This window comes from Trachinotus anak, unplaced genomic scaffold, assembly GCF_046630095.1.
Source record: "Trachinotus anak isolate AG129_WGS33_773 ecotype Australia unplaced genomic scaffold, CSIRO_AGI_Tana_v1 ptg000001l, whole genome shotgun sequence".
In the NCBI taxonomy this organism is placed as follows: Eukaryota; Metazoa; Chordata; class Actinopteri; order Carangiformes; family Carangidae; genus Trachinotus; species Trachinotus anak.
In genome coordinates, this window is record NW_027273852.1 from 13,747,954 (window position 1) to 14,320,029 (window position 572,076).

The following is a 572,076-nucleotide window of genomic DNA, read 5'->3' on the forward strand; positions in this document are numbered from 1 at the left end:
AAAACAGAGAATCTGGGTCTGTCTCTGACCCATAAATACAGGGACACATGTAGTTTCAGAGGAAAATGGATTGGGAATAAATGCTCAATACTGTGTCAGAAAACTCCCTGGCACGTGTGCTAAAAATGGCATCTTTTAGCAGTATCCGTAAAGGCAAATATTAGGTCCTTGGCCTAATTTAAGTTCGTCCACACATGTCATCCAAGCCTGCGGGTCGAAAGAAACTCACTTAGCATTATCAAATTAAACTTTTTATTGGCAGGGGAATCTGAGTTGGTATGTGTTGTTTCACAGCAGGAAAGGGGGAAAGGGAAAGGCTGCTTTATACATCATGTTCCTTCACGTCTTGTGGGGAACATCAATACACAAAGACTACCCTCTTTGAACATCTATGTGAGTGCATGTGTATGTGCGCCTCCACACAGGCTCAATAATGGCATGGGACAATGATGAAAGCGTTTCAGGGGAGACCTGCGCGAGCGTCACCTCGGTGTGATTTAATAACCTGATCTGCGGAATAAACAGCGTCCAATTACGCCAGCGCACGTCCCGTTAATGATGGAGAGACGGGGTGGAGGGGGGGTTGGCGGAGAGGGGGAAAGGGAGGGGGGGGGGCTTTTTAACGATAGCGTGGGGGGGCTGCGAGGAGGAGAGAATGACGGGCGGCAGCTACAAAGTGCTCTAATTAGCATGATAATGATCTGCCATTAGAGTCCGCTGTGCTCTACAGCTGAGCACTACCCGGAGAAAGAGCGAGAGTATGAGGGAGGCAGGAGGGAGAGAAGGAGAAGGAGAGAGAGAGAGAGAGAGAGAGAGAGAGAGAGAGAGAGAGAGAGAGAGAGAGAGAGAGAGAGAAGATTTGGAGTGGGCAGAGGATGATAAACGTGAAGACAAGAATAGAGGTGAGGATGGAAAGGTGGATGGATGATAGCAGATTGTAGGTCAGGACCAGAAAGAGCAGAAATAAGAAAGAAGCGCTGGGTGATTAAAAGACAGGAAGAGGGATAAGGTCACAGTGAGAATGAAAAGCAGAAATAGGTTGCAACCAATAAATTGACTCGGGGAAAGAATGGATAGAAAGACGGATAAATACAGCGGGGGTTTCAAGAGCCGGTGGAAGAGACAATAGTGAGCAAAGGTGGAAAGCCTGAAAGAAAGATCATCACAGACGCGCGCAGATTCAATTTCTTGGCCTAAGCCTGGCCTTCCTTCTATATTGCTCTTAAGTGCAGAATGAGGCTTGGATGAAAAAAGCCTTAATTCAAGTGCTCAGTAGGAGATGAGAGCACATGTAGAGACCCATCTACTGTGACTGCAACTTTGACCCACAAGATCCCACTGCTAAGTGAAAGATCACGATCTACCTGCTCAACCACTTACACAGGGGCAGGACAACCAGATAAACAGAAAGAGAGGAGGAGCCACAAAGACCAGAGAGAGGAGGGTGTTTAAGGTGTGTCTCACCTGATGCACAAATGTAAAAGTTAGACGGAGGCAAGAATAAGAGACTACAGCTAGAAGCTTTGCGAGCCTTTATTTCTGAGCTACATGTAAATACTAACATCGACATGCGAACATGCTCTCAAAGACAATGCTAACATGATGATGTTTAGCAGGTATAACGTTTACAATGTTTATCATCTTAGTTTAGTGTGTTAACATGCTAACATTTACTACTAAATATAAAGTACAGCTGAGGCTGATGGGACCGTTCGTATAGTTTTGCAGGTATTTTGTAATAAACCAAAGAACTGGACAAATTAAAAGTTTGACCCTATGATGGTGGTGGATTAAAAGTGGGTTGAAAATTAACCTTGAATTTACCCTGAAGGAAACATGAATATTTGTACCGGATTTCATTACAATCCACCCAATAGTTGTCAAAATGAACCGTGACCACATGTCATACCCCATCTTTCTCTCTACCCTCATTTCCTGCCATCTCTCTAATCTCAACTATCTACTCAAGGCAGAAAATACTTAAAAAAAACAAAACATAAATAACACCTTCCCTGTAATGTCACCTCAACCTTGAGGTAACATTACAGGAAAAGTCAGGGGATCACCTGTGACTTCTTTTGGGATACATTGTTTGAATGTCAATGCAAAATTGATCCTAATCAATCTAACAGATGATGAGATATATCATTGGATAAGTGAAAACTTCGACCTAGTACTGGCACTAGAGAAAAAAAACAGTAAGCCACCAATATCATGATATCATTGGATTTCTGTCATGAATTTTTATTGGAAATCCATCCAATAAATGCTGTGATATTTCAGTAAAAGCCATAAAAGTCACCTGATGGACCTGAGGAAAACCCAGAGAATCATGAATCTCAATAGGATTCATCTTCTGGGGACAATGAATGTATAGGTCCAAATTTCATGACAATCCAACATTTAAATAAGGACCAAAGTGGTGGACCAATCAACTAAGAGTGCCATCCCTACGTATAGAGCCATCTGCTTTTCAGTGGGATGTCTGACCAGGGCTCGTGATACATAGCGATGGGAACCTCTAAGAGTGGTGACTCAGCTAAGCCAGAGTGCTTCCAACTGCTGACTCAACCCCTGAAATTCTGCACCTCCGTCACACAGCGCTGCCCCCTGCTTTTCATTCTCCTTCCTCTTTCATCCTCTTTCACACCCTCTACCTCCTCCTCCGAGCCTTCCCCGCCTCCTCTGTCCTGTCTGCACGCTTTGCTGAACTCTGATGAAGACGCACTTCGGGGCGTGGACAGAGACGAGGGCAATTTATTTCTCTGACTCTCCTCTCCTTCCCGTCCCGGAATGCCGCCCCTCTTTCCTTCTCCTGATGAGTATCTCCCCATCTCTCTATCCGTACCTTGTATGTCTCTCCTCCCACCTTTTCCACTGCTCACCTTTAATACTACAACCTCTGCCCTCCTGTGCCTTTCCCAGCAAGCTGTCAGCAGGGTGTGTGTGTTTGAGCGTATGTGTTTTTTCCCTAACGGGTGTTGCCTTGGCCTCTAATCTCTTGTCTGGTTTGATGTAATTAGAGCTAATGAAGATTCCCTGATCCTGTGAGCAGCTCGTCCCCCTGGGCCACGACAGCGTGGAAAACTAGAGAGAGCCAGGGAGCAGAGGAGCACTGATAAAAGAGACACAGGCTCGTTTAGCACAGCTGATAGCTATGTGTTGTTTTGCATGTGTCTGTGTGTGTGTGTGTGAGTGTGTGAGTGTCTGCGTGAGTCTGTCTGAGTGTGTGCGTGCTTATTTGTTTAGAAAGATTGATTCCCTGCTGATGCTGTGAGCAGCAACGCGATTACCTTGGCTCGTAGCAAAGTGTTGCTGTGTGCATGTGTGTGCGTGTGTGTGTAAGTGTCTGCGCCGGGGAATCAGCAGAGCCCTTGCAGACTTAGGGCCAGTTGCAGAAAGCAGTAGACAGGCATAATCCTTCATAGCCGTCCTAAACACTTAAATACACAGTGTAGCAACTCCCCTAAATCTAACAAGGCAGAGGCAGATACAGGCACATCCACGGGTGCACACACAAACACAGACTCTCTCTCTCTCTCTCTCACACACACACACACACACACACACACATACACACACATACATACATACACACACACACACACACACACACACACACACACATCTTGGCCTTACACCAAGAGGGAAAAAACCCCGCAGGCTCCCCTGACATGCAACCCTTCACATTTCCCTGCAGAGACAGCCCTCCCCCAGTGGGGGGAAGCTTTGATGGCGGCGCTGAAAGGGTCTACTTACATCCCAAATCTCCAGGCTACGTGATCGTCTGTGATCCAGCTGGGGGAAGAGAGAGAGAGAGAGAGAGAGAGAGAGAGAGAGAGAGAGAGAGAGAGAGAGAGAGCGATGAGGGGGTTACAAAGGAAAGGGAGAGCGTGAGCGGAAGACAGACTTGTGTGACTGCGGAGGGGAAAAGCTGTGCAGCTGTAGCTATTAATAAGCCGAGAGTGGAAAGAGAGAGTCGAGCCCGGAGATTAAGGCTCTGTCCCAATTCTCATTCCACCGCCTCCTCTCCTCGGCCTCTTCCCCTTTTCCTCACCCCCTTAACTACCCTCCAAACAAATAATGCCTTTTCAATTCACCACTAGAACTAGAGTGTGAGAGGGGGCGTTTTACTGTTCAAAGATGTGCTGATAATTGCCAATTTTTATCACATAAAACCTTATGAGGGAAGGAGCCTGTCTGGAGCTGGAATGAGGCCAGAGCTGTGGCCCCCCTTCAAAGTAAAGACATTTAACAGAAAATGCGCTGTCGCTGGCTGACAAAACAAAAAAAATGATGCTGCAGCTAAAACGGTTGGCTGTACTCACCACCATGCTCCTGCGGGGCCGTAGTAACCCTTTAGTAGTGGTAAAGAGGCCATGACCAGGGGCACCCCCCACGCCATGAGATGGTACAACCTGATAAAAGGCAGACATTTATTTCATTATGAGCACTGAGACTGGGGAGCTTTGCCCCTGAGAAAAGACCCTATGACTAAATCAATTCTTTTCTTCTGCAGTACATCCCTCTGTTGGCGCTCGCATCAGGGTCATTTTTCAGGTGCACACAAATGCCTATACAGCCAGACTGCCAATTACTCATGGTAATATAAACCATAATTGCCCTCACTGTTGTGGAAAAGATGATTTGCAGAGGAGATGTCTGCATCAAAACCTCACACAGGATGCAGGTCCTAACCCAGCAACGAATAAATCTGAGGACAGGACTGGGTAAATTGTGTTGGAAAAATGTACACTTATGAACTTCATAATATAAAATAGCCTACTTTTATAGAAAAAGGTTTAGGAAAACTTGAGAGCCTCATTTTGAAAACCTCATTCAAAAGATCAGAGACGACCATCTAAGAAGTTTGAAAAATGTGTATAAGATGGCTCTGTGTGCGTGTGTGTGCATGTGTATGTGTGTGTGATAGATGAGGTGTGTGCTCCAGTGTCTTGGGTGTTGGTGTGGGTGTCGATACTTTATAGAGCGCACGGTGTCGCCTGGTCAATAGAGTGGAAGTCCTGCCCTGACTTGTTCCAAGTGCGGTCAATCGAGCGGTGGCAACACAGCTGACACACACTCAATCCCTCTTGAGTTGTGAACCCCACACACACACACACACACACACACACACACACACACACACATTCTCACTCTATTTCACTGGGGCACACTGTATCCCCCCACCCCTCCCTGCCCCGATCTGATGAAGAGCAGTGTGAGTGTGTGGGAGGTGGTGGAGAAAGAGAGATGGCTGAAGGTTTAAATAGAACAGAATAGTGGGTGGGAGAGAGACATAAGAAATATATAGATCCAGGGAGAGATAGTGTGTTTTGATCAGAGACGAGAGCAAGTGCGAGAGGAAGGGAAAAGAGGGGAGAAAGGGGACGAAAAGGAAATTGTGGAAGCGCTAAAAATGAGAAAGCAATCAAGCAACTGAGCGAGTAAAGGAGCAAAAGGCAAAGCAAGGGAGGGAGAGTGAGAAAGAGACACAAAGAGAAAGACAGAGAGAGAGAGAGAGAGAGAGAGAGAGAGAGAGAGAGAGAGAGAGAAAGAAAGAAAGAGAGTCTGTTCGGTGGTGGGAGGAGGGATGGTGAAATCAGTGCTTCCAGTTCGTGGCGTGACGACTAGTGCGGGGGGGGGGGGGCTTGTCAGGAAATCAATGTCGAGAGCTCACAGACCTACAGACGCACACCGGCACGCACGCACGCGCGCGCGCGCGCACACACACACACACACACACACACACACACACACACACACACACTGCAGCACATACCCCACACACTCACAGCGCTTTGAGAGTGAGATGACGAGGTCCGGAGCTGCGCGCAACATGGGCTTAATGAGGCACAGCAGGGCTGCTCTGTGCTCTGCATTCCACACACCTGCACACACACCCACACACGTGCAGACACGCACACATCCGAGCTCGTGCAGAAATCTCTCTCGAGGCTCAATCTCATTTCTCACAACCTCACACCACTTCTTCTTTTTTTTTTTCCCACCCTCCATCTTCAGCTTCACCGCTATCTCTCTGCCCTCAGCGCACAACAGATTCAGTTTGGCTGAATCCATCCTTCAATCACACACAAACATACATGCACTCACACATACACATACACACACACATTGAACACACTTCCCGTCCTCTCTTGCATCCACTTCAATCACTCTTGGATCATCCAGTCTCCGTTCTCCATCTCCTCTGGCGATTTGTTCATTCATAAACCATCACAATGTGCCGTCACTGTGTGTGTGTGAGTGAGAGAGAAAGGGTGGGAGGTTGGGTCCGGGGGCTGAGGGGTAATTGTGCATGCATGCAAAGCCACATACCCGCCTGCCTAAACACATACAGCTTATCTGTGTGCAGTCAATACACGACAGCCCCCCTGATGCCTTGTCGTCACATCGCTCTAACCTATGAAGCGCTATGGGGTTTTTTTCCCCTCACGTCATGTGTGACCAGCCACGAAAATACAGACATATCCACCTCCCACCTTACTCTCTCCAGTGTGCAGATGAGGACTAAAGTGAGCTGGTTTTGCCCCCCCTGCCTGCCCCCTTCTCTGCATCCATAAAGCCATCTCTGAGTTATAGTACCAGTATATCGTCTGGCTTATTGCTAATCAATGCAGGGAAAGTCCCATGGGAAGGGTTTTTGGGGGTAGGGATAGAGGATGGGGGTACGGGTGGGGGGGTGGCATCTCCCTTTTCCCACCCTATTCCTCACACACATATGGAGAGGAGTGTACACACCTAAGCACATCTGCAGGACTTGACTTGGCAAACAGAGGTGCTGCTAACTTGTTAAAGCTGCCCCTTATTTTTCCCGCCCACAGGGTGCATACATTTTTTTTTAGATGGGTGTTTGTGTCACAAAGCTCCGTGCTAGGCATGGAAAATGAAAAAAAATAGCTCTCACACACACACACACACACACACACACACACACACACACACACACACACACACACACACACAAGCAAATTCACACTTGCACTGTGGAGAGTGCTCATGGGAGTTTGAGCGACAGAAACACAGAGCTGCAAAGCGTGAAGATGGGTGCGCACACACGCACACATGCACACACACACACACACACAAACACACACTGAACGGCTGACACCCACTCCCTTTTCAATTAGAGCGTCGGCTGGCTGGAACAGAAAAGGAGGAGGAGGAGGAGGAGGAGGATGGGGAAGAAGGAGGGGGCTGTTAATGCTCTGCAGGGAGACACATGCTCTGGCAGACCAAACACATGCACACACATAAACACACATGCGGAGGTAAGCAGCCACAACAAAACAAGAGACGAGTATACATTCAAAGGAAGACACGCAGGCGGACATAGAGACAGAGACACACAGTTTCCTTACTCCAAATAAGTCAGTTAGTGGATCGGCAGAAAGAATCAGCAAGTGACTAATTCATTAATAACTGATTAAACGTTTGAGTCATTTAAAGAAGCAACAATGCCTATCATTCTTTCCTTCCAGCTTCTCCAATGAGAGATGTGTTGCTATTCTATTCTTAAAACACTGTAAATTGAACAATGTTGCATTTTGGACAGTGGGTTCGACAAAATTACCACATTTGTCTCCTTGGGCTCTAAGAAATTAGTTGATGCACTTGTCACTTTTTCCTGATATTTCATAAACATGATTCATTGAAAATATTGGAAAAAAAACCCAGAAAAATAATCAGTTGATAATGAAAATAAATGTCAGTTATGACACTAAGTCTCCTACTCACATCTCATATCTGTTGGTGCTTATTTCTCGGACCAGGTTAAGGTACAGGTTCAAAGTGATGAGGCAAACCCAGGCCAAGGCACTCCAGTCTGCAGAGACACACACACACACACACACAGACAAACAACAAGGTCAAATTACAACACTGCCCTCCGCCACACAGCATGCACCTGCAAATGTGCGTCAAAGCATACGCGTTTGTATGAGACTGTGTGTGTCTGTGCGTGCCTGCATGTGCCCCAATTTTTGATAAATGACGGCCCATTCTGCAGTAATATGAGGGAAACCTGTGGCTTAGGGTGATGGATGAGAGGGGGGAGCTCAGAGAGGGATAATGATGAACTGTGGAAAAGCAGAGGGAGATAACGCAGGAGTGGGGGCGAGAGAGGAAGAAAAGGGGAGGAGAGCGAGGTGCAGGGATGCGGGGGAGTGGAGGCAAATGGAGTGGACTAGATCCCAGAGTCTAAAGACACCAAAGAAAAGAATAAATGAAGAAAGGGAAAAGAAGGCGCAGTCAGCAGAGGGTAAAAAAAATGAATGTATTTTAAGGAGACAAGGAAGAGAGTCTAGAAAGCTCAGTCCGCTTTTTCTGCCCTAATAGTCAGTCCTTTTCCTGTGTGTGTGTGTGTGTGTGTGTGTGTGTGTGTGCTTCTGTTGACAGGACAGGCAGGGCCGGTCGTCACAATGATGGATTCTCTGAGCCACATACTCAGCTTACTCAGTTTCACACAACACACCCCCCACACACACACAAACATACAAAGCACACACTCCTCTTACACTCAGGGAATCTTTAGGAAAAGCATGCAGTGACTAAGAAAGAAGGAGGCTGGCTGGCTATGCCATTATCACAATAAATAACTGTCACTGTGATAGCAAACCCGTCTTACATAACCAGGCAGCAGCCGCAGCTTTGCTCGAAACTTGAAAACACCACCTGTCCTGTCGCTGCCCCTGCTACAATCTTCCTCTATTTCAAACACATTTCATAAAATTTTATTAGTCTGAGTTAAAAGCAGAGCTGTGCTATGCAGCTCCCACTAGACCTGACGCTTCGCAACAGAACAAAGTGCCTGTTCAGCTGGTGTTTATGTACAGCCGTTTGTCCTCAGCGTGAGGATCCTCATGATAAACTGAGGTGACACGCACAAACCCTGCAGCACTAACTCACTGCCCATTACCCTCTACACATCTGAGTGTGTGTGTGTGTGTGTGTGTGTGTGTGTGTGTGTGCATGCAATGTGTGCCCGCCTGCAAGATAAAAACACCAAAGATGAAAACAAGCTTGGTGAAGTGTCGTATTAGTGGCCAGTCCTAACTAAGAATCCTTATGCTAATCAAGGCTAAAGGAGCTGTAATTGCAGCAAATGCCAGCAAAGCAAATAAAAGAAGGATTTTCAATGTAAAAAGAATCCTGCCTCATCAGTACAAATCACAAAGAACTCCCCAGATTAAGCGTCTATAGATGACCCTGATTAACAGAAATGAAATGCTGGAGTCCTGAATTGTCATTGGAGGAAAATCATCTCCTCATAGAGGAGACAGTGATGAAACACTGAGGCATCTGGCTTGAGGGCAATATTATGAGTGGCTGCAATGGGCCAATAACTACATGGCACGGTGCTTGGCTCCCAAATGTTACACCTTCGCTGTGGGTGTGGTATGCTTAGTATGGGTGTGTGAATACTCCCGAACAATGAACAAGTTTAACCAGTGCATTACCAGCCTTGACAGCTAGTGCATTTTCAATGGTAAGGAAAAATCCACCCCTTCATTTTGAGAATGTCTGGAGGGGCCACATAGGTTGAGTTGGCAAAATAAACGCAATAAAAACAAAGAGGTTTGCTTCTAGACAGACCAAAGTGGTCCTACAATTAAATTATACAAATACCATGGGAGAAATACAAGAAACTCAGTGTTAAATGAAATAAAAAAAAAAGCTGGACCAGTTATTGAACCTTTTCAACATTTCTCAGAACCGACATCCTGGGATTCAGGGATACCATTTGTCAAAGCTGTCTACAGCAGCTTTACAGGTGTACCGAGTGATTTTTTTTACATTATACATATAGGGAATCTGCAGGCTTTTTTTTTTTTTTTACCAAAAGCAGTGACTCAACAATTACTTATTTAAAAACATCATTCTATCACTTCTAAAAACTCACTGGAAACAACTTCCCCATCTTATATTTCCGAAAGCTCTGGGAGAACATTGGTGTTATACGCTCGAGCAATCAGTGTCGAGGCACATTCTCTTCTCAAGCCAAAAAAAAGGAACTGACAAAGCAATATTATTTTCCACTGTGATATATGAGCTCTTCAACAGATGTCTTTGTTGGATCTTCGCTCTTTCTTTGCTGGCTTACTCATCTCTGTTGTGCAAAGTGTGCCAGTGAGCTATTAATTAAGTTATGTCTTACCAAAGTAAGTTAGCCACCAGGCTTGGAAGTCGCAAAGAGATCCCTCTGGATGGGACTCACCCTTTAGAAGGAAGGAAGAAGAGCACATTTTAACAGACTCCAAAAAAGCCACTGTGTGCATTTAGTGAAACAGACAAGAGAAACTCACCATGACATATGCTACGCTGTCGAAAAACGCGGCTACAGTCAGGCTGAGAATCATCTTCTGTACAGCGAAAATGAAAGACATGAAAACGGATTCTGTAACAAAACATCCCGAGTTAAAGTGCCAATGCATTTATATTCACTCAGAGAGAAGGGCAAATTATAGATCAAATGATCACTGATGTGGCTGACAGCTTGGCATACGACGTCCCTGGTGACAACTCTGTGAAAATATCACAGAGGAGAGTGTCTCCTTAATTCCTTCTATACAAACTGAACTCAATAGGTTTTTTTATGAAATAAATCAATAATCTGTGTGCTGGAGAATTTTAAGAGGGTATTTGCTATGCATGCCAGCTGTCAGTCTTAACCTGACTATGTCTACAGAGGTGGTTACAACTGTGGCTGTGTTAGATACAGACAGGGATACATGCAAAGACACACATATACAACCTTCTACGAATTTGTCAGCAATGACCCTGCCAAGGCCACAGAGGAAGAGCAAGGGGGAGGGATGGGGCAGAATAAAGAGTGCAGCAAGCACTAAAGACTATTGACTGACAGATAACCTTTGTGAAGAGATGGAGGCAAGGAGAGGGTTTATGTGGTGTAAGAGGAGGAGGAGGAGGAGGAGGAGGAGGTGAAGCCACTGCATGCAGCCTGGTCCAGAGGTAACAGGATCCATCAGAGCCCCACGTTAAGCTGTCATTTACGTCCGATTAGGAGGTTAACGCTTAGCACTGATAAACCTGACAGACCTGCTGCACTGGCTTCAACAACAAAAACCGGCTTCAGAGTCAACAAGCCCCACACTCAACCCAACAACACAAACAAAAAAATAACGTATTGTAAGGTTTAGGAAAATAAAATTTTAGGAAAGAAGAAGAAAAAAATAGAATTACATGAGACAAATAAAAAAGAAAAAATATTACATGGAAGAAAATTAACATCTACCTAATATTTTTGAGTGTATATTCAAACCTTCAGTTTAATGCAAACCCCTTCATTTGGAGAGGGGAAAAAGCTCAGGACAGCAGTCATTATCACAGGGCGACCACCAGTCACTTAACTCCACAACTGATCAACCTGTGTATTTAAATTTGGTTCAATTATGTCATCATTTACCATGGCTAACGGAACATATTTCTGGTGGCGACGAAGCAAACAGAAATGAAAAACAAGAGGAAAAACATACTGTACGTTGTAGTGTACAAATTTACCTGAGCCAAAGAGTGATATCTGCGGAGCACCCAGATCACAAACAGCATGAAAAAACTGAGGGGAGAGGAGAGAGACAACAATCAGACGTTTCTTGCTATTTGCAGGGGCAACAACTTGAGCAGGTCAGGGCGTTTACTGCTACTGTCCTGTCTTACTTCACATAAATACATCATACCAACTCCAACACTAATCCCTGCAGACTCTCTTGTATACTTTACTCTTCTGCTAACTCCGGATATTCTTTAATTTGTAGTTAGATCACTGACCATAAATACAATGTCTGTTTAGACTGAGACTAATGAAACCTGTATATTGGCCCTGCAAACCTGCAAAAGATCTGCTTGGGAACATGTGAAGGACCGAATCCCTGCCTAAATGTAAACAGCATGGAATAAATATTGAGGCTAGTGTTTAAAGGTGCAGTTTATCAAATGTCCACTAGATGCCAAATCCAAAATCACAACTGACTTTTGAAACAAATAGGAAAACCCCCAAACACTTCTTTAAAATTATAAATAAACCTTTTCCAGTTGACCACTAAATTCCCAACATCATAATTTCCCTTGTTGTAAGTCTTTTTTTTAATTTTTTTTATTAGTGTTCAATTAAACTGATAAGTCATTCTACAGTCTACAGTTCCGAGCCTGGATTAGAGAAACAAATCATTTAGTTTTATTTGAAAACAACATTTTAGATGTAAATCTTAAGCACTAATGCTGTAGTTACAGCTACCACTTTTATAAACAGTATAGACTCCAAATACTTAGACAAAGATACAAGGTGTGGCCAACACAACAGCACCACAAACCACAGACTAAAATTATCACAGAGTTGAATCAACACATCCTAGACACAGCCTGAACAACAGCTGAGTATCATAAGGTTGACATCACAGGGTTATTGTAAAGGGCCACATTAGTTTGGACAGATTAATATTAGAGCTAAGTCTTCCACCACCCACCATGGCACACACTAACATGTATTACAACGGTGTAAAGAGAAGTTACATGTGACTAATGATGACACACATTTTCTGACAGTTATACTCAGATATCATACCCAATTGTAGATAGAAGTTAGTCAAATATATGTCAGTATATGCCTTTATCATACTTTGCTGTGATGTGAAACAAAAGTCAAGGGTCCAAGACAAAGTGTAATGTGAGAAAGAAATATTTACCATCCTGCTAAGGAGAAGGTTCCTGTGGCTCGTTTTACTGTTAAAATCACCACCTGTAAACCACAAACAACGCATTTCCATGAATAATAAAAACAACATATCAAGGTTGACTTGTGTTGTTCACAATTGCTGTGTAATGCTTTTGTCTTCAGGACTGTACTGTCATCATTATAATCGTGAGCTTAGAAATTACTGGGTTGACAAGACTGCCATTTGTTCAAACGCATCTTTTGTATGTTTGTGTGCATGCGTGCAAGTATGTGTGCAGTTAAAGGAAACGTAGTAAAACAGAATTTGCATACACTTAAGGCAACCCGAGCATCAGAAACATAAATGTTTGCAGTGTAGTGACACCTTAGACATCTAAGGTGTTTATGAATGTCACCTCCACATGTATTTGACCCATTTTTAACACATGATAAAACACAGAGTGCTGTTAAATGACAGTTGAGTGGAATGAAATACAGATAAGCAGATGTGTTAACAGGGCTAGAACCTGACACTCAACATATTTTGTGGAAAGCTGCATCCAACCTGAAACGGATCTGAAAGCGGCTCAGAGAGAAATGAGGCGGTAAAAGAATGAAGGAATGACAAGAATGAGACGTGTCAGAGTCAGTCCGTAGGTTTCATAAAAAATAAAGTAGCTCACAGAAGTCTTGCATGTAAAATAGATTAAGTCATGTCCACACTATCAGCTGTGCAACATTACTGCTGTGGCCTTTCACACACGTTATAGACTTCAGAAGAGTCACAGCAAAGAACAACCTTTGATTAGTCTGATAAGCTTCCAATCAAAAACGCTGCTATGTCATTTGCTGCCCCATATAGACAACAGGGAGACCTACTGCCAAAAAAATTCAGGAAACATGACAATTGTCATGTTTGACAAAATGTATAAAAATGAACTTCAAATTCTATATTCTACTTTGCTTTTGCAGTAATGTAAGATTTCTGACTGCACTGCCAAGACAGTAAAGATCTGATTTACTAAGAGGTATATTCTACAGACATTTTCCCTGTGAGGCCTTTTACCAGTTTATTACTGTTTTAATTAAATTTGAATGATTGCTCCCAACATGTAACTGCAGGGGTGTTAAAAGGCTCAAACTCTTTGCACTTCATTATAAAATTGTTTCATAAATAGGGCATGATTTTTGGAATGGGGTTTTCTCCTCAGGTCACACAAACATCTGTATCACAGTTATCTTGGGCAACATATTCAGTATTACCATGAGTTGCCTTTTGATTCTGATCCAATAGGATGAGCAAAGAGCTTGTCAAGACAGACTTATACCATAGTATTAATTAAAGATAATATAAATTTGACTTGTCTGGTCTTTAAAATCTGAAATGTTTTGCATTTCTGCTGGCCTAACACAAAAAGTATGTAAATGATTGATTCATTAATTCAGAATGTACCTGATTTTTTTTCTGTTGCTCTGTTCTCTAAAGTAAAAAGGCAAATGTAATGGAAAAGCCATAGAAATTTTGCAAACCATCCACAACACATAATTCATCAAGGCCCATTCATTAAGTGATATTTAGCAGTATTGAAGCAGCCCAATCTAAAATTCCTAATAACACCAGAAAACCTAGTTAACATTCAAATTGCAGATAAATTGGTCTTGGAAAGTTAAGTCCAGATTTATGAACATGAATCATGAATCACATGAATGTGATGAGTGTCGTTCAAGTGACAAAGAATATGGGATGTTATGTCAGTCATGTCAGCAGCAAACCAGGTTTAGATGCATTAACTTCCTTCTTAAAGACTTAAAAAGCATGACTATCCATTAGTATTTTGTCCAAAATCCTAAAGTGCATCGGAGGATATAGAAAATGGGTGAACGTCTGAATATTTTGTCCTTGGTCTTTACTAAGGGTGTGATGTGAAATTCAAACTGGGATAGCTGACTGGGTCAGTGTGGGCTATCTGCATCTAGGTTAGTCAGACAGTGTGCAGTACACTGATCAATTATGAGCAATTGCTTGTCATACAGGAGAGATCTGGGCTCTAGGCAAAACAACATTACTGCAGCATTCTTCCTCTGATATAGCTGAGCCAAGAGAACAGCCAAGAGCAGCTTTGGAGCCTAAAGCTGCTGGCATGCAAAGATATACCTACTCACATTAACATGTCCGCTGCACCAGAGACAGTACTGATTCTGTTTTTAATCTGCCCAGCAGATCTTTCCTAACTAGGTCATTTTAAAGGAGGGAAGGATTGAAAGGTTTCTCAATCATCTCTTACACATCCACTAGGTATGGACTCAACCACCTATGAATTAAGTGCAATCTAGTTCAAAATTAAGTTTGTGAAACTTTTCAGTCAACACCAGTTGGTGTTATTGCAAGCGAAAGCACTACACTGTCCAAGTCTTTAGTTGGTTTGGACAAAATAAGAGGAACCATTTCCAGTACAGTGCAATCAAATATAACAATACAAACCATCACATCTGGCAGATGCTTCTGTCCAAAATGACTTTGTATTCTATCTAAGCTAGATGTTGTCAAAATATGTCATCGCTCCCAAAGCAAGAACAAGCAACAACAACAAAAGTGACCAGTGCTACGGTACAAGTGCTTAGAGGTTCATTAGCTTTCATTTTCACCACTGATGTTATATTGTACAATTGTAACTGTTATTATCTTCATCTGTATTTTCATAGTCCCTCCCTCACATCATCTGAATTGGATAAACAGGTTCACTCTCATGATTTTAAGATAAAAAAACTCTGACTCTATATTCATAACAAACAGACTCTTCCCACGTCTGAGGCTTAAACCTGAAATAACATTGTTTAATATGAAAGAATAAAAACTTTGTATAAATAACAATAGCGAAAAGATGTGAAGCTGTGGATGAATGCGTGTGTGGTTTAACTACTTCTGGCTAACATGCTGTTATCAGGCTAAATTAATCCTGTTAATTCTCATCCAGCTAATTTGGTTCTTTGAACACAGTTTGAGGATCTGTTTGCTAATCATGGATAAAGGCAAAATAAGCAGAGTTGAAGCCATGACAAGCAATTATATTATTGGCTGAGTGCTGATCATGTGACTGCAGGTACATGGGGTAGGTGTGTTAGAAACCCTTCTAGAATGTACTGAGGAAGTAGATTCATAGCCGTATGTCTTGTTTTTTTTTTGTCATTTGTTATGTATTGTACTGCCCAATGTTTACCTTGTTTCCACACTTTGAACAATGTTAAACAAAAAATATTACCAGTGAATGTGTTCAGGCTACAAGTGATGTTGGTGCATGAATGAAACCTCGCTAAAATCTATTAAAAGCAGCTTTACTTTCAGAAACAATCTCCAGCAAAGTGAGTTCTGCAGTTAATCATTTAATAGGTTTTAGTATTAACAAATGACAAATTTCCATTTTAATGTCAAATTTAATGCCACATGCTCTGGCTCCATTGGTCTTTAAATTGTTAGACCCTTTTAGTTGAGTTTATGTCTTTTTGCTCACGGTGTGTGAGTTGGTTCTTTCTTAATGTACAAACCTTTATTTCCTTTATAAGTTTCTTGTATAGTTGTTTTTTAATCTAGACCTAGATGGTTTAAAAAGCAGTGGAATCGATTATTTTTTTCTTTTATAAATCGGATAAATGTTTACAATTCGCAACACCGTCCTTGTTATTGTTGTCCAGATTTGACAAGTCTAAGTATAAGTCTAAGTATATTTTTGATCTAGACCTGGGTGGATGTGGTCTAGATAGGGAAAAGCAGTGCATTTGACTTTTTTTTCTGATTTCATTAATAAAATAGTTCGCAGATCTGAAAGTGGGTTTCAAACAGTGTTATGGGTTTAATCAAGATATCTAACACCTTTTTGGAACAACAGGTGGATCAATTAGACGGAAAATTGCTCGCTCAATATTAAAGTTTTCGTTAGCTGTTAGTTAACTGCAGCGTCGTCAAAAATATAACGTATATAATAATAAATAAGCCAATTACTGCAGCTAGTTAGCATGCTAGTTGCCTGACTGTTCAGTTGTACCGTTACAGTTCAGCCCCGGGCACTGCAACTGTCAGGCCTCCAAGCATCGCCAGATTAATCGGTCAATCAACAAACAGTAAGATAAAGTCAGTAATTACCAGTGCCACCAAAGCCCTGAAGTGAGCTAACAGTGGCCAGTAAAGCTGACTGGCTAATTAGCCATAAAGCTAAAAATGAGGACACCGTAACGTTGGTTACTTACGCATCGATAGTCTTCTGAATGTGTATTAAAAAATACGCAGCGTGAGTCGTTACTCATTGATTTTGTATTTTGACTGTCCATTTCGACTCACTTTGATTTTGGGATAATTTCGCTTCAATTTGTTTTTGTTTTGCTGTAGCTTTTCTTGTACTTCCTGTTTCTCTACCGTGCGCACATAGAGACAAAAAGCACCGCCGCCCGCTTGACTCGAAGTGTCGCGGAAATAACAGAGGTTTGTGAAGAATTGAATTGTAGCCTATATTAAAACTTTCCTTTATAACTTTACTCTCAGTGCATCTCTGCTATACTTCACTTCACTTCACAAAAACGAATAAACTTTTCACAGTGTATGAAAAATCCCCAAATCCACAAGTTGTGTGAGATATATACAGTATAGAGCCTGTATAGCTGCTCAAAAAAAGTTGCAAAAATCCCTGTGTTTACAACTTAATGAATATCTTATAAATGGAAACACTGTAGGCTGACAAAACGCCTTGTGACAGCTCAAGGCAGCAGCACTGTTTGGGTTAGTAAAACCCATAGCAAAAGGAGTTTAGAAATAGCTTCTGGCATTCACCTCAAGGTTAATGATAATATCATCTCAGTGGATGTTTTTAGAAACCAGCAACCTCATTTACAGTCAAATGCAGTAAGGCATGTAACCTTTGTCCTGAATGTGGACAGCAGCGTGGCTGCCTGTAAACGGTCTGAATCAGGGAAATGAAAGAAAGATGTTTGAGGAGTATTGCTCCCTTTTAAATACATTTTCTTCTTCTGGATTTCAGACGTACTTTGTAAGACCACATAGTCTAAAAAATGAAAGATGATAAATTCAGTTAATTTTTGAAGATTATTGGGCATGTTGAGAATTAACAAAAAGATGTCAAAATGGATCCTATATTTTCAAGATATGGCAACTAATTGAAGAAATCTTACAAAATTTACTCTACAGGCCAAATGCACGGTAAATGTTAATGATATTCGGGTCGATCTATATCAACAATTGTTAAGTGGCCACTATGGCAAATATAGGCTACTGAGATTAATATGTTAAGGTGGCTTTCTTTTTCCTCTGCTATCATCTTTCCATGGAAATATGCACAATTTATGTAATTCATAAGACACTTTTGCATGTTTTTCTCATTGTGTGTTTCATTTTTAATTATATATTTTATCTGTGTGTGTGTGAGAGAGAGAAAGAGAAAGAGAGAGAGAGAGAGAGAGAGAGAGAGGAGGGGGGGAATAAATGAAAGTGGCAAGTGGGTGTGTTGCACTCTATTGACCTATTGTGACACTGAAACTCCAGCTGCACCCATTTCCCTCATTGGCCTTTGAGGCTGTCACTGTCAGTTACTCAGGCAACAGTGAAATCTTTTATTTCTTTTTTCCACTTGGTAAGATATTACATAAAACAACACAAATGCGCATGTGTGCACGCAACAAAAGCAGTCTCTATTTGCCCTCTACTTACAATATACTGTATATAAATGTAAAAATAAAAAGCAGACTAAGCTGATTCCAGCGCATACTAGAAATTGTCATACGTATCCACAGACCACAGCATATATGTTTAATTACTTACTTTACTTTAAAGCTGCTGCACGGTAGTTACTTGACAAAATTAGATAGTCAGAAATAAAAGCAAAAAAAAAAAGTTTTGGATGCATTCAAAGTGGCCTTATATGGTCCTCATTTACCTTAGTTCAAGGTGTTGCCACTTGAAGTTTAGCTGACAGACAACATTCCTCAACCTGCAGATAATTTAAAATACACCTCTCCATTCTAACACATTTAACTGCTTCACACCATGTAAAGGACGGTGTTTTTGAGCTGTCTTATTTCAAATACCAGCATCATTGGCTAATTGCAAATACATTTATCCACAAGATCAACAGATGATTCTTTTGCTGTTTTTGCCCTCTGGAGTGCTGCCTTTGTGACTGTGTTTTTAGGAAACACAATGCTACAAAAGTTGTCTCTCTTTGTAAACAGGGTGCCATTCGGACACAAATAATCTGAAAAAAAAAAATCAAAGTATCCCATTCTGAAACTAGATGTCTGGAGGTGAAATGAAACAAAAGTCTTGAACAGCATCCAGTTGACAAGAAGAGAGCAACAGCTGTGAATGACTCTGCAAGTGTTTACATGGTGCTTCTGCATGGCAATCATTACATCACCTGTTTTCAAAGCTGAGGGGATGGATGCCAAAACACTCCCAAGAAGAGACACAGTGTTTCTGTCCTGATGTTTTTATGTTTTGTCTGACATTTTGTCAGTTTGTTCTGTGTAACCTGGTCCTTTCCAAATCTCAAATTGCTGCTCATATCTCTGATTATGTCAGCAATAGATGTGATATGAAAAGACTGCTCACTCCATCATTAAACCTCCCTACTCCTGAAGAAAGAATATATCAGACACCTAAATACACTTAAAGGTGTATAAAGCCTGCTTTTTGTCTAAGATAGATAAAGAATGTTTTTTTGTCAAATCTGCTGAATGTAAGACATTTCCTTTAGTTACCCTGCATGCATGGAGAATAAAGACAAGCAGAAACCTATGACTTCAACACATTTTTGTTCCACTGTATAGGCCTAATTCAATTTTTGTGCTGTTTGGTATAACCGCATTCATGAAAAAAGTCATACACAACAAATTGATTCTGTTTATATAAAACTTTATTTTAGAAACAAATATTATCAATACAAAATGGTGCATATAAAAGCACTTGCTTATTTTGACAGATGGACATCTCCAGTAATACCTCAGTAATAGCAAATAAATGACAATAGCAACAATGTATCTCATGGAAACCATCATTATTCTCTATGCAGAAGAATTATCAGTTGATTCCAGTTCATTGACCATGTAGGACATTAGGAGATCACAGGCAGCTGCAGTAAGCATATGCCTCCTTCCATGCAAAGCACAATTTAAAGACACAGACACATCGGATTGGAAGGAGCACTAGTCATACACAGACAAATACATCTGAACACACTAACATCATTAGCATCACAGAGAGGACGCCAAATCTTTTGTCAGTATCCAAGATGTCAGTATTCAAACGACAGGTCCTGTAGTTCATACAGTCCACTTCTTCTCCAACTTTGAAATAACATTTGGCTCTCAAACATACATAGTGTGAGGTAATAAATTATACTTTAAATAAAGGTTTAAATATGTTTCATCTGTGTATCACGGGAACTGAATGCATGGTGCGTACAACACTCTGGAGTGCAAAACGTATGAGTTTGGTGTTAAGTACACAAATGCTTTCCTCAAGATCAACACATCTACAGTCATTACCACAGAGTAGACCAACACCATGTAGGCCTGTATAGACAGAAATAAGCTGCCTTTTTCTCTACCATTCAAATGTGTTTGTTCATATATGTCATCAGTAGTCACAGCAGCAGCAAAGAGAAGTCAGTTTAGCCAGTCCAGTAAAAAATAAAACAATAATCTGAGCTTTCAGTTTCTGTGGGCTGCGCCTTTACTGGCCCCATCCTCCGATCCCAATCTCCTGTTTGTAGCGCTGGGTGAGACAGTTGGCCTGCTGTGTCAGCTTGGACAGCACCCCTTGCAGCCCGGTCAGGTGGTACTGGAACTGCTTCTGCAAATCCTCGTCCTCCTCTTCCTCTTCCTCGGACGATGAGGATGATGCGGAGGAGGAGATGGACGCGGATGAGTTCATGCGGGTGATCTTCATGCTCTCCTTGCGCCTCTCATCGGCCGCGGCGCAGCGGACCCCCCACTCGATGTCCCCGCGGATGGACTTGAGCAGCTGGTAGTAGCTGTACATGTCTCCCTCGTCCATGTCCGATTTCAGGGAGCTCAACTCCCTGTCCTCATCCAGCGGGACGTCCCGCAGCAGGCTGGGCACCATGATGGTCTGGTCCATGTTGTTCACGGCGCCGATAAAGCGGTTCATGGCATTGAAGAGGGAGTTTTTCTGGGTCGGGGTTTCTGGCAGCTGCATCATCATCTTTGCGAGAGGTTTTTTTTTTTGTTGTTGTTGTTGTTCTTCAACAGCAGAAATGAAAGTGGAGATCCGAGTTTCTTGTCTTGTTTACTCTCCTCCGTGAGTGTCCTGCTTTAATTCTGGGCTGATCGGCTTAAGGAAGCGGCTGCTTGTCTAATGCTGCGTCGGGGATTGGCTGTCTTGTAAATCAGGCGAGGTGCGCCGGCAGTTGGTTAGGCACGGTTCTTGAGTTTTCCCCTCGATGAGTGTTTGTGTCCTTCTCGTTGTTTCTAATTTGCGGGATGACTGCTGCGTCTTATTTATAGATGCGTGTGGTTTCGAGCTAAAGGCGGTCCCACGACCTGTTTGTCAGGTTCTCCCACTGCAGATGCAACCGGACCCACATGACCTGAAGTAGCACCCAGCTGAGCAGGGAGGTTTGGCACATTTTCAGTGCGAGGAGTGGCTTCAAATTGACAGTTAGGGTATACTCATCTACACCGAATGCAGACCCCCCTGTAGACCTAAAGAAAAACTACAGGGACCAGTCTCTCCTATCCATTTCAAGCTGAACATCCCCAGTGCTTTACCGCGCGTAATTACGCACCACAGCTGCCAGTACCCCACTAAACACTTATCTCCAATATCACTTAACGTACTATGTGTGCTGTCCTGTAAATCAGTTGTTTTCCGGTGAGAGAGATGACTAACATTGCATCACCATATCCCACATTCTGTTCCCATGAGCCAGGCAGAGAGACACGTAGGGCGAGGCCTGACGGAGCAGACCCGCTGTCATGAATATTCATTAAACAAGCCATCGGCCCACTGCTCGGGCTTCCAGCAAGGCCAATCAGATGGCCGTATGCGTTCCCGAGGCGGGACAAGTCGATGGTGGACCAATGAGGAGGCCGCTGTGGTCCCGAAATCAGGCGCAACACGTGGTCGAGTCCTCATGCTTTTCAATGATCATTGATTGAATTAATAGGTTAGACTGACTTTCAGTTCGCCCCCTGCGCTTCAAGAAGTATTTTGGTGAAAGTTGCCTAACACGTCATGTGAAAACACTACATGACCTGTTTTGAGAATCTTCCTGGGGAAAACTTCAGAAGTTAAAAAAAACTTAAAGTAGCCATTCAAAAGTAAAAGCATTAGTTCTGCAGAACAATGGCCCCTGACAATTAAGCACCATAACTGATTATTAGAGACTAATAGACATATCCATCAATGCTTACATAGTATTTTACTGGTGTAGCTGTTTGAGGTGGAGCTAGTTTTAACTACTTCAAATACAGTTATAGTAGGTATTTTAGTCCAGTGGGTCCCAACCTGGTTGCCATGAGATAAATCTGATGGGTTGTGAGATGATTAGTGGTTTGGGAAAGTAGAAAAAAAACAAAAACAAATCTCTGCCACACAAATGGATTCATCCTCTGGACTATTCTCAATATGGGCCTTAGAGATTTTAACCTATTTGTGGCTCAGGTTTTATCAGTTTGGCAGCATCTAGAAGTAGCTCCACATCCTCCCAGATCCATATTCTTCATGTATGTTAACAATCTATCCTTAAAATTGTCATCCAGATCTTTCTACATTGTAATTTTTCTATGTTGGTCTATTCTGTACACACAACATCTGCATGTCTGCTCTCCTGAAGGAAATCCCCCCTATTTTGCTGTTCCTGAGATTTTCCTCCTCATTTTTCCCTGTTAAAGCATTTTTTTTATGGGGATATCTGAAATGTGAGAAAACTGCTATTTTGAACAATGTGCCAAAAGAGTTGGGAACTACAAGTCAAATCCTTCATGATGAATTGTATTTTGTAATCTTATCATATTTCTTATGCACAATTCAAATCTGAAAAATAATACATCTGTCATCAGTGGGGTAAAAAGCACAATATTTACCTCTGAAGTGTCATGGAGGAGAAGTAGCTTATAAAGTAACATAAAATGGAAATAAAGTACAAGTACCGCAAAACTGCATTTAAGTACAGTAATTCAATAAATGTACTACATTATTATACTTTCTCTGGTCACCCCTTAAATGTGTTTTGTGTTGCTCCCATGAAAAATATACCAGGAGATCCATTGATATTCAGCACATATAAGAGTAAAAATGGAAAACATTGTATCAATAATTCAAGATGTCCTAAATTAGTTGTGAAATAGTGAAGTATCTCGTGCCACATTGTTGCAATTTCCCAATTATGAGATAAAATGGGGAATGGAAATGTCATAAAAGTACAAGTCCACTCTTTACTGAGTGCCACATACACACTAGCAGTCTCTACAGAAATACTGCTGGCCTGGTTATTTCCCCTTGGGGTAACTAGTCAAAGCCAGCTGCAGTACTGAAAAGATTACACTTAAAACCAAACTGTTGCACCAGCCAGTTTCCAGCAGTGATGGTGGATAGCTGATTTCCCCTGCACCTTCTAACTACAGCTGCTGGTAAACATGGGGGCACCCACACAGCCCCTGCATCAGAAATAGCCTAACATTACTACTAAATGGTGGAAGTGCTAAGTTTGAAATCTGAGCTTTGGTAAACACTTCTGGTCAGACTGAATCTATACAACATGTTTTCCACTGTGTTGCCATCAACACAAAGAAATTTAACACGTGTCTGCTGTAATAATAAAAAAAAACAAAACATGTCTGGCTATTTAATGTGAATGAAGTTTAAAATAGGTCCACATTACATATCAGGATAGACTCATCAGAATGATAAAAAGGAAGGACTGAATAGAAGGCGGGCCTAATAAGGTGGCCTGAGTGATACTCCATGCCCAGGAAGAGATGTCTATGGGCACAGTTTGTTCTAGCAAATGAATCACTGTTAAAACATTGTTGCTCAGCAAGAATGGGGAGAATGTGAACATGGATGGCAAAACCTGCTGAGTGAGTTTCTCTCCCCCTTCTGTCTATCTTCTCCTACTTCCGCCACCTCTTGGTATATCGCTTGTCTCTTCCTCTTGTGTCTATCACAACTGACTGTCTTGAACTCAGTGGTTGAAGAAATATTCATAACATTTGCTGATTTGTATTTAAAAAATGCTCCACTATGAGTAAAATGTCAGTATTATTAGCAAAATATAGTATCAGAAGTTAAGTACTCTTCTAGAAAGTACTATTCAGGTAGAATGAACCCCTGTCAGCATTATGTTGTATTATTGGATCACTCCTATAATTCATTAATATGTAAGTAGCATTTTAATGGTGTAGGCAGTGGAGCTAGATTTGACTATTAAATCTAAAACAATGCATTGTAATCTAGTTGTTCAGATTTTTTACATCTCAATCTACAAATTAACCATCAACTACAACTGCTAAACAAATGTAGCAGTAGTAAAAGTATAAATTAGCATCAAGCTGAAATACTCAAGTAAAGCACAAGTACTTCAGAACTGTACTAAGTGTTGTATTTAAATTCACCATCAAACGTCATAGGGCTGGAAGAAGTAGGATCTGAGGCCTGTAGAAGTAGGTATACCTCAATGTGAAAATACAAATAAATAAAAGTCCTCAATTTAAAATCTTACTTGAGTAAAAGTATTATCAGGAAAATGTGCTCAAACTATCAAAAGTAAGATAACTGTAAATGCAACAGAATAGTTCCTGTCAGTGCTATATTATTATATAAGATATTATGAGAGTAGAAATATGAGGTAGTACAAAATGGTAATTCTCAAGTAAAGTACAAGTACCTTGAAATTATAATTAAGTGCGGTACTTGAGTAAATGTACCAAGTCAGTTTCCATTACTGTCTGGAGCCTGGTTTCCATCCCACTCTACCCACATCGCCTTAACCCCAAATCTGCCTTGGAAGCAAAGATACACAAACACAAATGGATAATCATTTCCTCCATCTGAAGATTAGCTGATTCTAGATTTCTACATGATTTCATTGAGGAAAAAAAAGCAGGTCAGCGGAGAAAATGTGCGCCACTGCTGAACAGAGACCAGATAGGAACAGGAGCTGGCATTGCTTTCTCAACAGGGCTGTCAATCAAGGCCCCACCTCACTGACTTCCTCTATTCTCCTGTGATAGGCCTTTCCACTTGTCAGAGGACGCACCGTGCCTGAATGCAACAATGAAACCTGGATCAGTTCGGAAGGTTTCTCGATTGTGTGTCATGTCAGAAGCGGAGCATCCACCGATTACGCCGGGTGTCATCATCATCCCACAAGACTTCAAAGAGTGAGAGAGAGGAGGTGGCGGGGTGGGGAGGGAGGGAGGCAGGGGTGGGTTGCTGCACTACAGGAACAGGCAGCTTGAGTGGGAACTCTAGTACTTGTCATCACAACTGCATGTTACTGAAAAGTGTGAGGCAGGGGTGTCTAAGTTCAGCGAGGAAGCTGGAGGCGAGGCAGCAACAGCAATTATAACAACAGCAGCTGCGACAACAACAGCGACAACAGCTCATATCACAAACAAAGGGGTGGAGTGGGACAGGCCTGCTATATTACTGTATAAGGTAATAAATGAGGTATCACTGAGGATTCAAAGAGAGAGGTGTGTGCGTGTGTGTTTGAAGGAGAAAAAGCTTAAGTGCTCCCTCTGCAAGTTTTTGAAACTCAAATTCATTATAAGATCATATTAAAGCAGTTATTCATGTCATAGATTTAATATGATTTTTAATGTTATTAAACTTCCATTTAAAAACACATTCCTTTTACACATAGCCACGTGAGCCTCTGGTAATCTTCACTAAAACAAATGACTCTTATGTCTTCAAACTTTAAACCCAGGACTTCCCCTTTATAAGATAAAAAAAACCCAACTTATTGGTTAATCTGTGCTGACTTGAGATATTGTTGAGGACTCTGAGGTCATGTCTTCGTTTTGGGTAATTTGGGAGATTTAGCAGCCTCAGAGAAGTTGGCATTCTACAATTGAAGAATGGCATACTGGATTGGGTGATTTCACTATTTTTGGTATTGGTACATTGAAAATAGCTTTGTGTAAAGCCAATAAATGGACTCACGATTTCAGTGTTCAAATTTTGTTTGTCACAGCTCAAAGTACTTACAACTTAAAGCCATACACTGAAAAACATCATACATGAATTTAATGGAATCAAGAATCTTTTGTCATTAACGTAATGTCAATAAAAATTGTTTTGGCGTGTCAGTAGGTGAAAGCAGGAATAAATATTTCTTTACGTGACAATAGTCTGTGCCATGATCTGATTTTATGTTTTCATTTGTTATTCCAACCCTTATAGTTTATTTCATTCAAAATGGCATTTTGATTAAAAAAAAAGAATCCTACCGATCATTATTTATTGTACTGATTTATTCACTTAATTTGTCTAGAGCAATCAATTTCCTAAATTCTCCTGAGCAAACAGAACGATTCAATAGGCTTTTTTCACAGCAGACATTTTGACTTGTCACAGTAGGAAAGAGACAGTTGTCACTATTGACATTAAGAATGGCTCTGTGCTATTCAAATCTCCCAATAAGCCATGACAGCGTGGCAGTGAGCTAGCATGAATTACACCAGAACCCTGAAAGTGAAGCAGCTACATGAAATTCAGCCATTATTAATTTTATTATTTACACCTGTGCTTTTCCTACTGTGACATTATATTGTAATATATCTGAAAGTGTATATGAAAAAGGCCTGTTAAGTTACACTGACTTCGTCTATTTCAGTGCAACTTAAGGTCTTGGGGAGTAACATCAGTGTTGTGTAAGTTCACACCTCCCAAGAGCAAGCTTAAAGTTTAGTTCACACAGATTAAAATAAACTAGATGAACTAGTTCATGTTCACTTCTTGTATTTTTTGAATGAACTGCTCTTAACTGTTCTTTTTCAGTAAAATTTCCTCCTACCCATCCATCCTCAGCCCAAAATCATGGCCACATTACTGCATACTAGAATAGAATCACAGACAGATTACTTTTTACAAACCAAGTAAAACCAATTTGAGAATATGTTTTACCACTTGAACAATGTGCCATAAAGCAGAACAGCTCAAAACAGATGGGTTTACAAATGTAATTCAGTCTATACAGTTTTTTATTATGCAGATAGTAAAAAAAAAAAAAAAAAGAGATGCAATAAAAGTATAGATGCAATGGAAATTTTATTTAGCCCGCATCAACCAAATTATGCAGCATTTCAATCTTAATCTATATTCTTAATCCATTTACTGCCACTGGGATCCATAATTCGTCAGCATGGCGTGAATTTTCACAGTTATGCTGATGACACACAGTTGTATGTGTTCATAAGACCAGATGACCCAAACTGTCCAATCTAAATGATTGTTTGTTAGCCATCAATGAGTGGATGAGTAAGAACTTCCCTCAGCTAAATGAAGATAAAACTGTGATCCTCCTAGTTAACCCAAAAAATAAGAGAGATCTTGTTTTTGCTAAACTGGGACATCTGGCCTCATAGGGACCTTTGGCCACAAGTAAGAAACACTGGTGTCATTTTAGATTCTGATCTCATTTTGACAGGCCATCATTTATCATTTGTGCAACATTGTGAAAGTAAGACCTCTACTGAGCCATCAAGATGCTGAAAAGCTTGTTCACACTGTTGTCTCTAGTCATCTTGACTACTCTAATGCCAAGTTTCATACTTTCCAGGGCTTTAACAAAAACTAAAATGATAGGATATATTACTTCTGTTCTACGCAACCTTCAATCTTCTCTTTTTTAAAGCACTAAATGGTCTTGCCCCCTCTTATATCAGAGTCCCTATCATTCTATGGTCCTCCACAAATCCTCTGCAGCTGCATTTTTAACTATTCCCAGGGTTGCCACAAAAACCTTTGGGGATGCTACTTTTAGCTACTATGCCCCAAAAATATGGAACACTCTGACATTAAGTATCAGACTTACTGACTCAGCGGACAGTCTTAAATGACGACACAACCTTTATGCTATGTACGTGTACCTTTTAATCCTGTATTTTTTTGTTATTTTTTGCTGCTGAATTATAAATCACTTCGCCTGCATTGTGTGCAAGGTGTAATATACAAAAAGTTAATTCATTCATTCACTCATTGCAGGCTGGTGCAGGCTCCACCACTGGCTTCATTGCACTTGCTAGCTGAGAGATGTGTGATAATTTCATTTTTCGTGCCATAAATACATGGTTGACATCATGAAACACTTCTTCTGACATTTTTTGGACAGTTGACAAACAGCTTTTTGGTCCATCACCGCCACCTTCAGGTGGGTGATAGTGAGCGTCCTTAACTCTTACGTAAAGATACTCATGTTCACCTTCACTAGCCTCAAATGGGAATGTTCAGTTCACATTCAACAAAATGGTTCAATGAACACAGCCCTTTTTTTTAAGTGAGCTAGATGAGTGAGTGATGAGAATTTTACACAACTTTCATGTTGGGGAATAAAATTTGCAGAAAATATAAAGGAACAGTTGAGTTAAAATTCCCCCAAAACTTTAAGACTCTCCTTTTGCACTGCGTTTTGAAGAGGGTCAGTGCTGTTCCAGAAACATCAGCTGCTTGGTTTATGATGACATGAGACACATTGGTATTAAGTTTAGTCTCCCTCTGTGGGCTTTTATTTCAAAAACAAATGCTTATAGTCATGGCCCCCTCAACCTCCAAGGGGGTAATTGGTGCAAAAATTGGTTGACCCCCCACTATACATGGCAGTTACATTATTTCCCCTGGGTACCCAAAACCCTGCATTCTGGAGCTGGAATGATTAGTTGATTAAATGATTAGATGATTTACAGAAAAGAATTGGCAATAAGTCTGATAATTGATCGTCCTGTTATCATTAAGGAGAATTATTCTCAGATGTACTGATCATGAAAATGATTGTTGGTTCCAGCCGTACAGTTCTTCTGTGGTGGATTAACATTGCCCAAGGTTTTATGTGTGTTAACTGCTGGACATGGAGAAACAATGGGAGCAACTTGATAAAGCGCAACAATCTCAATATAAACTGAAACAGTAGGCTAGAGTTCCCCTTCAAGACCAGGGCCATAAGATGGAGAATGGAGGACCAATTATAGTTGATACCTCAGTGGTGCAAAACTTTTGACAGTCAAATTATGTTGACCCAAATGATATGGAATAAGCCTGGGGCTCTGAAATTTATTTTGTAGGCCTTATTATATTATATTATATTATATTATATTATATTATATTATATTATATTATATTATATTATATTATATTATATTATATGTTTTTAAAATGTCTGCTGATTGTTGTTTTGTCATCATTTGGCTTCATTTAAACGCGTTTATGCGCTCTTCGATCTGTGTGTGTGTGTGTGTGTGTGTGTGTGTGTGTATGTGTGTGTGTGCGTAATAGGCTGGCGCTTCCCCGGTGGCATCTCCCTCTAGCCTACAACCCATTAAGTGTATCCGGGAGGCGGAGGCGAGGAGGAGACAGGGCGCAGGAACCAGCGGCACGCACGCTCCATTAGCGGACCCACTGCCGCGCCGCTCCGCCGGTAATTTGCGTAACGAGATTGGAGTGAGCCCGGTTAGCGCGGTCTCCCCGCGGTCTCTGCACCGTCTTCCCACCGCTTCTCCGGCCTTGTTTCGGATGCAGCAGCAAGAACGCAGCAGGAGAGGTGGACGGATAAAGGCGGAGGATGTGTGTATGCCTGTGTGTGTGTGTGTGTGTGTGTGTGTGTGTGTGTGTGTGGTGCTCTATCTCCCACACACGCCGCTTCGCCTCCCCTTTCCCTCTCGCCACAGCTCCGTTTTCGGCTGATGCCAAAGCGCCATCATGTGGAGGAGGATGGTATTCAGCGTGTGATCAAGTATGCTCAAGACTTGCGCCACGGACTCAACAGGATGAAGATGTCACTTAAGTTTAGTTTAACTCTTTCATGGGTAACTGTTATGGAAGAGGAAAAAGCTTTTGCAAAACGTATTGAAACAATAAAACACATGAATGAATAAACACAACTGCAAAGTAGCCTGTTTAAACCCTAATGATCAAAGAGTTCAATAAACACCTCTCAAACAGTTTCAACAAAAGCTAAGCATTATCACTTTAATGGAGTTCGGATTTATTGTAGGACTGTATTAGACTGTATGAGTCCTGGCAAGAGCTTAGTATATAATATGGTGAGATTACATTTAATGGTAACGTGAGAAACAGCAGAAAGGAGATAAAGTAAACATCAAAAAGAGGCAATCATTTTGAACTACCTTACAGTTTCATGTGCTGTTCTGCTGGTCTCCCATCAGGCTGTCAAGCTTCTGCTTTTATGGCAATGTCAGTTTATTTGGCTGTGAAAGGGTGTGGAATTCGTGTTTGAGTTGACTCTATTTTGGTAAACAGAACAAACACATATTTCTTTATACAGGTTGCAGTGTGTAGCAGAAAATTTTACTTTTTCCTTACCTCTTGTTGTTGGAAGAAGTCAGTGACAGTCTGTTTCCTCTGGGTTGCCAGGCTTGTCTATATTGGGTTGTTGTTACTTTGTCAATTCTGCCCCTCAGTGTTTTCTGTTCAATGGTTCAAAAGCATTGGAGTTTCCTTTGTGTTGTACCTGTCTTTTGCTGAGGCCATGTGATGTTGGAGAAGCTGAGCCTGATGACCAGCTTAAGGACTTCTCTCCATCATTTGGCAACAGTTTTTTTTGTTTGTTTGTTTGTTTGTTTTTATTTAAAAAGTTTACTCAGCTTTTGGATCCTAATAAGACGTGAAATTGGTCTAATTCAGTTGAGCATCCATTGACTTTTACAATGTTCATTCAGGTGTTCATTCAGTTTGGATTTGTCAGGTACTCTCTATTATATATTAACACAAAGTTTACAAAAAATAAAACAATACTATTTTGATTGTGGAATATTTTTTTTCCTTATTTCCAGTTTTGTCTATAGGTATGTACATTTTTTTATGGGGTCCATCTTCTTAGGTATCTTCTTTTGTCATTCGCAATTGTCTGTAGTAATTTTTGGTCATAAATATACATACAGTACCAGTCAAAAGTTTTTACACACCATCCCATTCAGTGGTTTTTCTTTATTTTCATTACTTTCTACATTGTAGGTTAATACTGAAGACATCAAAACTATGAAAGAACACATATGGAATTATGTGGTAAACAAAAAAGTTAAAACAAACCAGAATATGTTTTATATTTTAGATTCTTTAAAGTAGCCACCTTTTGCTTTGATGACAGCTTTGCACACTCTTGGGATCCTCTCAATCAGCTTCATGTGGTAGTCACCTGGAATGGTTTTCAACTAACAGGTGTGCCTTGTCAAGAGTTAATTTGTGTAATTTCTTGCCGTCTTAATGTGTTTGAGACCATCAGTTGTGTTGTGCAGAGGAAGGGTTGTTACACAGTTCTATACAGTGAATAGCCCGATTCGACTACTGTTCTAATCCATATTATGGCAAGAACCACACAACTAAGAAAAGAGAAACAACAGTCCCTCATTACTTTAAGACATGAAGCTCAGTCAATCCAGAAAATTTCAAGAACTTCGAATGTATCCTCAAGTGCAGTCGCAAAAACCGTCAAACGTTATGATGAAACTGGCTCTCATGAGGACTGCCCCAGGAAAGGAAGACCAAGAGTTACCTCTGCTGCAGGGGATAAATTCATTAGAGTTACCAGCCTCAGAAATCGCAAATTAACAGCGCCTCAGGTTAGAGCCCACATGATTGCTTCACAGACTTCACGTAGCAGACACATGTCAACATCAACTGTTCAGAGGAGACTGCGTGAATGATGCCTTCATGGTCGAATTGTTGCAAAGAAGCCACTACTGAGGAAGAACAAGAAGAAGAAGAGAATTGCTTGGGGCAAGAAAAACAAGGAATGGACATTAGACCAGTGGAAATCTGTACTTTGGTCTGATGAGTCCAAATTTGAGATTTTTGGTCCCACTTGCCATGTCTTTGTGAGACGCAGAAAAGGTGAGTGGATGGTTTCTACTTGTGTGGTTCCCACTGCGAAGCATGGAGGAGGAGGTGTGATGGTATGGGGGGGGGCTTTGCTGGTGACACTGTTTGCGATTTATTCAAAATTCAAGGCACATTTCACCAGCATGGCTACCACGGCATTCTGCAGCGACATGCCATCCCATCTGGTTTGCGCTTAGTGGGACCATCATTTGTTTTTCAACAGACAATGACCCCAAACACACCTCCAGGCTATGTAAGAAGGAGAGTGATGGAGTGCTATGTCAGATGACCTGGCCTCCACAATCACCGGATCTAAACCCAATTGAGATGGTTTGGGATGAGTTGGCCCGCAGAGTGAAGGCAAAGCAGACAACAAGTGCTCAGCACCTCTGGGAACTCCTTCAAGACTGTTGGAAAACCATTCCAGGTGACTACCTCATGAAGCTGACTGAGAGAATGCCAAGAGTGTGCAAAGCTGTCAACAAAGCAAAAGGTGGCTAGAACCTAAAATGTAAAACATATTCAGGTTCGTTTAGCACTTTTTTTGTTTACTACATAATTCCATATGTTCTTTCATAGTTTTGATGTCTTCAGTATTAATCTACAATATAGAAAGTAATAAAAATAAAGAAAAACCATTGATTGAGAAGGTGTGTCCAAACCTTTGACTGGTACTGTATATTTATGTATATGTAGCTTATCTCTATTTTCCTATCAGAATCCACACTGCTTTGTGGTTGTCAGGAAAAAAAGAGCAAATGAAAACCTGGCAGTCAATTTCTAGATCTACAAGTCCCAGATTTTGGTTGTCCCACACCAAATAAATAAAGCGCTCAACAGTGTGTTTTCTTCTCCTCATTCTGTCTGATTGATTTGTACAGCTATACCCACCCACATACCTTTATCCATCCACACCTTAACCTTTAACCTGACATCTTCTCAAACTAATCCTGAAGCTAAAACTATGATTTGTCCTGATTTAAGTGTGGAAACAGCCTAAATGATCACCTTTTCTGCTCTCCAAACGATAAAACAACTGATAAGCCACTAAAATACAATGTTCATATTATAACCCAGCAACTACATCAGCCCAGTGTGATGAAGCCATACCAGGATTTTTAATGTCAGAACGACACAGACAGTACAAACAACACTCACACCCATCTTTGGTAAATAGGCTACGTGTAATAAAACACCTATTTAACTGCATATTTAAAATGTACAAAGCTGTCTCCATCATAGCAAAATGAACAAATGCTGAACACAATTGTTATCAGTATATTTATTGATAATAAGACCACTGATGGTGACTCAGTCAATAGTAGACAGCATGGTGCAATTGTTTTGAGTGTCTGGTGACCCCATGTGTATGCTGGGTGGTATTACAATTTAGTATTTACAGAACAATATCAGCTTGAGGGAGGAAAATAAGTTTCAGAGTGCTGGAAAACATACATTCACTAAATAAATGTACAGCTCTTAAAGCAATTAGGTTTTTAAAAGCCACAACCAAATACTGACCAAAGTTGAACACAACAGGATCACAAAATCAAGACACTCTTGCACACACACACACAAGCCTTATCATACAAGGAAACAACACATACAAGATTATGGGCATAGTCAAATAAAGACAAAAAAAAAAAAAAAAGAATCACACATACTTTCACACATACTGAAGAGAGATAGAAAATCACTTGGTGAAACTGTAAACTTAATGCCAACCAAATCATAATGAGTATACAGCTAAATTGAAACAGCTACATGTTGCACGTTACTCTCAACAAAACATTGGCCACAATTATCTTGTCAGTGCAGGTTTCCTATAAACTATCAAACTAATACAGATTAACAGCACAAAGTGCGGAAACAAAACTCTGACACAACATTTATATATTAGCATATTAGAATGAGAAACATTACATCATATAAATTACATTTCCAATACATATCTACAGATGGTGATGATGACAGAGGCATGTTGATGCACTACACAGAATACTGTGAATACTGTTGGAGTCCCGCATATCTCTAATGCTGACGTCTCTCATCGTAGCAGGCAGCTGGCTTTGCTTTCCATTAGAAGAAATTCATGACCTAAATGGTTTGATGTGACCCTAGCAGGTTGAAAACTGCAACTGTAACCACACCCCACAGTGATGGCAGGTACACCCCTACGACGCTACAACCAAAGGTCAGCAAAAAAAAAGAAAAACATTTTCAGCTGTTGTTACATTGCTCTTTAAAGCTTAATTGTGACATTTTGGAGTTTAATTAATTACTAAACCAGAAAGACAAGTACTAAATCATCACTAAGGTGTCAGTATTCTTCAATTTAAGTGCTTGTTGGATCATTTGTCCCTCGGCACACATCTTTCAAATGTCGGCCCTGGGGAGGCAGTCCATCTGACAATTTTTGCAACTTTCCAAAACTGCTAATCTGACAATTACACCCACACATCATGCAGAGATTGGTCAGGTGTTTGGAGGTGTGAAAGTTGACAGGATTTAAACCTCTCTCTCAATCTCTCTTCATTCTTCATACAACTTCTTCCATTACTTTTCATTTGACAACTGAGCGTAAAATCAAAATGCCTCTAAGGAGAGACCGTCCAAAAGTGTGCTTGGTTATCCCCATTTCTATGAAGTGGTGCCCCCCTTCAGGACAGCAGGCTTTTCCACCTTTGTGTGTGGCCGTTTGGACTTTGCTTTAAATGGTGACAACTGCTCTTTTAGGGAGAAAAGAGATGGAGAGTCCAAAATAGAAGAAGCTACAGATAATTTTAATGGCAGATATTTTGAGTTGTCAAAGCAGGAGAAGCAGGTGGAATTAAATGATTAAATTACATAAATGATGGTTGCATTTCATTTAGGTGAGGCAGTTTCAGAGTCCTGGTATTGTGCATGCTTACTGGGACACAAAGGAATGGAACCATGGTTAACGTTACTATTAACACCTGTGTCTTCCCTACATTGACAAGCATAAAATATCTGCAGTGCAAAGCGTCTGTTGTCGCACATTAGCTGAATTGCACCATCCACTTTTATTTAATCTCCTCCTCTGTTGTAATATAAACTGTCTGCAAAAGGGGAATAGTTTAGAGACAATCATGAGATAGGAGTTGACGGTACAAATCCATCTTTTTGATAAAATTTTACTGTGTGAAGTTATTGTCCAGTTAGTGACCTAAATAACATGATCGTTAATCGACAATTTCTCACTTTCTGGTGTGACAGGGCCTTCAGTCTACAGTGTAACTGATTTGTTCCACAAGTGACCTCATTTGTTTGTGTGCTAGATTAATATATTTCTTTCCTTCTGTAACTAATTAACTGACAGTAAGTATAATTTAAAGTGTATCAACCTGTCATTTTAAGTTACTGTAGGAGGAAAGAAAGGAAAGATTCACATTTGGTATCCGTGGTCTTATTCTAGACTAAAGCTTTTAATGAATGCTGATGCTAAATTAAGTTTGACCGTTAAGTTAAATGAAATATTAAATATCAAAAAATTATTGTACCTTGTCTACAGGTAAAAATACTCTAACAGCTCTCCCTGTTCTTCCCTTTGTCAATTTCCAAATTTTTCATATAAACTCAAAATATCATCCTCAGTACACATAATCAGTTCACAAAATGTCACAACCATAGGAATATACAATGGTGAGCAATAGCAAGTCAAATTCAAAACTAAACCTATCTATTAAAGTATTACTTTCAAACTTTATTAATGTCACTGTGTATAAAGATGTGCAGTAGCCTTCTGATGACAATCGATGGAGCATGCTGCATCCAACTGAGAAGCCAAGTTGCATCCAATCACCTATCTGAGACCAACACTGCTGTCAACCCAGACAACTCTGGTCTACCTGCTTGTTGTAGGCTGTACTGATCCAAGATATGTGCTAATGAGCAACTTCTACATCAAGCAGCAGTGTGATGTGTAGTATAGAAAGCTTTGATGCAACAGCAGTGATGAAGGAATGGTGCTTTACAGTAAGATACATTAAGATATTACATTAAGATCACAGGCAGAGAGACGGAGGGAGGTAAATTCCAATTCAGACTTGTGATAGTGTTTCAGGAATTTACTCTTGTCATGTGTCAAGGCTCTTTGTTGCTTCTTCTCTTCATCTCCCTAAATTGACAAAAACACAAAGAAACAAGAATTACCACTTTTAAGTTGCCTCTCCCACTCACTCTAATTTAAGGTTACATCCTTGTTTATCCAGAATCATACATAATATTTACCATTTGTATGAAACTGCTAATTACTGTGTGAATTCTTGAATGATGGCTAAAATGTGTTTTGTGTGGTCTGCTACAAACTGCCACTGCTACAAATCGACTAATCAGAATATAGCTTCAAACCAACCAATCAGAATATGGCTATAAACCAACCAACCAATTAGAATACGGCTACAAATCAACAAACCAATCATAAAAGGGCTGAAAACCAATTAGAGTACAGATACAAATCAACCAATCAAATTACAACTACAACCATCCAATCAGAGTAGAGCTACAAATCAACCAATCAGAGAGTACAGCTACAAATCAGGACAATCAGAACACGGCTACACACAAACCAACCAATCAGAATATGGCTAAAAAAACCCAATTAGAATACAGTTAGAAATCAACCAATCAGAATACAACTATGCACCATACTATCAGAACAGAGCTACAAAACCAACTAATCAGAATGTGGCTGACAAATCGGATATGATTACAAACCAACCAACCAATCAGGATACAGTTATAAACCAACCACTCACAATACAGCTAAAAACCAACTAACCAATAAGAATAGAGCTACAAACCAACCAATCGGAATACGGCTATAAATCAACCAGTCAGAATATGGCTACAAACAAACCAACCGACCAGAATATGGCTAAAAATCATCCAATCAGAATATGACTACAAACCAACTATACAATCAAAATACAGCCACAAACCAGCTAACCAATCAGAATACAACTACAAACCAACTGTCCAATCAGAATACAGCTACAAACCAACTAAACAATCAGAATAGAGCTACAAACCAACCAATCAGAATATGGCTACAAACCAACCAACTAATCCCTTTGTTCCCGAGATGTGAAATGTTGTAGAAATTCCCTCAAGGCATTACTGAGATATCGCATTCACAAGGCCAAAAGGTGTTTTATGAGGTCACCGTCACCTTGACCACTGACCACCAAAATCAGTTCATCCTTGAGTCCAAGTGAACATTTGTGCCACATTTGAAGAGATTCCCTTCCTGAGCTGTTGTGTTCACAAAGCCTAAATTATGTTTTGTGAGGTCACTGTGACCTTGACCTTTTACCACCAAAATCTGATCAGTTCACCCTTGAGTACAAGATAATGTTTCCTTTCCTTACATCGTTGATGTAAATATATTGATAATAGCAGCTTTAACTCTACATGTGTGTGGTTGTGTATGTGTGCGTGTGTGTTATTGAATGTCTCTCACCTGCCACGTCACATCAGCTAGACCATCTCATACTGATTGGCTGTGATGATCCTGGACAGACAGCAGGCCAGCAACATGCCAATCAGCTGAAAGATACACAGAAAAAGGCTTTGGTTTATTTTATGTTTGGAGTTAAAGAATAGCACAACTGCCTATTTGGTTTAGTCACAATGAAGCTGTAATTCCTTGTCTTTTCTGCCCTGTTGTTAAAAAGATGTGCCACAAATGGCTACTTTTCTACAATACATAGCATTGCTGAAAAATGTTATAATACCGATACTACACTGTAAACTGTGTCAATGGACAATAAAGTTCCATTTAAAATAAAAAGATGGAATAAAGTTGCCTATTCCTTGCAAAGTAAACCAGTTCCCATTTACTGCAATTTTCCTGTAAAGTAGATTAAATTATAAAATGCAATACTGGCTGTCTGTTGATCCTCTTAGCAAGTGCCTTGTTTGTTTTCAGCATTTATACCTCCATTTTTCAACACAATAACATTTTATTGTTTAACACCTGCAAAACATAACCACCATTACCTGTGAGAAGGCAATCCCAAACGTCACACCCGCAATGATGGCCATGTTGGTTTCCATGAATGAAGTGACCAGCTCATAGCAGCCCTGAAACACAGGGGGCAGGTTAGTTCGCAGAGGGTACAGGGACATGTTATATGTACAAATTAGGGGCAAGATGGATATCTGGGAGAGTATCTGAGGCATTTGTTAGTGTGTGGAGGAGGGAGATGGTTTAAAAAAAGTGTGTGAGGACCTGTCAGATGTAAATACAGTCATCTGCTGACTGGTGACATATGCATTCATAGGCAGGCGGTCAAGAAAAAGGAAGACACAATAAGATACTGACCTGGTGGTAGACCTTGTTCGGGGCTATAGTCGCATTGCGAAGGTCTTCTGGGTTGCAGTCGGAGGAGTTAAAGCAACAACTGGCAGGAATGCCGTTGGATGGGTAATACACACTGGCAAACCAACTGGTGTAGTTATACACTCCACAGCAACGCAGCTAAAAACAGACAATACAAAGCATTGAGAGCAGATCAGAATTCATGGATAAGGCTTGTCTTATGCTATATATGGCTTACCTATATTCTATATTTCTATCTATATATCTTTATATATATATTCTATACCAAAACCAACAATCTGTTAGTCTCTAAACATTCGCTTTTATGTGGCAGACCCAAGCCCATTTGTTCCTTAAAAAAAAAAAAAAAGCTGTAATATAAAACATTACTCAAATAGAAGGTAAATAGAACATTTGTTGGATGGGGTCTATTTTGAGCTGCAAATCAATATCTATTTGGTCTGCTAGTGAGTATTTATGACATGGAAATGAACTAAAGGGCTCCTGTTCACTGTATTGAATAAACATGTCGAACATGTCGATGTGATTTTAACAGTGGAGGTCTACGGCACAGACAGATAAGCCAAATTAGGCTTTGGCTACACAGGGAATACTTGTTAGTAGCATAAATTGATAGTTGGTTTTGGTCTTTTCATGGAATTTGTTAACAATGAAAAAGAAAAATGCAGAATATTGCCACCTTTGTCTTTCACAAATGCAAAGTTTACACATCCAGTTAATGTGTTTATCAGCTGTTGGACCCTGTTGATGTCGGGGACTTACCCTGTGCTGCAAGTTATCAACAGCACGGCTCGCCTCATCCTCAGCATTGTAGTTCAGGACTGCGTCAGTGTACGTTCTGTGAAAGGTTCCCTTTATCTGCAGCATGCAAATATATGGACAGTCACTCGTGTTAACAGCATAAGAGTGCTCTGGTGCTTTTGTGTAAGACTGAAAAGGTTGTTAAATGGTGAACTGCATGCTGACCTCATGACGAAACACAAATCCAGAGATCCCAGCCACTAACTCAGCGAGGAAGACAAGCGACAGAAACATGGCATACTGCAGGGAGAGAAGAAGTAAGAGGGAGATTTGCATAGTTTGCATGAAAACCCTCTGCCTTACATGTGTATCATTTGCCTATGCTTGCACACACACAAACACACACACACACACACACACACACACACACGCTACAACACACCCACTTGACTACCATTAACCGACCAAAGTGCCCTGCAGCATCTATTGGATTCCTGATCCCTCTCCACACGATAGAGGTCAACCATTATTCCCTTTATCGCGTGACCTGAGGCTAATTAACCAGCATCTACTACACTCTTCTCTCTTGCTGCAACATAACACTCCACCCTTCCTCCTACAGCCTCTCACCAGCTTCAGCATCCATGGGCTTCCTCTGCAGGTGGCGAAGCATCCAAACAGGCCAAAAACGATGATGACGGTCCCGGTGCCAATGAGGACGTACGGAGCGTTGGTGGAGTTGTCGGCGATCAGGGAGATGTATGGGCCCAGCATCAACTTCCCCCATACTCCCACTGCCAGCAGGATGGCTCCTGTTATCTAGAGGGTGGGGGTTGGAGAGAAGGATGTAACAGAGAGAGAGCACAGGAACAGAATGAAAGCAGGGAACAGGCCTTTATCTCTGCACTTCTGCGATACTACAATAGCTGTGTTTTAGCAGCGTGCCGAGGGGGAGGAGGAGGAAGAGGATCAAGGTGGAACAAGAAAGGCAAGCAATTAGAGTAAGGAGGAGGAGATGGCAGACAGAAGACGCAAATTTATCAGGAGTACGGGATAGCGATCACCTGCTTTATGAATATGCCTGCACTCACACACACAGAAAGAGAGAGACAAAAAGAAGGGGGACAAATCAAAGAAGCTCTTTGATCCCGGGCGAGACGCTTCCTCCTGTTGCGCCTCTCTTAGCATTTCAAATGAAGGCTGCGGATAAAAGAGCGTGCTGTACGAGGCAGCTGAAGCGGCGTGTGTCTCAGCTGGGTATGTCTTACTGGCATCCGAAAGAGAGCGGGGTGTGGAGCGGCTGCTGATGATCTGACTCGAGCAAGGGCCAACTCATCATCCTAACCTCCTTCCTTCCAAGAGGAGGCTGCTCGCTGTCCTGCTGCCAGGCCCTCTGACTACAGAGAGGGAGCAGTCTGTACAAAATGTCTCCGTTCACCTTTGAAAACCGCTGAAGCTGATGAGAAGAATACACTCAGCTCTCAGCAGAAAATCAGCTAACATGACTGGAAGAGAAGAAAAGTTTCAATGTCCTCAAGCCAAATGTCATGTGATGTAAAAACGACAATACTGCAGCAGTGATTTACACCAGTACAAAGAAAAAAAATGTCTTTGCATAAAGTCTGACTGCGTTAACAACATTTACACTTTGCCCAGTTGGCAGGGTGTGCACATGACGCTTGGGCAAAGGTTTTTCACCATGACAAATCACCAGCCTCCAGCCTTCCTGTCCTTTGACTGCTGTATTGTTTTGAATTTGGTTGCAGTTCTTAATTATGAGTTCTTTGAGACTTAAATACAGTGAGAGTAGTTTGAAAATGTCTACACTGGGTGCTGTGTTACATGACTAAACTTGATTGTGGCTCATGCAAACATCCACTCATAAATTTCCCTATCAACACGCAGGCACACGGGGTCAGCGAGTTTCAGCTGAGGGTAAGATGATAAGACAAAATACACACACACACACACACTAACCCACACTGAGAGGCTGTTCCTGGAGCAAGTATAGGTCTAGAATTTACAGATACACTAGTTAAAGTCTGCAGCTAGTCATTATGTTCATTACAGTTTAATAAGATGGTCTGCACATTGTCACAATTTCCCCAGGGCAGAAATATTTAAATAGCTTTTTTTGATTGATCAACAATTTAAAACCCCACAGATACTCAACTTACTATCACAGAGGACTGGGAAAACATTAAAATATTTAGATTTAAGAGCGGTAACTAGTTCATTTTTGGCATTCTTCAAAACAAAATAAATGTTAGTCAAAGTTGATGAATTGATTACTTGTTTCGGGTCTGCACTGGTTTCCCAATACTGCTAATGTCTCTGTCTCTTTGTATTTATGACCTAAACATGTTGCTGTGGTTTCTATTATGTAAGCAAAACCTATATAAAGAGTATTATTGACGGCCTGTGGGCAGTTATATGCCAGATGATAAATCCTTAAAGTTGCACATTTGATGGAGCTGAACCACATCGTGAGAGGTGAGAGCCATTAGATTTTCTTTTTAAGAGCATCTCCAGAGTTGTCTGTTTAATGTCTTTTGTAATCTCTTTATCTGAATCCACATCCTATTGTTCCCTGTATTACTTTAGCTATGTGCTCAGATGACATTTTCCACAGGCTGATGTTATTGCCATATAAACATGTATCATGTAAATCATTACATATCTTAAATACGTATAAATTGCTTTTGGCACTTATTCACATATTTATATGCAAAGCACTCAAATGAAAACTGAAGCTTAAAATAATATAGTGTCTTTTGTTTGTTCAGTAGAGCAAAAACTCTTAAGCACATATTCACTCTTGTTTTAGCTCCGTTTTTGGTCTCCACCAGCTCCTGAGGGAAATATCTGGCTCTTTAGTTTCTGAATGATCCACTGTGTTTACCAGCTAGTTGCTAACTGTATCCGAGGTAGAGGCCAAAGTGTTTTGCTGCAGCCAAAAACATCACTGGTTGAAGCTGTAAAACACTGCTAAGTCAGTATAATTCAGTGTTAAGTATGGCTGGAACAACTGATTATTTTCATAATCGATTAGTCTTCTAATATGATTTGTCTGTAATGACATCTACTGTTTCTATTAACAGTGATTCTAACAGCCGGTGCTGACTGTCATTTCAGACAACAGTCAACATCATCAGCAACAAAATGTCGCTCCCCCTAATAACTACTGCCACACACAAATAAAGGATCATCTTGCCAATGCTAAAGTGTTCATTTTAAGGCCAACAGGGAAATCAAGTCCAAGGAGCAGGGACAAGTCATTTCGACTTCATGTCTGTTGCTGAATTCCAAACAGCCCCCCCTCCTCCCGCATGTTTTGTTTGAAATTCAATGCCCGGCCAGCCACCCTGGTTACAGCATAGAGTTTAAAACAGGTCACCCCTCTTCCCTCCTCCCGCTACCCGGGCCTAATAAAGAAACAGAAGGTGTGATGACAAAATATGCTGGCGAGGGCACCACGCAGACTCCGCCACCTGCTCTGCATTTTACCGTCCTGTGTGTAAAGTATGGCAACACAGATATTCACACTTAAGACATTATTTGCCGTGACAAGCTGATGACAGTGAAACCGTGGCCTGACACTGAGGCACCTCTCCCACTTCGAACTCGGTGCCAGTGGCCTCTCCATGCTTCACCCTCAGGGTTGAAGGGAGCCAGTGAACTGTGAGACGCTTCTGCACTTCAGACAGCTGAAACTTGATGCTCTAGATGCTAGAAGACCATCCAATCCAGACTAAATATAAAAGTTCATATCCATGACACTGGCGCATGTCTGCAGAGGAGGTGGACACACAGCACAGCGCTTCTTTTTTAAGCTTTCATGACTATAGATCTGCACCGAAAGGCTGATTTCAGCTCTGTGTTTCCAACAGGACTTTCTTCTCCAATGTTAGGGGTTAATTTAGGTTCTGTTCATGGCCAAGTATCAAAAGCTATTTTCACTTCACACAGTTCAGTATGAAAGTAGCAAAAACAGAGAAAGCACTCTTCAGATCCTAAACACATCATAGACAGATAAACCTCTTCCACATGCTCCATTTAGATAATCCACTCTGGCCATATTTGGCTGCTATCAAAAATCTATCACACAGGAATGAGCCTACAACTCACATCTGTGGTCAAAAATATACTAAATTCAGTCACGCTGTTATGGTTAGCTTGGCTAATACGTGGTTTTAGATTCATATTGTTGCTTGCACAGATGTTAGATCATATTTGAAGCCTTGACTGGTAATCGAAGGGTAAACAAAGGCACATCCAAACCATTGAAAACCACACAGGGAGAGAGATGCTATTTCACTCCTCACTTCACAAGTTCATCTCAAAGTAATTTATCCCAAATTTGGACGCAGTCTCAACCAAATGTATTTGGTTTAAGTAGCTGAGGTGATTTGAATAATCTGCTGGCTCACATCCTAAGGACACTTGTTACAAAGAGCTTTAATTACAGTGAAAAGATGGGCAGAATCTATTCTTCAAATGAATGCTGTTCTATACTGCTTACTTAGCATTGTGAATACAGCTTTTCATAAATTCAAATCGGAGTAAAGCTTTGCTGCGTAAGACAAAAAAATCCAGAGTTACTGATTCAACTCTTTCATAAAACTTGTAGCTTTTGTGGTGCTGTATTGTTTTGAGTGATATTTTAGGGTGTGTCTAATGCTGTTGCTCCTCGGTTAAACAGTATGTAAAAGTGGTGAATTAAACATCAACCCAAGAAGATGGGCTGTGCAAGGACTCAACCCCAGCTGGGTACAGGGGCAAGATAAAAACAATGTACAAAAGAAAAGGAGAAGACGTGTTATTTTGTATCATGTAGTATCCTCATTGCAAGTGGAGCTGTTGTTGTTTTTTCGCCTGTGTACTGTATATAATCTCCTGTTCACATGGATGTTTGCCTGACAAAAGGCTTTGGAGGTTGAAACATTGCATCATTGAAATTGTTAGAACATTGCAAATTTCACTGTACCATTCATTACTTTATGGAAAACTAAATATCTTTTTGGACCACTGGCCAGACAAAATATGCAATTTGACGAGGTCAGCTACGGCTTTGTTAAGATCGAAGTAATTGCATAACTGAGAAATCAATGTGAAGATTAATGAATTAATGATTAATGAAAATATGCCCTCAAAAAACAAATCATCTTAGGCAGTATAGCCTGGGATCATTTATTCAATGTCATTTATCACGCAGAATGACCAAACCATCTCTGGTTCCAGCTTCTCCAATATGAAGATTTTCTGCTTTTTGATATCTCTGACATTACACTAAACGTTTTCAGATGCTTGTGGACCCACAAGTCATTAACTGCAGCTACCTTCAATATTATTATGTATAACACCAGCACATACTACAGCCCAAAAGATGTCAACAAACACACAGTTAAACTAGTAGTCGCAACATTTACTCATCTATTTACGTAAAGTATTAATCGCAGGTATTTACAGTAGTGCTATTGTACTTGAATTAGATTACATGGTCCAGGTGTTTTTCTGAAAACTCAGTTTAGGGCACTTTAAAACATTTCCACTGTGTTCCTACAGGAATCAGCAGGTTAACTGAGGTACATGCTAAAAACCTAAAGTGAGCATATAAAATACAACACATTCTTTTATAGTGAGTTAAACCACCCACCAGAATGTAAAACGAGTCAAAGTAGTCTTACTGTGGCCAGCGACAACATAAAGGTGAAACTTAAATGTTACTGCATCAATAATAATAATCCAGTGGTATAAAAAAAATAATTATGTAACACTGTTTGTATAGTGACCGTAGCATACTTTTACTTTTCTACTTCAAGTACATTTTTGTAATAATACTTGGTATTTCTACAGTTATATTCTTTTACATAAGGGAAAGATCTGATTAGCTATATAGAGTGGTGGAAGTACAACTAATTTACTTTGGTAAAAGCAGGATTACCACAATATGCAAATAAGCCATTGCAAGTAAAAGTCCTGCATTCAAAATTATACTAATATAAAAGTAAGAAAGTATTATTACTAACATGTAATTATTTCAAAGGTAAAGGAATGACTCCTGTCAGTGTTGACTATATATAATACATTTATTTATACACCATACATAACATGAGAGGGAGAGAATTTTAGTTTACTCTTTATTGGATAATTAATATTTTATAAACAGGGTTATATATGTGATTTATTTATTTTTTTTATCTCAACTAAAAAAGAACAACACTTCATCTTAAGGTGAAGCAGAAACATGAATTAACATAAAGTGGAAATACTCAAGTAAAGTACAATGACCTGACCATACTACAGTACAGTACTTGTTCCACCAATATATATGATTAAACAGCAGTGGCGGAAGGTCCCTTTAAGATCATACAGACACGACCCGAGGATGTGTGAGAGTATGTGGTCAGAAAACGGGCTGTGGACGGGCCTGATCGCACAGAGCAGGCCCTCAGCGTTGCTCCCATCAGACCCAGCTACATCGTTGCGGTGACATTAACATCCTCCGCCGCTTGCTGACAACCGTGATGCTGTGCGTGCAATGCACAGACGCCACCGACGCCCAGCAGCCGAAACATGTGTAACCTTACCACGTTACATAACAGAAGACGATGAAAGGCTCATCTTACACGCTAAAGGCGACGCCGTGAAGCCGGCCCCGTCGATCATTTAGCGCATATTCACACAACATCATCATGTCTCCGTCGATGATGCTGGCTCTGTCCGGCCCTCCATCGCGCACAACAACAACAACAACCACCAAAAAAAAAAAAAAAATCATTTTCTGCAGGGTGATTTAAAAAAAAAACAAAAACGGAGAAGCTACATACCCAAAACACGAAGGAGTAAACGATGAGGAGGGTCTTAAGGCAGGTGATGACCGGCTTGGTCTCCATCGTGCACCGTGGGGCGGAGAGGAATGAAGCGTCTCTGCGAGCTGTCGTGTTGCAACCATGCGCTGATGCAGCCACACAGCGTCACTGGAGCCACGCATCAGCCCAGGCAGCAGCTACCACCAGCCTCAGTGGTAACCCCCCCCCCCCCCCCCCACACACACACACACACACACACACACACACCCCTCACAACACAAGCCCGCGGTTTACAGGGGGATTTTGAAGCCTGAATCATGTACCAGTTACATGCTTGTTATTAGTTTCATGCTGCTATTTATACAGAGGTGCAGTTATACGCAAAAGTTTGGACACCCTTGGGAGGATTACATATTTATGTTGATTCTGAAATAGAAATAAATACCACCCCTGCAGCCACATGTGCAATGGTGAGTGGGTATATTCTCTAGAATATTCTCACTTCCAATCATCTCATTTCCCATAATAAAATTTAAGGCTTGAAGATCCAGTCATCACTAAAGTGTATATCATGCAATAGAGTCAATATGAACCAAATGAATGGACAAAGTTGTCACATTGATATTTTGGGGTGTCAGCTCTTGGACTGACTAACATCGTGGCTTCAACAGCAGCCGAGTTGCAGGATATATCTTCACAATAAAGTTGCAACCTCAGAGGCAGAGGCTTAGTCATAACTTATCATATGACTTCTGTTTTTTACTCACCTTCGACTTTATATGTAGCAAAGTAAAAGACTTGAATCATTTTTTTGTCACCCCCTGAACCTCATGGGCCCTTTACACTGTAGGGTCCTGTACACAAAGAAGACAGTGTGCACAGGCTGCAAAGTGACTGGAATCTATTGGTTGCATTCATGCAGTTCTCACCTGGGAATGGTGAATATGCACTGAAATACCGATGCATAGACACCTGGTGGCCCAATGATGTTCTTTAATTTAATAGTTTCATCATATATCATCATTATCACCATACAACATTTTTTACCCCCTCCCCTTCCCCCTTTTATATATGTAACATTATAATGTTTACTCGGCACATTTTCAGTGACTTACTTTGTAGTTTTACCAGAGTACATTTTTACAAAAGCAATTTCACTTCTACTTAAGTCAAATTTCTTTGAAGTAACTACTATTTTGTGAGTACAATTTTCCAGTACTCTTTCCATTGCCGTCATTCACTTTTCAATGTTGTATGCATTCAGTGCAGTGACCTTGACCTTTGACTTTCGACCACCAAAGTGTAATCAGTTTGTCCTTGAGTCCCAGTGGACATTTGTGCCAAATGTGAAGGGATTCCCTTTAAGTTCTCCCAAGATATTGTGTTCACAAGGCCAAAAAGATATTTTGTAGGGTCACTGTGACCTTTGACCTTTGAACACCAAAATCTCATCAGTTCGTCCTTAAGTCCCGTTAAACGTTTGTACCAAATTTGAAGAAATTCCATCTAGAAGTTACAGAGATATTGCGTTCACAAGGCAAAACTGTATTTTGGGAGGCCACTGTGACCTTGACCTTTGACCTTAGACCACCATAATCTAATCAGTACATTCTTGAGTCCAAATGAATGTTTGTGCAAAATTTGAAGGAAATTCCTCATGGTGTCACTGAGATATTGCGTTCAGAAGAATGGGACGGACGGACATCCTGAAACATAATGCCTCCGGCCCTGGCTGTTGCCAGCATGGAGGTATAAAAAAAAAAAATCTGATGTCTTTGGTGATTGGTCTTTCATAACAATCTTACAATGCAGTACAAAATGTAGGGATACAAAGACTGCTTGACGATAAAGCTGTTTTAGATGAATGAAAGGACAAACAGCCAAGGGGAATAAATAATTTGAGCATCGGTACACAGAGTGCTGTGTCCTATTTGCCCTACATTTGAAAGGTAATAAGCAGACATTTCAAATGTCAAATGCAGATCTGTTGACCTAGAAAAAATGTAGTGTGTTTGAGTAATACAGAAGAGACGATCACAATACAGCAAAGTGACAGAATGCATCTCACAAAGTCATGACAATGACATTCATGAAGAGTAGTAAAGGGAGCACAGTGTATTTTGTCCAGCACTGTATGACTGTGCTTATACAAAACAAGCAACAGCAAATATGTACAGTCGGGATGATACAACAGACGAACGTGTGTATTAATGATGCTGCATCAATCTGTTCCAAATATACAGAGACAAATCCGCACATTGCGCTAAGATTCATTTTTCAATGTTTCTGCCTCACAGATGCTACAGCTCTAAAAACTTGGAGAGAATTAGGGTTTAGTTGTTTCAGTCAGTAGAGCAGTGTGGTGTTCACATACATTCACACATATTACCGATCAGTAGCGCTGTGCATGACTGATGGATCTGAGATTTTTTAACATTTCGGGAGAAATTTTATTCTTTCCTGACAAGTTTTGTTAAATTTTTAACTGGGTTTCCAAAAGAGGCTGCTGTTCACTGTTGGTATTCACAAAAAGCTTCTGAATCTATCATTATAATCAGAATCAGAATCAGAATCAGAATCAGAATCAGTTTTATTGCCAAGTATGTTTTCACATACAAGGAATTTTTTCTGGTGATTGGTGCAATTGATCAGCAACAGTGGGGCTCTCTAGCCTTGTTGATGAGGCTAATAGCAGATGGGAAGAAGCTATTTTTGTGGCGAGAGGTTTTGGTCCTGAAGGACCGCAGCCTCCTGCCAGAGGGGAGTGTCTCAAAGAGTTTGTGTCCAGGGTGGGAGGAGTCAGCTACAATCTTCCCTGCACGCCTCAGAGTCCTTGAGGCGTACAGGTCCTGGAGGGACGGAAGATTGCAGCCAATCACCTTCTCAGCAGAGTGGATGATACGCTGCAGTCTGTTATTGTCCCTCTCCGTGGCAGCAGCGTACCAGATGGTGATGGAGGAGGTGAGGATGGACTCAATGATGGAGGTGTAGAAGTTCACCATCATAGTCCTTGGCAGGTTGAACTTCTTCAATTGCCTCAGGAAATACATCCTCTGCTGAGCTTTTTTGATGAGGGAGCTGATGTTTAGCTCCCATTTGAGATCCTGTGTGATGGTGGTTCCCAAGAAGCGAAAATGCTCCACGGTAGCCACGGGGGAGTCACACAGGGTGATGGGGGTGGGTGGGGCTGGGCTCTTCCTGAAGTCCACTATCATTTCCACTGTCTTCAGAGCGTTTAGCTCTAGGTTGTTCTGCCTGCACCAGGTCACCAGACGCTCAGTCTCCCACCTGTAGGCAGACTCATCGCCATCAGAGATGAGTCCAATGAGAGTGGTGTCGTCTGCAAACTTCAGGAGCTTGACAGACTGATGGCTGGAGGTGCAGGTGTTGGTGTACAGGGAGAAGAGCAGAGGAGAAAGAACGCAGCCTTGCGGGGATCCAGTGCTGATGGTCTGGGAGTCAGACACGTGCTTTCCTAGCTTCACGTGCTGCCTCCTGTCAGACAGGAAGTCGGTGATCCACCTGCAGGTGGAGTCAGGCACGCTCAGCTGGGAGAGCTTGTCCTGCAGCAGAGCCGGGATGATGGTGTTGAAGGCAGAGCTGAAGTCCACAAACAGGATCCTGGCATAGGTCCCTGAGGAGTCCAGGTGCTGGAGGATGAAGTGGAGAGCCATGTTGACGGCGTCATCTACAGACCTGTTGGCTCTGTAGGCGAACTGCAGGGGGTCCAGGAGTGGGTCAGTGATGGATTTGAGATGGGACAGGACAAGGCGCTCAAATGATTTCATGACCACAGAGGTCAGGGCAATGGGTCTATAGTCATTTAGTCCTGTGGGCCTTGGTTTTTTGGGGACAGGGATGATGGTGGAGGATTTGAAGCAGGCTGGCACGTGGCAGGTCTCCAGTGAGGTGTTGAAGATGTCTGTGAACACTGGAGACAGCTGATCAGCACAGTGCTTCAGGGATGATGGAGAGACAGAGTCAGGACCGGCTGCTTTGCGGGGGTTCTGCTTCTTAAAAAGCCTGTTGACATCTCTCTCCAGGATAGAGAGAGACGTTCATAAATCTGCAGCAGACAGTTTTTATAGAGTCTCTGAATGCCTCTGTAGCAGCAATATTGATCACACTGTCTACTATCAATTAATTTGTGAGTATTGAGTATTTTTATGTACCTTATGCCACAGCTGATGTCACAGGTTTAATATATCAGAACAATAACGATGAAATAATCCCAACTCAAGGTCAATTTACTAGCTTTTCCTGAGCTTTTAATTCAGTCTTCTTGAGTTCAAGGTAATTGAGTTAATTCTCAACTTGAATGTCAACAGATGCATCTCCATAACTGAGTAGACTGCTGATGAAGACAATACAGCTAAAGGAACAAGCTAGAAGATGGGACTATTCCAACTATTCCCAAGAATTAACTTTAATACTAAATATATCTCAATAGGCTTAGCATCATGGAAAAATTCTGTTGAGATTTAATATGAAATGGGAATAAGTGTGAATACTTTACAATAAATGGATCTTTTAGTGGTTAATTATTTGCCCTAAGTTATGCAACCTAAACACTTGAGGCAGCCTAAAAGTGAATGTTGGAAAAAAGAGGAGTAACACACATCCATTTTCTTATGTATGTTTGTTACTGGTGTCATGTATCTACAGTTGTACTTATCACCCAACTCTGTCTGTACCAAATGGAAGACTCGGCCAATTCAAGACATGACCTCACTCAGTTTAGGGAGACCGATTTAATAGTTTTCATAAAATACAGTAACCATTAAGTAAGTGAGGATTAATTCATGACTAAACAATTCATATAGACATGCTATTTTAGCCTGACTACATTTGTTTGTCTCAGCAGACGTAAAATCAAACCAAAACTGATAACAGATATTAAAAACAACAACATAAAATATACAAACACAAACACATAATCTGTCACTTCATAACAGAGATTGTGGTTCTTCAAGTGTGTTCAGTCAACAGGAAATACAAGGGCTCCTCCAGGAAATACATTGAAAGTGCTTAAACATACATTAATTCAAGACAACGGGCCTCATGCAAGAATCATAATCACTTACAGTTTTGTTCTTAGGGATTTAAGATCATTGTTACCTTTGCCACAGTTTTGTTGTACCTAAAATTTTCTAAGTACAAATTAAATTCACTTGTGGTCCAGACTTGTACTGTCATACAAGTCATGTACAGTCTGTATTATAATGCCTTAATCTGAAGGAATTTGGAAATGACACACCAACAGCCGTGTCAGTGTTTTTATGCTTAGTGCTGCCCAGGTGAACATCCTCTGTTGCACCTAACAGTCTAACATCATAATCCCTCATTATTTCTGTCATAATATGCTGCACTGATAATGCTGTTTTAAGATTTTCTAATTGTTTCAGGTCTTCTGATATGACCACTTAGAGCGCTAAATCTGTTATGTTTTCAGCTGCTGAGTTCTGACAGCAGGACTTGAAGCTCCTTGATCTTCTTTTTACTCTTTGGTGACATTTTGTAAATGAAATTTTCCCACAAATGGAGCAGAACCGGGACTCTTAAATAGCAATATTAAGGGCGCTGATTATCCACATCTCACAAACGCCCAATTACAGGTTGACAGGTGATAATCATCGGTTTGAAACGGGCAATTTACGACAAGTTTGTGCAGTTCAGAGAGGTTGATGAATTTGACTTGGAAAGAGTAAGAGGGGTTTAGGCTAAGAATCTGAAAATGTTCTTGCACGAGGCCTAATATCTTAGTAAAACTAGTGCGCATTCCCTGGTCTACCTGTGTATTAGGCTACTTTTTACATAAAAAGTTCCCTGTGTGAGAAAAGTCCTTCCTCAGGTCACTTGTCAGTCAACAGCTGGATGATTGACAGCATCTACATGGACAGCTGTGTCGAAGCAACAACGAGGGAGGAATATGTGAAAGGGCAGGAGTGAAGCCACTGACAGTTCTCATCATGCTCTCTCAAAGGCACCAGTCTTCTGATGTGAACTTGAGCCTCTGTATTATCTTGATCCCTGATGTGCATCCTGGTTCCCATACAAGAGTTTACTGAGCTCTGAGACACACACTCCTGAGTCCCTCCTCCTTATCATTTTCAAAACTATGAGTTCCTCCGTTCACTGTTCTCTATACTGACCCAAACTCAGCCATCCAGGCTTCGTATTTTTCTAGGTCGGCAGCAGAGACAGACTTGGAGATCTTCTTGAGCGTGAGGGTGAAGTCCTCCATGGTCACAGGCATCTGCAGCTCGTCTTTGGACAGAGCTCGGATCTCCTCGGGGCTCAGGCCTTGGATTCGACGACGCATTGCCATCATGGACGCGTCCCTGACGTACATGTAAAACAGGTGCAGAGAGAGGCACGGGAGAGACGACTGTTACTTATCACACATATTAATATAAACAAATTTACTCCTTCAATAACACATACTTCAAATAGTATTTTGGCTGTTTTAAATTCCAATTTGAAGAGTTTTTCTCCTGTCAAAAAGGGATTGAGTCTGGGCTGTCTATCTGTGGACGACACATCCAAGGTCAATAAAACAATGCAGCCAGAGATGAGCAGAGACAAGTTGGGCAACATAAAATACCTGCCATTCCAAGCATAGCTATTAGAGAAAAGATGCCCCTGCGAAGAACAGGATGGTAAGGAGAAAAACGTTAAACTAAAACAATTAAACTTTACAGTTATTACAAATAATGTAAATGGTGAAGCACATAAACATATTCTATGAAAAAACTGTAGGTAATAGAAATGATGAAGCTAAACGTTAATCAGTGATTACTCCACTCGCTTTACTGGTCTGAATGTGTAAGCTCATGCCAGTGTATGTGTGTGTCAGCCAAAACAATCCTGTGCCTGGTTGGAGAGACAGCTACTGCACCGGTAAGAAAGGATGTTACTGTGTCGTCCACAGAGGTGATGAAAGATGAACTGATAATTAATTAAAGTGTACATAATTGTACTGATTTGGAGTTTTTTGTTTTTTTGTAAAAGTATACACACACTAACAAACACACACCTGCAGACGTTGGTGATGTCTGCTCCAGAGTAGCCTTCAATCTTCTCAGCGATGAGGTCCAGGTCCACATCAGCAGCCACTTCCACCTCCCTCAGGTTGATCTTTAGAAGCTCTACACGACCCACAGCTACACACACACACGCACGCACGCACGCACGCACACACGCACGCACACACAAACACAAACAGCATTGATCAGATTTTAGGATGACACATTTTAACATCAATTTCAGAGGAATGGATATTTGTTTAATATATATACATAAGGTGAGTAAATAAAACACTATCGGCCCATCAGTAAGACCACAATGTGAATCAATATTAATTACTCTTAGTTTCACTGTTTTGAGCTGTTGTGTGAAGCCTCTGTTAGACTGCTACGATCATCATCTCTCTAGTTTGTTGAACTGTCAGTCTGTAGGTGATGAGGTCACCTGTGGGCAGGGGGATGTAGATCCTCTTCTCCAGGCGCCGTCGTAGCGCCTCGTCAATGTCCCAGGGGAAGTTGGTGGCAGCAAGGACCATCACCATCTTAGAGGGGTCATCATTCTCAAGGGCTCCCCCCACACCTGGGTGCACAATTCATGTGACATAAATTGAATCTGGGATATTTTATTGAAATTGTTTTAGTTTAAGACTGAGCTTTTTACAGATTCACATTATATCGAACACACATAAAGACGATTTCATCCCAAAGGTGAGTTTTAAAATCAAAAGGTCTAAAACATGGGGGAAACATTACTGCATATGTGTGGCACAGGTTGAAATTTTTTTTTAACCCCTATAAAAACTGTCCGTCCATCCGTTCAATCCCTTCATAGCTTCACCACCCCACTGCTCTATTCCACTCCACTCACCATCCATCTGAACCAGAAGTTCTGATTTGACCCTGCGGCTGGCTTCATGTTCATCAGACGTTCCTCTCCTGCCACAGATGGAATCAATCTCATCTATGAAGATGGTTGTTGGTGCATAAAACCGGGCCTTAGAAAAAACAGAGTTTAAGAAACATTTTCTGTGTAACACCAACAACCATATAACAGTACAAATATATTTCCTTCCTCTGTTTTGTATTGTGACATTTTGCATTACAGACCTGCATTTTTACATAACGCTGTCTCCTTACAATTTGCCTCTCATTCACCCACCCACACACACCGACAGCAGTGAGCTACCATGAAACCAGCTTGTCTGACCATCAGGCGCAATTTGTGTTTCAGTGTCAGCATGTGGACAGGGCTGGGTGCTGAACCACCAACCCTGTGATTAGTGAATGACCCACTCAACCTCCCATATACCCATATGCATACGTACCATTTCAAATAGCAGACGAACAAGTTTTTCAGACTCGCCCCTGTATTTGGAGGTAAGGGTGGAGGAGGACACATTGAAGAAAGTAGTCCCACACTCTGTGGCCACAGCCTTTGCTAACATGGTCTTCCCTGTCCCCGGGGGCCCAACCATTAACACACCCTGAGACAAACACACCATTGTTATACTTAAGACACATAAACAGACGTATACAGAGAGGATGTGGTTTGACAAGCAGTGACTTCAACTTCTCACAGACACGGAAAGAGTCACTGTGAAAACCTACATAAACATAATACTGGCAGACATGTCAAAGGATCTCCTGCAGCAATTAGAAAACTGTGTATTTACTTCAGTAAATCAAACAGCGGTATATGTAGGGGGTAAGGATGCGTAGCATTTAAACCCACAGGGCTGATGAACAGCTCCAAAATCTGAGAAAGCAGAGAGTGCTTCATCAGCTCCTCCATGACTGAAACCAGCAGATCTGATCAGACTTACCAGTGGTAATTATTCACTATTGTAAACTACAGTACAATCCCTTGCAAATAAGCAAATGCGTCACTGCTATTTTGCTTTGCATAACCGGTACACCTGAGTTACTTGTTTATTGACACAAGTGTCATTCCTCATGTAAACAATTAAAATAAGGCACCTTTTCCATCAGCTTTGGCAGCTAAAAGCTCATAACAACTTGTTGCCAGTTTCTCAAATATCTAAAATTATTGTCAAGTTATGCTGATTCATTGCTGATTCATGGAAGCTTGAGAGAGAGAGAGCTAATGCCAAAAGCAACACTGTTTTGCAGTTGTTTAAATGCCAGTGATATTAAACAAAATTTCCATCCCCGATGCAAATCTCTTCTGTTAACATTAGTCATAGATCACTGCCACTCTGATGTCTGACATTTTGGCATCTGGTTTGTGTCTGTTGCTATGGAGATTACATTTACATCATGTATCTGTAGTCCCTGCTGCTGCACAATCCATACACTAATGTGTCTTGTATTCCCAGCAGGATGAGGCAGACAGATTTTCAATTTAAAAAACGTACGCAACAAAGGTTTATCAGAATCTCAGCAGGAGCAGCTGGGAGTGGGAGGGTGCACTTGCAGTAACAATGCAGCACAGGCCTCTATACTAAATGTCAGATATAATTAAACAAATACCCCCGGCCTACCTGCGTGCCAATTAAACAAAGAACTTAAAATGTCTTTTTTGTTCTATAACTAATGCATTAGTCCTTCATTTAACTGTATCAATTATCTGAAAAAAATCACCTATTTTGACTGAGTAAAGAGTTCAATTATGCATGCATATATCAGACAAATGGAAAGCATTGTGCTGCTGTAAAAAATGATAAAGTATTGACCCTCACATGGCAGGCCTGAGGGAAGAGGCCTCACATGATGAAGCTCAGCTCAGACTGGTCATTCAGTCATGTAGACACTGAGAAGGAGCGTGACTGAGCAGGCTTATTGCTGCTGATGAGAACATATGAGAGATTTGGAGTTGTGTTCATATCTAGGCAAAAGAACAGCAGTGGGGGAGTTACACTACAACTTTGTAAAAGCAGGTTGCACCATACAAGTTAGTTACAGCAAAGAGGCAGGACAGATCTTAAAACAGACACCTCCCTGTTGTCATAGAAGTGATTAAAAGGCTGGGAGACTAACGATAGAAGAGCCAGAGGATTTTTTTTTTTCAATATTTGAAACGGGACCACAGTTTCTGGGAAAAACTATAATTTTATGCTGCAGTCACTTGGTTGCTTGCAACAGAAACTTGTATCTGTTGTTGCTGACTTGGGTAGAATCTTTTACGCTGAGATTGAAGTTTTCTATTCATCCTCAGCTCAGTAAAGAAAACATACATTACAGCAGAAATGATAGATAAATGATCTTTTATTAATGTGGCAATGTGCGTATGTTAGCTAGTTTACACGTGATTTATTGCATTACAGCCAATCTATTTAACTAGTCCATTGTTAGTCTCTTTACTTTCCGTCACTAGTCTAACTTTGGATCACATTCCCATACAGCATGCATGCAGCATAATAATAATAATAATAATAATAATAATAATAATAATAATAATAATTATTATTATTATTATTATACATTTTAATATTTTAATTTTTTCAAATGATTTTCCTGTTTTAACTCCCTGTCTTTTCTATATTTGTCAAAGCACTCCAAGCTGCATTCTATGTATGAAAAGTGCTATTATTGTTATTATTATCAAATCTATTTTAAATTTGAGCACAGCACAATGTGAGATGCTCACTGTACCAAACATGTCCCTCTATTGATCTCTGTGATTCCTTTGTAATTTTAAGAAAGCGCAGAGTATATAAGCCAGCACGTGTGTTTGTGTGTGTGTGTGTGTGTGTGTGTGTGTGTGTGTGTGTGTGTGTGTGTGTGTGTGTACGTGTACCTTCCAGGGGCGACGGATGCCTTTAAAAAAGTCAGGCATCCACATGGGTAATACGACTGCTTCTCTCAGCAGCTTCTTAGCATCTTCCAGATCGGCAATGTCATCCCTACAGTTCAACAAGAGAGTTCAGTCAGCAGTGCTAACAAAAACAGCCCCTACAGTACAAAATGTAAAGGAGTATGTAAGAATCTGTGTATGCTACCATACCAGTGTACGTTAGGGTTACGGGACACGATATCTCTCTCCAGTGAGTCCACCAGATCACTGTCGTATCCTGTGCCGTCAAATTTCTTCTGCTCTACATCCCCTGATCCATCACCACCCCCCTTCTTTCCCTGATAAGTAAAAAAAAAAGGAAAAATTATTTATAAAACCAAAAACAGGTCATTTTTGGGGCAAAAATGATTTACTCCTTAAAGAACTCACCCACTCACCTATCCATTCACTCAACCACTAATCATCATATGCAGTCTTACCTTATCGTCTTTGGCCTTTGTGCCACGGGCGTCTCTGAATCCTGGTCGGTCTGGTTTAATGTTGGCCTGACCACGGCCTCCTGGCCCTGCCCCTCGATGCTGCAGACCAGGGGAGTCCTTCCTCTGCTGCTTCACCGCACTGTTGGGACGCTTCACTGCAACAGGATTCCTACAAAGACCCACACACAGGGTTAAAACTATACACATGGAAAAGAGTAGGACACACCAAAAATAATTTGCAATTGAGGAAATAGTGGTAATAATGTGTGCCTAATGTTCCAATAGATTGGCATGAATGTTAAACCAGCTCTGCTAGTTCCTTCTCCAAATAGAAGCTTCCTTATTCTGAATAGAATAAAATAAAATGTGCAGGTATGTAGGTATTCCTTCCAGCTTTAAGTGAGTATCATTATATAAAAAGGTTTTCAAATGCATGTGTCAATACAATATTATAAAAGTATGAGTAAAAAACATGATGTCCTAACCTTTCACTTAGCCTAATTTATTTATATGAATATCACATGAAATATAAGAATCAGTGGGCCTCAGACATAAGGAATTTATTTTAAAATGGGTGTGGTTGGAGCATAGACAGACTGGTATATTATACAGTGCATCCGGAAAGTATTCACAGCGCTTCACTTTTTCCACATTTTGTTATCTTACAGCCTTATTCCAAAATGGATTCAATTCATTTTTTACCTCAAAATTCTACACACAATACCCCATAGCAAAGTGAAAAAAGTTTGCTTGAAATTTTTGCAAATATATTAAAAATAAAAAACAAAAATCTAACATGTACATAAGTATTCACAGCCTTTGCCATGACACCCAAAATTGAGCTCAGGTGCATCCTGTTTCCACTGATCATCCTTCAGACGTTTCTACAACTTGATTGGGGTCCACCTGTGGTAGATTCAGTTGATTGGACTTGATTTGGAAAGGCACACACCTGTCTACATAAGGTCCCATAGTTGACAGTGCATGTCAGTGCACAAACCAAGCCATGAAGTCCAAGGAATTGTCTGTAGACCTCTGAGACAGGATTGTATCGAGGCACAGATCTGGGGAAGGGTACAGAAAAATTTCTGCAGCATTGAGGGTCCCAATGAGCACAGTGGCCTCCATCATCTGTAAATGGAAGAAGTTTGGAACCACCAGGACTCTTCCGAGAGCTGGCCGCCCGGCCAATCTGAGCGATCGGGACAGAAGGGCCTTAGTCAGGGAGGTGACCAAGAACCTGATGGTCTTTCTGACAGTGCTCCAGCGTTGCTCTGTGGAGAGAGGAGAACCATCCAGGAGGACAACCATTTCTGCAGCACTCCACCAATCAGGCCTGTATGGTAGAGTGGCCTAAGACCACGCGAAACAAGATTCTCTGGTCTGATGAAACAAAGATTGAACTCTTTGGCCTGAATGCCAAGCGTCATGTCTGGAGGAAACCAGACGTTGAGTGGCCCAGCCAGAGCCCAGACTTGAGCCCGATTGAACATCTCTGGAGAGATCTGAAAATGGCTGTGCACCGACGCTCCCCATCCAACCTGATGGAGCTTGAGAGGAATGCAGAGAAGAATGGGAGAAACTGCCCAAAAATAGGCGTGCCAAGCTTGTAGCATCATACTCAAAATGACTTGAGGCTGTAATTGCTGCCAAAGGTGCTTCAACAAAGTATTGAGCAAAGGCTGTGAATACTTATGTACATGTTAGATTTTTGTTTTTTATTTTTAACAAATTTGCAAAAATTTCAAGCAAACTTTTTTCACTTTGTCATTATGGGGTATTGTGTGTAGAATTTTGAGGTAAAAAATTTATTTAATCAATTTTGGAATAAGGCTGTAACATAACAAAACATGGAAAAAGTGAAACGCTGTGAATACTTTCCGGATGCACTGTACCTCAACAGAAATATAAGCCAATCTCTTCATTTTGCTTTTGCTAGCACACACGAAAAACTTGACCCAAGTGTTTTAACTGATAGTAGGAACAGTAGAAAAAAAAAATCTCTGTCAACACAAAGACACACACACACACCTGTGTTCTGCAGGGATGGGAGGGGGCCAAACTGCTGGATCCTCAGGTCTCTCGTCAGATTGAGGTGCAAAAATGTCGATTGGCTTCTCTGACTTAAAGCTCTCAAGCGTTCCCATGATGGCTTTCACCTGTTCATACTCGTCAATGAGTTCCTGCCTGACCTGATCACAAGCAGAAGAAGAGTGTCAGCACCTCATCACGGAGCATCCTAGTGAAAATACAACAATACAACAGTTGATGTGCGTAGATGTCTGTAGTAAAACCATACTGGGTTTATAGCTAAGCTTTAATGTTTTGCAGGGGCTATTTGGCTTGCAGACAGCAGTCAATGGATCATGACTTCAGAAACATTGAACAACATTGAAATAAAAAAACAAAAAAACATTAGATACAAAAAAGTGCTTATCATCAAACCACCCAGAGAAGGCAGGTAGGCCACCTGGTTGCATCAACAGCTAATGACAGGCCAAATTACATTTTGCTTAAAATCCAAAATTTGATAGAATAAATGACCTCATATACCTGTTAATGCTACCTATATGGAGGTTAAATCTCTACTGTGATGGGAGCAAAGCAAACACACTGACTCACAAACAACCTTGACAACCCTGACTACCCCCTACTACTACTGATACAAGTGAGAAAGATCATTTGAATTTACACAGGGCTGCAACTGATGATTATTTCATTACCAGAAAGTAGAGATACTCAAAAAAAGTACAAGTACCTTAAAACTGCATTGAAGTACAGTACTTGAGTAAATGTTTCATGTTACATTCCATCACTGGTTCCCAAATATTTGTACTGCTGAGTTGCAGTCCCAGGACTCAATTTTAATGACAGTTTAATAACATGTGTGAGAACATAATGCATCGGGAATTTGGGGGAACTCACCTGTTGCCATTTCACTTTAAGTGCAGGGTCTCTGAGGGACTGACAGTGCCTGTGGATCTGTTGAATGACGCCCTGATAGTACACATTGGAGGAGTCATAGTTCCCAAGCAAAGCATACTCACGGCCCTTCTTGGCGTTGTCACATATCTCTGCCAAATTCATGCTGAATAACAGCTATAAGGTGAGGGAAAAAAAGTTATTACTTCTACTGGAACAATGATGTTGGTTAAATGTTGGTTAGTTAGAAGGTTTTATTAGTGTATTTTCATTAGCATTCCATAATAAGTACATCATATTCAAATCATATAAATCATACACCCTAAATAACACTGGTTACCTATTATCATGTCTCCCATTAATTCAGTTCCTTCACCTCTATCCTCCATACCTCCCCAAAAAAGAGCATAACACAAGTACACTCATCATAATGCAGATAGTAACACTCAACGTCAACATTTAAGTCCACAAAACAAACACCTGCACAAAACAAACATCTCAACACAAACAGACCCACACCCTGTGTGCATTTCTTTGTTCTGTACTGTTCTGCTCATTCTACTATTTTATCTAAATAAAATATAACATGATTTAATAAAAGTTATGTCCACCTATATATACAGCAATATAGTTCAACTACAAAATGGCAGTAAAGCTGAATGAACACCTGTCTAAAACAATTTCAACACAAACTAAACATTATACACACAATATTTGTGAATGCTTCCCAGCACTAGTTTTAACAGGTTTCCAGATGACTAAGAATTGGTCCATTTAGATATCAGGTACATGCACAAACTTTCATGTGGAATAACATTCAGAAATGCTTCAAACCATATCAACACATTAGGGCTTTGGTCCGTGATCCACATGTGAAGAATACATAATCTTGCCACATACCAACATATTCTCATAATATACTTGATTTGCAGTGTGACCTGAACGTCATCCACAGGCTGAAGGGTTCAGTGTTACTGTGGCGTCAGGTGTGTCACAAATCTTGGATTTGACATTATACCAAAACTCTAAGATCTTAGAACGAGTTCAAAAGACAAGAAAATATGTTGCTTTCCCCGTGTTGCAGCGTTTTAAGCTAAGCCAAAACCACATTGTAAATTCTAGTTATTACACGATGGTGCAGCTTCCATGCAAGACAGGTGTCTGCCAAGTAGGAAGCTGCTACACTGCTACACTGGTCAAAGCATGGAGGTTAAGCTGTCTGATTCCAGGGAGTGTGATTTTAAATGTTTATCGCAGACGGTTCACCACACGGTTAAATCAAGCCACTATTCAAATGAGCTTCTTTACTTGTCCACACCCTCTTATCTTACCGACGTTAGCTTTTGCTAGCTTGCTGCTAGGCCACAGACATAAAACAAAACGAAGCGTGTGCCAATAAATAACGTAAACGCTACTTAATCCTCCCAGCATGTGTTAAATATACAGCTATACAGAAACAATCGGCCAATAACCTAAATTATATTCTTTAACTACCTATCCTGCATGAAAGTAACGCTCGTACCTGCATGAAAAGCACTTGTTTGTGTTGTTCTCTTTGAATCAGTCCGGTATTGAGGAAAGTGTTACCATGGCCGCAGAGAGACGCCGCGTTAAGAATACAGGCGGCTCTGTTACTGTGCTGTGTTCACGGACTTCATGCAAGCTGGTAAATATTAACTCCCTCATGAGTGCTCCTCGATCGAGGATATCACAACAAACGGATTGTAAAGTAAGTGCATTCGTTTTTTTTTTTTAAATGGCGACGTGGATAATTTGATTTCGTTTCAAATGGGAAATATTTCCCATGTTTCATATATAACTCGAAAAACCACTAGGTAAAGAAACATTTTGACCAGAGAAATTGCTCGTTTACAAGGTTCATAAAACATATCCACGGCACGGCTATGCATAAATCGACCACTGGTTGGTGGTAAAACATTACAATTATTACCGGCATAGATGAGAGACTCCTCAAGTGCTCAGAGAAATGGAAAATTTGAACATCTACGATTTCATGACAAGTGAACAAGACCAAGTGATATGATCGAAAGCTCCAGAACAAGTTAATAAATGGCCTTTGTAGGGAGAATATTTTGCCAACATTAAGATATTGCAAACTAGGATGAGGCTAAAGTTTATCAGGTATTATCCAATAAATCTAATAGAATGACCAATATTATATGTATTTATAATTAATTAGTGGCAAGTATTTATAAGCATAATGCCAGTTAGTTTATCAAAATAATTCAAATGCTTCACTAATAATAATAACAATAATAATAATAATCAATTAATTAAAATACATTTTTAGGTGCAAAAATGTCAGTGTCTACATAAAAATCCATGGTGTGTCAAATCTGTCAACAAAACTGAAACATGCAATCAGTTCTAAATATAAATAAGATAATAAGTGTGTTAATGCTCAGCTCTTTGCAAGGGCAATGAATCACAGCAGCTGGGTTCTGTACATAGACAAGCAATAACTTGTTTTCCATTACATCACAGAAAAGAATACATTAGAAAATGCAGTGTGCTGTCTGAATGAGCAATGCACAGTACACTCATCAAACCAAACATACAAACAAAACACCAGACACCTCAAAAATTAAAATTGTAGGGATATAAGCACTTTTATTGATTTGCAGCTTTACATTGTCACAAATTCCCATACTGTTGGAGAGTGTTTGCATTATTTCTCACATGCAACAAAAGTATCAGTCAGATGTGATTATTTTCCCCCTCACACCATAAATATGGCATAACATGAATTTCAAGAACTGCTGAGTTCACTCATGCATTTCAAGTGAACTATGTGGATTTGTATTTTGTCCCTAAAGACAGCTACGTCTTGTCATTAGTGTTCTTGGTTTGACTGAGCTCTTGACAGAGAACTGTCATGGCGAATGGGCTGACATAAAGCTGGTTATGTTCATAGTGTGAAATACACATTCACATTCAATAACAGCATCAAAACTCATGCTGCAGTCATACTTATTTAAGAACTGAAATATCACTTTAAAACATTTGCTAAAGAAAATGATTGCACAGTTTTCTTCACAGTTAATTTACCTTATTGGTCCCTTTATGCACTCTGAAATGTAAAACCTATTTTCCCCTTAATTCACTGTCGAATTCTGTAGATAAGTTATAATGCTGTGGCTGATTGCATATAATTTGTCTAGTTACTAAAATGCACTCTGCAATACTGTTTTTTGAGTTAAAGTGATTTTAAGTGCAGTTTGAGCTACAAGTACTTGTCATAACTCCATATCCATTCATGCGTTTCACTGAAATGTTGATTTAATATTGTGCAAACTTATATATACACTATAACCCATACTGTCACTACCTGTGCCTTATAGTAAGCAGGGGAAAGTGTAAAATCATAGCAAGCGTCTGTCATTTCTATCCTTTTATCATAAGAGGCCTTTCTGAATTCAGTCTCAGTGTTTGGAAGCTTGGTTCAACACTGCTTTCTTCAGCACCATTATTGTTTCTAAAGGCTGTGGTGGCCTTCGCTCATGCTCTGTATACATCCATACAGGATGGAGGTGACCTCAGCATTGACAAGCTGCTGCTTCCTGTTCTCTCTGGTTCCACAAATGCCTTACACTGCTCTCACTCAGCTGCTTCAGTCTCAGAGGTTTGTGACTCTTCAGCCTATAAGCTATAGTCAGAAAGATAGCATCAACATGTTCCTTCTCAGCGGGGTCTTTGGCTGAAGTCTCAAACAATGGGAAGTTGTAGCTGTCGGCAAGACACTGGGCAGTTGACGCGGGGACCTCCCGGCGGTCCCTCAGATCACACTTGTTTCCTACCATGATGCGAGGGACCAGGGGCCCCACAGAGTGACGGCTGCACTCCTCAATCCACTCAGGGATGCTCTCGAAGGAGGAGAGGCTGGTCACGTCGTACACAAAGATGACGGCATGGACGCTACGGTAGTAGTGCTCCACCATGCTCTTCCTGAAGCGCTCCTGGCCTGCTGTGTCCCAGATCTGCAACTGGTATGACAGAAACAAACAAAAAGTGTTGTTTTTCTATAGTTTTCTTATTGTCAACCAATCCTAAGAAAAAACTACAACCAATCATTCCATCTCTCAATCAATGCATGTCTCAATCCTTTCTGACTGTTTTGTTTCTCAGCTCAAAGCCCATTTGCTCCTGAACATCTACATATTTAAGAACTGGTCACAGATAAAGTCTCATTTTTAAAAAAAGCTAAATAATCAGAGCTCATTATTAGAGCTAAAAGCTAAATAAACTCCAGGACATTGTGTTTTTTTTATGTGGGGTTGACTCAAAATACACTAGCTTGTATAGTAATGAAGGAATACCCAATGCAACAGTGTGGCTCACTGATGTGATCTTAGTTTTTCGACAACATTCAAGGCCTATGGCAAAGAAGAATAAGCTATACACAAACAATATCTGTCAGCAGGACCAATCCTTTGTTGGTTTTGGTATTTCAAGGGATTTAGTGACAATAAGAAAATTATAGAATATCACCTGTCACAAAGTAGCTCAGTGTGTATGACAAGATGATGCGGTAAAATAAGCCAAATTTAGGTTCAAATTAATGTTTTATTTTTTTAAATAAATGTGAGTGCTGAAAGGCAGACGGACAAGCATTTTTCACAGAAGTCACAGTGTCGAGGCAAGAAAAGCACAGGTGTAGATAAGTAAATTGACGAAGGCGAGTCTCCATTTAGCTGTTTCAGCTTCAGGGTTGTGGTGTTGTTTGTGCTTGCTCAAACAAGAGAGCCACCGTTAATGTTATCAATTCCACCTGTGACAGGTCAAAATGCCTGCTTTGAAAAAGGCCTTTTGGGAGCGCAGGACTGACAAAGACCCTTTTCACACAAGGGATTTTGCCTGGTAATAAACAGGAAAGCCAAAGATAATATTTAACAACCGCATTGCATTTAGGTGAGCTATAGTTTCCAGGTCCTGGTATTTTCCATGCTGGCTTACGATGGAACTGAGCTATTGTCAAAGAAATTAGTTTCACCTGTGCTCCTGCTCCTATGCTAAGTCCACCATGAAAAAGGTCGACAGGCCTTGTCGAGCCTCGTTTATGGTCCACAACTTAGAAATAAATAGTGGCTGATGCCATAAATCACTTAAATGTCAAATTAGATTCTTTTGTCATCACACCAAGTCTCATTGTTTTAGAAACCCTCCCATGGTATGCTTCTCCTCTCTCTCTTTATCCATATAAAAATACTGTGGGGAAATTAGGGAGCAGTTTGTCTGACTTGCAGATTGAAAGGTTAAATCTTACTGGTACTGTAAAAAGTTCACAGAGATGTATTCTTCTTCCACTTTTGATGTTTACCTTTTATCGCAGGGTTATAATGTCTACTATAAAGTGATTTTTGTTTCTTGTAGATGGTAGGACATTCAACCTACCAGACCAGTAAGCCCTATCTCTTTCAAATTAATGTTTTGACATGGTGCCATCACCAGTGTTTGATCCAGGTCAGGCTCTCCTCTGTGTCCACTTATGAACCTTAGCTCTGACAGATGGCTGTGTTAATTTAGCAGGAGCATTAGGTATGTGTGATAACTGTAGGTGTGTGTGTGTTTGTGGCTCATCTCACCTTGATACTCTCCCCATCGAGCTCCAGCGTCCTCTCTCTGAAATCAACCCCGATCGTTGCCTCCGGGTTTTTCAGGAAAGTGCCCCCGCAGAATCTGTAAGTCAAACACGTCTTTCCCACATTTGAATCTCCTATTACTATTATCTTAAAAATACGTGCTTGGACAGTGTCATAATCGCGGTGCGAAGAGAGCTCTAGAGAGTCATTTCGGCTGAAAATTGTGTCAAATTCTACCCCAGGTTTGTTTTCTATTGCCATCGCTCATCATCTCGCAGTCTGGAGGTGGACGGCGCCGAAATATCGCGAGAATGTGAGACCACAAATAGACGTCTCGAGTTGACCTGTCTGTTTCACAGCTGAGACACTGTCAAACGTTATTCACTACTTTAGCTATATTTCCCCACAGTATGTTGTTGTTTGGTTTTCATTGAGTAATTCTTATATGAAATATTTATTTTGGTCTCAAAATCTCTTTCCTTCTTTTTCCTGAGTGAGTTTGCCAGCAATGAATAAGTAATGGGTCCTTAACACTCCTTAGAACAAATTAATTGTCTTCTTCTTTTCCTTATAACCTGCAGTTTATATTTATTTACTATATTTATTTAGCTTTTATTTCATTCATTTCTAATACTTAATATTATATTTTTATTCATTATGAACAGCAGTGAAAGATACATTCAGATATTTTAGTTAAGTTAAAGTGGCACTACCACAGTGTGGAAATACTGCGTTAGGTACAAGTATTACCAGTCCTGCATTCAAAATCCTACTTAAGTAGGCTGCATAATTAATCAAAATATACACACTAAAATATACTTAAAGTATCATAAGTACTCATGTATGTAGAATAGCCATTTCAGAATGTAATGTATATTATTACATATAATGTATTGAATTATTTGATTATAATTATTGAATTGTATGAATGTGTATATCACTTTAATGTTGCAGCTGGCAAAGGTAGAAGTAATTTTATATAGGCCACTGCTGTGTAGTTTATGAATTTCCCGATGGGCATTGATAAAATCTTGAAGCAAGATCTGAATGATTGAGAGTCAAACTACTCTCAGGCTGGACCAATCAGAGCAGAGCTGCACAATTGCAAGAGTGATGAATGAGCAGCTGATCACAAAAATATTATCTTATACCTTACCATTTATTTGTTGATTATATGTTGAGTTATTAATCTGAATCTGTAAAGGAACTTGTAACTTAAGTAAATATGGTAGAGTAAAAAGTGTAATATTCGCCTCTGAAATGTAGTGAAGTACAACTATAAAGTGGCATAAAATGGAAGCACTCAAGTAAAATATGTAAAAACAAGTATCTCAAAATTGTACTGAAGAACAGTTGGCCCACTTGAGAAAATATACTTGCTTACCACTGATTATAAATTAATCAGGTTTTATTTTCTTGTCTGGCCATTTACATGACATGTCATGAAATTACTGAGACACATTAATCAACAACCAACCAAACAGTACATTATGTATACTCAACCTCTAACAGCACAATATATTGACCTCATACATATTTGCACAGCCTACAATAGCAACCCAAGTGATATCCAACAATGAGAATTAAATATATGGAAAGATATGTACACAGTATCATCTCTTATCTATATCCTTCAGTTTCAACATGTTGTGGCCATAAAGTTTGGGGAAAAAAACAAAAATACACAAGCAAATGCTCCTCTGCATCAGACACAGATATTTATTTGACACATACACTAAAACAGCTTTACAACCAAGACCACATGTTACCATAGCCAATGAACCCTCCCCCCTCACACACATTCAAAAATATAATAACACTTCAACTATCCATCATACAGACACAATGGCGAGAAGTACAGTCATTTACCAGTTTGTTAGGTATACTTAGCTAAAACTAACACAGTCTCATACAACAGCCCTGTAATAAACCCCATCTTCATTAAGGTTATACATTTTCAGTGTTTGTTTAAACCCCTTTTTAGAGGTGTTGACTGAACTTTGACATCTTGGAGGCTGTAGTTTGTGGTAAAATCCATTATAGTAGGAGGTGTTGTAATATTTTAACAACATTCATATCAATAAGACAAATAAACACCTCAATGGGTTTCAACACAAATTATAAACTGGTAACTGAGTGTACGGGGTGGTTGGTGAGGGCTGTGGCTTTGCAAATGTTGCATTCATGCAGATAAAATGTCCTCCAGCTAAAACAAATCATCATCAGGAACAAACAATTTAACACTTTACGAATTTTGATTGTAACATAAATGTTAAGTTAAAAATAAATCAGATACAAAAACACATACACACAAATATAACAGAATAGTTTCAAATAAATTTAATAAAATTTATCATTTGTCGCCAAAGCTACCTAATTTCACTACACCTCAAAAAAATATCAATCATGGCATACAGGCTTTTACTTAAGCCTAAACCTGAGTGAGTGTACAGTACATTGGCTTCTACATTTCATACAGTAGTTTTCACAACACTGGCTGTGTGCGACATCTTGATGTGCATCAACAAAATAAAAAGGACAGCAAATTTTAAAGCCCTGTAAATGACCAGTTCTGTCATTAACATGAGGCACTTGAGCTGCCTGACGTCCCAAAAATCCCAGTCATGATTTTACACTGATTATAAGCAGGTGTGCTCCTGTATTCAAGCTCAATATTTCTGTCACAAACTTGTCTTTATATAACACATACACTAAGTCTTAAAGCGTTAAAGGGGCCTGCCACAGATTTAACATAAACATGTTAATTTACTTTTCATGGAGAGTACTACTCAGCGTGTGCAAACAGTTTCACATATAATGTCTTTTGTAGCTCTGGAAGAGTTTTGTCAAGTCTAAAAAAAAAATTTCACAGGTGACATCACCTGGGCATATCAGCTTCAGTTTGGAGTGCACAAATTTTTAAACAGACAGCGTGCTTCCCAAACTACAAATGTGAAAAATGTGGGCGTTAGCCAAGCACAAAATATCTAATGAAAGATACAATTATGTTGCATTATGGCAATGACTCCCGATTTTTTTTTGTCATGTAATTTTACACAAAAAAGACACAAGGCTTCCCTGCTATAGTGAAGGCAAGGTGCATGCCTTGGTAGCCTGGATTCGCTTGATGAACACCACTAGTTGTTCTTTTTCCAGCCTGTCAAAGTCTGTTGATCTTGTACTTGTCATTTCTCCTCCTGAATTAGTCTTGGTAGCATCAGATCGCTCTCAGATCTTTTCACACCAGACATTTTTGACTTGTCGTAGCAGGAAGAGCACAGGTGGAACTAAAAACATTAACGGTGGCTCAGTTCCAGCAGTTATTGCAGTGCAATGCAGAAGTTAATTATCTCATAAGTAACACCTGTGTTTGACAAGTTAAAATATGTTGAGCTTTAGTTCAATTTCACTTCCTTTCATTGTTCAATTTCATTATTTCTGTGAACTTGCGGATCTGCTCTGCGAAGGCTCGTTTTGGAAACCACTGCATTATGGTAAGTGCAGGATCCCACTGCTGCTGCTTCGATTTTGACCCTTTCTTTGTTAATCTGCCTCTTGTAGGTTCTCCTAATTTTATGGAAGTGTAATACTACATCTCTGGAGGACACTTCATTCAGCGGTATTTATTAATGTGCTAATTTATGAACCTAGAGCCTTCACCATGATGTATCTGTTTGAAGTTATTGTGTAAACTCAGTCTGCAAGGCTCCACCAGGCATCATACTGTCCTCCCTGCTGGCAGGACATGATACTTGACATTGAAGCACAAAGGCCTCGACTCTCAGCCATGAGGACAAAGACTGAAAGGAAACACTGACAACAGCTCTGCTTCATTCCCTCCCTCCTCTGAATGGTCATTAGCCAGACTTGGATATATTTAGATATAAAATAAAAAAAATGTGAAGATTTCCACTTCTAAATGGCTGGGTGCTTCTACTCTCATTGACTGATTTTTTTTTAATACTGAATTAAATCTGGATCTGTGACCTCTCCCCGCAGACAGAACCCTGTAGAAATCCATTAAATTATAAATAAGTTAAACCTTTTCTTTGACACAGTAACAAATTTCACTACCAGTTCTCATCTGAGAAAGAGCTAGAGCTGCCAGAGTCAGAGTCAGCATCTGTCAACCCATCAAAGTCCCAGTCGGCACTGGAGCCACTGTCATCGTCCTCCTCTGTAGAGAAGCTGTGAGCAGAGCCCAGGCATGCTGGGTACACACGTGTTGAAACGCACACGGGCCCCAGGGTGGACACATACACTGCCATGACGTTCTTCCAGGTGTCCCTGGCTGGGTCGTACTCATGGATGAGGACCCTGTTTTTGTTGTGCTGCAGCAAAGTCTGAGTGAGGAGGATCAGCTTGTTGTTGTGCTGGATCACCTGGTAATTAAGAGCCCGACTGTCAATAGGAATATCGCCCAACCTCTTCCATTCCCCTCTGGTGGGACTGTAGGCTTTCACCACAGGGGTATCACACACACAGATGATCTGATCCTGAAATACGCAGGCCTTGTGAAGCTTGTCTCTTCTCAGTGACCCACAGTGGCGCCAGCGGTTCCTTTTGGGATCGTAGCAAAGCATTCTCCTTTTATTTACCACATACAGGTGGTCGTTTAACGCCACCACCTGCATTTTCCCCAAAGAGTGAGGCAGAGGAGCCACAAATGTCCATTGGTTCCTCTGGACGCTGTAGCACTCGACCTCCTTCAGTCTGGCGTCCGTCACTGGATTTCTTCCTCCCAAGAGGTACACATGGCCGTTGAGGTAGCCCATCCCAGAGTGTATCCTTCCCAGTGGCCTCTCTGCCAACTCCTGCCAGCTGTTAAGCACAGGGTTATAAAGCCAGAAGTGTTTAGAAAGGTGGGAGGCTAGGTACAGGTTGTTTTCAGGTGTGGCACAGGCGATTAAGGACTCCATGGTGGAACGTTTGTAATCCTGACTGCTGAGGTCTTCTAAAGGAGGAGCCATGAAATAGAGGTCCTCTGAGTATGGGTCACAGCACATTATGTTGTCGTTGGGAAGGCCGAAGAACAGAATCATTTCTTTTGCACTTACGCCTATTCTGTGTTTTGGTACATCCTGCGTTGCAGGCATCCCACAGCTGTCCTCTGTGGACCTGTTGAAGAAAGTTGCAAGGTATTTCTCGATCAAAGGCCTTGCCATGAGGCTCTCCAGGTAACACTTGTCCTTCTCAGTGAACAAGTTCCAGCGTACACATTTAAGTGCCTGTAACGCATCCTCCCTTTTCTGTGGTTCATTAGCCTCGATCCACTGCAAAGCAGCGGAACATACCTTCCTTTCACAGTCCACATCCAAAGTGTCCAGAGACAACAACTCCTTTAACTGCATCAAATCCAGCTCACAAAGCTCCCCTCCATTGCACACCTGGCTGAAGTTCCTAGCTATGAAAGCTTGTGCATTCTCCTTCAGCTCAGGGTTGTCATAGGTGTCTGCAAATTTGAGTATCCCCACACAGTTGGAGAGGTCCAGCCTCCTCGTCATGAAGCTGGAGCAAGCCTTCCTAATATACTCGAGCTGGAGCATGTTGGCCGCCGCGTACAGCCTCTGCACGTTGCCCTCCGTGATGGTCACCCTGCCTGTGTAGCAGTAGTCGATGATGACCGACATGGACTCGGCGTCCACCCCGCGTATGACCACTCTTTCCTGCATGCTCTCGTTCAACCCCCCGGTGAACATGCTCTTGAAGTAAGGACTGGCGGCGGCGAGGACGTTGCGGCTGCACAGGAAATGTCGGTCGATGTCACCTTTGGTCGACCGGCCACTGAGCTCCAGTGACTCCTCTTCACGCTCAACCCCGATGGTAACATCTCCGAGCAGCCGACAGTCGTACAGCAACTTCAGCTCGCTCATCAGACCCCGAGCGTGATTCACGTCCTCCAGCACCTCGGGGCCACTGAAGCAACTCAGCGCCGAAGCCATTGCTGCAACTTCGGTGGGCGATTTCGCTACTTCACGTCGGCGACGGCTTCAAATAACATGCTCGCAAGGATAATGACACACGCGTCTGCAAATGAACATCAAACATATGGTGCGGAAAAACACACCAGCAGCTACTTCACAGCTGAGCGCTCCGCTGTGTGTCTGAAATCCGACAGTCCTTTATGTCCACCTGGTCATAATGTCCCGGTCAAAGCTGGGGTAGTCCACAAATTACACCCCGAGAGTCGCTGTGACAGTGCTGTCAATTTTCTGTGATTTTTTTCAGCGCTGTTATCTGCTTTAAGTGTAGCAGTCTCTTAAAATAAAACAACAGTGTCAACACAGCCAAGGTTGGAGCTACATTTTCCGGGAGGAATTGCGAAAATAAAGCACAATGTCACGCACAAGTGCTAAACGGATTCCTCTTTGTTTCAATCTGTCTTTAATGCAATAGGTCATTGAAGGGTTTTTGATTTCAGTCTGCACGTTTAGCACTCTCTACAAGTCAAATTAGTCTTATTAACGCAAAATGAAGAAAGTGTAATCTCTTATTTTGAAGGCAAGCTTGCCTGGTTTCCGCTGCTCGTTCATACAACCTTGCTAAGAGATTTCACGTCTCTGATTGGTTTGTGTAACTAGGTCAATCTAAGTTTGGTTGTCGTCGATGAATCAGTGCAGGGATCTAGCAAATGTTAAAATTGCATTATTTGATTTAAAAAACACATTTTATTTTCTAACTTTCAATTTTGAAAGTACATGATGTATTTAAATGTATTCAAATAGTCTGACTTTAAATTTATTATCATTACTATTATTGTGTGTGTACAAATTATGATGATTTAAAAGACTCAGCAAAACCTTGAAATATTCTGGTGGACAGATGATCGAAAACTGAACTGGTTGTTTAATGGTTGGTAATTTTGTCTCAAAAGCCTGGAAGAGAAGGCAAGAGGGATTATTTAGTATTTATCACCATTTCTACAGTTCTGTGTAATTCATCATATTAGCAATGATTATCAATTCTGTGGTAGACAGTGATGGTCTGATGACTTGATTGTGAAAGATGTTTAAGTTTTTTTTGTTTTTTTTCATGTATGGACTTTCCTTGTTGTTTAGAAATGTATATGCAACGCTATGGTCCTGACACATAATAATTTATGTTGCATGACACAATAATAAAGATTTCATAAATTAATTCATTTATTCTAAAACTCACTGTCATGAAGCTCCAGGCTCCTGTAAAGAGAGTGGCCCCGGGAAGTTACTGCTCCCAGTCTAGAAATAGTCCCGGACATAACAACACTGTAAAACTGTAATGTGTCATTTTAATGCCTAATGACTATTGGAATAGGCTTCTTATAAGATTTTCATAACAAAATTTGTTTAATACTCTAAAAAACCAAACACTAGCCATAAAACTAATAAACAATCATCCATGTGATGACAGAAATCAAAAACTTCACTGCACTTACAAATTACAGTTTAATATGTACATTGTACAATAGCATATATATAATATTCCTTTATTGTCTGATGTTTGTGTATCTATTCATATGTGTATGTTCATCAAAAGATGCACATAAACTACTTGCCTAAGTTATTACATTAGCCATACATACATTATTCCAGTGTTCTTTGCATTACAGTGCGTGCCTACACTACTTTTAGCATATTTTCATGTTTTACTATATATCTTTTTGTATATATGGTAATGGCACTTTGTAAGTACACTGATAGATCCTGTAATCCATATTATTTTCCAACATACTTCACCAATAAAGTTGATTCAGATTCTGTAATGTGGATTTTTTTAAACCTAGCTGATACCTCTATGTGTCTACTACTTTCAGAAACCGTGCTTAAGTGGTTATTCAACTAGACCTTGATAATGAATATAATCATTTCTGTCATGTATCGTGCAAAAATATGTCAAACATTTCCTGGTTGCAGCTTCTCAGATATTTATTTATCACTGTAGATTGAATAGTTTTTTTTCTGTTCTGTTACTTGGTCAAAACAATGTCATTTTAATTGAATAACAGGAATTCAAGATGTGTCCTAGAAATGAACTTTTCATCTTTATTGCAAAGCTTTAATCTCTTACAAGACAAATAAAAATTGCATGACGATATACATGTTCCATATTGCTTGTACAGTCAGAACTTTGGGTGCAGACACAGCTGTTTTTTTGCATTTTCACCTGGTCTCAAGTGTATCTACGGTTGAGGTCGTTGATCCTGCGTAGTGCGTCTTGGTTGTGGATGGTCTTGTGCACTGTGATGAGGAAGGGGAAGGCGGAGGGCAGCTCCACCCTGCGGCTCAGCTTCTGGTGGCCCCAGTGGAGGCAGCGCAGCCTTTCAGCCAGGTCGCGCCTGCCTGCTCGCTCCAGTCCATCTTGCAGCAGCTTGGTCTTGTTGGGCTTGTCCCATGACCTCTCATACCTGTGAACCAAGGAAGGGAAACAGGAGAGAGTCAGTCATAAATACAATGCAATGGAGTTGTGTCAGAGTGAAGGCATGTGTAGGAGGCCGCAAAGTCATAGGCTTAGAAATTTTTTAATATGAAAAGTCCTTCTTTAAAGAATCTTTAAAGAATTCAGTGGTTTCAAATGATCAATTCTTGTTGGTGTTAAAGGTAAAAACTGGTGCAAGTATTGCACAGAATGATGGGAAAAATGTCCCCTTGCATAAGCTCTTATGTTACTAATCAGGTGTTAATTCAGGAAACAACCCTGTATGCATGATGTTGTATTATTATGCACACTGACAGTGACTAAATCTTGCTGCAACAAGTCACACACACATGCACACACACAGTGTACCAGCTTTCCAACATGGTTCTGGCCTGGACACTCTTCTCTGTAGATCTGGTGTGGAACCGGCCGATCTCAGTTCTGTTGAAGTCAAGCTCATAAGCCAAAACAGTCCACTCAAAGCCAAGCTGAGTGGAAATCTCCTGCAGTGTCTTTAGGTTAATTACAGCATCCTAAAAAAGAAACCAAAATAACATAGAAAAACCCCTAAAGATAAAGGGATTCAAAAATGATTCATTACCTTCGATAAAGGTGTCAAAGACTGTCCATGAAATATGTTTAAAATACATGGAAGTGAAAATGAAAACAGATTACACAAACCTCTTGTGCTTTGTTGGGCATTATCTCAAATTCCAAAAGATCAGCAGTACAAGTCACACTCTAAGTACCTGTTTTCATAAACCACATTTAATAATTTTGTGAAAAAAATTAAACATACACTTATGGCCCAAAGTTCCAAATAGCAGGCAGAGATTTTATTCACTTACCCTAAAGTACAGTATTCCAATAATGAGCGTGGTCTGACTGTTACTGGGGAGATTCAACATCAACATACTGACCTGTTAAACATTAATCACTTTAGCTCCAGGCTCCCGTGTGAAGCTAAAAACTGTCAGGTCAAACCAACCACCTCCAAAACTGGAGTGAAGTCTTCACCATTACATTTTAGAGAAATCGGTACCTTCCAAACATTTTTAAGGAGTGGAGGAAATGCCCTATCAGTAATGAGTCTTTAGTATGGAATTATATATTTTCATGGTGTAGAGATGATTTGTGTTGCTTAATATCTGTTGCATTAGAAGATAAAAATGCAGATAAATAATAAAATGGTGTTTTCAGTTGAGCATTGTGTCTCCTGGACTAGTTGGACTGTGTTCAGAGAAGTCGGTCACCAGTTTCTCAAAACACAGACTGTGTCAAGTCAAAATTATCACTTATTTTTGCACATTTACAGCAAAACATTCTTAAAATGGCAATCGTTATGAACAAATACACCTTCTGGGCACAGTGGAGTAACACTGCTACCTGCAGTTGATTATTAGCACATTTTCATAATTTCCCTTTCAATGTCCATGATTTGTTACTTTAATCCAAATTAAAAAAAAAAAACTATATTATATAAGACAGACTGGGAAAATGCAAAAATATTTTGAAAGGCTTTTATTCACTTTAAAAATTCACCTTCCCTTTAAATTCTTGTCATCCATAAAAAGCATCAGGGCTCTATGTGCAATATCATTGCAGCGATTATGTTTATCAAAGAACATTAAAAATCTCAGCTGTCATGTAAACAATAATGAACAGAAACTAGCCGAAGGGTAAAACATGTACACTTACACAAATGTCATACTTTACTGAAGAAACAAAGCTGATCATTTATTTTAATGCGTTAATAATAATTCTGATTAAAAGTGCTGCGAGGTCCAGCCAATAAATATAACTGACATGAATTACACTGCTTTTTAACAGGCACAGGATGTAACAAAATCCCAACTTCAGGTTCAACTTCACATCTGACACCACAGTCTGACAAAAATTAAGAATTGTAAAATTAGTCAGATGAAATCATTTAAAGCATGTACAAAAGCATGGGCTATTTTTTCTAAGGTTTCAACTGGAGAGAAATGATCATTGTGTTGCATGAACTTATCCTTAACTATCCACAATGACAAAAACAAAAGACACATATCAAAGAAGAACCAGTTCACATTTAACAACTGATTATCAGAATATTGCCAGGTTGTTTCATAGTGTGTCAGTGTGTGTTTCAGCAGGTAGTAAGGTAAAGATCCAGCCTGCTGGACCCATACTGTTCTCGGTGTCTACTTAGTCCTTCACTAAAGAGTAGTGCTTTTTAGAAATGTTAACAGTCACTCTCTCTTGGGTCACAGCCCAAGACTCGGAACCCCTGACAGCAAAATTTGAAATCAGTTGGGTCCCACGCGGCGTTACCCTGTGCACCTCTTGAACTTCTGTTTGTTTGGGTTCAGTAGCAGCCATCTTTCCAGCTGCCATCCCTCAGGGCACTCAGGGCAGCCAGGCTCTTTGGGGGAGTCAGCAAACTGAAGATGGAAAGAAACAAGTCAACTTAAATATATGTCCTTAATAAAGTCAAATAAAATAATGTGCCATCCTTTCAAGTATCACAAAGAAGCTGGTTTGACTTGCCTTTCAAAGTCTAACCTTTAACGATAGCACCTCACTCTGGACAACCAGTGTAAATGTTTCCATATTGCATACAGCGTATGGCTGCAACTAACAGTTATTTTCATTATCGAACAATTAATTGATCAATCAATTATATGTTTGGTCAATAAAACATCAGAAAACAACAACAATGTCCCAAAATCCCAATACATTAAATGTATTACAAGATAAGACCGAGAACAGCAGCAAATTCTTACATTTGACAACCTGAAACAATCAAATGTTTTGTTTTTCAATCAACTAATCGATTAATCAACTAATAATACAGAATGTACTGCATATTAATCTTCATAGTATACTGTTTTTGCAATCGGTATACAAAAAAAATTAATGTATTTAACCCTTTTATAATAACAGGAAATGATACAGAAACAGGCATGTTAAACGTCAGCCAGTTTGCCACTTTAGAATACCACTGCATGATGTTTTTCACAAAAAGCAAAAATCAAGGGTTTTTTAGGAGACATAGTTTCAAGTATAGTTTATTTTGTCACGGTTCTTTTTCGAGTTTCAGCCGGCTACATTCTCAAAACCTGCTTAAAATGAGTATGTAGAATGGATCTGGGGCACAGCTCCAAATCCAGTTTCAAAACGCATGCTCCCAAGTTTTGCAGTACAGACTGAGAAAAGAGCCCTCTGCCAATTTAGCGATGCACTTCTCTAACACTGCAGCACATACAATGGACAGTAAAAAAACAAAATATCAAAATTGATTCAGCAGAACCAGAAATATTGTCTTTTTTTTAATTCCATGATTCCTTTTCAAAACCCCTACATTACCCAAAATGCAACAGGCTACAGAGGTGTGGTAAGCTTCTTCCTTTTAACTCCACACCTGCTTTTCAATTTAATTTTCAAATTTGTGGTCTTCTGACTCATGTTGCATCACTTAAGGCAGTTTATTAGACTTTGAGCTTCACATAGGTAGTGATACAACCCAAGACCTGTAAACAGACCTCGATGTGTATGAGTATGTATGAGGATGAGCTCCCAGTTAAACTCACTGAGTCGGTGTATCTGCTCTTACCTGCGTGTGGGTGGGGTAATTTTGCTTGCACGTGGAACTCCACTTGTTCCTATAAAGGAGGCGGGGCGAGGAAGGGAGCTGCGGAGGGCAGTCGGCTGGTTGGTGCTGGCTTTTAGGGGCTGTGGCACCGAACTGCTGCTGGGTTTCAGGGGCTGAGGCAGTGCGACGCTGCTTGGGATAGAGTGTAGACTGGCAGAGGTGGACAGAGAGGTGGAGGAAGGGCCCTGCTGCACTGTGGGGCTCACATAGGCTGTGGCTTTTAATGGGTGCCGGGGAGTGATGGGGAAGTTCGCCACGCTCTGTACTCGCTGAGTGAGCTGGCCTGGGGATGGAACTGAAACACAGCAAGAGAACAGTTAGATGAAAGTAACTCTTAACATCAGTGACAGTATTGCAATTACTGCATTTCAAATTGCCATGCCTTCAAAAAAAAAAACAGCGCTATATATTATCTCATGAATAAAAATGAGCCCTGAATGGCTGATTTATTCATAGACACGAGGAACAGAGTCTTACTGGAGGACTGGAGTCGTGCGAGCCCACTGGATGAGTCAAAGCTCTGGCTGCTCCGGAGGGAGGATATCGTTGGTAAGGAGGAGGGGCCGTGGGAGGGTGGGTTGATGGAGGAAGCCAGACATGGAATACTGGGAACACTGGGCATGCTGGGAGCTCGAATCAGGTTTGGCATGCTTCTCCGTAGTTTGTCTATGCAACCAAATCAACAAACCAGATCAGGTTTTGCAGGTGTTGACTTCATTTGAAGCTTTGGAAAATTTTGACTTGCATTTCAAATAGCAATGGAATAGTTTGATATTTTGGGACATATGGAAGTCACTGTTTCTAGTCAAGGATTAATTCTGCACATAACCTCCTATAAAACCATAACTTGTCTTTTTCTTTTTTGTTGTTTTTTGGATGAATTGGACAAACAATATATAACGTGTTGATGAGTGAGCTTTACATGTGCTGGTAAGGGGTTTTTGTTTCCTTTGGATCAAGCCAGACTAGCTTTTTCCTCTGGTTCCAGCCATTGTGCTAAGCTATGCTAACCAGCAGCTGGCTGTAAAGACTTTCTCTGAGTGTTATATTCTCATCTAACTCACAGCAAGAAAGAAATAAGTTTATTTCCCAAAATGTCAAAATATTCTAAGAATTGTGAAAATACACAGCATGTGAAATTGTCCTAATGGGGTAAAACATTTTCAGATTTGCTCCTCACTATGACAGTCAAATTTGTCTGAAACTACAACATCAGTCATGCAACTGATGGGACAGAGTACACTGACCCGAACTTGGGATGCTTTTAAAATCCTGTAACCAAGAGCACTCTTTAAATCCGTCTTGGCAAATAGAGAAATCGTCTGGACAGAATTTAGGGACAAATGTGGGTTATTCTGTCAAGATGCTTTCAGTCTGAATTGGGGCATTCATCTTTATTTCACAGAAAAAAATTCAGATGGTGTCGTAAAATTGTAATTTTGGAGGATATTCAGTGATCTTACAGTTGCAAGTGGACAAGGAATTCATTAGTCACTCACCTGTGCTATTCCTGTATGCTGTGTGTGTTTCTGTGGTCAGGCTGGAGGGTCCAGAGTACTGGGAGAGTCCACTGAGTGAAAACTGAGGGGTGGTCGAGCTGCGTCTGCAGTCTCTGATACTAGAGAAGGTGTGAGAGTGGGGCAGGCTGCCCCTCTGCATAGACCCTGTGCGGAACAGCCGAGGCTGGGGGGGAGGGAGCTGGTCGTACCCCTCGTCCTCCTCATCCTCCTCCTCCAGATCCATCTCACTGCGCCTCAGGGAGTGTAAGGAGAAGCTGGAGCTGCGACGGCTGGCTGTGGCCGTGGCTGTGGCTGAGGTAGAGGCATAGTCCTGTCGGAGGCCTACAAGGTGACAGTTCATTGTTTTTATCAGTGGAAAACACCAGCCTGAACCCCATGGACCCATATGGGGCACTCCTCATCCATTATTCAGTTACTGAATCAGTAGACCAGACTGATACAGGGAAGTTTTTTTTTCCCCTGAAATATTCTGCATAATTTAACAAGATTTTACTGTCTGCTCAAGTTCAGCTGTTCAAAGGTCAAACATTTGTCTTAGTTTTAGTGGTCCATCAGCAATGTAACAGAGTATTCCAAATCATTCTCTTCAGACGGCTGTGCATCGGTGTTTTATTATATAGATAGAGCAAACAGACAAACAGCATTGTGAAAGACAAAATGTAAAAGCAACACAAAAAAAACCATAGACATTTAGTGTATAGAAGGTAGAGGAGTATTTGCATGTTGATGTATTTACTTCAAACTTCAGGTGCTTTTTCATGAAGAGTATTTTTTTTTTCCTCTACCCCCTCTAATGCCTACAAGACATTTAGATAGTCCACTCACTCTCCTCCTGAAGTCGTGCCATGACCTCCACATCTGTCATGTCCTGTAGTTTGTAGCTCATAGTGATGGAGTCATCCTCGAGCTCTGACACGCCCACCTCGCTGTCCAGGGAAGACTGGGGGCTGATGGCTGCATGCCGGCGACCCACGTCTAAAAAATACACACAGGAGAGACACATGTATATCACTCTGATGTTTTAGTTTCCACAGCCAAGAACAAACAGGGGCAACTGCTGTGATGTTATCAACGTGCATATGTGATACAACACACAGAGAAGACGATTTCCTTAACAGATGGGATGTTTATGTGTTTATATACTTCACAGGTGGATGGTGACTGACACCAGATGAAACTGCAGAAATGAATGACAGAGCAGAGAAGATAGGTTGTCAGTGGGGTCTTACTGTGGAGAGTGGAGTTTGATAGGAAGGTGGGCGCTCTGTCACTGAGGCTGCAGCTGGCCCTGAGTGGGAGACTTGGCTGGAGAAAAGACTGACCAGATGACGGCAACGGGGCTTGAAAGGTGAGAAACACGGCAGAAGAGAGAGAAGATTCACACACCACTCATTCAAAACTCAAAACTCAACCTGCACTCACTGACAACTGTGTTCATATGAAATATGGATGAACGAGCAGAAGGATTTTTTTTTCCTGGTGGAGTTTGAGCTTGCTTGTCTCCATCTGTCCCAGAGCATGACCTTATAATCTCTTCCCTGCAAATTTCTGTAATCTGACTGTAAACTGCAAGTAACAGGTTGTTTAAGAATCTGGGTTATGTTTACACATTGAGCTCCCAAAGTATTTTGGAAGCAAAAGATGCTTTTGGACCCATCTCCTTTTTACATCGGATGTGAAAATGGGGCAAAGGGGTATGAGATTCAGGGAGAGAGCTGGTTTGAATTTGAGCAATGATTGTTGTGCCTGCAGTTTCACAGACTTTAAATGTTAGCTAATTAGCCTTCATTTGCACATTTCTGTGAACATTTCTGTTATGGTGTTAGATTTTGGAACAAGGGCAGGAATGGCCTGAAGGTTAGAAATGTGTGCTTGACTCCCCACGCTGGCAGGATCAAACTAGATGGGGAAAATGAAAAAGCAGTGCTGTTCAACAGATCAGGCTGTGGTTGTATTGGGCAGTGTCAAGGTATGACTGTGTGTAACTTTGTGAATGTGGAGAAGCTAACATCAGCATAATAATATACTCACAATGACAATGCAAACATGCTGATGGTGAGCAGATATAATGTTTACCATATTCACTATCTCAATTTAGCCTGTTAGCATGTTAATATTTGGTGATTAGCACAAAGTACAGCTCAGGTTGATGGGAAACCCCAATAGATTTGCAAGCAAGTGGTGCTAATTTAAGTATTGGACAAATTTCAATTTTGACCTGACTGTGGTGCTAGATAAAAAGTCAAAAGATCACAGCTATTATAATTCATCCTGAGGGGGACATGAATGTCTGTGCAAGATTTTATGCCAACCCATCCAATAGTCATTGAGGCATTTAACTCAACGCAAGTGACGTCCACCTCATGACAAGACTAAAGGAAAAAGGAAATTGGATTCATCTTTGTGCCAATCCATCTGATAGATGTTAAGATATTTCACAGGGTCATCTGCATAAGAGGGAAAAATCAGGGGATCACCCATTTCATTAGGATTCATCCTCTTGGGACCATGAATCTCTCGATGAAATTTCATGGCAGTAAATCAAATCATTTTTGAGATATTTTAGTCTGGACCAAAGTGGCAAACCAAGCAATGGACTGACACTGCCATGCCTAGAGCCACACGGTTATTATGGCTACAAATAAGATTATAAGAAACATAATAAAAGATACCGGTAAAAGTGTTTGATTAAATGATCAATCTGTCATAATGAAATAGTCATAGTTTTTTGTCAACTTCTCAGTTGATTAACTCAATTAATCACTGCAGCACCACAACAATGCCAAGATCAGCAGCATTTTCCCTCCTGCACAGATGAAATAGTAGTCTTATTTTAATTGCTGCTCTTTGATACATGATAAAAATAGACCAGTCACCCCAGTTAGGCCACTGAAAAGATCAGTGTGAGTTCAGTGATTAGGCCATAAGTATGTAGCTGCATTGGATAAATACTCAAACCCTTACATCTACAAATGATCCTTAGAAGCCCATCAGAAGTTACTGTGACTCTTTTGTCATCAGCATGAGTTACACACATGTGTGGTGTGTTTGTGTTACCTGGGGACTCGGTTAGTGCAGCAGATTTAGTGTAAGGCAGGACGGGGCAGCTGAGGGTGGAGAGCCCTTCTATGCAGCTGTATGGACGGACGGAGGAGACTCCTCGCCACCGCTTAGCTAGACACAAGATTTTAGTGAAGGACAAGTTAGTCTGATTGCTTTACTACACAAGACACTCTCATACACATACACATGCACGCATACAGTACATTGATTATATTTGAACTCGCTCCAGCCAAATGCTAATCTGCTTTTTACAGATCAGTATTGATGTTTTAAATGATTGGGTCATGGCTCAGACAGAAGAGGCTGATACAGTAAGACGAGGTTTAGCTTATCACTGCGGCTTATTGGGCTAAACTACAGATTTTTCGGGGGGGGGGGGGACTTGGGATAAGCAGGGATTTTGCATGTAGGCTACATCTCATTCCCAAAATCAGAATTAGATCTACTATGGACTACTTTGGGGTTCAAAGGTTACATTTATACCGCTTAAATTTGATTTGTATAAATTTCATGAAACAACATCATAACATATCTATACCTATATCTATATCAGGTCTATAAGGTGTAACTTATCATGGTTAAAAGATAATTAATTAACAACATAATTAATTGAATTTATAGATCAGTAGTATCAACCACATAAGGAAAGCTTGACAACCCATTGATTTTCGGTTGCTAGGCTTTTTCTATCAGCTCAAATATTGTCTTATTAAATGACAATTAAAGGAATTAGTTACGACTTATAAACTATTGAAATATGCTGTATCAGAAAGTGGTGGTGTTCTTTTTTTACTAGCTCATGCTGATTAGCAGTGAATAGATTAGCCTTGGAATGACATGACTGAGTTGAGATAATGTGTCTTCAAAGTGTAAACATTGAGTTCACCCCCACTGATCGGTAGTCTGAGTGGCACACACCTGACAGAGTGGAGCATTTGGCATTCCTGACACAATTAGGCTCAAACACTACTGGATAAAACTAGCATTCACAGCAAGTTACACAAACAACAGCCACTGGAGCTCAGGGACAAGGATGTATTCATGACCCATAGGAGGAGAGCCAACCTTCACTGAATACAGCTTTAGAGAAAGAAGGGGACCTTGAACCGTACACACACTAACGAACATCCAAACAAACAACAACTAATATGCAGAATTGAATCACAGAGTGGACACAACAGGCCTGCAAATACATAAGAGATCTTCGAAAACTCTTTTAAAATTTTAAAATCAAAGCGCAGACATGCATGCACGCAGTATTCACCGACGTGTGCAACAGTATGTGCTTTGATGGTAGAAGAGGCTGTTTTGAGCAGCCGAGTGCTGGGCAAATCTGCCTCAAAAACCCAGTTAATGTAAGCATGGTTTCTATGGCAACCATATCCTTTTGCAGGAGTGTAGAAAGAGTGAAGCACCAAATCTAAAACTGGGTCCAGCAGCAAAAATCATTTCGTAGCACACTAGTATCCTGATTATAAAGGGTGTTTTCTAGTATCCTGGTTATGTTTTAGTGCATATATACATCATATCCTTGCTGCAGAAAACCCACTATGCTTAGAAACACAGGAAATTACAGCATGTAAATGACGTATCCAGGTCGACCATGAGTGCAGGTGCAACCTCAACTTGAGTTATGTAGTTTTTCATCAGAAAAACAAAAATGTGATAATATGATGATTAATGATTTCATGACTAAAAGTTTGACAGTGGTAATAATAAGCTGATAAACTGTATCTTCAGTCTTGCCCTCCATTACCGTAGATCAAATGCAAAATCTAGCCAAAACCCCAAGTGGGTTCGTCTTCAGCTGCTGAAATGACACAGTCGCTACAGAAATGACAAATTGGACAGTCGGATGTGGATGAGTCAAAGACGGCAACACCACAGACCATCAGCAACCCGGATAATGTCATAATCATATATTCAGCTGAATAGCCAGGTTTCACAATGTTCTGTGCAAATGTTCCAGTGTATTCTAAATATAATCAAAACCAGGACAAGACTCAAATCCAGGACACGAGTGTGCATGTAAAATTCCTAAAGAGAGGTCATTGTAATATTGGTTGCTCACCAAGCTTTACATGGGGTGCCACCTTTGTGCTGTGACTAATATACTGTAGGATATAGGTAGATGTTTTCATTCAGGTGTCAGGAGACGGATCGGCACACTGTGTTACAGCTGATGAGTTATATTTCAATAAAGACAATTCAAAGTGGATTTTTTTTCACTTTTGAATTGTGCTTTTTTAACATTCCTTTAATAAATCGAAGATGTGTGTATATGTACATACAGTATAAACCACATGTTGATGGTGTTGTGTAATAATGGTGATACTTTCAGAGTTTTATAATCATCTCTACACTCCTCTACACTGTTTCCCACTTAACACAGTAATGCCACCCAACAGCACAGCATGAGTTCCTCAAAATGGAGCTGTTTTTTTTTTTTTTTTATATATATCTGCACAATAGCAAATCCCTTAAACGGATCTTAATTGTTCTCTGGCGATAGTGAAATGTGTAAAAATGGGAGTCAATCCAGCTCCACTAGAACAGAAATAATCACTGTGGGAAGTTGGCTGAAGTACTTTAAAGCCCATAAATTTAGAGAGAGTGAGTTAAACGGTCAAATGGTTCAAAACGACTGAGCTGTGTGAAGTGAAATGCTCCCACGGCTCAGAAACTGTAGCTGAAATCCTGCTGCACGTGGAGACATTTTGTGGGTGAAGTGTGTCACAGCTTATAATCACATGTCAGCAAGCCAGAGAGACAGATGTCCAGATGTGGCTGCAGATGAAGGCTGTTAATCTGACTGCTAAGTACACTGTACCTTGGTCCAGTCTGTGACACAGGGTCATCTTGGCCAGCTCCACCTCAGGCCCAGGGTGGTCCAGTACCTGCCTGCACCACTGGAGAGGACTGAGGACACTCTCACCCTGCAGCTTGGCTTTGGGACTCACATAGAGCCTGGATAACAAAGCAGAACCCACAGTTTAGTCCTGCCACCTTTCACTTTTATAGCACAGTATAGCACAATGAATTTACAGTGAGAACTGAAGTGAAACAAGCTGGAGGCCGCTGTATTTTATTGGCAGAACAATCTGTGTCCACGTAAAATAGTAGCAAGAGATCTTGAGGGTTGAGTTTTACAGTGGCAGTATTTCTCAGATGCACGGCCCAGTAAGGTAAAGCCTGTTTATAGCAAAGGTAAACCCGTTAGCTGTGTAAAGGGAGTGATTGCCATGAAATCCAAATGCCAATAAAGTTCAAAATTTCCACAAAGAGCAATCACCAGTTTATTGGAAACAACATGAACCATGAAACCAGCAGTGTAACATAAAAATCCAAGTGGTGACAGATTCATTCACCACAGTGATGTATAGGATGAGAGTAAAACTGCTACTGGAGGGTTGGGGATATTATCTCTTCTCACTGCGGCAGGTAGAAACTCAATTAGTCAGTTAATACATTAGACTATCAACATGAGATTAATCAGCAACTATAAGGATAATCGATCAGTCATTTCAGTCAGATTTCAAGCAAAAATGCCAACTATTCTCATGGTTTCAGCTTCTGAAATTTACTGCTTTTCTTTGTCATATATGATAATGAAATGAAAATCTTTGGGGTTTTGGATTTTATACACCAAATGATGAATGGATGAATTGAGAAATAATCAAAAGACATTGCTAGATACTTGAGCCAGACAAAAACTGAAAGAACCTGGAAACTGGATCTTCATTTCAACCAAATACATAGACGTGTGTGACGATGCTACACTGGAGTGACAGGTTCCCAATAACAGACTAAACTGCATTGTAAAAAATGATGTGTCACCTCTGTGTCGAAGTAGAAGACTATGAACCAAGCAGAACTGAGCTGTTATTCAGTAACCAGGCCATTGTGTTACACTGACTTGGCGGATCAGTTAGTTATGTGAAATGGACTGAGGATATACCGACACACTGGATGTGCGCTGGATCCCATCAGTGCTGCCTTCAGCTGTGTGCTACATTTTTCCACATCATCACATCAGATACATAAAGCTGCAAACGGTTCAGCAGTCAGCATGTCAGTGTGTGAGCTCCCTAAGTCAGCAGATACAGCATTTCAAAGTAGTTCAGCCTGGGGCTGCACACTGCTCACAAAGCCGAGCTGTTTGATCACAAGCTGAAGGGGGTCACTGTTTCTAATTTCATCCCAGTGCTGTCTTACTCTCAACTCATACCTATGCTGCAGACACGGTGCATTCTGGGATGCCCAAAGCTTGTGTCAGATCTGGTTTTGTTCTTTCTCCTCCTGCAAAAAGTCACCCTGTTTACCAGTGTCTACGAGTCTCCTCTTCTCGCAGAGGAATCGATAATGGGATCAATAAGAGGATGGCTGCCAGGGTCCTATTACACATGATGTCTCAAAACTGTGGCTCGTTACAGTCTTGTGGCCTGTGAAGCATCTGCTTGGTCATTAAAACACAAAGGACGCGGGTTTCTATTGTAAATTCACAAACACATACTGCAACAGAGTGGTGCACAGTGGATATAAGCAGAGGAGTTACCAGCTATCAGGCTCTCCGACAGGGAGCACGGTGTTGAGGTCCAAAACATCAACCTCATCCAAAACAGTTGTGGCTCCAGCGGCGCTGCTGTCCTCCCCAGCGGCGTCCGGAGACACCGAGCTCGGCTGGAAATAGGCGAACGGCTCCTCCGCTGAGCCCCGGGGTCCGGGGGCACACGGATGCGACTGTGTCGGACTCGAAATGCCATATTTAGTGGAGAAAAGGTCCCCCGGACAGGCTGCGCCCCCATGCACACACGACAGCGAGGGCTGGAGACGAGGGCCGATGGAGCAATTGTTTACAGCGTTCGCCCGTGTCCGCAATTGTTCGTTTTGCTTCTCTAATTTTCGGACCAATTCCTGAAGCTTTAGCACCTCCAGCTCCGCGTTAGTGATTTTGTTGTTGCCATTGACGTCTGCCATCATCTGGGGGTTCAACACTTCTGCTTCCATTTGGTAAAAAGCACATTGAGAGGGGCAGAAAGCACGGCCCGCCTGCAGAAGGTCCTACTCAATTCAGAGAGGGTGTCCAGATTCCCCTGTTTAAAGCCACTACACAGACACGCACACACACACGCACACACACACACACTCACTCACACGAAGATAGCACACACTGATGCTGCTGCTGCTGCTGCTGGTATGACTGCACAGCTTCCATCTCATTGGTCAGCAGCTCGGAGTTCAACTCCCATCACACCACTGCTGAGGAGGTATGTGTTATGATGTTTCCATGTTGTAAATGTAAACGGTATTTCTGATACTGATCAACAGGCCATGAATTTATTACATTCAGTTACAATTACATTTGTTTTTTTTATGAAAGCAGCAGCAAAGGCATTATTGAGAGAACCAGATATGATATTAGAAAACATCTATTTATGAATTACTAAACAGACCTAGAGGGCACAAGCCAAGGGGCCCATGTGGACAGGAGGGGGCAACCACAAAAACAGGCAAAACAACCACATGGAGAAACAAAATGACAACAAAGACATGCAAAACGACCACACAGAGGCAAAAGCAACTACAGTGACATAAAATAACCACAAAGGGACAAAAAAAAAAAAAAAAGACAATGGAGACGCACAAATCGACACAGGAAGAGATGCAAAGTGACCACAGGGACAAAAACAACCAAAAACAGACTACAAAGGATCACAAACTGAACATAGACTAAACAGCTACAAAAAGACAGAAAACAAAGAAACACTGTGTGGTCTGGTAAGTTTGGGTCAAACGGGCAACATCTGTATTGAGACGGTTCAACCAGTTGTTAGTCAGCTGTGACAAAAACTACCTCATGAAAACAAATAAACAAATCTGTGAAAACATTACAAAGTATCAAAAGTTTCACGAGAAAGAAATTATACATACAGAGTATTCATCAGAATACAGAAAGGTTACTCTGCTTCTTTGGTTATTAGAGAATGATTATATGATAGGAAACATCATATATATAACAAAAAATATGGCACTGTTGTTATGTTATCAGTAGAATAAATATCAATTTATTCAGTTAACATAAAACAATTAGAGGTTATATTTCTGTATAATTTAAGATTTAACTCAATTAATAATATTTAAAGAAGAAAATCTCTAATCTCTTCTGTTTTATTCTGTTCTACCAAATGATAAATTATCACATAATGCACTTATCATAAGAAATTTTGCTGTAATTGTACTGTTTGCTTATGAAGAGAAATATACCCCAGAACTGTTCTTCAAATGCAATATTTGAAGAGTAACATGAAAAGAACTGACACCTTTTACTATTTTTTGATAAAGATGCTTTGATTGCCTTTATTGCACACAGAAAAAGCCCCCGGCCCAAAATATTGCATTGTCCCCCATCATGTTACACACACAATCCCCCTACAGGCAGCAGACGTATTATAACATCATGAATGCTATCTTAAACTTAAGAAAGAGTACATACAGAGACAGAAATATCATCACAGCTACAGATAGCTGCAACAGTGTGTGCATGTTACAAAAAAAAAAAAGTTATCGAACTGTCATTTGTCAAAGCACCCAGATTATAACACCCATCATCTTGTAAAAGCTTTAGTGCAGGAGAACCAGTGTCACCCAAAACATGCTGGTAAACAGTCATTTCATCTTTAGTCACAGGTGCTAAATCTCCTCTAAAGGCTTGCGGGGAAACTCAGCGTCGCCATTTATCTGTGGGGAATAATGAGGATATCACCTGTTAAATTCAAGCTGTTTTCATTGTTTTTCAGCAAACAAAGTCAATTCAATGCACTTTGACATCCATAAAGACAAAGAACTGGGAACATTTTTTTTTTTTTTTTACCTCTAGTGACCTCAAAGCAGTTCTCACAGTGCACCATGCGTTTGTAGATCCACATGCTGTCCCCAGCTTTCAGATGACCCAGAGTGCTGTTACACACCTCGCACTGTTCAAACACAAACACCCACATGAGGAGGAGATACACGCTGAGCAGTCAGCTGCACAGTTCCCAATAATATCTTGTCGCTTTTACTCAAGTACCGCAGTAAAGTACCCCTTTGAGGCACTTCCGCTTTACTTCATTATATGCAGATTTATGTTTCTCCTCCACTACATTAATCTGAAATCTGAAAGCTGTGGTTACGAGTTAAAGGCTCTGAACACCCACTCAGGTTTTCAATTACTCGAGCTGATTAGACCTCTAGTCAGGTGTAAGTTAAATGGAAGTGTTCGGGGAATAACTCAGTGCACTAATATCACAGCTAAACCCACAGGTGTGAATAACAAAAGTAATGACTGGGTGATGAGAGTAGGTCTAATTAGGCAATAACACAAGTGAACACCTGTGTGAAGGTGCATAGGGCCTGTAGAGTTTTGAATACAGAACATATGATCACTTTATAAAATGTGATGCCACAACATTAAAATGCTGCTTATACATTAATGCATCAGTGGTAACTATCTGTAAAAATCGACAGTCCCCACTCTGCACAACGAGTGCATTTACTTTCAATATGTTCATTACGTCTTCCTGATAATGATTACATGGTTTCATTTAAGTAATATTTTGAATGCACGTTAAGAGACAAAAACTAATCTGCTCACTTTGAAGCAGGAGGCGTGGCAGTTGATCTTCAAGTCATCCAGGATCATTTTGGCATCACCGGTGAAGGGCTTACGGCAGTAGGTGCACAGGTCCTTCTCAAGCACCGTCCTGTAGGAAAATGATGATAAAGTGTTTCACCATATGAAATGAACATTAAGCATTCTGTAAACTCTACGTTCATTCTTGATCGTGGAAACAGTAGTGTGGCAAAACAAAAGCCCATGTGCCATTTCCATATGTGGGTTAAAAAAAAAACGGATAAATTAAGATTAGGCTGTCAGTTGGTTGGTCAGTGCACCACTTTGGTCCAGACTGAGATTTCTCGACAACTAGGCTACTGGGTGGATTTCCATGAAATTTTGTACAGACATTCATGGTCCCCAGAGGTGAATCCTAATAATTTTGGTGATCCCCTGACTTTTCCTTTAGGGCCACCAGCAGGTTGTCATTCTGGGCTTTTAGTGAAATATCGTGACAATAATTGGATGTTTTGGCAGAAAATCTTGTACAGACATTTGTGGTTTCCAGATGAGGAATCCTTATGACTTTGGTGATTACAACACTTTTCCTTTAGCGCCACTCCAAGTTTGACATTTTTGGTTTTGAGTTAAATTTTTGAGTGAACAGTCTCAACAACTGTTTAAAATTTGGTTAATTCCTGGCCGGTCGTACCCCCTTCAGAATTAATTGTAACAACTTAAGTGAGCCCTTAACTTTTGCCCTCATCATTTCTGCTTTAGTTTATAACAACATCCTTAACATCAGCATATTAGTATTGTCATTTTTTTGCAAAACTTCTGTTTCCAAGGTCATGAAAGACTGTTATCTCACTTTTCTCACCTCTCAGGAGATGCATACATACTCTTCGTGGAGGATTTAGAGTAGATTGAATCTGTGTCATCTGACCTGCTGTGAGAGTAAAAGTTATTAGCTGGAGTGTCGCTTTACTTTCATATCATGTTTGTACACCAATATTAAACCCAGTCATATTTAAGATCATCTAATACCTGCTGCTCCTGTATGATGATGAGGTGTAGACAGTGGGACTGGTGACACTGGTGTACTCGTAGCTGAACAAAGACAAAATGAACCGCAGATCACATGAGAGAATGGAAAGTGAAACCATCATTAGATTGCTAAGCCTCCTATCTGGAGTCCGGTCATGAGTAAGAGTAGGTGTGTGCGAACAGAGCAGATTAGCTGTATTTTCATCTGGTGTATTTGTATATGCGTGTGAGAGATAATGATAGTAGTCAAATGATTACCTGGGCTTGGTGGTGTAGGAGGTAGTTCGGGAGGATGGACTATCATCAGAGTAGAAGCTGTAACTGTGTGTCAAAGAGGCAGAGGAATGAGCTGGATACGAGTTGGACATGTATTTATTTATCTGACTTTATACTGTAATTAAAGTATTACTAATTTTTTTATATATCAGTATATATCAAATGTCTAAGTAAAGCTTGTTGATTGTCAAAAAGTTTGGAAGTTTAAAAGCTACAAAAGACAGGACAGTTATTGACAATATAGGTGAGAGATGGGCAAAGATACAAATAGCTAATGTTTATGTGTTGTCTACAGTAACTGAGCTCTGTTAAATATAACAACACAACACAACACAACAAAAATGAAGTGAAATGAATGAAAAATAAACTGAAAGATGCTCCTGATTAAATATTATTCTTTATGTAAATAATAAAATAGGTAAACATATTTCTGCTTACTATTACTTTTAAAAAAAAAATTGACGTCAACATTTGATATTTTACTACAACCAACACCTGTTATTTTAGGTGTGTTGCACAGTCAACACGTTTACCTGGTTCTGAGAGTGGAGGATGGTGATGTCAGAGCTGGGCTTTCTCCTCTAAATGACACAAAAAGATGTCATAAGAAAATGGGACATACTGTAACATACTGTACATACTGTACATATAAAGAACCACAACATTCTCGGTCACTTATTTTAAGACTCACCCTCTGCTGCTCTCCACTGTAAAAACCTCTCTCTTTGTGATGCTGGAGCTGCAGGCGACAATGACAATGTCTTGTGTAACTGACAGGATAATTATGTGGATTATTTGTCTTGTTAAAAGTCACTCACTGAGACACCTCACCTGACAGGAGATGTAATGCCTTTAGGTAGCAGAGTGTCATACAGGTCATCTTCAGCCCTGCAAAGATAACAATATTATAGGGTGATTACGAGTACAATCCCTATGTTTTGAGGGTGTATTTATTTTACACATAATTGGTAAAGGCTTACGTAGAAGAAGTCCTTGTTGTGGTTGTAGTTTTAATACCGTCCCTGAAAAAAACGAGAGAAAACTGTTTTATCTGACTGCTTGATATTTAATGTCCCTGTCATATGTGTAAGTTGTCGTGCAGTAACTCACCCGTTAGTGCTGCTTTTCACCGTCACATACTCAGTGCTGGAGACAGTTGTTTTGCTGTAATAAAACAAATATTACTTCTTACACAATAATAATAATAATCAATGAGTATAGCATTAAATGAAATGGTAATTTTACTTTAAGTCCCCCTAATTAACATGCAGCTATAAGGACATTTTAATTGCTTATTAATGTACAGTATTTGTCAACAATAATAATTTCTCATTTGCAGATGTATTTCATAGTATTACAACAGTGATTTAATACATTGCCATTCAGTTTATGTTTATACAGCAGCCTCCACCTATAGGTGTCCACAGGAGTAGCTACAGTCACAGATACATTCATAAACACTTACAACTACATTTTAGTGGCTTATAAACCATTTATTAAATGTTCATTGCACAGTTATAAATGCTAAATATGGGGAAATTAAACTTAAGTGTTGCCAATGAGATAACGACCGTCTTGCAGGTTTTATTAGTGACTGCAAACATTACCTTTCTGTGACATCATCCTTGATAGACCTGGGAATGAGTGTATCATAGAGTTTGTCCTCGGGGCTGCAAAGAAATAATTTCAACAAAGGGTAAATCATTTGTTAATCAGCAGTGAAGCTAACAGTAGCCACCTTTAGTGATTGGTCATACCAGACAGAGTAAGGCTATGTTAGCAAAAAGTGTATTAAATTGAGTAAGGGTGTTTTTTTAAATCACTTATGAATTGTACATTTCATAACAAGAGGAATGTTTCATTATTTGTTCCTTCAAAAGTTGCATGGTCCCACTTTAATCTAAAAAAGAAGCTACTATGGGAAGGATAATGTAACATAATAAGGGAATTATTACATCTTTCCATTGCAATCTTGGCTGTATGGCTGTAAGGCACAAAAACCCACTGAAGGGTATTGCAAGACCGCACCATAGACTCACACACCAGTCACACTCCGACAGCCTTAAATTAGCCTACATGTCTCTAGAGGGGGAGATGAAAATTCATTGTGTAACAGCTCAGGGACAGTATGTAGAGGACAAAGGCTCCCTGATGTGTGTTTAATTGTTTTGGGACAATAGTGGAGCTCTATGGCACAGTAATAAGATATATCAGGCTTTGGCTATTTAGACTTGTTAGCAGGACCAACTCATTGATGATTTCCTTATTATTTTTGATTTGTCGATACAGAAATATGATCAGTACATTCATGAAACTGACTTAAATATTATCTAGATAGTACACAGCCTGTGTTATACCCACAACAGGATGAAACTCACTCAGTGTCTGTGCTGCTTTTCACTACCACAGTCTCAGTTGTAGAGATGGTTGTTTTGCTATAAAGAAGAAAACATACCTTAGTACAGTACATAATTCTAATTGCCTGGTGTCATGATCAATATTGTTCATTTACTAGACTCATTTTGTAAGCTCACCTGTCTGTGGGTGAGAAATCATCCTTGATGGACGAGGGGGCGAGTGTGTCATAAAGTTTGTCTTCCGCACTGCAGAGAAATATAATATAGGCATGTTACATTATAGGTGATGGAGCAAAGAGATTTAAATTGTACTGTAACATCTTTTTAACAATCTGAATGTACCCCTTGTTGCTGGTAACAGTTGTCTCAGTCACTTTGGTTGTTCTGGTAGGTGAGAAGTTTGAGTACAGTGCCCTGTGTGAAAAAATGTTACATCTAATCAGCCACTCAATCACAGTTCAAACCAACATTATACGATCAATAAAATGTATTTTTTGCTTATGTGAGGTGATAGTTTCAGTACAGATTGCTGATGATATTTTTACATTGTTGTACTGGCACTTTTACCTCAGTAAGAAAAACAAAACAAAACAAAAAAAAAACTGAAACTTTTTTACCCTTTGCTTGAAGACTTGACCCGCTCAGTGAATGTCTCAGTCTTAGTGGGAGATTTAATCACTGGAGATCTGTAAAAAACAAACCAACACAAGAACACAGCCTTTTGTCATGAATCTGATACAGACTGAATGTGCAATAAGATGACACCTACTAATGTTGAAGTATGTTTTACCTAAGACTCTGGGTGGTGGTGATGGTGGTCTCAGTGGTTTTACCATCCTGGGTGATGGTAGTGGTTGTGGTACTAAAGGAAGAGCAACACAAAGGGAAAGTTACAAAATGTTTCAGCTTGCTATGTTTCCTGTGTTTCCTTGATGGTTTGAAGAATTTGTTGCGTACCTTGTCTTTGGTTCCTCTGTAACAATAGTCTTGGAGGTGGTGGTGCTGTAGTGACATGATAAAAATAAAGTTACACGTTATCTTCATTGTTTCTCTGTTGACTTTTTGCACAGGGTGTAATAGTCTGGAGTTAAAAAATAAATAATAATAAAAAAAGTCACTAGATATTGCACTATTAGTTGTGTTATTATGAAAATGTACCTTTTGGTGTAGGAGGATGGGAGGGTGCTGCCAGTAGAAGAGAGGCATTGTTAAACCACAGTTACAATTACTGACAGTACATTGACTTGAATATAAAAAAAGTGAAAGGCAAAAAATTATAATACTGTTTATATACTGCACCAACCTGCTCCTCAGCTCATCCTGACTGCCACTGAATCTGCAAAGATAGAAATCACAATTGATCTTGTCACAGTCTGGTCACATACAGTCTGGTAATGTAAAGATAGTCCAGTAGATTCTAGCATTAGCGTTGGAAAAAGATACCAATATGTTTCTATAAATGATACCTCTTGGTGAGAGCCTGCACAGATTTTGACGTGCTTGTGGTTTTGGTGGTTTTTGTTTCATCAGCCTCTGAGCTATGAGCAAAATACAATAAATTACATTAAATAAAAGTAACATGACTGAAATTATTATTTACATTACACCCCATTCATCACAGTAACTGATAGCTTTCCATTATTTTGCCCTTTATTTGAGGAAAAGTCGAAACATTTCTCTTACCTCTCAAGAGTTTCATTAGATCTGTACCGGCTCAGAACAGATTTGCCAAAGTTTGGGTCCCGGCTGAAGGAATTCAAAAGGATAAGAAATGAATTCCCTCACACTCCCAGAGACGATTCAACCCTGTGACTTGCAGGAGGCTTTTTTAAGATGAAACACTGATTCAGTTGAGCTATGAACAAGTCACACCCAACAGTTCCAGCCATTCCTGAGATTCATGTGTGTAGCATTTCTACTTCTATTATTTACACAACTTACTCGACAGCTTCATCCTCTTCGTCAGGTTTTTTGATCCAGCTGTTGTCTTTCAGAAGAGATGTCTTCTTCTTGCTGTCCTCAATTGCCTGGCTGGGCCTGGTGCTCCTGGCTGCAAACACAAGACAAGGAAAGTGTGAGGGTCTCCAGCTGACAAAATGTAATCTCAATTGAAGTCACACAATTTCACATTTTTATGTACTGAAATATTATATGGTTCACCTACACACTGGGCAATATACATCTTAGCATTTTAATTCTTAGATTGCATATATTTATATTTTTCCTTGAATTCTTTACATTTGTTTTTTCTAATTCATATTTGTGCTGTTATTTTAATCATTTTATTGTACACAAGCCTTTCTAGCACAGCCTCAGAAATGCGCTGTTATTTGTTTTTGTTTTTTTTTCATCCCATTTTATATTCATTCATTTTTATAACCTCTGTTTCTTTCGTGCTTCAGTATCAAATTGTTTATTGTTTTATTAACAACTTGTTCAGTCATCTGTAAAAAACATTATTTCAATTTCATTACGCTGCATTAAATGTTCCATGCAAACAAAGTTGGACTGGCTGACTGATATGACACCTGCAATTGCTGCACATGTTACAAGATTTCATTTGTCAAGCACCCAAACAATATGTGCCGTGAAATGCAAGGTGGCTGCGCTGAAAGATTAGTGTGGAAAATGAAATAATGATAAGAATGAAAGGTACAACAAGAATCTGCAATAAAAGAGCAAATAAAAATCATGTGAAAAATATGAATACTTGGCAATATGTGGACTTAAAATGTTTTTTATTATTTCATTAGTTGATGTTCATGAATACTTACTTGTCTGGGACGAATACCTGCTCATCTTGTAACTTCACCTGTTAAGTGTGAAAAAACAACAAGGGAACTTATTACATAATGAAACTACAGTATATTAGCCACTAGGTGGTACTGTGGACTGAACGGTACTATGTTAGAGTTCAACCTGAGATCAGTGTACATGTAAACACAGCTCAAAAAACGTAAGAGTCGGTGCTTTAAATCCACAGTGTCTCTGTATCATTTTGTCTTTTCATAAGCACTGAAATGCATGTTTTCATCAGGGTGGGTGTGTGAACGTCACACTGGGTTTGTCGCTGTTCCTGTAGTATATCAACTTAAGTTCTTAACTCACCCCAGACTCACTGATTAATCCCTAAACTGGTTTGTCTTGATCTGAATCGACATGAAGACACACCCACCCTCCATAACACACCTTGTCCAAACACACCTTTGTCAGCAAAACAGAGGGGCGTACCAGTAACATGCCATTAACTCTTGATGATAAAGATAGTGCCCTTTCGACTACAATCCACACTCCAGCACAAATGCTTTCATATCAGAAGCCTGAAGGCAGACATATGCAGCTGTGAGGGAAGTTATAACAGTGAACATTCAACATTTGTCCAGTTATCAGACACACGATCTATTGTCTGAAGACTTTCATTTGTCCCAAAACAGTGTTCAGTATGTCTACATTATTTTTGTTTGTGTGAAGTAGTTTTGTATCTCTTGTTGTAATGTGTATGACAGACCCATATAACTGATGTCTTGAGTGAAAGAGCTGAAACAGAACTAGTCGGCCATTCTCAAAAAGTAAATTATTCTAGGGCAGATTCAGTTAAATCTCTTGTTTTAAGAGTTTGAGTTAAAATGTACTTAGTTATGATTTAAATACAGTGTCCAATCCTGAAATATCCTTGAAATATTTCATGGATATATCATATTGCATGGCAGAGTTTCATTTTGTTTGGCTAATGAAAACTTTTTCGAGACAGAACGTGCTGCTCGACTGTACAGACTAGCACTGTAACAATGCTGATTTTTTTAGGTTTGCTTTTCAAGAACTCTACAGCAGTTATGAGATTCATATTAAGTAATATCCTAGAGTGTGTGTATATGGGTTTCATGTCCCAGTGTCTAGCGTATGAATGTATCAGTAGAACATGCATTTCTAAACCCATGGTAAAGTCACTAAAAAAGGACCTTCTGTGATGAACTACAGTTATAGTCGCACCATTATCTGATCCTCAGATACCATATAAATTTATCTGTATTTTTTCATAGTCCATCGCCCCTCACTGTAGAACACACTATCTCAAGGACCTCAGTACCATACATAAACTCATCCATGCGATTAAAGACATTTTCACATTAATGGAAATCACACGCACATTAATGGACAAACAAGAAACTGTCAAAGGATTCAGAAAGAGACTGGGCACGTACCTCCACAGAAAGTTCTGGAGCTTGCTGAAAAGACAGTAATCTCTCACTACAGTTCTGCTCCCAACACCTGTCTGTCACTCTGCAGAATGCAGTGTCACTCCTCCTGCTTTAATGACAAGGGAGGAGATTCCAAGGCCACCCACGGGTGTGGCCTCACACAACAATCAAAGAATACACTCACTCGTCCTCTCACTCCTTCCATCATCACCATATGTGTCTTAATAATTGTTCCACTCTCTGTCTGTAAGTTGAAAAAAATGGATTTGGGTGGGGTGCTGAAGGACCTGTAATTCAACTTAGTGTCACTTGGTGTCAAGGAAGCAGAACAGCAAAGTGGGTGGGTGTGCTTCTTTGAATTACTATACCACTGAACTGAATGGAATATAATTTCATTGAGACATTATTACATATGAATCTCCTATTTGAAACATTTTATCCTTATACACTGTGACATAAGTCAAGTCCAAGTAAAACTATAATAGATATATTGACCTTTAGTCGAGACACAGTATATGACTGACTTGCCACTTGAAACTTAACATGATTAAAAGGCCCCTTCCAAAGTATTACCCTGCATTATGCCTGTATATTATTCTCCTGCTGACTTTTTAATACAATACCTGGCTAACAGTGGACATTACTTACCTACGTATGGCGATAAAAGTCCTGGAAATTTAAGGTGGTTTAAACTCTAGTTTTCGTTGAGGTCTGATAAATGTCATTATATCTCAGATGAGCACTTAGGCTTGAACGGTCAATCAGAAATAAACTCACAGGATGGGCACATGACACACCACTGTCCACCGATACCTTGGCAGGTGTCACCACATCCTTAACTTTGAATGAGACTATTAATATCATGTATGAATATACAGACCGAGGCTAATTGATGCACAGAGTCTAAATCATCAGGACTGCACGTAAAACTTAAGTGACAATCAGGGTTCGAACCATAAATGTGTCTGTGAATGGAAGCTTCAAGAGTGGGAGTGCCTTGTTTTGGGTAATCTAAGGTATGAAAGGTGCATAGCATGCCAGGGTGTGACAGCATGATACTGATAGGTGAACCCCTCCTAGTCATGGTGACGGAACGCAGGGAATGTAGACTGCCCTGCACTCACCAAACTACGAGGCTAACTGTCAAAGGTCATGACACATTTTTAATAGACAGGCATTTGCATATGAACAAGCATGCGTTTTTGAAGTTTTGCTCAACTAATTTAAGGCATGTAAATGTAAAATATTATTGTCTTTAATTCATTGGCCGACAATAATGTCTTGCTTACTCAGTGACAGTTGGTGGTGCTAGAGTTACAATGGTGTAAATGACAACATTGGTTGTGCAGCTCTATGAAAATAAATAAAGTTGCTCAGGGCTATACATCATTCTTCTTTCATTTAGTCAAAGCAGCAGGAATTAGTGTAACCTGTACTATGCTGGTGACTGAACGGGATAGTCATGAGTATGATTTTGAACTGAGACAGACTAAGAGCTATGATGTCAGAACAATTGATGACACTGAACCACTTTCATATCAGTCCAACAACCTATCTAGACCCTTATACTAGCCCTGCTTCCTGGGTGTGTTTATGGCAACTGGATTTCATCTCTGCTAGTTCAGTGCACATTGGTCGCCCAACCTGTGTCATCATCTTGGCCTAGATATCCTTCCCCTCCTGCCTCCATCCATCCCTTAGCTGGACAGAGCTGAGACAACCAGGGGTTAAGTGAGCAACCTCTGAATGTGGCTGCGTCTTTCTCATCGAACCATTTTCTTTTTATAACCCTCTACCTAAAGACTACTAAGGACAAGAGGGACAGTGAATGTCAGCAGTTTGTGATCCAGCATATTTATGGTGCATTTACAGTAGACCATTACAATACATTTAAACTGAGCTCCTTTTCACTTATACTATTTCATACTGAAACCCTACTAGCACAGTCCCTCAGTTTTATGTTCATAAATTCCTCTGTTAAGAGTCAGTTGTCATCACTGATACATGCAGCTACTCTGATACTGCGCATGATAATCTCCGAATGCTTCCTGGGTTGCTATGAGAAGAGACCTCAGACCAACCCCTCTCTTGTCATTGGGCTACTGCAGTGCCTTGCAGCCAATAAAGCACCACTAGAGCCTGTGCAAATCTCTTCCCCCCTCTCTCTCTCTCTCTCTCTCAATAAATAAATATACATCCACATCCACATGTAAATACATTTATACCACCTTTTTTAAAAAGATGTCGTACTTTTCCATTTTGACTGCAAGAGGATCTAGTAGAATAAAGCATTTGGAAAATTGACTCACTAAATACATGTTCATAAATATTACCAGTCGAGTACATGTCTAGGTGACATATTATATACATGTCTGTGAAATCTGCACTGCCTGCAACTGTTTTCTGTGTCCACATTTGCTTTGGAGAGTGTTTTTTGGCCCTTACCACCATTTTGACTGATGTCACCACAACACACAGTATCTCCCATTTTCCCCGTCCTGCTGTATTTCTGCTCCTTCTGCACCCATGTCTCGCCCCTGTCAGTAGGAAAATAAAAATGCAAGTATTGCCATCATGATAATCTGCACGCTGCATTACTGAGGCACTTCAGTACTTGCCATGCCATTTTATTCTTTGGCAGATGTGAACATATAATATATTTTCACTGATACATATCTCACTGAGTGTGAGCTACATCATCTATAGTCATAAAAAAGGCGCATCATTCACAGTTGGTAGAAGGGGGGTTGGAAGAAGGCCTGCTCAGTGAAGGAGACCTCTGTATCATGACCATGATTTCATCACAAGGTGGCTGCAATCCTTGTGCAAACCGTTAAATTGCCTAAGAAGGCATGTCTGAGATCAAAGGGCAACATTTCACAGTTACTCAATGGTCACTGGAGAAGGAAGTGGAATACAGACACTTACCATGCAGCTGGTATTACAGAAGTAAATGGGCTGTACAGGACTGACAGGAGCAGAAAGGAAACTGTGACGTGTAAAATCAAAGCGGTCTAAACACTGTTTTTAGAGACCACACTAGAGCTAGTGTCTTTTCTGTGGGCAACAAATCATTTAATCGCTTTTAAAAGCCAATTTTAGATCAAACTGGGAGGGGCTCTGGATGGGCCTCTGCAAATTAAATGTCCATATTTAAACTGCACACAGTGTGCAAAGCAACCCATGTGATTATATCTGTCTGTTAGGCTATCTTTCATTTGTGTTTTTATGAAAAATAAACTATACATGGGAATAGTCATATACAGGGAGGTCATTATTCAAATAAATCAATGATAGCATCGCTCGGTTTGGTCGTATGAAAATATCCCGGCATGCTAGCGACGCAAGACTTAGCTAGGGAGGGGAGGGATGATGGAGCTAAGATGGCAGCCCAACTGAGGGTGCTGCCTCTTCGGGGTCAAGAAATACTGAAGGAGCTAATAAAACAGAAACACGACAGGGCGGTTTTTTGGAAATGAATGGTGCCGTTTCTGCGATTTTAAAGGAAAATTTGTTATGGCTTGAGAAGATATATTTTCGGACGACAAGCACCGTGTTGACGCTGTGGCCGGATCGGAAGACCGTGGCTGCACCACCAGACTAGCTAGAATTTGCGCTTATAATAACCGTGCACCGTGGATGCTAATTGTGGTATTTCAGCGACTTGGGATGGGCAAATGATGTGACATGTGGAGGATTTAATGACAAGCGGATTGCGTCTGATGGCTAGATGTCATCTAGCTGTGATATCTTTTGAGTGATATATGCATTGTTCTCCAAAACGATGATGTGTGCTGCTGCGGCAGCGGCCGCCGGTGGTGGGATTCTGCCCTCCTCATCACCGTCGATGGGGCTGGGTGTCAGGGTCATTTCTGGAGCAGGAGCCGATCTCTGCACCATTGGTTCGGGTATGGGTTCTTGTCCGACACCCGGAGCCCAGTCGGATTGTCGGACTCGGTACCAGCTATTACTCTCAGGACGAGCTCTGGCGGAAAGATATAGACGGATTTATACCACCGCTATCAGCGATAAAGAGCAAGGGATAAATCAAGGAAGGTGAGTGGTTAACGTGAAAAATGTAGATATCGAAGACGTTGGTCTGTCATTTGTGTGCTAACTGAGCTAACGACCGTAAGCTAACATTAACCCTTGCTCAGCGGTACGTCGGTTAATATCAGCGACACAAAGTTATTCATTATTCATCATTCGTGAGCTGTTCGGACCTTTGTCACACTAGACATTGTTTTGACTACTAGCAATATGTCAGGAGCTCCCTAATTTAAGTGCTACCTGTTATGGGGGTCAGCTTGCTAGGTAGCATTTTGGCTTTGACTTCCCTAGCTTATCGGTGTGTCAGCTAAGCTAATGTTACGTTACTACACCCTTGCGCGGGGGATTTGCACTCCGGGTGCTCTGGACATTGTTTATTAGCCAAACATTGACACATTGACATTGAAATAAAGACACTACCCACTTGTAATCGAAAAGGTACACTTACACCGGCTAATATCCAAAACAAGCTAGCTGGCTAACTGTCATGACAGCAGTTTGTCAGTTTGTTTTGAGTAAATAGCTGCTCCCTGGCTAAACGTAAACAAACGAACTGCTTATATAATGTTGTAATTTGTTGGTAAACATTTTAAACACTCCTTCCTGGGATTGTCACCAAAATGCACATTACCTAAGTTGTCATTTCATATAATTTGATATAGTGAGCTGTGTGTATTTAGGCCCAACGGCGTCACTGTTTCGATAGCTAGCGAACGTTAACGAACGTTGAGAAGCATCAGCCCTTCCCCAGGTTATCTTAACTGGAGTTTCACCTCTTAAGAAAAAACACAGCGTATAATGAGCGGACATACATTTAAACGCACAATGAATACAGCCCATAGCGCTTAAAACGTCAGACGTATTTTGGTGAGGATGTGTTGGGTGGTGGATGAACTCATTTGCTTTTCTGGCATAAGCGGGTAATACAGTTACGTCATTGTCAGTCAGGTTGTAGACTGAGTAGCTGGGTCGTTGCAGCATCCTCCCTCACACTGAATTGTTTTTCTCAGCCTGCCATGTACAATGCTTACTGTCAGCATGGGCCAGTACAGTGGTATGCAAAAGTTTGCATACATTTTTTTTTCTGTGTAATGGAGTAAATACAACCCCTGCAGCAAACACACATTAAATGCATTCTGACTTTTTTATTTTACTGTCTAAAAAATAGAAACAATAATTAAACAATAATTGAGGTATGCACAGAGAAACATCGGTTGTGTATGTATAACCATGAATCACTACTATATGAGAAGTGTGATGTGCCTCTTTTTATTTTGTTTTTCCTCTGGACTTCATCTGCTATATGTAAAGATTTGGCTTCTACAACAAGAGAGTGATCCACAGCATACCACAAAATCCAACATTAAAATACTTAAAGTTTAGAAATGCCCCTCACAGTCTCCCTACATTACTGTCATTGGACCACTGTCTCCTTAACCGACCTCTGAATTCATTGGTCCATACAAATTAGCAACAAGACAAACACAACCTCAACTTCTCTAGAGTTGTTGTCATATTGAACAACCATTTGATTTGACACCAATCTCTCAGCTGATAATGAAATGTGTTACCTGCACAACCTGTGTGTTCAAAGGGTTGAACAATTTAAAACTACTTTTCTATGGTGACAGGCTATCACAAATCAAAACACAGTTGCTCTGTCAAGAGGTACAGAACACACACACACACTGCAGAACAGTGGTGAAACAAAGCGCATTGTTCAAACTTGGTGAGCAAAAAATGTACATAATTGTTATATTAACACTGTTAACCCTTGTAAGACAACAGCAGATTGAAGAGGCATTGGTTTTTGGATTCAGTAGTGAGTCATAATCATTCAAGATGGAATGGATTCAGGATTGCAATGGTTATTCTGGGAAAATTAGGAAAGGCTTGAAGACGAATGTGTTTACCATTATCTTATCACAAGCATTTCATAATAAAGCTGTGCTATGTGTTTGACTGTAACTGTTGCTGAAGCATACAGTGTATTTTTCAATACTGAGTGATCACTTTATACTTTCAGGGGAAAGAAGGCTTTGAGTAAGAAGAAACTCAAAAGGCGACAGAAAGTCAAGTCAAAAGTCAAATCAAGAACAAAGGTAAGAGATGCCTTATTGTCTAAACAAATACCACACGACTACACACTTTTCTATGTAATGCTGTGGTTGCTGTATTTATATTTTGATATTATTGACATGTTTGAGGGTTTTTAAAGCCAGGGCTACACTGTGCAACTGCAATTCAACATCCTCAGTGCTACTTAAAGCATTTCATAGACATAATTAAATGTCTACATGTACAATTTTGCTTCTGAAAAGCATTAATACAAACATGACTGACAGTCAATTTTCAACAGCCTTGGTACGCCCTGGTTAGTCCTCACAGCTGGTCCGACTCTACTGAATGAATTTAACAGATTGGAATAAGATTAAAGATGTGGTTAGATTATCTGTAATCTGGAAGGTGTTTGGCTGAATCGTTATTTTCATTGGTGGGGTTGGTCATGTGCCAGGAAGCTCATCCACACATGAAGCTGGAGAGGTGGATAGACAGAATGTGAGACACATGGGAGTGGCTCTGGCTGGTACATGATGGCCTGTTGCCGAGCGACCTAATGTGTTCCACATCTCCACGGCAACAGTTGCCGGCCTCCATCTCCTTCATCCGAAGAAGGAACGTAGTCTGTATCAGAGGATATGGTTGTGTTTTTGCCTCTGCTGTACACTTTGCACAGACAACGTAGTTTAACTAGTTGATCCCCAAGTTGTGTCAACAAACATAATCCACTCACATTATATTGACTCGTCTCTTTGCTGTTTTTAATTAATTTGTTGTTGTTAATTGCACCAATCACCAGAAAAAATTCCTTGTATGTGAAAACATACTTGGCAATAAAACTGATTCTGATTCTGATTCTGATTCTGATTCTGATTCTGATTTTTCTCAGAGAGTGAGAGCCTTCTCTGTGGTTGGTCTGTAATATTGTTAGTCAGTGTTTGAATTTAACTTCATTAGACATGTTTTTTCCAACAGCCTGCAGACAGGCTAAAGTGATTAATTTGATAGTAGCAGAGAAGGAGAGAGGCTTTACTACTTTGTCAGCTTTTAACCTCAAAACGATTCCAGTCAGACAATTCAGCATAGAGTGCGATAGTCAGTTAAGTTCTCTTCAGGTTGACTTCAGTGAGTTGATGTCGTGGAACATTATCAGATATTATTTTGCAGACACAGAGAAGTGAGTGGTAGGCACGGCTGGCTGGCTGTCTGTCAGGCAGGGAGGCAGGCAGGCAGGCAGGCAGGCAGGCAGGCATAAAATCGTGGGTAGTTACACGAGCAGTCATGCTGTATGTGTTGTCCTCACTCTTGCTCTGTCACGCCTCGGCATAGTCAGACAAGAGTGTGATTTCAAAGGGCCTCTTCTCCCCTTTTTGTCTGCTTCTGTGCTTATAAACATGTGAAAGTGGAGTCAGAACAAAAGACAAAGCATAAACACTCATCATCCTAATGAAGAGGGTGAAGTAACGTCTTCTGTGCAGACAGATGAGTGATTTGCCTTTTTCAAAAACTATAATTAAAATAATGTAATGGTACAAAATAATACATTCAATAAAATAACATAAAAATCTATATAGTTCCCTTATAATCTACATAATAATCTATAAAATACACCTTTGCCATTTTTTTCAAAACTGACATACTTCATTAAAGAGACTGGCATAGGTAACAAGTACCTATGAGTACTTTATTTATTAATTTGTTATCAACAAGATTAGTTTTCATTGTATTAGAATATTCATATTGTAGCATCTGCAAAACATCAATTGCCAACTTTTTTTTAGAGCTTTATTGTTTTTATTCCAATAAAGTATTGTTGGGGAGGATAGGAAGCTAAAACCAGTTAGAAAGAGATTGTGGTCATGATTAAAAGATAGAAATGTCTACACTGACAGCTAGTATGTGAAGAGAGTCAAGCATGGCTGGCTGATATTAAAGTGAAGTACTCATGTGCCCATCCACTTCCTTGACCTCTATGTCCTTATTTTTTAAATTTTTTATTATTTTATTGTCACACTGCTTCCTTCATTCAAACTGAATATTGCTATTGACTGGTCATGCAGAAGAGCTGCATCAAAGGTAATTTGTAGGAAGCTGAATTGAATAGGATATACTCGTAACCTAAAATTGACAGAGGTTAGGTCCTGGATAATCTGAACTAGATGTGACAGAGAAGATGGCAAAACAAATGGGCTAGTAAAGTCTAATTAAATCGTATATGATCTTACTTTTTAAATAAGTAATAAAAATAGACGGACTTTTAAAGTTTATGTTATTGGAATCTAAATTATTTGCCATTTTTGGGTATGAGGGCTGGTATCCCCAGTCTGTGCCTTTCGTGTATTAGCATTAACATAGCACTTGCATCACAGAGCTAAGCATCCATTTCTCTGAAAGATAAAGCCACATCACCACATCTTTATCTGTCAGAGAAATTGATGCTTAGCAGTGTGACTTTAATGTATGGATAAGTATGGAGACCAGAGGTTAAACACTGACCAATTACATTTTGTATAGCTTAATGTTGAGCCTACGTAAAGACAGTGATTTTTGGATGTCTATTAAAGGATTTTCCTATTTTCCTAATGATAAACTGCACGAATGTACTCATTTTAATTGTTGTAGTAAAGTAATCATTCCATTGAGCCTCTGCATTGGAAAACACACCTTTTATTCCTCTTTTCTTATTTTTCCACAAAGTCAGAAAGCTGAAGTGTGGAGATGACTTAAGTGCGGTCAGGGGCTCCAAAACCAGCCTTTTCCAAAGCTTTTATGATGGCCATTAAATCATCAGTGAAGTGCAGACACAAACACAAAAGAAACCATCAGGAGAGCAGCATGTTATGGGTTGATGCTATTACAAAGTGAGAAGTAAACCACTAAATATCAGCAGATCACTGGGCTTTGCATGTTTGGATTTCCCTTTGCTTATGTACATCATCACATATCTCAAAGGTGTCACTTTTAATCAGAAGTTTCTGGTGTTTTTCTTTTCAGTTTCAAATTGAAAACTATCAGCTCCAGTGAAACCTGTCAAATATAATTTTCACTTGCATTGTGAGGACCACAACGTACATCAGGCATGCTCTGCATGCAAGATGTAACCTCAGATATGGATCAGATGCAGTGTAACATATTTGAAATTGGTGATTGTGTGGAAAAGTCAGTCCATGCTTATCATGAATATCAATCACAAACAGACTGTAGGTGTGGAGTTGGAAAGACCTGGGTGTGTAGCAGACAGAGAGGGTCTGCTATAAGATGCTTTTGAGTTGTATTAGGGAAATTGTTGGATCCATCATTTTCTTTTGGAGCTTTGGCATGAAAGTGTGGATAGTTTGGTTTCAGCTGCTAATTGTATCACACCTTTAAAGCAGAAACACTATACAATAATTAAACCAGAGTAAATTGTAAATAATGTGAAGCGAATGAAACGCATCTCAGCCAATGTCATCCATTTCCAGTGTTGTAGCGCGAACAGATTCTGAACACGTAGTTGCACTCTCTGTGTCATTTAGCTGCAAACTGGATGCTATGTTCCAAGATGGCGCCCCAGCTGCTGGCTCCCTGCACACATGAATGAAGTAATTTACGGATCTGGCTCTGCTGGACTTTTCAAACTTTATTGGACCAATTGGATCAAAATCTGACAATTAAGATTAATTTCTATGTGTTTGTGATGCCCAGACTACTCTAATCATTGTCAGTCGCTCCCTTTGTAATGATTGTGTTTTGGAAAATGTCCTGTTGGGCCAGTGTGTGCCATATCATTCTGCAAAACAAGTGTGGATCCAGTATGGAAATTGGCTCACAGCCAATTTCTGTTCTTGGGGGTTTTAATTATAGACACAAAGATGTTCTTTTAAGTAGCTCAAGCGTTAGAATTACTGTAGTTTTTACTTAACATGCATGTGGATGTGCACATCAATTGTGATTTTTTTTCCTGACCTTATATATTATAGGTATATTCACATAATTGATAACTGAAATAAGATAATTTATTCCATTATTTACACATATTTCTAATAGATAGAAACATATATGGCATCAGGAGACCAATCCAGAGTTTCATATTTGGTGGTGGGATTACTCTTTGGTTTACTTGTGGGCTTTAACTTGTGATGTCCACATTTAACAATTGTACCCCCTTATAACATGTGACTATAATAATATCACATTTGTCTCTGTAAATATCTTAAGACTGTTGTTTTAGCTATCTCCAAACAATAGAGACAACAAAAAATATAGCATGACTTGAAATATTAGACTATATAATATGACAAATCAAACACACAGAATCTCAAACAGAAAAGAAGGTGTCCTCCTGGTACAGTTGGGATGAAAATGCTGAGCTTCCTACCTCAGCACTTTGGTCTTTACACCACCCTTTTGCTGTTTTGCAAACCAGAAACCAGTTTTTCTCATGTGCTGCAGGGGTTTATGTAGCATTTCTACATTTTGAATTTAAGTGCTCTTTCCAGGCAATGGGCTGCTTTGTGAATGCTTTACAGTCACTTCACCACAAATGATACATTATTATCAAGGCAGGAGAGCATTAGACTGTGCTGTCAGATGAGAGGGTAGCTAATATCCTCCCTAGTGGTTTGAGCTGCGAATGAATGACCCCTCTCCCCAAATAGATGACATCAACCCCTGTGATTGTGATGCCAAAAGTGCCGCACCGCAAGAGAGGCACAATCGATCAATATTGTTCTCTAGAGGTTGCCTCGGGACTGTAGTTAAAAAGGCATGCTTGCTGGGATAGGGAAGCCTTATCAATTAGTCAGTTTATCAAGTTTCTCTGTGGATTGTAGTTTGTGTAATTGTAATGATTATTTGGATGTAAACGCTAAAGCTTTTCTGTAATGGTTTAATTGTAAATTTTCTCCGTTGGCTTATTCACCTCATTTGCATCAATAAGGGTGGACTCAATATTACAACATCTCTTAGTGTAATGCTGTTCAACAGCACCACCATCATTCTCTTTCTCTCTCTCCAATTTTCCTGTCTCTTTCTCACTATGAATCTAATGTAAGCCTTAAAAATAACTACTCTATAACTTCTCAATAACGTAACTGTCTCTCTTAACTTTCTCCCCGAGTGATCATTTTATAAGTAAATACAGCTGAAATCACAGCTCCATCTTTGTCCTTCATTTATGTGTTTGGTGATTGTCAAACAACATTGCAGTTATAAAATCAGGATTTGACCATAGGCGGACTGATTGTTGTTCAGCATAATCATGGAACATAAAAAAAGAAATTACAAGGATGTTATACATTTGGTCATTGAAGAATTTTGACAAAGACAGTTTGTTTTACAGAAGAAATTTAAACTTCTCAGAGCTCTCTGGAGAACTATGTAATGGCGACATTGTTTCTATAGTACCTGAAATATATCTTTTCAATTTGGAACAATATTTGTCATTAGATAATTTTATTTATACAGCCAAAATCTCATTCCAAGATTTGATTTCTCATGATTTTAACTTGAACACTTAGACATATAAACTTTATATGTTGTGGTTATATAATACATTGGGTAAGTCATTTTGTAACGGTGAAAGCTGTGTTGAGCTGATCTTGAAATGGGTAAACAGTTGCCAAGCCCAGTGTGTCCAAAAGTGAGTGCCCTTAGGAGTAAATCTAAAGCAAAATGAGGAGTTATTTAATTCTACATTTGTGTCACTGACTAGACATGAGGACAATGACATAACAGACTGTATAAGACTTGCTGTTTTAACTCATGTAGTTAAATCATTTTGTTTCAAGGCAAATGGCAAACAGCATTTGGGAACCAATGCCTCTGAGGATTTCTCAAATCATACAGCCTGATTAGAAATGACATTACTTATTGTAGTCAGTAGGCATGTGCTTTGGTAAGGGCTATCATCAAAGGAACTTAACTAACTGCATGACTTATCAACAGTTAAGAGACAGAAACCAAAAGGACTAAATTACCAGCCAGTCCATGTGACATTTTGTTTACTCTTATTGGTAAATAAGGCTGACTCAGAAACACAAAGGAACTAAAATGTGTCACTTTCAGTTTTGATCAAGACCAAAAGTGGCTGCTATGATGACCCCCTAAGAGATATCTCAAAATACAGTGACTTCATTTTTCCACAAAAAAACTATGGTCTCATTTTTCGTCTTTGTTGTGATTTGTTTCATATCCTTTATAACTGCATCTTGAAGGCAATGTTAAAAATAATGTATCAATAAAATGATAAGGCTTAAAGACAGGCGCCTCTTTTCATGGATCAACCTTCTCTTTGAAATGAGGCATACTCTTAAAGAACTGACATTGCTGTTTATTAGTGAGTATGTGGCGTGCTAAACTGCTTATTGATTCACCAAATCATATTATACTTGTGGTTACCAAGAAAAGGTTTTGCTGACCTTGCTGACCACCTCCACTCTGTTTTTTCCACAGGCTGAGAGTCTAGATGGAGCCCTCTGCGTGCCGGACATCAAGTTGCACAGCAACCCATCTGCGTTCAACGTCTACTGCAATGTGCGGCACTGTGTGCTGGACTGGCAGCAGAGAGAGGCCTCCCTGGCGCTGGCCTCCAGGAGCTCGGTGCAGAGTGGCGACTCAGACAGCGAGGAGGAGGAAGAGTACCGCGAGCCAGCCGTCAAGCTGCCAAAGGTATAAGCGGGGGGTAGTACTAGCTGCTTATGTGGTGGTTGCAGCTCTTTGTATCAAGGCGAGAGCCAGCCTGTGCCTCTTTATCTTAGGGATGCACTGATCCTTTATCTCCAAGGGCTTGTATCTGGGGCTCATCATTTTTATTGTTGTAATAATTCACTTGTAACCAGAAGTTTGAAAATCCCCATTCTGTGAGGATTGCGGCCTCTCCTGCTCTGCTTCCTCAACTCCCTCTTCTACTCTGTGCACCTGCTGGTTTATCTTTCTTACTCCGTATCAGGGCTGTCACTTGTGAACTATCTTTTAAATGTGGGAATAAAATTAGAAACTGATCTGTAATGATCTTTACTAATTGAATATTCATCTGATCTACAGTATATTGTATGAAAGTTTTTTAAGATTAGATTAAATTAAAATGCACTTTCACACTGACCTATTACATGGCCTATAAATTATATCTGTGAACTTGGCTATTGATGTTAGATAGATAGATAGATCTATGTTGTCTTTGATAACTTGAAATAAAGGGAAACTAATAAGCCATGATGAACAGGAAAATTATAGTGCTAGGGCATCTAAGAAGCAAGATGTCATGATTTTGTTGGTCTCAACACTATAAATTGTAAAATAAAGGGATAGAGTAAACATTGTTTGTTGACTTTGTGAAAGGCTATGACCATAATAACAAAGATATGGAGTCATTAGCTTGTCTTCCAGGTGAGGCAGCAGTGGCACCATAAATTAACTCAACATCAGTTGTACAAATAAGGATTCGGCTACTGATGCCTTCAGATTACATGAATTATGCCCTTCTTCTCTTTGTCTGTCGTGTACTCTGTGTTGCTGCTTTAAAAGCCTCAAAACAGGACAAGCCTTTCTACAGTATGACAGCACAGCTTTTCAACAATGTTTGTGGTGTACGTGTCTGTTCGTCAACTGATATATGGTGATCAACTTGTGTTGTGTTCCTGCTGTACATACTGGTTATCAGGTAAATACTGAGATGGCACATATGGTAAGGGTTAAGGCTGTATTAATTTTATCCTCTTTTAGACAAATTAAAATTACTGATGATAATTTTGGGGGATTTAGTTTTAATTCCAGCTTAATAACAATGTCTAACAAGCCATATGTTGAGGATCTTGTGTGTGTTTCAAAGAAGTAGCACTAACAGAGTGCCTGTAAGTGTTATTTGGTGTGTTACATGCTGTAAATCTAATGCATTTAAAAATGTAGAATATCTCTTACCTGTTTTAACCTACTATATATTTGAATGTCTTGTGCTTGTCTTGCTGTATCTTTTCCAGTTGAAATGATCTTATATAAGTTTATCTGTTCTATTGTACTTTTTAAATTAGTTATATGCTGATGCCAAGCTTTCACTTGTTACAAAACAAGTTATTCCCTAAGATAGGAGGGAACATTGGATCATTATTTAAATAACAAACAATCAGTAACAAGCCATACTGAGAAAGAGAGAGAGAACGGCATCTTTTTCTAGGCCAAACTCCTTCCCCTGCCTCTGCTCTCCACGCACTCAAGTGGGTCTGTCATTATACAAAATGTTAACAGTGGATGTTGGAGTCAGTGGTAGCAACTGTACTGTGGGCCCTTGGATAAATGTAGCTTGTTTTTTAACTGGAGGGATGAAGAGACCATGCTATTAAAAGAAAACATCCACTCCAAGCTTCTGGGAATCAGTTCTGTTTCATTACAGCTCCTCTATGCATCCACATCTATGTCAGTATGTTTCATCTTCATTTGCTATATAAAGTGTTACCACGGCTAGTCCAGCTAGAATTTGGCTCTGGAATACCAGCATGGTGTTTATTAGCTAACAGAAATGTGCTTCTTTCTGTGTGTCTGCAGATCATTGGCATTGGCCTGTGTGGGGTATTTGAGCTGATAAAAGAGACACGGTTCTCTCACCCTTCACTGTGCCTGCGGAGCTTGCAAGCTTTGTTGGACATGCTGCAGGGACAACAGCCTGAGGGCTTCCAGACTGAGCCCCCTGATGTGTTAGGTAAGGCTGATAATGCAAATACATTAGACTTTATTAGATGCATGTGTACAATCTAATGTAATCCAGTGCAATGGCCCTGCAACAAATCTTGTTTGTAATGCTTAAAAATGAGATTTACCAAGTCAGACATATGGTGATGCAACTTAATGACCATTATTGAGGCCATAATTTGTTGCAGTGTCTTATTGAGCAACATTACATTTACATTACCACATTTTCTTTTTTTCACAAATGTCTAACCCTTGTATGGTTTCTCAGAGTCTCTTTTCCAGTTGTTGTTGGAGACCACAGTCCGGAGCACAGGGCCCAATGACCCGACAGGACAGGCCATCACTGCCCTGTCCTGCGCCTGCCTCTTCAGTCTGGTGGTGGCCTGGGGAGACACTGGCAAAATCCTGCAGGCCGTGTCTGCTATCCTCACCAACAATGGCAGCCATGCCTGCCAGACAATACAGGTATTTAACCATTTTAAATCAGTTAGACTGCAAAACACAGATAAAATAAGATAACTACTAGTTAATTGTTTTTTTATGCTGGGCTTTGCTGGCACAAGTAACTATGGATAATCAGATGTCAATATCTAATCTTTGTACTGATCACTTGTTCTGACCGTAAATGTGTGTATCTTGGAATAGGACTTCCAGATGTCCTGTTGCTTGTTATCAGTGAGGCAAAAGTTGGAATTGCTCTTACATATTAACTGAATTTGAATTTTTATGTTTTCTAAACCACCTCAACCAGGAAATTTGGACCTTTCTGTTGGCCTTTCCATTTTTCCTTCAGATTAGTCAAACTACCTTCGATCACCAAAGTGCCTTTTGGGTGGATAAAGTAACCTCTGGCTCCTCCAGGCATTTCCTTTGAACAGAGAGACTCTCAGCAGTGTCTGGACAGCACAAATTGAGTTTTGGAAAATGTCAAGCCTCTCTGATTCTCCTGTTTGATTATGTTACCCTGCCTGCATTCCACCAATTAGCTGGTCTTCTGTTTGCTTAGATCTCTAGTTTGTCCTCTCTCTCTTCTCTTTGTTTATTCCTCTCTGCCTCTGCTTTATATCAAAACTGCTGCTGCAAATTGTTCGGAGAAACTTAAACCATAACTACTTAATTTGATTATTTGTGAGCATAAACATATTTCATTAGTACCTGCATCAAATTCCTACATATGACCAGGGTTACAAAGGGAGTTTTTCACACATTTTATCCCCCACAGACATAGACCTGTGTGCTTTTTTTCCTAGTTCGTCATCTTTTAGGCATTGACTGGACTGTGAGTCATCACAATGGCAGGCAGGCTGGAAGGGAGTGTGGGTTTGCATGTTGTACAAGTCTGTTTGTTTGTGTTTGTTTGCATGTGTGTGAATGGTGAGATCAGAAGTGTGTGTTATAGCTGCCATGAAAATAATGGGAGTGTGTGTGAAAATGCATTCAGGCAGAATGAGAAGAGGGCAAAATGCCCTGGGTAACCACAGTCCCAGTCACTAATAAAACAATCTAATTCAGTCAGCAACAGAGAATTTAATTCAATCAGCGACAGTATACTCTTCTTCACTATTACACCCCATTACATCACATTAGAGGTGTGTGGTCCTGCAATCTTTCAGCACCCATTTTATCTTCTTAAATCTCACCAGGTGCCCACCATATTAAACGCACTACAGAGGAGTGTGCAGGCTGTCCTGGTGGGAAAGATTCAAATTCAGGATTGGTTTGGGAATGGCATCAAACGTGCAGCCCTGATGAACAAATGGGTCCTGAAAGAGGTGGTGATTGATGAGGACGAGCGCTGTCTTCTGCAGACCGATGGCTCCTTCCTGTACTTGCTCTGCAAGGATGGACTCTACAAAGTGGGCTCTGGATACAGTGGCACTGTCAGGGTATGTACCACTTACAGCTGCATGTAGTCACTGTCCAGTGATAACGCATATATCCTAATTTGGTGATTTAGAGTTTTTCAAATAAACTGAAGGATTAAGTGTTCCTTTGTGGGTTGAGAGGATAATTAATTCTTAAGAAAAATAAACCATAATAAAACCAGTGGATTGTCTGAAAAAATACACTGTCACAAAGCTTAAAACATGGCTGTTTTTCTAAATCTAACTAAATGAGACATCATATTAAACCTGAAATTGACTTTTGTGCACAGGTCCATATGATGAAAGAGTTTAAACATAAAGGCAGTATGTGGTATAAGCTTATCAAGGATTTAAGTGAATTCAGCATTCCATAATTGTATATAGAAAGGAGTTCATTATCACTTTTAGCAGCTATGTTTTGCGTCAGCAGGAGAGTACTATGAGAGCCACAATGCTACTTAAAAACAGAAAGCTCTGCTGCTTTAAACCGGTTGATGACTTTGATAAGTCTTAAATGAAACACCAGTGTTTCATCTGCCAGCATTAAATTAAGGCTTGTCGGTGTTTGTGGTTGTCTGCTAATGTGTGATCAATGCCCCACAGGGCCACGTGTACAACTCCACATCTCGAATCAGGAATCGAAAGGAGAAGAGATCATGGCTGGGCTTTGCTCAGGTAGGTATTGGAGCTTTCATTAAGATGCTCCTCACATACATTTCACTTAAGTGGCTTTGCAAAGGCATTGGGTGCATAAAAAGTTTGATCACATACAGGACTTTGAGGTGATCTTCATGTGACTTCAGTGAGTTTGCTTATTTGAAGTCAGTGCGTAGTTTGGTGTTAACTTTGTTTTTAAAACTTCTGATGTGTTATTCTTAGTGCGATGTGGATGGGATTTCAGAAAATAAATTAAATTGAAATTGTTTAAATACACAGTCATCTTTATCATGATCAGCAATCTGTTCTAGGCAGCTGTAGAGTTTATATTAGGGCTAGCCCTTTCTGATTGCAGATTAGCAGTGATGTGTTGTCTCTTCAGGGGTACCTGTTGTATCGGGACACAAGTAACCACAGTATGTCAGCCATCAAGATCAACCCTGAGACTCTGGAGCATGAGGGGACTGTCACCATGCCAGGTACTGATAAAACAATTTTTGTGTTTTTTAAAAAAAACAACAACAAAAAAAAACACATCATGAGGGTTCAGTCATCAAAATTGCAATTAACTAAACACTGGTTATATTCACCATAACTTTGCAGGTCTACACTCAGACGGACAGAATATCATCTTCACAGATGGAGAATACATCAACCAAATTGCAGCCTGCAAAGATGTAAGTTTAATGTTCTGGCTAAAGCTGCTCAGAGGAACCAAAATTTAAATGTGAAACTTTAATCAGTTTGAGTTGGGGAAGTCCTCAGGGGTGGAACAGAAACCAGAAAACATCTCAGCTGTACTAGCCATGTTCGCTGGAACTACGGTTGGAGATAGCTGACTTTATTATGAAATTACTATGCTTGTATAGTCTTTTAAGATTATAGTACTGTTAAATTCCCTGCCGCAGTTTTCAGTATGTGATTAAGGTTTTAAAAGTCTTACTCAGTCATTGACTTGCTGCGTTACAGTGGTTAGGGGCTGATAGAGTCAATGTCACAGACAAGTTTCTGTGCTCAGCTTTTGTGAACAGTTGCCCCACTTACTTAAAGTAAGAGGGAAGAGATACAGAGACCATGACGGTACGTTGTCATCTATTTAGTTGTTTATATGCATGGGTGCAATCAAACCTTCTCCTGTTCATCATTTTAAATCTTTTTTTAGCTTGTGCAACTAAGCAAGTTCTCTTTTTCTTTGAATATGTGTTTTTTTACAAATCCTTAGTTGGTTAAAATTGGGGTGTTCTGTCACTTCCCCTGTTTTAGAGGCTCCAGCATCACTTTGAAGTAGCCTCAGCTGATCAGCAGCTGTGCCTCCACATGGGCTGTGTAGCTGTGTATGGGTGTGCATTTGTGTTGTGTATATGTGGGCGTGGGAGCAAGGGCAGTGGGACCACATGTGGGTATCCTCCAGAGAGCTTAATCTCACAGTCATCTGCATAAGCACTCTGTAATGTGTGTGGGGGAGGGGGAAGATGTGAAATATGCCTTTGCAGCTAGCCTTCTTCCTGGATAGCAGTTTCTAGGCTAATCAAGGGGGTGGGATGCTGGGCGGTGGAGGGATGGGGGAGGTGTCTTCAGAAGCTGCATGGATTTTTAGTGAGCAACCACAAATGAGAAACCACAAGAGACACACATACAAGGTGGAGGGTTCAGATGCTGGGAAGAAGAGGAAGAGGATGAGGTGGGTAAACTACAGGAGGTCAGGGTAATAATCAGAGGAAGAAGGTACCATGTAGGGAGGAAAAGTGAGGGGGGTGGCTGGCCAGAGGATGGAGGTGCTTATTTAATGATTTGAGTGGCACATTTGCTCTACTCTGCAGGAATCAAAGCATAATAGATGAGTCTGTCATCATTACCACACAGTGGAAAGCAGACCATTCACACACTGCCCTTCATCTCTTTTTTTATATCTCTGCTGTCTCCCAATTATTCTCCCATTGTGGTGCTATCTATACTGGGTTTCTTTCCTGTAAATCGTCCCTTTTATTCTACATCCCCTGCCATTTGACTAACCTACATGAGTGTATGGAGGTATGTGAGGCCCAGTTGTAATGACTTGCCTCATTCCTCACTGTACTAAAACACACATGCACTTGTGTGGTCAAAGTGTATCTCCAACGCACACTATAACTGAAAAAAATAATATGACATTTGAGAAATATACTTATTTGCTTTCTTGCAGTCCTCCTGTCTGTACTCTAAATATTCATAATTATTAATATTGCTCTCATGTCTGTACTCTAAATATTAATATTTATTGTGCATACAAGCCTCAGCAAGACAGGGCATAAAACGTAGTTTGCATAGTATTGTGATTCTGACATTCAGTCAGCGGCAGCAAGGACATGTTTTCATTAAATCAGGGGCTTGTTGTGTCCTAAAGTTGTAAGATGGTCTCTGAATTCCACTCTATAGCAATGTGAGGTCGTGAAACTTAACAGTGTTTCCTCCTGTTGGCCCTGACTCCTGCAGGATGGTTTTGTGGTGCGGATCTATACTATGAGCTCAGACCCGGCCCTGCAGCAGGAACTGCAGCTGAAGCTGGCAAGGAAGTGTCTACATGCCTGCGGCATCTCTCTTTTTGACCTCGAGAAGGATCTGCACATCATCAGTAAGTGATATAAAATGTACTAATATCTGTATGTTGTCCGTACACCTGCTGCAGGCACTTTATACTGTGTGTGTCCACAAGGTTGCTAGTTTGTCAGAAATGTTCAAAACACTGAGGAATTTTTAAAAATACTTTCCTACCCTGTCTCCTTGTGTGTTTGGACCTAAATAGTGTATTGTTCTCTCAGGCACAGGCTTTGATGAAGAGGCAGCATTGCTTGGAGCGGGCAGGGAGTTTGCTCTGATGAAAACTGCCTCGGGAAAGGTGAGAAGGATAATCTGATCTGAATCTAAAATGTTTTTTTTTATTTATTTATTATTTTTTTTAATGAAGATTGGAACAGATTCAACTGCTGGGCTATTAACAACCTTTTTCTTGCTAATGACATGCCAGGCACTTTAGAGGGAACCTGGGGAAAAACCTCTAAATTGTTATTTTTTTCTGCATGTGTCTCCTATGCCACACTGGCCACATTAAGCCCATTGGACAAAATGGACATACCCTTAGTTCATAACATCTGTATGTAGTTAGCTATAGTCAGATTTTCCAAAGATCAGGTTGTACTAAAGCTTAACAATAAGACATGTCCTCTTGTTTTGGAAATAGTTAGTGGCTCTCTTAACTAAGTTGTCTTTAAATAATACATAATGAAGGAACTGTGTCTTTTGGATATCTCAAGCTTACTGTATATTGTGCTGTAGACCAAACTACTGTTCGTGGTTTTATACACACTGATCTTATAAAGTGACATTCCTGCTTAGATAACTGGAAGGGATGAGAATATTCCTGCAAGTGAAGCTTACCATGTTTCTGAACTTATATAAGAGCATAAACACAAACTTTATATATATGATATTAATGAAGGTAGAGTAAACAGCATAGATATTATGTTTGTATCTGTACAGAGGCTGTTGGAGGGATTGACTCAGTATACTACTGAAACTGTTGAACTGCAGGGTTCTTTGTATTCTTTGGAATCAAGCAAAGCAGGCCCAATCGCTGGAGGAAGTTGAGGAAGATATATCTCATTTTTTATACAGACTCTCTTAGTGAAACAAGAATGCTAACTATGTTGATTGTTGGGGTGTGTGGAGGGTGTGGTTGTTTGTGTGTCAGTACTTTAGGTGTGGTGGAGTGTGCTTCTTTTGTAGATAGCAGTCCGGGGCAATTGCCTGTTGCACATTTCTGTGTCTGTGTAGAAGCCTAATCTCACAGCACACTACAGATTACCCTAACCCAGACCAGCTGGATGGGTAAAAATAGTAGCAGCTGATTTGTATCTCGGCGCATCACTTGGACTGGACATTGTGCCAGGCATGTGATATTACTGACAAACATCAATGGCCCACTGTTTATAGTTTACAAGCTACTGCTCATAATGTAATGTAATTTGATAAATGAATGTCAGATGATTAGAGCAATAAAAATTCTCTCACCTCCAGCAGCAGCCATTATACCTGAATCATCTCAAGTTGGCCTGCTGTTTGAATAGTTAAAACATACACATGTTAAGCTGTGTCCATACTGACATAGGAGCGACTTGACAGAGGGCTGTGGCTAAAAACACAGGGTTAATCCTGTCTCAACCTTTGATACAGCACAGTTCAACAAGTGCATACAGTACCTGCTCTCCTCAATAACAACTATGAGAGAGTTTTTCCTTTTTTTTCCTGAACTGATTTCTCTCCTTCACTGTGTTGAACCATCCTCCCCCAACCTCTTTTCACAGATCTACTACACAGGGAAGTACCAGAGTCTGGGTATAAAGCAGGGTGGCCCATCGGCAGGAAAATGGGTGGAACTGCCTGTTACGAAGTCTCCTAAGATCATTCAGTTCTCGGTTGGCCATGATGGTTCTCATGCACTGCTAGTGGCCGAAGATGGAAGTGTGTTCTTTACAGGTTCTGCCAGCAAGGGGGAGGATGGGGAGTCCAGTAAGGCACTTTCAAACTATTTACAAAAATTCAAGAATTCATTGTATTCAACCTTCATTATTGAGCACAGAATAAAAGCCAGCTCACCAGAAGTTCTTAAGGTGATATGTGCTATTTTCCTTTGCAGCTAAAAGTCGCAGACAGCCCAAGCCGTACAAGCCCAAGAAGATGATCAAACTAGAGACCAAGACAGCAATATATACAGCGTGCAACAACGGCAGCAGCAGCATTGTCACCAAGGATGGAGAGCTCTACATGTTTGGCAAAGATGCCATTTACAGTGACAGTACCTGTGAGTTAACTGAGACAAGGCTATTTTCAAATTCTCAGCTTCTGGGAATTTTTCAGAGATATTTCAGTTGTTTCTTGTCATTGTCTACGTTGCTTTTGGTGAAGACAGATTAAGGATTTTTTTTAGAACAAAGATTTATTTGTCTATAAATACATCTCTGTTTGAAACCACTTCTCTCTTCTCCAAAGGCCAGGTGACAGACCTGAAAGGTCACTTTGTAACTCAGGTTGCCATGGGAAAGGCCCATACATGTGTCCTGACCAAGAATGGTGAAGTGTGGACATTTGGTGTGAATAACAAGGGCCAATGTGGCAGAGACACTGGATCCATGAGCCAGACAGGGAAAGGTGAGAAGATGCAACAACACAAACAAACAAATGTACATAACAACATATAGTATGTCTTACACATATGTACACTGGCCTTGTAGTACACTCATTCTATTACCTTGCCTCTTGGTGTGTATGCTTGGTGTAGCGTTTGGTGTGGAGAGCATGGCTACAGCCATGGATGAAGACCTGGAGGACGAGCTGGAGGAGAAGGAAGAGAAGAGCATGATGTGCCAGCCAGGCATGCACAAGTGGAAGCTGGACCAGTGCATGGTCTGCACGGTATGTGGAGACTGCACTGGCTACGGTGCCAGCTGTGTCAGCAGTGGACGGCCAGACAGAGTGCCAGGAGGGTAAGAGGACACACACAAACTGTGGAAAGGGTTAATACTGTCATTAGTATTTGTACTGCACTTGTGTTTATCAAATAGTAAATACTGTCTGAAGCCAAAAATGCTCAGCTGAGGAGGAGGATCTTTTTTTTTTTTTACTACATTTCTGCCTGTGATGTGAGGTGAATTTTTTTTTTCTATATTCATTTGTGATTATTTGTCTGTCGACCAGTATCTGTGGCTGTGGGTCTGGAGAGTCTGGCTGTTCAGCGTGTGGCTGTTGCAAAGCCTGTGCCAGGGAGCTTGACGGTCAGGAGGCCAGACAGAGGGGCATCTTTGATGCTGTGAAGGAGATGATTCCACTGGACCTGCTGCTAGGTATGTCAACTGACATATTGTATGACTTCATGTTCCCCCTGTTTGGCTCGGCATTTACATCTCATCTGTGTCACCACTTTTGTTGTTTACATTTTGCTCAAAACCACAAAGACTGGCAATTTATATGCATGTTAAAATCTCATCTAACCAAGGCAAATATGATATTGATATTACAGTTCAAAGTGGTTGGCAGTATCTTGGTTCCTCCGTAATTGATTAGAATAAATGACTATATTAAGCGGGAATGTGTGTAAGCTATATATCCTTCTGAGCTGTGCCAGTGCTCTGCTTATACTGCACATATCACACTGTCTTGCGTTTGCTTGGCGTCGCTCGTCCTTTGTTTTATCGTTGTGTTGTGCAGAGTCATTGCTTCTCCATCACCTTTCTCCATCATTCATTGATGTGTGTCTTGTTTTGTTCTGCTCTGCTCCGTCTTCCCTCCTCCTCCTCCTGCATCCTGTCTGGGCTGCCTATACCTGGGGCCTTTTGTGTTTTCAGCTGTGCCTGTCCCTCCCCCTCCAGGAGTGAACATCGAGGAACACATTCAGATCCGTCAGGAGGAGAAACGACAGAGGATCAACCGCCGACACAGACTGGAGGAGGGCAGAGGTATGGATCAGGGCTAGACAGAATGGGGAAATAGCTGTGTGGTTTTCTTTGGCTTTAGCAAGTTAAGATGTCTAAGGTAGACCTTTCAACATAGGCACAGGAAGAGTTAGAAGATGGGAGTGGGGGGTAGTGATGAGGGAGAAGGTAACAGTACACCCATCCTGTTTAGTTTCAGTTAACTTTCAGGTGCTGTGTGATCTTGGGTGTTGTGCCTTGGTGAATTCCCCCTTGCTGGTGTCTTTATAATTTTTTAAGCGTGTGTTTATTGTTGTGGTGTAGTATTTTCATGTGTTCTTTCCCATTTGTGAGCATTGTGCATGCATGTGAAAGTTTCTTTCTCCCCCAGGCCCCCTTGTTTTTCCTGGTCCCATTTTTATGAACCAGCGTGAGCAGGCCCTAGCCAGAATAAGACCCCTTCAGGCACTAAGGCATAAACGGGACAAGCACAAAGGTACTACGGTCTTCACTAACTCAACGGGTGCAGAGACACCCCTTTGACTCATCTCCCAATCTGGCTGTCCCGCCCACCTCCTCTCTCACTCTCTGAAGGCAGGACTCTTGTGTCCTCAGCAGGTCTCATGGTAACAAACAGTGTAGCCTGTTGGCAGAAAGGATTCACTGTGACTCACAGTGGAGAAGTGACTGAGCCCTTAGACCACGTTAAGCTCCAGTCTCTTCAACAGGCTGGTTCCCTTTTGGATTTGATTATTTTATATTGTGTTATCTATGTTTACATAGGAAGGAACTGAAGTATGATAAAGATTTGCTTTGTTAAGATAATTCATTTTCTGGTTTAACAGTTCTAATCCTCAGAGTAGGATGCCTGCTCTGCCCACTCTTGTTTTGTAGACCTAAATATAAACCAATGTCCTTGTCTAACTGGATTTACCGTCACTCCCACTGCAGCTGATTTGTCACTTTGTGAGTCCAACTGCAGCATTACAAGCAGACAGAATGGCATGATGAATGACAAGTTGACAAAGATGACACAGAAGGAAGGAAGCAAAATTGTTAGCTTTAAAAAAAAAAAAACATTTCAGATGTGAAGCATCTCCTGGCTTATAAATCACGTACAGTCTCACAAACATCTAAGCATCAATTGAAAAAAGCTTTTCAAGCACTTTACCATCAGACAAGTGAGTGTGCATGTTATCTGGAGAAATAGTCACTTGTGTGAAGCTAAGTGTCACCCAAAAAACATGATTTCAGTAATACCTACATGAATTATTCAACTATTGAGCAAAAATGAGAGAACAGAGATATCCTATATTTCTAGTTTTCTTGTCAGTTGTTTGTTTTGTTTTGTTTTCTCTCTGAATGTCTGCCCCCTTGTGTTTTTTTTTTCTTTGGAAAAACAAAACGTTGTGTCTTTCCTTTCTAAAAATAACAAGGACAGAGGACACATAATGACACTTAAAACCTTGTGAATCCTATAAATGTTAGTATTCAGAGGCAAATCTGCTTCAGTTAACATATGAAAGTGAGTAAAATACAAAATGTCAGACAAATAAAATGCACTGTCAAAAGCTGCTGTTATTTCTGTGCATATCAGCAGGTTTACATCTGCGCTCTCTTAACTGCTGCTACAGCTGTTACTTTTCTTGCTGATAGGTGGGGCAGGTTGGTTTGACACTTTAGTTTGATGTTATTGGCTGGGGCTGATGCTTATTATCTGGCTTCAGTGACAATATGCCCTTGTTGAGTGTCCCCTGAACATGTATTGTTTTGAAAACCTTCTAAATAGAAACATTGTTAAGGATAAATGCTTTGTTTTAATGTCTCACTGTTAAATTGGAAATGATGACACCAAAGTTTATTTTATTTCAGAGCATCAGTGGTTTCCACTTCAATGTCAGTTGGGAAATTGAGGCTATTAAATTGCTGATTAACTATCCTTTCATTGTGGTTGATGCACAGTTGTAAGGCTAGATTATTTGGGGTACCTCCCCCTGAGCATCCCTCTTCATGTTTTTACCCTCATGAAGAGGAATGCTTGCTCCAAACCCCCCCACCTACAATATTTGTGTTCCTGTTGAGGACTTTGAAAGCATCTGTTGTGTGCTTTAGATGTCACTTAAGAGTGCTTATGTGTACTCATCAACATTAAGAGTTGTGTCCATGAGCTAAACTTTCAACCCTATCCTATGAATCTTTGGGCCATGAGTCAGCCAATATTTATTTTACATTTCCTGTCAAGTTGAAGTATTGAGACCTAAAGCTGTTATCTCAGCTGCTTCCTGGTCCAAAAAGGTATCGACAGTCATTATATTTACTGTACTGCATGGATCTCTATCCAACTTCTTCCACTCTCACACCACAGCTGTGACCTCTTAGACAGGGCTCTGGGTGAACCAGATTTCCTTGGATGTTTAAAAGAAAACCAAATTATCTACGAAATAAACAATCCGTCCATCTGTAATGGGACTGGTTGCCGAAAGCCTTTCTGTTTTAGAGGTTGTGTTCCTTCCTTTCTATTTTGGCATGCTTTTCCCTTTTCTCCCCTGTTTTCTCCCTGTTTCCCTCCAGCTCCCTTTTGCAGGACTGTGCAGAGACATCCACCTCAGCGGTCTGAAGTTGCTACTAAACCTCACTCTCTTCCTGTTCTCTACTCAAATGTGCTGACTTGAGCGTTTGCTTTGTAGATGGTAGCAGTGAGCGAGGAGAGAAGGATGCCAGCAAAATCACCACCTACCCCCCAGGGGCAGTAAGATTTGATTGTGAGCTGCGAGCTGTGCAGGTCAGCTGCGGTTTTCACCACTCAGGTAGGTTTCATTTCTCTTGCTGCTTCTGGACAGGTACCTCAGTTGCCTTGTCAGCCTATAAAGAAAACTTTTAAAAACATCGAACAGGAGTGGTCCGACCTTGAAGTAAATAGTCATAAGTCATAATTACGTTGCTCTACAGTGGTCTTGATGGAAAATGGAGACGTCTACACATTCGGTTACGGCCAACATGGGCAGCTCGGACATGGAGATGTCAACTCCAGGTATAACAGCCACAATTAGCCACAACATTTGTTCATCCAGCCCAGTTGTTCGAGTAAACATTTGGAGATGTAATCCAGACCTGAATAACATTACAAACATGAACAGACAAACTGCACTTTTGGGACACGCTACCTAAACCAGATATTTCTATCTGCTAGGGGCTCTCCAACTCTGGTGCAGGCCCTACCAGGTCCGAGTGTCCAGGTGACAGCAGGCAGTAACCACACAGCCGTTCTCCTCGTGGATGGGCAGGTCTTCACATTTGGCAGCTTCTCTGTAAGAAAAATGTTATCCCTGATAAAAAATTTTAACCAACTTCTTTGTCAATCCAAAGCTCCATTTTTCACACATAATGGAGGTTACACTTAAGATCTCCATTACCCTACACCTGTTTGATGTAGTTGACCACAAAATGTTCTGGGGAGTGAATCTATGTCTTCTTGTTCTTCAGAAAGGGCAGCTTGGCCGACCCATCCTAGACATGCCCTACTGGAATGCCAAGCCATCTCCCATGCCCAACATTGGTGCCAAATACGGACGAAAGGCTACCTGGATTGGTGCCAGCGGAGACCAGACGTTCCTGCGAATCGATGAGGCTCTTATAAACTCCCATGTCCTGGCTACTTCAGAGATTTTTGCTAGCAAACACATTATTGGCCTTGTGCCCTCCTCTGTGTCTGAGCCCCCTCCATTTAAATGCTTGCTCATCAACAAAATGGATGGAAGCTGCAGAACGTTCAATGACTCTGAGCAGGAGGACCTGCAAGGATTTGGTCTGTGTCTGGACCCTGTGTATGATGTCATCTGGAGGTCAGTCCAAGGACTAATTTCTGTTAATATTTATGTGCCATATACTGTAATATATAATCAGATTTTTTTAATCCCCTCCATGTGTTATCCTTAACTGTGGCTCCGTGTGTCCTTTTAGGTTCTTGCCAGCCTCAAGAGAGATGTGGTGTTACAATGCAGTGATAGCTGATGCCAGAATGCCCTCTGCTACAGATCTACAGGCTCGCTGTAGCATCCTTAGTCCAGAGCTGGCTTTGCCCTCAGGATCACATGCAACGACCACTCGCTCTCACGGAGCCCTACACATCCTTGGTAATCCTCTGCACTAGCCATTCAGCAAAGCATCTGAGGTCATATGAATCTTTTATGAACGTCTCATAAATATGTATATGAATGCTACAATGCATATGTTGCTGGGTCACTGGACATCTGTGTATCTAAATCAGATTCATCATGAATCCACTGCTGTGACCAGGCTGTAGTTCAGTCCTAGTGGCTCCTGAATTTTTCATGAAATGGGCTTTTCATTGGATTACAAGTGGCTTGTCCTCAGTCCTGTTTTTTGACCCCCCGTTAAAAGTGAAAAGTTGTGGTGTTAATGGTATATTTTAGCAGTGAATAAGAAATAGAATTGCATTGTTTAGACATTCCAATGCAGAGGGCAAGTAGAATCTCCCATCTCAACTATGATAAGTATACAGTACTGTACAGCACTGGTTCTGTGTTTGTGTGCATGTGTGTATGACGGTACTATTAAAATGAAAATCATCTGTACTTTATTTCTTGGAGCCACTAATCATTTTTCAGTTAGTTCATAGGAAAACTGAATTGAAAAATGATTTTCTCTTAGGTCATAGCCAGACATATAATTAAGTGTTTGCAGGAATGCTAACTGTGGGTTATGAACTTCAATGTTTATCATCATCCAGTGCTAATATAAAGTGTACTGGGTTGTCCACTTAGGTTGCCTGGATACTTTGGCAGCCATGCAGGAGCTAAAAATGGGTGTAGCCAGTGCAGAGGAAGAGACCCAGGCAGTGATGAAGGTCTACTCCAAGGAGGACTACAGTGTGGTGAATCGCTTTGAGAGTAAGCAGCTTCTTATAGAATACATGAGAAATGATGTATGGTGCAACATACTGGCAGATACATTTAGCTATTAAGAGATTTGATTTGATATTGTGATTATATTGAGCCAGACCAACCTCTTACCTGTCAGTGTAAGTCAAAACAGCTGAATTGTCACAGTAGATAAACAATAGAGCTCCTGTGTGCCCTGCATAGCCTGATTCTATTCTATTGATCCTCTGGTTGATGTTATAGGTCACGGTGGTGGCTGGGGTTACTCGGCCCACTCTGTGGAGGCCATCCGCTTCTGTGCTGATGCAGACATCCTGCTGGGTGGGCTGGGTCTGTTTGGGGGTCGAGGGGAGTACACTGCAAAGATCAAGGTGAGCAGTTCTGTGTGTTCATCTCAATCTTTCTCATTTATGTTTTTTCAAATTTTTTTTACATATATTGTTTCTAAATCAAAGCAAGTGAAACTGGGTTTTCAGTTGGATTATTACCCATTTGCTGCTGCAACTTATTCCAAAATATTTTACAGAACAATTGCAAATTTTAAAGTCCTCTTTCAGCTGCTTGACCATAATGAAATGGGAAAGCTAGAATAATTACAGTGTAAGAGATACATATCTTGAAACTAATAAATCACCATCAGAGGATAATAACACTCAATGGGTTAAGTGGGATCCTGTTCTCAAATTACAGGCATTAAAATATATTAACCCAGTCTTCTTGTTGTGCAGCTGTTTGAGCTGGGACCTGATGGGGGTGACCATGAGACAGACGGTGATCTGCTGGCTGAGACTGATGTACTGGCCTATGACTGTGCTGCCAGGTACTGTTTGTATTCCTTATGTTTCTCTTCTGCTTTCACAAGTATTTATGTAATAAAAAAAGCGATGAAATGATACGACCTTTATATTTGATAGTTACGAATTATGGTGTTTTTACTTTTAGGGAGAAATATGCCATGATGTTTGATGAGCCCGTGCTCCTGCAGCTGGGTTGGTGGTATGTGGCCTGGGCCAGAGTCTCTGGTCCCAGCAGTGACTGTGGCTCTCATGGGCAGGCTACCATTACCACTGATGATGGGTAAAATTACAGCGTTTAAAATCAATACATCTTATACTTTTTTATATCATTTGATCAGATTTAAATGCTACATAATATTTGAATTTTGGTTACAGCCTTTTAATAGTTTTTTTTCTCTTCAGTGTGGTCTTTCAGTTCAAAAGCTCTAAGAAGTCAAACAATGGTACAGATGTTAATGCGGGTCAAATACCTCAGCTACTTTACAGGTTAGTAAAGTTCCTTACATTTTCTTACCAGGGATGCAACGTTATTCTGTTTAGAGGTTTTTTAAGTATATGATTCGGATTATTCCTTTTATATTTTACCATTAGGCTTCCTTCAAATGATGGCAATGCATCTAAAGGGAAACAGCAGACCAGTGAACCAGTCCATATCCTTAAACGCTCTTTTGCTCGCACAGTCTCAGTGGTGAGTCTCTTATGTTTTAATAACGCTAAATACTGTTTTCCATTACTTTGTCTTGACAGATCATTTTTTACAGCACTGTGTGTATGTGACTGTCTACCTCTGTCTCTTTGTAGGAGTGTTTTGAGTCTCTGCTCAGTGTCCTTCACTGGAGCTGGACCACCTTGGTTTTGGGTGTGGAGGAGTTACGTGGGCTAAAGGGCTTCCAGTACACAGCCACCCTGCTAGACCTAGAGAGACTGCGCTTCGTAGGCACATGCTGCCTTCGACTGCTCAGAGTCTACATCTGTGAGATCTTCCCCATTGCTGGTAGGAACACAGAGAATGTCAAAGCATTTCATCCATTACAGTGTAATGGCATGTTCTTTGCAAAAAGAAAACCACCATTTTTTTCTCTATTTAGCTATGAATGCCTCTCTGAATGCCTCTGCCTCATCCTTAAATTCTTTCGGAATGAGATAGTGTATTTGCCATTTAATGCTTCTATGTCTGTTGCTTAGAAAACATTAAAGCTATATATTTCACATATATAAAACAGAAAACTTTTGGACATTTTTATTTTAGAAACATTTAAATGAAATCTTAAATAGAGTATCGCCTCTGACAAGCTTTCAAATGGTGTGTTGTTTGATTTCCAGCCAGCACCAAAGCTGTGGTGGAGGAGTCAAGCAAACTGGCAGAGTGCGTGGGAAAGACACGCAGCCTGCTGAAGAAGATCCTGTCAGAAGGCATGGACAACTGCCTGACAAAGTTGGACAATGACCCCCAGGGCTACTTGTCTCAGCCCCTTACCCTGCTGGAAGCTGTGCTGCAGGAGTGCCACAACACCTTCACTGCCTGCTTCCACTCCTTCTACCCAACCCCAGCACTGCAGTGGGCTTGTCTCTGTGATCTGCTCAACTGCCTCGACCAGGTAATTTGCTGGCAAAAGTTCTTTTAAAAGGTATCTGACAGCAGACCATGTAACTGTACCTCAAAGGAGTTTTAAATAGGGCTGCAACAAATTATCGTTTGCATTATTGATTCATCTATAAATCTATGATGATAAATAAACACAGGTACAACAGGCCTACCCTTTTTGCCTCAAAATCATAGTTCCCTGACAATATTTCCTTGGTTTTTTAAAGAGCATCAGAAAAGTAAAAAATCAGTGGTCAGTGATTTCATTCTTGTTCTCGCTGTATTTCAGGACATTGCTGAAGCCAATTTTCGCACATCCAGCAGCCGTCTGCTGGCAGCAGTAATGTCAGCTCTATGCAACACCTCAGTCAAGCTGACATCCATCCTTCCCATTGCATATGACGGGGAAGTGCTGCTGCGTTCACTGGTCAAACAAGTCAGCACAGAGAATGACTCTGCCCTCGCTCACCGCTTCCCCCTGCTGGTGGCCCATATGGAGAAACTAAGCCATGTAAGTTTTTGCAAGTCATAGACTTTTACATCAGATATAATTTTTTTCTTCTTTCGAAATGGTGGACATGAGTGGTTAAGGGTGTGGTTAGTGACCCTGGAAATGTTTGATAGAGAGAACTTGGTGGCCTCTGATCATTACCATATCCTGTTCTTGTCAAAATACATCACATAACTTTTTACTCCTGTAGACGGAAGAGAACTTGATGGGCATGACCAGCTTCCGGGAGGTACTAGAGAAGATGCTGGTGATTGTGGTGCTGCCAGTGAGGAAGAGTTTGAGGAAGGAGGTGGAGCTGTTCTCTCCACACCTGGTCTCCAACACCTGTGGTCTGCTGGCCTCCATTGTCTCTGAGCTCACAGCCTCTGCCTTGGGCTCTGAGGTAACTTAACTCCCACCTGTACTCACATGCCCCCATTAAACACACACATAAGGCATGTGTGTAGGGACACAATGAATATAAACGCCTGTCATCTTCAGTGTGTGTTGTTTCTTTAATTTTTTTTGTTAACCTCTGTCTCTCCTTGACCTTCACATTGTATTCATTGTTCTCTATCAACATACAGTTCTGTGGTTGGAGCAAGAGGCCTGTGCCACATTCATTTTAGTTGTTCAGACAGCTTGGATCTTAAATGCATCTGCTTCCCATTCTGTTTCTTCACATCACAGCGTTAATAGCTGTAGAACAGACCTGTCAACTTGACTACACGTCTTTCTTCTTTTCATAGTGACAGGTCGTTCTTTGTACAAGGTAGTGTCTTTGTTTAAAAAAAAAAAAAAAAGGTACTGGCTTTTCTGTATTGTAACTACGATATGCTGAATCATTAAGAGGGTGGGACAGGTGTTTGTCACTCTTCTGCTTTCACATGTTTCATTTCATTAACATCATTCTTTCTGTTCACACACATACTCGGGTACTGCAGTCAGGACTCTTTAGCTCTCGTTGTCATAGTAACCGTCACTCGACGACAGCCCTTGGCATCACAGTTTTTCTCCCCAGTCTGTTGTCAGGGAAACAACACTTCCTCCCCAGAGCACCTGGATAAGTCCCTCTGCAGCTGTGTCTGGCTCTTTGTAGTCAGCAGGCTGATATAAATAGTAGTAGTTTATATTTCCTAACACATCCCAAACATGAATAGATTTATGTTTATGAAAACCATCCATTTTCTCTCTACACTGTTCTTGTCTCTAAATACAACAAACTACATTGCTGGCTTTTACTTTTAGATAACAGCCATTATACAGTCATCCATGACATCCATTGATTAGGCAGCAATATTTGAAATTCATGCTTTGTCCTCAATATGCAGCCTGGTGGTATCCATACTGCTTTTTGAGTGTAAGCTTTATGCAACAGGACAAAGAAAATGATTCTATTCACCTCAAATGTGTTAATCAGCCCTATGTGGTTATGGAATAACCTGGGTAATATGTTCTTGCTCTTAAGGTTGATGGGCTGAACTCACTCCACTCGGTCAAAGCATCTCCCAACCGCTTCACTAAAACGAGCCAGGGCCGGAGTTGGAACACAGGCAATGGCTCTCCGGATGCCATCTGTCTGACAGTAGACAAGCCAGGCGTTGTGCTGGTGGGCGTCTGTGTCTACGGAGGAGGGGGCATCCATGAGTATGAACTAGAGGTGCTGGCTGATGACGTAAGTGATTATGTAACATTGTCAGCTTATATTTTTAGTATCTTTTACATGTCCTCTGGCCTTGCTGAATGACCCCTGAAGCTTTGTTGTCTCACTGTTTTGCACCACTTTTGTTCCCTCATCCTTCAGGCCCAGACAGAGCACCCAGGGGACTCTGCACATTCTCACAGGTGGACATCTCTTGAGCTGGTGAAGGGTACCTACAGCACTGATGATTCTCCCAGTGACATTGCTGAGATTCGCTTGGACAAGGCTGTGCCACTCAAGGTGCATAGGCTGTCAAAAAAATAATATGTACTTATAGTTTTGTGTTGAGATGCAGCTATTACTATAACTGTTGTCTGACTTTATGGAATTTTCTGCTGCTTTGGTAAAAATCCACATGGTGCCACTGATGTATTTGCTCTGCTGCAGGAAGGGGTGAAGTATGCTGTCCGATTGCGAAACTACGGTAGCAGGACAGCTAATGGGGACGGAGGTATGACCACGGTGCAGTGCTCCGACGGTGTGTCCTTCACCTTCAGCACCTGCAGCTTGAGTAGCAATGGCACCAACCAGACCAGAGGACAGATCCCACAGATCCTCTACTACAGGTAAACACAAAGCCAGCTTTTTGCAATATCTCATCTCTGAAGTATTGTTTTTTTTACTAACTCAAGTTTTTCTTCATGGCTCAAGGAGCGAGTACGATGGGGACCTCCAGTCTCAGCTGCTTAGCAAAGCCAATGAGGAGGACAAGAACTGCAGCAGAGCCCTATCTGTTGTCAGTGCTGTGGTCAGAGCTGCAAAGGACCTGCTTCACAGGGCATTTGCTGTCGATGGTAGGCACAGCAAACTAACACCTATATTACAAAAGCACTGATAATTGCTGCAGAGCTTCTTGGATTAAATTTAGATCAGATACATTCAGCATCTCTTCAGTCTTGTCTTTGTCCTTTGTTCTTTTTAGTTGATGACATTCCTGAGTTATTAAGTTCCTCCAGCCTGTTCTCCATGCTCCTGCCCCTTATCCTGGCCTACATTGGCCCCGTGGCTGCATCTGTACCTAAGGTAAGAGATCAAAGAGGGAGGGCACACCCTTTGTCTTTCAGTATTGAATTGGCCCTTCCTGATGTGGCGTTGTGGTGAAATGGCTCCTCTTCCTCACCCAGGCTGCTGTTGAGGTCTTTGGACTGGTTCAGGAGCTGCTACCTGCTGTCTCTGCCCTCAACCAAAAATATGCCCCACCCACCTTCAATCCCAATCAGTCAACTGACAGCACGACTGGCAACCAGCCTGAGCAGGGCCTGTCAGCTTGTACCACCTCAAACCACTATTCAGTAATGGAGAGTGACCACCCTTACAAGCAAGCAGGTGTCACACAATACAGGGTAAAGTATCCTTTAGCATTCTAACTGCTTAGCCAGTAATTTACAGAGACATGTCTACAGTTTAAAATTAAATTAATCTTGCTCTCTCTCACCTTGCCTCAGGTATCATTCCCAGACTGTGTGCGTTGGACCACCATTGAGTTTGATCCACAGTGTGGCACTGCACAGCCAGAGGACGTCCTACGCCTGCTCATCCCTAGCCGAACGCTCCATCTGTCCAGCCTGGGGGGCAAACCTCTGATCCATGACACCATCAACACCTGGACTGAGCTCAAGAAGTTCTCAGGCTCCACAGGCTGGCCAACCACTGTCCTTGTGCTGCCAGGTAAGAAAAGCTTAGCCGTTCAACCTGTATTAGACGTTCAGCTTCAAGTGTTATGACAGATTCACAAAGAAAAAAAATGAACGTTTTTTTTCTTACTTTAAAATCAAGATATTTACCTTTTTATGTGTGAAAGACACATAATTACATCTGATTTTTACTTCCTGATATTAGAGCTTTTCTTAACATTTTAAAAGCATGGTTGGCTTTGAAGTGGTGAAGTTGTCTTGCATTTTTGATATGTGAATTCATAAGCATTAAGACTGCATATAAAAAACTTTTGTTATTTGAGGTGCTTGTCAGACTTGTAACTGAAAGCAGTCATCCCAAACATTAATTGAAAGGATTGGAAAGGAATGCATTTAAATTACCTTGTCCATGATTTACAGCTCTGCTATGAGAATCAGAGATTCCTCTTCCTGCTCATGCTATGACAGTGTTTACATTTCTGGAAAGGATTGCAACCTGCCAAGCGCAATGTACTGCCCAAGCAACTCTCTCGCCCTCATAAGGCAGCAGCTCTTCTTCTCAGCATCTATAGTACTCTAAAGGTCACAGCCTGGGATGATGTACTACATACCTTATAGGGTAATTTGAGGGCAGAACATTCCCAAAATGTAACGAGAAATCTATGCCAAGCAAGACAAGCAGGCAATGCCAAAATATAAATTAAGGCAAAGCATTTGTTTGTTAACTAACAGTAACACTAACAGTATTAATGGTGATATGTGTTGTATCATGATGCATAAAGAAGGAGCAATTGAGTAGTGACACAGTTATTCTTGCAGCCCAGTTATTGTTCAATGATCTTAATTGTTCTCATTAGTGCTTTAATCTGCTTAATGATGCTTTACTCAGTCACACAGCAGGCAGCCATTAGTTTACTTACAGAACTCTGCTAACCTCCATTAAATCATCCATTATTGTATTTTTCTGTCCTCCCCACTTTCAGGAAATGAAGTTCTGTTCTCACTGGAAACAGCCTCAGATTATGTTAAAGATGAGAAAGCTTGCTTCTACGGCTTTAAGTGTGTGGCTGTGGGATATGAATTCAACCCTGGCCCTGACGAGGTACAGACACTCTTCTGTGAAGCATGATTGGATCTTGTGACTGTGTTGCATCCTACCATGTAAGAAGTAAATTTCTTACAAGGCATTGTTGACGTTTTAGGGTATTATCCAACTAGAGAAAGAGTTGGCCTACCTGGGCAGCGTGTGTGCTGCAGCTCTAATGAAGAAAGACCTGGCCCTCCCTATAGGTATGGAAAACTGTGCATAAGGGAGTTTGCTGGAGCTATTAAAGAACTGTATGATGCCGTGATACTTTGTGACCACTGGGAGCAAATTAATCTTGCGTAAAAACATTCTGAGTAAACCATTCATATATTTTTCTAATCTTTTCAATGTAAGGCAATGAATTGGAGGAGGATCTTGAGATTCTTGAGGAAGCCTCTTTACAGGTATGTTATCTGTAAAAGATATTCCTTGAGACTTGTAGTGGTCTAGTGAGAAGAACACTATATCTCTTACTATATTATGCTATATTAAACCATATTTCCTTTGCCCTCCCCCAGGTGTGTAAAGCTCACTCAGGGATCCTGGGGAAGGGTCTGGCCCTGTCTCACTCCCCCACCATCCTGGAGGCCCTGGAGGGGAATCTGCCCCTGCACCTCCAAACCAATGAGCACTCTTTCCTTGAGGACTTCATCACCTGTGTACAGAACTCAAGTGGAGGACGTCTGGCCAGGTAAGATTTTGTGTCCAGTTGATTGTAGATGGCTTGATAGTTTAGGTTTAGGCATCATTACAAGTTCAAGTCATTTCCTTCCCTTGTAACTTCCAGGTGGCTGCAGCCAGACTCTTATGCAGACCCTCAGAAGACATCTCTTATCCTGAACAAAGATGACATACGCTGTGGATGGCCAACTACCGTGGTTGTACAGACTAAAGACCAGTATGGAGATGTGGTGCATGTTCCCAACATGAAGGTCGGGATAATTGCTTTGGCTTTTCTGCATGAAAAGAAATGACAACATAATTTTATCTGCAATGTCAAATCAAAAAGTAAATGTGTTACTCATCATTTTACCAGTGTCACACCTTCCTGACTAGTTGACTTCGTTTCATGTCTAGGTGGAGGTAAAAGCTGTACCCGTTTCACAAAAGAAGTCAATGCAGCCTGAGAATGTGAAGAAGCTGCAGCGGCTTCCTGGAGGCTCCTCCCCTTCGTCCTCTGGTCCCGACCTTACCTTTGGAGGTCTGCCAATGCCCAAGCTGGAGGCCACGTACGAGCCCATGATTGTGAAAGAAGCTCGATACATTGCTATTACCATGATGAAGGTCAGTCTCATGTAACTGGCTTATCAAACTCACTTGTCTACATTTGAATGGCTACGGATTCTCCATAAGGGGAAATTGTTTTCCACTTATAGGAAATAGCAGTGTAAGGTGTTGGAGAACACCTGATAAAGATGACAGTTTGAATTTAGGGAAAATCAAGATGGTTACTTTTTCTGTCATGGTAAACTTCATGGTAATAATATTTTGGTAAAACAGTGTTTTAGTTGTTACCGTCTCAGTTCTCACAGTTGCTCTTTTTTAGGCATATGAAAACTACTCCTTTGAAGAGCTGCGTTTTGCTTCCCCCACCCCGAAAAGGTAAGTGAGGTAATGCAGAAACAAAACACAATTACCAGTGAGACACATCTCCTTATTGATAATTTCCCACACAGACCCAGTGAGAACATGCTGATTCGTGCCAACACTGATGGAACCTACAGTGCCAACTGGACTCCAGGAGCAGTAGGCCTCTATACAATCCATGTCACCATTGATGGCATAGAGATAGGTAAGTCAGTTAAAATGTCTGTTAGAACAACCCGCTTGTCCTCTTAAGTATTTCCCACAAACTGAATAGAGAGAATGCACAGATGACCGTCACCAACCTCCTAAACCCCACAAAATGACATAATGTAATGTAACTGCTATGCATGTTGATTAATTAATATTTAAAAAATGTTAAGGCCTTCAGAATGGACAGTGACCTGCCATCTTTTATAATGTTGAGCTGTAATGGTATTTTCATTCAGATGCTGGGTTGGAGGTGGAAGTCAAAGACCCTCCCAAAGGCATGATACCACCTGGAACTCAGATGGTGAAACCAAAGGCTGAACCTCAGCCTAGCAAGGTGAGCTTTTTCTTGTGATTAATCACCAGGGGCATGAACATGCACATGAATTCACCAATAAAATGCATGCATGCTTGCACCCACCCATCAAATACAACTCAACAGAGACCAGAAACAATTTGTCCTACCTTATACCTGTTCATACCAATTTGTAACTACAACCACTCTGACTAAACTCTTGCCCTCAAAGCTGCATTAAACAAAATTTCAATACAAATACTGAAACAAGACACTTCCTATGAGTGAAGGGGTTGTTAATATTGCCATTTGCACTGAGATAAAGCAACTTTTTATCTGTTTTCACCTTGTTTCGGTTTGCTGATTTGACAAGTGACAACTGACAACAAATGCTGGTCCATTATAAAAAGCAGTGGAGACTGACTGTAAGACATCTGTCCAGTACAAGGTGGAGTGGATCCAAAATAAAACAGTGAACAAATTCTGACATTTAGAAAAGAGACGCGAAAAGAGACGCGCATATTTTTATGTGATGTGCAAATTGGCAAACTGCTTGTTGCTATGTTCCTCGTAACTTGATGAGGTTCTTTGAAGGACACCTCACATCCCGGACACCACCTTTTCGACCTGTTGCCCTCTGGCAGGTGTTACAGGACCATCAGACACAAAGACAGTTTCTTTCCCAGGGCCATTAACACACCTAACTCCAACAAGCGTTGAATGACCACTCACTTGCAACATTTTTCTTGGACAATACCTAGTAGAGCTAGTGCTCTAATTTAACTTATTCTAGTGCAATAAGTACATTAATTTATTTATTTTACGTATTATTTTAGAGCTTGTGTTGGCTGTGGTTGTTTGTTTGCTGAGGTTGTTTTGTTTCCCTGTGTCCTTTAATGCACTAATCAAGAGTAGGGCCCTTAATTTGGTTGTATTCTGTACATTAACAATAAAGACGTTCTATTTTTTGTTTCTATAAGACTAATAACTGTGAGTAAAGTTATTTACAGTACTCAGGGTATAGTGTGCATGTAAACAGTCTCACTGCTAGTACTGTATATTAGTCATTTACTCAAGCAGAAGATTGATATTTAAGAAGTAACAAAAGAGTGGTCGGAAGTTATTTTTCTGTTCAAATGCAAAGAATGCATCAAACTGATGTTAGGCATGTTGGGGTCATCATCATTTTGTGAAACTTGTGGCATTTTGAATTTTCACTCCATAATGGGGAAACAAGCAACAATATAGCAATACGCCTTAAATCGACACTGCATATCTTCCTTTGGAACGTGCGTTCCGTGGTTTTCCATGCACCTCTATAGCTGTAGATTGGTGTTACTGAAAATAGAGCTGCCAAAGTTTCCTTAACTTCTGCTGTCTGTATGTGTGCATTCAGAAGCTAGCTCTGTGTGGGTTAGTGCATGCAACCTCCCACTGTCAACTTGTCCTGCTTCCTCTTTTTCTCCTCCTGCTGCTGCACTTCTTGTCTTTTTTTTTCTTCTTTCTATTCTTTGCTCCTGCCGCTCACAGTCTCCATCTCCCCTCTGCTTCTCTCAGGTCCGCAAATTTGTGTCCAAGGACAGCGCAGGCCTGCGTGTGCGTAGTCACCCCTCCCTGCAGAGTGAACAGATAGGCATAGTGCATGTCAATGGCACCATCACTTTCATTGACGAGGTAATTGACTTTAGACCAGGCAGAATTTAAGTTATGTCATATAAGTTTACTAGCTGGAGCACTATTAACTTTTATTCTATTTCTGTATTTCTTCTTCTCTAAATCAATAAGACAGAATCGTAAATATTGTAATCCTAGTGTTTGTGTCTAGATTAACAATTCTAAGTAATTTTTGAGTCTTCTTAGATGGTTTCGGTGTATTATGTAATTCCCTCTTTCAGTAATGATTACAACTTTCAAAGCTTAGAAATTTGTTGCTCTTACTTTATGTTGCTTCATACTCTTCCAAGGCACTCTGAGGCTACAGGAAAGGCTAAAAGGCCTGCGCCATATATCCAATAGATGTGATGGATTTCAATCCAAAATTTGAATTTTAGCAATCAAAGCATGTATTAAAAGACAGATTTTCAGTATATTTACCAGTCCTGCACAGCAGCTGCACCCTCACCCTTGGTAGCAACACTAGTGACACGTTTTTATATGTATCACTTGCACCGTGCTGTAACCTCAACTTACAGTCCTCTAATGTGACTTTCCTGCAGCCTCAGGAGTGCTCTGTGTGTGTGTGTGTGTGTGTGTGTGTGTGTGTGTGTGTGTGTGTGTGTGTGTGTGTGTGTGTGTGTGTGTGTGTGTGTGTGTGTGTGTGTGTGAGAGAGAGAGAGGGTGCTGCCCTTCCTGTTTCCATAGTAACAGGAGGGCATGGCTGTGCTCTGCTCTGTTGCTTGTTTTCCCGTAGATCCACAATGATGATGGTGTGTGGCTCAGGCTCAATGATGAAACAGTAAAGAAGTATGTTCCCAGCATGAATGGGTACACTGAAGCCTGGTGCCTCTCTTTTAACCAGCACCTTGGCAGGAGCCTACTGGTCCCAGCCGACGTAAGTAGAAGAAGGCCTGCTGTGCAGTCTGACTCCGTTTCGCAATAAGAGAGGCTCCTGTGCTGTTCATTTAGGGAAAAGCTCAGAGATCATCTGTGTTGTTTAATGATAATGGGTTTTCAGGGTGTTTGGGACCCACTCCCCAAATGTCTTCAAAGCATGGTAAACTGAGAAACTTTATCAGAGTATAACTACTGGGGTGTTCGTGCATGAAACGTTTTTGAAAGCAACACTGAGTATGGAACTTTCACTAACACACTGTGCAAAGGAACAGCAGCTGGGAACATGCATGCATTAACTCATGTTTCAAGGCAAAAAGTTTACCATTACGCGATCATTGTGTGTTTAGCTGGACACGACACTGGATGCTCACTTGCCTAGGGAGTATATTTTTAGTGCATTGAAGTGAACCCCAATGCAGGAATTGACAGACAAGGAAAAGGTAGTAAAGGAGCAATTTCATCCTGTGGTGAAGTTTGTTAGTCTGCACTGCTCAGTCTTCTTTTCTTCATGCCTCTCGCTCACAATTCATGAAAACTTGCACACTACAGCATGTGATAACAAGAGTTTCTCTTGCATTTTGCTCCATGCCACAAAAGCCGCCATAATATGCAATAGAATCCAATAAGGAATATGACTGGATATAATTGAAGACACGAATAATTGCAGTAACAGGAACGTATCAGAAAACAAGATGGTAATATCTAGGTGGTTTTCTGTCATGAAGCAATCACTGGTCCACAAAAAAATTCAGTGGGAAATTGTGCCTCTACTGCTCTACAATTTCACCTTTGCATTGGGATGCTTTAGGTGCTAGGAGGCTTCCATCTAAGGTCTCTGTCTGAACAGCATGACACACTACATCATCCAAGTGGGGAATTTTTTTGGAAGTTTCTTATTTATATGTATTTCATTTGGACATGGATTTGGAAATATTGACCGTGTGGTTTTTAGAGTGACCTTGAAATTCTTCTTTGCCCCTGCAACTGGGTTTTGTATATATTTTTTTTTAATGTATTTGATTCTTCAATTTGTATTGTAAAGTTACAGGCTGTGCCTGTATTTGCAGTACCTAATGGCCCCTTTTATTAGTGCTCCATGTCTAACTGGCCTATCTGACACCAGTCAGATTCTGTCCTCTCTTCTTCACTTTCTCAAATAACCTCTGATCCTAGAAATTCCAGAAGAGCCAGGCCAAAAATTATTTTTTTTTCTTCCAAAAAAATACACAAGCACCTTCCCCATCCTGTTCTCTCCTTTCTCGGGTTGTCTACTGTTTCTTGACTGTCTCACGATCTGTTGCTCAGAATGTCTTTAACGCTAGCCAAGGAGTCAGGGATATCGGCTTTTTGTCATGGACCCCCTTAACTATATTCCCACCACAGGTGAGTTGGATGAAGGAGGGATAAATAGCTTGACTGCCCCATAGCTTATCATCTATCTGTTGCTCTCCTTGTCCTCTTGAACCCCTTGTGACTTTGTAGTTTTCCCAGTGTTAATCAGGCATAAGAGGTTGAACCACAGTTGCATGGTTGATACAGTATGTCAGCGGCTACTACTCTCATAGACTACTGCAGTATTCACATTTGGGACTTTTGAATAATTATTGTTCAAGCTTGTATGTTGCATGGGGTTGAAGATACTAATGTCCAGTCTGTTGCATGAGGTCTTGTTTGAAAAGCTTGTCAAATATAGTCCTGTATCCTTGTGTTTCATAGCATGCCTCCATTTAGACTGTATGAAAATCTGTCAATTAAATTGCATTAATTTGTTGTTGAATGGAATGTTGAGTTCTTAAGTTGTATGTAGTGCGAGTACTTTGATCATAATTTATATTGAAATTTTTTACGTGTGTACAGGACATTTAATATCTGCGGGTAAATTTTTTTTTTTTAATATGAATTACTGCTGTTGAGGATGGGAGTGTATGTTGGTTTTCAGTTTTCCATTTCATGTGATTTCTAGTTTAACATTTTGGGATAATTATTTGCTCTTTGCAGTAAGTCAGATGAGGAGAATGATACAACTCTCTGTCCAGTAAATGTAAGGCTACAGTTTAGCTTAGCTTAGCATTAAGGCTGGAAACAGACAGCTCATTTGAGTTTGTCTGAAAGAGACAAAATGAGCATATCAGCGCATAAAGCTCAATAATGAACGCATTATATCTCATTTGTTTAATCCATACGAAACCAAAGTGTTAAAACGACAAGATGTGGATTTACAGGAGTTCTGTGCTTGGCTATTTATTTCCTTGGAACAGTAACTTCCTAAAGTTTCAGCTGAGACCTCATAGTTTACTCCAAGAATAGCACTCAGCCAAGAAAAAGCCTCACACATAATTACCCTTTTTTTTTTTTTTTTTTTTTTTTTTTTTTTTTTTTTTTGGACAGATTAAACAATCAAAAAATGAGAGCTAGCAGTTTCCCCCTGTTTCCAGTGTTTATGCTAAGATTAGCGGCTGCTGGCTGTAGCTTGATGTCTAACAGACAGATGTAGGAGCGTTATCAATCTTCTCATCTAACTCTTGGAAAGAAAATCTTTTCCAAAATGGCCAACTGTTGTTTTAAGATCATGAAGACCACACAGCACATGTCCAGCTACTCTTCATTTATGATTTCTTGGAGACAGGCCTAATCTTCTGACTTTAAAAAAAAAATGTAACCTTAATTTATTACTGGAAGGTTGGCTGAGCATACATGCTCCTTTACAACTCCCTGTTACACTACCAGCAGTGGCTTTTCACCGTAACACTTCAGGACTTAGTTTGTCTTAGCCGTGTCCTGGTCTTTCATATTTTTGCCACCTGTTGATCTGTTACTCTGCTTCTAATCCATGCTCTCACCTCTTGCAGGAGGTCAGGGGCCAATCGGAGGAGAACGTTAAGGAGGTGAGCAGCTGCCCTTCCCACGAGGCCCCCATTCGGGTGCAGAACAGGGCAGGGCAGGGCGGCGGCCCGGGGCTTTATAAGGTAGTGAAGACCGGCCCCTCTGGTCACAACATCAGAAGCTGCCCAAACCTTAGGGGTATCCCCATTGGAATGTTAGTACTTGGCAACAAGGTCAAGGCCATAGGCGAGGTACGCACTCACCCCAAATAATGCAATGTGTTTTTTGTGGCTGGAGATGAATAAATCAGTCTGTTTAGATCACGCAATGTACTATAGCTGATGCTAGCAGATTTTGGCCTTAATTCTCAGAAATTAGAGTTCCCTGTTTTTCCTAAATTGATTTTTGAATGTAAAGAATGCAATCTCTCTCTCTAAGGGAAATACATCAGGTGCTTCTGGGTGTGGGTGTGGGTGTGTGTTATGTATCTCTCCACTTGTTGAGATCTAATCAACGCCTGTGGCTGCAACATTTTTTGCGTGCTTCCTGACTTACTAATTTCAGTTTGTCTATAAATCCATTGCAGTTTCAGGGTTTCATGTTCAGCTGCTTCAAGTCTTCTCAGGGGAAGTCTGATCACAAAATGCTGGAGCCTCTCTGTGCCTTCACTGTATCTTTATTGCACTTTTAACAATTCTGCTAATACACTTTGAACTTTGTTAATTGTCTTTTTGGCCTGTTGATGAGTGGAGCCTCCTCTCTTTTGGATATGACCTGTCATTGGCTGCTGTGGTGTGTCATGCTGTTCAATAGTTTGCTCTCTGAGCCTATTCTGGAATGCCCTGTCTGGATCTGAGAGGTGCAGCCTGCGCATACTAATACTACCTTCTGTGTGTGTTTTTCCAAAATGACAATATTTCAGGAAGTTCAGAAAAAACAACCTCTTGCATTTACCTTTCAATAAGCTACCTGTTTCTTAGAGTAAGTTTTTTTTTTTAGTTTTTTTTTTTTATTCTGGCTACATCAGTTTTGTCCCGCAGTGTCTGCTGATACACAAAATCAATTTCATGTGATCTACTGCTGTGGATTTTTGTATGTGTCAATCAGATGAACTGAATGTTTGCATGTTAGTGATCTACTGTGGTTGAGTTTGTGTCTTGGTTTTGTTTGTGCAGTAATAACATGGATGGACGGGGGGTTGATATGGAAAATTGCTGTGACTGGTTTTTGATAGATCAGGGCCAGACAGTGTGAGATGAGTGTACAGGGTGTGTGAGTACGGATAAAGAGTGTTGTTTGTGTACCAGGTGGTCAACTCAGAGGGGACCTGGGTACAGCTGGATAAGAACAGTGTGGTGGAGTTCTGTGAGAGTGATGAAGGGGAGGCCTGGTCATTGGCCAGAGACCGCGGGGGAAACCAGTACCTTCGCCACGATGATGGTAAGCCACAGCCTGACCTTACGTCATAATACTGTTCATTAGCCAGATTTAAAACCAGAGGGAAATGTTTCAACCTCAGAATGTGATATATTATAAGATACCCTATCTGGTTTGTTCTTACAGAACAAGCATTGCTTGAGCATGGGACCCAGACCCCACCACCCAGCCCTTTTTCTGTGCAGGCCTTCAACAGAGCCGCAGCTTCTAACGGAGCACAGGGCTTTGACTATGGCATCTCCAACAACAAAGGTGAGGTGAACTAGAGAAGGTTTCAAGAGACACAATTTTGCAAACATATCCTCAATTTGCATATCACTTTGCTTCATCATCATCACATTCTTTGACTCTGTTCATTTACATTTGAGGTTTTTAAGTCCTCAGGATGTTTTTGCCTTACTGATGTATATCTCACTTCTAACTTGGCCCACTTGTGTTGATTAGTCCCTGCTTTATTTAGTACACAGTACCTCACTTCTCTCCATGCTTTTGACTGAGGCTTTTCTCACTAATATTTCGATGCATTACTGCAATTTAATTGCATAATTGGGTCCATGTGGTAAGGTTACTTAGAGCACTTTTTGTACTCAGATGTTTGGGTTGGTCAGTCCCTTTGAAGTCACAGGTGCCATCAGTCACTTGTCTATCATGTCTTTTTTTATTTATGCATGCCTTTTATTGTGTCTTCTGTTTTTATTTCATGCCTAACATCTCTGCAATGTCAGGCATATGTCTGTGTCTGTGTGCATGGGCAAGTCTGTGTGCTTCCACTCATTTGGAGTACTGTGGGCTTCATTTAGTTGGTTACGGTGGGCTAGCCCAATGCAGATAACTGGACACATCTGTGATTTCACCTTTTATCTTCTGTTGTCTTAATTTAGTCTCAAAAACATTTGATAATTCACTATTTTCTTTAAAATATAGGTGATTACTGAGAATATCATGAATGAACTCGTCAGTTTTGCCACACCATGAAAGACTGGCTCGTTCCAAACATCTCTGTTTGTCTCTGTCTGAATATTGTGCTGACGCTGTGTCAATTTTCTTTCAAACGGCTTTTCTCTTCCTCGCTTTGCTTGAAAAAGGAGGTTGATCTGTGGAGACACTTAACCATGCTAATCGGAGAATCATGGTTATGCAAATAATACAAAGTTATCTCTCTTGCTATCATAGTGCTTGCTCAATGGTCCCCATTTACACCTGTTTCAAGTGGCTGGATAAAAGCCAGATGCAGTTTCATACTGACATTTGCACTAAGTCACATATATGTGTCTTAGTTAGGCAGATCACAAATCCGATTGCCTCTAACTTGCTTTTACCATGCTAAATGCAAATCTGTGTAGCTCTTGCTCCAGCCTGGAGGTTGATGGAAATGCACCTGAATCTGAATCGCAGAACGCTAACATGCTGTCAAACCTTCTGTATGACTGCAAATGTTAAAACTGCAGGAGCTCCTTTTTTTCAGTTGCTTTAATATGACAGAAGGAAAGATGACTAATTTCAGTGTCATTTTTGCTGTCATTAGCACAGGCAAGACTACAGCCCCTTTTAAAGAGAGATCCTGCTATATTATGTCACCTTTCCTCATTTACACTGAACCAATGAAAGCCAGCATAATGCTGTTCCGGTGTGTGATTTTAGATTGCATTCTGGCGTTTCAGAATCAGAGGTCAAGTTGCAACCCTAGGTCAAGGTCACAGCTTCTGCTGAACCGCAAAAAGTCTTTGTGCGAGGAATCCAACATACTGTGAGACAGCATTATCAGTGGGCCACCTTCAGACTGATCAGCTTGATGCTCCAGCCTGTGGCGAAGCACTTTTGAGGAAGATGGGGAGCAACATTTTGGACTGGTCTCTCAGTCTTCACAGCCATGATGGTTGATTCCCCCATCTCAGCTTCACCCAGAGACGATGTAGTGACTGATTTGTATGTGGTTGGTGAACCGTTAAACTAGTCACTGAACAACTGTTGTATCAAGAAATTCAGAGACTTCTGTGATGAGCGGTGAGAGGTTTTAAAAGAGGAATGATGCAGTGTCAGCTTAATATACAGTATATGGTCCATTTTCCTCCTGCACATGTCTTTGGATCTTCAGATGTGGTCATGCTGGCTTTCCTCAGAGTGATTCTTGAAATGAACGCTTAAGAAGAGACCCCTCTCTGCCCCTCCCTCAATATATCTTTTCCCCAAATAGAGTTGTGAAATGGGAGGAGCTGCTCGTTCTGGAAAGTTTTCTGCTAATTTTATTGTCATTGTTCTTCAGCATCGAAACACTGGACTTTTCTGGATATTTTAACAATGCTTTACCTTTATATTAAGGCTATCAGAGTTTCTATTAAGTCCCCTTATTTTATTGGTTAGGTATGGTGAATGATGAAGTCTACAACAGTCTACATTGCTCTGGCAAGGAGGCCAGTCTTCGGTGCAAATCAGAGCTTTAGCATTCAGAGCACTTTTTTTGCTAAAACAGGAATAAGACCCCACATCATAGCTACTGGAATCATGAAAAATTGTCAAAGAATCCAAAAGTCAACTGATGTTATAATATAAATCATATAATCAGGTTTTTACAAAGCGTAATCTTTAGCCTCGCTTCTGTGGCATACATATTGGATGTTTTTTGCCAAAAATTATTCAGGGGTATCATAGTTCTATTGTCTCTTTCAGTTTTTCCATATGCACACAGGCTTGTATTTTTTTACTTTTTAATCAAAGAACCAGATGATTCTTGACACAGCTCCTCGCCTTTTGTACTCCCTTCACTTCTCCTTCAACCCATAAGTCCTGGAAGTCCTCCAGTTTCCAGTCACGTAACGTTGACAGAAATGAACAGAACTTTCCAGGACCCTGGATGCCCATAATAGCTCCTCCCGTTCCGCACATCTATTGTGTTATGGGAGATGACTGACTGATAGAAGATGAACAGTGAATGACCCCCATCCCCCTTTGGAAACCTCAAACCGTAGTATAAGCTCTAGTTTTTCCCCCTTCCTCTGTCTCCATGTTTGCAGGTGACCGGTTGAGTGCCATACTGAATTCCATTCAGTCTGGGCCTTTCCTCTCAGCAGCTCCCTCCTCCTCCGTATTTGAGCAAGCCGCCCAACCTCCCTCCTCCTCTTCCCTTGTCCACAGCCCATTTGTGTTTGGACAATCCCCCTCCCAACTGTCTCAGCCACAACCACAGCTTCCGAGTAAGTCTGTCCTGCTTTCTGACAGCGCTTGCTTGCACAGGTGTTGCTCCTTTTCCTCACAGCTTTTTGTTTTCCGGATTTATTCCCTGTTCATTTTATGTTTTTTTTCTGGGGAGGGCAGCAGTGATATGTGACACATAACGGTGTAGTTATGTTCTACAACGCAGAAATATCCATAACAAGCCAACATGTCTATTATTCAATGTTTAAATCTTGTTTCTAAAAACACTGCCTTCAAAAAATATACATTCACAGTTATTTTCACCTGTTTTTGAAAACAAGATTTCAAACTTTAATACTAGACTAAACATCTTGTTAAAAGTGATATTTGTTGCCATGTGCTGAAGTTATAGACTGAGTTGCTTACTTTTCGGCTTGCTTTCTTGCTTAGTGTGCCCCTCTGCCTCCTCATCTTCTTCATTGCCGCTTAAACTTTAGATCTGTGTCTTCCATTCTTGATCAACACCTTGTTTCATTTTCTGCCTCAACCAGCCCAGGGCTTCTCTGCAAATGTAAACAACTAGATATTTGTTTGTTTTCAGTCTACAATAAAATCCTCAAACCACAACATTTCACATCAGTAATGATTTTACATATAACAGATGTTCTAAATTTGGTCTCTCCCTGGATAAATCAAATTTAAAAAAAAAATACCACAGTTTAAACAGGATCCAAAATATCTGTTTATCTGTCTGTAACTTTTATAAGCCTGTATAGTCTTCTGTCTCCCTGTCTGTCTTTTTGTCTGTTTTGCCACTCTGTCTCTACTTGTAGTCATATTTTTACTTTACCTGGTTTTATTTCTTACGGAGATGTCAGAGAAAAAAATAATTAATGCTCTATGTTTAGCATACTGGTCTTCACATGTACCATTCACACTCCCACGATGGATAACTTGGATTAAATAATGTTTTAGTTTGATCTTGGAATGAGATATTAGGATATACTTCAAGTGTGAGCTGTTAAACACAATGCAGTGTTATTTTTGAGATACCTTAAACCTATTTTAAAGGATAACAGATTGTGGGGTTGTAAAACCTTTGATATTCAGGATGTTTATAAGAACTTACGGGGTTTAGGAGCACTTAACAAATGTGTTCTTCGTCATCCTCTTCAGAATCTGCCTAACTGAATACAGCATGCCAAAGCCGTTTGTTGGCTTTTATAGGAAGGAAGATGACAGAATACTGTATATCATATATTTAATAAAGAGCACAAATTACAAAATAATGCATACAAACAGTTTTTTTCTCTGACACCTCTGTAATTTATCTTTTCCTCTTCTCTGTTTCTCTCTTCAAGTCTATCAGTTTCTCTGCTCATCTATAGATTGTTCCCTCACTTTATCGTGTTGTCCTTCAGCCTTCTTCTATTTCGTGCTCTTGACTTGACCCCATTGCCTCTTTGTGCTTTCTTTCTTTCTCTCTTCGGTGGCCTCCTTGCATTCTGTGCCTTGTTTGTTTACCTGCTCCACTGTTTTCCGCTGTAGATGGTTCATCTCGCAGCCTTGCTTCTCGCGAGCGTGTGCACAAAAGCAGTGTGTCCGTGGCTGGGCATGGTACTGCTCTCTCATCTCTCGCTCTAAGGCAAAAGGGTGGGTAATCACAGCATGCATGTCTCCCTCAGACTGAACGGAGGGTGGGTAGGAACTCCTGAAAAAAAACACACAGCTGGAAAAAAAACTTGTGAATAATAATTGACTCATGAGTGCTTTGTACTTAACCTTCTAACTTTCAAAGCTGTACATTATAAACACAATATTATAATAAAAAGAAAAAAAAAAACAAAGTTAGTAGTATCTAAACTAAGTTTTAAATTTAAGTTCAGTTTAAAACAAAGATTGACTTGCAGACAGTTTCAGGATGTCTGCAGTTACTAGACTAATTGCCTAGTTTCTGGTCAACACCAAGCTCAATCCAGTATGAGTAGGAGAGGTCCCAGAACTGGGCTGGAATCCATCCTTCATCAGCTCCTCCATGTCCGCTAGCTGTCCTCATCCATATCCATAGTTTGTCTGGTAATAGACAGAGTTGGGAGAAACACCCAGCTACTGAAGTAAAAGTCACCAAAGTTTGTTTTTAATGAAATCTATCACTCAAAGTTGTCATCTGCTTTACAAAGTATAACATTTTCCACTTAAGTAACTTAAGTTATTTGTCTTTCTGCCCTTCATTTCATTTACCTTATCTTTTTAACATTACATTTTTGCTTTTCACTCACATGTTGAGTGTTTTTGTGTCAAGTGTTAGAATAAATGGTTAAACTCTTACCACTGATGTTGCACTGTTTTGTGGTGTAACTGTATTTGAATTATTAACGTTTAGGTGAGCGAGGGAGCCTGATGTCTGGTGCGCGGCCCATGTCTCCAGCCTCCAAACACCGGCAGGAGAATCGCTCGCCCAAACAGGAGAGTCGGGGAAGCCGCTCATCTGAACAGAGCAGGATGAAGACGGGTGAGGGGGGACACTCAGCCAGTGAAGCCCTCATCCTCCGGTCAGACACTGCCAAACTGAGGTCTGACTCTCACAGTCGCTCTCATTCGCCCAATCACAACACTCTGCAGGCTCTAAAGGCAGATGGTAGAACCTCAGGACTTCGGGCTGAGTCCCCAAACCCTGGCTCTCGCTCCTCTTCTCCCAAACAAAAAGGTGTATCCTCATCAGGCAGGTCAAGTCCCTCCAACACCTCCTCCCAGCACTCCTCTTCAACCCCTCACGACAAGAACCTTCCACCTAAAAATAGTCCGTCCTCCAAAGCCCAGCTAGATCCTCCCAGAGAGAGATCCAAATCAGATTCATACACTCTGGACCCAGACACACTCAGAAAGAAGAAGGTTCCACTTACAGAGCCACTTAGAGGCAGATCTACCTCCCCCAAACCCAAACTATCTCCTAAAGATTCAAATAAAGGTGTGATCAGTAATGCAGAGAACCGTGTCCCCTCTCCACATGTAACCCAAGAGAACCTCCACAGTGAAGTAGTGGAGGTATGCACCTCTAGTGCACTCCTCTCCAACGAGGACGGCAATGATGAGAATGTGGAGGTCCGTAATGCAGAAGAAGGCTCGTGTAAGGTGCATTTTAGCATCGGCAAAGCCCCTGTCAAAGAGGAACTGGAGAGCCGCTCTTCACCCAAAGTCAGTCGTAAAACCTCCAGTCGACATGCGCGCCCTAAGAAGGACAAATCTGGGCCTCTCTTTAAAGGTGAGAGTACATCAAGGATAACAGAGCCTGCCAAACAGGCCATGTCACCCTCTGTGGCTGAATGTTCACGTGCAGTCTTCGCAGCATTCCTTTGGCATGAAGGTATTGTCCACGACGCAATGGCCTGCTCCTCCTTCCTTAAGTTCAACCCAGACTTAACCAAAGAGCACGCCCCAATCCGCAGTTCCCTGGGAGGACAGGGTGCTGAGGAGAAGGAAAGTAAGTTAAAGAACCGCCACTCTTTAGAGATTTCCTCTGCACTTAACATGTTTAATATTGCTCCACATGGCCCAGACATCTCTAAAATGGGCAGCATCAACAAAAACAAGGTACTGTCCATGCTGAAGGAACCCCCATTGCCAGAGAAGTGTGAAGACGGGAAAGGAGAGGTGATTTCCTATGAGATGACTTCTCATCCCTCTATGAGGGTAAAGTCAATCTTACCGTTAACATTACAGCATTTGGTGGCATTCTGGGAGGACATATCAATGGCCACCATCAAGGCAGCAACTCAAAACATGATCTTCCCCAGCCCGGGGTCCAGCGCCATCTTAAAAAAGAAGGAACATGAGAAAGACAGTAAAAAGGCAAAGAAGGAGAAGAAGAAAAGGGAGAAGGCAGAGGTGCGTCCCAGAGGGAATCTGTTTGGAGAGATGGCGCAGCTCGCCATGGGTGGCCCGGAGAAAGACACTATCTGTGAACTGTGTGGGGAATCTCACCCTTACCCGGTCACCTACCATATGAGACAGGCTCACCCAGGTAAGAATTCAGGAAGTTTTGGTTAGATTTTTATGAATAGGTATAAGTACATTAGTCTCTCAAATAGTCTATTAACATGTCGGGTTTGCACTCAAATTTTTAGATAAAGTGGCATAAATTTAAAAAGTGTTCTGTGGTTTGAACATCTCTCCTTTGTGTATCTATGGCAGGGTGTGGACGCTATGCTGGAGGCCAGGGCTACAACAGTATTGGCCACTTCTGTGGTGGTTGGGCTGGGAACTGTGGAGATGGTGGCATAGGAGGCAGCACCTGGTATCTGGTGTGTGATCGCTGTCGGGAAAAATACCTCAGAGAGAAACAGACTGCTGCCAGGGAGAAGGTACCCTACTGCTGCTGGAAGGTTTTAAGACTTAAATCAAACACCTTCAGCTTTTTTTTTTTAATCACACTAACTACTTGTACCAAACCCAATCTGCATGGTCTTTGCTAGGTAAAGCAGTCAAGGAAGAAACCTCTGCAAGTGAAGACACCAAGGGCGCTGCCCACAATGGAGGCCCACCAGGTGATTCGGGCAAATGCTTTGTTCCTGCTATCCCTCAGCAGTGCTGCCGAGCCCAGCATGCTGTGCCACCACCCTCCCCGGCCCCTGCATTCTCAGCTGCTTCCCAGCCTCAAGGAGGGTGTGTCGGATGAACTCCCCAATAAAATGGGCTGTCTCTACCTACAGACACTAGCTAGGTAGCTAACAGCTCAGTTAAATAACCAGTTGCCTTTTATAGATGAGTAATATCTGATGATTTGAGTTGCTCTCACTCTCCTCTCATTCACCCAGGCAACACACAGAGAACTTTGGGGCCTACCAGGATGATAACCTCTTCCAAGATGAGATGAGGTATTTGCGCTCCACATCTGTTCCTGCGCCCTACATTTCAGTCACCCCTGATGCTTGCCCCAATGTGTTTGAGGAACCTGAGAGTAACATGAAATCAATGCCCCCCAGGTAAAACCTCTCACTCATACTATTTACTTAATTACTTCCACTTCCCGTCATTAGTGTTTTTACAGAAAGGCAGTTTTCTCACAACACCACCTACTACTGTGTGTGAGCTAAATAGACACACATTCTTAATATTCAATACAACTGCCGATCAGGTTGCACCTATCGAAATATTTGATTTTATTTCCTCAGAATAACAAATGGATGTTCAGAGCAGACCAACAGATAATCCCATTATTTTCATTCAGGTTCATGCAGATATACACCATCCCCCCTACCTCCCTTTCTTTCCCTTGCACCCTATACAGTGTGACAGCAAGCACACTTGCATATTGTTTAGACAGTGTGCCCTAATTGTTATGCCTCTTCATCATGACCACCCTCATCTTACACAGTACAAAACAGCCTGGCTGATTCATTCTTTGGGGTAATTAAGTTGTCTACTGCCAAAATCTGTTCACATCTATACGTCCATCCATCAATAGTTGCTGAAAAGGAACACACTGTTCTGTGAGCAAACACTCATCTTCTTCAGAAAACATACTTAATCTGGACTGGTCTTCAAAGATATTTAAATTGAAGGTTAAACAGTATTTGTGTGTCTTTGTCTCTATGGGCTCTCTTTTAGTCTGGAAACCAGTCCAATCACAGACAGCGACACAGCGAAGCGTACAGTTTTTCAGAGGTCTTATTCAGTCGTAGCCTCTGAGTATGACAAGCAACACTCACCCTCTCCAGCCCGGGTCAAAGCTGTGCCCAGACGCAGGGTCCATAGTGGCGATGCAGGTAATTACTTTTAAGAAATGATTCATGATAGTGAGGCTTAATTGAGTGACAGCATCTGTTACATTGACTTGGTCTGTCCCCCATTCAGAGGTGGGCTCTTCCTTGTTGAGGCACCCGTCTCCCGAGCTCTCTCGGCTGATCTCGGCCCACGGCTCCCTCAGTAAGGGGGAGAGGAACTTCCAGTGGCCTGTTTTGGCTTTTGTCATCCAGCACCATGACCTGGAGGGCCTGGAGGTGGCCATGAAGCATGCACTGAGGAAGTCTGCCTGCAGAGTGTTTGCCATGGAGGTACAACTCTCTGGGCTGCAATGTCTGTCTCAATCTCAGAGCTCAATCATACTTTGATTATTGGTGATTATACAGCAGTGTCTTGGGGTTATAGGCTATAAGTTGGCTGGATATTATGAATCAATCAATTAGATTTGTGTACTAAATTAGCTTATACATTTGAATTAGATTCTGGTATTGTCTTTATGTAATAACAAGACTAACTAGTGTGATTTACTCTTGGTGTCCCTGTCAGGCATTCAACTGGCTGCTGTGCAATGTGATTCAGACCACCTCTCTGCACGACATCCTTTGGCACTTTGTAGCATCTCTCACTCCGTCGCCCTTTGAACCAGAGGATGAGGAAGATGATGAGAACAAGGGGAACAAAGAAATTGTGGAACAGGTAATAAATGGTAAAAAGAGAAAAAGCATGCTTGATTACCTTTGCTTTGTTGTTGCATGTTTTAAGTATTATCATCTTGACTCTGTGCCCTACAGGAAAGAGATCTTGGTGTTTGTGAACACCCTCTGTCAGATATTGTTATCGCTGGGGAAGCAGCTCATCCTCTCCCTCACACTTTCCACCGCCTCCTTCAGACCATCTCTGACCTCATGATGTCACTTCCTAGTGGCAGCTCACTTCAGCAGATGGCACTGAGGTAGAATTTCTAGCATGAAATATTTCAATTTGCTACCAACAAATTCCTTCAGGATTGTAACTGTCACAATCTCCTTTGTATTTTTGCCAGTTCTAAGTCTTAGTCACATTGTATAGTGAATACTGTTAATGTTTGTGACTCGTTCCTTTAGGTGCTGGAGTCTCAAGTTCAAGCAGTCGGACCATCAGTTCCTCCACCAGAGCAACGTTTTTCATCACATCAACAATATTTTGTCTAAGTCAGATGATGGCGACAGCGAGGAGAGCTTCAACATCAGTGTTCAGTCAGGCTATGAAGCAATGAGCCAGGCAAGAAAACAAATCCCTTCCTTACTTACTTAATTATACAAGATAGATTGCACCAAAGGTTTATTATCTTACTGTTATCCATCTGTCGTATGCTGACCTGATGCCAATGTGTCTGTGTGTGGCGATAGGATCTCTGCCTGGTGACCTGTCTGAAGGATCTGACCAGTGTAGTGGACATCAAGACATCCAGTCGTCCCGCCATGATCGGCAGCCTAACAGATGGCTCCACGGAGACCTTCTGGGAATCTGGAGATGAGGACAAGAACAAAACCAAGAGCATCACCATCAGCTGTGTGAAAGGCATAAATGCCTCCAACGTGTCTGTTCATGTGGACAACTCCAGAGACATTGGGGTAAGGGGGCATTGAAGTGTTTGGGTATGAAAAACTACTTGTTTTAAACTACTTGTATAAATGCCAAATTATGACCACAATGGCATTGATGATAAAATGTTTTTACATGGGTTTTCTTATGGCTGTCAGTGAATTAAATTTTTTCCTCCACAGAATAAAGTCACATCAGTGACATTCCTATGTGGAAAAGCAATTGAGGACCTCTGCAGAATTAAACAGGTATGGGTTTCTTTGGCTTCACAATAATTTAAAACTTGGTAATGAGAACATGGGAATGGAGGATAATCAGTATAGTTTGTGTATTAATGAATGCTGTTAAAGTGTAAAGGTCTTGAGTTTCTCTTTGCTGCTGTGCTATATATAGCTGTATACTGTATATTGATCATTTACTTTGTCTGACTTCCAAATTTTATCGACCTTGGAATCAAGGGAAGTTGAAAGAATGGAGCCTTACATTGCAGGGTTGTTTTTACAAGGTGCACTGCGGTTTTCCATGCACATGTGGCAGAGTTCCGTGTAAACACCCCTTTACCTTTGCATCCCAGGTTGACCTCGACTCGCGTCACATGGGGTGGGTGACAAGTGAGCTACCTGGAGGAGATCATCATGTGATCAAGGTGGAACTGAAAGGTCCTGAAAACACCCTGAGGGTGCGCCAGGTAAAGGTTCTCGGTTGGAAAGAGGGCGAGACCATCAAGATTCCTGGACAGATCTCAGCCAGCATGGCCCAGCAGAAGAACTGCGAGGCTGAGACCCTCCGAGTTTTCCGCCTCATCACCTCTCAGGTCTGTCTTAACTGCTTCAGCCATATGCCTTATAATCACCTGACAAGTTACTTCTCTGTTACCATACTCTACTGCCTGTTTCAAACATTTACATTTTAAAAATATTAAATTTTTTGTGCAAATAGCTGGAGGTTCATCTAAGTTCTTTATTGTGTACATTTAGGTCTTTGGGAAACTAATCTGTGGAGATGCAGAGCCGACTCCAGAACAGGAGGAGAAAAACCTGCTTTCATCACCAGAGGGAGAAGACAAGGTCTGCACTTTGATAACTGGCCTGTTAACTGCCATACATACTTAGTGACCTTAAACATAATGTTTTACTCCTGTTGTATTTTTGTCAATAGGTGCCATCTGATGCAGACCTCAAAGAGCACATGGTTGGAATAATTTTCAGCAGGAGCAAACTGACCAACCTGCAGAAACAGGTAAGTTATCAGTTCCTCTGACCATTCAGACAAGATGAATTACTATAAATTCTGTCCTCTAGCCTAAAGTGTATACTCAATCCTAGGTGTGCGCCCACATCGTCCAGGCCATCCGTATGGAGGCCACACGTGTGAGGGAGGAGTGGGAGCACGCCATCTCCAGCAAAGAGAACGCTAACTCCCAGCCCAGTGACGATGATGCCTCCTCAGACGCCTACTGCTTTGAGCTGCTGTCCATGGTCCTGGCACTGAGTGGCTCCAACGTGGGCCGCCAGTACCTAGCTCAGCAGCTAACACTCATGCAAGACCTGTTTTCTCTGCTGCACACGGCTTCCCCTCGAGTCCAGAGACAGGTGACACACAACTAGAGGTTTATTCATGTGCAGTTTAAGTTAAATGGTACCCTGTGGAGTTTTCTTATAAACAGACAAATTCATGTTTACATTCATTGTTTCTCACCAAAGCTGATTTTTTAAATTTATTTTTTTGGAAACCTGGATTCTGTACACCTGTGTTTAATCACTGGCAGTTGTCATATTACCTGCAATTTCTGGCTCATTGCGATATTTCATGGCACATTACTGCCACCAACTGTCAATCAGTGGAACAGCAGGAAACTGGCACCAGGAATGTGTTTCCTGCTCCAATGCACTTGAGACACAAACAAATCAGGAACCTATTCATCAAAATATTACTTTTAAGTGCACCTAGTGGTCAAAAGCTCTACAGGGCACCTTTAACATGCTATGCTGCACTGATTTGTATCACACATGGTGGAGGATGTTGATATGTTTGCAAGCAACCAGGAGCCAAGTGCTGTCACTCACTATTGTCCATGATGTGGTCAAGGAGAACTCAACTCTAATCTAATGTTATGAAATAAATGTAATGCTGTGTAAACCTTTACTTCTAATTAATTGCATTAAGATTATCTTAGATGTTGTCACATGATGGGAGATTGTACTGTTTGGTTCTTCAGCTATTAGTTTGTACAGACTGCTAACATGATGGATGCTAATACGTTTGTCTTTTATTGCTGTCTTCGACCTGATGTAATTGTGGAATTAGTGTGTAGGTGTAACATACTTAGATTTTTTACAATGTGTTCATGTTTAGATAAAAATCTGATCTTGCCTCCTCTCAGGTGACATCGTTGCTTAGACGCGTCCTTCCAGAGGTGACACCAGTGCGACTTGCCAGCATCATTGGGGTGAAGGCTCTGCCACCAGCAGACATCAGTGATATCATCCACTCCACAGAGAAGGGTGACTGGAACAAGCTCGGCATCCTTGACATGTTCCTGGGCTGCATTGCAAAAGCCCTCACTGTGCAGCTGAAAGCCAAAGGCACCACCATCTCCGGCACAGCTGGCACGGCTGCTGGCAAAGGGGTTACCACTGTCACACTGCCTATGATCTTCAACTCCAGGTGAGTTTCTGCTCGGCCTATTTTGGATGCACAAAAATAATTAAATGTATTTATTCATAACAGCACAAATTCATTCAGTTTGTGGTAATTTCAAAAAAAAAAAATTATTTACATTTTTATTCTTCCTGTTGTGTTTAGCTACATCCGTAGAGGGGAGAGCCACTGGTGGATGAAAGGCTCCACTCCTCCTCAGATTGCAGAGATCATCATAAAGCTGGTTAAAGACATGGCAGCTGTAAGTTCCTGGTGCTTTTACCGATCCCTCCTTTTAAGTGCCTGCATCTCTCATGTCATGTGTCTGAGACGGTCATGTGCTGTTTTTAGGGCCACCTGTCCGATGCTTGGTCCAGGGTCACCAAAAATGCAATAGCTGAGACCATTATAGCCCTGACTAAAATGGAGGAGGAGCATCGGTCCCCTGTGCGCTGTATTGCCACCACAAGGGTATGGATACAGATTCCATCATCTGCATGTATCTCTGTTTAAAAATACAGGATATTAAGTAATCATATATAATTTCTTGTTCTGCCTCATAGCTGTGGCTGGCCTTAGCCTCACTGTGTGTGCTAGACCAGGACCATGTAGACAGACTGTCCTCTGGTCGCTGGATGGGCAAAGATGGACAGCAGAAGCAGATGGTGAGAATGATATGAAACGTCGAGAGCTGCACTGTATGAAAATAATGGAAAGGAAATCAAACGAATAATTATCTTCTTTTGCCTCCCTCCACAGCCCATGTGTGACAACCACGATGACGGTGAGACAGCAGCCATCATACTGTGTAACATGTGTGGCAACCTCTGCACTGACTGTGACCGCTTCCTCCACCTGCACCGACGCACACGCTCTCATCAGAGACAGGTTTGTTAGTTGTTTACCTGAAAATTATTAATGTGAAAAAAAAAATGTATAGAAAAATGTTAGAATGGGCTGATGTTAAATCTTATTTTAATGGCTTTGTGCTTTCAGGTGTTCAAGGAGGAAGAGGAGGCTATAAAGGTGGATCTCCATGAAGGCTGTGGGAGGACCAAGCTCTTCTGGCTCATGGCTCTGGCTGACTCAAAGACTATGAAGGCCATGGTGGAGTTCAGAGAGCACACAGGTAACATAGAAACGGAGCATATCAATGTCTTTGTATGACTATATTTAGGGGTGCTAGTATGTTATTGAAAAACATGTTTAATTGTGCCATTGTATTAGAAATGATGTTAGTGTCAAACCTTTTTCTATCTCCAGAATTTCCTTCAACACATGTAAACCTGCTCTGACAAATCTTAATATTTTTGTAGGTAAACCAGCCTCCAGCAGCTCAGATGCCTGCAGATTCTGTGGTACGAGGAATGGCACAGAGCTGTCTGCAGTGGGCAGTGTCTGCTCAGACCCAGACTGCCAGGTATGTGACTATAAACAAGAAAACTAAATCACTTATTACCTATTGACTATTGTTTTGATCGAGAGTAGAAGCTCTAAAAATAATCTAACTTGTTTTTTAGTTTTTATTTCACAAAATACACACAATATAAACACATGTATAGAAAAACAAGTATAACCTAAATTATTAAACATTTATTTTAACTAATATCCGTTTATCCATTCTGTAAAAACAGGTGCCTTTCTCTTTGATCATTAAATGTAATTATATCTTAATTTATGAATTATAACTATCTTTTATCGAGATAGAAAAATTTCCTTGACCAGTTTGGCTAAAACACTGCATAGAATATTTATGATATTTGATGAGTGTGATTGAAGCACAGCTTGATAGAGCTGAAGCACCCCCTCCTTTGAGTCCCTAAACTTTCTTAAAAATAATAGTTTTTGGTGAGCACTACAAATAATGGATGAGGTGACATCCACCTGTTTCAGAGATGAACAAATTAAATTAATGAAATTAAATTAAAAACCTGAACTGAGCCCACAGACTTATTTGCAATGTTCCCAAGACTCACTGGTTTCTCTCGTGTTCTCTCTTAGGAGTATGCTAAACTGGCGTGCAGTAAGACTCATCCTTGTGGACACCCCTGTGGAGGAGTTAAGAATGAGGAGACCTGCCTCCCATGTCTGCACGGCTGTGACAAGAGCACTGGCTGTCTGAAACAGGATGCAGATGACATGTGTATGATCTGCTTCACAGAAGCCCTCTCTGCTGCTCCTGCAGTACAGGTAGCTCTAAACATGACTGTCCATTAGGTTTCATATTTTTCACTTCTGGATTAAAATTTGTCCTTATCTAACGTTTGACTCTTTGTTTTGCTCCCAGCTGGACTGCACTCATGTGTTCCACCTTCAGTGTACTCGTCGCGTGCTTGAAAATCGTTGGCTCGGTCCTCGAATCACATTTGGGTTCATGTTGTGTCCGATTTGTAAGGTAAGACGTTGCCTGAGCCTGTCTGACTTAACAGATTAATTTAGCAACAAAGAGGTTGAAAACGGTTTCCACCACGCCTCAGTTAATGGAGCTCAGTCTGCTGAAATGCTTTGTTGAAAGCTCAGATTACTGATGCTTCCTCTTGCAGACTATCACTGCTTTGTTCACTGTCATCTTTGGGAAATGCTGTTGACACACTCAGTAACTCAACATTAGAACAAAATTAAATTAGCCTGCTGACTAACACTGGTACATTTGCAGTAATGTTGATTAATGTGCATTGCCCCTAAATAAATAAAATAAAATTAGATTCAATGAAACAAAGCCACGTGAATAAACTTGGATGTTTGTTTTACTGTTTGTGTCCAGAACAAAATCAATCACTCAGTGATCAAGGACCTGCTCGACCCTATCAAGGAGCTCTATGAGGATGTGAGGAGGAAGGCACTGATGAGGCTGGAGTATGAGGGTCTACATAAGAGTGAGGCAATAACTACACCAGGAGCACGCTTCCACAACGACCCTGCAGGCTTTGCCATGAACAGATACGCATACTATGTCTGCTACAAGTGCAAGAAGGTACCCATGTAAAACAAAGATGCAAAACATGGTCATTTAATGTTGTTCAGGGGTAGAGAATGAAGGCTAATCCTTTTTTTTCCAGGCCTACTTTGGTGGAGAGGCCCGGTGCGATGCAGAGGCAGGACAGGGAGATGACTACGACCCTAGTGAGCTGATCTGTGGAGCATGCTCAGATGTCTCCAGGGCTCAGGTAGATAAGTGATTCCTGTGAGGATCCTGGCTATACTACAACTACTGCTTTAAAGGAATAGTTTGACATTTTTGACTTTCTTACTGGCAGTTATATAAGAAGATTGATACCACTCTTATTTCTGCATGCCAAATTTGAAGCCGAAATTGGTGATTAGCTTAGCACAAAGACGGAAACAGAGGAAAACAGCTTACCAGTACCTCCAAACATCGTTATTGGTATAAAAACCAAAGTGTAAAAAAATAGAATTGTTTAATGGCTGCACTCATAACACAAAATGTGAGTCTATCTCTGATGATTTATTTTTACTATCACCAGATGTGCTCCAAGCATGGCACAGACTTCCTGGAGTATAAATGCCGGTACTGCTGCTCGGTGGCTGTTTTCTTCTGCTTTGGCACCACACACTTCTGCAATGCCTGCCATGATGACTTCCAGAGGATGACCAGTGTCCCCAAGGAGGAACTGCCGCATTGTCCTGCAGGTACTTAATGATTCTGTTCACTATACTCTTGTGGAAAATGTTGAATTATTCAGTGCGCACATTCAGACATTAAAGTCACAATGACATGGCAGTTATAGTGTCTGTAGCGAGTGGATGAAATAAATAAAGACCTCAACCACATTCTTTAGAAAGGTAAACAAAGTTTTTGCCAGCTGACATCCAAACCCATACCTACTATAACATTATTCTGCTAACTGAGACCATACATTAATGGCTAACACCCAACAGCTAACTGTTAAGTGTGGTTTTATATGATGGGCCCTAAATCACATGTGATTGTAGAAATGAATGTATGTGCCCCGGGATGCATCAAAAAATGGAAGAGAGAGGGGTGATTTTTGACATAATTGCTCGAATTTTTTTTTTGTCTGACTTGGAATTGGCATCGAAGAGATAATTTGACCACCGACACAAAATGGGCCATCAGAATGATTTTTTTAATCTCACTGTGTGACTGCAAATATCAGGCTGAAAAAAGCTGATGTAATTCTTGTCCTTTCTGTCACAGGACCCAAAGGCAAGCAGCTGGAGGGCACTGAGTGCCCCTTGCATGTGGTTCACCCACCTACGGGGGAGGAGTTCGCATTGGGCTGTGGGGTGTGCAGGAATGCCCACACCTTCTAAACAACATGAGACTTATACTGAAAACCAGTTTGTCTACTGTGATTTCTGGCTGCTGCTGGTGAAGCTCAGCTGTGAAGCTTGGCTCTTGCATTGTCAAGTCCCCTTGACGCTGGACCAGGTTCCTGCTCTACGCCAAGAGTCCTCAGGTCTGCTCCTCTACCAACATTAGTATCTGGGCCCTGCTATGACCACAAGCTGTGGCTCCTTTGGATTCAGAGTGACCTGAATGGAAAAAAGAACAATAGAATTTTAAAAAAAGAAGATAAAAAATAAAAAGAAAATAACTTGTGACGTGTTTGCATGCGGCCGTTGTATTCCCTCGGCTTCTATAGACGTTGCACACCTCCTGAAGTGTAACAATACAAGATTAAACAGTGAATATGAAATAAATTTGCTTAAAGGCAACTGTGGATCAGCGTGGGTTTAAAAAAAAAGGAACAGGCCGTATTTCCAGCTTCCTAACTATAAATTTAAAATATTGTTGTATGTAAACCTTTTTCGTAATCTTGTACAGTATTCTCCACTGTCAAGTGCATCATGGGTTGACGGACAAAAAAAGATGAGTGGGTGGAAAAGACTGTTAAGAATATTAAGTTTGGGCGGAAAATAGTGTACGATTTAATTAATCTTGTATATAACGATACTATTCAAAATAGCTGTATTCCGAAGTTGCTACTCTTCACTTCAGTTTTGTTTGATATTCTGGGTTATGTTTTGAGCCAGAACTTTTAATGAAGTGCAATACTGGGTGTGCCTCCTATTTTGCAGCTGTTTAACCTATGGAATGTATGTCAATAAAGCCACTGTACATTTTTATACAGTAGAGAGTCGTAATTCCCCCCTCTTCTAAATGTCAGATCTCTTTTGTTGTCTAGAAATGAGAAGGAGGAGCCTGGCACCCGCAGTGAATGATGGTGGATGTAAATCCCATTTGCAGCTCTGTTTAAAATAATTAAAATGAAAAAATAAGTACCAAATCCTACAGTAATACAAAAACAAACAAAAAACCTCACAGTGAGACTGATTACAGCTGAATGATTTGAGGGGCCAGTCTTCACACCAAATAAAATTGTGCACCTGTAATGCTTTTCCCTAGTAGGAGGCAGGGGGGTGGTGGGGAGGGTCATGGGAACAGAGTGTGGAAAAAAAGCAGCTGCTGTTATATAAAAAAGCTTAATACTTGTGAATCTGCTCTGTAATATCTGTGGTGGATGGAGTTGAATGGTAATAAACCAGGTTCTCTGTTTCACAAAGTATCCACTGTGTCATTTCTTAATGAGTGGTGACATTTTCTTTCAATTCGCCGCCTGCTGACATGATGCTGCCATATCTAGCTAAAGTCATATATAGTTCATGTATACTATATATTTCTGTAAATACTAGAGTCAAAAGGCTGAATCTCTAAGAAAGTAATATGGTGTGTTACTCTGCCTTATTTCCTTGTACCAGTCTGGAAAATGTATTCAGTCAGGTCACAAGAAATGGCAACAGAAAGCCCTGTAGTATTGTTGGTGACCCCTTTAAACAAAGAGATCCCTACTTCTGGCTCCTTGTTATGTCCACTGTATTTAACCTGTTCAATAAGAGTCTAAAAAAACACATCAGTCATTGATAAGGGATTGAATCAGAAAGTGGGAAAACTGCAAAAATGAATGATATTCACTCAGTAATATTATGAAATAAATCAAATCGGTGCATTAAGTTGTAATTTATCCATATAGAAGAGAATCAGTGCATTGAGAAACCAAAGCTGCAATATTAGGTCAATTTAGTTGATCGACAAAAACATTTTGATTATTGATTAATTGTTAAAGTAATTTATTAAGCAAAATGACAAGTTGATGAGTTAATACTTTTATTTGTCATTGTGACTGTATATCTTTGGGTTTTCGACTGTTAGTCGAATAAAACTAGACCTTTAAATATATCTCCTTGTTTATATCTATATTTTGATATAAATATGCAGCCTTAAAGCAGAACACCAAGTCATTATAGTCCAGAGCTGCATAACAAAAGGATGTGTAAATTATCCCCAATTTTTTTTTTTTTTTTTTTTTTGTACAAACAAATCTGCAACAAGATGTGTATTCGTGCTAACTTTGGAGTGAGTCTTTCATTTCAGGAAAAACAGGAGAACAAATGTTTACCTTTCGTGTGAGACATCGCACGAACATAGACGATCTTTACCAACAGCCATTTCGCATTGCATTTCCCATGATGCACCGCTGCTGTCACAACAACACTTCGCCATTTCAGATTCAGGGGAGCCGTAACTCCCGCGAAAGAACTAGGTCAACTGAGCGGAGGCACCAGGTTCCGGCCGTTTCTTGACCGAAAACATCCTCTCCCTTTTCTCCATCGTCCTCCGGCTCGGTCATTGTGCTCCGATGCGTGTTATCTGGTTGGTGCGAATGAGTTTTTCCAGCGTGGGCCCGGGCTGAAGTGTCAAGTCTGCCAGTTGTCGGATTTTCCTGCTAACAGCTAGCGAGCTAGCTGTGTGTAAACAACAAGGTGGGATGTTTGGATAAGCTGCGTTGTACCTCGAGTGTCTCAGTATAAAATGAACTTTCGGGTCATTCTGCATATTAAGCTCTTAATTCAATTATCATACGAAGGGATTTTTTTTTCTCACTACGAGTTTGCTTACTAAGCATTTTAAGATGACGGTTACATTCATTCTCTGCGTCGGTCACTTTATCGACAAACGTTTTCCTGTTAATTTAATTAAATCAGAGCATTGGTGCAACAAGAGAAGCTGCACAGCCAGCTATTTATTACCAACATTAAATGTTCTGTCTTGCGTATATTCTCAATGTATACGCGTTTATCTGCTTAAGCATGGCCTCCGGCTAATGCTCAAACTGGTGACAAATTTAAAGAAAAATCTGTATAAATGAGAAGAGAAAGTTAACGGATGCAGCAGTTTCCACACAGGTGCATTGCATTGTGCCATTGAGCGTTTAGCATCCACTCATGCTCTGTGGCAGGGGGGCATTTTGCATCGACACCTCTCTAAAACAGATTCAACAAAATCTGATTTACAATTACTAACTTCACTTGGGAAGAATTTATTGCAGGACTTGTATTAGACTCCATCAGTTTTAGCTAGCTGTACCTAATATACGCACAACTGAGTGGATGTCTACATACTATAAAACTTGCAGGTGCTTGAAAGCTTGTGCACTATGTAAAATGTCAAAGGTAGTGACTTTATTACAAAAGAGGGGACCGTACATAGGAATCATCAGAAAACAAGAGGGGATTCAGATCAAGGTTGCTAGGAGTAGACAAAAGTGTCAGTGACAATCTGTAGTGCTGAAACAATTTGTGGATCCACAGAAAAATAATCGGCAACAGTTTTGATCGATTAATTGCTGTAGTCATTTATCAAGTACATTTAGTAAGACATTTCCATATATTACTGATTCCAGCCTCACAAATAAGACAATTTCATGATTTTCCTTGTCAGATAAAATTGTAAACTAAATATTTCAGCTTTGTAAAGTTGTTTGAAGTGGTGTTTGGAAACAGGATACCTGGAACAAAGTGACTGTTAGGATTATCTTTCACATCTGTTTGGGTTGGGGTTAACCTGAGTGGACTTATTCATCAATATAATGTATTGTGTAGTTAAAATGTGTCTCTAATGTGTTTCCTTAATGCTGGATTATAACAAGCTGGTTTATCTCTGTGTTCAAGGATGAAGCGGATGAAAGGAGCTGAGGAGGGCAGCAACAGCTCCTCTAGTAAGAGCCCACCAGAGGTTTGCAAGAAGGTTCGGAAGCATGGCGAGGAGCTTGAGGCGGTGGCGGCCGGCGAGTCACAAGACTCTGACTGGGCACGACTGCCTCAGGAGCTCCTGCTCCACATCTTCCAGTACCTTCCACTGCTGGACCGGGCTTATGCCTCTCAGGTGTGTCATCGGTGGAACCAGGCTTTCCATATGCCTGAGCTGTGGAGATGCTTTGAGTTTGAGCTTAACCAGCCCGCTAGCTCTTACCTGAAAGCCACACATCCAGACCTCATCAAGCAGATCATAAAGAGGCACTCCAACCACCTGCAGTATGTCAGCTTCAAGGTAAGAGAGCAAAAGCAGTCATATGTGCAACACATAAGCATTGTCTTTATTCTTGGCTTAAATAACCGTCTGGTTTTAAATACTGTTTTCATGTTGCTAACATGGTATTCAATCTTTGTGCTTGGCAGGTGGACAGCAGTACAGAGTCTGCAGAGGCAGCTTGTGACATTCTTTCACAGTTGGTGAATTGCTCACTGAAGACCTTGGGGCTCATCTCAACAGCCAGGCCCAGTTTTATGGAGGTTCCAAAGGTATAATTAACATAAACACTGGGTCGTGTATCCTGTTCTTCTCAGTTGTAAGAAAAGTCAAAGGAAGTCTTGTTGTTGTTGTGTACACTCTGATTTTATTATGCACTGCCAATGCATCTCCACAGTGGTGCCCTTAAACTGTGGCTGAGCATGTTTGTGGACAGAATAGTTTTTGTATTTTCATCTTATCTGAGGATGGGGCTGAAAAGCAGTGTCTGCTCTCGTGCCTGGCGAAGGACAAATCTGTAATAAGTTCCACGGCCTCAGGAGGACACAGGATGCGAATCTTGCAAGTTTTATCTTGTCTCTTTGCACAGAGATCTTTCTGGGAAGCCCTCAGTCGTGTATGAGTTAGTTTATGACTTAAAACATTATCAGCGGAGAAGCTTGAAACTTTTGTGCACATTCTTTGAACACATGTCCCACGTTCTCCAGGTCCCAGTCTGTGGGACTGTGTGTGCTCAAGAGGCATTATCTGTTACAGCAGAAAGTGTTGCAGCTGGCTTTTCTCACACATCTGCAAGTAATATTTTTGCACAGTTACTTCTGTAACAAATACTGGGCAAAGATGATGATGGGGAGAGAGAGAGAGTTGTGTTGTATCAGACGGCAGGAGCACCCACACAAGGGCTTAGAAATGCTGTAGGAAAAACTTCATGCTTGACACCATGAAAAACCTCATTGAACTTATCTTCTACATTTAAAGATCAAGAAGTTTTTTCTTGTCATCCACTTCTAAATCCTCTGAATGCTTAAAATTCAGTGTTGTCTTTGTCCTTCCACAGTCTCATTTCATCTCAGCTCTGACTGTGGTGTTTGTCAACTCCAAGTCGCTGTCTTCACTAAAGATTGATGACACGCCAGTTGACGATCCGTCTCTGAAGGTGCTGGTGGCCAACAACAGTGACACCCTGAAACTGCTGAAGATGAGCAGCTGCCCTCACGTCTCTCCAGCAGGTACAGTGAGAGCAAAGACTCTTTTAGCTGTTTCAGTGCTTAAGAGGAGCTAGATTTATATTGCTTTGTAATGCTTTTTGTGTGGCAGTTGGACAACATAAAGCAAAAATCAATCTACGCATGCACTGTATTTTTAGTGAAAAGTTTTTGATTTGCAATTTTGAGTCATAAGGCTTTCAGTGTTTTCCATTCAGTAGGTTATTAAGACGCTGTAATTTTCTTGTCTGGCCTTGTACAATGTTGTCATTTCATGGCGTGGCCTGGCAGACATCACATGATGTATTATGAATTAACTATTATGTAGTTTCCCTCTTACATTCATTTTCCTGGAACCGTTTTCAATTGTCAGCTATGATAATGACAAATATAATGGTGTTTTTGTGCTTAGGAGCAAGTTTTTCCCTCCTGTCCTGGCCATGGGTTTTTAGGAATTTAAAAACTGGATTTGATGATGTTTTAAAAGCACGATCTGTCTCTCTTTTTAGGAATCCTGTGTGTGGCAGACCAGTGTCACGGGCTGAGAGAGCTAGCACTGAACTACCACCTCTTGAGTGATGAACTCCTGCTGGCCCTCTCCTCAGAGAAACATGTCCACCTGGAACACTTGCGTATCGACGTGGTGAGTGAAAACCCTGGCCAGCACTTCCACACCATCAAAAAGAGCAGCTGGGACGCCATGGTGCGGCACTCACCCAAATTCAACCTGGTCATGTACTTCTTCCTCTATGAGGACGAGTTTGGCCCTTTCTTTAACGAGGAGATCCCTGTTACACACCTCTACTTTGGCCGCTCAGTCAGCAAAGAGGTCTTGGGCCGCGTTGGCCTCCACTGCCCCCGCCTGGTGGAGCTGGTGGTGTGCGCCAATGGCCTGCGACCTCTGGATGAAGAGCTGATCCGCATTGCAAAGCACTGCACCCAGCTGTCAGCCATCGGCCTGGGTGAGTGCGAAGTCTCCTGCAGTGCATTTGTGGAGTTTGTTAAGATGTGTGGGCGGAGGCTGTCGCAGCTGTCCATCATGGAGGAGGTGCTAATTCCTGATCACAAATACTCCCTGGATGAGATTCACTGGGAGGTTTCGAAGCACCTGGGCCGGGTCTGGTTCCCAGACATGATGCCGACCTGGTAAAGTAAAGCCAGAGAGGAGAGAAGTGTGTGGTGAAGAACAGCTACTGCCTCCATGTTTGCACTGAAAGGCTTTTTAAATGCTCAGCTGTAGTGGAATGTTTGGCGCCAACATGGAGAGCATAAACTCGCTGAGCCCCTGTGAGGAGTGCAGCATGGGGGAATAATGTGGCACCCAACCGCTGCACAATGTTATCATGTAGTGCAAACACCAGAAAAATCTCTGCCCGTCAGCTTCAAAATGGACTGTGGAATCCTGCTTTGTCTGACGCAGAGACAGACCCGGGCAGGCTGGCTTCTTCGCATATTGAACAATCAGCACCGACCAGTGCAAAACCAATGTTTTTATAACTGCAAACTGAGTTATATGGACATTGTAGCTTGGTTATGATAATCTATATAATGAGAAGTGTGTATGTGTGCTTGTGTTTGGGTGTGTGTGCGCGTGTGTGTTCCAATGTTTTTCAACATTGGTGAGTAATTAGGGACAATTAGGTGCACAATTGCATGTTGTTACACTACCACTTGGCCTACTTAAATCCAGTCTGAGATAGCAGCTCTGCACTCTGCAACGCAGCAAGGCATCGGAGGTTTCCTAATGACTGCAATGTTATTTGCATACAGGATGTGTTTGGAGGTGTAGTTGAGCGTGAATTCACCTCATTTTAAACTAATTTAAACAGCAGTGGTGTTGATGACATCTTGCTTTTTCTCTTTGCCCGAGCGTGGTCATGCATCAGAAGAAGGAAACATGATCATTGAAAATGTTAGAAGTTGGCCAGGAGAGAAAAACAGAACATGTGTGTATATAGGTCTCTATATTTGTGATGTGAAGGTGTACAATGTTGATTGATGTCATGGATTTTTTTTTTTATTTTCTCCAGGTTACACAAGTATTTCTTTACTGCATCGTGCATCAATTGGCTTGACAAATTAATTTCTCTGTGTTCATTAAGAAGGCTTCTGTACAGTTATATTTCCTAAGCACCTTACATGAAAACCAAAACAATTGTTAGGACAAACCAAGTCCTCCTACTGAAAGCAAGAAAATGAGCTTTATAATAATGCTCCAATTAGTCTTAGTTGGGCCCAGATTTAAATAGTGATTATTTACACTGTACAGGGCTTCTGGTGAATCAGATACCAAGAACAGTATATTGGAGCAATGAAGCTGTAATTACTGATTTTAAGAGAAATGGTTCTATGTAAATATAAACAGTGCACAGACATGTCTGAATTTGAGGATAGATATTGGACAAGTCACCATCCTTCATAACTCAGATTGCTTTGTAATTGTTCAACAATAGACTAGCTATTAGCTTACTGTGCACGCTGAGAATGCAAAACTAACCCTTTGTGTGTCTCAGGTGCATTAAATGAATATATTTCCTATATAGGTTTCATTTGTATCTTCTGCTATTTGCCTGTTCAAGCTCCAAACCTGTTGTGAATATCTGCCCTCCTACTAGCCCACATTTGCTCTGTATCATGTTATCACATCATACATACAGGTGAGGAAGCGGTATTCAACTTTTCATGATAAACACTGTCTTTCCAGATTTCATTAGTGCCCCTGTCTCAAACAGCCGTTCATTTCAGTCAAGATTAGGCAAGTCAGATGAGTGAAACAAACTTTTTTTCCTTTAAGAAGGAAGTCAAATGCATCTGTATATAAAACGCTGTGTGTTTGATCATTATGAATAGAAATGTACTTATTTCTTTATTTCACCCTCTGTCAGGGTTTGAAGTTTCCTTAACAGCTTGTGTCTTTTATAAAACCAGAGTGCGAGTTATCCTTTACTAGATGGATCTTTTTCATACTGTAGTCACTAGAGAAGATAAGCTGTGTAATTTATTGATATGGATACTGCTTTTGTAATTGATTTGTGTTTTTCAGTTATACAAAAACAGCAGACGTTTTAACCAGCAAGCATACCAGCACCAAGATGGGTTTTATTGGTTTTGACCCTTCCACCCGCCACCATGGTTTTGTTGCATGCAGGTAGTTCAGGAGTGTTGAGTCCACTACTGTACAACTATAATCATTTATCAACACAGTGGAGAGATTTTAACTAGGAAGCACCACACTCCGCTTGGAGAATGTAACCCTGCACTCTTCATACAGAGGCAGGCCGTCATTTTTGTCCTCAACCGTGTAAAAGAAGATTCATTTTCCAGCAGGACAATGGCATTTAGGCCATTACAGGGTACAACCCCTGTTTGAAATCCAGGAAGACGAGAGTGCAGATGTACATGACTTTCTCTCCACAGTTATCAGAATCCTAATCATCTTTTGAAAAATGTTTAAAACATGAAACATTAAGCCATTTCACTGGGATGTACTTAAAAACAGCTGGAGTGACATGGATTGTAAAGATTTGTAGAAGCGGGTAGAAGGCACTTTAAATATTAATTGCTTGAAAAATCACAAACCTTTTGACTTCTGACAGTACATGTTACTAAAAGCTACATAATTGAGTTTAAGAGATATAATTTGTCAAAAATGTATTTTTATAAAGAGTTATTGGTAGTGGACAAACCTTTGGACGACACTGTATGTCATTAGGATCTATGTCAAAACCGGATTTTGCTTTATTTTTCTGTCAGACTTCATTCCTTTTATCCACCATTTTCATGTAGACATTTCATGTAGCCAAACAGTAACAAACTAAAACTGAGACACTTATTTGCAGCAAGTGTGACTCCTCCTTAGTAGTATTTGAACTAACATAGTCTATTGATAGCATTGGTCTCTGATCATTGAAGTAGATAACCTTGCTGATATCTGTGCTCATTACATTAGCATCTCAACGGTACAGCATACAACATATCTCCTGATTACATTTTCATCATGTGTGCAGTGGCCGTGAAGGCAGCTCTGAAGTGAAGGTTGTGTCTCAACAGTCAAGTGATTTTTACCATTTTCCTGTTGTCTTTATTGGCTTTTATTGGAAAATTCAGTTGGATGAGTTCAACACGTTTCACATAAATGCAGATTAAGAAAAACAATTTATTCTTTCATCATAAATACACCTTGTGTCAGTAATTGTTTTTTTAATCTCATCGGTTCAGAAGAGTCCTCCAGAAAGTTTTAGTTGAAGTAAACTGGTGTTGACAATGCTGTCTTTAGTTTTGCTTCTGTATGGCAAATGCTTTGTCTACTTTGCTTTATTGGTCACCTGTCTTGAAATTAAAATTGTTGTTTTGGATATGTGATCTTATACCGGTAATAAAAATTTGTGAATGTACCCTTTGCTACTGTCATTTCATTATACACTGCAGTACCTCAGAGTGTGAATGATTAGCTAAGTTAATAAAAAAGAAAAAAAAAGAATTTGCAATATTACAGAAAACACATGGGAATGAGTAAAGAACAATATATTGAAAAACACTGAGTCACTGCAATATTAAACAGGTGAAAAGATGAAAATCTGCTTTAAGTTTGATCTAAATAGTCCCACCTGAGAGTATGACACGGTGTGATTATGGTGATGAGATTAATGACACTGACATAGTTTTCTTTCCTTTGGTTGAAGTTGTGGGGTAAATTATTATTACTGTAAACTGCTGGTACTCTCTTTCTGCATATGAAACTACTGCATTCTGGAAACTGACAAAAATGTTTCTATTGTCTAAATATTCACACCTTCCACTAACTGTGGTTTACAGTGTGATGATAAAGTGATCATCTCATCCCAAATGTACATAGAATAACTAAATCCTCTGTGCAGATTTCCTACTTTCTGATCATGTCCCTGATGAAAATAGTATCGATAAGTGTCGCCTGTTTACCAATTGTATGAAATGTTCAATAAATGAAATGTTATATGTAATATAATAAATAAATTCAAATATATTCAATAAATAAATTTTAAAAAAGAACATCACCAGAAGGTCTATTTAGTAGCTGTTTTGGAGTTCATATTGAATGTTCTGCCTCAGCAGGTGAAGTTTGCCTAGTTTTCATGGAACAGTAAATTTCCATGTTTTTCGAGCGCTCACACACCAGGACTGCTCATTTATGTTGGCTTAAAATTTGAGGTTCGACTGCAGCAATGACAGACGCAGGGAAGACTGAGACTGCAATCTAGGAAAAACAGATGTAAACAAGGCACAATTTAAAACATTCAAAACACGAGCTTTGCAAATGCTTTATAGGGAAGGAAATGCAGCAAACAAGCTTGTTAGGCCTCAGGGATACATACAATGCATTCTGTTGAGAAACTCTGAATGACAATACAACGTTCATTTGTTTACAAGAAAACTGCAGCAGGCACTTTTCAACTGAGCAAAATCTGCCAATGACAATCATGTGGCATGATCTGGATTTTGTGGTGAGATTGTTTTCTCCACAGCAGTTTTTCCGGAGTCAAAAATTCATTTGAAACGTCAACAACTATTTTGATAATTAATCATTGAAGTCATTTATCAAACAAAATTGACAAACATCCACTGGCTTCAGTTTCTCAAATGCGAAGATTACAAAGAATACCTTTGGCTTTTGGATGATCAATTAATCAACTGATTAATTAATGCCGCATTTTATTCATGGAAATAAGTGTCATGCAGTTGGGATGTTAGTGCAAAGGGACCTCTTCATATGTAATCTGCACATAGGGAGGTTTCATTGGCAGGTGCCAGTACTCGAAGTTGTAGTAGAGGTAGAAGCTCTTGTCCAACACAACCTTTTCATAAGCCTCCAACAGACTGAGGGCAAAGTCTATGAATGACTGGTGTGGCCTGAATGTGTGGTAAAATTTACGGATGTCCTCTGCCAGATTCTTCAGAGCTGGCTGTCCAAATATGGCACTGTCGTTGCCAAGGTATGTGGGCTCCCCGCTGTAGAGGTAGATCTTAGTGTAGTTGGTTTGTGATCGACTGAACAGTCTGGCTCCAAGCCTTCTAAGTTCCCTGTATGTGCGGTGGACAAACTGGGAGCAGTCGTAAGACTCGAACCACACTGTGGCATTAGGGCTGGGGTCAGAGCGAACTGTCCATGTCTCGTAATAGATCCCGGTCTCATTATCGTATTGGACCCAATTGGCCATTTCATTGAACTGGCTCCCTGGAAAAAGAAGGAAAATCTACTTCAACATTCACAATTTTTAACAATATCACCTGGGGAGTGTAAATATTATTTTTCTCACTGAGTTTGAGCAACTCACAATACTGGATTCTAGAAAAATTAAAAAACAAATGGTTATTGTGACAAAGCAGATTTCAAAGTTGAATTATCCATCGATTTTCTACATGTAACCCATTTATTTCTGGGTCATGGGAAGTGTTGCAAGTGTTCTCATAATGCAAAGGGGAAAAGGCATGGGAGCCACCATGGACAAGTTATCAGTCACACCACCTAAGCTGCATGCTTTGGGCAGAGCCTCCTGATGCCAATGAAACACAGTCAAACCCACAACCCACAAAATTGTGCCTACATGAGGCTAATTTATATTCTAGAAATGCAAAACAGTCATCAAACTCACTGGCTTGGTCTGTGGATAATTTTCCATATTCCAAAAGAGGTGGTACTGAGAAGGAATGATTGTTCAAATACAAAAGAGCATCATCCACATAGATGTGGACTAATACAGCAGTATCACATACCTTTACTTTACCTGGTCAAATGCCTTTTCAGCATCTAATGCTATGATGACAGGCTATGCTGCATTATTTCTTAGTGGTGAAATATTTTCAACTCCACAGCTACATTTCAGTGGATAATTTCATTTCAGTCTGACACTGAAAACAGCCGGATGGATAAATAAAACACTATTGATCACACATACAGCTAAAGCCTAAAGTAATGCAGGTATTCTTCTATACTTACTTCCTTTCTTATTTTCAACAAATCTAATGAAAAGGCCAAAGGCCAACATGTTAGTCTGTCTCTCAATACCCTGGCTTCTCTACCCTGTCTTTGGTGCTCTGCCGCAAGTCATTTTGTTACTAGAAAAGTATGGGTCACAAAATTACAGTGTGGCTCTTTCAAAAGGCTGAGTTTTTTCTTAAAACAGCCAGACACTGTACTTTTTAGCAAATGTATCTCACATACAAGAAAATGGTGGACTCGTCCGGGACTTTTTTCAACTGTGGATTAATATGCATTTGTTCAAAAACAAATCCATTCACTAATTAATTTTAATTAATTTTTCCCATTGGCCTCTATGAAAAAGGGTGAAAGATTACATGTGTGAAGTCTCACCAAATATTGTTCCTATTTTTTCCAAGGTGCCATTTTTTGACCAGTGAGAGTCATCGATGCCTTCATAGAAGCAGGCAGCTCCCTGGTTGCACCAGAAAGGTGCGTACACCTCAGGTCTGAGGTGAGGAAAGGTGCAGTTGCCCAGCTGAAACAGCTCATACCACTCCATGGTATAGTTGGCCCCCGTCTCTGAACTGCTGAATCCAATAGCATCATGCATGATATGCTGTGAACCAGAAACAGAAAAGAAACATTATACTGGCTCTTTGTGTGTCGACATGGAGGAAGAGTGCGCAGCTGTGTTTCTATAAATAAATATAGTCCTGCTATATTTAATTATGTTTTACCAACTACACACAGCTGCCACGCAGTCTTTTTTCATCTCAATTTCAGAGAATATGATTATAAACAACACAAAAAAAAAAATCTATCCTTATGATGGCTACTTCTATCCTAGTGTAAGAGGACTGGTGTACTTACAAATTTCCCCAGCAAATCTCCATACTTGAATTCCCACACAGGTGTTTGCAGACGATAAACTGAGATTAAATCAGTCACTGTCATGTAGGGAATTTGTCCATCGCGGTCTCCGGTGGGGCAGAACGGGTAGAGAGCTTCACAGTAAGAGTCCGCAGCAGGGCGATGATGAAACCGCCTGGGGATGATATGAGAAATGCACCGAAGACCATGTCAGCACCAAGGAAAGTTTCATACCAATAGATACTTTTGCTTGACATGGTTTCACCATCTTTAGCACATTCACAATCTGGACCATGATCAAAGAGCTCATATGAATCAAAAAGAAACAATCTCTAGCACAATCTCTGCCATTTGCACTCAAAAGAGAATTCAAAAGAGAATTTAGGTTTCTGATGCACACTTTAGATGTTTTATACTCTGATTCTGACCTACACCTATTTAAATCTAACGAAGCCAAATAGTTCTGCAGTAAATCCTCTCCTCGTGACAGTTATAATGTAGGTGAATCTGTGGTAGAGAGGTGTCGATTCAACTGCATGGTTTTTGTTAGGTGTACCTAATAAACTGGCATCTTAGTGTAGTATAGCTTATGGTTGAAATAACAGATAAACTCCAGATGGGGAGGGGCTCTACTCTGCTCCATTGCTCTACTCTTTAGCACTGATACATACTACAAAGTTGTTTTTTGGTGTGAATATGGCAACAGGGTTTTCATGAATCTAAAAATTATTGTGACTTGTGATTTTTTTTTTTCTTCTGGTCAACAAATGTTAATCAGTTGATATCATGTCTGTCAATTCTGTTTAAATTCATAAACAATTCTTACAAATGTCATCTTTACTGCTATTGTTGCACAAAACACTTGTTGTATCACACATATTTAAGATCAAGCTCCTGAGATCCTCACTCCTGAAGTATTACTGTCTGAAATTTAACAAAATGCCTGGTTAACAGTTAAAGGAACAGAACAGCTAAAGCTCGGTCGTGATCGATCATCTTAGGACTCATTCAATCAGAAGTGGAGGATACGAGCTTTTCCAGCACAGTTTCCTGCAGTTTAAACCATCTCCACACGCTTTATTTCCTGTGTGCCACATGACTCAGCGTTACACAGCTGAAACAGCATGGAGAGCATCTTCATACCTGTAGGGGACGGGCCACTGCTGCTGAGCATTGCTCCTGAACTGAGCGACAACGTGAAGGAAGAGCAGCAGGTTTAAAGTCAGAGTCATCTCCGCCTGAGTCATGGTAAAGTTTTAAAAAACAAACACAAAGTCAATCACGAAAAGCAGAAGGCAGGATGACAGTCCTCCTCTGTTCCCTCTCCTCTGGACTGACTTCCTCATTAGTGGTCACGTGGTTTTGTTGATGACACGAATCACATGACCAGTCCAGAGAAGTCAGTTATGGTTTTACTAGATGTGGAAATAAGTAGTTGTCCTGTGTCCATACTAACCTAAACCTAATTGGGACCAAATTACACAAATTATTTTTTTTTTAAAAATGAATAAAGTTTTAGTTTTTCAGTTAAATTAAATCTAAAATGCTCATAGAAAAAAAACAAAAACAAAACAAAACAAAACAAAACAAAACAAAACAAAACAAAACAAAACAAAACAAAACAAAACAAAACAAAACAGAATTTTAAGCCACAACAATGAAATGTATTAATTTGTATTAAAGATTATCAAAGCTGTATTAAAGATCATTCTAAATCTTAATTACAAAACATTTTATGGTACAATCTAATTTAATTAATCCAATAATATTTTATCAATTTGCTGAAATACATAGAGAACTTATTTTTTAAGATTAGAGATCCAAGATAAATAGCAACCGGAAATTGTAATAATCTGCAATTTAAGAAAAGAAATCTGTCCTTGAAGCAAATTATATTATAATTGATAAGAAACATCAATTAAGAAACATAAAATCATACAAGAAGTGTGACTGCACCTTTTACTACACTGCAGCAGCTATTAATCTCCCTCTTGTGTTTAATAAACACCAGCCGGCCTGTGGGACTCGCACACAGCGCGGCGCTAAAGCGCCGAGCAGCCTGGACGCGCACAGAGCGCAGAAGAAGAGGCGGGAGAAGGGGGCGTCCTCTCCGCTGACAGTCCGCCATGCTCACCCTGCTGCACCTCAGCGGCCGCGGCTTCCTGACAGTCAGGACCATTCAGGCGGTGGACAAAAGTTTTTACTCAGCACAGATGGCCAAACGCGTGGCCGTGGTGCTGGCGGGCTGCGGAGTTTATGATGGCAGCGAGATCCACGAAGCCTCCGCTGTTTTGGTTCACCTGAGCAGAGGAGGTGCAAATGTAAGTTTGTTAGGCAGCGTTGATCCGCGAGTGCTCACGCTGTGTGCTGTGCTGGGGCAGCTGGAGGAAGTGTGTCAGATGCACTCTATGATCAGTAGCTCCATTCAAAACAACCTGCTTCGCTTTTATCTTGTTTTCATTGCATGCATAGAGTTAGATACACATGCTGCAGGCTCTGGGGTCTGGGCCACATGGGCCTGCTCTGTTCAACTTGTTATCTGAGCTCAAGGGCAACTGAAAAGGACCAAATTAGACCCAGAAACTGATCCAGACCTGTTTGACACCCACAGTGGAGCAGAGTGTGGACCTCAACATATCAAGGAGAGCTCTCCTCAGTTTAAAGACACCACAGGACTCAAGACGCCAGGGGAGGGGGAAACATTTCCTCTCTCAGAGTCTCATTTCATGTACAAATGTACAGCTATAGACAAGGACGTTCTCTGCTTTGTTGTGAAAGTGTTGCATAACCTTGCTTTAAGGTGCTCGGAAAACTGTTGTGCGTATTGTGTGATCAGCTAAATGATACACATTGTGCATGACTCTAACACCTTTTAAAGGATAGGTTCACATATACCTGGGTATCCTCCGAAGTTAACTGTCTTTTTAGTATAAAAATTCACTCAACACAAAGTGGGCAATTTATATTAAATACTGTAACTTTGCAAAAATCCCACTTGAGACTTTAAGTTTCATATTATCTACAGCTAAACATTAAAATGTATTTTTGCACAGAATAACAACTGTGGATTTAGTCCCTGTCCTCATCCACTGGAGATACATTAGGAAGGGATCTCCTGGGGAGGAGAATGATTTAAGCAATCAATAACTTACTGTGTACATATGGGCATATGAGAACCTGTCTTTTAAAGGGTTCTAATCTGCACAACATGACTGTCAGGATCGACAGGTAAAAACAATCATTAGCTGCTGTCCTGATGGTGTGCGGCTTCTTTTTATGTTATGAAATCAGAGTCCTCACCTTTTGCTTTTATCACCTGCAGGTAAACATGTTTGCCCCCAACATCGACCAGATGCATGTGGTGAATCATCTGAAGGGCGAACCGTCTCAGGAGAAGAGAAACGTGTTGGTGGAGAGCGCCAGGCTGGCCCGAGGAAACATCCAGGACCTGTCTAAACTCAGCGTCAAAGACCATGATGCTGTTATATTCCCAGGTGTTGTCATGACAACATGATAGCCTGCTCTCTCAGCGAGAGGATCTCTCTCTCTCTCTCTCTCTCTCTCTCTCTCTCTCTCTCTCTCTCTCTCTCTCTCTCTCTCTCTCTCGTTACATGCTTCAGTGATGTAGTGTCTGTCTCAGTCTTGATTGAGACCCTCTGAGGTTGAAAGCAGGGCCTGTATCATGTTCCTACCTAATGAACTTTCCTTGTTGATGTTTGGCAGGTGGTTTTGGGGCGGCGAAGAACCTCTGTACATGGGCAGTGCAGGGGAAGGACTGCTCTGTCAATGACGAGGTCAAGGCCGCGCTGCAGGCGTTCCACGGCGAAGGCAAACCCATCGGCCTCTGCTGCATCTCACCTGTCCTGGCGGCCAAGGTGTTTCCTGGGTGTGAGGTCACTGTCGGCCTTGAGAAGGACGACAAGTGAGTCTAACATGTTTAACCTGATACATCTCCTTGTATAACTCCACTTCATTACAACCTGGGTTTTATTTTCATAGTTTTGGCTTTTGCTTGTAGTTTTGCTCACCAAGTTAAACGCTGAGATCTGGGAACGCGCCGACATTGGAAAGAGAAGTGTGTCAATATGAGAAGCATGAGCATTTAAAACAATCATTCAGATTTAAACAGTCCTCTGGGTTTTCCAGATGGATTTGGAAATGAAAGCAAATTGCTTGCTTTTTTCCTAATTATTGCCACATTTTAGGTGTGCCCACTTTCAAATTTTTTTTTTCTTAATAATGTTGTTCAGATATTTTGTCTTAACTGTTGTTTTGTTTGCAACCTGTCTGATCGTATGACGGCTCATATTTTTTTGGATTCTCAGAAATTACTTTGGTGATTGCAGTGTTATCACATCTACTTTAGTGAGGTGCTGGTTGGGAGGCAGACATATTAACTAATAAGGATCAACTTTTCAGTGGACTTCCTTTTTCAGGATAAAATACAGCAGCCAACAGGGACAGATGTTTCAAATCTGGGCATCAACCGAAAGGCCAGTCTGAGAGAGGCCTGAGACAAAAGTCAAAACAGAAAACACAATAATGACGAGCCAAAAAATACACGCATAGATAAACATGCATATGTGTGTATAAAGTTAATTTATCTCACCAACACCTATGTAATTTAATTAATGCAAAATATGTCCAAAGATACAAAACTAAGACCCAAGTTAAAATAAATCTCAATTTTCCATAACTGTCTGCAGAAGCTACTTTCAAGCGGCTAAACATTGTTTGGTCCCACTTTCATTTTCTGTCAGGTACCCTGACACCACTGACACTGCAGCGGCCATCAACCAGCTGGGCTGCAAACATGTGAGCAAGAGCGTCAGCGAAAGCCACGTGGACGAGAAGAACAAGCTCGTCACCACCTGTGCCTTCATGTGCAATGCTCCCATCCATGAGATATTTGACGGAATTGGAGCGATGGTGCGGGACGTGCTGAAACTGGCTTGATCTGACTGAAACTCGAAAGATAGTGAAAACAAAGGAAAGATCGGTGGCCGTGTTGATTTAGCAGCTTTATGGTAGTTACCTTTTTAAGGAGATGAGGTATCATCTTGATCAGAAGCACTTCCAGATACTCTTGAAATATACATGTTTGTAGTAGATATGTGCACTGCACGGTCTAATATTTCAGGTGTCTCTATTATTTGACAAAAATATCTGTTTGACTCTCTCTTACTGGATTGTATTCAGATCCAGAGGATCGGTGTCATGACAGCAATATTGATTAGATTTTTGAAAATCTATAGCATGTATGATATTATACAAAAACAATGCAATAAAATGAAAAAAGTTCACTTTTTCAGTTTACTTTATTTCAGTCCCATGCACCACAGAAGAAATAGATGAGTGCATCTGTGCAAGCCATGTGGAAAAGTTTCAAATATTACACACAGATACAGATTATCACTCACACACTTGCTTCATCACACACTGTACAATCAAAAAACTCTTGTGCTGTATAACTGCTTATGTGGACTACTTGTCATTCTCAGATATGAACCCAAGACTGAGCAGTCACTCTCTCTTTCAAGGTTTCCTATCACATCAATCACACCCTCCACTCCCTTTGTACACAGCACTGAAGATGCATTAACACTGAACTTCTCCACCAGGTCCCTGTGACTCAGTGGCTTCCTCCAGTGGCCATAAAAGGTATCACACCTGGCTGTGTAAGTCTGCCCCTGATCTGTTTCTATCTCGACCTCACAGTACATCTTGTCAAAGCTGGGTTGGTTATCCGTAGGGGTCTCTACCATCACTTTAGACAGCAGCTTCTTCAAAGCAGGCCGGTTAATTTCAGCTTCACTGAAGGAAGCCACAGTTACTTTGTTATCCAACAGGGCGGAGCAGGCGTTGAACTGAAATGAGTGCCTGGCCTGGTGCTCTGTGGTGGGTAAGGGGCAGTTAACGTACTTGGATGGAGGTACCCGTAGTGTGATGTGCCGGATCTGGCTGAGGTCAAAGTTCCCAGCTGTATTTTCAAGCTTTTGGCGGGCTGCCAGAGCCGCATCCACAACCCAGTGCATCCCTAAATGAGCAGGGATGCGTTTGACGGCCACATTCTGATCTTCCAGAATCCATTTAAAGTCACCAGAGGCAGGATCTGCTATCTCTGAAGGACTGTAGTCTTTGTAGTAAACCCCAAACCCGTGGTCCATATCCAGGATGGCTGGATTCCCCTCCAGTCCAATCTGGGCTAGCTGAGCGGCCTCCAGGCCTCTCCGAGCAGCATTTCCTATGTGGAGAGGTTTGGTTTGTGTGGCAGCGTTGGCCAAGGGAGCCCCAGCAGAGGAGGCTGCGATAGCCAGAGCATGACCGCACTGTGCAGGGGACAGACCCAGGAGCTTAGCTGAGGCTGCAGCACTCCCCATTACCCCAACAACACTGGGAGGGTGGAATCTGAGTGTCGGCAGGGGGGAGGAAAGATGACCCAAACGTTAGCATATATTTAAGTTTAATAAGGCTTTGATGAGGTCTGAATGAAACAATTTATATATAAAAATAAATTAACTGTTAAAGTCATATTTCATTCACTGGTTCCAGGATCTCAAAAAATGTGCTGTTTTTCTTTGACTTATGTGATGATAAACTAAAGTTTTAGACCGTTGGTAAGCATTTTTCAACATTATCTGACATTTTACACACCAAATAGTAAATTGAGAGAATATTTTTTTGATTAATCAATAATGAAAATAATTATTGGTGTGTAGCCCTAGTTCTGATTCGTCTGTTTAATAGTAAGTTCACCTAAGTTACAAAAAGAAAACCCTTTTTCCCATTTTTTTTAGCAGGTTGTGATGTGACAGGGATTTTGTTTGCTTATTTATTTACAGAAATGAAGAAAAAGTTATTTGACAAACTCAGAAAGTTCTCTTTTTTGAATAATCCTCAGACCCTTGTGACTACTTTCCCTATGAAAACTGTGGCAGAGAGGGTCATCAATTATCCAGAGTAGTGGGGACACTGTTTCTGCTTTTGCTGCAGTTTAATTTTTTAAAGATTTAATCTTAAAAATGCTCTGAGTAATACAGACTAAAATCCATTCACCACCTGCACGTCTAAAAACAAAACTACCTTACTACCAGTGATACCACTAGAGGTAGCTGCTGTGCTTGTTGTCATTTGGGTGAATCGGCCTTTTAATGCTCAAATATTTCCAGTGGACACAAACTTACAACTGGACAGAAAATGTGCACAGAACGCAAATGTTGGTTAATATTTCCAAATATCTCACCTCTCAGGGATGTTGTACGCCTCTCTGGAGAACCTCATGAGTCTGCCCTGCACCTCGATGCCAACATTAAAGGCCAGCAGCAGGTCTAGACCAGAGGTCTGACGGGGCAGTGTCTCTGCCAGGGCCAGCAGTGCAGGTAGCACAGCCCCCGAGGGATGAGTAGCAGGGTGCCATGTGTCGTCAAAGTCCATGGAGTGAACCTGTCACCGGACAATGTGACAGAGCCAATAATCAAACCAGCGCCACATCACTTTTATGTTTTCTATATAATATTGTGCTTTACATTTGAGCAAACTTACCGCGATGCCATTGACAAAGGCAGCATAGTGAGGAGGGAGAGTTATGTCTGATTTACCCCAGACACTGCTCCTCTCCTCAGATGTGAATAACTGAAACCAGATAGATTAACATGAGGATAAGTGAGCAATTCAATAAGGTTGTAAATACAACCCTGAACTCAGTAGGGAAGTTTCCAGGCCAGCTTCCACAATTCTGAATAAAATGGATCATATCTACTGCTTGGCCTATTTAAGTTCAGGAAGTAGACTGATAATTTAAAAGCCTTACAGAAAGGGAAACCACAAACACTGCACAGTACTTGGTTTTATTTAAAGTAGGTCTATATTTATTCAATTAGCAGTACTTGTCAGTTGTAAAATAAATTTGACAATCAATAGCTGAGCAACACTGAGAACTTTTAGTGAGGCCAAATAAATAACAAGATTTAATGACGATCACAAGCTGAAACATTAACAAACATTGTTAATTAGTATTTAGAATTTAATAGTCATCTTTGTGGTGTTTTCAAGCTCACTCTAGTCAAGTCAAAATTAAAGCTTTCTTTTAAGCTTTCTGTTTCAATTATTTATATCATGTTGCCATGTGCCGTATTGTATATATATGGTATACCTCCATTCATCAAACAGTTTACTGTACCTGGCTGTATGCAAGAGCCTTGTTGAAGACAGCTGTCCTGGTTCCTAATAACCCAACACCCAGGGTGTCCAGAATCATCCTTTTGCTTCTGTTAATCACACCATCTGTCAGCTGAGTGTTGTTGAGGGCATGGATAGCAGCTCCAAAGCTCTCTGTAATACCCTGGTAAGGTGAAACACAGCCAGTCAGACTAAAACCAAGGTGCAACCCCCTCAGAGACCAGACTAAGAAAGAAAAATATGCTGCATGTATTTGTCTTTAAACCCAAAAACACTTTCCAAAGGTGCCTAAACTGAATTGCAGGTAGTAAATAAAGTGAAAATATGTAAAAAAAAAATAATAATAAAAAAAAATTCTTAGAAAATATGTGAGTACGAAAGAAAACAGCTATACCTTGCGCAGCATTGTTGCAACTTAACAATGTCTTCAAATGACCAAATACTCAAGTGCAGACGCCTTTTATATGTAATGCAGGTTGGTCTACCGAATTTCCAAAGTGGGTAAAAAACCACCAACATGAGAAGTAGGAACTTTCACAATGACTGAACGGTGTCTTTGATTCATTTGTCCTAAGTGTGACTGTTCGGTAAAGGGTAGATCTAGGCAAATCTACAAAACAGCTTGTTTTTGCTTTGTTTTAATTCAAAATGTTTAAGTTTGAAGCTACATTTAACTTTAGATATTTGTTCAAAACATCCTATGTGGGTTGGCTTTCAGACAGAACAGTCAAAACAATAGGAAAAAAATCCCAGAATTAGAAATAAAAATCCCCGCAGTGATCCGATACAATATCATATGCTGGATTTAATGACAAAAGTGGTGACAGGACTTAATTTTGGGTAAAATATTTGACTCGGGCGAAGCAATCATGCGGTCTTTCACAACCCGTTTATTTCTGAGATGACAATGGAAATCCAGCTCTCTGCAATGGGAAGTTTTGAACGGGGAAATGATACGTTCCAACCAGATCACTCACTGACGATCACAAGACAAGAGCAACTTTGGATGTAATGTTACAAAACTCTTGATGACTACCACTCTGTTGACACCGCCTGTCATGTTCCACATATTATTTAACACTAAAAGTGAATAGTATTACAGTAGTTTGTAAACAATTCATGCTAACACCACCCGGAATGGCAGAAGCTGGACATTTCAGCCATTTATCAGTTACTTCTTAGCTTCCTGTTTCAGCTGTTTACCTCTTTATCTATTGCTTTTATCCATTTAGTTAAACTGTTGGTTCATTACTTTTAGCAAACTATTTTAATTGTTTCTTCATTAGTTATAGCTAACAAATTCAACTGCCTTTACATTACTTCCACTACTTTTAAATACACATACAGTTGTGCTCATAAGTTTACATACCCTGGCAGAATTTATGATTTTTTTGGCCATTTTTCAGAGAATATGAATGATAATAGAAAAACTTTTTTCCCCCCTCATGATTAGTGGTTGGGTAAAGTCATTTATTGTTAAACAACTGTGTTTCCTCTTTTTGAATCATAATGACAACAGAAACTACCCAAATGACCCTGATCAAAAGGTTACTGTTGGAGATTTTGGCCTGATAACATGCACACAAGTTGACACAAACGGGTTTGAATGGCTGCTTAAGGTAACCATCCTCACCTGTGATCTGTTTGCTTGTAATCGGTGTGTGTGTATAAAAGGTCAGTGAGTTTCGGGGCTCCTGACAGACCCTTGCATCTTTCATCCAGTGCTGCACTGACGTTTCTGGATTCTGAGTCATGGGGAAAGCAAAAGAATTGTCAAAGGATCTGCGGGAAAAGGTAGTTGAACTGTATAAAACAGGAAAGGGATATAAAAGGATATCCAAGGACTTGAGAATGCCAATCATCAGTGTTCAAACTCTAATTAAGAAGTGGAAAATGAGGGATTCTGTTGAAACCAAACCACGGTCAGGTAGACCAATAAAAATTTCAGCCACAACTGCCAGGAAAATTGTTCGGGATGCAAAGAAAAACCCACAAATGACTTCAGCTGAAATACAGGACTTTCTGAAAAAAAGTGGCGTGGCTGTTTCAAGATGCACAATAAGGAGGCACTTGAAGAAAAATGGGCTGCCAGAAGTTGCCAGAAGAAAGCCATTACTACGCAAATGCCACAAAGCATCCCGCTTACAGTACACCAAACAGCACAGAGACAAGCCTCAAAACTTCTGGAACAAAGTCATTTGGAGTGATGAGACCAAAATTGAACCTTTTGGCCACAACCATAAACGTTACATTTGGAGAGGAGTCAACAAGGCCTATGATGAAAGGTACACCATTCCTACTGTGAAATTCGGAGGTGGGTCGCTGATGTTTTGGAGATGTGTGAGCTACAAAGGCACAGGAAACTTGGTCAAAATTGATGGCAAGATGAATGCAGCATGTTATCAGAAAATACTGGAGGAAAATTTGCACTCATCAGGCCGGAAGCTGCGCATGGGACGTTCCAACATGACAACGATCCAAAACACAAGGCCAAGTCGACCTGTCATTGGCTACAGCAGAATAAAGTGAAGGTTCTCAGTCTCCTGACCTCAATATCATTGAGCCACTCTGGGGAGATCTCAAATGTGCAGTTCATGCCCAAGAATTTACAGGAACTGGAGGCTTTTTGCCAAGAGGAATGGGCAGCTTTACCATCTGAGAAAATAAAGAACCTCATCCACAACTACCACAAAAGACTTCAAGCTGTCATTGATGTTAAAGGGGGCACTACACGGTATTAAGAACTGGGGTATGTAAACTTTTGATCAGGGTCATTTGGGTAGTTTCTGTTGTCATTATGATTTAAAAAGAGCAAACACAGTTGTTTGATAATAAATGGCTTCACCCAACCACTAACCATGAGTGAAAGAAAAGTTTTTGTGTTATCATTCATATTCTCTGAAAAATGGCCAAAAAATCACAAATTCTGCCAGAGTATGTAAACTTATGAGCACAATTGTATATAATTTGTTATCAAATCACATTTGTGTTTCTTCTTTGAATTTAAGTTGATTAGTTGAACTTTCTCTCATTTACAAAACACTTAGATCTCAATGACCTGCACGCACAAATATTATTTATTGATTCTTGTGCACCATACGCATGAAATTTGGGAGTAATGAATGCTTTCATTATGTGCTTCCTTTCCAGCTGTACTTGTGACAATTTCAGTTTGGCCTATGATACCTATAAGCCCATATATTAACAAATGGGTGTCAATCCAAGTATCAATCAGTTTCTAAAGGTATTTCTCCCTTTTAACCAAACAGAACAAAATGTGTATTTCAGACTGATCAGTGCCACAGATGAATGCAGATTGGTGTGTGGTGTGTGTCTGTGTGTGTCTCTCTCTGTGTGATGTCTAAGGTGCTGGCTGCATTTCCTTCAAAGCTGCAATGGGTGTCACTCTTTCCATATTTTCCAACCATGTCTTGATTTCAAAGCTTGAATAACTTAAGCCATTTCCATGGTTTCTGGTTTTGTGTGTTCCTGTAGGAATTGAAAACAAATTCTAATATAATGTATTTGATGAATTAAACAATAAATATAAATGTATGCCAAGCAGAGCAGGAAGAAACAACTGAGACATGATCAATGTGGGTGTTTGCTTTAAGTGATGCTGGAGGAGACCTCTCTCTCTCTCTCTCTCTCTCTCTCTCTCCATCCATCCATGTGTGAGTGAGTGTGCTTGTAAGAGAGGGGGTGAGTAAGAGCCCATATTTTTTTCAAGTCAGTCATTTAATAGTTAAATTTTAACTTAACAGTCAACCCTTCACGCACACGCATTCACGCAAGTGGTGAACCCAGGCTTCATAAACCAGCCGCTGCCACTTTGTTGCTCAGTGTTTCCACTGATCCCACATCAGTGCAGCGGCTCAGAGACGATGGCACTGGCCGACACAGAGCGCGGAGTGTCCGGCTGCGGGGACTCGGGATCCCCGTTCTCAGAGATCATTGAGCTGAATGTCGGCGGGCAGGTTTATGTTACCAGACACAAAACTCTGATCGCCGTCCCAGACTCGCTCCTGTGGAACATGTTCAGCAAGAAGTCACCCAAGGAGTTGGCGAGAGACAGCAAGGGGCGCTTCTTCCTGGACAGGGACGGGTTCTTGTTCCGCTACATCCTAGATTATCTCCGAGACCTCAACTTGGTCCTCCCGGACTACTTCCCCGAGAAGAGTCGGCTGCAGAGGGAGGCTGACTTTTTCCAGCTGCGGGACCTTGCCAAGCGCCTCAGCCCCCGGGTGAGTAAGGATAATTCAATCAGCGAGGAGATCAGCCAGAGTGACACGGAGGAAGGTGCGCAGCAGTGCGGCTCCTCTGGCGCCATGGAGACTTTACGCACCATGTCGGTCAGCGGGGCCATGCGCTCCCCATCCCTGGACTCCAGAAAGTCGGGCTATATCACGATAGGATACCGCGGCTCGTACACCATTGGAAGAGACATCCAAACCGATGCCAAATTCAGGAGAGTGGCGCGCATCACGGTATGCGGGAAGACCTCCCTGGCCAAAGAAGTGTTTGGGGACACGCTGAATGAGAGCAGAGACCCGGACAGGCCCCCGGAGAGATACACGTCCCGGTACTATCTGAAGTATAATTTTCTAGAGCAGGCTTTTGACAAGCTGACAGAGGTGGGCTTCCACATGGTGGCCTGCAGCTCCACAGGCACCTGCGCCTACACCAGCAATGATCCAAACGAGGACAAAATCTGGACAAGCTACACTGAATATGTCTTCTGTCGAGAATAACTAGTATTCATGTCATGTTGATGTAAATAGACATTTCATAATCTAGAGAGGAATGTCTTTAAAAGTAATGCATTTGCTGTGTTGAATAGCAACTGCAAAATATTGCCCCATTATTCTAAAACAACACCAGTATTACTCTGGTTAGCCAGAGACTCAAAATGCCCCCAAATAGATTTCACACAAAGAGTGTAACAGTATGTCAAGAGAATTATCCAACTTGGATGGTGATAGTGAGCAGAGCATTGTTTTGAGTTAACACACTCATCCAAAGCCCTATTTGTGGAAAACACCAACAAAATGCCATCATCTCTGTTTCATAGAACTGCATGTCAATGTTTCAGTCATATCTGACTCAGTGCTGTGAGAATTGAGCAGCATCCAAGAACAGACAAGCAGTAATTAGTATTCAGTGTCATTGTAACTTCTAGGCTTGCTTGATCACATGTTTGGCCAAGTTTTGTATTATCTAATAGGCTCTCATAGCGGTTCTATCACTGACATTATTGTAAGTGTTATGTGCTTGCCTGGTAGAGTTGTATGTGTTAAACCTGTTCAGATGAAATAAAATCTTCTCAGCCCTTTGCCAATCATCCTACCGTCTTCTTAACATCTGCACAAACTGTACAGCGTAACAAAATACTGGCATTCATCTCCCTCCAACCTTTTAAATTTGACTCAGTGGGGAATCAAAGAGTCAGCCTCAAAGGGAGATGCACTACCCAGGAACCTCAGCCCATCATGGCACTGAAGAGGCCAGCTGAACAAAACCTGTTTTTTACCTACACAAGCAGAACTGAAATGCATATGGCAAAAAATATGTCTATACTTGTCATTGTGTACTTGTCTGATCTATGAAATCCTGACCATGAACTTTCCTTGGCTCAGACTTAGCTCATCACTCTTGTAAACTGCCATTTCAAAGCACTGTATCTATTTTATTTTATTTTTTACTCAATATGTTACGATATTAAATCACACAAGAAGAAAACCTCCACCTCTGAACTTAGCATGTAAATATTGCAGGAGGCTTCATTGCCAGTTATCCATTTTGTCACACAAATTCAGCTGCGTGCCATGTGGATGCAAATAGTGCAGCTGTGCACACATGATGTCATTATCATTTCAAGTGTAAATAATGAAAGGGTCCAGCTGCACACAAATGCGAAGGTTCAGTCTGCCAGGGACCGTGGATGAATGGAGAGTCGATTGGTGCACCTCTGCTGCAAGAACAGAATTATTTCACTGCCCAGTGTATAGCCAGCCCTGGATTATGTGTTTCATTCAAAACAGAAAAAAAAATGGCATCGCATTCAGAGCCATGGGTGGGATTATAGAACATCAGTGGCTTATAGACCACAGGCAGTGACATAACCTCTGTAGGGGTCCGGGGACATCCTCCCAGAGGGAGCATCTTTGGGTTTCATGAGCTAAATACATCAGTCTGGTTCAATTTGGCTTTAAAAAGTTGGGGGGTGGTGGGCTGTTTGGACAGGAATTAAAATTTTCTTTGGTATAGCGATCCCTCAGGGGACCAATGGCGATGCCTTTTTTTCATTCAAGATAATTTTGACATCTCACAGCAAGAAGATCAAAATAAATTTAATGAGAACTGGATTCCATTTAGCTGCTTCAGTTTCAGGGTCCTGTGTGCTAGTTCACTGTCACGGCTTACTGGGACACTTGAATACAACAGAGGCATCACTACTTCAAGCCAAAACGTCTGGTGTGTGAATAACAATTTGATTACCATTATATGCACATTAATAGTAGTTCAACAATACAGTTAATAATTGATATGGTGGAGATATGACTGAGTCTAGTAATATAGTCCCATTATAGTCAGGTAACACCACTATAAATTTGTGCTTTAACAAACCAAAGCTCATTTAAATTGAAGTATGAACAATAGTAGTTTAGTTCCCTGACACTTATCTTGAGTCAAACATGAGGACTCAGGAAAACATACTTTACTTGGAAACCTAAATTGGTACTATTGCTTGCCTCAGTATTTCCAGGAAGCTTTTACTGTTGGCTCCTTCTTTGGTCTGACAAAAGAGAAACATCAGATGACACAGTCACCCTTTGTGGGAGACCAAATGACTATACAGGTTTACTGACCATAATCCAGCTGGATGACAACAGCACAGGATCAGCAGCTGCAGTGACTGAGGTGATTGTTAACAGACATCTGTGGTAATATTAGCCTTGATAGACTCAAATGTGTCCGGTCAAGACACAAGATATTGTCACCCGCCTTCACGTATGCAAATTATTCTTTGTCAGATAGGAATGTGGATTTGCAACACAGTGATTTCATTGCTTTAAATAAATGTGTTATATCTTTGAAAGCAAATGATTCTCATGAAACTTATAAGTTGCTTTGGATAAAAGCATCTGCCAAATGAGTAAATGTGATGTAATGTAATGCAACAATCAGGACAAACACAAAGCGTCTCAGAAAATATGTCCAAACTTATTTGTTTCTTGGTGTTCAAAAGAATGAAGCGTTTTCAGGTCAGCTTATTGATCATGGGATTTGAAGTTGAGTAACCCTTGTAAGTAAGCCAAACCTTGCATGGTCCAGCTCTCCCCAATAATAACATTTGAAAATAGGCTCAAGAGCTTATATACATTTTTTATTTTTTGGAAATGTGGAAACACAACGGGCAGTGGTAATTACTCTGTTGTTTGTGCCAGCATTCATTGGACCAAATGCAGGGAAACACCTTGGGTCGGTCACCAGTCAGTCACAGATAACAGCCTATAAACAATGACTGACTCACACCCACATTTACATACTGTGCAGTGTGAACAATGTGAGTGAGTCTCCACAACACTCGTATGTTTCTGGACAGTGGGAGGAAACCCACTTGAACATGTGCAGCAACGTTTGTCATTCATTGCTGAACAAATCAAGCTGTTGGAACAGATGCACACACAATTCCATTGTGCACTTTATACATTTTGGCCATTTAACAGAAAGCAGGATTTTGTACCTCCCTAGCGACGCTTATTATCTGTAAGTTGAATTAAATGATAAGGAATTGCAAAAGAGACTCCAATCAGAGTCAGGTATTAGAGTTTTACTAGTCTCCAGTATAATTTTGATATGCATCTTTACATTGTAAAAATAATGCTTCATTCAGGCGAAACTTCAGTTGTCTTCAATTTAATTGGTAGCTAGCTGTATTTGGGTATCTATAAGCCACAGCACCAAACTATAAATGTATAGTTTTGACTGTACATTACTTACTGACTAGCACTGATTTGTTTAAGTTAGAGGTAGAGTTAAGTTAAATTAGGTTAAGTTATACTCCATATTTAGTAGGATCCTTATAATCATTCATAAAATACATCAAAAAGCCAAAGTTCATACATTCAACAGTACAAACCAATTAAACGACCAATAAAACTGCTAAAACCAAAAGAAGTGATACAGTGGATCAATCCTGTATAACTGTAATATTGCACATAAATGTTGCACACTGCCGCAGAGCACTGCATGGTTCAACAGTAAAACTAACAAGCAGAGCATTTCACATGCCTGTGTGACCATGTAAAATTCAGCCAGTACAGTATGTGACAGCTCATTAACAGTGGTAATTACAGTCTTAATGGAAGATGAAACAGATGGGTTTTTATAACAGTTCAGTCTACATTTTGGTCTAAACCGTTGACCAGAAGGACGTTTTTAGAAGTATTGTTCGAAAACAAAAGAAAGTAACAGCAGAACAACCAATATGATTCTAGTTAGCACTGAACTGTGAGAAGGAGTAATGGAGGAATGAGGACTGTTATAATAACATACAGGACATAGGATGATACACTAAACACTAATGACAGTTGCTGACATTTTTCATAAACTCCCATGGCTGCGTTGCTCTTCAGTAAAATGGAAATGAAATAAATGGGCTGTCAGTTTTTTCAGTTTGATTGATGAGAGGATAACAGAGAACAAGAGAAGGAAGCAGACAGACAAAGTGAGTCGAGGACTGGCGGAAAATAGGAAGACTGAGAGAAAAATGACTTGATTGTTAACCGTTGTTACTGCGCTCTCCTTTCTCTATCTGCAATATTTGTTCTTCTGTCTGCGCATGCTCTTCATCGTAGCTCCCTGACATGAACCTCAGCAGATCAGGAGTGTTTGAATTCCATGCATGGGTCCAGGATGCGTTTCAGCTTCCTGAGTTATTTTAGATCAAAGTCGGTTTCATTAGCACATCACAACAGTAGCTCCGGACCAAAGGCTTCATTATTCTAATTAAATTCTGAGTCAGAAATACATTTTAAACTTGACTTCACAACAGGGGATATGCATCAGTCAGTGTTCAGAGGAGGGTGTTTCCCCACTGTTATGCAAAATTTGTGTATAATTTATAGATTATAGTGTTACTTGAGGTAAAAGGGCTCATGGTGTTAACAGAATCCAGGAGCAACAAGAAAATTCATCATTGAGAACAGCATTAGAAGATCTATCAAATATATTGTCCATCTAACCACACACAGCGTTTACAGTACAATGTGCAGAACTTTCCCCTCTTTAATAAAGAGAGGCAGGGCATCTGGGAATGCTGGCCACCTTATTAGAAAAGTAAATCATTTAATTTGGCTCATATTCTTTTTAGTGTAAGCACAGAACAGAAACAAAGACACATAAACGGAAATGTGCACACAGTCTGACAGATAAAGTTCAAACTTTACAACCAGTTCACTCTACCTGAATTCCTCACATGCTCGTGGTGGTAGTGGGGGATGTATCGGGGTGGGGGTACTTGGACACATCACACCCTGCAAACAGCAGAAACTGACTTCTGAGAGTACATGACTGAAAACACACTATATGCCCAATTAATAAATACAATATGTATTATGTGCAGGCCACAGTAACTTATACAGTATATTACACCAAAAATTAATATGATATTATTGTGATATTGTGGTAAACTAATATTAACTAAAATGTCAGCATGAACTCTTTCATTATCTTGGCTTGATGAAGTTTCACTGTTGTTAATGGTCACCACCAGTTAATGTTATCAAATCTGTTTTGTCAATAAATAAATAAATATATAAAATAAAATGAAATAAAATAAATAATGGGTCAACTGCTGTCGGAGAATCATATCAATGAAGATGCTCAGGTAAATGGACTTTATTGAAGAACGTGAAGTAGAAAAAAGTAGGAATGAAACAGTCGTACAATCCAAGTTTCAGGCCAGTAACTGCTGTGTAGCTCACCCACAAAGAACAGCCTACATCCTGCACATTCACACCTAGATACAGAAAGAAGGCACCAAGGGAAAATGCTCCTCCTCAGATTACTGAAGGAATAAATGCCAACACTGAGGATGAGACCCATAGTGTTTGTTAAATGAGACCTTGGAATGAATGCGAGTTTTCTTGCTATGGGATGAGAATAATAGATGTAGGAATAAGAGTGCATGATAATAATAGTAATACCAGTAATGCTACACTAGTGATAGTAATGATGATTTATTTGGTCCAGAGGGACACTTCAGCCAAGGAGGACCAAGAGATAGCAGCTCAACCCGCTGTGGCCACACTGTGTGCATCTGCCTGCATTAAGAAAAAAAAGACCTAAATTACAATTACAAGACAATCCCAAAGATATTAGTCCCAATGAGCTACTGCTGATATTGTTATAAGACTACGCACATCTCACATATGGCAAATGATGTCGCTGACAGTGCACTGCATAGAAAATCGATTTTCATGAGTTTCTAATGGTCATTGCACTCTTATTTTGGACTCCTTTTATTTTAGACTTCTGCTAGACAATTGCAAATGCCACCATTTGTGATCAGCAGCCTCCAGACTAATGCAATGTGTCCTGATCACCTGAGCAGAGACGCTGCTCTATCCGTCCACGTGGCCATTAAACCTCCCACCTTTCATGCCAGCTGAGTTCTTTTGAAAATTACAGTCATCAAATAGAAAATGCTCTTCCCACAGCTGCTGTGCACTTCTATAAAAGCTGCCTATATTACGGGCCACTCTCTCACATGAAGGCCCTTTCTTTTGAGTGTTTGCTGCATTAATGCTGGTTATTGCAAATCAGATGTCCTTCATAAAGCAAGGCATTTGTTCCCTGCTTGATGCTCTGCATGGTTTTAATTTCTGTGTGGTTGCACCTGATTGCAGATACCCTTTATGTCTTTATTTTCTATTTGATCCCTGTGCCAAATATTGGTGACCTTTTTTTTCTGCAAAATCTTTTTTGAACTTCTGGGCTTTTTCTGGATTTCACAGCCTTCATCAGCAAATGAAGCTGAAAGCTTTGCAAAAAGCTAGTAAGTAGACCTTGAGTTCTTGTAAAACTACTGTTGCCAAAGTAAAGAATGAACTTTCATGCTCAAAGATTTGAACTATTTTTGTCTGTGCATGTTTAGTTTCCAAACATTTTTCATGGGAACACATCCCATGTAGTTTCCTCTCTTTGTTTTGAGAACAATAAACTGCTCATATTTTGTATTTTGCATATAATGTAATATAGTTAAATGGCAGAAGTGTTTCTCTTTTCTCACTGAATCTGGGAGGTTGTTATGAGTTGTCTGAGTCACCCCAAAAGACCAGCATCAGACCACAATGACAGGGTTGTGCCTGCACGAATGTGGTTTGTGGTATTCACATGAATTCTGGTTTTTGAAGTCATTGCTCTCATTCCAGCTTTTCCACATCTGGCTTAGTTTTGGGAAAAAAAAGCTTTTCTCTGTATGGGAGACAGAATTACAGAGTGCAGTAGCATGAATAATAACTCTAAAGGCCAGTAACAAGTCAGATGCTTATGTCTGAGTTTAGAAATAGCATTGATTAATGTACTGGCGCATTACTTTGGACAGAAGTGTAAAGCAGAATCAAGTGGAGATATGCGAATAGCTACTGTGCTTTGCAGCAACAGCTCTATATGTACTGCTGCAGTACAATACATGGTAATGCTGCACTACCAGGGAAAAGGCAATTAATTCTTAACAACTCGTTTTTCAAAGCGGAGAGTCTAGCCTCTCACAGCTTCTCTCAAATGCATTTTCAGCAATAGCTTGGGTCCAATTAAAGGATAACTGTACTTGTGTGATATACAGCAGGAAAAACTTAAATTATAGGCTTGTACATGAAACACAGCAACTTGTGTTTTCTTTATAGACTCCTCTTTAGCTGTTAGACGATTTTCTAAAGCAAGGACTCCAAGTGCCTTCCAGTTTAAGTGATGTGAACGTAACACATGCACCTTCATGCTATATTTTTATGCTAAACATTTTGCCCAAGAGTTGTTTTGAAAATGAAATGGTATGAAAATGAAACCACAGCCAGCTCTGCATGTAACTACACAGAATCCTGACTGGTTTGAGCCATTTAAAGGAACAGTTTGACATTTTGGCACTTCTGATCGTGATGCCGAGGGTTCAGCGAGAGGATCAAGGTCTTGCGTCTCTGCAGTAAATGTGGTGGTTGAGTCAGCGGGTGGTTAGCATAGCTTAGCATAACGACTGTAAACAAACTATTACAGCTTTAACTTCTTGGCTGCCTGAAAACTACTCCTGAACAAGAGATAGTTTGACACATGACCCCCTGTAAAACAGTAAATAGTTGTTTTCCGTGCTTTTGGTACAGATTTAATAAACAAGTTCAAGATGTAATATTTCAATTACTGCGCTTTAGAGTTGTCGATAGGTGGATTTGTGTCCAGGATAGCTGCTTCCCTCTCAAACTATTCCTTTAAACCAAGTTCATTGGAATCAATTAGTCTAGCTCAGACTCTTCTGCAATATAAGGCAAAGGCTTTTTGAGTGAATTGGATTAAAGAATATACTGTTTATATGGACATTAGGAGATGATTTTATGCAGTAAACATCTTCTGGAAAATACAAAAAGTATACATGGAAAGGGTTACCCACTCCTGTAATGTGGGCAGCTAAAATTCTCAAATGATTCCTTTGGCACTGATAACAAATATTTGTAGTCCTCCAAAAGCACAACCGACTTTCAAAAGCTGGTTTGAATTTCATGGAAAGGAAACACTCTCAAGCATATCATTACTGTGTTATTAAGAACAACCATTTTTTTTCTGTTTTTGTTTGAGTTTGCACATTTCTGTTAGGCAGAAGGCTGAGGACATACTTTTCCACAAAAGCCAACATATGAAAACAGATTATTTGCAGTCTACAATGAATACGGTCCAACAATAATTTTGTGGAAAATACTCCAAGGACATCATTTGTATTTGCACAAATAAGATCTACTCTTTAAGGAAGAATGTCAAATACTTCCTCAAACACAAACTGCACTTGCACATATGATTTGAACACAAATGTGACCCTGTCGCTAGCTATATAGGAGAGTATGTGGGGATATACATGTAGTTCTATTTACTCCATCTTCCTGGGAATTTCCACCACTGTTTTATGGGTGGACTTCTGTCATCACTGACCTCTCTACTAAAAATACACAAACCACAGAGCCACAAGAAAATTGTCATTTATAGAAAACATTACATTGTTAGACTACACTTAAACCCAGTATTCAATTTAAAATCCCATTGTTGCAATGGGATGTTTTCTTTGTAAAGCCTCACATTTCTGCACAGACTTTTGTGCTCTTTCTCTTTTGTTTTGTTATGTGCCCGGTTTTCCTTATACTTATAAATAAGCACATAAAAATATAAAATATTCAGTAGAAGGGTGCAGGGCTAGAGCAATTAGGGACATCTTATCAAGTTTTTTTTCCTTAACTTCCTCTAATATTGTCTAGGATTTGTATTAGATAAAAATATAAAACAAAAAGGCACAGGTATTGTGTGTAACTGCAAACTATAATAAGTAGAGGAGATGAGGAAACATTAAGAGGATCTATACTGTACGACGCAAGGCTACATATTACAAACACCCTCAGAAGCAGATACAACCACCAAGACAGCTGTGGTGTTTAGATAAAAAGGAATAAATGTCTGTATCTGTCATATCAGATTCCAAGCAAGAACAGGTGGAAAAAAAACATTCAGTACACAGAATTTCACAGGTGATTTCATCCAGCTTGCTTTGAGCTTTGCTGCATTGCTCATCTGTACACTGGCTGTCTGACAATCCTCAATTTTTAGCAGGAGAATAAACACTGGAGGAGTTGATGGAAGCCCCTACAGATATTGCGTAACCCAGGCTAAATCAATACCAGCCGACAGGGAGACAAAATGATCCACAAATGCTTCTTTTGGGTGGTTTTTCCCTTTAATTTTGGCACATACGTCTAGTTCTCTCTAAGGGGTTACATCAGGCCAACAGATTTACAGACAGGTAGGAGATATCCATCAATGCCTGCAATAAAAGAGGGAAATGTTGTCAGCAATACCGAACTAAAGCATGAGCTGTACAGGAAGTCTGTGGTTTAATATGTGCGATCATAGCAATGACTGCTCCCATGTTTAGGTACAAGAACAATGCAGCGATGATGCAGCGTGCAGAGGCATAGAAATACTAGCTTTGCAGAAGCCATGCATCCAACATCTGCTTGACTCTTTTCTGACAGATGTCCGCCTCCTCTGCAAGACTTGTTTACAGGTTACAGCTTGATTAGATAACTAGGTCAAATAATCTTCCTTCACCACAGACAGCTTTCAATTTTCAGATATACAAGGACGCATAAGAGTCATCTTTTGTTCAGGATATTAACACATATGACACGTCTTATATTGGTTACCAAGGATACGGATGAAGATGTAAAAAAATTATAATCTGCGCTTAAAATTTACTCGAAGTCACAATGCAAACATGTCAACTCATCAGTGTTGTGGTTTTAGGTGAAGATGCAGAGAGATGAGAGATCCGAATCAAATGTTTTGCTACTGGAGCTCGAGGCAAAGCTTAGACTGCATGTTCTGGCAAGCACCAGTGGAGTTATTTTGATGCTAGAAAAGCTTCACACCAGAGAACAACTTTTTAAAATATATTTGGATGGCATGTTACACGTAATGGCTGCCACAATCCTGCATGTGTGCCTTTTCAGTTTCAACATTTTATAATCTCTTCTGAAAAGCAATTCTTCAAGCTGATTGGTTAAGGTATTAAGAGATAAATGATTTGCTGACAAAAAGAAAAAAATAGGATAACACCAGCCTTCTCCCTTAAGAATGGACAGTGTTGTTTATTTCTATTATTTCTATTTCTATTATTTCTACTGTAATTATATCAAGAATTTGATGCCCAATTTCCTTCATATTTATATATTTGTTTGACTTTTTTACATCCCCAGATTTGTTCTGTTTGTTGCCTCATTTGGTCTAAAATGATTTTCTGTTACTGTAGATGTTGTCTGCATGTTCATATACAAATGAATGAAAAAAGGCAGGAAAATGCCTTTAAATCATCTTAATCAGGGAGCCTGGGCACCTTCGGTCTTAGCCTTTTTTTTTAACTTCTTTTATTCCCATTTTATAGGCTAATTATATTGAATGAGAAATCATTATATTCGGAATATAATTAAACAAAATCCTACCTTTTAAACTGTAAGAAATACTTCAAGACTTCAGGGGGTGTCCTGAGTCACCTGGCAGACGACGAGGTGCTTTTTATACTTTTCAAAAGCACTGACCCGACTCTCAAAGAGAAACTTTTAATTGTGTGTCAGTCTTGGCCCTTGCACTCTGCAGTCAAATACCACTTGTGTATTGACTCTGATAGTTCATTTTCTCCTGTTTACAAAAAGTCTCTCACTTGGATCCCCCACAGAGCATCAGAAAACCTGCTTGGCTCTGCCAGACAGTCATATGGCTGATGGAGAAACCACTGAACTACCTGACTATGACAAAGTGCTGTTATAACACTGATCACTACATTTAAAGCCCTTCTGAAGTCATCACTAATATACAATTGCGTTTTGCCAGCAGCTAGAAAAGCAGTGTCATAACTTTAATCTCTGCTCATTATAATGTTAAGTGGGAGCAGAAAGGAAATTTCATATGAGACTGTGGTAAAACACCTTGGTGGAAATGTGCAGCAAGTTTAGAGGGTTGAGTGTGATAAGGCGACGTCTCCTTCATCATTTCACCTCCATCAAATTCAAGTGGTGGATTAGATGAGATGAAGGGAGGTGAATGATTTAAGAGCACTGGGAAAACATTGGCAGTTTGGCTCTCACTCTTTATTTGAGGCGCTGCTGTGCCCAGAACCATGATAAATTCTTGTATCTATTAATGTGCTTGTTGACTGTATCTTGTAAAGTATTTTTCATCTTATTTTATTTTATTTTATTTTTGGCCCGGTGCATTCATTCTCTTGCGTCCAGGTTTAATGAGCTTTAAATGACCCATAAAGATGTTGCCAAGCTGTAAATAATTGTTTCTCACTGACGCACACAGATCATATTGTGGCTGATGATGACAGTGCGACAGGTGGTCTGTGGAGTTCCACTCAGTATTTTCCTTTTTTACCGCACTGATCACACTGAGACAGGTGACATTTAAATGACACCACAGTCATTCAGGGAGATTTTTTCTGGAAATGTAAAGGTCACATGATGCCAGGATGGCACAAAATACCAACTATATTCCACCTGCTTGTTACCTAACTGGGTGTTTTGGAAATATGGTTGAATCTGAGTTTAAATTATCCTGCTAATTACAATTGGACTTAAACTTGTAAATATTAATTTTGTTTTCTTTTCATGCTCTGTCACATATACTAATATGTACTGTAGATCATTCACTAGACCAGTGGTTCAACCTGTGGGTCAGGAGATCTTAGTCGCAACATAAATCTAAGTGGTCCCAAGAAGACTGACATGACAGAGAGTAACAGCAACAAAACATTTTAATGCTATATATAGTAGCCAGCTAAAATGCTTTGGCTACTGTTACAGGAGTTTAGTGTCACTTTATAAGTACATAGTATGTGAGCTGCAGCTAGGTATCTAACAAGCTAGTACTCAATGTCTTCAGCTATCAGTGTTTTTGGTAAGCTCTAGTTAGCCACACAACCCACTCAATTACTCTCTCTGTCCTCCCATCTGACTATCATATCAACACAAGAAAAACTGGACACACCGTGTGGGAAAATAGGGAAGAGATAAATGATTAAATGTTTGCCAAGATCCCAAAAAATAGGAGTAAATTTTGACTGATTTTTTCAAATGATTGGAAGTTAGATTGGAAAATAGTTTCTTTTTATGCTACACTTTCAGTATTTAACTCTATTATTTGCTGAAGTACTTTGTTATTGTTGTCTTATCTGATAACCTTTTATTGCCTTTTGTCAGTTTCAGGGCTCCATCATATGCAGCCTGTGACAATGGGCTGTAAGTAGACATGTACAGCTTCATTTTAAAAGGTCACAAACCAGAAAGGTTTGGAACCACTGTGCTAGACCAGCTCGTCTCTCTGTGCTGCTTTCTTTTACCTCTGTTGGGAATGAGTTGTGTCTGTCAGCTGCCTCTGTTTCCAAATCTTATATATTGCCTCTTGACTTTGTTGTTCTCTACTCACCCAAGTGGGACTTGAAGGGTGTGATTTCACTCTCTGATCAAAAGCACCAGTCAAACGGACGGACACGTAGGTCCTCTGACTGCTGGGAACCACCCTGACAGCTCTGGGAGAAGAGCATCATCATGGTCCTGTGGAAGAGATACAGACAGCGCTCATGTGGATTCAGTAGCAATCAGTGTGCATCATTAGCATGCATGTTATTACAGGAAACATTCACTTACTGTACATTTTATACTCCATGGCAGACATAGATGTGGCCAGTTGGCGATATCTGTTCAACTAGGAAGCACTTTGATCTCGCTGCTGTGTGAGACAGCATTCATAAAGAGAATTTTTAAGCACTGACACCCTGTGGCTGCATATATAAGAATCACTTTACCCAAAATCACAAAAAGTTATTTTCAGCCTCTTTCTAAATATAGCCGCCTATGCAGATACTTTTGGTTTACTCCATTTCTTTCGGGTTGTTACACTAAGGAAATAGTCCCAATCATAACTCGAGGTTTGTAAATTATTTAAGGTAGAGACATTCAAAGCAGCAATAGTGGCGCACAGCTCATGGAGGCAATTACAGTACCTTAGAGCCCGACTGGTGCGGTTTGCATCAAAATAATACAGTTTCTCGGAGTCATAACTCAGTCAAATCTGAACACACAGAGATCGTACACACATAAATAGATTTAGACTGACGTACATATGCCGAGGATATCGTTATCTCCAATGACCGTTGCAACAAACCTCCATAAATCTGCTTACAAATCATTGAAAAAAGACGATTTGTATAACTCCAGAAATTTGCCTGAGAATCACCACGTCTCAAGTTTTCTTCAATGCCGAGGTAATAATGTGACAGTTGTCTCTTCATGCTTGGACACAATTCAAACAGGAACTGCTAACAGCTACTTCGGCATACTTTTAATGTAAACAAATAATCAAACAAACAAAAAACAAAACGGGTTCCAAGTTGTAGCCCGCCGTGTAACTTCATGAATCCATACACTACCTGTTTACATCCCCCAGAGCATTATGGGAACTGTAGGAATGTGTGAATTTCATTAACCTCTGAATCATGTTTCAGTTTTTTAAGACAATTTATCTCCACCGTCAAGATGGACAGAAAATATTAGTGTATCTTTCGATTAACAAATTGAAAATAATGACACACTGCTAACGTTTTAATCAGCACATGAAACCACGGTAGAACAGCTAGTTAATGCTTAAAATAATCTTAGCAACCTGTTTGGCCAAATTTCACTTTAGGTAGCTAGCTAACACTAAGGCTAACTTTTAATGTTATGAGTAACAATCTGCAGTGCCTGTGTATTTTATGTATTTATTTATTTATTTTGCCTTCTGGACAGATCCAGGCTGGTGGCGGTTTCCTCCTGCTTCCATTATGTATGATGGCTGTAATTTCATATTCATGCATGGATCTTCTCATCTAACTCTAAAGAAACCAAAAAGTAGGTAGGCACATTTTCAAAAATGCCATACCATTTTTATAAGATATATCAGGGAAAAAAGTTTAAAAAAAAAAAACTGAATCATAAAAAAAAAGTGTATATTTTCATGTGTGAGCCTCTGTGAGTTTAACCGTCATGGCATTCTCTTGTGGTGTCCCCTGATTGTCAGTAACATACACATTGTGCTGCATTCATGCCATTGAATTTTTGTCTGTGTTTGTATCCAGGGGTGGTGTGTTTTGCCAGTTAAACCTGCTTTGATGCTGAGCACTCTCTGGTCAACCTCCTTTGTTGTTGTTTGTCTGGCGCTGCAATGTGTATGAGCCTCCTGGAGGAATAGCTGTCCTTATGAGGTATTGTTTGAGCCCTGCCACTGTTCAAATACTGACAACAGCTAAACTAGAGGAGACAGTTGGTGATTCAACCTAAATCCACTTCTAAAGGACTGACCCATGTGCTGTGTAGTTCAACCCTTACAATTAATGCATACTTGAATTGGTGTGGAAGTCAATTGAATTTACAGAGACCTAATGACCGGCCTCTGTTTCCTAGTACAATTCTCTCAGTGTGAGTGTTGTGGGCATTTATAGTGTTTCATTTCCTTTTTTGTGTGTGTCTTTCCAAATGACCACATTCAGGTCACATTACTTCCCTAAAATATTACTATTGGCATTGGAGCAAAGATTACCCTCAGCCATGTTATGTCAGCATTGCTACTCTAATTTTAAAGTCAGTCTAGTTGTGCTGCACATCCCTTTTTGTCTTTTTTAAGTTATGTTATGGAGCCATTTTATTATGGAAGTGAAAAATTGCTTTTCTTCTATTTGAACATGTCTCCCAGGATATCTTCTGGTAGTTACAAGGAATCATTACAGCTAGAGAAAGTCTTGATCCCTCATACATTCAGCCTTGAAATATTGATTACGGCAAGGTGATAAGTCACAGACTGTGAAATGCAGAGGTGGGTTAAGATTCATTACAGTTAGTCATCCAGGACCAAATTCTGCTGCAGCAACATGTTTATCAGCAATATACAGTGATGTCATGTGTTCTGCAGTCAACCTTTTGCGATGGACCATAATTGGTTATTTATACTAATTTAAATTACAGGTACTATAATAAAAATTGACTAATGCTTGGCTGTCAGCTTGGCTCCTTCTCCTGTAATGCCATTAGGGAACACGAACAATTATATAATGAAGAAATTATGTAATGGCATAATGGTAATGCCAGCAAATGAGCAAAGTAACTGACACTGTCATCAGTGCACAAGAGCAGATATGGTACAATTTCGCAATATATACATTTTATCCATGTATTTTGTTCCCTCTTTTTCATTCTTACCAGACAGTGCCCTCATGCCTCAGCTGCGCAATCATCTCCAAGTGTAGAGAGAGCAGGGCAGCAGAGTTTCCCCACCATCCTCCCACCAACCCACACGTTACAGGACTGAGGTAAGGAACCAACCTCACCCAGGGTGGATCCTCTGCTTCATCCTGCTCACTTAGCCAGCTAATCTCCCCCTACCTGAGCAGCCATTGACACAATGTAAGACAATCTGTAGACAGGATAAGACCAGATGGGATGGCATATTAGTGCTATTGATTACTTATTAGATTGGGAAGGGTTTGTCAGGAAGACCAAGGGTGGTGTTTTCGAGGAAATGCAGCCTACAGCCTAGCTGTGCTCCAGCTGGTGAATCAGCAGATAGCTGCTTTGGCATGACCTACAGTTAAAAGAAAAAAAATCTCATTTCCCCTCTCATTTCAGAGTTAAATCTATCTCATAGTAGATGTCAACAGCTGCCACTCCTCAGTCAGGAAATCAGGCTGGCTGGGAGAGATTACTAAAGGGCAGGGGGGGATTAATGAGCATAAAAAAGAAAGATGTGAGATGAAACAACATGTGAAAACACAACAACACAATACCAGCTGATCCACCTTTAGTGTTCCCTGCTTTGCTACAAAACATTCACTAATGGAGAAAATGTAGATACATGTACACGGCTTAGTAGTTGTTATAAATCTAACACAGTGGTTCTCAGACCTTCACATCAAGGACCCCTAAACTGACAAATTAGACCCCCATCTCATAAGATTTTTGCTTTTAAATGTTTTACTACAGAAAGTGTAGTAGTCATACATTCTGTCATTGTGTTACTTATGGATGGAACTATAGTGAAAATAAATTATTCCCTTTTTTGCTGGGGACCCCCAGGGCCCTCCTCAAGGACCCCAGAGGATCCCAGCACCCCAAACATACACTAAACTGTAATGTCTTAAGGAGCTATTTCTAAGTTTTGCTATTGCTACACAGCCAATGTTAGCATTAACAGCTATTTACTTACTAGTCTAAATGTTACCAATTCAGCACCAAAATTCATTATTTTACTTTTCAAGAGCTGTCTCTAGTGGTGGAAAGCAACCCCCTTGTTTGGCTTCTATTTCTTTCACTACTTTTCTTCTTCTGAAGTTAGCATGCTAACCAGCTCGCCCCAGTGTGGTCGAACTGTCAGATCACTGGGGAAGGGCATCAGAGGGCATCCACTAACCTCTTTTCTTGTTAACACAGCAATGGCTAAAGCTCTTGCCAAGAGTGGTAAGTAAACAGCTGTTCATGCTGGCAAAACTTATGAATAGCTCCTTTAAGTGCACTTATTGCTGAACGTTAAATGAGATGATTGATACTACTCTCATGCCTGTACAATCAATGTAAGCCTCCAGCTACCAGCCAGTTAGCTTAGCTTAGCATAAACACTGAGAAAAAAATGGGACTGGCTCTGTCTGGCTGTGTGCAGTAACTTCCTGTTTTCACTAGTTGTCTGACAACTCACAGTGGCAAGACTCCACGAAGGCCCCTGTAAAAAAACAAACATTTTTACCATCAGTTTTTGCATGAATAAGTAACTCATGGCAGGAGGGCATATTTCCAAAAACACTGAACAATGCCTTTAAAAGGACTCAAAAGTTGCTAAAGCAGAAAAATACTTGCGCTCTGTAAATAAGAATTTTGTTTTAAGTCTTTATGTGTTTTGAATTAAAGAGAGGGATAACTTAAGGTATTTCCAACACTATTGAGATTTGGAAGCTTGAAATAGCCACTGTGATTCATGTGAAGCCACAAAGAGCCAAAGCCCTTGGAAATCAATCAGTGGTTTTGAGAAACATGCTCAGACTAACGTCCTCAAGTGGCTTCCATAATAATAAGAAGCAAGTGTTTATCATAAACCGCCTAGCATAGTGGTGTTGTTGATTAGGAAAAGGGATTATACTCCAAAATAATTTGAACAGAGGCAAAGGAATGTCACATTATAGAAACTAATATGAGAAGAAGAAAATTAAGTTGTAGCTGGAAGATGTTTTGGTTTTGGTGATTGTGAGACAGCTGAGGTTGTGAATACTAAGGGGGGGGGGGGGGGGGGGGGGCATTGAAACATTGCATCTATGGTAACCATGGCAACAGCAAGAAGGCTTTAAGGACCATAAAGATTTATTGCAGTGGAAATGGAGTGGAGTGGAGTTTTGAAGCCCCATAGATATGCTCAGTGTCACAGAAAATGACATGTTAAAATTACATTTCATAATGAAGAGCGTGTCAAGTTAGAGGCAAATTATGTACATCGCAATAGTTAAATTCAATGCAGAAGGTGAAAATGGGAATCACATCTATTCAATACATTAGTCATCATATTTTTGTATAGCTTTTGCATTTGAATCACAACTTATGTGTACAATACATGAGTGAAATTGTAGATGAATGTCTTAAGAATGAAAATGCAATCAGGTAGAGGAAACTTCTTTTCGATCCACTTCCATTTCCCTGACACAAAAACACAAGTTTCTCTAATTTATAAATAAATATATTCACATTTCTAACAGAGCCTCTACTGGTGAATCAGCTTATTAAATCAACAAAAAGGTTAATGAAACAAATATTTAAACGAGTAAACTCTCACCTTCAAACTTTCCATTCATATAGATAGAGATCGTAAGCACAGGACATGATTTGCACAACTCTGCCATCTTTTCTAAATATAGCAAGTGGAAGAAATGAAATTTATACCTGAGCAGCAGACCTCTAAAGGATCTAAAGGCTTTAAAACCCCGACAGTGACATTTCCATTGGTTTATTTTTTTTTCCCTGAAAATGTTTTTCCTACACAGCTTCAGTATAGGCACATGAAGGGTGTGTGACACAGGAATGATCCACTCTGCTCAAACAGCTTCGTATCTCCTCCTCCTGAGGACATAAAGTATTAGCTCAGGAGTGCATGAAATTGAGTTTAGAGACAAACGGACGTAAGCAATGTTTTCATGATGACCTAGAGCAAACACCCAGGCCATTAGTAAGTTAACAAACCAAACACTCTAATAAGCTTAGCTTTTCTCTTTGCCTTGTGTACAAATCTGGAGCACTTACAAGGTTTAATGATGAACAGAGGTAATGGCTGGATGTGCAAACAGACAATAAAGAGAGGAGGAGGAAAAAACCAGGGGCAACTGGTGGTCTGAGTATATCACTTTGTTTTCCAACCGTGGAATTTGTGGTCAAATCTATCTACAGGAAAGTACACTAAGGGAACCTAGTTTAGTTAAGACAGCGTTAATTCAGATTATAGTGGAATATGAATATACAGACAAACTCTAATTGGGAGAAGAATAAGACAGGGCATGGTGATTAATAAAATACAGGGTGCACAGGATTTGCTTTTGTCTCTGAGGTGGAAAGTCTTTTATTCAGCTTTGTGTACGCTTGAGCAATGGCAAAGCTTTTGTGTTTCTACTGAATTAACAAGGATGTGAAAAGGAAAATTATTGACATTTCATTTCCTTCTCCATGGAGAGCCTTCATAATGTGAATATGAATTATGAGCATTCATCCAAAACAAACAAATTGTCAAATAGCGATTTAGGAGCAACGGCTCTAGAGGAATCCCTAAGGGCGCCCTGTTCCAGCTCCAGCTTCATTCCCCCCAGGCCTGCAGTCAAGTATGAAGAAGATAGCAGCTGGCGTATCTATGTCCCATGCGCCTGGGACTTCAGGGCAAAAGACCTAGAAAGTTGAACTCACCCATTTGCAGCCTTAAAGTCCAAATTAAATTACTTGAAGTCTGACAGAATAGAGAAGGAAGAATAAGTCCTTTCAAATGAAACAAGTGTTAAGGCTTACGTCAACCCCCATGGGTGAACAGCAGGCTGCTGATATCACCCCTTTTTACAATCCTTTTCTCCACAATAACTGCAGCTGAGGTCAATTATTCGATTTGTCAGAGGCTGTCAGGACTGTTTCATCCCCAAAGTTCACATTGATGTCCATTTTCATTCTTTGTATGTACATGGCAAAGGCACAAAACCTTCTCCAGTGCTGCCGTCAAAATTCTTAATATCAATATATTGACAATAGCTGAGCTCCTCTGTTGTAGCAGGAACAAAACAAGAAGCTTACAGTGCAGGAAATGATGGCTTCTGGAAAGCTATTCACCATACAGTAATTACAGCTCTGTAAGGGAGATAATGATGTTGAATGGACCACAAACAAAAGACTGGACTGACAGCTTCACGTTCTAGTGGTGCTTTTCAGATAAAATATTGCCCGCTTGCTGCAGTGGCAACAGTTAACTCCCATTACGACTGGCGTGCTGCCTTTTCAGGGATCTATTCACTCCACAGTCTCATGTTTCTTTGTGGAGACACAAAGTCAGTGTATTGAGACATAGAAAGGTACATTCAGCCAGTCAGGAAATTGAATTTGTTTGAATTGCTGCTGCAGAATTAAGAATCTTTTTCTTTTTAGTTTCGCTGACATTTTACTAATTTCACTTTTTGTTCATTTTCATTTTTTTCATTTAATTTTCATCATATGATGGCAAAAGGGATCATGGTCAAAATTCTGAGTTAAATTGCTTTTCCTCCCTCTTGAGCTTTTACCATTAAGAATAACTCTTGTAACACCTAAATGTGTTGAGGCCAAGTCCAAGAGGACACTATAGATACACAAAAAGCTATTTACAAGAATTTTGTTTTCATGTTTCCTGTTTTGGTGGTTGGATCTTCCCACAAGACAAACAGCCAAAAAAAGCAACAATTGTTTGTCTGACCTCTCTTGCCCCAGAGGAGCAGCAACATATATACATCATGCCAAAAGGTAAAAACGACCAATCATGGGTCAAAACGTAAACTTTAAGAGCACCAATATGTTACAAATATCTTACATGAAAGGCAGAAGCCAGATATCAGTCAAAGCTGAATTGACATACTCTGTGTTGCACACGAGTGTAGTGGAGAATAAAAAACATTTTGGTGTCGAAAACCAAACACATGTTGTGGAATCGTTGTCAGTCAGCGAAGTCACAAAGCGACGTGTACAACTCTGATGCGCTGACAAAAGTTTGCTTAAAGCTGGTGTGTCATCAGTCTGATCTTCAAAGGCACGTTCCACAAGAACCAGAGGCTTAAATAAAAGCAAAAAAAACGTTTTTTATTCTGATATGGAACAACTTGATCATACTGATACAGTTCTGTGTTGCTTTGGTTTAAGAGCTTTTCAGGCCAGATAAAGGAAGAAATATAATCAGATCTATCTCCTGCTTCAACTCCAAATCCAAAATAAAATCCCTCTATTTAGCTTGATGTCATCCATTGTACTCCACTATCTTTCACTGACCATAGTTGCAGGATAATCTCAAGGGCAAGTCTAATTGAGCTGGTGCAAGAAACTCACAATTGAGACTTTTCTTTTTAGGTTGAGTGGGGGGCCAACTGCACTCAATATTCTTTTACAAAGACAGTTAAAAAATTGACTCACACTGGAGGTGAAGTTTGGGTTTTGCTCATGTGATCTTAAACCTGCAATTACTGATTTTTTTGGCCCCTTTGGGGGCAAGTTGTGAACACAATATTTATGTATCATCACCTTCAAGTTGATACGATGAACTCATCAGCAAACAGTTGCTTATTTACACATCCAGCAGTTACAGAGCAACATTATCATCATTTGGAGTTGTACTTCTGGTGAATTTAAGTCTAATATTTACTCTTTTTTGCTGTTTTTGGTCTCAACCAACCTGAGGCAAAATATCTGGCTCCTTACCTTCTAAATGCGCCACTATGTTCACCAGCTAGCCACTAAATGTGTTCGTTTGTAGTTTGCTTCGGAGCAGGTAATGTACACTGAATTTGTGGAGCTTTTTTTTATTTATTTTTTTAAATTATTATTATTATTATTTTTTGCTGGAAACAACTGTCTGCCACAGCCAAAAACAAAGCCATTAGCGGTAAGATGGGGAATTTTGGGGGCTCTTAGGAGTATCTGCTTACACTTCCCACTCCAAATATACAAAACAATAATTTACTACTATTTATAACATTTAAAATCACTTCAAAAATACTAAAATACAACAGTTACAAACCCCATTTTAATATGCGTGGAAACTAAAGCTGATTTTTTTTTGTGCATTTGGATATAAAAGAAAAGACATAAGTATAAATTCACCCAGGCTGGTGTTTCACAGGAAAAAAACTGACAGGACTGGAGTTTCAAAGTAAGAGCAGAGGCAGAGTTCTCACACTACATACATGGTCAGTGCAGGTGCATCCTGGACCTTTGTTCATAGTGCTGATGGTAGTCAAAAACTACACAGGTCATCTTTAAACACAGCTGTAAATGCATGAAATAATTGTGTTTTTTGCTGCTGCTGGAAACGATGTTGATGAAAATGCAGTTAGCAGGCTGTACAAGTGAAACAATGCACTGAAAGAAGCTGAAATGCCCCATAGCAGCTCAATGGCCCATTTTACACGCTAAAAAATTTTAAAAATGCATCCAGTTTAGCTTCAGCAACACACTGGGTTAATTTTATGCAGTCTTAGTAAAATTTTATTATTATTTATTATTTACTCAAACAAATTTTTTTTTTTACCTAGTCTTACACACAACACCTTACTTTAAAACTCACAAATTTTTATTTGTACAAAATAAATTGTACACATTTTAACAGCTGTAAACAAAGAGTGATATGACATTTTAAAAATAGTAGATTATAGTTACCCAGTTATTGCGTTGGTGGAGTGATAATACTCAGACTGGTGATTCTCTGTGGGTTTGTCAATATAAACATGTTAGGGAGGTTCATTTGATCCATAGTGAACATCTAAATATTGATTAGTGGAGCTATAAATGTTTGAATTATGACTAAAATGAACAAACCCAAGGAGAGTTTACATTTTCAGTTTATCTGGGGGCCCCTGGTGGCTATGAGGCCCTAAGCAGCTGCTTAGTTTGTTTATGCCTCAGGCCGGTTCTGGGTGAGCAAGAATTATAACTGTAAAGTTATGGGCCAGGGAGCTAAACAACTGGTGAAACTTGCTGTTAAGCTCTGTAAAGCTGACGGGAGATGCAGATTCAGGTGATAATTCACTGTAGGCTCATCAATACTATCGACCTCTGTTACACACTCACTTTATTTTACACATTGTCATTTGAGACATTGTAAAAATAATGATTATAGGCGCTTTAAAGAACAGGCTCTCTCTCTCTTTGGTGTTTAAACACTAGCCATGTCTGTATAAAGGGGTTTGGATCTGTTGCATTATCTGGACTGTCAAAACCTGGCAACCAAATTGTCTGTTACACTGCACTGCCATTACATAATCTGCATAACAGACTGTTCTGCCTAAAGTGGTTGGAGTTCCACAAAAAAAAAAAAAAATGCTATTTTAAGCCAAATAAAAGCAAGGATTAGAACAAAGCAGATGAATCCACAAATGAACTGTTTGGAGAACAATTAAAACATTTTTTCTAGTTATTCAGGATCTCTTAACAGGTTGCAAAAAGTGTACAGTGTATCCTTAAGTACAGAACTCTATACTATAGCAAAACACTACATAGAATCTGCTGTTATCATTTTAATGTGTTATATAATAATTTGAAACAAAGACCGTAAATGGATTTGCTCTTAGTCTGTGTTAATGGAGGTGTCTCAGCCTCAGGTTGGCTTCAGACTATTCAGAGGATTACTGAGTTGCCCATATGGCTACTCTGAGACAGAGAGAGAGAGAGAGAGGGGAACAAAGCTGGGTCCTGGCATTACTACGTCCAGTGGTGAATGAGCAGCACTCATGCACAGTCACAAACACTCTCCACAGCTCCCAAAAGCACGTAGAGTGTGACAGTGTCCTGCCAGAGATGAATTTAACAGCTCTGCTTCTCTTTTGTCAGTGCTATTCTTCTACATAAGTACATCCATGCATACACACACACACACACTCCCAAACAGCCCAATGAGGTCGTGAGGACCGGCCAAAATGTCTTCACAATGCAGAAATGTCCCCACTATCATGATTTCGTGGTCACACAAACATATAAAGACACGCACACACACACACACACACACACACACACACACACACACACACACACACACACACACACACACACACACACACACACACACACTCTCTCATTCCCACCTCACATGCCCTCGCCTTGTGAATGTGACACACTCTTTATGTTTAATCGGTCCTGGAGCTACACATTAAGATTAAAAGTAAGCTCACTATCTAACCACAGCTCAACAAATCATTCTAGAGACTATACATTTCCTTCATATCTATAATATAACTGACACACCAGAAATGTAAAAATGTTAGTAAGGCAGACTTTAGTCTCTGCCAAACGTTTGAAAGAGCATTTTGATTTATAGACCCTATTTCCCTTATTCACAGTTGCACCATATTCTTCTGGCTGCAGTGTGGCTGTCATTATTAAAAGGTTTAATTCACAAAAACTTAAGGTTTCACTCAACATCTCTCTGTCTCTCATTCATTAATTCATTCAATTTCTTTCTCTAACTTTGATAAAGGTTTGGATGATAGAAGTACAGCATGTACACAGGGACTTCAAATTTGTACATTATGATATCCAACATCTGAGATTTATTTAAAGGCCTTATACTCCATCCAGTCTGTCTTTGTAGTGCTGTGTAGTGATGTGTGCAGTGCAAACGTCAAAATGAATCTCCTGATATCAAATGAAGGGCAGATTGGAGAATGTGTCATCCTCTCTTTCAAGTTTTCCTCTGATGAAATTCTAATTAACTTCAATCCTGGGTGACAACTGAGGACAAGGGGTAGGGAACAGAGACAGGGGTAACATGGTAAAAGATGAGGTAGGACCTCTCTGTGATTAACTGCGATATGACTGTCAGATTGTGACAGACAAGCACTGAGGTTCCCATCTGTGGACTCTTTCCAATTTAACCAGAATGGCTACGGTTGCAACTCTTAGAGTAAATGTCTTCTTTACTTGGTGTGACTGAGTTGGGAAGGTGACATGCAAGTAAATATACTGCATCAGCTACTGTGATACATCTGTCTTCCTTTTGGGATGATGGCTGAATGGATGGAGCAGACTTCGAGGCACTGTGCTGCTTTGATGCCCAGTGATACAGCATCCAGGCTCCAAATAGAAAATGTGAATGGGGCGTAATATCAGGCACGTGGATAAATTTGATATTATTCCATCTCAACAAATTATTGCTCTCCTCTGTTCATCTTCCCTCGCTGTAAACACACAAAACACCAGATAGAGTGGAGGTTGCTTAACTGAGAATCAATATTCCAACTCATGGTCAGCTATAGGACTGAAGCAGGATGAATTAATATGAGGACAAGTTGGTCCCCTCTCACCCCAGGCGTAATACAGTCTCAAGCAAATCAGGGTGCTCCAGCTGTGACCATGCAGTCTTATCATTTCAGAGCCATGTAACACTTTCTACACTCCTTTTCTCTTCCCCGCCAACAAGAAAATCAACTCCAATGCATCTTGTTGCCACTGATACTTTTCCTTCAGCAGCCACTAAGTAGAGGAACGAAAATAAATCAGATTGCTCTTTAAGGTCACGAAGAGAAATCACACATGTTCCTGTCCCTGATTGTAATGCGGCTGCATGGAGTTTTCTTGCAAACAGAGGAAGACAGATTAGGAAATACTTTCTTTTGTTTCTTTTTTTCTCCATTTGGATGGATAATTCTCTCGGTTGTTGGACTGTTTCACCTGCAGAAACATTGTTGAAAATGTCCTCTTTTATCAAAAATGGTAACATTGGAGTAGAGGCAAGGGGGGCAGCCTTACTCCTGATGTTTCATGTTTAATGATCATCTTTAAAAAAATACAACCTGCTCTGAAAAAACAACACACCTGTTCTCTGGTTGAGTCTTTTTTTGAATGAACTTTGTGGTTTTGTTAGTCAGAGATTAGAGATTAGAGCTAGCATTTGTGATGAGGACAAATTAAGATCTAGGCTGATCATTTCCTCATTGAACTAAAGGTCACAGATCAATATCTCTATACAGGTTTTAAAATGTTTTCATATCTGCAGGGGAGAGGTGATTATCTGTTGTAGATCAACAATTGATATCCACCTGTGCCACCTGTGCCCACGGGCACTCCCTGTAACTGGCACACACTTTGTAACCTATTCCACATGATGAAGACTTTTATTTTATTCACTGCAGGTTCGCCCTAGCAGAAATACAACTACCACCTAGATGCACACGCATAAAACAGGACACCCTCAAAGATAATACAATTTTAAGTGGGAAACCTTTGGAGAATCTTTTGAAAGACCTTCCTTTTAAATAATGAATTCAAAAATAGATTAAACCGTGAGAATGCATAAAGCATGTGAATCATGTACAAAGTCCATACACTTCTTCACACTCTATGGTCTTGCAAGATATTGGACATTTACTATAAATGATCCTCTCATCATATTCAGCTTCACCTATTAACATTTTCAAATTATTTCCAATAGCTGTAATGAAATCAATTCAGCACTGTCATCTTTTACGCTGCAGAGGTGTAATTGGCAAATTAATCACAGCTTACATGAATATATTACAACTACTGTAAAGATTTTCATTGTCATGTGATGTCTCTATAGCTGTGTAACCACCACCCTTTCACATTTTCAATGATTTTCAATTGTCAGTGAAAGATTCTCCACTGAGAAGCAAAAACCATGCTGCTGCGAATAACCTCACAGATTCATCCTGGAGTACTGGGAATGTACAGGTTTACTTAAAGGCCATTTTCTTTAATCCCTCTAGTTAATTGAAGTCATGACTGAGCTTTGAGCTGTATTCATGGTGCTTGCAAGCCATGGCAACAGGTCTGGTGAGACAGTATCTGCAATTACATGACTAATTATAGCATCAGTTCAAACTGCAGGTGAATTAGTGCCTGATGGCTTCTCTGAAGTGTGAAAAGCAATCCTTCTGAGCAGCAAATGGCAGGAGGGGCGGCTTGTCTAAGATATCTTTAAACCAAGCACTGTCTACTTGCAGGTCAAAAGTGAGTTAAATATGTGGTTTATACTGAGAAATTAAAGTTAATTAAAAAGAAAGAACAGATTGTCCCCCTGTGACAGCCAAGCTACTGATAGTGCCAAAATTCAGTGTCACTTACGATTAAGTTGCAAACTAAACCACAAAATCTTATGACATATTACATAAGACATTATGTTTTTAAATTACTGTAGCTATATTCCAAAGACATCTTCTCATAAAGTATGTAATGTTAAATGACATGCTTTGTAGTGTAAGCAACAGCAGTTATCATCTAGCTGCAGCTGAGAGATCATTTCAGTCCTCCTTCATGAAAATCTTAGATCACAGTGCCTCCTTCTGGCCGGTCCAAGCTACACTTGAGCCTCAAAAAAAAAAAGAAACAAAGAATCCTCAAAAAAAAAAAAGGTCTGTGGTGTGGAAATGCAGCATGATTATTGGACTCGCTCTTGTGTGTGGATTGTAAGGTGAAAAATCATCCACATGGGCCTGCTTGGAAAGCTCCTGAAAAATGGTGAAGCTTTCCTCTCTGTGGGTGAGCATTGAAAAGAGGCAGCCAGTGAGCTGTTAGAGAGTTAGGCATGACATTGTGACAGAGGGTAGAGCAGGCAAATCTAAGCTCTTCCATCTGCGTTCTGTCTTTTTACAGACCTTATTCTCCTGAACAGACACACACACAGACACACACATACACAAGCTATTCAATTCTCCATGTCAAAGCCGTCCATAAAGGCTGGTTGTGGCCTTGGCTTTGGAGGAAAAAGATGGGATACTTATCCCGAAAGGTTTTATATTTCTCAGCCACTCGACTCTGCTCGGCGCCATTCAGGCCGTGCTTGTTTTCTAAGCATTAGGATTAAAATCTCCCTCTCCCATGACAGCGCCAAGAAAAATCTAAAAAAGGAATCTAAGAATTTGAGATGTCTGCCTCCAGGGGCTGTTTGTGCTTCACCTCAAAAATACAGAGCCCATTTATGCTGGGTCCAACTTATTTCCATATATTGCTTCAGTTGAGCTTACATCCATTTATAGGAAATGAGGACAATTTTCTTACCTCGCTGTTCAAATGCAGTTGGGAGCTGCAAACTGAACAATCATGATCGTTCCTACTCGTATGAATATGCAATATGTGTTTATGCAGATATGATTCCACGAAACAGCCAGAATTACAGAATACATTTAGAGAATAGCCTATCAATGTGTAATCAAATGTAATGCATGCGCACTGAATGAAATATGCATGACAAATTGGCTTTGGAGAATACAGCGCAGACAGGTCCTCTGAACCTTTGCACAAGAGCTCATTGAAATTCCTTTCATTACGACTGTAGCACTACAGAGAAACAGAGAACGAGAGGGACAGACAGAGAAAGATGAGTATAATGATGTCTGAAAACAGAGGCAGGAAAAACCTTGACTATCATTACAAAAATTATGCAATTTCACTATTGGGGGAAAAAAAAAATCAAAAATGCATAAGATGAGTGTTTATTTCATTTTATTTACAAATGCTGCTGTTTTTTTCTCATTGCCATTCAGTAGGATATATATTCTCCACATGGAAACCTGCTTCTGTGTACAATCCTCCATCTATCGGTGATGACTGCAGACAAGTGCTATCCAAGCATACACTTTTTTTTTTTTTAAATATATTTGTGAAAGAACTCTAATAATTACTTCTCCCTGTTACAAATGAAAAGGCACATACACTTGACAAGAATAACTTGACAAACACACAAACCACAAGATTCAGCAGAAAAGCAAGCATGAAAATGAGGAGAGGATCCTGTAGTGTTCTCTCTCAGTATCTCTAAAATCTGCCTCAGTGAAGGTCGTAAGAAAGCTCTGCCTCTGTAATCTTACAGTCAGTTTATTGCTCGACTAATTTCATGACTAAAACATTTAAAATCTCTGGTGCATGCGCAACCCTTACACTCTATACAGCTGTAATACTTAATATGATAGAAACACATTAAAGTAGATAACTTCTTTGTAAGCTTACCCTCTCAATCACACACTGTAAAAACACAAACATGATATGATTCTCATCAATGAGTCAAACAGGGATTTCTAGAGTCATGAATGGAAGCGTTTCCAAGCCTGGTGTCCCAGCTATATGCTATGGCTTCACTGTTCACTTTAATGTTCATGGGTTGTTGTCACAAGTAGTCTCTTCATCAATCTGCTGGAGTATAGCCACATCACATAGCGGTTGGCTGGCCAGCTAAAAGGAAACAAACAGCAACACTTAGGAAAAGCCAGAAACAACACGTTCTAATGCTGATCAGCTTGACCGAGCACTTACTTTTGAATCGCATGTAACAGGAGTTACAGTAGAGCTGTTTGTTTCGTATTCTGACTTCAGCTCCAGCTTGTGATCCCCCGAGGTCAGACTTGCAGTCGATACACTGAGAAGGTTTAGGAAAGGGAAGAGTTAAAGAGCTAATTGACTGGTTACAGCTACACCGAAGTGTTCAAGTCCACAGACGGAGTGATGAGGAAAGACAGACCGAAAGCCTTTGATCATATGTAAAGAAAGAGTAAAATGAAGATGATAAGAGGAATGAAAGTCAGAGGACAAAGACTAGCAGGAAGGATAACCATTCAGATGCAGGAGACCAAACTCAAGACCAAAATTCCAGGATGGGTCAACAACCAGAGTTAAGCATTGGTAAAAAGAAACAAAGTGAGGGGTTGATTAGTTTGGCATTCAGGTTTTGGCACAGAAAAAAATTGCTCAGCTGTAGAAGGATCAGGACCTTGAGATTCACCAGGATTTGTCAGGTTAGTAATAAGAAAGAAAAAAAAAAATGTCTGGAGCGATCAAGTTAGTTTTGAGGACTGGTCGAGTCGTGCTGCAGATGTGCTCCAAGGCCAGCGGGAGCCCAACTCTCACCTTAAAACAGCCCAAATGATAACAGAGCCCAAGGGACTCGATGATCATGGCCGCTCCCTTTCCCAGCGGGGTGTCACAGAACGTACAGATTTTCCTGCCACTCACTGACCTGGATTACAGAATGTACAGCTGTGATTTGAGAACTGAGCACAGATGCACGCACATGCATCAGTGTTAACACACACACACAGAAAACACGTGTTCGCACTGGTATATGGTGGGGTTACGTTCACAAATGATTTGTGCCCTTGATGTTGATGACAACAAAACATTTAAGGAAGTTTTTTCATTTTTATTCATTAGATTGTTTAGTCACCTAAAATGATTTCTTTAAAGGAGATAATTGGTAAGTTTTGCAATTGCTACATAGCCAACGTTAGCATTAACAGATGTTTACTTACCAGTCTTGTCAAGAGCTCCAGCCATTGTTGCGTTTTCAAGACAAGAGATTATAAAACATCCTCTGAGAAGCACTACTTCTGAAGTGCACACTGGACACTACTCAGAAAGTGATGGGCTAGCTGCTTAGCACCTCAGTACAAGAAAAGAGGTGATAGAAATAGAAGCAAAACAAGAGGGTTGTTTTCCACCACTGGCGACAGCTCTTAAATATATTAAAGAAATGAAGTTTGATGCTAAGCTTGCACTGTTCCTTCTAGACTGGTAACAGCTGTTAATGCAAATGTTGGCTATATAGCAATAGAAAAACTTACAAATAGCTCCTTTAAACAGTTTATTTTAATTTAACATTTTTGTGTTATCTATAAAATATAAGGTTTTTTGTTGTTGTTTTTTTTGGTTTCTTTTTTATAAATTTAGAGCAAATAGTGACAGACAAACAACAATTCTAGGATGTTGCTTCATGATGCTTGAGCACAGACACACACAAGTGTGACAATGAAATTAAACAGTGAACCAATACAAAAGGGCAGTATATATTAATACGCTCATATAACCTGTTGGATCTGGAATGGAGGGTGGATGTAAGGAGCATGTTACACAAAACAATATCAAATGCAACAGCATATTACAGTACATTAAAAGATTCCCTTTACCACCACTCCCCATTCATAGTTATGGTTTAACAACACCACCACCACTATGTTTCCACAACCCAGTACACCAGTGACAGGTTAGAGGCAGCTTGTTGGGACGGTTAAGCGAAGCAGCATTGTTGACTTTACCTGCTCCGCTGCTGAGGGGCGCCTGCCTCAGACGTGGGCTCTGGAGAGGTGGTGGGTGATGGAGAGGAGGGTGAGGGGGAAGGTGTCTGCCGTGACCAGGGGGACGGGGGGGTTCCTGCCCCGCCTCGGAGGGAGCCCATGGAGTAGGAGGAGGGCAGAGTGGAGGAACCGGGCCGCTGGGCCCCAGACCCGCCACTGTAAAAGGAAGTGCTGCCGGAGAGGGCAGAGTGAGGCCGAGTGTAGTTTTGGACATAAGAGTTGCCTCTGGGTGTCCATGATGAGCGCCAGGAGTTGTAGGAGGCATCCAAGTTGTCAAGAGACTCACCTCTGCAAAGCCAACCCACGCCACGCCCACGTTAGCTGGTTAGTAAGGACATTTAAACCGTCTGGCTACCAACTGGACCTGTGGCAGTTGTTGCTGAGAGACATTTATGGTGCAACCCATTTTGCCAAAGTCAGAGTGGTAGCCAGAGTGATAAATGTTTTCATTTCAAGTTAACAGAATTTTAGTAGGTTTAAGAAGCCAGCCACCATTGTCACAAAACAGAGATGAGATTTTTTTACTCTCATATATGCTGGGTAGAGCGTACCTGCGCATGGGTGGCATGTCGCTCTCCTTGCTGGTGGCAGTGGAGCGCTGGCGAATCCAGCTGCTGTCCGTCAGGAGCGAAGTTTTCTTCTTCATCTCATTCAGGATCTGCTGCCTCTCCAGCTCAGACTGCGACAGGGGCTGCTGACCCACTCCACCGCCTGTCACTGCGCCCAGAGAGGAGAGATAAACCAAATATTATGCTTGGTAAAATTAAAATTTTCTCAGATGTCAAAAATAGATCACAAATGGCGAAGGGCAGAGAAAATGGGAAAAAATGGGATGGAGAGAATGAGATTTTGATCATGTAGATACTACATTTTTTTCGACAGAAATCTGCTGAAGCCTATGATCAGACAATTCCTTTCAGCACAGTTACAGCGTGGAGGAAAATAGGCATTCGATCTATCGACGAGAAATCATACCGACAAGAAATCACACTGCAGTCAATCACCTATCACTGTTTCTGTTGCATATAATTTTCTGGCACCTCTGCTGTTAATCAAACAGCTGTAAAAGTTTTGATTTAGTGAAATGCCATAGCTGATTGATTAGCTGATCAAAGAGGTCAAAAGAAGAGCCGATTGACTGGCTTTCAGATTAAAACTGTGAGGCGGAGCTCCAGGGGCCGAGCCCACCTCTCTCTGGCTCTCTGTATCTCATGGCATTGAGGATGTTTCTCCTCTCCATCTCCAGCTCTGAAGCAGCCCTCTCACTTCGGGCCTGCTTGTCACGCGCACTCCTCAACTGCTCCTCCAGCAGCCAGTGAGCCATGCCTCCCGGCTGCACATACGCACCTACAGTAGGGTATGACCCACATGTATGTGCAAAAACATGCGTACATGGAGTCATTTATAAAAACAGCCAACAGGAAGAGAAACACAGACCACAGCTGACTTCAGCTCAATCAAGAAAACTGACCTTTCGTCTGAGCTTTTTCCTCCTCATCAAGCTGGGGAGATGATTTGGATTTCGCCCTGTCAGAGAGAAGAAAATACATGTAATTAAGAAATATCAGTAATCATAATTACACTGGCAAAATTGATGAACTTGTAGTTATACACATTTATACATTTATATCATTACAACTTTATAAAAGCAAGCTAAAGAATGAGGAAGGACCATGAACAAGACCAGTTTGTAATCATGTAACCTCAATAATAAAGAATTTCTAACTTGTGTTTTGAAACAGATCAGTGTGTCTTGATTCTTTTGGGAACCGAAACCCTTTCTTGTAAACAGTAACGAGTGATTTGATATGTCAAATGCCAAACTGAAAACCTATTTTAATGTTTATACAGGGGAACTGCTGATTGAAGACCAATCACAGGCGGTTCCAATCTCAGCTGGAGACCTAACCTTCCTGCTGGCGGAATTATGATTTCATGACCTTATATATAAAAAGACTTTGTTTGAATGATTTGGTTCAAGTGTGTCTAGTAAGAGTAGCTGGACACGCCAAGTATTCAAGTGCCAATTTTATTTTAGTACAGGAAAAGTGCTGGAAAAGAAGAACATGCTTACTTGCTTCAAAGACACACGATTGTAATTTTGGTGATGATTGATTTTAAATCATTCAAATTATGCACCAACTGCATTGCTATCTTGTGTTAGTATTTTTAGGTTGCGATGACACATAAGTGATACATTCCTCTTGTTTGTTAAAATCTGGCGTTGAAGTTTTGGCAGGATTATATGCTTGTCACACACTGCTTTGGCAGGTTCGGTAATCGGTACAATTCAGGCAAGAACAAATTGTGTTGCCAAGATAAATCCTGGTGCAGAGATTTATGTTAAGAATTCAGAAAAGGTGAACTTGGGGCTGAAAATGTGGAGAAGCTAATGTCAAAGCAACTTTAATAGTACAACCAGTGACACTTAACTTATCCCCATTTTAGCATTTATAAGCAGTATACAAACATTTAATAAATAGTTATAACACACTTGAATGTGGTTGTAAGCACATACAAGGATATTTTAAGTTTTTATTAATGTTATTATAATGTTATTTATCAGCATTTACTGTACTATATTGTCATACTATTTTCTGATTATACAGCAGCCTCCACATATGAGTGTCCACAGGGGGGAATATAGTTAACAAATACATAAATAAGTGCTTAGCTACATTGTGGTGGGTGATAAACCATTTTCCAATTATTGATATATTGTGTGTATATTGTGCTTATAAATGCTAAGTTGGAGACCTATAATAAAGTGTTGCCAAGAAAACTTATTCAAGTCATTATACTGAAAAAAATGTAATAAATTGTAGTCATTCTAAGGCATTGTTTGTACATAGTACAGTACTCATCAAAATAGAGTATGAAGAAAACGTGTATCACATAAAAAGCATGTAATGTAAGAAAAGGTTTTATTAGTGCTAATAGCTGATTAGTTTAATATAGAAAGAAAATTTATCTTCAGAGTATGGCTGCAGGTGCAGTTTGGCAAACACATGCACACTCTCTTCTGTACTAACCTGTCTGTAAAGGACAGTGGAGGCTGGGCATTGGCAAAGCCATGGGAGCCAGAAGCCCTTTGGTGAAGAGCAGCGTGTAGAGGAATATGGGTTACAGCACAAAGGTGGATGACAAAGCACATGCAGACGCGTTAGTTGGAGTTATGTTAATGCACAGACAGTAATGCAGGTAATGTTTTACATGTTTATGTGTTCTTATCAGCATGATGGACGGATGAGGAAGACAAAAGACGTGAGTTAAAGTGTTAAATACAGGAGGAGCAGTGTCTCTACTGACCACTGCCGCTGCTGCCGCTGCTGCTCTAAGGCTCTCTCCCGCTCTCTGCGCTGCTGCTCTGCAGCTTCCTGCCGCCTCCTCTCCTCCTCCCTCTGCCATCTCAGCTCTTCCTCCTCCCTCCTCTTCCTCTCCTCCTCCTCCTGCCTTTCTTTCCTCTTTCTCTCCTCCTGGAGACGCTGCAGTTCTCTCTCCTCTTCCTCCCTCCTCCTCTTCTCCTCTGCCTGCCTTTGGCGCTCCTGCTCCTCCTTCCTCTTTCTCTCTTCCTCTTCCCACGGAGTAGAAGTGTTGACTGGAAAGAAGGGCGAGTGTGGGTTGATGCTGTGGCTGTTCACCTCCAGGCTCCCAGGCTGCCAGACAGACAGAAGAACAGAAAGGAGGAAGCGTAAGAACACATTATGGCGTTAAATAATCTGACCCTAATTAACCTCCAGGAGGAACTGCAACAAAAATGAAGAAACTCTTGCTGCTCCCTGTGGTGAAAAACCAGCAAGTGTTTTGAAATTCCAATCAGGGGGGAGTTTTTGTGTAACACTTAGAACCAAAAAGACCTCTCCCATTACTGAAAGGATAGCTGCACATGTTGCATGTCCTGTGTGAATATCATCCACATGACTGGACATTGTTCTGCTCTCGCTTCTACTCAGTCTTTCATGTGAAATGGTCCTGTGTTTTTTAAAAGCCAGAAATATCAGTGTCTGGCCAGGTAATTGCTGCGTAATCATAGCAATTTAGATCAACAACACTATCAAAGCTCTTTGAACACATTTAGACAATTTAGTGCCATGAGTCAGAACTTATTGCCACCTTGTAATACTCTCCAGATGATTCAGGTATTAGGGAATCATTTATACACATTAAACTACCCTTGTTACCTCCTGTTGGTCCACGCTCTTTTTAATCTCCTGCTGAGCCTTCAGCCACTCCTCCTGCAGTTTCTCCTGGTCACGCTTATATTTCTCCTGGGTGAAAAAAACAGGACGAGAGGTCAGAGGTCATACCATTTTAATGACATGCTGAAGATCACCAGTCACACCAGGACTCAGGATCTCCACATTTATTCTCTATAACAGAGTAGCATGAGACAAGGTCAATACACACACACAGTGGCAGGCACTTCAGGATCTCCATATCACTGAAACAGCTGTCGACACAGAATTCAGACTTGTGGCTGCGGCTCCACAAGTGTTTTCCATCCAAAAGGTACAACTGCAAGCCTTTGTATGCCTGGCATTTCTACCATGTTTGGGCCTCTGTAACTTTGGCTCGGTATCTCTTATATTCATTCTGACTTGAGTTACCTTTCAAAGGAAACCAGGGTTATGGCTGTATGACGCAAGGGTTTAAACAGCAGTAACCTTTTTTATTGTAAGTACCAGTACATGATTTTCGGGTTTTTAAAGTTAAGGTTAAGTTTTGGTAAAGCTTACCAAAATAAAATAACATAATTAATTGACTCAGCTACACATGCTCACAGTCACACACACAAAAATATAATAAAACTACACAGATCTATTTAATGGGATGGTAAATTATATGACCATACTGTACCACAATACAGCGGGAAGACTGAGTAATAACATAAAGAATACAAAGATTCAGTAGCTGTATTATTTTCAGATAATGCCAAGCTCACCTACATGTTACCTAACCATCCTGAAAGTTGATAAACCTAGAGAAGCTCGCCCTGAGCAGGACGTCTCCCTGGCACATCATGAAATCAGGCCGTTTATCCAACAGGGAGTAAGACTGGAGGAGTAACGCGGCTTCCCAGCTACATCAGCACTCTGCTTGGACACCTTTGATCTCCATCCAGAAATAGACCCTCAGAAACGTGTTTTGACAGGATTCTACTACATTTGAGTTGGATACTGGACAGATGGTTTACTTTCAGCTGCCTAAGCACTGTCTAAAGTTTTTTGTTTTGAGCCTGTTCGGAGCAGAGTTTGACAACGCTCTGTGCAGAGCAGATTTCCAGATGGGTATCTCAGATCGAGTGGATTGTGAGGTTGTTTTGTTTGTTATTTTCAGTTTTACTACTGGACTATACACTCCATTTCCAGTTCATTAGGTACACCTATCCAAACCTACTGCAGTCTAATACAACAAACAAATAAGTCTAATACAAGTTGAGAGATGTTGATGCAGCTGTACGGTCATTTTGGACGTTGTAATTGTATTGTTGTGTTTTAATGAGGGGTGCTTCTTTCATTTTGTCCACCCTGTTTATATCAATGAGTGATTTAAAAAAGTTTCTGTTCTCAGACTTTTTATTCTAACTTTAATTTGATTTTGTTTTCTTATCCACCTCCTTGAGTCTCCCTCTTTCACTGTTTTGTGACTTTATTTATGATTTTATGACATTTATGATTAATGCAATAACAATAACAATTCATTTTACAGTCTGGATTAAAAAGTACACTGTCAAGTAATCAGTGTAACAGAATACAATTTAACAGCATCACAAACTACAGAATCAACATAATTAACCTCTCTAAAACACTTCTGACAAAAACTGAACATTAAAACCTTCATGAATGTAGGATTTACTGCGGGACTGTCTTACTAGACTGCAATAGTTTTAGCTGGACGTAACTAATAAACTGGCAGCTGAGTGTAAATTGTAACATGACATCAGTGCTTCATGAGCATGGCTTTATGTACCTGTAGGAGGCGCTCCTGTTCCTTCTGCCATTTTTCCTGTCTCCTGCGCTCCTCCTCGGGGTCCCAAGACCAGCGGCTGGAGGAGGGAGTGATTGAAGGAACAGGTATCTGGAGACAAAGGAGACAGATGTGTAAAGTAAACGTACATGCTTGTACATTCAGTGTTAAAACTTAGGTGGAGATAATAAATACCAGTTGTGTCAGCGCACTGTTTCTGATGTTGGTTTTAAATCATGAAATACACACCCATCTATCTGGGGAGTGACTCTACTCTTATATATGTTATATAAGGCAACTGCATCACAGCAGCTATCAGCTGATAATGCTAAGTTGCCAAGTCAAGTCAAATTTATCTACATAGCCCAAAATCCCAAATCAATTTTTCATAAGGCTTCTTCAATTTATACATCATACACCATCCCTCTACCCCTCTATCCTAGACCCTTGAGTATTTTCCTTATCCACTTTTATTAAAATGAAAGCTCCCTGCAATCACAGTCGAGTAATTGGGAGACTAAAAGGCTTAAGAAGCTGAGTGAACCTGCCTCTGAAATGAACTAGCAATGAGGTCTATGTGAGATGCTTAATAATTGATCTGAGCTTTGTACTAAGTGTGGTATCTGCTTTAAAGGATGCTAGAGGAGCAAACACACTCAATGCACTGATAATACTACTCACATCTGGCAATGCAGACTCTGATCCTCCTTGAAAAGAAAGAAAACTGTCAGTCAATACTCTGCACAGGCAGAGCAACGAAAACAAAAGGTAGATATACAAGTTAACCCTGAGGCCATGTGTCATATCAACGCAGAGTTGACTGGCTTATTAAAGTATCAGCTTGATTGTTAAATCAGGTATCAATTCATTGTCGAAAATGACATTTAAAACCACTGTAAATGATGTTTTCAACAAGCCTCCGGCAACAACAGTCACCCACTAGGACTTGTTGATTGATTCTCTCAATTCAAGATCACCCACTTGTTGACATTTACATTGGATGCCAGCTCAATAGTTCTGAATAGAAAATCAATAAACTGATTGTGAACACAACAAACTGAAAGAAAAACACATGCACCAGCATCATGCATAAGAGACACGACAGCACAGCGCAGACACTCACAAAAACTCTAACAAATGCTTCAATACATACATGCCAAGAAAGCAACAGGAATGCTTTTAACTTCATGCGCGGCAAAGTGAAAAGTGTAACCATGTGTTAAGCCGGGACACCACTCAAAAACACCACAAACACAACAGGATTTTAAGATTTGTGTTTGTGGTTGGTACACTGGCACTGTGTCTGACATGACATTCTGTGCAGCCTTTGGAGCTCAATATGTTGCTGTTTTTCGCACATTTTTTAATGTTCTCTTTTCAGGTTTCTTATTTATTTTAGGTCTCTTTTTTATATTGAAATAATAAATAAAGAAGCTTGTTTGGTTCAGTAAGAGGTTTTTGAGGAGACACTTCTTCAGAAGTTGGACAATTATTGCACTAGACCATCTTGGTTTGAAAAGCATGTCAGAGTCCCAGACTGTACCAAGGGAAGGTGAGGAGGTCACTGCACATTCAACCCTGTTTACCACAGAGGTAGACCAGCGCACTGACACTGGACCCTGAGCCGCCTGAAGGAAGGAAGGGGCACAGCACAGGGGTTAAGTTTTGGCACCAGACAAGGCTGTCAAAGGATGATAACAAAAAACAAAAACATGCAAAAATCCCTTGGAAATTCGGTGACACAAAAGCACGGAGAACCCAGCCAATAGATTACACAGAAATCATAATTATTATTAAGAGTAGCCCACCCCTCTGTGGTCAGCACTTTTTTTTTTACCTTGTTCAAAAAACTCTGACCTCCGTTTTAAGTTTTTCAAAGATAGGGGTTCTGACTCTACATGAGAAATGGAAAACAAAATACAGTGAGGCACAGCAGAAGAGACAAACCAGGGGAGATACAACCTAATATTTCTATTACATGAATTATACAGTACACGTGGATAAAGATCTATCAGTCATGTATTGCAGTTATAAATTTCCATTAATATTATGTGTTTGCAAAAATTGTTCTCCCACAACTGTCAACAAACTCATACTCCCTACTGGTGTGTATAGAAATAGTCATCAAGATCAATTTCATAACCTTTCTGACTGTGTGCTCTGCTCTTTACCTTTGTTCCTCATGGTCACCGACGCCTCACGGAAACTTCCATTAACGCTGTTTGAAGCCACATCCTACAGGGAGACATAGCAGGGTGTCCACTCATTAAAAAAGCGCTGGACCGGGAACAATGACGGGATAAATACTGATCCAACCTGAGTCACCCTGAGTGATTCTGGGTCACTTACGAAGACTGGCTTGGCGGGGGCCTCTTTGGACGTCAGCGTTTCCGTGGAAATGCGTGAGGTGAAATCCAGGCTGGACTTTGCAGTATTTTGGTCAGGGGAACCTAGAAGTATCGGATGATCCGTACTGGTCAGATTGATGGTCTTATGGCTTTTAAATGGCAGGGAAGGTTGATCTCTGTCCCAGTCTGCATGCAGACAATGCAGTGGCAAAAATACGATGTGTGTATACACATAAAACCACATGATTTTGTACATGTGTGTATGTAGGACACTACAAAGCAGGGAACAAGGTTGGCGTTATGGTGTTGTTATAGAGAGCAGCAGGGGGTGACAGAGAAACCACCTTCCCCAGCCATGCAGCCTATTAAAGCTTTCATAAACCCACACAGTGTTTCTAACAGGCTCACAACCACTGGACTTCAAGAAACTATTTTAACCAGTACTGTGTGTTAGTTCAGGTGAGCTACTCTGTTTGGTTTACTACTTTATAAGGTGAGACTGACGTAGTTGGAACAAGTAAGCCTGTTATACTAACACCATGAAAACAGCACACTCATAGGACCATGGACCTGAGCTGGGTTAGTTCTCCACAGGGAAAACACTGCATGGATAGAGAGAGGAATGCTTATGAGACAGAAAAAGCAGTAAAAAGAAGAAACAACCAGTGGAAATAAAAGAAAAAGAGAACACACACATAGGGAGAAAAAAATTGTAGAAATAAAAGCCACAGAGGTCAGCACAATAACAATCTTCCCTCATCAGATGAGGAAAAAAAACATTACAGGTCCTTCACCATTTAGCTGTCATGAGATCATTCATGCATCATTTCACAATAGTTTACGGACCAATTTAAAGTGTCAAAACTGTTTAGCAACACAAGCAGCATAAGCAGCACTGTCAGTCCAAGAATGAAACCCTTACAGTAGTTCAATTCAATTTTACACACACACACACACTCTCAGATGCACAGTGTTCAGATGACTCACTGTTCTTGCCATGACGGCGAACATCCATGACCAGGCTGCCCTCCTGTAGAGCCTCCTCCATGTGGGACTTCCAGTCTGTGTAGCTCATTTCTGCCACCTGGTGCCCATTCACCGTCAGCACCTCGTCTCCGGCCTGAAGCTGGCACATCTCAGCCGGGCTGCCTGCAGGAGACACAGGGACAGGTCGTTACCAGCATGACCCCATTCCACCACTGCAGTCACATGGTTGGCTATTACAACTTACTTATAAGAGCAGAAGATAGAAGTTGTTTTAATGATAAAGAAATCACTGAGATTGAATTTGTGAGAAATGATCTGAAGATGTACAAGAACATATAGGACACAAGATCCTCTACAAACAGTCTACAAACAAAAACCTTCCTCTGGTTTTAGGTTTGTCAAGCCTGACATGACTTTTTGTCTGAGAACCTTCTGGTATAAATTCATCAGTTTACAGCGACACATCAAAAGTTAAGATTTCTGACATTTTCTACTTAAACGTTGCTTTTTCTTTAATAAAAGTGTCTGAATTTTTAACTTGGAAATGTATGCACACATTTATGATGTATTTTTTGTGTGACAGATGCTGAACAATTCAGAAAGTCTCTTTACTTTTTACCTCTGCCAGGTAAAACAAGACAGAACATTTATTACATGTTTACTAGTATTTTATAAACAATATGTTATCAATATTTTTTCAATTATTTTTTTTTTCTGCATGGCATGTGATATTACTTTTAACATCCTATTAAGATCAATACTATTGTTATCAGCTTTGTATTTCATCTATTGATCTGCGTGGCTAATTTGTGCAATATTATAGGTTTGTAGATTTATGTTCTGTTGCTCTAAACTGCTTTGGCTGCTCATATTGAACAGTGAATGTGGTCATTACACTGACAGTGTTTTGCTTTTTTTTTGTTGCTTTGCATGATTTTATTTTTTTTAATGATTTTTCTTTGCATGCTTTATGCTTTTTTTATTACCTGGTCCTGTGAGGAACGACATCTCTTTCTGCCTTATGTGTATTTTTATATGGATATTTGTGCTGTGTCTTGTGTGTGCTGATTTTGTTGCTTTTTAGCATCTCACTGTCTCATGTTTGTATTTCTTAATGTGTCACTTCATTGGGTTTAAAACATCTTGCCAAAGGACTGCAGCTGGACATTTGCCAGCTGGCTAACACTGGCACATTTAGAGAACTGTTATTTATGGGATTTGTCCTTTTAAGTAAAGACATGAAAATGAAATGAACACACGGGGTGGTTTGACATGAGAACAATGTTAGGCTTAAATACAACATGGCTGAAACTGTTGTGACAAACTCAGGGTCCATGTATTGCTGTGGGACGTGTGTATGATAAGTGTCATATATACTGTATGTTACTAAAAGATATGGTGCACAGCAATGTGGAAGTGGGGAATCTCAGTAGAAAGAGAGGCTCAGGCCCAGCAGATCTGACCCAGATAGGTGCTGCCCTACATAGGCCTGGCAATGCCACTGAAATGGACTGGAAAACCTGCTGACAACTAACCAGCAGAGCCTGGCTGTAAAATATAATAGTTTCCAGTATTACCCCTGCACTCTATCTGTGAACACATCAGTCGGGCTTAGTGAGGGTGAGACATAACCATTGCCTGTCTGATCTTTTTCCACTGGGTTTAACCACTGGGAATGCTGGTTGCCAGACAGGCTGACTTGCACACATTATATTGGAAGATAAATAAAGCTCTACCCCTATAATTCAAATCCCTCTGTTTGAGGGTATTTCTCTCAAATGTCTCTGTAGATACCTGGCTGGATGGACGTGACACGAGCTCCAGTCGAGTCCCAGGCTGCCTTGAAGCCAAAGTCTCTGCTGCTGTTGGGCTTCTGGTTCAGGTTGATCCGCATCTCACAGTAGTTCTCCTGCAAACCAGACACCCACACAGGTGAGTAGAGATGAACAACACTTAAGAAGCATAAAAAAATGCAGATTTCAGTGTACAACCTTGGTCCTGACTTTCTATCACTTTGTGTTAAGGAGTCAGATGTGTGTCAGGTTGTGCGTGTGTGTGTGTATATGCAGGCCTGCTTTGGCAAGAAAGCCTTGGATTAATTATTTATGGCTCTTGATTAAACGCCAACCTGTAGCTACACTTTAATTTTAGCAATGCAGCACTCTATTATATTTAAGCAATGCATACATAAGAGGCTGAGGCAAAACAGGCTTCATTGATTTCTTACTGCAAAATTAAAAACACATGAATTCACAGTGAGAGAGAGAGAGAGTGTCAATATGTTGTCACGCTTAAGTAAAATTTATGGTACAAAGACATGTATTATTTTTCAGTGCCAAGCTGTTTTGTCAGCAGTAAGTACAATATTTCAAGTACCTGGCTGGTTTCTTTGACTGGAGCAGGACTGAGTGGAGCTTCACTCTTGGCTGGGGGAGGGGCAGGTGAGACGCTCTGAGTAGAGGTGATGCTCTTTGCTGTGGTCCCATCCCACTCCTCCTCCTCCTCCTCCTCCTCATCTCCACTGCTGTGGGCCGAGCTGGAGTGTGCCTCGTCCTCAGAGTTCATGAACTGGTGGTAGCGGCTCGGCACTGATGACTTCTTAGAAACATCGACGTCGCCGTTGACACGCTTGTGAGAGTCGTCCATCTGTCCGGGATGAACGACAAACAATGTTTGAGCCTTAAAAGTCAGATCATGTAATACAAATGTGAACAACATCTGACTGATGATAACAAAATCATCTATTTTAATATGTAAAAGACCTTAAAATGGGGGGAAATCAGCTGGTGAATGTGTCGTCAACTCTTTAAGTGTGTGTGAAAGTGTTTCAAGAGCTCACCATCAGCCCTGTAGATTTCTCCTGACACAATTAAACATTATGTATTCTCTTGCATTTACTGTCACAGTAATGAAAGTGAAGGAGGCTGAAAATAGCAACTCTAGTAGTAGAATTAGCATTAGAAACACTTGCTTCATCCATTATTCAGACAGTAATCAGATCGGACTGTCAGGTAACACTGATGTACTCAAAACTCAGATAACACTGACCAACAAGGCAAACATTTCTTTCTGCTCCTCCCACCCTTTAGAAGTCCTCCAGCCCTTTGTGCTATACTGATAGTTTGTGTTTAGTTGTAAAAGTTTGTAGTACTCACTGTAACGACTCTGGGAAGTGAGGTGATGCGGGAGGGCTGGGTCCCAAAGGGCCTTGGCGCGACAACTGAGGTTAGACGTGCGCTATCCGATCTCTGGTAGCTCCTGGGGAGGGAGGCGGAAACCCGAGACACTGCGGGAGGCTTGGCTTCCATCGAGCTGAGCTGGGGTTGTTGTTTGTACAGAAAACCAGATGAGGGGGCCTCCACTTCAGTCTGTGTGCCCGACAATGGGCGCCTTGGCTCTGGCACCTTTTGTCGGGAGCTGGAAGAGGAGACGATGGTTGTGGTCTCCTCTGTCTTGGCTGTTCTGGTGTGTTCTGAGACTAGACCTCTACGTGACGGTGCAGCTGCTGGAGACTCGGAGCTGAGGAGAGAGCTGCGGCCGGTGACAGTGACGGTGGTCGTGGTGTCGCTGCCTGCAGGACTGTCCACAATGTTAACTTCCCGGGAGGTGGGAGGGGAAGCGGCCCTGTCGGTAGCTGGGGAGGCGGCGGGGGGTTCGTTCTTTTTTAGAGAAGGCTCAGATGGTTCAGAGGAATAGTAAGGAGTGTCAACAGTGTAGCTCCTGGTGGGAAAGGGTCGGGTACGAGGGGAAATGACGGGTCTATCAAATACGTCCTCGTCGTCGCCCAGGTAAGAGAGAGATCCGAGACGACTGCCAATGCTGTTTTTTCCTTTATTTTCTCTGTGGGGAGGAGATAAATTGAAAAAAAAGTGGACAGTGATGAATTAAAGATGAAGATGAAGGGGGAAAGTACAAAGGGATGGGGGTACAGGAGTTGAAATGGGGAGGACAGTGAGAGATGAGGAGGAGAGCAGACAGAGGAGCACAGGTTGAAAAGAAGAGGGTAGAGCAAAAAAAGGGGAGGCAGATTGTAACCCATGATTGAATTTCACTTTCACACTGACTGAAGGCACAGTTAGAGAGTCTCCTCATTCACTCCTGCACAAATAATCTCTGCAAAACTCTCTCTCATACACTCTGTCTTTTAAATTACCTTAGCAAAGGATTCCCCTCCGAGGGTAAAATGGGTGTAAAAGAGGAAGAAATTAAGTGTATGTTGTTTTTTTTCAGTAAAAACCAGGGTGAGAAAATAAAAATGTACATTCTATAGCATTAATCCTATACATACTGCATTATCCTGCCACTATCAAAAGTACCTGAGCAGGTACTGCAGGTGTGTTTTCCCTTACCTGTCCTCTTGCAGGTCCTTGAAGCTCTTGGACCTTGTGTTACTGCCGTAGGTTATCTGCTCAATCTTCTCCCGCTCCTCTTTCTTCTTCACTATATCAGAATTGACACTCCTGCGCCGGCTCTTCCATTTGCTCAGGTCCTGCAGAAAAAGTGAGCCCACATCACCTCGTGCATCATTTCATGACAATTCAGCTTAGATCAAACACACTGGTTGTGTTGCATGTCTAACTGCACAGTGAAGTGCAGAAGGAGAGAGAAAGACAGAAAAAAAGAGAAAGGGCTACATTTGAAGGTGTTCTATTTGTGTGCTTTAGGCTCCTCCCGGCTCACCTCCCCTGTGTATTGGGGACTGTGTGACCTAAATGCTGCTTTAAGACTCCATTATTTTGCCATGACACCAATCACACTGCTGACAGACACACCACTGCCACAGCCCGTCATGTACATGTGGACAACTTTTCATTACACTCAGTTTTTCTACCTAAGTATGAGCACTTGTGATGAATCATTTCTGTTTGAAACTGGAACACCGCCGTCCCTCTAGGAATAATCCTACTGTCTGTCTTACAGCATCTCTGTGTATTACATCATAACGTCATTTCACATTAACTGTTTTACTTGTATTTACAGTATCTGGTGTTTCACTCCACAAACACTGTGATGTGGAAACGAGGACAGTCCGTAGCCACGGGGCAGTGCTGCTCCAATCAGTGCCTGCCTCCGTGTCTGGCTTCTATCTGAACACCTCTCCCTTCACCCTGTGGCCACTGACCGCATCACAACACCTGCTCCCCTGATCGCTGCACAGATCCCATGGATCATGTGCTCACCTTTCACTTCAACCTTATCTGTGTTGGAAACCAAAACTTTCTTTACTTCCATCTTTCTGCCAGAGTCAGCTTGTCTTGGTTTGTGTAACAAGAATATCCTGCAGCGGTACTGTGCACTGCACACGTATCAGTTATACTCACATCCTGCCACTTATCCTCACTCTCCTTTATCTGCTCGCGGTACTTCTGGACCTCTTCGTAGCGAGCCTGACGGGCGACAGAGGGGTCGACCTGGATATCACTTGTTGATTTACTCCTGTGGAAGAAATCAGGATCTCGAGTGAGAAGTGGAAGTGAGGTTTAGTTTGCTTATCAAATTCCACTCTAAGGAGGGAGGCATGCACTGTCTCTGAATTTTGTGTCAGATAATGCTGTAGAAAACATCACTCAAATAGTCAAAATACTTTCCAACTTATACCTCCTTGCACTGATGCTGAAATTGGTTGCATTAAACCTTCATCCTGGAACCAAGTGTTAGTTTACAAACACAGCACACAGGCTACCCACAAAAAACTGTGGGGAGATGTAAGCTCAGTGGGTTAGTAACATATCACAGCCTTTCCCATCATGCAAAAGTCACTCCAAGCTCACAGCCTATGGAAAAACACACTCTTTGTTTTCACTTACCTGTAAAGAATTACACACACCTCATATTGCTATCAGAGTGTTTGGACCACTGCTCAGTCATAACTCTCGCTGGGACACTCTGCAGTTTAGGTAGATGACCCAGCGTATTGCTATTGTGCCCATCTTTTGGCTTTGTTGCTTTGTCAATAGAGCTTTGTGGAGCGACCCCACCCCACACCCTGAACTTGGCTCCATGCCATACAATACACTTTGTTGTGCGTCAGCATTTAGCAGCTAGAGAGTGAGAACAGCAGCACAAAAGCAGGAGGCAGCGGGGTGCGACTGTAAGAGGCCAGAGCAAATGCAAACGTGCCACATTCCTGGGAGCCCGTATCAACTCACCCGTCGATACTCTCTTGCATTTGGTGCTGTCTAGGAAACCAGAAAAAACCACAGACAACAAAAAAATCACATTTCTGCAGATTGGCCTTCGACACAGAGTCTGAGAGTGGACTGGTTAAGAACAGAGAGGCTAATTAGTGACTCAGACTGGGTCATCCTCAGGTGGTGGGCTTCAAACGTATGTAAGCCAAGCCAAAACATGACTCTGCTGGTTCTACTTTGTACACTGGAGAGGATAAAGTGTCAGTGTGTATATAGTATGCTTACAGTTCAGTATCACCTTTCCTTTCCCTGACATTTGACTGAGGAGGCGTGTGAACACGTATCTTTCCCCAAACAATGCTGCCTTTCTGGAGACTGCAACATGATGTCACTGGAAACATGGCTTTACATATGGATGGGAAGTAAATCCAGATGGGCTTGACTTAGGTTAAATGGTTGCTTTGTGAATGCTTGTGTGTGTCTGTTCATGTGCAAACACTGCGGCGCAGATTTGTGGTTAAGTTACTATGGAGTCCACAAGTCGCGGCTTCATTCAAAGCTGTGAGGAATTTCTATAGTCTGTCATGTCGGCTCGACAGACAAGACTACAGTCAGAGTGTTCAGGACATTATGTTTGTGTCTTACTCAGGCTTTCCACACTCTCATGCTGCTGCACTTTGAGCCTTCACGTGTCAGTGAGGTTCCCTTTGCTGAGAACAACAACACTGTACAGACCCATGTGACTGTAGATGTTAGGTGAGGTCAACAAATGGCCAGTCCAACGCAATTCATCACAAGATCATGAAGTCTCTTCTTTTCTTTATTAAGCATGAATATTTCTTCAATTCACAGGCAACACTCGGTCTGATAGGAGAAGAAAACCAAAAATAAAATCCAGAACTCGTCATCATGAACCAAACAACTTGGTTAATAACGTTGGAGAATTTATGCTGTTTTGCTAATGAATTACACTCCAAAATACACAGCAGTCCGGACATCCACTCTGCATTTACATTCCATGTGTTTATATGGTAAAATATACCATATATCCATTGTACAGAAAACCATAATGAATTTCCTTTCGTTAAAGTTTTTTTTCTGACTAAAAACACTCTGAGGTAACGACAAACATTTAAAACAAGAAAAAGTTCAAAGTTGTGAATTTCACTGCATTTGCTTCACTGTGGTTTCGGTTTAAAAACTCAGAACTGATCCAGTGAACGCAAAAGTGACAGATTAGTTTTCAGAAACAAGAGCTTAACTGGGTAAAACTCCCATCTCTAACTGTGAGGGCCTTCAAACCAGTCCTTGAAAAGTTGGGTTAACATGCTGTCAGAAACAATTCAGCATCAGAGAGAAAATATTACAAATAAGAATGAAATGGAAAAGACAAAAATGGAAGAAACAGGCATTGTTACATCTATCTGTTTCTACAACTTCAGAGCAGCTAGCCTCTCCACCATGAGCCTCTTCTTATATCTCAGCCGACTGGCCTCCCTGATAGCCTGCCACCTCTGCAGGTCACCTTCACTACAGGAAGAAGGCACTGAGGGAGTCATCTGATTGGCTGACGGACCTCTAAATGAGCTCTGGCTCTGATTAGGACAAACTCCGAGCTTTCGAACCAGCATGTCATCTGTTTTAGGACGTATCTCCGTCTCAACCTGATTCTCTTTATCTGTTGCTGCTTTCTTGGTCAGAGGACATGGGGGGCAGAGGAGTCTGGCTTTGAGATCAGGAGGCAGAGCCCATGGTTCTGGGATGGGCATAGGGGCATAGTTGTCAGGGGCTCCCGAGAGTGGCCGTTGCTGCTGAGTCTGCTGTGTTTTCTCCTTACGATACACCACATCGTCCTGCTCAATGTCAGGATAATCGTCCTCCTCTGGGCTGCCGTGGCCGTGTCGCTGGGTGACAATATTGAGTTGCGGCTCAGATGTGTAGAGACGACGTTTGGTGGACAGCTGAGTCTTCATCATGGCCAGATCCGTGTTGGACTGAAAGGCCAGGGTCCGTCTGGCAAACATGTCATCATTCTCCAAGTCAGGGACAATGCTCTCATAATCAAAAGGGTCTGGGGGCTCCCGGGGGTCATGGCGCCCCAGGAGAGGCCGCCTCTCACATTTGACCAGCCTGGGACCTGAAGTGGGGTCCACTGGGGCGAACACCAGAGGGGGAGTCCCTAACAGAGGGGACTGTATCTTGGGGAGCTGTGGGGGTGTGTGTGGTTGGATATGAGGACTGCAGGGTGGGCAAAAGGAGAGAAAAGGACAGAGAGGTGATGAGTGCATGCATGTGAACTGGATCAAAGAGCAAGAAAAGGAGGAAAAGATACAACAAGCAGCCAAAGTGGTGGCATTTGATTCAAAAAGATGTTGATCAAATGAGGACTTTACCATCACACGCTGAAATAAAACTGTGATGCTAGTCGCTATAAGCCTTCACTAGAATAGGCCGTAATAAAAATAGGATATTTCTGAGAAACAGCCGATTTTCTGCTAAGGTCAGTGCAAGCAAACTGCTTTAGGAAGCGTGTTAAGGTAACTCCAGTAGCTTGTTCATCTATTTTATCATTAGTATATTAAAAAGCAGCTCATCAGAGATTCATATTTTTCCTATAAAATCCGAATGCTCTAAAACATTCCTTCATCGTCACAATCATGCAGCTGTATCGACCTTTTCCCCACAACAAGGGTGGTGTGAGCCGAGGCCTCGTGTGTGTGGGAGTGAGAGGGAGAGGGGCCAGAGGGAGATGGGGCAGAGGAGAGCCAAGGACTGATGTCACAGTCTGAATCATCTGACGAAGAACCCGACTTCTTATGGCTACAGCAGGGTGGAGGTAGGAAAGGGCACAGAAGTAGAGAGAGGGTAAAGGGGAAAGACAGGAGCCAATAGCAGGGAAAAGAGAAAGAAAAATAAGAATCTATACAGACAGAGCTGCGAACCACAGAAAAATAAATGTTGAAACTTACATTTTAAAAGGTTATATTGGCAGAATCAAGTGTGCAAGTTAGAAAATGAAGAAAAGATTGTGCAAGAAGCAGAAAGAAATTTATATATTATACATTACTACTATGTGTTCATAGAGAGGATGAAGGCTGTTGTACATGTATGTGTCGTGTTTGAAAACCCTCACACACCTGAAGCCTTGCATCTTCTTATACCAGGGTCTCGTCTGAGAGCCCAGTTTGATCTTCTGTATGTGAACGTCTTCTTCGGGCGTCCAGAACTTGGGTAAGAACTTGTCATAAGTCACGTTGCCAGCAGGCTGCGGTTTGACACCCATCTTGCGGGAATAGAGATCATCTTGGACGGGGTCAGCATAACCCACCTCATCGTCCTCATCCTCAGAGTCATCGCAAATCTCCCTGAACAGGCTGGCTGTGGATACGTTTCGGTGGTGGTCCACCCTCACGGCGCCGTGCTGGGGGGGCTGCGTTTCCCCACTGTTGATGCCGCTGCTGCTCAAGGGAGACAGCCAACCACACGTGTCAAAAGAATTTTTGTCAGCAGCAGCAGCACAAGCATACCAGTCACGCAAAGAGGAAAACATTCCTCGAGCACAACAACCTCAGATGAGATGATGCAAGGATTAGCAAACCAATGCAAGCTCAAGACCAAACTGAAAGGGAGGCAAAAATTGATTTGAGGAATTATGTCACCAACTCAAATCCCTCCGCAAAGCTCATTAAACGCAGAAGGAGCAAATAATGACGTGCTGCAGCTAAAATTCAACACAATTCAAACAGAAACCAACAAACTAAAGACTTCAGAGCACTGTTAGACGCAGCACATTAGGACCAACGATGCTCATGGTTACGATGAACCATGCAAACTGAGGGTAAGAGAAGCACTCTAGTTTGCTCTCATCAGGCAGGCAAATCAAAGTCACACGCAGCTTCATGTTCTCTGACCTGAGGCAGGTCACATTCTGTTGAGGGATATCATTGGTCATAGTGACCTTGGGCCAGAGGCCCCTTCTACCCCCAGCTGCCCCTCCCCCTGCCAGAGGGCTGATGGGCACAGCGAAGTTGGTGGGGGGAGCTGGGGAGGGGCTGTGGAAGCGTCTGCTGGCCAGGTCATCCAGTACAAGATCCGGGTCCGGTCGGTCCGGGTCTGAGTCACTGCCGCTTTCATACTCATAGCCCCACTGTGGATTAGCTGCGGGCAAGGCACTCTGGGATACTTGACTGTTGCCGTAGTAGTCAGAGGAAAGCCTTGTTTCACTGAGGTTGTGATTCCATGACACAGCCAAATGAAACACAACATCGACCATTCGCAGACAACACAACAGCACAAACAGCAACAGCAATGGGAGAGGACAGAGTCAAAAACAACCACATGTGAAATTCAAGCACAATCTACAGATTTGGGTTTGAACCCATCACTTCCTGAACACTTTTTGTTGCGTTGATTTTAAGATGGAAATAAAAAGAGTAACAACTCTTCATTAATTAGCTGAGATTAGAGACAGCACCTTCAAACAGATCAAAGTGAACACAGTTGTGTGTCTTTTCACAGTACCTGGTGAGTGTGTGTTCGTCCTCGTTGTATGTGGGGTTGGCCCAGCTGCGCCGATTGTCCTCATTGCGTTCGGCCCGTTTCTTCCTTAGTGGAGCAGGCACGTAGCCTGAAGATTTGTCTTTAGTGGGCAGAAACTGGTTAAACTGGGCGCTGGCCTTGGGTGTGATGACTAGCGACCGGCGGTAACTGACACCGTCCTTGTTCTCAGCCATCCTGAAGAGAGAGTCTGCCTCAGTGTCACTGCAACAACCTGGAGCGTGGACAGGGACAGGATAGCAGGGGACAAACGTGTGGAGAGACATGGTTATAGGAGAAACGCAGCAAAGGACAGTAACCAAAAGGACAAATGGGGTGAGGATAGAGGAAAGAGTTGGGGGGTTGTGTGTTCTGGCATGACTTTGAAGGAGTAACAGAGGGGTGCAGGGTGGGGAGCGGAGGCCTCCTCATTTACAAGCCAGTGTGGATGACTGTGGAATGTCTCACTGCCCTCTCATTATAAAGGAGGGGGGGGGGGCTGCTCTGAGATCACTGACCACTTTACTCTCTTACAGCATACTACACTTGTGTCATGAAAACAAGTCAGACCTTACCGTTCATATACTTCTCCTTCCTGGTGAATTTTCACTGAAAATACTCCCTTTAGGAAGCGTACCACTAGATGGCAATAGGTATTTGTTTTCATAAATGGGAGGCAACTTTCTGGCTCTGAAGCAGCATTTCTGCCCTGTTCAAATATTTAAAGCTCTACACAAATAAACTGGATTATAAATATTGATACAGAGATACACTTTGAGAAAGTCTGAACATTTTAATAACAATCTACTGCCAGGGTGTGAGAGGCAATCTCAAATACACAATAACGCTGCGATATAGTCAACTTTAGCAGAGTAAAAGGACAAAGAACGAAACTTTCTAAACGTGTGCTCATGTCTGTTTGTGTGTAGATGCAAATGACACTGCACCCCGTACCCTCGCTGCTGCCTTTAAGAGTGGCGTCAGAGGAGATGCTGTGAGGTCGCGAACCCAAAGAGTCCAAACTGTCCAGGGAGTCGTCTCTCCTGTGTCTGCCGCTGCCGCCGCCTCCTCCGACTCCACCTCTCAGTTGGTAGAGCTCCTCTCGCTCTGAGTCCCAGCTATCTCCAAAACCGCTGTCTCTGACGCTGCTGCCTTTCTGACTGGACGTCTCCTGCAGAGCCTTTCATACAAGCACAAACACACGCAGTCAGATAATAGGGTGCCAATTACAATATTTACCTCCACTGTGTGTGGTGTGCATGTGAGATCTCCCAGGTAGAGTGTGAAGTCTGAGCTGTCTGGACTTCTCATTCCTGCAGACTCAGTCACTGTAAACATGCACTCCTATACTGTCTATACGGGGAAAAGCATGCGGCGATTTAAATGGAATAACCTCATTGTTTTCTATTCACTGACATCTCTGTCATAACAAACAGAGCCACGATCCACACACCCTTGATGACTGGGTTCACTGCATGAAAATAATGTCATTCCACGTAAACACACACCTTAACTAGCACAGCTACAAACAAGCAAAAACTTGTCAACCGCTATAAAAGAAAATGATTTTCAGATCTGTAATCCACTGAATCCTCCCAGACAATACAAGTCCACAAACTAAACCCAGCCTAACCCTGCTCCACTGAACTTGGATTATCATGGCTAAACGCACAAGATGTGCAGCGACCAACTGCTATTACTGAAAATCCCTGCACACCACCACCTATAAATCTATGTGAAAGCAAAGTGCCAAATGCAACACCGGCATGAGCAGGGGGAGGAAAACGAGCTTCTTCAAGAAAACAGGCGGCTACTTTCACCTGCAAACTGTATTCGAACTTTGTGCTGAGCTGTAAACATGATTAAAATAGCTGAGTCAGGGGGATCAGGTCATTTATGACTTAACGCAGCTTTGGTTTTAGTGGCCAACAATTTGCACACCCGCGGCCTATCGCGCTCATTTTTCTGCACATAGTCTACATACCAGGGAGGATACAGAAAAGTACTGCGCAGTGGCTGTAAAAGAGGATTTCATTCATGCTCTTTCTGGGTTTCTACAAGAAAGTTAAGCTTTTGTTTCATGGCGGCATGGATAAGGCAGCTCATTACCCGCTTGGAGAAATTCACCTTGTATAGTGCTGTGCCCAATAATCCCTCAAATGCCTTGAGGTTCAGGTAAGGCCCATCATAGAGACGGTCACACTGAGCTCTTCTACCAAGCCAGTAAATGGTGATCAATACCTGGAAAGAGGAAATCAAACAGTGTATTAGACAATGCCTGTAAATGAAAGTGAATGATTACCAGACACAGATCACATTATAGCGACACCTTTACCCTCAGTGATGAATGTTCTGTGCAGTGCTGAAGCAGGCGATTGTTATGATAGCTGTAGCCCTACCCCGACACAGGGGTCATCTCACCCAGTGCCATGCTCTTGTTTCCAGGCTCATCCAGAATACTCTGCTGCTTGTTTGTGTGTGTGCTTTATTGGCCTGGACAGGTAGGTGTAGCGCACCAAAGCAAACAAACACCCCTAAATCAGTGATGCCGACATAAGGGTCCCCCTCTTACACATGAAACGGTTCAAACTGCCACGTCAGCGCTTTGGTTTTAAGTCATGCATGATTCAAAAAATGATTATCGTTGCAGTTGGAGTGTACAGCAGACACAGGCAGGAAAACTATGTAATCAGATAAAAGCTGTCGTGAGAGATGCAGCAATGATTTCACTTGCATCTGAAAATTCAAAACAAAATCTGTGACTAATACCACATGTATGGCACAAACAGTAGTGCCTCAAAAATGATCTCCCAACATCATTTCTCTAGGTTCACAACAAGGAACTTGAATTTCAAATATAATAATAATGAACTGAGGAAAAATGTGTTTCATGCTGAATCACATCAGCAGTTTTGTCAATCCAGTTGAAAATTACATTTCACCAAAATGCCCATGTGATCAAGTGAATCTTTGGCTTGTTTTTTTTCCTTTTTCCTGAATTTGTTTTGGATTTGGATGAATTTGATACAAATACATTGTAGTTTTTTTTCCAGGTAGAGCACCAAACTGAAATTCGGTGCAGGAGAATCTCACTTGTTTCTCTCTCATGAACTCATACACCAAATGTAGTTCAGGATTAGTATTAATAGTAACTCAATTCATTTTGTGTAACATGTTCTGTGCCTGTCTATTGGCATCTTGAGACATGTTTAAATTATCAGGTGTTGTCATTTTAACATGCTCATCTGCTGGACTCAGCGTGTAAGTGAACGCTGGCATTCATGTCATCTGCGGTTTTGAGACGTTGACGTAACTGCAACACAATGCAAATCTGACTTGGGACCTTTGTTGTACGTCATCTCCTTACTTTCACTTTTGTAATTTAGGCACATATCTCCCCAAAAATACTTATACTTTACTCCATGCATTACATACACGTACACATTACATTCAATCTAATCACAACAATGGTACTTAATGTTTTAGGGACAATTAAACTATAAAATTAAGGGATTCTCTTCTCTAATGATAAATGAAAAGGACTCTAACTGAAGCTAAATTATGTTTTATTATTTCTGAATGACAGGCCAACAAACAAGCTCCTAGAAAACAACACATAGCTTATATTATATTATATTATATTATATTATATTATATTATATTATATTATATTATATTATATTATATTATATTATATTATATTATATTATATTATATTATATTATATTATATTATATTATATTATATTTTCCACTCACATTTTTCAGCCTCCTGTTGGTCTCTTGATGCCTGTGGGAGAAAGAGCAGAAAAGAGCGGTGTATGCGTATGAGAGAAAATAGACAATAAAAGAACAGAGGGCATGGGTGTTGGGTGTATGTGTTAGGCAGTGAAAGAGCTGGAAACTGAGAGCACAATCCAGACGAGTGCCAGCCCTTCACTCACTCTCACACAACAACATAAAGGCAGAGTGGAAAAACAAACACATATTTTTAAAAAAAAACAAAAAACCACACAGGTAAAAAGTGTTGGAACTGAACAGCTGTTACGTTTGTGTGCGTATTTTTACACTAATTGCAAAATCAAGTAATTGTAAAAACGTTTAGTTAAGGTTTAGGGGCACAAAAAGAGCTCTTGTTTCTGACTCGTGATAAAACTAATAACTGCAAATTACACATGTGAAAACCCAACAAGGCTTTACTGTTGGAGCAACAAAGCTTTAGACAGTTGCCCAGGCTCATACTGAATTTCAGTCATATTTCTGGGCTTTGACAGTTGACCTAGCAGTCATTAAATCACTTTCTTTGGAAAATGTCAGCTCTTTCTTCCTCCTGAAACCAAACAAAGATCATAGTCTCAACCTGCAGGCCGGCTATTCCCTTTCTCTTGTGTACACTGAGTACCTGTGTCTATTTAGAGAGGCCTATAAACAGTGATAAATACCTACAGAACATACAGTAACCACAAGGATGACAGATGAAGATATACAGCCCGCTGCACACCTTCTCTGCATACTGCACATTCCTACTATCATGTGGTAACACAATAGCCACACATGCCTCTCTGCCCAGGAACACTTGGGGTTCTCACAGTCCCCTGCCTTCAGGCAACGCTACCAAAGCACCTGCAGAGAATGTGTTGCATGTATGGTGGTTACACCTTGTGACTGCCTGCCAATCAAACATGTTTATGTTCCTATAGGGTGCTTGGTTTTAAGAGATATAATTTAACACATCACACATGTCCATAAGAACGAAATGTTAGTTACATTTGATAGTTTCAGTACAGCAGTCAGGGATGACAAGTAACTAAGTACATTTACTGAAGTACTGTACTTTAGTACAATTCTGAGGTATTTGCACTTGAGTATTTCTATTGTCTAGCTTCACCTCGACCAGATACAACAATAAAATGCGACCTATGCATTAATGCATCAGTGTTAAAACAATCTAACAATGTAACAGACTCACAGGGGCCATTTTTCTGAGGGACGGGTACCTTTAATTTCACCACACTGAACCTGTAATAACTGACTTTTTGGACACTTTGGGGCAGCAGAAACAAAAACACTGATCATGCATTATCTTTTAAGTTGATATGGTAAATTTGTTAGCATATATGCTCATGCAGCAGTTACAGAGCAACTTTATATTCACACTCTGCGTTCACCAGCTAGTTGGTGCTGAGCAGGTGGTGTACAGTGGAATTTCAGATCGTGAGAGAGAGTGAACCAAAACAGTAAATCCCTGTAAGGCCGAGGGGAGCTGCAGATTCAGGCCATAATTCTCTCTTTTTAGCCGCTTTAAATATATTTTTCTTCTAATCTTGAATGCAGAACTTTTACTTGTAACAGAGTAATTTGTTTTACATCGTTCTTTCTGGTACTTTTACTTATGTAAAGGATCTGAGCACTTCATCCACCACTGACAGCATTTAACAGGATGGGAAGCAGATCAACTTTCCCATCAGTATGCGTCATGCCGCACCAGGGGTTTCCAACACTCTAATTCCCCAGCGGTGAAAACTGAAATGGACGTTTACCAATTTGGCATATTGCAAATTTATGGACCTAATAAAAGCGGCAGAAGAAAAAAATGCCCTCTCTTTTGTGGCTTGGAACACAATCACAAAGTCTAAAATTATAGCAGCGGTAGCTAGGTCCAGAGAATAATGAGCTGTATACCAAAACTATCACCACATTGCTTCTTGTAATGCTCACTTATAGCTAATGGTAATAGCTGAACAGGAGAGAAAATGAAAAGGGCTATTTTCAGGCCTTAGGGGCCTCAGGACGTTGCTGCAGCTTGTAAGAATCAGCTGAGTGCTCATATGATTGAGCACAATCTGAGACACAATCTGGAGTCTGATACTCACTGGTTCTTTACAGAGAGCGCAGCCTCTGTGAAGTAGTATTATCAGTTCAAATAATCAAATAATGTGATGAGGGGAGAAGGAAGCCATTTGTGTCTGTGTTTCTCACACGGATGTAAGTAACAATGGATGTTGGTCTGACAATAGTGAACACATTCCTCCTAAATCTATCTAGAAATTCAATGCATATGCCAAATACATCATAAAAAATGTTTTATGACACACATTTCTTTCTATACTGATGTAAAGATGAGACTTGGCACTTAAATGTAGTCAAACTGAATTTGCTGAAGCTCAGAGCCTGAGGAACAAAAAAATGTGTATCTGTACAAATACTTAGGTCCCAGACTGTAGGTAAAAAAAAAAAAAGTTTAGGAAGTAAAACAGGGCGGTTCATGGCCCTGATCCCTATCAAACAATGTATACGTGTTGTACAATAGGTAGACAGAGCGCTGAGAGGAAAACGCTCCAGCTTGACAAATGAACAGGATGCTCTCATCACTTCCACAACACATTCATTTCAGCCATTACCCTCAACCTCTGCATGCTTACACAGACTTTCACATCATCACACTCTTGCCGAGGTCGAGAGGGTGAGAGACGACCGGTCTCCCACCAGTCAGTGACATCCTTCTTCTTTTTGCTTCCAGTGGAAATGCAAAGATCCCCGACACCATACTTCTGCAAAGCCAACCACTGCTGCTACACATCATTAAGCACACAATGCCAAACATGTGGGAAAATACCACACAAGCTGCTCAACCAAATGAGTTGCATAAGACTAGAATGACTTTTTAATCATTACAAACAAATTAAAAGTACAATTTTCTCACATAACAGGTTTCTAATTGCATGACACAATTTTTTTTTTTTTACCAGACTTGAAGTCAGTTTGATTTATCTTGAAAGAGTCAAAGAGTGTGTTCTGCCAAGACAAACCAGAGATGAAAAGAAAGACACACAACTGAAGAAACATAAGCCACCATTCAAATGTTAGACAAATATCTTCTTACCGTGAGCCAAAGCAAACGATCTTACTAATTCTGTCAATCACTTCCCTGTGCTGTGAGGCAAAATTGTTTAGATCTATAGCGAGACAAATTCTCCTGAGAACTGGGACCACAGGATGTGACTCAGACAATGTATAGCCAACAACGAGACCACGGCAGCTCTGCTCCTTCATCCAAAAGACAAACAGACTCGGTACCAAAGCCTTAAATTAATGGGTGCGCATGTACAATTGGAAGCATACCTCTGCAGTGAAGATCACTTGCTCTCCTGCATTCATTAACACCACATGTGACATTCTTCATCTATGTTCTTGCATTGTCATAAAATACCTTGGCTTTAAACACACACCCAGATGCTCTCAGGAGCCCTTAGGCACAGGGAGACAGTCTGAATGGAGGAATCAGCTGTGGGTGAGACAGCGTCGGCATCACTTGTGTCGTACTTATCAGAGACACTGCAGCCTCTGTGAGCGAGGCAACAGGGTGAGGCTGGCATTTCTCTCTCCAAGCCATCTACAGAGCACAAACATAACCCTTGTATTGGCCTTTTACAGCCAGGGCCGTGTCCATGGTGTAGAAACTTTATAGGCCGTCCACCATCATTGCTCGTTTGGTTTCACAATCTGCCCACAGTTCACAAAACACTGTAACAAGAAGTGACGGCGGTGCCATATATTAAAATGTGAAACCAGTGCAGCGTGCAGTGCCAGCTCAGTGAACCACACCCGAAAAACTAACACACAGGGCACTTCATTTGTCTCCTTCGCATTAACTCCCAAGAATTCAGACAATATGCACAAGACATTAAGCACAATATACATTGGTGTTGAATAAATTCTGATAACGAGCTGTGTGGTCTGTCCAAATTTGTCTGGGAAAACAACACGTTCCTTCAGGAAGTTCAAACATTTGGTTTGATCTACAGCCAAAGATGCCATTGCATAATCCAAATCGTGCAATCACACCAAATAGCCACTCCTTTGTTTCCATTGTGTAGAATGGCTAGCTGACATTCCTTAAAGGACAATACAATTTTGAAGTACATGCCAATCTTCTCAGTTTCTCTTTTTTTTTTTTTAAGTTTGGAGAACGGACAACCCTTGTCAATAATTTGCCGAATCAAATGGTAGCAACAGGTGAGACTTTGGACTCGTCTCAGTGGGGGATTTGTTCTGTCAGTGGAGGTCAAAAGCTGGACACATAGCCAATGGTGCAATGAGACAAATACATAGATTTTTTTTTTCTTTTTACTTAAGAAATTCAAAAACAGTAAAACTACACAGTAGATATATTCTCAAGTAATAGTACAGAACTATTATCATTACAATATAATGTAAACCCACAATAACACTGACACATTTTAAGATGAGTTCCTCACCTGTCCAATATTCACTTTCTTTTCTGGTCTCTACCAACTCTGGAGGGAAACATGTGGCTCTTTAGCAAGCAAGCAAAGTTTATTTATATAGCACTTTTCACAGATGCTAGTCACAAAGTGCTTCACAGTTCAAAGAATAAAGCCAAAACAGTAAAGTTGCATACTGGGCAGCGAAACAAGCTAAAATGAGCTGACACTCACTATAAAGCTCTGTAAAGCTGAGGGGGGGCCGCAGTGACCCCTTTCACACTGTCACATTGGCTTTACATTGTCATTTGATTGTAAAATTCAATATCAGTTGCAATGCAGTGATTTAAGCAGCGTTTTAATGTTTAATATACCTGATTTAGGTGGAGTTCATTTGACCTCCTTTACATACTGTTGGATTGTTTAAGTTGTAGCTGTAAATTACATTTTAAATGTTACTGGAAAAGGACCTTCACCTGTCATATAAACTGTCATATAAATGTTGTGGAGTAAGGTGTACAATATTTGTCTTTTAGACATAGTGGAGTATCAAGTGGCATAAAAGGGATATACTCAAGTAAAGTGTAAACACACTGACTTGTGCTTAAGCGTATCTTAAGCGTAGTTTCTTTCCACCACTGCTGATAGCTTGTTCTCGTAAGCATCTGAGTTTTATAACATCTACCATACATAAGTCCTTTATATATATATATATCTGATCTGCTGTAATTCTCCTTAAACCTTCTACATTGTTCAGTAAGTATGAGGAACCTAAGTCGGAGGTTCATGTAGCTCACACACTGAAATAGGCTGAATAAGCATGAGAGTTCCCCTGCAACTACACTAAGACAGAATAATGTGTAACAGTGTAGGATAATGACATGTGCATCCTTGGTCCCACACACTGTAATTTCCAACTGCAAAGCCAGATGTCCTGTTTAAGAGTTAGCTCTGTGACAAATGGCACTTGTTAAAACATACACAAAGGTCAAGTGTAAAGTGTAAATCCAGCATGTTCTAAAGTTATGGACGTCCTTCAACCTGGAGTCCACGCTGCTAAATTTCCAAATGGAAGTCTGAGGGTCTAAAGGAAGTGGATAAAGTTAAATAGAACACTTTTAGATGCCATGATTCATCTACAGCACTCTAGTGCCCTCATTTCCTGAGCAGCTGCTAGAAACTGACAGAGTTGGTCTAAAGTAGCCAGTGAATCACAGCCTCCGATGATGAATCAGATTCAGTCTGGTCACTTTTACACCTCTGGGTTTTCAGAGTGGGGTTGTACCTGGTTACAGTTTATTGACGCGAGGTTGATGTGAGGAAATCTTCCAGAGCACAACACCCAGCAACCAACAGTCTCTGTATCTCTATCACAACAGTTTGTCATGGTATATGACAAATTTGATACTGAATGTATTTGCAGCTGATGAATAGTCTTTATCAGAGAGCAGGTTTCACAACACAAGGCAATAGAGCACTATGCACCGCAGATGGTGGTGAGGCCAATACAACGACGACTGCAAAGCTCAAAGGTCAGAACAGACATTCAATAATCTTTTATGACTGTCGGAACAACGCAAGCGAGTGTGAATTAAGCTGTGTCCTCAGCACACGTTGCCTCAGCCAATATCTGACTCCAGCTACATGCAAAAAGAAAGATACTGGCCTCTACATTTCTACATTTCATCGATGTGTAAAAATCAGTATTTCTGCTGGAGGTTTACACCAATAAGACAGATCAGTCCTAAATCAATGAGACATTTCTTTTTCAGTGAAACACTGTTGAATCTGTTTTTTTTTAAACATTAAAGCTGCAGCTATAACATTTACTTTCTATTTTTTCTATTATGATTAATATGTCATTTAGTTTCTCCATTAATTGATTAATTGTTTGGTCCATAAAGAGTCAGAAAAATGCCCCAATGTACCAAAAATCCCTTTGTTACATATTCAAATTGCTTGTTTTGAGTCCAAAAGCCTCCGATATTTTGTTTACCGTCAGAGAAGACAACAAAAAACAGCAAACATTCACTTTTGAGAAACTGGAACCAGAAAAAAAGACTGTGATTAGTAAAACTATGTCATCATTTCAGCTTTGTTTTAAATATCAATCAATCACACGTTCATCATCTTGCACCTTTCATACAGGTTAGTGCAAGCACAAACTAATTTGGGAAACGAATGCACACACAAATGAAAGCCATTATACAGATGATGATGAAATGATACAAATAAAGTAGAATAAAAGAAAAGGAAATGTCAGAAAATAAATGACAGGTGATTGCTTTAAAGTGTACATGTGGGTTTTGACAACAAAACCAAATAACAGTCCTTGTGAAAACCAACAGTTTAACAACCTAATTGCTGCTGAAACAGAGAACAGGGAAGCTGAGCAAAGCACCTGTCAGACTGGGTTTAAGGGAGTGGAGGTTGGACACACACCAGGGGCAAAGACAGCTGATAGAAACAACTTTCTCTCTCTCTTTCTTTGTGCTGTGCTCATTTGCCTAGTCTCTGATAAGCAGCAGTGAAATAATTCCATTGGTTGCCTGCAGCCTTGTTTGGGATTATCTCCTCCTGTTACTCTGTGTGTGTGCCATCTCTCTCTCCATGCACAAGTTATAAATACTGTAGCTGGGGAACCACATAATTGTGGCCATAAACACAAATACCTCTACATTTTTTTGTATCTTGTGCAAAGTCTTAGCAAAAAAAACAAAACAAAAAAACAACACTCTTGGCCCATGCAAATATGCTGCATTCAAAAAACAAGAATGGCTAAAAGATGTCCTTCAGAAACTTCATCAAGACTGACTCACGAACAAAACAGTGGAGGCAGCTGCAGGAGGTGAGAGTTAGTGCGCTGCGGCAGCAATCCAAGACACAAAAACTGTTTACTGCACGTCCTTCTTTGAATGAACTGATCTCTTCATGAGACACAGTGACAAAACCACAACCTCAGCTGATAACCACACAGACTTTCACATGCACGCACACACACACACACACACACACACACAGGTGGTAGGAAATGTACTAAAGGAAGACAACAAACTATTAAAAGCTCCTCTACCATGAGTGCTGATACCATTCCAATCAATCCTGCCCGTCAAAGTGACCCTCTGGTCCTAAAAATAGGATCATGAGCCCCTTCTGACCAAACCCCCGCATGCAGGCAGGCATGGTGTCAAAGAGCTGAGCTGCAGTATACTCAGAAACGTGGGCATGGGATTTAGTATTGCACTTTTAAAGTCTGATCCACACAGAGTTTCAAAATGGAAAAGGGTGAAATACAGTATGTCATATCTTTTTGTAAAAAAGTCCAGTTGGTAATACTGTATCTCAGAGTTAGCTTTAGTTCCCTTTAGTTTTGATTATGCCGTACGACTGTAAGTATCCTTTTCCCACACTGTAAATGCAATTTCGAAACAAGTCATTTACTGTAAATATCGCAGTACAAGATTATGCAAGGAGGGGGAACGTCTGATAATACACCGGGCATAAGGCCCATAGAAGGCTTATCTTTGTATTTATGACACCGAATCAGATATTCAGCGAACGATATCGCCGTATCTGCTGTGGGAGAGGGTGTGTCTTGATAAAAGAGAAATGACAGACAAAAGGCAGATTTGTTTATTTAGTTCATATTCCAGTGGATGAACAGTACATCTGCCTCTGTATATGTCTCTGTCAAAACTGTGGTTTCGACATGACTCTTAGTATTATAGAGGAATTACTGACAGAGTCTCAGGGGGAATCATGGGAAAAATGTTAGTCGAAACCTCCAAACTTACAACGCTAAGCGCCACAGAGCTGAGAGAAAGAACAGGGTCTCAAAAAGTCGGCAACTTCACCACATCACCTTGCATTATTTCATCAACAACGATGTTGTATTTGCTATTCAGTGCCAGTCTTATCAATTTGAACTAACTGCAGGTATTGTGGATGGACTGCCTTACCCTGCTCCTTCCTGAAGGCACGCCTGTGTAATAACTGAACAGGTTGGTCTACATACCACGTGTCCCTGCTCAGGATGCAACTAACACAAAAAGTGAAAAATAATCTTCAGTCACTTTAGTGGAACATCATGAATTTCCTGTCCTGCTTTGCTAACTCAGGCACCACCAGAACTGCACCTCTTTATATTCAAATTGTCAAAAAGACATCTCTTCAAAAACTATTACTTGCACTAACAGGAAGCGGAATTGATGAGATATTTTTCAATCAGATCAGATCCAGTCAACCTGCGCATCTGACTTGTGGTGTCTCATCAATTGTTCCCTTCATCATGTTAGATACATGTAGTGCCGTGCTTCAACAGGTGCTTACCAACACAAGAATACATGCACACTGAAAATAGCGCTGACCTCTTTAAACACCTCAGCAGTTAACTTGAATCATGCCGCACATGAGGAGACATGTGCTCTGTACAGTGAGAAACATTTTAACATTCATCCTTACTGTGCAAATGAATACAAGCTTAAATAGAAACGTAAGAGGCTGGTTCAGTTAAAATCATGAGTTGGTCTCTGAGGACCTCATCTCTGTGAATGGTGAGGATGGTATCAGAGTGTTACTACCAACAGTTTACAAGACTCACAACATACTTACTTGACTGTTACTCTTGTGGATAAATCCTGAAGATCTCCGGGGTGAAAGAGCTGTGCTTCTTTTAGTCCAAGCTTCCCGCAGGCCCTGAGGAAGACGTTAAGGTTGTCCTGGACAAAGAACAGAGCAAGGATGAGAGTTGTTCACCTTCTGAGGCAAAGAATAATCACTGAAGAATTCTCTGGCAGGGACACAGCCTACAACTCATTGCTTCCAAAGTTCACATCACCAGAGAATAGAGACAGAGGGGAGGAGCCTGTGTGTGACAAGTAAGTTGTGACCCAGTGCAGAACACACACAAACACACATGCAGGGGGGGGGGGAGGCTGCGTGACAGGAGCTGACTGACAGCAGCATAGCTACCTGTGGGCTGGGTTAGGGTGGGGACAAAGCCAAAACCAGGAAGGATGACATCAGAGCCTTACAGAAGTTCCACCCAACCGGCCATGCGAGTGCAAAGCTGACACACACACACAGGAGCACATTGCCTGCTGTCGTATTTTTCTTCTCACACCCTGAAACTGTCCCCTCCCCTCCCTGCCAAGCCCTTTACTCGAGAATACCTGTGGAATCTGTGGGGTGGTGGAGTATTTTGGAGACATTTTGGTTGCTATGAAACATGAGGTCGGGTGATAGAAACTGACAAATATTTCCCTGAAGCAACTCACGAGGACATGGGAGTGGAAGGACGGTTTGTCCCTCTCCTTCTTCCTCATTTTATATCCAATAAAATGCATATGTGTGCACATGGTTTACGCAGACGTGTGAGTGTAATGCAAGATTGTGAAAATACATTTTGCTCTATGAATATACAAACATCTCGTGCATTTCAAACAAATCTTAACCGCAGAAGCACCATTCATCTCTGGGGTTATGACTTTTCCAGTTGTAATCCTGACTGTCTTGTTTATAAGTCTGCACTTCCCATTGGGACAGCATTGCTTAAGAGGGTTTCATGTAATGACACACGGTTTCAACATGGGCTGGAATAATTAAGGGGTAGGTTGTTCTATATTTAAATGGCAAACATGCTTATTAGCAAATGGTAGGAGAGAGCTGACCTTTCAGTGCAGCCTTGCTAACAGCTTTGCTTGTCCCTTAACGGCACTTTGAAGGGGGCTACAGGTCACTGTGGGGCTCTACAGGTCAAGGATCAAACTCCGACCCCAGTGCCTCCTTTACACGGAGGCACTGGGGTCGCTGTTTATCCATTACAGTTTCTCATCTCCTGCTTTGTCTTGCTAATAGACAATGATAATGCAATTTCCCAGACTGAAACAGAACAGTACTGAGTAACTGAGTTAATTACACACACATTCAAAGAAAGTGAGATATTCTCTCTCATCATAGTTCACGTGTACATTTTACAGCGACACTGAATTTATGATCTAGTTATTCAATGTGTGCAGAATGCATGCATGCAAGATGCATGCATCTTACCTGCCCAGCCTTACTGCAGCAACTTAATAATTGAGACAGCAGTAACAGCATCAGATGCATCTTAGATATGATTATAGTCTGACTGAAACTGGATTTCTTAAGCTGATACTGATATTCATTGTTTATAGTTTATAAAGCCCAATTACAATATATTGGTGATAGTTAAATATATATATTACACCATATATAACATAGATAAAGAAGTTAAGAGCTGTGATCACTGAGCAGAACATTTTATAGTGACAATACATGTGCCAGTGCTCTCTGTTGGACAAACTATACAACTGTCTTAAAGGAGCTATTTCTAAGTTTTGCTATTGGAACAAATCCAACATTAGCATTAACCGCTGTTTACTTACAAGTCTTGCCAAGAGCTTCAGCAGAGTTGCCACCCGACCCGGTTTTACCAGGATTGTTCTCTTTTTTGAGCGACTGTCCCAGAAAATAAATATTAAAATATTGTTCTCTGAGCAGCCCTACTTCTTTAGGGCAGACTGCACACTACAGTGACTCAGTATCGGGAAATGTTGAGATAGTCCAGTTGGTTAGCATGCTAACTTCAGCTGAAGCAAAGAAGTGACAGAAATAGAAGCAAAACAAGGGTTAACTTTGGCATTACCATCCACTGCTCTTGTAAAGGAATGAAGTCTGAAGTTGAACTCATAATGTTTCTTCTAGACTTGTATGTAAATAGGTGTTAATGCTAACGTTGGCTATATGCGATACCAAAACTTACAGACAGCTCCTTTGAACATACCATAGCGATACCCATAAATGTGCCAAGATCATCTAATATATCAACCGAGCCGATTCATCGGTCCAGATCTAGATATGCTTTCAATGTCCTGACAGATGCAGGCCATGAAAGACTGTGAAGCTTGGTCACTGAAACGTAGAAGGATTCCTGAAGAAGGAGCTCCCACATTAGGCCCTGGGTTTCTCCTTGTGAAGCAAAGCCTCACCTTGAGCCGATGTAATGAAACCAAATATAAAAGGATAATTAATATCACTGAGGTATGAATGTCATTTCACCTCAAAGAGCATTACGAACAAAATTAAAGCCCCCCTAACAGTCAGTCCCTGAACATGCAGAGATAATGATGTTGAAAGAATGTTATGCTGACTTGTGCCTGCACATAATCCTGCTAAATATGCTGTACCCATCCAGCAGTCCCTCTAATCCTCTCATGCAGACTTGAGGACCCCGATTTAAGCACTTAACACCAAGAAACAGAAAGATCTGACTCTTAAGGTGTCTGATTTGATATAAAAGGATCTTCATTCCTACTGGTCACAATGTGGTCACTCTATTTCTTCCACTGCATTCTTTGTCTAAGACGGGCATACTCTACAATTACCCTCAACTGACCCCTCGCACGGAGCAAAGCTATGGTTAAAATATCAGGCTACACATTTTCAAATCCTGTCACAATAAACTGAGAGGAGATGGAATACTTGAAATGTTGCCTCTTCTGAAACAGGCCAAGTGAAGGACCCTCCCGTCCTAACAGTCAAATCCAGTCATAACATGCACCCATACAACACAAACACAGTAACAAAACATGGTAAAATGCCTGTCATTGCACAGATGATTACACAGACATTTAGGTGAGTAAAGGCTCCCTCAGGGTCATTGAAACTATTTATCTCCTCCCACTGCTACCTCAACTCGCCAAGGAGTTGGTATATGTGGGAACATCCAGTACCATCTCAATTACAGTGTATTTACAGTGGGCAGAGGCAGATGGAGTCATCTTTAACTCTGTCCCTCTGGCTTAAGCCCAGTGGGCCTCAACTCCAGCCCCACGCTTATGTACCAGCTTCCTGCTCAGCACCGGTTAAAAGCAGAACCAGGCCCGAACCAGGCTGGCATGACTGAAACCCACAGCTCTCAGAGTGATCAATGACGGGCAAAGAAGTGTGCTGACATGGGAAACATTCCCTTGGACACAAGTGAAGCCAAAGAATAGGCCCATATCTGGAGCCAGTGTTGCTAAATATTCCGCAAAACCAGATTTCCGTTTTTTTTTTCTCCTTTCCCTCACAGGGCTTTCTATTCTGCTGGAGCTGAAGCCTGGTATGGATTTGGAGTGCTGAAATCTTTCAGATAGCAAAACAAAAACACACAGTTGTGAGCGTAACGGTAGAAAATGTTCATATCTGAGTGTTAATGAGGCGTGTTTGCAAGGACCCTTTCTTTCAGCAGTGATTCAAGTCATTCTGTATCATCTGTAACATTCCTCTTGCTTTTTCCTTCTATGTGTCTTTTTGGAAATTCAGACACTAGAGGAGCAGAATTTTTCCGTTTCTGTCCGACATCCTTCAGTAGAGACAGGTCGCATACGTTAAGACAGACCCTACGCAATAATCTTTATCATGCGGGGACAAATGTCTAAACATGTACATTAAATGGTTGAATTACTTTTCAGAAAACACAGCTAAATTCCTCATTCCCCAGGTCATCTGTATTTATAGAGATGGGAGATAGAGGACCAAGCAATCTTAACAGCAGTACTTGACCACTTTGGGAGAGGAGCTTTTCTCACAACAGAGCGAGAGTGAGTAAGGTTTGTTTGGAGAGCTCTCAACTTCTCTCCATGTGGTTGGCAGTAACTGATAGCCGCAGGCCAACCAGGAGCCTTCACATTTGCGGGAGAATTTATGATCGAGTGGTTTCAGGTTTGTGTCCAAGTCTCGGAAATACCACACCAGTGCTACTGATGGAGGAGATACTTTACCTCATTACCTCAGCAGGTGCCCAGACCGTTATATTACCAACAGTCCAAAACAAACTGGCAGGAAATTTGATTTATGTCATAACACAGATATGATGGTACAGTGTTTTCTGCTGCAAATACTATGTTTACCATTTACATCTAGCCTAAGTGCCAGCCTATTTCTCCGACCATCAACTTGTCATTGTCTTTCCAGACATGTTGAGCATTACTGATCCCACTGACACACACTGTCTGGGGTAGGGTTGGGGTTCTCTATAATTCCTCTAGACAGCTGGACTCAATTACTCCCACAAGTGAGAGCTTTGTGAGGGATGGGTTTAAGGTAGGGTTTTCAACCCTCTACTTCCCGAGAACTTGTATGTTGACACTCCCAAAACATTTATTTCAACTGAGTCACTGTGGCCCCAAATGGCTGGGCCCTAAGCTGCTTAAATTTAAAGACAGTGCCAGGCATCGAAAGTTAAAAAACTGTTTTAATAAAACTGAAATCAACCAAACTCTTCTGACATCCCATCACTCAATCAGAAGACCTAATTATCACACCAGTACAAAGACTTTTTGTTCTAAACTGTTTTGATTGAACACAGCCTCAAGCAAGGCAGACATCATATTTCGGGTGCACTCGCCAGTGGCCTTTCAAGCCGCTCCACGTTCACTGAACTTATTAGTGTGGATGGATATGAGGCGCGACAAGCCACTGAAGCAAACACCTCTCTCTCTCACTGGCAGCTGTGTCTCAGACCTGTCACCAGTCAGCTCAACTGCTGCATCTTTCTCTGCTTCCTCTTTCATCTTAACACACCTGCTTTACCTCAACATGAAAACAACAGTAATAAGAGACAAGGCTGTGCATGAAGAAAACTAGGATGAGCTGTTGAGGCCTATGTCTCATATTTAGACTTAACAGAAAAAGGAAAAAAAAAAAAAAAAAAGAAAAACGATTTAAAAAAAAAAGCAAAGACAACTTACCAGGCCAGCAATAGGAGTGGGCAGCCTGTTGACCCTCCTAATAATACCAGGCTTGATCTTGTTGATCAGACTGTGAGCAGAAGAAAGAGACAGAACATCAGGGAAAGGAAGGGGGTAAGTGAAAGCACTTGGTCATTGGCTAGACCGGTCTAACTAGCAAGGAACGAACAAAAAACTGTTGCAAGCCTTGGTGTTGTGTGTTTACGACTTGGTTTAATGGCAGCCACCTGGTTTCAGTTTAGTAAATGGCCAGTGTTGCCCCATGATGTAAACACACTGGGTCCTCTGCTCTTAAAATATGCCCTCCTCTACTGAAACGACCCCAAACAAACCTTGTCTCACCACATACAGTACACACTCAGAAAAACTGTAATGATTTCTAATACATGACAAAGCGTTTTTGGTTTGCTTCAAAGGGCCCTGAAAGGGACTCTTAGGACGAAGAGGTAAAAATAAATAAATAACAAAAACAAACTCAGATCTTCTACTTAAGTAAAAGCAGTAATATTGCACAAAAATAATCTGCTACAGGTACAAGTCTTGCATTCATAAGTAAACAGAAATACTAGCAGCAAAAATATCTTTAGAATAACACAAATAAGTCTTTATTATTGATTTATTTAAAAAGAAATAAATTAATTAAAAAAAGATCTAAACTAGGCAGTGAAAAATACACAGTCACAGCTCAAGGTGTCATCAAAAACCTGCAGATATTCAATTTACTATTATCTAAGGAAAGAAATACAAGCAAATACTCCCATGTCAGAAACTGAAACAATCTAAGGTATTTTTTAAAACTGATTATCAGAATAATTGCCTATCAACTTTCGGTAGGTTGACTAACAGAATTACTCATGCTCCAATTAGCTCCTTCCACAATGATACATTATGCCGTAGCACATATATTATTTGGCTGCTATTAGAGACTAACATGTAAGCAGCATTTAATGAAGTACCTGGTCGGGGTGGAGCTAATGGGACTACTTGATGTGTGGGTGGTTAAATCTACTGTATAACAATGAAAAATATTGTACAAGTTGATCATGTTTTATATGTAAAATCATAATCTGTAAAAAAAAAAGAAAAGAAAAGTGCAACTATAGCACTAAATAATTTGTTAAGGCAAGTGTTCTGTGCAGCTGTCTCAGCAGACAGAGGGTGGAGGGTATGGGGGTGGGTGTGATGGAGGATATATGTCTTTAAATGGGCAAGACATGAAGAAAGAATGCAAAAAGGCGTTTGGGTTCAAGTTAGTCATTCAGCAGTGAAACAACAGAAAGCTGTAATAATACCATAATATAATACACACGGTAAGCTAAGTGGGATATAATCATGTGTGCGACCGACACTAAATTCCTTGCCAAATAGTTGTGATAAGTTAACCACAACACAATGGGAATGGAAGCTGATTGTTGAGGTGAAAGCGATGTAATCTCTGTCTTCCTCTTCCTCACGCTGAGAAAACAGCTCTCTGAATGAAAGTGTCTCTGTTGTTCTCTGAGAGGGAGAGAGAGAGAGAGGGAAAGAGAGAGAGAGCAAACAGTGGAGTCAGGCTCAAATCAGCAGAATGAGGGGCTTCTTGTCTGAACCAATGCCAATAGAGGTTTGGGAGATTCTCCATGGGCTGCTGGTAATTACAGCTTCCTGCTGATTTGTGCAAATCACATCACTGTGTCCATCTAGCGGTGCTGCCCACATACAAATGTATAAAGGGACATGATGCTAACCTTCTTCCTCAAACATACACACACACATCACTGATCTGAGAAAAGCCACAATACCACAGCTCTTAGAAGAGCACTTGGTGAATCAATGTGAAAGCCAGCTCCGCTTAGATAAATTTGTTCCTCTAACTCGTCAAAACTCTTGATGCACCCAGGCTAATGAGAAAGCAGGGAGCCCCGGCTCTCCGATGTGGTTTCAGCTGGAAGCTTTCTATTCACTGCACTGCTTTTCACAGCTCTTATTAAAGCAAGGATGGTAATCTGCCCGTCCACAGATTTGTAACATCTGTCAAGCAGACAACACAACTCCTCTTGAAATAGATCACACATTATATTCTCAAACAAGTCCACAGAGGGCAGATCTGACACTGGAAATATCAAAACAACTACATAATACACCCTCTATTGTGCTGTCTTGAAACACTGGCTCACTTTGTGTGGTTGACAAACAAACAGTGACCCCGCAGGGGGTCTGCCTGGGAAATATCAGTGACACTTACATTGGAGCGCAGACCTGGAGGAGAGCAGAGGGTCTTCCATATGAATGAGTGGCTTAAGAGAGGTGCCTGGGAAAGGCAGAGTACTTACTCACACAGCAGAACGCCATTCTCCAGTGCTGATCGGAAGTCGTTGCTCCCAAATTTTTTCTTGGTTACTGCCTGGAAAGAAAGGGATACAAAAACAGTGAGCAAAACGGCAAGAAGGGTTGGGTGGGGAGAGGAGGCGGGGGTTTGTGTGAGTGTGTTGTGTGGTGGGGAGGCTGGAGAAGAAAGGTAGGATGTTGAGAACAGTAGGAGAGGAAATAAGAGTTATTTCCTCCTGAGTTCCTACAATGTCTCTGAGACAGAGTTGAGCTCAGTCCTTCAGGTATTCCTCGGGATCTCTGGAGCGGCCAGGTTCTTCTCACTTTAACACAAAAAGCTGCTGGTAAACAGGAGAGCTGTACTAAAACTGTGCTGGAGCCAGGCTGCCCAAGCCGCAAGGCTATGGTAGCATCTGGAGTGCTGGAGGAACACAACGCTGTGTTATAGCCTCATGCCTTTCCCATGATCTCAAACCACCACTGCAGGAACACCAAGAGCCATTATGCGAGCAAACATACAAACACTGCATGCATGACGTGCAGCTGTACACACTTAGACAAATGCATATATACAGTACGCACACAGATTTAAAACATCCTCGATTGTGAACATAATACTTGTCTGTACATTTTAAGGTCTACAGTTTGTAGCCGTTTATATATATATGTACAACCTGTATTTCCACTAAAAGGCAAGAATAGTATTTTTGTTTTCATGTGAAACTGCACCTTTGTTGTGGGATATCAAATTCAAGCTGATGGCCACTCCTTAACACAGCTTCCTGTTGTGTTTTGCTGGAATGTTTCCACCATCAACTACTTGACCAATCAGCACCTGAGCTACTGAATCCAACACAAATGGTTACATCAGACAACAATTTTGTGTGATTTTACAGAATGTTACTAGTTTTTTTTTTCTTTTTTTTAAATCTGAATCTGGTTGTGAATCAAAATACAGACTTATAGATAATTATGAATGGATGGACCCCATTTCTGCATAGGTAGTGGAGTAGTTTATAAGTAAATATCACAAAAATGTTCCATCCCGCCTCATCCTGCAGTGTCTACAAAACTTTCTAAAAGCATCCTGCATCTGGATCCAGAACAAACACTGCTGGCTTGTTTCTTGGCCCATGGCCTGACTTCCCAATATATTTGACTTCAATCAGTTTTTGAGATATTCTGCTAAATTATCCACCAGCAGTCAAACAAACAGACTGGGCTGAAAACATGACCTCCTCTGCAGAGGTCGTGACTTCACTGGCAGCCTCACTGTTATGTTGTTGCAGAATAAGTTCTGTCATAGTTGCTGTGTGAGAACTTGTATTGTTTTCTTCTAACTGTTGATAATACTCAAAATAAAGTTAGGGTAGGGATTGGTAAATACGTTATAAAATATAAAAAACACTTTATTGTGTTGTATTTGATTTTTAAGTCCGTATGGAAATTAATTCAATAACATTACCAATAGGGCAGATGACCACACATTTACACTGCAAGAATATAGCAAGGGAGCACAGCTGGCATTAACAAAAGTACACACACACACACACACACACACACACACACAAAAACAAAACGAAAAAAAACACACACACACACAAAGCAGAACAAGTTGGACAGGTTGTGCCAACCAAATTGGTCAAATGCTCCTAGGTTCAAGCCTTTTGTGTCTTTTCCTTTCAAGGGGAAAGGGACAAAAGCTGGGACAACTGTAGGCATAGCTAAATACAGGGCATCATTTTTAAAGAGGACAGGAGAAACTGGAGCAATTGGATAGACTGAGGGGGAAGACACTGTAATTATTTTCAAAGTACACCTCAGAGCACACCCTGAGTAACTTGAGATGGGCACGGCCTCAAATACCCATCATTCCAATAGAATTACACCATGTTGTAATACATGAATAAGATTAAAGCTCTGACCCAACAGGTGTCAGCAGTCTGTCTGTACAACCCACAATGCCATCGAGCTATTGTTGGGAAATACTTGTTTTTCTTTACAAAACATACCAAGATCTTGACCTACTCCTCCTTCAGTACCCAAAATACAGTCATAACCAGACACCAAAAACACAACACAGGAAAACAGACAGACACGCAAAACCCAGACACACACATATTCATAGGCAGAGCAAACAGGCTTTACAGTACAGCGTATTGTCAGTCAGGAGCTGCAGTTGGCATATGAAATCCTGACCCCTACTGTTCTATGTACGTGGGGGCAGCAGCTAGCTCGCACATGCAGACAAACCACACAGGTGTTTGTTGCTTTGATGCCTTTTTTTTTTTTTTTCTTCTTCACACTCATTGAAGTTACATCAGCCAAACAGAGTAAACTGGTTAATTAAGATATTATCTCCTAGCCCAAGTGCGTAAGTTGGGACCCACCCTGGCACTAAGCCGGCTGTAACAGAATACTTTTCTCCTCTCCATCCTCAACATTAGAGGTATTAACTCCCCTCAGATCCAGCCTGCTGTGCCTGCTCTCTCCCTCTCTCGCTCTCTCTCCTGTTGAACCTGCCATGAAGGATAACAACTCTAATCTGCAGCAACATACTGCTGCTCTGATTTAAAAGGGAGATTTAAGGCAGGCAGGAGCAGAGATTTCAGAAACAGCTTGCCTTCCTTGCAAACCCACCCTCGCTCCCCTCAAGAATGTGCTGCTGAACGTGATGAGGAATTGAGTCTCATGATGACCCCCCCCCACCCCCCCAAAAAAAACCACAGAGTTCATCATGGGCTTTTAAAGTGTTCTGGTACATGTGTGAAATTAATTATTATTATTGCAGTGAACCAAGAATGGTGTCCTGGTAGAAGACAAATAATCAGAGGAATCGAGGAGTCTCTCCGGGTCTGTGACCACAGCTATTGTTTATTCATGCTGGGCACTGAGGCAAATCAGCATTCAAGGATTGTGTGGATGGAGCCCCCTCTCTCCTCCCACCTCCCCCAAATTAATTGTTCCCAAAATTCTTTGTTCCTTCTGCAGAGGACAGGGGCATGGGTCATCAGAGGGCGAAACAGGGACATTATCCAAATATTTCAGGGTTCTGACTCAAGACAAATATACCACTGTGGAAGCCATTAGCACCGACACCATCATCGTATCAGGATAATAGAACTGCACTGACATGTAACTGCGAGTGAAAGGCTTCTTGTGTGAGGTTTCACGTGAGTACGTCCAAATGCATGCGGCCGGGTTTCTAATTGCTCTCTATCAAAACAGTGAAAACAGCCCAGAACGGTGTTACAGTGAGGTGACTGATGATTGGCCCAGCTGCACAGCTCCTGGTATGAAAAACAACACTGTGACATAGGTCACAGAGAGCAATTCATGAGCGCTGGCTGCACGACTGCAGGACCACCATAAGTTACTGAGTGGAAGAGAGGAAAATTAAAGAGGGAAAAAAAAGATTATGGTCATGGATGGAAATACCCATTTTGTGTTTTTTCTTTGATCAAATTTAACTGAGGCAACAAAAAACTATATTTTCTCACTTGTGGCCTTTATTCAAGCAGATGGTTTCAGTTTTATCTTGAGGTTTTGAGATATCCATCTCTGAAATGTTTGCTACAATGGAGGTGAAAGGAATTTTACGGGACTGAACATATATTTAAATAGGATTTGCAAATTCTAAAACAACATCTTTCTCCTCGGTTTATATCATTGTAAATTGAATATCTTGCTGCTGGTTGAACAAATCAAACAATTTGAACGAAATCACCTTAGTCTGTGACATTAAAATAGGCTTTTTTTTTTAGAAAATAATCACAAAATTAATCAATATTGAACATAATCATTAGTTGCAGCCCTAAATGCAAGCATGTGCAGTAACAGTTACCAAAATGTAGGATCATGTTACATTGTTTCAGCAGCAACATACACACAAACCCATAAGGAAGCATGGAGTTGGTCCAGTGTCACAAACAACAGAAACACACAGGATTGTGTTACCTGTGATTGGCTGCGTTGTGGAGGAACACAATATGGCCCTTTTCAACCAGCCGACACACAAACGCAGGGGAGCAAAATCAAAACTAGAGCTGACACCCTACACAGATTACAGCCTGTGACCTTCAACCAGACCAATGGCTGAAGTGAAGCTCTGCCTAAAACCTGTTTGAAGAGGTATTCTAAGTATTCTGGGCAACACCTTGATTGAATGGAGGGAAACAAATTCTTGCCCATCACAACAAGAACAGAAAAACTGGTATGATGTGTCTAACAATGTTACCTGTGCTGTTTGCTAAACCACCATCAGTGAAACCTTAGAAAGCAGCTTACTTCTCAAAAACCTAATAAGCACTTATTAGAGTACTATCTGCAAACTAACTTCATTATTATTCATGACAGACTGTTTGTGTTTACAAACTGCCATATACATGATCTCCTGACCTGCACGTTGCATAAACACTGCCACTTGTTCTTGATTGTCATAACAGTCACACTTGAAGCCTTTCTATTCAATTAACAAGGACCTCTATTATTCCACTGGGCCCGATGGTTGTAGGACGCAGCGCCCTGTGCTGACAGCTGGCCAGCTCTGAGGGGGCTATGTTCACAGCCATGGCAGCTAATGCAGGAATGTGTCCATGTGACAGGCTCCAGACCATTTAGTCTAGTTTTTAACAACCCACGCCAACCTCGCCATGCACACATGCCTCTGTTTAAAGTGCTGTGAAGCCGAGCAGCTTGTTAATCATTCAGTGGCAGAATCCACAAAACTTTCTCTTTGAACGGAAACTCTTCGCCTCGTGCCAGGACTTGGGTCTCTAATTGCTTTCGTATTTCCTCTGTGCCAGACTTCTCATGCATTTACCGTTAATATAATAGCTCCTCATCCTACACCTTTACCTGTTCAATTTGTTCAGCTCTCTGCTCACTCTCCCTAATTTTCCTGCCCCTGCCTGAGATCACGCCCCCACCACAGTCCACGAGCTAAGCCACTACAATGGACCAGTGTGCAAGTGTGAGAGACACTGATGTCACATCCAAAGCATTCAGATTCACCCCTCATGAAATTAGAACAATATTTGTTTAGTTACAGCCATGCAGCAGCCCCACGCCACCCTGCTGGGAAGGGAATTTGCGAGATGAGGAAGCAGAATTTCACCCTCATGTAAAGGGAAAAAGAAAGACTGAGAGTGTGGCTGGAGGTTGGGAGGAAATTTTAGATCATTTGACATTACACACCCAAAGAGAATTTTATTGAAAGCACTGGTGGATTTTTTTTCTGTGCTGGTAGCTATTTTGCATTTTGGCTACTGCATTAGAAAAAGGGGCACGTTATGACCATAAAAAAAAAACTTTGTTTTTTGTCTCAGAAAAGGAATCACTTGTTCAAACTTTCATTCTGAATATTACACATCTCCTAGAAATTCTCATAAACATCATATGTGCCATCATGTGTGGATACTTTTTTTTTTTGAGACCTAAAACAACAAAAAACATATGTATTTATTTGGCATGAATTATGTTTAAACCCTAGGTAGAATCTGCCTCCATGCCCCAGGAACATTACATGAAAACTAATGAGCAGGTCCAGGCATGACCTGACAATGAAAGACGCACGCAAACAGTGATGATGAACAGGGGTCGAAGCCATGTACCTGTGTTCTGAAAAGAGAGAGAGGAGCCCAACAGAGTTCTAGTGGCTTAAAGAAAAGATTGATCTCACCAGTTCCCTGAGACGTGAGGTTAAAGGTGACACATGCCTCCATACCTCTGTTGGTCCAGACTGCTATTATCTGGGGCTTGGGGGCAAGCAGCTGAGGAACCTGATCAGCCTTCAGCCATAAACTGAACTAACATACTTTCAATCAGAGATGAATGGAAAGGTAAAAAAAAAAAGAACAAACAGCTTCTCCTCTCTGGGCTGTCATCAGTCTTTCTTATGTAAACTCACATCAGCTAAATATCATGAGGATAAAAAAAAAAAAAAAAGTCTCACACAACAGCAGCACAAAAACACAACTTTTCCTAACTGTCATGGTGATCACCAGCAGATACCAGCTGTATATTATTTCCAGTATGGAAGTCCAGTTAGTAAGAGTAAAAAAAAGATAGTTTTTAATGTTTTTTTTTTTTTTAATTTTATTTACTCACCTCAATCCACCTCTGCGCCTCCACGTAGGCTTCGTCGCAGCTGACAGAGGACTGCTCACGCCACTCCATCGCGGGAGCGTGTTATCCGGGCTGCCGCGGCGGGACCGGTCGGTTCCTAATGGCCCGACGACACAGACGAGGGCCACTTCAAACAAGCAGACACAAAGAGCGCACTTCAAACCGGCCAGGTAGAGCAAAGGTGAACTTGTGACCATGCCCCTCATTCATGAAATATTCCTCCTATTGTCCCTGCCCACCGGCTCGTCAAGGGATCGGTGCAAGGTGTAACAGTAACGCGCTGCCTTCGCGTCCGACACACCTGCGGTGCGTGCGTGTTCTCGCTGCGTCTGCTTCACCTTTACGCGGCGACACTCTTCAAAGCCGGCCCGGGCTCACCTCGTCCGGCTGCAGGCAGCGACAGGAGAGGTCGTCTTTTCATCAAGTCAGAGCTGCGTGAGTTGGGAGGGTTTCCAAAGCGGGGTCCGGGGACCACCCACGGGTCTCTGAGCGGGTTCCAGGTGAGCGCAGGCGTTGAGTCCGCTGTTGTTTCCCTCTTGTGGGGGATTACCCTTGAATCCAGGTTTTCACATCACGGTGTAATTCTACACCCAGTTAAAAAAGCAGCGACTAAATATTCTCAGACTGCACCTCAGCTCCTCGGGATAACGTATAACAATGCAGGTCTGCTGACCACTCATCAGATAAGTGTATAAAAAAAAGTTTCTGAGTCTCTGGGAAAACTCTTGCACTTGAAGGAGCTCGGCTCTCCTCTTAAGACAAACCTCTCTCCTGCAGCGCCACCCAGAGGGGCCCGGGCACATTGGGAGCACATGAAAAACAATCTGCACTCATGCGAAAAGCAGATCCACAGCAGAGCAGCGCTGAAAAGTAACAGCATGCTATGTTTGCTATATACTGGCTATTGTACCGCTGTTGTATACATTCAAGAGGGAAATCAGTTTCTCTGCATTTATTTGAAAATTATAGTTATTCCGCAGATTCAATTTTAACATTAAAAAACCTCGATGCATGGTTAGGAAATGAGGTCTGATAGAATATACTGTATATAGGCCTATGATTTCATATAACAGAGTGGCAGAGGGCTTTCTGCGCAATGAGGACTTTCACTTTTTATTGCTACTTTATTTTGCTGATAAAAAAAAATCAAATACAACTTTGAATGTAGGACTTTTACTTGAAATGGAGTACATTTATACAATCAGACTTATACAATCAGAGTAAAGTCTCTCTTTGATTGGGTTGGATTTAACTCAAAAACAACCAGCAGCTCGTAACTGTCAGCTCCTCTCTTGATGTTTGATGAGGTAAATAATCTGAAAAAAAAAGAAACTTGTGGTCTATGGGTCTTCCTGGCTGGAAAGACCATATGGTTTAAAACAGATTTCTCGTAAGTAACTTGTTTTAAATTTTCGTTCAGTGTAATTTGGGTTAATAAACATTTTACTATACCATAGTAGTAGCTGGATCACCTTGAAAGAGGTTGAGCACCACACCACAGTGGTGATGGTGATACTTATTCCTCCTCTCCCTCTAACCACTTCTGCCCTCTGGGGTTTCCTTATTCCAAGAGGTAAGGAGATGCGATTGCAGACGAAAACAGTTGAGAGAATACTGCAGCTACATCCTCTACAGGACAGCCTTTGTTGGTTTATCTACAACATGGCTTACATCACAAAAACATGATACAGGCTCCATACAAACATCTGACTAGTTGCTTTTCATTTTATGGAATAAGTTGGTATAGTGGGATGGAATGAGCTTCAGTAAAATTAGGATAAATCAAGTTGTGAAACTTTTAGAGGATGATCGTGGTTGCATTCAGATCAAAAGCAATGGAGAGGCCTGCTTCACACTCAGGACTTACACCCATGTGGCAGAATATTTTTGAAATTGTCTTCAGGCTCGGACAGGCCTGGTACGTCTGACCCAGTTACACACATCTGACCATTAACCTGTCAATATCACATTTTCAAATGCCTAAGATGTTTGTGTCACAGAAAAGATGCATTAAAAAGAAATGTTTAATAAATTTCCATTTTTATTTGACAGAATTTCTAATTCTTATTACAAAAATGTAGGCACAGTCCACACAATCTCCATGTTTTATTTTCATAACCCTCTTTTATAACACCATCACCGCATAAAACAGCATTAGGCCTATTTGCTTTTTCAAAGCCATGACTGAAATTAAAGCCTTGCAAAACATGTTTCTTCAGCTGGTTTTGACCACGTGTTAGTCATATGATCAGAAACAAACCACTACGTCATACGGTATCTATCATTGAACCCAGAATAAAAAAAAGCAGTTGAGTTCCCTCAGTGACAATGTGTTAAATTTTCTTTCTTAACTGAAAGCCAAACACGCCATGTAAACACACTTTAGTGCAGTGTCGATGCAGTGCAGCTGATATCTGTATTAGAGATGTTTCAGCAGTGAGGAACTGGAAGATTTTGATCTTAGCAAGAATAACTTTTAGTTGCACAGCAGAGCCCTCATTCGCTTGCAATCTCATCTAACGCGTAACAAGCGATGTGTTACATTACTTTAGAATGAAATCCCTGACATTTTTTGATTTTCCTCACATCACTTGCTAGGTATTTAATTTAAGGTATTTTGAAGAGAAAAAAAAAAAAAAGAAATCAAATTTTCCATTAAAGTCAGCACTTGAGAATGTTTGGCAGTACTCTTTTCTTTCTTTTCTCAGGTCACGAGGGAGTTTCCTCAATATGAATCTTTGGAGAGGGCGATGATGGTGAAACGGACCTCCTGAGGGTCGCGAGCCATGAAGATCTTACAAACCTCTACAGCATCCTGCAGTGCAAGTGAACACAGGGGGAAAATTATGAATTGCATCTTCACATAAAAAGATATTTTTATGTAACATGTCGTGTCTTATTCTGTGATGTTGTACCTCAAGGAAAGTATCCTCAGAAGTTTTCTTGTGGACAATAGGGAAAGGTTTCCGGCCATCTAGGTATTAAAGAAAGAAAAAAAAAAAGTTTACAATGTGTTAATTTTAAGTTCATATATACATATATACATATAAGCATACTTCAATTGTGTTTAACTCACCCAGTTCATATAACTGTCCTCCGACATTCACAAAAGCTATAAAATGCAGATTCACTTTCTCATCTAAGCTTGGAGCCTGTAACAGACGAGATAAATACAAAGGTCTGTTGAGTTCAACATGTCTTTAAATGAAGTAGTAAAGTTCAACAGATCACTCAGAAGCAACCTCAGACAGCAGATCATTTGAAACTCAATACAAACCTCAGTCTGCCCCTCTTGTGCACTCGATTCATGTGTAACACGTATACTCTGGGGGAAAAAAAGGAGGAAAATTTGGTTTTCTTGTAATTTTCTCCTAAGCATTTAGGACTTTTTGCCAAACAGCTGCATAGATTTTTTTTTCCAGCTGTTTGGCAAAAAATTAAAAAAAAAAAAAAAAAAAAAAAAAAAATATATATATATATATATATATATACACGCATATTCTCATTTTTCTCATTGTAAAAGGGCTCCCTGGGAAACAGATAACTGATGCTTATGTGACAGACAAGCAGGCAAACCATTTTTTCACCTGTTCTCCTACTGACTGAAAGAAGCCTTATTCCTTTTTGTGACCAGGAGGCCAAACATATTCCAAACCTTAGTGGAAGTGTTTTACTCGTGTGTCTCTCTCCGACCTTTTCATCATGCCAACCTTCAGCAAAGATTTGCTGCTCTGCATTTTCCTACCTCATCTTTTTCCAGGAAGGCAGCCCTTTCCTCTGGGGTCATTTTAGAGGTTTGTTCAAGAAACTTCTTAAGAGCAGAATCAGGCTCTGAGGAGAAAGAGGAACAGACAAACAAATACCTTTAACTGTTTTGCTGTCATATCAACACAACTGATTATTTCTCAAAATGTAATAAAACCCAAACAGCGTTATATTGTCAATTAATTGTAAATTTAACCCTCACACGATCAAGTCTGCAACAATACAACCATACTGTGTTGTTGCTCTCAAGTTGTAAACATAGGAAGCTTTTCCATCTCTACCATCCCGTATGATGTGAGTAGAGTAACTACTCACCAAAGTCCAGGTGTGCCTGGTTGTTTGCCACTGCGTGAATTAACCCTATTGTTCCACAGGCATTTCCGATAGTTTGCTTCATGAAGTAGACGTCAGGGGAGACTTCCTGTCGCTGATCCTTGAGTCTCTCTTCCTCTTCTTGCTTGAACGCCTCATACTGGACAGCAGCACGAAAGAAGAGAAAGATTTGTTAAACATTGTCTGGTACGGCATGAACATAAGCCTGTGCAAACAAGGTTGAAATGTGCATAATGTGAAGACATCTATTATGGTTCATCGACATACAGTTGATATATCATACAGCAAAGATGTTGCAGGAATAAATTTAAGTACCTTCTCTGTCACTGGGAAGAGGAGTAGCACTGCACACACAGGTCTTGGTACCATGCTGAGAAGCTCTGGATCCAATCCATATACATCTCCAAATTGCCAGGTGGGCCTCATACCCAAACAATTAACAAACTGCACCAGAGCGTAGAGTAAATTTGTATGCATACAAAGACATAAAGCCAACCTAACAATATCTGGTAGACATGTTTAACTTTAAGTGGAGTTGCAAGTAATAACTGGCTCCTGAATTTAATCAAAAAACAACTGATTCCTACCTAAGCCCAGAAAGGCTAAACAGGTGCCTGTGACATTAATAACATTACTACAGTTAAACTGTAAATGCATTGTTGTCTAACAAATACTTTGCCACTGTGTCAGCAATCTAAACCTCTGTTAGAAAATAAAAAAAGGAAAAATATCAAATACTTGCAATTGTAACAAAACAAAATTATGGGTGAGACTTTATTTTACAGGTCCAGAATTTCTTAATCATTTCCAAGAAAATTTCCTGTAAACTATGTATTTTGATACTACTTATAGAGAAAACCTTGATGGAGCTTTTCCATTTAAACTCAAGTAAACATAATTTCATTATTTATTATTAATGACTGGAAATTTTGTTGTCCATGTACACAACCTAGGTGTACCAGTCTAATACAACAATCCTGCAATAAATCGTACCAAACAATGTTCAGTTTTTGTTGAAACTGTCTTTAGAGTGTGATGCAACTAAATAATCATTTTGGAGGGCCCCAGTTTGTTGAACAGAGATGCATTTCTGTTATTCAGCCTACCCTCAGTGATATAATAGAGTGGAGACAATCTCAGAAATACCTGTCAGTGTAACATTACAGCACCACAAACTACATCCTATAAAAATCACCCTGAAGTTGAATCAACAGCTCTTTAGGATTTACTGCAGGACTGTTGTTTCAGACTGCAATCGCTTTGGCTTGGTGTACCTGATAAACTGGCCATTGAGTTGCATTGAATTGTATACTTTCCTTATAACAGGAACCAAACTGTTTAGTTTGTGTGAACCTGTACAATAAAGCTACATTGTCATGTAATGTAGCAGAAAGTACAATGGGCAGCTGCATGACATGTACAGACAGGTGACAAATTCAAAAGGAAAAACTAACATAATGTGTGGTAGTAAGGTAGATGGGCCACCGCAAGTTGCCAGAACAGCTTCTATGCTCATTGGCGTTGGATCTACAAGTCTCTGGAGCTCTACTGGAGCGATTCTTCTGTCATTTGGTGTTTGGATGATGATGGTGGAGAGCGCTGTCTACCATGTCAGTTCAAAAATCACCCATATGTGTTCAACTGGGTTGTGCTCTGGTGACTGCGAATCCCATAGCATACGATTCACATCATTTTCATACTCATCAAACCACTCAATGCCCTGCATGGAGCCATCTGTTACTCCACTCATTTATTTAGGTTTTTTCCTTTAATTTGTCCCCTTCTGTATCTAATCATGTAATCTGTTATCATAGTCTTAGATATACAATTACAGCATGCTGCTAGCAATACACCCGGGTAATGGTAATGTCAAGTTCTTTGAGGCATGTCTGCTGGTATTGTGTTTACTCTTCAATGTTAACGTTACATTGGGTGTAGCATCGCTGCTGGGTAGGCCTTGTGCCTCGGTCTGCACGTTGCTTTGCCGCCGATTACTCAGGCCCATCTGGTGTTAAATTCAGTCAGGAGAAAATACTCACCTTTGTCATGACCTGACAAGAAAAGACAGAAATATAAATGTTAATCAAATTGCTGTTGCTGTTGAGAAAAGCAGCCACACCGGCTGCAGCTTTGTTCTCTCTGCTAGCATCAGTTAGCCGGCCCTCACATGCTTGTGAATGAATGACTTCGACATAATGTGGCAGACACATCGACAATACGTACTTCTGGATTTGACTCCAGAGGCAACCAGCGTGGACAGTCCATTTTGGAGTAACGTCAAATGTTAGTCGTCCTTCAGCCGAAAACTGAAACTGATTTACAGAAATCTGTTTGACAGCTGGAAATCGCTTCCGCGTCTGGAAAGTGCACCTTGATATGCAGGTAAAACGCAGGGGTACTTGCTTTTTCATAAATCATAAACACAGCATAGCCAAAACTTTATGACACAAAAAAACACTGTAATATATATCAGTTATTGTTGTTTTATACCGTAAATAGTTTTGCCATAGTTCTTTGTCTGCAAAATGAAGGATTTCTGAATGTAACATGCACATTATCAACCCAAGAGTGGACCAATCCAGGGTCATGGGCGTGTTTCAGAGAGACAGATTCGCAGCGGCTGTGGTTGGTTATTCCTTTTAATATGATTCAGTTTGCGTATCTAATCATTTTTTGATTTCCCACTAATAATAATAATAATAATAATAATAATAATAATAATAATATTAATAATAATAATAATATCAGGAAACCGGTTCGAATCGGTGTGTAGCCTAACATATGACCGTCACACGGGGCCGCTGTTGTTCTTCATCAGCTTAGGTCCCTTCCTAGACTATAGGGTCCCCTGTTTATAAAAGACTTTCTTAATCAGAAAATTGTATTTGACACTAATGTTGGTGAGAAGTCAGAAGCAAAGACACCTGAATGTTTGCTTCGTCACATGAGAGGTAGACAGAGTTCACGCTGACACCTCAGTGATGAGAGAACTGTCAAGCATCTGCAGCACAGCTTACTTGGAATGATATTCCTCTCAGGCTTATCAGTCAATGGACAAGCCAGACTACAACGAGCAATGCAACGCTTCAAATGACATAATTCACTGCAACAGCATGAAAAAAACCAAAGCATTGAGCCAGTGCAGTCAGTGCGTCTATTACACAGTCTTTGTCTACTAAAAGCTATATTAGTTAGATTTCATGATACTGTGTTAGGTGTTCCACCATTATCCTGTCACCCACTACCTCCACTGTGTCAAGGGGACATCCCAGAACAGAGCTGGCCTTCCTGATCAGCCTGTTCAGTCTCTTCCTGTCAGCAGCGGAGATGCCACTGCCACAGCAGACCACACCGTAGAAGATGGCTGATGCCACCACAGAGTCATAAAAGATCTTCAGGCGTGCCCCCTGCACTCCAAGAGACCTAAGACCTCTTTTATCTCGTTATTGAATTAATGGGATGATGGTAATGCTCATGCAAAAAATCATCTAGGCTGTGCCAGGGTTAGCAGAAACACTTGGGCGCTGGTGTACATATCAGTCAGCAGTCTTGTATTTTACCCCATCCTGCCTCTGTTCGGTCAAACTTTTGAAAAAAATATATCTGTCCACATAATACAATATTGTTCACAGCACATTTGTGTTGCTCACTGCCCAAAAGCAAGAGCTTCACAAAAGCATGTAAAGAGTCCTTTTAAATGTAATAATCGCATCATAGTTGGAAAAATTCACATGTTCTCCCAATTATTTTTCAAATTTTCACTGCATGGTCTAAACTGTATTTGGCTGTGGATGACAAAAAAAAGTAATAATCTGCTCTTACCCTTTCATCTAAGAAGTAGCCAATCTATAGGCCTAACTAAAGCTAAAAGGTAGTGGAATAGTCCCATTGAAAAACCTAACACCAGCAGATTCTCTGTTGTACCGCCTCATTTCTTTTGCTCCAGTCTCGCGTTGTTTATCGTGACTTTTTTCATGTGACTTTTGTTTTTACTCTCTTGTGGATGCAACCTGAAATGTGCAGGAGTAGCTTAATACTGTAATTTTACTTTTAAAATGAAATAGTATAGCACTTATTTACACTAATGGGTGTGTTATACTCTGACCTGCTTGCAGGTCAGCAGCTACTTTTAGTTAAGCCACAAGGAAACAGCTGGAGGGTGAGAAACACTGTACAAACTATTTGCACTGATTAAACACTGTTGGTAAAAAAACAAACAAACAAAAAAAAAAAAAACCCAAAACAAGCAAAAGGTGGTTAAACATGACCTAAGCAATTATCCTCGGGAAATGTTCATTAGTCACTGACTTTAACACGGCGTCGCTCAGAGCAATAAGAGGAGTTATAAGCGGGGAGCTGCTCGGTGGAGGGACCTCGTCTGTGCCTGTCGCCTTCCCGACACCTGACGGCGCAGCGTGGACCTCAAGGTGAAAGCACCAGCCTGGGTAAGCAGCTATTTTAAACAAATCATTTAATGCACTTTTTTTTTTTTTTTTTTAACTCTGGCCTGTTATTTGTGTTGATGATCAAACCGCTCGTCTGGAGGCCGAGGGTGGTGGGACAGATTATTTCTTCAATGAAGTCGACCTTCATGCTACCTGTGATGCTCTGTTTCCTTAAACACCGCCGTACAGGTGTTCTTTCAATTACATGTTTTAGCACTGAAGCTATAGTTAGCGATGGTGTTGTATTGTACTTTATTAATTTTGAGATGTACTAAAAAAAAAAACAAAAAAAAAAACCGTCTCAATACAATGTAGTCCAGTATAACACCACCTTTAACTATGACCTCAGTAATAAATATATGTGAATTTACTTTTGTAATGTCAGCAAAAGCTATAATATATAAATATCCTCATCCTCTGTCCAGTCTCGGTGCTGCTGGAGCTGGACCAGCACACACACACCCGGCCAGCGCGCCTGTGCCTCTGCCTCTGCCTCTGCCTCACACAGGCTGCACTGAAACTGAGCAACATATTTCTTTTTTTTCTGACAGCAAAATGATCCAAACGGAAACCCTGACTCGCCATGCTAGCGAGCAACAAAGCGCAGATGCCATGACGGAGACATCAGAGGAGCATGATGAATTTCCTGACCTCTACAAAAAGAAAGATGGCCTGCAGCCGCCATTGGTGGTGGTGTGGAGAAATGTCGTACTGATGACCCTCTTGCACGTCGGTGCACTTTACGGGCTGTATCTCATTCCTTCTGCATCGGCTTTAACTCTTGTGTGGAGTAAGTTTATATTGCAGGAGGCTTGACTTTCAGCATTTTGTTGTATTTCCTCTCCTTGTAAATCCCCGCAGATCCCAGTGAGAACTGATGACGTGTGAACATTGCAAAGGTGTAGTCTTATACCCACCCCAACAAAAAACCCCATTCTGCAAAAACAATCTTTTTATTAAACATCAGAGCTTAGAGACCCACTCAGACATAACAACATGTACAGTTATAAAAAACAAAAATATATACAATCACAAAAAGTAGCAAGAGTAGAAATAAACTAGTATAATAAAATAAAATACTAATATACAAATAAAATAGAGAATATCATTTCTAAATTGCACAAATTCTCCATCACACAAATAGAATAACACACTTAAAAGAGTCGAATTATTACAATATTGCACTTCGTTAACACACTGTTGACCAAGAGTCAAGACGAAACCAATTCACCTTGGTGTGCAGATTTATTTTGTGTTCTTTTTAACGATTTCACACAGGGGTCATACCTGTAGGGATAATGGAGAGTGAGTCACTCTGGCTTTATAACTTTCATCAGACATCTATGCATGTTAGTCTCCAAAACTATTTTCTCCCTCTGCAAGGAGCTCAAACTCTCAAATCCTGGATTGCCTTGTCTATGATTTACATAGAACCACATTCAGCAGATTTATAGCAACTAAAACGTGACAGTGGGCCTGCATGCTTCAACTGTCCCATCTCTGCACATTCATAACTTTTCTCCCGAGAGTGGCTTGAGAGTAATGGAGAGAACATGGTGTCTCAGAAACCTTGCTCTCACAAGTGTAACATTAATGTCAGTGCAGTGGTGATAGTTTCCCCTGAGATAAAAGATACCTGTTCTTTCCACTTATCTTTCTTCCAGCTGCAGTCTACTACCTCTTCACTGCTCTTGGTGTGACTTGTGGAGCACACAGATTATGGAGCCACAGATGCTACAAGGCTACTTTCCCCCTGCGAGTCTTCCTTGCAATCTGCCAGTCCATGGCCTTTCAGGTAAAACAGAAAAAAAAAAAGTCCTTTATATTAATTACAGCATTTACAGCCAGAATTACAGTGGCAATAGTACAGTATAATTGTCAAGTTTTTTAGCATTTGATCCCTGACCTTAATGTAATGATATGAAGCTTTGATGTGTGTCTTTGCATTCTTCACGTAATCCTCTCGATTTCTGTCCGTCTCTGTGTACAGAATGACATATACGAGTGGGCTAGGGACCACCGTGTCCATCACAAGTTCTCAGAGACACATGCGGACCCCCACAATGCCAAACGGGGTTTTTTCTTCTCCCACATTGGCTGGCTGCTCTGTCGCAAGCATCCCATGGTCATTGAATATGGCAAAAAAGTGGATATGTCAGACCTGAGGGCAGATAAAGTGGTCATGTTCCAAAGAAGGTGAGCAAACACTGACCAGAGTTTGCATTTGGGTTTACTGCTGTTGTTCTTGTTAAATATGTATGTAATATGCTGCACTCACTGGAGGCTATTTACTCAGACTTAGTTCAATTCAATTCTATTAAATTTTATTTGTATAGCGTCAAATCATAATATACATTATCTCAAGGCACTTTACAGGGTAAGGTCGAGACCTTACTTTGTTACAGAGAAAAACCCAACAGTTCCCTCAAAGAGCAAGCGCTTGGCGACAGGGGGGAGGAAAAAACTCCCTTTTAACAGGAAGAAACCTCCAACAGAACTGGGCTCAGGGTGGTCTGCCTCGACTGGTTGGGTTTAGGATGAGAAAGGGGGGCTAGGGGGAGGAGAGAGGAGAAAATAGAGAGAGAGAGACCAGGAACAGCTGTATAGGTAATGGTGTTATCAATAATAATGATAGATAACAGTGGTTAATAGTAATGATGAGTAGTGGTGGATCTGGATCCCGCCGCGCCAGAGGCAGAGATACCTGCAGAATGAGGACAGAGAGAGGGAGAGAGAGGAGAAGCACAAACTACGGGAGAGAAAAAAATACAAAGTTAATGGCATAAAGTCGTCGAGAGAGAGACAGAGAGAGAGAGCCCAGTGCATCATGGGAATCCCCCAGCAGTCTAGCTCTATAGCAGTATAACTAAGGGATGGTTCAGGACATATCTGAGCCAGCCCTAACTTTAAGCTTTATCAAAGAGGACAGTTTTAAGCCTGATCTTAAAGGCAGAGAGGGCGTCTGCCTCCCGAACCCACCCTGGAAGCTGGTTCCACAGGAGAGGAGCCTGATAGCTGAAGGCTCTGCCCCCCATTCTGCTCTTACAAACTCTGGGAACCACAAGTAGACCTGCATTTAGACAGCGAAGTGTCCTGTTGGGAAAATAGGGAACTATAAGCTCTCCAAGGTACGATGGTGCCTGACCATTAATAGCTTTGTAGGTGAGGAGGAGGATTTTAAATTCTGTCCTGGATTTTACAGGGAGCCAATGCAGAGAAGCTAACACAGGAGAGATGTGATCTCGTTTCCTAGTTCCTGTCGCTACTCGTGCTGCAGCATTTTGGATCAATTGGAGGCTTTTTACTGAATGTTTGGGACATCCTTACAATAAAGAGTTACAGTAGTCCAGTCTTGAGGTAACAAAAGCATGAACTAGCTTTTCAGCATCCTTTAGACACAGAATGGGTCTGATTTTTGCAATGTTCCGCAGATGGAAGAAGGCTGTCCTAGAGACTTGCTTTATATGTGAAGTAAAGGACAAGTCCTGGTCAAAAATGACACCAAGGTTTCTGACTGTAGCACTGGAGGCCAAGGTGATGTCATCCAGTAAGTAAGAAATTACTGGTCATCCAGGTTTTTATGTCCTTAAGAGACGCCTGAAGCTTCACCACCTGGTTAGTCTCACCTGGCTTCATGGATAAGTACAGCTGGGTGTCATCTGCATAACAATGGAAATGTATCTGGTGCCTCCTAATAATATTTCCTAGAGGAAGCATATATAGAGTGAAAAGTATTGGTCCTAGCACAGAACCTTGTGGAATTCCATGACTGACTTTAGTGATGATAGAAGAGTCATTATTAACATGAAAAAACTGTCTGTCTGACAAATATGACTTAAACCAGCTTAGTGCGGTTCCTTTAATGCTGACCATATGCTCTAGTCTCTGTAATAAAATCTTATGATCAATGGTGTCAAATGCAGCACTAAGATCAAGTAGGACAAGTATAAAGACAAGTCCATTGTCTGAGGCTAAGAGGAGATCATTGGTAACCTTAACCAGAGCTGTTTCTGTGCTGTGATGGACTCTAAAACCTGACTGAAAATCTTCAACCAAACCATTCCTGTGCTTAGTGGATTCACAAGCTCTGGTGCTTCATAACTGTTTCACAGTAATCTTGTCTCCTGTGCAGCGTTTGTGGATTAGTAATTTTTTTTTTGTGAGAAACAGAATGCCAACAGGATTATGACAGGACATTGTTCATCTGTAAAAATCACTTTCCATTTCAACAGCAGGCATATTCAAAGTGCCATATGAACAGTTACAAATACAAACCCAATCAAGCCCCACACAGCCTATACCTATACCCAGACTGAGCTGGGCATCAGCTGGAATAAAACACTTGACAGATATCCCTTCTCTGGAGCCTGACTCTTTAACTGGAATCAGCGTCCATATTGGCCGCCTCGACCAGGGGAATTTAGAGTGGAAATGTTACCTTGGCAATAATTGGTCCTTCAAGCTAGATTGAGAGAAACTTCTCACACAATATGGGCACTGCAGTCCCAGGCATGCCAGAGAGCCAAGACTCTAGAAGCCACAGCTCTCCAAACTCCTATTGCAGAACCAACAATGGTGTCTACATCATGAGGGACACCATCACCAGCCTCATCACACTTTACCCCCTTTTGGATCTTCTTGGTGGGTGTGACGTCCAGCTACAGGCTCACCACTGCCTGGGACACTTCCCACGACACTACATCCAGATCCAGTATCAGCTGCCACATGCTCCACACTTTGCCAATTGGTGCTACCATGCCTCCTATGTTTATCAAGCACATCCAGCCCTCACAGCTCCCCAGCCTGGTTACTTGTCATTAGAAAACTATTGCTTCAATGCCAGTTAAATCTAAAAGACTTGATTTCAATTAGCCCCAGGGTTGGGGTGAATTACAGCCAGTTGACAATGGATCTGAGTGAGGTATGATTTGTTCTTTTATCTTAGGTACTACAAGCTGTCTGTGGTGGTCCTATGCTTCCTCGTGCCCATATTGGTGCCCTGGTACTTCTGGGGTGAATCCTTGGCTGTGGCGTACTTCATCCCTGGGCTCTTGAGATACACTGTGTTTCTCAATGCCACCTGGTCGATCAACAGCGTTGCGCACAGGTGGGGCAACAGGCCTTATGACAAGACCATGAACCCAGCAGACAACCCAGTGGTTTCTTTCACCACTGTAGGTAAGGAAACATCATGTGCACTCTTCACTATACTGTAATTTGTCCCACAGTAATGGGGTTATACTGCACATAGACTTCATATGCATTTTTGTGTAATTTATTATATCCTTGTGTCTAAGGTATATTTGAATAATCTTTGGCTGTGCCAGTTTTAGCTTTGAAACTTAAAGGTGGTCAGCTTTTTAGTTGTGTATTTGCTATAGTTGGACACTTATGTTATATTCAATTTCATTGTTTCCAGTGAGTCTGGACTTTAATGTACAAGAAGCAATCATTTTGGCAGACTTTCCTTCACTTTCATCTGTATTTCCTTACAGAATTAACATTAATCACACCATTGTATCTACTAAGCTCATTAGCAAGATTGCTCTTTTGTTCTGTACCTAATTAAATGCTATCCTGTTCTGTCATTTTAACTACAGTATTTAAAAAAAAATCTTATTATTACCTTTGGTAACTTAGCTAGTTACATTACAGGACAATCAGTCCTTAAAATTTTCAAATCTAAAAACAAGTTTCAACTTCGCTCTTACTTAGCATTAAATCCATTTTTGGTAAAGTATGTCACTCATTTTATCCACTCATATCTTCATTGAAGTTATGCACCTGAACTTGTCATTCAGTGAAGCATAAAATGTTTTTTTCCTTTGTTTTCAGGGGCAGGCTTCCACAACTACCATCATGCATTCCCATTTGACTACGCTGCCAGTGAGCTTGGCTACTGGCTGAATTTCTCCACTGCCTTTATAGACCTTATGAGCTTCCTGGGTTTGGCCAAGGACTGCAAGAGGGTGTCAAAGGAAATGATCAATGCTCGTAAACTGCGAACGGGTGACAGCATCAACAAAAGTGGCTGAGTCCTGCTAGTCTGTAATTGCAGCAACATGATAGCAGCATTTTGGTGGTCGGGTGGTAATTACCATGCTTATGATTATGAATTACACATATTCATTTGACTAATATTGGATTTATAGAGTTGTAGAACTTTTCATAAATTGTGTTTGCCCGAAGTCCTTAAGTTTCCTCACCAATTATAATCCGTGGCTAGCAACTCGGGTACATATGCAATTACAGCTTTTCATCTTATTATCAAAGGGGCAGAAGGAGAATGACAAAGGCTAAATGGGATCTAAGTCTCTGGCAGCAGTAGAACAGCTAAACAACTCTTTGAATGGTGTGCCAAAGCACTAATCACTTCTATTCCAGAGGTAAGAAAACCTCATTCAAAATCCCACTGACATTTAACTTTGAGAATCATGAGGGTTTCAATTTCCAAAAGCAAGTGTTGTATTGGATGACAGATTGTACAGAAAGTAAAGCCCGGGAACACACTTCTTTTCACAAAGACCAGTGATGGAAATGCCAAATGAGAGCATTGCAGTGAGTTACAGAAGCTAGTGGAACAGAGGCTCGCCTGGCGGTAACTGCCTGTTTAAATATGTTGTTTCCTCTTCTAAAATCATTTTATCATTGTATCGAGTAAAACTGTGTAACCTTTGTTGAACAGCAGCCACTGTGGCTACAAATGACAATTCTGGTATTACACAAAGTACTAAACTGCCATATCTGTCTAAAACTTGCTAACATTAAAGCAGAAAAAACCAATGAGTGTATTAAACAGGGTAGCAGTACATTCTATTGCTTATGAGGAAACTTTTCATTTGTAAGCGAATAATGTATTTACTCTCTCAAATGTTACATAGCTTTGTTTGCTTTATTGGAGAAGGTACTGCACTATTATTTCAAGATATATATTGTTTGCCTTGCGATTCTGGCTTTTCCAAAAAAATCTATTCTTATTGTCTTTTTCATTAATTGTGCTGATTTACTTAATGAGATTCAATTTCTCTCTGTTTGTGCTGCTGCAATATCAAATTGTACCCCTGGATGTCAGTAAAGGTTTACAAAACTTTAACTGTTTTCTTCTGATTCTTTTCAATTGAGTTCCCATGTTAAAAGCTAAAATAAACAACTGCATGGATGGTATGGATGAAGGCTCAGTTTTAGTGTCTGTTTGCTGCAGGGGTTGCATTTACGTCTCTACTTCAAAAATTACACCTGTGTGTGTATGTGTATATATGACTTCAGAAAGTCTTCAGACCCCTTCACTTTTTGCACACTTTATTGTGGTGTAGATTTAATTGTAAATTGATAAAACTGTGATTTTTACCCATCAGTATATAACCTATGATAAAGTGAGAACATTTAGAAATATTAGAAATTTTTCAAATTCATTAAAAATCAAAAACTGAAATCTGATTGGAGTCCACCTGTGGCAAATTGAAATGACTGTGCATTAGTAAGGCACACACCTGTGTATACATGGTCCCACAGTTCACACTACATGTCAAGACAAAAATCAAGGCATGAAGTCCAATGCTGCTGTAATTTATGTCCTGTTTTATTATGAGTTTACTAGTAATTTAGTACAAATTATAGGGAGTGTATTAACTAGACAGTTATTTTTGTTAGTTGTGTTGGCTTTATGAAGAGCCATTGATTTGCACTGAAATCCTAATGACTGACTGACTAAACCCTAGCTAGAAAACATTGATAATTCATTTAAATGAATGAACTGGAAGTGTACCAAATTATACAGATCTTTTCACAGGCCCTTAGATGAATTTACAGTTACACAGTTCCACTAATTACAAATTACAGGAGCCTGTAAAATAAACTGTTACTAAATTAGCTACATAACTGTAACAGTAAAATGCTTTGTGCACATTTTTGCATCAGCAGTAATCTAATAGTATATAAGTATAGTAGTGTTTCACTCTTGGGGTCTATTTTACTGTTTCAAGTGCTTTTCTAATTTATACTTTTACTTGTAACTGCATTTTTGTAATGTGGTATTGACAATTTTACTCATGTTAAGGCCATAAATACTTCCTCCACCACTGGTTATTTTTAAGGTATCTGCTGTGGGGTGAAAATACTGAAGTGCTCAAGCCCTACAGCAGACACAGAGATGCAGCCTGTTGACTGGTAGTGGTTATAAATGTTTATTTAGCAGCTCTTCATTCAAAATTGTAAAAGTATAGTGTTTTGAAATATTGGGGGGAGGGTATTGCATTTTTCAATGTCAAGGAGAGTGTTTTTCCATTATCACTGAGTCTTAGAGTCTTACTGGGAGGCCCTTTGAAGCAACTCTGGACTTTGTATCGGAGCAGAGCTACCAACATGTCACTGAGAAAGGATTACTGTATTACTATTCCATAAAAAACAACCCAATAAGAAATTGTGTTTTATTTTCTGAATGAATGTGAACTAGTTTTCAAAGGCACTACTAGACCTTTCAGTCCACAGAAGTAGTGCGATCTCTTTTAGACTGTATATGGACTTTCCCTTTAAATTCAAGAAATCTGCAGCCATCTAAAGTCAGCAGGGCAGATGCACTATTAAATCTGCAGCCTCCTATTGGAGAGGTGCCTGGCTAGAGCTCAGTGCCATTACGCACAGACGTCCACTGTGTTTACTCCGAACTGCTATGGCCACACACACCTCTACAGACATCATCCCTTATAACTGGGCAACACCAGCATAATTCTCTGCACAATGACCCTCCCGGTTATTTCAGCGGTTCAGCAGGTCTATTTCTTACTATTACTGAGTTTTACTGGGGACCCACTGAGGCCCCCTGAAGCGCCTCTGGACTTCATTGGAACAACGGCATTAAATACTTAAATAACAATAATATAACAATGACCAGCTAATGGTCTGCAGCTGAGTAATGAGTCACATCAACAAGAAAATAACTAGAGGCCAGCGCCCTGGGAAAAACCGTCGAAACACGTTGCGTAAAAATGCACATTTACTGAGCAAACACTTGGAAAAAAAAAAAACTAAACGACTGTCGGTGGTAAACATCATTCAGCCTAAGCTAACAGCCCCTGGACATTCAGAGCCCGAGGTATCACTTTTCCCATCCACCGATTACTTTCAAATGACGTCGGACTGAGGGATAAGAGGACGTCAGTGTTCCGGGGTCAACGCAGTGGGGTTAACTTTACTTTCCATCTTTCCCTGCACCTCGCAGCGCCAGCACCTCCTGCAGCTTCCTCTGGAGAGAAAACAACACTGGGTGAGTAGATTCAACTTTGGTTTTGAAGCCACGAAACTGAATGCAAAAATCCAGCCTATGGCGATTCTATAGGTGGCATTAGACTTGTGGTATATACCTGCCCTGGCATATGGCACAAGGAAAACACCTGCAGGTCACTCTGTTTCAACCAGCTGTCTGCTGTAAAACATCTTCAGACCTTACCTGAGATTCTATACCTGTCCTCCTGCTGTGCTATAAAGCCTAAGCAACGCCCTAACATTGTCTCAACGAGTTCATATAGTATTTATTTGGGTTACTATTCCAGGATAATATCAGTGCTCGCCTGAGAGCTTACAGCTCACCTTTGTTTCTGTGCTGCTCTCCACAAGATTTTACTGATAAAATGCTGCTTGTTGAGCTCCCTGTTTCAAATGCAGATCATCACCATTTATATCAGCTCAGACTGTCCCGCATCTGCTCATTTCATTTTCCATCCACAAAGTAAATCCCAGAGCTTCTCTCAAAAAGGGCACATTTGGAAATATCCAACCTGTCTTTATCCATTCTTTGATGTTGGCATATGTTACATCATGTAAGCAAATCTTTTTTGTTCCACTGCTCCACTTCCTTGTAAACTACGTTATTTTGAATAGCATTGTGCTTTATCTCACACAATAAGTGTCACACATTTCAAACCATAAAGCCACTATCCAAATCACTTTTAAAAGGGATCTGTGGATGACCAGTGCAGACAGGAGAAACAAGTGCAACAAGTAAAAACTTCTTAATATGGGCACCTGACTATTGTTTCAAATCAGACTTTACATAATGTGACTGCTGCATGTCCAGCCACCTGGTGCACCTCCCTCTCTGTTTCTGCATCTAACTGAGTTTCTCCATTTCACTGAGCAACATGTCCCCTTTTCTCCGACAGCACAATGACTGAAACGGAAACCAGGAGTCATCAAGCTGCCAAGCAACAAAATGGAAATGCCACGGCAAAAATATCGGAGGTGGATGATGCTTTTGACAACACCTTTAATGATAAAGAGGGTCCCCGACCACCAATAGTGGTGGTGTGGAGAAATGTCATACTGATGTCCCTCTTACATATTGGTGCGCTGTATGGACTGTTTCTCATTCCCTCTGCATCAGTTTTAACTCTCGTATTATGTAAGTATTTGATAAATAATGTTACAGGCTTGGCTTTTTGCAGCATTACTGTTGTTTTTTTTTCTCCTTATAAATTCCTGCAGACCACAGTCAGAATGTGCTGATGTTGTGTGATCATTTCACACTATTGTACATTGTTGTATGCTCCAGATTAGAAATATGTGAATTTTACTTTTCATTTTATTTAGGCAAAACTCAAATTCCTCAACAGCCTCAACTTTGTTTCCTCTCTGACACTGCATTATTTCTCCCATAGACAGGATGCTCTGTCCCAATCCACAGCCCTTGATTCTCAAATCCTGGGTAGCCTTGGCTGAGATTATAATAGAAATACATTCAGCAGTTTTAGTAAAACAGTGTGAGGGCTGCTCCTGCCTTCCCATCTCCCCACATACATGACTTTACTTCCAAAAGAGAGGCCTGAGTATAATGACAAGAACATAATGCACTGACTAAGATATCTGTCCTTTCCACCTCTTTTTCTTCCAGCTGCATTTTTGTACATCTTCACTGCCCTCAGTGTGACTGTTGGAGCACACAGATTATGGAGCCACAGATCCTTTAAGGCTTCCTTTCCGCTGCGAGTCTTGCTCGCTCTTGGTCAATCCATGGCCTTTCAGGTAAAACAGGAAAAAAAAATTCCAATGTATTCCCATTTATTCAGTGGCAGTTTCTACCTGATTTTATAATATCTTGTGCTTGATATTCATCACATTTACTTGTTCCAGCATTTACTACGAAAATTAAAGTGGCACATAACTTATTTGACTTTCAAATAAGTATGTAGACAATGATTTTGGCAAAATATACAATCTGAGTGATTTGCTTTTATTTATTTAGTTTTTTAGCATTTGATCCCTGACGTTAGTCTGATGATGTGAAGCTTTGATGTGTCTTTGGATGCGTCACGTAATCCTCTCGATTTCTGTCTGTCTCTGTGTGCAGAATGACATATACGAGTGGGCGAGGGACCACCGTGTCCATCACAAGTACTCAGAGACAAATGCAGACCCCCACAATGCCAAACGGGGCTTTTTCTTCTCCCACGTTGGCTGGCTGCTCTGTCGCAAGCATCCCATGGTCATTGAAAAGGGCCAAAAAATTGATCTGTCAGACCTGAAGGCAGATAAAGTGGTAATGTTCCAAAGAAGGTGAGCAAACACTAACCAGAGTTTGTCTTTACTGTTTACTGTTGTCTTTTGTTAAATATATAATCATCTGCAGTCACTGGAGGCTATTTACTGAGACTTAGTGGATTTGCAAGCTCTGGTGCTTCATAACTGTTGCACAATAATCTTCTCTTCTCTTGATGGGACATTGTTCATCTACAAAAATCAATATTCCATTTTATCTTTAGTCTATGTATCAACAAAAAATGCTTACACTTAACAAGTCTGCAAAACTGCCAGCAGTTTTCATGTAAATACCCCTGATATCTCAGTCATACCCAATTTGTGTTTGAAGTTACGGAAATAAAACTACTTGGGAAAAGATTATGATTGTGTTGAGAAATGTCAAGAAATAAAAATGTTGACAGTGACTATTTTAGTCTGAGCCAGACCATGAACCCACACCATGAGGTGTCAAAGGCACAACGTTCACAACCTTCACACCTTTACCTCCCAAAGTGATATGTCACGCTACTTCCTGCATTATCACTCGATGTTGCCACTAAATATATTCCTAAAGCAGAATAATTATGCAAATATATGTATTAGTGTAGTAGTACTAGGTTATTTAATAGCTTTGTGTCTCGCACTTTTCCCCTCTGGTCCAAGCTGCACAAGATGTTGTAGGGTCACTATGACCATGTTACCCCCTCAGGACAGATCTATTGACAGCGGATGCTGGGAATGGGCCACATCGTGTCTGTCCGTGTCCACAGACTGGTCATGTGGTCAAATTCTCTTGAGATAATAGTGTTAATATGTTCAGAATTTACCTCATGACAATGTATGATTAAATTTGTGGCCTCCATGGAGCCCTTCACTGTGACATGGGTGCAGATTTGGTTGAGATTACATATTTAAAGTGTGTTGTGGGATAATAAAATGTATTGTGTGACTTTTGTCAGACAAAAACTTGATTCAGCGCCTTTGTTACAGTCAAAGGTTGTTATTTGTTGTTTTGACTAATTGTCAATTGCAAGAGGGTGGGTCTCATGCAATGTGAGCTGGCATGAGGTCATAGAGGAGTGAGAGGAAAAAAAACTGATATAATTTAGTCTCAGGGTTAGTTAGGTTAGTCTAAGTCACAGGCGGTTGAGAATGGGTCTGTGTGAGGTATATTTTGTTATTTTGTTTTAGGTACTACAAGCTGTCCGTGGTGATGCTCTGCTTCGTTATGCCCACATTGGTTCCCTGGTACTTATGGGGTGAATCCTTGGTTGTGGCCTACTTCATCCCTGGGGTCCTGAGATACATTCTGATGCTCCATGGCACCTGGCTGGTCAACAGTGCTGCGCACCTGTGGGGCAACAGGCCGTATGACAAGACAATTAACCCAGCGGAAAACCCACTGGTTTCTCTCGGTGCCGTAGGTAAAGAAAAAGCATGTTCACTATTCATGATACTGTAATCTGTCCTAATGTCCTTATACTGTACTGTCACCTTTTAAGGTAATTTAGTGCATCTTTGGAACTGAGGGATATTTGAATTGAATGAATATTTATATCAGTGGTTAAAAGCTTCTCTTGTTATGTCAGCCACAGTGGCAGTGTAATAGAATTAACATTGTTTGATCTATCAAGCATGTGAGCAAGATTTCCTTTTTGTTGTACTACACCTAACTAAATGCTGTAGAGCTCTTAGAGAAAATTGAAAATTTGTACTGGAAACATGTTACTTGTTCCTAAGCACCCAAAGCAGCTGCAGTAAACACATTATTTAGTAAATGGAGTAGCAAAGACTGTAGCTGCTTGTTCTGGAGACATTTTCACTGTAGCATATTCAGAATGCTCTTACATTGCAATCTGGAATAAAACGCTGAAGCAGCTTTAGAAGAGATTAAAGGCTGAAACTTTGTCAGCAACATAACATTAAAGTTGTGAATTGGGTGTTTTCTGCTGTATTGGTTAATGGATTCATAGCCGTCTTATCAAGCTGTCAAGTCTTTCATGAGGCAGACTCTTAAAACATATCCGCTCATTTTGTGCTGTTACCAACCACTGTCATAATGATTACAAAGACTGCTTAGCAAATCTGATTTTGGTCACTTTTAAGTTACATTAGTTTGCAGTCAACCTTTAAGATTTTAAAATCCAAAAATCGTCACAAAATTATCAGTCACATTCTGCCATTAGCTGTTAATCACTTCTCCATTCTGTGATTCATATCTTCATTCAGGTTATGCCTGTGGACAAACTGTTTTTCCTCTTTTCTCTTTTTCAGGGGAAGGCTTCCACAACTACCATCACACATTCCCCTTTGACTACGCTGCCAGTGAGTTTGGCTGGAAGCTCAATCTCTCCACTGCCTTTATAGATGTCATGTGCTTCCTGGGTTTGGCAAAGGATCGCAAGAGGGTGTCAAAGGAAATGATCGTTGCTCGCAAGCGGCGAACAGGTGACTCAGCCAAAAGTGGCTGAGTCCCACCAGTTTCAAACTCTGTGACTGATGCCAACGTGTAAGATCAAGACAGAATGTAGCAACATGGAAAGCAGCGTTTTGGTGGCGGGATGTTAATACCGATGCTTCTGATTAAATGTTCTTTAGACTAATATTGGATTTAAAGAGCTGTACAATTATTTATATATGGTATGGGTCTCTTAAATTTTGAAGCTTCCTCACTGACTATTAGCCACAGCTAGAAACTTGGGTACATGTACAATGTACATGTACAATCACAGCTCTTTCCACCCTGATGTTAGAACAGTAGAACAACTTAACAAGTCTTTGTGAACCGTGTGTCAAAGTAAGTAATTACAGAATATTTTTTTATTATTAATAGATCTAGTAATAGTCTTTGGCACCTTAAAAACATTACTGAAAGCCTTTATAATAAGTATTCTGTACAGGTGTTGTTTCATTCTACAGGAAGTAGAGGATGATCTTCATATTTATTGTTTATCTTTTTTTATGCCAATGTTCTTCCTTTGAGGTCAGCCTGTAGTTTTACTAAACCTCAAGTCACTCAACTCCTGATTAAGATGTGTTATACTTTGTGACACTTTTACACTCACTGCTCCAATGATCCAAGAGGCTCTTAATGTAAGTCCTCATAGAGCATTAAGTTCTCTGGTGTAACACAATGTATACCTTGAATAAAGACGCACTGTCAGACTTCATCCACCCTCTTCAAGGAGATGAGTCCGGACTGAAACACAGAACCAGATGTCTGGATTCTTAATCTGAAAAGAGAGAATTATTTGCTTTTATTCTGTATTCAGTTGAAATGCATTCAGATATTAGGTCCTCAACGAAGCCAGCGAGGCTGAGGAGGGATGTTTACTGTTTGTGCTGTGCCATATCATTAAAACACATATATCAGGACTCTTTCCCAAATTCCTTGTGAGGCAGGCACACTTATTTAAAAAGATAAAAGGGCAAATGATGGCAATTAATTAGAGCTGAAATTGTCTGTAAGAATCTTTTAAAAAACTGAAATCCCTCATCCATAATGAAACAAGGAATCATAATTTTAACTTTTCTATAAGCAAACGTACATTCTGCTCTGAAACGAGATCCAAACTTGTTATTATTTTGTTGATGATACTCTTGTAATATGGCTGTGCCTCCCGCTCCTGTTTTTGGACATGTACTTGTTGAAATGAGAGCCTTGTGTCCAGGCTGTACTCCTGTCACAACTGATAGGGATCTGTAATGCTGGGCTTATATTTCACAGTGTTGAACAGTGTTGAAAGACTGCTGAATGGGAAACCACCTTATATATATTTGAGATATGGGCATTGTTGTTTAAACACTCCTTGAGCAAAAAGCAAATCATTAGTTTTTGATATCAACGCATCTTTCAATTCCAGGATCAGTGCTCTTGCTCCCTCTGTTGGAGAATGACTTTATGGCAAGTCAAACTATTGGCTCAAGTAGAGCATCATCCTCCTGTGTAAAATCACTAAATAGTGGTGGCACACTTTTGTCCTGCAGCATTTTGGCAGAAAATCTCTGTCAACTTAAGTGACCCTAATTAGCATTATCAAGGTGCTATCATCTTATCAATGTGCCCATTTAAAGATAACTCAGTTCACAGTCCTCAATCTGCAAAAACACAGCTTAACTAAAACTAATGTCACATTTCAGAATTGAGAGTTAAACAAGTCAAGTATATATCCTGCAAAGTTACAGAGTATTTTTCCATGTGAAACACTGTACTTCTGCCACGGCTCAGCATGGAAACACTGCCTGGGGAACCAAAAGAAGGTAGCTTGGTGCTAAAATGATATCCTTGTGATTTGATAAGATAACGTTTTGATAACGTTTTTTTGCAGGATGACAGAGGATTTTGTCCCCCAACATACTTGCATTAAAAACATATTAGGAAAGAGCCAGTTTGAAGAGGAGGAATGATTACTGCAGCCAGAAACTGTTTTCATGTACATAAGGGCAGGTGAGTATTAAGACAGACTGGAAACATGTGAACCTATCCTTTAAACAGCCAAGTTAAATAGTTTACAGTAGACACAAAGGAGAAGGACAAACGTGAGTGCGTTTACATCCGTGCCCCTGGACGGCCTGCTCTACCTCCTGCAGAGAGGGACAGCCCGGTAACAACCTCTGCCCCAATGATGGAGGAGGTTTAGAGCAACCCCAAAGAAAAAGAAGACACTCCAATACAGCAGGCGGCGGTATACACCCTTTAGGATGGTTTACACTCAGGTGATGAAAACAAAGATGAATAATGTTAGAGACGCTCTTCCAAGGAGCGGAGCTGTCTGTCTAAAAAGTCGCAGTATTTGTCACTAGGCGTTTTGTTTTTGTTTTTTTTTTCGAAAATCACAACACATTTTTGAAAAGTCGTTCAAGTGGTCTTCAGGGTTGCCAGATTCTGCGTAAATTTCGCTAAGTTGGTAACACACTGCTGTTAAACCTGCAGCCTGACAGAGAGAGGGAGAGGATGCCAGCAGCAGAGGAATTACATGGTGGGTTTTAATCTCAAACATACACCACATAACGTTACAGTGTTTTCGGTGGGTTGTAGCTGACTACAAAGAGGAATAAGCTAAGCTAAGCTAATCACGTAGCACTCTGCACTATCTTTAGCGTTAGCAGAAGTAGCTAGCCGGGGAGTTGGTCACAGACCGTTTCCCTGTCTACAAGTGTTTCCCCTTTATCATCAATAAACCACATCCACAACCTCAGCCAGTCGTCTTTTTAGATGGCTGACCTGACTTAACCTTAGCGTAACCCCTGCTACACCTTAACATCACCTCAGCGCCAGTTATTTACCCGTGTATTAGCATATATTCGGGTCACTGGGGTCAGGTTAGCTTTAAAATATAACTATCCGGCGATGTTTGAAAAAAACAAAAAAACAAAACATGGGCATTTACAAACGTACTGTTTCCAGTAGTATGTTCAGAGTTGCTTCTTACCATCTGGAAGAACAAATATTCAGTCGGCTGCCGACAGTAAACACTTTTAACCTGTTCCCCATGTTGCGACTGCGCTACTCATCCAAGTGGTCGCCTGCCTGGAAACTGGCTCAACTTGTATTTTATACCCTTTCTTTTCTGCATTTTTAATTGTATAATTATTATTTTATCTTATAAATTAACAATTTTCTTCTCTATTAGGTATTGTTTATTATTGTATCTTGCTTTATTCGTTGGCTCTGCTAATTATCCTCTGGCGTTTCCCCTTCATTACTGTCCTGGTTGTGTGTTATATTTTGTCTGTTTACTGAATAAAGTCTTACAAAAAAAAAAAAAAATAAAAAAAAAGATTTCTACTTAAATTCAGGTCAAAGGGGATAAAATTCGACTGATGTATCGGCTGATATTTGTAGTAGTACAATGAATAAACAGATACCTGAAATCACACTTGCTATTGTAGTTAGAGTTGCTCGCCTTGTCTTGTGCAGACATGAAGGAGGCAGTAAAATAACCGTAGTCAGACTCATATGACACCGTGAGCATCTTGAGACCAGTGGTTATGGTGCAGAAACATATGGGAAACCTTGTGATAAATGATTCGCTTCACTTCTGTATTTCAGGCACCAACAAACTTGTGGACAGCATCTGTAGGCTTTCTCCAGATCTCTTAGCTGAAGCAGTGAGTATATGTTATCTCACATTGTGTATATATCCCCATATATGCCAAAAGCAAGTTACATTTTTACAAAAAAGTATACAGCACACTCCTTGATGAATAGTTAAGTGTGTCATTATAGATGTGCAGCGTAAACCCCCACAGGTCACATGTCATGTTGTTATTATTGACCACGAGTATTTGTTTGATTACCACAGGCACACTTACTTCCTGCTTCTTCACCCGTCAACTTTTTAAACATTTGCTGCAGGATGAAGTTCATGTAGAGTAAATCTCTCAGTGTGCTAAATACAATGTAATAGTGTTCATTAACAGGCTATTGCCAGCCATGCGCTGCACAAGTCGCATAGGATGTGGTGTTGTTGCCATAGAGGTTGTGCTGTAGTTCTGATAACTAATCTTATAATCTCCACAGTGTCAGCACATTCTGACTTATCTTCAAGGGCAGGCCAGAGGAGTAGATTCAGCTGAAATTTCTGATGTGAGTCAATATTTCCTTAAATTTTTTTTTAACTTATAGTAACCCATCTTTCCAAGTTCCTCTTTCATTACTTGTTTTTGTTTTTTTTTTTCCTTCTGGTCAGAGGTTTCAGAGAGCTGGAGTCAGACTTGATCATGAAGCTCTGCAGAACATGATCAGATTTCTTTTGTTAACATTCAGGTACCTTTCATCTTATTTTTTTTCCCCACTGCAGTTTGTTATTTTGACAAATGTTGCACACATTTATTTCTTATTTAGCATGTCAAAAGGTAAAAGTCACACATAAACAACACTTTGTTGTACTGTAAGCAGTGATAGTTAACATTTGTATCGCCAGGTCAGCTGGGAAGAACAACCTCTCCGGGGACGACCTCGTTTCGAGGCTGGAAGAAGGCAGTAACAAGTGGTCCAAAGCTTCCCTTCAGGTGTTGCACAGGCTGTGGAGTGAACGTGGTGCATTAGTCCATGCTCAGCAGCAGGTCCAGGCCATGTGCAGCATCGGCCAGGTTTGTCCACATTTAACTCAGTAAAGAAGTTATTTATTTTCAAATGTTCTCTGATGACCTGATGCAGAATTTGTCTGTTTTCAAGCCTTGTTTGTTTTGCTGTACCTGTCTAGTTAGTGGACATGCAGTGGAAGCTCGGCATGGCGGTGAGCTCTGACACCTGCCGATCTCTTAACTCCCCATATGTGTCTCTGATGCTGAAGATCGTTGAGCCCTCTGGACAGATTTGTCAGAGGTCTTTTGAGATGACCATTCCACAGTTCCAGGTCCGTATTTATTGATGTGAATGTAGTTTGGCTGGTGTAATTCATTACTGGCTTGATTTTGAGATTTTTCTTTTTTGTTTGTTTTTTTTCTTCTGCAGAATTTTCACAAGCAGTTCAAGGAGGTGGCAGCTGTTATGGAGACTGTATGATGGCTGCAAGCACATCTCAGTGCTTGTCCCAATTACGCCACAGTTTACATGTAACCACTGGAAGAACAGCTTGATCCAAGTGTTTGTCTGGCGGCTGTCTCAGAATGTGGATATGAATTACTGCAAATGTCAGCTGTCAGTTTTGCACTTCAGTTTTTCAGTTTCAGTTTTAAATGATTTACTCCAGCTGTTAAAATAGCTGAAAATGCCTGTCGTCACTTTGAATGCCAAAATCAAATCATTGTACGTCTTCCCATTAACTTATTCAGATATCATGAATTTACATGTAGTGTATACCTACTCAGCTAGTACTACAAAACCCTGACTAATATTCTAATTGAACTACATTTGTTCATTTGTTACGGAAGGTCAAACATTGATATGGTTTAGATTAAAAGCAGTTTTTTTTCTACCTAAAAATACATTTCCACAGTAAAAAGAACAACTGCTGCTAACATCACTGTTTTGTTTTTTTTTTAATCTAGTGTAAGACATTGTGATTAGCCTACCATACAACATCCTGTTTACTATATAATTTCAGAAAGTGTTTTCATATCTACTTTGCAGTACAGTTATCTGGTTGAAAAGCTTGTGAAATAATATGGTCCATGTGAACTTATCACAGTCCTTGTGCTTTCTTCTTTCTGCTAATGTCTGAAGCCTCTTGCTGTTTGTGTTGTCCATGGTTACAGTTAAATACTTACTGTGTTTCTCAGTTGGTCTTTTACTTTTTCTTGTCCTGTCGACACTTTGATGTGATGCAACAGTGATGCAATTAATGATTATCAAACGTGAACCTCACAACTTCACATCTCACAGGAAATCAAAGCAATACACTAAATCAACTGAAATTAGTGAATTGGTATTATCACTAATTGTTAGTAATAGATGGTAGTAATCAGATGGTAAACAGTGACACTAATTTATTACTTATAATAAATCACTGTTTTTACCATCTGATTACTCTGTATATGCATTATCCTCAGAGAAATGATTTTGAGGTACTCTTGGACAGATGTGTATCCTAGCAGTAGTTCCTGATGTGAAGTCTCTGATCTCTAGGGGTTCTGGTGGGGGAGTCCAGAGGGACTGCAGCAACTCAGGGATGCTTTAATTATCCCTTGTGTATTTTAGATTTCATTAATTTCCACTCTCACTGCGATGCATTGTAGACAGTTGATTGAATATGATGTCAACACTCAAAAAACAAAATACAACATATAGGATTTAGTAGAATATGGGTCTGGAGCCTAGTGTTTGTCTATTTGGTATCCTGCCCTGCATTATGAAAATCCTCTACAGTAAAAATATTCATAACATTCACAATCTTTAACAGAAGCGTGGGCTTTGGTGGGTTGCAGAGCTCTGGTGGCTACGACCTCAGTGATGAGGTTATATATGGCAAAGCTACTATTTTTGGGATAGGTGGATTTATGGCAGGGGGTGCATGGAAGTCCTCTGGTGCATGATGCATATCAGATGTGATCACAGCTGTCCAGAACTGTGATTCAGCACAGCCTGCGTGTAAACAGTAAGTTGTGAGCTGCTTAAGTTAAATATTGCATATGATCATGGTGGTGCCAACATAGAGAGAGAGGCGGAGCGTCGTCCCGTCACGTTTCACAGAGCGGCTCTGCCCTGCCCACTCCCCCAGCACATGGGACGGTCGGGCGGGTCGTCAGCGCGGACAGCCGCTCCGCCTCCAAGGCGTTGTGGAAGAAAGGATCACCCGCTGTGGGGAGGTTACAGTTGAAGGCGATAAACAAGCATCAATGTGTGTATTTTAGAGACCGCCGAGAAAGAAAACCGCGGCCGTGCCAGCCAAGCGCAAATGAGACGGGACTTCAGGGCTGGGACTGAGGACATGCGTCGCCCTGCTCTGCGCTCAGGAGCGACGTCAAAGAAATCAGATTTCTCTGCGACTTGTGTGTTTACACAGGAGCCATCCAAAGCCACGTTTCAGCACGCAAGCCTGGCTGGGACAGTACAGTACAGGACTGTTTAGCGTTTGACTCCCTGCCCATGCAAACAGTGGAGGAGCAGAGCAGGGGAGCAAACTACAAATACACAACCATATAAGTGAAGTGGCTTGAAATCCTCGCAGGGAAACGGTCCACCGGAGAGATTTTGGAGAGGGTTTGGATAACATGGGGCGCTGCAGCTGATCCACAGGGCGAGCACATGTTGTGCGTGTAGCTAATAGCTTCGCTGTGTGAACTTTCACTGTGGATGTGGACATGGAAACTGTCGCAAACTAACCACAAGTACGCCCCGACCGCGGTTGCAGGGAATGGTACATCGCTTTTGTTCTTTAAAGTAGTCTCTAATCCCACAAAAGCTGTCAGCGAGCCTGGGCCGAAAGTCTGCCGGGTCGACATGGAGAGCCAGGATGAGAAGGAGAGCAACCCTCCGAAGTCAGACGGGAGGTTCGCCCTGACTTACATCGGCTGGTCCTCGCTGGACAGGCGGACCACCCTGCCCATGCTGCCGTGGCTGGTGGCTGAGATCCGCAGGAGGAGCGAGAGGGGCGACTGCGGCCCCGCGGTGCAGCCGAGGGAAGTTCAGCTGGTCCTCAACCCCCCCTTCGTCCGATGCGTCCCCTCCAGCAGCAACAACTCCTCAGTCTTCATATTCGAGCACAAAGCACAGCTCATCTCCCGCTTCATCCACAACAGCAATGACCTCACCTATTTTGCCTACCTGCTGCGGGGTCAGCCTGACAACCCCGAGTCCGAGATGTCCTGTCACGTCTTCAAGGCCTGCGACCCCAACCAGGTAGGCCTGCTCAAGTGCCAGAAATACCCCGACAACGGTGCCAGCAGCAATAAGGGAATGCGCCTCACACCAAGGACGACAGACTGAGAAAATAAGGGCATCAACTCTAAAAATGAATATTATTTCTGAGTTATTATAAAGCCAATGTGAGGTTGTCATAACCTCTCATGTGCTGCTCAAATGTCCAGTTTGCCTATATAATGTTTATTGGCTTTTTGGGGATAATTTCTAAGGGTTTTCAAATTTAAAAGTCTTATTTATAAGGCCCATAGATAAGATTTGTGATGAGCTGAGTCTTGCTTTTACACAAAACACAAAACAAAGGAATGTCCTGCAAAGCCTGAATTGAAAATCTTCTTGAGGTGACAAGTATGTCATTTAATCTCAAACACGCAGTAGATTAGTCAACAGCCCAAACATGTTTGTGTTGGTATTAAGTATTTAGGCCAGCAGTCGGTGAGGATGATCAACTGAGCACCCTGGATTTTTGGCAAAGTTAATCCACCTCTGTGATTTTCCTCTCAAGGGGGTCACACATCTCTCTGGTGCCTATGGTGTGATAACAACAACAGCTGTATAGGCACAATATCGAGTCAGCACATTTACATGCTGATCAGCATGCCACTCTTGAGTAATAAACCGAAATGTGGTAAAGAGGCAAAAATCAGGAACGTGGGAGTCAGTGTCCGAAAATCAATGTGCAGTCATGTTTTTTTTGGTCTTTGCTGAGATGCAGTTTAGGTCATACTGTACAGTCTGTGTTAGACTCTGTGCTCAAGAGCTCAGCCCAGCGGCACTGATGTGTAACCTCTGTGTGAGAGTTTGTGGTAGTGAAGTTTTCTAATGTAAACACATGAATCATGAGGTTTGGGGTTGTGCCTACGTGATTGGTAACGTGTTTTAATACAAGCTGTTACACTTGTTCATGCTGTTCTTGTTTCCGCAGTGAACCAGGAAACCTTCACAAATAATGTTCACAAACAGATATCATGTGTTATGCACACATTTTGCATCAATCTCAAATATGCCTGCGTTGTATCATGTTTCCTGTGGCATGTGCGGGGCCTGAGCAGTCCTGCAAGTCAAAACCGAGAGGAGAGGACGCAACAAGTTCAAGGCAGATGGGCTTTCAAGGTGTCTGGCCTCTCTACTTTGATCCCAGTGTTCGCAGCAGGCAGAAAGGCATCTTGAACATACCTCGTTCAGCGTTATTATGCAACAAAAACTGGTTTGGCAGCCAGCAAGCAAGGAACATGTGCATGGTGGACCATGTTGAATGCTTGGGTTATTCTAGCAGTGCACTGCAGGCATACACAAAACTCTGCTGAAGTCGTTGTTGATGATTTGATTATTTGCCAGTTTATAATGCAGGGATTCTTATTGTGCTACTGCTGATTTTCTATTCATCCCAGCCGAGTTTCAAGACATGATGAATTATTGCTTTATTTTGGGGCGACAGGCATTTTTTCATGTCTATTATTAGCTGTGGACATGTCGCTGGTACATTGTGCAAACCCTGGGGCGAGATGCCTGGCCTTTATCAATATGATGTGAAAGGTTAAAAAAAAGACACACATGACATGTTCAAGAGTAGAGAAGCTTAGTTGGCTCAAGTACAGTTTATTTGATCTTGTGTGCATGGAAGTAAATGTTTTTAAATTAACTTGAAGAAATGCTAACAAAGCAAAGTGTATACGTAGACACGGATGTGCGTTCCTTTGTTTTGAAAAGCCGGGCACCGAAGATCAAGTTTGACTTCCTCAGCTTGAAATACATCTTCAGTCCTCCTTTCTGTTTTGACCGTTTTTGATCCAGCTGTAATTTGTTATGCATAAAGTGTGGCCATTTTTCAGTTTAAGAGTCAGCTATAAATGGACTCTTGATTGGTGTATCCATGACAACAGGCTGTGCACAACGTTTTGCTGGAATAATATCACACAGTGAGTTAAACAAACACTGTTGTTTATAGTTTAATTGCATGAGTATGGGATACTCATTTACATCCTCAGTGACACTCTCATGGCAGCAGGTACAAATTTAACTCGGGCCCAACTCCACTCAGTTTTGCGATTGTCGAGCCGGTAACACACAGTCTGATCCCACGCAGTGCGAACCACAAGCCTGTGTGTGTTTTTCCACCTCTGCTATGACTTGGAACTTGGACCACAGCGGACTCTCACACTGGGTGACCCTCTGCTGACTTTCGAGTGCCGTTCATCCTTCAGTGGCATGTAGTGACAGTGGGACACGCTCATGAGCCAAGTCAGGCCAAGAGTGATGTACTTGACTGTCTAAGTCAGAGTTTGGGAAACATTTATGTTCTTTAAAGCCAAGGCGGGGCGAGCGGTCATTACTGTCTCCCTACCAGCTTTTCAGTAGGTCATATGGATATTTTTTTTGTTCATCTGCATTATCATAAAACACACAAATGGCTTTTTCCATCCCCTGCCAATGCATGGTGTTGACAAGCTTGTTCCTTGTCACACGTGCGCTAACTTTTGGCAGGTGATGTGGCTCGGTCCCTATCTGTTAACATGATCACATTTCTTGCTAAACAAGACAGGAAAGACTATGGATTCTTATCAGGTTGTCATGATAGACTCTGACAGAGTGTCGTCGGCCTTAACAGCAAATGGAATATTGTTCCACGTCACGTCCAAGCAAGGACACAATGACTGCTTGGAAACACTGGCCGCATTTGCTTCCACATTATAACGAAACACTGTGAAAGTGAATGATTTCCATTATTTGCAGTACAGTGCAAATATAGTGCAGTGGCTTGCCAGTGCATATCACAGGATTAAGTAAGTTCCTGGTTAGACTTTAAGCAAAATATGAGGCTAAACTTGTACTAACAGAGAACTGGCTCTGTAATAAAACATGATACAGATGCACACCAAGGAAAAATCACATGTTATTCAATGCAAAAAAAAAAAAAAAGTGTACAGAGGGAAAGGAAAAGCCAGTTTGTTTCACTGCTGCCTGCACACTATGATTTCCAGCTATGATACGAGCTCCCGCCCCACGTTAAAGTGACACAAGATCCTTTGTCTTGCTTTGTTTTAAGTTGAGACATAAACTTTGTGAAACTGAGGCACACAGTTTGCTTTCAGGCACATGGAAAAGCACTGGGAGGGCAGAAGCTGTGGTGAGGTTTAGATACAAACAACAGTAAAGTGCTTGAATCAATCCAAGCACACAAATACAGTTTTGTGTACCAAAGCAACAGTATTTATATTGAAGTTTTAATAATAAGCAACTTTTTTTTCAGTTGCTCATGTTTCATAGTTTCTGACTCAGTCCTTTTTATCTGGTTGAAATCTGACATTTGAAGTTTGTACAAATGATGTTCAGCTGTATATTTGAACTCTTTGTCTTTTTATTCATTTTGAGTAACTCCGCAAGAACTTATATTGATTGCTTTTAACTTGAAAAGTGTGTAATCTTGTGTTGCTACTGGTCTGACATGCAGACTTATCTTCCATTTCTCTGTCTCTGTTTTCATCCTTATCTTCTATTGACACAGCGATAACCTGTGTGACTCTAAAAGAGGTCTAATTAGGCCTAGGCGCAGATCCTGTGGCCGAGTGTGTTGGGTCCTCACCCAGAACTCTGTGCCAGCGACCGTTTGACCAGATGTTATTATGGCCTATTGTAGGGAGGTTTGACATGAGCCATGCACTCAGAGTGCTCAGGACTCTATCAGCTCAGAGAGGACAATCCTTGTGTTTGTTTTCTCCTAAGCTCTAAAGCTGTGCTTGGCTGCTGGTGTTTATGTAGACCGGCCTTGGATCACAACCAGCGTGGCTGATATGATTTTATAAAGCCAAGCAACGATAGTTGAAAATCGGACATAAAAACCAGCATGAAGAACCGTTGGAGTGGGAGGATATGTTTGAATATGTTCAAACACACATGGCTTGCCTTTACTCTCTGATGGGGCTCTGCCTGTCTGTGCCTGTCTCCACCCAAGGAATGAGCACCTCTACTGGCTCTGTATTGGGTAGACTACAAATAATTAATCAGATCAAATGGCGCTGTGGCGTCATCTTACTCATGTATAATCCAGCAGTTTCTTTAAATGTTAAGACAGTGCTGTCATTTTTTCCTCTGTGATAACGTGGTGCAGGACACAGCTGTGATTCTCAGCCTCTGGGGCCTCTGAATTATCTCGACCTTGTAGTGTCAACATTGGCTTTTGCCAATGCAGGACTGCCCTTTACTCCACAAAGCTAATGTGTTTATACACTTGGTAAATGACATGTTTCAGGTTATTTTGTGCCTATATTTGTGTGCAAACATTTGCTTTGACAGCTTGAAGTCTGCCGAATCTCATAAAGAATCTTTGAAAGTTCCTTAAAAATGAGACAGCGAACACTTAGAAAATCAATCGCGCAGGTCAGAGGTTTGTTAGAGTGAAAAGAAGGTTTGAGTATGTATGAGCAAGAACCCACCACCCCCATCACCTGCCTTCTTCATCTTAATGCAGTCCTCTGGCAGCAGCCCTGCACGGCCCAGCCCTTGGGAAGGCAGGGACTTGGAAAATGGGGCTTTAAAATAGCTCGTGTTGCCACAGCAGCAATATGGCGGACGAGTATTTCATCTCTGTGTCTCATACATGAACAGATGTCTGTGAAGAGCAGGGCCAGACCGTGTCAGGATGTTGTATTTTCTTCCCAAGCTTTCCTTTCCTGTTTGTCTGCCCTCTCGCTTCTATGCGGTGCTGGTCACACCTCTGAAGTATAATGTTACATAACTTCCCTCGCTAGTCTACATTATAAATATATTTGCTCAACAGTCAGTGTGCTGCTCTTATCGGACACCATAGGAGATGTGTGCAGTGTGTGGAGCCACTGTTTGCTTTCGCGCTCATTGTTGTCTTAAACACAGGATTTGGCTGACCCTGGCTGTGGCCCTGGTTCTAGGCACTCTTGCTTTTCAGAGAGCAGTCTGCCAAAATTTAAGCTCAGCAATGATTCATTTCTCTTCCCCCCTCACTCTCAATTGCAAAAGTGTCTCAAGACTGAATTGGCTTCACATTCTCAAGCATTGCTTAAGAATTTGCTTATATTTTCTGTCTTGACTTTTGTTTGTTTGTTGTTTGTTTTTTTTTCTTCATAAAGTCAAGTTACCGTAAAGGCACATTCACTTCTTCGATGGCGCTGGCTGATCCTGCAGGTGTTGGACAAGTTGCATGTGTCTGACACGGTGGAGCCGAAACAGGCTTAGCGACCTTCAAGTCTCTGATTTCTTCCTTTTGTCTTCTGTCCCACAGAGTGTGGGTGTTCCCTGGCTGCGTGCCCTGTTGTGACTCCATTGTGGTGTTTAGTCTGTCTCCATTGTTGACTAGCTTATGCTAGTTCAAACATTCTGCTGTTTTTTTTTTTTTTTTTTTTTTTTTTTTTTTTACATTTAAGATACAACTTGAAGTCGGGCTATGTAATTAGTTTGTCCCGAGTCAACTGGAAATGCCATGTGGACACGTTTGCTTGTTGACTGTCTACTTCTGTCCAAGACACATGTACCGATATGATGGCACTACTTTATATGTGGGGGATCAGTCCCGGTTGGCAGCAGGACATTTTATTTGTGCTTTTTACTTGAACTTTTCTAGGTAATAAAGTTGTTTCTATTAATGTTAATTTGCCTACCTCAGTTGTGTTGAGTTATGGGATTCTCGTGCTTTTCAGTTAGAGGATGAACTGCAGAGAAAATGTCCCCTGGTATTTGCTTCCACCTCCCTTCCCCGTCTCTTTTGTTATGATTTTCCTGGTTAAAGTCTTCCTATTCATCATATCCCTTCGTTCCTCTCTCCTTTCTTACAGGTCCCTGAGGTGATCAGCAGTATTCGCCAAGTGTCCAAATCAGCCCTAAAGGAAGACACCAAGCCCAAACAGGAAGCTGACGAGGCCTTCTACAACTCCCAGAAATTTGAAGTGCTTTACTGTGGCAAGGTAGGAATCTGTGCATGCACTTCAGATATATGGTTGTATTTTCCTTTAAAGGTCATTGAATGAATACCGTTGGATTAAAAAAAAAAAAAAAAATTCCAGGTGACAGTTGGGCACAAGAAGGCTCCATCCACCCTCATTGATGATTGCATCGATAAATTTCGCCAGCATGAGGTGGAACGCAAGCGCCTGCGCCTGCTGAACGGCCAGCGAGGGTCCATGGAGAGCGCCCCTGTCGAGTTCCTCATCGGGGAAGAAGGAGACCCACTCTCCTCTGTTCTGAATGAGAATGTGGAAGACCCAGAAGTTCCTGGAGTGGAAGACGTGATCAGAGGTGGAGGTAAAGGCAATAACAGAAAACCAAAACTGAATCAGATTAACTGATTAGCAGATTAGCTACTGGAAATTCTTTCATTTTACACACAGGTAGACAAAAGAGGCTGTGAAAAAATAAAATGAGTGTGTGCCAGCAACATGAATCACTCAGGTGTATCTGTGTCTGACACACCGGTAAAGGCCTCTCCAGCAGCGCCAGTCAAAGCAGCCTGCGAGGAGCCTTCCCAGAGTGCATCCTGGAGGACTCTGGATTTGAGGAGCCTCAGGAATTTCGCACGCGCTGCAGCAGCCTGGCAGGGAGTCTGCAAAAGAAGCCCGGGGAGGGCATCATCAAGGCACCCACACGCCGCAGGCACGCCAGCGCACCGAACCACGTTCAGCCGTCTGATGCAGACAAGAACCGCACCATGCTCTTTCAGGTACAGGAAGTTTAATAAAGAGAAACATTTCCTCGAAAGGTGGCGATGTGCTGCAGCTTTGCTGATGTCTTGGTTTCAGAATGTGCACAGCGCCTTATCTCCGAGTCCAGCTGACTGCAGACTCTCAGGCCGTTGACATTGAGAAGATTTATCGTCGCAGCAATGTTCTCTAATTACAACCTGTGGCTTAGTATGCTTTCAAGTGCCCATCCTGGACTGAGGGATCTATTATATTTGAATTACAGTCATTTGTAGTGAACTTAAAAGAATGAGTACTATGTGTGATTGTGGTGTAGCTGAACAACATACAATTTACAGTTGAACTTTCATTCTCTTTGGACTGACTCCAAAATTGAAGCGTGTATTAGGTTTATAGGCAGCAGTTTGACTGTACTCCTTTGCCAATAAGATGGACGTGTTTTTTTTCATTACTGCCAAGTCATAACTTGTCTTGAAGAACTTGATCCCACCTGTAACACCAGAAAACCAAATGCTTGCTAGCCTCAGCGCGCTGTCGCTGAAACCCTCCCTTCATGGTGGCTTAGTTTGCTTGCTCGGTTCAGCCTCTGAGCCTCTCGTCAGAGCAAATCATTTTTATGTGCACGTGGCTGGTAGTTAGACTGTACCGACCAGCTCGCCCCCCCCCGTGTTACTGCTTCAGTTAAAGAGGCTGTAACTCCTGAGCAGAATTTGTGACCGCGGCGCTGCTCCTGTGCAAACGTATGGTGGGCGCTTTATGAAAAGCATGTGGACTGCGGAGCGAGCCAGCTGCCATTCCTCACACACCATGCCCATCTCCTCATGAAGCTAATTTTAAAAACTGGAGCACAACGCTCAATATGATCCTCTACGTAGCAGTCAATTATGGGAAAAATCATTGGTGCGGACTTATTGACCTTGAATTTGAGTGAGTGTGTTTATGTCATTGAACGGGTCTCAGAATAGTCCTAGTTGTTGTGATGAGATACTGGACACTGCTGTCCTCTTTGCCTAAAGTTATATCCATGATCTACAAACTGTATGAACATGTTGTTTTTTTTTTTTTTGTGTGTGTCTGGCCAAAATACACTTTCCCAGGTGGGGCGTTTTGAAGTAAATCTCATAAGTCCAGACAGTAAAACAGTGGTGCTGGAGAAGAACTTCAAAGATATCTCATCCTGCTGTCAGGTTGGTTTATTTTTACTCTCTGTATTTACACTAAAAGCCTCTCTCTCGTGTCTCTGCTGCAGCCCTTGTCAGGGGATAAGCTCGGACTAATTTCATGCATTTCTTTCCCAGACATCTAATGCATGAGTGCCTGTCCTTTACAGTACAGCAGGCTTTTTATGTTCGATCCTTAATTTGATGGCAAATGACATCTTTATCAGTGATGCAGAAATCTGTTGCTGCCTGATGCAGTCCCGTTCCTTTGAATGGACGTCCTGCATAAAGAAAATGTTGTGTATCGTAAAAGCAAAGCAGCCCTTTCACTAATTAAATGAAAACTGGAAATGGAGAATGCTAAGAGCCATTATGGTGTCGGTGACGTGCCATTCTTATTTTCAGTTTCATCATTTGTGAAGCTGGGCTGAATACAAAGGTACAAAAGTGTGGTCTTCCCATGGTGTGATTTATTCTAGTTTCCTGTTTGTCTTGACTTTGACACAGGGCATCAAGCAGACCGACCATTTTGGTTTCATCTGTCGGGACCAATCAGAGTCTGGTCCCAGTCAGTATTGTTGCTACGTTTTCCAGTGTGCCAGTGAGTCCCTGGTGAGTCACTCAAAAGATGTGAATGAGAATCGCCTCAGCTTCTTCTCTTAACCTGATATTTTCATGTGAATCTTTACTAAAAATCTCTGTGTTGTGTTTTGTGCGTGTGTTTGTGTGTGTGTCTTGCCCCGATGTTTGACTGTGTGCATCAGGTAGATGAGGTGATGCTGACCCTGAAGCAGGCCTTCACTACAGCAGCAGCCTTACAAAGCAATAAAACCCAGATCCAGCTATGTGAAGCCTGCCCCATGCATGACCTGCACAAGCTCTGCGAGCGGATTGAAGGTAAGCCACATGAACACAGTCACACATCCAGCCCTTGCCTGACTCATGAATATATTGATGCATGGCACGGTCTGTTTCACAGAGTTAAAGCAGGATAAAAGAATATTCCTATTTCCTCTTCTGTTTTTAGGTCTCTACCCACCCAGAGCGAAGCTGGCCATCCAAAAATATCTCTCCCAGCTGACTGACAACGAGCAGGCAGAAATTTTTGAGCGAGTTCAGGTAAGGTTCGCCTCTGCTCAGAGGAAGAACACTTTTTGTCGGAGAAACTCGTGACATAATAACGTTTTTTTGGTGATTCATTGCTAGAAACCATTTATTTATACTGATCCTGCCTCCGCTTCAAAGCAGTTGGTTTTTTTTTTCCATCTTGAGTTTTGAGTGTTTGTGTGTCTGTTCGTGCAGAGATTGAAGCCCGGGTCAGACCAAGAAGAGAATGAGCTGGTGATTCTTCATCTAAGACATGTTTGTGAAACCAAACAAAAGTCCCATCTTCACATTGGAGAAGCCCCTCAGGTAATCACTTTTCCTGTGGATGGTGTTGATGCCTGAACCACCTCAGCTGGCTCCGATGGACTTGAAGGAGCAGCGGCTCTGCTCCGAGCTCCCTCTAGATGACCGTACCTCTAAGGCCTCAGACACGCTATGGAGGAAATTTAATGGAGTGAATGCCTAAAGAGTTTTTAAGAGCCTTTAGCACCCTTGACATTTAAAAAAAAGTCCATTCAGGTCCCATATATTAAAAAGTGAGATTTTAAAATCTGATTATAAAGCAGGTCTAGGTTCTGTATTAATACTATGAAAGTATCAAAGTGCTCAGTCCACAGAGAAATGCACACAACCTGTACTCAGAAACTAATGCCTTAAAATGAGCCGTCAGGACTTCTGCAACTTTGTGATGTCACACAAAAGCAGTCACCTCCCTCAGCCACGCCCCAAGCCCCGCCCACCTGGACCCACCATCCAACCTTGTAGGATTTGGTTTCTCTGAGTGTTGACCTGAAATCTGCTGTTTTTATTTGATCACTCAGAAAACAGTCAGCCAATCAGAAGAGAGGGAGAGGAGATATAAAACTACATTCAGATGTTTTTTGTTATTTTTGATGTATTTTCTTAAAACCACAAATATATCTTCTTATGGATATCAAATAAAACATGTAAAATATGGGACCTGAAAAGGAACAGCTTTTATGCAGAGTAGTCTCTCAGCCCTCTGGATCTCTCCCTGCAAGGACTTAAATGTAAAGTTAAACGCCTCCCATTATCTGTCCCATGATCTCACCTGAGGGGCTGTATGTTAAATGTTATCATTCAAATGGCAGCGCTCCAACAACAGCTCCGCTATTATCCACGCAACCAGAAGCCGTAGGCTATTCCTCACAGCCTTGGTCATGTGGTCTGCTACTGCATGGGCCCATTGAGTTTGTATACTCACTGATCACTGCAGTCAGATGCTATTAATCATTTCTGTCCTTTGTTGTCGTTTGACAGAATGCAGCAAACAGCTCGGCGGCAGCAGACGGCGCCACCACCAGCAGTCGCTTCAAACTTGATATTCTCAAGAATAAAGCACGCACCTCCCTCACCAGCTCTCTAGAGAACATCTTTGCAAGGGTGCGTCTGAGCAGAGGGATGTTTTATTTTTTTTCAAATACATTTCCTTCTCTGCCCCCCCCCCCCCCCCCCCCCCCCCCCCCCCCCCGGCCCATATTTTATCTTTATTTAATTTCCTGCAGTTTCCTGCTCCTTTTATCCTCATCATGTCTCTCTCTCTCTCTCCAAGTTCATCCCTGTCTCTGTCTCTTCTTCACCCCTGACTGACTATAGTCTCTATGCTGGGTACCTTTATGTGTCCTCCTGCTCAGTCTTTGTATCCGTTGCAGTTTTGGTGTCACTGTCATGCAGGGGATTTGGATTGACCCATATCTGCCAGTGAGACAGCAGAATAATTCCTCAGTAGAGGGACGCAGGCGATCTGACACCTCTACTGCCATCTGTTATTGTCTTAGCGACTTAACTGAACACTGTTAAGGTTATTATTGCCTTGACAATTCTTTTTGTCAAGAACAGAAAAAAAACGGTCGTGTAAAAATATTCTTAATAGTTAATGTTTTTATTTACCATTTGTTTTTCCAGAACTTGCTTGATGTTGTGTAATCCCCTCTGTCACCAGGGTGCCAGCCGAATGCGGGGCCGCTTGGGAAGCATGGGAAGCATTGGCAGTTTTGAAAGAGTAAGTGTCCTTGTGGAGGAAGTGGAGAATTTCTCTCGGGGGACTCTGGGAATTCTCACTTTTTACTCAGTTGCTGTTAAAAGCATGTTATATTCCAACACTGTCCTCAGGAAAGGAAGATAAGCATGCTTTCACTCTCATCGGTGTCAGCAGTTGGAGGCTGCCAACAGTGCTCCTCTCTCACGGATACATGATTCTGCTCTGTGTTGTTCCCACATAGTTTCATGATGAAGCTGCATTGGCCAAAAGACAGAATCGGGAAGCAGGGAGCGTGTTTACAGAACTGTCTCTGAACCATTTGGGGTTGTTGGCGCAACTGCGTTACTGCTGTGCAGAATGTGGAGTGAGGGTGTGATGTAGTTCCTCTCACCCCCCGTCAGTCATGATGAAGTTAAAAAGAGCACTTCAGTGATTTGGCATTGCACTGCTAAATGGTCAGATGCACAACGAACGTTTTCAAGAAAAATCATCAAAATCAATGCAGCAGAACCATATATATTGTCTTTTTTCTTTCTGCACAAAACTTGGTGCCTACATTACCCACAGTGCAACGCTACTGCTGACAGTTTGGTTATGGATTCGAGTGTGTTAAGCTAGTAGCAATGGCCTTGAGCTGAGATGAGCTGCAGAGGTCTGGTGAACTCACTTGTTTTTAACTCCACATCTCCACGTTTTTATTTCATTTTCAAACTTGAAATTGATCATTGATTGATCATATTTCACGCAGCTTCCTCGGAAGCCACAAAAGACTTCATACAACTTTTCACACATGTGCAGAAGCACTTCCCAAGACCTGTAAACTGACTTTGATCTATAAAATCAGTGGAATTCCCCTCTGAGGATGCGATGCTCATGATGTTGAACACATTGAGAAATGAAATGGACCCTTCCAGCTGTCATAAGACTTTTACTTTACCTTTTGCATCAGTCATGTTACGTCAGATTTACTGGGATTATGATAGGGGGATTTTATTAAAGTGCTACATCTCCCCCTTTCACCAAATCCACTGATACTGTGTGTTGCACAGTTACAAACATAAATTGGTCATAGTCATAGTCACAGTGACTTCTGAGTAGCAAATATTGTTGTTCGCTTCATCCTGAGGATGTCATCCTCTCCCTGTTTCTGTTGCAGAACTAACAACTATTACATTCAGTATGTGTCAGTATTTATAAGGATCTTCCCTCTCAGGTGCTGCCCTTTTGTTGCATTTCTGACAATCAGAAGAATGTTGTTTGCCTTGCAATTAAGCGAGTGAGTAGTCATCTGGGGATTGTGTCAGGATGCCGATGGCCTGGCAGGCAGGAAATCCAAGTCAGGATGTCCACTTTGTTTTGTGTCTGCTGAGCCATGCCTGTCCTGGCTTCCTCTTCTTGGCCCATGTCACAGGACACGGCGCACTGCACGAGTGTCTGTGGGTGATCTGAGCTACTTCATCTTATCAGTTTCCTCACATGTACAAATCACAATTAAACCATTCAGCTGACAGTGCTGTGATTTACATGTGTGCAACAGATGGAACAGACCTTTTGCGGTCTGCAGCGTGACTGGCCGAGCAGGGACTTTTGAGGTAGTAACAGCAGCTCCATTAGGACTTACAGTTTTATTTTTTAATTTCTCTTTGCATATTGAAAGAAGCAGCTCAAATGTCTCCTGTCATGTCATATCTTGGAGGGGGGAAGTGTCTGAAAGCATGATGGGAGGGGATTGGGGGGTTTTCATGTGGAGTTGAGTCGCCAAAGATCCCTCCCCACCAATGGTGTGTGATGCTGTGAGTCACAGGACATTGTCCATTAGAATACAATAGATGTGGGAGTTGTACTGCCAGGCATGAGGCAACAGTGAGTTTCAGAGTGTTGAGAGGAAAGTTGAACCTGGACTGAGTCTTGCTGTGAGGTGTCCTTGGCCATTGGCTGGGTGAGTGCAGACCTGTAACTTGAGTCACTGAGTGTTATGTCTGGCTCCGTGCTGGGCCTCTGAAATAGAATTAGTAGCTGTGTGTGGTTTGATGAAACATTGAGAGTGATTTTCAGTGTGAATCCCTTTGCTTATTCCCAGGTTATTGCCTGCATAGCTATACAGAATATTTTGGATTGTAATATTTATTGCGGTTATCTCTGCCATTATTGATCATTCTGCCATTGTGTCACTCAGCCCTACGGACAGATAGATGAGAAACTCCAACCAAAATCCAGATATAAAATCTCGTAAGTGTGCACTGCGCTTGCAGGGTTTTACTTATGCACTGACATCTGTCTCCCTTTCACATTTTTTGCCCCCTCAGCAGGATGAGGAATCCCCCGGTCACTCCCCTCCAGGTTCCCCACCTGCTTTCCCTGATGACGACCCGGAAGGCGGCCTGCAGTTCCGTCGGCGTGCCCACACCTTCAGCCACCCCCCTGTGAAGAAACGCATCTCCTTCGAGGGCCAGCCGGCCAGCAAACAGGCTCCGCTGCACAGACAGCAGTCTGTGAACCCAGAGCTGCTGCAGAGCAGGTAACTCGCGCTTCCCCTATCGGTCGCTGCATTGCTAGTTGGAACCTCTGGGAGAAAGGAGCGATCAGATGCATCTCTTTAGTAAAGCTGCAGGAGTTGATGTTTCACTGAGTGAACTGTACTAAAAGTTTTTTTTTTGCAAGGGTGAGCTTCTGTGTTTTCTTTGAAGATATGGCTAATGCTAACTGTGCTCAAACAATCAGGACCAGTTGCTTCTCATTTAATCAGTTTCACACTAACTAAATATTTAGTTGACCTTTGATGTGCACACAGACAATGTGATCTATTTGCAGCACTTTGATCAGTCCTAAATCTCTCTACCTCCTGCCCCTCTATCCTTGAACAATAGCTTCACAAGTTTCCTGTCACTGTTTTGATCCCTCTTGAGTTCCTCCTTGTTTTTCTGTGCTCCGACCAGAAGGCCTTTTCTTTTGTGTAATGTTTGTTTTCCATTTGTGGGCATTTCATGTTTGGCTCGCCCAGTCCCGTGGCGGTCTCGAGAACGCGCAGCGTTTCGGAGAGCGAGTCCTCCTTCAGCCTCCCCTCCTCCTTCTCCGCTCCCACTTTCCTGAAAAGCTTTTACCAGGGCTCCCTGGGCTCCCTGGGCTCCCTAGCAGACAGTGGGAGCTTCAAGAGGTGAGAGGGGTTGCTCAAACGAAACCCCCCCCGATTCGCCCCAAACGCACTGGTCAGGGTCTTGAAAAAAGGGGATGAGATGGGTGGGAGGGACGAGCTGCTCTTTGCTGGGATGGCAGTAGCCGCATACATGTTGGCTGTCAAACCTTTTAACACCTGCCTTTTTTGTCCCTGTATCTTTGTACTCTTTTCCTGTCTATCCACAGCAACTTTTTATTAGCAAAGATACTTTTAAGCTTTTTCTTTTTTTCCCCCATCGTTTCTTCCCCGTCGTCTCTACCCTCTTCCTGTTTCACTCAGAAATAGAAGGGGATGCTGATACACCCCTCTCTTGTTGCCTTTGCATGGGAATTTGAAGCTTTTTTTTTTATTGCACGGCAAAACTGTATTTAACCTGGATTTATGGCCTTTATTAACAACATTGTGCCACCACCTTTCCTGCCCAGTGGTATTCACGGCGCCTTAGGATTGCCACACTAAGCATCATGCTGATTCAGTTAAGTGATGTATTAATTTTTGAAAGGTTGTTATCAATATTAGGCTGCACTAATAAATCAACTAATATAGTATGTTCAAGAAAACATGACATATGAAGGATGTTCCTGACAGCCTCGAGATCTTCTAACCTCGTGCTGCCTAGGCCAGGTTAGGTGTCTGGTTGGCAGATGGTAAAGGTTAATATTTCCATTATGAATGAGATTCAGTGGAGCCCACAATTGTAAAATGTCACATCCACAGGATGTTTTTCTCCTCTGACAGCGGTCCAATCTCCCAGGCTCTTGCATTGATAACGTGGCAAAAGGAACAAGACGTGCTTTTTCAGTATGCGTCAGCTGCAACGATGAATAAGAGCACGTTTAAAAGACAACTTGTTGAAAAGACCTCACTGGGTATTTAAATCCGAAGATATTCACAGCCAGGTTTGCTGTCTGTTGCACTGTGAAAAAACCTTTACCCCAGTGACTTTTCTGCGACTTTCTTTAAGGCTTGACTTACAGGAAAACATAATAGGAGGTAACGTGTCAAATGAGGAATTTGAATCTGTTAGAGAGACGACATTAAATGTGCAGAACAGCTGTAAGAGCGAAATCATTGTCTCAGTGGCATTAGTCTAAGTGCAAGGTCAGTTCCTGTTTTTCATTGCCCACATGATCAGACAGGCACTTGCTTGCTGACCAAGCTTATTATCTACTGTAAGTGTCAAGAGATCCTCAGTGAGTGACATAAAAACCTTGTTTCTTTAATGGAGGTAGAACATAATCAGAAGTAAGAAGAGTGAAATCGCTTCAGTACTTTACATTTTATTTTAATATGTAACATCTTTGTTTTTTCTGTGTGCGCAGAGAGTTAGTTAAATCTGTAAATAAACCAGAGTTTCAACATATCTATTCGCACAAATACATAATATCATAAATATGTCACATTCGATGTCACTGCTGTAAATTGTCTATGGAAAACAAAAAGTAAGAGAGGAAGAGACCATGACATGGTTCATCTACTGTAATATTTTAGTCACATTTTTTTTTTTTACTTTTAGAATTGTTTTGGGCAATAGGATTGGTAGTTGCATGATGCAAAAACAGTATTTGACTTTTGATATACCACAAATGTAAAATATGCTAATATACATAATAATATTGCTGTATTTTTGCCTATTATCACTTTTAAGCTTCCAGAAAACTTTCCTACTCAGAGAAACCTGTTTGCAATTTCCTCTTTATTCCACCCACCTCATTTGCATAAAAGACACTTGTAGTATGTTAAAATGCACAGCAGGTGGATTCCACAGACCCTCACTGTCTTTGTATATATGATACAGCTGTTAACTGTTGTTTTTGTGGCTGCACCATCAAAATTGGCCCTTTAAGATTCGGCAGAGCGCTGATTAAGTGATTTTACTAATGTGTAATTCATTTTTAACAATCAATAATACGCCTAACTCACATTTACTGTGCACTTCTGTAGTTGCTTTGGATAAAAGCGTCTGGCAAAGGAGTCACTGTAAATGTGAACCAAAAGTGATACTAGTAATAGTGGTACTAGTGGTAGCAGCTCTTTAACCAGGTTTTCTTCCCTACTAAAAAAAAAAGCAACTTCTTGGCTGTTTGTGTGGCTGATGTTTGTTGTCATTTTACACACTAATTGTGAACTGCTGCTTTATTAACAAAGACATTGGGAATCGGCCTGGCACATGTTTTTCATCAGTGCGTTTAAGGTTCATCTTGAATGTTTCTCATCAGCTTGGAGAAGCTGAGATGAGAAGCTTGTCTAAGGTTTCTTGTATGTGTGCTTGTGTACTGAAGGGTGTGTGTGTGTGTGTGTGTGTGTGTGTGTGTGCGTGCGTGCGTGCGTGCGTGCGTGCGTGCGTGCGTGCGTGCGTGCGTGCGTGTGCCTGCATTTGTAAAAAGAGTGCTGAAGGAGAGTTGGTGTAAGCTGACACCTGACTGATTTATCGGGTGTCTGTGACGCTGCTGTCCTCTCTCGTAGCAATGGGGAAGGCAGGAAGAGGACCCTGTCTGGCTGCAGCAGTGACTCAGTGAGTGGAGGTCTCCCTCCGACCCCACGCAGGGTCTCCTGGAGACAGAAGATCTTCCTGAGAGTCGCTTCGCCAATGAACAAGCCGTCTGCATCCATGCAGCACCCAGGTCTGGTAACACAATCCCTCTAGCAGTTAGGCAAGACATGACGTGATGCACAATGAATAAGCTCTGAATAATCCAAAAGTGCATAGAAAATGAGTACAAGGCAGGAGGAACATTCGATTCTTGTGAAATTTATTTTCTGAACCATCTGACTTTAAAGTTGCAAGAATCTATGTGAAAAGCAGTAAGGGTTGAAAGAAAAGAGGTATTTCCCATAATCCATCATTGTCAGGTCAATGTGATGGTAATCCTCCGACCTGTACCCACAGCCAGTTATCTTGTCTGTAGAATAGTCTTTGCTATCTTACTCAGGGACAGTAGCTAGCAGATTGCTCCCAGATTCAGGGCTTCATAACATCTTGGCTAACAAACATTACAAAATTGAAGCAGTCATGCTTTTTATTACTATATCTTGCAAATGCTGCCTTCAATCAGGGCAGTGATGCAGGGCAAATCAAAATACAAGTGGTGATGCAGTGAGAGATCTGGTGACATGACTTCAGCAGCTGTATTTAAATTGTTTTGTTTTACTTTTGCAAAGCACATGTCCTCATACATCAAATATACAAGTTTTCATTTTATATTTCTTTATCCACAAAGCTTTGCAGCACCAATAACATGTCCACTTTTTGACACTCTTTCTTTAGCCCTGGATTTGTCTCCCCCAGCAACTGAGGAAAATATCTGGCTCTTTAAATGGTCCACTTGCTTCACCAGCTAGTTACCTCAAAATGTGTTTGTTGTTTGGTGCTGCTTAGTTAGAATTACAATGAGTTACAGCTGCTCGCTGCTGCTGCAGGAAACAGGGCCGATGAGAGTGGTGGATGAAACCATGCAACAGATATGCTGTAAAACCAAAATAATAAGTTACAAGAGGCTGAAAAGCTCTGTAGTGCTACAGAGTTGGGGTATGATTCTCTGTGGACTCAGTATTGCAGACAAGCCCTTTCATTATTACACAGTCATTAGATTAACTGTTCATACAGAAAAACATTGGTAATTAAAAATATATTTCCCATGTGTACTTTCTATTGATGTTTTTAGACCACTCTGATACAAGGGAGCTGTTGCCTCTCTCTCCTCACGCCTTGGACTCGAGTCTGGACCCTTTGGGGCATCTGCTGCCGCTGACGGATGACCCCCTGTCTGGGGAGAGGCCTAAAAAGACGGGGGCCGACTACCGGGCCCTCTGGAAGACTGCCATCCACCAGCAGATCCTCCTGCTGCGCATGGAGAAAGAGAACCAGAGACTGGAGGGTGAGTGTCGGTCACTCCTGTGTATATTAAGTGAAAATCAGCCTAGAACAAATCCTTGTTTTGGTCACATGAATGACAAAAATGAAGAAGACGATGTCTGTAGTCTTGTTGTGACTGGATCATTCACTTTGATGTTTAGTGCATTTGTTTCTCTGCAGACTCAGCTGGTAATTATAATTTGTCATGGGGCTGTATTTTTTTGAAATCTGCTCATACTGGGTCTTATTGTTAAGATTCATCTGCCTATAAAAGATATTTATTACAGTGGGAACTTCCACTCTTGTCCCATTGCACTCACATAATATCAAGTTTGTTGTTGCTAACTGAGACAGCGTGGACAGGGATTGAGGTTAGGGACTTTTAAAGCTTTCATTTCTGTTTATTTTGAGAGGTCCAATGTTGCCGTGTTGCTTTGGGATTCTGGAGCACAGTTATATTTAGAGCTAAATGTTGTGGTGTTGCATACTGACACACATTTCAAACACATGCAGATGCACAAACATGCATACGCTCAGTGGGTTACAGTGCACGAGACTAATTCTCCTTTTTGGGAAACCAGCAGTAGCAGCACTATTACTTCAAGGTTCAGTAAAATAACAGGATATACAGTAGCATTGGCAAAACATCACCCTCTAATGGCCAAGGTTATTCAGGATGCATTCCAAAGAACTTTTTTAGCACTGCTTTTTTTTTCTCCTCCCCTCGCAACCACTTGTCCCTTAACAGGAAGTTAACAGGAGACAAGAGGAGGAATAAGAGGGGAGACGAGGAAGTAGAGGCCATTTGAGAGAGTTAATTAGCTACTTTATTATAAGAACTAGATGATTAAAATGAAGAGGCATGAAATAAACTCCACCTTGTAAATGGTAAAAGTCAGTAACTCAAACCATGGCCAAACAAAAAGCAACAAGTAACATTAACATTAACGGAGGTGATGGAGGAAAAGAGAAGGTTTATTTTGTTTAGCCTTGGGATGCACCTGCCATGTGTAGCTGTTTCTGATTTACTATACCAATCCGTCTCTTTCCCTTTGTTTGTTACTGTGACACCAATGCTGGTCTGAGGACATAACTGTGAATAACCGTTTTCAATAGAAGGTAAGCCATATAAAAGGAGCCCTTGGGATCAAGGCAGATGGTGTGCATGATTTTAGGTGTTAGTTATTATATTCATTCAATTCAGCTTATTTTGTTTGCATGTTCAGGGACGATCATACATCATGGTGTTTTTGTTTCTTTTGTCCTTTGTGCCCCTCCACACCTCTGTACCTCTGATGTGGCTTTTTCATGACTTCAGCATAATAAAGATGTATTTTTAATGTTAATGTGGGTATTGTGGCTTGTGTTTACGTGGTAGGCTTTCCATGGGAGCTGGTGGCAAAAGGTGCTGCTCTCTAATGTGATGTCTTTTCAGTCGGCTACATTCTGTTTCATCAAAGCAAAAGCAGAAGGGCCTCGTACTTTCCTAGTACAGCCTCCTTCGTTCACTCTTTGGTGTTGATTTTCTACGGCAAGAGAATCTTCAGTCGATAAAAATGACGTTGAACATGTTCATCTCATCTGTTTCATTTCTTTTTGTCTCTGTTGACTGTGCTGCAGCGAGCAGAGATGAGCTGCACATCCGCAAGATGAAGCTGAACTACCAGGAAGTGGGCCAGTGCTCCAAAGATGCACAGGCATTGTGGGAGAGAAAACTGACCGCCCCAGGCAGAACGACAGTCCCACAAGACAAAGAGGAGATGTATCGCGCACTCTGCCAAGGTGAAAGATGTGTGTGTGTGTGTGTGTGTGTGCAAAAACTGAAAATAAAGAAAGAGGTAGTGGACATCAGCTCACCAATTTGTGTATCTGTAACTCCTCATATAATCTTCATCTTTGTGTGCAGGTGTTCCGAAGAGCAGGCGTGGGGAGGTCTGGTTGCTCCTTTCCCATCAGCATCGGCTGCGTCACAGACTGCCCCAGCGCCAGCATGCCCCGGACACCGCCTACCATGACCTGCTGAAGCAGCTCACTGCACAGCAGCATGCTATTCTGGTGGATCTAGGTGTGTACATGATTGGCCAAAAGCTTCAGCCTCAGTTGCTCTATGAGTAGAGGTTATCATTATTATTTTATTATTTGTTGTAGTTTAGGAGTAGTTTGGTTGTTATTCTTCTTTTACTCATTCATGGGTGAACTAAAAAAACAACTACACAAAAGTTTCCCCTGTGCATCTTCTCGTTACGTTAACTGAATATCATCTGTCTCCCTCTCCCTCAGGCCGGACCTTCCCCACCCACCAGTACTTCTCAGCCCAGCTGGGTGCAGGGCAGCTTTCCCTTTACAACCTCCTCAAAGCCTACTCTCTGCTGGATACAGAGGTACATCCTATAATCCCGTTTCCCCACAGTAAACCACTGTACAGGTTTTATGACATGTGGTGAATGTCATAAAACCTTTGTTTTTTTGTTTTGTGCCACACAGGTTGGCTACTGCCAGGGTATCAGCTTCGTGGCTGGAGTGCTGCTGCTGCACATGAGCGAGGAACAGGCCTTTGACATGTTGAAGTTCTTCATGTATGACCTCGGCATCCGGCGGCAGTACAGACCTGACATGGTGTCTTTGCAGGTCAGTGGGTGAATGGGTGAAAGAACCACTTCAGCTTGTTATGGGGCGGATCTTATTACTCTGTGGTAACATTTTAGCAACAGAACCCTCGACATTTCATTCCTGCAAAATAACAGACATAACAGATTTGTGTACATATCATAAATGATTCCTGAAAAGCTACCGTCCTCTCCACTCGACAAGCTCCAGCCCTTATCAGAAGGACACACCCATGAAAATGACAGATATAACAGCTGGACCCAAGCTAGTTTCCAGGGACAGTACCTTGCTGACACCACAAGAGGGCAATAAATTACAAGAGCAATGCAAAGAGGTATCAGAGCCTTCAAAATTCCTTCTCTAGAAAGATGCTGTGATAGACAGCGATGTATAGATATGACCCAAGGGCACAGGGATTAAGCAGCAACACATAGGCGATACCACCTCTCACCAGGATTGTCCCATTTTTCTTTTTTGTAAACATTGATTCTGAATAATTTAAGGATTTGAGCTCAGAATAATAAAAGAGCTTTAATCATACGTAGTGACTTTAAATTTAAATCCTGTTGTATATGTTTCTAACTTATTACAAACTGTATGTGAGCTACAAGCACACTGGCCTCTTTTTTTTTTTTTTTTTTTTTTTTTTTTTAAAGCTATGATCTGCCTGCTGTAAGAAGCCCAGCCCTCCTCTCACCTATGTGGCTTATTAATCGGCAACAGCAAACAGTCTCCACCTCTTATTTAAACCACGCCTGCATGCCTGCTCTGTTAGCTCTAGTTAAACATCAGCTGACCTTACCTGGGTAAAAGCATCAGCAGGTGTGGTAATGTTTAATCCGCAGCTGGTAACCATTTAGCCGAGGAGTGGCCTCTTGGTTCTCCCTCACGCTGCAAGACCAACCCAAAGTTTTTCAAAGACGAGGGATCCGTGTTGTTTTCTTTGTGCAGTGAGTTGAGTGCGAGGACACAAAGGTACTGCTTGTGTTTTTTGTAACCGTCAGGAAACTGTAAGACTGATAACAGTCTAGTTTTAGCTTGACCAGACTTCTGCTTCTCTTTTCTCTCTGCTGTGCATTTCACTGTAGCACTTGTCAGGATCGTTGTAATATATTGCAAAAGAGTTAGTATGGCTCATCAGTGCTTGGCCTCATGTCTGAGCAAGTCTCTAAAACAACAGTGGCAGCACTAGAGGAGCTCCCTGCTCGGGTAAAGGTTCATTTGACAGCTGATGATTTTTTAGATTGCCCTGTGATGCTCTCTCCCTTGCAGATCCAGATACACCAGTTTGTTGTAGCAAAGCTTGTTTGGACCTGTATGCGTATTATGTGTTTTTGCATGTGAGTGTTTAAGCCTGTACATGCTGTCTGTGTTATCCCAGGTTCAGATGTACCAGCTCTCCAGACTCTTACACGACTACCACCGTGAGCTGTACAATCACTTCGAGGAGCACGAGATCTGCCCCAGCCTCTACGCAGCGCCGTGGTTCCTCACCCTCTTCGCCTCACAGTTCCCTCTCGGCTTCGTGTCCCGCATCTTTGGTATATTTTTAGAATAATGGCCCCCTGTGTTTGCTCACACACAATTGCTTATCAGCACAATGCTATTTTCAAAAGAGGCTGGCATTTAAATAGCCTCATACCAATTACAGCTTGAAGTGTGTAAAGTGTTTTTACTGTTATGCTTGTGTGTGTGTGTGTGTGTTTTTTTTTTGTTTTTTTTTTTCCCCCAGATTTTGTATTTGTCCAGGGGACCGAAGTAATCTTTAAAGTGGCCCTCTGTCTGCTGAGCAGCCATGAGGGGGAGATAGTGGAGTGTGACAGCTTTGAGAGCATTGTGGACTATCTGAAAACTACACTCCCCACCCTCACTCAGACACAGATGGAGCAGACCATTGCCAAGGTACAAAGTGTGAAGTTCAATAAAATACAGTCTCAGGTTTCCAAATAATTAAGCCCAGTGAGCCATGGAAACGTAATAGATATCACATGGTTGGTCACTGGTTAAAAGCTTCTCAGTGCTTGTGATGGTGGAAAATGCGTCCAACATCCCTTATTTACCATAATGTAAGACAAGACCAATATTAGTCTTGTTGTTGAAATAATATTAAGACAAGGCTATAAACCTACAGTGTCTGCAGTGGCTCTGTGAGTCCATTGAACCCACCCTGGCATCATATGGAGAGGAGAGCAAATCAAAACAGTGTCTATTAAAGAAGCAGGATTTTTATTTTCAGATTTTCTGCGAATAAAACTTTATCAATGGCATTTTGATTTAATGTGTAATTACAGTATACAGAGGAATATTTTTTTGTGTGAAGTCTCATAGATAATAACAAAGTAATAACATGCAGAACTACTATTGTAGCATTTGTTTAGCCACAATCATTAAAATCCAATTTAGTATCACCTCTAAAACAGAGTTTTGGAAGTCAATTTTCCAGCTTTGATTGTGAGTAAACTGTGCAAATATTATCTTGCATATTAACAAGAGACCAAAGACCAAAACCAACAAGGGGTTAGTTTCCTGATTCCCCAGCCTGTGTGAGGAACTCAACCTCAAATCTATTAGTTCCAAGTGAAGATGTAAATCTTTGAAATTTGGTCAGAAATATATATTATGAACTACTTTAAGCTGCAAATTTGATGCTACAGTGAGTATTTGCAGCACCAGGACAGTGTGCGTGTGACATTGACTTCACTGTGTGTTTATTGTAGGAACATATCATCCGGTGCATCAGTGGGTCTTTAGCTTAGGTTTTTATCTTTTCTAGTAATTTGTTAACAATACGAAAATACTGAACATCGCCAGACTTACCCTCAACTTTTGCTGTGCCTCACTTACAATATTGATGTACCTCCATGACTTATTGACTTGATGGCACCTGACTCAGTGTGTGACCGTTTTGTTTGCCAGGTAATGGAGATGGACATCTCCAAGCAGCTGCATGCGTATGAGGTGGAGTACCATGTCCTCCAGGATGAGATGTTAGATGCCGGACCGTTGCCTGATGACTCTGACCGGCTCGACAGACTAGAAAAGACAAACGTGCAGTTGAAGAAACAGAACATGGACCTGCTGGAAAAACTTCAGGTGAGGAAGAGAAGGATACAATTTACATTTTGACAGCATCTCCTCATCCATTACCTTTGATAAACGGTAAATGATTTTGGGGAAACGATTAAATGTGTGAAGTTTTTAAGTTATTGGTCAGTTAATAATTCCCTCTTTGGATGGTGGAGTGGTGATGAGGGGCTCTGCCGCGTTGTTTACACATCTACAGCAGTAGCCACTGGTAGTACCTCAGAAAACCCATAGATGGCGCTAAAGTATAAGATGAGAATACAATGAAAACGAAAGAAAGCCAAAGGACTAGAACGCTGTATATGTCAACATACATCTATATCATTTCGATCAGTAGTGTGTAAATCTGTGCAGCAGGACAGGTAAAGTCAATCCTCATGCTCCTCATATTATCGAAGGTCAAAGAGGTGTTGAGCTGCTTTAATCTCTGTGACAAAATAAAATTTAGTGGACTCTTAGAATCATGGTGTTGGATAACTATTACTACAGCATTTAGCAAGTGATTTAAAGAAGGCACTGGCTCTGCATGAACTATAGTTATATTTGATCAAACTTTATTGTTGAGATTTTGAAATGGGATCCTAGACCAAAGTCACACTGGTGTTGACTTATAGTTCACTTCAAAGTATTTGTGTCTCCTGAGTTGTTTTTTTTTTAAATCTCTGATCCATCCAAATTTCTATCTTTTGTATGATATTCTGTGTTTACTGAGGTGTAATGTCTGTGTTCTCCAGGCTGCACGGCAGAAGATTCAGACGCTGGAGACAAGCGTGGAGAACTTCCTATCTCGGGAGAGCAAAATGAAGCACATGATTCGCTCTTTGGAGCAGGAGAGGGCAGCTTACCAGAAGACCATTGAACGCATGCGCTTGTGCCTTCCCCCTGACACCCTGACAGATGTGGAGATGACCCAGATCAAAACAGGACCCAACGGGAAAGCCAAAACTGCAGCCAAGAAGCCCTGATGGCAACCAGGGGGGCTGGCTGCACGGGGCAGACGCACAGAAAGAGACTGAAGTGAACAAATGGATACTGCTTTAGTGGAAAGCTGCAGAGCTCCACAGCTATTGTTGTGCTGCTGCACAAGAGTGGCGGCGCTTTGTAAATGTGTAATGTCTGGACTTGAGATGTGCAGACTGTATTGGAAATATCTACGTGGTATTTGTCAGCAGATAACAGAGTGGTGGGAGGATGGTTTCAGTTACAATAGCAAACAGACTGTTCCATCCGTGGATCAGAGGTGCTGTTCTGTCTCATCTGTGTCACTGCCCGTTTGAAGGGGAGATCAAGATGCACAACATCCTTCCTTGTTCAGAAATCTTGGTAATCACAGGGATATTTTCTAGATTGACACAAGTGAGAAACGTGTCTGCCTCTGCAAATGTTTTTGAGCACTGCCGTGATGTATTTACTACCAGTCTCAGCAGCACCACAAAAAGCAGTGAACAGAAGGTGCCTGCTGGCAAACAATCCTTTGGACCTCAGGTTCAACATCTAGCCATTACCAGTGTGCATAATCCTGGAGCTGAGACCCCATTGTTTTTGTTGCTTTTGAACTCATGTCTGTGATGGAAACTCTGCCTCAGGCTAATCACATTGCTTTGTTATTTCCTTTTGTTCACTTGAAATGTTTGTGAATGTAATTTCCCTCCAAAGATCATTGTGATAATATTCTGTTTTTCACCACAGAGGCACGTGGCCGCACGTTTGCCATATTAGGCTTTGACTTTCAGGAGATGTATATTATCTTATCACTCAGCACAACACCACTGCCTTCACGTGAGAGATCTTTAGTGCGTGCACTTGCTGCTTTCAAGGAGGAAGTGTTTCTTCCAAAGCTCAGGCAGGATGTGAGGTTGTCTGCCTTCTCAGCTTCCTGTGTGACTGGCCGCGGTGTCGCCTCATTTTAGCACCACGTTCAGACACTGAGGTGGAGTTCACAGAAGAAGATGGAGGAGCGATGTGAATGTGCATCACATGCCTCTGTTAGAAAAAGTCAGTATGACTTTTTGTTTTTGTCAGCCCAAGGTTATGACAGAAGTGGGAGCATCTCCTACTGTAGTTTCTGAATGTGGGACTAGAAGCAGGTAGTGCTGTCAAGACAACACATATCAGCAGTTACATTGTTGTTGGTCACATGTACAAATCTGTACAAAGATTGCAGTGAAAATCAAGGGTTTAGGTGAGTACAGAGGCAGCAAAAGAAATAAGAGGGTAAAGACATTTCCGTTTTCCATTTCAGTTACTCAGTGTATGTACACATGCATACACACGAGCAGTGCAGTGAACTGGCTGAGTATATGGGCAGACAGTTCACATGAATTCAAAGAGTGTCCCTGGCTCTCTCCTCCGTTTTGTTTTATCCCACCTCCGTGTCTGACTCACCGTTGCCAGTTCTGATTGAAAGCAAAACAGTTCTGGGCTTTCACAAAACACCTCAACATTTAAACCAAGGTGATGTCTGTCAAGACAAAAATCACTTACTCACAGTGTCTGTTGGTCTTCCTGTCCTTGGTGACAAGTTGTGGTGACACATTCATGTCTATTTCAGTGTAAAGCTTTTATTCTGAGACCTAAGTCATTTGGCATGCAGTGCAATATGTTTATGTTCAGCAACCCTGCGTGTCTGCATATACCCAGAGCACTTGCCTACTTTTGCGAAGTTACTAATTCACACAAAGTGTGATAGGCTGATAAATCCGTCCTGACGCACCCTGTCAGGGTAAAATGTTCTTGTGGTAATTGAGGTGACTTTGGAAAAAGTTTGCACCAAACTTCTAATAAATAATAGAGAAATGGTCGCCTCTGAACAGCAGGGATTCTCTCGACAGTTCAGCAAGTGAAACATATCAAATAACTCATCTTGAAATATCTTGAAGGATACGTAGGATACAGTGCTGCTGACAGCTTTCCTGCCTCTTTTTGCCTGTATTTTGCTTATTTAGTGCATTTGTGAATCATAGAAATTGACCATTGAACCAAAGATGTGGTTTGTTTTTACAAAAATGAATGAATTCACCCCAAAATGCTGTGATGTATCATATGTTAAATGTGATAACCTTTTTCTCACTACACCTGTTCGGCATCCTTAAGGTTTGTAGTAAGATAAAAACTTGAAAAGATACCAAATATTGGCGGTAAAAACTTGACACTAAAAAAAAAAAAAAAGACAACACATTGGCAGACTTGTTTACTCATCATTACATACTGTTTCAGCATATTAGGTTGTGCCAAAAGTTATGATGGCCTTTATTCTCCATTAATAAATTCCTCCATTAGACCGTTTTGTTGATATCTAATGTAAAGCGTTGTAGTCAGTGAAGGGTTTTCATTTTACATCAGGTGCTCTGAGTCCTGACTACTAAATAGAGATTGTATCACTGTGTTTTAAGAAACTGTCTACATGAGGGCTACACAAAGGAACTGTCATGAATTCTTCAATAAACCTCACCTTGCCTTGTTTTCTGTCTACTCATGTCCCAATGTCTTACCTGCCCAGTAAGCTCTCATAAAGAAATCATGTTCGCTGACTGCTCTACAAGGTAGCACTCCAAGTGTAGGACGTAGCCTCAAGCTGAAATGGTCTCTCTGTGTAGACGTATTATTGCGTAAAAGGCCAAGGTAGGCTTCGTCAGTTTTAGAGTCTATTTAAAGGCCTTTAAAGAGTTGTACTTTTGTTAACGCCTTGGGCAAAGAACAGCAGGTCTCTAGAGGGAGGAAAAAAAAAAAATCCACTGTGAAATTGTACTCTTTGCTGTGTATCTGAAACATTCAACCTAGTAGTGTACATTTCTGATTTAGACATAGTGAATGAAATGAATAGTCATCAAATGCTTGACTTCTGATTTAAAAAAAAAAAAAAAAAGAAGTGTTGGTCCATTGAGTTAAAGATAAAGATATTACTGGTTTGATGAAACCACTTTGATATTTATCAGTAATTACCCAACCCAGGTGCAATTCAGTGTGCATGTAAATTAGTTAGGAAGCAAGTTAGCAGGTGTAACAGATTGCTGTAAGTAATGGATAAATGCTGACTTACAGTTCAAAGTAAAGGATAAATCCTAAAATTGATCACGTAAAAGTAACATACATACACTTATAATAGCTAGGTAATAGTAAATGATGAATTCTTTAAAAAGTTAGCTCAAAGTAATGGATAAGCAGTTCAACTAGCTCATGCTAAAAGTCTGAGCTAAATGGTGAAAAAGCTAAAGATGGATAAATGCTTGAAATAAAAAAAAAAAAATGGATAAATGGTTATGTACAGTATATAGTGAACTAAAAGTCACCATGTGACAGAGGTTGAAACCATTAAAAGCATTAGCTGAATGATGCAAACGCTAAAAATTGATTAATGGTTGAAATGGCAAAAACTAAAGGATAAACATGTAAAATAGTTATTAAATGTATTGGACAAATGATAAAGTTAAAAATAATAGGCTAGATAGATGGATATGTACATTGTGAATTAATAGTAATTGTTCTGCAGTGTAGTAGTATGAACACAACCAAATCATCTTAACATGAATAGTTTAGTTGTAAAGAAGAATAGATTGAAAATATTATACTATCCACTTTTGTATTAATAATAGTGTTAAGTGTTAGTGTTAATAGGGTATTACTGACAAAAAAGTTGGGAACCACTGATGTAGATGCCGTCTTAGCTCTTAGCTCTTGGTTTAAACTGACTATGAGCATGTAGCACAGAGAGAGCCCAGCAAGTGTGCCATCAGCCAAGGAGGGGCTTTGAAAGATAGCAGCTATAAGACCAGTCATTGTTTTCCTAGGAGGATCTTACCCAGAAAGGACTGCTGAATGTTGCTGTGATCAGCCTCTGCCAAGCCTGGAGCTTGTCACACATAAGACACACAAATGACCGCCAACCAGGAGCCTATCGCACACTAAACAAAAGGGGCCACATTCCTTGCGTATTCCCACACGGGGACACATCCTGCAGCAGGGAAAGAGTGGGATACTGGGAGTCCACTGGGGATTGGCTGGGAATGACACTTCCTTTGCTGAAGGCCTTATCAGCTCTGTTTGTGTTTTTTTTTCTCCCCTCTCTCCGTTTTCAGTATCTTCACCCTTCAATCCATCTCTACTCCCACTCCACTTCCCGCTCTTCTCATCCCTCCCATCGGATTTGTGAGGCTTGGTCTGAAGTTTTGGTATAATATTTACTGTGTTGTGGAGCCTACAGTGAAGCAGCGATGAAGATGTCCAGACAAGTATTTCATGGAATGACAGACCGAAAACAGAAAATGACAAGTATCAGCATTCAGACTGAAAGAACCACCCGTGTTTGACACAGGACCGTTGTTCTCAGGCAACCCTCAGTAAGATATCTGCCCGTGTGTGTGTGTGTGTGTGTGTGTGTGTGTGTGTGTGTGTGTGTGTGTGTGTGTGTGTGTGTGTGTGTCTTAAGGGCATTAGACCACGGTCTCAGCAGAGAGGGAAGAGCGAGCCGACAGTGTTAGCTGGTTGCACTGAAGGAACGAGGGGGTTGAAAAGAGAGAATGGAGGAGGAGGAGGGAGAAGGTTAGAAAGGGTCCTCCTGCCTTATATGGGAATTCATACTGCTCCGCTTGTGGCGCAGTCTAAGAGCTGGAGTCGATTCAGTAGAAAACACTGGGCTACAGCTGTCAGTGCAAAGTATTACAGGTCACGGAATGTCTATGCAGTCGCTCAACTTTTACTTTGCAGCACGATTATCTGCAAATCAAATTGATAATGTGGTTCGGAGGCAAAAAACACAAAAATTACACAACTGTAGAATATATGAGGACTGTTAATGAACTCATCTGAGTGGCAGCCGACTTGTAGTTGTGGACAGAGACGGGGAGTTAGTGAATTTGGAGGATGGAAGTAAGAGTGATGGGGGAAGGTTTGGAGGTGGTGAGGGAAACAGCTGGAGGGGTGGGAGAGAGACTCAGGTGGGCTCAGCCTAGTCCAGGGAGAGGAGTTGGCTCCCCTGAGGCCAGGAAAACACACAAACACACACATTTCACTGCATCTCAGGGTTTAGCTGTGCCTTCATTTCCAGCCCCATCTTTCCACCTATCCCTCTTTACAGATAAACTCTGTCCTCGTTTCTTCATTGTCGAAAGCTGTGTAATAAACTCTTCACTATTGCTGCTTTGGATTCCAATCAGCTGTCCATGCTTCAGAGGCATGCACACATGTGCACCTAGACACACAGCACTACCACCCTGACATGTTTTAGTTAGCACAGTGACAGATTTGCTTCCTGCAGAGTGCTTTTCTCTTTCTCTGTACCTGTCATGGATGTAGCTGCCAGAGGGGATGGTGGTACATGGCCAGAGCCAGGAACGACAGAAGGAATAAGGCAATAATGAAGCCACAGAAGAAACACAGACCAAAACACACATACACACTCACTTCCTATTCCCATGACTAGTACAGTCCACTTCTTTGGTTCTCTCCATCAAGAGCAGCTAGAGCTACGAACACTGCCTGGAGAATCTTGTGATTAATGACACGCTTGTCTTGTCAAAACCCTCTTCATCTTTTTCCTGACGAGAGCCACTCTTCCTCTCCTAACCTTCCCCCCCAGCGGTCTGGCAGACACACTACACAAAATCTCCTGGGGCCAGCTGCAGCACATGCTGGGGACTGTAGCCTGGCTTACCTGATCCATTCATCTGTGGAGCCCCTGGAGGCCTGGAAAACACACGCAGTATCCTTAGTCACATGCACACGCATATATGTACATATGTACAAACACATGCACTTTAAACCGCCCCAGACGTGCTGTCCATGTCCAACCTCCTATTCCCATTTGTCATCTGTGCTCTGTGGCTGTGCTCGCAGAGCAGGTGCACACATACATAAACACATTTAAAAAGAAACAAGGCTGACAAGAGGTGATGCTCACACACCTTAGGTAACAAGTCTGAAGATGTAATCAAGGCAGGCCATTTTCCACCAAGAGATCCCCAACAAATGTGACTGAAGGCCCAGATGATGGGAACGATCAGAGTAGAGACTTTGCGCCCGAGCCCCTTCTAATCACATTATCCACTGGTTCTGCCTGGCCCACATCACCTCAGCAATGATTAAGACAAACACAGGCGAGAGAGGAGGAGAAAGAGACAGCGAGAGACACAAAGAGAGTGCTGGCAAGCTAGAAGGAGGGGGTGGTCAGACAGACAAGGAGTGAGTCAGACAGGCAGAAATCCTCCTACATCAAGGTCCATCCTATAAAAGTGCAAATAATATATAAAGATCAAGTACACTGTAGAAAGTCTTTGAGCTGACTATCTGTTTGTGTGTTAAGGGTTAAGCCATGTAAGACCAGGGTGTATTATGTCAGCGATCAGGGACGCTGGATGTGAGGTAAGGCTGGACAAGTTCTCCTGACATCATGCAATGTGTGTACGTACGTCCTTTTCACAAGGCCACTAAAGGCACAAACACAAAGACGAGGTGGTGGGCAGAGCCTGCATAAGTGTGACTCAGTGCGCCCTGGACACATGCTGACGTCAGCCACTGGAAAACTCAATGAAAGCAAAGCGATCTGTCCAAGCTGCCAGAAGTTCAAGTGTCCACCACCACTCGATCTCCTTTCTAAACTAAAGTCTCCCTGAGTGTCGCTGGGATAACTACAAGCTCAAAGCAGAGACGATAGGATCTGGTGATGCACAATTCTCCTCTTGCTTCTTCACTTTTCCTTTTTTTCCACCAAGCCACCCAGCTGTTCCTGTAAGCACAGACCAACACACTGGGTTTTATTATGCTGATCTGACATTGCTGAAGTTGGGAGGGGAGACAGCTGTACTTGTGTGGCCCTTGGCGCTCCCGTCATTAGTGCCAGCCTCGCTCCACTCTTCCTCCAACCCTTCCCTTGTTCCAGATCTCTCTCTCTGTCTCTTTCACTCCCTCTCTCCCTCCCACATTGTTTCCAAAACAACACCGCACCCTTTTATAATATTTGCTGGCCTAATTTCTGCCAGTCTTCACCCACCTGTCCATCCATCCAAGCAAGATGCTGCATCCTTGCACATCTTCACCTCCCCACTGTCTGCCACCAAGAAAAGAAAGAGGGAAAAAAAACAACCAGTATTGTGTTGGTAAAAGGATGAGTGCTGTGTGCTTGCCACTCAAGATTTTCTTGAATAGATAATTTCCAAATTGATTCAAGCTGGGCTCTCATCTAATGGTCTGTGTGGGCTCTAATGTGAGCAGGAGGTAATCAACACCCTGCATTTCTGAGCTCTGTTTGTCATTTGTATTTCTATGATTGTCTCTGTCTGCCCTTACCTTCTCACTGCTTTCCTTCATTTTTCCCCCCTCAGAATTGTATCATCTGCTCCCCTCACATAGCCTATTTCTTGTCTTTACTCAGAAAAAATAAACAAGGATACAAAAATCCAAGCAGGCAAACAGAGTACAAAGGGTCGGGCTGAGGCAAAATCCAAAAAAAAAAAAAAAACAGCACAGGCAAGGTCCAAAACACGATGAGGATCAAAACAGGCAGGCAAAGAACTGAGCACTGGAACACTAAAGCATATGGCACAAAGACAGTCTGGCAGAGAGGAAGGTGAAACGCACCGGTATGTATGCTAGTGAACTAATGAAGAAATGGGAAACAGGTGAGCAGGTGAACAGGTGAGGGGGTGGGGGGGCAGTTTTGGTGGGAATGATGTGGTCTCTCGACTGACAGCAGAGTTAGAGCATCTATACACAAGCAACTAAACTGAATGAATCAAAGGGTTCAAGAGCAGATTGAAACTAAAATTTCTGCTCGTTCTCCCCCACCTTTATGCCTCTCTATCCAATTTCTTGTGATACTGTTTGTGATACTTAGAGGTTGATTTCCCACTGTGCGTCATTAACCTGCTCTCTCTCCTCTTGGTTAACCCCAGTGAGTACATTCTGCTGTTTGAGACGGAGGAGACTTGGGGAGCACGCTGCACTCACTCAAGTGGGATGGAGGTTTCACCAGAGATCATAACTACATCCTTATTAGCCACTGAAGTGATACTGTAACAGCACTTCTTTTATCATATACCAATATTTCCTCATGCCTTGCTCTATGTTACACAATTTCTCTCAAACCTTTATTTTTAGGTCTGTGCTCGGAGGAGATACTGTAGAGGTGTCAAAGAAATTACACTATGTGATACCAGTCCCACCGCCCTGTACCTGCCATGTGACATAACACCAGTGGTAGACAAGAACGCACATGCCATATTGTCGCTGTGGATGCAGCTAGATGATATGACCTAGTGCAACGCTTTGTTGTTGATAAGATGCTTCATGCCTCCAGGGGGAGAGAGAAAAAGAGAGAGAGAGAAAGAGAGAGAGAGATAATCTTTGTGCATGAAATAAAGAGTCTGTCGACTTCCTCTAAAAGTGTGTCTAATCACAATGAGTGAGGTGTAATTAATGTTTCACTGGTGCGCTTGTGTATGTGCAGTCGAGGACCGTGGGTGAGAGGATGTAGTGTGCGGTCTCTCTAACAAGCTCCCACTCACCCCAGTGGAGGCAGGCAGGGAAGGCTGGAGTGACTGCGAGGCTGTTAGAGCAAGTGGGTTGCGTTGGACGTGTCCATGTCTGTGTGTGTGTGTGCGTGTGTGCGCAGGCGTGCGTGCGTGCGTGTGAGAATCTGTGCGAGTGTGTGCTTAGCAGTTAGTGTGTGTTAGCGTGTGAAAAGTGTGCATGTGTGTCCTTTTGTGTGTGCTGTACTGGGATGTGGAAATTGAATGGAGCCTTTCAGTTCTACTGCTCGTCTCCCCGGGGGTGAGAGACTGGTTGCCATGGTTATCCTGGAATCCTGCCGCTAATGGGTGGGAGTTTGTGTAGCTCTGGCAACCTGGCCTGTCTAGGGTGGAATACGTGTGTGTGTGTGTGTGTGTGTGTGTGTGTGTGTGCGTGTGCGTGTGTGTGCGTGTGTGTAGCAGGGGGTGTGGTTGGGTGGAGGCAACATTCTAGGACACAGGAGGTCACATATGTGAGAACACAAGCTTCCATTCCTGTATGGTCCTGCATGTACAAACACAGACTCTTGTCATATATTCATGTAAATGTTCCTCATACAGATACATCAGATTAAACCTTTGAATTTGTCCACTTACAAATCTCTGTGAAGTTCTGAATCAATAGCACAGCACTGCTTGATGTAATAGTTTCCCCTCCACTATCGCAAAAATCTTACAATTACAAGCAAGGTGGAAATCACAGTCACAGGGTGATGAAATAATCAGCTACTTTTACAGTGTTATTGCGAGTGTAAAACATAATGCGGTGAAATAGTTAAGCCCTGCTCTCCTGTCATCACTGTCACCATCCTTTTACCCTGGGGCTAGTGGGACTCTTAACTGGGCACAGAGACCCCACTGAACAGGAACACAGTGGATAGTGGATAATGAAAACCTCCACGCGGAATGGATTAGTGTAGGGAAAGATCCATTGTCACTGAGTGTTTCCCTTTCTACACAATTTCAGATATGATTATAAATGCTTGTCCACAAAAGAGTTCCACCTCATAAATACGTGTGCATATCCAACAGTACATGCTAATTGGGTTGTATTATTTAAATTGCATAATGAATTTGATCCAAAGCACTTCATTGATAGCACTGAGGCAGGGCATGTAATGTTGTGCAGAGAATTTACGCCCATGATATGCAATGTGACCAGATAATCCTGGTTTTCCTATTCCCAGTGTTCTGGTAGAGGGGATCAGTCCCTGCTAGTCACACAGATGTCTTGGCTCCTGTTCCTCTTGGAAGACTGATCCATACGCTGCAAGAACCCCTGTGGATTTATAGGAACTTGGCTTAGGAATTTACTCTCCACCATTCCAGTCATTATGTATGGCCAATTCACAGCAACCTGGAAACATAAGGAAAAATGTTTCTCTTGTACCGGGCCCAATGTGCATAAAAATAGAAAATAAAAGCAAAAGCAATATTATGATTATGATCACGTGTAATACTTTCAGTGTGTGCTCTGGATGAGAGACCACAGGCCCAGCGATGAAATCATCTGTCAGGCGACTTGCTGCTGACGGATTCAGTGTGGTTTGATTCATTTTTGTCCTGAGTCGATTTCAGAGCACAGATCTCCTCAAAACGCAGTGAGCAGAGGCTGAAGAATGTGGCCTCCACTTGTGGTTAAACCCAGCAAGTCATGGGGGGTAGAAGGACCTTGTAGATCCACCCCTTGCTCCTTCGCCAAGATATAGGCCAAACAGTTATATAATTCAATAAACATTTCCAAGTCTGTAGCTGAAGTCCAGCCTCAGGCATCTAACACTCAGACAACCAGATCAGCGTTTTTTGTTGTATTACGACCGACTAATTGTAGAGCTACTGGAAAAGATTAAGCAACTATTACATATTTTGGATAATAGATGCTGTTGTGTTTTTATATAGGAACTGAAGCTTTTTTTCTTTGCTAACCTAGGTAGCTACTTTCAGGCTCCTCAGTTTTAGATGACCACTGAGAATGCCAACACTGTCTCTGTGAAAGTCCTTTTGGGTATCTTATCATCTTATGTAATGCACTCCTTTTCACCGTGTTGCTATACCAGCACGCAAAGGAGCAGTGATAGAGAAGTACAGTAGTACAGAACACACCCACGCCCATTTTCCTAGCTTTCCTTAACTAAAACCCCAGAAACCTTCTAACCAGGTCACTTTAAGAGTTTCCTCTAATCCTTTATTTTGCATGTTCCCCTCACCCCTCCCCAACCCTTTTTTTTTTTTGAGATTTCCACTCACTAGCCCAGACAGCCTTAGCCTTGACTCGGGGCCACCCCATGCTCTCACTGTCCAACTATTTAACTAACCGCAGTGAAACAGCTTTAATTTCAGCTTACTGCTCAGCCTGGCTCAATGCAGCATCGCTTGGGGGTCTTTCTGGAAAGCCGTGGTATGGGGCCCAACAGGCCAGGCAGGCAGACAAGGGAGAACAACAGCCCTGTGCAGTTAGATCTCAGAGAGACCCCAGAGACGCATACGTCAGTCAGAGCAGCCTCCCCCGGGAGTCGTTGAGTTAGTTATGGCTCTTTTAAACACTTCTCTGCACCTCTCCTAAATACATGGAGGTGGGAGCTATTGGATGGCCAATAATCAATGGCTGGATAAAATCCTCATTAGGGAATCAACACCTTTGGACTGAGTTGAGTGTATTGACTGTTGTATGTTTTTTAACAGGATAGGTTTTGGTTGCCTTGCTCAGGTATTGCAGTGAAAAATTACTCACCCAAAGGAAGAAAATGAGACCTGGGTCTCTTTTCATAGCCATTGCTATCATTCCCATCATTCACAATGAAATTTTACACACCAAACTGTATTGCATTGACACTGTGATGCCTCTCAGTGTTCAGAAAACCAAACTAAGCAAAAACCCAGTTAAACAAGACTATGACAGAACCCAGTATATGGCTGGACCACATACTGGGTTCCACCACCAGGTGAGCTACTGTGGCGTCCTGAGGTAGACTATCTTTCCTATTTTGTCTCTTACACAGAGCATGCCACTGTCTGGGATCCACAATAGTTTTTAGATTTTATTTACTTCCAAGTCAAGATCATAATGGACTTTTATTAGGGGCAGGTCTTTAGGTCTAACTCCCAATGTTTGATATGTAGAATTGGTCATAGTGGATAGTACGCAGGCTCGTTACCGATGACTTCTCTCTCTCCCTCTGCTCTGCTCTCTCTGCTTAATTTAGTTATTCCTCAGTTATTCCTTCCTTTAGTAATTATGATACATATAATGAAAGTGTTTTATTTGCCATAATGGAGGCGAGGCTCAGTGTATTGAAAGCATGCCTCTCCTTCCCTGGAGTTTCCGAGCGACTGGGAAACCAGATCAGCTCGGTAGCCCGTAACAAGAGGTGTAGCCCCAAGGCCCAGGTCGGCATCTATACACAGTCGTGTCATGTACCAGGTTTATACAAAATCTTGCTTGAAAAAAAGTCTCTAAATATAGCAACAATGCGCTAAGTTGGCAACACTGCAGACTGTAAACACCCCCCCACTAGAACCTGCTGGAGCTAGAAAATCCAACTTAGTGCTGGGGCACTCGGCTGACCAGTAGTGGAAATATGATCACTCAGTCAGTCACTCAGTCAACCAGGGACATTCAAGATCCTGCTGTTGTGGTCTAGCAAAAAACAAACAAACTATTATTTCACTAAGTGAATGTTCAGAAAATATTTGTCATAGTCTTCAGTTGCATTGTGAAACAGTGTAGTTGTGGGACTTGAAAGTACACCAGGGTCAGAGATCTTTGCAGGATGTAAAAATGTAACATTTGCTGTTGATTTCACCTAAATTTAGAAAGTGTATTTGCTTTCTTGCCCTGACTGAGATGAAAATATTTTTACCACATTTGTGTCTGACCAATGTGGCAGCCATTTAGCTTAGCCTGCCATAAAGGCTGGAATGAGGGGGAAGAACAAGCTGGGTTCTGTCCATAGGTAACAATATTCACCTACCAGCACCTCTTTTTCTTGGGCTTAACTCATCAGTCACGTTATAGAATAAAATGTTACTGTATCAGACTGGTAGCTGAAACTAAAAAACATGAGTCCCCTGTTGTGAACTTTTCCTTATCCTATATTTCAAGTCGCGGACAAAGTATAAGGTAAAACAAAAAGTGAATAGTCCATGTTCCTGCAAAGCTGGCTGTGTGTGTGTATTTTTGCTGACACAGTAGACTGTGGATTTGTCTGGATGAAGGGGAATACATTTATGGTTTTTGAGGAGTGAGGACCCACACCAGCCACCCTGGGGTCTTGTTATCCTCTCCTGTGCTGGTGCTCTTGGGGCAACTTTAATGAATACTCCTGTTCCAGCCCTCTTCTGGCTCCAGTCAGGCTATATACAGGGCTGCCCCCCATCTCCTCCTTCCTGATTGTACCTGCCTGTATGGCAGAGCAGGTCCTTCTACAGCAAGAATGAAGACAGAGACAGCAAGGAGGCTCGGTGATCGAACTGAATAATTGATGTGCGGAGTTCACTCGGGAACACCTCAAGAGTTTGTCTGAACACACACTGACCACCATTCGTGCACTCGTTCCCGTACAGATTTGAAGGAGAAAGATGGTGTGTGGGTTAAAACTTTTGTGCAGCAGGAATCTGACAGAATTACTGCAGTATTACTTAACTTATACAAAAACTGAAACAGAGATTTGCTCATTACAAAATGTAATAACTGAGACTGGCATCAGATGACAATGCAAACAGCTGTAAACAGCATGGTAAGGAGGAGGTAAGGAATGAATCATTGTTGCTGTCTGGACTGATAAGAAAACACCAAGTGTCTCAAATGAGTACAATACTGATAAGGCCAAGCAACAAGTGCTGGGGCACCGCCCATTACCTCATGGGTTGAAACATGAGGCATGAGGCAGTTACAACACAATGGTTCCCTATCAGGATATTATGATAGAAAAAAGTCAAAAGCCACCGCACAAATGTTCTCAATAGAAGTTCTGCACACTGTAGCTGAACTGAGTCAAGGAAACATGTTTCATTAATGAAGTGAAATAAGAGGTGAAGCAACAGCTGTTGGCAAAAGTGATGCTATAGACTCCTTTGGTCAGTTTCTTCAATACTTTGTGAGACAAAAAAAAGATGTAGGTATTGATTGTGAATCTCCTCTTAAAAGGAGGAGAGAAAAAACATGTGGGTCCCTTGCCATGGAACAATAGCTATTACTGGTATGATGCTTAAGAAAAGTGTGCAAAATGAATGAAATGAAATGTTGTATGTCAGCTCTCGTCTTAAAGGCACAACATGGTTTTTTTCTTGTATTTTTAGGGCAAGGGTAACAGCACAGTGTGTCTGCATGTACTGTATGTGTGCGTGTGTGTCTTTGAATGTGGAGGAACGCTCGGAAAACTAACACTTCTGGAATGCCCCCTGCAGAGCGAGGACTTCAGGGTTGGATGTGTGTTTATGGGAGCGTTTTGGCAGGAAGAGGCAGGGACCCAGTCCAGAATAACGGAACAACAGTGGAATGTGGTGCAGCGGGGAATATCCTGAGTCAAACACAAGGCAGCCCTGGGGTCTGAGGAGGAGCACTTTGTGGCAAGACTTTTATAAACTGTATTTTTTGTTATTAAGATAGATGATACCCAGCGCACCATCCTCTTGTGCGGCTGACAAGGAAACATGGATCCCTGCAATCGGCTTTCATTTGACTATTTTCATTTCACACCACAACTAAATTAGAAGACCATGTCCCATGGAATATCTTTCAAACCTGTGAGTCATTCACTGAAAATCTCTATCCAAATGTGAGAGCCTCAACTGTGGCGGTGTTGAAGTCACAGTGAATATGAAGTGTTAGTATTTCTCTTCAGGCTGTGCATTAGGCCGGATGCCACGCACCTTCGCCCACATGCCTCCCACGACCCAGCGCCCGTATATAGAGGGCAGAATCTGAGCCCAAGCTGCAAGCAGGCAGATAAAGACAATCTCATTGATGTAGGAGCAGCTCACTGGTAAAAAGAGACATCTCTGACACAACCCTGCCTGCGTTACCCTTGCTACAGAATCAGATTAACTACCGCAAAAATACTGTGCTAAGGCTTGAAGGCGTAGAGTCAGCTTTTACATACATATCAAGCAGTTATGGTGTATCTGTATACGTGAATATGTGTGTGTGCACGGCCATAAACCTGGTGGTTGTAGGGAAATACCTTTAACTGAAACCCTGACAAGCAGCTCAATCCATCAATTCCTTTAGGAACCATGTCTATGCTTGTAATGACATAAATATGCACTGTGGAGCCTGTGAATGACATGTTCCACCCACGATGCAGTCTAGAGACATCACATCTTAATACTTAATGGTATTTCTTTTCTTGTCTGAAAACATAGTCGTTTACAAAGAAAGTTAAAATGGAAATCAAACATTCAAGAGGGCATTTTACCCTACCTGGTTCGCTCAGTCACAATCTTTACATCACCTGTGTATTCCACACAGTGAAACTACAACTTACAGTACCACCCACATTACACCAAAGGACATCTGACAGACACTATCAACATTTCTGTGCTATTCCTCTTATGCCAAATCTGCTCTCAGAAGTATCCCAATGCTTTTGTCTGTCTGTTTTCTACCATTATGAACAAGATTTGTGGAGCATGATGAACAACGGTTGAGTATGAGATAGGGCTGAGCTGCTGCCTTCTTTTTCCAGCTTGTATGCTTTTTCTCTTTACTCTTTTTTTACCCCTCCCTCCCTCCCCCCAGTCTGTTTCCTCTCACTCTCTTTGTCGTTACTGTTTTCTCTTGCTCTTGCCTCTGCCAGACCTCTACTTTACACTGCCCCTCCTCCCTCGCCTCCTCCCTGAAACCAACTCCTTGGCAACCAGTTGCAGCGTCTCCCAGAAAGGTAGACAGCCTCTCTGTGATGCCACAGCAACCCAATGCAACATCAGACAGGGAGGCATGCTGCATTATTAACCAGAAAAAGCCAAGAGGGGCTGTCGAGGACCAGATCGTGGACAGGAAGGAGAGAGTGAGAAAGACAAGCACGGGGAGTGGGGGAGGGTGGGGTGGGTGGGTGGGTGGGGGGTATACAAACCCGAACTGCTGGTTGTTGCAGTATAAACTTCAGAGGGGAAACAGCACTTCCAGTTATGACATGACATGCATGACTGGACATGCATGACCATACGCCTACAGAGTAACACGCACATATGCACACAGTGTGAACACTGTGAGCATGTGAGAGGGAGAGAAAGAGAGAGAGAGAGAGAGAGAGAGAGAGAGAGAGAGAGAGATTTTGAAGCGGTTACATTCAGCCAAATCCACAGGGGGATCAATAAGGAACATCTGGGTCTGGGGTGGACAGGGCGGCTTTTGTTTGCAGGCAGTACATTGGCCTGACACCTCACCCAGATTCTCTCTGGGTTTCTACACAGGGGGAGGGAGGGAGGGGGGTGAGGAGAAATTGCTGGGGGTGCGATCGGGGAGGGAAAGGTGTTTGCTTTTCTGCAGGCAAAATTTGTCTGTTCCAAGGCCAAGGCTATATCACTGAGAGTACTCATACCACTGTGTTTGTGAGAAAATTGATTCTATTTTAGATAAAAAATGATTTGCTTCTTTATTCTCAACGAATACAACGAGATGAGGATTAAGCTTCTAAACAACAGTGTGTATGTGGGCTTGGTGATACGTCAAAACGAATAAGATTTCCTCAAAATGTAAAGTATCAGATGTAAAGTTGTCTAACTGATGCCCATCACACTGGACTGCATAATGGGGGGTCAAACTCTAAATGTCGCAACCCAGCGGACTGTATCTCACAAATATTTGAGAAATCTTTCATAGTTTCTCTTTATTTCCAGTTTAAACAAATTATTGTCTATTGTCATGACATATAAAAACAATGTCAGTACGCTAACTTACAGTACTCACAATGACGATGGCAACAGGCTGGTGTTTAGCAATTTATTGTTTATCATGTTCACAATCTTAGGTTAGCGTGTCACAACACTATTTACCACTAAGCACTAAACACAAAGTACATCTGAGGCTAATGGGAAAGTCATGTTGCAGGTATTTCGTCACAAACTGACATGTTGAGCAAAATGAAATGTTGATGGCACAGGATGCAAAGTCGGAGGTTCACCCCAGGCCCTCCAAAAATTCCCACAGTGGGACAAATAAAGAAGTGTCCATGGTATGTGCGCTACTTTTTGCCAACCCCCTCACAAGTGACTGCATTGCATTTGTAGGTGCAAAGAAATTACTGTTATGTGACTCAACGGCCATCATGGATTACACAAAATGATCAATATGTGGTAATATTCACAGGAATGAATGTCAAAAATTTCAATTTACTGCTCACAGCAAACTTTTGATCAAATATGTTATATAGAGAGAAGTGAATTAGAGTGATATTGGTCACAACTGTGTCAGTTACTTTGTGATCGGTCACATCTTTATTTCAGCATGTATGTATGAACACTATAAATTAAGAGATAAACAGATTTTACACACTCTGCAAGGCAGAGCCTCAGTAAAGGGTATAAACAGAGGAGCCAGCTCCTGTATGGTTTGAGTTGGTAGAGTTGGTTGAGTAAGACACTGTCAGGGTTTTAAAAACTATTCTGTAATCAGCAAAAGCCAGAGGGCATATAGAGGCTGTGAACAACACTCACAACAAATCTATGAACTTCATCAAACCATTTAGATGCTTCATTGTTGACTACCCATGATAAACAGTTAATATATATGGAAGTACATCCTTCAATGAATGACTGAATGTGATAAAAAAGAAATGCTGGAAGGATTTCTCTGTTGTGTTAGCACCAGGATTCACACAGTATCCTTGACTCTGCTGAACTATAGAGCTCCACAAAGTCACAGCCACTGAAAAGAAACATCACCTATTCTTCACCAGGTAATTCAAATAAATCAAGTTCCATCAGCATTTATCTGGAATAACCCTGAATAAGGAGAACATAAGATAAGAGACATAAGGTGGACGGTGCTGTCTTTACCATAGGGCTTTATACATATCTTGGTTCTGAATCAATCTGAAACGTAAAGAAGCTCTCATCACTTCCCCCATGTCACGCTTAGGCCCATTTTTGAATTATGGCACAGGAGAGGGATCAAGTGTGTGAAGGTCCACATTATTTCTTTTGAACAGTTAAAGAAGGACACTCAGATTTCTTGACATATTTTACAACTCTGTAGTAATGTCACACTAACAGATTTCTCTCTAACAGCCCCACAGAGTACCTGGATAGATGACTGCACATGGACCCAGTTGGCAGGGGTCTGGGGTTAGTACTGTGCACTAATATTCAGAGGGTCATCTCCCCATCACATAATGAGGCAGTGGGAGGAAGAGTTGGGGATTACTATATCAGATATAGACTGGCAGGATGTACACTCATCATCAATGTGTATTGTGCATGGGTTGTTGCAGCTTGAGGTTCTGCATCTATCCGTGAGAAAGTGGGCCAAACTGCCCTGACCGGCATGAGGAGCAGTCGAGACCCAGCTAGCATCAGTGACTCCATGGTTAAGTCCCAAACTTACCCCATTTTAACATCTTTTCATATATGTGTGCAATGCTGTTAGGCTAAGGCCAAAACATTCTCCACCTTACTGGCTAGATGTCTGAAACTCCTTCATGTGGAAGAAAGTTATGCCACCATCTTACAGGTGCTGGGTGGAGGAGTTACTGTCCCCACTTAAACCTGAGCAGCTTTAAGACACTACCCACGGCTCCACCCAGACGTATGATAAGATCTAGCAACTGTTTCTTATTTTGAGAGTGAACATCCTTCCATTAATATTATTAGGTGTTGATTTATTGTACTGAAGTGGTATGTCACCTCGTTGTTCTTACAAATAATCTAATTTTATGTTTCTATGTTTATCTTATTTTGCTGTATTAAGTGCCACTGTGGTTGGACAATATGTGCGAAAATCAAAAAAAATATATTTGAAAAATAATATTCTTCACCAGGTAGTTGAGACTCTGGCAGCCCACCCCACTTCATGTTCCTGGAGATTCATGCACTCTCCTCAGTCTGCTCGGCGCTTTCAACGGGGGGAGGTGGGGGGCGGGGGTACACAAATGGTGGGGATGGAGAGACAGACGCAGAGAGCACAAATAAAAGCTGGGGAGGACTAAAATGGAAAAAAGTGGAGGAGATGAGAGAGGCTGAAGTGGAGGGAGAGGGGAAAACTAAAAAACAGAGAGAGAGTTGGAGGGTGGTTGACTCGGAGGTGGGTGGGTGGGGGGGGGGGGGCAGAGGAGAGGTAATGAGGCCAGTGACTGGCTTTACACCTCGTCTCTGTGGAAACTAATTGGGAGAGAGCTGGAGGGCACTAATTTGAGCACTCTGCTGGGTAAATGTAGTGCAACGAACTATGAAGGGTAAATCAATGTACTACCTCTCCCTACACCTCGCGTTCTCTCTTTCTCCACCTCATACTCCCCCTACCATTATTATTTCCTAATAAAAATTCCATTGACTTCAACTATGCTTGTGGGCATAAAGGTATTGACCTGGGTAGATGTCATGCGTGCTGATGAGGCACAGCTCACCAGAAGAGGAGTTCAGCTAGTTAGCCAGAAAAAAAACCAAAACACACTGAATCATCAGGATTCGAGTTCGCTCTTCAATCAAACCGGTGCCATGAGGTGTTGGCATGTGGCATTGTTCATACTGAGCTCTTCTCAGCTGTACATGCTGTTTAGTTTACATCACTGTATGATCAGCCAGTACACTTCCCATGAGTCTGGAGATGCATTTTCTTCCCGAAGAAGCTGAGTATCAGAGGGATGCAGCGGTCGAAATGCAGCAATGCTTACTTGGAGTGTATTATGTACAGCATGTGTGTTCTCTCCCAGGGCGGTATGCTGTCTGATGGGAGAAAAGGAAACACAATGTATAGTTACCCCCTGTAGTGAGCCCAAGGGTGACAGAACAAGCCAGAATTTGGGGGGTCTTAAGGGGAATTATCCTCACCCTCAGGCTTGCGGATATAGCAGGCTTTTCAGCCTCACATAAGAGAGGAGCCCTGCTCTCATCGACATACACTGTGAGATTCAACAATGCAGAAAGAATAAAGGAAACAAAGACTGAGCTGTGTGCTTTAATGGAAAGAGAAGTTTCTGCACTTGTTATTCATCAGAAACAGCAGATCTGACTTGGAGTGTATGTATAATTATTTATGTTGCTTTCTTTGCTTGGAAATATTACATTAACAGGACGAAAAAGTTGCAGCCTTTGAGGCTGTACTACACTGAGTGATTATGTATGTTTGTCTAACTCCACCTTTCATTGTGGGACTTGGAGGATGCTGATCTGCTCTGCACAGCGCCATCTGCCCCCCTCTCTTAGCGACTGTGCCTTGCAGCTCGGCCCCCTGGGAAATAGCTGTGGATAAGTTATTCAATTAGAGGGGCATTATTGGCCCGCTCTCTCAGAGGACGGAGCTGATGATGCTGTGATTATACCGCTCTGCATTCCTTTATGGCTCGGCACCCTGTGTCTGTGTGTGAGCACACATACACACTTTAGTGTGTGCGCTTCTGAGTGTATGTGTGTAACTGCAAATCAACAAATAATGTTTATATTGTGAATGGATGAGGAGAGGAGGGGGTGGGGAGGTTAAAAAGGGTCTATCAGAGATGCCTGGGAGATTCTAAATGAGCTCAACTAAGTTTGAGATGAAATACACACACACACACACTCACACTCACACACACACACACACTCACACGAACACATATGGGCTGACCACGCATCGACTCAGAGGACAGAGACGTGCACCTTCTGAGTGACTAATAAGTGTGAGATGGAGATCTCAGAAACTTCTACTGGCTTTTTAATCCTCCTTCATTGCAGAACATTTCTAAGTTGCAGCAGATGCCATTAAATGAACTATCATCATCATCATCATTCCCGTGCTCCACTAGTTTAACCTTGGACTATAATATTAATCCTGTCTTCTAGAAATTGTGTTTATATACAATCAAACCGCAACAACATGTATTTTGTAGGAAACATAACCATTTTTATATTTTCTATTAACTTCTTTGACCAATGACACTAAAACAGCCACAGACAACTAATCACAGTTACATCAAAATAAAACATAATATAAACACAGACGCAATTGATTCATCTAATTTTATAGGAGCTATATTCTGGCTGTGGTTTCACACAAATACAAAGTAGTTCATTTCTGCTGTTGAGCTGGTTTGACTACAACGTCAGTGCTGGGGCCAGCCACCTTGGAAAAATCACTTCCATGTTGGAATAAGGGGTGTTTTTCCTGTCAAGAACTGTCAACAGACTTGTGTAAAATTGGTGGAGTCGCCCTTTAACGTTTGACTGCGGGTTTTTCAGACTCATACTGTAGTCAAGTGATTTCTTTTGTCACCAGAACTATGGTCAGAAAAAGAAACAAGAGTGCTTGAGACAAAGATATGGACATCTCAGCTCAGCAGGCAAACACACAGACCCAGACACCCAAATGCAAACACATCCCCTCTCTGCGGACCAGTGAGGTGGTCTTTAAAGTGCTGCCATGATGGGTCTGCCCTATCTGTCCAGCGCAGACCCACAGATGCCCTCCCGGGGGGACAGGCTAGAGGGGAGCAGGGCAGCGGGCCTGGAGCCTCATCTGCTCTGCCCAGAATACAAATAGGTCAGTGTGTGGTGGGAGAGGAGGGGCATGGAGAGGGACACGCACATGCTCACACACACACACACACACACACACACTCACACACACACACACTCACACACAAACACTGACCATGAGCAAGAAGGGGTTCTGCCAGCTGAATTCCTCCATTGGCCATGATGGGAAGGGCCATCTGGTATCAATGTGGGGAAGTCAAGCAAGCTTGTGCACACATTCACATTCACACCCACACACACACACTCACATCAGACATGACTTTGTTTGATCTACGAGCAATTCGGGGCAGCACCTGAACATCATGTCGGTGACCTTTCATTCAGAGTCTCTTATATGCAACACTCGCCTCCCGGTGGTGCGACAGTCTTTCATCTTTAACAACATTCAGCTTGGACAGATACGTTAAACATGAAGCCGTCCTCTGCTGTTTGACACATGCAAACATCATGTTCACTGAATGAAAACATCCTTTTTTTTTTTCTTGTCTTACTCATGAACTGTTTCTTTTTCAAACTTTCAAAGTGTTAAAGAAAGCATTTGTTGACAAGGTTCTTACAGTTTTACATAATATAAATGACAAAAGTCCACTGTGCCTCAAGCCAACTCCATATCAGTGCAATTATATTTCAGGTTATTTTCTTGTTGTTTACTTGTTAGAGACAGACGGCTGGAACTAGTTACCTTTAAAAGGACTCCTAACCCCCATAGATCTAAATTCCAAACACCCCTGGACGATGTTTAATCCCTGTTTTGACCCTGCTTTTATGACTTGCAGTTTAATTCAATTTTTGTTGCACTGTGCCCAATCCTTCAGATTTCTCCTGTTTTGGAAATTCCTGGAAGTAAGAAAAACTTTCGCCGGGGTAAAAATAGACATTGTTTGGCTGTGATGTAATCCCATGGCTGTATCCTAAAGTTTTCTTTTTGCTGTTGGTGCAGGCTCAACATATCGCATAAAAAGGGAAACTGATTTATTTTGGCTCAATATCAAAACCCCGGCCTGATGAGGGAAGGCTTGCACAGAGTAAATCAAGTAGAAAATAAGCCGGGTTGAATTATTTTCAAAAGCCAGCATACTATTAAGCCAGAGCAGGCCCGTGGCAGCGGCTCATGAAAAGAAAACATTTCAGGTTTTTCCATCATACAATTTCTTGTTCTTAATATCAGCACCTCTTGGTAGATACATAAACTTTCAGAGGAACACCAAGCGCTTTACATTAGCCTACTGCAGAAGTGTAGGGAAACATGTGCGCCACAGAAAGTGTGCAAGACCCCCTCCTGTACAGTCTGCCAGGGGCAACGTGTGAGCATATGAGAGTTGAAGAGGTCTGGAAAAGCATTTGTTCATGTACTTTGTGCTGATGTTACAGACACTAAACTACAAGTTGCAGAGATGGATCTTGGAAACGAACCTTAAAAATCACATTAATAGTGAGCTTGGAAAAAGGAATTGATTTCTCTCTCAGACATTCACATCCTCTTACAGAGATGCTGCAATTGAAATTATTGCGTCTTGAGTCTTCCCTCCTGCACTTGCACTAGGAGATAAGTTCTGCACCACGGCTCACAAATATCTCAAGCATCCTTGTCTCCACCCACCACAGTCTTATGTCTGAAAAAAAAGATTATTTGTTGTGCAGCAATCTGCGTCTTTTTGATTAACACCCCCATTCTACTTCCTTGGCGTGCCCCCGCCTCACCTCTCTTTCTTCCTCCTTCTCTCTCTACGCACATCCATCTCTATGATTATTTAAATGGGTGCCAGAAAAACACTGTGACCCGTCTAATTTGGGCTGTGTGAGAGCGTAGAGAGGAGAGAGGGGCCCTGCAATTCTCCACACTCCCTTTTACTGAGCGGGGAAGTGGCGGGTGAGAGAGAAGCTGTTGCCATGGCTACGTGCTGGCAGCTTCTGTCCTTGTGTTTGGAGAGCACTGGCTGTTCCCTCTCTACTCAACGCCTGGGAGGGAGGAGAGAGGAGGGAGGGAGGGACGAGAGGAGGTGAGGGAGAAGGAGGTGAGTGGAGGACGGAGGTGAGGGGGGAGAGTCTGGGAGGGGTCGAGCTGCCAAAGGGGAACAACACGAGGTCTCTCCGTCACAAAACCAAAGGGCTGCTGGCTTGGAAAAGAGCAACAAAAGAGCAACACTGAGGGCTCTGGTGGCTGATCAGCCCGTGCTCCACACACACACACACACACATACACACACACGCACACACGCACCAGTGTTGATGACAGGCTTGACAGCAGTGGGGGGATGTAGAGGAGTGGCAGTGGGTAATTGCTTCAGCACTGCCACACAATTCAGGTGTCTCCATTGCCCATATGAGGAGGCTAATCTCACAGCCACTGTTCACTGTGTCCTCTGGTTAAAACTCTCATAGAGCAGACCTTAAGATTTATAATCTCATCATCACACCTTAACAGGTTTGATTCAAGTCACTGCCACTGAGGCCACAGGGAACCCTTCTACACACAAGTGTCAAGATGTTGCATTTTCATTTGGTGGCTTCGTAGATGCCTGATATTTCAATCACAGTCTTTTCAGGGTAATACTTGCAGCTCTTCTTATGTGTGCATAAGTGGGTATTTCAGGATGGTTGTAGTATCACAGGCTCCACCCTGGGTCTTGCCACCCAGTAAGATGATCTAGGTAATGGATAGCTGTGGAATGGACACAATACGGCGCTAGCACTTTTAAAACACACAAGTCTCCTTGATACTTTTCTAGTTGCTCCTTCATCCTCTTAAGCTCAGGAGCTGTAGTTACTTTGTCAACTAATCCAAACTATTTCCATCTCTTTGTACCTTCTTTTGTCTTATCTTATTTACAGAGTAGAAAATGTGAGAGGTTTGCTACAATCACCCTCTTCCTTGAATGTGTCCCTATGCCTATCACAGCTTGCTTGTTTGGGACTCTGTGTGTGTGTGTGTGTGTCTCTGTGTTAAAGTTCATTCTAGGAGTGAATATGTGTGCAAGAGTTTTGCGGTTGCTATTAGACACAGCAGGCTGAGGCCCTGGTGGTCATGCTGAAGCGTCCACCCCCCCCACACCCAACCCCACCCCCCTGGCAGGAGGCTGACCTTGGCAGGGCCTGACAGAGAGCTGGCCTGGAGGGGGATCCACGGAGCTCCACGCCAGCCCACTGAGCCAACCCACTCAGTCTGTGCAGGTGTACTGACGCCTGGACAAACACATGCACACACACATGCACGCTTGCATGCATTGCCACTAGACCAGGGGAGGCCCCCTGAGCAAGCAGATGTCCTAGTGCTCCATTTTCTTCTGGATTCCTCATAGTCATTCTTTTTTTCTCTCTATTTTGTTATGCATTTTACTTCATTTTGTCTTTCATCATTGCTAACTCTCATTTTCTCTTCCATCTCCTTTTTATTATCTGATAATCTTACTGTATTTATGATTTACATTGTACTTGCAGACCCTTCTTCGCTTAATGCCATGATGCCTAGTGGGAACTAAAAGGCCACAGAAACATGGCTAAATCTCACTAGGTAACGGTGCTATATATAAGAATGTGAACCAATATTAAAGTATTGATTGCTTTTATTATTGCCATTGTGAATTGATTGTAAACTAAAATAAAAAATGAGATCCTTGCCTATAACAGCCTGTGGACTGATTTTTATATTAGGGACTTGGGGTGAATTTTCCTGTGACATTTATGCCGGCTCCTGACTGCTTTGCCTCAATGCCTCTTTTCCGCTCCCCCTCAGTGACATTAGCTTACAAATTAAGTCAACAAACTTCCAACTCACAGCATAAAGCAAAACATCTGTTATTTAGAAATTGTTACCTTGTAGATTTCATATGCATTATCTCCAGTCGAACGATACTCAACTCACTCCAACTCACTCAACTAGTGGTAATTTAGGATACTTGTTGTCTCAGCCCACTACCAGACCCATTTAATACAGTAATGTTAGTCACAGTTTAGTCTTGCATAGCCAGACCTGGTCTATGGTTGCAAACATAGTTTATTATTAAACCATAATATTGATGTGACTTTAGTTACCTCTTCTATCAAAATGATGCCAGTTGATTATGTTCTCATGTATGTGATGTCACTGTCTTGGTCGATGCCTGGGATGCTAACTTGCACCTCCCAATGGTATGTGAGGATGCATGCAAGCAACAGAATTGTGGCCACAGTTCATTTAATGGCCAATGTTACATATAGTACCTTTAAGTTTTACATTCTATTGTCTTTTATTTTTAAGCACAAGATCATTTCAAATATTTCTCATAGTTTAATGAACCAGCCAGTGTTTCTACACGTCATCTGTCATTAGTTAATGACAGATGCACATGTAGAAATTGATCTATAAATGCATGTATGAATCAATAATTTACTTCATATAGCTCTTTTCAACAGTGATCATTATTATAACATCCATGTAGCAGAATATTGTATGACTTAAGAGAGGCTAATTCATCTGGGAGCCTGGATACATCTAACGTGGAGGTCCCAGTGGAGGTATAAACCTAAGATAAACCTATAAGATCTGCTACATACTGATGCGATAGAGTGCATCCTCTTGAGTTATACACACTGCAACCACCTCCTTGTCCAAACCCTCATCTGGCATCGTTTACTGTAGAAATTCAGCAATCTGTTGAAAGAAGTCATCAAAATTACATTAAATTACTTCAAAGTCACCATGGTATTGCATCATGTAAAACGTGGCCCCTCTGAATCAGCTGCAGCACAGAACAAAACACAACATGCATTTCTTGTTAACTATACAGCAGTGAAGATACCAAGTTATGAATTAATAAGAAGGTAAGGAAAATGAAGGTATATGCATAGAAGGCAACAATCTGGACTATTTACAGACATATAAAGACTTGTTATGCAACAAACCAATACAAAAGTCTAATCATATAAAATAATTGCAGGAAGAAACAAAAAAAACAGACACTCTGCAGTAATTTTTTCACTCCCTGATGAAGTTGAAGTGTTAGACTTGTGTCAAAAAGTCTCCTGCTCAAACATATGTTTTGCTTATTTTGACTTCACTTGGATGTTTGACCTTCACTGTACACAATGATGTATGTGCAGAGTTTTCACATTCATCTTCTTAAAGAGGAAGGTTATCTGTTCTCACTTTAAATCTCAGTTTAAGACGCGGATGTACCAGCACAATTTTGTGACATTGCAACTAGTTTATAAGCCAATTATGGTCCAATATGCAACTTGCACAAGTGTGATGTGGAAACTTGAAACTGCCTGTGAAAGATACTTGCGTATTCATAGATCCTATTTTCCAAAGTAGTTAATTGAACATTTTTGTGGAAAAAAAACATCACAGAATTTATGATTCCAGGCAGATTATTTTCTGAATCTTTAAAGATGATGACATGAAAAAAATATCTTACATGACAGTCATGACAGATGGTTGTATATCCCTGACTGTCACATGTCTTTTTTAATGTTTCTGTAATGTGCTGTAAGAACAGAAGTGACACAAACATGTTATTTCCTGTTTGAGCAAGGCTGCAACAAACATGAAACCTTGCTTTGGCATGTAATTAAAGAAGAATTGTGACTAGGATTGTATACAGTTGTGAGTTGCCACATTTACTTGGGTTTTCTGGAGGTTCAGTCAACAATGAGATACAGATTTCGGCTAAATCAAGCAAGTGTGCTGTAGAAATGTTGTCAGTGCAGTTGTACAAAAAGCCAGAGTGGAGCTTTGCACCAAAAATACTGTGAAATCGACAGCAGGAGAAACCTCCCTTAAAAAAAAATCAGTGTAATCTTCAGCACAGAGAGAGTCACAACATGCATCATTGCCCAAAGTTTTGTTGAAATTGTAAAAGATTTTGTGCATGACAGGCAGGCAGTGAGATGAAGAGGCTGGGGCCAATCCATCCATTGTACTTCTCGGATTTCATTTTGGAGGACAGAAAACCTTGACTTGTGAAGCTGAGCGCAAGTGTTTCTCATTTCATGTCTGTAGCCCTATTGTGTTGGGCATTCACAGTGAGAATAGAGTGCGACTGCAGAGGATAAAGAGAAGCTCCAGAGGTGAGCACTTTATTGCCTACAAACTTGGGCTGCCTGACAGTATGAATATGTATATATTCTTGTCCATCCTATTTTCAAGGTTTCAAGATGATTCTTCACTTTTGAATTTCTTACAGCCACTTTACTTTTTATGTTTTATTCTTTTTATCTTTCTATTCAAATCCTGTCAGTTTTATCACTCTTTTATTATTGTAGTCAGAGCCTATGAAATATTTGAAAGTGAACCATACATTATAGTTCACTTTGTGTCGTCTCCCTAAAAAGGAAAAGGAAATAGTATTAAGGCGACTGTGGCTCAGGTGGTAGAGCAGGTTGTCTCACCTCTTTGGATAATGGTTAATAGATTAAGTAATAGTTTTTTATTGATACGTATTAATTATAGTCACTCTAACTCATCAACAAAAAGAGAATGTTCTCCATTTCTTGAGCGTGTTTTCCTCCCCCTGTTTTCACCGCCCTCCCTTCCTCCTGACTGTGCAGTAACAGGTTGTTTAGCTTCTCTGCTCCCTACTTCCTCGTCTGGCATGTCTGTTCTTTCAGTCCAGAGTCCAAAGTTCAGCCAGAGACAACAGGAGGGGAGCATCACATCGCTCACTCGTAGCACTTCACAACACACACACACACACACACAAACACACACACACATACACACACCCACGGATAAACACAATTCTCATTTTTCTGCGAAGTCAAATACAGGCTCCTTTAGCACAGTAAGAACGCTCGCCCCCTCAGCATAGACATTTTGTAGTGTGTGACTAAATGATGAATGGTGTTACAATAATTTGATGAGATTGGGTCAGATGATGCAAGGGAGAAGTGTGTAATGATAATGCTCTTTTTGATGTCTTACAGCTTATTATGCCACACCACAAATGATCCCCCTAGACACCCACGCGGTCTTTGAACCGCTCCCACCCAAGGGTGATGCATTAGCAACCTGTCTGGAGTTGGCGTAGCCTTAGGAGAGGTGCTTGTGTCTCAGGTGTTTAATAAGCCCTACTGGGGGCGACAAGATGAAGCTGGGGGCCCTGACTCGAGCACCCAACCCCCTTCAGATACCTCCCTCCACATGCCCGATCCACCCTTGCTGTGACCCTTCCCCCATGTCCCTCAGACCATCTCCCATCATCCTCTTTTATTCTTCCTCCTCTTCAAACTGTCCTTGGCAGACCACTGTAACAACCCCCCCCCCCCAACCCCCGCAACCCAAACCCAAACCCCAACATCTTTTCCATCCACAACCTCTCTTCCACCACCCTGAAAATGCTTGTTTGCGCTCCACTCTGCCTGCCTTGCTTCAACACATGCCAGGACTCCTCAGGCACCAGTTACACAGTGAGGATTTTATTTGAAAGAGCTCCTCAGGACGTCATTACAAGGATCATCACCGGGCCTCATGGCTGATGTTACATTAGTGTTCCATCACACATGCAGCCTTCAAAGCGCCTATTAACTAGCCAGCCCTCTCATCGCACAAATCAGAATTTTTCCTGTCAGATTGGTAATATCACATTAATCTGTAATTGACCATTCTCATGTATTACACTCCAGATCAAAGGGTGAATAACCATATGTGAAGTGTCTGTGATTTTTATCCAATTGCACAGAATCGTGCAGATTTTAAAACAACAGGTAAGGGCAGAGCAGGTATGTGAAATGAGAGGAGACTGACAGTGGAAGAAGTCTGTTAGTGTTTTGCAACCAAATCCTGCTGCAATGTTTTCAAATGTCACAGACTTGATATTTTCACACGGCCTCAGTTGCATGACCCCTTCAGTTAGTCAGTAATATCCCACATTATTGAGTATTTTATTTATATGCATGTTTTTTGCCTCATGTTGTAGTTGATCACATGGAAGCTAAACAGCCTTTCTATAGGTTTACTGATGGTAGGAACTGTGTAACACAGACTCATTTCACTCCTATCCTGTAACAAAATGGAGAAACTGATGTGCGTCTCTCAGTTATCCTGGTACCAGCTGTTATATGGTTCTTTAAATGTATTTAAACATATAATCTTTAGAAAATTATGTCTAAAGTCATCAGATCATTAGCTGCCATAAAACTCATTATCAAAATGCTTGAAAAAAAAAACCCACCTTTAAAACGTTGACCCAGCTGATTAGATACATATTTTGTAATTATTCACCATTACGATTTTCATCACGGCCAGATCTTCCCTCATCTCCCCCCGTCCTTCCATTCATCCATTCATTCAACCAACCCCTCTTCACATTGGACACTCAGAGCCACTCCTATCGAGGCAGCCAGAAAATACTTCTTAATTCACCCACACACAATCACCCACCTCCACCTCTCTATCCAGCAAATACAACCTTATTAATCTAGTCTCTCTGTCCCTCCGTCTCTTTTGTTCCATCCTCTCGTCTCCACCCAACCATTTCATCCTCCATTCATTGCAAACACAAGACATACAGTACTATCTGGCGTGAAACAGAATGAATATTAAGTGGGTAGCAGTTGGATCAGCATTACTCTACTACTGTAAATAGTCTTTTTTCCCTCTCTCGCCATCATCTCTGGCTCTCTCTGGCTCATCTCGGCACCTCCAGCCTCCCGATAAAGCCTGCGCCATGTAAAGTGGTATGAGCTCCATCAGCCATGCAGATGAGTCCTGGTTCCTTTACCTTAATTAGAGCTCCCAGGGGACTGGCTGTGGGCGCTCAGCAGCATCAGCATCAGCCTCTCATACCACAGAGATACCTTTCATCAAGCCGGAGAACACCAGGAGGAAAACTGACATGGGTACAAGAGGCTCAGGCACTATACAGAGGAGAATTTAAAAGCAGTCATTATGTGGAAATGTTCCAGCATGTTATTCAAGGCTAGTCACTTAAACAGCAGGCAGAAATGTGACATTTTACTGTAGGAACAGAGACTAAAACCCAACAGAGAGGAGGACAATAGCAGCTCTATTATCCATACAAACTGACAAATATGTTGTGAGAATTTAGCCAGTTAGAACTGGAATGACAAGTTGATTAATTAATAAATCAATCACGAAAAATTTAACTGTAACAATTTTGATAATCAGTCAGTTGTTTCAGTAATTTTCTTAAGTAAGAAATGCCTAAGAGTCGCTGCTTTCAGCTTCTATGATGTGAGTATTTTTTGTTTTTCCTAGACTTCCACGACAACTTTCAGTATTAGACTGACAGTCAGACAAGACAAGCCACCTGAATAATATCACTTTGAATATACTCGTTGTTCTATGTCTATCTGAAATGTTATAGAACAAACTATAAATCAATGAATTAAAAAAAAAATCAATAATCAATAACAACAGTCCCTTAGATATATACCCAATATATGGGTATGTTTACATCTGTGATTGTTTTAAAAGCAGGTGTAAATAAGTAGACCTGTATTCTGATCATTATAAGAGAAATATATTTAAATGTAATCCACAAATCTTCATATCTTTACATAGCCTGTATAAGCTATTGTAACTAAGATTTACAATTTAACTACTACGGCCGTTCATTCTCTTGTTTAATCAATTAAACATTTGGTCTATAAAACCTCACAAAACTGTTAAAAATGGCCATCACCGTTTTCTACAGCCCAGTGTGATATCAATGAATTTCCTTTTTTTTTTTGTGGTCTACTGTTAAAAATGTCTAATATGACGGGGGAAAGCAGCAAATCCTCACATTTAAAAAGCTGAAACAATCCCATTTTGGGCATTTTGCTTGAAAATGACCTAAAGGAGTAATTAATCATCAAAAATAGTTATTGTTGCGACTTTAAACAGAATAAATCAAATGTTTTGGTTAAAATAATTTTTAAAATGTAGCTTACTTAAACTTACACTAAGTACCAAACGGGAACATCTGACATTATCACAGCGTGTGGGCTTACAAAGACTTATCAGACGGTTCATTCTCTGTAAATATCACACCACTTAACCAACAGGCTATGTTGTAAGTCAAACTGAGTTGAAGTTGTTCACTAAATCCCCTGCTCTGTGCACACCTTCCTCTCCGGCCCCTTTAAACGGGGAGGTGCTCCGGTGCTCACCCCCCAGACCGGGGCTCTCCGCTGTTCTCCGGGAGGGGTAGAGAGGGAGTTCGGGCTGGCTGAGAGCGGACGCGTCGGAAACCTCCCCGGAGGGGCCCCGTGTAATTCGATGCATGCTGTTAAAGCTTAGAGTATATTGTCTTCCCTTTGCTTATGAAGCCTCCACCCACCGGCCCACCCTACATTTAGCGGATCATGTGACTCGGGGTAAGTCATTTGCAAGTACAACAGTTCTCTGTGCGCTCCCATTCATTTCCTGAGAACTGCCTAAGCTGAGCAGCTGAGAGGCAGAAGGGGAGGGAGCTGCTCACTTACATACACTCACTCACTCACTCACTCACACACACACACACACACACACACACACACATACACACACACATTATCACACACACACGTACATACACGCAGAGTGAGAGGAGAGAAGAGGAGAGGAGAGGGAGAGGAGGAGAGGAGACAGAGAGGACTGTAGAAAGGAAAACAGTGTCCCAGTCTCCACGGCTCTGCAGCTTCTGACAAGGTCTGTGCATTTTTCTCGTCCTGTTCCTCTGCTGGCTGCTGCTGTGTGCTTCATTTGTCACGTTGCTGGGCTTTGTGCTTGTGTTCAGTGCGTCTCGTTCAGCTGTCATTGCTCTGTCAAAGCAGATGACAACTCAGATCACCTATGGCATTGTGTCTGGTGTATGTCAGTGGGGGGAAATAAGAGACCCTGCGTGGTGCTGACTGGACATGTAACACTTATTCCCCACGTAAATTCATAAGCTGTCATGACAAGAAAGAAAAAAGTGATTATACACTGAATGGCTGCGGGCATCCTGACTTTACAGTGCCGGCACCGGTTGTGAAATCTCTTATGTGTCACTTATTTACTTGTAAAGCAACTTCAAAACACATCAGCTGAGCAGTGCAGCAGTGTTGTAGAATAACACTGACTGGATGTCTTGGTGGGGAATATGAGAGTGTGAAGTGAGACAGCACCACACCAAACTCTCTCAGCACTTCTCACTGGAAAAAGTTTGCTGCTTGTCAGAGTTTTGAGACTGCCTTAAGAGAGTTGTGTGTGTGTGTGTGTGTGGGTGTGCATTTGTGTGAAGCATTGTAGTGTGTGTGTGTGTGTGTGTGTGTATGAGACAGGCTTGTTTGCCTACCGTAGCCTACGGTAGCAGCTTAGAGACAGAGAGAGGAGGCTGTTAGCAACGGGTTAAACATTAGGAGGCTCGGGTAGCGGAGGAAGGACACTGGGGGGGGGGGGTCTCTCTGTGTGTGTGTGTGTGGGAGTGTTGCAGGGGTGGTGTCTTGGATGTCATCGGCAGCGCTCTCACTTCCAGGGTAATAGTCATTGGTATTGATGGGTGGCTGTCAGAGAGGCAGAGAGCCACCAGGCTAGGGAGAGTGGCCGGGGGCTGGCCCTTGGCTGTTATTTTCAATTACAGGGGACCGGGGCAGAGCTGACAGCAAAGGCATTTGTACATCCAGCAAGGGGGAGGAGGAGGGTGTGTGGGGGGAAGTGGTGGCAAGAGGAGGGGAGGGAGGGAGCAAGAGAGCAGGAGGGAGGGAGGGAAGAAGGGAGGGAGGGAGCGAGAAAGGTGGGAGGGGGATGAGACTCTGGCCTCTGCTCCTGGGTTTGATGTGGAAACTGAGCACTGACCTCTGTGACTTTACCCCCGCGTTGTCGAGAGGCCCTGCTTTGCCTTTAACTGTGTAACAGCCGTAGGGTGTGCGTTTGTGTATGTGTGTTTAAGTGGGGGTGCCATCAACAAGATAGAGAGAGAAAAAAAAGAGGGGGGTAGGGTTATGTGTGTGTGTGGACGAGACCCCCTGCAGCTCACGGATGTTCAGCGAGTGAGATTAGTGCCCATTTAAACTCTCACTTAAATCCATTTACAAAGGGCCTTTCTCCCCGTGCATGAATAAGCAGGCTGATATTACCACACATGTAGAGTAGACTCCATAGTTCACTGTAAAGAAGAATCATAGTGGACCATTGAAACAGGCAACATATAAATATTTGCTGGCACTGATGAACAAATCGGTGAAGACTGCTCTGAGGAGGTGATACTTGAAAATAATATCATCATTGTGCAGGGTGTTTCTGCGATAACGACACCATTCGTGACGACATGATGAAATGCTGGAGAATACTTCAATGCTAATTGCTGCAATATTGAACAACATGTCTGTGGTTAAGGCGTCGTAATCAGCACTAGATGATGTTCCTACTATTTGGGGTGTTCGAACAAATCTTTAACACTGAGTCATTAAGCTGAACTGACTATAATGAATCATCATTGTGACTGAGAGAACGATTGACAGCTGAAAAAGTTACAGAAATAAACATAATAGGCGTCTGCGCTATTAACCATAGCTACTACTTGTTGTTGTATTGAACCAAATGTAACAGCCTAACAGATTGAGCGGACTATTGTACTGGAGACAGCCGCAATCATCACTGAACATCATGACAATGTGAATGGCGATGTGTTCGCTTACTGATCTACAAAATGAAGTGCATTTGAACGGCGACGCATTTGCAAAATGTATACGAGCTACATAGTGATTGTGAATCTTTGAACTGGACTCAAAGTGATTTGCTGCTGTTTTCTCACAACATTTTCCGTGCAATTTCATAATCAGTTGATTTAATCTGAGACGTATCTTAAACCAAACGAACATTGATCCCTTTCTTTTCCCCATCGTGTCATGGAGTACGCCTGGTCACTTATTCCAACATCATTTGTTGTTTCACCATGCCCACTAGAGCAAAACATATGATCTGATGCCACCGTTGGCATGGCAACATGTTTGGTGTTTGGCAGCACCTAAATGCTGTGGTAAAGTTTTGGTTAGGTTTAGGCACAAAAACAACTTGGTTACTTAGAACTTGTCGGTTTAAGGGAAGATCATGGTTTGGGTTTAAATTACTGCTTTGTTAAGGTTAAGGGAACCTAAGTGTCAGGTTTAAAGTGACAACCACCATATTAAGGCTATGGAACAATCGTGGTGATGGTAGTTGGATCTCGGTAGGAATGGGAAACAGACAGCAGTCTCCCATGTTAAAGTCCGAGGTCTCACTGACCCGTCCATCCACCCCGACTTCCTCCCTCTGTGGACTTTGTTGCTCTATCATAACATCACACTGCTTTTTTCTTTTGCTCCCAATGGACCATAGTCATAGTTCCCACAGCCACTAGAAGGTTTTATCACTTGAAGGTGAATGTGTGTTGTGTTCAGGTATTTGCTGTCATTTCTCTTTGGTCGACATGTGCCAGTGTAAAATGTCTGTTTAGTTGTTCAGACCACACATCAGCTGTTGTTGTCTTTGGCTGACCTTGTACTCAACCAGGCATTTCAGCTTGAGGTGGTTAAATAAGTTTGTTGCCCTCACTGGTACCCATACAGGTATTATCATGAACAGTATGATGCAGCATACCTCTAGTTCCCCCCCCCCCACAACTGCATCAAACTGCTGCTGCCACACTGATTCCTTCAATGGCTCAACCCCCACCCCATGACATGGTCCAAGGGCTTATGATAGAGATCAGTGCAGGTGGGGGGGACTCAATTAAAAAGCCAATCACCCAGGGATAGACTCTATCTGTCCATCAACACCGCTCTGCCCAGCACATTTAATTGCTCGGCAGGATTCCCCCACTAAAGGCATCATCTGTCTGCCACAGATCACAACACACAAATTGGGCGCTTGTTGACAGATTGAATCTTTCAGGAAGGAGTGCCGTACTCTTGGGTGTGCACTCCAACAACAGGCAGGCTCACTGTCTTATTCAGGGAGATGTGAAACTACCCTGTATTACCACTAATCAGCTGGGTTAACTGCTGGCATATTGACTGACTGCTGTATCATTGATCCAGGTGGGTGTTATGGAGTCTATTGCCATTGATTGCAGATAGACTGCAGTGCATGGTATGGTACGTTTGGATTCCTGATTCTAAGTCAAGGGAATTTGACTGGGTGGAGGGATACTCAAGGTGCATTGTGGGATATCCTATGGGCCTTGGTTTACAGAGGTGCTGTTGCATCTCCAGAGCTCTCAAACCCAACCGCTCAGGAAACCGCTGTATGCAAAGACCCTGAAACATACATACATAGCCACACACACCAACCCACAGGTTCTTACAATAGATTAGTATGTCAAGGTGATGCGTATACAATGTGTGAAACAGACAGCAGCCAAATAGATGACTTTGCATATTGATAGATGTACCTGTCACAAAGCAAAGTAAATCAACAGGACAAAGAGGTCACAGCTCGCGAGGGTTAAACATCCAAAACATCTGCAGATGCTGCTGCTGTTTCATTCTCACTAGTAAGACATGTGCTGGTAGTTATGTTGAACTTGCTTCGCATGAAAAAAAGACTAATATTTGTAGGTGATAGCTGCGAACTGAACTCCCCGTGCTGTTATTTCATCATGTTAGAAGATGACAAAATGTTCTTTTCCCTTTGCGTTTTCTCCTGTGGATTCAACCTTTGACCCCAGTGGCCAGCCCACGTTTGTTTACCAAAATTGAGTTAAAGGGTGTACAAAGAGTGCCAGAGCATGTGTGTTTTGTGACTAAGTGAGTGAGAGAGAGAGAGAGAGAGAAAGAAAGAGAGAGAGAGAGAGAGCGAGAGCATGGAAAGTATTGTGCAAAAGTGGTGACTCCAAGGTTGAAAATCTAAATAGTGAACACAAACAGAAAGAACTACAGGCTAACATGGATGATTACAACTTGTCAAACATCACTGTGAGTATTTTGAATTTTTGCTGCATTCCTCTGTTGAATACATAGAAGGAGCCGCTCAAGAGAAACCAAGCTTATCTTTTGATAGAAAAAGGAAATGTCTTCAAACGACAAACAGATGTAAGTGGAGGTAGATTTTTAGATGATTTTGTCTGACCAAAGCACTGATCCAAGTTTTGCTCTAGTAATGACACCGTCTCTAGAGCTGCACACTCAGTGCTTACTGGAAATGACTCATATGTTCAAGGCTTTGCCCCCAGACTCTGATTTAAAGTTGCTCTACATGTTTCCATGGCTAGGATGGAAAGGTATGTCAATCTGTCCCTCTGTGGTAACGTTTCCTCTTTCAACCAAGTGTCTTGTTTTGCTTCGGCCAAATATGGTGGGTTAACAGAAAGAGGGAGAAAAGGAAGGAAGCCAAGAAAAGAGGATGGAAGAGCATTCAAAGTCAGCATTTTCAGATTGTTTTGGACCATTTTGAGCTGGTTTTACAAGAGTTTCCCTTCACTGAATCGTTGGGTCGCTGCATCTCCTCCAGCCTCGGTGCAGATGGATTCAGCAGACCTGCACAAGGATGCTGCACGGATCACAGTGAACTTTGTATACAGTTGTACTGTAGGTCAACTGCTGGGAGAGGAAATTATGCAAACAACATGTGGAATCCATTTGGGGGGTGCCTGTGGCATTCCACGGGCTCTTTGGCTTTAACACAACCGAGTGTCGGTTCATGCTATGCGGCATGACTGCTCTTGATTAGCCGCTTCAACCAGGTATCAATGCGGCACAGCATCAGTTGAAATAGAGAGGAAAAATAATCGAAGTGAAGGCATGAGTAGATGAGTAATAGAGGTAAACACAGCTGCTGGCTTTTATTGAGTGGTGTTGGAGAGCTGGAATGGGTCAAACCAAGGGGAAAAACTCAGCGAGCGAAAATAACTGCGCGCACATTTGATGTAATAAGTGTCAGTGTGTAGGAATGTTTTGGTTGGTCCGTTATTGTCTGTTTCCATATGCTGTGTGTTGGGGTGGATTTGGTTGTGTCAGCACAAAGTGAGGTTAGATAGGGTAGGCACTTCGTGATGCTGCATCAAGAGGACTCTGCAAGACTATTAAACACTAAGGCAAATGCATGCGTGCCTGTGTGTGAGTGTGTATGTGCCTCCATGCATGCGTTTGTTTGTATCACAAGAGATAGCGAGTGAGAAGAAAGGGCAGAGGGAGAGAGCTGAGAAGAAAAGTGTGTGTTTAAGTGTTTGAGCTGCTATTATTTCTACGTGAGTTGCTTACAGTAGATGCTGTAGATGAGTCAGTGTATTGGTGCCTGTGCATGTTCACATTGTGTGCAATTATTGTAAAACATCTAGGTCGATCTTTAAGAGTGCATGTGAGTGCACATGTGCTGTGATGCATTCAGTAGCCAAGCTATTGTGAGTAGTATGTACACAGTCCATATGTTGGGGGAGGGTGGGGAAATTGCTCACACACACACACACACACACACACACACATTCAGACATACATGTTAGAACACAAGCACACACACACACACACATACGCTACCAGAGCCTAGGGGGATAAAAGGCAGTAGCCTACTCAAAGAATCCCCCATTAGAGCAGGAGTGTACTGTCATTCCTTGGGGAGGGGAGGAGGAAGAGAGAGAGTATGTGGGTGGTTGGCGGTGATAGTGGTGGTGGGAAGGATGCAGGTTATTGTGAGGATGCTAATCTAATGCAACCCACCTCCCTGTAAGGGCAGCCGATGAGAGCAGGGTTTCGCTCTGACCCCCAGTTTCAGAAAGCAGAGAGCAGCTATAACCTTTGCAAGAGAGGAGCAATGGCTGAGTGCTGTGATTCACTTGCTTATACCTTCATGTATATTCTCCTGGGCTTTCATTCCAAACACACTGGCTGTAATATTTGATATTTCTCTGTTTTTGTCATGGTCTCCTCACACTGGAGCAGTTAAACCATTCAGACGAAAAATATTCACCGGGGTTCCAGTATTTTATTGACTGTGAAATCAGTACAGGACTGTGCCCACGATGCACCTGTGTCAGTTTGTGATAATTATTAAGTGCTGCAGTGTGGTCACCTCAGTCCAGGACCTGTGCACTGAGACTAAATAAGAGGCGAGAACAGATTCACTTAGTGCATTTTTCATTGATCCACTGGAGCTAACCTCTTTCTCTTTATCTCCCTCTCTGTCATGCACACATACAGCGTGGACCTACAGTGTGTAAACCTCTACATAAACAAAAAGAATATTGCAGTGTCTTTCTAAGAGGCTGTGCCAATTACTCCATGTGTTTATCCGGGTTTGCTCAGCTCCACCTCCCCCTCCTTTGGTACAAGTGAGGTTTTTGTGTCAGAGGCTATTTTAGATGCACAGCCACTGACCCTACTGCATTTACTGAGATGTGTGTGTGTGTTTGTGTGTGTGCGTGCGTGTGTGAAGGGTGTTCTAGAGAGGTCACCCGATTATGTTGAAACAGGAAGACATCATAGTGTATTGGCGCTTTAGGAGCTGTTTTGTGGCATCTGTTTGTGGTTTCTTCAGAGCGGAACTCGATCCAGCCCTGGCGCAAAATATTTAACTTATTATTTCTCACGATTACATCAAAATGATTTTCAATTGGATATAAACTGCTTAGGATAGTGTCACAAATTGCTTTGACTTCTGAGTCAAAGCTCACTTGAGTAATGCCACCTCACTTTAGAGCTGTCACGGTCACAGCTTGTTTAGCTGTTTCTCTGCTGCATTTGAGGCACATGATGCAAGAGGATGTCAGACTCTTCTGTTTACCTCTCTCCGGAGCACTGTGGAGGAGTGTGTGTGTGTGTGTGTGTGTGTGTGTGTGTGTGTGTTCAACTGTGCATGTTTCATGTGCATGCATCTTTGTGTTTGTGTGAGTGTGTGTGTATGTGTGTGTGCATACTGTAGGTGTGTGTGGGAGGCTGTTTGTGTTGAATGGGCATCTATATTCTTCTTCCATGAGCAGAGCTGCAATATTGAGAGACAGAGTTTTGTGTGTGTGTGTCTAAGATAAATATGGTTCATTGTGGGTGCAGGCAAAGGTCACAAGGTTTGTGTGTGTGTGTGTGTGTGTTAGTGTGTGTGTGTGTGTGTGTGTGTGTTTGTGTGTGTGTGTGTGTGTGTGTGTGTGTGTGTGTGTGTGTGTGTGTGTGTGTGTGTGTTTGTGCAGTAGCCAGATTGTAGAGCAGAGCAGGGGCTCAGGAAGTCGTCTTCATAAGAAGTGCGTTGACACGCAGACAGAGACACAGACACAGACAAACCAGACGGCGACCGACTCTTCTTTTCGCTTTGAGTGTTTCCTCTCAGAATAAATAGCTTCTTCATTTCCCACAGTTTCACAAGACCTTAGACGGCTTATGTGGTAGCAGTGGAGGTGGGGATCTTTCACAAAGAAAAAGTCACAGAAAAGATAATTATAAAATTCACAAAATATTTCCCTTTGTCATGTTAAAAACTGATATTTTAGAAATGTATAGGTGTTGTCATCCTAACATTTGATACTTTAAAGAGACACTCGAGACATACAGTATCTGATTGCGGTATTATGACAACTTGTGTTGAACCAATGAATGTGTTTGGGCTGATTTTTAAAGCGTGTATATGTGGTGTCCACTCAGCAAAGTATTCTTACAAATTATTTTCATGCATGTGTGTGCGTGTGTGTATGTGTGTGTGCTGGTGAGGGCAGTGGACTTGAGCTGCATCCGGCAACCTCATCCCCCTCATCCCGACAGGATTACTGACACAGGATCCCCCTGCCCCTGGCAGAAATAGCAAGGACCCAAGGGCAATCCACCAGAATATGGGAACTTCCGTGGGCCTTGCTTGTGAGTGCGAGTGTGTGTGTGTGTGTGTGTGTGTGTGGTTTGTGTTGTGTTGTGTGTGTTGTATGAGTATTTACATGGGTATCGACTCTATAAAAGGAGCTGGTTTCCTCCCAGGTGCTGAGCTCCCTGACTCAAGAGCCTGGGTTTACTGCACTCACACGTATATGCGTATACACACACACACACACACACACACACACACACACACACAAATGCACACTCACAGAGACAAATTATCCTATCTGACTCTTCATTTGTTGCTCCAGTTGTAGAGAAAGTGTATATTAGACTGCCTACTGTATATAAGACTGTATACTGTATATAAGACTGTATACTGTATATGAGACTGTGTACTGTATATGAGACTGTGTACTGTATATGAGACTGTGTACTGTATATGAAGGACGTTTTTGTATTAGTTGTTTACAGGAACTTGCATAATAAGGAGTGCAGGAGTAAAAAAAAAAAAAGAATTGGCACACCACATTGTTGCTGAGCTGATTTTCACATACTGTATCAAGCCGCTCATTTACTTTCTCCACTATGATAAAATACACGTTAAATACAATGGTGTGTAATTTAAACTCCACAGGAAGAGTTCCACAGTGTACCTGTTTTCCTACACTGGGTCACAAACATACTTTTTTTTTTTCTTGAGGCTGTTTCACCACAATGGAGCTTGATTTGTATTCTAAAGTACACATCAGTCAAATCAATACTCACCCTTTGCTATCTCCATTCAGCCTGTGCGATTGGTTTTGGTGTCCATCTTTGGGGCTGTCTCAGTCTATTTTCCCCAGAGTCTTTGGTTCTATAGATGCCTAGTTTTTCTTAACCATGGCATTTTATTGACAAGCATTTTGTCAATAATATCCCCATTCACAACCTAAGTGTGGTCATGCAATGCACTCATTAACCCAAGAGTCTGTTTGTGAGCGTCAGTGCTGTATTTTGTCGCTGGTGACAGGCTCTTTAAATAAAACGATCCTTTATTATGTGATTATCGTACTTCCGACTTTTGTGACGTCAAGAACCAGAACCATTAGATGGTTTCTGAATTGCTGGCTACATGGCTTGAGTGCGACAGGGGGGTCCAGTCACTCATGGCTCCCACATCAAATTCAACAACAGGTGAAGCTCGGATAGAATTGAACAGATGCAGTATGACATTCAGTTTAACTTGATGGGACCTGATAAGCTCCCCAAGTTTGTCTGTACACCCCAGAGATGAGAACATCCAACACATGAGAAGTGTATTCTGTCTAATAATAGCTGTGAAGAGAGCTGCGTTGTCCCCCCGTGGAACTGATTTATTCCCAGAGGAAAAGGACAGGGCGTTTTAAGTGCATCAGATGAGTGCATCTCTAAGGGGATTTTTACCCTAAAGGAAACATTTTTTTCTCTTATTTCAAAGGGTAGTGCACATTAACTGGTTTGATGCCATTGTACTTCTCGGGGGTTAGAGAAGTCCACGCTTCTATGAGCAGTGAGGTAGCAGTGCTCTGCTCTCTTGAGCCCTGTTCAAAAATGTCCCAGAAGCATCCGAAAGACTTCGCTTGCTGCTCCTGCCAAGGAAAATACGGCTTATGAAATGGAAATTCTGAGACCATTCACAGAGTGCCAGGAATGATTAGAAAAAAAAAAGAAAGACTATGTCCATCTCAGTACATCTAGGAGTGAAGTCGTAGGGAAAACACACATCTCCACCTTTCTAACATAGACACATATGGAACAAACAGCATCAGCACTGTTTACCCGGTCTGGGCTGTTTGGAGTTGGGACGTTGTTAAAGGGCAAGGCCACCAATTTTATACACAAAGATCAGTAAGGTTATGTTGTTGCTCGTCTTCTGAAGCTCTTCAGATTTTAGGTTATCAAATCTGATACACGAAGCCCTGATGATGAACTCTGGAATTCAGTTTGAAAGACGTAAACATTTACCAGGCAGAGATGGTCTCATGAAAAAATGAAAATGAAATAATAGGACTGGTTGCATTATTGCAGGATACAGTGTGTTTGAGTGTGAGTTTGATGGATACAAGGGACTTGAAGTCTATTGCCTTGATTTTCTGAGATAATAACATTATGGAAGGAGAACAGCTTTGTGAAGTTTGGACACTTTTAGGGAATTTTGGAGTTCACCCTAAGATTTAGTCTGAACAGAGAAAGAAACACACTGTGGGGGCTCCAGTCAGCCATTTTTGAATTTTACAATTTGATCTTCTTAAAGAGTATCTTGTATGGACAAGACAAAGGCAGACATCAGAAACTACAAACTGTGAAATTTAGAAAAAGGGTTTGATGTTTGAAGGCTAATTAGCTAAGGTGTAAAACCTTTTTGCCCTTTAAAGATGATGGTCACCCTGTGTTTGGACTATTTGGACAAGCCAAAGGGCATCTAAGGTAAGCTGCTTTTAGCAGGACTAGTTTAACTGGTTTAACTTTTTTGTCCTCCATCATCACTAATGTTGAGCAACACAATTGATTTTCCAATTTCAGGAAACTGGTCAGAAAAGTTGGTTTGTTTTTTACCTGTTTTAAATGCACACGTCAAAGAGTCAGATTCTGGTTTCGACCAAATGAGTCGTGCCAGTGTTTTGTCTTTGCAGGGGAGCACTCACCTCTGTGGGTTGAAGGTTTCAGTCTGCTGAACCTTTGACCACACCAGGCGCTGTTATTTGGCTGGGTGCAGTTACTCTTTAAGTAGTAACTCTGCAGGGAAGCATTTGAATGACTCTCAAGACCAGAATGAGGCCAACAAGATGAGGTCACGAACAGACACAGTCTAACATGAAGCAGACTGAGGTTGAGATTGAAATCAGCTGTGATTCAGTTGTGGCACTATTGTGTCTACACTGCGAGCAAACAAGATAAATATGTTTTTTTCTTTTAACATATTAGACCTTCATTTTCCAGGGTCTACAAAAGTGTAACTCAGCCAATTCTCTTCTTCTAGCAAGTGTTTTCTTTGTTACCTGTCTAATGAGCATGCTGTGTGCGTCCTTTGCTTTCACTACTTTTCTAAAAGTTTCTGTGTCTCAAAAGAGAGGAAGTAGAGGAGTTTGCTGGTGAGCGAGTAGATGCAGGCTTGTTATCAGGCCAGTGTGTCACATTGGGGTGTCCAGGGGCACAGAAGAGGGAAGTGAGCTGTGGCAAAGAGGCCAGTGGCGCGCAATACAGGCATAACACAGGAAACGCGCTCATCTCACATCACCTACAGAGCTGTCCTTTTTATGCAATTGCACATGTAGCACTAGTTAACCATTTGTTTCTGATTTTGCAACATTACAAATGTTTTTCCTTGCAGTTTCCCCTCTCTCGCTTTCCCCTTTTCTTTCTCTCCTCTCTTTGGTAGAGGACTGGGTGGGAGGGGGCTGTTGGCATTCTTGCACCGTGTGCTTTGCGCTCGACCGGGCCTTGGCTCAGGTCCATATCCCCTCTCTACCCTCTCTCGCTTCTCTGACTACCGCGCCTCCTCCTCCCCAACTACACATCCCCACCACCACCACCACCACCCCACCCAACCTCTTCAACTCCCCTCGGTTGCTTCCCTAACCACCGCTCCTGCCAGCAACTCTGTGCTCTTCAACAAGCCCCCACCCTCACTCACTTCTCTTACTATCACCTTCCTTAATCCTTCCTCATGTGTCTACCATACCACACACACACACACACACACACACACACCCTACCCCCTCATCCTTTTCCATCTCTCTCCCATCCTAGACCGTGGCAGCAGGTCTAGCCTCTGTGACACAGATGCACCCAGTTGCTCTGGGCGCTCGACATGGGAACAAAGCATTGGCGGGGCCCGTCTGTTATAGTGTGTATCAGGGTGTGTGGTGTTTGTGTGTGTGTGTGTGTGTATGTGTGTGTGAGTGCAAGTATAAGCACATGACAGACAGAGAGATAGAGAGATAGAGAATAGAGAGGACACAGAGGAGAGAGCACACAGCCTGATACTAAAACTGCTTTCATGAGTTTGTTTAAGCTTAACTTTCTCCTTAATAAAAAATGTGATTCGTTGCTGGGTGAGTGAATATCCAGAGATAGTATTAAGCAGGATCTGTCCTCACACTCGGATGTGCTGGGAGAACATGAGCTCGCGGTGATTTACACCACCCACTCAACCAACATGCACCTTTGAGCTTTTGTCCAATAAAGGTACTTCCTGTTTAAAGCTTAGCAATTAACAATGAATAATTACTTAAAGAGAATCCATCTTCATTTGATCCATATTGTGAATAAGGCACATCATGAATCGAGCCAGAGAGTGTTTTTTGTGGGCTTGTTCCTTTAGAAATTTTTTGTGGTTCAATTTGAGTGTGTGTGTGTGTGTGTGTGTGTGTAAAAATCTGCACATGTGTATAAGAGTGGATGATGTCACTGGTGTATGAGGTCAGCATGTGGTCTCAGAAGGTCAGAAGTTGTCTGGGGAGGTCCGTCACCTCTAATTGATCCAGCTAGTCTGTTAAGGGTCGGTTTGGCTGAGCTTTAGCCTTTCACTCCGTCTAGTTGCTATCGCCTCAGTCAGCACAGAGCCGATAGCTATCAGCGAGCTGGGAGATAGCGGACCTCAGGTCATAGATGCGGATATGTGGTGGGAGTTTCATTTCGTACTTGCATTAACAGGGACACAAATAAGCATAAACAGAGAAGCGAAGAGAGCAGCAGACACTGAAATATGTTTATTTCGAGCTTTTTTGCTGCTAGACCTGGCCTCAATCTTCACCTGCTCCCTTTACCGTTTTTTAAATTTATTTTTTTATTTTGTTGGGGGGGGGGGTAACAGGAGGGTGGGTAGGAGGGAGAAATGAGATGCCTCAACACTCCACTGCCCTCCTCTCCATCCAACTCCCCCACACACCTGGGATGGCCATTTCATTTCAGAGTGCAGCAAATGGAAAGGTGATCTTAATCTACCCTGTTTCCCTCTAATCCCCCTCCCTCTCTCCATCTCCCACACACAGAGCCTCATACCGCTGATGGACAGCACACTGCTGGTTGCCTGAGTCTACCGCCAGCACACCAAATTTAGTGATAGAGAAGACTGGATACACATTGGTTTATTACCTTGAACAAATTCTCTTCATTTCAAACTCAATCTTTGTTCTTATTTTTAATCTTTTCGGCTTTTGATTCTCAACTTCTCACTGGCAGGCATGATCCTTTTCATGGGAGAGAGGGCAGTTGACAGTCAGCCTCGGTCAAAGTATTTCGACATGAACTCTTCAATACACAGCGCCCCTCTGTTAGCTCATTACTCAGTGTTAGGTCTCCCTCACTGCTGTTAGCTCTTTGGTCGTTACAGTCACAAGTAGAGGTGCCTTGCCATTGATTTCCTATGAATAGCTTGCTGCAGGCCAGTTCATTAGGCACACCACTGGATTAACTGGACTGTAGGCGCATGGGGAGAGGTTGTTGCTTGTGCAATTCTCACTGTGGCATGCCAGGCAAAAATCAAGTGCGTTGGGACTTTTATTTTTCAAGTAAGAAGAGCGTGAAATTGATCAAAGAGAACAAATACGTTAGGATGATTAATTTTTTTGGGCTCCAAAAAAAAAAAAGCTTTTTAAAAAATTTTATTTAACTCATGGGAAAATCAAGGTTTTATTTGAAGTGTTTCTAAGAGGAAGAGGAAAATGCCAGAATGACGGTCATCTGGAGTAAAACAAACCTCACTTTCAGCCTCTCTTAGTGCACTCATCTCTCTTCTTCTCCTCAACACATGGCTTGAGGCTGGACTGAGGCTGCAGCTCCACCCGCCCAGCCGTTACTATGGCAACGCTATCTGGGCCTACCAAGACCTGAAGCCGAAGGACATCCTGGACAACAACACAATAGCAGCACAGCCAGAGTACCTGAGGGACTTAGACCTGAGAGGCGAGATCGGGGGGGGGGTTGCAGACTGAGTAAATCCTCCTTCTTTCTCTACCTCCCTCACACACAAACACAGTCAGGATTAGCTTTTGCTTGAGAATCCAAGAGGTAGTGGAACAATACTTAGCATTAAATGATTCTGTCGTGGCAGTTTTGAATGAAATTTGTCAAAAAACTGAAACTATTTTGGTAACTATTTCGAGTGGATTTTCCAGTGAGTACAAAAACTTGATTACTGGACAGGCCACATGGATGTTGTGTGTGATCTTAGATTGGTGCAGTTAGATGATCAGGCAACCAGCTGCAATAGAGGACTGTCACTCACGATTGTCCGAGCTTATTTCTCCGCACGAGAGTCAAGATGCTGCAGCGCTGCTAACTTCAAGGACTGGGCCACACTATGTAGCTGCTGGTGCCAACAGTGGAGAGTAATAGAGATGTTTGGAGTCTATTTGCCTTGCTTGCATTCCTCCATGTACTGCTGCTAAAATAATAAGAGGGAGGGTTACCTCAGGTCGGCCCCAGCTGAGGGATACGGAACATGCATTGTTGTCATTGGCTCCATCTGAGTATCCCTCTTAAAGCCACAGCACGGAGCTGAGGAGCCGGGCACTGCTGCCCACTTTACAGTGCAGTGCTCAGAGACAGTACATAGAGCTGTACTAAGAAGTGTGTTATTATGTGTGTATACAAGCGCCATATTGTGGTATTAATATTACACGCATCATCATGAGTAATTATCTGTCAAATGTCAAAATTTCACTCAATTATTGTTTTGTTTTTTTCTTAAATCTGTGTTTGGAGATGAAACACTAACTCTGTGCGGTTGTGCTGTTGCCATTGCTGTTGAGTAACTGCATATCAAAGCAAGTGCTTTTATTCCATTGAAGCCTTAAGAGGATTTTATTCAGTGTTATGAAGTGTTATTAGCCCCACAGCAGCCCACCAGGCAATTGAAAATCTTTATTATGGAGAGGAGGGAGTCATGCTGTGCACTAACTGAGTTTATAACTGTGCTCTTCTTTTGTCCTGCAGCTTCTGATGTGTTTGAAACGTTAATTTGTGTCTGTTTAAAATGAGTTTGTTTCACAGTGGGTGTTGAGCACAACATTGTAGATGTCCATGTGTGAATAACCGAGTGTGGGACCTGCTTAGTCATGCTAAAAACACCCGTCTTACACCTCCTCTGTGTCCCTTCACAGGCAGCCTCAGAAACAGGATGTTAATGCTTGACGGAATGCCTGCAGTCCGAGTCAAAGCTGAGCCCCTGGAATCGGAACAAGGGGTAAGAGAGCAGTTGTTTTCCAGACAATTCCCTTTTTTCCTCCTGCTTTCCTTTCCTTCTTTCCTCCTCCCGGCAAAAGGGGCCGATAATCACTCCCAGGCTTAAGCAAGTGAGTGAGAGCGTGAGTGAGTGTGGGGGCTAAGAGGAGTGGTCGGAGAGCATGGTAGTAAGCAGGAAGAGGAGAGGAACCAAGAAGAGGAGGAGAGCCACAGCTGGAGCAGGAATGCATTGGGGGAGTTTCGGGGAGGTGACTGGGGCCAGCAGAGAGTCTGTGCTGGCTGGGGGTGATTGTGCAGATGTAGTCACATGGGAACCTCTAAATCTTATCTATCTCTGTCTGTTCCTGCTCTTTTGTGCCTCTCAGTTTCCCTTCATCCTCCCTTACCCTTCTTCCTCGCAAACACACACGATTCATCTCTCTTTAGTACACATATTCAAATACGCACACGACTACAACACACCTCAGTATGCTCCTTCTCTGCAAACACTATCACTCTCATTATTTCTGGGTGTATTGTTCAATTAAACAGTGTGTACTGACCATGTTGGGTATAATTGAGTTACCTCATGCAGGGTTTTCATGGCCCACATACAGTATCAGCTCTCTCTGGTCCGACATACCTAGAAATAAAGTGGTCTTGTTATGGTGAAGCTGTTGCTAGGTTACCAGGGCTTTGTGTTGCCGCCACAGCTGTGTGTGCAGTGGGTGCAGGCCACTTAATGTTTTTAATCATGATGAATTAGTGTTCCGTTATTATTGATTTCCATTCATAACATATCAATAATATATTGCCCCCTAATATATCACCAAGAGCACTTGGTGGTGGGAGAAGAGCAAAGTAGTTTCTGTTGAGACAAATCTGAGAGCATTAGCCCGTGATGGATGGGAAAATTACCGACTGCTGATATCCCATCAGGTTATCTCAGGTCTTGTAGAGAATTGTTTGGCTGTGGAGGTGCTGTGTGTTGATAAGAACCGACTCTGTCTCTCCATATCGAAGGACTTGACAGAGAGGCAGCAGGTGGTTACTTTCTGGGTGTCCTGTTCTCATCTGTTGCTCCAGGGTTTGAGAGCCGTGCTCTTGCACTGCTACCTAATACCCGGGGTTTTGAAGTCATTCTCCATACGTGCAGTGATGTCAGTCACAGACAGGATGTGAGCGCTGCAGCCCACACAGCTTTGAAGTGCACCGAGATCCAATCTTGCCCTAACAGACTGTGCTTCCCTTTAGATGGCAGATGCAGACAGACAGTTTAGGCTGCTGCAGAAATGTGGTCTTCATTTGGGTGGCGGGGGGCCAAGGGCTTGCTGGAAATGGTCTGCCTCGTTAGACAATTCACCCGCAAGGGCCTGGAAAATCTGCCCCGCTAAACAGTATCCCCTAATAAAGACAATGGCATGAGGACAGAGGCAGGCAGGCAGGCGGGTCGAGCATATCTTTATATGTGTGTCAGTGTGTGTGAGCATGTGTAGGTTTGAGTGCATACGTGTATTTGTTTCTGTCAAAATGAAAGTGGGGGTGGTTTTAGTTTTCCATTTGTGTTGGTTGAGATCTGTTTGAGAACCTAACCCCAAAGTGCAAATGTGCCTCTGTTTTTCACTTTTGCATAACACCATACCCTGTTGTTTTGACCTTTCCACACAAGTGTTCCCCTTTGTTTTTACACAGGGACCACAGAGGATTGATCAATTTAAACAAGTTCTTAGAAAATGACTATATCGCTGGCTGTCATGATCATGGTGTTTCCATTAAAGTGAGCCTAACACTTCTGAAGTTATATGTATAAATATGAATAAATGTTAACTTAGGAGTCCTCTTGTGCTACCTTTGCACTATGTTTTCAGAAGTCCCAGATACACATTTCGTGTGTTTGATGTCGTCTACTTGACTAACTCTCAAAAAACTCTGGTCAAAGTATGTGCTGCTCAGAAAAAAAGTTATATAGACTCAGTTTAAGCAACAAGGCACGTGACTTGTAGAAGGTTGCCCTCTTTTTTGTTATCATCTGCTTTCAAAGGAGAATGGCACTTGAGGATGTATTATGCATTTTGTTACACCGATTATACCATAACCAAAGAGGTCAGGTGCTCACAAGTGCAAAAGCTAATAATGTCTGTCCTTTGTAGCCATTAGCCTCAGTGTAATCACGTGCCACATGTAACATTTCCTCAAGTGGCTTTTATCAAAGCAGCTCCTATCAACGAATAAATGATTTCTATAAAAATGGATTAAATCTCTACTAATGTAAATGTTGGTATTTGACTCCAAATACAGAATATAGCTAATGCAGATATTGTGGCAAGTGTAAAAGTTAATCAGCCGACACACTCTAAGAACCCTCACTGAGTAAGCCAAGATCTCCGAAAAACTGATATCAGCCTCAGTGGATCTAATGGCTTCAAAGCCTTCAGGGATTACAGCTCCAGGCAGTCTGTGACACTCACATCCTATACACAGCATGTAAACACAGAGGGATCACATGCAAAAGCAGCTGGAGGATCGCTTGAGGCTCTGTCAGGAAAGGCTACATCAGCAGCTGATGCACAGGAGGAGAGGCACAGAGGCCGTTTGATGTGACAAACACACTTTGACAATTAAGTGATATTTCTTTGAAATGTTCTTAAGGTAAAAGCATGGATCAGCAGCTATAGCCATTCAATAACCAGGCGTAAAAATCAGTTGTGAATCTAGATAGTCCATGGGAGGGATCTTTTAGTTAAATCTAAAATCTTCTAACAAGGAGGGTCAACAGTGTCTTTTCTAGTACACAAGTAATTTAACCATATTTTTCACTTGTCCATCTTACATACATCTGATGGAGCAGATATGCTTCTGTTTTGATCAATCCAGCTGCATCCACAGGCTGCGTAATTCTGGTAATAGCTCACATTTCATTTGTGCTATAAGCGTATTTTTACGCTTCAAGTCTATTTTCCTCAGTTTTACGCTCGCACAGTGATTGTGTATTTGATTGTGTGACACGCACTGGATAGCGTGCCTGGTCGCACGCTGTGTAGGTACAGATGGAGCAGTGAAGTTGCTCTGCTGACATGCTGTTCACACTACGCCTCCTGTGTAGACACGGCGTTAGCTTTATGAGTGGAGAAACTCAAACATAGAGCAGTGCGTTAGTTCAGGAAGAGCAATAAAGTAGCATGCCAGCATCAGCTGATTGGTATCAGCTGCTCCATTCATACCTTACTGTCAGTGGCTCATTCGTTAGCAGTTTGGCCACCAGCTGTTGAGTGGAGTCCAATCATATTCATACAGGTACAGTAGGGATGGGAGTTGATAAGATGTCATTGATACCAATGCCATTATCAGTTCTATCTATTGGTCTGAGTCTTTATCAATTCTCGTAACAATGACAGATCAATTTTCTGTGCGTGGAAAAAAAGTAGGCCAACACAGATTTTTGCCACACAATCACACCTGACACCCCAGTGCTCCCACTACAATCCTCCATCCTTTTTAAAGCAGTCTGCTCCATCTGTTGGTCTAAGAATAAGTAGACCTACACAGAGCAGAATGACTTATAAACAAATAACATTTATTGAATCAATAGAGTCATAAGATCAGTGAACATAACATTAACATAGATATGAAGTTGTATAAAATAGAAAATGTGCACTGTAACAGTGCTTTGGCTCTGTTGTCTGGTAATTAGTCCAATCTTCACAATATTATACAATTAGCTTTGGCTATAAAATGTAAACATAAGCCTATAGGCTATGGCTGCAGTTTTATTACTAATGAGCTATTAATCAGCTGTATCGGGCCCATTTAAGTGGCCTCCCCCAGATTTCCTTTTAGAAATGTTCAAATATAAAACACTCTTTATGCTGTGGTTTAATAACTGATGGTTATTATTTACTCAGAGATGTGCATCTGTATTGCCCAGTATGCCTAGTTAATCAAGATTTTAAATTAAACAGTCAGTGTCAGTGTTGTCCATCTTGCATTAGTCCAGAGTTGTAACTAAACCAACTGAGAGACGGGATAATTATTGTCTTTTTTTTTTTAAATTATGTGCCAGTCGTGCCAGCAGGATTTTCATATTTTATAGTACACAAAGGAACCACCTGTCTGCTTGTAGGCTACCTTTAGGTTTCCCACTAGGGTTACCAGCCGTCCCGCATGGTATGTGGTCATCTCGTATTTGAAAATAAAATGCTGCAATTTGTCTCGTATCCCATGTTGTCAATAATGTAATGTCAAGTAAAACCAAACTAGTTATAGCCCATGCAGTGTGGTGCACTGATGGCTCATCTTGTGGAGCGCAGGTCTTATTTAACAGTGGTCAGAGTTTGAGGCCAACCCAAGGCCCTCTGCTTGCATGTCATCCGCATTCCTCTCTGATACTAATTGTAAAGCAGTAGTAAACTGCATTTTTTGTTAACCTATATATTTTTGGGTTATAAGCACATGAAAGAATCTGTATCAGCATTTTGAAATCTCCAAAAATGTTTGCCAAGTGGGCATTAAGCAGGCATTTAGCTAAATGAATAGACAAAATCATAAAATAATGTACACACGCTGCATACTGGACTACAGCTGCCTGCACCACTCACGTGTGCCATATATTGTATCTGTACTGGTTCTTACACGTGTTCAGTAATCCTTCCCGAGATGCAGTTTGTAAACACCGTTGCCAGTTGGCGTTTATCAAACATTTTAAATAGTTGTATATCGCTCTCACCTTGGCCAGACTTTGTAAAGTCACAAAACACAGCACAGACAGACCAAGAGACACACTGCCCAGCTCAGGTAGAGACAGACGGAGACAGACGCACTGCAAGGCAGCACTTAACGTAAGCATGCTGCTATTTGCTGACATCAAACTTGGAGAGTACCTGATGTTCCCACAATTCACTCATATGGCTTTTTTTTTTTTCCTCTTTTTGTGACCACAGGATAGTTCTGCTTCATACGCTCATCACAGTTGTAAACACTGATGTCTGCTTTGACATGAAGGGGAGGTGGGCCCTTGTGTAATTTGTAGAGCCCTATGTAATGTGTGTAGTGAGCGTATAGGCCTCAGTATTGATAAAAGGAACTGATTAACTCAGGTTCAATTTGGAACGGTTTTTGACCTTTATAAGCAACATTTATAAGCAGACCCAAAAAGCTTTTGGTGTTATTAACTTAACTGCACAATGATCAGCCACAACATTGAAACCAGTAACTGATTTTAATATTGTGGTTGATTGGTGTATCTTACAGCTGTGCATATATGTGTTTATTAAGGTGGATTAGTTCAGTAGTTCATTACTGCTCTTATTCTTTGAGAGCTCCCTTAAAAAGGAGATGGGTTTTCTGCCAAATGTAACTGCATAACTATTTGCTATAAATGGTCAGTTCCTGGGGGGAAGTGTCTCTGACTGAACAGTTCTACTATGAGTTTCCATGAAGGAGGTGTGATGATTTCTATATCACAGAACAACCTAAAAGGTCATCTTATCCAATCCTCACAAAGACTGTGCTTATGCTTATTACAAATGTGATACCTATGGCTGCTTTTATTCTCGTAATATGAAAAGGCCTTAATCAAAACAATTAAAATGCTTTTCCTCAGAGCATAATTATATACATAAGTCATGTAGAGACCCTATTGAAAGTGTTTGGTGGGTGGTATTATGAAGCACACCATAATGTGCTGTGAACCTTGACCTGACACCACTGACCCTGATCTGAACCCCACTGAGGTCCAGAGGTCATCACAGGGCATATTTCATGGGGTAGGGTTTGTTTTCCAACTGAGGAGGAGTTACACAGCGAGAAGCACTTTTTGATTCATGGGGTCGTAACATTTCCTGTAGGCTGAAAACGAGTATACAAGTCTGGAGTAAAAATAGCAGGCTACTACATAAAAGAACATGCATACACACACACAAACACACACTCACACACACACACACACACACACACAAACACATGCACACACACAGCACTCAGAAAAATTCGTAATACACCACAGATCCACTCTCAGCCAGCATTACATAAGGGGAAAGAAATGTGAGTCTGAAAAACAAAAGTGAGGACGAAAATCCACAGTACAGAACATTTTCATTTCTGCTGCAGCTGAGTTTTTCCTTTAACTTTAATGAGCTTTTCCTGTATGATTAGTAAGAATCCTGGATGTGCTCACTCGTTGATGGCCTTAACTGTGAGTCAGCCTCTCAGAGACTCCACTGGGAGGATCAACACCACTCGCCACACACTCTAGCAACCCCTCCCACATCAAACATAGTGAGTCCCGATCAGCTACATCACATGTAACGTGCTTAATTTGACATTAAAACAAAGACTGTGACATCAAAGTGTGTCCAAAGTTTGGGAGTCAGGAGGAACAAATAGTAGCAGGGTGAGTGTCGATTTTCTTGCTTTGTATGCTCTCCATTATCTTTTCCAAGTAAACAGGTCCCTGAAACGTTTGCAGACAGATGGAGTGGTTGTGTTACAGTCTGCTTGGTGTTAAGTGAAAGATATGTTGAGGGACACGCTGAGCCACCAGCGTTGGCCTTAGGAGGCCCATCGCTGAGAGACAGAGAGAGACGGTCAGGAAATTGAGCCCATATGATGTTTTTCCACCGTCACAAAGGAGATTTAGGAGAGATACAAGAGGAGCCAAGAGAGCTGCGTTTCTGTGGGAGTGATGGAAAACAGGAGGAAAAGAGAGAGAGAGCAACCCACGCCAAGAAAAAGAGAGAGAGAGTGAAAGGAGGCGAGAGTGAGAGACAATATCTTTACTCCTGTATTTCATCTGCGAATGACATCATGCTAACCAAAGGGACTTCACAGGAGGAGCCGAATGCTTGAATGAACATGAGGAAATTAACTGGTCATTTCTCTATAAATGTCACTGCATATATCCCGGACATATCTCTATCATGCAGAACTGTTGTTTCTGAAGCTGACTACACAAAAACAATTGTCCTTGACCTTAATTTATCAACAGATCGCTTTTTGGTTAATGAGACAATTATTGCAGGACATTAGTGGAAATGTGAAATTTAATGCCATAAATACATCACTTGTAGGCAAATAGTGTGACTTATTTCTTTCTTCCCAGTTGTGAGTCCCAGGTTTATGTGTTTGTAAGACATTAAAATGACAAAAACGATTGAGTGGTTTAAGGAAAATCTAACATCATTGTTTCTTTTCCTCCCACAGTCACCTAAAGTGCGCCCTTATTCTGCGATGGACGGCGTCCCTTTCTTCCTCAGTAGAGTTAAACACGAACCTCCAGAAGACCTGCTCGCCCCCGACCTGCACTTCCACACACAAACCGAGCCTGTCGACCTGTCAATCAACAAACCCCGCCCCTCCTCTTCATCCACCATCCCCATCACCACGACCTCATCATCCCCTCTCAGATCTGCCTTCTCCCCGTCTTCTTTATCGTCGTCATCCTCCTCCTCCTCCTCCTCCTCTCCATCAGTTATCACCTCAGCCTCATCGGTGCTCACACCAGGCCCTCTGGTTGCCCCTGGCACTGGGGTGAGAGGTCAGCCGTATTTGCACATCCTGCACTCTGTGCCGCCGCCTCCTTCCAGCCCTCTGAGCCTGCAGGGAGCAGGGAAGCTGGCTAGCCATGTTCACCGCATCCCGGTTGTGGTACAGTCACTGCCCCTCATGTACACCACTGCCCTTCGATCACCCTCCAGCCTCAACAACGCCATCATGCTACCTCTGCTGGATGAGGTCAAAAGCCAGGGCAAAGGTGAGACCACGCTCTCCAAATACTCCATATTCATACAGCTGATTTTCTGTCTTTGGGATTCATATTAAATCTCACTTTCAGGTAGAAACACTGTAATTTCTGCAGTAATTATTGAATCACTGTTAAATCTGTCGAGGAAATGATGGTACATTATGATTCAGACTTTGTGCTACTGCTTCATGAATACATTACTTTTACATTCTAAAGCAAAACCAAAAGCAAAAGAAAAAGCAGTCTGATGTGTCTCCCAGGAAGCTCTAGCCTCCAACTTGAATAGACACTTTCTCAACCTGCTGAGAAATATCAATTAGAAATCCATTATTTCACATTAATTATTCATCTAAATCAAAATAGTTTAATATTTGTCATCATCGGTTGTCAGCCATGACAATATCCATCAGTAATATAAAGAGAAAATACAAAGATTACGTTTACGAAATGGAATAAAATGAGTTCTGGCTGTTTTGGGGTCAGAAACATGGGATGACACAGACAGGTCCAGGCTTTCATTTGGCAATGTAGTGGCTGTGATACCTGTGTGATGTAGCATGAGATATCCCAATGAAAAGCTGGGTATTGTGGTATATTTGTCCTGCGCTGAGACAGCCCCTCAGGCAGCAATGTTACCGTTTCAGAGTGAAGATGAGCTTTACCAGCTCCCATCTTTTTACTGAAAGAGATTTTGCGTGGATACCTTAAATAGCCTCTGGTTCAGGTAACCAGTTGTTACTTTTCCGTCTAGAGAGAAGCAAACATCTGGGGCAGTGTGAGTATTAGACCTCTCTGGCCCAAATCTAGACAGTGTTATTGGTTTTCTGGCTGGGTGTGGTTTTATTGCTAACCACAGTGAGTGAGCCTACAGTAGGCCTAGGTGTTACTCCGCGCCGTACACAGGGAAACTGTTGGTTGTGAAATCCCTGCAGAATGGACAAACACTCTCGGACTTTAAGTCACACCCATGCATGTACTGTACATGCAAGCAAACAAACAGATGTGTAATTAGAGCATGTGCTCAGACAGACACTTGGCTGACTGGGTGGGGTGGTCCTCAGAGATGGGCGTTTTAAGTGCTGGATGTCTGCTCCCGAGGAGAGGAGAGTAAAGAAGGAAGGACAGGAAAAACAAGACTTGCATAAGAGGGTGTGGATGGATATTGAAGATGGGTGGCACTTCCACAAACACATGCACGCATATATGCACAGGCCAACATTAGCTGTGCCCAGCTCTGAAGGCTCCAAACACAAAGGAAATGGGGTGAATGAGAATAAAATGTTGGGTGTGGTGGATGGTCACTTTTAATGAGACAACAAACAGAACATTTTGCTGTTACTTGAACTTAATGTGACTTGGTTTACATACACTTTCCCACAGTCAAATTAAAAATAATGTAGTGTTACTACACATCATATGATATTTCAGTTTAGATATAAGTTAATTTTTTCGTTCTTGCCTCATCAGTTTTCTCTGTCAGGTGTTGATGGCTGAATACATAAGTTGTTGGCATCAGGGGAATCACAAACAAAGGCCATTTCTGCCCATGTGAAATTTAATTTGATTATTGAAGCTCTCAACAAGAATACTTGCATTCACACACATATACACACTCATCCACTCTCTCACATGCACACACACACACACACACAGGTTGGCCATCCTCTTTAAGAGAGGGCGGGTACCCTTCCTTTCACTGCTGTCTCCCTGTCTCCGGCAGGAGGTTGCCATGGAAACAGGGCTTGACTGGAAACAACAGGAGAGAAAGAAAGAAATCCGGTGCTCTGCCCACCTCTCCACCACTCCTCCTTTGTGTCCCTCGCTCAAAATACCCCTTTCCAACACACAATGCATTTCTGACTAATTACAGGTTTTCCATAGGGTAGGCGAGCTGGTGACCACTCTGCATGTCGTAGTCTGCAACAACAGTTTGAAACCTTTAAAAGCAAAAGCTCCAACAGAGTCGCAGCATTACCCCCCCCCCCCCCCCCCCCCCCCCCCCCCCCCAACCCCCTCCAAGTAATAACACCATGTCTGCTGCCAACTCTAGACCCTTATTATGGGACATTATGGCCACAGTCTCGGCTGAGAGGGCAGAGGAGGTGAAGTCCTGATAGCTTATAAAAGCACCAGGATTACAGTAGACTGGGGTGTTGCAGAACTCAGTTGGAAATACAGTATGTTTTAATATATTCAGTGTTTGTGATGATTACATCTTCAGAAAGAAGACTAGTTATTATAATATCTCAGCCATGCCTGTCGTACATTCATTCCCTCTTTTTTCTGTTGAATTATTATATTACTTAATCATTGTTTAATCTCACACTGTAGATTTCCAGAAACTTTACTTTGGCAAAGTATTCAGCGGCAGGTCTTAACTTTTCTGACATTCATCTCTTGAGTTATTGAGGATGTGTGCAGCCTGTGTCTATGGAGACAGAGAGGGCAGGGTGGCTGCGGGCTCTGGCAATGTTTCCAATGAGCTGTCCAGGGGAGAAGTTGTCACAACTTGTGGAACAGATGTAACTTTGTCATGTAGTGACAGAGACCCCTGCGCTCAGAGGGTCATGGTTTAATAGCATGCTGGCCAGTCAAATGTTCAGCGAAGCTAGCTCACTAATTATCAGGATGTTCTTTGAAAAGAATACAGCGGCGGATGGATGGGCTTCGACTTCTGTGCTCTCTCCAGGCCTTTTGTGTAGAAGTTTGTCATTATCATGAATATGATTCTCTGTCAGTTGCACATGTAGGGGGACAGAGACCGCAGTGCTCTGCTGAGCTGCACTCATGCATGCACATGTGCTTTTAACTTGGACATATTCAGTAGGCATACACACACTACACACACACGCATACACACACACACACACACACACACACACACACACACACTCAGTAACAGATGCACAAATGTTCCCACACACTGCTCAGAGACAACAAAAACGCCCAAACAATGCTCCACCCAGCTCCTTATCTCTATGGTTGGAGGCTGATAAAGAATATGTGTGTGTGTGTGTGCGCGCGCATGTGCATGTGTGTATCTATTTGTTTGCTCCTCTGTGCATATGTAACTACTGGGTACACTGTCATGGTTGGCTGTTCTGTCCTCAAGTTCAGAATTCTGTTTGATTGACTACTACTGACTGAAAATCAGCACTGAGGTGACCTCCTTGATACACACAAAAACACAACTATACACACACACACACACACACACACACATATACATTAAGTAATAGAAGACATAAATGACAAAAGCTACTTTGTAGGATAGTTCCTTGAACAATGATGGATGAAATAACAACAAAGTATGAAGGCGATTACCTCATTACAATTAGAAACACTTTCCAAGACACACAATGTGATATGCCTTATAAGTTTCCAGGGCCGGCTCCAGTATCATGTGTCTGACTCCTGTGTCTGTGTCCCGTCCTCGCAGCACACACAGACCCCAATGGCTTGTCGCCAAGGCAGATCAAAAGTGACAGCGATGACGACGACCTGCCAAACGTGACCTTGGACAGTGTTAATGAGACCGGCTCCACTGCGCTGTCTATAGCCCGCGCCGTACAAGAGTGAGTATCATGATCTGTACACATGTGTGTGTGGGAAATCATCATGTTGACTTTTTCCTCCTCTCATGACCCTGAATGCTAAAAAAAAACCTAAATATCTCTGTCTTAAGTTGTTATTTCTGTTAGAGGAAGGTGTTTGGGAAGTGTGGCTTTGATCTTTATGCTGCTTACCGTTGATATTGGAGTTTCAATTTGCTCCACTGTTACAGGATTGATTTTTCCTTCACAATACTACTAACCCAAATTGTAAATAGTTACGTGTAGCTGTTTACTAAAATAAATGCTTTATAGCTCGTTGCATTTTCTCGTCAACCAAATACAAAATAAAAACAAGAAAGGAGCATAAACCGTCTCTGCTCATATTAACACCACAACCAGTTTAATACGTGTAAAGGTTATTCTGTTAGAAAATTATTCTAACATCTTCTGTTATGCGCAGATCTTTATTAATTTTGAAGATCTAATGCTCAATGCACCTTCAATGCACCTATTTCCACTACAGGCTGCCAACACTAACTTTTTCCTCTAGCCATTAGTCTTTGTCATAGCTAGTGAGGTTTCCAGTCATGAAATATATTTAAAAATGTCACTTTAAAGAGGAGTTGAGTGTTTGAGAAAGCATAAAGCACAAGGTACATTTAGTTACTGAAGAATCTAAACACTAGGCATTTCAGAGTTCAGAGCAGTGAGGTCGAAAATGTTTTCCCTGACACCCTGGATGAGAGCACTGTTTACACATGAACCTAATGTAAGACCCAGCATTGTGAATTTCTGTGGGCTTTCCTAACTGCTCTTCCACATTTGGATGTGTCTGCGTGGGTGTGGATCTATATGAGTGCATATGGCTCAGACATACTTTATGCCCTGTGCAGCCTACAAACATCACAACTCCTGTGGTGCCAGTCCATCTGTGTTGAATGAAAAGACTTCCCTCCCCAGTGAATGACAGCTTACAGTATTCTGATCAAATGCAGGAAATCAGATGCAGAGAAACATTTGGCTAGGCCCTGCCCCCCTTGCCACCCATAAACCCAGAACAGTCATAACTAGCAGCCTGGCCAGACTCAAGTTAATACCCATGGGACTTTTATTTAGACTAACTGTAAGGAAAGTATTCCAGGACTCTGTGAGAATCCTGCTAATGATGTAGCAACATTAACAAGGCTGAGGCTGACGGTAGGCCAACCTCGGCTGGCTGTGTTTTGGTGGTAATACTCCAGCTTACAGGGTTGACATTGTATACAGGACATTTTGCGTTCTTTGCCTGTGCGCCGCTGCCTGTGTGAACCTAATACGACTAAATTGAGTTATTGTTGTGGCACTATGCAACACATTGTGGTAAAAACTAGAGGTGAGACTGTGCTTGTTCAGTGGTACAAGCAGAGGTTGCCATGTTTCAAGGAAGACACACATACACACACACACACACACTCAGAGACACTCACTGGAGGACTCAGGTTTCGGTGCAGGTTATTGAGAGGGACAGGCGTGCCCCTGAGTGCCACACGTGGGCACCGGGTGGTCAGAGGAGAACAGAGGTTGGCAGGACCCAACCTTTCACTGCCCAAGCTTTCACTATGGAGATAAATCACCAGCCAGGCTTAGCAATGCCCTGCCAGGGCCTGCCCACACACTCACTTCTCTGTGTGCAAAGTGCAGACTGTGCTGTGTGGAAACTGTGCTCCTGTGTGCCCGCTGTGTGTGTGACTCTGTGTGTGTGTGTGTGTGTGTGTGTGTGTGTGTGTGTGTGTGTGTGTGTGTGTGTGAAAAAGTATGTGTTCACGTCCGTAAGTATTAATCCTCCGGTGTATGTGTGTTTGTACTGTATGCATGCACGTGTTTCTGCACAGTGGACAGAACAGCTGGTTCCAGAAGGAGGTCAGCCATTGTCAACAGGAACACAGACTTGCATGTTTGTCTGTGAAAAACAAAGAGGTCTGTAGTCTTCTTGAGTTACATGCTGGAAGAATGTGCATTCTGTATTGACACAACACATGCGCTCTGTGGACATCTGCACTGCAACAGAAGCCGACAGTCTTTGAAACATGCCACTCTATTGTGTTGCTATATTTCTTTTCTTTTCATTTAAACATGTACACTGTGAGTGTAGAAGGAGCTGCTTTATGTAATTTAGTGTCCATATTTACACAAGCAATCATCCAGGCAGCATCAGGGAGGAGAAGTGTAAGGGCGGAGGACAGGAGTGCCTGCAGCCTCCAATCCAGGTATCCATATATAAATAAATGAGTGAAAGGAGAAAGTGTGTGTGTGTGTGTGTGTGTGTGTCATGTGCTTCTTGGGCAGCCTCCTCCATATTCATGCGTTTCCCTGGGGACCAGTGGATAGGCTATTGTGGGAGAGCGCAAACGAAAGAGAGGAAGACAGTTAGAGGGAGATAGGAGAGGGAAGGAAGGTGTAGGTGTGCGTGCCTGTGTGTGTGTTGGGGGCAGGGGCTTGTGTTGGAAGGGTTGTCTGTTGAAGTCTGGCTGGTCCCCAAGGACCTGGGGGCAACGGAGCAAAGCAGGAGGAAGGAGGGGAGAAGGGTGAGGTGAGGGGTAGTGTCCTCGGACAGGTACAGGAATGCCCGGTGGGCAGTCTTCCAGTGCACGCACGCACACAGTCACACACACACACACACACACACACACACACACACACACACACACACACACAAACACACACACTCACACACTCACACACACATTCCCTTTCCTGTTTTCTTGATAATTCCACTATTACTTCAGGTCTGTGCAAGAACCATGTAGAGTGGCTGCTCTGCTGAAACTGACCCCATTTCCTATGAGAACTTAGAAAAATATGCATTGTGTTTGCATTGTGGGAAACCCCCATCACAGGTGACACACACACACACACACACACACACACACACACACACACACCTTCTCTGCATCTCTCTCTCTCTCTCTCTCTCTCTCTCTCTCTCTCTCTGTCGTACGTGTGGAGAGCAGCGGATGAAGTAGGGCAAATAAAAAGGGAAACGAAGGAACCAAAACAGAGGTCAGCTCTGTTTGAAATCGTTCTCAGCTGTACTTCCTATTTCTCTCGGCTGCTCTGGGAGACACATCCAGACACATTCACACAGCCATGATGCCGCACTGACACAGGGTTCAGAGCAGTGTGACTGTGCCTCTGGGCTCACATGAGAAAATACACGAAATGAATTCTCACACAACAGCTACAATAAAGATTATGTTGTTTATGCAAACAAATACACCCAACTCCATTATTATAACTCCATTATTCGATCAAGTTATTCAGCTAAGCTCCTGATAAAAGGACAATCTTTAAACTTAATTTCTCCATGTTCTAATTATGCACACATGAGACTATTTTTTACTTTAACGGTCAACCAGTCTGCCCCTAGTTGGGCATTGTTTTTGGGGGTTTTCTTTTTTTGCTTGTTTAAATGCACCAGTTTAACAGATCTTTCACTGCGCATTTACACACGCAGTACGCCTGTTGATATAAATAGAAACTTACACTGCTAGTAGCATCTTCCAAGTGCTAAGCAATATAGTGGTAGTGAGAAACATGAAAATCCCTCTTTCGTGGATGAGGTATGTGGGGGTTTTTTTTGTTTTGTTTTTTTACATGACAACAGCAAGTAGTAATTATTTTCAAAGAATTCAATTAATTGAAAAATCGTTTAGCTTTAATATGACAGTAAATAGTGAAAAATGTGAAATGAAAATGAAAATTAAATTGCACTTTCCCATAATCTAAAGTAATGTCAAATTTCGCTCGCCCAACAATCAAAAAAGCCAAAGATTTTCAGTTCATCCTGATATAAAACATTTCTTACTTTGGTGAAGTTGAAACTAGCAAATGTTTGGCATATGACTTTAACAATTAATCAATTATCAAAACAGTCTGGAATACATTTTCTGTAATTGTTTCAGCCCTACTTGCCTTCATACAAGCTTGTAGTCGTTTAAAGTTACATACAATTTATTTCATTGCTATATTTCTGGATTTTGCCCTGATTTATTCTTTAATTTGTGTCCGTAGTGACTAATTTCCTCACAGGGATCGTTAAAGTGTCATTTACGTGGATTTTAAAGTCTATAGCTGTTTACTTTTGCTGCATTGGTAAGTACCTGTGTGTAAGTGTCTGTACTCTAGGAGGAAGTGTAAATCACTAAATTTACATGAATACACACAATCAATGAAACCAGAAATCTGTCACCGAGCTGTTGAGATGATGACAGAATTATCGACAGCAGGAGAAAAAAAAAAAGCAGCTCAATTAAATGAATAATGAGATGTCATTTATTCTTTGTTTTAGAAGCTGTTGTACTCAGACCTCCCTAAATTATATCATAATCATGGGGTCACTTCATGGATGAAGTCAGAATGTAAACATCCGCCTCATCTGCTCAGTGGCTCAGCTCAGAGTGTTTCCACAGTAAATCCTGCCACTCTTCCTCACTTTTGTGGACACAAACACACACACACACACACACACACACACACACACACACACACACACACACACACACACACACACACACACACACTCACACACACACACACACACACACACACAGTACCTACAAATTCTAGATGGTGTTCTACGTTTCTCTGTGAGATTAGTAGATGGCCCGTTAATCTCCTCATCAATCCTTTGTAATCAAGACTTGCAGTCTGCCTTCAGCCACATGAATACACTTCTTTGTCTTAACGCCCTGTTTTGACAGCACGCTGCGGTGTGATATTTTCTGAACTTGGAGACACGCAGTAGAGAGAGTGAGAGAAATGAGAGGGGAGTTAGAGTTCACTTCATATCTGACCCGTGTGCTCATTTCCTGCGCAGCTTCAGATTGGCAGTAAGCCAAGACCAACAGGTGATCTGTATGTACGTGTTTTTCTCTGCAATTCTGTGTATTTGTGCAGCCAGTGTGTATGTGTGTCTTGATTGCATGCATATACATATAGATATACACATGCACAAGTCTGCGTTAGACTAATCGTGCATCGGCGAAAGGCAGAGAAACAGGAAGTGACCTCCAGTTGGACATTGGGGGGCCTGTCTGACAGTCCCTGCTCCTCTTTCAAATCCCTCTGACACAACCAAAGTAGTTCCTCTCCTACTCTCCCTCCTCCCCCTTTCCCCCTTCACACTCTTACCTTTTTTCTCAATATCCACAACAGAGACTCTGAGACCTGAAAGAAAGGCATTTGTGCTCCTCCACTGCTGAGAGAGCCCTGTTAAATATATCCCACAGATATTTCTCCTCCCTTCTCGTAAACAGAGATGTTCTTGTTTTCTGTCTGCACTGTATCTTTCTCCTTCTTGCCAATTTGCTGGGTGTGTGTGTGTGTGCGCGTGTGCGTGTGTGTGTTGCAGTCATGTGTTTATCGCTGTGTGAAAGGTGCTCGCTGTCTCACAGCTGACGATCATTGGTGAGACCATCTACCACTGACCTACCTTCTCTTTGTTTCCTTCCTGGATAGATTTGTGTGTTTGTATACAGCATTATGTTCTCAGACGCTATGTGTAAGCAAATTTAGATTCATCACAGATATGATACTAGCCTGCAAATACTTACACTCAGTAACAAGTCAGGCATGCATGCAAAAGCACACACACGCACACACACTTTGCTTCACTGTTAGGAGTGACAAATTATATAATCAACAGCGTTATTGATTCCTTATCGGAGAGGAAATGCCACGACAAAATATACTGATGGTAGAAATAACTCAGGAGTCATTAACCTCACTGAAAAACATTGAGTAAAAAACAGTTTCCACATTTGATTGATGGAAGTCTGGGAGCAATATGAATACCAGCCCTCTTACCTCATCTCCTTGAGCTGCAGCGGTGTTACACTGCCACCTGCTGGCAGAGCCACTGTGTACAGCCACCTGTACTGCACAGTATGTGTTAGGGTGAACCTATATTTATAGTCTACTGTGTTTGCAGTTAGTCCCTACTGTAGACAGGAAATTAACATACTTAATAAGAAATGATACAATGTTTGCATCTTGGGATGTCTGATTTGTTTCCCAACATTACACACTGAGCTTAAAAAACACTAACAACTGATGGCATTGTAATATGTATAGCTACTGTCTTTGAAGGTTTTTTTTTTTCCTTTATTTTGGTTTATTGCATAAACCTAAGATTCAGTTTCAATAAAAAGAATGGCACTTCTTTACTGCACAGATTGTGCTACCTTACATTTTGTGTTACAGAAATCAGTCAGATGCCTCAGTAGGCTTCACTTTCCTGAATGTCTGAAAACTGTGACGCTGCCGACAGTATATTTTTTCAACAGTGTAATAGTTATTTATTATTTCCTGAGTTGTTTCATAACATCTAAAATTACTTTTATGCTGTGTGCACCTCCCAAATTTCCCTCTGGGGAGAAAACTGTCCATCAACTCTAAGCTAAAAAATTAAGTTAAAAAAACAAACAAAAAAAAATACATCCTGACTGCTTTAATTGTACCTTATTTTGTCACTTTTTTCTGTGTGGATATGTTAACCACTGGTGGGAAATAGTTTGTAGTATAGAATTTGGACACATCAATGTGGTGCAAAGGTATCTTCACAACCTAATAATAATAATAATAATAATGATGTCGATTCTTATTCTTCTGTTGCAGTTCCCTGTCCCCGTTCAGTATTGACAGCATACGGCGCCCCCGGAGGTCAGAGTCACCAGATTCCAAAAAGAGAAGAATCCACAGATGTGACTTTGAAGGCTGCAATAAGGTGTACACCAAAAGCTCCCATTTAAAAGCACACAGAAGGACACATACAGGTCAGTAAGACTGAGTGTGTGTGTTAATGTGTCGTGATTTTCTTTTAATGCAGTGTCTGCTCAAGTTGTTGTGCAGTGATGCTATTTGAACACATAGAAAATCCCAGTCTTAATACTGTGGACAAATACAACAACATTCAACTGCAACATTCTGCCACCTTCAAAACCAGACGGTTTGAAGAAGTTTTACACTTACATTTAAACCTGGACGACAGGAGGTCAAAGGTCAATCCCAAGTCAAGACTTAGACCAGAGCACAAAAAAAGTATTAATCATCCAAAGATCCAAAGCCAGACCTGAATTCCAATAGGCAAAACCAAAATAAACCCAAAGGTGTATTGTCTTTGAAGTCTGTATCTGTAATTCTGTAATATCTGTAATATTTACTGTATACCTTGAATACATCATGTATTACAGTGCATAATGCTTTATAAGAGATGCTGAATGCATTTGATAGTGCATCCTGATGTCTTGTGAGAACAGTCTGAAGGCATTAAGTGTGATTATACTTTAATCAGTCAAAATTCTCAGTTCTCTATAACTGCCTATTCTCTCGTGTCCTTATGAACATCTTGAGGCTTTCTTTAACTATAAGAGACAGAGACCAGTTATGGCTGCCTTAAGGCATCCATGATGGCCCTTTGTTTGCTCCAAGCAAAAGGCGTATGCTGGTATTGAGAAAACAATCATACTAATTGTTTACCACGCCCCATTGTAAAACAATTATACATAACAGACATTTAAAGTGGAATCTAACAGCACAGAGGAAACAGAATTACAGTCTTGTTTCAAAATAATACAAATACATCTATACTTTAAAACTGTAGATGATACATTTCTCATAGTGAAATACTAACTTTTTACATTTACCAGTATGCTAGTTGACTTCTTACAACTGCTGCCTCTGATCTATAGTGAATTGGATTGGCACAACATTGTAGCATCACACAGGAATTGATGGATTATTTTGCTTACAGTGAACCAGTGAAATGATATGGACAGCGCACACTTGTTTACTGTCTTGCATCATTAAAAGTGCAACAGACTTTCCATCCAGGTTGCTGCTATTAAGTTATTGCATAGAGCCTTAAAGGACCATAAAATTGGTTCAGCACATTCACAACAAATCTCATAGACTTCACAATACAGCCGTTTTGCAAAACATGCAGCAGTTTTAGAAATGTGAGGGCATTTTTCTACCATGCCGGGTGTCCATCTGGGTTCATAAAATATGCAGATGTATTAGCAGATTCTTAAAATTTGCTTGAGTTGAACAACAAGATAAGTTAGATAAGATAATTTTTAGTTTCATTATTGTAATGAGGTAACAAGTGCGGACTTTTCAAATCAATCTGCACCTTAACTGCATTACTATCCAATGATAATGTAACACTTATAAAAATGAATGCAGACTTTATGTTTGTAAAGATGGATCATACAACTCAAGCAAGTTTCACGTCTGCGAACTGATTTTCAAACCTAAGAAAAGTGCGTAGCGTGTATTGGCCAGCAAAAAATGTTAGTACAAGATATGTGGTTAAAGGAGTTATTTGCAAGTTTTGGTACTGCTACATGTTTACTCACCAGTCTAGAAGAAACAAACTTCATCGAACTTCATCCCCTTACTCAAGCAACAATGTTAACTCTTGGCTCTATCATGTCTTTTCCTCTAATGAAGTTAGCACGCTAACCGGCTAGCCCCGACCCTTCTCATTACTTTCCGATAGTGACTCATTGCTCAGCCACCAATCTGCCCAGAAGAAGTGGCGCAGAGGGCGTATTATAACCGCTGGTAAAATAAAGACAGTGATGGCCGAAGCTCTTATCAAGCGACAGTCAGCACCACCCACGTTTGGTCTCAGAGAAAAGTTACAAATAGGCCCTTTTAAGGGCTAAAACACACACACACACACACACACACACACACACACACACACATATACTTGTACTTCTATCTTTGTGAGGACACTCATTGACATAATGCATTCCCTAGCCCCTTACCCTAACCTTAACCATCACAACTGAGTGCCTAACCCTAACCCTGACCCTAACCTTAACCTAAACCTAATTCTAACCATAACTCTAAAACCAAGTCTAACCCTCAAAATGTGATTTGAAGGTGTCTCAAAAAGTGAGGACTGGCCAAAATGTCCTCACTTTCCCAAAATGTCCTCACTCTGTTAGTAAAATACTTTTTTTGGTCCTTACTATGTAGCAAGTACAAGTGTACACACACACACACACACACACACACACACACAGACACACTGGTATGGTAATTTCAGTAGACAATGAGCTGTGATAAAGGTGCTATGGAATACTATCACCACATGGTGAAAAGCATTCATGAATGATTTTACAAGATACAGTATTATATAAAGGCTTTAAGCTATTCTTATAATGCATTATAGATGCGAACCTCATAGAAAGTTACCAACATATAATTTACAAAGCATCAAGCTCAACCTATGCCAGTGACTGTTCTGAACATGTGATCCACAAGCTGCTGAGTGAGCCCTGTGTTTTCTCTCTTTCCTCTCCAGGGGAAAAGCCATACAAATGCACCTGGGATGGCTGCACGTGGAAGTTTGCCCGCTCTGACGAGCTGACAAGGCATTACAGAAAACACACAGGGGTCAAGCCCTTCAAGTGTGCAGACTGTGACCGCAGCTTCTCCAGATCTGACCACTTGGCTCTGCACCGACGGAGACATATGCTGGTGTGAATCAGATGGGGAGAGATAAAGAGAAAGAAAGAGAGAGAGAGAGAGATGAAATGGAACAAACAAACACATACACACACATACACACACACGCACACACACACACACACACACGCACACACACACACACACACACACACACAGGCAGCCGGGGGAGCGGGATCTCCCTATGAATGTTTTCAGCTGGCCTGGACGCACACACACATGCTCATACATAGATGCGCGCACACATACACACGCACACACACACTCTCTCATCTGTCATAAGGAGAGAAGATATAGAGGTGCACAGAGCTTGTGGAGCACAAAACAGGGTCACTTCTGGATCCTCTTTGGGTTGGAAGGAATAGACGGCAGGATCTTTTATTGTCATTGTTTGGAGTATAATAGGGAACTGTCTTTTACAGCACTGTTCATCAATGTTTCACTTTGATTTTTAAAATGAACTCGCACTCTTCATTTGGACAAAAAAAAAATATATATATAATGCAATCGCAACTGTCTCATTTTTGGTATCTTTCTTTTCATTATCATTCAAATGGCTGCTTTTCCAGCATTCATAATGTGAAAGATCTCGTTGTACGGAATGGATTCTTCTGTGTGAGCAGAAACAAGTTAGGCCTGGACTGGATCCCAGGAAAGGATTTTGGCCTAGTCGGAGTTACAAGCAGTATTGATTCGCCGTGCCTCCCTGTGAGTCTGACTTGTGACCAGCAGAGGACGCCATTTCAGCATGGATGGTTTCCTTTGCCCGCTGGAGTCTGCTGTTTCATCAGAGGCATCCCATTTTCAAAGCTAAAAGAGGGCTGGACTTTCACCTTTTTTCCTGTAGCCAGCAAACAATAAAACAGCATGACTCAAAATAGCCACAACCTGAATGGATCAACCTCATCAACATCTCCACTCTTTCAGAGATTCATTGCTTCTTTTCAAACGATGGAAAAAAAAAAGGACGTGCATATCATCCCACCAGCAGAGAAACACACCATTTATGACTAACTCACAGGGCCGGATTACCCCAAATAACATCAGTGCTATTCTTTATGTTGAGCCTCTTGAAATCTTTGGTTGATTTTGTGCTGTGATTAGCAATCAGTAAAGTGCAATCTTAAAGGATAAATATACTTTCAGTATGACAACGTTCGTTTTGTTTATTGAATCTTGCTTTTTTTTTTTTTTTTTTTAAATGCCTGCTTATTGCATATGTTTTACTCAGAAAAATACAACCCCTCATGTACAGTGAACTTTGAAACAATCAGAGGAGATTTTCAGTATGTGAAAAAAAAGAAATAATAATAGAGGCACCTTACAGACTCCTGCTTTCATTCTGTCCTGGTCTATCTGTTTTTATTATTCAGCTCTGTTTTCTCAGCTGGGTTTGACAGTGAAAGGAATTTGTGTTGGTGGTTTTGCACAGCAGCACTTGACCATAAGCTGACATTGACACCGGCTGCAGTGTTACAGGGAAAGCGTGGTACCTGATGTACAATACTGAAGAGCAATACATTCTGAACAAAGTGATGAGAAGGAATGTCAACCTCCTCTTTGTTCTCTTTGCTGATGTCAATATCCAAGGAGAAGTTTTCTAGCTGGGCCAACTCCTCACTCAGTACCATGACTCCCCTGTGTTACCGATTTGGTTTGTAGCTCCAGCACAAGACTCGAATCTGATGCGTCTCAGTTAGTGAGTTACTAGAAATCATTTTATTTTGTTTTATTTTGTTTGTCTCAAATACAGAAAGTCACTTGAAATGTTATCACCTCAGACCAGATATATGTTAACATTATTATCTAATTTACCTGAGATTTGGCTACATGAAATACTGAGAGAAAGAGGAATCACATATGCATGCATACATAGGACATATATAAAAAATACATACACATGCACATACATGAATACATTATGTATGTGCACTAAGGCTACATTTTAGATGCAGTTGCTGGCATAATAAATCTCTGAGTGAACATCACTTAACCTTAATCAGGAAGCTTGATTCAAAAAAAATATTTTTATACTCACAATAACTGCCATTTTTTGCAGGTTATTCCAATGCTCTTATGCTGAGAAGGAGCTGCAGGCATAAACTGAGAGCACCAGGCCAGCCCATATTATTTGATAGTGCTGCTAAATGTATTTATTGGACCGAAGCCAGTGAAAAGAAATGGTAACCTTTTTGATAATAGCACCTTGACAAGCATACACTTAGACACACATAACACACTCTCATGCACATATACACACGCCTGTGCATTTGCATTGAACACCCTCACTTTCAGTAAAGTAGCCAAATCCAGGAAGTCATCCCCACATAATGTATGTGACACCCCCCCTTTTAATGTAATGGAGAATGGTAATGTCTGTTATCATTATTTATGTATATTGTTTGTGCACAGCGTCATTATGCCCAGTTGTATTAACAGTTTGGCAAAAGCATATCAGCACCTTGTTTGTTTATTAGTATGATTTTTCAAATTATTTTATTTCAGATGTCAATTTATAAACGAATAATCATCATCATATTTTATCATCCATATAATGTATAAGATCATTTTATGATTGAGGGGCACTTCGTCATTGCATATAACTCTTTTTCTTCTGTAAAAAGGATCTTTTGAAATGTTGTAATATATGTGATAGTGAAGATAAAACTTATTACAAAGTTCTACAGCCTGTATATACATTGGAAAAATAGGGCTTTTGATTAGTAGATGCAGGAAATACATTTATACATGTAAAGTCTTTTTCAGAGACTGTAATTTATCTAATTTGATATACAGTGAAATGGGGCTAATGGTATTCATCATGTAAATTATCATATGTGGTGTTATATAACAGTTTGCTTTTTTTGGTTTGTGGTTAACTAAGTTCATGATCAAATCATTTTTATTCCTAAGGCTAAACCAGTGTTTGCTATTATCAACAAGTTATTTATATACATTGACCATATTAAGGTACTCGATTCCCTGTGTTGCTATTTTGCTATACCCGGACAAAAAAAATTATATTGATCAAGCACATATCAACAACACATGTACTCTCCTATCCAGTATATGACATTGCATGCCTTAATACAACCGTTTTTTCAAAAATTCAATTAGACTTGAAGGTGGTGTCTCCACAGGACAGGGTGAATTGTATTTCCCTCCAGCGTCTCTTTCCTCGTTTTAAAGCATAATTTTGTAACGGTAACCAGGGTCAAAGTTATGCAATAATAATGAATAGTGCCTCATATCACACACTTGTAATATCAACTGCTCTGTGCAGAATTTCGATTTCAGCATGTGTGCTCAAATTAATAAATTTCAAATGAGTCATCATGGATTTTTTTGGAAAAAGCACAGACAACATTATGCAAGTCGGACCTCCAATGTTTCGCTTTCTTTTTCGCACTGAGCCTTATGCCATTGTGTCAAATGCAGCATCCTCCCATTACACTTTCACAGGCTGTTCATAGCACGCACTGCATTGTTACTTTGCTTGCAATAAGTCACTTCCTCTAAGGGGAGCAAAACTGAGTTACAAAGGCCACTTGATGTTTCAGCTTCAGCACATTAAATCAACTTAGTGATTCCATGGAAGATAATGAGGAATCTTACTCATAGGAAAAAAGAAAATCCTGTGGCTGGGATTCCAGAGTGATGCCTTTGTTTATGAATACTGATCTTACACTTTGTATCAGTTCAATATCTATTTTACTTTCTGTGTAACATCTGCTTTTGATTTCCTGGTTTTGAAAAATTTAAGTAGTGAAACCAATGCCTATGTTTCAAGTTTGCTGATATTACGTACAGTAATCGTTGTTCCTGTATTTATGTAAAGTGAGTGTAGTGTAAATATATTCAGATCTTTCCATTCTTGCTGTTTAAAAAAAAAAACAAAAAGAAAAAAAAAATGTGATATTGCTCAGCATTGCTTCAAAAGGGAGATTCTGCTCACGGAATTCCACATCTGTAAAAGAAAATTTTTAATCCTGATATTTTTCAAAACTTCAAGAACAGGTGTCCTTTTTTTTTCTGTTACGCTTTTCTTTTCTCCAAGAGTTGTTTAAGTATCCAGTCAGTGTTTTTGCCTTTTTCTCTGTATTTTTCATATGGATGGAGCTGTGAAATTAAAATAAGTTCAAACATATACATGTATATTAATATGAATGGAGGCATGAAGGTTAATAAAGTTGCATTTTGTATGTAACACACTGGTATGGAACTAGTTGCTATCTATGACTGAGATGGATGGTATGTGGTTTCAGTGTCGCTGAGACATCTGAGCACTGTACTCACATTCACTGGCATTCAGAAACCTAATCTTGGTATTAGGGAAGCCATTTTAAATGATAGCCGACATACAGTACACAGAGTGCATCTGATCACCACAGGAAGAAGAAAAAAATTTGGTACAACTGTAGACTTATTATTTCGGCTTATTTAAGTAATTACATATTAAAAATCTTTGGTTTGGTTTGATACATATTTAAACATTCAAGAAAAGGATCATGTGCCTTTGTGTAACCTACATTGTATGTTGTTATTCTCCGACCAACAGACAGTGGAGTGGAGTTTTATCATAGCATGTAGTAAATAGACTTTCTGAGAACAGGTTGCGCTTGAAAGAAAACGCCCAGTACATACTGTACAATGCTCTATTATAAATGGATCTGGATGAATGTTTCTGTCTGCCAGGAAAGGATTCCAATGATTACAATAACAAGGTTTCAATTCCCACTTCGCTAAGCATTTTGTTGTGCACATATATCACATGAGTGATTTATCACTCACAACAGCCTATGCTGTGTAAGCTATACTGTACAAGTGAAGTACAGTACAGTGAGTAGAAGCGAAAACCAAATCAGAGCAACAGTTTAGCAATCCACACTGGGAACGTCCTCTGCACCAGGACAAGCTCAGACACCTTCTCCCGTTTGCTCAGTTTCTCTTGGCACCCTTTGCCAGCACTTTTGCTATGACTCATGTCAAGGATGATTTCAAAGAATTAAAAAGACTAAAGAAGTCATCATGTTTTAATTACACTCAATTCTAACTGGTGATAAATATACAACAGCATTAAGGGCGTGCTCCTGAATAATTACAGAACACTGGCGCCGAGTCATGTGTTGCTCTTCCAGGAAGAACAAAAGAGAACCTGAAGGGTAAAGATGATCTACCACTGGGAGATGTAGAGCATGAATAAAATGTGTGTGTTGAATTTCAAACTGCTGAAACAACATCTTCCAAGTTTTGAAAATATTCCATGTAAATATCTGCTCCCTAGTTGTTCCCTCTTGACAAGTGGTTGTCTATGATTTAAAAACAAGCAATTATAATGACAAAGAACCCCTTAAAATTAATCTTTTCACATAACTTTTAACTACAAGTGAAAATCATTGTAATTAGGGAATGTGTCAATGAGCTGTGTGTACTTCTTTACTGATAAATAAATAATTAATTAATACATCTGTGCTATTTTTATACAAAATTTAATACTTGTAGAGGAAATTTTTCCATTATCATGCCTGATATGCTTATTCTATACCAATACAATCTAGGTTCACCTTTAACAATAAGACGTATGAATAGATATAATAAAATACTGTGAAGGAATGAGATCCCCACTGTGCTGAATCTAACAGCTGAATGTTTTTTGTTTCATGGAATTTTAAACTGGAAACACATGTAATATTCTGTAAAATCTGATTTGACATTCAAAAATATGCAACATAATTTATAATATTCAACACAAAACCTTTATTTGCATTATGAGAGTCACATGGCTTCATAGCACATTTTGTTATTTTTTTTTTTTTAAATCAGTTTAGGTTACATCTTCATGTTATGAAGCTAAGACACAAAATATCTGAACGCTTTTCCCATGTGTCAACCATGTCAAAATATTTGTGTGTGTATATACTGTATATTTTTAAAAGTATTGCAATAATTCACTGGCACATCCTCCACTGAGCTGCTACCTTGGCTGGAGAAATTGATGACAGCGTCAGACTGTGACAATATTCGTAATAATTTGATCCATCTCAGACTTTGCCAAGAAATAAAAAATAAACAGTCTCTGCAATTTAAAACAAAGTTTAAAATCTTTATACACCCAAAAATAACCAATGGATTGTATCCTCAAACAGCAGACACAAAATATATACATTTTAACAAATTATAGAAACTTCAAAAATCAATTTTGCTCAACCAGACTCAAATTATGAATAAATTTGGTCATAAATAGAAATTGATGTATTGTGAAAATAAGGAAGGGCAGCCAACATACACCATCATTTTGGCAGAGTAGAGTACCTGATAAAAGAACATTGTCCCAACGGGGCAGCTTTGTTTTTCATTCATCCAAAGAAAAAAAAAAAAAGGAAAAAAAAAGAAAAAAAGCAGTTAAAGGCACTTTGAAAAGGTGTTTGAATACATGGAGAGTAGTCAAAGAAACCGAAAGCTTTCACCAGACGTTCAAACTGGCGGAAACTCAGTCTAAGTAAGTCTTAAAAAAAACCTCAGAGACACCACTTTGAAACCACTTAGGAAGACAAATCATCCGTGATGTGATCCTGTTGTGAGCAGAGAATATCTAATGCTGGGACACACGCTTTGCAACCAAAACAAAATCAAGATGAACGAACATCAACTTGACAACTTCTAGGGGAAAGAAAATAAATCTGACCTACTGCTGAAATCTCATGTACTCAAAACTGTATATGTGAAGTGGCTGAAGTTAACATGGGGAAGTCCATCAAAATTCATTTAACCTTTTCAGTAATTGAATCAAGTCCATGTACTGATCATAAAAGTCCTTAAATATAAAAAAAAAAAAAAAATGCACCAATTGTGTTTATCTCTGCCCCAAAGCATTGAGCACTTTCTGTCATGTCCATATGTGTGTTATGTTATAGGAGTCAATGAGTTACAATGCAGTCCAACTGATTATGATTAATATCTCATAACCACTGTCTCCCTTTCATTTTAGATAAATACAGATTTTGTTTTGCTTTGAATGAAGTTACCCTCGGTGACAAAGTGTCCAATAACTCTGGCAGTGTTAAAGTCGGGCTGCACGCACCACATGGCTACTCGTCCCAGTGTTCACTCGCTCTTCACATCCCTCTGCTGTGCCTTTCATGAAATCCACAACTTGTTTCCAGTACAACTTTAACTAACTGATGTGTTACTTTTTATATTACACACCCTCCGGCCAACTACTTGATCTAACTCAGCACTTGCTTTATGGCAGTTTGCTATTGAAGTTAATTAAATAAAAGCCCATATGATACAGATATAATCCGTACAATGACTAAATCGAAAATGAAAGATTGATATTTCCTGAAATGTTCATAATCTGAAGAAAATAAAAGCTTAAAAAGATTCAATATGATTCCATCTTAACATTTGGCTAATGATTTTTTGACTGACACCTCAGGAAAATGGGCACACGCATGGAAATAAAATAAGGCAACGGTAATATTTAATCTTTTTACAATAAAAGAAACAAGACATGTGGGCCAGCACTGCTAAGAATTTTTCAACTGGGAAGTGAGTGGAATAATCCACCAGTTTTAATTTGTTTGCTGATATGTAAGTGCCGGTTCTTTGTCTGCGTTTAGTGAAAAATTAAAAAAAAAAGATTGACTTGGTTTGCAGGAGGGTGTCTCTAGCGCTGGTGTCTCTTCATGTGTAGGGCCAGGTGGTCGGAGCGGGAGAAACAGCGGTTACATATTCCACACTGGAAAGGCTTTGCCCCCGTGTGCTTCCTGAAATGGCGAGTCAGCTCATCAGAACGAGCGAAGCGCCAATCACATCCCTCCCAGGAGCACCGGTAAGGCTTCTCTCCTTCAGTGGAGAAAAAACAACAGACATTCATCACATGTCCAAATACATTTCCCTTAAAAGTACTGAATATTTCCTCATATGTCAAAAGACTAATGAGGGAGTTTTGATGATGAAAAAACTGACACCATGCCTGTGAGCCATAAATCACAGCGTGGCCTGTCTTTCTCCCTGCCCCCTTTATGAGAGCTGCAGGGTTTATGTGATTTGACAGCAGTGAGATGTGGGCCAGGTCCGTCAGCAGACAGAATGCATCTGCATGCCAAGTACATTTTTCTGCCTGGCAACATCACCACTTTCACCCCAAAATAAGAATGCAACTCCAAACACTTTACCTGTATGGGTCCGTAGATGGGCTTTTAAGTGAGAAGACTTGGTGTATACTTTCTTGCATCCTAAAAAAAAAGAGAGAGAGAGCTCATTAAGAACTTTCAGGTCATGTTTTAAAAAGGAACATTTCCATTTTTAACGCTGTAAAAGAACAGAAGACTCACCTGGGACATCACAGTGGTGAATCCTCCGTCTCTCCAGATCAGGGTTATTCCTTCGATTGTACCTGACTGGAGCTGACTGGGCCAGGACTGGGGACAGTGGGCCAACACCTGGCGTTGTTGGAACCGGTGTCAGGCTTGAATGCTGGACCGCCCCAGCACCTGGACTTTGGACGAATCCAATACTGGAATTTTGGTCTGGACTTTGGATTGGAGCTAAAGTGGAATTCTGTCCTGGATCGATGGGATTATGGGTCTGAAAAGTTAACTTAGAGGCGATGCTGGCTTCATAGGAGGGAGGTGGGGACAGATTGTGAAGGAGCTCCTTCCCCCTGTCTGGACTTGGGGGCTCGGAGGTTGGCGGAGAAGGTGGCAAATAGGTTGGTCTCTGCTGATGGCCTAAGTGTTGATTAAATTGAAAACATTCACCGTGAGGACTGCCTGTGTGTTTCGCAGAATTCTGCACCGGGCCTACGTGGATGTTCCCATTTGGAAGACTTAATGGGACCATGGGGATGGAGTTCAGCTGCGACCCGTGAACAAGCTGCTCCAAATCAGAGTTCAAAAGCTGAAACAGGGGGACATCCTGAAAATCTGGCACTTCCTGTTTGATGAAAAAGTTACCACTTGCTGTGTCGGCTGCATTAAAAACACCCGGGAGCGTCGGTGGCACCCCGTTGCCCTGACAGGTGGGGTGCATCAGGGAGTGTGACGGCTCTGTTTTAATCTGTCTCACAGTCCTGCAGAGACCTGGGTGCAGGTACGTGACGTCAGGTAGGAGCAGGCTCATGTTGACGCTGTAAGGGGAAGCGAAGTCCTCGGTGAAAGGCGGCTCGAGCATCAGAGCGCCATCCCTGCACAACATTTTGGAATTTACTATGTCCTGCGGGTGCGGAGACAGGTAGCTGTCCATCTCTGATTTCCCCTGGAAAACAAAAGCGGAGAAGATGATCAGGTCATGGTTTGGTAGTGTCTGTTACTCCAAACACAGCGGTTTTAGAAAAACACAGGTGTCCAGTGATGGACTCAGGCTCTCACATGGGTTCTTGAAAGAGCTTCATTCTGAGATACTTTCCCCTTCAACACTTGTGAATGCAGCAAGATTTGGATTTAGAGTCGTGCACATTGAAACGCCTCACTGGCCCCTTTAGTTCTCCTTGTAAAAAAAAAAAAAAAAAAAAAGATTCCAGGACCCTTTAAAAAAAAAAAAGACCTGCTGCTTAATGTAAAACCACGACCAGACTCCCCACCATTTTCCACTGATGCTGAAGAATCATGACACTTACAAAACAAGCTACTGTGAATGTATTTGTGGATGCATTTGGGGCCTGCACTTGGTGTCTACACACTGCCACATCAAAGACGCACCCCCCCTCTCCACACACACACACACACACACACACCCCTCCCTTTACAAGCAGCAGACACCCCTCCTGAAACGCACCAGCCTGAGCTGTTTGGAAATACATGGCTGAAATTAGAACATCCAGTTGCTCTGCAGCGCTATGCATCTCTTCCTCGCAAGTTTTCGGGAGCTGGGTGCAGCGTTTCACATCCCAGCCGTGCCCCGCTTTCGATTCAGCCTAGTCAGTGAATGTCAGCATCAATACAGACATTCAAAGCTCACAATTTGAGTCGCGGGATGGGGGCAGCAGCCGTAAATGTTTCAGCGAGTAAACACACCGGCCCTACCGCCAATATTAGGCTTACACCCATAAATGAAAACAGCCTGTTTTTTGGTTTTTTTTTCTGCTTTGATCAGCAACATGCAGCCTCTCTCTACGTCAAAAGCAGCAGGCATCAGTAAACACTGTGATGCTCCGAGGCAGATGCAGAAGAGAGGGAAAAAAAAAAAAAAAAAAAAATTGCAGTCCCCTACCAAATTGTAATCATGATAAGATGAAGTTCCCGGGATGGCATCCCTCGTGTTGCAGGGCACTTGTCCATGATCTCCACCTCTCCGACCGTCGGCTGCCAGCGGCGCGGTGCTTTTCTGAAGAAACTGCGCGTCCTGCCCCGGAGCAACCCAAACATGATTCCTTACGGCAGCGGCCATAAAAGCAGAGGTGACTGTCTAACTATCCGAAATCTTTCACAAATAAATTAAGCATAGGTATTTTTTTTTTGGTTTTTTGTTTTTTGGTTTTTTTTTTTTGTTTCGACACAATCTGCACAGGCAAAGCAGCGGCTGTCAAACGCTCATTCTCTCCTATTTTGCGCTGGCTTGTCAAATTACGCAACTGCGTGGTATCAGCGCGTCCGCAGGGCGGGGCTGAACACGCACAAAATAATAAACAGGACAACCGGGCGATCGGGATACACCTAGTGTAATGAATACTGGGGTTGTACGACGAGCTGAAACGGCTGAGGGAGAAATAGAAAATAACACCAAACACGTGTGTGTGTGTGTGTGTGTGTGTGTGTGTGTGTGTGTGTGTGTGGGTGGGGGTGGGGGGGTCAAATCGAGGAAGATGAACGTGTCAGGTGTTACTGTCCATAAATGAGCCGTTTATTCGCACACACCAAAATAAAGGGAGTCTTCTTTAACTTTTGTATGACTTGAGATTTGTTCAAACTGGTCATAAACCTCTTTGAGGGCCACAGAGGTGTTGGGAATAAAGATAATTTAACCTATTTTCTCCCCCCCCCCCCCCCCCCCCGCTTTTTTTTTTTTAATAAAAAGATTGATTCAATACTTTCTGACCTCAAAGACTTCTCTGGACAAATTAAAAGTGATGAGCTCTCCACGTTTCACCCACAGTGGATCAAGTTAGTATTCCTATCATCTTTAGATGCAGTTTCTGATTTTCTTTGAGCCTCCAGCACACTTGGGTCCTGGTCTGGCATGTTAAAAACGCCACTGCAGTGCAGCTGTCTGTCAGGACTGCATACTTGATGCCAACATTCCTGAGCCAGCAGTGAAGCCTGCGCGCACTCATATACCAGGAGTAGATGTTTCCAGCAAAATAGCCCATCATTTCACTCAAAAACAAACTGTGTCACACTTAAATTCAGCAGTGATGATGTGTGTCTGAAGCTGCCTGCACTGGTTTGAACTTTCTCCTATAATAAAGCAAACTAAGCTGCTAAAGCTGCATTCAGTTTGGATTCATTTGGCACCTTACTCACCTTTTGTCGTGACCTTGTATGAACTTTGACTTGACGTTTTTATTTGCCCCCCCCCTCCCCCCGTTTTTGTTCTTTATATCCTCAGGTATACTCCAGATATTTGGCTTAGCAATGAAAAAGAAACAGTAATCCAACCTGGAGCCCTCTTGAGATCACAGTGACAGAAGCACTTTATACCTCAGCTTAACAAAACAGAACTGACATGTCACAATTTCTGGGTCCCCCCCCCCACACACACACAGGTGTATGAAGTATTGGCTGATGTCAGTCATAGTGCCAGTGCAACGTGCTGGAACTCGAAACACAGGTATGACACAACGTTGGCATGGATGTGGAGGCTAAGCAGCATTTCACCATAAGAAAAAAAAACACACACACACAAGAATCTGTGTGTGCAAGGATGTTTTCTTTTAAATGTGACATTTACTGCCACTCCCATCTCTGTTTTTCTTCAGGCAGTGTTTGTCCTCTTATTAAATACTGTAACTGCACCCGCTGCAGGCTTGACTGAACACGTTTCAGATGTGAATATCTCTGAGGTTTGGTAGGGTCATGTGTGACACCTAAAGATACTGAAAGAAAATGTTTCTACAGTTTGTATAAAATAACATTCTAACATTTTAACACTGAAAATTCATATTCACACAGAGCTATCTTTAGCTGCAAAGCTGTGAAATGACACAGGATCTTATGCGGTCTTTTTCCTCTCATAAATCCCTCCTCAAAACTAATTTTATCTCATGGCCTCCTGCTAACTCAGTAATTTGTTTATCATCACATTTTACCTCTAGGAGTCTTAATTTAATTTATTTCTAAATCTCCTGTTGCTGTATTATTCTTGATTCACAGTAAATCACTTTTTTATGTTGTTTTTGAAAAATTAGGTCAAAATAATAGTAATCATCATTATTATTGGATATTACATGATTAAGTGATTAAGTAATCATTATTATTGTTGTCGTTGTTGTTGTTGTCGTCGTTGTTTTTGTTGTTGTTGTTATCAAGGCTGTCATGCATATTGAATCTTAACGCTTTATGCTATTATCGGAATGAGTCTGCACGAGGAAAATTTTCACAAATTCATATTTTTTTCATGATGCCATGAAAAAATCTGAAACATATTTAAGTGACTGCTGATCATCCAATTAGGAGCTGACTGATTGCCTGTCATGTGCTGACCTTTCAAAGTGCAATTCAAATCCATGGATGTCTCAGCTCCAAGAGGAGCAACTGTCATTCTTGGCCGTGGCTCTTCCTGTACAGCGAATGTGAGCCGAGCCCTCCTCCATATCCCCTGTATTAAAACCTCACAATATGCCCAACAACTGCACAGCGGAGGAGAGAGAATGCATGGTATGTGCTTACAGCATCACAACTCCTCTCCGCTCTCACATGGACTAATATGGCCAACCCAAGGGGGCACAGGACAATAAGCACATGCAGCACATTGCTACTGTAAGCACTGTGTGTTTTCATTTTTTTTTCTTCTGTTTTTTATTTTGAAAGGGTAAAATAACTTTTAGTGATCAGATAATATTATTTGGTATGTTCTGCTTCTGAAATTCACATAAATAACAGTGTGTGTGTGTGCACAGCTGCCCTTTCTTTGTTCTTCTGCGTGTTATCTTCAATGTTATGACATTTAGTGTGACACAAGAAATACAAACAAATCTTGCGTATGCTCTATATTTAGTCTGTCTTCAAGCAGGTGCTTGGCATTCCCACCAGAGGGCAATGGTCAGCTGCAGTTGAACTCCATTTGTGCATTTACGTACTGGAGCTTTGTACTGCTGAACCATCAAACTAAGGCTGTTATGCATGCTAGTTTTATATTGTATATAATTACCTTCTATAGCCAGTGAGTGGAAACAGCACTGAGATGGTTTTCTTTGTGTTTTTTTTTTGTGTGTTTTTTTTAATGCAATAAACTCTGATTTACTACTGTTAGTTTTCAAATTAAAATTTTGTTGTCTGAGTGTGTTTTTTAAAGACACACACAAGTCAGTTTAAAACACTGATTACATTTATTATAAGATAGAATATTTATGCGTGTATTGATACAAAGATAATCATTTCAAAAAGCCAGCTTAATACACCATTTAACTTTCTATATTCTGTTTAAAACCTTGAGCAGGCACTCAGAATTAGCCTATAATTTATTTGATGCCAGCTTCACAAAGCCTGCCCTTGAAAAAATGCAATCAATAATTTTCTTCTTTGGCTTTATTATTTTGTCTCAAGTTTGGCTGTGTTACAAGCTTGGCTTGTTGACTCTGTACAGCATTTATCTGATCTGACACAGTTTCATGAGGCATTAGTAATCATTTCCATAGCACACAACATTAGAGTACTCCTGTTTGTAAAACAGCAGATGAGGCTAATGCTGTCCTCTAGGGAGAAATTCAATATAATTCGTTAATTAAATGGAATAATTTAATTACAGTAACTTAGAAAGCATTCATCAATATAATTGTTTCTGGAGCCACCATTATAATTGAGGTTTAAGTGAAAACAAGTCCGTTTCTAATGTTGGTAATGTGCTGACATAGTTCTCCCACCCTCCATTTGTTCCTCTCTCTGATCTTCCACCATGCCGTTTCTCCACAGTGTTTTCGTTTGATAGCCAGCCATACCACATCAGCAAGACCAAAACATTTATTACAGCCATTTAATTTAACCTCTCTACAGGCACGGACAAGAAGACAGAGATGATAGCACAGCCGCACTGAAAGACTCTCGCTGTTCAGCTTCTAATCTGATCCTCTCTGTTGCCCTTTCATAAAGACACCAGAGTATTACCCTGACTCCAAACATACCTCTGCCATTTAAACTGTCTTGGATTTCACCACAAAGACGACCAAATAGAGTCCAATTCATTCTCCAGGGCCCAAATAATAAAACATAATTTTAGTCTAATCTGCCTAAAGAATGTCCTCTGTTTGAAGTTGACAGTGCTCTATCTTCTGGGAGGAATAATTGCCTTTTGAGTACAGCAGGAGAGGCCACTGAGGTAAGCCTGTCGAGGGTCTGCACCTTACAGGTGTGCCCTTGGACAGACAACCTCCTTGTTGTTCTAGAGAGAGAGAGAGAGAGGGAGAGAAAGAGAGAGAGAGAGAGAGAGACGGGGTGAAAGCCAGACTAAAAGTATTCATCTGCCAGTTGAAACTTTACAAGGCTCAGGCAGCGCAGCACCGCACTGCATTCTCAAACCACTGTGTGGCCCAAAGTGAATCAAACAAAGAGACAATTGAGCTCTAGTCTGATACAGCTGACAAATTCTTGTCATTAAAGTTTTATCATTTGGTTGGACAGGGTTTGTGAAATTGACCTGGCTGTAATCTGTTTGATTTAGACAACCGCATTCATGACGAAGCTACTGACAGTTATTGTCTCCCAGAAATGTAAACGACACTCCTCATATAGTGCCGGCTTTGTGTGCTCCCAGAGGCAAATTCAGTACATCAGCCCAGTTTGCCAACATGGCCATTGACATCTTGTGTGGCTATAGATTATGAAGTTAAACATTAATTTCCCATTCATTTTGGTTAAAGTGTAGTTATTTATCAGCTATATGAGATAGTCATTTTGTAGCCTCCTTTCTACGACAAACCGAATCTCTGCTTCATTTGTCAAACTTCTCTCTGATTTTTAATGGGGCCTATTAATTTAGCAGAGAAATCTGTCCCTTTCTGAACATGGCATTGAAAGCTGCTGAACAGCTGTCCCAGCTCTGGAGAATCATATGGAAGAATGCATTATCGGCCTTGTTTGAATATTCCCTTAGATTTGGAATAATCAGGCAGCTATTCAGCAGTGAGATGGCCACGCACAGATGCCAAAGCACAGCTGAGGGGAGCACAACGGTGTGATGCCGCCGAAACACACACAAAACCAGCGGCATGAAAGATGTGAATAATGCAGGTGTACTTTATTTCTGTACGGTGTGTTTATCATACATAATAGCCAACACACTTTCTTTCAGTCTTTTTTATCTCCCTTTTTTTCTCCCTCTTTCTTCTTGCCATGTTCAAGGTGATCCTAGCTTTGCATATGGCTGATTAATCTTATTGCACAGTAGCTAACATTGATCACAGAAATGATTAGAAATGCATTAGTCAGCAAACAGTTTGGAGTGGTTGGAGTTTAAGTGCTAGTGCCAAGCCATTTTCCATAGGTGTCCATGTTTTTAATTTTGTTATATAGAATTTTGCAAATGGATGCATGCATGCCGCCCAAATACAGCATCAAAGCTTTAATGCTTACAGACATAATTTAATCTCCTAGATGGCAGGCCTGATGGACTGTGTAGAGAAGGCATCCCTGCTAAATTCATTATGCTAAAAGTTGCTAGATCTCACAAGCTGATGAGAGAGAGACAGAGTAGCACAACCGGTGTTTGTATTTTGTACTGTGTAACAAATCTTGGCTCTGCTTTGCAATGTTGAGTGTTGAGCAGTGAGTGTTTTCACTTTATTTGTTTTTTTGCACCAGAGTGCTTTCACTAAGTTAATGAAGTGAATGGTACCAAACGTTACGCACAGTTGCTGTAACTGTAAGAGGCTTTAATCTGATATTTCTTTCTCATTTGAAATGTTTGGTTGTGTATCTCTTTGTCCCGACACAAATAAACACAGTAATCCAGTGCTCAACCACACAGTCATTGACCACACATGTCACTGTTACTAAAGTGCTAATGCGTTTAAAAAGTGACACTGCCACCTAGTGAATCAATTTAAGATGACCTGTTGTTTCACAACTTGAACTGATCATTAAGACGCACGACCAATTAGAAAATGCTTTTGGAACAGTCCTAATGACTACAAAATAAAAATGAAATGCCTCCATCCACGCTTTTTGAAGCCTTTCTTCATTTTTCCCTGACCTCGCTGACTACAGCCCCTCCTCCTCACTCATGGCTCAGATGTCTCCTTTAATCATTAAACAAAGTCTGTCTGTATTCACAAAAGTTGTTTTCCTCTTATTTCAGAGGGAATGGAAGTTCAAGTTCACTCAAAATGCCTTTTAGGTTTTACATGTGTTGTACTTTGCTATATTCTGGTACATAAGAACACTAATACCAAAGTTATATTAGAAAGACGCAGTTTTCATAGATCATAACAACAGAAGAATGTGAGGACAAAATATGTTTTCTAGAGTTACAAAATAGGAAGCTGTGGTCAGCACCACAAAAAAAAAAGACCTGCATAATACAACATATCAAGTGTGACAAAATTAGAATTAAAAAAAAAAAAAAAACAGGTCATCAATCATGCAGCTTAAATAAATTGGTTTGTACAATTTTCCAAACAATAAAATGCGCTTGATTACTTAGCAAAGGGACACCTTTACAATTAAAAAGCATGGCATCCTTTCAACAGCAGAGGTGCAACTCATAAGGGTCCCACCAAGACAACTCTTGCCACATGTTCAACACTCCCCATTAAAAACCTGGGGAAATTAATGAGCTTCCATTGGCACCCTCACAACAAAGGGATCTATAAAGCAGCCTTAATGTTCTCGGGGAAACTTTACTCTTCAGTAGTTCCCAATCAACCGGTAGCAGCAGATTTTGTTTTATTTCCCTTGTAACCTACAACGGGAGCTAAAACTGCTACTCACTGCAACTTTACATAAATGTTATCCTTGATTGAAACTGCTTTAAGCTCCCTCTTAATCAAAGATTTGTCGATAATTAACCATGTTGGGTTGTCAAAATCCAATTATGTATAAATATACTGTATATCTTTAAATAACAGCTGAGCGGTGTGCTTTCAAAAATCTATAAACCTGTAAAACATTGCTAAACAACATTTATTTGTTATTCATTCACAGTTCCACCAAGAGTTATAAAAAAAAAATTGGCAAACAGTGTACATGGAGAACAAAACTCTCTCATGTTGTGGGCACTGACTTGTACTTTCTACCTGCTTGTACACAATTAAGAACACTTAGGAATCAAAGAGCGCAGAGGTTTGCAGAAAGGTATTAATTAGAACTTTATTTATGCAGATGCTTTGTAAATTTGCATAAAAAGCAATTCCACAGATGGGTTTATGGCAGTAATGACTGTTCCAGTCTGCAATAAAACATCTGCTTAATCACAACAGAGACAGTCAATGGCTGCTGTGAAAACAGGCTGTCCAAGTACATCTCAAAGAAAGTACTGAGGTGAAGAGCCAGTGTGGACAGGTTAGGAGAAAAAAAACTAGAAAAGAGATTTAAGGAAAAAACCTGTTCAAAAGCAGCGTTAGTTAAAAGAGGCGCACTTTTCCCAAACATTTGCTGGTGGTACTTTGAGTGCTCTGATGTTGAGAAAAATACCCTTATCGTGTTGGCAGAACAATCCACTTACTGTGTCTAAGAGAAGAGAGAATTTTGTTCCAAGTCAAGCCAAGTCTTTGTCTATGTGTGCCAACTATTTTGAAAAATATTCCACTTTGTGTCTTTTTAATCCATGAGAGCCACACACAGATATGAGCATGTGCACAAACACACACACACACAAGCACACAGAAGTGTGGCTGCAAGGTCACTCCAAGTATTGATAAATCACCCAGCTGTGATTCCCTCCTGACAGCTCAAACTAACATCAAGCTGGATGGGGGAGAACAAAAGACCATCAAGCGGCCCTTTTCCTGACACTTTTATTCAATCACGGCCAGATTGCTTACGACAGCACCAGCAGCTGTTTCGTCTTCATCTTTCCCCATTTGATAAAGCGTGTCAAGTCATATTTCTGTAAGTACTTCACCTCACCCCATACTGTGCAGATCCACAGCGATTCGGCATATGCACATTCCACATGAGGGGATCGTCAAATGGGTCAGGGAGTAATGACACCTCTCTGAAGGTCGCAGCACACTGGCGTTGGGGGGTGGGAGCAGGTAGGTGGGGTGGGGGGCGGCTGGGTGTGTGGGTGGGGTGTGGGGGGGGGGTGACGACAAAGCAACAAGCTGAAGGTCAAAGATAAGAACAGCCGCAGAGATATCTAAGATAGCCAGCAGAAATTAAACAATGAGGGAAAGGCAGTACGGCTTTGATTGTGTGATTGTGTTGTTTAAGGGAGAAGCGGGGGCTGTTGGTGCTCGGGATTGTTATTTTGGGATCACCATCCCATTTGGAGCTCTGTTGACCTTGTTCCTCATGGGATGGAGGTCGGTGATAGGACAGAGAAATATTGCAGATGTCTATTGTTTGTTTGTGATCAGACATCACCCCGAGGAGAAATGAGATTTCCATTTCGCAACTGCCTTTTAATGTTAACATTTAGATTCCTTTTACAGGCCCCAGTTTCCTGTGCAAGTGTCTGATAACAATTACAGGTGTTTCACCTTATTGTAGAGAGGATGAATGCTGTATTCAAAATAATGATTGCATCCAAGGATGAGGTACTCAGCATTGCCTAGCCCTGATTATTTTCGTGCAACCATTTGAGGTCATTAAGTCATATATTCTAAGTATTATAGCTATAAGGTGCTCTCCTTGTCACCTGTTTTAACCTCCCAAGCTTTCACTGGCTGCTTTAAAATCAACATTTTATTCATTACTTAAAAGCTTAGAAATTATACAACCCACTTTTATAATGATAATGAACACGTTTCTGCATATGAGCAATATAAGAGATTGGGAACAAGTGCAATGATGTTTGTCATTCCTTAACTTTTTTTTTACTTTATTTTGTTATCTGATGATAATTAATGATATTCCCATCAGCCTCAGCTGTATGTTTGTTTAATATTAATTAGCAAGTGTTAGCATGCTAAGATGGTGAACATGGTAAACTGTATACTGTACATGCTAAACATGAGTATGTTAGCATTTTCATTTTGGCCGTGTTGGCATGCTGATGTTGCTGGTAGCATGCTGAGCTGCTAGCGTGGCTGTAGATTTTTGTTTTTCAGCTATCTCCTGGCATTTTTGTTCATCATCCGTTAACTTTATGTTGTATCATCTGACCAAATGTCTGCTAAATTAATGACATTTGCACCAACCTCAGCTGTATGTTTGTTTAATGCTAATTAGCAAGTGACCCTTGCTAAGTGACCCCTGTGACCCCTGTATCTATAATAACTACTATGTTAGCATGCTGATGTTGTTAGCATCAGCATGAGCTGATAGTGTGGCAGATATTAGTCATTTGTTGAGGGGTAGGCATAGGGAGAGAGTTAGTTTTTTTTTTTTTTTTTTAGCTTTCTCTTGTTTTTCAGTTTCTTCTTAGCATTTCTGAAAAAACTGGAAACTATTCAAAAAATATTCATAATAGCAAATGTAGCTACATCCATTTCTCTCTCCTACTCAGTCATAGCAAACAGGAATAGCTTTGCCTGACTGGACAATTTAGCATGTATCAAACTTCCATCATCCATCATTGGAGCAAGAGTCACAGCACTAGAACCTGTACTGCAGCTCTTGAAAACTGTGTCACTGGGAAGATACAGTTACACAGCTGCTCAAGTCACACACCTTATAGCAGTTAATCTGAAATATGTCCCACCTCCTCAGCATCTTTGGACTGAGAAAAATTAGATCTTCTAAGTTGGGTACTATTTTGGCCTGAGTGAAAGGCTGCTAGTTCTGTGGAAAAAGAGACATGTAAATCAGGTGGAATGCAGGAGACGCTTATATCAAAAATGGGGCAGCTCACTCCACTCAGACTTGGCCTGGCTCCCAGGAATGCAGTTAGCTAGCATACAATCACTGCCTATTCACGATGGCACAGCTGCTGTGGACATATGTTCCCCACCAAAGGAGGAGGACATCAACCAGGCACACCTTGAGCAGGTTAGCAGATGAATGGCGTTCAGTCCTTTGACAGTCTGCCCTCGTCTCGCTGCATTTTCCCTTGCTCAACAAATAAGTTCCTCCCCAGTGTGGCCTTAACTTTTCCCATTCATTCATCCGTGACAAACTGAGGGCATTAAAACGAGACAGTAACAATACTGTTTTTTTGATTGCATCTTGGATATTGCAAATCAGTGACAACTTTACTTCTGTAAATAAATATCTGAAATCAATGACATTGCTCAATTATTTAGGGTGTTTTAGAAGGACAGTGAATCTCAAGGAACAGTAATATGGAATATTAATAGCAAAAGCGCATACAAAGACTTTTTCCTAGCCCTCAGCAAATGACCAAATGTGAGAGAAAAGATTACATTTATTCATAGCTGTCTTTCATCAAGAAGCTTAAAACCCAAACTTTGAATGTAACCCCAAATTATATGCATATTGAGCTGACCTCTTTCACCCTTTTTCTTAAAGCCATGGAGGAGGTGTGATATGCAAAAACCCACAGATCCTTCAGCTCATCATTTAGACGATTTCAGCACTTTTGGTTTTCCGGCCGTCCAGGGGTGATCACGTTAGTCACTAATAGATAAAGAAGAGACTCCTCCATTAGCATGGAGGTCATATGTGTAATGTAAAAAAAAATTCACAAACCTTGCTGCCATTGCAGTCAGAGAAAAAAACAAAAAAAAACAACAATCTGACTTACACTTGAAATTCTTGATGCCATGTCAAACACTTCAAATCATAAGACACTGAAAGCACTAGATAACTGCAATCCATTCTCATATTATCCATTGTTAATGCTGATGCTTTTGTCAAACATCTCTGCAGCTATGACCTATCAGCTTTAGTGAAGTGCTCTGAGGCCACGGAGCCACGTGAAGGTTGTTCACCCATCCAACAGGGCCATTTACAGGAGAGAGACCCCAGAGCTGAGCCGCAGCAGCTCTCTAATGACTCTATCAGCTACACTGATGGGAGCAAATGGCACCCAGAGATTTCAACACATTCCCTGAGCAGGCATTACATTTGCTCTCCATATTTCCGTTATTGTGTTGTAATGGTAATACATGTATGCATGTAAGGACATTGTAAAACACTTGACACTACACCACAGCAATATCTGATTTTTATTTCTTTTATATTCAGCACACCCCCGCACACACACACACACACACTGCAGTGTTCATCTAAAGTAAATACAGTATGATGCCACTGCCATCTGAAGTTGCAAACACATTTTCAAAAGATCCGTTAGCTCTTTAACCTAAATCCAACCTCGGTGTAATTATTGTGATTTCCAAGGGAAGCGGGGCTGATCTTGCACCTCAATCCAACAATTACAGGAAACTATGTGTAAGATAAAAACAGAATATGTGCTTCCCTTTGTGAGAGATGGTGCGAAGTCACAGGAGTATTCATTAAGGCCTTTGTGTCCTGTTTGAAATAGTGCTGTTAAAGGCTTTAGCTGTGGGCATCTCTCTGGAAGAGATATAATGATCCTCCAATTAGAGACAGAATCATGAGACCTGTTTATTAGTCCTAATTCATCTCCTCATTGTGCTGAGCATATCAAATACCACAGAGAAAAAAAAATCAACAATTTGAGCACCATAATTACAGATCTATTAATAGTTTCACAACAATGACAAGCAAAGCTATTCACATCATTTTCTACTGTCAAGAACAATACTGCAGCAATGTCAATGTATCCATTAAAGCCTGCATTTATACCAGCTCAGTGACATCTTGCATTTCAAAAATGACTCTGAACCTCTTTGGATAAATTACACTTTTTCATTAACAAGAATGATTTTGCTATTATTAATTCTAAATGGATTTTCAGACACCCCTCTACATTTATAGCTTATCTTATAATAGCAGGCATTTGTGGCTGTAAAGGTATTTTCCATTAAGCTTGAAAAAAAAAACTGCAATGCATTGTTGAAGTTTCTGTTCCTGGAGTCTAAAGGATACAACATACCAACATGCTGAATGAAGGTCCATATGTCTAGCTTGAAATACACAAGGTAAAATTTCCTAAACTTAAGCTGAAGACATGTTTAGATCTTTGATGAAGATTGTTTTTCCTACCTCCTTGAACAAACCCCATCCTTGCATTTAATTGTGCGTAATGTGCTGTACAACAGAATTATCACACTGAAAATACAGAAATATTAAAGGAGGTTTTGGTGCTTTTTTTTTTAAATAATTCTAAAGGATTACAAATTTAACATGACATTCTCATCATCATGACATTATTGTCTTTATTCATATAAATCCCTGATAAATCCCTTTACATGTACTGAAAGTTTCCATTAAATCCACTTCAAATTAAGTAAATGATAAATGGAATGCACATATATTCTTATATTGTGCTTGTTTAGTCTTGTCAACCACTCACATTTAGTCATTTTAGCAGACGCTTTTTTCCAAAGCGACTTACAGAAAGGGGAACAATCAAGGTTAAGTGCGATAAGAAGTGTTAGCGCAGCAATAAGTGCAAGTGACGATTCCTTAAGTGTGGATTTGCTATGTAGTGCTAACTCAGAGTGCTTCACACTTCAAGCCAAATTCACTCATTCACACAGAAGTTTTTCCATGCATTCAGTGCTCTTCTATCACACACACACACAGCGACACTTTGACATCTTGACTGGACCACTGACCTTCTGATTAGTGGACGGCCTGCTCTACCTCCTGAGCCACAGCCACCTCCTGCTTTATTGTGAATACAGTTTTTTTGCGTGCTTTGATAAAAAAAAAAAAAAAAAAAAGAAAACACAGAAAATAGAAAAAAGTAAATATCAATTGGGAGCAGTTTGTCCTAACTCTAAATCAGGAATGCGGTTACACTGATAGACCTACAACCGACAATCAATGAAAACCCAACTGTTTCACCTGATTATCAGTGATCATCCAGCTACAGGCAGGTTTTGAGAGTATCCAGCATGACTTAAGAGGAATGGGTACATGTTGAGGTTCAGTGTTTGACTACTTTAGTATTGGATCAAACAAATATTATGAGTCTACAAAAATAAAGTACTGTAGCCCCCAGACATGTTGTTCCTCTCCAGTGCAAAATATAACTGATTCAAACATTTTAACTTTTTACCTGTACTTCATCAACTGTAAAGGTCCAAAAATACAAATTTGTACAATATGATTTATTTATTTGCTTATTTACTTTGTTAAACAAGCCAAACTTTCACAAATTTACAACAATTTTGTATAATTTCACATCATCCAACATCATCCAAGAGTATAACGATGCTGTAATGTTGAACCATGATAAGCTCATCGTACAGTACAAGTACTGCACTATGGCAGTAAATGGTAAGTGAACCCTTTGAAATCATCTGCATTCATATATAAATTTGTCTTAAAATGTTGTCAAATCTTCAATGACGTTACAATTATGAACAAACAGAATTTATATTAATTAACGACACATAAATCAGTGCATTTTTCTTGTGCTTACTGAATACATCATTCAAACATTCACAGTGTAGGCTGTAAAAAGTATAAGAAACTCCAAGACTAATGACATTAACAAAAGCTAACTGGAGTCAGGATTAGAAAACTTGGAGGTGTGTGTAAGAACTACTTTGAATAAAAAGCTTTATGACTTTGCTATCCACAAACAGCATGCGCCAATGTGAAAAAAAAGAGATGTCAGAAAACTTATTATCATGACTTGTTGATTTGGCTCAGGTCATGAGTCTACCAAAGGATGCTGCTGTTATCCAAAAAGACATCACTGCGCACCTGAAGCTTGCCTCTGGGCCTGGACGGTTCGCCATCAGAGTGGAAATTAATTCCCAAGTTTATGAAGGTATCTTACAAGATAATGGCTGTCTGCCAGCTGAAACTCAGTAGAAGATGGGTGATACAGCAGGACAATTACCCTTAACAAATTAAAAATCAAACTTAAACTATTACAGAATGACTTCAAACGAAGAAAATCCACCTTTTGGAGTGGCCCAGTGAGAGCTTGGCCCGGTGCTGTGGAATGACCTGAAGAGAGCTGTTCACACCAGTCATCCAAGGTTTCACCTCGTTTTCCCACCAGCACTGTGAGTGTTTAATGGATGTGTTGAATAAAGACATTAAAAATGATCATTGTTTATGTGTGTATCGTGTTTTGTTCTTACCACTGCACTATTGTCCAACTCTACATAACCGACCACATTGGCAAGGGTTGCATAGGCTACTGGTGGTGTAACCATTGCTATATGTGATCACAGGCAGTGCGATTTTGTTGTATTGCTAACTGCATTATTTGTACATGGTGGTATTGAGTGTAAATAATATAAACATAGTATAAATAGCCTAAAGAAATTCACGGTTTTACCAATCAAAACAATCCGTCCATACTTTGACAGAAGCTATGAAGCATTAGCTTACAAGTCTCGGCTTGTGTTAGCCTAAAGACTATTGACCCACTCAAAAGCATAAAAGCTAACAGCTCTGACCAAACTATGAAGGGACTGTTTGTAGCCAATGTTAGCGAAGTAACGTCCGCTTAAAAACGTTAGATTAACATTAAGCTAATGCAGCTCAAACATGTCATTTTAATATAGACTAATGGCTAAAGTTAGCCGCCGGCTAAAAGGTAAAAGGTATTATATTGCAGATATTTTTGGGGGTGAATAAAGCTAACTTCACCTATTGTGCATGGGGCTAATTCTTGTAAAACGATATTAGATAAGGGTACCCACACTTCTTAAAGTTCATTAAAGTGTCAAACTTGAGTAATGCAAGGCGTTGAACACTGTAAACCTAAAATGGCAATTTTTTCAGGTGATGTCCTGTTTGACTTCCACAAGGACTAACTTCCCCACTCATGGTTTGGTGAAAATAAATGGACTCTGAAGACTGTAACACCCACAGCAGAAAGCAAAAAGCACACTGCAAAACGCTTAGAAAGGACCTGCCATGCCGTAATTGTGAAAAATCCTGGTATGTAGATGATATACGCTACGGGTGTTTTCACTATGTCACTTTTTCCCCCTGTTTATCACTGGTTATTAAAGGCATCATCACACTAATTTCAGGGAACAGGGCAGTTTATGCTTGTTATACAGTGAAAGATACAGGATTTGCTGAAAGCTTGGCTATGATGATAAGATGTATGGACGATGTGATAAAACACTGACCAAGTTCAAATACATACATCTCTGACCTTGTGGAAAATTTTCTTCACATTTGGCACAGATGTTCACTTGGAGTCAAGGATGAACTTATTTTTTTTTGGTGGTCAAAGGTCAAGGTCGTTGACCTCATAAAACACACTTTTGGCCATAACTCGAGACTTCATAGGCTAATTAAGACAACATTTCACACAAATGTCCATGGGATGAAAATGATGAAGTGGTGACATTTTATATCCAAAAGATCAAAGGTCAGCTTCCCTGTGACATGTAATGTTCTGCAAAAACACTTTTCTGGCCATTATTCAACACTGTAACTCAGGAACAAGGAGGGAGATTGTGACCATATTTCATTTTTGGTCAGCTACTGGGTAAGTGACACTAATCTTTGGTGCCCACCTTGAAACTGTGGTGATTGTATAGATCCTCTGAGCTGCTGGGTTGAAGATGTATGTGAAGCATCCATGTTTCCAAATTTGTGGCTCCTTTGTGGCAACATCCACATTTGAGGCATTGCCTGCTGTCATGGCTACAACTTTATGTTCTATCAAAATCATATTTAATGGCCAAGCATGTGAAGACTTACTTGGAATTTTACCTTGCTTCCCTCAAATAACTTACACACTAATACAGTTGACATACACCAGAAAAGGAACAACAAAGCTTAACAAAGTCAAGTCAATTTTATTTATATACCCAAATCAATAATTTGCCTCATTGAAAATTATTCAGTGGAATCATGCATGTCAACCTAATGATAATTTCTATTTAGCCAAAAAATACACTTAACACCTTTTATTACATTTCTTTAAACCAGTTTTTCTGTTTTTAGTATTTCCATTTGTCTAACCATCCATTAATGATGGATGTTTGTAAGTGTTATGTGATTTTGTCTGAGTTCATGTTCACATTCTGTGAACTTATTATTGTCTTGTCTGCTCCGACCCTCAAAACAAGTCAACCTCAAGTCAAGGTACATCTCGTTATCACTTTACCACTTGTTATCTCGTTACAATTACTTCCAATGTGATTAATGATAGAAAGCGGATTTGATATCATGATCAGTGCAGCTATTTAACCTCAACTCGAAACTGTCACACACATTTAATGTTTTCATATTGATGACATGACATAAGAAGAGTCTTTGCTACCTCTATGACAAATAATACAGCTTACGACAGCAGAAGCAGAGGCTGCTGCTGGCTTTTGGGAAAAAAAGATGTGTCGACTGCATCAGCACATCAGTTTCACATGGTGCAATCTTCCTCCTGAACTCCATCATATTATCAGGAAGAATGATGCCGCTTTGTTGGCACAGCAGAGAAAAGGCCAGGTTGTCTTTCTAGTAAAGCTGAATCTGACCCAGCTCTTCCCACAACGTAGCGTCACATGAATGGGTTAATTCTAGGGTTTACCTTGGAATCAAGTTGTAAAATCCTGTCTCATGGTATTATAAAACACTGTGTAGTGTTTTGTCATATGATAAGACTTGTAACTCATCAGTCAACTGTATTACTGAAATCGGGCTTCCTGGACCTGGGCGCTTGCTTTTTTTTAAGACAGTGCTGTTCACAGTCTGGATGCTCATCTACTCTGAAACCAGATTACATTTCACAAAATTCCAGGGAAAATTCCAGTTCATGTTTGTGAATGGTTTGTTATTGTTTATCAGGTTGTACAAAACCATTTTAATTTTTTTTTGGGTCTTATGTTATTTGTTAATGTTGTGTGTGGTGTTAGATTTTACAGACAGCTCACAATTACACTGACCCATAAAGAGCATAGTGATTGCTTTGTAACTTTTCCATAAGGCTACGGGAACTGCATCAGATATTGCCTTTCATGTCACTCTTGATAATATACATACTGTGTCAGGAATAACACATCAAAGACAAGTAAATATATTCTATTCTTAGGTTTTCATGACATTCAACTGTGGTAAAATACATGAGATTTGTAATATATATAAAATATCCAGCAAATGGCCTTGTGGATAAGTTAAAGTTTTTTAATGCTTTAACTTCAATTTTCAAAGGACCTTAACTTGAATTTAGTATTGAAGTGGTGGTTTAAATTCATAGCATGGTTTGGTAATAAAAGTTAATTATTAATTTTTAAGGTCGGTTATTCTCACTTACTCTCACAATGTGCCCGCTATAAATGTGTTAGAGTAAATAAGACTTAATGAATGCTGAACAGAGAAACCATGTGTTTGCCAGGCATGGAAGTGAGATAGACTGAAGCCCTGCTGTCTGTTGGGACGGGGCAGCTTTACTTTGGACAAATTAATCTCCAGTAAAGATGACTTAGATCAACTTTGAAAAACACTAAGATGAAAACCCATGAAATGATTACGAACGGCGGCCCGAATGACAAGTATTATCAACAAAAATTAATCAGGTGCATCTTTTCATGAACTCAATTAATAATGTGCAACAACGGGGTCTTTTTTCCCTGGAATGAAAATTAATTAGCAGGGGAAGGTCACTCGGAGATGCTGACATCACTCATCAGGCCGCTGTGGCAGTTCTAATTATTTGTCTTCCAGGCTTGACTGATCAAAAATTATTGCCATACCTGAGCAACATTTAGAAAAAAAGCTTTGTTTAAAGCGCTTTTAATTAGACCTGCTATTTGATTAATGCCATGTAAGCGCTCAGGATCGGCCCTCTTATCAGCATTTCTGACAAGTTTGCTGGGTATTGTTGTGTGAAAGACGTTTTACTGACGCTAACCGACTGTTTAGTATCTAATTCATTCACTTTAGTTGCAATTAAAAAGCTATTTACTGCCGGAGCACTTGTTGATATTAATATAGATGTTGTAAACTTTGACAAAGCACTCTGCATCGATACTTGAAATAAAGGTGGCATTTAGTGATAATAAATGACTAAATTTGCATTATATGTGGATTCGACCTAATAAAGAGTGTAGTTGCGAACAACCTACAATATCTCACACAAACACGGTGCTGTTGTGAATTCTGCAGTGATCACCCAAGTTGCTCCCTGCACATTCTTCGAGAGAGAAAGTGTGGCTCTAAGGTCCCACAATTTATTGCGTTTTTGTCAGCCATAATTAATAACAAAAGACAAAGGTCACACGAAGCCAACATGATTACCTAACCCCTGCCTGATAACATATCTAGCCTCTACTGGGCCCCTTTGGTCACATGGAGAGAAGACTTGTAACAAAGCCGTGTTATGACGGAGGCTTTATCAAGCCCTTGCGTTTTTTTCCACAGAGTTATTGTGTTGACTCGTTGCCTGAACTATCTTCAACCCTTACTACATCAATTCACATTACCTGCAAATTAGCAAAGTTCTACTTTCAAGCTCACAGTACATTTGATCCAAATAGACTCTAAATGCCATTTCTGTTCCTATTAACCTACGGATCGGTGTGGCAGATATTTTCATGAGGTTGCTGGGGAAAAAACACGAGGCTAATGGCTTGGTTGTGACAGCGCTATTCATGATGATTTATGATTCTGTGTTTAAGTTGATTACTCCACTGCTGACTCGGAATACTATTTCAATTAGTGCACTGAAGGTCACTCCACGAAATCCCTCCATAATCTATTCCTATTAACACTAATGCGCCGAGTATCCATATCTGTTCACCCTTGTTGATTCAAATCATCCCCACTCCTAACGGCCAGCTTGTTTACTAGTTTACTGGTTCGGACGTATCCTAGATGGTAATTTTCTCTCCTCCGTGTATCATTAATGTCTTCAGTCTTGACACATAGCTAGAAGGGACATCTCAATAAAGCTTGGGTGCATTTTTATGGCTTTTATTATTTCTAATTTGTTTTACAGATCAAGTGATATTTATGCTGAATGAAATTGATCCTGAAAGCCCTATAGGCAAACGTAGTAATATTGTGAGGTTAGAAAGCAACAACGTCCTATTACTTGTCATCATGAGAACCAAAATAGCCTAGGCGTGATCAAAATTTTAGAGGTCTAAATTAATTTTACATCACTTTCATTCATACTCCCACTCATCCATGCAGAGGAGGAAATTAGCTACCTGTATTTAATCTAATATGTTCCCACTGTAAGCGCTGGTGGACATGATAGACTTAATCAGTTCACACTGAATCAAAAAGCTCACCAGACAGTGCTTAGCGAGGAACAATGTATTAAGTTTCAAAGACAGGGTCTCTGAGCTTACTACCTAGAAAAGAGATCTATTTTATTTAACAGGATACACTACTCTCATAGTACAAATAGGCTAACTGTCTGATTTAGTTGTCTTGATTGCAACTGAGGATATAAATCAAAAATTGGCAACTAATTTACTACTAAAAGTTTATTGCATATTTGCCCATTAAACTTTAACGTTCCTAGTTGTTTGATTTGACAGCAAAACATTTTATTACATTTTAAACAAGCAGACAAAAATCTGTAATGAAAAAGGTCAAAGCTGTAACAGCTCTTATCAGGCACAGCAGGCCTGCAGGCCCCAGGACAGGAAGCATCCTTTTTTTGAGAGAAGGGTAAAAGTGCTGACATTGTCACCAGTTGATGAGACTCTATCCAAGGGATAGGTGAAAACACTTGGGCACAGTGACATCAATTTTCAAGATGATTTAACTCCATGCTCCTGTGTTGGAGGAAAGAAACTTCAGACCCCTGATTTACCTCCGATGACAGCCACGCGGCCCCCGAAACAATGTTTCCAAGGCTACTAGCGAATGACGAGTGGTCACGTCTGTACAGCCGTCCCCATTGGTTTGATTTATGTGACCGGGATCCAATAAAAATGGCAATCAAATCAACCCAGCCACTTTACAGGTAGAGGGCTGTCTGATTGAGTTGTCGAAGGCATGGCTGAGGCTCAGAATGATTATGCTAGGAAACGGAGAAGGGTCCATCTCTCCGCACCCAACAAGGACACCATACATCTCCCCATGCAGCTTTCCTACTCCACTGTGAAATGTATCCAAAATAACTGCACACCTACTGCTTGCCTGCCTCCCCTCTCTGAAGGTTATTTGTCGTCTGAAGGACTCTCCCTGTCAGAGTATGATGAATACCATGTACACAGACAAGAGCAGCGTCAGGTCCAGGATTAGCCGGAAAACTCACTGATCTGTGAATAACCTAAAAAAGAGGAGCTGAAGATTAGCAATGATGCTTTTAGGAATGATCCATCAAACTCAACTACCTCAGTCACTCAAATGAATCATCTCACTTGATTCTTTAACCCGGGAGAAGTACGAGTGACTGCCACGCTACCTGCAGGTCACAGAGATCATTTTGAGGATGTTTATTAAATCAGTGCTATCAATTTTCTTACTGATCATCTTTTATCTGTCCTGTCCTTGGAGATGAGTCAAGCACACAATGATGTTAAAGGTTGCGGTATTCAACTTATGGCTTCTCCATTCAACCTCCAGAGCTCCGCTGGCAAGATTGAATTACAGCCATTGCCATAACATACAAATTGATACCTGAAATATGCCCCATATTGAGAAGGCCTGTCACTTAAGTTGACTCACTTCTGTTAACAGAGCTACTGTACAAAGCAGAACAAAAAAATGAGCAAACAATAATCGTGAACTATTTGCCTTGGCTTTGAACTAATGACAGTTTAGGCAGGCCTGTTTACCGTGCATGAGGAAGCACACATTCAGGAAGTAAATTGGATCAAAGTACAAGCAGCTGCTTAAGTACTTACTTGCCTCGATAAGCAGAGTGAAATCACCATCATTGTTGCATTAGAGTGACTTGCTTCAGTCACCGCCAGGAAAGCAGACAGGAAGAGGAGAGGGGAGCTGATAGTGTACCAGCTCCATGTGTCATGAAGGAGCCACTGGCTAACAGCCAGCCTGAAAGAGAACAATTGAACATCACTGTTGAGTCTTTTTGTGTTGGAAACACAATCACCTCGTCGGAGAACAGAATGCATTGTACAACAGGTACAAACACATCCTCTGGAATAATAGTCAAGGACGCTGAATTGAACAAAATCAGTCCACACCATTCACATCACACATTTATGAATAAGTTTAGTTTTTTTCCCTTTGGCTGTAACAGTTATTAAATCATTATCATTTATAGAAAAGTTGGCTACAGCAGAAGTCACTAGGAGAAATTTAAAACATTGAATAAGCTTATCGGGTATAATAATGAAAGCAAAAGCAAAAGCAAAAGTTAGCAAAGATGTGAAACCAAGGTCCTTTCAATATTTTCTTTTTAAGGGTCAAAGCAGAAAGTGAAAACAAAAATTCTCTGATCCAGAGAATCTGAAATGATCATCTTAAGTTTCCACTGAACTCTGAAGACCTTTCTTCTCCAGCAAGGAGGACATGACGGAAAGTTCAAGGATTGAGCAAGTCAGTTGGACTAACATGCCATGGAACAGGAAATAGCCATTCATTGATTTTGTGTGTGTCCAGAAAGATCAATTTTATTCTTCCTTTGTTTTCAGACTACAATGCACTAAAGCTCCTGCAGCAGCAGGATGTGTTTCGTACAAGCACAGTCCAAATGAAGCTATAAATCAAGTGTTGGAGCAGAAACACATAATGTCATCCCCCATAGACCACGTACTGTACAGTACCGCACCTCAAACTCCTCCGTTCTGCTTTCATTCTGTCTATACAAACAGTCTGACAATGTCCGACAAACTAATTAATATGACTGTCAAAATATCAAAACAAGGACTATTGAAAACCGCTCAGATTCACTTGACTTTGGATGTGTAGGCGTGTTCTCATTCTAAACTCCTCAAGTTAGTCATGGTTAGATTACAGTGTATTGCATTCTCTTCTTTATGATCTTTCTATTAAGCAGTTTGCTGATTAAGTGTGTGTGTGTGTGCACACGCACAAATACGCGTGTGCGTTTACTGACACTTCTTTAATTGTATTGCACTTGTGCTATCTGGTGCTGGAGTTAACTCGTAAAAGTGAAGTCTCAAGCAGATTCCCAGCGTCTGCCTATTTAAGATTCATAGAAAAGACCATCCACCCCAATCAATATCTACTTGAGATTTAAGTTGCATTATGTGTCCCCTTCACAGGCATGATTTAAAACATCAGCACAAAGTATTCTTAATTTTATTGCCTGCCGTAAATTAAAATTAATGATGCTGACATCCACAATTAACAATGAAAAATGCAGATTCTTATAATTACTTTAGCAGTAATATTGTTTTCAGCCCAGGCTCAAGGTGCTCCTCATATGCTCCTCAACATTCAGTAAAACACAAAAAGACAGCTTCATTACATTTTATTTGCTATAGGAAACAAAAAAAGGGTCTAACAAAAATCCACAGCTCATTGGGGAATATCTCGCCATGCATAATTAAGCAAATTTGATTGGAATTAAGCATGACTTCTTTTGGTTGGGTTTTAATGAATGCAAATCAGGCATCTACATCCCTAAGATTAATTTCAGCCAATTAAAAAACAAAGCTTGTTGGAAAGTGTAAAAGTGTTCAAAGCAGGGCAGCAAAGCAGTTTCCCTCTCCCTCTCCCGTTCCCTCTCTCTCTCCTCATCTCATCTTCATAACTTGCACTCAGGAGAATCCCCCCCTCAACTTTGATCATTAGCATGAAGTTACAGGCAAACAGCATTGATTCAAATGCACTGCCAAGATCCTTATACCTTTTTAATCTCAAAGTTGTACCCCGTAATAGTTCTTTACACAATTATTGTTTGAGTATATCCTGTTTTAAGACTGATAGGACAGTCGGGATATGCTTTCATCAGGAAGTCAGCTTAAATCTAAATCTAAATGTATTCAGATATTGACACAGTGTGCTCGTTTCTCACTTGTGATGCAAAGTCAAACTTCAGAGTGTTAAATATGTCATTGTTCTGGGGTTTGACAGGACAAAATATGACAATTATTCTGCATTAGTTTGCCCACAATAATGTTAGCACAACCTGAAATCAACCTTTATCAGTGTTCAAGAGCATTCAATCCATCTGACTTAAGCACTCAGGAGATCTCATTGTGGTATTTTCCATGTGAAGGCACCATTGCACACCAGACCAGTGACAAATAACACAGCTCACACCAATAACAAATGTCAGTGTCAGGCAGTGTCTACGGCTTATGTAGGTGTTAGTCTCATTATGACAGCCTTGCATTATCCTCCATCTTGAATGTTATGCTGCTTTTGCACCTATCAATGCAGTGCACAGCAGCACTGAGTAAATCCTGATTATTTGAAGAGTCAGACGTAAACGCTAATGATTGAGGGCAAGCAGGCACCTTCGGGCTAATGCTAATCTGCCTGCGCATTGCTCGCAGAACGCCGTGTACATTGATTTGATCTCTCACATCAAAAGACAAACAGTGGTGCAAGTCAGCACTTCCCCAGTCAATGTCATTCCTTGAAGTGATTCCCCCACACGTGCATCTTCATGGGCTTGGGGAGGGAGGGAGGGAATAGAGAATTAGGCAATCAGATCTATTGGCATTTCTTTAAAGAAGATTCATGGTGGGAGGAAAGGGTAAAAGTGAGGAAAAGTGTTTCCCCATTCACCTGCTAGCCAGAGCCAGTTCTGTAAGGCTTGCTGTGTTTAGATTGCATTAATCCCTCTGTCTCTACCTGTTACAGAGCTTTCATTAATGTTGTCTTTTAACATCAAGTCTCCTGCAGAGTGGGGAATAAGTTGAGAGTGCTCAGAACTCCGCAGAAAGTTCAAAGCGCCACAAGAAACCCTTTATGTGTTCCCTTAATCATTCAAAAGCACGTCCTAGTATGCCACTTGCGTAGCTCCTCCATATGACGAGAAGAATTAATATTTGGCCTCTGATGCATTCTTTTTGAAAGAATAAAGGAATGTGAAGGAAAAGCATTATCTATTCAAGGAGCACAGGGAATACTCTGCCTGCGTCTCAGTTCTGTTGTAGCTGCTGCGTCTCATTTTGTCTATCGCAGATCACAGGACTGCAGACTGGTACGTTTCTGAGGGAGAATGGAAAGTGGGAAATTGTAATGTTTTATTAGAACCCTGTGGGAGAGTTTTGTGGAGGCAAGCATGCCATTGAGCCTATTTGCATCATGCTACTAGTGAATAGATATGATAATATTGTGATACTTTGGAATCACTCCCACAAAAGTGGTTTATGTGATGATTTTTCTGCGGCGACAGCCTCTGGCCCCCTCATGATATCTGAAAGATAAACCCACACTGCTATTTTATATTATTATTATTATTTTCTTACAACATTACAGAGAGGTGAGAAAGACTTGTCAACATGTAAGGCAGAATAATTATTGTTTCAGCAGTGTTCTCTATCATTTGTTCTGTTTCACTTCTTAGTATTTCTTTTCTGTTAGTCTTCCCGTGTTAATGTATTAACTCTGATACGCCTTAGGCTTTTCATTTCATTCAGTAAAGCCTCATTGCTATAGAGTTGGCCTTATGCTTACTTTATGCACCAAAGACCACACATTCAAGTTCACTAGAGCAGACCTATGCGCCTTTTGAAACATTTGGACCGCATTATTATGAAAGTATAGTGTTCATACATTTGTAACTGCAATTGCAACTCAGCCATCAGTGTAAAATTTGCTATTCTAAGTTTCCTGAATGCAGCCAGACAGAGAGAGGGAAAAATGCGTGTACCCTTTATTTCCACACATAATAACACAACAGAGATTATCAGTGGGTTAAACCAGTGAAAGGCTATTCAATACATTTGTTTCAGACTGTCCTTGTAAAGAAGAAAAAAAAAAAAACTAAGAAGAGCAAAAATTTGCACAAAGCTGTTAAACATTCTGTGCATTCAGTGGTGGCTTTTAAACGCATTTTAATTAATTTTAATTAAATTGCACTGAACTATTTAAAAGGAGGGTACTGTGGAAAAAGTCTGTCTGCTAGGTGTAGGGCTAAATTGTGTGGAGCGAAGAGATGTTACTGAGAGATGGGAAGCCCAAGGGACAAGCAGGAGGACAATGCTGTCTCTTGGGAGAATTTTATGCTGCTGAAGTGAATTTGAATGCATAAAGGAGAACTCTGGTAAAAAGGAAGGGGGGGGGGGGGTTAAGCATAGCTTGTGTTCTCCTGGTCCCTTGTGTGGGAAAAGAGGCAGATTACTCTTGTTTTTTTCACTCTGGTTCTATTCTCAATTACTAATTTTGCATTTTAAGGTCTGTAATTGTGTCTTGAGTACATTCGCTCAACAATTGTATATTTTACCCCCACTCATCACACTCAAAGTGTCACATGTGTTGCTCTTCAATGGTAGTTCATTTATTTCTAATGAAAGTATCCATTACTACTGCTTAAATCTGTTACAGATGCATTGCATTGCAGTAAAAGTGTTGAGCACAGATTTATTGCTTCCACTAAAGAAGTTACATGTTTCCGCCTAGTTAGTTCGTTTTTCTGCCTCTTTGTCGGCCCGATATCTCAACAGATTTGCACAGAATTTGGTAGACAGATGGGACGTGGGCCAAGGAGCAATGGATTAGATTTGGGTAGTGCTCTGGATGTAAGATTTTTTTGATACTGTCCTGTGTTAGCGGTAAGACTAAGAGAGACCTGAGCTCAAGGATTTGTTTAACATGTCCTAAAAAATTTAAGATTTTAATGATTGCATTGTAAGAGATTTGCACCGTCTGTGTGCCTCACTGAACACAAATGTTTTCTGTGTTTACTTCAGTAAAAAACATACAGCGCAACATTACACAACACAGCAAAAAAGGAATGCAACATATTCATATCAGCACATTTTCCTGCTCAGGCAGGCAACGCCCCGCACATTCTCCCTTCTTAGTTTTCCTGTTTGGTCTGCCCTCTTTACTTTGTCCCTTATCTGAGCATCATTCATTCCTCCTCCGTGATCCTGCACTTGGCTGTGGTCTGCGTGGCTTGGCACCCTCCCATTCCTCCTCTACCACACTAAAGACACTGCTCTGCACTGTTCTTTGTCTTCGGCTAAAAGCAGAGGGGCTGGGGTGTGTGAGGGCTTTTTTTTTTTTTTTTTAAATGCAGCAGCCTCACCTGTTTGCATTGCATTGCACCTTGCTTGTGATAATAAACAATATTTAGATTATCTTTTAAGTTTGTCTAAACTGGGTCCTATTTGGTCTTTAAGCCAGATTCCAAGGATCCCAAAGTAAATGAGAAATGACTAAACACATTATAAAGTCAGAGCATTTACATGAACAACTTCCATGCTTTGGCTGTGTGATAACACGCAAATAAAACAAAATTGAATACTGTATCAGCAACAAAGATCAGTGACTGGGGGGGGGGGGGGGGGGCTAAATTAAGAGACAGGCAGAGTCATGAAATAGTTTTACAATCAGCATGAACTAGATTGTAGTTGATGTGTTATGTGTTCCTGTAGAGGTCACTGTTGTGTGTTACCTGCATGTCACACTGGGATACCATCAGCAGCCCTATTGCCTTCCTTTGTGGAGTCTGCAGCAAGTAATGTGACATTGAAATACTCTAAGAATGTGAGCAAGAGAAGGATTACAAAGTTGATTTTGTTTGCCAAACCATTATGTCTAGTACAAACAACATCATTTTAAAGGGAAAATTTTGTTGGTACTTAATCTGTACAATGATGAGCAGTAATTATTTTTATGGCAGTGTTAATCATGCTGTACCAGTAGTAAGTTAATTTGGACCAAATAAAAAATCTTACATACATATGTCTGAAGGGATCTTAGAATTGTAGGATTATTTTCTTTCTGGAAGAAGCACATTATGCTAATCACAAAATCCCCACATTTGTGTATCTTCAAGATGATTGGAGCGAGCAATTATGAGAGGGGCTTTATTACCAAGAACACAAATTAGATACTATGAATGAGTTCATCCCAAGCATTTGTATGTGCCATTTAACTCTGAAATCCTTGTTTATTAAACTCCAGTTGCACATATGAATCAACTCTTTGGCATTAATCATGAAGTACAAGGGCCCAGATGGTACATTCTTAGCCAAGCTTGAATTAATACAAAAGGTTGAATCACTGTTGCATCGAGATCCTCTCAAGGATCTTTGAAGAATGACATGAATAATCATCATTGTTGGATGCATAGTTTATTAAGTCAGCAGAGCATAGTGACCTACTGCAAACTGAGATATTATAGCACGTGGTGCTGCCCTGCCAAGACTTTTGATATATTGCAGCTTTGATACTAAATGAAGAATAGCTTCTTGTATTAACTCATAATATAAAATTTTAGTATCAAATCATGCGCCATAATAGAGAATCACATGGTGATCATGATAAATAAACATGAACATGATCATGTGACACACTAACAATGTCTACACACCACTGATCCCTCACATTTTTACAGCCTGTTGGTGCCGGTGAACTGGCGAGCAGCTTGTGTTTAGCTTGGATTGCCTAACAGTTGAGAAATTTGAAGTTTGTCTGTTGGTGTGATCGTCTTAATGACACAGTGACCCAATATCCTGGATTGGTATCAGTGCTGATACTTACTTTAATGAATTAGGTTTTCACCAGACATGAATAATCCATATTAAAGTGCTAGTGACTAGCAGATGAGAATATTGGAGCATTTAGAAGCTAAAGATCCAAATATTTCCCTCAGGAGTAGGTAGAGACCAAAAACAGAGCTATAAGACAAGTGAACATCACACTTTGTTAGGTGGCCAGAAACATGACTCTAAATGAATTTTAGTATTGTTCTGTAACTAATGAATGTGTAAACAAGTAACTGTTTTCAAGCAATGTAGATATATCAACTTCAGAGGGATGATATATCTGTCTTGTGTTTACAACTTGTTTTTACTGGCCCCGAGTGGCCAAAAAATTTGTTATTGGGTTTAAATCTTTTTGTACAATGTAATTAAAACTTAGAGCCTCATGTTGTTTGAGGCATTAAGAGAGACAAGACAAATTAAAAATAAAAACAAAGCACAGATATTAGATCACTACTCTGTACTGGCCAATACCTTGATCAGTATTAGGAGACTAACTAAAACAAGGGTGGGTCATTAATTCACAAGTAGCACAAGATTTTAAAGTTATTTATTGATCTTAAAATGGTCAAAATGACACTGTTAATCTGTTCTAATCTTTGTAATACATTTGTTTTTAACAAGAAGTCCTCCAACCTCAACGACCAAATAGGTTGTTTGCCCCTACAATGATAACTATTGGTTTCAAACAGGAAACAACCAGAGGTCTCACCTAATTTCTTCCTTAGCTTCTGTAATAATTATAACAGCTGCTACTGGTCAGCTAACGATAAAACTAACTATGAGTAACTATGGGTCATAGTAAGCTGCTGGCACAGATGACCTATGGGGTTGTTTTTGGGAAAGTTGTTTTTAAATGTCTCATACACTACCATGACCAATTCCGTTTATCTTCTACCAATATAAATCAATAAGGGGAGGGAAATGAGGAGAAGAACTAGTACAGAATAGACTATGAAACAAAAAGGTCAAATGGCAAAACTGTGTCTTTTTTACTTAAATGACATGAAATTACACCTGAACATATAGAAAACTGTTAAAAAAAAACAATAGAAATCTGTGGTACTGTTGGACTGCACTGTGTTATGTTGTGAGGTTCCTATTATTTTGTCCACCCTGTACAAATCAATCAGGGTAGGATCTTTGTATAATGCAATACAGTTAAACAGCACCATAAACAACAACCTCCAAAAATGATTGTACATTTAAATCCAATCCCTCTTTAACACATTTTCAACAAAAACTGAACATATTACCTAAATGAAGATAGCATTCATAGTGAGACAGTTAGTTAATTAGTTATTAGACTGCATTAGTTTTAGTTATATGTACTTAATAAACTGACAACTGAGTGTATATCTTGTCACTACATATTACAACAAATGATATAATCCTACTTCTTTTGTTCTGTAACAACAGTCCTTGTCCACTTTGCTTTGCCCTCCCACTTAATGTATTCCAGTTTAGCAGATTTCTTGATTCCAAAGGACATTGCATCTCATTTCTTGTCACTTGTCGCCTAAATTCCTAAAGGTACAATTAGCATTTTGTTTGACGAAATGTTGAAAGGTTCATAGATTGATATTTGCAAAAATGTAGCAGAATGTTTTTTTCCAAATGCAAATTCTGACATTTATTAACTTTTATTACAGATACTCTGTTTATGGATTGTAAAACTCTGCATAGATTTAATGGGAATAAAGTAAAATTACAATGTTTAAACACAATCAGTATGGCAAACCAGCAAGTGTGTAATTTAGTGTTGTGTGGCAATGAAATGTTTTACGGGCCTTGATTTATGTCCTGTGCATGGCATTTCTAATGAGCGAGACCAACATTGCAGTGTGCCTGTGTTCCAGGAAACTACATTTACAGCAGATCTTTTTTCTCAAGAGTGTTTTTCCCCTGTGAAATAATGTCAGCACTTTCCCACCTTCAAAGTCCTTTTGTTTCCAGATCTATTAACAATTCTAATTGTACAGGAACACTTGTTAAGTAAGGCTGGTAAATAAAGCAGGAAACGCATTATTTCCTTTTAGTGCAGATTAAAGGTACAGCTATGCTGGGTTGAAACACATTAATGAGGTTTTAAATAAAAATGCTGGCAGGGAATTTACACCGCTGACTGGTTTAACTGCAGTAAGCAGTTGATTTTCCTTGATGTTAAAGGGGAACATTATTTCACCCACTAATGAAAAATACATCTTTCCACCCTCCTATCTGTTAATTAACATGTTTGTGTTAAGGGATTTTCAAAAACGAATACAATCGTTTTCGATCTGATTAAAGTAAGTGATACATAATAGGGAGGTTGTTTTCCTTGGGTCCTCCTGTTAATTGAATAGCTTTGTATGACTTGGAATGTTTTTCCTAGTCACAACAATTCGCCTGGACCTAGCTGCTCGGGATGCCCCTATCTTAATTACGGATCGTTTTCCAAATGTGGTTCAATTTCCTCAGCAGGACAGTTTCTGTTAACTGCTATTTTTAAGGCCAATAACAACGTCAAAGCCAGGGATGATTAAAGCAATTAAAGTTTCCCTTTGTTTTCTAAGCACAGTGAGATAGGCCTGCCTGTTTGTACAGCATTTATTAAACATTGACTAAATGGAATTGAATCTGTCATCGATGAAGTTTTCCGAGACAATTACCTTTTAGCATGGCAAACACTGTTTCGCTCAGCTAACGTCTCACAGCTTATGGCTGTGATTAGCCATTTGATTTCATCAAGTCAAACTAAAATCCTCTAGTGGAGAGAGAGGGAGAGGGTGAGTGAGAGAGAGTGAGAGAGAGGGAGTGGGGTTTAAATATAGTTTTACCATCGGAATTTCTCAATTAGCATACCACATTTTCTCCATTAGATAAACTGCCTTTAGAGAGCTGGCTGGTTTAATCTGTTTAATGTCCGTGTAAACTATAATCTCCTGATTCTAAAAAGAAATCCCTTAAGGACATCATTCGCATACACTCTTCATAAGACAGTTTTTGAAAGACATGATCGAGTGCAGCTTTTAAAATGGGACCGAATGGTGATGGACTGTTATGCCTATCATGCTTTTCTTTGCTGTGGTGCATGGATTGTGCAAGTTGTGGTTTCACTTGCTTGAGTTTAGCTAATCATTAGTAATTACACTTTTACAAGCTTGTCCTTGCTTGACTGTCACTAGAACATACAGTACTGCTGCATTTAAGATGGCCCCAGTAGTATATAGGTATATGTGGGTGCTCAGTCTTCTGCTTAGTAATTCTGCGAGTGTCATGGTAACAGTCTGTTGTCCCTGAAGTTATATGTTACATTAAGTCACTCCTCTTGAAAGATGGCAGTTGCCGTTTTCTGCGAGATAATTTGAAAGAGATATCACCACATGACATGATACATGAATCAAACTTTGATCTCAGATTGAATCAGAAGTGTATCAGGCTGTTTGTACACATTACTGCCAATCATAGCAGTACAGGGCCGTTATATGGATATAGAAATCAGGATTTGTTGTTATCCTATTGAATGATGAGCAGAGAGAAATCAGAGTGTTTACATGCATATCATTGCCTTCCATCATACACTGCGGGCTGTATGAATTAGGGCCTGCAAAAACAGCCTCATTCTCCTTGCATCACGCCAAGAGTCACTCCATTGATTACCCTTCCCCGCTCCCAGGAAATGGCTCATGCATCTCGTGTACATTATAACAAATGTTCTCTTTGCATTACAATTGAATTGTGATTGTTATGTTCAATCAATGGGGAAAGGTCACGGGATCGCTCCTGCCAGCGCTTTAATGGAGAAGTCGATGAGGATTCATTTTAATCACTGCGGCTGTGGCAGAATGAGCACAACACTGAGAGACTGTCAATGGCCCGGTAATTACTGCTGTTTATACAGGTTTCTGCTTTAGCAATTTAGATATCCACAAATCTCTCTGTTTCTTGCACCCCAGTTATATTGGAAGCTGCGTGGCATCAAATGAAGTACTGTAGGATGTGGGCCGTGACTACTCTAATTGTGGAACTATCGGTGGGGCTGGCTCTTTGAAAATGAAGTGAGCTCCATTTGCTCCTCTTTTGAGCAGTTATATTACCAGAAAGCTGTTATTTTACATAGTTTGTCTGAAGGAGCATTCTATTAGCTTATCCTAGTCCTGCCTTTTGCACTTGTATCAAGGGGTGGAAGATAGTGCAAGTACTTCACCCATATTTACAGTGCACGCCTGTTTGTTCTAAATGATCTCATTCTATAATGTCATTGCTCCAGCAGAAATTGTGATTCCATACAAATGTAGCTTATGTAGATTTAATTTCCCAGAGTTATCACTAAATGTCTTGACTTGACCTCTCTAACTTTGTTTTTTGTTTTCCCTGTTATATCTTTGGCCACTTGGGTTAACGTGTTGTTTTAAATATGCTTCACAAATACATGAGGTGACCTCACTTTGGCTTCATACACAAATGTTTGGTCAGAATTGGTTGGTGAAGTATGTGTAAGCAACGACTGTGAAGTGAAAATGCAGTTTTATGTAGACAGGGACTGCAACTAATGATTATATTCATTATTGATCAATCTGCTTATTCTATTTAAATTGTTTGATCTATAAAATGTCAGAAAACGATCAAAGACGCCCATCAAAAGTTTCAAATATTCCATGGTGGCATTTCAGATTTCATGTTTTTTCCAACCAAAAGCCCAAATTCCACAAATATTCAATTTACAGTCATATTTAAAACAAACAAACAAAACAACAGCAACAACAGCAATAGTGAATCATCATATAAAAATTTGCATAAGAATATTTTTTGCATACAAAATGATTGATCAACTAATTACATCAGCTGTAAGGTAGACTTTCACAGGATCACATTGTAGTTGGAGGTTCTGATCAGAAGATTAAAGAAAATTTCACCAGAGACTCATTAACTTAACAGTAAGAGCAAACCTATACTTTTTGGAAAGACATTGACGCTCCCAGTCTAGAACATTATTGCACAGCCTTCACCATCAGAGTGATCTCTGACTTCACCCCTTTACCCCAAGTGGCATGTTTGTGTTGGACGGTGTCTAAGGATAGATGGGGTCAAGGCAGTGTAACCTTTTGTGAAACAAATATTCATGATCAATAAGTGCTTTATTCCAAGCATCTAAATGATTCTTATGTCTGAAGCAGCTTCTCCCCCTCCCCTTATTTGCCCATGCAGAAAAACAGTTTGAAGATTTATGCAGACTAGGTAAAAGGACATTTTAAAAGACTACACAGTATCACTGCTTCCAAATGTCATGTAATCATAGGTTAGAGGAGAGTGCTGGGCACAGAGAGCTAAGTGATGTTACAGATAATGAATTGCCTCTGAAATATAATACATCGTGAGTATGATTCTTTGTTCCAAGCTCTGTACACCAACTCTGTACAATTAAAGTTATTTATCTCTCTCGTTTTTTAAGTTCATCAATTATATTGTGATACACTTAATGTCCATAAGAGGATGATGTATGATTGGTCTAATTATTTCTTATTCACCATGCTTTCTAAAGCATATCAATTTTGTTAATACCATGTAATTAAAACACGTCAGTGCGCTACAAGTTGCTGGCTGTATTAATGACTATGAAAATTATTTTAATTAAATAGCCAATTATAGAGAAATCCTAACCATGAGAATTGACATTTAAATGAATTCAATTTAAATTGCTTTTCAACATTGTTTTATCAAAGCTTTATGGGGTGAATAAATTATTACATCAAACAATATACTGTGTCATTGATCATACACAAGTCTTGTCCCATATCTGTACATTTTCAAACACTTTCCTGATGCCATACATCATACTGGGTGATTACATTTTGACATAGTCATTTGTTTACCGCAATCTCATCCACATGTACTGTACTTCTGTGTACTTTTAGGAAAACTCTTAACTGTTTACGTGACTTAGTTCAGTCATGCCAGAAACTTTCATGCCACTAATTTCAAACTACTTTTGCAAGGACAATTTTAAACTGCCGCTACTTAGTTCCACTTAGCCTGAAGTAAATATATGGCACATTTTTGTCACAAGTAAACAGTTTTCCTAGTAAGCTGCTTCCTCCCAAGACAGGTTCCCACCCATGATTTTTACATGCAGTAATGATTTTGCATTTGCGCTGAATTATATCAACAAAGTATTGTGGTGTAAGTGACTGTACCAGTATACAGACTTTATGTTTGTATTACGCTGTGTTTTCATAACTGGGGTCAAACACATGCAGCCCACCCAGTCTGTTGAAAGGCCTTTGTATCTAAAACATCATACATATCCTGTGGTGCCTTTTAATACCTATTAGGCTCCTCATATTTTTCTTTTTTTCTGCATAGTGTTAATGAAAGTCATTTTTCAGACATTACAAGCACAATGATTTGCAGTTAACCCATGCAAACAAGAGAAATAGTGGGCAAACTGTTGTGACATTCATTGTATATAATGAAATCTTAATATGGTGCATATTTAAGTGAAAGGTTAGCAACATAAAGGGCAAATGGATTGCCTGGCAATGAATTTTAAGCAGCTATTGATTTTACACTACAAGCTACCTCTTTCCCTGAATGATAATTTTGAAATGGCACACTGCTTATCTTAAAGCTGATCTGACATAACAGGACAACAGGAATACACAGAATATTTAAGCAAATGCTGACTGCGATAAGCAACGCGGCTCTTGATGACTTACACTTTCATATTACTTGTCTCAAGACCCAATTTAATTAGAAATCTAAGGAAATGAGCGCTACCAAGTTGGGGGGATGGAAAGTAAAGACCCGTACAGTTGTGCTGACTCAAACTGATTCTTAAACATCACTTTAACTTCTGCAAAACTCCAAATAAGCACCCTGCAAGTCAGAATTTGATAAGTCCACCTGTGCTGTACCTTGAATAACATAAAAGCTGAGTATTGTTTACAAGTCCAGTCCTATCTAACATACCGAAGCCCTGATCTTAACAGTGTGCAGTCTGTTAATGAATTGTCTGACTTGGGATAATTCTGCTGCATGTTTACACACTGTCGTGTTACACCTTCTTTGTTATAAAATACACTGCACTTCACTGATGTGCCACAGTGGTTAAATACATGTGTAAGCTGCTCTTACTGTACATGGACTTGACCCTTGTTACAATGCTGCAATCCCTCCCTCTCAGCCTTTATCCTTCTTTCCTTTTCTGTCTCAATTTTGAGATTGAGGGAAAGTTTGAGAGTTCACGTTCCAGCTGGGGTAAGCTTGGTTCAGTACTCAGCATCATAAAATACCATAACCCCTGAACAAGCTGGTCTTCTGTCTGGGGGTTGTGCAGTATGTGTACCATCTTCGGAGCTGACACTTCATCGCTGTGCAAGACATCACTAAAAGTAAACAGCTACCATTTTTATGATCATTGTGTACATGTTGATTTTATCTTATTTTGTATGTTTTCATCTCCTACTCACCCTAGTTTTCTCACACCATCTGAAAATGTAATTGTCTCTGGCAATGTAAAGATTGTGGTTTCTCTCAGGTAGTGCCTCTTTACACCAAATTTGAGTTCATTAACATTTAAACAATGTTGCCTGAGGACACATTGTTTGACATGTTTATCTGCTCATCTGCAACTCTAACAAAATAAAATAATAGTTATCTTGGGTATTGAAGCTCTGCATGTGTAGTATAATATAACTTGTATAATGATATGACTTAGACTGCTGGAGAGTAGTGATTACAGTTAAACTTTAATTAGTGAGTGTACTTATATATAAGCAGCATACAATGTAATGTAAATAGCGTTTTAGTTGGCAAACAAAAACAACCATTACCTCATGCTGTGTTATGTTGTTACTTCATACAAAAAAAAGCTTCAGCCTCTTTGGTTGTGTAAATACAATAAGCAGACAGGACTAATTAAATGAGACATATTTTCCCTGGCCACAGATAGGGTGTACCTTAAACAGTGAGTCATAATACTCAGTCAGAAAATGTGACATCAGAATTAAAGTTATAAAAGCATTTCAGTATTAATGTCTGAATGGAAAATAAATTCAAGTTTGCAAAATGCCTTTAAACAGTCACAGGATGAAAGCGAACACAAAGTTGCAAAGATTTCGGTGCTGAGAGTGATGATTTCTCAACTTGTAAAGGCTGTGGTGCAGTGGATTTGCATACTGTTGGGTAGCAGGTGTAACCTGTGTGACTGTTAAATAACTATTCACTGATATTTCAGATATACCCAGCGAGTTCATGTTGTTTTTAAACACAGAGGAAAAAAAAACAACAAAAAAAAAAACAATTCAAGCAGATCTTTTACACGATTAAGATCCGATATAACCGGATCTGTCATGCGTGGAATAAACAGGGCAACATCTTAACAGAGCTGAAACATTTCAGTGGTAGCCAGTACCCAGTTATCTGTTCTTCAAAGGCTTCCACTGTCCCCTAGCTCCTCCCTCTCTGTACCGTGTGACAACAACAACTCATCCACAGAGCGGAGCTGCACTTTTCAGCTCATTTTCCTCCTGTCATTCCTCCTCCTATCTTTGATCATTGTCCCGCCGCTCAGCCCCCCCAAAACCCTCACTCAGCACGCCTTTTTTTTTTCGGCAGCTCTTTTTACTTCCCAACTTATCTGAGGAGCTAAACTCTCGTGGATTCTTTCATTTAGGGGTGTCTCGGCAGGCTGGGTTTTCTACTTTGAACTTCGGCTACTCTCTTCCCCTCCTGTAGGTGACCATGGCCGTACCGGCTGCTCTGATCCCACCAACTCCTCTGGTCCCACCGCCTCCGATCTCGACTCCCTCCGCAACGACGTCCCCGCCGTCGACAACTTCATCACCGTCTCCATCCCTGGCCCCCCCATCCGGACCCGGACAGAACCTGTTCAGATCAGAGCTCCTCGCCACCGGCAGCCCGGGCATCCCGACCGCAGGTCTACCCCCCAGCAAACCCGTGTACTCGACCCCGTCGCCTGTTGAAAACATACCGCAAAACAATGAGTGCAAGATGGTCGAGTTGCGCGGTGCCAAAGTGGCTTCTTTCACCGTGGACGGCTGCGAGCTCATCTGCCTTCCTCAGGCTTTCGACCTGTTCCTGAAGCACCTGGTCGGCGGACTGCACACGGTCTACACCAAGCTGAAGCGGCTGGAGATCACGCCGGTGGTGTGCAATGTGGAGCAGGTCCGCATCCTCAGAGGACTCGGCGCCATCCAGCCCGGGGTGAACCGCTGTAAACTCATCTCCAGAAAAGACTTCGAGACGCTGTACAACGACTGCACCAACGCGAGGTTAGTGGCGGGCTGTGTACGGCATTTTGGTTTAAATGTCTGTGCGGACAACCGTGCGTAAAGGCGCAGGAGCAAGAAAGGGGGAGACATTTTCCCTTTATAAAACAAGTGGCTCAAGCTCCATGATCAACTTATCAGCCACATTTCATAGTCGAGTTGTTGTAGTATGTGTAGGTGTGTGTGAATGAGCCTTAGCGTATCTGTCAAACTCCATCCCCACAGTCAGGTAGGGAGCTGGCAGTTCTCTGGCGGAGGGGAAGAAGCCAGCGCGCAGCATCAGTGGAAAAGTTTAGTGAAAGTTTGCTCTTAACACGTGCAGGGCAAAGCTGTGCCATGATGGATAGCCTGTCTGCCTCTGAACAAATGAATCGATAATGTAGCCTGCACCTCTGCTGAGTTTCACAATGCTGTTGAATAAACTTCAGGTGTAGAGCTGCCACTGCAAAGACAATTTCAGGAACAGGAGCCTTGTCATCGTTTATGAGCCGCACTTAACTGTCGTTCTTCTTGAATTTACCAGCTCAGATTTATTTTTAAATAACTGAAATAAAAGTGGGTTATACCTTATTATATGTCCTTGCCACAGGGGTGTTATGGTTTCACTTGTGGTAAGTTTGATTTTTTTAGAAAGTAAACAAGACAAACCCAGATTCTCTGAAGTAGATGACATGGAATAGTTTTTGTGTAAATAGTTTTTTTCTTAGTATTGATCGCCAGCACATCTCTTAAAGAGGTTATAATACACTCAGTTCATGTTTAAAAAGAGTGTATGGAGCCAGTTTATTTTCACTCTGTAAATGCTAGGGATAATTTTCACACACACACACACACACACACACACACACACACACACACACACACACACACACACACACACACACACACACACACACGCTCACTCACACACGAGAATGTGCCTTAATCAAACAGCCTTAATTTCTGTAAAACAGGGAAATTAATATAGAGTGAGCAAGTTAAACAGCTACACATGTGAAAATTAATGCATGACCGTATAATGCCAAATCAAATATTTTCAGCTCATATGTTTTTAATTTGGAGTGATTTAAGTTGAGATCAATATTTGATTAAAAGCCATTTTTACTGTTGTGTTTCCCCTAGCTTTGATGTATCGCTCAGTCTCACAGGATGGTTCAGCCTGGTCAAATTTACCATCTCACCTGTCACTGTGATTGATTCCATATTGATCTCTTAGCCAGAAATGAGCTGGAAATGCAAATATGATGGAAAGGCTCACATCAGTGGGGGAATAACAATAAACACTTTGAGTGACTTTGAGTTTCAGTTTAAAAGTGTGCATTATTTTTGGAAAATTATATTGTGAGATTAAACGTAGTTCTGATTTTTAGGCTGCACGCTTAAGTGTCACACACGTGAAAAATCACAAACACTAATGCAGACACACAAAGTAAAATTGCAGTGCAAACAGATAATTTTTTATGTACCGTTTTGTGTCATTAGGACCGATACATATGATGACGAATACATTTTGATCCTGAAAGCCTGGTCAGAAAATGCAAAATCAAGTAACAGTTTGAGGGAAAGTTGACAGAAATATTATCACAGTGGAACATTTTTAATTCTAAAGCTTCTTTCTCATGTAGTATTTAAATTTTTAATAGCCTACAGTTTTTTCAGTTTCCCTTCTCTTCGCTCTTTATACTTAAAAACAGCCAACCTTGCACATCTACATACAACCTTTGGAGCTTTGAATATGCTGCAGATCCATATTTCCATTCCAGTAGCGATCGTCTCAACAACTCACCTGTACACTTTGGTGCTTAAGCATCATTTACATAAAGCATCAAGGGAGCAGAACATCCCCCCTCCTTTCTATAGAGAGAAACATACTGTGGGGTGATCCTCCTCTCAAGCCTGGCGTGGGGCTTCAGGTGACAAAGTATGTGGTTGAACTCTCTGGGTTGTCAATGGGTGGATGGCCAGCGATGGGGTTAAAGGATAATGCAGTGCCTCGCGTCGCTTTAATGACGCTAAAGTGCTGGGCTATTACGGGCACATGGACAGGACTGTAATTGTCTCTGAAAGCAGCCAGGTTCTCCCGGTGCCGGGCTGAAATCAATCACTCAGACCCGGCCTGCCTGCCTGGCTGCCCCATTTGGAGAATTACATCATGGAACAGTGAGGCATCCGCTGGATAAAAGGCTTCTGTTACTTAGAATAAGTTGATTTTATTTGCTGGGATGTGTGCTTCACTCCGTCTGTCATTGAATTGCTGCTGACAAAATGATCAGTGGGAGTAAACAGGACACAGGTTACCCTGTAGGTGAAAACAAGTTCCCTCTCCAAAGTCGATGTTCCGTTTTGTACCAACTCACTGTAAGATAGCGAGTATTTGAGTTCACCGGTTAACCCACTCGGGTTACAGAACAACAGCCTGCTGCCTGAGATAGTTTAGCGTTTCATCTCACCCTATTACCACAATGTCACTACTCTTTTTATACTGTGGCAGAGTAGTAACAATGAAGTGAATAATACTCCTGTACAATGGGTCTTAGTATTTCACATGCTGTTTTTTCCCCCCTCCCACGGTCTATTGTGTTAAAACAACACTACTCTCATTTTGCACACAGTGTGAATGTGAATAGCATCACAGAGCAGCGCTGCATCCCGCTGGTTTAGTTTTGATGTGGACACAAACAAGCTCCGACCAAATTGTTCCCAACTATGCTTACTTTAGCATAACACTTTCTGAACACATTAAACAGGCAGGCAGCAGTGTTTTTCAGAATTGTTGTGTTGGATTTTTATTTGTTTAATTATTTATTTATTGTTTCAGTGAGAGATTAAGAGATGAACATTCATGACGGCACATTCCTTTTACATACTTGTACAGTGAGTGTTTGAACTATGTGCACTTTGCCTGATTTTTTTTTTTTTTTTTTAGTAATTATTGTTAATCTTTAAAGATACTAGGAATATAGTCATTGTCGACCCCTTCATTTTCTTAAGGACTCTTGTGCCAGATTAGCAGTGTTCGCTCTTGCTCCCACACTGATCCAGGTTCAGTAATCTCCCCTACATTATGACTCTGGCCCTCCAGGAGCCCTCCAGGAGCCCTCTGTTCCAGCTACTTGTTTTCCTTTTCATTTTCCCTGCGGTGGGATGGAAAAGGTTCTTATTGCTGTGTGACACTTGAACTCTCTGAAAGGTTATTATAACACGGGGGGCGGTGCAGAGATATCGCATATCTCTCATTGGTCTGCTTTGTGGAGGCAGGCTATCCGATGCTGGGGCGCAGAAATGCAGCAGTTAATTGACAATCATTGTCTACCCCTGAAGGTTAACCACACGCCCCAGACAATGTCCCACCACTGGGAATGGGACAGCTTTTCACTTACATGCCCTTCTTAAATAGATTTTCCCTGGCTCGTTTCAGTCAAACAGATCTGACTCTGAAATGTTACGAGTGACAGGTCACAGTGAAATGACTTTTTCTTTAACAAATATAACTAATTGATACTGATATGACAGCAAGTGTTATGAGAGCTATCACCTCTCTTGTTCTTACTTTGAGTGTTTATGCCTAAACACACATATTTGCAAATGACGGTAATTGTTTTGTTTAGCGCTCAGTGTGAGCTGCCACTGAGGGTGCCAGCTTGTCTCTCTCCCTCCTCTCCTCTGCTGAGCTCTCTTATAATATATTTGTTTTCTACAAGGCACGGATGTGTTTACAGGTACTCAGGGGAGATTTCTGGATTCCATTCAAATCATTCCCAGTCAGAGTGGGTGCTAAGATACCCGTCACCCAGCAACCACATCCAAGAGGGAGCTTGGGCGATAATAACTTCAAAAACAGAGTGACAGATGCCTGATTAGAGAGAGGGAGAGAGCGAGAGAGGGAGAGAGAGAGAGAGAGAGGAGGAGAGAGAGAGGGAGAGAGGGTGATAATGGTGTACAAAGCTGTTTAAAATCCAAATCTATTCAAGTACTTTCTTGAAAGTCAAATTGGCCCTCATATTGTGTGTTGTTTCTTTATCAAAGTGAAAAAAAAAAAAGCATTTAAAGTTCTCCCTTTTTTTTTTTTTTTTACGTGTTTAATCCTTCTGTGGGGCTCTGCTAAATTTGATTAGGTACAGTACATGTGCTCAAGTCAACTGTGCAGTTGGCAGATGGCGGCAAGGTGTTTTTTTTTGCAAATAGTCTCCTTGAAAATCAGAATTGCTTTATTGACTTGACATTCACTCAGCTGTAACAAGTGCAAATTAAAACATTTTTTAAGAAAAATCCACAGATGAGCTCAGTCGACAAAAAGCAACACTCATTTTCAAGATCATATTTTTGTAGCTTACAATGATGCTGAGCCAAGACTGTCGAAACCACAGATTTCACTTGTTAAAGAGGCTTTGTTTGACACTGTCTAATGTCATTTGTGGATTTAGAGGCTATTTGCATGGCAAAGAGGCCTGTATTGTTAATTTGCCTGTCGGATGCATTAGTTGTCCAAGCTCCTATCTTATTTGCATATCTTTACTGGATCGGCAGCAGGAATTGAATTACCAATTAATTCTTCCACCAAAATGAAATGGTTTAAAATCGACATCAGGCCTTTCCACATCGATCATTATATTAAAATGACCTATTTTTACTATGTTCACCAACCACTATGGGGTGTTAGCTTTGATTTCTATAGACAACAGACTTAAGCTGTTTAAAATATATCTGTCAATATGACTTATCAAGCATATTAAATGGGATTTGTTAACAGTGATTTTACTTGATGATTGTACACTTGAGACTGATTGCCTGACAGAGCAGCAATAGATTTTGGGTCAGTCTGATTTTTGTTCTCCTCTTCCCCTCAGCCAGAGCTCCCCGGTTTGTCTTTACTCACGGGCTCCTTCACATTACAGCACATTTAGCAGCATAGCAAAAGTCACTGATGCTCGTACCAGGATGTTAAATGCTACTGACAGAAGTTAGAGGGAGCAGATGAGATTTCCTGATTGGAGAAGGAATGCAGGCCCTTGCCTGGCTCTGTCTAATATGGTCACATAGAGAAATTGATTTTCTTCAGAAATTAATTAATTTTTCATATAGCCCAAAGCTGGAGTTTAAAAAAGAGTGCACACTTGCTGGTTTCCTATTTTCCCCCTTTTTTAAAGAATTATTGCCTAATCATATTAATACTTTTGCCCCAAGGATGAAAAGATAATTGTACAAATGCATTTGGAAATATGTATCACTGAGTATTTATGATTAAATTATGCAAATAACTCCGCTCCCATCCTTCGTGGGCCCAGATTGTCTAATTAGGATTGATATGGCGAATAGATGTTGGGGAATCTGAATACAAGCATGTCCAAAGAGCAGAAAATTGAAAATGACAAGGCTGGAATCCTTAAAAAGTGTGTAGGTTTTTTTCCCTTCCCTCTCTGTCTAATTCAGCGTAGCTGTATCAGGAGTTAATTTTCCCTGGCTTCATTTCTCGTCTGAGCTGACAGGAAAAGGAATCCATCAGGGAGGCAATCTCAGATGGGATTCCACAAATTTCCTCTACTTGTTTTTTGTCCCCCTCTTCATTTTCGTGGGGGCTATCAGGGATGAATCTTCTCCTGAGTAAACATGCAGATGTTATTTCTCCAGTGTCAAATGTTTTTGGAGCTTTCTACTCAATACAAAGGACTCCTCCTTAATAATTGAAGTATATTAAGGAAGGAATGCCATCCAACAAAAAGTCCTTTGTACTTTTGGAATTCCAGTGAAGTGAAGTAACGGACATCATATAATACAACTTTTTTAAAATTTTGCTTAATGTTAGGAAACACAGGAAACACAGATACACCTGCCTTTATATGAGGTTAACTGTGTTATGTTTGTTAAAATTTAAAAACTTTTAATACCAAAATAATCAAATTGATTTCAATACATCTTCAATAAATTGTAGTTGATTCCTGTTTAATAAAGCTCAGATTACAAATGTACCAAGTCAAGTTGCAGTTGAACCTGCTCAAACACAGACAGACAGACAGAAACACTTGCAATGACACTAGTTTGAGCCAAGAGTTACATGTAATTTAACAACAGCCTAGGCTCAGCGGTACATCACAGAAAAGAAACCAGGGAGGAAATGACATCGGTTTCCACTCTCTTCTTCTGTTGTTAGCTTCAGATGAACTGCACAGCACAGGAACGGCTCCAGTGCCTCCAACAGTATCTATTAAAGGGCTGATTGTTATCTAATCTTTACCTGGCGCTAGCTGGAAAAGCCCTGAAGCTAATGACACTTGAGACTAGCAGCACATTCTGTGGTGGTTCAAAGCAGCTGCTCAGTCAATACCTTCTGATGAAAAACTAAGAAAACGGCCCCACAGCTATTTATGTGAAGTCTGAATTCAGTTAGACACCAGAAACACTTTATGCAGTCATTTTGTTGCATTGAATTATAACTAACAATGTGCATAATGTGAGCTCCTGTTGAACCAGCAGGGTAGACTGAAAACTGGGTTTTGAGTTTCAGAGACTCTGGTGTTCAATTCAGGCATCAGATGGTTTGTAGAAGGAAATTAAAAGCTTCAATAAACTACATAACCTAAACTGGCATTAGTGAATAATTATGAGGATTACCCTGCAGATGCCAAAGTGATTATTTTTAGTTAATTTTATTTCTGAGACATATTGCTCGTTAATTGTAAGCTCTCTTATTACTTCTCTTATTACATTTATAGGTCATATCTAGATGACTAGTTCTGGCAACAGTGTTGGACACTGATCAGCAGATTGTTCCAGATCTGTCTTTCAAATCATGAAAAAAAAAAAAACATCGCTCTAACCTTGCTAAATCAGCTCAATCAAAATCCTAAGGTCATTGTCGTCTGAATATTTCTTAAAGTAGAAAAGCAATAAGTTATAATGGTCCCACGGTCAAATAAAAAAAATAAATCTTTTTTATTAGTTAATATAGTAGTTTTTAAACAATATTATACTGCAGATTGAAGATAGAGGTTGAGAATTAAAAAAAAAAAGAATACAAAATGTTAAAGTCAAAAAGATCTTTTGTGCTTTTCAGTACAGAGTCATTCAGTTGTCAGCAGTTCAAAGTGAACTAGGCAGCTCGTTCGGTGTACTGTAAAATGATAAGGTCTGCAATTCTGGCTTTTATCCATAGAGATAGCCACACCCAGAGCTGCTTCCTGACGGCATTGCACACCTGTAGAGGTTATGAGTGGGGTATCAATATCACCAGGTCAACACATTTTCATCTAACACTGACATCTCTCTTTGCCGTTCACGCTGTCTCTCTGCTTCTGTCTCTCTCCCTCTAAGCCTAGTGAGAATATCGGTGGGAGTCTTTATTGGTTGCAGCGCTTGGGTTTCTCTCCTCGTAGACTCAAATGTCACCGTCTCCCTGATGTTTCTTTAAAATCGCCTGTGCCACCACTTGCTGTGGCGCCCGGCTATTATTACCCTCCTCTTAAAGAGTGACAGTTGGGTCCTCAGAGACGTGACACAAACCTCTGCGGATGGAGCTGTAGTGCTGTGTCAAGCCAAAGCTCCTAGCCAATCAGATAGCACAAAACAGACCTCTGGTACACCTCTAGTGCTATGAGGGTAGCAGAGGAGTCAGGAATCAGTGCAGTTCAGTTTCATAGTTTGAAATGAATGCTGGCTGCCTCTCCTCAGAGAAATCCCGTCATGTTGTCAGATGTAAAAAAAAATCACTCAACAGAAAAATAAAGTTTATGTGATAGTAATTACTTTAACTGTGATCTTAAGTTGACAGGCTGACCATGCATGTGCTAATGCCTTGAAAGCAGTGTGTTGTAACAGAGTATGTTCCTAGTAATTCCACACCAATGCAGAAAATACAGTGAGACATGTTCTCTATGGAAATAAATAAGGTTATGATAATAAAGCAGCCCTTGGCTGAAATGGTCTGTCCACATACATTAATCCCGCATAACTTTCACATTAGGACTGTGTGCATGTGTTTGCTTGTGTGTGTTAGATGCTCAGTGAGAGAGAGAGAGAGAGAGCGTGTGTGTGTGTGTGTGTGTGTGTGTGTGTGTGTGAGTGAGAGAGAGAGAGAGTGAGGGAGAGTGTGTGAGAGAGACACCCTTGCACAACTTCACATATGAATGGTCTTGTGTGAAAAGGAGGATGAATTGAGTCAAGCTGACATAGCATGCCAATAAGCTTTGTCTCATTTCCAATGCCGTATTCATTTGTGCCACAGAGAGATTTATTGCATGATTGACAATTATGAGAGGGTGACCTAGTTCTTTGTGATGGAACAAAAATGGTTTTCATCAGTTGCCTTTGCTGTCTTTTGCATTGTGTGTGTGTATGTGATGGTCCCTGGTAAAGAATAGGGATAGCCTCCATGCAATGAGATACTTTTTTTTCTCCCCCTTGCAACTATTGAAACTCATGCATTTTTCTAGTAATGGCTTCATATATTTTGCATAGAATCACATCATCCACTATGTCTGTTCCACAGCAGAAAAAATGAATTTCCTACCCCATTAAGCAATGTGAGCTGTCCAAATGGATCACGTTAAAGTGACATTTTTACGAATACTCTTCAATCTCTAACTTTGGTGTGGAAATAAAAAGAAAGTCATTTCATTGTCTCTGAATATATATGTATATGTCTGCATATCTTCAGCACACACACACACACACACACACAAATTTTCTACTACAGCTCACTGTAGTATGTTATCAGCTGTATTATTGTTGTTACTTGATCACCCAAATCACAAATACTCTCATCCTTTCACTCTTGTGACTGTCAGTAAAGGGCTTCATTTGCGCCATACATTTCCTGATGCCTTTATTCCCTTTATGGTTCATTCTACCTGTCTATTAGCTGTGTATTTGTCAGCGTGTGGTTGTGTGTGTGTGTGTGTGTGTGTGAGTGAGTGAGTGCGCCCAGTCAAGCTTAGATTACTACGACTGTGAGGAGGAAGTCTCTGCTCCTCCTGGGACTCCTGCTTGACTGGCCCCACAAATGATACAAGCCAGGGTTTAGTTGGGAGTTAATATCCTGCAAAATTGTCCTGCACAGCCTCGGCAGAATGTGGATGATTAAATGACACAAGCATATCAAAAACATTTTTCTCAGACTAGTGGCTGTTAAGTGTCGCACTGGTGCAGCCGTCTTCCAAGGTTACCATTAAAAAGAAAGGAATATTCAGTGGGAAGTGGGTGTCATTGACCTTTGATTGTATGTGTGTGTGTGTGTGTGTGTGTGTGTGTGTGTGTGTACCTGTATGAATATGTGTGTGTGAATGCTTTAGATGTTTTGTGTAATGCCCGGTTTGAGTGGTAATAATATCTCAATAGGATTTCAGGGCCTCATTGAGAGGTTTGGTAGAAGGTTGAGAGGACATATGCTAATTGTGCCTGAGAAGACTAGTCTCTCAGAAACATATCCCACTAGACTTTTCCTTGTACACTGGATGCCAGACTTCCCCCAGTGACAAAAAAAAAAAGCTTGAGGCTCCAAAGCGATCCATTTTATCCTTTCTTTTTCAAAGGATGCAATGCTTTGTTTTAACCTCCGCAGGAAAGGAGATGAAAGGCAGTGTAATAAAGCCAAAAGGTCTTTCTGTAGTTATCAAATGGCCTTTCACTCCTGACCTTTAAGATGCCACAGTAGGAACTGGAGACAATGCTAGAAATACAGATCGGATTTCAGAGATCAAACACCTCTTTGTATAGTTTACTTGCATGGAGAAGAAAGAACAACCTTTCACAGCCCATCATTTGAACATAGGGAAAATAAAACCAGAAAATATTTGCAAAAGAATGAACTGCCTTGTCAGCACCTGCACAGATCAAACACTTAAAACGTTAAAGTGATTCAGCATTGGATGCATCAGGCTGCTGAGGCATTTCTTTATTTCTTATTTAATCTGATATGCTCCTGCTACAGCAATGGGCTTTGTTTAGGGACATTCATAATCATCAGGGACTGGGCTCCTGACTGTGTGTGTGTGTGTGTGTGTGTGTGTGTGTGTGGTATGTGCCTCTGCTCTTAATATTATATATCCTTGACATACTGTATAATAGAAAGATTTTCACGCACCTGTTTCATTTGCTTCCCCTGTTGCTGTATGTTAGTTCGGCTACTGTTATTTCAGCTGATGCTGGCCACCAGAAAGCCTTTCACAATGCATCATTAGAATTAGACCAAGTAAAAGAATCACAGAGCTTTAGATGAAATGGGTGTGTGGCTATAAGATCTCAAGTCCTCTGCACTTAGTTAATGTTCAATTTCTGGAGCTGTACTTACTGTACTCTCAACTCCTAAAGCCCTCATTTACACATATAATAATTTTGCATTAATATGGCTACTGCAGCACAGTTTTTGGTCAGTGATTTTATGTGTGACATGGGAAGTTTATCAGGTTATTCAAAATGACAACCTGCTGCACTGTAATGACAGGCCTACAATACCCAGCAGCCCATTTTTTCAATCACATCCATAGACAGGTTGAGTACAGAGACCGCTAATCATGCTCTTAGATGTAAAATGTTATCAGGATGCATGATGGCACCCAGCATTCCTGTCATTCCTGTCATTCTGCAGAGCGGCACTTGCACTCTGTGCGTGGAGTGTCGGTGCCTGCGGACCCTGAAGGGCTCAGTGTGAGAGGCCCAGTCGGGGCCCTGCTGGGCCAGGCCTGTTGACAGTTCCTTGGCACTGTTGTCTCAGCAGGAAGACATCAGTTGGAGCAACAGAGAGCCTGTGGATGAAGGCCGTCTGGTCAGCGGAGAGAATGGAGTTGGAGAAGATTAGGCTTCACCCACGGGTCATTGTGTTCCCAGAGTAGGCCCAAGCCCATCGCCCTCAGTATTGTTAAAGGGAAAGGTCAGGTCCAAAGACCAGGCTAAGCCTATTAAACAACCCGCACTGCTTCTTCCTTGAAACCTGACTGTGCTTTCTCTTAACTACCGAGTAGGGTAAAAATCAGCTTTGAACAGCTGAGGTCGGCCATATCCTGATCTGAATTGGAGACCACAGCTAATTGAAAAAAAAAAAAAATACTGTATAGTCATATGAAAGCATTGCAATCATGCTTCTTTATAACACTAGACGGTGATTTCATACTGCATATTTCTTTTTTTAAAGTACCGCTAATTGTTTCACAGAGCCCTGCAGTTGGTATGCTGTACAGTACGTGCGCTAGGCTGCAGGAGGTTTGCTCTGACAGATCCTTCCAGTGTCGAACAAATCCTCACATTTATATCCTCTCAGTACTAAATGCTTATGTACCGCATTCATAAGGTCGTCTGAGCCCCAACACACTCCCATAAGTCTCCTTTAGCTGTAGTGATGGCTGGTGTCAGGGATGTCTGCTGAATGAAAGGAAACACAGGCAGATAGCGTTTGATCCGTGATGGAGATGAGTCCACATCGGAGTAGAGCTAGTGATTAATAATGGTGCATCTGGGTAAAAAGGATGTCATCCCTGGACGTCTAATGAAAGCTCTTGAACATATCTGGGAGAGGCGATATGTTGACAGTGGATGATGCAAATGAGGCTAAATGTGAGAGGAAACCTGAAATGAATCACCCCGCTGTCTCTGTGGCGTTTGTGTGATCGTGCACGCGCACGTGTGTATGTGCCCCGACTAGCAGCCAGCCGTTTACGCTGTACAAAGCTCGGTGTGACACTCTCCCTCCTTTGTCTCAAACTGCTAACTGTATTTAATTTCACATCTTATCGGGCCAGGCTTTGTCTGTCTGTGAGTCTCTGCACAGTGGAGGCGACCCCCGGAGATAAACTCTGTCAGGCTCTGGGGTGATTTATTAAATTCTGATTTCTGTGAAGGACTTTAATGTCGAGGGGGTGGGAAGAGCGGGAGGGTGGACGGGGGTGTTGGCGGGGGGAGGCGGTGTGGGGGAGAAAATATGTCGCAGGTGTCTCTGCCAGCTCCGGGCACTGTTCTCTCTCCATTACCAGCATTGTTAGGTATAGAGAGGCAGGAGAAAAGAGAGAAGTAGGAATCTATGCTGAATTTCCTGTCTTTGTTGTGGCAGTGGGCTTGTTTTTTCCCTCTGTTCCAGGCCAGAACAGCGGTATCAAATCTCACTTGTTTGGACTGGAGATAGCGGATGGAGTGTGGAACGTGGGTCAGTTTCATTGGGGGGCTCGACCCAGCTCGGGTTAACGTTTATATTTTCATGTTAATCTTCCTCATGACACCTGAATGGGGCTCTAACCCTCTATCCAAATCTATTAGGTAAATCCTTTGACCCCATCGCCCTCCTTATCCCCCCTGATATTTGAGTAAAGCCTGATGTCAAGACTTGTGTGACATTTTTTGACGAGTTCAGCAGATTTTATGGGCAGCTATTACAGCCTATCTGGACCCAGTGCTTCATTTTAAAATATTTTCTTAAGCACACCTCGCAGGTCAATTGTGACTGTGCCGGAGCTCAACATGTTAATTTTAATATCATTTTATTCATCTCAAATGCATCAGCTCCTCCCCCTTGAAATCTATTTTACATTTCTCTTTCATATCACCTTAATCTAAATTGATGTGTTATCATACATGGATCTCAGAGGAGGGGATCAAATGATGACTGTCAGTGGTGCATGGTGAACTGTGTTTTTGAACATAATTTGGTCCTCTACATTATAAAGTACGCTTTAAAGCAAAGTCACAAGGTGTTTTTCATATGACCCTGCCCTTTTTGAGAATTGTTTTTTAACCAGAGAACAGGGCTGTAAAAGTGATGTGTTGCTTCCTCTGATATCTGTGAAGCAGTTTGATCAAAAGCTAATATTGGTGAGGGGCTCTGCCGGTTCCTGTCTCCTACACGTTACTTCCCAAAGGGCTCTTTTCTTGGTGACACCTCGGCTCTCTAAAGCGATGAGTGGATGATAAAAAGTTGTGGATTCCATATATTTATTTATTGCTCGTATTGGAGAAGTTAATAGAAGACTGTGGGCTGTGATGCGTGAAGGGCTGCATGGGACAGGACTTCCTGTCTTAGATGCAGAACTATAGAAAGCCAGGCTGATCGCATACATCAAACCACACAGACGTGCCTGTACACAGCTACCCACACACACACCGATGCTCTATATCAAATAGTTTACCCCCTCTCTTTTTTCCTCTCCCCATTTTTCTTTTCTAACCAGGGCGTCTCCCACTCTCGGGGTAGCTATTAAATCAAACCTAGAAGATGAGTTTGCAAAGACAGAAACTCTCAACAATCATAATTCTACAGAACTAAACACTCACAGCTCCCCCCCCCCCCCCCCCAAAAAAAAAAAAGATCAGTTTAAATACACTTTCTGTCTTGCAGAAGCAGAGTTTGTTTGACCTAGTATGCAAACCCTGGTTAGCAGGTTTGATTGAGTGGGGCCGGGGATCTTAGGGCCGGCTCCTCTGATACCTACGTCTCCCTGTCTCCATTGTTCTCTGCAAGTCAGCATCTTTTGTCTTTGCCACTGATTTGTCTTTTGATCTGTGCGAGTGATTTATCTGCATGGAATCGTTTTTCTCTCTGTTCCCCCTCAGGAAATTTGGAATGAGGCTGGCCTAACCTTGCCAGGGCCAAACAAAGCCCGAGAGCTGATCTCATGTATTTTGATGCTGTTTGTGAAAACGACACACACAGCTCAGACTTCGAGAGGGATGAAAAAAAAATAAAAAGTGAGAGAAAAAAGCACCCTGATGGTGTCCGTTGTTTTGTGTTTTTCTCCAGCCGATGTAAGTACCTCGAGCACAATTTCCATTTGGAAGCGACATGTTTTTCAAACTCGAAATTATTAAATGGTAGTAAGTGGAATTAAGTGGATACTTCTCATGCAGGCTACTAGACCGCTCCATACAGACACCCTCTGGGAGCGTAAACTCTGAGATCGCCAGGCTGATGGAATGGGGACCCTGATGTCCTCCGACTGCAACAGTTTTCCCTGTGTTTGCCTGCTTAAAAAACGCCAGAGGTTGGGGGGATCGGAGTTGACAACCCTGAGGGGATTGGAGCTGTTTGCCTTGTGTGCTTTTTTTTTTTTTTTTTTCCAGCCCGCCCTCATGTGCAGCTGTTATAGCCTCCTCCCTCCTCCTACCAGCTGCCAGAGAGAGACACACATAGAAAGAAAGAGAGAGAAAGGGAAAGAGAGCCTTAGTGAGAGAGAAGGATGGGAGGGAGGTGGGGGGGGAGTAAACACAACCACTCAACACCTGCTGCCCGGTGAAGAGAAAAGGTGTGTGCGAGAGAGAATGGGGGGGTGGGGTGGCACAGAGATAGGTGGTTTGGGAGAGAGGACGTGAGTACAAAAGCCTTAGAATGTGTTAATGTGGGAGTGAAGATTGTAAAAAAACAAAGATTAGAGGAGAGACAGGTGGGGGATATGCAGGTAGGCTACAGTATCACGCTCTAAACCTGTGGCGTTCTAAATGCTCCCTCATGAGCACAGTGTGGTTATCTTCAGTCGTAATCTTTGAAAAATATAAATAGATATCTTTGTTCCAAAGGCAGGCGTCTCATTGCTCCAGATGTTTACGTGCTTTGATCAACATTGTTTTGGGGTTGAGGCCCAGCGTGTTTGTCTGAGATCTCCGAGAGAGGAAACTTTTCCTCAGCAACGCTAATTATTTTTCCATCACCACTCCGTCACCAGTGAGAACTCCTCATGTCCACGTCGCCTCTCAGGCAGCAAATAGAGCACGTAACACCAGGACAGCATGAAGCTATTGTTTGCACAATTAATGTTGCCGAGATAGCTTTCTTTCCTCAACAACTTGCTTGTGAATTTAACAAATATTACAGCGCGATACCATTCAGACATTAATGATAAGATCGCCACTGAAAGTTGGTGCATGAGAAGGTATTTGCTTCCTGTCCAAAATGTGCATATGCATTTAAATCAAATGAAGTAAGCAATCTTTTTAATCAGCCATTTTCTCTGTATCAGAGAAGTGCAGAGTTCCCCCCCTGTTCCGTTTGGGACTGAATTGTCAATTGGCTGACATTATCTAAACAAGAAATATTAAAACTAATTAAAGAAATGTCTCTGTAAAATCTTGATAAGGCTGAGGTTATTTTTTTTTCTTCCTCTCTCTGGCTGCTGCTCTGTGCTCTGTTAGGAGACTTGCCACAGGCTTGTCTGAGCAGAGGAAGTTATGAAACTCCTACTGCCATATCATTTGCACAAGGAAGTTTCAGCCTGTTCCTCTGGCTCTGTTGACTGCAGTCCATAAAACAGCTTTATTAAAAATGACACCATTCCATGTATTTGCTCAGTGGCTGCTCATCTAGATTAGGTCACATGTTGCTGTGTAGTGTGGCCAACAATAGCCAGAGTTTATGACAGATAGCAGCTGTCTGGGCTGACTGCTCTGTGATAACATATTGCATGCTATACATCTCCAAATCTGCTGCCTTCTCGTCGAGATAATCTGCTTCTGTTTTCAACAGAAAACTGTCTCGACCGCAATTCAAAGGCAAGTCAGCGCCGTTCCAATTTCCTGTAACCAACTGCACATGATAGTAAATCATGAAGCTGAAGTGACACGGCAAACGCTGTACCAACTCAACACTGTTTGAGGCTTGTTCTGCAGAAATTGCTGTAACACTGTCACTTTGTATTGCACAAGCTGAATACTTGGGTTAAATACTTCAATGAGGAAATAACCCCGTATTTCTCAACCAAAGCACAGTTTCATCTTGATAAAAGGCCTAAAATCTGTACAATCAAGATAACACAAAGCATAACACAACCATTGCAAGCGTCTGTAACGTATGTTTGTGTGCGCTTACAGGAGTGCTTGTGTGTGCATGCCCATGGATGTATAACACAACGCCACAGAGGGAACACAGAGAGGGAGGGGTGAGCATTCAGAATTATGTTATGGCTGCCTCCTGTTTAGCTTTTCCCAGAGCCCCAGGCGACTGGAAAGCATCAAGGACACCTGGGTGCGACTTTATTAAAGTATGAAATGAGAGGTCAGTGACGCGACGGTCCCACACATGACATCCTGCTGCTGGCCCTTTCTTCCCTGCCTCCTCCCCTCAGCCCATGGCTCTGATGACTCCTCTATGAAAGTCTGTTTCATTAATCCCCCTGAGGGACCCCTCAACTGCTCTTTCTGCCGCTGATACAAATTTAATTCCTGATAGGTCTGTTAGATGGAAGCCGCGTCTATCAAGGCTTTTAATTAATGTGGCACTACTCTCGGTGTATCGCAGTGTTTATCTGAAATTCATGACCAGGGCGAGGACGGACGGGATTGTTCAAAGATGGCTTGTTTTCCCTTTTTGGTTGAAATGTGAATTTTAATTAGACACGATTGTTACTCTGAGGGGTTGTAAAAAGGGGGCTCTGTGCTTGTTACAAGGAGGCATGTGTGCGCATTGTGTGTGTGCAAGGTAACGACAGGCTTTATCTATTCATTTACTGTCACACCTTTTCAAGGTGTTTATTTTTCCCTCTTAATGCTCCAGTATTTTGAAGGAAAACAACGTTGTGAATAGGTTCAGGAAACTACCTACAAAAGTGGAGGTGACTTAATTCTTTGGGCTTCACTGTAAATCTAGAGCCTGACAATGGGCTGGCCCGACAACTGTTTGTATTGGCAGGCTATTTCCAGCCTAATAGCTGTACAGTATCATTGTCAGCCTCTTATCATGGCAGGCACAGCCCTTTCTGATACACTGACACCTCAACGGTGTATGTGTTTGTGTATCTGTGGGTACGTTTGGTGCACTTGTTTGCATGCATACATCTGTGTCTGCAAATTATATTAATGTATATGCATAGTTTTTTTTTTTTTTTTTTTGATGTTTATGTCAAGCTGCTTGTCTAAGAAGAAGATTGAAGTGACAAGGCTCGATTTATTTTTTCACCCCCTGTTAGCAGCCTTGCCCCTCAGAGTGCGAGAGAGAGTGTCACAGAGAAAGGAGAGATCATGAAAAGCCCATCTCCAGCTGTATCCTCACTCTCTAATAGCGAGGACGGTGCCTTGAGATGGTTCTGATGGAAGATTATCATTTGCACTGCACACTTGTTAGTACCATCCTTATCCCTGAATCTCATTCGTGCTGAGGCTAATTTGTATGCTGTCCTTAATGGTTGTGTTTGGGTTAGTTCTGAGTAGCACAAAGCCTTTAATTGTGAGGTTTAACATTTTGCAATTAAAATCTCCCCTCATTGCTCTGAGGAATGAATGAGCCGTCTTTGATGTGCTTTAATCAGCCAAGATGTATTGTGGTTTAAAGAAGCATAAAGATGCCAGATACATTTCTGATTTTAAATTGACACACTCCTCCACCTTTGAAGATGATAGTTTTTTTTTTTTTCTCCTCCCGCTGGCTTAAAGCAGCGAAAGCTCAGTCCCTTGAACCCCTCTGTCAGATTCTGGGGCACAGATCTCTATCTCCTATTCTAAAGTGGCCAAACAGGATTAGGAAGAGGAGCGCTTCTATTTCACCAGGACCAAGGAAGCGTACACAATGATTCACCAGAGCCTGACTAAAGATCTTAGATGCACACTGTGACTGTATCAGCTGTTATTTTCTCACCTGTTAGAGGGGCTTTTAGACATCCTCTGTAAGACATGCTGATGTGATCACAAGAGCATTTTTTTTTTTTAAAAAGCACCCTCCAATACGAATTCTTATTTAGATGTTTCGATTTTCTTTCTGTGTTGTTTTATTGATGATTGCTGTTGCACCATTAGCAGATGCTGGAAAATGCAGATTATTGTGCCTCTCTCCAGAGGTATACTTGTTTTGGTGTATTGTTGTTGAACAAAAAACCTCATTAAGATCAGAGGGGAAAAAAAGAAAAATATTCCTATTGGAGAAAAAGAGGTGGCAGTTTGATGAAGGCTGATTGGGAGCATCTGGAGGCTGTTTTCAGAGGACGTACCCTGAGTGAGCAACCCTGGCATTTAAGTACGGCCCGCTCCTAGAAACTAAAAATCTCCCAGCAAGCAAATTAACGGGAGCAGGGATTTGGTAATAATGGAGGTTCTCGGCTTTTGTTTCACCGTGACAGATGGACAGTGTGTGCTCAAATTGAATTTGGCTTTAATTGCATTGTGGCGTTTATAATTTATCTGCTCCACAGATTTTGTTTACAGGTTTATGGGGTCTTGAAATGCGTGTTTGTTCTCTTTCCCTCTCTTCTACTTTTCCTCCTCTCTTTTCTCTCCCTCTTTCTGTGTGTGTGTGTGTGTGCGTGTCTGTGTGTACGTGTCGGCCAGATCCTTTTTCATCCTCCACTACAGCAGGATAAAGGACACTGTAATTCTCTGAGAGTGTGGTGTTCATTACCGTAGCAGTTTGCCCTCCAGGGTGAATGTGTTCAATAAGCGAGATTGTCTTTTTTCCAATATACACTTAAACGGTATAAGATTGCAAATGTAAGCTCTGTAGTGCCCGTCTGCTCCAATGCTCAATGTTCAAATCATTTGGATCACTTGGATAGGTGAACACAATATAATCAAATATCTCTCCTTTTGAATAACTCCCACACAGAGGGCACACTGCCACACATACGCACATGCACATACATATGTACAAAAACAGATCCATTTAGTTTCCTTGTGCAAGGGGAGAGAGCCTACTTGAGTTATTTTCTCTTGGGTATCTGTGTAAGTTTACATATCTTGAAGTGCTCCTGTATCCAGGTGGGCTGGGTGGTTGCTTTTGTCCTTTCATGCAAATAGAGGCAGATACTTGAGAGGCAGAGAAAAAGCTTGTTTGTATTTCTTCAGAAAAAGACTAAGCATAATATATCCAGTCTGACATGCAAATCTTGACAAGCTACTCTAGCGATAGAGTGATTACTCAAATCTCATTCTGGACACGTATATAAAGCCAGTGCTTTGTCTCATTAATTTGTGCAGTATTTTAGCTTTTTCTTTTCTTTTTTTTTTTCTTTTTCTTTTTTTTTTGAAAACAGACCTCCTGCAGCATCTCACAGTGGTGATAAAGATTATATGCTTGTCTCCTGCTCCATCTAGCTCTTCTCTCCTCTCCTTATCCTAGCCTCTGCCACCCTCTAATTGATGCACCCCTGCCAATTTACACTTCAGCCCTGGCTCTGACCCCTATTAACTACCTGGCCTCACTCTCCCAGGGAAAGCACTGTGTTCAGGGAGAATCCTCCACCCCCAATCAACTCCTCTTAAGACTGCCGCTAAACACATTTTCATACTCAGCTAGCGAGAGAACTCCACTTCACACTCTCGCCAACTTTTATCTGGATGAGTGAAAAGGATAAGCCAAGCGGTGCTGTTTCCCTAAACGCACGGTGTCCCACACCACAGCAGTTTATCATGGGTGAGCCTCAGGGTCATTTGACAAAGGTTATTTATTTATTTATTTTTTTTCCTGTCCTCAGATTACTGTCCTAGTAACACTGCACCAGCCACTTGTCATTGTCTGTTTTTCACTTGTCCTAGATTGGGAGTATTTTGAGGAATGTCCGCTCTGTTCTCTGTACCTGTCCCAGAAGTCAGCCCATGTGGGTTGTGAGAGAGAAAGAGAAAGTGATCTGTGTGCTTCAGCACCATTCAAGCTGATGTGTCTCTATCAGCTATGGCTTATTTGTGGTGGGCTTAGCTTGGCATTCTTACTCCGGGTTTCACTTGACCTGATGTTATGTCATCATGATCGTTCTCCGGGGGTCCAGACTCTGTGCTGATTAAAGGACAGCAGATAATCATGTGTGCGTGCTTGTGTGTGTGTGTGTGTGAAAGCTGCCGATAGTCTATGTTTATATTTAGATAATGCAGCCAACTGAAGTGGACATATTTAGAATAGGAATTGCTGGGACGGGGACACTTCAGAGGGGTTAGGTAGTCACGTAGTTACATTTTTGCAGCAGACATGGTATGTGTGCAAGGTAATGAAGTAGGGAATCATTCTGTGTTCTTTATTAACAGTAATCACAAAGCAGTTGAAGCGTGAAAAATGAATTTGTTTCTTGCAATGCAGAACAGTTTCAGAACACACACAGCAAACTTATTAATTATACAACGCTGTTGAGCTAGCAGAATAATATTTTTAAATGCTGTCATGTTATGTCTGCTTAATTGTAAGGTCTTGCACATGGTTTCTTCCCATTAAAGTTGAAGAGAGAAAGGAAACCTAGCAGTCAGTTTTAGCCTCCCCCCCCCTGCTCCACTGAGTAGCATTGCGGCTGTTTAGCCACTTTTCTCTGGGCAAATTGTTTTTGTGACCCATGGAATGTTAGAGGAAATGCTTCTTTCTCATTGGCGGTCCCCCGGGTGTGGAGGCCATGGCCCCTGTCATCGGCCCCACTGCACTCACAGACACACATACATGCACGCCAACACGCACACACACACAGGATCACTCTTTGCTGGAGGAAAGCAATCCACCACAGGAGAGGGACCTCCAGGCCTTTTTATAGCACCAATACTTTCCCCTCAGACTCCCAGACGTGACATCACAACAATCAGAGATCATTTTCAGCGGTATCATAACCACACACACACACGTGGGTAGATACTGACATTCGCTCTCTTGATTTCTTTCTGTATTGTTATTTGCCCTCTTCCTTTCTTTTTTGTTTAGCTTTCAGTTTGTGCACAGAGTTCTCATTAATTAACCTGTGTTTTGCAGAAATAAACAGACATCAGATAGCGTTAATTTTTTTCCTCAGCTCCCTAAAAGGGAAGTTAAAAAGTAATCATGACCAATCCCACTTCGAAAAGGATTTCCCTAGAATGTGCAGTGAAATATGCTCCTCAGATCAATTAAGTGTTTACAGCCTGTAAGAATAAGCAGCACAATAGAGAAGCTGTCTCTTCTGGACCCCGGAGGCTACCGTAGCAATGTTTCATTAAGTGCACTCACTCCTGTGGCCCCCTATAAACACACATTAATTAAGGCACACAGAAACACAGTCTCTGAGCTTGCACTATGGTAATGATGATATGACCTCAAAAGGAGGGGTGCACCAGGGGTCAGGGAATAAAAGCAGGGAGCGTTTAATGCCAGAGCTTGGCTGATCTGCAGAAACACGGTCTTAACTGGTCCAATTCAAATTAGGCCAAGATTTGCTTAATTGGCTAATTTAGATGTGCATGAATGTAGATTCGTTTCCAGCAGTGAGTATGGCTAGGGTGTGTTTTCTTCCCCCATAAAAATAATGATGAGGGTCAAGATGACAATTTCCTCTATGTCAGCAGTCAACGCCTGATATAATAATTTATATACACTGATAAAATGAGCTAATAACAATAATGTGATAGTGTTGTATTTTCATATAAAACTAGAAAAGTTTATCATGCACTGTTAGATTGCCAAACTGAATTAATAATCAAATAAAGACCAAACAGATCTCACCCAGATGAACATGTGTTCTTTGACCTGCTACCATGGGAGACTGACGATTTCCAGAAGCGAGAGCTGTATTTTAAACCCTAATACAAAACTTACCCTGTAGACATGCTGCAGCTGACCTCAGAGCAGTACTTGCTCATCCCTCAAATCATTTTAGTTTCAATAGCTGTGACCTCCCATAGACAGTTTGGGTAGATTTGTCAGTGGCAAATGGGTGCCATCAATATGATTCCAAACATTGACATTTTCTTTGGTGGGCTAAGTGGAAAGCCCCAGCCCATCCTCTCAAGATCTGCAGCTAGAGGCCAGGGGGCTGGTATCCATCTTCGTAACAGTGACTATGTTGGAGGAGGAGGTGAAGGAAGAGGAGGCGAAGAGATGGAGGGGAGGGAGGCAGCATGTCAATGAGCCTGCCCAGTGTCACTGAGCACCACACAGAACAGCCATCTGGAGAATCAAAGACTCCTACCATCTGGCTGCCTCACCCACTCTCTACCCCCACAGAATAAGAATCAACCAGATAGTACTCTGCCGTAACACTCCTTGGCCTTTTACAGAAAAAAAAGTCAGCTAAAACTACATTCAAGTTTTGAAAAAAAAAAAAAAAAGAACGCCTGTTGACATTCATAAACATACTTAAAGAAAAAAGGTTTTTGTATTGCTGTGTGTACACCTTTTTTTTTTTTGGGAGTTGATGGGAAAATAGCATTGACCCTCATTCGTCAAGCCATCATATGTTAAAATCAGACTTCAAAATGAACATATGCTCATTCTACTGCCAACCTGATATTTACTAATTCCATCTTTGTCTTACGCTTTAAATCTCACATCTGCTCGGAAAACACATCTTCACTTTTCAGATCTACAGTGTGTATTGGAATTATGCATAGAAAAGTTACGGAATAACATTATTTAAAATTATCCCCATACTTTAAAACAGAGCATGAAGAAAATAGAATATATTTTTTTCTAATCATATTTCAGTTGTGAAGTTTCATGTGAAATACCAATTTGCTGAAGATTAAGTAAATTCTCTTTAATAGACAAATGCTTTCCAGATGTGCAGAATTTAAAGGATGGCTATCTGTAAATGACACCACACTGTTCTTAAATTGTAGCCCCTAAATTTACGATATCCAACTATCATTTGACTGTAGATTCTTTCCTCTTTCCAGTGATGTTTTTATCCAAGATTCTCTGCAGATATTAAAGCTGTGCGAGTCTTTCTTAAGGACCTAGAAACTGTAACGTAATGAAAACTTAAAGCTTAAAGGAGTCCTTTAAAATTGAACCAGTCTTGCTGACTGGGCCTTCAAAGTCTTGAGCTAAATTATGTATGCTCTGTAAGTATGTATTTGGCAGGAAAGAGTGGGGTGAGGAGGAGGGATGAACGCTGAAAAGTCGTCAGCCATATTCCAAAATGCCATTTCCGTGTTGCTGAGGTACCATTGTTTACAGGGCTTTGATGGAGAGGTGCCCTGATCGCCACTAGCTGTTTCTCTCCCTCTCTCTTTTTCTTCCCACTCTTAGTTTGAGAGAAATCTCCTGACGCTGTAAAATGGGCAATGATGACATATGTGGATGCAGGCCTGTTCATATCTTTGTGGGGCCTTTAGGGAAATAAATATCTGAGAACATTCAGTGAAATGAAGCTCACTCAATAAATCACCATGACACAATAAACACTTCTGGCACATGAGCACCCCCCTACCCACCATCCCCTGGTGCCCAGCCCCCTCACATACACAGACACACACACACACACACAAACACACGTACACTCTCCTCTCAGACACCACCTACCTCTCCCCGCCTCTTCTTGTGCTACCAAATGGTGCCTCCCCACAGGCCAGTAAATCAAATCCCAGCACAAATACAGTGGGAATTTATTTGGAATGGGCTTTTGTTCTCTTTAACGCCTGATTGTTAGGCCGACTAGGTCGCATGATAAATTTTGAGCAGGTTGTTTCTGTGCAATAGTTTTGTGTTTGTTGCCCCTTGTACCTAACATGAATCATACTGCCTTTTAACTCAGCTTCCACCCAGTGTAGATTACAGCTATTTAACTGGAGAATTGAAGGGAAATTGCCTCACAGAATCTATTCTTTCTCAATATTGTCACTCTGTCCATCTCTAGATAAAATGGCAGTGCCTTACATAAGTCATCAAGTGTCTTTCTATACAATTGCTTTCATGTGCATTTACTATTTGGACATAGATAATGAAGAAGGAGTCCTTGAAATTTGAAAAAGAAAAAATTGAAATAAAGGAAAAAGTTTTTACGCTCGGCTGAGGTGTAAAAGTCAATGTATTGTTAAAAAGCATAACCTGACAAAATACAATGGCAACAGAGCAAGTGAACTAATCATGACGTACATGAAGCATGTGACTTAAACCAAGAAGACAAAAAATTGAGGCAGATGAAAACATTAGATCTGTGCGTGCGATTCGGAGACTGTAACCTTCTCTTGAACGGGATACCATATTTGCTTGTTGGTTTCCATGTTGCTTTTGTTCATTTGAGGTTTAACGCTCTTTTAATTACATCATCTCGCTGCGCCCCCTTAGCAGTAGTGTAATGGCACCCAAATGGAGAATGAGCTCCACCAGGTGTTTGTTCAATGCACCCAACTCCTAGTATTTGCAGTGGATGGAAACATACTCATTCACAATGTCGCTTGATGATTTTCTGAATATTTGTTTAAAGTTTGTTGCAAACCTGCCTATAGACACAAGTAAGGTAGTGATTAAACTAGACAAAAAGACAATATAGCACATTTTAAATATTATATTGCTTTTTTTTATAAAATGAATTAGTAATGGAAAATGAAAAAGACTGTTTGGGTGTTGTCGTGTTAACAAAGAGGCCTGACACTTCCTGAGTGACACTGAGAAGGATGGAGGTCTCAGCTTTTCCCTTGGCTCATAGACACCCAGTCAGTCTCCTATGGCAGCCGCTGTTTATGCAGAGGTAATATAAGCAGTAATATAACAGGGTAATTGGTTTATCAGTGTTTGCTATGGTAACCCACATGGAAACAGTCCCTTAAACAATTATATTTTTAAACTGCTGGCCAGGATATATTTTGCTTTATCTGTGGGCACCGTGGATATGATTGTGCACTGTTATAAATGGCACATAGTTAGTACACGGAGAGAAAGACATTGTTTACACTAGGCCTCATGCGGTGAATCTGTCCAGTGTAAGGTAATCTGCAGTAATAAGCTCCATTTGTTTTGTTTAGCTTTTAAGCTGAGGGAGAGAGGAAGGGAGAGGGGAGAGCGAAAAAAAAAAAAAAAAATCTCATTTCAAATCCTACCCACCTTCTTATCTCTATTTGTTCAGTTGTTTTTAATGCCACATACTGAAAGAATTTCAATGGCTGTTTTGCCATGAAGTCATTTGTTATCCTTCAGCGGGCTTTCGTCTCCCTATTGTGTGACAGCCCCCGAGTGCTCGAATCCTCCAGATGGAGCAGGTCAGACACACACAGACTTGCTCACTTACACACACACACACACACACACACACACACACACACACACACACACACACACAGAAACACACACAGGCAGGTTCACACACTTTCTTTTCAGTGCCTGACATAGATCTACTTGCCTTGTGACATATACGGAAATGATAATGTCATTTTTGGCAATTTGTCTTTCCCCCACTTTTCTGTTAGTTGGAAATGTGGCTGTTAAGAGCTGCCTGGCAGTTATACAGCTCATGTCATGTTTACAAACAGTCCAAATGAAAATGTTTCACAACAGTATTCTCGTTTTACACATATTGTCAGTTGGCCTGTTATTCACTTACAGATTTTCCCTCCAAAAATTTGTGGACGCCTCACAGAACAGATGCATCTGCTTTGTCTTATTTGGCAATTACACTCATCTAAGGAGTCATGCCCAAAAAGCAAAACACAATGTGAAAGTCTTTATTCTGGAGATGAAACACATTATGGTTCCTCTCGTTCACTTAGTAAATACAGTTAATAAGATATGCTCTCTAAAAATATAGGTTTCTTTCATCATCGTACTGACTTTTTCTCTTGTTTGTTTCCCCTTTTCTTTCCTTTTTTCCATGTGGCGTCCTGCTGCTTTCCTGTTCGGATCTTCTGATGTACAGGTTAGTAATCTTTGTGTTACCAAAATGTAAAGTGCACCTAGCTACACCTACAGTTAATCCTCTGCTATATTATTATTCATATTTTTTTATGTTATTAAAGTAATTATCATTTGCCTTTTTATTATGGTTTAAAAAAAAAAAAAAGATTTTCCATATTATCTGTCACTTAATTTTTTAACTGCCAACTTATTTCATACGTTCTACTTTTTCATAAACCACACACACAAAAAAAAAAAGAAAACACTCACTTTGTCATATGATACTTACAGAGACAGATGGCTTGTAAGTGAACAGTTTTTTTTTTCTGCATGAGAGACAGTGTAAAGCAGAGTTTTCCAGGACAATTTACAACAGCATTTTTCACATGAAAACAACAGGTGCAATTCAGTGATCATTGACTTTGTCTTGCCAGCGATGGTAATAAAGGTAAGAGTAGGTTCCATAACAAGTAGAACGTAATAACCCTAACAGCCATCCTTAAATGATTTGATTGACTCGTGCTAGACCTCATCGCTCTATTTTAAACCTAATGGAGTCTGGGTATAATTTGACCAAGCCTTGATTGACAGCCCCTTTCTCTATCTCAACAGTAACCCCTGACGATGTACATTAGAGTCGGATTAAAGCAAGGTGCTAACGCATATTAAAAAATTAAGCCAAGCCAGTGGACTGGCAAAGCTCCCTTTTTTTCTCCCCCCCCCTTTTTTTTTTTCCTCCTCTGTTCCACGTAACTCCTTTTGGACAGTCTAGCATTAAAATTTCAATGCCATCAAGTAGTGATAGGGACTTGTTAATACAGCTGCAACTTGCCCTTGTGAAGGAAATGAAATGACACAGTGCAGCAGGCCACAGTGAAAAGACTGATAGGACATTATACTGCTTACCCAGAGCCAGAGAGCCTCGCAAAAGGGAGGCGAGGATATAACATCAAATACAACAATGTAGCCTTCATAACTAGGTGCTTAATTTGTCAAAATGCCTCATTTTTGTCTAGGGCATATTTTACAGTGCCTCAAGCCCTTGGCATATTTAAGAGGACCATGGTAGTTTTTCCTGCGGCAGGATACCAGGCTTATTGTACTGCTTCAGCTGCTGTAAATAGTAGTAAATCTTCAGTATTGCATTTATTCTAGTACGACACCAAAGCTTCCCACTCAGAATGATTTAATGTAACATATTTGATTCTGTTTCCCTTCATTTGGGGATTTTGTGAAGAGTCTGGTTTGAAGACAATGTACTAACAAAAGATTGTTTTAACAGCTGCATGTCTTTGATTACACGCTTCTTTGAAGTATCACTTTAACTTAGCCTTTGAACTTGGATAGAGATCAGAAATGAATCTAGCTTCTTTTTGATGTAAGAGGAGGGGATTTTATTGTTGAAATGTTCATAAACTGCTTCCAACCGTTTAGAGAACAAGCTCAGTGTTGATTTTTAAATTGAGGCAGGAGAAAGGGAGGGAGGTGCTCGGTTTGAAGAGAGGAAAGGAGGGAGGGTGCTGGTCTTATGTTCATGTGCACCCAATGACAAGGAAAGGAAAACAACAGCTTTTATTCCCCTCAGTAGAGGAGTGTTCTTAGATGCAGACTTCAAGTTGCTCTGAAGTCTCAAGCCCTGTATTTGCTCATCTGGCTCATTAGGACAACATGCCAGCCATATGTTTAACTAAATGATTGCCATATCAGTTTTTCCCCTTGTAAAAGTGATGTATGTGCACAGAATCTGAGGAGTAAAACCTTCCTGTAACAGTTATACTTAATCTGCTTGTTGCTTTTGACAGCAGTAATAATGTGCATTTGAGGTACTTTGTTGTTTTGGACAAAACTCAAATTCTATTAAAGGATTAAGTAATTGAACACTAATCTAAAGGACTTGAGGTTTCTGTTCTTTGGTAATGCCTTTAATCTTGGCACAGTTTTAGAAAAGGCAGTGAAGTACAGAGTCACTGAGGGAAAAGCAGATTAGTTCAATTTCATGTATTTTAGGGGAGAACTACACTAGCTTAGATGGATTACTGTTGAATCAGTGAAATGAAATGTAATGACGCAAAAATGTGTCGATTTGCATAAACATGCAGCTCTATCAACTTCCTCTTTGTATATTAACACCAAAACTGAATCATGGGAATTATGTGGGGTGTCTGTACTGTGTCACATTAATAGCTTCTACAGCAGTAGCCACACTAATGGAATATTTTTGTAAAAAAAAAAAAAAAATTAAATGAAGTTTGCTGAATTTGGACCATGAAATCCCCAAACTACAAATTTCACACAATACCAAATTTAGAAATATAATTCTCTATCAGCTGTAGGCCATTGTAACCTTTTTTTTTCATCATTTCCAAATTAATCATGCTCCAGATCCACTTCTATTGTTCGGTTGTACTGTTACCAGTAACAATAAAGAAACAAAAGTTGAAGAAATTGCTTGCCCTACATCTGTCATTGTCATTGAGAGACTGGTCATAATACTTTATTTATATTCTGCTCTGGAGATATGTGGTTTCTGTTGTAAATGTTCATTGATTCAAGGGCAGACAAATATACCCCCCAACACCCTGCATGACCCACATAGAGCAGTACTGCAGTTCACCATCCATTAAAATAACATGATAGATACAAATAAACTATACTCTATATTTTGTTACCCTTGTAGCCAATTCAAATTGCATTTTGAATGTCGTCCATTCACTCTCTTCTTGTCTTTTGTGCTTTCTTTGATATAAATAGACAGACATTCAGGGGTCTGAAGAGTGGAAGTTAGAAGAATAAAAAAGGAAGAGGAAATTTAGATATTTTTAAATGATGTCCTACATTTTGTCAGCTAAAATCAGGATATTGCCTGAGCGGGGAGAAGCCATGTTCTTCAGTTGTCAAAAGGCAGTAAGTAATGATTAAAATAGCAGTGTGAAACGTGGGGAGATTAAAGTGATGCTAATGATAAGTGAGAGAAGAAAAGGGCAAGCTATATTTTAATTCCTGGGAGAATGGTTAATGACTTCTATTGCCTGAGATTAAACTAAACCTGTCTCATCAGCTTTTTCTGCTCGCTGAGGAAAAAAAGCCCCCTGCACTTTAATTTATTAAACTCTTTTAAGGAAGCACATTGATCTACATAGGTTAAACTTTCAAAATTTGGGCAAAAAGACGCCCCATAAAGCTGTCATGCAGGGCAAAGCTGTTGAGTTGCTCAAGGCACACTATAAAGAATTCATTATCTCCAAACTGCCACATTTAATCAGAAAATATCAATTATTTAAAAGGGGAGGTTTGCTCCTGTTTAGAACATCAGGTTTTACTGACACAGTGGATTATACTGACACACTGAATATATTTTCCTACTGTCACTGCAGTGATGATATGGACTTTAACATTTTCCACACCCTTTTTTTTTTTATACCTTTGGCTGAGTAAATGTGCATTTGGCCACTATAAATGGGTCCATGTAATCACATCAACAGTATAATATCATCCAACAAGTAAAATATTTATCTCCTGTTTTCAGCTTGCTGGAAGGACTAAGACTTGTGCTGTGAAAATTTTTCGCATGGCATTAACACAGAAGCACTGGTGACCTCTGTAATGAAATGTATGGTACTGTTGACATGGCATTACAGCGATTCAACACTGTTCATTAATCTTTGTTTTGCTAGAACCCTTCTGGCATGTCCTTCGCCAAGGTGCGGAGCAATGCCAGAAATTGTAAGGCTCACCACATATTTCTGATGGCAATTAGCATGCATTCCAATCCACTGAGCCCCTCGCATAACAGCCCAATCCTTACAGCGGCCAGAGTCTTTATCAGCACCCGGGTGATAGGAGTCATTGAACATTCTGCTGACAGCAGATTATTTTTGTTTTTATACAGATGTCAGGCTTGAGTAGGTGGTGTTTTCCACTCTTACTGTGGGACTATGGGTCCCTTAGACTCTTTTCATTTGCAGAGGACAGAGCTATGCTAAGTTTTTACCTTTTCCCACTCTATCTCTTAGTCCCTGTATTTGCCTCTCTCTATATCTTTCCTTATCTTAACCTCTGTCATTTCAGGTCTGGAAATAGGTCTGATATTTAAAGCACTGGTAAAGAGTAACTGTCATCCCTTAGAGGACAAATAACAACACTCCACCAGCGCTGGATCCTGTGTGCCACTAAATTCTCAGTGGATCTGTCAGCAGGAAGCAGGCACACATTTAATAAGCCTTTTACCTCTAATGTCACGGTTCTGCCAAATGGGGAAAAATTCATACATATAAGGGAAAATTCCCACAAATTTCTATGAGGAGATGAAGCCTGTTTTCAAAGAGCTAACTGATGGTCCACGTACTTTCGTAGTAGCCATGATTCTGATCGATATCATCAATAGCTACTGCTGCCGTGCAGAATTTGATCCAGGAGTCTCATGCTAATGTTCATGTCTGTGTCAGATACAATGTAATCTCTTCTTTTGAATCAATGAGATTTTTTTATGGTCTCGTCGCTTTTCCAATGTAGGTAGTAACACTATTCTTGAACCTCTGAACCTGCAGCCCAAAAAAAAAAAAAAGCTTTCAACACATTGACAGCTGAGTTAACACTTTAATCAACATTTCAATTGTACCAACTGGGTGAAGGCCAGTTTTCTCAAGATGTGCATTATAGAGTAGATTTGAGCCTCTACGGTGTTTGTGGCATTGTTAGCTTTTCTTTTGACAAATTCAAATTTTTCTTTGCAATGTTAACAACTTAAATCTCTGGATTTGCCTGGAGTCGGAGTAAAATATCTCTTTATTATTTTGTTGACATATTCAGGATGAAATGATTTCTCTGCCCGGCAACCTCCTTGTTGCGTAAAGTAATATCTCTGTGTTTCTGGGGACACATTACAATAATGCATTAAGAAATCACATTAATAATGCACATATTTTGTCACATATTTATAACTATCCCCCAGACATCAACATGTCACAGTTGTTGTTAGATCCCCTTTGGTTTCAATTAAAATCTCGCTGAGGCAATAAAAATAGCCAATTAAATTGGAGCAGGCTCTTCAGAGGTACAATTGGTCTGATTAGATTAACCTTGAACATCAATTAGGGTTAAAAATAAGCTTAAATGTGTATTAATAACTGCCCACCATATTTGATACTAAACAGTGCTAGAGTTGTATCACTCATTTCCTCTGTATTGATTCCGTAAGTGGCATTATTTTCACTTGATTAGCCTGCATTACCATTTATTTTCTCTCATGCTTATTTGTAGCGTAATTATTTAGACCCGAGTATTTTTTACAGCTCTCTCGTTGTGAAACATTGAGACTTCATTATCTAATTACAGGAGTGTGTTTCCAAGTTACAATAGACAATAGAGATGTGATGATGTATAACAGGCATCATTTTACATATCAATCAACACAAGTCTCTAAAGCAGGGTCACAATCCAGCTTTTACAGCTGTACAACTTCTCTCTCTGTCACTTATCTTCTTCTCTTTCGCTCTCTTTCACACAAACACGTACAGATACACACTCGCTCCTCTTTGATAGCTGTGGTGTGTCAAGCTTTTCTCACCACCACCACCACTGCCTGGCTGCCTTCAGTTATAACATCCCACCTGGTAACTAAGAGCTGAGCAGCCAGACGCTAAAAATACGCCTGACGCTAATGTCACACCCCCTTGCCATTTCCAGCACCCGGTTCCCAAAGCCCAGGCTGGTGTGAAGGGAGGGAGGCGAGCAGACATCTTTGTAATTCTTTTAATAACATGTGTAAATGGGCAAGGGGCCTATCGGTCTTTATCAGGCCTGGTGAGCGGAGCAGAGCAGCTGATACCACCTAGGGGCTGGGAAATGCCTGATTCATCTAACAGCCCGTGAAGCTGATTAATTTCACTCTTCATTAAGAATGTGTTGTGGCATCTTCTCTGGACTTGAGCATATCTCTGTACCATCAAGCAGTCTCTTGGTCATGTTTTTGCTTCTTCTCCAGCCCCCCCCCCAACTCTAGCTCACCTTCCTTCTTTCCTGGGCAGAGTTAGCAGCAGCGGCCACCCTCCTCCTCCTCTCTTTGCGCCCTTGGCAAATGAAAGGTCAAAGACGCTGCAGTGATTAATGAGCAGTAGACTCTGGGATCTCTCTGTCAACCCCCCGCCAGTCCCCCTCCCCTCCTGCCCTCCCCGCTCCTCGCATTATTTCATCTACTAATCTCACACAACACTACTTAGTTAGTATGTCGTGGAGAAGACAGTGTTGTGTGTCTCTGCCGAGCTGCTCAGACGGCAACAACTCTGATGAACTTTTCTGTAAGGCATAAAAGCAAGGGAAGGGAGAGCATTATGGAGGAAGGGGAAAGGGAGGGTGGGGTTGGGGGGCAGCGCTCACAGAATGTTTTTGGGCCAAAGAAAAGGTGCTGTTGTGTAAATGGTGGGCTCTCAACTCAGCTTTTCATCTCAAGATGTTGCTACCAGAGTCTAATGATTTTAGTAGTGTGCTCTCAGCACAAAAAAGTCCACTTCAGAAGCTTGGTGGTTTTATGGTGTAATTGAATGTGAGCGTCACCGCTCCTTTCACAGGATAGATGACACTTCATGGGCTCAGACCAACTGTTTATTTGAAAAAGTAATGAAATATTTACTCTCCATTGCAGTACAGATTAGCAGCAGTAATTGACTGCGACAGAGGTCTATGCACAAGTATGTGTGCGTTTTATAGTGAGAGCGAGAGAGAGAGAGAGAGAGAGAGAGAGAGAGAGAGGGAGGGAGAGAGAGAAAGAGTTAGAGGGCCCCTCATGTTTGAATGCAGATCTTCAGCACACAATAGGCCTGTTAGTGAGGCTGAGTTTCTGCCTGTCACTTTCTCTCCACATGTTGCTTTTTCTTTCAGAGATAAGTGGGTCTAATGCTGAACAAATAGTGGAAATCAGAAGCCACTGAGAATCATTTGCCTCTCCTTTTCCCAGGGCTCCCAAATAGACACCCAGACTCACAGACGGAGGGAGTGACGATGAGAGAGGGAGAGCGAGAAGGAAAGGGGGGGAAACAGAAAAAGAAGAAGGAAAAAAAAAAAAAAAAAAAAAAACTCAATGAGCAAAACAGTTTTGTCACCACAAGCAGATCCAATTGAAAAGTCTCCTGGATAGGGAAGAGCTGGAGTTGTCAGATCAGGCCATGGCAATGAATAGATCCAAGCAGGCTAAATTGGCATCAGGTGTGGGCTTCCCCTGGCCGGTGATAGGCTCTCACATTGTGCTGGCTAGACATTTGGCCATTTTCAAATATAATGGGAGAAATGAATGCAAATGAGTGAGTGGACTGAAATGTATTTAAATGCAGATTGAATGGGGGGCTCTGCGTAGCGCCTGATAACAAGTTGCTTTAGGAGAAGGGCCACATTGTGTTGGATCATCCCTCCAACCCCCACCGCTCTGATCCCCTCACCAGCAGTCCTGTTCTCTCTCCCTCTGTCGCACTTGTGTCTCATAAGGGGCCATTGTTCACTGGGTAAACTCTCTCAAAACTATTTACATTACTCATTTATTTGAATTTCAAATATTTTGGGTTCTGTCGCTCCCGTATATAGCCGGCACACATGCAGCCTGCCGCCTTTGGCTATCCAGTAAAACAATAATTGCAAAAGGACAGGGGGCTGTAGCAGAAAAGGAAAAAAAAAAAAGCACATGAAGAAAGAGCAGGAAAAGGAGGGGTTCAATCATTAATGATAATGCCGCTTATGTCCATAGCCTCATTAGAAGCAGTATAGCAGCTAGTAGCATGTGTTTCACAAACAAGTTCCCCCTGCCCACTGCCGGTCGACCGCTAGCCCACGGCGATCCATCTTCTCAAACGTCTCCTTCCCATATTTAAGGAGCTCTCGTTACAGCCTTTCCCAGACCTGTGAATTTATAGTGCACTCCAAGCGGTTAGCATAATCGCCGGGAATGCAGTCATTTCAGTGGGAATGTGGGAATTAGGGCAGGAGAGAAAACGGAAAGCTGTTGGTGTGTTAATTGAATTTCATAAGGATCCTTTGCAGCAGCTTTGCCTCGTTCACAGGGCAGTGTGGACACGCAGGACTCTTGAATGGAAGTCTCTTTATTTTTTTAATGCATTTTCTGCAGTTTTCAAAGATGTAATAGAAAAAAAAATCTCTAAACAAACCTTGATATTAAACAGCAGCTAGAGACATAGCTTACTTTTATAAACTGTTAATTTTTCAACTCTATGATCTCAGCAAATAGAACAAGTGAAGAGTAACAGGAGAGTGTGTTCGCCTCCTCAAAAAACCGCTTCTTATTTTTTCCTCATCTGCATTTAAAATACAATTTACATGCAATTAAATTTGATTAATTAGAGACACTAACCTCTGCCTGTCCTGTGTGCACATAATATATCGTGCATTTCAATGTCAACCAATCAATGTTTTCCTCAACTTTGTGTTTATCAAGGACCAACATTATGTTTAGTTTCCATAAAGGCATTCTTTGAGACATAAGAACAAAAAAAAAAAAAACACTTTGACATATTGAACCCTTCAACATAATGACAGTCTTGGCTTGAGGGAGTTTACTTGAACAAACAAGTGGTTCACAACCTCACAGTGGACTTGCTCTTAACTTTAAATAATACAAGATAATATTCCGAATGCCAGTTATTTAAGGTCGGCCCTGTTAGCATAGGGGACAGCTGGGGTTGCGACTGCAGAGATGTTTCAGTGTCCAGAAGTTTCCATGCAGTGATTAATAGGAGGGGTAATGTAGTGGGGAAATGAGTAAACACTCCCTTGCTCCTGGCTTTGTGCTTCAACGGCTTGATGACAAGGGCAGAGCAAGGTGAGAATTAAACAGACCCGCAGAAGAAGAGAAAAAGAAAAAAAAAGCGAGCAGCGGACTGGAGGGAGGAGTGAAGCATGACAGACCTGGGCAGTGAGTGGGAGTGAGGAAAGGGCGATTGGGAAGAAAGAAGGCCGCTCTGACAAAAGTGGAAGTGGAAGTTTCTCCTCAAGAAGAATAATTAAAAGCGCTCAAGGGAGGGCAGTTTTAATTTCACATGTAAAGGGCTAAAGATTTCATTTAAAGGCGCGACGAGTGGAGAGGAGGTTAATAAGATGAACAAAGCAGGGAATGTGAGAACATACAGTGTGAGGAAGCGCGTTGGACTTTCACCTGACACGTTTTTAATTATTGAACCTCTGATATTTCTCTGTTGAGGAGAGGGGGTAAAAAGAGAAGATTAACTGATTAATGGTCATGGTAACCAATTACTCACTCATGGGGAAATAGATGTAACTTCACCGCAGTAGCACTTCGGCGCTAAACATCACAGAGTGTAGCATCGCTTCCAACACCAAAGCTAAAAGCATACTCTCCGTTGTGCTGGCGGTCTCAGTAGCTGCCTACTGGGAACACAACCAGAGCATTGCATAATGCCTCCTTCTAAAAAAGTGGACTTGCTTCTACAGTCGAATATGTGCTCTTGATCACTGAAATCTCACTCCATTAGTGCTATCTGAAGTTGATGTATTCCAATTATCATAATAAGATCAGCTTGGTCCCATACTCCATGGGACTCCAAACTCTCTTACTGCCACATAATGATCAAAAGGACTTTGTGAACTAGACCCAGAGTCCCAGCTGTGGGCTGATTTGTTCAGTAGTGGTGAAAAAAGAACTTTAATTGAATATGATGTATTTCTTTTTCTTGTACTTTTGGGCTCAGGCTGCAAGAAGAGAACAACAGAGATATGCCAGCTTGTCTTATCTTGGCTAGATACCGACCCAAGAATACTTTCCTTTACTTAGAACACTGTTCAAGACTATAATAAAGTTCAGTGTTTGCCAAGCTACACCCAAGTTATAGACTTCCTCTGTATGATGCCAGCAGCATGCTCCATAGTACTGATGTGTCCCCCACACTCCTCCCTCTTCATGAAATCATTAACATTGTCAGTGTAGAGCATGGGAATGACTGTTGCACTACAATCCCAAAATCCTTTCCCCCTCCTGCCGCCGCCTTGCACTGCAAAGACACTGCACACACACTGTGTTTGACACTTATGTATTATATGTTTATCAGTCTCTAATGAAACACTGACAAGTTTCCTGCACAAGGGATACTGTGTTCCATTAATAGCCCTTAACGAACCTTGGGCACTCACAAAAAGGCTGGTCCTATTGCAGCTGACAGCAGAGGGGCCCTCAGTCCCGGCCCCCTGGAGAGGGAAGATATTAAGCGTTAGCAACGTCTGCTCTCCCTCCCTCAGTCTCTCTGTCATTCTCTCTCTCTCTCTCTCTCTCCCTATATGCATCTGTCTCCCTTGGAAGTAAAAGGTGTCTCATTCTATTTCTTCAGGCACACATTACTTGACCACAGTGTTTAGTGTGGAGTCTGACAAAGAAAACAGTGTCAGTTAATTTGTCAGAGAGTGTTTGTGATTGATTTATTCATCTAGGGCTCAACAAATGTTTGTACTGTGATGAATCCTCTGAACCATAATTTACCAAATTAAAGCAGGAGCGTGGGACTTTGACATATAAATGAACGTGCGTTCAAGCCCTCATCAAACGAGTTCGCACAGCTAGCACCTGATTAAGCCCATCAGCGCTAAGCAAATCTCTTTGTATTTCGCAGTTTACCAGAGTTTTAAATGTGGTGTCTGTGGTGACATTTCTGCACTGGTGCACCAGTAGTGATGCACTGTAAGTCAACCAGCAGGGATTGTTTTGCCAGAGCTGAAGAGGGGAGCAGCCGCAGCGACAAAGACTGAATAGGCTACAGCAACTAGGAGTAATGGCTGAGCTTATGGCGGGAAAACTGTACAAGAAAAGTTTCTGAAACTAAACTCAATGGCGAGCGCGAACACGGATTACCATCTGTGTGGGAGAGCGCCGTTTTCACTCTCTTTGCCAGCAGGGGGAGACAAAAGTTACGCAATGAAGGTTCAAATTTAGACCTCCAAACAGCGCACGTACACATGTATGTATGTACGTACCATTTAATTAAAAAATATATCTAAAATGTTTTAAGCACAAAAGTTGTAGCGACACCTAAAACCATGGAAGAGATCATTTAAAATGGGTGATGAGACAGTGGCAGATTTAATTTTTTAACCAAAACTTGTTCTTCATATAATTGTGGACAAGTGCTTCTGACTGTTACTCTCACTCTTCTTGTCTCACAAAATTTGAAAGGACTGGTGACATTGCCTGTGACATTTTCCGCTCACATTGGCAATATTTCACGGATATTTCACAGACGTGAAATTGTCACTTAAATATTAAATAATTTAATAGAATTTTCAGCAAACAGTGTGTATTTTCTGCTTTGCGTTGCACTGCTTGACATTTTTACAGTTTCTGAGTCTTTTTTTTTTTTAAACGTGAGAAACACTCACTTTTTGCCTCAGCTTTCCACTAAAAAGCTGCATCTCCCCAATGAGACCTGAGATCTCTCTATTAGAAAGTGACAAAACATTTGTTCTCACTAGAAATAATGGTCTGTAACATCCTCTAATGTGATTCACAGTTTATTTGCAAGTCCATCGCCGTGTTGAACAAGGGGCTATGGATGCGTCACACATATGGATAATTTTAAGCAGATGCCTCTGGCGTGGCTACCATGCTATGATTAGTTTCCAGAGCGTTTGTGAGTGTGTAAACCATTGACGACATGGATGAAATATAGCCTAGGTTCACTGGGAGTGCAGAGAGAAGAAATGTACCCCATCTGTAATACACTGTGTAGACTAATATCAGCTCCTTTTCTCTGATATTGCAGTGAGATATCGATCTGGTAAAATTGTCCCATATTGGAGCTGTCTGTTGTGATATTCATCATGCTGTCACCTCTCCCCAGCACCTCCGCGTTATTAGAAACCCGGGTTTGAAGAGGTTGAAGGGTTTTAGTCTCCGAGATGTAGCAAACAATTCATCATGAGAGAGAGAGTGTGAGCGAGAGAGAGAGAAAAGAATTCAGGTGAGGTGATGCTTGGGTAAGATTTATGTCTAGTCAGGCTGTACATTAAGAATTATATCATCAAGCGAGAGGACACCAGCAGCTTCACTGCTATCTGCTGAGTAGGCCTATTTGCTCTCCTGCCAGGCTTAAATGGAGTTTTCTCTATCTCTTATGAAGCTTTTAAGAGAAATCTGAAGTCTCAAGGAATGTAGTATCTCACCCAAACAGAGTTATTTATGAAATGTGCGGCGGCCTGTCGAAAGCAGTTGTCATGTATGTGAGGATTTTAGTGAGCCTGACATTATATTTTGCGCTCCATGCCAGTCACTCATCAGGAATAAAGCCTGTAACTGGTACGTGCCACCTTCAATTTGGCCCACTTCAGGGTGGGACTCTAGTTTGAGTTCTTGTTATTTCCTCTCTTTGCTTGCAGTCAGAGATTCTTCCGGAAGGATCACAGAGATATACACAGACAGAATCCAATTCTTCCATCTCTTGCAGAGGAGTCGGGCTTTGATTTGTCTTTAACTCAGTACAAACGCTCGTCTGGGAATGTGCAGGCTGGGGGCTCCCTCTGAAGTTCTCTCTCTCTCTCTCTCTCTGGGAAGTGTGTGTGCTCGCACGCTAAGCTCTGCTCTGTTAGCCGCGATGTTATTGTTGTAAACAGCATTTAAAGCACAGCTGGCCAAATTGATCAGGGCTTGCGTTGGAGTGAACTTGAGCAGCCGAGAATGGGGCTGCATAAACAGGGCTGCTTGTATCTAAATATGCAAACACTCTCACAGCAGTCGACACTCAGGGGAACAGACACTGTTACTTCTGATGGGGAAACAGTGAGAAACAGGCCCCAGCCCTAACCTTTCCATGTATACAAAGAGAGAGAGAAGACGGGAACATTTTTTCTGATTATGTAAACATTTCTTTTCCTCCCTAGATCATTTTTGGACTCCTCCAAGTATTTACTTTTCATTAATTATTGAAAAAAAAAAATCAGGAAAAAAAAGTGAATAAACAGTAGATAATTTTTGTTTAATGTTTCACACAGGATTCCAATCCTCAGTGCAATTAATGCTAATCACCATGGTCTTCCTGTTTAGTTTGAACTCGGAGTGTGTTTGTGAGTCGTTGCTGTCTCTCTGTCTACATCTTTTGCTCTGTCTCTCTCCCCTCATCCTCTCTCTCTCTCTCTTTTTCTCTGCTTTCTCGTCCTCCTCCATCTCTGCTGTTAGTCACTGTGTCTCCTCGTGTTATGATTACATCACCCTTTCTGTCTGTTGTGTCCATTTAGACCTGAAATTAATCACATCCGACAATCTGGTGGTGCTATTCCCAAAGTTCAAAAGCTTTAGTGGTGAGAGAGTGATATATGGAGAGAGTGAGAGAGATGGAGGGAGAGACAGCGCGAGATGGAGCGCATCAAGCATGTTAGAGGTACTTACCATTTGTAGAGTACAGTATATTAATTGCTTATCGGTTTATGATTTCAGAGTCATTTAGAGTCAATCGAACGCATAATTTTCACAGCTATTGTTCTTTGGGGTTTGTTAATTGTCACCCCACTGGCAGAATTAAAAGCAAATTAAAAGCCTTAACTATTGACTCTATCTGAAGTCACTCTCCACAACAATTTCACAAAACAATGGGGAGGATTAATGAAAATGCAGCTTGATTTCTGTTCTCCAAAGCTTTTGCTATGGGGAACCAATTAACTACCCTTCAGGATGACTTTCACTTCTAACTGCCGGTCTGTTCCACTGCCAGAAACTGGGATTAATTCTCAATTAATCCCTCCACCAGAACAACTCTGCCTTTGTCTGCTGGGGAGGACATGAGCATACAACACTGAGGTTACCCCAAGTCTGTTTGGTGGAGGAACTCCACCCCTCCTAAGATTGATACACCCTGTAGACGAGCTCTTCTCAAGCTGAAAATAAGAGCCATTAAAAGGGAATGGTTGACAATGATTTTTGTTTTAGGATTTTGAGCTTTATTAGCCATGCATATTAATGAGTCAATTAATTCCATTCGTCCTCACGAGTGGTCTGTTTGTTTTTGCCTGACCTTTTATCTTAGATGCGTTCATGCTCCGCTTGGTTTAAGCACTTACTCCATACTGTGTTTCCCATAGCCTCACGTCCAAAAGGGGAGTTTTTATGTGTTTACCACTCAGATTCTCCCCCTCTCTTTTGTTTTCTCTCTGCCACTCTCTCTCTCATCCATCCACCCTCCCCCTCTATCTTTTTCTCGCTCTTTCCCCCTCTGTCAGAATGCCTGCTGGATGTATTCCTCTCTAAATGTGACAGGAAATATGCTATTATAGCATGCAGAATATTTGCCTGATGGGATTTGCAATAAAATTACTACATTTCCCTTCCATTAGGATCACTAAAACCCCTCTCTCTAATTTATGATTACCCTGGCAAAAAGACATGTTATATACATAAAGACTAAAGTAGCCCCCAGTCCACATTTAGCCCGTCCTGCTTTCAAAGTTAGTTGAGAGGACAGGAGAAATAATTGAAAAGTGCAGCTGGACTGTGTACAATCTTGTAAGGGATGCCTAGAAAATGAGATTAATCAGTGCACAGACATTGTGGGGAAAAGTTTGCAGTGAATGCCTGACAGTCGTGCTCTTTCTCTCATTTCAAATGTTGGCAGGCTAGCAGGCAGCTCCAAGGGAAATGCGCTCCTTTCATACTTGAGTAATTGATGAATTGTATGCAATATGCAAATGAGAATCCATAAATCTTATGAATGACAGCTTAATTTATGTGAGCCTTAATGAATGCAGGATTAGATTTTAATTAAATATCCTCAAAGGCACCCTGACTGGGTAAGTTTTTAAAGCCTTGTTTTGAAGACTTGTTTCATATGCATCGCAGTTCATGAAAAAGAGAGATCAGTGAGAGCGGTTAGATGAAATTTCCTCACAGTTTTAAGATAAGACCTGTTCTGTTTTGCTAACCAAAGGCACTCGCAATTAATAAATATTGGAGCAAAATCATATCTACCAATCTCATTTAGGCTTTCCTGGAACTGCTAACTCTCATACATTTGATTAACTGCATTTACTTTAAGCGCTATCTGATTTCTAACATTTGGTACAGTATCTTTTTAATTAAGAGAATCATCCATTAGGCATGGAAAAGTCAACCAATTAGGCTTTCCTCATCAGTTCCCATGATGTAGGAAGTCTGCTTACTCATTATCAGAGTCTGTTAATGTGATACTAAACAATCTAAGACTCTGTAGTTATGGGACATACAATTATGAAATCAGCTTTTAACATTAATGATGCATGGGAATAATCAGCAATTTATCGTGTTTCAGATCTTTTTTAGATTCTATTTCACAGCTGAGAAGCTTCAAACAGCTCTAATAGAATGCGATTACAAGAGTAAGTTCTTTGGAGCTGCTAAGAGTGGTTTTCTCCTGAAGCCTGGCTGCGGTTTCGTGACACAGGCTTGAGGGCAGCGGACAGAGTTCAACTGGCTCCAAGTTTCTCTGCGGCATCGGACGTTGCGATTGGCTCATCCAGCGTGGTGGTAATCAGGTCTGAGCCCAGACACAGACACCAGGAAGGCACCCACTCTCCCAACTACTACTGATCTCAACCCCGCACATTAGTCCACACAGGGATCAGAGCACAGACAGCACTTTAAAAGGGGTTTTAGTGGGATTGATGCTAACTCTCTCCCGCCTTTGATTTCACACCATTTGATCTGTGATATATTGTTCCGTAACAAAGGTTCACAGTTTGCAGGCGGATGCAGCTGTTCCTACCCCTAATAAATAAAAGTGTGTGTGTGTTTTTTTTTTTTTTTCTCGCACTCACAAACTCGCTGTAATCCAGCTATCTAGATCAGATAAGTGCGATGTGGCTACCTGTGCGAGGCTGTGTTTGACAGGTGCAAGGGGAAGCTGATTGAGATAATCCAAGAATAGGTTCAATGCAAATACAGATACAAGATGAGGGTGAGGATAGATGGATGCATGAAAAAGATGGATGAGTGGATATATTCCCATGTATCACGCTGTGACTCTGAGATCATGATCATCACAACCAATAGACTGTCAAGGTCAGCAGGAAATATAAATCATCTTTTTTTTTTTCCTTTTTGTTGAAGGCAACAGATATTCCTGTCACTTTCAGTGGTTCTGTTTTGCCAGATTATTATGGTTATTATTTCACATTTCTATCATCTAGGGCTGCAATTAAGGATTTTTTTCATTAGGAATTAATCTGACAATTATTTTTGAAATAAATTATCAATAGTTTGGTCTATAACTATGACTGATTTTATTTATTTGAATGTCCTAAAGACCAAGGTGGCGTCACCTTAGTCTTTAGAACATTCAAATAAATAAAAGGCTAAAACTCAAAGCTCTTCAGTTCGGAGAAAAGCAATGAATCCTCACATTTAAGAAGCTGGAACCAGAGAATGGTTGACATTTTTCTTTTAAAATTACTAGAAAGATGAATTGATCATTGAAATTAGTTTTATTTTCTTAATGTTTAATATTGTGTATTGTTAAAAAAAAGAAACTTCTTCAGAGGGAAACATGTAAATAATTAAGAAAATAGTTCTTGGTTCCTCATTTGTTATTTTGCATGGACAGTGATGTTATCTGTGCTTCTCTGCTTGCTGACATTATTTAAGGCGGCCGATCATGTATGTAGCCAGGGAACTGTGATCACATTCAAATCAGCTGATAACTAATTACACATGTGTGTTATCACCACAAATCCACAATGGGATATCAGTATTTGTTCATTTTCACTTTGCAGTGTAGTTTCTTTTACTTCCAGACAAAGAAAACAACCTGAAGAGCTTGTTTCTAAAATAACTAATCTCTAGAATTTTCTAGAAAGTTAAATATTTCACTTTTCCTACTCAAGCAGTGCTGTTATCTTATCTGTGGGGATTTTAAATTGGTAGGAATACACTACAGCCATGTTACCCTTGTCTTTCAACAGACATAGTTAACCTCTCAGGGGATTTGTGCGCATATTGTTAAAGAGTTTGATTATACGAAATAAAGAAAAACTATAAACTCAGCATATTCACGGTCTGAGGTCTCTGAATTTCTGTCTGACCTGGCACTTAAAAGGTAAGGAGCTGCTTTGTTTTATCAATAAGACCTTGTTTTCATGGCTGGTCACCACCCCAGCAAACCAATCAATGGGGCATGCTCTGCTATCGCTGTGAGAGAAATGAAAAATAAACCCCAGATAATCCTTCAGTTAAAAGGTTACTCAGGGCGATAAAAGCTATTTTGTTAATTTATTTACTCTCTGCACTGGAGAGATAAAGAAAAGGAACAATTAGGGAATTCTAGGTGAGAGATTTTAAAAGGGCAATGACATTGGGTTAATATTTTATAAGGCCTGATTGGCAGAGACCTGGAGAGGCCTTTTGTTTACACAAGCCCCAGACGGAATGATTCACTCGCTTGTTTTGGCCGACTGGGCGGAAATGGAATAAATATCTTCATCCTTACCTTTTAGAAACGTCAAACAAAAGCCTTAGATAAAAGGTTAATGGCTCAATCATAACCAGCAGGAAATAATATTATGCTCTTTCTCTGCAAACTGGAGTCACTATTGACATAATCAGGTTGAATTCCTAAAGATATCCAACGATGGGAGGAGCAGACGATTTTTTTTTTGTGTGTAACTAAATCCACTAAGGGAGTGTGCTCACTTGGGCTAAACATTACATTTGTGGTTTCAATTGATTTATAACAGATCATAATCACTGCATTAACGTCGTTCTGGGTAATAAGATCTCAGTCACTGCTTCCGTCGACAGAAAAGAGTCTGATAGGGAGATGTCAGAATTCTGCAGCGAGATCTAAAACCGTCCTGATCTCATGTGATATTATACCTCTTATTATACCTATCACCTTGTGTTGGCTTCCTGTAAAACGGGGTGAGAACGTGAATTTAATTATTGTGCTTTTATTGCATTGTAGCGCTGAAATTGGACTCGTGTGGAGTGTATTGTTGGGCCCCATGTAATCTGATTGCCTGTGCAGCGTAGTGTGTTGGATAGTATCAGGTTCCAGCCGACTCTGCTGGGTCAACACACGGCCGGGCCATTAAAGGAAGTCTGGTTCAGGGAAAGTTCACCACTATTTTCTTTTCACCATGGCAGCAAAACAAGAAAGAGAGAATAGATGTGTAACATATTTGTGGCCCCAGCCCAAAGCTGGTGGGGCCTATTTTGTTTCCTTAATTGAAGCCAGAGATATCAGGGCCCTGAATATCTTTAGTACAAATATAAATAAAGCAGGGAATAAGATTCTTTCATGATTGACCTCCAATACAGAAATAATATTGTCCAAATAAGTATGATTTAAAACCCAGAGCTTCTTATTTTCTGAAACATTGTAAAGCGGAGACGAGAAAATGAAAATAAGGTGAGAAAATTCAGAAGAAATAAACAACGGATAAGAAATGAAAAGTACCAGAATTCCAATCATAAATCCAGTTGTACTATCTTTTTTCTGCAATAATGGCCTAGTTTGGAGCAGTTTCTGTGCCAGGCTATTTAGGGATTCAGCATCTGCTGCTTGATAAATAGCCTGGCTCTTTTGTTTGAGGCCAGGTTGAGTTCCTCTCTGGACCCAGCTTATTAGCCTGGATGGCTCTGACCATTGCGGATCTGTTTGGATGTTAGCGTTGTGCCTCAGCTGTAGCGTTTCAAGGAACTAAATTACGTATTGTTTAGGAACATTATGCCAAACTACACGAATCACAAGGCATTGAAAAAACTGAGGAAAATAATCAGTGCACCCCACCTTGATGGTGAAGCCATCTCTGTAAATTTCGACACCCACTCAGTCTTAAGGAAAGGAAAAAAATAACATTCATTTCTGAGAGGCTTTCCTGTTGCTTGGAGGTTCCTCAGTTCAAAGCTCTTTTTCAGTTGGTGTATTGCTTTCATGGCTAGCCAGTGTTATATGCGTGCAGAGAGTAGCTGAAATGTGATCCCTTTAAACACACGGACAGATTCTCTTGCAGCCTATCTAAACTTTCCCTTTACTTAACTGGGTCTTTGTACCTGGGTTCACATCCTTTGACATGATCTAAGGTTCATGTGACATTTTTTTGTCCATTTGAGGTCCTTTTTGCTTTTAGTATTGTTGGTAAAAAGCCTTTTACCCATCACATACCCTCTATTGAGGTCTTTCATAAATAATTCAGCCAGAGTACAAGTGAAAGTGATGACAGCAAAACTGTCTGCGATCTCTCCCTCTCATAAGATCAAAGAGGTGCTTCTATAGAAATAGGAATTACATTTCCAGACATTCGTGGGTTGAGCGGGCACTCATTTCTCTTTCTGCTCCTCTCTCTCTCTCCTTCTCCCTCTCACTGCCCTCTTCTTGCCTTCTGTCATTCGCTCACCCTCTCGTTGCTTCTTTCTATCACTTGTGTGTTTTCCCTACCAAAGGGACACAGTTGAGTGAAGGTCTGCTTTTAGTCCTAAAACCTCCAGAGCTGGTATATGAGAGAGTCAGCACATTCAGACAGATAGAGCGAGTGCACTCTATTAGCAGGACTGAGGTAAATAAACCTCACAAGACACGGCTGAATAAATTCAACTACTAAGGCTGAGTATCTGAACTACAACACTGCATCACCCTGTAGATACTGCCTTTGGGAAATGTAGTGAAACTTACTGTTACACAAACGGCCTCATATACTGTACTGGTTGATAGAGTCCAGAAGTAATCACTGTTTAAAAAAGCTCATCAGTAGGTAGCATTCACTAATTTCATGATTGTGCTGACAATCATTTGCCACATTAAACCTACAAACCTACATACAGTGCAACACATTCGGTGTGATCAGTGACAATAAAGTGATAAAATTCCCTTTAATCATTCACAGACCACAGTATCATGGCAAATGTATAATCATTACTGATATAGATATATTTATGGCGAGAATCCATAACTAAATAAATCACACCTTACTACAAACTTGACAGTGACCCTTTAACAGAAAAATAAGTAACCTGAATGCAGTCCTCTTACAAAGAGAACAGCGGCTCAACACATATCTCCTGGGTTTGATTTCTGGCTCTGTCCTGTCTTTTATGTAAAATGTATCCATGTTTGTTCAGATCTCCTCCCATAGTTTCAGCACACTGCGGAAACCCTTCGGTGTTTTAAAGATGATTAAGCTTAGTTCATACTGGAGAGAACTTAGTATCCTGGTTAAGCTCGAAATGGACTATCGTATGTGAAATAATGTATGAAGCCAATATGTCACCTGTGTCAAGTCACCATAATTCATCTTCAGCTGAGACATCCAGCTCCTTGTTCATAAAGAATATACCTCTATAGGATCTTGGCCCCCTCATTATATGCTCATTGCGTTTTTTTCACCCTGTAGGCTTTTCTTTGTAACTATAAGCCAGCAAAGTAGGTATTGATTGCAACTCGAAGCTGTATTAATAAGTGAATGAGCAAGATGTGTGGAAAGTCAGGGGTGTATCTGCTTTGGAGGCCTTTTCTCCTCCACAGTAAGGTGGCACAGTCATTTATCACGGCTGGATCTGTGCCCCTCGTTTGGTGTAATAAAACTCCCCCATCAGAACCGTCCAACAGGTCTGAATCACTCTGTCACACCACCTTCCAGCTAAGGCACGCATTAAATCAAGCAAGCAGAACATTTCCTAAGGCAGCCATTGCCTTTTAATTTCCTGAAGAACCTTAAAATATCATTCATTACCAGAACTACACATATTTGGTTTTTAAAAGTCTCATAAATCAATAGTGGCCTGACTGCAATAATTATAACAAGTTAACATGTAATTTCCAGGCCGAGGGCCGCGCACTGGATTTTAGCATATGCAAACGAGGCAATTCAAATAGTGTGGGGATATTAATACGGAGGAACAGGTAACGAGGTACGGGTTATGAATTATGCATCAAAAAGTGGTTGATCTTCAATAAAGGAAATGAATTCACCGTGTAATCTAATTAGTTATGGAAGTCTATTATGTTGAGCTGCAGAAAGCAACTGTCCTTGAAAAGAAATTTATTTACAGTACATGTTAGCTCTTTGGAATGGAATTGCATTCTGGAGTGCTCCAAATGTTAACACCCTCCCTCCCCCTCCGCCACCATCACCACCCACACAACCCCACAACCCCTCCTCCCTCTGCCAGTCTCCTCCATGCCTCTCACCTGCGTTCTCCTCCTTCTCTGCCCGGTGTTTTAGCTCCAGACCCGGCCGGCCTCCGAAGAGGACCCAGAGTGTGACATCACCAGAGAACCCCCACATTATGCCCCACTCAGTTCCTGGCCTCATGTCCCCCGGCATGATCCCACCCACAGGTATGGTTTGGTCTTAGTCTGTGCGCTCCGTCGCTGTTGCTAAGGCTCTGATTCACTCTGTCTGGGTCTCTTCTATCTCCCTCTTTCTATCTGTCACACATACACACACACACATACACACACACACCCACACACACTCATACATACACACACAAAGCCTCCCTACGAGTGGCCTCCCTGCAGCTTGTCCTCGAAATGGCAACCAGTCCAAAGTGACACATGCACCCAACCACCAGACACCAGCCGCTCACTCGTTTACCAAAAACAGATCGTCTGCTCAACCCCCGGAAACCAAAAGGGGGAGAATAAATTGGAGTGGAGATCTTTTCTCTCAGATTATTCCAGTAGATGTTGCATTTTGCCTTGAGTGCATTCTAATTAGTGCGATTAAATCCACTCCACTGGTATATGTACATAGGCAGTAGTGATGCTAAAGCAAGCTTATCGCCACAAGAATCAACAACAACCATTTGTGCCCTAACTTACCCCTGGGCCAAGTCTTATTGCAACTAATGCTTTTGTTCTATTTGTGGCTGGCTTCATTGTGACTGCTTTGATGTTGGTGGCTGTAAGTGCTCTGATTTGCATATTTTGCTCTCCTTTTTGATATGTATTTAATGATATTGTACTGTCGAAAGGAGCTCTTTGAATGCTCGCTCGGCATACTGTACACATTGTATTTAACCAACTATTAACTGTAGTTCTTTACAAAGAGATGAAACACCACAGCTGATTTTCCATTGTGAGCTTCGATGTATAGCAATTTTAGCACAGTAGTAATTATCTTACCTCACACATTATTTGCATCTTTGTGAAAACGGTCTCATGTGTTGTTGTTTTTCATTTGGCAAAGCAGCGTCTGTGAGGTGTTTGAAATTCTGTATAACACATAGATCGGGCCGTCCTTATGATTTAGCACAATGGAGGCTCACAGGCTAGTGCTTTGAACTCTGGGAATAGAATGAGGTCACTGGCTATCTGCGCTGTCGTATAGAAAGCCAACTTAAAGGCCGAAGTGAACACAGAGGAGGACAAAGTTGAGAAAGACCCGTGTTATTTAGTGGAACATAAAGCAACAGAAAAGCCTTTTGATATCATCCCCTTTAAGCCCAGCGGGACTCTATGATCTTGACATTTAGTCAGGGTATTCAGGGGGGCAGAGATAAAGTAATTGAGGTTTTTGGTCTTCTCATAACCGCCTTAAGCCTCCTAACTGTGGCGAGACAGAACTTTTCCATCAATTTCTGTGTTATAATTAAACCACTTATTGTTTTGATGATAGTATTAAGCATTAAACGTCAAGGAAGTTACAGATTTTGACAGATTAATAATGAAGTATAATTGACCACACAGAAGTTAGCATCTAAGTAGGCGACTAATTGATCTCCCTGTCATGTCCAAATGTACTGATTGATGATAAAAAAGCAACATTGAGAAACTGTCTTAAATAGTTACACTATCATGTCATGTCAGATTAGTTCATTTTGCAGATGAGTTAGCGCCCGCACGCGCAGACGGAAAATGGGCCGAGGGCTTCACCAATTCGCCAAGACGCCACAAAAAAAACAACAACAAAAAAAAACCCATTGCACACTTTCATTTGGGCTACAGAGAAAGGGCAAAACACTCCATGAAATGTTTTGTTCACAGTAGAATGTCAATTCTCTGCTGGTGTTACATGAGCAAATGTGCGATGCTGGGGCTTCTCCCCCAGCCCTTCATCACTCAGGAGTGGTTGACTCAAGTTTGGCAAAAAGTAAAAAAGAAATACAATTATCTTCTAGCTGTGTAAGGGAGGAGGAACTGACAGAACCAATGCATAATTTTTCACTTCCTCCTGTTTTAGGGAATTTTGTTTGCTGAGATTTCATCATGCAAACCATGATCAGCAAATGTTTTTTTTTTTTGTTATTAGACATTGAGATTAGACATAGACTCAGATCACATCAGATTAAAATCAATGACCATATTCAAGGCAGTGGAAAGACGTCTTCTTCGTGCTCTTAACAGGACCAGAGAAGCCAATGTGAAACACATTGTTAACATATGTATCTTTGCCCTTGACACCAGTTCCATTTAGAAAAGGACATCTTAATATGCTTAGGTTTCCATTTAAGGAAATACCCTCATATGTGTGTGAAAGCACATGTGTAAGTGTGAGTGTCTGAATGCGTGCATGCTAGCGTTCATGCCTGAGGGGGGGTGGGGGTTGTTGGGTGGAAGGGGGGCGGGGGGGTGGTTTGCTCTGGAGCCTTTCCAGTTGCTGATGCATTACAGGCAGATTGGCCCTCAAATCGGATTATTTGCTGTGGACTGACACCACACTGAGATGACATCTCCTTTAAAGTGGAGAGGGCCTCCACTCACACTCTGGCCACTACTTAAGCAGCAGCTTCAATATAATTCATTTATGTCCTGGATATGGCTTCAACCTTTTGAATAACGCAAGAGTACTGCATTTACCATTAGAGAAATGAATGTCACCTGCATTTTACCAGGGTGCATCCTGTACTTTACCGATAAAAACAATATTTTCTAATGCTAGACGGCTCTGCCTTTCTGCACAAGTATGTGTGTAGATACCAGTGCCTCAGAGAGCCGCTTCTTACAAGCAGGTGGAGACATTTTGTAATATTTATGTTCTTTTGATGTACAATTAGCACGTCAGCTTCTAGAGTGGATCATCTAATCTGGTGCCACTTCAAGCTGCTTTAAAATAGATCCAGTATGCACCAGGTAATTTAGTGTCAGTTCTTTGTGCCTTTACCCCTCCTCTATCAGTTCTCTGCTTGTCATAAGGTTAGCGCGCTCTGTAATTGATACTAAATTTGTCATGATGTGGATAGCACAGTTCAAGTGGTGCAGCGTACCTAAGAGTCGCATTGTTCCCAACCCCAGTTTGTCATTGCTGTGCTGCCACCAGTCCATGCATTAAATTAGGCGGCCATGCTCATTGACATGGAGTGTCTCTTCTCTACTTATCCTGCTTGCCTGATAAATAAAGTGTGTTTTCATCGTTGCCCATGGTGCAGTCCCAAACAGAAACACAGCAGAAACGCAACAGATAAGCTGTGGTTCTGTTTTCTTTTTTTATTTTATCACTGCTAGAGAAAGTCATAAAAGTCAGTCTTTTGTGTACTGATGTGAAGTTAATCTGATTTTAATTTAATTATACGAGTTAGTTGCGGAGGGCACAGGCATTGGGGTGTTTGTTGTAAGAATGTTCTGACACTGGCGCAGGTATGGGGCAGCTAGCATGTTAATTAATGATGAAGATCCTGACAATATGCAGAGGCATGACAGCGTTAAGCCAGTCGGCTGCTGCTTCCTTTGCATATTAATAGATCCTTCATTATTATTTAATATGACAGCTGCTCCAAGGGCTACCATCAGACCTTGTCTCTGTTATTTGCTGTTTTGTGCTCCCCATGTGACAGTGCCATGCTATTCTCTATTTGTTGAAATCTTCCCTTTTTCCGCTCGCTGACTGGTGTGGCTCTCTACATGCGGCCGCGATGCGCTGTTTGTTTTGTGCTCAGGAGGATTCTGACCGTGTGTCTATATGAGAGAAAGTGTCTGAATCTAAAGGTGACTTTGAAAGAATATATGAGGCTGGATTGTTTTGTTTGCATAGTAATGAATGCAGATTAGCGCTGAGTGGGATTGGTCTTGTTGACGTTTAGACTTCTAGTGGCTTAATAGACTTGTTGCTGGGCGCCAGCATCTCCCAGGCTACCTCATCACATCCACTGTATTGAGGTGTGTGTTATGTGGATATGACAATTGATCTGTTGAAATGAAACAATTATCAGAACAAAGACTTCGATTCATGTAGTTTATCACTTAGTCAAACACGGGGTGGAGGTCTTAGCAGACTGACAAATGAAAAACAGAAAAGTGATCATTTCTCATTAATACAAATCCATTTCTTATCTTTTGTGTACTTATTAAACATTTAATCAAAACGTGTTGCTTTCTTCTGCGAGGATTCATTTACCTTTTTCCTTTGTTTGATTTTTTAATTTTTTTTACTCCAGTCCAGAAATGTTGAGGACACACAGGCTGCAGTGCAATAAACCACAGTGTTCTCACAGCCAAAGTTAGAGAGCATCTGAGAGCACCACTGCGGCACTCCTTTGAGCGGCACCTGATTTGTGGGGGGAATTTATCACACAAACAGCCCAGAGGTGATTTCAATATTTACTCGGCAGTCTGTTCTGCATACGTCTCATTTGGAAAACAGTTGACTCTTGCCCATTATACACAAATGAAGGCTGACCTTCAGACTGGGCAGAGGCCACATTCATTATGTGGAAAAGTATCACCTTCTTATGAGGCAATGCCCCCCTCCCCTCCCCTCCTCTGCCTATGCATATGGAACAGCAGCCAGGGCCCATTGCAAACGAGAGGGCCCTCGTTGACATGATGTATACTGTACGTCAATATGGTACTGATGTATTTTAAGATGCAAACAAGGCTTTAAATTATATGCACCTCCATGTCAGTGGCTCAGAGTGACTCTCGCCATCTGCCTATCAGCTGGGGATGAGAGGAGAGAGGGTGCCCGGGCTGGTATGTTCTTGTGTGCGTGTTTGTCAGTGTGCGTCTGTGCCTCTGCGTGCACATGCTTGCATGTATCTATTAAAGCCACATGTTTGATTTCTACCTCTCCTTGTACTTGTGTCTCCCCTCAACTGCATGGCTAATAGTCACTCTTGAGTCCCATCATGAAGACGTGACAGCTTAGAGATGATAAACGCAGACTTTGCCTTGTTCTGCATCAAACGTAAGACAAACCTGCATATCAAGTATAAGCAGCCTCTGTGAAAGGGCAGGTGATATACCGTATTGTGGATATGAGTGATTCCACTAATAGGTACATATCTTTTTCTCGCCATGCAGCTTTGATTTTGTTGCTAGGGTTGGCAAGAAGAGTCGTGGGACTCTCCTGAGACACGCCAGGCCTAGAGGAGCTTTACCACTATCTGTCCCTGCTGTTTGAGACCAGCCTCATGAATAAAGATTTCAGTCACGTTCAACACACCAGAACCCTGGAAGTACCACAATGACAAACCAGTGCTTTATGATCTCTGCAGTGTGCTAAGCATATGTATGTCTATAATCTCAGACTTACTATATCAGTCATATAAAGTCTGTTTTGATCGAGTTGGACGACCATGTAAAATATTGCTATTGCAGTACATATTCAGAGATGGCAGTGGATATGTGAATGATTACATAAAATGTGATGTCAATAGTCATTTAGTCGGCTCAAGAAAACAGCAGCGCTCAGCCGGAGAAGAGTCCATGGAAATTCTCAAAAATATTTGACATGTCAGAAATTGATAGAAAATGAGGAAGTGATTTGCATATTAAAGAATGTGTTGCAATATTTGTTGCATTGTGTAAAACAGTACAAACACTTGTGCAGGCTAATGCAAGAGCGCAGAGAAAAGACTATTTCTATAGTTTTTCCTGTTTTTGAGTTTATATGGGCAGTTAAATATACTAGTCTTAAATATGATATATGACAATATGATAAAAGCTATTCTCAGTTTTTTGTGATTTTTCTTTTATGCCCAATCTCATTTCCACTTAACAAAAATTTAGAGGTCGTGATGCCAAATGCCTCATTATTTTCCCACCTCAAAAGTCCTGAAAATGTTTGGAATGCAATAGAAACACAGTGATTTCTCCTTTATTATTATGGCTCATGCTCCTTTGTTAATTTTCATACATGGCCCTCTTAAGTACTGAATAAACTCAAAGCCACTTTCAAGTATTAAAGAATAAAATACTTGAACCCATGGTACATTGTTTACAGTTTTCGATTCTGTGTGGTGACTGGCCTTGACTTTCAGAAGAACCCTCTTACTATGAAGTACTACAGTATATAGCTGTGAAGAATTTGAATACCAATGTCAGGCGTTATTCGGGGTGATTTGGATCTGATGAATGCATTAGAAATACCCTCGCTAAGAGGTCTCAAGATACAGTTCTCGCTCTGTACTTGTTTACGTTTAACCTTCCTCACTTCCTGTTTCACTTTTTCTCTCCCCGAACCCTCCTGTGTCACACTGTGTCACCATACCTCCATTATACACAGACATACTTTGTGTATTATAAGTTGGACACACAAAATGCTGGCGTAATGCTATCTTGACTGCATCTATTCCCATCAAGATAGAAATACATCAATATAGTGGCGAGGAATGCCAGAGTTGGCGAAACATTCATAAAGATCATATGCTGCCACACACACAGGGATCCATCCCATCAGCATGATAACCTGCTGTGAAGATATCCCCTGTCAGAAGATGAAAAACCAAGCCATGATCTCATAGGCGCTTATTCCGCACAGTGTATAAAATTATTCATTGTTTTATTATTTCAAAATTCCTTTTTCACTGGTTTTTTTTCCACCAGGGCAGGTTTCTGAAAGGTTTTGCAGGTGCAGTGGCTCAGCCCCAGCAGACATGTAGCGGTCTGTAAGTGCTCTGTCTCCTCTGCCTCCTTTCTCCAGGCCTGACAGCAGCGGCGGCAGCAGCTGCCAACGCAGCCATCGCAGAGGCCATGAAGGTCAAGAAGATCAAGCTGGAGGCGATGAGCAGCTACCACGGCAACGCCAACCACCATGGGGCCGACGGAGAGAATGGAGACCTCAGCTCCAGCGTTGGTGAGGATGCCCTTCACACTCACACGCACACACGCGCCCGCGCGCACACACACACACACACACGGTCACAAACACACCCATACTCTCATAAATGCTTGCTGCAAACTAATGTTTGTGCCTGAGCAGGCAAAGACACAAACACACACATTAAGAATTACATGCTTGTCACCATTTCACCTCACAGTGAGAGACCTCATTTCTCTTCCATTACCACACAATCATCTGTGTACTATTTTAATAATATTATAATGCCTTTAATATGTTTAAACATTAACAGTATGATCTGCATCTCACTCAAGGAATGTCTACTAATTGAGACTGATGCAGATTTGCTGATGACAGTCCTGATGTTTCAAGAAAATCCTGAGTCTTTATTTAGAATTTGTTTGTAGAATAACTATTTTCACGTTATGACCTAAATTTATCAAGTTTCTTTGCACCATGTAAGAGTAGAATTACAAGTTACACCTACAAGAAACTGGCAACCACTTATAACGAAATGCTAGGGTGTATCATAAAGTGAATTTATTTTCAGGGCTCTCACAAATATTGAATGATTAAATTTGCATCTCTACCTGCAACTGCTTCAAAATATGCACAATAACTGAAAATCCCAGCTGTGATTTTTGAAGAAATTTTTAATCCTGTCTGAAAATGACGAGTTTGCAGAAGACTGAATTTCCAATCAGTCAAACTTTAGTTTTAACATTTTATGTAACTTTAAAGTTTCTGTAACACGACCTGTAGCAGAAGAAAGCCATCACATTTTGCAGCTTTGCTGAGAGTGACTGTGTGCAGCTTTCACCTACAAGAAATTGGTGACCACTTATTGGAATATGGTGGGATATATCATAAAATGAATACAAAATGTATATGCATATATGTAATGACATTAATAAGGCTGAAATGCATGTGTAATATTCTGATGAATTCATCTAGAGCCAATGCAAGGTTCAACACTCATCCCCTGTTCTGAGACCCACTGCCTGACTGTCGACCAAATTTTAATAGTAGTTTTTCAGATGCTGTTTGATTAACAGCCAAACACATGTACAGGAATCAAAAACAAAAACATATTGGCCAGAGGTAATAACTGTTCCTATACATACAGCTTGACACTATCTTCACTATGCTGCTATTTTGTTTGATAAATGGTAAAATGTTGTTTTTATTCAGATTGTATGTGCTGTAAGTCTTGTTTTCTCTTGAAATGTTGCACTTTTGTGTTAGAAGGAAAAAAAAAATTCTTAATAGCTTAAGTGAAACTGTGAACTGTTTCCCTAAGCTATCAGCTTTTAACAAGGTCTAATTGAATTGCTGTGAGAGCACTGTTTTTTTCACTGTGTGCCATTTCAATTAATTATTAGCCCTAAAATGCAGAAGGATTTTTGTAATATCACACAGAACCACTTAGTGTATTAAAGAGAAAGATAATGTATGTTAGTGCGGATTCATGAGCCCATTCCAAATTATAGTCCAAATGTAATCCCTGTAGCTTTGGTTGCTAAATGGAGGTTTTGATTCATTTACAGTAATAAATGGCTCAACTCCTGAATACATTTCAACAGTAATGCTTGACACCATGGAGCTTATGGTGTGCGGGATGAAAACAGGATGTGTTTCTAAGCAGATTTAACAATGCAAAATGCATAAAGTGTGAGGTCATCACTCTGAGAGAATGGAGTGTGTAAAAAAGAGAATACGAGCATACGAGGTCACGGAAATAAAGATAAATGTGAGTACCAACTGCAAGGCTATGGCAATGGAGCTAATAAGAAACTGTTTTATCTTTTTACAATTTAAATTGTAACCTTGAGCCCACAGCCAGCCACACAGGCTCCCGGTAGAATCATAATTCTGGCAAGGGGTAGCAGCTCTAGGTGTGGGTGCATGGGCCACAGCATTAGCTCTCTGAGTGAAATATATGGCAGTGACGCCTCTCGGCCCCATCCACAATCAATTGGATTCTTTTCCTTTAATATTTACTCGCAGCGATGAGATGCTCGTCTGCATGGTGATGAACAGTCTGCCACTGGCGTTTGAAGGTGACCTGTCAGTGAGTATGGACAAATCTCTCGCTCGCAGAAATGTAGAAAATAAATCATTAGGGGCAGGCAGTCAGACAGGGGCCTCTCTCTCTCCCTCACTCTCCGCGGATTTAAATCAGCTCAGATTTATGATTTGAATTAATGCTTCGTTTGGTCAAAGGAATGGTTGCAGAGACAAATGATGTTTGGTACTGAAACCATCCTAATATTGATTACTGGGTGTCGCAGCAATCTCTTGTTTATATCAAGCACTCTCCTGTGACAGGGTGGCCACCAGGAGTCATCCTGATAATACGCTGGAGAAATATGGCCCGCTCTGCACTGCAGGGCCATGAAACACAGCTAGCAGTATGCTGTCTTCTTCATCTAGCCCCTAGCTTCCACTCACATGTTTATTTTTAATGGAAGCATTTTGTGAATTTGCAAAAATATGAACAGGCTTAAAAGAAAGCATGATTACAAGGTTATTTAACATTCCAAAAGTGTCTCACTCCAGCCTGTTTTCATGGACTATTTTGGACTGTGAATGCCTAATATGTCCAGCTCTCAAGCCTATTATCCAATCGCAATCTAAACTTATAAATCACTTGACTGATACAGCGTGGAGTGGGCAGAAGGAGAACTGTATTTGGCTGTAGCTTTGTTGGGACTGGACCGGCTGTGGTTCATAGCACCGCCTGGGGTATGACCTCATGCTGTTTTTAACAGACTCAGGCCACAGCTGCTCTCAGGAAATGGACTGGAGTTTTTATAATCATCCAGCTTAAACTAAGACTTACACAAACGGATGTGTTTACTTACACAAATTATGGTACCAACCATGATAGGAATTGATATGATAATGAGCATGCATCTGATAATACCACTAAGGACATAGAACCATTTAATCAGACAGAGCTACTACATAAACCCTTTGAAAAAAAAAAAAAAAAAAACCCTCCTCGGGTTAAAATACAGGTGCCTCATCTCAGTGTTTGTCTGAAGCATATCTTGTGTTGTGAAGTGCTTAAAGCAAAGCACCGCAGAGACAGCCAGTGAAGGACACTCTGTTCTGTTTGTAGAGTTGGATTGCCCGTCGCTGTCTTTGTGTTGATGTAAACTGAACAGGCTAATGTTTCTCCCTCGCATTAAATATTCATCACAATTAGACCTTCCTGTTTGCATCAATGTTATTAATTATAAGGAGAAAAACAGCCAGTTCAACTCTCAGCTAAATAACCAAACATCCTGAATGAGAGGAGAGAAGGGAAACAGGTGTTTTTGTACTATATGAGGGGGACACAGATGAAAAGATGGACATATAGTGACATAGAAATGTACAGAGACAGAATGAGAGGTGTGTGGGGGCGTCCTCTTTTGATTTTTTTTTTTTTTTTTTTTTTACACTCTTTAGTTGGGCAGACAGGGCCCTCTCAAAGCACAATGTGGATTGTTCCTGCGCCTCTCAGGAAATGCCACAATTACAGATCACAAACCAAGCAAAACACGTGTGGCGCAGGGCCTTGAGGGGGATAAACAGCCCGCCATTCCTTCCCAGTGCACTGACCCCAGCCACAACCTTCATTACTGGGAGAGAAAATATTGTCAGCTGCCCACTAACAAACACCTGCCAATTTCAAGGGAAGGAATTGCTTTTTTCAGCTGCAGAAGGAAAATAAAGTGTTTCTTAGAGCCTTAGAAAAAGAGTGGGAAGAAAGGATAAGGCAGCATTCACCCCTGTCCTCTTTTCCCTGTCTCGTTTTTACTCTGTCTCACTTACTTCGCTGTGTTTCACCCTCCGTCTCTCTTTGGCCACTGGGTGCTGCCCTGCCACTCATCTGACTCCTCACCACACAACTCTAATGGAGCTGAAATCTTGTTTGTAATTAGATATGGGAATTCCATTGTCATCAGCCAGATGATGCCACAACATGCCAACCGAACAACTCGCCGACGGACAGCTCTGCAGGAAAAGAAGACGTGCACTAACACTAACGATCAGACGTTACTGCACATTTTAAATCTAAATCCTGATAACTAAACAGCGACATTCTGCAGCACTACTTCCAAAAACCTGAAAGCCCTTTGTCTCGCATCTGTGGCTTCAGTCCAGGCTGCCCGCGCCCAACAGGGAGCGGGGAGCCACATGCTAGGCTGAGGCTGGACGGGTGGTGACAGGTACCTGGAGTGTTGCCTGACTGAGAGTTGAGAGGAAGAGGTTCAGGGTGAGATGATGAGGAAGCATCATTCTCTCTTCCCAGGGTCATCAGGCTAATTTCTGCGAGCCCCACCCTCACGCTTGCATGTTTGCATGTGTGTGTATGTGTGCCTGTGTACGTGAGAGTGTGTGTGTGTGTGTGTGCATGCTCGCGTGAGAGAGAATGAGGGGGCCTTGGCCCCTGAGAGCGCTCTGTGAGGAGACCACAGCTGTACACTCCCAGCAGCTAATTGGTCCTTATCTAGCTGTCCCATTCATCTTCATTTTTTACCAATTACTGAGCATTATCTGTGTTCTCAGTTGGGTATGGGACTTAATCCTTTTTGGTTAAGCTGGTGCTACAGCTTGCAAATTTCAAATGGAGGAGGGGGGTGGGGGGGGGGGGGGGGGGGGGGGGGGGTGGAGGGGAAGGGGAGGGGGGCAAAAGTCATAGCAAAAACAAACTAAAACTTCCCATCATCCCTCACTGACAGGAAACAATCAATAAACAATGACATCACACAAAGGAGAGAGGAAAAAATGGAAGAGATCAATTATTGGCGTTATAATTCAAGTCCTTGTTTGCAAACGTTGCAGCCTCATTGATTAGGCTGGTCTTGTTGCACTCACCATTATTGACTTGTTAAAACCATATTTTCTCATCATCAGTGGTTTTGCGTTCGCGGTCACACACATAACAACGCTTTAAGGGGCGTCATTAATTATTCAAGATGTATTCATTTTAAAGCACAGCGAGCCCAAATCATCTTGTTTACTCTACAAACAATACATGTATAGTACATTGCTCATCCAGAAGGTACATCAAGACGCTGCAATCTGGGACAGTTAGCCTTAATTTTCTGAGATCAATGCATAACTAGGCTCCTCTCTATATGGGGTCTGTGCTTGGCCATGCTGCAGAGCTGAGTGGAGTCAGCCTGGAGACCATGCACTAATTACTGGAGTGTTTACTGCTCTGCTGGATAGCATTTGTACCATTTTGGATCATATCAGTGTGTAAATGTGATTTGTGCTAGACCGATAAATAAGACATTAAGATGACAGTGTGTATGAATGAAATTGCAGTGGAAAAAATGACAGTCATCAATTATAGAATAAACGCAAGTCTAATATGAATAAAATGAACAGCCCCGCAAGTACGTATACTTACAGAACATGGAGGCATGCATGTCAGCAAACGCAGACAGTCAAGCACGCAAAAGCAGGACACATATAGAGACACTGCTTCTGCACTTTGATAGGGATCTGTTTGGTCACACTCTCTGTGCCAGCTGTCAGCCCAGCTCCACTGCGGCGATTTAATTAGTCTGTTTATGTCCTTTCTAATAATAAAGCTCTCTGGGTGGAAGGACACATCCAACTAGCTAGCTGCGCTCTCCAACCTGCTAGCTGCACTAGTGCTGGTGGCCCAGCGCAGCTAAATGTGGGCCATGATGGAGGATGGTGGCTACTTCCTGCTCCTCTAGACAGAACATTGGCCCTCAGGCTCAGATCTAGTATCACCCCCTACTCAATCCTAACCTTAACCATTAGGGGATAAAGCACATACTGACCTGATATGAGTGTCTAGGGGCAACTTCATCCATCTTCCTCTCTAGCTCTCTTGTGGGAGCCTTTGTCAGCCGAAGCTCTTGAGAGAGACTAGATTGTAGCCATAGGCTGAATAGAATTCATTTCACGAACATACAACACCTCTTTCACTGTAACACATTATTGTCTTGTCTGATTTATACCATTACAACGTGGTTTGCTTTGATTTTCTTTCATGTGATATCAAGGCTGAAGTGGACAAAATAGGGTCCATTTAAGGTGCCAGTGTTTGGGATAAAGGGGCGTAGTGGTGGTAACTGAGTCAGACACACTGAGCTAGACAGAGAGTAGCAGAGCAGACAGACAGCCAGCCTTCCAGCCTGAGTGAAGAGCTTGATGGGTCTCTGTCTCTCTCTTGGGCTTTAGCCCTCACCATCTCTCTATTAGTCTGCCAGGCTCATGGGAGCCAGGTGACAGATAAGTGAAGAACGACACACACATTTTAATAGACATTTCAAAAGATAAACCTGATAATGATTTCTCTTTTTAATGAAGTCTAATGTCCTCGTTCTAATTCCAGTTGCGTCGGCTGTTAAGCATCAGCGTAATACTTGAATATGCATGATTGGGAAATTGTGAGGCACACTGATGTAGCTACAAAATACACGAACGCAGACAACTGCAGAAATAGATTGCAATAACTGGGGGAATTGATTAAACATTATTTCCGTAATGATCCATATCAAGTTCTATCATCTTTGAGTGGCAGCAGAGTTACGGCGTTATAGAGACGAGGAGACAGGAGGAGAGACAACACGCTACACAAACCTCATGTCACGGAAATATTTGTTTGATTGTCTCTTACGGTTAGTTCACAATAGCAGGAGCAGAGCTATAAAAAACAACTGACCAGTCGAGTTGTCATCCCTCATCAACATTAGGCCTCATTCTTCATTAATTGGATAGATTAATTTGGAACGCTTGATGTGGGGGTGATGCATGCGTTCGGCTGTCCCCTCCTCACTATTCTCTGTCAGGTTGAATTTAGCCAGGGAAGGGGCTGACCTTTGAAAGTGAAGAGACAACACAATTTGAAAAGACAATGTCACTTGGTGTAAATGTGATACGTGTAATAAATGACATTCAACCTTTCAGTGATGATGAGCTTTCGCAGGTTGGAGAAATGTGAAATATACACAGTGTGTAATTGCATAGATTGTGGAGCAGTTTTCACAAACACAGCTATGATGGCGCAGCTTTAAAGCCTGGATATCATCATATCATATGTGCTCTCATTTCACTATGATTACATCTAAGAGGACACATTAGCATAGTGTAATATTATTACTGTGTACACAATAACAGTAATGACAATACAGTGATGAGAACAAGAAAATGACGATCTCTTTTACTGTGATTATTGTGTAAAAATGCTCCGCTGCTCCACCGTGCAGCAATCAGGGGGAGAATCAAAGAGCACTGTGTGTCATGGAAATAGTTGGTTCTGTTCCACAAAAACACTCTGTCGTTTCGCCTGAAACGGAAGGTGTTTCTTCTCAATTATGATATGGGAACCTTCATCCAAATAGAGCTATCAGCCATACTGAGCCCAGACATCTTCGCCATCACACAGCCGCTCCTCTGGGACCAAGATAAAGAGGGAGAGAGCAAGCAAGTTCAAACAATGTTAAGGAATTTCACAATCTCAGCATGTCCTTCACAGTGTGAACAAACAGACGGAGGCATCTCAGGATAAATTGTGTTTAGAATCCCTAACAAAATATTCACACCAACAAAATAATTGAAATAACCTCAACACAGTGATATTTTTTTTAGATTTAATCTGTGTACCGTTTTCCTGGACTGTAGTGATATAAAATTCACATTAGAGTCAGATACTGTACATCACACAGTTCACCTTGAACTCATTAGCACTACAACTATAAACTATACACTGCATTACTGATTTTCTCTCGCGAGGTGATTGTAATGGAGGAAGTGAGAGCGCAGGAGGTAGTGATGCTAATTTTGTAATTAAAACAGATGATCTGATGACCACATGCAAACTGATCCCTCCCCACACTTCTTCCACCAAAGTGATATGACGACAGAGTGGGCCGTGATTGATAACGCTCGTCAATATATTTCATTTCAGGAGCCTTAGTCAAATGACAACTGGTTGTCATTGACTGAAAGCAATCTTTTTAAAAGGGGAGCCTTTGCTAAGTATCAGATGAAAATGATTCCTCTGTCTGCTTGGGTGTCACTGTCTGTAGGAGCTTTATTGATTGGGCTTGAATATATTGCACCCGCAGTAGTAACAGCTGCTAGTAATATCTCTCCTCTCCTTCTGCTCTCCTCTTCTGCTCACTGCACTCCCTGTGCCACGGTTATTGTCAACGATCGGATGTTGGTGCTCTCACACCGATGTTGTGTATTTATCAAGAGTGATGTGTGACAAATGTAAAGTGAGCCTGGTTCTGACCCAAATTACAGAAGCGAATGCTGTTTGTTAATGTGCCCTGAAGGCCTGGCTGCACTGGCCACCCCCAGCCATATGCATGATTGCGTTAACTAAACCCACCATTGTCTCCCCCGCTCTATACGCGTAGTGTTATCAAGCACAAGGATGTTGGCATTGGTTGGTAAAGGTCATTTACTGTAATGAGATTTGCCACATGCAAGCATATGGCTTGATTATTGCCCTGTTCGTTAACATTTTCAGCAAAGAGACAAATAGACAGCTAGAACGGGGGCTAGTGTGGGTGGGGTGGGGTGGGGTGGGGGCGATGGCGAAACGTGTTTAGCATTTTCTCTTCAAAGATGGGAAGAACTTTTTTCACAACCGATCTGTCACAGAGATGATTGATCTTTCAATTTCATAAGGAATGCGTGCCATTAGAGCTGAGGATTGAAATTATCCTATAAAAGTTGCCTGCCTTAGATTTTATACACTTAAAGGACAAACACCTCTGTCTGTCTCCTCCATAATTTCTACCACATGTTACACTCCAGCGGTTTGGGTAGGAAAGCAATTATGTTACCTCATCAAACTAGAAATGTTTTCTTATCATGGTTTCTCTTACATTATGTTACATTAGGCATCTTGGCAGGAAATCCCTGCCCACCTGAATCATAGCGAAGTGTATCTCTTTATCCTGGCACGCTAAACACGTTCTGTTTGTTGATGAGAATGGGCCTGAGATGTATCCAGTCATCATTGCTCTTGGAATGTAAAGCATATTGTTTGCATGTGTTTTTATGTCTGGCCGGCTCCATGTGTGTACGCACCTATACACAATTATCTCCACTGCATCACAGTCTGAGTAGGCACCCATATGTTTCCATGTGTACCTCTCCTTGTTACGGCGAGGTGTATTCTTTTTATGTGTCTGTGTGTGTGTGTGTGTGCGTGTGTGCATATACGTGAGTTGTGTGGCAGGTATTTAACAAAGACAAGATGTTTGCTTTATTATCAACATTAACTGCGTAAACACAAAAGGCTTCAAAGTTTCATTCAATGACACTGAGGGGCTGTGGGTGGCTACATCAAAGCTCAATACCTTCCTCTCTTCCCCCCATTTTAATGAGAAACAGGACTCACCAGCCTTGACTGAACCTGCCATCTGTGTGTGCGTGTCTGTTTTTTCTTGTTTGCGTGTGTGTGTGAGTGTGAGAGCAGTTGTGTTTCTGTGTATATGCAAACATGCACTTGTGTTGTATAAAGTGGCACCACAATGCCAGACAGCATATTTATAGAGCCTGTGTCTTATGTTTGATCTAATGGCTGTAAGGCTCCCTCCAGCTCACATGGCAGGGCTTCTGATTTTGGAGATTAACAGTTGTAGTAAAGATGAATAGCTGATTAGTGCTATGGAGAGACCTCTAAATGTCTTGCTGCATGACAGACACTTTTTCATGAGCCGTTCATTTCCTTTTGGGACTGGTGTGCAAACCCTTGATATGACCACAACAAAGACTGTGTGTGTGTTGCACCACCGTCTCACCTTTGTTGGAGAAATACATACACAACATGGGGGCATTTTACAAGCGCAATTAGGAGGAAAACTCAGATTGTTGTGCCGCAGCAGACTGCGAATGCAGTGTGCAGTGAGTCAGTCCATTTAGCTGCTTGACTAGAATGGTCGTGTTCAGTTTGACAGATCAGAAGAGGAAAGAAATATCTCAACGCCATGAAAACCAAAGGCTTAGCACTGAGCAAATCAGCCTTTTGTCTTGTTCAATTCAAATCAAAGGATAACCAGGAATGTTTGTTTGACAACAGCATTTACAATGCATTGTTCTGAAGCCCAGAGCCTCCCAAACAAAGACAGATAGGCTTTAAACAAGTCATTTAATTAGCACCGGATCCACAGCTTTGGCTCCGCCAACCAATTATACATTCCTGAGGCATGTGCAGGTCCTATTTCACGGGAGCGAGAGGCAGATCCTCTCCAGCCCTGTCTCTTACAGTACATCTCTCCCCTTCCATTTAAGAGAAGGTAAATAGCCCAGACAGACAGCTTCATTAGCCAGCGTCTGAAGAGCGCGGGGCCGATTGTCGCTTAAATAGTGTGCTTTTACTGCAGGCCCAGCCGGCGACCTCCGATCAATTACAGCTGACATTATTGTTTGTCGGGAGCTTTTTTCCTGGACAGAGGGAGTAAAAAACGAGATCAGGCCTGAGCTTTGGCTGGAAATGTAATCTTCCCCCTCTCTTTGGTTCTTTCGCTCCACAAACAATAAATCATTCAGTTGAAGAGATAATAAAGTGCCAAGTAGGAGCTAGTTTAATTTTTGTCAGGGGAAATCTGTCCACAACAGAGTTAAGGGTAAGGGGTTGGCTGCTACCTCCATACCATTTTAAATGACAATGGCTTAGTTCCTTTTTTTTTTTCTTATTTTCCTCTGTAGGGTTAGATGGTTTCACAAAGGCTGAAGTCCTGTTTAGATGAAGATTAAGTGCAGCACAAATCACCGCAGGTTATCATTTCTGTCATCAAAATGAATTACTGCTCTCTTTTTAATCATTTTAAAACATTCAACATTCAATCTTTTTTCGGCGTGATTCTTTTAAGTATCGGACTTACCGTCAGCTGCGCAGTTTGGTTCTGATGTAACAGCTTTTTAATCATGTTGTTACCAAGGGCTGTTTTAATTCATTCAATTCATCCTCCGCGATTCAGATCTTTGCTTATCCATGCGTGAACTCCCGAGCACTGCACGACATAATAGCTGAGCTGTTTATATTGGTATTAAGTGATTTGTAGTTTTAATGATGGTAAATAGGAGTTCACCTTTGCAGGTCCCTCAGGCTTCCTTCAGGTAAATTACTCCAAATGCATTGTTTATGCCCTTCAGGAGCTAGGGGAGGGGGCTTGTGGGAATTCACCTCTCATCAGGTATGAACTTCTGCATCAGAGATAAACAGAAACTGACAAATATGTTTCTGACGGTTTGCCCACTGGAATATCTACACAATATCCAAGTGATTAATGAGTCTGACTAGTGTTTGTTGATTCTGTTTTTGGAGAAAGAAATAAACAAAAATCACTGCAGATAAGTTGTTTTTAATCCTTCCATTTAACAAGAGTAAATGAAGAAATTGCATATGAATGAAACGAAAACACTTAACTTGTCTTGCAAAAATGCCAAATTCGTTGAATAAACCAATATCCTCCTCACCTGGCTCCTTTCAGCTACAAATAAAGGGATTTGGTGGACCCTCGTTGGTCTGTGGCACATTCCCCTACAGTGGCCTGAATGGGCCTTTATGGGAGAAACACCGCTTTAGGATGGGGTGACATGAAAGGGGCTGGACAGGCACTGAAAGCGAGACTAATACCCACTGGAGGGAACAGAGCTCCAGTGTTTCCCCACCAGGCTGTCGTTCAGGTGGAGACACATCGCTGAAATTCATATACTATCAAGTACAAGCTACAACAAAGAAAACAACACGTAGAGGATTGTGATCTGCGGAGAGTTGACTTGTGTCTTTTTTTAAGACATTCTCCACCTCTTTTCATACTTTATTGATTTGCTGAAAATTTGTCCGATTAGGTCCCTGTGTTCTTATTCGTGTAGCCGTATTTGATTGAATTGGCGTAATGTATCCACCTCAAAGGCAGAATACGTCTCTTCACTCTGGCCCTTGAGTGGCCTTGAAAGGCTGATAGGTAGCCTAGACCTCTTCATGTTGTCCTACAGTAAGTACCTCCGCAATCAGGCCCTCTGTGGTGTTTTTTAATTGAGCTTAGCCTGCTGAGTAGTAATTGATTCAGTCTGAGCTACAGCAGAGGCGCTGATACAAGGTGCTGCTTGGCTTCCGCCTTTCTTTAATCTCCCCTGCTTTATATTGTTTGGGAATACTCGCCACTGAGAAACTGCATGCCATCTTTCTTATGGAAATCAATGCTTCTTTTGGAAGGAGGGGAATGACAGAGAGGAGTACTTCTCATGTCCTTTCATTTTCAACCAGTGTCCTTCTCTTTAGAGGCTTCGCCATGCAGATCTCCTTGCCCTTTGGCTACTGATGTTTTGTCAGAAAAGAAGAGTGGAGTTGTTTTGTGGATCAGCTTTCTGTAGTGCAGTATCTTTTTTTTCCCTCCTTCTTTCACGCAGCTTTTTACCTTGAACCAGGCTGCCAAGAAAGAGAAAAAAGGAGTGAAAAATCAACAGAGAGGCTCAATCAGATCCAATAGTGTCTATGAGGTTTTCTTTAAAGCATTTGAGGAAAAGCATCTGAGTGGCGGAGGAATGAGACCAAACTGTTCCCAGTCACTTTTGATCCTGCCAGTTCAAAGTCCCCATAGAGCAGAGGGGGAGAGAAGGGGGGTGCCTTGGTTGGTTGGGTACAGACACCTAGCTTTGACCTTCTGTCTGCGCTCATGTCCTTTGAAAGTTGGCTTGTTTTCATTAAGCCATTCAGAAGCACAGTGCAGGGGCACATTTTGACTAACTACTAACCCCCTATGGTATCTTTATTAGACATTCTTTACATTTTCAGACTACTAATGTCTTCAGTTTTCCCAATTAGGCGTCTATTGCCAGACAGCAATTGAATAATTTAAAACATTTGTAAGATATCTCTGATGTTGTAATGGAATAATTTGTGTGCATATAAAAGAGAAAGAAATGAAAATCCCATTATTGTGCGAGCCGAAAGTGACTCTTTCTGGTCTCTCTCTCTCTTCGCCTCCTCTCCGTGGTCTGGTATATGGGCTGCTATAATTAGCCTAAAGTCATTGCCATACTGTAGTCTGATGGTACTTGTTTGTCATTAGCACATTTAACTAGTCATTTGGGTAATGGCTTTCAAGATTGCCTTTGTTTTTACAGTGATATTTTTTATATGTAAATATTGAGACAATTTCCATAATGTGCCCTTTTTATTCATCATAGAATAATTGATGCAACTTTACTGCTGTGTAAACTTTGGTCTTTGAATGACTGTGTATATAGTTATCATCCCCGTTTTCTTTATTATTATTGCAGTAGAATCTATTATTAACATATATTGTAAAACATTTATGTGTATTATGTTAACATGGAAGGATACCCGAGAAGCAATTAATTTGAATTATTCCATTTTTTTTCCTGATGGATTCCAGTGTAAAGCTTTAGTGTTATTGGACACCAGTTTTAAAGGGTATCCCAGTGACGGAAATGACTGAAGGAACAGCAGCAGGTTTTGAGTTTTCTGACAGAGCCTCAGAAGTTTCCCTGGTGAATATCTCACTCATAATACGCATCATTGAGTAACCAACGACGTCTTCATGTGTCTCAGGCCTGGAACTCCCCTTCATGATGATGCCACACCCCCTGATCCCAGTCAGCCTGCCCCCAGCCTCTGTCACCATGGCGATGAGCCAGATGAACCACCTCAGCACCATCGCAAATATGGCCGCCGCAGCACAGGGCCAGAGTCTGCCCTCCAGAATGGTCACCTCTGTTATAAAGGTAAATTTTAAAGCACAAAGTAGCGATGACACAATACTGGATGGTTTAAACAGAACCTGCTTCTTCCTGTAGGTGTAGTGTTTCAGTCTACACTAGATATTTATTTTGTGTGTTTTTGTTTTTTTGTGGCTGCTGGGGTTCCAGGAACGTGTGCCGGACAGTCCCTCCCCGGCTCCTTCCTTAGAAGACCATAGGAGGCCAGGCAGTCACCCATCGTCCCACCGCAGCAGCAGTGTGTCCAGCTCCCCAGCCCACACAGAAAGCTCCTCAGACAGGATACGTATGTCTCACCACACAGATAAAAAGCATAACATGCCATGCAAACTGTTGTTGTTTTGTCTTAATTTACAAGGACGGAGTAGAAATAAATCTTCGTAGTAACATCTCCCCTGTTTTGTTATCCTCTCTCCAGCGGCACACCACAATGGCCTGTCCATGAACCAAGCCCTGCTAGGCCTGTCCCCCAACATTCCTCCTGGACCTAAAGAGGGAGACCTGGCCCACGACATGAGCCATGAAGCAAAGAGGATGCACGCTGACAAAGGTGAGTCAAGTTTCATTAGAAAAATGTGTAGTCTACATGATGAATGCCGTGTATGTAAGTATGTATCTACAAGTAATGTTGGTATTCCCACTGAAAAATGAACAGTGATGTGAATCTTCTATCTGAGTTTAGTCAGATAAAGGACGTTATTATACCAGTTGCAACAGATGATGACTCTAATTTCATCAGCTGTTGATCCACCAGAACGCAGTCAGCAGACTTTGTGAATTTTTTCACCAAAAGAAATATTTTAGAAAATCTGAAAAGGTCCTGAATGATGATAATACAATTTGAGAAATGCAGGATTAGCTGTCTCCCTGTTTATTCTTCTTGTTTCTAGTTTCAATCATATATTGTATCACTCTAACAATAGTCAAACCACCTAAGAGTCTTTCTCAGCTTAAAAAATCAAAAATCAAAATGCACTTAAGTGTGGATGTGTGTGCATGTGTATAAATGTTTGGATGACAATTCACACACATTTTGTGGGATGGGGCAATCTCTATTTTGAGACTCCACACAGTCGAGTCAAAGGGTGTCTACCCACTGTAGATGCCTTCCATTTACAGCCCTAGATTATAGATGCCATGATGACATTTAATTCAACACCTTCTTCCACTAAAAATCTATAGACAAAGTGCATTATTTTAAACAATGTTCTGCATGTTTTACCTGCATGTCTTGAAAGGCTCTCATCACTTCCAACAAATTTTTTTCTCAGATTATGTTCCCATGCACCAATGACCCCTGCTGTAATAGGACACTGTTCACTCCAGTTACAGTAAACACATGTGGATGGCCCAAAATATTCTTACATTAACAAAAAGGGGAGAAAAGGGACAGTAAAGAGTGGAGCTGCTTAGTCTCCAAGTTCTCTGAGTAATTACAATAACATTAAACACTGCTGCTAATGATTGTTCTTACTAGAAATAGGTTTCATATAATATGATTTTGACACAGATTTTGCATTACATTTTTACCTGTTTTTTAATATATATATATACATATATATATGTATATATATATGTATATATATATATAATATACCAAATTATATTTTTATATTTTATAATAAGCCCTAACACATGCTTTTTCTTATCATCTGCACTAATTCTGATCTGGAGGGAAGAAAATTCAAAATGTTAACCTCAATCACATTGTCCAGAGTAAATGTTTTTTATTATTAATTGCAGGGCATATTTAATTATAGGTTTGCCAAGCATAAAAAAAAAAAAAGAAAAGGAAAATGAAAATGAAAGAAACAGATAGAAATCTACTCAGCGTGGCGGATTAAATACAAAATGAAGCAAATAATAGATTTTAGTATTCTCTGTTGGTTTAAGCAGAGCCGGGATGTGCTGTGCTGGGTGATGCAGGGTGGGGTGAGGCTGATAATGATATTAAACCCACTATGGAAATCATTGGGCTGTATGTTCCCTGTTGGCAAGGCTGACGTGAAGATCAGTGTTAGACCTTCACTCACAGGGTGTGAAGCAGTGAATAGTAATAATTAGCAGGATCATGAGCTGAATTTGTGGGTCACAAACTGTCTAACTGTCTATGTGTGTGTGTGTTTAAGAGCTTGTGTGTGTTTGGGGAAGAAAAAAAAACGATTTAGCCAAACAAACAGAGCAGCCCAAGCAGAGAGACAGAAAAAGGTTGAAGCAAGTATCCACACACTAAATCAACTGAATGTTTCCTCAGCAGCAGAGATCCTACATCTTCACTGAAGTGCCTCCTCCATACTCTGATAATCAACACAAATGGACTGTAATTTCTTCGCAGGATTAGAGGAGAAAGCAAATGACCAGGCAATCCACACCAATTCTAGATAGATGACCCACACACATCTACTCGCAAACATACACTGCATTATCTTTGAGATTGTCAATTCCTAATATGTCACCGGACTTGATTAGGATTCTGAGCTCTCCAGTGTGTGCACCAGAGGTCTCAGGCTGTGGAAAACATTTTTATAAAATAACCCATTAATGCAGAGGAGTGCAACTAAATTAGTTACCAATTTGCTGAGCATGAATTAATGAAGAGAGCTTCTCCCGGCTCCCACAGTTGTAATTTTCATAATAACCCCAGACCTTTATTTGGCAGGTTGTTTAGTTTTTTCGTTTGAAGGTTTTCATTAGTCTAATGAGGACTGTGCAAGGGCGAGCAGTCAGCACAATTTACATGAGGAAGCTATCATAATAAATGAGGCAATTTGAATAACATGCACAGGTTTATGCAGCGAGATAAGAGAGATTGTAGCAGCCAGATTCAGAGGTAACCAATACATTAGAACCAACTAATAACCAAAGTAATTCCAATAAAAGCTTTAAGTGAAGGGAATAAAATTAATGATAGATATATTGAACTGTAATGATATGATACATGATGCATTAGATTAATAAAATAAATGCATTCCATTGTTAAAGAGGGGAGAGGCCTCACCATCCGAAGCTTTGTTTATGGTGAGCTTTTTAATTAGGCTTGTTCATCGCATCAGTTTGTTTAGATAAATGAGATAACATTCCAATGGTTTAATGATATCTCTCCACTTGTTTGATCTTTATGATCCTGGCAGAGCATTAAATTAATCTCTTGCAATGCACTCTTAGAAGAGAGCACAGTAGGCGCAGAGAAAGGATGCAGTGCCCCGGCTCATATGGAGGCTATTTAAATAGCCAGACACCTCAGAGACAGCCACTATAATGTCACATCACTCATATCCTATGAACATGTCTCATCTTTTTCATGTCATCTCTGGTGATGAAGGACAAAGGCTGTTTGTTGTCATCTAAAAAAGACCGTTTCCAAAGTTGTGTCACCCAGCACAGGGTAACCAGATGGTAGTTTTTTTTTTTTTTTTTTGGGGGGTGTTCTTTGAACTTGATTATTTTTTGTCCAAAATTTACCAGTGAAAAAGGGGGAGATTAGATGATGTTTGAGAAAAAAGGCTAGTAGGAAGTTAAATGTTATCTCACATGTGACTAATTGAATTGCTTCAAACAGAAAGTCTGTGGCGATAGCTTCCGACAAGCCTCTGTCTCATGAAACAGCAGGTAGCTGACAAACAAGGGGAAATTTGAAAGGTACGGAAGCCTTTGGCTGTAAACTCACTTTGGACATCAAACACTTGACATCATTTTATTTCCTTGGGGAAAAAAAGTGTTTGAAACACAAGCCATATGCATGTACGTTGAAGTGTAAGAGTTTCTTTAAATACCATGTGGCAGTGTGCAAGCATTTTGCCAACAACAAATTTCACCACTTTACCTCAGCCTTCCCACTGCAGTTAAGCATGCCACATCTCCTTTACGCTGAGCTAAAGCGCCTGACAGTAGAGTCAGAGGCAACTACAGTATGTAAACTGATTCTGTAAACCATATTTTAAAAGCGGGTGAATCACTGGTAATATGATATTGGCACTTCCCTGGTAAACGTTATATATCCTTGTTGACACAACAGGAGATGCACTCATAATGTTCTCCCAGGCACAAATGGAAGCTTGTGGTGTATTATGTCACCTAGAGGTGCTTCCTTTCATACCTGCTATCAACTGAGCAATCGCTGATGCATCGAGCACCGGTGTGACCACAATGGACAAAGCAGACCTGCCACGCCTTTTCTTTGTCAGGATGCTGCCTCGATGTCCGGTTGATGGGCTTAGGGCCGGCGCACTGTGCGTCATCTGCAGTCCCAGTTTACAGTCTGAGTGAGGATGTGGAGCAGGTAACAGTGTCACAGTCTATTACCATACAGCTGCTTTCGGCAAGGGCCTGTGGACACTGTTGGGCTCATGTAGAGAGAGGGAAAGAGGGGATATAGTTTGAAAAAAGATGAAAAGACAAAAGAGTGATTTTTAGCCTTTGTAGTCTTTGTTCTGTTCCTTCTGTGCATAAGCATTTGCAATGATAAAAAGGAAGTTCAGGGACTTTGGGTCAGGCAAAAGTTTCTGCATCAGTTGTGTGCTCTTTTTTGCGGTGTAAATATTTCACTGACATTGATGGTATCTGCGTACAGTATCATTAAAAGTTCGATATGTTCCATGTAAGCTCCTTCTCTTCATCTTTCTGACTTTAATGCATAGTGTTTTGTTCAGTCCTCTCGATGTCCTTGGCGTTGCGATCTTCAAACACATGCTGACTACCTGACTTTCCCTAAGTCAGGAGGCAAGATCATTAGCCATCACAACCCTGAAATGTGACTTGGCAGACAATAATGCTTTATGATCAAACAACTTGTCAGTGCGTCCTGTTGAAATGAAAGAGTGCAAAAAAATAATTCAATAGAGGATCAATCAAATTTCCCCAGCCCATGTGAGCGAGATTGCTGATGGTGCAGAGAGGGGCTATTCCTCGAGGACATGGGAGTTCATTTGGATATTTGTTCTCCCCCTCATGAATGTTCCATTGCGTGACACCATCTCCTGCTAATCACATTTCACTGAAAAGGGGGGATGCTTTTAGGGACGTTGAAAAGAGAGAGGTTCTTTTTAATCTTTGAAATGCCTCAAAAGTGACAGAATGCTTTCTCCTGCCAAGACGTGAGCCTCGGATGGGGAGATAAATATGCTGTGGTCAGCTAAGTGTATCTAGTGAGCAGAGAGGCAAATTTAATAATGCATTATCATTCACTGGCGAAGGTGAAATCTCCCTGTCCATCAGAAGGCTGAGGCCTGTTTCATGTTACCCTTCACTGCAAATGAACAAGTGCTTTACTCAGCCATACCAGAGATGCACAGTAGGCACCAGTGCTCTACTATATATGCTGCTCTGGACTGTCAGGAAACAGGTCTGTAATCAAAGCAATCATCTATTGGTCTTGACTGGAGACATTAATGATCACAGTCCTCATTCCTGATAAAACTGTTTTGAACAATAACCTCCTTTTTTTTGTGTGTGTTCTCTCCCTGAGAACACAAGGTGTGCTTTACATATCTGAGCATCTGCTATTATGCAGATTATGGGAGCATATTTACCCGAATGCCCTTGGACAACAGCATTAAACAATTATGAAGATTATGTACAATGCAGAAAATTTGTGATTCAAAACAATTCATATCTTCGCAGTGGCAACTGTTGCAGACAGATAAGGTTGACCCTGAGTGTGTATTTCTGTACTTTTGGAGACATTCTGTGTGGTTGTTTGTATAATTTAATATTTACATGTAAACAGTAATTAAGTGATGCTACCGACATGCCAGGGCCAGGCTCTGCCAAGGTAAACACCAGCCCTGGTAGTTTGCCACAGTCCATCATGTTTACAGACTTGCAGAGCAGAGTGTTGTTTGTGTGCTCTTCCTTGGCAAAGCCCATAAAACACAACCAATTGGATGCCGAGTGTTGAATGCAGTCACTCTTATCGTCTGGCAGTCTGCTCGCTGACTTGAGGACATTGTGAGTCAAACCTTTAAATTTTCACTCTGCGATAATTACGCTGCTATACTTGAGCTTTTATATCCTTTCACTGAGAAAGTAAATCATTCCTAATAAAGAGAGGAAGAATAGGGGGCGGAGGGAAAAGTGCTTGAGGACTAATTCTCTTCACTCCCTCCCTCTCTGCTCTCTATTCTGCTTTTTGAAAGCCTTTCTCTGAGTATTCCAGTCACCTTGACTTTGCAGCTGCAGCCTTATAGTCTGTTGCTTATCCTGCCTAACCCCAGCTTGTCAATTAGGTGTTTAAAAATTAATCTCTTTAACTGGAAATACCATGCCAGCTTTCTTCCGTCTGTAAATGAAGTGTTATTAATTCACACAGCGCAAAGCCAGTGTTATGAATAATGTTATCAAAACAGATTTCCACACGTTTAACACGTCGCTCCTATTAAAACCCCTTAAGTATTTTTATAACTGTGAAACCAGGACTACTAATGGATTTGCATCCATTTTTGAGCTTCTACACCAGGCAGCCATGGAGCAAGTGCTCCTAAGCCAGGCCTTTTAAAGTTTACATTTCCCATTTCCTCTTTTGTTCTTTCATCTTCGTTTAAAAGCAGCTCAGTATATCCAGTCTGGATTAGCGCCAGCTATCGTCGACGCTCGTTCAGCAGTAACAGAACGGCAGAGCCTCTCCCTGTAGGATTGCAATGCCAGGCAATGACACCAATGTGTCTCCCTACAACCCCCCTTACCCCCCTCACCCCCCTCCCAAACCCAGTGAAGCTCTGATCTAACAGCAGGCTATCTGGCCAACCACACCAAGCTAATACTTGTTCCATTAAAACCTGGTGATTACGGGGGATTTCCTCTCTGTTTGTTTGTTTGAATGCTTAATTATCAATATGTAATTGGCGTGTGTATTGTGATGTTGGGTGCATATTCGGTGGCATATTTTACTGGAATGCACATTGCTATCGGGTAGAAACAGGACTCCCCAGTCACTGTCTAAGTTAAGCTGCATGAGAAGTTGCTCTAATGAATTAATAAATGCTAAACAAAGGAGAACTAAACAAAGAGTGAGAAATAAATGGCTTGATGATTAGTGGGTCAGAGAGATTAGTGGGGTATACAGTACAAATGATCCCCTTCTGAAATGGGAATGATTCAGGCAAAATACTCAATCAATACTTGAGGCCAATTTAATCTCTGGGATTCCTCTGTCAATAAAGGGACCTGGTCAACAGAAGTCAATATGCAAAGACAAACTAAACACCTTCAAAGCGTCTCACTATAATGTCCTTCTCCAACTATTATCTTCTTGACAGTTTGGGCTCATAGTCAATAGGTGAATTACAGAAATCTTTTCAAGTTTGCCTGTCTGTCATTTGCTCTTTTGAGCCACAAGTATTTTTTTTTTTTACCCCTTCAACCTGAGCCTAACCCTCCTGGTTTATCTAAAAACTAAGGTCATGGATTTAGCGCTGTGATCTCTCACCTCCAACCACCTTGCCCGACTCTGTTTCGACCGCTCTAACTGTGATCGGCTCTCTACAAAATGCCATTTTGTCTCCACTACTGTTTCGCTTTAAGAGCTCATTTGGAGGTGTGCGCTGGCAGAAACAAAAGTCCTGTGTGCTTTTATGCAGTCATCACAGTCAGCCAAGCCTGTAATCCTCAGAGGTCCGATAATGACATAGCCCCTGCATTTATTACATGGAGGAGAGGAGAGAGGGAAAACGCTGACTTTGAACAAATGAACACTCTGACCTTTATGCAATAAATATGACATGGGCCGCATAAAAAGACAAGATATCTTCCTCCTGAATGGAAGTCAACACGGATTCTACTCCCTTGCCTCTTGCTCTCTCTGTTTCCATTTCTCCTTTTCTCTCTCTCTCTCACTGTTCTTTCGCTCCCCTTTTTTTTCCCAGCTAACAGTTCAACAAATGATGAAATCTATTTTAACTGTTAGCACCATGATATTGTTGTCTATGCTCCAAAAGCACAATTTGTAGTTGGTAATTTTCTCTGCTGTTGGTAGTGTTATACATAATGTCCATTGGAGAATATTACGGACAATCATCTGTCAGGATTTTAATCTTCATGCATGATTAAGTTTATACATTTAATCATTAGCAAGCATTTTCTCAGCAATGAGAGCAGTAAAAAGAATTCTTTATCCGTGCCAGGAAAAGATAGTTTTAACAGAGAGAATCAACCTTTCACTGCGTCTTTTGTAATCTCAGTGTGATCCCAATTGAGCATCGCAATTGTCTTCTTTTGTCACCTCACACCGCCTCTCTGACAGTAAAGGATTTATGGTTATTTCCTCCATGCAGCCTGTCCATCTGTGGCTCTATCTTCATATGGCCTTGAGAATACGATTCAATTTATTAAGGCAAAGCAATGGACTCATTACTTTAAAAAGGTGGCAAGAGAGAGAGGGTGAGAGAGAGAGAGAAGTGACACACTGAATTGGTTATTAATGGAAAGGCGCAGCCATAGGGCAGTTGAAATTTAATGATATCCTACAAGAAAATATGAGGGTGTCACTCTCCAAAAAGTCATGCTAAATGTCAACATTTTAAGGTCCCGGCGCTAATTTTATGCCTGTGCACAGTAATGTTTTGGAGAGCATTTAGGAAACACGGCCCAGTGGCCAGCCTGATTATCCCGCTCACCTTCTCTCCTCTCTCCAAATGGGTTTGTGCAGCAAGCGATTTCATCTCTAAGTGAAGGGAACATTAGGGAGGGGAGAAAGAGAGAGCGATAGAGGAAAACACGCGGTTTGATTTTCATGCTGTGATAAGAGAGTGGGAGCCAAATGTTACCTGTTAATCTAGCCCAAACCGACCGGGGCTCTTGACTTTGTCCCCCAGCAGGGATGGGGCAAACACTCATTTTCCTCTCTCCGTGATGAAAAGGAAATTAGCTTAAATGTGATGAGGGCACATTAGTGTGTGTGCTGTGCATGTGTGTAATGGATGTGTATGTGTTTGAAGGTTTTTTTTTTTTGTTTTTTTTTGTTCGCATACATCTGCGTGCAAGTGTGTTTTCTCCTGCTTCACAGTGTATACAGTACATTACACACACATATGTGCAACATATGCAAGTGATAGTCACTCTAAAGGAATTTGTCTTGTATGGATCATCACACACATCCTCACAGTGTCCTGCAGGTTTTTCCTTTGCCTTTTCTTTTAAGGAAAGTGCATGCAATGCCTGCAAGTCAATCTCACCCTCTAGTTGTTAAATTATATACTATCGTGTACAATTTCTCTGTCCAGGTATTGTGAAACATTTCAACCTTTGCTAACACGTGAAAAGCTGCTTTCCCCACTGTGTGACAATTTAAAAAAAAAAAAAGAAAGAAAAAAAAAGAGAGACATAAAATAATATATCCAGCCTATGACATACTGTGGTACCTGTTTAAAACTATCAGGCAGTTAAAGCTGAATTTATTTTGCCTGAAAGACCCCTCAGAGTGCAGACATCATTTGCAAGATAAGCCAGGCTCATGTTTTTTTAAAGTGCTCAAATTGCATGGAACTACTGTTTTTTTTGCCCAGCTCTGCATCACTGCATTTGTACCAGAAGACAGATATTTCCCTTGACAAGATTTTCCAAATCCAGCCCTTTAAGTGCAGGTGGAATAATGCTGTGTTAGCTGCTAATGGCTGTCCGAGAGGTCATAAGTACTCCATTTGAAGGAGGCTGGTTTCTCCGCAGCCCTGGCAGGTCAAATCAAATGTAATTGTGCAGTGAAAAGCAGTGCCTTGCTTTGTGTTGGCTGTGCTGACAACCTCCAGGTTTAGCATTCAGTTCTCCTGCTGGGAGGAACACCGGTTTGCAAGGACAAAGGCTTCACCTGTCAATATATCACACTGACTGGCCGGCCAAATGTACCTCTGCACTCTCTCTCTCTCTCCCCCTCTCTCTCCTATCTGTTTTCCTCTCTGTCAGTCTTTCATTCTCTACACACCCATTCTATTCCAGCCTCCTCTTCCTCGGACTCTGCCTCACCTATCTATCCATCCATCTTCTGTCTTCAACCATCTATCTCTCATTCCTGGCATCCCTCTCGTCCGCTTTCTCTCTCTCTATTTTTGTGTGTCTTTCTGTATCTTCCTCTGCTCCTGCTTACACTGCCTTCATGCGAGGACTCTGCTGAAATGTCCTGAGGGACCCAGTTTCAAACACAGGAACCAGAAACATATGGCACATTTTCAACTCCCAAGGTCAATTACAGCTATTTATCCAGAGATTGCAGCTAAATTTCCCAAGGTTTCTTCTAGATTTACCACAGATTGCAATGTGTGTCTGTCACATTTTAAATCAGGCCAGTTTCCTCTGCTTCTCTGCACTCCCTGCAACTTTCCATCAAATATTTCAAAGGCTTTCAAGTGGGTTTTAGACATGTTTTATCTCCGGTTATCATGTGCCCCATCTTTTTTGCCTCAGCTTTGCTAGGTCCAAGTGCCGCTTGCAACACAAATCTAATAACATGTAAATTGGAGATAAGCCCAGATCCCTCCAAGTGATATTTTTTACATTCATAGTTTGTCAAGTCAATTCCTAGGTCCCTGTTTTAGCAGCACAACACATGAGGAGTGAGAAAATTAACTGGATAGGTGATTCATCATTGCTAGCACACTGTCAAGGACTCCCTCTGCAGCTATTGAGAGCAAGGTGGAGGAGGAGGACGGAGAGAGGAGGGGGCGTTGTTTTAAATTATGGCATTTCATTCAGAATGCATTGTATTTACAGCGTCCCATTTTTATTTGTGGCTCCTATTATCCACCGAAACAGTTGTGCATGAAATGTTATTTGTGACAGGGGTGACCTGTGAGTGTTTTTCCACACAGTATTTCATAGCCGGGGCCTTAACTGTACCTTTACCGTACGGTAAGCACAAGAGGCTGTCACAGCTGCTGTTGGCAGCCTTGCTAGTGGAGAAATATCACCTGGAAACAGAGTACTCCATTCCACCAGCCCCCATCACTCCAACGCCTGTCGCTGTAATTAAGTTGAAGTCAATGATTCTGGAGCGATGGTGAGAAATAAACATGCAAACACATGCCAGCATTTGCAGCCAGGCACTGGGAAAAAGAGAGAGGGGGGGTTTGGTGGGGTGATAACATTAGAGGCACAGAAACTACAGATCTTGATCATGCTTGCTTGAATTTACATTTGAGTTTCATTAAGCCAGTTTTGATTATATTGATTGAATTAGTCACTTATTAGCTTATTAACTTGTTTTTTTTTTTGTTTTGTTTTTTTGAAAATGCCGTTACTTATGCATAGCTCCTGGTGGAAATGTTATCTGACAAGAGGTGCTGTACGGTAGTTGGAGTCTGTCGAACAAAACATGCTGTTTGCTTTTCCCAGAGCATGACAGGTTGTTTCCCCTGCAACAAAGCCATCAAATATTCTGTGTGATCCAACATTGTGTTGGAGGGAAGGCCTGCTGAGTGGGAAGCCGGAGTTTGTTAAAGCAATGATTTATGATTAATGCCAACACTAAATAAGGGACAAAGTGCCTACAGTACAAATCAATTACAAAGCTACAACAGCAGACCTTTCCCCGAGGTCTACTAACGTCTCTAGTTGTTATGGTGATTTTATTGGAGGTGGGTGATGCATGCATATAATGCATGCAATACATCTATATCAAACTGAGCTGAAGCCAACTGTAATGCTTTTGATCTTTGATTAGTTATTTTATTGAGATAAAATGGGACTTTCATGTTATGCCACCATATAAGGAGAGTGCATTTTATATCTCCACCCAGACGCCCACCTCAAAATGCAGACAGGACTGCACCAAACAAAACAAATTACCACAGGAGTGGCTTCTTAAAAGTAGGCAATTCATTATTTTTATGAAGTCAAATTATAAACAAATTTTAATCCATTAGGCAACCATCCATTCTAATTAATCAACAGGAGTGAACTCCATCTGAAAAAGGAGAAAGGTTGTTTACTCTCTCCACGGACCAGCGGTGCATATTTCACCATCTTCCCCTCTCAGAGAGAGAGAGAGAGAAAAAAAAAAAAAAACGTTCTCCAAATTACAAACCTAAACTGTGAATCCTAACACTCGACTTTTGGCGCAGAGATGTTTCCAGGGCATTTGCAGATGCTTGAAATAATCTCCAATGTTTTTGCTCAATCTGCTCTGAGGATGGGTGAAATAAATACTTTAAACTAATTAATGTAAGACCAGCTGTTCCCAGCACTTGGCTGGCGTTGGTGAATATTGATGGGAGGGAGAGGCAGGGCTGTTCGGCTCCACTCGCTGTTTGTACAAGATTCAGCCTGCCACATAAACAGATATGAATACTGGATGAGAGCAGAGAGGTGTTGCGCACAACACAGCCAGGGTTCCACATTACAAATAAAACTTTTCCCCCTTTTCATTAAATTAACAATTAAACAGCTGATGGTGCAGCCACCTTCTGTGGCGACCTTTTTTTCGACTGGACGTGTTTAATAAACTGTCTCTCTGCAAGATGGTAGCACTTGCAAATTGTTGGCGTGATAAAAGCTCACTGGACAAAAACATGTGTCAGATCTGATGGGGCAACAACCGGCAGTGTTGGACATACTGTTTTAGTTTGACCAGGCTGTAACTGTGGCTGCCGGTCTGCCTCCTGCTTTCTCTCCCTCCCTCCTCTGCTCCTCTTTCCTCCTCTGAGGCCTGGTGAAGAGGCTGGACAGCAGATGGCAAGGCCCTACCCCTCTGCCGGTGATGAATGGAGTATGATGTCATCTTAGGTTTGACAGGCACCCGTGCGTGCATACACAAAGGAAGCCCCAGCCTCTGGGGTCGAGCTGCAGGCCTGCTTCTGATTTTGGAGCCCACATGACAGCTCTTAAATGGGGGAAGCTGGATTTATGTCCTGGTTGATATTGTTTAACCCCACACTTAGTTCTTGAGAAGAACCAATACAAAGGAATCTCCAAAGAGCTAGTCCAACATATTTCTAAGAAGAAGGGAGAGCTGGGATTGTGTGGTGAAGATCAATACAGACCCAGCTGTTGCTGCTCTGTCCATTCAAGTAAGGGGGAAGATGTGTCATCATGGCCAACAACTGCTCATATTCTCCTGCTAAGCTTGTTTTCCCGTAGCACAAAAAGTCGTTTTTATGAATGATTAATCAATTGTCAATAATGTTTTTTTCTTGTTTTTTTTTTGCAGATGACAACCCATTGTGCACCCCAACAGCAAGAGATAGCTACGAGAGGTTGTCGTTGGCTGGACAGGCTCTACCTCCTGGCTTCCCCTCACCATTTCTCTTCCCAGATGGTTTGTCGTCAATAGAGACCCTCCTCACCAACATACAGGTATTATCAACAAGACAGAGTTAACACGTTCTGACACAACTTCCTTACAAGCACAAAGGTAGTAGTAACTTCATCTTCTGATGATTAACACAGTAGAAGCCAGGACTCCAGCTTATCAGTCTCAAGGAATCTTGGAAAAAAAACTCTGTACATTGAATGTTAAAAGTTGCTATTTGACAGTTAAGACTTTGTTTGGTTTCTTTAACCACAACAGTGAACTTTCCATTATTGTGGCTATCTCTGTGATCCTTTACAAAAACTTACCCAAGAAGAGCATTTAAGTTTATTGTTGACTTTGGAAATGGTACTTTGACAAAAACATCTTAAGTCAAGGTCCACTTACTAGCTTCTTCCGGTGTGTTCAACTGCTGTTGTTCTTGACAATTTGGCAAACTCGACCCACCTAAAAAAGTCTGTAATATAACGGTTGAAAGCTCCAGACATAGCTAGCAAGACAATCTTTTTCTTAAAGATTTCCTCTCTTGTCAAACTTGGCCAAGTAGTTTCAGTTGTCTAAACTTAACCACACCATCACCACAGATTTGGCAGAGCCAAAACTGCTCATTTGGGTAATTTTCAAACCCACAGACAGTCTATTTTGTCATCAGTGCATGAAGACTGAATCAGTAAAAATAACCTGTAGAGAACCAAAGAGAAAAAAAACTAAGCAGGTGTCTCTACAGCCAGTTGAATGCTCATTAAGCTCTATAAGCTTAATGATTCATTCTGGCAATTAAATATAGAGCCGCCATGGTTTCTCTGCAGTTTTAGGCTTTCCATGCTAAATTATGTAGGTTATATCACTGTCATGATAGACAGTGTATAAGAACTTATTTTCACTCAGGTAAGTGTCCATCATCCACATCCTCCTTCCAAGATACTAAACAGATACACTCAGTCTGTAAATCTGCATACCTTAACAATACCCATCTACTCAGACTGCCATTAAGGCTTCAAGCTCAAACACCCTCAGTCAGAAAGATGAATGTATTTGCCTTCTGTCGGAGTGTAATGATGTGTGTACACTGCTGCCCTTCTCATTGCACTTGTACCGTTGGCATCAGAGTCCTGCTTCTCCTTTGGCTCCGCGTGGTAATTAGAAAGCCACAAGTAAACCCGTCGCAGGCTCCCACCACTCCACTAAGTCATTTTTGATAATGATCTTCTTGTTGAATATTTATATACAAATCAACAAAATGAAACCAAGCAGAAAATTAAGATAAAGCAACTTAGAATAAATTGGGGTCAGAAGAATCAACAATTAGTAAGATATAGCCCAGTGCATTTGATATAATTGCGTGTGGATGGGGAATAATTGTGATGAAAATGGCCACAGTACTGTACAGCTCACACATGAGAGCACAGTATCTCTCAGTTTAGAGCTGTCAGGAGTGTATTTGGGATGGCAGTAATGTAATTGATACATGATGAGATACTTGTCATTCGTATTATTCATTCCTGCTGTGCACTGTTAGGAGCTTGAAAATGTGCCACAGAGACTGATATTGTGTTTTTATACCAATCCGGTTTCAGCTGTCAGCTGTGGGGTTGACAAAGAGCAGTAAGATACATACAAATATAAGGAGTTAAAATGGGAGTGTGAAGAAGCTGACCTCGCCCCCATATAAACCTTTTACCCTCAGACTGGAGCTCCGTCCACAACCTGCCTTGTCTCAAGTTTTAATTTGAAGGTGCTGACCTGTGTTTCCTGTGTCTTTCTTGAATGTTCTCGTCTAAATCCCCCAATCAGCCAACCTTTTTCAGATTTGGTTCCCACAGCTCCAGTGTGTTCAGTCTATCCCCACTTGTATTTCACAGCTTTGTCCAAAAGGGGTCAGACATATCCAGCACTTTTACTTTATTTGCATTATTCATTATTTTTAAAAAATGATTATTACAAACACTCTGATTGATGTATTCATGTCACTAGATCTTGTGCGAGCTGTGCAGCAGCTAAAAGATGATGACATCTCCACAGATAAAAGGATCAGCAAAGGTGGTAGTACGCCTGAAAAGACTCATGTAGCAGCAGTCAGCTTTTGGCCTTCTGTTCTGCTTCACCACTGTGGGCAGTACAAAGAACTGCTGTGACATACTTTCAGTGTGGTTTGCTGTCACTTCATCTTGAAGCCCTTAAATAGCCCACATCACTCTCTTTCTCTACTCCCCACTCCCCCATTTTCTGTATATCTCTTTGTGTATATATATTCATGTGTGTGTGTGTGTGTGTGTGTGTGTGTGTGTGTGCACGCGTGTGTGTGCAGGGCCTGCTCAAAGTGGCAATTGACAACGCGCGGGCTCAGGAGAAGCAGGTGCAGCTGGAGAAGACGGAGCTGAAGATGGAGCTGTTCAGAGAGAGGGAGCTCAGGGAGACTCTGGAGAAGCAGCTCGCCATGGAGCAGAAGAACAGAGGTACTGCCTGATGACTACCTGGCACTGAATCATCTCTGTGTGTGTGAGCGGGGCGGGGGCATGTCGTAAATGTGTGTATTTTCGCAGCACTTCAGACTTGATGTGATCGTTCTCGAATGCACGTGCACAGTTCTGCATGTGTCCGCATGTTTAATGTTTCCTACTGAAACACTGACACAAGTCGCTGTGCATTTCCTTGCTTACACATCCAGTAATCTGCTTAGCACCAGTTCTCTTGCTAATAGTCAGTTATCATAATTGGAAATACACATTAACTTACAGAAATTCACTCTCCGTCTCATGTTAAATGCATCAGCTTCATATGCTAACTGTGTCGTTTATGTTTAATGAGAGAAATTCATGAAAAATATCCCAATAAATTTTTCAATTTGTTTTAATTCCCTCTAGCAGTTTGCTGAACCGCAGTCAGTATTTGCTAAGATTTTCTTTTACAGGGAAGATCTTTATGTTATAAAATATTTAGGTTTAATTGGTTTGGCTTTTTCTGTATCAGTATGCTAATTTTATTTTTATTTTTTTAAATGAGGTGATTATCATCTTTTCCTGCCAGAATGTGATATCGACAATAATCAGATTCTAGTCAAAACAAGTCTCCTCTGAATTGCCCCAGAGCTCATTTATTGCTAACTGTGGTCTTTCCCCATCGTAGCAATCATTCAGAAGCGTCTCAAGAAGGAGAAGAAGGCCAAGAGGAAACTCCAAGAAGCTCTGGAGTACGAATCCAAGAGGAGAGAGCAGGCTGAGCAGACTCTGAAGCAGCCCTCGCCCTCTGACAGCATGCGTTCACTCAACGGTCAGACGCTCCGCAGTGAGACACTATTACATTTCCCTTCCAAGTCTTTCAGACATTTTGTGAGTTTTAGTGGGACAAGTCGGGACAGACAAAGGCAAAAGAGTCAATCATAACTCTACCCTCAAAAACAATGCTAATAAAACAACTCTCATCTTTAAAAGATTAAAAAAGATGTGAAGTTTCCCACTGTTGAAATGCACATTCACTCTCTGTTCTCTTCGTCTCTTATGAATTTTCTCACCCTGTGTTCAAAGGCTGCAACTCACAATTACTTTCATTATCAATTCATCTGCCGATTATGTAGTTGATTATTTCACTAATCATTCAATCTGTGTGGTGTCTAAAAATAGTTTTTAAAAAATCATCATCACAGTTCCTCAAAACCCAAGATGACGTCTTGTTCTGTGCCACCAAGAGTCCGAGACCTGAGGATATTTAGTTTAAATTGATATAAAACAGAGAAAAGCAGCAAATCTTCACATTTAAGATGAAGGGATCGGAGGATGATTGCTATTTTTGCATGAAAACAATTAACCAGTTATCAAAATACTTGCCAAGTAATTAGTTTTACTTCTAATCTACTAATTGGTTAATTGACTGATTGTTTCAGCTCTAATATGCAGAGAGTACAGTGTTATTTGCAAAACATTACAATGCTGTGTGCAGAGTGAAGTGGATGTGATACATGTTTGCAAGACTTTTCAGTTAGAGGTACAAAATAACTAACTACATTTACTCAAGTACTGAACTAAATACAGTTACTGTTCCTTCCTTTAGTCTGACAGCTGAAGCTACTTGTTCGGTTCAGGATGAGCTCATAACTGTTACTGTCATTCAGCACTTTAAACTAGCCAGGGTGACAGAGAGGAATGTGCTGTCATTTCATTTGAACATGTTAGTTAGCTGTGCAGATCATTTCATGCACATAAAACCTAAAGCTACTTTTACTGTAGCGATGTGTCATCACCAGTTCATTGGTCGTGTCTGCCACAAGAGGTTTACAGAGCAGTGTAGAGTCATTAGGTCAGTGACAAAATCAAAACGCAATGAATATTTAATATCTGTTACCTTTGATAACATTTACTACAACACATTTGTACTTATATTTAAGCAAACAATTGAATGCAAGGTCACACTTTTAATGGATAATTATTCAAAGTGCAACACAAAGGATTTGAGTATCTTGTTATTCACCACTGATCATAATCGCACATTTCTTCCAATACACACATGCGGAGGAGACATAGCTCGAAGGCTAAGCCTCTTGTTTTGAATGAACGATGCTGTGAATCTGGCATTGTGATAGGTGGATGTCAGGGATGTTTAACGGCGGTGATCCCTCTCTTCTCTCAGACTCTCTGACCCCTGAGATGGAGAGTGACCGCAGCAGTGGAAGAACAGATGCTGAAAGGACAATACAAGGTACAGGGGCTCAGATGAGACAATAAATCTCTCTCTCTTTCTCTGGCTCTCACTCTTGTTCTCTTTCTCTCTGCCCCCCTTCCCGTGCTCCCTCACACTCTCTCTCACACACACACACACACACTCAGCTCCAGTTTATGAACATTAGTGTTTCTGTGCCTGCTGTTCAGGCATACAGCTCACCATCTGGGCCACAGCACTGGGTCAAGATCATTGGTTTTCTGTAGAAATAATATTGTTCTTTTACTTGACTTTTAGTGGCTGTGATCCCTTTAGGAAACAGATCTTTTTTAGTAAAAAAAAAATAAAAATAAAAAAATAATGCAGTAAGTGAAACAGTACAATAACTAAGCTAGAAGAATGCAGAGAAAGAATAAAAGAAGTGGTTTGTTTACAGCTCAGGAAGCATTAATGAGTCATAAAACCACAAAAAGCAGTGGAATCCCCCCTTTGATAGTAATAAACGGGGCAAATCAATCCATTTTATGAATAAGCCTTGTACATTTTTAATGGTTTGTTTGTTTGTTAGCCTTGGGGGTGCAGTATGTGTTTGGGGAAGGGCGCTCTCGTGATAACCTCTGTAGACTGTCTGCTATCTGTGTTTACCCAGATACAAGACACCTTGCAGAGGTTGAATATCCTCATTATTACTCGAACGTCTTCCTTTAATACGCCTCAGCTGCATCTGCTCAGAACCGCCCTTATCAGTGGGAGAGGTCCCAATTTATCTGGGAAAATGCTCCGTGTAATTTGCTGTGAAAAGTGGAAAATATTCATCTTTGTATGCAAGAATAAGTTAGGTCCCTTTTAATTCTTTAATGTTTGATTAGTCTACTTGAACTGATATTTTGTGAAAGGGCAAAAAAGAAAGAAAATGTACTAAGTGAAATGATGACTCCTCCTTAATTAAATGTCATTCAGTCACTGCAGGGATCTGAAACAGTTTGATGTCCAAAAAAAGGAAATCCATATGTCATCATTTAAATACAAAGATAACTTCCAGATACGGCATAATTATAGCCCCCTATTTCATACCAGATTAGTATATTTAGCCACTTTAATTTCTAACATTTTACACTTACATGAAGAGCCGGCTCTTTGTAGTGTATTTCTATCAAATGAAGTGTGTTAAAGCTTTACACTTAAAATAACAGCAGCCAGTGACCTGTTTAAATGTATATTTTAGCATGAACTGAAGCAGAATTTACACGTTTTTTTATTTTTTATTTTCATTTGATCCCTACTTGGAATCATTTTTAAGGTCTCTCAACCACTCTGATCATTGCCTTGAAGAGTGGAATGAAGGAGGAAACTGAATAACAGGCTGCACTTTGTGTTTTTGTTCAATTAGAGAAGCATTTGTCTGCCACCCATGTCTCCTCTGCTCTACTCTGCAAGCCTAGCTGTATAATTAACCTCAAATGGCAAAAAATGATGTTGATAAATTACACAAGCAGAAGGGGAAAAAACAAGCCTATCACTCGCATGAAAGCCAAGAGAAATGTGTGGGTATATTCTCAACTCCAAACTCAGGGAGGCGAATGGAGAGAGGGGGGGAAAAAAAATAATGAGGGCATAATTTTAGAGAACTAATTATTTCTATTTGTCTTTTGTCACACTTCTCTAATTCTGCGATATTAACACAGTCTGTGTTTATTAATTGCTTTTACAGTGTTTTGAATCGGGTCCAAGAGGGAACGTGGCTCTTTTCACAGGCAGGCAAGCTACTGGGACTGTACCTCGCCAGTACTGCCTGGCAACGGTGCACATGCGAATATCTTCCCCCAGTATCTTCTCTGGTTCCCTGCCGCTTCCCACTCGATGTGTTCGGCAAGTTTACACGACCCTGTGCACAGAGATAAAGTTCTTTGTTGCAAGATTAAACATCAAAACAGTTAAAGTGAAATTAAAATTAAATGAATGAATGTCACTGAAGCAAAAAAGACTGTAATTAATGGATCCCTTAATTGTCTTCATAAAATATTTGCATGGGCATAATTTGCATAATTTACATGTATTAATTAATCTTTCAAAGGAATTTTATGCTGAGAGAAGCCAAAAATTCCCTTTGTTTTATTTAGCATCTAATGAAATATTTATTCTCTTTAATGAACTTTTCATCTTGATTTGAATATAAAAATACTGAAGTTTTAACATATTTTAATGAGACAGTCTTTCATAAAACCGTGTGTCAAGACGTCACCAGCTTTTCTATTGGTGTATATACAGCAGATGTTTCAACATTTGCACTAATTTGAAAATGGATTTGAAGCTAGATCTGCCCATCAAGCCTTTACTCACTTATTCCCTATCTTTCATGATAATTGTATCTATTAGAAGGAAAAAGCTGCGATATCTAACATCCTCTTGACAATGTATTAAGTGTTGCCATCCGTCAAATAATCAAATCGTCTTCGTTTTCATTAACACCCCTGTAAACTGCTCCTACGGTGAAGCCGGGCAGGCAGGCAGGCAGGCTGTGAGGTGAGCGTGTGATGTTTCAGCTGCTGTTTTTATGAAAAGCGTGCACACGTGCATCAAGTTGTGTATCCCGGCCCGCACTCTTAACTCTCTCTCCAACCAGCCCCCCCACCCCACCCCCATATAGCACTGCATTCATGCTGTAATGACTTTTACACAGAACTCAGTAGTTGTTGCTTGAATAGAGGCAGCCAGAGTGCAATGCCTTTGAGACCTACGGCAGTGCTGGGTAATTAGCCTGTGTGTTTGTACACCCCCCCCCCCTCCCCCTCCTCCCCAACACACACATATTGTACACACACACGCACATACACAATACACCTTTATTGTCTCCACTCTCGCTGCACTATATAAAAAACACAGGGAGAAAAGGACTAATCGATAAAATATTGATAATGCAATGAGTACAGATTATAAATTGAGCAAAAACAAGTTTAGATTAAGAAAAAAAAACAGGAAAAAAATGACTTTTTAATTATAGAAAATAACCTGACGTGTCAGTGTGAGAGGTACTCTCAGACTGTAACAGGTGTACTCTCAATGTCTCTGAAGAATAGGACTCGAGTGTGTTCTCTGATGTCCTGCGCGGCTTGTGTCATGTCCGACAACTTGTGCCACTAAATGTCTTTGTGTGCGTTTCTCTTTAACATTGAATTATTTAGGTGCGCTGCCACAGAGAGGTGTGCTTCTTAAAGGCATTACCGTAGCGTTCTCCGGCAGAGGAAATGTGGAGGTAATAAACGTCAAACATGCTCCTGAGCAGTGCCTAACAGATGCTTTTACCAGCTCAGCGTTGGAGCAGCGCTGCTCGCTCAGGCGAACACTCAGACAAGAGTGTTTCGCTGGAAATGGACAAAGCTCGTTAGGTTGGAGGTGTCTGGAGATAACACAGCAGAGGAATGTCTGCTGTTTTCAATAAACACTATTTCCATGCAGGAAATGTCACTTTGAGAGCGCTTTACATCATCAGTGCAGTAATATGTTCAAACAAGCGTATCAGTAGAGATGTCTTAAACACATGCAGCGCACAGACCTGATGCCTTGAGTGTGGTTATCATAGCTGCTTTTACAGTGTGTGTTTTGTTGGTAATAAAATATGCATGTAACAGGGTAATTATATTTGTATGTCCTGACTGATGTACTGTATGATGTTAAATGCAATGGTAAAATTACTATGAATTGACATATTAAATGACTCAGTTCATACACAATTACTTCTTATATGTGTTGCCAGTGAGAAAGAAATTTTCCTGTATGTGATATTTAATCATATTTGTCATGGTTATCTTATCCTTAAATCGGTTTATGAATCCATAGTAATGCTGCTGAAATTGAAAGACTAGAGGGCAACATTTCAAAGTTACGTTTAATCAACACTCACATCCTGAATAGTACATTTGCGTCAGCAGGATGTTGGCTGTTGGCTAATCCTTGGCTCCTGTGTGTCCTCTGTTGCAGATGGAAGACTGTTCCTGAAAACCACAGTGATGTACTGATAAGGCCGAGAGGAGCTGGAGGAAATAAAAATTTCGGAAAAAAAAGGAAAAAAAAAAAAAAAAAGAAGGAGAGAAAGAAAGAAAAGAAAAGAAAAGAAAAGAAAAGAAAACCCATGAAGATTCTCAAGAGCCCTTATCCAGGCTGATTTAGTAGTGGAAAGAAGTCAAGCTGCTTGTAGGAGTTCAATGGAAATGCTGTGTTCACCCAAATGCTGGAGGAGTTTGTGTCTGAATGTAGAATAAGAAGTCTTTTTCTTCATCACAGAGGCCAACATGAAATAGTTTGATAAAGCAGGTTTTCACATTAATGGGTTGGCCAATGTGAAGGATAAACATATATATTGAGCACAGTAAAAATGTACCCATGGTACACTGTTGGTAATAACTCATAAATTCACAGCACTGAAGATTTTTATACTGTATCTCAGCCAGCGAGAAAGCTTCGAAAAAGAAATTCGACTGAAGTTTTGTTTTGTATTTCAAATTGAATTTTGAGAAGCTAAAAATGACACGTGGAGATGAACCTTGTGAAGAAAAAAAAAAAAATGTGAATCTATCCATGTGTTCATCAAAAGAGAAGACTGATGTTTGATTTTAATGTTTTCTAAATTAGATGACAATACAATCAAATTCCTTTTTACCATTGTTGTATATACAAGATCTGATGATAATGATAGGAAAACTCACTCTATCGAACCCGAGTGGATTGATAAGGTATCTGTATATAACGTTAAGAGGTATTGTGTATGCAGTAGAGCTATTAGGCAAACAATACCACCATTTATATAAACCTACAGTTTTGTTTTGTTCTATTTCTGAGCCATCATTCTTTCCTATAGCTGCCATTTTGGTGAGAAAGCATGCAGGCATGTAAATGTTTGTCCTGGAATTATGATATTTAATAAATCCTATATTGTGCTGAACAAATACTAGGGTTGACTCACTCAAGCCCAGATGATTTTGAAAACATAATTATCAAACATTTCACTTTCAAAAATGAAGATTTTTGCTGTCAATAGTACTGTAATCTTTGTAACAGAGGTAATATTTCTTGGAATTTACTGTACATTTGTCATGAGACACACTCAAAAATAAGCACCTCTCGATACCTTTTTTTTAAGAAAAAAAAAAAATCCAGACTAATTATAATCACGTGTCAGCTTGAGAAACAATCAGTCCTGACACACTGTTTCGAATCTGAATGCCATTTAATTACATTGCTCAAATCCCTGTCGAACCTCCACAAACACACTCTACTTTTTTTTTTCTTTTTTTTTTTTGTAGTCTTTCATGATATCCTGATGAGAAAAAAAAAACTCATAAGTTATAATTTTCCTGTTATTTTCCCTAAAGACTTCTGAATTTCGGTGCTGAGACGCCTGTGTATATTCTCTAGACATGAGCTGATGTCAGTCCTTTAACTGAAAACAGTTTAGACCTTATGTGTTACAGTCAGGAGAGGAGGAGGAGGAGGAAGAGGAAGAGAAGGAGGAGGAGTGTCCCATGTTCACAATGTGTTTGTTCTTTTTGTTCTCAATGGAGTGTCTAGGTCTGTTGTCACTGATAACTTATATAGCTTCTCGAATCATCTCTTCATTGTATTTCAAATTCAAATAAAGTTAACATGTTGATGATAAACTGTGAGTTAACTATGTTGCCCGAGGTCTTGAACACACTTCTCTGTTGACAACGCTGAGCAGTTTGAGCTAGACGTCGCCACGTGACACTGATTTAACACGTAAACAAGGAGATTGTCGCCCACTGAGACAGCGCAACATAACAGTTCAGGATGATCAGGGAAAAAAAAGTATGCAGGTGTTTGGTTTGTTTTTTGGGAGGGGGGCAGCTGCTTTCTTTGCAAATCACTGTTGTGTTTTCAGCGTATTCGTTTTTTGAAACCGTTACAATCAGCCCTCAGTCTTTTAACTCAATTCTGTGTATTAATGTATGGCCTAAAAAACAATGCAGGTTTCTGTGCTGTAGAAAAACAAATGAACACATTGTTCTCCCCTTTATATTGCAGTTTTAAAAAAAACTGTATGCGTAATCAAATGATAAAAATTTCTTGTGTACTTTTTTCCTTTCTTTTCACTGAGTGTGGATGCAAGTGTGTGTGTGTGCGTGTGTGTGTGTGAACCCTTTGACTTGCATGTGAGCGTGTTTTTTTTTTTTTTTGTTTAATGCATAGGCTAATCCCAGAAAAAAAAGTGTAAATGAGGGTGTGACCAAGCGCACTGTAAATAAATTATTTCATGTGTACTTTCACGTGTATGATGCTAATTCATAATATATCACCATAAAATAAACAACACTTACAACTTAACCAGCTGTACATGCTTGAGGGTCATGCATCATCCTATTAACTTTAAATAACACTCAGACCTTGAGGGAGTTGAAAATGGTGCATTTTTCTGATTACTTTTTTAAAATGTGACATTGTCTGTTATCATTGCACTGACTGTTCCTGAGTGACATTTGTTTTATCGAAAGACACAGTAGTTATGCACAGGGATCATTTCAAAACAACTGTAATAGGTACAGCTCTTAAAACATTAAAAAAAACCACAAAATCGACGTTGAGAGAAGAATTTCTTCAGTAAGCAATTCTGAGTGAAATGTGTTGACACAGCATGCTTGGCCCATTCCCATTTCACATGCTTTTTAAAGCATGGCCATAACACAGTCACAGAGATGAATAATTGACTGATTGCTGCATAATTCAATGCTGCATTGTAAAAATTCAAGGCCCTAAAATATTTCAAGCTTTTCGTATTTTTTATAAAAAATGAGGTTAAAGTTTCAATCAACCTTGAAAGAACAATATGACACACAATGGGCAATCAATCATGAAACCATGCCTCTCGTTGAGTTCACACTCGTTCTGACTGTTGCAGCTCCTCTCGAAACTTCAGCTGCCTCTGGAGTGAAAGAAACTGTGACATCACGTCCACTTTATCCATTTAATGACTCAATCGTTTCTTCTTTTTGTTACTGCGGTGAAAGATTCACTCCACTCGACTCCAATGAGCTTGTGAGACATGGGCTGTTCACAGCTATTACTCAGATATTCTGTTTATTTCTCTATCTGATGCCTTTTTCTGCACTGGCATCTGAGAGAAGAGGCCCTGCAGCCACATGTTTCATATCACTGCACATTTTGTAATAAATTCAATTCAGTACAAATATGACCATGAGGCACAAAGACTTTAAATACCAAATGTGCATTATAGCTGTGTTGTTGCATTTCACTTCGCCGTAGTGTGGAAAGCACAGTGCTGATTGCATATTCAAAGCATCGAAAGCCGCGTGAGCCGTGTGCTTTATTTACTTGGCTTGACGTGGAGATGTGATCATGAAGACATCATCCAGACGTGATTATTCTGCAAGATCCTGTCTCTTGTATCACTGCTTTCCTAATGTCACAATGCACAATTTGTTGTTGTGTTGTGCTCGCTTGACCAGCTGAAGAAAAGTGTGTATCCTGACACTGCGGACAGATTTTTTTTTTTTTTTTTAACACTTTAAGGATAAAAAAGTTTCACAGGAGAGAAATAAAAAATTGTATTCATACTTCAGAGTAGTGTGAACCACGGTGTTAACCCCGACCGAGCTAATTCTTTGCTCATCACCACAACCAGGACATGGCCATTTAGTGAAAGCGGTAATTCTGCATGTCTCTTGATAACTCAGTGGTGCCCTGAGTCTGCAGAGAGACATTAGGAAGGTGCAGTCTGATCGTCTGAAAGATAGGACTAATGTCACCTAATCAGATAGACCATTATGTATTAGCGAAACTACAAAACAGTTTTATCTGACAAGGGCCAGGCCACATTACCTAAATTAACATTTTGCAAGCGTGAACATGGAAGACCACAGAGGCGAGGGGAGGGCTATAGGACTGCGGCCTGCGCTTAGACATTCGGCAGTAATTATTAATTTATGATTGTCTCTGGTCTTAATGAAAATGAAAGCCAGGAAAGAGAACAGGGAGGGATAATGTGGCGTGAAATTGAGTTTCATTTGTACAGGGGCCACCTTTTAACTCTGCGCTTCTTAGGCGGAAATGGAGCCGAGCGCTTCCCTCTCTCTCTCTCTCTCTCTCTCTCTCTCTCTCTCTCTCTCTCTAGAGAATGGATCTCAGTGTGTTTTTTTTTTTGTTTTTTTAATCATGCTCTCTCTGCTTTCAGTCTTTCAGTCAAAGCGTGTTCATATCCTCTCATCCTTTTGTGATATTTGGGGCCAACACGCCCTTTAACATCTCCATTACTCGTGTAAGGCCTTTTCAAAATGACACAAGGCTCTTTGATGTCTGATAACTATGTCAACAAGTTTCTTGAATGGAAATGTCTCAGCACAGTGCTTCTTTAATGTCAACAAGGCAGCACAGAAAGGTCTTGGACCAGGTTGGCATGAGAGGGGCCAAAAGAAAGGGAGATTGATTTACCAAAGATTGTATGAACTATAATACCCTGTTGATACAAGAACTAAGTTTTAGGTGTTTTTTATTTTAATGCAGGCATATGCCAGTAATGATCTCTGTGGAGGACGACATGCCAATTCAAGCCTTACACATACACTGAGGTGATAATGGTTTAACAGCAGGAATGATGTGGGTGATAAGGGTCTTCCAGTACTTTCCTGAGACCTCAGACATTTGGACCCACTGTATATACATACATGATGCGCATTCTTTATTATTTTGTAATAACATCCTATATATTGTAATTCTGGCCACTATTTAGCTTGTTCATTAAAACTATTTTTATTTTCTGGGTAAACCAATGCACATTTTTTTTACATGTCATGCCACTATGCTGGATAATCACTTATGGCTACAAGCAATGTGTGCATTGCAAAAGGTTCTGTAAATGAGAGTTTAAACAATAATATAGCTGTGCACCATTATTTTCTTTGCGAAGATAAAGTGGAGTAAAAGCGTCCCGAGCAGGGAACAAAGTCACACTCTCTGTGTGTGTCTTGTAATCTTCATTTCTCTGTTCTGTGTTTTGGTATCAGTGTGGCAGCGCGTGCATGTTGGTCCCTCCTGTTAAACCACTGGCCCTCCTCACCTTTATGAACACCCAGGGACCACCCACATGCGAGATGGCACCTTGCAGTAAGCAGTGTTCAGGTGAAAGCCCTACAGACCTCCACTTAAAAAAAACAGGTTTTCTCTAAAAAAAAAAAAAGGAAAAAAAGGGGCCTCTGACAAAGACCGAGACAAGACCAGAGCACAGGTGGACTGGCCATGGGGACCATCGGCTGAGACCCATTTCAGCTGTAGGACCTCAAAACATCCATTAAGTTTTTTACGTTTTTACCGGCTCCATCAGTGACTTTCTTGGCTCTGTCAGTTGCGTGAACAGCCGCAGCGATCAACGGCTGAATTTCTTTCCCGGTCCGACCGTAGAGCCAATACTGGTCATATCATGATGGAGAACCCTACAAGCTGTTTAAGGGCTCCAGCTTGACCCGTAAGTGACTTGATGCTACATTATGTTACATGTCTGTTTTCATTAGTGACCAGCTACAGCAGCATGATAACATTAGCTAACTTGCTGTGACCGTTGCTACGAATGTGTTCGGCAAATGTTGCTATCGCTGGCTGGCTAACTGTCAGCATTGCTGTGGAGCATATCATGGCAATGCTAGCTTGGGCTAATGACTGTAGCTGGATTTTTTTTTTTTTTTTTTTTTTGGCATCTCGTGTACTCTGCCTAACTAAGTCAGGTGTGCTGCTTGTTGTGTGTTTAGTGGTCGCTTTCACCGGGCTTCTTAACACCTTGATGACGGGGGGAGTGGGGCAAACCCGTTATTTGGCCACTTGGGGGCAGCAAAACAACACAACACACTGACACTGTATTATCACCTTTGAGGTTGATATGGCAAATTTGTAGCAAGCAGCTGGATATTTAGACACAGACATATTCTGTCTATTACTGTCATATTATTGTCTTATAGCTCTGCTTTGGTCTCTACCAACTCCTGAGGAGAATATATGGCATGCTCCACTGTGTTCACTAGCAATATTACAGTTGTGTACAGTACAAATGACAAATGACTGAATGAAAAGATGTTTTCATCTTACTCGGTAGAACTGAGGGGAATTGCCGAGTCAGATAATATTATTGTGTGGGTTCATTATGACAAACTGGTAGTCGTAATGCAGCAATCAAAAGTTCCATTGATAATAGAAAAATTGATTTAACGGTGAATAGTTCTTTTTATCCATACTGCCATACTACATTTTAAACTATTCATTATTTAAAATTAGTATTCATCTTAATTCACATGATAGATCCCAACAAAAAACACTGTTTCAATATCAATTACTGAGAGTGCTCTTCCAATAATTCTGCTGTCATTTTTTTTTTCTTTTTAAATTAGCTGCAATCACAAAGCTTACTTTAGAATTTTTAATCAGCCACTTTATGTCATGATACCGCAGTACAATATTAGACTTTGAAGTTGCTTCTGTAAGCTTTTGCAAAATTACTCACAGCCAGAGTATCCAAATCACCAGGGTTGGTTATATTAAGTCAATTACATTTTTACAATTGTGAGCGAGGGATGGTTAATTTAGTTTGACCCAAGAGCCCCAGACACTCCCCCAGATAGCAGATGGATGAGACGAGTGACCACAGGCGTGAGGGAGTGTGTGTCTGAGTGTGTGTGAGCCCACTGGATTAGTCTTCATTTGGTGCCTCTGTCATAAGGGAGGCAAAGACTGAGCACTGTGTGGCAGAGCAAAGAAAACACACAGGGTCAGGCGAACACACAGAAAACACAAGCGTGCGCTATTAACCCCCCTCCCCCCTCCTCCCCCCCCAGCTCATCAACTTTATTTTGCAATCTTCTCTCAGAACCATTAGAATACCCTCAAGAAATGACTTTCCAATTAAAGGGGATCTGGAAGAAGAAGGGTTTTTCTTTTTCTTTTTTTTTTTTTATCTTGGGCTCCTGGAGTTCTTTATTCCAATAATTTAAATTGGAATTGATTTTTCAATGTACCCGCCGACTGCTACGGACACAGAGCACAGGGCCAAATAGAGCTATGTTCCTAGAATATTTGTCATGACAGCGTGGTACATGTAAATTTGCAGAGGCCACCTAAATAGTTATATATTTCATCCTGTGAGAACGATCAGGCAGGACAACAAATTCAGTCCCTGTGTTTATACAGTGCAGCAGCATCAGGTATTTATCTCTCACTTTATGTGGTGTTACTGATCTTCCCTTAATAGGGCCCCACTAGTTAGCCAAAGGAACTATTTCATTCATTTAAAACAAACAAACATAAACCAACCTGATCTGTCATATTAAAAACTTGTCAAGTCTATTTTTATTTACACAGCGCCAGATCACAAAGTTCAGATGTGTAATCTTAGCAGTTTGTTTAACAGACAGACAGCTTGTAGATTTAGTGTTTATGAGGTTCTCTACACTCAAAGCCATCAGTCAGGCCGAACTTCACTATTACCCAGCATTCCCCACATGTTCTTAGAGCAGGAGGAAACAGTAGTCTGTCCCAGGCAGGGAGCTAGAGCCTCACATGTTTAAGTTTGACAAACTGTAGCTATGAACTCTGCAACAACAGCAGTTCCAGCTGCGTTCTAATGAGCATTTATTGCATCCCCACTACAGCGAGTGCTTTCGCAGAGCCCGCTTCAAAGCCATCCGGATTCTACTCGGGCTGTTTTACAGATGCGTCTAGAAATCCGAGGCCGTTCTTCTGTGGACGAATGGTTCTGTCTTTTGCTCCTGACAGCTGCACGGGCTTGTTGTTCGCTCTCTCCTGAGTTGTTTTAATAAAGTTGTGCTGCAGGAGTAGTGAGAGAAGATTAATGGACGCACAGGAAGTGTGGCAGTTGTGAGAGGATGCAGGACAGAGCGGGCCAGCAGCCATCTGTTCCCTCTCCTTTACAGCTCTCTTAATGGAGAAGCAAACCAAACAACATGGATCTGAGCCCTGCAGACAGACACACACACACACACACACACACACACGCACACCTCAGTCGCACACAGCTAAACACAAAACATCACTTTATGTGACAGAGATGAGAGCTAGGCTTTTGTCATTGTATTCCCCCTTGTTGGATGCGTGTGTGCTGGTGTGTGCGTGCGTGTGTATCTGTGTGTGCGCTTTTTTTTTTTTCTTTTTTCTCTACCTTTCAGCGAAATAAAGTTGGGTGTGAGCCACGGCTGTGAGATTTAGATGAAAGACACAGCCTGGATGGAACGTGATTAAGAGATATGTTCTTGAGGCAAAACAGGACTTGGCATTTGCTGAGACAAAACCTAATCAAATTAAAGCAAAACATGGCCATTGTTGTGGAGTGTGTTCTCTGCCTGTGTCACGTTTGAAATGAAACACTGTAAAATAGATATGGGCTTGTGTCTGCGCAGCATCACCAACACAGTGGTTTTATTCAGATTTACACACAGGCACTGACTAATGATGGTTGTGCCCAATGATGCCTAAAGCACTTTATAGAGCTGTCTGGGTTATAAAAAATGTTTACTATGATGGAGCTGAATGGCTCACTGAAAGAGTATTATTATTTACAGGTTATTGTTTTAGATTAATTCACTCAGCAGAATTGTTAAATTCTCCATCCAGCAGGCATGGAAACCTCCAGTTCGTTCCGACTGTCAGTAAGGAGTTCCCGCTCTTTACTGGTGCTCCATATTTATTATTAGCCTATAATGAAATCTATAGTCCAACTGTTTCTGTTTGTTTTGAATGAACGCAGACCATGTCACGTTAAATGACAAGATGCATCGTCTCCCTCTTTCTCCCAGTGAAGACATCTGTACGACATGATGAAGTTTCCTCTCTGAGTATCAATCCTGTAATTGAGCTCGGGGAGAGGAGACGTGATGTGCACACAGAGGAAGTGAAAGGCCGCTCTTGCTCTTCCCTCCATCCCTCCTTCTCTCAGTCTTTCCCTCCTTTCTTCCCTCCCTGTCTCTCCTGCACACACAGGCTAACGCAATGTCCTGCTTTTTTTTTTTTTTTTTCCTTCCATCAAACATGCGACTCTTCCACTCTTCCTCCCCACCTGCTTTTACATTAAATTTGTCAGTCAGCTCTCTTTAGATGCACATCAGCTGAAATGAGTGCATTAGCATTAGCCGCCCTAATATCCCTCACTGTTCAGGGCACACTGGACTACGGCCCAGGCCTCGGCAGAGAGAAGAGGGACACACGTGGAATCTCATAATAGTGTCTTCACAAGCTTTTCACGGCACTACATCCTGAGTGAGACAGTGGCCTGGAGCTACAATGTCTTTACTCATGTCTCTTTGTCTGTCTTGTAATGTTGCTTTCTTACTCTGCTCTTACGATACTGTGGATCATGAGGAAACTGAAGTGAGACCGGATTAAATATTAACACAACCTGACACCGTCCCCACCGGAGCTCCTACTCCACTTCACATGATACAATTAAAAACATCCCCACATGCATTGAGCAGAACACTTGTGTGCGTGAACATACTGCTTTACAGACTTAAAATAAATCGTATACCAATCTATGGAGAACCTGACAAGGAGGGGGCCAAGGTTTCCATGCAGCCACTTAGCTGAGTAGGGAGTTGGAAAAAAAAAACAAAAAAAAAAAAACACAGAGAGATGAGAGTCTTACATTATTTATACGTGCTAATGGTGGTTGGCCGTGTGTGTGAATCAGCAACAGAACAATCTGCTAAAATAGACACACAGCTGTAATCAAGGCCATACATTTCCTCTCCCTCTTCTGTTCTCAGCTAACTGCAGGGTCAATTGGAGTCAGTTTAGTAGCATTCGAAACTCTTGCAGTAGATTATCTCCTTTTAATGGAGACAAAAGACAATGCAGGAGTAGATTGCCACTGCCAAAGGAAAAGATTACCTTTGTGAAGCCTGGCTAAATATGTGTACAAAGGGAATACCTCACACCAGTCCTACTGTACATAAGATATCATTGTACATCTACCACAGATAAGAACAATAGCTCATATGCTTAACCTAGTTTTGTCCACAAAAGGAATCCATTAGTCTCTTTGTGTAGCCCTAAAGCTCAGCATCACAGGGGGGGACCTGCTGCTACATCCACGCACATGTGCCTCTCATTTCCTATGGCAGTCCAGGAGTATCCTTCAACATCCTATTGTAAAGTTTACCAGGGGAGAGGTTCGGTGTATTAAAATGCCCAGAGAGAAACGCTAAACGATGTAAATGCAGGCAGCTGCTTGCTGCTAATGCCGTACAGTAGACGAAGAGGCCCAGGCGAGGCTGGATGTGTACAGTATCTATATAACATTATAGGCTCTCTTTCATGTCCTCGTGCTCTCTAATGGGAACAATATGAAGACTAATGGTATAGTAAAATTGTAGGGAACTGTGCTTCTGGAGTTGTGTTTCTACTGTTGTTTCAAACACAACAACACATCTGGGTGGCAAAAAGTGCTTGACGTTACAGTGTAAATGTGTGTGCCAGATTAGGTCACGTGAAGATGTTACTGTGGCTTAAACCATTATTGATATTCAGTGGTGTTGTGGTAACAGATTACCTTTGGCAGCATTGTAATCTGTAGTGTGGTGCTTCCCTACCTCTATGGTCTAACAAATGACCTCAGGTATCCCTCTACTGACACCACCAACCACGTTGCAAATATATATTTTTTTAAATTGGATACCATTTAACACTTTTACTTATCTAAAAGTATATTGTTACAAAGCATTTTTTCGTGCTATTTTCTCTGACAGTGTCTAGGTTTGTTTGATCAAGTTTGCGCCACTCGGAGTTGCAGAAGCTGAACATTTCAACCATTGATGCTTAATTACTTTGAGCTAAATGTTTCAATCATTTATTCATTAGCTAACTATTTCAACCACGTATTGATTAGGTAACTATTTCAACCATCCATCCAATATTTTAGTATTGGAAAAAGGGTGTACATACTTACATATACTACCACATACTACTTGCAGTAATCGGTTTCAACCATTTATCCATTCATATAGCCATTTAGTCTTGTGTCTCTCTCTCCCTCTCTCTTTCTCTACCACAACATGTAGTCATCACATACCTCCTGGCAACTGCAGAAATACCCCTGGGGTACGAATTGGCAATCATAGCTGAAGGCTGTTTACTGCTGCACCATATTCCTTTTTTTCACATTCAGAAGGGTCATTTGTCCCAAAATTGTTTCGACATTCATAATAGCATGAAACATAAATGAACATATAAGAAACAAACTCTTGAGAAACACTTTTAATCATGATAAAGATAAATAGTCCAGCAGAACACAATTTAGAAAAACAAATACAGCAACACTGTCTCTGATCATCATTTGATACTGTGCTGACATGCAAACTCTATTAAGCTGTCTTCAAATATGCAAAAATGATATGATTTTACAATGATTACATATTCACTTCCCCAGCTGGCTGGCTCCAAGCGTCTCCATTTGTCATCGACTATTGTGTCCAATTATATGATTAGCTTTGAACACTCCAGCACTTCGAGAGCTCTCGTGTGTTCTGCCGCGCAGAGTGATTCACAAACAAAGTCATTACAACATGTATTCACACATATCAAATAACAAAACAGATGGCCACTGCGCTCGTCGCCTGATTTGTTTTCCACACGAGTGGTAGGAAAAAAAAAAAAAAGTATTTTGTCTGAGCTGTGTTTAATGCTGACTGTTTTTATTCCCAAAGAAGAGCAGCTGGCTGTCGCGCTGTTAGATCAGCTCCTATGAAAGACAATCTTGTTTTCATTAATTTCTCTACAACAAAGGCACTTGTTGGGAAGATTTAGAATTACAGCCGGTAAAGCTTCCGGATAATTCATCACAGGGACTTGACAGGAAACTTAATTGTTTTAAATGCCAGTTGCTGTGAGCAGCGTGGCTGGTTTTTCTTTGATGTCTAACAGGTGGGACAGATAGATGACCCTCTGATGTTTCATTTGACCTTTGACCTCTTGGTTATAAATCCACTTGTAGTCCACCAACCAATAAAGCTATCATCATGTGATGAACTGCAGTTCCCAGAATTCCACCTGAGATGGAAATCTTGAAGTCTGCTTTCTCTTGTGAAACACAGTGTAAATCTACCTCTTCTATATGTCAGTGTGGCCATTTCTTGAGCGTGAGCACCACACGAATCAACCAAGAGCCATATGGACTCTCACCTCATCCGTTTACCACTGTGATGCAATAACTCATCACAGTAGGAATTTAACTGGGCGTGTTTCAGAAAATGTGAGAAAACATGAATCCCTTTAAGGAATAGCACAGTATGATGCAGTTTATTTAGCTGCATTTGTAATTGATCTGCTGTACAATAACCGTTTCAAGAACTGCTATGGTGGATGTGGTAACACCACAGGATGCATTGCCTGTCTACTTGTATGAGGCACTACATAGTTACTCAGCTACACTGACTCACTGTCTAATCCAGTTAAGACTGTGTTGGTGTGACAGACACTAACTTGATTATTTTAGCGATTGGCAACACCAAATCAGTTCTTGAATTTCGGGCGATGTTTGTGCAGGACACCTATCAAAACCATCACATTCAAACATGATTGTTTTTTTTCCCCCCTACATTTAAATTAAATAGTCCCCTCGCAGAGATAGAACTGTCACACATTCAGTACCTTCTAACTCATCCCTTTGGCTCACATTTCAGGAATAAATTGAGGATGAATCGCAGGATCTTGTAATGGGGAGCTTACACTCGCAGCAGACACCTGGCATTAAAGTATCCCTGAGCAGAAAAGGTTCTCTCTTTTAAAGTTAAGGTTGCTTTAAATCTAGTAAATAGCCTCCCTGACATCTCTTGAGGATGTTACTGTAAATGCACTTCAAGTGACTGAATCATTTAACATGTAATCAATAAGATTCGCACTGCACCATAAACACACTTCAGTCTGATTCCTGGTTGAGGAAGCTGTTACGACAGCAGTTAACAACTTCTCTGTGAGGAGACGGAATGCTTATTTCACAGTATCACAACTGAAATATTTGCTTTTTTAAGGTCAGTCTAAATGTAATCATATACACAAACAAAAGCAAAATATCTATGTATGTGTATATATGAGGAACTCTACAGGAGAGACACAAATGTCTGCTTGAAAAGTAAAGAAAGCTGTGTCGTGTCTTGCTCTGGCAGGTGGATGTGATCTAGCTGTGCCATGCTGCCATCACCTGGTCAATAAATTTTCAGCAACTTTCAAGACATTTGTGATGTGTGTGTGTGTTATAATTACATATTTTACATGTCATATTTACTTGGAGGTGCTACAGAGGCAAAGTTACAGACAAAACAAAAGCAGCAAACTTTAAGAACCTACTATCGTTTCCTGTAAGCGCCCCCCCACCCCCCTCCCACCCCACCCCCCTCTGTTTAGGCTGTCAAGCGTTTCATGGTTGTTGGGCGACATAGTGAGAGGGCTGAGAAGAGTTTCACTATTTATACACAATGGCAAAGCAAACACTGAGATACTGTGAGCTATGTTTTAAATGATTACCCGCTTTATTTTCGCCTGCGTGTATTACACCTGAGCCACAGACACCCGTGCTGTGTCTGCCAGAGCAAAGAAGCACAGAAAACATCTCAAGTCTCATGGGTGAGTCAATCAGCTCTGAACACAGATGTTTTTTGCCACAACAGCAGCACTCCCATACTGTGAGTGTAAATTACACCTCTGAAATTAATTGCAAGTTTTGATCCTTTTGATAATGAACCATGTACACAGTGATGCATCCAGTGTTACTTTGTGCACAGTACATATAGGCCGGCTGTTTGACATGAAAGTTTGCTGGCCGCTTCATATCATTGCACTGGTCAGGTTGCTCATTGATCGGATGCTGCCTGTGTGTGTGTGCCTGCTCTTCCGTCTTACACTTCGCAGATAGTTCCTGTACAGAATCACACTGATCACCCTGTCTTGGAACTGTTTGGAGACAATGTAGTACAGAATGATGTCCAACACTGTGCTCATGTTCATCAGGAATGTGGTGAAGACTGCCCATGTGCTAACCCCCCCGTCTTTGCCGTTCCCCAGCAAGCGGAGCACTAAGCACACGTGAAAAGGCACAAAGCACACCAACACTTGGATAATGAGTGTGATGATAATCCGGATAGATTTCTGTTTCACTTTTGGTTTGAGTTTAGAGGTGCGGCCATGGATCAGATTGTCTACTATGACGATATAGCAGCCAATCATTATGCATATGGGAACCAGGAAAAAGAAGATGAGTCGCACAAAGTTGACAGGGTTGTTTTGACGCAAGTGGATGATGTCTTGCATCTTGATGCAGGTGGTGAAGTTGGAGATGCGATCAGGGTCATTATCAGAAAAGAGCAGGGGCACAGTGCTGCCCAAAGTCATAAACCACACCCCACAACTCGCCACCACGGCCTTGGGGACATTTCTCAGCTCCTTGCCGTGCTTTGGCTGGACGATAGCCATGTAGCGGTCGGCACTGATCAGAGCAAACAGCCACAGAGCCATGCAGGGGTAGAAAATGGTGAGAGCAGCAGTGATCCGGCAGAATAGATCTCCAAAGGGCCAGTAGTCCTGGTGGTGGTAGACCATCCTGAAGGGAAGTAGCAGGATGAAGGTGAGATCTACCAGTGCCACGTTAATCATGTAGACAGTGACTGAGTTCCTCTTCTTGGTGGTGAGAGCAAACACCCACAGAGCGGTGATATTGACTATGACTCCTATGATGAATACGAAGCAGTAGAAGACCAGGCCTGACATGCGGTACTCCGCTGGTCCCTGCTCTGGCCTTTCACCAACAAACTCCACAGACATGTTGGAGATATTCAGATCCAGGTTCATACTGAAATTCAATGAATTCATCAGAAGTTTAGTAAATTATTACACAGCTATTTGTTTCCCTTATAACTATTTTTGTATTTTACAAATTTCAAAGTATCGACTATTTGTTTTCATGAAGTTGAAGTCTTGCTAATTCACTTATTTTGAAAGGTCATGTGCTTCTAGAAAGGGCTTAGTAAGGTAAAAAAAAAGTTATTTTGTCTCTTTGGAAGACAATTAATCAAACACGAGCAACTCAATAACTTACTGTCAAGTGTAAAAATAGTACAGAAAAATTAAAGATGTCATCTTTAATTAAACATTTGATTGAAATCTTTTGTAAGATTTCAAGTTTTGAATTACAAAAAATCTGAGAAGCAAGACAGGTAATGCAACTTACTTCTGAACATTATGTGGAGATAATCCTTCATTGGTCCATGTGAGTTTGAATCTTTGAAAAAACAAACAAACAAATAAAGTCCAAAAAACTGTGATGACTTTGAAAGAAAGAAATGTGTGAAACAATTTGGTTACACTGGGGTTGAAATAGCCAGAGGCTGCATCTAAATATGTCTGTGCTTTACAGTTTGCAGAACCTGCTGCTTGATCATTTAAATACTTATTTTTAAACGCTGCGCAGCTGCACAGTGAAATACACGGATAGAGCACATGTTTCTAGATGTTATTCCCCTTTTAAATATAACATAAATGTTACATAGTAAGGTCAATATTAAATATTACAATATAGAAAGAGTCTTGAAAGAACAGAGTAACAGCATCTGTAAGGGTAAAAAGGGTAAAAATGTGGAAGTGAGATTGTTATCCCCCAGAGACTGATGTCTTGATAAGAAATCATGTGACCTCAGTGTTTCACAGTTAAGATTTTTTTTTTTTTTTCCTGTGGTAATGTACTGTCTGTGTAGTCTGTTGTATATATTATGAAATGTGGGTGATCATTAAGAAAAAAAAGAAAGTTACTGTAAAGCTGAGGAATAAAACAATCAAGGTGATTTTGAATCTGTTGGTCCAAATACACAGCACCAATTCAAAAGTACAGCATGTAGCTATAAAACACGAAAGCCAATATTAATTTTTCCCTTCATCTTAAAGGTCAAAGTGATCAGGTAGCCTGGACAATAAAACAGTGCACTTACCACAGAAATCAAACAAACATCTTGTCAAGCTTGCACCAACAGGTTTATGAAGCGGCACAGCGATTTATCTGAGCACTTTGCGATAACAGCCAAAACAGGGAAGTGAATGCTTTCTGAAAGGGCAATGTGATGGAAATGGTGGCGAGACTCAGCACAGTGTAAAGCCCCCATCACTTCCTGTGTCGACCGTGGGCTGTAGTTTCTGTTCTTTAGATTCCTTTACAGTATCTACGTAGTTGGAACACAAAGGGCTACAGCTTTCCACTGTCTGCAATTACACCCCCTTAAAGAAAATGATGTGCCATTAGAAGTGGGAGTGTGTTTGGCAGGCAGAGAGATGGCAGATTTAGGGCGAGTTATTGATTGGAAAAGTGGGGTCTGTCACAGCACATTAGTTCTCAGGGGAGTAATCCACAGCAGGTTGCTGTGAGAAGCATCTGCTGCTGGAGAGAAGTAATTAAAAACAGGATGTTGAGGCAGTTGCCATATAAACAGGAAATAAGATGGTGGTAATAGACACTTCACGCTGATGCTGTGAGATGGTTTTACACCACGTCGACTTAATGGATGCAAAGCGCATACCTCAGGTGAAACGCTCAAGGTCAGTCTGGACCTGGATTGAATACAGATGAATCTGTGTGATTAATGCGTGTGAGCTGGTAACAACTATGAATTAGAACATTTTGCTCAAAGAACATTGTGCAATCAAAACTTCTTCCCCCTGATCTTCTAACTCGTAGTTTCATTCCTTTTACGGATCTTGTGAAACAGGAATAATATCATACTTTCCCACGACTTATAGATTGTCTTATTTTTGCTTTCTGATTTATGTATGTTCAACCTCCACAAAAGGTTACATCTATTTGTCACATGTTTTGGTTTGATGATGCGGATTTGCCATTTGGTCAGCTCTGATGTCAAACCCTTTTACCATGGTGGCTTTGTTATTTTTACCCCTGTATTTTCAGCTGCTCATTCAGTCGAATTCTTATTCCTGGGAAATAATTATCTATCGGCTTGTCCTCTCGATGTGTCTTAAAAATCTCATACCAGATGGTACTTTGTGTTCATTGCAATATGTTGTTATGACAACAGTCTGTGTGATGTTTTCCTCTCCTTGATACTTGTCATGTGGTTGTCTCAGTAAGTTCCCCACTCCACATTAAATCCTTTTTAGACAATATCCTATAAACAGCACAAGTGCAGTTTTACTTACAGATATCTAGACAACAGCATTCTGTCTTCTGTTGGCCCTTAAATCATTTTTAAACTCTTTTATAGCCATTCTTGGGTATAAAACTAACAGTCAAAAGAACAATTTCAATAAAAGGATTAATTGACCCTCTTTTGTCATACCTGTCAATATTGAGATTATGTGTATGATGCCCAATAGTGTGAATGTCCCATTTTACTTCCTTTACCATCACCTCTTTACCCAGTTTAACACTGTCCTCTAGAGGCTAAACATAAATACTGCAAAACTGAGTCTCTGCCCAGTAACCATCTTTTCTTTTCAATAATTAATTTCTTGTTACTGTGTATAATACTAGGATATCAAAAACACAAATTTATTGGATAACATAGCTGCTGCAGAAAATAACTTAACATACTTCTGAGCCACAAAATACACGTCATTTAACATATTAGACTTTTCCAAACTCAGTTTACACATGCATAGAATAGAATAGCATAGGATTATAAAATTAAAGGTAATCTCCAAATGTGTTTTAAGGTATATAAAAAATAATGTGCTCTTAATAATACACTTTGTTTGATATGGTGTATTCTTGATGAGGTTCAATCATCTTTATAAATATTTAGAATTCTTAAAATGGCATCTATTCCTTCGCCCTCAATGAAAAATGCTGAATATATGAAAATGCAAATATTGTTCAGTTCCAATTCTTCACGAGTTCAGAACTGGACACAAGATCTCCTACCTCACTGGAAGGTCTAATGTCAGTGTACATGCACTGGATGCTTCAAGGTTTCACATTTGCATAAGTTGCATATTGGATGGCGGTTGACCTCCAAACAAGTTATGTTGTCACAAAATCCGACTCACACATACATGTTAAAGTCAGATTTGGAGGTGAGCACAGAGAAACTTTGTTCATCAGATGAATGAAAACAGCCTTGATGTCAAACTCACATTACTATCGTGTGCATCATTCTGCACAGTGTACGTCCAGGTGAAGTAACAATATGTGCTTAGAGGAGGGGGACTTTAAGTCACCGGAAATGCAGAGAAGAAGAAATGTGGAGGCGCTGAACTAATTTTCTGGACAACACATTCAGATTATTGACACAATCAGACTACTGAAATAATATGAATGTATCTATGCCTTATCTTTATATCTTATATATATATATATATATATATATATATATATATATATATATATATATTGTTCTTATATTTCCACAAATGTCACATTAACAGAGTTCCTGGAACAGATTTTGGTTAATAACCCTCTATACAATAAACAATAAACATTAGGAGAAATAACTTTTGTTGTGATGTTCAAACTCTTACCACCATGAATATAACAGAGTCTACAATACACTGCCTTTTGTTCACAGTAAGCACATGTTTGTTCTGTGGCTTTGCTCAAGCTTTGGAAACAGCAAAGCTGTTGCATTATGCTGCAGCATGAAATGAATGATGTTGAACCTTTCTTCAGTTCTTTGTGTGTGTACCTTCAGTTGTGTCACCTGTTGTCGAGGCCTGCCGGATGTATGAATGAGATGGTGCACAACAAATGGTTGAGATGAACGTTGTTTCTATTTTTGCTTGCTAGTCACTTGCTAGTAAAGTTTGGTGAGTAATTTTCTGACAAGGGCCCTGCAAGTAAATAATTAAATGACTGAGTCAAACAAATCAACTGTAACATAATGAATGCAGTGTTGATTATTGCATCTATCATCTGTAATGACCCTGATAGCATAATCAGTCAAATCCAGGGGCCTAAGAGAAGAGGCAATGCCATGTCTATAAATGACCTCCTCAAACTCCAAATCTGAGGTCAAACTAAGATCACATTCTCTTCCTACAGCTCACAAAGACCAAGCTTTTGTCAGTTTGCTGACACTGTGGTCCAAAAATGAATTTCCTCTCAAGCCAAATATATTCTGTAACTCGTTAAATAAAAGCCAGTCAATATATTTATCTGACAGTATATTAGTGTGACTGGATATTAAGTACAAAAAATTGTATTTTATTTTCATTAAGTGCTGATTTAAACAGAATTTAAACTGTATCATCTGCATAAAGACGTATTTGACATTCAGATAGGAAAGAAACAAATATTCGGTATGTAGTGTTAAGTCTGACAGTAAAATAAAATGTAAAGATTATTTCTACAGGCAGTAAGACTTTAAAGGCAAATCATTTCATATTGGATGATTCTGCAATGCCCAATATACATGTGGTGCCAATGTTCAGTGGTGCTAAAGCCCAGCCAGAGTGCATTAAGTGATGTGGCCTTTATTAGGAAAGCAAAATTGTAGAGTTATGGGTGGGGAAAGTACTGTAACACCTCTGCCTGTCATGTCAGAGATCAAATGTGCATTCTGCCACAGACCAACAAACAGCCTGCTGAAAACCATAACCACATACTTCTGCTAAACCCAAAACAAGTGTTCTGGTTCTGGTTAGTGATCTTAACCATGTTTAAACCATATTCTGTAATATATATAACCATATAATCATGAGCTTGTCCTCCACCTTAACTATGTCTACAGTTGTTTTTTAGAAACAAATAATTAACTTTCAAAAATGTTAGACTTATCCAATATCCTGTCTGCCAGTAGTTTTATCTGTACTGCAATGTTGTGTTATTCTTGTATATTATATATTTAATTTGTGCCAGTAGTGTTTTTTGATTTAAGTTAGAAAAATCTATTTGTACAAAATTCCTGCATTACCTACATTGATCACATCAGAATTGACTTCACTTGAAGGGTAACCAGGGTAACAATAACCAGGCCTCATAATGTGGCTTTCAAGGTGAATTCTGGGAATTTTATAAATAGTTAAGAGGATAAATCAGACACTGCAAGCAGACCAATGAGGAAGATGAAGGTTTCTGAAAAACTGTCTATTTGAAAAATGCTTTTCCCTGTCCTCTTAACATTCTACAACACAAGATCCAACAATAATGATGTTAAATTAGCCTTCACTTTTGCACACATTAGGCCTCAAGGTGCACTGTAAAATAATAAAATAAAAAAAACATTACATTCTTTGGCTCGATTAACAATTACAGGTTGTTATGCCTAATAATAACATACAATAATAATATAATAATAACATTTAAATTAAAAAATAAAAAGTTTTTTTTTGTTTTGTTTTGTGTTTTTGTTTTTTTTAGAACTATAGTTAGTTTATTTGCATGTACCAAATTTCCCCAGATATCCTTTTTTTTCATGAAAAAATGAAAAGATGAAGGAGACCGTTGCATATTTTTTTTTTACACATTTGTCTCTGAGGTGTCAGATGGTTTTCCCTCTGATCAAAATTAAAACTGAGCAAACCACAATCCTGGCAGAGCTGCAAAAACTATCGCCGGGGATTAAGTTTGGCACAATAAATTAGAAAAGTTAAAGAGTGTTATTAAATAAATGGACTCCAAATCAAGAATTTCAAGTGGATGCAACATACACAACATTTTCTTTAAGCAGATTAACAGAAGCAAAAAAGTGATGATGTAAAATAATGTTAGGCTAACCTGGAATAAATTAACAGAAGTAAACATTTTAAATTGGACTAAGACTTCTTTTCTTTTCTTTTCTTTTCTTTTCTTTTCTTTTCTTTTCTTTTCTTTTCTTTTCTTTTCTTTTCTTTTGCTACAGTGTATAGTACACGTGTTTTGAAGTAAAGTAAGAACACTGTTAAATCTGAAGATAGAAACAAAAAATTATATAGTGCAGTAAATCTGCTCTAACAAGAAGCTGACATATTCACTCTAGCACATTTAGAATTTTTCTTTAATCAAATATCTTCAAACTTTAGAACAAATACTAAAAAATTCCCTCTTTTTCAATTAGCATCACATTCAGATGCAGACAAAGCAAGTCAACTTACAGTGTCTACCAGTTTTGAAACACTCTCAATTTCTCAACATCTCTCAGAGCTGAACAACAATAGCTAGATGGTTGTGACGGGAGTTGAGCTGATAAGGGAAGAACAGAGTGTCTGTCAATCGCACAGAAAACAACACTGTTAAAAGATCACACACTGGAAACACTGGATGGTTTTTGATGTAATACTGTATATGACCCCCACATGTTGCTACAGATAACTGATCTAAAAATTAAAACTGACAATTTATAGCTGGGTTTCATAGCATTACTATTTCAACAAAACTAAAAAAAAAAGCTCAATCCGAAAGCTATTAAATAAAATTACACCGTCATTCATGTCCGGTTAGTGAACGCTTAAGTGGCTGACATAATGAATGCACAGTTTATCAGTTTTACAATTGCGTGCAGAACTGAAACTTGTGATTGTAAGTCTGATTGTGAGTCTCTACTTCCACTTTAACATCTCACTTCCTTAAAGCCAAACTGTGTGGATGGAATCAGTTGCGAGACCATTGTCTGACTGCAAATATTAAATTGTTGCTTTCAAGACGTTTTTTTTTTTCTTCTTTTTTTCAGCTGAGCAGTATAACTCTTCATGTAGATGTTCATAAGTGTCTCTTTCAGCTCTTTATCAGTTGCCTGTCCACTTTGCGCTCTGCCTCATCAGTTTATTGGCAGGACACCAACATGCTTTATTTAAAAAAAAGCATCCTCCTTTCTTTCCTTAGCTGCAAAAATTTCTGCGTCCAAGAATGATTCAATAATATTGCTAAGAAAATCTGTAAACAGAGGAGGTGCTGTATTTTCCTTATTAAAATTTTGTTGATGTTCTTCCTTTATGTAAACTAATTGGGGCTAATGCAACTGAATTCCCACAGATCCAGATGCTGAGTAGCTGCTTGGAGTCCATGGTGACATGACTGAGTCCGTTTCAATGTTCAGATCAGATTGTCTGAGACGCTGTCCTGACTGAGTTAGGCCCACTGAGACATGACAGTTTCTCATGTCTAAAGTGGCCCCTCAGTTTGCTCATACTTGTGTGACCTCCTTTCTGTGAGTCTCTCATTGGTTGTACCTATAGTAGTACTGTTGAGTTGGATCTTGTTACCATCAATTATATCCTTGGAGGAGCCTTCAGGTGACGTCCTCACTGCGCTGGAGAAGGATATGCTGACCTGCAGCTTCAGCAGCCTCCTAAGTTTCCTCTTGTAGCCCTTACAGGCAAAGAAGTAGATAAATGGATCCAGGCAGGAGTTGAGGTTCATCAGACACACTGTGATGTGCAGCGACACCTGAAAGGCTGTGAGCTCCGTGCAGCCAGGGCTCGACACCAGCTTGCGGATCATGTACTGCAGGAGGTCGATGTGATAGGGGCTGTAACAGATGACAAACACCAGGGACACACAGCAGATCACTCCAATAGCCTTGCGGCTTCGACCACTCTTTTCCATCAAATGATTGGTCTTGGCTGTTAAATGGAGTTTGGAGCATAACACAGAGTAACACACCAAGATGGTGATCACAGGGATGGCATAACCCACGATGACTGCGACAATCAGTGTGGTGGCAATATAGTCGATTTGATCAAAGATGGGGTATTCCATACAGGTGATGGAGCCATTTTTTTCCTCGTTGGTCATAGGCATGGCGAGGAGGGGGAGGGTCTGTGCCAGAACCAGCAGCCAAACACCAACACAAATGTACCGCACGTTACTGACCTTCCTGAAACGGGAAAACCGCAGTGGCAAGACCACAGCGATGAACCGATCTACGCTGAGGCAGGTCATGAAATTGACCCCCGCATAGGTGTTGATATAGAAGATGAGGCCTGAGATCTTACACAGCGGCTCGCCCAGAGGCCAGTGGAAGCCCAGAGCATAGTAGACAATCCTCAAAGGCAGGGACAGTGTGAAAAGGATATCAGAAATGACCAGGTTGAGAGAGTACAAGGTGGTGGAGTTGATCTTCTTCAGATTGGGACGGATGACGTGGAGAGCGAGGCAGTTACCGAACAGCCCAATGAAAAACACCACAAAGTAGAAAATAGGCATGAGGACCCTGGCGTAGTCCCGGTGGGCGTACAGCGTGTCACAGGTAGAGCTATTGTTGTTGGTAGAATCCATCTTGATAATTTAGGAACCAGTAGCTGCAAAAAGGAAAGTAAAATGTGCTTTGGTTAAACCCAGGGATTTACAACTCTTTTTTTTAAAATTTTGTGCTCTGTGGGCATCATTTTTAAGGAAGCAAAATCAGACATGTGAATTCAAAAAAAATTAAATGAAACACTGATACTTTGTCTATGTTGAAATGAAACTTGTCTTAGTACAACTCTGGCACAATAGCATATGTAGGTTCAAGACCTTGCTTTCAAAAAGGAAGTAGAAGAAGTTACAGTATTTCTCATTACTCATTTCCAAACAACTTATAATGTTAGACAGTTGTTCCCTTAAAAGTCTTTTACTGTGTTTTTATGTGCACACATTTTTGTAGAAAGGCTTGACAGTCACGACAACATTAACATGACCTGTAATCATATAAATGGTTCCTTTGAATTGTAGCAAATTATGACATTATTAAAACAGACAAACAAGTGAAAAAACATGTCTCACAAAAGATCAAGGATGCAGTTGCTGTTATTTGTTTAACCAAGATGAACTAGTGTTTCATGCAGGTGCCCTGAGCTCACTCATGTTAACATACTCAGTCAGGTAATGCGACATGACCTGTCCTGTTGAGGAGATGTTTTTGTGGAGTGTGGTGCCACCTAGTGGTTGTTATTAAGCATAGCCCAGCAGAGACCAAACTCCACCTCCACTTTTGCCTTAGTTTCACTAACCAGGGTTTGTTGAGTCAAGCAAAACAAGTAAAACAAAAGGTGAAAGTAGAAAAAAAAAAGAGATCTGATATGCACTGGTGTCTGACTGAAGCTGTAAAGTACCTAAACTTTTTTTTCACTAATCATTTGGCAATGTGCACTTAGCTCTTTTTTTATTCTGTGGTTTGACATATGAAGACACAGAGCATTAAAAAATTAAAATCATAATTTTGATCATTGAGAGTTAATTTCCAACTTGACTAAGATGACAGTAAAGAAAGACCTGATGTGTTAGAAGAAATAGACCGATGATCATTCTCCAAATTTACAGAGTATTTGCACCTTCAACCACTGTTTCATTGTTGACTCACAGGACATAGATGTATTTTTTTTAAATGACATTTGTACCTAAAGGTGATATAAAGGAAGTCTGCGAACAATACCTGTTTGACTGTGATTTTGAATGCAGCTGCAACAATCTCACACTTATGCTGCAAAACAACGTGGTGTTGAGAGATGGCCTTGTAATGAGGAAGTCTGCTTCCCCAGGGTGCTCTGCCTTAGAGTAGTTGGCAGTTGGACACTCATATTGTTTGAGCTGAGATTATAACCCACTGCTGCTGTGGCCATCTCCTTGTGCAGCGGAGAAATACATTTCCTGGCCCACTGGCACAAGCGAAGGGGTATTAGGGTCAAATATGCAACAACACTATTTTTCTAATGCCCTTCTTATCAATCAAAAACATATTTTTCCAATGACGCAAACAGTTATTAAAGTGGTTTGCTTTAAACAGTGGGTGTCACAACTGTAATTGCCTTCACTCTGGTATTAATATGTATTTTTAGCACTGAATTCCCCTCATAACACGCCAACGTTATTTCATAAGTCAGTTTTCATTATTGCTTAACTACAGTAAAGGCATGATGATGATGTGCCATTCAAACATGCCATGCTGTAGTTTAGATACAGTTTTAGTTTGTCACTCTGGAATACAACACATTTTTCACAACATAAATCCATTACAAGCTAAAGTGCAAAGCTGAACTGTTCTGTCCTTGTTACAAGTCAAAGAACACGCAAACACACACACACACACACACACACACACACACATAAATATTATCCAAATACTTGAAGTGCTTACCCCACAGATGGAAAATCTTTCCTCAGATTTACTGAAGCCACATTGACCCAGAAGACATCAAACTTCTTGTGCAAAGTTGATCTCAATGAGGAGCTGTCCTGACAGCTCTACAACTACAGTGCACCACACTGACTGAGAGCAGCATGACATACAGAAATCAAGATCCGTATCTGCTGCCAGTAACCATAGTGACAAAATATCCTGTTGTAGCTCTCCTTCTCTCTCTCTCTCTCTCTCTCTCTCTTGCTGCCTGTGCATGTGTGTGTCTCTCAACCTCTCTCACTTTTGCGTTTTCAACTTTTTCAAACGCTCTATCTCTCCACACACACTTTTGAAACACCTACTGATTGCACCCAGAAAAAAAAAAAGACGTCATGTGACGCCATACTGATGTTTGTGATGTATGTAATATTTCATTTGGCCTTTGTGAATGATAAATCTGTGGGTGGGGGTGGGGGGTGATGGTTGAGCCATCTGTGACATATTTCAGGAAAAGAAAATCTAGATTTGATACAGTATGCTGTGCCATGTGTGTACTCTTGGGAGGATGTGGCTTCAGGTGACACCTAGTTTGTTGTGTTCTTATAAAGAGACCAGTTTTACTAATGCTGCAGTTGCTCTTATTTGTGCAATAATAGCATCACAAAAGTCTCTCAGATGGTAGAGAGTTAAAATTTCTTCTTTTTTTTCAGTCTCAGAAATGTCCCTTTAGAAGCAGACAAATAATGAGGAACTCCCCCTTTGCTCCACAAGCACCTTTGTTTTGCTGTGTGGAGCCCTGAATGACTTTCACAACATGAGACGCACAGTTATGACTAACTGGGCTCCAAACAAAGATTTCTTTTGAGATCATTTGCTTTGAACTACTGAGTGTCATGTGTGATGAACCAGTAGTGATTATAAGTACCTATAAGATTTCTCTGCCTCAAGTCAACCGTTACTTTCTGTGGTGAGGGTCTAAGAGTCAAAAGTCCTCTGTAAGCAAATATAGACTATGGTTTATGGTGTAACAGTAGTAGCACGGTAGAAAAGTAGACATATGCTCTGGAGTGCAAGATCAGAGACAAGTGTAAATGTAATATGTGGTCAAGCCTTCATATTTCGTAGGGGGGGGGGGAGAAAACCAAAAGAATGTGACTATGAAAATGACTAGTTACACTTTCAGTCATTGTATTAGGTCAAATAAAGAATTATTGTGTACCTAAAAAGCAGCTTAGCTTTTCACAGAATTTGCATCAGGGGTTTTTACACACATACATAGAAATGTTTTTTTACACTGCCAGTTTTCCTGTGGTTTTCACACATTTGAATCACTCCCGCCCTTTTGGGTCCCGCTCTCTACTTAAAAGTGTTTTCAGCTTCTGAATATACACTATGATAACATAAGCAGATGGCATGTGTAAACATTTACCCGCACATCTATCTAAATGAATGAATATGCTCAGTATTGACTTTCCATCTGAAATCAAGACAGTATTGTGCAGCAGTACAAGAGAAATCTGACTGTGAAGACTTGTGCCCATTGGTAAATGCTCCTGAATAACAAAAAAATATATATATTTACAAGTATTATATTGACTACAAATTCCTCTGTTCAAAACAAGCAGAGGAAGCATTGTAACTTCCTCATGGCCTGGCCTTGTGGGTCTGACTCACTGGGCTTCAGACAGCCAGATCACACCCATCACTGACAGACAACAGGCATGGTGTTCTGCCATGGCTATTCATAGAAAACAATGGGGCTGAATACCAAAGAAAAGACACTCATAATGTCTTAACACTCTGCTCCACAAGAGATTTTGTTATTTTCAAACAGACATGTCAGCCAAAAGTAATAATAATATGAATAATAGTAATAATGATACTGCACTGTTGGTTAGACTTTGAGACACTGGCATTGCAGCAAAACATTTGATACTCATCAGTGTTTCATTATACATCCTGTGCATGAGGACGTTGTGAGAGAAAGACTTCAAGAGGAAATCCTCTTTAGCTGTTCCCATTGAAACATGGTATATTGTGGCACTATTGCAGCCTTTAAGTGACACTCTCATTTCTATGCTGCTTGCCAGGAGTTTATACAGGAGGTGGCTGAATGAAAGAGATCAGTTCGTAAGTGCTATTAAAGTAGTGCTTTTGTATAGCCCCTGTTTTTTTCTGTGTATTTACAAGTTCTCTGATGTGGCTATGATTTAACAGCTGTTGTCAATACTCCCAGTCTGATCATTGTGTGACGCTGCTGGCAGGAGTGAATCACAGCAATGCTGTTGCTTTGAGGTACCAAGGTGTAAGTATGTGGTTCTTAAGGTTAAGAAAAATGAATAATAAAAACACAAAGTAGCACAACCCTATAGATGTCATGCAGTGTATTCACAGTGTACCACTGGTACCAAACATGGTACAAATTTGTGCTTAGCTTAGTTGTGTTTTGCATGATAGCAGGTGTGGTTAAGATAATATTGCAACAGTGGTAGATGAAATTTCTGTGGCTGTTCTTAAGAGAAAAACATTGGTTGGGTAACAAAATTCACATTATGTGGATTCACACTAACCTATGCCGTTTTACAGAACTTCATTTTATTGATTTGGATTTGAAGGTAGAATTTAATAACATAACAATCACTGCAGACTTTGTGTTTTCTGGGGTAAGAACAGGCTGTAAATCAGTCAATGAATGCATCTTTTACAGATTTACTGCGGTGCGTCTAGACCTTTACACCATAAAATCATATTCAATAACTGTTCTATGATGTTTCCTCTTTATATTTTACGTCACTTCCAGACTTGGCTAAATTCTGACCAAATGATGCATTATTTGTGTACATGCATACAGTCCCATGAGAATGTATATGACATCGACACACTTTTGTTGTGTTTGCTCCTTTAAAATAAAACAATATTTAAAGTTAGCATTAACATCTGTGTCTGATGAGCTGAGTAGATTTGGCCCGTACCACTGACACACTGAGGGTGTTACCCATGTCCTTGCTAGTATCAGACTGACACAGTTGTCATTTCCCCATCAAGTGCCCACATTGTTTAAATAGCAAATACACTTGTGCCCATCTGAGCACCCATGAGCATTTGGTCTTAAAATGAGGTGTGGTCCGGCACATTGTTGGCACATTGCTATCTTGAGACAAACATTTGTGTCACACATTTTAGACCATGTGCTTCAGATTGTTTAAATGGAGCCCTTAAAGTCAGTACTTTAACCTCATGATGAGGATTTCATAAAAAATCCAGTGCGTTGGTTTATAAACCTAAAACAATGACAAATGTGTCACTTTCCTGAAACTTTGCTACTGCACTGTAAATGTCTCAGAGTTGATGTAACTGCAGCAACCTTTTACTGTGGATCACTGCAAACTGGCTCCATTTACAACACAGGATGTGTTGTAATGATGATGTTGTTGCCATTATTCCACTTAATACCGCTGTGCCACGCCATAAGAATTTGTTCAAAACTGTAGGCCTATTTGGTTATCAGAATCATATACCATTTCTAATAATAAGACTTACAACAACTTTAAGGCTGTAATGTGGACTGTATTTAATATACAATATTGACAAAAATATCCTTTTGTCCTCTGTGCACAATGCACAACATTTGAAGTCATTATGATCTAAAACCTCTTCTCAGATGAACAGTTCTCTCTTCTGGCAGGAGAAGAGTACTGCAGCTGGTGAGGTTCAGATCACTCACAGTGGGGTAAAGGAGAACAAAAGAGGTCAAAGGTTTGCATTCGGCACCTGTTTACAGTACACAAAGATGTGTGTTGTAACTACAGGAAGTCACAGGATGGCAGCAATGTCTTAACTGCTCTGTCAGAGGCAAATTTACCTGTTATATATAATATAACTGCAGCCAACTCCATGTAACTGAAACAGATACTATAGATAGCAAGGCCATGGTTATCATTTGAAATAAAATTTAAAAATATGAAAATGTAATCTAGAATATTTTACTCATTGTATGAAATTAGTTACCATAAGAAAAAGAAAGAATAGAACAGTATATTGTATGTAGCCGTATACAGTATGTAACTGTCTGGCTTTACCAGTGTCTAGTAGTTGTGTGGAAACAACTGCGCTGTTTGCCTGTGAAAGCTTATTGGTTAGTTCGGTTTACTGAAAGTAACAGTACCAAACCAAAACCCACAAAAAGAATCACAGCTCTACTCAACCATACTCGATTCAACCATACATATTAATACATGCTTTTCTGCTGACCCATTTTATGGAAAATATTCCAGTATCTCCTTAATTTGCTGGTCTAAAATCCATGTACATAGAAACTAACTGAAACCACAAATATAGAAGTTTCTGGCCCACTACAACACCCCCATCCCAGTCTGCACTTGTCCTCTGTCTCACCATCAACCATCCACCTGAGGAGATATGCTCCACTACACTGCAGGTTTACTCTGAAAGACTGTAATAATCTATGATTCTTTTTTTTTTTTTTATCTCAAACTTTTAACATCATTCTTAAACTCCTGCAGCAGGAAACCATTCCTAGATTAAAGGCTACAAAAATAACTAAACCCCTAATGTTTGACTACAGTGTTGAAGAAATGAGCTAACACACGGTTGAGAAGATCTGTTGACAATGAGAAAAATATAGAATAACACCATGCTGCCTCATCCTGTAACATGTTTGATTGCAGTGCTGAGGTTGGAGGGTGAGTTTCCTGTCCCATCGACCTGGAGGTGATGTTAGGTTTTTCAAAAAGTTTTCATGTGAGGAAGTATCATGAAAAATAACAACTGTCTCATCTCAGGGTGGATTTATTTTTTTCCACTGTCATATAAGTGTTTATATATAAAAAAAAAAAACATTCTGATGAAATGACACAATTTAAACAACCACTCTGAGTAGCACTGTAATTGTGGTTGCTAATGAATAATTATGCAGTGATCATAGATGTCGAACATCCTGTTTCCTGATGCAAACCAAATGACAAAAAAACAGAGAAATGTTATGAGTGTGCTTTAAACAAACAAATACTGGAGGAACAAACAAATACTGCAGGGACAAACAAGTACTGGAGGAAAAAATAAATACTGGTGAAACAAACAAATGCAGCAGAAACAAGCTTCAGGAAGATCACTTAAATATAGATAGAAAATTTGACAGCAAAATAAAATGAAAAAGCTGTTCTTGTGGTGAGAGGTCATTGCGCAGAATATTCCCAAATCAATATTCTGTTTGGTGAATGAATGTAATACGTAGCTGTTTTGAGGTAAATGCACTGAAACATGCAAAAACACTCATATGTTTTTTTGTATGATGCAGGACAAAAAACACCATGGTCATCTCCCAGATTACACACCCTCTGTAAAATAAACTTGGTGTCCTTAAACTATAGGGCTAGTTTCTCACTGTTAAAGGGCTAGTCTCTCACTGTTAAAATGAACATGAGGGGCAGGCTTACAATGCAGGCAACATTTAGGGCTTGACTTAGTTGATCCAATGATTTAAAAGGTTGCTTTGCTTTTAAAAGTTCACATTTCTGCTTAATCTTCATGTGAAATGTTTAAGGGGATTTTAAGATAAACAACTGGGAGCACCTCTAGGCATCATTTGACAGATAGCACACAAAAGCAGAGGAGGGTTTTACCACGTAATGCAAAGACTGTAATGCAGCCTAATGTCAGCATAAAAAAGGAGCCGATAACAGATGACGGAATGCGGAGGCACAAACTGACTCTATCTCTATGGTGAGAAAGTGGAAATGTTGCAGTCCAACAAAAAGTTAAGACTGTGCATCAACAACAGAGCTGACACCTAACAAAAGGGCACTGTGTACAGACAGAAGTTACTGAACAGAAAGTGAAGTGTTCTGTCTCACTATCTTGAATGTCTCTGGAGTGAACACCAAAGTTTGATCTATGCAAAGGAAACATTATTGACTCGTGGGTGTCTGGATGACTGACTGATAATACTTGAGGTCAGGGTTGTTTTTGCACCATTTTACTTGTAATGGAACATTTGCAGTTTCCCGCACAGCTATCACTTTTGATGAGATGAAATTTCACCATTCTGAACTGCCTCAGGAAAAAAAAAAATTCAGTGTCTAACTCTTCTAATTCTAAATGTTTTTGGGTTATTCTGCAAATTCCTAGGTTACTTTCATCATTACAATGTCTTTTTAACATTCAATAATGTGCATGGCAACAACAGCATGGCTAAGGTTAAGGAAAGTCAAACTGTTGTTTAGTTATGGTAAATGTTAGGCAACTTAAACACTAGATGTTAAGTTGTTGTTAAGATGTTGGAATCCAACAAGCGCCTGTGCACTGACAATAGACTTTTGATTCACAAGAATATTTGATTGATGATTTTGACATTTTGTACTGATGATTTGAAGTCTATCAACCTTGGCTCCCTTTTATGTATTTTTGACAAGCACAAGCAACCTATTGGGAAGCATGCACAGAACATAAATAACACTGGGAAAGAAAAGCCCATTCAAAATAATGATAATAAACAAGTAAGATTTATTGAGATGGTGCTGACAAAACATTATGTAGCAGAGACATAGCATCAATAGGAAGGACAATTGTTTTGGCCTTATTCTCTGAATTGATATAAGACAAATCTTAAATCTGCTCTATTCAATATTTTGGATGGATCAGCTGACTGTGTGCAATGTGAGAGGGGTGACAAATCCACAGAGAATTATCACTCAGCTCTGCAGTTCCTCAGAGTTTCATCAATTGTTTTGGTTTTAGGCCTACAACTTTACTGTGTTGACTCACCACGTCAGTGTTATTTTCAGCCACAGTTCAGGTGTTTTCAGCAAGAAAAAAAACCCACACAAACACACACACACACACACACACACGCTGAATGCTCCCTGCAGCAGAAAACAGCAGACAGACTTAGTTAGAGGTTGAATATAGTGACACATTTATCAGCTAAAAAGCCATATGTTTCCCTCTGGAGCAAGATTAAGGGGCACAGAAACGCAACTCAAAATGAATGTTAATGATGCTCTGTGTCTGCTCGATGTGTAAAGTAGACACTGCTGGTTGACATGTTAGTCGTCACATATCTAAAAATATATAATACAGTTCAGCAACACCACAAAAGACATCCTCCAAAATTATCATACATTTGAATCAACACTGCCCTAAAACAATTTCCCCGAAAACGGAGCATTATAACCTTCATGAAGGTGGGATTTATTGCATGACTGTTGTATTACTGCATTAGTTTCAGCTAGATGTACTTAATAAACTACCAACTGAGTGTATGTCAATGTTTTTAAGGCTTATTGTGCCTTATTGTACCCAAGTGGCCAAAACCAGTCACATTTGTTTATCCTTTAAACCTGCAACTTCCATTTTTAATCAGCATTTTTTTTCTCACCTTCTTCCTCTTTTAATTAATTTTATGCCTCAGAACAACTCATTCTCCTTTGGCCACATGCCCTTTGTCTTTAGAAACGTCATTATCGTGCCTCTCTACAAGAAACTACTTCCATTTTGTCTCCAGAATACTATGAATTGCGCAATCTAACCTAGTATTAATTCTCACAGAAAGCATATGGTGTATGGAGAGGTTCAGATCATATTTACTAGGTAGAATGCAGTTCCATCTTTGTCACAATCTCTTTGTCAAGGGTACATCAACGCTCTGTGTTAGATCCATTGTTTTTTGTTTGTTTAATATTTAAACTTGGCAATTTTCCTTTTGAATAGGTCATCATACATCTTTATGCAGACGATACCTAGATTTACATTTTTGTCTCTCTATATAAACCTGTTTAATTTTAGAAGTTTGAACACTTCTCATACAATATGTTTGCAACAACTACCTGCTTTCAGTGGTTAAAGAAGTACTCTGATCCTTTGCTTAAGTAAAGTAAAAGTCCTGCATGAAGAATCCTACGTAAGTAAAAACACTTACGTTAAGCAGCAAAATATCATTTTAGTTGGTAAATGTACTGGTTTGGTCTCTCTGATATATTATTAAATATAACATCATTAGATTATTGATACTTAAGCACTTGATACTGAAGATTATTGTTTAAGCAGCATGTTATGGTCAGTTATGTAGTTATTACATAGAAATTACATAGTAATGTTAAGAAATTGCCAAGAAATAACACCCAAGTAAAACTGGTAAAATGACAAGTTGTATAGTGTAATTACTAAATGCCAATTACCAATTGCAATATTGGATAATTGCAGAGTGAAAGTGGGTTGGTCAGCAATTATATAAGAATTAATTGTTGTAGTAAGTAGAATAGCCCACATACAGGGTAACACAGGAGGGTCCATTCTCTATTGGCTACCATTAATATCTATGGCATTAATACCCCTCATTGTATTGTAAAGACACTGAGCAGGTAAAACCAAGTCCCATGTCCATATTCAGCTATTAGCTGAAATAATAACTGTTTTCCCTTCGACAAACTTGGCTCACTAGCCAAAACAGAGGGTCTGCTATAACCTGTCAAGGTAAAAAATGATGTGACTGACCACACTACCTTAACTTCATAAGTGCTCAAGGCAAATGCTCAGGTGGCCTATTGACCCTAGTGTAAACTTACCTGCGGCACTATTGGAAGCTTTGAGATTTCACATTCTCATTGGCAATGAGAGCTCTGGCTACCCCAAGTATTACTCAGCAGAAAAACACTGGAGTCTCTTTGAAGGTTTAACTATATGATAGGTTTATATGATGGCTTTCAGTTTTAATTCATTTCTGAGACACTGGTTGTGTCCAAAATCACTCACTCATTTACTCTCTTACTCTCACTAACCAGGGAGTTCTATGTAGAGGACTATATAGTGAGCTCATCAGTAATATTGACAAACACTTCTGGACACTACTTGGGTAATTTTCTCCACATCATTTGTCTATCTTTCACTGTGAGCGCAATGAATGATGGTATATATTGTTTCGTTAGTGACAGACCGTATATAAAACTTCTTTATCCTTTATCCTTCATCTTTATCCTTTATACAGCACTACAAAATGGCAAAGTCACTATATGGGGGACTACATAGGGAGTAGTGCAAAATTTCAGACATAATGAAATTACAGAATAAGTCATATAATTTGTTGTGTTTACTTGTGTTTGAGTGTTTGAGACTTGACAAATAAATAAAATGTACAATGATGTAAAAACACATCAGTAATCATTCAAACCAGTTTATTACTTAACTGCACATTACTTTCTGCAAGATCATAGGGCAGCTTTTGCAAAAACCCAGGAAACGATGAAGGTTAAATTTGAATATGCGACTCTGCACTATAAACAGACAACTTGCACCTGCTCAAATGTGTAGCACACACACACACACACACACACACACACACACACACACACACACACAGCAGCTCCACCACAAGATGTGGGACCCAGGAGGAATGAGCCCGGTGAGGGGGAGCAGGAAAGGTGGGTGAGGAAGTGGCATTGGTATTTATCTATGTACTCCCACACAAGACAGATGTGGGTATGAAAGAGAGAGATGCGTGCCATGTTCTCGTTCTGACCTAAGTTTTTTGCATAATCCAAAAATATGTAATACTGTGGGGTCCGTAGGAGTAATGCTTTTGATTGCAGGAGAGCACACTACAAATTTTTACAAAAATAGTTCAAATGTCTAATAATAAACTAATTATATTCACCTACACAATTTGCTTGATTTAAAATTTTGCCCCATGACTTCACATATGTGTTTTTCTACTAAAAGGAAGTGAAAGTTGCTGTTGTATTGCATTAATGACCACAACATTTTTACACTCACACAGAGAGAGGGACAGAAAGAGAGAGAGAGAGAGAGAACAAGCTCAGCTTATTTATCTAGGTTAGGACGTTTCCTCCACCCTGCACACATACACAGTCAAACAAACACTCTCCTAGTACACAAATATTGATAAACAAAAATATTTGACACTGCTGTATGACACCACTGTGACTGTAGGGCACACAATTTTGAACAAGAAAGGAAAATATGAAAAAAGAGAGTAAAAAGGCAACAAGATACATCGTCATGTAAAAAGAACAGATATGGAGCAATACATTTTATACAGTGTTTTCAAACAAACATCTTTGTGTTTAACACTTGAACACGGAGAAGAGACTTTTTGAGAGGACTGGAAATGAGCAGATTTGAATCTATTACATATGTACATGCACAATTGTCACAAAATCTTTAATAGAAGACCTGTTAGTCATTTCTTAAGAAAGCCTGAAAACAAGAAACTAAAATAGGCCTTTTCGGGTTCACCAGAGTAAACTAGGTCTTCACTGTGAAAGTGGTTGTCGGGATATCTCTTGTGAGATCAGCTGTGGTTTTTCTCAGGTGTTGCTGCTGCTGTTCTCAGCTGTTATCTTGGAAGAAGCACCAGAAGTATACAGATAGTCCTTAAAGAGGCTCATCACCCGCTTCTTGTAGGTCTTAATGGCAAAGAAGTAGATGACCGGGTCCAAGCAGCAGTTGAAGTTCATTAGTGAAACTGTAATCTACAGGGAGAGGTTGGATTATGAAAGGGAAAATTGATGGAGAATGCTTGAAATCAAATTAGACACTACAGCTCCTACCTGTAAGGACATCTTAAAGCTCCTCAGTTCCTCACAGGCTGGCTGGTGGTATATCTTTCTGGACATAAACTGCATAACGTTGAGGTGGTAAGGGCTGAAGCATATGATAAAGGTGAGGAGGATGAGGAGGATGATGGTGTTGGCCCTATGATTCCTTCTTGATCGACCAGTCACAGAGTTCTGCTTGGCTGCAGCTCGCAGCTTCAGGTTGATTTTTGCGTAGCAGCCCATGATGATGATGAGCGGACAGCAGAAGGAGATGGCACAGGCCAGGAGCAGGAGGTAAGGGGTGGAGCGGGAGCCCTCAAAGTTGAAGTACTCCATGCAGGTTCGTCTGTCCTGGTGCTCACGCAGCATGCTGCGGAACAGCAGGGGAGCTAACTGCAGAGATACCAGAGCCCAGACCAGGCAGCACACCCAGCGAACAACCCTCACCCTCCGTAAACACTGCAGCCGGTGTGGGTGCACCATGGCCAGATATCTGTCCAGGCTGATGCAGGTCATGAACCCAATACCTGGTGGAAACATGATGGATGTGCAATACAGTTTATGCTTAACATTTACCGAACAGATTTGCAAAACAAATGAATAACTTCACAGATGCTTTGAAATTTGTACCTCATGTACTAATTTTATGCATCACATATAGGTTTGATTCAATTTTCAAATAAACTCTTAAGCTTATACTGTTATCTTGTCCTATGTAAATGCAGAAGTGTTTCACACACATACCTTTGAATGGAAAAATACAAATGTAATGAATAATAAAAATGAACCTGATTTAGGGATATGGTTGCATGGGTATGGGTTGACACAGATTAAGACACACTCAAAGATATGGCAACAAGCACTGATATTACCTGCATATGTATTTGCAAAGAAGAGAAGCGTAGTCAGTCTGCAGAGAAAGTCACCAAAGGGCCAGTCAAAGTGACGGATGTAGTAAATAACTCTGCCCGGTAACGTAAGTGTGAACAGGGTATCAGAGAGGGCTAGGTTGATCAGATAGATGGAGGTGGAGTTGAACTTCTGCTTCCTCTGGCAGATCACATAGAGAACCAAGCTGTTGCCGCATGCACTGATTATGAAAACCACAGAGTAGAAAATAGGGAAAAGGACCACTGCAGCTCTTTGGTAGACAAACACGTCGCAGCTGCTCTGGTTTGGAGAGTTTTCAGCTGAGTCCATGGTGATGTTATCAACAGCCATCCCACCTGTTATTCTGAGAAAAAGGGTCACACTGTAAATCATAAATCATCACAGGCAGGAAAGAAGTGTGCATAAGCAAGGAAACAAGATCCCACTGAGCAATGAATAAACATCATCATATAATATAGACTACTTACAATAAGAGACAATAGGCGAGTCAATGCAGTGTTGATGCTGCTGAGTCTTCTGGTTGTGGTTCTAAACTGAGCTGTGAAACTTGAAATCACCCTGAAAAAGTTGTATGAAGTGTTCAAATCCCACCTCTCCTGTTTGACATCATATATCTGGCAAACTTCTCATTCTACCTTAGCATGCAGTTGATGCACTGAGCACAGCAGGGTCTTCTAGAGCTTTGCCCACTGACAGTTTTTAATCAGATGAGACTTTACGCCCTCTCAGTAGTTTAGTGTCAATAGTACAGTATATGTTTCATAAAACAGTCATGTATTGTTTTATTGTCTCTTTTTATTCCACCCTTTTGTTGTTTTAACTTTTATCACTATCATTTTAATCTTACCCCTCTCTATATCATCCTTATTAATAGCTTGTCAGTCGCTTGTAAAGGACATTGTATTGCACTAACCTGCCTAAAAGCTCCTGTACAAATTCTATAAAAAATATATCCAATATAATAAACCTATACAGACTGATTCATGGGCTTTTTCATTATGCGTGTATATCGCAGACACTGACCTGTAGAACGTGCCGTTTCATCTGGGCTATTTGTCACTTACTCACATTTGATTGTGTTGCTGGCAACATGATAAGCACAAATGGCTCACGTTCACACACCTCCACCGCAATGTTTTTGTCACTGAGGATAACAATGGACAATGCTAACCAAAGTCAAAGCAGAAACTACGTCTTCACACTAAATGTGAATGGTTCTCTCTCTGTCTGTTCTCTCTGGAACTCTCAGTTCCCATATAGGGTACACAACAGACCTTTGTTTCCACAATATGGTCAATATTAATGGTCAGCGTGTGTTTGTGGATGCATGCAAGAGAGAGCTAGAGAGAAAATAAGCAAGTGCAGATTGTGTAAATATTTCTGTTCTGCATTTGGATGCATGTGTTTCAGTGAGGTTTCTGTCTGTTTTCTTTCTGTTTCTATGTATGACATCCAACACCTGATGACCTCACATCTAACTATAGAGATTAAACGTATGCTTTGTGTCCATAAAGTGTCTATAATGTGTGAACACATTGCAGCGGCTACAGTTTAATAAAACAGTACACGTATTTGCACTTGTGTATGCAGTGGGTGCAGCATGCTTTTGAGAAAGGTTAGATGAAGTGATAGACTGTGAGGCTTTATATTATGTTCCTGCCTCTGAGGTTTCTCAAGTTTGTACCCTGTATAGCTGAGGTGAAGGCAGGCAGGCCTGAGGTGGAGCTGATGGAAGATATAGGAGGAAGCCGAAGCATTTCTGGTGCCTGTAAAAAAAAAAAAAAAAGACTGTCAGAATGCTGTGATGTGTGGATGAATCACTAACAGTTTGAAGAATGTCACATCTACATATATCTCAACCACCAAAAAAAGATTAACATGTACAATCTCAACTGAAAAAACAAATGGTGTTAAATTCTCAGAATAGTCATGGTGGTAAAAGAATGTGGCAACATACGTCTGCTTCAAGCAAAGGAAAATGCAGCAGCTTCACTTCATCAAATAAAACGTGCTCAATTTGATTTGCATGTTGCAAAATGCTTCGGATTACAGGCTGCAAATTACAGTGGGTATTTTTTTTTTTGTAATTTCCAGATGCTAATAAAGTATTAACTGGATACTGAGCAGAAGGACAGAAGAACAGGGATTGAGGGGATGACAAATGTGTGTTTAGGGCAGACCTAGAAGTAAAATGCTTTTTAAGAACTCTCTCACCCAGTACACGTTAAACAATGCAGGGTACATACAGGTGACCAACAGGAATATGTATCTCATAAAAAGGGTTCGGTAAGTAAACGTTCAGTAAGTAAAACAAACAGTCTCATACATACATTAGAACATTTTGACTCTCATTGTGCACACACTCAAATGGTGAAATGGTTATCGATGACAAACCACGACAGAAATCTTGTCTTTTTCCCTCAGTAACGACAATAATCCACCAAAAAAAACATTTGATGCACAACCTCACTGACCTGTGATTTTATAAGAGTGTTGCTTTCAGGATACGAGGATTCCAGCTATGTTGTTAGCGACAACCATTCTAGTGAGCCTTGGTATGTGCGATATGTTTAGTTTGAGTAGTGATTTACTGTGTTCATGCGGGAATTAGTCCAGAAGCCCAAACGCTGCCATGTTTGCTGGGCTCATTCAGCTTCATCTAGAGGACTCCATCTTCAGTTCAGGGCCACAAATCTTCAAACAACCACATTTACCTTCTATTTACTGTTTGACATCCAGTTGACATCTGTTCTAGCATTGAGATGGATATATTATGTTTCCTGATTTATAGTGTTGAAAGTGGTGATACACTTACTGTGTAATTATACCGGAAAAGTAATAAATTACAAATATTACAACCTTCGTACTTAATATTTATTCTGTTGTTCACTTGAAAAAAGGGTGAGCAGGACACATTTTACAGCCCACATACTATGTAAATGTTGCGCAATTACTATGAAAAGGGGGTGAACAGGGGACCACTTTATTTTACAGCCCACATACCCTAGAGTTTGTTGCTAAAAAGTAATGGCCATTATCTCAGCTAGAATTCCTCAGGCATGCTTTTCAAAAAAAAAAAAAAAAACAAAAAACAAAAAACAGGTAAACATAAGTTTTTAATCTATAAGAAGCTCATCACAGCACTTCTTGCACTATATGTTGCCCAGTAGACTTTAATAAATGGTATGGTATGGTACGGTATGGTATGGTATATGTTCCCCATGATGATATAATAAGACATGAAAGCATGTCTAGGTTCTTCTCTGGCATTAGTTTTGATCATCAAATCAATCTGACATTGGTTCCCCAAACTACATGACTGTTTCCTTTGCAGCGTTTTATCATTATTTTAAAAACATACATAAATATTTCATAGCTACAATTACAACTAGGTACATCCTTCCTCTCAGGATTAGCTTCATGCTTTGTTCCCCAGAAACAACACTAATTTCATTGCTATTTCAAATCAGCTATCCAATATTCTCACTTTTTCCTGCTTTGATACACAGTAATGATAACTGTACTCCGTGATTATGAAATAGTTGCATGTGTACATCAAGAAATATTTATAGTATAATGTATCTTAATGTGCCCAGTGTCCTTATCTCCTGACCCCTCATCCTATTCCCCTATTTGTCTTGGACCCAGTGAGTACTGTGCTGATCCCTTGTACATAGGTATCTACTGATCTGTTATAACTATGGATGAAGAAAACACTCTCACTTCAGTTCACACTGAAATGACCCTCAAAGATTATAAATAAAATAAAAGGACAACATAACCAAGAAGCTTTATCATCATCACAAAAAACAAATTTCATACAAGACATGTCCGAGTGGTCGGCAGAATCAGATCAAACTAATGTAAAATTAGCAGTACAGTGTGGTTGCCAGGCTAAAAGTAGAAGTACAGTAGAAATACGCTGGCTACAGTATCTCATCTTGATTGCCCACCAAAGCCTTCCAGGTTGGTGTAATTGAAATGGATGGCTGCTGGATAGGCAAAAGGTCACTAATTGTCACCAGTCAAATGCGGTTATAATACAGCTCGCTTAGGTCACAATAAGGGGTTCATGTAGACAATGTCACCTGCAGTCATGTAGAGCCTGCTGCACTTCAGGCCTACATTTCATGCTCCATTAATTTTGCGCACAGAGTTAAACATCTCGTACCATCTGAACGGTGCGCTGGAAAAGGAAAAGACAGTCGTTTGTTGAGCGCTCACCGGGGTGCCCTGAGGGTCTCTCAGTGTTAAATACTTCAGGAGCGCGAGAGGACACGGAAAGAAGGAGATGATCACTTCTACTCGTGCATGCACTCCGCTAACTCCCCCAAATCTGCTTCAGCAATGTGCACGCATGTGGTGGTTTTAACTGTGAATATCAAGATTTATAAAAGAGCTACATTACTGACTCTCACCTTTCTATTGATATCATAAATAAAACATATTGTGTATCTGCGTGGTGTGTTGCAGTCTGTCTTAATCAAGTCAAAACAGTAGCTATAAACGTATATTTATATTTTACAGCATTCTAATTCATATATCACACCAGCACCATGAAAAGTTGGAATGGCACACGTGGTGGTGTGTAGAAGTGTGTTTGTAGTTTTCTAGGTTGACGTGTGTGACATGAAAGGTCTTAGGAAATTGAAAGTGACGACCCAGCATGGAACATTCATGGAAGTCACTTCTCAGAAATGTGACCTTTTTCTGGTTGTTAAGTCAGGGGTGGGCTAAAAAAAGAGGGGAGGGAGAGAGGGGGGGGGGGGGGGGGGCAAACTGATTTGAAGAGAATTATACAATCGTCAATGGTGAAACTGCAGCCCATAAAGGAACACCCCAGAAGGCATATCGTTTTAAAGGCACCCTCATGGTGGAGGGGGACCAGTGGTGTGTTGGTGAGGCAAACTGGGAACGACTTCTGGTGTCTGCATGTGTGGAATAGCCAGCGTGGTTCCACAAATGGTGCCTAACCAAATTTGGGATGTTTTTCGCTGCCAAAATGAATTGTGTATGAAACTTCCCCCACACAGTTTAAATTTAAGTCTGGTTTATCAAGCCAACTTCACTGTGCTGCTGTCGACCTATTCAGCAGCTAAATAAGAGAGTTGATGGCGTGCACTGATTAACAAGGGCTTATTAGTAACAGTGGTATTTTCACATATACAAAGACAAAGCAAACAAACCAAAAAAACAAACCTGAACAAAATAAAAAAGTATGTATGTAATGTATGTATACAGTTATAATGCAGGCTTCCAGAGATGACTGTTATAAAACACAACACCACTAGAGGGTGTGCAATCATTACAAATCAGAACCAGAAAATATTCCAGCAATGATAAAAGCGCAGAACAAAATTAATTTGAGCAAAATGTTTCTGGGTTTAATTATTTTTTCATTAACATCTTACATTTATTTAGTATATTTTAGCATTATACTCTTTTACAAAGTCAGTCTAGTAGTGTTAAAATTGCGTGCTTGTGTACATGTGTGTATTTGTGCATCTGTGTGTGTGTGTGTGTCTGCATAAGTAGACTACTGGACATACCGCAGGGGACTCCTGCATTGTCAGGGGGCCTCATGTGGCTCGTGTCTGTTCTCATCATCACCATCTCCCACCATGCATCAGCCGCCGCCTGCCCTGCTCACGGCCTGTCCCTTGCTCCACCACGCTCGCGTGAAGACTCTCCGTTCACACTTTGCTTCACGCTTGTCACCTTTACTACTGATGAGCTACTTGTTGTTTTTCAGCTAACACCTTTAAACCCCTTGCTCCACCAAGGCCCTGTTCCACCCTGCACGCCTCATTTTGTACGTATGAAAGTTTGAAACCAGAGCAGTGAGATGCAAACAAAGTGCTGATGCACTGGCTGAGGCTGTGTGAGTGTGAAGAACCGTTATTATATGCTGTCACAGGTGTCTATGGACAGCATCTTAGAGAATGTCGACACACCCGTTCAATATATTGCGTGTCTGTCTTAATCTGGCACGTCAAGTGAAGCTGGTTGTGAAAAACACGTACCAGCTCACTGGGCCTGGTGTCCTCTTGAACTGTCCGTGACTTCACACCCATCACCATGTTGTGAATTCAGTCCTTCTCCTCGAAAGTCTCATGGTACATAAACTCATAAGTGTACATACACTCACTGAGGGATTCGATGCTTTCTTCATTGCTAAATCTAGAAAACTCAATGAGCTCAGTGACTTTTAGTGGTCTGATCATTGGTGCCTTAATAGGCTGCCTCAGAAGTTGCTCTGGGGTTTTGAGCATTTTATCAAGACATTGGGAAAGAAAAAGCTTTGTTGCAACTTTAAGGTTACACCACTGCAAAACCAAAACATGGTGTAACTATCATTTAATAATAAAGTGCTGCTGTAAAAACATTACTTTGATGGACACTGGAACCATAAGGAGCGGTACATAGCAAGAACTGTGTTGAAAAGTTATTTCTTAAAGTCTTAAGTGCTGTTTTTGGAAATCATGTTACTTTATTTTTATGTGTTGTGGCTTTAAAAACTACTTTGGCTTTTCCTTTCACAGGAATTGTGAGTGGGTGTACTGAAACAAGTCAAAATGGAGAAAAGAGATTAATTCAGGAGTATTAACTCAAGCATAAAGCCATTTTAAATCAGTCACTTCGTATGAGCCAATATTCAAAAACACCACTCTTTATTAGAAAATTTGTGGACACTACACTCTGCACAGCACTCTGCTATTTTAGGTGAGGTGTAAGGAAGGTAAACACTTTTACTTGATTCACGTAACATCCACAGAGCTGCAGCAGCTGGGAATCTTTTGTGTGAAACAAAACAACCCATGCACATTCAGTGATGCATTTTGCTTACAGTCTAATCAGCTTCATCAGCTCTAAATTGTTTTGTTACTAAAACTAATGTGATAAATGATTGATCCCCCTGTCAATTTAACTCCCTCCCCTGCATAGATGAATCAGAGGTCAGAGGTCACAAATATGTCATTTTGTTGTAATGTGTTTTTGTGTGTTTACTTTTTCTTCCACTTTTTCCTCTTCTGCTTTCATTTTTAGGTTCCTGAGAAAATGAGTGCTGAGCTGTGACCTTTTGTCTCTGCTCTTTTATTTTCTACCAGTGCCCTTTTGTTTCATTTTTTTGTATTGTCTTTAATCTTTTAGTTAATGTTCATCTTTCATTGTACATACAGTATACGACCCTGGTTTCTGTTTGTGCCTTTCTGCTGTCTGCTTTGAATTGGTGTAAAAGATAATGTGTGTATTTTTTTTTTTAAGTCATTGGTCAATGTTTCACTTTGTTTTCAAATGTATTGAAGCTTAAAGTTTGTGACCACACTGTGTAAAGATCAAAACTCGTGAACATAAGGTCAAACAAAAGACGTCCCAGCAACTGCTGTGTTTGGTCACTGTTCCTCTTCACTGATGTTACCCCAATATGTACATACTACACTTAAACAAAGCCTGTATTCATCTGTGGCCACTGACTCAGGCTGCATTTGAAGATGTGGCCTTGTTCCACGGTCCGTGCAGTGGCAGGTTTTCAGGTCATCTGAGGCGATGTGCATATTTTGAATGTCATCTCTGCTGTTGCATTATTGTTTTATTCACAGGGCATGGACTAATTATTTCAACAGCTCTCTTCATTGGGGAGTAGACTGACAGTTGCCGTCATTGGAGTGATCAGTCTGTTTCTTGGACTCGGCTGAGGCTATTTGATGTATATTAACAATAATTGGTGCCACCGCCACAATGATGTTTAGTAAACCTTTGTGCTATTTTCCAGGAGGGTGCCCATGAGGAATTTATGTGTAGCTGCTCCGTCTGCAGAGACGCCCTCAGAGTCAGGACAGATGGGAGGACTGCTGTCCTCTGCAGATCAGAGACACCACGACCTAATCATCATTATCACCTTAAAGGACATTCAGTCTTTCTCAATGTCTCCATGTCTCTTCTGATCAACAGACAGGCTAATATCCACCATATATACTCCACTGTCTCTACTGTAACATTTCATCTATTGAATCACAGAGAGTGAGTCAAAAACAATGTGGCATTTGTTATTATAAACCAAAGTAAGAGCTGTCATTTGAGTTAGAATCTACCCATCATCTAACTATGACATGAGTCATATTCATCAACAAATTAGCTTTAATGACCATGTGGGGCATAAAAAAGATAATGAATTAAGAAAAATATGTGTTGTGTGTAAATAATAATGTGATTTGTTAATAATAGCAAGTAAACAAATGCTGGTAAATGCAAGTAAAATGTTTTAGAAAACCTTGAAAACTTTTTTCCATAGAATATTAACAACAGTTTGATGAGACGGTTGCTAAGCAGGACAAACATTATGGTGTTGTTATTAAGTTAAAATGTGATAATAATGGCTGTCATTCAAACTTTTTTTTCCCGCTTGTCAACTTTGTGTCATTCTGTGTCATTCTAGGTGGCTGAGAGGACTTGTTTGTGTGTGCTTGTTGTTACATTTGTGTCTGTGGTTTTACGAACAAGTAAGTTTGTGAGGTTCATTGTAATCTGGCAACCGGGCCTGATGCAGTGAGGTGGCGGTGTCTCGAGTTCCAGCATCTAGCAGTGACTCCAGCAGGTTTTGAGTCTGCCAGATTCTACAAGTGAATGAGAGGCAGATGTGTGGTGACAGCACTACGCTCATTAGGCTGAATCAGTGTCACACTGTGACAACTGGCCAACTTGAGGCTTCTCCCGTCACTCAGTGCTTACTCCATTCAGCCAAGACCTGCTCGGACTCTCCCAGACCTCATTTGAAACTATTAACTGTTCTGGCTTCTCTCTTTTGCCTAAAACAAGATCTTTTAGTTTGGCTGTCTGCTACACTGAGAAAATAATTTTTTGTGTAACCTTTTAATACATGATCTCCAGCCACAACATTCCTCTCAGTCTTTAACCAACTCTTTCCCCACGCCTATCTTCAACCCCCAGTAGTATCCCTGCCTCTGACCACTGGTCAACCCCTGCTCCTCAATCCCAGCTGTGTGGTCAGCCCTGGCCCCTCAGGACCTCCGTCCCTGGCCTGAAGTTGTGATATCTATTTCAGTCCACTAGAGACCAGACAGCCGCCACTGTGGCTCCAGAGAATTCCCTGTCCAGTGATTATTGATGGTAGCACTCCGTTCATATGCTTTAGCATCTCCTGTGTCCAAACTGCTTAGCATCTGATGGGTCGCTCTAAGCCATTAAGGCCAGTTTGCAATTATAGATGTGTGGCTGCTGGACACAGAAACAGATGTGCTTTGATCTATTTACGGTACGGTGGACGGGGGGCTCATAACAGCTTACTTCCATGCGTGGGTCAAATCACGCACCTCTGACATCCCTTGTCTTTCAGTTCACTTGACATGCACTTGTGTTTTTCAAGTTTAGTGATGAATGGGCTTTAAGAGAAAGCAGAGATAGCAGCTGCTGTTCTTGTGTGTGTGTATGTGTGTGTGTGTGTGTGTGTGTGTGTGTGTGTGTGTGTGTAGATGTACGTGTCAGCACACATACATAGTCAAGAATATGTGAATGCACTGCATGTGTGTTTATGCCTTTAAATCTGCATGTGCCAACCACCACCAAGCATGTGGGGGTGTGAGGGCTTGATTAATGGAAATTTGGACAATCCTTTTGCACTAAATAAAAGGGAACCAATTCAAGCCCCATCTGTTTAGGCACCAAAATTCACCAAGGGGCAAAATAGTTAGTGTTGCGGTACATTTTTAACGCCTTGTCTCCTTTTTTCCCCCTCAGCTTGAAGTGCTTTGGGTGGTGAAAAATGGAAAACAAATGTTCTGTTGACAGCTTTCTTATGCCCAGGGTGTGTGAGTATTTATATCATAAAGGTGCCAACACATCCTGGTTTTACAGGCTGACCATCGCTGGGGGGAGAAAAGAGGGCGACGAAGGGGGGTTATCCTGTAGCTCATTCTGGTAATTACTAGATCAGTGATGAATAGGCCTTGATAAGCCTGTGACAAATTAGCTTACAACTAAGTCTGCTGTGGTGTGAAATTTTTATTCACTGCAGAAGAATTTAGCTTTATAATCAAAGTGGGACATCTACAAGTGGAGCCTGCTGATTGCATGTTGGGTCCTGGTGTGATAACAGCACACTTTGGATCTGGAGGGCATTAAGACCGAGGACATGGCAGGATATACAGTAGCTCCTGTGCTGCTTAAGGCTGAGTAATAGCAGGGTTCAACCCAAAGTTTTAAGCAAAGCATGCCTCAGTGATACTCAGTTCTGCAGTCATTTTTCCTCCTCATCACTTGTCTTATTGTCACCACTTTGCTTGTATTAAAAATTCACGGGTCACTTGTATGGCATTTAGTGCTTGTCTCCAGTGTACTGCATGCCCGTGCTAACTAGTCAATTGTGACCACTTTTCGCAGCAGCAGCAATGCCTTGGGCGAATTGTGATTTCATAATGTTTATGGTGTCAGTGGCAAGCCTGATGGGAAAAATGGTAATAACGCCACAACCAATATGAATAATGAATGAACTCATATCATTTCATAAATCAGATGGGATGTACAACATATGGAAATAAGCAGGCATATTCTTGCCACTGAGCTTCGGCGATAAATGAAAACGCTAGATTTACTGCCATAATACTGTATCCTGTATGATATAGCCCGCAGCACTCCATGAGAGCACTGTCTACTGTACCATCACAGAGGTGCATTCAACAGAGTGCACAGAGGGAGTCCAACATTGACATTGTGCTGTAAGCAGATCTGTCCTGAGGTGAACCATGTGCACACAGCTTTAGGTCCTCTCTGATGTAGGTGTTTCTCGATCTGCCAGTGTCGTGTTACGAGGCCACCATCCCACTGTGTCTGTTCCGCGTCAGTGTGCTGAGAGGAGTACTATGGGAACATTCATTCATAAACTTGCATCCAGGAACCAAACCGCTCATATTGGATTCTGTGTACTTTTGCATCCTAAACTTTCCTGCAGCTCATGTTTGTCTTTGAGAGTAGCATCCATTTAAATGCAACTAAAGTAAACATGTTTATTTATTGCAAAATTTCCCCACATCACTGAATGGCAAAAGCTCAATCCCTCAACTAAATAACAGATGCCCAAGACATTAATATTCTGAGGTCTGGCTGGACCTGCTCATTAATTCAGTTAAATGAAGTGAGAGAGGGGGAATCAGAGTGAACCGAACGGGAAAAAAGCCCTTAAAACCATTTCCTGTGATTTGGGTAACATGCAGAAAAGTCAGAGGCTCGGTATTTGTCTTTCCTTTCTCTTGTTCACTCCCTTCTCTCGCATTGTAAATGCATATTCATCTTATTTTTCTCACTTTCCCCAACATACTTTTTTTCTTTTATAGCACCACTCCTTTGCTCTCTCAGTCTCTCTCTCTCTCTCTCTGTTTCTCTCATGATTGCTGGGTCAGTAGCTTGACTGAGGGTTGGGTCAGGGGGCACAGTCATTTTTTGTCCACCAGCTTTGGGCTGTAAAGGCTAATGCCTCCTGACACTCTCAGCTCCATCAGTCCTGGCCGCATCATTCTAGTAATGCAGAAGTCATCAGGGCCTGGGATTGCGTGAGGGCTTTCATCTGGAAACCCAAACAACCTTAACCTCATTGAATTCCTGTTGAAGAATGCAAAAATTAATTAATGGATTAAGTTGCTACTTTCTCTGATTGGATTACACTTTATTGTCTGGGATTGGTGTGTTTTTGAAGAAATCTCTCTAAAAATGTTAGAGATAGGGGAAATTTAAAAAAAATGTGCTCATGTTAAAGTCCATAAACAGACACTGCAAAGCCAGTTGAGGGGATGCTGTAATTTCTGTTCAAAGGACAAAGTTTAATCTGGATTGTGTGGCCTCTGTAGCTGGTGTGCTGGTCTTTTCTAACCGTACTCCACTTCCTTTACAGGCACTCAACTGAATTGTTGCTTAACCTGCGCGGTGACCCTGCCACATACTATCTACATCCTTCTACCCCAGATCCACCACTGCACTATTTCCCTTGTGGGCAAGGGTTTTGCTACGCGTCAACCAGAGCCACAGACTTGCGAAGAGAAATCCATAAACCTTGTGTAAGGGCAGAGAAAAAAAGTCAGCACCAGTGCTTACTCATCTGTTAAAAACGGAGTGATCTGCAAAGTTTGTATGAGAGGGTTTTTGACGGTGCCCTGCTGCTTTGTCAGTGCAGCACATGCTGCAGGCACTGGCATCCCCTATTGCCTTCCAGGTCATTGGCCAGGCTCAGCAGGAGGTGGGCTTCTAGCCCCATGACACGTCCCTGATTCACAGCTGGATCCGTAACAAGGTATCATAGCAAATGAGTCGGTAAAACATCACTGGTTTGAAGAGCGTGAAAAATTGTCATGATATCATTTGTAATTCCTGATCTGGACTGCCGTTGGTTGGAGAAAGAGAGATAGAGAGTGAGAGGGAGAGATCTTGTAATGAAGGGGTTTTATTCCTCTTCACCATCTCCACCAGTCTCGGCCCCCTCTCTTCCCCACCACCCCACAGCCTTACCCCCAAACTGATGCCTGAGGGGGGAGATCCGAGCTAATGTAAGGAGGCAATAATTAAACATCCCGTGATTCTCAGCCAAGTGGCTTATAGGTGTTACGCTCTTAACATGAAGGCTTTATGACACGTTGTCCCATTCTTGAATGTGGCTTTTGCTCCTCATTACACATGACTCATGAGTGGTCGTGATGTGTCAGATTGGGCCTGTCCTGGTGTGTTGTGGTGATAGCAATGATGTTAGGGGAGCTAATACAGGGTAGGTAAGGAGTTAGTCAAATGTTGTCAGGTCTCAGCACTATCACACTAGAGGTAATACAGCTGCTGAGCATGTAATAGAGAGGGGGATGCATTTAGCCATTTTTACGAAATAAGAGTTAAAATATCAACATATGTATTATAAAAAGCAATCTGTTAAATACAGACATTTACTTGTATGATGTGGAAAAAGCTGCTCAATATCTTAACATTTGTTATTTTAACAGAAAATGGTTTAAAAGAAAAAATAAATAAATAAACTAAGTTATTAGAAAACATTTCAGAATATTCATTGTGTATTGCCAAATTGCATCATTTTTATTCACCAAAATCTTTATTATTTATGTACATATTTTAGATTAAAAAAATAATTAAAGGAATAATTCAAACGTAATATATTGTGTAATAATATCTGAGAAAGAAAATGAATAATGCACTATCATAAAAAAATGTATATACACCACATAATGTATTATGCAATAAAATTAGATGGATAAACCCTTATGATCTTTAACCTTTCTGTGCTGACAGTACAGTTGGCTGAGAGGCTGTGTGCAGGTTTGATGGATGCAAAGAATGGACAAACATCAGCTCCCTCTAAAACCACAATGGAGACCTTGGATCTAAATGTCATGGTTTCATAACGGATACACTGACATTTGTGTGATGGGATTTAGCCATGGGTTAATATAGCCATTGCCGGCACACTGCATTGATGTCCATCTCACTCGGGCTGTGAAGTCTATCTCACCATTCTTTTTTTTTTTTTTTTTTTTTGGTGCCCTCACAGAAGTTTCTTTCAAAGGGATGAATTGGATTCTATGCTGGTTAAAGCCAATTATTTTATCAGAAAAAAACTGTTTGATATGTAGGTTTGTTTTATATGATGTTAATGTGCCTCAGGAGCTGTTCAGATCATTCTTTTTTGGTGAGTGTTGGGCTGGGGGTGGGGGCTGTTGAGGAAGGCAGGCGATCAGCATTAAAATCAGAGCCATGTAAATCTAATCAATTATACAGTTTTTCAGATAAAATGTTGGTAAATCAAAACACATTTTCCAAAAGTCACAGTATAATGAGAAATTTAAATTGGAAACAGAAACCATTTGTTTATTATAAATGCCAGGGTGAGGTGGTGACTTGCCATCCATAAATTTCGTTATCCTTTCATATTCCTTTTATCTATGACTACAGCTTTGGCACTCGTTCAAGATTTTAATGAACCCAGACTTCTGAGGCATCAAGGCCTAGT

The 572,076-nt window shown here is 41.0% G+C and overlaps 28 protein-coding genes and 4 long non-coding RNA genes across 87 annotated transcripts in view; 11 read left to right on the top strand and 21 right to left on the bottom strand.

Annotated features, from left to right (window-relative positions):
- LOC139621792 (cyclic AMP receptor-like protein A) overlaps nucleotides 1-17,117 on the bottom strand; it is a 49,413-nt gene extending 32,296 nt beyond the window's left edge. The window contains exons 1-8 of one of the 5 annotated variants that reach the window (XM_071478681.1): nucleotides 16,934-17,116; nucleotides 12,723-12,775; nucleotides 11,542-11,596; nucleotides 10,326-10,382; nucleotides 10,178-10,238; nucleotides 7,759-7,846; nucleotides 4,329-4,418; nucleotides 3,760-3,798 (exon numbers count right to left, since the gene is read on the bottom strand). In XM_071478681.1, coding sequence (XP_071334782.1) covers nucleotides 3,760-3,798; nucleotides 4,329-4,418; nucleotides 7,759-7,846; nucleotides 10,178-10,238; nucleotides 10,326-10,382; nucleotides 11,542-11,596; nucleotides 12,723-12,775; nucleotides 16,934-17,014 — 524 coding nt within the window. In that variant the 5' untranslated portion in view covers nucleotides 17,015-17,116. Of the gene's footprint in view, nucleotides 1-3,759; nucleotides 3,799-4,328; nucleotides 4,419-7,758; nucleotides 7,847-10,177; nucleotides 10,239-10,325; nucleotides 10,383-11,302; nucleotides 11,408-11,541; nucleotides 11,597-12,722; nucleotides 12,776-16,933 lie in introns of those variants that run through there. The other 4 variants (XM_071478651.1, XM_071478673.1, XM_071478659.1 and 1 more) reach the window with 4 other exon arrangements.
- Nucleotides 17,118-19,590: 2,473 nt separating this feature from the next.
- LOC139621819 (mid1-interacting protein 1-B-like) lies at nucleotides 19,591-21,651 on the bottom strand. The gene has a single exon (XM_071478692.1). It carries the CDS (start codon nucleotides 20,916-20,918, stop codon nucleotides 20,427-20,429), a length of 492 nt encoding a protein of 163 aa, XP_071334793.1. The 5' UTR covers nucleotides 20,919-21,651; the 3' UTR covers nucleotides 19,591-20,426.
- An 11,391-nt stretch (nucleotides 21,652-33,042) lies between these two features.
- On the bottom strand, nucleotides 33,043-45,868 carry LOC139621825 (tetraspanin-7-like). Of its 2 annotated transcripts, none has more exons than XM_071478712.1 (8): nucleotides 45,711-45,868; nucleotides 39,511-39,699; nucleotides 39,106-39,180; nucleotides 38,902-38,997; nucleotides 38,122-38,277; nucleotides 37,797-37,880; nucleotides 37,258-37,343; nucleotides 33,043-33,957 (listed from the first exon to the last, which is right to left on the bottom strand). In XM_071478712.1, the coding sequence occupies exons 1-7, from the start codon at nucleotides 45,774-45,776 to the stop codon at nucleotides 37,275-37,277; spliced, it is 735 nt and encodes a 244-aa protein (XP_071334813.1). In that variant the 5' UTR covers nucleotides 45,777-45,868; the 3' UTR covers nucleotides 33,043-33,957; nucleotides 37,258-37,274. The 2 variants fall into 2 exon arrangements, with proteins under 2 accessions (XP_071334813.1, XP_071334806.1); XM_071478705.1 differs by having other exon boundaries at nucleotides 33,043-35,913.
- Nucleotides 45,869-50,428: 4,560 nt separating this feature from the next.
- Nucleotides 50,429-61,509, bottom strand: katnal1 (katanin p60 subunit A-like 1). Of its 2 annotated transcripts, none has more exons than XM_071478725.1 (11): nucleotides 61,395-61,509; nucleotides 59,876-60,049; nucleotides 58,982-59,142; nucleotides 56,951-57,119; nucleotides 56,682-56,809; nucleotides 56,475-56,580; nucleotides 54,043-54,201; nucleotides 53,586-53,712; nucleotides 53,163-53,297; nucleotides 52,729-52,855; nucleotides 50,429-52,033 (listed from the first exon to the last, which is right to left on the bottom strand). In XM_071478725.1, the coding sequence occupies exons 1-11, from the start codon at nucleotides 61,398-61,400 to the stop codon at nucleotides 51,835-51,837; spliced, it is 1,491 nt and encodes a 496-aa protein (XP_071334826.1). In that variant the 5' UTR covers nucleotides 61,401-61,509; the 3' UTR covers nucleotides 50,429-51,834. The 2 variants fall into 2 exon arrangements, with proteins under 2 accessions (XP_071334826.1, XP_071334836.1); XM_071478735.1 differs by lacking the exon at nucleotides 61,395-61,509 and adding an exon at nucleotides 60,213-60,311 and having other exon boundaries at nucleotides 51,698-52,033.
- A 968-nt stretch (nucleotides 61,510-62,477) lies between these two features.
- On the bottom strand, nucleotides 62,478-65,825 carry LOC139621845 (ras-related protein Rab-33B). The gene is made up of 2 exons (XM_071478749.1): nucleotides 65,476-65,825; nucleotides 62,478-63,876 (listed from the first exon to the last, which is right to left on the bottom strand). The coding sequence occupies exons 1-2, from the start codon at nucleotides 65,731-65,733 to the stop codon at nucleotides 63,430-63,432; spliced, it is 705 nt and encodes a 234-aa protein (XP_071334850.1). The 5' UTR covers nucleotides 65,734-65,825; the 3' UTR covers nucleotides 62,478-63,429.
- Nucleotides 65,826-67,165: 1,340 nt separating this feature from the next.
- On the bottom strand, nucleotides 67,166-71,741 carry kbtbd7 (kelch repeat and BTB (POZ) domain containing 7). The gene has a single exon (XM_071478911.1). The coding sequence runs from the start codon at nucleotides 71,412-71,414 to the stop codon at nucleotides 69,543-69,545; it is 1,872 nt and encodes a 623-aa protein (XP_071335012.1). The 5' UTR covers nucleotides 71,415-71,741; the 3' UTR covers nucleotides 67,166-69,542.
- An 80-nt stretch (nucleotides 71,742-71,821) lies between these two features.
- On the bottom strand, nucleotides 71,822-75,233 carry LOC139621949 (p53-induced death domain-containing protein 1). Its single transcript, XM_071478946.1, has 4 exons — nucleotides 74,715-75,233; nucleotides 74,548-74,615; nucleotides 74,236-74,399; nucleotides 71,822-73,855 (listed from the first exon to the last, which is right to left on the bottom strand). The coding sequence occupies exons 2-4, from the start codon at nucleotides 74,566-74,568 to the stop codon at nucleotides 73,621-73,623; spliced, it is 420 nt and encodes a 139-aa protein (XP_071335047.1). The 5' UTR covers nucleotides 74,569-74,615; nucleotides 74,715-75,233; the 3' UTR covers nucleotides 71,822-73,620.
- Nucleotides 75,234-75,372: 139 nt separating this feature from the next.
- Nucleotides 75,373-87,308, bottom strand: slain1a (SLAIN motif family, member 1a). Its single transcript, XM_071478901.1, has 9 exons — nucleotides 86,639-87,308; nucleotides 84,914-85,050; nucleotides 82,078-82,194; nucleotides 80,250-80,360; nucleotides 79,846-79,995; nucleotides 79,000-79,341; nucleotides 77,978-78,166; nucleotides 77,462-77,795; nucleotides 75,373-76,289 (listed from the first exon to the last, which is right to left on the bottom strand). Exons 1-9 carry the CDS (start codon nucleotides 87,088-87,090, stop codon nucleotides 76,214-76,216), a joined length of 1,908 nt encoding a protein of 635 aa, XP_071335002.1. The 5' UTR covers nucleotides 87,091-87,308; the 3' UTR covers nucleotides 75,373-76,213.
- A 92-nt stretch (nucleotides 87,309-87,400) lies between these two features.
- scel (sciellin) lies at nucleotides 87,401-97,734 on the bottom strand. 2 transcript variants are annotated; one of them, XM_071478927.1, is made up of 25 exons: nucleotides 97,560-97,734; nucleotides 96,132-96,169; nucleotides 95,299-95,407; nucleotides 95,041-95,103; nucleotides 94,824-94,895; nucleotides 94,661-94,693; nucleotides 94,516-94,542; nucleotides 94,315-94,359; nucleotides 94,148-94,219; nucleotides 93,975-94,043; nucleotides 93,700-93,771; nucleotides 93,535-93,603; nucleotides 93,379-93,435; nucleotides 92,608-92,670; nucleotides 92,111-92,164; nucleotides 91,981-92,022; nucleotides 91,832-91,888; nucleotides 91,692-91,739; nucleotides 91,534-91,581; nucleotides 90,983-91,045; nucleotides 90,725-90,787; nucleotides 90,558-90,626; nucleotides 89,717-89,825; nucleotides 88,955-89,057; nucleotides 87,401-88,821 (listed from the first exon to the last, which is right to left on the bottom strand). In XM_071478927.1, exons 2-25 carry the CDS (start codon nucleotides 96,154-96,156, stop codon nucleotides 88,805-88,807), a joined length of 1,449 nt encoding a protein of 482 aa, XP_071335028.1. In that variant the 5' UTR covers nucleotides 96,157-96,169; nucleotides 97,560-97,734; the 3' UTR covers nucleotides 87,401-88,804. The 2 variants fall into 2 exon arrangements, with proteins under 2 accessions (XP_071335028.1, XP_071335035.1); XM_071478934.1 differs by having other exon boundaries at nucleotides 90,558-90,623; nucleotides 97,560-97,665.
- A 2,972-nt stretch (nucleotides 97,735-100,706) lies between these two features.
- On the top strand, nucleotides 100,707-161,041 carry mycbp2 (MYC binding protein 2). 16 transcript variants are annotated; one of them, XM_071478813.1, is made up of 83 exons: nucleotides 100,707-101,612; nucleotides 103,633-103,708; nucleotides 110,100-110,315; nucleotides 112,185-112,338; nucleotides 112,597-112,793; nucleotides 113,972-114,214; nucleotides 114,797-114,868; nucleotides 115,233-115,329; nucleotides 115,454-115,527; nucleotides 117,323-117,461; nucleotides 117,649-117,725; nucleotides 119,191-119,395; nucleotides 119,523-119,687; nucleotides 119,876-120,034; nucleotides 120,165-120,369; nucleotides 120,581-120,726; nucleotides 121,228-121,338; nucleotides 121,685-121,789; nucleotides 123,981-124,100; nucleotides 124,243-124,324; nucleotides 124,484-124,601; nucleotides 124,777-125,135; nucleotides 125,254-125,426; nucleotides 126,078-126,203; nucleotides 126,438-126,565; nucleotides 126,923-127,014; nucleotides 127,137-127,271; nucleotides 127,394-127,477; nucleotides 127,583-127,679; nucleotides 127,793-127,985; nucleotides 128,315-128,589; nucleotides 128,866-129,087; nucleotides 129,278-129,469; nucleotides 130,535-130,741; nucleotides 130,871-131,008; nucleotides 131,156-131,334; nucleotides 131,420-131,562; nucleotides 131,691-131,791; nucleotides 131,893-132,111; nucleotides 132,214-132,436; nucleotides 133,386-133,504; nucleotides 133,605-133,692; nucleotides 133,844-133,893; nucleotides 134,008-134,180; nucleotides 134,277-134,421; nucleotides 134,567-134,773; nucleotides 135,036-135,091; nucleotides 135,166-135,281; nucleotides 135,523-135,620; nucleotides 137,136-137,252; nucleotides 137,989-138,129; nucleotides 140,981-141,097; nucleotides 142,262-142,394; nucleotides 142,518-142,643; nucleotides 145,403-145,582; nucleotides 147,907-149,544; nucleotides 149,715-149,905; nucleotides 149,996-150,243; nucleotides 150,338-150,504; nucleotides 151,118-151,288; nucleotides 151,377-151,576; nucleotides 151,812-151,961; nucleotides 152,057-152,217; nucleotides 152,369-152,525; nucleotides 152,654-152,878; nucleotides 153,032-153,097; nucleotides 153,424-153,663; nucleotides 153,827-153,916; nucleotides 154,008-154,088; nucleotides 154,175-154,441; nucleotides 155,233-155,516; nucleotides 155,655-155,751; nucleotides 155,841-155,960; nucleotides 156,053-156,154; nucleotides 156,249-156,377; nucleotides 156,486-156,618; nucleotides 156,806-156,909; nucleotides 157,491-157,679; nucleotides 157,777-157,884; nucleotides 158,254-158,463; nucleotides 158,549-158,656; nucleotides 158,975-159,140; nucleotides 159,670-161,041. In XM_071478813.1, exons 1-83 carry the CDS (start codon nucleotides 101,341-101,343, stop codon nucleotides 159,783-159,785), a joined length of 14,103 nt encoding a protein of 4,700 aa, XP_071334914.1. In that variant the 5' UTR covers nucleotides 100,707-101,340; the 3' UTR covers nucleotides 159,786-161,041. The 16 variants fall into 16 exon arrangements, with proteins under 16 accessions (XP_071334914.1, XP_071334942.1, XP_071334862.1 ...); XM_071478841.1 differs by having other exon boundaries at nucleotides 140,981-141,016; XM_071478761.1 differs by having other exon boundaries at nucleotides 100,708-101,612; nucleotides 140,981-141,205.
- Nucleotides 161,042-162,012: 971 nt separating this feature from the next.
- fbxl3a (F-box and leucine-rich repeat protein 3a) lies at nucleotides 162,013-169,441 on the top strand. Its single transcript, XM_071478960.1, has 5 exons — nucleotides 162,013-162,296; nucleotides 163,485-163,863; nucleotides 163,992-164,114; nucleotides 164,900-165,071; nucleotides 165,557-169,441. The coding sequence occupies exons 2-5, from the start codon at nucleotides 163,486-163,488 to the stop codon at nucleotides 166,195-166,197; spliced, it is 1,314 nt and encodes a 437-aa protein (XP_071335061.1). The 5' UTR covers nucleotides 162,013-162,296; nucleotide 163,485; the 3' UTR covers nucleotides 166,198-169,441.
- Nucleotides 169,442-170,330: 889 nt separating this feature from the next.
- On the bottom strand, nucleotides 170,331-174,242 carry cln5 (CLN5 intracellular trafficking protein). The gene is made up of 4 exons (XM_071478972.1): nucleotides 174,019-174,242; nucleotides 172,876-173,050; nucleotides 172,396-172,621; nucleotides 170,331-171,258 (listed from the first exon to the last, which is right to left on the bottom strand). The coding sequence occupies exons 1-4, from the start codon at nucleotides 174,120-174,122 to the stop codon at nucleotides 170,771-170,773; spliced, it is 993 nt and encodes a 330-aa protein (XP_071335073.1). The 5' UTR covers nucleotides 174,123-174,242; the 3' UTR covers nucleotides 170,331-170,770.
- A 714-nt stretch (nucleotides 174,243-174,956) lies between these two features.
- LOC139621980 (glutamine amidotransferase-like class 1 domain-containing protein 3, mitochondrial) lies at nucleotides 174,957-178,178 on the top strand. Its single transcript, XM_071478994.1, has 4 exons — nucleotides 174,957-175,196; nucleotides 176,198-176,369; nucleotides 176,599-176,797; nucleotides 177,636-178,178. Exons 1-4 carry the CDS (start codon nucleotides 175,002-175,004, stop codon nucleotides 177,829-177,831), a joined length of 762 nt encoding a protein of 253 aa, XP_071335095.1. The 5' UTR covers nucleotides 174,957-175,001; the 3' UTR covers nucleotides 177,832-178,178.
- On the bottom strand, nucleotides 178,175-181,479 carry acod1 (aconitate decarboxylase 1). The gene is made up of 5 exons (XM_071478981.1): nucleotides 181,448-181,479; nucleotides 181,055-181,216; nucleotides 180,418-180,507; nucleotides 180,119-180,318; nucleotides 178,175-179,283 (listed from the first exon to the last, which is right to left on the bottom strand). Exons 1-5 carry the CDS (start codon nucleotides 181,457-181,459, stop codon nucleotides 178,323-178,325), a joined length of 1,425 nt encoding a protein of 474 aa, XP_071335082.1. The 5' UTR covers nucleotides 181,460-181,479; the 3' UTR covers nucleotides 178,175-178,322.
- A 3,299-nt stretch (nucleotides 181,480-184,778) lies between these two features.
- kctd12.1 (potassium channel tetramerisation domain containing 12.1) lies at nucleotides 184,779-186,394 on the top strand. Its single transcript, XM_071479008.1, has one exon. The coding sequence runs from the start codon at nucleotides 184,938-184,940 to the stop codon at nucleotides 185,802-185,804; it is 867 nt and encodes a 288-aa protein (XP_071335109.1). The 5' UTR covers nucleotides 184,779-184,937; the 3' UTR covers nucleotides 185,805-186,394.
- Nucleotides 186,395-191,028: 4,634 nt separating this feature from the next.
- On the bottom strand, nucleotides 191,029-199,699 carry LOC139622057 (uncharacterized). The gene is made up of 3 exons (XR_011691143.1): nucleotides 198,513-199,699; nucleotides 198,292-198,419; nucleotides 191,029-191,381 (listed from the first exon to the last, which is right to left on the bottom strand). It is a non-coding gene; the product is annotated as an uncharacterized lncRNA (long non-coding RNA).
- A 280-nt stretch (nucleotides 199,700-199,979) lies between these two features.
- On the top strand, nucleotides 199,980-218,310 carry LOC139622055 (uncharacterized). Its single transcript, XR_011691142.1, has 3 exons — nucleotides 199,980-200,107; nucleotides 201,102-201,208; nucleotides 218,069-218,310. It is a non-coding gene; the product is annotated as an uncharacterized lncRNA (long non-coding RNA).
- LOC139621994 (LIM domain only protein 7-like) lies at nucleotides 213,580-263,301 on the bottom strand. Of its 11 annotated transcripts, none has more exons than XM_071479057.1 (30): nucleotides 262,581-263,301; nucleotides 256,478-256,548; nucleotides 254,166-254,235; nucleotides 249,022-249,128; nucleotides 239,945-239,975; nucleotides 238,314-238,427; nucleotides 237,141-237,366; nucleotides 236,172-236,421; nucleotides 231,669-231,698; nucleotides 230,841-230,955; nucleotides 229,869-230,008; nucleotides 228,675-229,359; nucleotides 227,896-228,165; nucleotides 227,314-227,428; nucleotides 225,520-225,681; nucleotides 224,534-224,718; nucleotides 224,356-224,419; nucleotides 224,022-224,078; nucleotides 222,866-222,891; nucleotides 222,188-222,295; nucleotides 220,399-220,485; nucleotides 219,527-219,873; nucleotides 219,250-219,306; nucleotides 217,689-217,744; nucleotides 217,406-217,564; nucleotides 216,769-216,934; nucleotides 216,179-216,388; nucleotides 214,995-215,103; nucleotides 214,404-214,506; nucleotides 213,580-214,322 (listed from the first exon to the last, which is right to left on the bottom strand). In XM_071479057.1, exons 1-30 carry the CDS (start codon nucleotides 262,647-262,649, stop codon nucleotides 214,300-214,302), a joined length of 4,212 nt encoding a protein of 1,403 aa, XP_071335158.1. In that variant the 5' UTR covers nucleotides 262,650-263,301; the 3' UTR covers nucleotides 213,580-214,299. The 11 variants fall into 11 exon arrangements, with proteins under 11 accessions (XP_071335158.1, XP_071335121.1, XP_071335154.1 ...); XM_071479020.1 differs by having other exon boundaries at nucleotides 216,179-216,505; nucleotides 262,581-263,297; XM_071479053.1 differs by having other exon boundaries at nucleotides 216,179-216,505; nucleotides 224,534-224,634; nucleotides 262,581-263,295.
- On the bottom strand, nucleotides 232,453-235,923 carry LOC139611177 (uncharacterized). Its single transcript, XM_071466016.1, has 4 exons — nucleotides 235,562-235,923; nucleotides 234,788-235,108; nucleotides 234,324-234,623; nucleotides 232,453-233,888 (listed from the first exon to the last, which is right to left on the bottom strand). Exons 1-4 carry the CDS (start codon nucleotides 235,921-235,923, stop codon nucleotides 233,081-233,083), a joined length of 1,791 nt encoding a protein of 596 aa, XP_071322117.1. The 3' UTR covers nucleotides 232,453-233,080.
- A 1,318-nt stretch (nucleotides 263,302-264,619) lies between the features above and the next one.
- On the bottom strand, nucleotides 264,620-269,071 carry uchl3 (ubiquitin carboxyl-terminal esterase L3 (ubiquitin thiolesterase)). Of its 2 annotated transcripts, XM_071479126.1 has the most exons (9): nucleotides 268,920-269,071; nucleotides 268,736-268,747; nucleotides 267,012-267,140; nucleotides 266,679-266,835; nucleotides 266,344-266,429; nucleotides 265,876-265,923; nucleotides 265,675-265,750; nucleotides 265,514-265,572; nucleotides 264,620-265,413 (listed from the first exon to the last, which is right to left on the bottom strand). In XM_071479126.1, exons 1-9 carry the CDS (start codon nucleotides 268,959-268,961, stop codon nucleotides 265,324-265,326), a joined length of 699 nt encoding a protein of 232 aa, XP_071335227.1. In that variant the 5' UTR covers nucleotides 268,962-269,071; the 3' UTR covers nucleotides 264,620-265,323. The 2 variants fall into 2 exon arrangements, with proteins under 2 accessions (XP_071335227.1, XP_071335218.1); XM_071479117.1 differs by lacking the exons at nucleotides 268,736-268,747; nucleotides 268,920-269,071 and adding an exon at nucleotides 268,624-268,716.
- A 1,105-nt stretch (nucleotides 269,072-270,176) lies between these two features.
- Nucleotides 270,177-278,305, top strand: LOC139622092 (acyl-CoA desaturase-like). The gene is made up of 6 exons (XM_071479221.1): nucleotides 270,177-271,141; nucleotides 271,693-271,931; nucleotides 272,806-272,936; nucleotides 273,132-273,337; nucleotides 276,087-276,319; nucleotides 276,977-278,305. Exons 2-6 carry the CDS (start codon nucleotides 271,697-271,699, stop codon nucleotides 277,174-277,176), a joined length of 1,005 nt encoding a protein of 334 aa, XP_071335322.1. The 5' UTR covers nucleotides 270,177-271,141; nucleotides 271,693-271,696; the 3' UTR covers nucleotides 277,177-278,305.
- A 745-nt stretch (nucleotides 278,306-279,050) lies between these two features.
- LOC139622101 (acyl-CoA desaturase-like) lies at nucleotides 279,051-286,039 on the top strand. The gene is made up of 6 exons (XM_071479234.1): nucleotides 279,051-280,403; nucleotides 281,299-281,537; nucleotides 282,027-282,157; nucleotides 282,483-282,688; nucleotides 283,844-284,076; nucleotides 284,927-286,039. Exons 2-6 carry the CDS (start codon nucleotides 281,303-281,305, stop codon nucleotides 285,121-285,123), a joined length of 1,002 nt encoding a protein of 333 aa, XP_071335335.1. The 5' UTR covers nucleotides 279,051-280,403; nucleotides 281,299-281,302; the 3' UTR covers nucleotides 285,124-286,039.
- LOC139622117 (uncharacterized) lies at nucleotides 282,515-288,657 on the bottom strand. Of its 2 annotated transcripts, XR_011691154.1 has the most exons (4): nucleotides 288,085-288,657; nucleotides 285,794-285,885; nucleotides 283,889-284,003; nucleotides 282,515-282,653 (listed from the first exon to the last, which is right to left on the bottom strand). It is a non-coding gene; the product is annotated as an uncharacterized lncRNA (long non-coding RNA). The 2 variants fall into 2 exon arrangements; XR_011691152.1 differs by lacking the exon at nucleotides 282,515-282,653 and having other exon boundaries at nucleotides 283,879-284,003; nucleotides 288,085-288,652.
- On the top strand, nucleotides 287,359-290,877 carry commd6 (COMM domain containing 6). Of its 2 annotated transcripts, XM_071479246.1 has the most exons (7): nucleotides 287,359-287,631; nucleotides 288,705-288,763; nucleotides 289,176-289,241; nucleotides 289,345-289,421; nucleotides 289,579-289,747; nucleotides 289,861-290,013; nucleotides 290,112-290,877. In XM_071479246.1, exons 1-7 carry the CDS (start codon nucleotides 287,607-287,609, stop codon nucleotides 290,160-290,162), a joined length of 600 nt encoding a protein of 199 aa, XP_071335347.1. In that variant the 5' UTR covers nucleotides 287,359-287,606; the 3' UTR covers nucleotides 290,163-290,877. The 2 variants fall into 2 exon arrangements, with proteins under 2 accessions (XP_071335347.1, XP_071335357.1); XM_071479256.1 differs by lacking the exons at nucleotides 287,359-287,631; nucleotides 289,345-289,421.
- Nucleotides 290,878-291,805: 928 nt separating this feature from the next.
- tbc1d4 (TBC1 domain family, member 4) lies at nucleotides 291,806-320,076 on the top strand. Of its 7 annotated transcripts, none has more exons than XM_071479156.1 (23): nucleotides 291,806-292,937; nucleotides 298,763-298,891; nucleotides 298,991-299,228; nucleotides 299,405-299,643; nucleotides 300,721-300,810; nucleotides 301,291-301,395; nucleotides 301,548-301,680; nucleotides 301,811-301,902; nucleotides 302,086-302,196; nucleotides 303,172-303,294; nucleotides 303,854-303,913; nucleotides 306,199-306,410; nucleotides 306,894-307,046; nucleotides 309,534-309,691; nucleotides 310,733-310,955; nucleotides 312,551-312,705; nucleotides 312,830-312,988; nucleotides 313,204-313,304; nucleotides 313,408-313,551; nucleotides 314,912-315,071; nucleotides 315,263-315,432; nucleotides 316,447-316,623; nucleotides 317,349-320,076. In XM_071479156.1, the coding sequence occupies exons 1-23, from the start codon at nucleotides 292,392-292,394 to the stop codon at nucleotides 317,577-317,579; spliced, it is 3,909 nt and encodes a 1,302-aa protein (XP_071335257.1). In that variant the 5' UTR covers nucleotides 291,806-292,391; the 3' UTR covers nucleotides 317,580-320,076. The 7 variants fall into 7 exon arrangements, with proteins under 7 accessions (XP_071335257.1, XP_071335265.1, XP_071335274.1 ...); XM_071479164.1 differs by having other exon boundaries at nucleotides 291,808-292,937; nucleotides 310,733-310,945; nucleotides 312,544-312,705; XM_071479173.1 differs by lacking the exon at nucleotides 306,894-307,046 and having other exon boundaries at nucleotides 291,809-292,937.
- A 22,394-nt stretch (nucleotides 320,077-342,470) lies between these two features.
- Nucleotides 342,471-348,967, bottom strand: LOC139622157 (uncharacterized). The gene is made up of 3 exons (XR_011691156.1): nucleotides 348,831-348,967; nucleotides 347,483-347,618; nucleotides 342,471-343,413 (listed from the first exon to the last, which is right to left on the bottom strand). It is a non-coding gene; the product is annotated as an uncharacterized lncRNA (long non-coding RNA).
- Nucleotides 348,807-389,640, top strand: klf12b (Kruppel like factor 12b). Of its 6 annotated transcripts, none has more exons than XM_071479313.1 (6): nucleotides 348,807-349,082; nucleotides 364,562-364,644; nucleotides 371,820-372,369; nucleotides 375,800-375,935; nucleotides 382,569-382,726; nucleotides 385,270-389,640. In XM_071479313.1, the coding sequence occupies exons 1-6, from the start codon at nucleotides 348,989-348,991 to the stop codon at nucleotides 385,449-385,451; spliced, it is 1,203 nt and encodes a 400-aa protein (XP_071335414.1). In that variant the 5' UTR covers nucleotides 348,807-348,988; the 3' UTR covers nucleotides 385,452-389,640. The 6 variants fall into 6 exon arrangements, with proteins under 6 accessions (XP_071335414.1, XP_071335436.1, XP_071335446.1 ...); XM_071479335.1 differs by lacking the exon at nucleotides 348,807-349,082 and adding an exon at nucleotides 349,113-349,395; XM_071479345.1 differs by lacking the exon at nucleotides 348,807-349,082 and adding an exon at nucleotides 353,446-353,621.
- A 1,263-nt stretch (nucleotides 389,641-390,903) lies between these two features.
- klf5b (Kruppel like factor 5b) lies at nucleotides 390,904-397,047 on the bottom strand. 2 transcript variants are annotated; one of them, XM_071479290.1, is made up of 4 exons: nucleotides 396,899-397,047; nucleotides 393,773-394,694; nucleotides 393,614-393,673; nucleotides 390,904-393,281 (listed from the first exon to the last, which is right to left on the bottom strand). In XM_071479290.1, exons 2-4 carry the CDS (start codon nucleotides 394,680-394,682, stop codon nucleotides 393,103-393,105), a joined length of 1,149 nt encoding a protein of 382 aa, XP_071335391.1. In that variant the 5' UTR covers nucleotides 394,683-394,694; nucleotides 396,899-397,047; the 3' UTR covers nucleotides 390,904-393,102. The 2 variants fall into 2 exon arrangements, with proteins under 2 accessions (XP_071335391.1, XP_071335381.1); XM_071479280.1 differs by lacking the exon at nucleotides 396,899-397,047 and adding an exon at nucleotides 395,649-396,102.
- Nucleotides 397,048-431,769: 34,722 nt separating this feature from the next.
- dachd (dachshund d) lies at nucleotides 431,770-523,854 on the top strand. 6 transcript variants are annotated; one of them, XM_071479374.1, is made up of 11 exons: nucleotides 431,770-432,557; nucleotides 479,176-479,291; nucleotides 485,815-485,967; nucleotides 499,529-499,701; nucleotides 499,846-499,981; nucleotides 500,114-500,245; nucleotides 512,825-512,970; nucleotides 515,235-515,382; nucleotides 516,053-516,211; nucleotides 517,550-517,618; nucleotides 521,558-523,854. In XM_071479374.1, the coding sequence occupies exons 1-11, from the start codon at nucleotides 432,007-432,009 to the stop codon at nucleotides 521,593-521,595; spliced, it is 1,821 nt and encodes a 606-aa protein (XP_071335475.1). In that variant the 5' UTR covers nucleotides 431,770-432,006; the 3' UTR covers nucleotides 521,596-523,854. The 6 variants fall into 6 exon arrangements, with proteins under 6 accessions (XP_071335475.1, XP_071335494.1, XP_071335466.1 ...); XM_071479393.1 differs by having other exon boundaries at nucleotides 431,771-432,557; nucleotides 516,053-516,196; XM_071479365.1 differs by having other exon boundaries at nucleotides 431,771-432,557; nucleotides 499,529-499,700; nucleotides 499,836-499,981.
- Nucleotides 523,855-532,842: 8,988 nt separating this feature from the next.
- Nucleotides 532,843-538,612, bottom strand: gpr18 (G protein-coupled receptor 18). Its single transcript, XM_071479439.1, has 3 exons — nucleotides 537,574-538,612; nucleotides 536,820-536,870; nucleotides 532,843-536,441 (listed from the first exon to the last, which is right to left on the bottom strand). Exon 3 carries the CDS (start codon nucleotides 536,438-536,440, stop codon nucleotides 535,421-535,423), a length of 1,020 nt encoding a protein of 339 aa, XP_071335540.1. The 5' UTR covers nucleotide 536,441; nucleotides 536,820-536,870; nucleotides 537,574-538,612; the 3' UTR covers nucleotides 532,843-535,420.
- Nucleotides 538,613-541,035: 2,423 nt separating this feature from the next.
- On the bottom strand, nucleotides 541,036-546,809 carry gpr183a (G protein-coupled receptor 183a). Of its 4 annotated transcripts, none has more exons than XR_011691165.1 (3): nucleotides 546,619-546,809; nucleotides 542,426-544,804; nucleotides 541,036-542,385 (listed from the first exon to the last, which is right to left on the bottom strand). XR_011691165.1 is itself a non-coding variant. In XM_071479424.1 (2 exons), the coding sequence occupies exon 2, from the start codon at nucleotides 544,779-544,781 to the stop codon at nucleotides 543,666-543,668; it is 1,116 nt and encodes a 371-aa protein (XP_071335525.1). In that variant the 5' UTR covers nucleotides 544,782-544,804; nucleotides 546,619-546,809; the 3' UTR covers nucleotides 541,036-543,665. The 4 variants fall into 4 exon arrangements, 1 of the variants encoding a protein (XP_071335525.1); XR_011691164.1 differs by having other exon boundaries at nucleotides 541,036-542,390; XR_011691166.1 differs by having other exon boundaries at nucleotides 541,036-542,395.
- Nucleotides 546,810-555,782: 8,973 nt separating this feature from the next.
- LOC139630415 (G-protein coupled receptor 183) lies at nucleotides 555,783-558,396 on the bottom strand. Its single transcript, XM_071494253.1, has 3 exons — nucleotides 558,044-558,396; nucleotides 557,184-557,698; nucleotides 555,783-557,105 (listed from the first exon to the last, which is right to left on the bottom strand). Exons 1-3 carry the CDS (start codon nucleotides 558,390-558,392, stop codon nucleotides 556,941-556,943), a joined length of 1,029 nt encoding a protein of 342 aa, XP_071350354.1. The 5' UTR covers nucleotides 558,393-558,396; the 3' UTR covers nucleotides 555,783-556,940.
- Between the last annotated feature and the right edge of the window lie 13,680 nt (nucleotides 558,397-572,076).

Coding starts and splice junctions, on each gene's coding strand:
- kbtbd7 (XM_071478911.1), bottom strand. CDS start 71,414: ATGGCTTCGGCGCTGAGTTGCTTCAGTGGCCCCGAGGTGCTGGAGGAC.
- slain1a (XM_071478901.1), bottom strand. CDS start 87,090: ATGGAAGCAGAAGTGTTGAACCCCCAGATGATGGCAGACGTCAATGGC. Junction 85,051..86,638: donor GTCGGAGAGCCTGATAGCTG/GTAACTCCTCTG, acceptor TTTGTTATCCAG/GCTCTATGTGAGTCCCAAAG. Junction 82,195..84,913: donor GTGTCACAGACTGGACCAAG/GTACAGTGTACT, acceptor TCTTGTGTCTAG/CTAAGCGGTGGCGAGGAGTC.
- gpr18 (XM_071479439.1), bottom strand. CDS start 536,440: ATGAACCTGGATCTGAATATCTCCAACATGTCTGTGGAGTTTGTTGGT.
- tbc1d4 (XM_071479156.1), top strand. CDS start 292,392: ATGTGGACATGGAAACTGTCGCAAACTAACCACAAGTACGCCCCGACC. Junction 313,305..313,407: donor ACTCTCTGCTGGATACAGAG/GTACATCCTATA, acceptor TGTGCCACACAG/GTTGGCTACTGCCAGGGTAT. Junction 315,433..316,446: donor TGGAGCAGACCATTGCCAAG/GTACAAAGTGTG, acceptor TTTGTTTGCCAG/GTAATGGAGATGGACATCTC.
- kctd12.1 (XM_071479008.1), top strand. CDS start 184,938: ATGGCACTGGCCGACACAGAGCGCGGAGTGTCCGGCTGCGGGGACTCG.
- LOC139621819 (XM_071478692.1), bottom strand. CDS start 20,918: ATGATGATGCAGCTGCCAGAAACCCCGACCCAGAAAAACTCCCTCTTC.
- LOC139611177 (XM_071466016.1), bottom strand. CDS start 235,923: ATGGTCGATGTTGTGTTTCATTTGGCTGTGTCATGGAATCACAACCTC. Junction 235,109..235,561: donor CAGAATGTGACCTGCCTCAG/GTCAGAGAACAT, acceptor TCCCTTGAGCAG/CAGCGGCATCAACAGTGGGG. Junction 233,889..234,323: donor ACCCTTGTTGTGGGGAAAAG/GTCGATACAGCT, acceptor CCCACCCTGCAG/TCCTCATATCCAACCACACA.
- scel (XM_071478927.1), bottom strand. CDS start 96,156: ATGAGCAGGTATTCGTCCCAGACAA. Junction 92,165..92,607: donor AAGGATGATGTCACAGAAAG/GTAATGTTTGCA, acceptor GTTTTATTACAG/CAAAACAACTGTCTCCAGCA. Junction 91,582..91,691: donor ACAGTGGAGAGCAGCAGAGG/GTGAGTCTTAAA, acceptor TGTGTCATTTAG/AGGAGAAAGCCCAGCTCTGA.
- LOC139621825 (XM_071478712.1), bottom strand. CDS start 45,776: ATGGAGACCAAGCCGGTCATCACCTGCCTTAAGACCCTCCTCATCGTT. Junction 39,700..45,710: donor TTTACTCCTTCGTGTTTTGG/GTATGTAGCTTC, acceptor CCCACCCTCTAG/ATAACAGGAGCCATCCTGCT. Junction 38,278..38,901: donor TTGATAACTTGCAGCACAGG/GTAAGTCCCCGA, acceptor GTCTGTTTTTAG/CTGCGTTGCTGTGGAGTGTA.
- commd6 (XM_071479246.1), top strand. CDS start 287,607: ATGCCAGCAGCAGAGGAATTACATG. Junction 287,632..288,704: donor AGCAGCAGAGGAATTACATG/GTGGGTTTTAAT, acceptor TCTGTATTTCAG/GCACCAACAAACTTGTGGAC. Junction 290,014..290,111: donor TGACCATTCCACAGTTCCAG/GTCCGTATTTAT, acceptor TTTCTTCTGCAG/AATTTTCACAAGCAGTTCAA.
- LOC139621949 (XM_071478946.1), bottom strand. CDS start 74,568: ATGCCCAACAAAGCACAAGAG. Junction 74,400..74,547: donor TGCCCAACAAAGCACAAGAG/GTTTGTGTAATC, acceptor TTTCTTTTTTAG/GATGCTGTAATTAACCTAAA. Junction 73,856..74,235: donor AGAACCATGTTGGAAAGCTG/GTACACTGTGTG, acceptor CTTGGTTCACAG/GTATGAGAGGTCATGGGACA.
- LOC139621845 (XM_071478749.1), bottom strand. CDS start 65,733: ATGGCAATAGAAAACAAACCTGGGGTAGAATTTGACACAATTTTCAGC. Junction 63,877..65,475: donor TCGATGGGGAGAGTATCAAG/GTGAGATGAGCC, acceptor CTGTCATACCAG/TTGCAGATCTGGGACACAGC.
- LOC139622101 (XM_071479234.1), top strand. CDS start 281,303: ATGACTGAAACGGAAACCAGGAGTCATCAAGCTGCCAAGCAACAAAAT. Junction 281,538..282,026: donor AGTTTTAACTCTCGTATTAT/GTAAGTATTTGA, acceptor TTTTTCTTCCAG/CTGCATTTTTGTACATCTTC. Junction 282,158..282,482: donor GTCAATCCATGGCCTTTCAG/GTAAAACAGGAA, acceptor CTCTGTGTGCAG/AATGACATATACGAGTGGGC.
- dachd (XM_071479365.1), top strand. CDS start 432,007: ATGGCCGTACCGGCTGCTCTGATCCCACCAACTCCTCTGGTCCCACCG. Junction 432,558..479,175: donor AACGACTGCACCAACGCGAG/GTTAGTGGCGGG, acceptor CCGGTGTTTTAG/CTCCAGACCCGGCCGGCCTC. Junction 479,292..485,814: donor CGGCATGATCCCACCCACAG/GTATGGTTTGGT, acceptor TCCTTTCTCCAG/GCCTGACAGCAGCGGCGGCA.
- fbxl3a (XM_071478960.1), top strand. CDS start 163,486: ATGAAGCGGATGAAAGGAGCTGAGGAGGGCAGCAACAGCTCCTCTAGT. Junction 163,864..163,991: donor TGCAGTATGTCAGCTTCAAG/GTAAGAGAGCAA, acceptor TGTGCTTGGCAG/GTGGACAGCAGTACAGAGTC. Junction 165,072..165,556: donor CCCTCACGTCTCTCCAGCAG/GTACAGTGAGAG, acceptor CTCTCTTTTTAG/GAATCCTGTGTGTGGCAGAC.
- klf12b (XM_071479313.1), top strand. CDS start 348,989: ATGCTGTTAAAGCTTAGAGTATATTGTCTTCCCTTTGCTTATGAAGCC. Junction 372,370..375,799: donor GGTCAAAAGCCAGGGCAAAG/GTGAGACCACGC, acceptor CCGTCCTCGCAG/CACACACAGACCCCAATGGC. Junction 382,727..385,269: donor ACACAGAAGGACACATACAG/GTCAGTAAGACT, acceptor TTTCCTCTCCAG/GGGAAAAGCCATACAAATGC.
- katnal1 (XM_071478725.1), bottom strand. Junction 57,120..58,981: donor CCCATCCCTGCAGAACACAG/GTGTGTGTGTGT, acceptor GGGTCTTTGTAG/GAATCCTGTTGCAGTGAAGC. Junction 53,298..53,585: donor ACTTCTGGTTCAGATGGATG/GTGAGTGGAGTG, acceptor TTGTGCACCCAG/GTGTGGGGGGAGCCCTTGAG.
- uchl3 (XM_071479117.1), bottom strand. CDS start 268,701: ATGGGCCTGAGTAATCGGCGGCAAAGCAACGTGCAGACCGAGGCACAA. Junction 266,430..266,678: donor CCAGGCACACCTGGACTTTG/GTGAGTAGTTAC, acceptor CTTTCTCCTCAG/AGCCTGATTCTGCTCTTAAG. Junction 265,573..265,674: donor AGGACAGTTATATGAACTGG/GTGAGTTAAACA, acceptor TTTAATACCTAG/ATGGCCGGAAACCTTTCCCT.
- gpr183a (XM_071479424.1), bottom strand. CDS start 544,781: ATGGATTCTACCAACAACAATAGCTCTACCTGTGACACGCTGTACGCC.
- LOC139630415 (XM_071494253.1), bottom strand. CDS start 558,392: ATGGCTGTTGATAACATCACCATGGACTCAGCTGAAAACTCTCCAAAC. Junction 557,699..558,043: donor CTTTGCAAATACATATGCAG/GTAATATCAGTG, acceptor TGTTTCCACCAG/GTATTGGGTTCATGACCTGC. Junction 557,106..557,183: donor GCTTTAAGATGTCCTTACAG/GTAGGAGCTGTA, acceptor CTCTCCCTGTAG/ATTACAGTTTCACTAATGAA.
- LOC139621994 (XM_071479020.1), bottom strand. CDS start 262,649: ATGGAGTGGCGTGAGCAGTCCTCTGTCAGCTGCGACGAAGCCTACGTG. Junction 236,422..237,140: donor TCTTAAAGGCAGCAGCGAGG/GTACGGGGTGCA, acceptor TCCACGCTCCAG/GTTGTTGCAGTGACACTGAG. Junction 214,507..214,994: donor ATCATTTGGGCTGTTTTAAG/GTGAGAGTTGGG, acceptor AAACCTTCTCAG/TGTATCGACTGCAAGTCTGA.
- klf5b (XM_071479280.1), bottom strand. CDS start 395,825: ATGGCCGCTGCCGTAAGGAATCATGTTTGGGTTGCTCCGGGGCAGGAC. Junction 394,695..395,648: donor CTTATCATGATTACAATTTG/GTAGGGGACTGC, acceptor TTTGTTTTCCAG/GGGAAATCAGAGATGGACAG. Junction 393,674..393,772: donor TCACCACTGTGATGTCCCAG/GTGAGTCTTCTG, acceptor CTTTTTTTTTAG/GATGCAAGAAAGTATACACC.
- LOC139622092 (XM_071479221.1), top strand. CDS start 271,697: ATGATCCAAACGGAAACCCTGACTCGCCATGCTAGCGAGCAACAAAGC. Junction 272,937..273,131: donor GCCAGTCCATGGCCTTTCAG/GTAAAACAGAAA, acceptor CTCTGTGTACAG/AATGACATATACGAGTGGGC. Junction 276,320..276,976: donor GGTTTCTTTCACCACTGTAG/GTAAGGAAACAT, acceptor CTTTGTTTTCAG/GGGCAGGCTTCCACAACTAC.
- LOC139621980 (XM_071478994.1), top strand. CDS start 175,002: ATGCTCACCCTGCTGCACCTCAGCGGCCGCGGCTTCCTGACAGTCAGG. Junction 176,370..176,598: donor TGATGCTGTTATATTCCCAG/GTGTTGTCATGA, acceptor GATGTTTGGCAG/GTGGTTTTGGGGCGGCGAAG. Junction 176,798..177,635: donor GGCCTTGAGAAGGACGACAA/GTGAGTCTAACA, acceptor ATTTTCTGTCAG/GTACCCTGACACCACTGACA.
- mycbp2 (XM_071478761.1), top strand. CDS start 101,341: ATGATGTGTGCTGCTGCGGCAGCGGCCGCCGGTGGTGGGATTCTGCCC. Junction 130,742..130,870: donor TAGAGGTGCTGGCTGATGAC/GTAAGTGATTAT, acceptor CTCATCCTTCAG/GCCCAGACAGAGCACCCAGG. Junction 154,089..154,174: donor TGACCAACCTGCAGAAACAG/GTAAGTTATCAG, acceptor ACTCAATCCTAG/GTGTGCGCCCACATCGTCCA.
- cln5 (XM_071478972.1), bottom strand. CDS start 174,122: ATGACTCAGGCGGAGATGACTCTGACTTTAAACCTGCTGCTCTTCCTT. Junction 173,051..174,018: donor CAGTGGCCCGTCCCCTACAG/GTATGAAGATGC, acceptor TATCATCCCCAG/GCGGTTTCATCATCGCCCTG. Junction 172,622..172,875: donor GAGATTTGCTGGGGAAATTT/GTAAGTACACCA, acceptor TCTGGTTCACAG/CATATCATGCATGATGCTAT.
- acod1 (XM_071478981.1), bottom strand. Junction 180,319..180,417: donor CCTTTGTCAATGGCATCGCG/GTAAGTTTGCTC, acceptor GTCCGGTGACAG/GTTCACTCCATGGACTTTGA. Junction 179,284..180,118: donor GCGTACAACATCCCTGAGAG/GTGAGATATTTG, acceptor GCCGACACTCAG/ATTCCACCCTCCCAGTGTTG.